General features: G+C 45.1%; 42 protein-coding genes and 2 long non-coding RNA genes across 75 annotated transcripts; 21 read left to right on the top strand and 23 right to left on the bottom strand.

The window, feature by feature from the left end:
- Positions 1-27019: 27019 nt before the first annotated feature.
- LOC111072190 (dendritic arbor reduction protein 1) lies at positions 27020-57957 on the bottom strand. Its single transcript, XM_022363893.2, has 6 exons — positions 57376-57957; positions 35729-36311; positions 34413-35254; positions 33666-34329; positions 31221-31280; positions 27020-28059 (listed from the first exon to the last, which is right to left on the bottom strand). The coding sequence occupies exons 1-6, from the start codon at positions 57436-57438 to the stop codon at positions 27872-27874; spliced, it is 2400 nt and encodes a 799-aa protein (XP_022219585.2). The 5' UTR covers positions 57439-57957; the 3' UTR covers positions 27020-27871.
- Positions 35436-44848, top strand: LOC111072194. The gene is made up of 2 exons (XR_005967738.1): positions 35436-35530; positions 44682-44848. It is a non-coding gene; the product is annotated as an uncharacterized LOC111072194 (long non-coding RNA).
- Positions 57958-63216: 5259 nt separating the features above from the next.
- On the top strand, positions 63217-63901 carry LOC111072191. Its single transcript, XM_022363894.2, has 3 exons — positions 63217-63400; positions 63462-63538; positions 63603-63901. The coding sequence occupies exons 1-3, from the start codon at positions 63310-63312 to the stop codon at positions 63807-63809; spliced, it is 375 nt and encodes a 124-aa protein (XP_022219586.2). The 5' UTR covers positions 63217-63309; the 3' UTR covers positions 63810-63901.
- Positions 63902-70492: 6591 nt separating this feature from the next.
- LOC111072231 (divergent protein kinase domain 1C) lies at positions 70493-73460 on the bottom strand. Its single transcript, XM_022363959.2, has 5 exons — positions 71983-73460; positions 71756-71908; positions 71553-71690; positions 71279-71487; positions 70493-71215 (listed from the first exon to the last, which is right to left on the bottom strand). The coding sequence occupies exons 1-5, from the start codon at positions 72130-72132 to the stop codon at positions 70624-70626; spliced, it is 1242 nt and encodes a 413-aa protein (XP_022219651.2). The 5' UTR covers positions 72133-73460; the 3' UTR covers positions 70493-70623.
- A 2108-nt stretch (positions 73461-75568) lies between these two features.
- Positions 75569-111595, bottom strand: LOC111072230 (glucose transporter type 1). Its single transcript, XM_041594596.1, is given in 18 exon segments — positions 75569-76807; positions 76840-78564; positions 78567-78742; positions 81701-81804; positions 83852-83991; positions 84051-84254; positions 86456-86578; positions 86649-86926; positions 86987-87265; positions 87332-87456; positions 87530-87786; positions 88857-89024; positions 89101-89266; positions 95765-95945; positions 96007-96126; positions 98441-98605; positions 103976-104309; positions 111163-111595. Coding segments are annotated over 17 exon segments (5022 nt in total). The 5' UTR covers positions 103986-104309; positions 111163-111595; the 3' UTR covers positions 75569-76006.
- Positions 111596-160997: 49402 nt separating this feature from the next.
- On the bottom strand, positions 160998-164905 carry LOC111072196 (zinc finger protein with KRAB and SCAN domains 8). Its single transcript, XM_022363896.2, has one exon. The coding sequence runs from the start codon at positions 164897-164899 to the stop codon at positions 163244-163246; it is 1656 nt and encodes a 551-aa protein (XP_022219588.2). The 5' UTR covers positions 164900-164905; the 3' UTR covers positions 160998-163243.
- A 6514-nt stretch (positions 164906-171419) lies between these two features.
- Positions 171420-172597, bottom strand: LOC111072199. Its single transcript, XM_022363904.2, is given in 2 exon segments — positions 171420-172160; positions 172162-172597. Coding segments are annotated over 2 exon segments (1140 nt in total). The 5' UTR covers positions 172561-172597.
- A 4919-nt stretch (positions 172598-177516) lies between these two features.
- LOC111072220 (glycoprotein-N-acetylgalactosamine 3-beta-galactosyltransferase 1-like) lies at positions 177517-178799 on the bottom strand. The gene is made up of 3 exons (XM_022363946.2): positions 178409-178799; positions 177875-178340; positions 177517-177809 (listed from the first exon to the last, which is right to left on the bottom strand). Exons 1-3 carry the CDS (start codon positions 178774-178776, stop codon positions 177594-177596), a joined length of 1050 nt encoding a protein of 349 aa, XP_022219638.2. The 5' UTR covers positions 178777-178799; the 3' UTR covers positions 177517-177593.
- A 695-nt stretch (positions 178800-179494) lies between these two features.
- LOC111072221 (glycoprotein-N-acetylgalactosamine 3-beta-galactosyltransferase 1-like) lies at positions 179495-181251 on the bottom strand. The gene is made up of 4 exons (XM_022363947.2): positions 180407-181251; positions 179979-180345; positions 179672-179916; positions 179495-179615 (listed from the first exon to the last, which is right to left on the bottom strand). The coding sequence occupies exons 1-3, from the start codon at positions 180850-180852 to the stop codon at positions 179701-179703; spliced, it is 1029 nt and encodes a 342-aa protein (XP_022219639.2). The 5' UTR covers positions 180853-181251; the 3' UTR covers positions 179495-179615; positions 179672-179700.
- A 2953-nt stretch (positions 181252-184204) lies between these two features.
- Positions 184205-207154, bottom strand: LOC111072218 (polyhomeotic-proximal chromatin protein). The gene is made up of 11 exons (XM_041593543.1): positions 206789-207154; positions 205259-205856; positions 204270-205190; positions 203931-204198; positions 186829-188360; positions 186179-186633; positions 185614-185869; positions 185465-185548; positions 185242-185409; positions 184938-185166; positions 184205-184881 (listed from the first exon to the last, which is right to left on the bottom strand). Exons 2-11 carry the CDS (start codon positions 205745-205747, stop codon positions 184541-184543), a joined length of 4743 nt encoding a protein of 1580 aa, XP_041449477.1. The 5' UTR covers positions 205748-205856; positions 206789-207154; the 3' UTR covers positions 184205-184540.
- LOC111072219 (monocarboxylate transporter 3) lies at positions 198094-200748 on the top strand. The gene has a single exon (XM_022363944.2). The coding sequence runs from the start codon at positions 198119-198121 to the stop codon at positions 200543-200545; it is 2427 nt and encodes an 808-aa protein (XP_022219636.1). The 5' UTR covers positions 198094-198118; the 3' UTR covers positions 200546-200748.
- Positions 207155-208289: 1135 nt separating the features above from the next.
- Positions 208290-213575, bottom strand: LOC111072198. The gene is given in 7 exon segments (XM_022363901.2): positions 208290-209363; positions 209453-209656; positions 209733-210494; positions 210697-210898; positions 210961-211000; positions 211002-211530; positions 213204-213575. Coding segments are annotated over 6 exon segments (2295 nt in total). The 5' UTR covers positions 211458-211530; positions 213204-213575; the 3' UTR covers positions 208290-208732.
- A 144-nt stretch (positions 213576-213719) lies between these two features.
- LOC111072225 lies at positions 213720-218855 on the top strand. The gene is given in 9 exon segments (XM_022363952.2): positions 213720-213762; positions 215145-215573; positions 216318-216372; positions 216374-216904; positions 216972-217086; positions 217313-217538; positions 217601-217778; positions 217840-217976; positions 218035-218855. Coding segments are annotated over 9 exon segments (1845 nt in total). The 3' UTR covers positions 218166-218855.
- LOC111072228 (enoyl-CoA delta isomerase 2-like) lies at positions 218837-219959 on the bottom strand. The gene is made up of 3 exons (XM_022363953.2): positions 219905-219959; positions 219418-219841; positions 218837-219356 (listed from the first exon to the last, which is right to left on the bottom strand). Exons 2-3 carry the CDS (start codon positions 219811-219813, stop codon positions 218967-218969), a joined length of 786 nt encoding a protein of 261 aa, XP_022219645.2. The 5' UTR covers positions 219814-219841; positions 219905-219959; the 3' UTR covers positions 218837-218966.
- A 1546-nt stretch (positions 219960-221505) lies between these two features.
- Positions 221506-222634, top strand: LOC111072197 (enoyl-CoA delta isomerase 2-like). The gene is made up of 2 exons (XM_022363898.2): positions 221506-222083; positions 222145-222634. The coding sequence occupies exons 1-2, from the start codon at positions 221691-221693 to the stop codon at positions 222532-222534; spliced, it is 783 nt and encodes a 260-aa protein (XP_022219590.2). The 5' UTR covers positions 221506-221690; the 3' UTR covers positions 222535-222634.
- A 2147-nt stretch (positions 222635-224781) lies between these two features.
- Positions 224782-238800, top strand: LOC111072185 (protein ECT2). Of its 3 annotated transcripts, XM_022363882.2 has the most exons (11): positions 224782-225037; positions 228196-228409; positions 232624-232759; positions 232837-232943; positions 233010-233259; positions 233437-234933; positions 236153-236284; positions 236349-236708; positions 236772-237824; positions 237890-238045; positions 238112-238800. In XM_022363882.2, the coding sequence occupies exons 1-11, from the start codon at positions 225007-225009 to the stop codon at positions 238241-238243; spliced, it is 4068 nt and encodes a 1355-aa protein (XP_022219574.2). In that variant the 5' UTR covers positions 224782-225006; the 3' UTR covers positions 238244-238800. The 3 variants fall into 3 exon arrangements, with proteins under 3 accessions (XP_022219574.2, XP_022219576.2, XP_022219575.2); XM_022363884.2 differs by lacking the exon at positions 233437-234933 and having other exon boundaries at positions 238112-238792; XM_022363883.2 differs by lacking the exons at positions 224782-225037; positions 228196-228409 and adding an exon at positions 231422-231506.
- A 17-nt stretch (positions 238801-238817) lies between these two features.
- LOC111072188 (eukaryotic translation initiation factor 4E1) lies at positions 238818-239878 on the bottom strand. Its single transcript, XM_022363887.2, has 3 exons — positions 239418-239878; positions 239159-239346; positions 238818-239085 (listed from the first exon to the last, which is right to left on the bottom strand). Exons 1-3 carry the CDS (start codon positions 239747-239749, stop codon positions 238925-238927), a joined length of 681 nt encoding a protein of 226 aa, XP_022219579.2. The 5' UTR covers positions 239750-239878; the 3' UTR covers positions 238818-238924.
- Positions 239879-239991: 113 nt separating this feature from the next.
- Positions 239992-264358, bottom strand: LOC111072187 (AAC-rich mRNA clone AAC11 protein). The gene is made up of 4 exons (XM_022363885.2): positions 263476-264358; positions 245383-245592; positions 241259-241626; positions 239992-241189 (listed from the first exon to the last, which is right to left on the bottom strand). Exons 1-4 carry the CDS (start codon positions 263968-263970, stop codon positions 240229-240231), a joined length of 2034 nt encoding a protein of 677 aa, XP_022219577.2. The 5' UTR covers positions 263971-264358; the 3' UTR covers positions 239992-240228.
- A 1312-nt stretch (positions 264359-265670) lies between these two features.
- On the top strand, positions 265671-322238 carry LOC111072208 (hepatic leukemia factor). 5 transcript variants are annotated; one of them, XM_022363925.2, is made up of 6 exons: positions 305915-307276; positions 318023-318064; positions 320144-320298; positions 320649-320874; positions 321584-321825; positions 321908-322238. In XM_022363925.2, exons 1-6 carry the CDS (start codon positions 306019-306021, stop codon positions 321992-321994), a joined length of 2010 nt encoding a protein of 669 aa, XP_022219617.2. In that variant the 5' UTR covers positions 305915-306018; the 3' UTR covers positions 321995-322238. The 5 variants fall into 5 exon arrangements, with proteins under 5 accessions (XP_022219623.2, XP_022219624.1, XP_022219622.1 ...); XM_022363931.2 differs by lacking the exons at positions 305915-307276; positions 318023-318064 and adding an exon at positions 265671-265773 and having other exon boundaries at positions 321908-322230; XM_022363932.2 differs by lacking the exons at positions 305915-307276; positions 318023-318064 and adding an exon at positions 279318-279557 and having other exon boundaries at positions 321698-321825; positions 321908-322231.
- LOC121404118 (probable serine/threonine-protein kinase cdc7) lies at positions 309200-311862 on the top strand. Its single transcript, XM_041592942.1, has one exon. It carries the CDS (start codon positions 311119-311121, stop codon positions 311773-311775), a length of 657 nt encoding a protein of 218 aa, XP_041448876.1. The 5' UTR covers positions 309200-311118; the 3' UTR covers positions 311776-311862.
- Positions 322239-329049: 6811 nt separating the features above from the next.
- LOC111072206 lies at positions 329050-358374 on the top strand. Its single transcript, XM_022363916.2, has 7 exons — positions 329050-330058; positions 335243-336822; positions 355189-355307; positions 355375-355512; positions 355584-356202; positions 356269-357224; positions 357287-358374. Exons 2-7 carry the CDS (start codon positions 335493-335495, stop codon positions 357578-357580), a joined length of 3456 nt encoding a protein of 1151 aa, XP_022219608.2. The 5' UTR covers positions 329050-330058; positions 335243-335492; the 3' UTR covers positions 357581-358374.
- A 2603-nt stretch (positions 358375-360977) lies between these two features.
- On the top strand, positions 360978-373767 carry LOC111072207 (circadian locomoter output cycles protein kaput). 7 transcript variants are annotated; one of them, XM_022363922.2, is made up of 8 exons: positions 360978-361127; positions 367230-367601; positions 369304-369464; positions 369533-369714; positions 369775-369991; positions 370072-370425; positions 370912-371561; positions 371625-373767. In XM_022363922.2, the coding sequence occupies exons 2-8, from the start codon at positions 367564-367566 to the stop codon at positions 373125-373127; spliced, it is 3105 nt and encodes a 1034-aa protein (XP_022219614.2). In that variant the 5' UTR covers positions 360978-361127; positions 367230-367563; the 3' UTR covers positions 373128-373767. The 7 variants fall into 7 exon arrangements, with proteins under 7 accessions (XP_022219614.2, XP_022219613.2, XP_022219611.2 ...); XM_022363921.2 differs by having other exon boundaries at positions 360978-361132; XM_022363919.2 differs by having other exon boundaries at positions 360978-361282.
- A 368-nt stretch (positions 373768-374135) lies between these two features.
- On the bottom strand, positions 374136-376707 carry LOC111072210 (protein henna). The gene is made up of 5 exons (XM_022363933.2): positions 376555-376707; positions 375136-375811; positions 374799-375061; positions 374503-374732; positions 374136-374431 (listed from the first exon to the last, which is right to left on the bottom strand). Exons 1-5 carry the CDS (start codon positions 376582-376584, stop codon positions 374269-374271), a joined length of 1362 nt encoding a protein of 453 aa, XP_022219625.1. The 5' UTR covers positions 376585-376707; the 3' UTR covers positions 374136-374268.
- A 1013-nt stretch (positions 376708-377720) lies between these two features.
- Positions 377721-384478, bottom strand: LOC111072223. Its single transcript, XM_022363948.2, has 11 exons — positions 384447-384478; positions 383915-384070; positions 383038-383223; positions 382143-382982; positions 381948-382073; positions 380953-381882; positions 379405-380376; positions 378461-379332; positions 378301-378403; positions 378055-378221; positions 377721-377935 (listed from the first exon to the last, which is right to left on the bottom strand). The coding sequence occupies exons 2-11, from the start codon at positions 383967-383969 to the stop codon at positions 377819-377821; spliced, it is 4368 nt and encodes a 1455-aa protein (XP_022219640.2). The 5' UTR covers positions 383970-384070; positions 384447-384478; the 3' UTR covers positions 377721-377818.
- A 1498-nt stretch (positions 384479-385976) lies between these two features.
- LOC111072200 (heat shock protein 27) lies at positions 385977-386870 on the bottom strand. The gene has a single exon (XM_022363905.2). The coding sequence runs from the start codon at positions 386691-386693 to the stop codon at positions 386229-386231; it is 465 nt and encodes a 154-aa protein (XP_022219597.1). The 5' UTR covers positions 386694-386870; the 3' UTR covers positions 385977-386228.
- Positions 386871-394397: 7527 nt separating this feature from the next.
- LOC111072195 lies at positions 394398-395746 on the bottom strand. Its single transcript, XM_022363895.2, has one exon. The coding sequence runs from the start codon at positions 395342-395344 to the stop codon at positions 394526-394528; it is 819 nt and encodes a 272-aa protein (XP_022219587.2). The 5' UTR covers positions 395345-395746; the 3' UTR covers positions 394398-394525.
- A 5911-nt stretch (positions 395747-401657) lies between these two features.
- On the top strand, positions 401658-410961 carry LOC111072229 (sensory neuron membrane protein 2). 4 transcript variants are annotated; one of them, XM_041593629.1, is made up of 10 exons: positions 401658-402001; positions 405003-405160; positions 405230-405377; positions 405494-405626; positions 406334-406386; positions 407005-407265; positions 407330-407762; positions 410176-410294; positions 410357-410482; positions 410559-410960. In XM_041593629.1, the coding sequence occupies exons 1-10, from the start codon at positions 401867-401869 to the stop codon at positions 410733-410735; spliced, it is 1743 nt and encodes a 580-aa protein (XP_041449563.1). In that variant the 5' UTR covers positions 401658-401866; the 3' UTR covers positions 410736-410960. The 4 variants fall into 4 exon arrangements, with proteins under 4 accessions (XP_041449563.1, XP_022219647.2, XP_022219648.2 ...); XM_022363955.2 differs by lacking the exon at positions 406334-406386 and having other exon boundaries at positions 401659-402001; positions 405494-405631; XM_022363956.2 differs by lacking the exons at positions 405494-405626; positions 406334-406386 and having other exon boundaries at positions 401659-402001.
- Positions 410962-412020: 1059 nt separating this feature from the next.
- On the top strand, positions 412021-415941 carry LOC111072224. Of its 3 annotated transcripts, none has more exons than XM_022363951.2 (2): positions 412021-413637; positions 413709-413836. In XM_022363951.2, exons 1-2 carry the CDS (start codon positions 412272-412274, stop codon positions 413741-413743), a joined length of 1401 nt encoding a protein of 466 aa, XP_022219643.2. In that variant the 5' UTR covers positions 412021-412271; the 3' UTR covers positions 413744-413836. The 3 variants fall into 3 exon arrangements, with proteins under 3 accessions (XP_022219643.2, XP_022219642.2, XP_022219641.2); XM_022363950.2 differs by having other exon boundaries at positions 412021-413643; XM_022363949.2 differs by having other exon boundaries at positions 412028-415941.
- Positions 415942-418346: 2405 nt separating this feature from the next.
- LOC111072189 (transcription initiation factor TFIID subunit 4) lies at positions 418347-426435 on the top strand. 5 transcript variants are annotated; one of them, XM_022363889.2, is made up of 10 exons: positions 418347-418405; positions 419546-420183; positions 420859-421020; positions 421273-421938; positions 422753-423355; positions 423416-423643; positions 423705-424601; positions 424673-424846; positions 424915-425040; positions 425108-426435. In XM_022363889.2, exons 2-10 carry the CDS (start codon positions 419821-419823, stop codon positions 425264-425266), a joined length of 3378 nt encoding a protein of 1125 aa, XP_022219581.2. In that variant the 5' UTR covers positions 418347-418405; positions 419546-419820; the 3' UTR covers positions 425267-426435. The 5 variants fall into 5 exon arrangements, with proteins under 5 accessions (XP_022219581.2, XP_022219582.2, XP_022219580.2 ...); XM_022363890.2 differs by lacking the exon at positions 418347-418405 and adding an exon at positions 418957-419260 and having other exon boundaries at positions 419546-420060; XM_022363888.2 differs by lacking the exon at positions 418347-418405 and adding an exon at positions 418957-419260.
- Positions 426436-428100: 1665 nt separating this feature from the next.
- LOC111072201 (nuclear migration protein nudC) lies at positions 428101-439361 on the top strand. 2 transcript variants are annotated; one of them, XM_022363907.2, is made up of 6 exons: positions 428101-428296; positions 428386-428669; positions 428741-428942; positions 437936-438333; positions 438406-438856; positions 439048-439361. In XM_022363907.2, exons 1-5 carry the CDS (start codon positions 428222-428224, stop codon positions 438455-438457), a joined length of 1011 nt encoding a protein of 336 aa, XP_022219599.2. In that variant the 5' UTR covers positions 428101-428221; the 3' UTR covers positions 438458-438856; positions 439048-439361. The 2 variants fall into 2 exon arrangements, with proteins under 2 accessions (XP_022219599.2, XP_022219600.2); XM_022363908.2 differs by having other exon boundaries at positions 439045-439361.
- LOC111072202 (vitellogenin-2) lies at positions 429115-448627 on the bottom strand. 2 transcript variants are annotated; one of them, XM_022363909.2, is made up of 4 exons: positions 447977-448627; positions 430056-430352; positions 429548-429977; positions 429115-429482 (listed from the first exon to the last, which is right to left on the bottom strand). In XM_022363909.2, exons 1-4 carry the CDS (start codon positions 447992-447994, stop codon positions 429454-429456), a joined length of 774 nt encoding a protein of 257 aa, XP_022219601.2. In that variant the 5' UTR covers positions 447995-448627; the 3' UTR covers positions 429115-429453. The 2 variants fall into 2 exon arrangements, with proteins under 2 accessions (XP_022219601.2, XP_022219602.2); XM_022363910.2 differs by lacking the exon at positions 447977-448627 and adding an exon at positions 431331-432094.
- A 3745-nt stretch (positions 448628-452372) lies between these two features.
- Positions 452373-453571, top strand: LOC111072212. Its single transcript, XM_022363935.2, has 2 exons — positions 452373-452482; positions 452569-453571. The coding sequence occupies exon 2, from the start codon at positions 452569-452571 to the stop codon at positions 453499-453501; it is 933 nt and encodes a 310-aa protein (XP_022219627.2). The 5' UTR covers positions 452373-452482; the 3' UTR covers positions 453502-453571.
- Positions 453572-462624: 9053 nt separating this feature from the next.
- On the top strand, positions 462625-465330 carry LOC111072179 (zinc finger protein CG2199). The gene is made up of 2 exons (XM_022363873.2): positions 462625-462838; positions 462908-465330. Exons 1-2 carry the CDS (start codon positions 462704-462706, stop codon positions 464987-464989), a joined length of 2217 nt encoding a protein of 738 aa, XP_022219565.2. The 5' UTR covers positions 462625-462703; the 3' UTR covers positions 464990-465330.
- Positions 465331-465347: 17 nt separating this feature from the next.
- On the bottom strand, positions 465348-470002 carry LOC111072180. The gene is made up of 4 exons (XM_022363875.2): positions 469544-470002; positions 468691-468763; positions 467163-467432; positions 465348-467093 (listed from the first exon to the last, which is right to left on the bottom strand). The coding sequence occupies exons 1-4, from the start codon at positions 469589-469591 to the stop codon at positions 465568-465570; spliced, it is 1917 nt and encodes a 638-aa protein (XP_022219567.2). The 5' UTR covers positions 469592-470002; the 3' UTR covers positions 465348-465567.
- Positions 470003-470125: 123 nt separating this feature from the next.
- On the top strand, positions 470126-471414 carry LOC111072181. Its single transcript, XM_022363876.2, has 3 exons — positions 470126-470231; positions 470295-471062; positions 471127-471414. Exons 1-3 carry the CDS (start codon positions 470223-470225, stop codon positions 471340-471342), a joined length of 993 nt encoding a protein of 330 aa, XP_022219568.2. The 5' UTR covers positions 470126-470222; the 3' UTR covers positions 471343-471414.
- Positions 471415-471464: 50 nt separating this feature from the next.
- On the top strand, positions 471465-472324 carry LOC111072182 (augmin complex subunit msd5). Its single transcript, XM_022363877.2, has one exon. It carries the CDS (start codon positions 471543-471545, stop codon positions 472263-472265), a length of 723 nt encoding a protein of 240 aa, XP_022219569.2. The 5' UTR covers positions 471465-471542; the 3' UTR covers positions 472266-472324.
- LOC111072184 (augmin complex subunit msd1) lies at positions 472262-472983 on the bottom strand. Its single transcript, XM_022363881.2, has 2 exons — positions 472747-472983; positions 472262-472692 (listed from the first exon to the last, which is right to left on the bottom strand). Exons 1-2 carry the CDS (start codon positions 472781-472783, stop codon positions 472307-472309), a joined length of 423 nt encoding a protein of 140 aa, XP_022219573.2. The 5' UTR covers positions 472784-472983; the 3' UTR covers positions 472262-472306.
- A 150-nt stretch (positions 472984-473133) lies between these two features.
- Positions 473134-474518, bottom strand: LOC111072183 (acyl carrier protein, mitochondrial). Of its 3 annotated transcripts, XM_022363880.2 has the most exons (5): positions 474434-474518; positions 474186-474348; positions 473782-473868; positions 473562-473699; positions 473134-473410 (listed from the first exon to the last, which is right to left on the bottom strand). In XM_022363880.2, exons 1-5 carry the CDS (start codon positions 474490-474492, stop codon positions 473231-473233), a joined length of 627 nt encoding a protein of 208 aa, XP_022219572.1. In that variant the 5' UTR covers positions 474493-474518; the 3' UTR covers positions 473134-473230. The 3 variants fall into 3 exon arrangements, with proteins under 3 accessions (XP_022219572.1, XP_022219571.1, XP_022219570.1); XM_022363879.1 differs by lacking the exon at positions 473562-473699 and having other exon boundaries at positions 473767-473868; positions 474434-474509; XM_022363878.2 differs by lacking the exon at positions 473782-473868 and having other exon boundaries at positions 474434-474507.
- A 173-nt stretch (positions 474519-474691) lies between these two features.
- On the bottom strand, positions 474692-487332 carry LOC111072203 (unconventional myosin IC). Of its 3 annotated transcripts, none has more exons than XM_022363913.2 (7): positions 487109-487332; positions 478376-478520; positions 478038-478153; positions 477504-477966; positions 475150-477413; positions 474978-475074; positions 474692-474915 (listed from the first exon to the last, which is right to left on the bottom strand). In XM_022363913.2, exons 2-7 carry the CDS (start codon positions 478499-478501, stop codon positions 474901-474903), a joined length of 3081 nt encoding a protein of 1026 aa, XP_022219605.2. In that variant the 5' UTR covers positions 478502-478520; positions 487109-487332; the 3' UTR covers positions 474692-474900. The 3 variants fall into 3 exon arrangements, with proteins under 3 accessions (XP_022219605.2, XP_022219604.2, XP_022219603.2); XM_022363912.2 differs by lacking the exon at positions 487109-487332 and adding an exon at positions 483954-484173; XM_022363911.2 differs by lacking the exon at positions 487109-487332 and adding an exon at positions 479602-479749.
- On the top strand, positions 482157-483047 carry LOC111072204 (histone-lysine N-methyltransferase SETD1A). Of its 2 annotated transcripts, XM_022363915.2 has the most exons (3): positions 482157-482223; positions 482302-482469; positions 482560-483047. In XM_022363915.2, exons 1-3 carry the CDS (start codon positions 482187-482189, stop codon positions 483015-483017), a joined length of 663 nt encoding a protein of 220 aa, XP_022219607.2. In that variant the 5' UTR covers positions 482157-482186; the 3' UTR covers positions 483018-483047. The 2 variants fall into 2 exon arrangements, with proteins under 2 accessions (XP_022219607.2, XP_022219606.2); XM_022363914.2 differs by having other exon boundaries at positions 482302-483047.
- Positions 487333-487725: 393 nt separating the features above from the next.
- Positions 487726-492189, bottom strand: LOC111072213 (probable E3 ubiquitin-protein ligase HERC4). Of its 4 annotated transcripts, none has more exons than XM_041593161.1 (9): positions 491806-492189; positions 491533-491710; positions 491165-491447; positions 490033-491099; positions 489646-489969; positions 489291-489578; positions 488366-489193; positions 488183-488296; positions 487726-488118 (listed from the first exon to the last, which is right to left on the bottom strand). In XM_041593161.1, the coding sequence occupies exons 1-9, from the start codon at positions 491811-491813 to the stop codon at positions 487966-487968; spliced, it is 3243 nt and encodes a 1080-aa protein (XP_041449095.1). In that variant the 5' UTR covers positions 491814-492189; the 3' UTR covers positions 487726-487965. The 4 variants fall into 4 exon arrangements, with proteins under 4 accessions (XP_041449095.1, XP_041449087.1, XP_041449092.1 ...); XM_041593153.1 differs by having other exon boundaries at positions 491165-491401; XM_041593158.1 differs by having other exon boundaries at positions 488366-489190; positions 491165-491401.
- A 1278-nt stretch (positions 492190-493467) lies between these two features.
- LOC111072215 (larval cuticle protein LCP-17) lies at positions 493468-494108 on the top strand. Its single transcript, XM_022363942.2, has 2 exons — positions 493468-493585; positions 493666-494108. The coding sequence occupies exons 1-2, from the start codon at positions 493574-493576 to the stop codon at positions 494020-494022; spliced, it is 369 nt and encodes a 122-aa protein (XP_022219634.1). The 5' UTR covers positions 493468-493573; the 3' UTR covers positions 494023-494108.
- Positions 494109-495172: 1064 nt separating this feature from the next.
- On the bottom strand, positions 495173-497070 carry LOC111072214 (diphosphoinositol polyphosphate phosphohydrolase 1). The gene is made up of 4 exons (XM_022363941.2): positions 496940-497070; positions 496212-496310; positions 495986-496141; positions 495173-495918 (listed from the first exon to the last, which is right to left on the bottom strand). The coding sequence occupies exons 2-4, from the start codon at positions 496308-496310 to the stop codon at positions 495637-495639; spliced, it is 537 nt and encodes a 178-aa protein (XP_022219633.1). The 5' UTR covers positions 496940-497070; the 3' UTR covers positions 495173-495636.
- A 26518-nt stretch (positions 497071-523588) lies between these two features.
- LOC121404535 lies at positions 523589-540574 on the top strand. The gene is made up of 3 exons (XR_005968071.1): positions 523589-523777; positions 524387-524483; positions 540531-540574. It is a non-coding gene; the product is annotated as an uncharacterized LOC121404535 (long non-coding RNA).
- Positions 540575-564521: the final 23947 nt, after the last annotated feature.

Raw genomic sequence — 564521 nt, 5'->3', positions numbered from 1 at the left:
TGGCATCTTAAATATTGTGGCGTGAGATATTTGTTGATAGAGAATCAGTAGGTGGTTAGGGGTAGGGGTGGAGAGCGGTGCAAGGGGCATGTATCGTTGGAGATTAATGTGAATATTGGCAATCAACATTTGTATTTGTATTTGGTGGTGGAGGGAGGGAGAATGCATTTGACATTTTGCTGCAACCAGAGGAGTGGAGTGGAGTGGAGTACAGAAAGGAGTGAAATATTTGGGGGAATTCCATGCAAAGTTCATTCATTCATCTGTCGGGGATTTATGAATACAACACTCAACAGAAGAGAGCTCTGGAAAATGTTTTATTTCAGATAAATAAATACCTTATCCATAATTTGTAAATTTAAAGATCAGGGGTTTACATTATAATTATTTCTGTATGGCTGCCGCATTCCCAAATGAATTTTTGATTAATATGCCAAAACATAAGATCTAAGTTTAAGTTATATTTTATTTTATACTAAGTCATAACTTTAACCCACTCCCAGAAGACAACACCACTCTTTTTGCTATAGAACTTATTTTTTTCCCACTAGAACTTATTTAAATTTAAATAATTTTCTGCAATTAATTTGCATTTACGCGAATATTTTGTACACGCTGCAATAAATTTTAATTCCAGAACAAGAAATCGACGCGCAGACAAAGTTGCTGTCGCAGTTCCCCCCACACCATTCGATCCCTGTCTAATTAGAGGTCTCTCTGCAGCTGTTGACTCGGAGAATGATTCGTGAATATTTATGAACTTGGCGGAATAACAAATTGAAATTGTTTAGCAGATTTATTTGAACAATTAGCACAAAACCATGATCATAATTAGCAAACGGAATGCCAATTGTTTGTCTGTCTCTCTCTCTATATCTCTTTTATTTCTATCGATTTGTGGCACATACATAATTTGATGAAGACTCTGCCACAAAACGTTTGACGTGCTGCTGTCTTTGCTGCTGACTCCATTTGGGTGGGGGCGGCAAGTATCATGAAGCCCCAAATATGGCCAACGATTAAATGATTTTCATGTGCCATAAACGACGCGCGCGCAGCCTTTAATAAGCCTCCAATTTTAACGAGGCTGCTGCTGCAAACAGAAACTGAAATTGAAACCCGTTGCATGCCCCCACACCACCACACCACACCAATCCAATCCACAGAATTGTCGCAGACGTTGAGGCTCCATCAAGGCGTCCTCCATTGCGGCGGCGTCGGCGGCGGCGGCGACATGTTTAGATATGCGTTCGACTCGGCTTAATTGCAAGTTTTATAGACAGACAATCTTTGCGGCAGTTACAGGCTGCAGGCTACAGGCTGTGGCATGAATGGAGTAGGAGCATAGATGGATAGTAATTTTAATGGATATTTGATGGATATTGACTGCAGTCATAAATATCGTAGCGTATCGATTCGATTCGGGTCGGGTCGGAACGTGACGGAAGAGGGAGGACTCCTAATGATGGAAAGTCTTCCTGCAAATTGATATCGAAATCTGTCGCATAATGAAGTCTCTTAAAGTCCTAAAGATATATGCAGCAGGCACTGCTTGGGGGGGTTACCAGAGGTCACATCCTGCACATTTTCCCCTGCTGTAATACTTAATCGCCTGTCGATAGACAGGCTGTCATTAAATAATGCCAGGCCATAAAAGCTCCGCCAAAAATTGCATATGAAAATGCAAAATGCTGCAGCAATCGTACACATATTTTTACAATTTATTAAAAATTGATTGTATTGCCATGGCCCATGCCACACAGAGCAACACACAGTGCCAATGTGCAACACTTATTTTTTTGTTGTTTTTTTTTTTTCTGTATCCAACTTGTAGCTCCCACTTGTTGAACGCTTTTTTTGGTGCGAGAGGGGGGTAAGAAAAAAGTACGTGGAAAACTCGTGAAAATTGCATTTTAATAAATTCAGATAGCGGGCTCTTTATCGGCTCTCCGACGGAATATGTTCGCTTGTTCGTTTGGTGTTTGGTGTCTGCCATAAATGATTTTAATGCGTGAGTGTGTCCATAAATTTATGCCACAGATAAAGCCATAGATACGTACTACATTGCCCCCTCACTCCATACACACTCCATAGACGCTGCCCCGCGTACTCTCGCGGATTTTTAATTAAACTTTTCTGCACTTGACCCGCATCGGTATTTATCGCATGGAGATTTATCTTTCGATTTATGTGGAGCTACAGCATAATGTTTGCTTGTCAAAACAACACCTTCGAAACAGCAGAGATTGCACAAATAATTTCTCACGTTGCAAAAGCCCAAACAAAAATTATGACAAAATATTAATACAAAATACGAGTACGAGTACCAGTACGATCGGGAGGGGTGGGTAGGTAGCTCAAAGCAAAGGCCGCTCAAAAACCGGAGCTCTATCGATTTGACCCGCTCTAGAAAATGAGGCTTAGAAAAAACATTCGGACTGACTTGCAGCTCAGTTTTGTTGCATGTACGAATTTAATTAAAAAAATTTTGTTGTGTATTTGCGTGCATATTTCATAAATAATTATTATCACTAGGTCGATTTTGCTGCCTGATTTTGTGTGTTGTTTTCAAATTATTTATGGCCTGAGAGCCGGAATTTGAGTCTAAATCATGTTCTATGGGCTCTGGCAAAAGTGCCCGAAAATTAATGAGAAACCAGTAAAAGATTAAAGTTGTTAACATGCTGTGTGGCAGATACAAATGCGATTTAGAGTTTCTGGCATTTAAAGGTAAAAATTAAATAATAAATAAAACAAACTAAAATGTAAAAAAAAGACATATAAAAATAAATTAAAAGAGATAAAAATAATAATAGCTAATAAAATATAAGGAAATATAAACAAATGAATAAAACCAAATAAATAAATAAATAAAATAAAAACAAAAAAAAACAAAAACAAACTAAGAATATGCATATATAAAGAATCCATTAAAGAGTTAGCAAGTATTAAATCACAGGTTAATTTATTTATTCCGAGAATATGGTCTCGAAAATAATTGTTAAACATAAAAATTAAAGTGGATTTTAGTCTCTATTTAATTGATTTGTTTGATGGCATATTCCATCTTCCATCAGCGGGATTCCTGCGGATCTTCCATCGTTTCTAGCATTCGTTTTGACATTCTTTTGCCAATTTATCTTTCCGTTCTTTTCCCCCATTAGATGATCCATCAATAAGTATCTCAAAAGTCTCTTTAATTAGCCATAAAATATGTCGTTGCTGTTTGGCATTTTTTTCTGGACTCACTGCCCCAGCGTCCGTCTCTGCCGGTAACTCTTGTGGCAAATAAAAATGCCTCACTTGTTTGCCGCAGACGCTCGATTAATTATGAACCGAGCTGAAAGCGCGCCATTAACATGAAAAAGTCAAATCTATCTAAATATTTGTCTGTGGGGCAGGCAGAGAGAGCTCTCGGTCTCCGACTGGGACTGGGACTGGGACTCGTACTCGGATTCCGATTCGGACTGTGCTGGTCTGGACTGTTGCTGGCTGGTCGTCGTTTTGCTCCTCTTGTAGCTGCTTTGGGATGGAGTCTTGGAGGCTTGGAGTCTTGGCCTGAAGTCTTGGCCTGGAGTCTTGGCCAAATGTGCAAGTTGGCAAGTCATTTTTATCGCCCCGCAGTAATCTGAGCTGCACGAATGTGCCGACGACTACGACGACGACGACGACGACTCGGACGATGGAGAGGGAATATATATAACATGGCATCATTTGCTGCCAGGCGCGCGTTTGCTTGTTGTACAATAACCTCCACACCCCCACACTCTCCTCTCAGCTATTGCTGCTCCTCCCTTTTGTTGCCGCTGGATGATGCAACCTTCTTTCCTGGCCAACAAGTGACTCGCTCGCTCGCTCGCTCGCTCTCTCTCTCTCTCTCTCTCTGTCTCTCTTGCGGATAGAACATGTTTTGTGTGGCCGCCGAAACAAGTTGCGGAAGACCTTTATGTGGGTCACTAAGCCATGAAGCTGGGAGCCAAGAAATAGCCATGCAGCTGGGAGCCTTTCCTGAAGGAGGAGCTGGCTAATTAGACAACAAATGTGGCCCCAAAAGGGTGGTGGGGGGTTACACTTGCTGCCACAGCTTTTTGCAGATAAAAATCTACTTTAAAGATCTCACATTTCATGCTAGTCAGAGATACATTTCTCCCTCTCCTCTCCTCTCCCTTGGAGTGTACGGAGTATTCCCTGACACGATTTGTCGTTGTGGCCAGCGGGCATACGGCACATCCTGCCCCACAATACACACACACACACACACACACACTCGAGATACCCCTTCTGTACCCCTTCTCAGTGTCTCTCTCTCTCTCTCGCTGGCGGCCTCTGGCTTGTTGTCTTTATTAGCGTTTTGGTAATAAATCAAAGCGCCATCGACAAACGAGACTCACATGTGGCAGTGGCAGCTCTGGCTCTGGCTCTGGCCCTGGCTATGGCTATGGCTTGGCCCTGGCTATGGCTCTGGCTCTGTCCCCTAGAGATACATGTACATGCATGCATTGCACCCGCACCCCCTGCTACCCGCTCCTTTAGCTATCGTTTACTTTACATGCGCTTAAACGGGTGGGCAGGTGGGCAAGGGCGCGGCGGAGGGGCACTGTGCAATATTTCAAAATTAATCCAAATGCCACAAGACGATGACGAAGTGTGGCAGGCTGCACTTTTCTTTGTGCCAGTGAAAATAAATCAATTGTGGAGTGGAGTTGTTACTCAATCCACAAGGCGAAACTCTTTGCCGATAGAGTATCCGTATTTGTGGCCAGGCGGTGCGGCCGTATAAGGCTAAGGCAGCGGCAGGAGATAGAAATTAATTGCTCGACTAATGAAGCAGAAAGATCCCACCACAGCGATGAGATCTAACATGTAACAGATTGAAGATAAGGCCCCAGAAAAGGCTGTCAAGCTGCGCTGGATAATAGCTGGAGATAGTGCCAGAGAAATGGCAGCAAAAGAGTGGCTTAGGATTAAGCCAGATACTTTGATTGTTAGATCATATATTTAGGGGGTAGATATTCACAGCCCACAAGCCACGATCCATCATTGGCATTGGGCTATCCATCGACTGACTGCCGACTGCCGGCTGCCGGCTGCCTGTGCGCCATCTATCAACATATTTCGAATGCTATCGAAACTAATTGCAAGCTTAGCTGCAACGTCAATGCCTTAGTTAACTCAACGGCAAACAGAGTGGATGGAAACCTTTCCACATGCCCCAGAGACAGACAGAGAGAGAGAGAGAGAGATGAAAGAGGGGAACGTGGCAGGGGCACCCAACCAACTGCGTTTTGGGCCTCATGTCAATGGCTGTCGTCGTGCCTCTGCGCGAGACATGAAAAACGAATTCAAGTCAAACTTTGAGATTTCGAGGCTCGAATCTGTAAAGCAAACGCACGTGCCGCACAAGCGAAACAACTTCATTTGTGGAGCAGCAGCAGCAGCAGCAGGCAGACTCTCTGGAGCATGGTGGGGGCAGGGAACGTGGAGCGTATGGGACTCTTGTATAGCACAATTTTTGACATTTTTGTGGCGCCAGCCAGCAAGCAGGCAGGCAGGGCAGGCAAGCGGGGCAACAGCTGACATGCGTCAAACAACAATCAAAATACATTCGTTGTTCCGTCCGTTCGTGGCAGTGTGTGTGTGTGTGTGTGTGTGTGGGGCAGGGGTGAGGCAAAGGTTGGGGTGTGGAAAACGTGATCTTGCCTCTTGTTTGGCCATTCATTACGGACTCGTTTTGGGACTGGCTCGAAGAGCGAGAAGCGCCCCAACAAACGCGACACACACACATGACAGAAAATCTTTGGGATGTTTGTTGGGCTGCCAATTAACCGAAATACTTACCAACAAAAAAGATACAAGAATGGAATGGCCAGCAGCAGATGGAAGTGGGAAAAACGAAGCCTTTGATACACTAGAAAAATGATTGTTGCGATTGATCTTTGCCTTGGAGTTACAGGACTATCCCCTGATTTATATATATATGTACATATATTTATTTATTTATTTATTTATACATATGTATATATTTTTAAAGCTGTGATTTGTACCTTTTTTGTGTGTGTATGTTGTACGTTTATATTGGTTATAAATCAGTTTTAAAAGTGTCAGAAATTCTTTTGGGCTTTTTTTCAGAGATGGAAACAGGCTTTTCAGAGATGGAACAAGGCTACAAAAGAATGGTGAAATTCGTAAGCAATCTGCAGCAATAAACATCCATATCATGAACTTCCTTTGAAAGTTTAAGATTCGAATAATTGCATAACCCTAGGCATCCTTTGCTGCATTGCAAAACACGTATAAAAATCCGAAATATCCCCTTAAAGCAAGAGTATAACAAATAAGTAAATAATCGTAAAAATGTGAACCAAAACGAAAGCCAAAGCCACGTCGTAGGGGCAGAGCAGAGCAGAGCAGCGCAGAGGCAGTGGCAGTGGCAGGCGTTGCATGTAGCGAGTACGAGTGATGGCGGTGTGGCGGCATTTTATCGCTTGCCGAATGATCTTTTTTTTCACTTGTGAAATCCCCAGAAATCATTAGCGGATCAACCACCCCCGAAACCGCCCGACATTCTCTCGCTTCTTCGTCTCCCTCTACCCCTCTATCACTATCTCAATCGGCGTCTGCGTCTGCGTCTGTCTGCCCTCTCCAACTTCGACTACGTGACAATTTTTGTTCGTCGTCTGATAAAAACGAAAACTTAGCAGAGCGACGGAGGGGGGGAAAAGGCGTTGCTTATGAATTATTAAGTTGTTTTTCCGCTCAAAGACCAACCGAAACTACTCACAGAGAGAGAGAGAGGGGGGGGGGGAAGAGTGGAGCTTAAATTAATTAAAACATTTTTGCATTAAGTACGGACTTGCGCGCGGGCCACCTCCTCCTCTTGCTGGGGTCTCTGCCCATTTAAGGCGTTTTTTCCTCATTGGGGCTGAGGGAAGGGAAGGGTGCGGGGACCATTTGGCAAGACACTTTAGCCACAAACAATTTTCGGTTGGGGAGTAATTTTGTGTGCGCTTTGGGGACCGAAAATCAACTCGAATGCAAAGCAGACTCTCCCCGCACCTCCTCCTCCTTTGATACTCTTTCCTGCAGTGCGAGCAGATCTCCTATGATGAATGGCAACTCCTGATGGATCGTTAGTGTATCTACATGTCTCTGCTTTAATGCTGTCTCTCTCTCAGTCTCTGTCTCTCTGTCTGTCTTTGATTTTTGGGCAATCGTTTTTCGGGGGCTTTTCCCTGTGTGATCTGTGGCTCCGCTTTCGACCCGAGAGTTATTTGACTTTCAAATGAGCCACAAAAATCGGTGGAAAGGCCTGCAGCAGTATCGCTTTTTTATGAGTTTTTCCGCTGCAAACATTTTTCCTACTTGCCGCTGTTGCTGCCGCTGCAGCGATTTCTGTGGCGGGCAATTTGCAATGCAAAAATTTCTGTTTTGCCGATAGAAAAAAAATTACAAAACAAAAACAAAACAAAGAAATGTTTTGGCTTTTTTTTTGGTTTTTGTTTTCCTTTGGACGACAATAAAAACCGACAGTTGACTCGTGTTGCAAGATATATTGTTGTTTTTTTTTTTTGATGTGGTTTTCTGACTATTGTTGTTGCCTCCAGTTGCTGTCGTTTTGCTTGACAATTTGATGGGCTGCAAATGCGACAAACGGCAAATGCAGCAGCACAAAAAGCAGCTCCAAAAAAAAATGCATCTAAAGGCTTTGAAAGCGACAGAGAGACAGCGAGACAGCGAGAGAGAGACAGATCTATGGCGGGTCAGCCGCTTAGTGGGTCAAAACGCATCTGGGGAGTACGAGGGCGAGCCATTGTCCGCCCCCTTTGTGTCCACAGTATCCACAGTCTCTGCCCTCTTAAGTCTTAGTCGCTTGGCCAACAAAAGGCAAACCGCAGAAAATGAATAATTGCGAGCAAGCATCGGGCTATATTGGAATATAATGGCATATATGTTATGGCTCCACAAGCAGCACAGGGAGCATGCCTCCAAACGATGGAGATGTGTCTTCTGGTGGCAGACAACAACTGGTAGCAGCAGCAGCAGCAGCAACTGGTAGCAGCAGCAGCATCTGGCAGCAGCAGCAACTGGTAGCAGAAATATGTCCCAGTAATTTACAAACACAGCCACAAACAAAGGAAAAAAGAGAGCCCACAGATAGAGCCAAAAATCTATGAAATATTTGTAACACATTAAACGCCAAACGATTTTCTAATGGCCCAGACATTTGTTAGCCCCACGAATGGAGCCGAATGGAGTTTGCCGCATTGTGGCCATTTCGTGGAATGGGCGCCGCGCATTGTATGCCCCCCCCCATAATTGATACGTTTTTGGCACCCGCAAATCGATTTGTACGTTTTTCTTGGGAAAATATTCAAAATTAAATGCTGAACCATTTCGGGGCTTCCAGCGATCTTTGTGGCAGAGGCACTTTCCCAAAAGGAGTGGGGGGGGGGGGTTTACCTTTTGGCATTCCACAAACAACTCTCAAGCAGGGCAGGCACTGGCACTGGCACTGGCACTCGGGGAAGCATAATTAAACAAATATTTACACACTTTAGTTACTGGCAGAGCTCTGGCACATGGTGCACATGCCACATACCACAGGCCAGCACATTTACTGTGGCTGCTGTTTGGCTACGTTTTGTGGCTGCTGTTGCTGCTGCTGCTGTTCGATTTGTGTCTCTGATTTGTTGACCATTTGACAGACTTTCAGCTAACGAAGGCCGCCCGCCCATACCCCCCCATCCCAATCATACGCCCTGACATTTTCTACTCCGCAAGAGCAGTGGAAATTTCCCTTTTGAACGAAATATCAATATGCCACCGTGGCAACAACAAACAACAGGGAGACAGACCAGAGACGAGACACTGTTTGGAGACACTTTTCTCCCATTGATTTTGCTCCCAACGATTTTTATGACATTTATGATGGCGATTTTTATTATTTTTTGTATTTGTGTCAATTAAAAATAAAAGTAGAAATCAAATGAAATGTTTTTCTGTTTTGTTTTCTGGCGATGACTGATGACTGATGTCCCCCCCAATGAAACCTTAAAATTCCAGCACGCTTTATGACGTAGCTTTCGGATTACATTTGCTTGGATTTCTGATGCCAAGATTATTCACAGTCTCTCGCTGTAGTACTTTTATTTCTTTCTTTGGAACGACTTTCGGACTTGATTTTCCATTGTGTAGAGAGACAGATTGTGTGGCCACAGAAAATATTAAAATTAATGTCGTTACGTTGATGAAGAAACCCTATACATGGCCAGCGGGCCAGCGGAGGAAGGGCTACCGTTCGGGGAGCACAGTGCTTGACATCATTTCTCCACTGCGCGGCACTGATTCTTCACGGATCTTCGCTTATTTTCTCCATTGAAAGAAATCCCCCCCCCAGCAGCAGCAGCAGCAGTCATTAATTTGTCAATGATAATTCGTGCCCCCTGTCTGTTTCCCTCTCCCTCTCTCTCTCTCTCTGCTTCTTTTTTTTATAATTGTTGAATGATATAACTTTTGCACTAACAATCGATCAATGTGTGGCATACATAAATTTTGCAGCAAGCAGCCAGCGAGCAGTGGCTGCTGTTGCCTGTTGCAAGAGTGAGTGAGTTACAGCCCAGCGACTGACTCGGCGGACACTGGAGGCGCACGATCTGTTGCCTGCTGGCACTTTGAGTGCTGCACAAATTGCCAGCATCGAAGCATCGGAGTAGCATCGGGGAGTAGCATCCAAGCAGCTTTAATTAAAGTGTGCGTTTTAAATGTCGGACATTTGGATATTTATTGGGTTTTTATGCAGCTCTCTTTTTGGGGGCAGGCCGCACTCTCTTTAATTTGCATTGTCTTTGTGGCTTTGCCTCCTGCTGCCTGCTGCCTGCTGCCTGCCTCCTGCTGCACTCGACTGATCCATTTTCGTTGTGTGTGTGATTTCGCAGTCTCTATTTTTATTATGGGATACAACATTTGTGTATCGTTTTATGGTTTCGATTGCTGTTAGCAGCAGCAGCTACAGCAGCAGCTACAGCTACAGCTACAGGTACAGGTAATTCTTCAATTAACCAATTTGCTGGCCAATTAGCCAAGAGGCAGCTGGAGCTAGCAAAACAGCAGGAGTTTGCCTGTACTTCCATTCGATTCCTTGGACTACTCAAGAGTGATTTTTCCTACCGTTTAGATGCCTGCTCTTAGCTCCAAGCAAATATCACTCAATGTCAGACCTCGATTGTTCTTTTGATTTCTATTGATTTAACTGCGAATTTCGATTTGGATTTCACCCATTGATTTATTGTGTGTGTAAAGTGTCATGCTGGTCGGACAACAGCCACCGCTGTGCCACTGCCACTGCCACTGGCCACTGGCCACTGCGGCTGCAACTTTAGACTGAGACTGAGACTGAGACTTTGACATGTCACACAATGTGCCACAGAGACAGACAACCAGACAACCAGACAGCCAGACAGCCAGACAGTCGCAGACTTTGAAATGTCACTTATGATGAATTTACTCATGAATATTAACCCGTAAATGCTAACTAATCAGAATTTAACACTCCACTCAAACACGCGGCGACAGCGACTGATTTCGATTTCCCAAGACTCCCTCCATCTGTCCCTCCGTCTGTCTGTATCTGAATCTCTGTCTGAATCTTTTCTGTCTGGCGATGCCAATCTTTGTATGGCTTTTCCAGTGGGCTTTTCCGATGCGGGTGTGTGTTTTCCACACCAGCAACAAACAAAAAAAAACACACACAAAATAAAAAATGAAAAACAATTCGCTTTGTAGATTTGTGAATGATTTCCCACGATTTGCGAAAAGCTCCGCGCAAAATGTGACTCATTTTTCAGCAAAACAATAACTTGTAAGCCCAGCGCAACTGCACTATGGGCTAAGGGGGTGGCTGCAGCGGGGGGGATATTTCAAGAGCCAAAAAAAAAAAAAGAAACAGATTTTGTTGTTTAACAAAAGTTTAAGTTTTAAACCACAGAAATCAATAAAAGACGCTGCTGCTGCTGCTGCTGCTCTTCGCGGCCAAACAAAGGGAGCAAGAGCCAAACAGCCAAACAGCCAAACAGAGTCAGAGTCAGAGACGAAAATGTTGCAAAGGCGTGGGGGTGCAACCAGGCAGGGGGAGCGAGGGGTCATGATCAGAGAGAGGTGTGTGAGTGCAACATGGTGGTGGTGGTGGCAGCAGCAGCAGGAGAACGGGAGGAGGGAAAAGAGGTGTTGTGACCAGGCTCCATCCACAATTGAGCAATTGAATTCGCACGCTTGCGCGCCTTCTTTTTTTTCACCTACCCTTTGCCGCAAGGGTATACGGGCTTCGGGGGGAGGTTTTGGCATGCCGAAAAGAGAGAACTAAGTGTGGAGTATATATGTAATTGGTTAGGATTAACTGGCGAGTGGATATAGTTATGTTAAAGTGGTTTTGGCTGTACCCTAAAGTTAAATAAAAAAATTTCGTTGACAAAAATAAAAATTTTAAATAAAATAAAAATAAAATAATAAAACAAACCAACCCTAATTATAGCTTAAGGCATCTTCTCCTAGCTAAACCATATCCCAAGTAAATCATATAGCTTTATCCCATATATTCAACAACTTTTTTATACCCAAAATCCACTCAAAAGAGTATCAAACCCTGCGGCAAGCAAAGTCTTCCTTTAATTTCTTGCTTTTTGTTGCAGTTGTTGCAATTATTGCTGTCGTTATTGCTGCTGCTGCTGCTGCAACGGATGTCGCAGATGCATCTCGGAAGTTTGTCCTCTGTTGCTGTTGCTGTTGCTGTTGCTGCTGTTGTCTCTTGACTGTTGACTGTTTGCTGTTGCCTGTTGCCTGTTTGCTGTTGAGTAAAAAGCACAAACAAACAGACACCAAAAAAAGAGAAGTGCCAGGCGAAAGATATTACAAAAATCAATTACCAACACCTCAAAATGTTGTTGCCAAAGGAGACAACAGCAGCAGCAGCAGCAACATTAACAACGAGCGACAAAGCAACAGAGCAGCAGCAGCAGCCAAGCCAAGCCTGTGGATGGAATACCCTCAAAAAATGGAAACACTTTCTGGAGGTTGCCTGGCTGCAACCTTTGATATACTTTGTCTTTGGCTTGATTCAAAGTAACTCGGGGAACGGCTAGACTCCACATAAAGTTGGCCAAAACGTGCGTGGTTGTTGGTAATAGACGACACAATCATAAAAATGAAATATATCTGAGAATCTGCCATGGGGCGAGGGCGAGACGAAGGCGCGACTTGCGCAACGACTGCCTCATCAGCAGCAGAGGCACAAGAAGAGGCAGCAGCAGAAGCAGCAGGAGTGGAGCAGCAGCAGCAGCAGCACTGTCTGTGTGCTGTGTGCTGTGGCTGCCCCCGCCCCGTTGTCGCTTCGATGCATCGATAGCCAAAAATGGTAAATGGGGATAAGCAGCAGCAGCAGCAGCAGAGCCACAGCCACAGCCACGCGTGGGCTGTCAACTTGGTTTCTGGCTAAAACGCTGCCTCTCTGCCCGCTCCATGTGTTGCATAAGCCACGCTTGGGGGGGGGGAGTGTTCACTGTAGCACAGAGATGGCAGGAAAGCAGTCGCAGGCTCTGACTCTGCCTCCCGCCGCCTTGCCAAATATTTAAATTATTTCATCGCATAACCCAAATGGCCAAAAGGCATGAACAGAGGCTATATATCTACGATCCCCTGCCCAACCGATTCGATCCTTTGGCATGGCCTCATATTTCATGCCCTCCCCCCCTCCACACCCCATCCGCTGGGGCTGCTTCCACTTCGTTTAACAATTATTATTGGTGATTAACACGGCATGTACAAAGCCCCCAGAGGGGGTGGCAGCTGGGTGCAGGAGGTGGGCATACAGACAACCTTCGACACCTGCAGCATGCACACACGAGCAAGCGGCAGCGACAGCAGCAGCAGCAGCGCCAGCAGCATGTGGCGGCATGTGGAGCACACAGCAGCAGCACCTCGACTCACGTTTGTCTTTTTAATTAAAATATTAAACGGAAAATGTAACCAAGAAAATGCCAATGAAATAGAGGGGGAGAGTGTGGCTAGAGGGGGGGAGAGTGTGGCTAGAGGGGGAGGGTAAAAGTCATGGAAAATGTTTGGAAATTAGTGGAAAAACAAAGTGAATTTCTTTGGTGGTTTCTTGCGTCCCGCGTGATGTCATTTTGCATGCGGCCAGAGATCAGGTTTCCAAGTCATACATAACTGTTCTATCGACACCTGTAAGCGTAGCTCTCCCCCCCACCCCACCCCGTCTTGCCCATCCTCTTCTTCGAGAGCTGATCATCATCATCGTTGGTTGGTTTTGGCATATCCGATGTGCGATTAACGATTCGCCGACAACTCGACAACAAATTGAAGATGTCGTCGCTGGCAGCGAGTCGCGCTGTCTGCCGTCTGCCATGAATAATGCAGTGATTGGAATGAATACGAATGAATACACTCGTATATTCATTCGTTTGTAGCGGGCCAGATCGTGCCAGATATGCGTGGCACTAACCTCTCAGCCGTCAGAGCATTATCTTAATTTCAATCATAATTTCACCCCGAAAAAACCACACGACCAAACACTTGACAAACGCTTTGACAAGCGCTTGAACATGCATATTTTAGGCAGAGGAGAAGATGCCTCGCAGAGCGATTAAGGCCCACGCAGAAGTGAGACTTTTTTGTTAGCTGAAAGCGAAGAAGATTTCGATGTAGGAATTATGCAAATCAGAAGAGGAATCAAGCTACGACTGTGGCTAAGAGTGGGGCCCAAGAAACTGGGACTGTGGCCAAGACTCGGACTAAAACTGAGGCCCAGACTCGGACTAAAACTGTGGCCAAGACGGACTCAAAACTGAGGCCAAGACGGGCTTAAAACTGAGGCTGTGTCCGAGGTTGAAAGAACTTCTTGCCACAGCAGCCACGATCCGTCGTCGCTTGTACATTTTTGTGTGTGTTTTCATCTGTTGTTCTTCTTTTTTTTAGGGGGGTGTGGGGGGGTTTTCTAATCAATAAAAATTATGTTAATTAAATGCCATTTCATTGATGGAACATAAAAATCCACACGCCACGCCACGCCAAGAGAAACTCAGACTTGAACTTGGATGGAATTGAGGCTGAGGCTGCGACTGAGGCTTCGTCTTCGGCTTCGGGCTTTTGAGTTCATTCACAAAAATACACGCCCTAAAGGTGCAAAGAAAGAGGCTCTACTGTATGTTGTTTGTGGGGCTCTAAAACACGATCGTTAACATTAAAAATTCTTACGCAGCATTCGACGTGCTGGTTCATGTCGGCTGGGACCAGGTCTCGGACCTCTCCCGCTGTGTGCTTGAACTTGGCCAACATTTGGCGGCGGCATGAATCACCTTTGCTGACTTCACCTATCTGTTGAGGCAGGAGGCAGGCCAGCAGCAGGCAGCAGGGGCACCAACAAGCACAAAAAAAAAAGTGTGCCAAGTGGTCAGAGGCAGCAGCATTCAACGGAAGTTTATTTGCCCGCATTTTTGGCATCGTCAAGGTCCCAGGCCTTTTGCACTTTTGTGGCCACAGAGAAACAGAGATAGATAGAGAGAGCGAGAGAGAGCGAGAGAGAGATAGAGAGAGATAGAGAGAGAGACTCAATCAATCAATCAATAATGAGGTTTCTCAATTCAGGCAGCCACAAAGCCAGGGATCAGCCTTTTGCTTTGACTTTTGCTTTTGCTTTCGGTTTGTTCTGCCATCAATTGCAGTGCCACATCTCCGTCTCTATTGGATGGACTGGATGGATGATAGTGAAAAATACACTTGTATTCGCCTTCCCCTCCCCCTCACCATCCCATGATTTATGTTCTGTGATCTCTGCAGGTTGCGGCTCATAAATCATCCATTGAAGAACTGGTAGCCAATTGGGGTGACTAGAACGAGGTGCCACGGACTGCGCTTGTGGCAAGATATTCTCGACTTTGATGCTCGAGAGCTGCTGCCACAGATGGAAAAGAGATTTTGGGTTATTTTATGCAAACTATTTGGAATTTTGTGACCTTTTTTAATCACCAAATCGAATGAAAAAAATGATTTAAAGTGTTGGCAAAGTTTTTACGGAATGAATATTTAATTTAAATATTAAATATTTAAATATTAAAATATTAAAATATTAAATTTATGGATATTTTTGGACCTATTGAACTAAATGTGAAATTATTGCTCTTAATACTTTCCATATTATTTACACGTTTGTCTTTGCAGATGAGTTTAAATGAATGTATTTGACATAAAATTAGGACTTTTGGGCACACTTTTGGGATCAATGATCGTAGGCTATGACTGCGTTGTGGGCCCTCCAGAATGAGGGTAAGTTAAAGAAATTAATTATCTTTTGTTAATTTTAATAAAATGTCTGTTTAAGATTCTCGTAGCCCCCTTTTTTTTAAGAAACTTCCAAGCAAAATGCCTTGTTAAGAATCATTTAAATGGTAATTTTTGATTGCAAAAAATCTTTCGGTGATCATTGCCCCTCTCCTCCATGGCTGCTGCTCTACTTTCCCCAAAACGACACCTGTTGCACGTATCTCTAGATATGCATCAGCAATAGATGTTACCAACGCCTTTCCCCCCCCGTGCACAAAACTCCCAAATGAAACAAAAGCGCGTCAAGGCAACACTCGCCACACATATTCCACTCTCCTGCTGGTGCTGCTGCTGCTGCTGCTCCACCTGGGACTGCAGTCGCCTGCTGTCCTCTGCCTCCCCTGCGTCTCCTGTCCGCTGTCTCCTGTCCCCTGCCACCCCCTGTATCTGCAGTCTCCTGGCTCTCCTGTGCTGTTGTTAGTTTGCCCCCTCGTTAATGTGTCACCTTCGCTGCTGAATTGTGTCGCTGCGGCGGAGAGACTTCGACTGGAGACTGGACACTCGGACGTGCACTAGTTTTCGCCTCGGTTTGCCTTTATTTTCTTTATTTTTTTTTTTGTATTTTTATCTCTTTGTGTCAGCGACAACACACAAAACGGCCGCCGACCGCCGACTGCCATGCGAGGCGGCTCCTGGTAGTCCAGTAGTCCAAGTCCAGCACACACACACTCGCATGGGCCCATGCCCCACCGCTTTGGCCTGGCTGCTGGGGTGCCTGGTTGCCTGGGTGCTTGGTGTTGATCAAACGTAAATGTCAGGCCAACTGACAGTTTGACAAATATTGACGACGCTTCGCGCAAAGCGACGCTCACGACTGCGCTGCTCCACTGGCTGCTCCACTTGTGGCTCCCATGCTGAGACAGGAGAGAGAAGGTGCAACGGGAGGAGGTATCTCTGCAGTGCTCCCCATAGGGTAATTAGTAGCCCACCCCCCACCACCCCACCGAAAATACTCGAATAACCCCACAATTTGGGCCGCACTTTAGCCGCAGTTTGTCGGGAGTTTTTGCCACTACTTTTAGTCGCCACTTGCCACAAGATTTGGTCTTTGATCTGCCACCGATAGCCGACAGGAGGGCACAGTGTTTGCAAATGTATTTTTGTTGCACTTTGTGGAGGTGTCTTTCATAGGATATATCCTCGGTCTGGAGAGAGCTTTTGTTTCCCTACTTCTGTGGCTCGCTGGAGAGTTTTTCCTGCTTTCTGGCGCTCTTTAATGGCTCCACCAGGCAGCGCTCCTTCCCTTTTTAGCAGCATCTACTCTTGACTGGATTTTCCCTTCTCTGGTGATACTTTTCCTTGAGTTTCTTTACCACTGTACCGTACCAGCTAGCTGCTGGCCCCACATTTGCCTTACCTTTTGGATTTATTTGGATCTGTATCTGTGAGATACTTTCGTATACAAAACATGCTTTTAGCAGCATTATAAACATTTTTATTTCCCCGCTCCCCCGCAACATTTTTGCTACTATTTGTCATCCTCATTTGTCTTCCTAACCCAACCGCCTGCCTGGCAGCATTCCACGAATGCAAAAGGCATTTTTTGGCGGATTTTCAGGGGGGCAGGCAATCTTTAATTGCTTTTGATAAATCGCCGCTTAATCCGCTTAAGTATTTTGTTGTGTGGAATGGAGTGGAGTGGAGTGGGAGGGTTTTATTTTTTATATATTTTTGACTAATTTTTCAATGCACTAATTAAACAAAGGACACGACACGACACGGCGCACATTTTAAGCTCCCCCCAAAGACCTCGTATAAATTTGAGACTTTGTCAGCGTTTTGGCGGCAGGAGGGGCAGCTGTGGCTAATTAGCGTGGGCTACAGACCATGCCCCAAAGCGCAGCCATCCATCATGCCACAGTGCCAGACATCATCACCACATCACAACAAATCTTTCAATTTTCAAATTGAAAACCGAAATCAAAATTGAAATCGAAAACGAAATCAAAAACGAAATGGAATCGAATGATGGGTTGGTTCGGTTTTATTGGGCTTATTGGGCAATGTCCATTAAATTATTAACTTGGCCAACAGCCAACAGTGCCTGCCCCCCCATGTGTGTGGCACGTAGTTAACTCATTAAATGAATCAAAGAAAAAAAAACCAAAATCAAAAGTTCGTATCGAAGTTGGTGCCGCGCCGCAGCCTCCTTAGCCTCCAATTATAAAGCAATTGAATTAGTTTATGCCTCTCATTTGGGGTCTAGTGCTGGTGCGCTTTGATCTCTATCTACCTACCTACCTACCTCCCTGCCTCTATCCACCTCTCCACCTCTCCACCTCTCGATGATGGCCAATCAATCCATCATCAATCAGCCGCCCATCTATGGATTATGTAACAGAAACAACAGGCTCCTCTGCTGCCTACCCTCCAGTCTCCTCCACTGCCAATTTCCATTACATTTTTTTTTGCTGCCAGCGCGTGAGTTTCTTGGTCTAATTGAAGTCCGATATCCAAAGTACGCGGCGGCGTGATGTGCAAATTTATGGCGGATTCCAGCGGGGTTTTGTTTTGTGTGTGTTCCCATAAAAAGTGGGTTACTGGTTTAGTGGGGCACACACAGAGGTTAGGCGGGGGGTCTCTGCCTTGCGAAATCTGATTGAATGCCGCAGGGAAGGGCTTCGATCGAAGGAGGTAGCAATTGTAAAAGATACGTGCCACAAGTTGCTCAGCAAATCATATGTGTGATTCTCTCCCTTTCCTGACTTTTCCACGCTTATTTTTTCATGGGTTGTTCTCGCTTCGTATGGCTTGTTCCCGCACTTCAAGGATGGTTCCTCCTGCTTCATGGCTTGTAAAACCAAAAGGAATATGTGTACCCCTAAACGCGGTGAGGAGAGCAGAGTATTGCGTGTCATGATCGTATAAAAAATATCTGTACGTGGCACGCGCCTCATAAAAAAACATAAACTTCAGTGTCGACAAAATGCGGCATAATCAAGGGTCCTGAGTGGAGGGTTCCCCTTCTTTTTGGTTCTGACCAACCAAAAAGTCAGTAAAAAAGTCAGAAAAAGTTGGTGATATAAAAACCAACCCCAGAGAGGTCGCGGCACACACATATTTTGTGGCACAATTTTAACACCTTTTAGGCCCAGAACGGAACGAAACGAAACCAACAAATTTATGGGGAAGGGAACACAAAGCGTACCGCACTCTGAAGAGAGGTCAAGAGGTTCGTTTCGGGGGTAGAAAAATGTATGCATTTTTATGTATTTTGACTCATCAGTAAAAAAAAAAAAAAAGGACTCCGAACGATGGATGGTCGGAAATCGTGGCAGGACACGCGACCTAGAGCGCATAATTTGAGCCGCGAGTCCCGAGGGCTGCCACAGGCACACAGGAACAGGGACATGCGTGTGACATATGGTTAATGAAAACGTTAACTGATGATAAACGTGGCTAAAAGAGGGGGCAGAGTGCAGGGGGTAGGGAGGCAGCTCTGTTCTTCTTCCTGACATTATCATTAATTAGCGATGGAATGGAAATGAAAATGGTATGGGGCAGGGAGAACGTGGAATGGGACAGGGGGATGGACAGGCGATAGGCGGAGTGTGATAAATGTGTTGGCCTGCTCTTGAATTTAGCAACATTTAGCATGCAACAGACAGACAGACAGGCAGACAGACAGACTTTGACTCTGGCTACAGTTGCAAGTTGCCGGTTGGAACTGCAACTGCAACTGCCACGACCAACGCATCTTCCATGAGTGAGTCAGTCCGTGGGTTTTGTTTCGTTTCGTTTGGTTATTTTTTTTTATGGGTTTTCTTTAATGTCTTTTATGCTGCCTGCCCGCCCATGTGCTGTGAGCCACGTTTGAGCGGTATCCAAAGAGGTATCCATGTGGGGTAAAATGTGGAGATATGCGAGACTTTGTTGCAACGTTTGTGACAGGCCACAGGGAGGGTACTCTTTCGATGCTGGTTGGGAATGAAATGTTTGCTTTTGGGGTGCTATTTCCCCCTATATTGAAACTCTCAATGGCTGGGCATTCGTTCTCGTAGTTTTTTGGGCTATTTTCTGCAGAGATTACATCTTTGAATGGTTTTACATTCTTTTTTCTAGTATTTGAGTATCAAAAGTCTTCATTCTGCTTAAATCGATCCATTAGTGCTTTCAAAATAATATCTCTTGGTTGTGGGACATTTTTCCGGCTTAAATGGATGGTTCCCAGAACTATTTTCAGCCAAATTGAACCTCAAACTAACTTACAATTTATGCTCGCATTTTTTTACGTTTTTCTTCTTTCTCCAAGTTTAAATTTTTGCCCCATAATATTTCCCTATAAAATCTAGAATTCTTGGACAGTTTTCTATCCTTTTGCATGCTTCAAATGATCAGTCAGGGCATTACCACCTTCGGTTTGCCTTACCTCTCAGTGTTCTGTGTGTTGTGTGTGTCTCTTCCATGTAATTGGTCTTTGTTTGCCATTTGATGTCATGTTCTTGGGTTCTCGCTGTTGCGTCCCGTGTAGGTTGCAATGATTGTGCAACACGCAATTGCCAGTCGCCTGCTCTGCCTCCTCTGGCTCCTCCGGCTCTGCTGGCTGTAAGCTTCTTTTCATTTTGCGACTGATTTGCCGCTTTGGCAGCCATTTGCATGGAAATTAAATGTGTTTTTTGGCCAAATTACGCGTGCTCTTGGGCCTTGTTTATGGGGCCATTCCGTACCCACGAATGGTGTTTGGGTGTTTGCGTTTAGTTGAGCTATATTTGTGGTAAATTATGGCGGCTCCTTTTGCCACAGTGACGCAGTGTAGCGCAGCGGATGTAAGTAATTGAACAGGGTAGATTGTCACTCGTAGTAGGTGCCACAACTAAACATATAGAAGAAGGTTAAATATATCTGTGGGAGACCCCCACCAGGAATCGAAAGAGTAAAAGGGCCAGAAACTGTTCCATCATACCGGTAGCCATCAACTTTAATTGAGATTGATTGTGGGGCAACTTCCGTTTCACGGATACGCATTGCACATACGTTGCACATTCCCCAGAACTCTGCGATAGTGGGATGCTGATAAGCGGGAGACGGAGTCGGAGACCCCTGCACGAAGAGGATGCCACAGCAACAGTGTGGTGTGTGGGCATCATCAGAATGACATCTCCTTCAATCTCTGAGGTCGAAAAAGATTTATGAGCTCTTGGGCCATGGGCCATGGCTACTGCCCCCTGCTCTCTGGTCTCTGCTGCCACTTGTGTGCTCATCTCTCACACATTTGCAGTTGCATTGATTTTTGTCACTTGGGGGCATGCCGATTGGCATCGCATCGTCGCGTGCCCCAACAATTAATCAAGAGGCAGCAGACTGCTCTGCTGCCTGGTGGCTGCCTGGCTGCTGGCTGCTGGCTGGTGGCATGTTGTATCTGTATCTCATAAATGACAAGCCACATGACATATGAAGAGTGATGTGAATGTCGATGTCGACTGTTGGGCCTGCAGGAAATGATTGCTCATTGTCTCTCGATTTTGTTTAGAAATTAATGCCGATACGAGGAAAATCCTTGGATATGCGTTCCTTATTATTAATTATTTTATTTTTATTTTAATTTAATTTTAGTTTACTTTTTTCTTATTCTTCACTCTTAGTGTTGCGCAGCCTTTCCTGTAGCCCTTTGCAACACCTCTTTGCACTTTCCAGCACTGCTGCTGGTCAAGGTTGCTGCCCCTGCCCCTGCCACTGGAGCATAGTGTAGCCTGGAGAGTGCAGCTCAGCTAATGGGTCGAGCTGTCGCGATTGTTGGTTCATGGGGCTAAATATGGTCATTAGGTTTGTCACGGCACGACTTGGCCCGGACCGGACTCTGCTGCTCGCGCACTGTGGCTAACAGTATTTGCCCGGCAGCCATTTGGGCCAAATTGAGAGCCATGTTTGCGCCTGATTATTATTATGCTTATGCTTATTACGAGTAAATATTACCCAGAGCCGAAGAAACAACCGCAGAAACGAACACAGAGGCACATGGCCACAGATCGGGGGCATAGAATCAGAAAGAAACTGCTGCTGAAACAGCTGCAGATCATTTATTGTGTTGCAGCAATGTTATTGTTGCTGCTGTTGCTGCTGCTGCTGTTGTTGTAGGTGTTGCAATTAAATATGCAAACCGTTTTTCAAATGTGTCTCGACTTCAAACCAAACGCGACTTCGACGCGACTTCGACGCGACTTCGACGCGACTTCGAGTTCAAAGTCAAATTGCCAGCGCATTTGGCAGGCAGCCCATTGGCTGCCTATCTCTCTCTCTGTCTACCACTCTCTCTATCTCATTCTAAGGTATACCTCAATTTCGATTTCGAAAAGTTCATTGCCAAATCCAACAGCAGCAGCAGCCACCGCTTTGCCCATGGATCGATATTGCCAGCAGCCGATCACTCGGTCGATCAACTGCAGCTGTGGCTGTGCCTGTGACTGTGGCCTGTGCAGCCAGCATTGAGTCACACGCCGGACAGCGGCCAGGGTTTCCAACCTCCCAACTTCTCTCCACACTACCCCCAACTGCCCAACTGCCGTCTGTTTTTGTTGTTGTTGCTGCTGCTGCTGTGTGGCTTTTGTTGTGCCTGAAAACAACAGCGAACCGTCAACGATGCTGTTTTTTGTGGGCGGCTCGGATCACTGGCCAAATGGCTCTGGCTACCCTATTTCTGGGGCAGGGTATAGTGAGTGGGTGATGGATTAGGTCTATGGAAACCAGGAGTGCTTACTGCACATTTGTAACAGAGAATTAAACGGCAATTTTTGTTTTGTTTAGTATATGCCCTCGAGCCATGAAGTGAATCGCAAATGCATGGACGAGCAGAAAAGCTCTCACTTCCAATTCCTAGATTCCATTTCACTCTCTCTCTCATTCGGTCAAAAACAAAAACAACAACAATGCGCGACCCACACTCGACAGATTCTGCTACCTGCGTTGCTCCGATTCTTGCACTTGCGTGAACCGCAACTGTATGTTGCTATCTCTCTCTGAATCGTACACGAAACTTCACTGCGAGCTTCGCTACTCTCGCAATTCTTTCTGTGATACTGTCCCATTGCGCTCTCAGCAACAACAATGCGCCCATCCATCCATCCTCGTCTGAGAGCACGCACTATGGAAACATTTTGTGGTTTTCGTCGCGCGCCATTGTGATGGAATTTTAATGGAATCTTTCTTTGTGCCGCTTTGGTATGAAAGGTGCCCATAGTGCGCCTTCTTGATTATCTGGCCTCAAACTTTACTTATGCTCTCGCAACTTTTTATATTTCTTGTTCCCCTTCTTAGAGCATCAAATAGTCGCCTAATGCACCCAGCTGTATTTCCTTTATCGCTTTGCTGTTTTCGTTTTCTGTATTCTCTGGCTCTCATTTTCGTTATAAATTCTAGGCATAGGACCATATCGTTTTCATTTTGATTTTGATTTAATTTACGGTTCTCGAGCCACGGACAAAAGTCCGCCTACCTCCCCGCTTCCCTTCGCACTTCAGATCAGACACTTTGAATAATGTTTGTCTATTTATAAATATGAATTATTTCCCAGCAGATTAGAGCCAGAGAGGGAGGGAGAGAGAGAGAGAGAAAACCCAAGCAGAGCTCTAGGCTGCATTGTGTGCTGCATTTTTAATTGCTAATTAATATCCCCGACACACGAAAAACCATAATCGAGTGAGAGATAAGTGCGATTTGAGTTTTTCAATTAACCAGAGCTACGTACCGACCCGCCCCCTCCCTCTCTGGTGCAGACACCTGGTTTAAGTTTGTTTATTGCACTGATATTTCACATTATAAATTTAATTTAATTATACGTGAAATGGTCCGACTGCGTGGACTGCTTGCTGACTGCTGACTGTGGGGATGCATGCGTGGGTGGGTGCATGGCTGTCTGTATGTCTCTCAGTCTGTTTGTCTGTCTGTTTTGTGCAACTGCAACAACAGCGACACGGTGCTGCTCAGACTCGCATTAAACAGCAATTAAGCTTAATTATAGTTGTCGCCGTTTTTAGCCAGGCTTGTCTTGTCTCTAGTGTGTGTATGTTGTGTGTGTGTTGTGTGTCTTGTCTTGTGTCTCATATTGTTGTATGCAAAGCAGGCGCACGTCTGGCCAAAAAATACAAAACCGACTGCCATAGAGACCATAGACCATAGACCAGGCCCAGACTCTTCGGGCCAGTTAGCATCTGTTAGCAGGGGGCGGTACGGGCTGTAAGGTACGGTACGGCACTGCTGCGGTTCCTGTTTCGCTTGCTTTTCCGTTTTCGATTTCGGTGGTGGAGCTGAGCTGCTGGCCAAAAGCTGTGCTGCACGTTGCTCAGTCTTGCCCCTAATCCAAAAGCCAAATGTCTGTCTGTCTGTCTGTCTGCCAAGTCAGTCACTCGTTCATTCAGTCAAGAGACACGACTGGAACTGCGACTGCGACTGCGACTGGGGGACTGCGCGACACGAGCACGAGTGATGGTCGTCTGCATTTGTTCGTCTCCTCCAGGCAGGCTTCCTTCCACTAATGGTGGCTTTTAGGTTTTGCTTTTTGGTTTTTTTGATTTTTGGCCCGGCTTAAAATGGATGAGCCTGCTAAGGAGTCGCCTGAGTAGTCGCTGGTCGCGGCGTGTGGGTTCGTACGGGTTTCTTGAGTTGTTGTTGTTGTAGGTGTGTTGCAGGCAGGCAGGCTGCCGCCTGGCAGCTGGACTCTTGTCTGAATGAAAGTAAAAGGTGTTGCAAGCGTGCAAGATGTTGCCGTTGGGGGTGGTGGCGGAGGCGGCAGGGTGCAGCCAAATTGATGTTAGTGGTAGAGGAAGAAGGAAATCATATACATAGTGTGCCAAGCAGAAAAAACGGGATATTTGATGGCATTTTAATGGGCTGTGTACAGTCACCACGTGCTGTGGTTTAGGGATGGACCCTGGAGAGGGAGATCTGGCAGCAACTATCGAGACAGTATCGATTGAGGGAGTGATCATTGAGTAGCATAAGGAGCTTAAAGAAGAGAACGAATCATTTGATGGGAACCTACAACAATCCCAAGTGCCAGTCTAGCGTAGGTGTAGCCTTTCCATTAATTATTAATTATTGTATAACCCAAAAACATCTCATTTATTGCATTCATTTCAATTGAATTCATTTGCTATTTAGCTATTCTGCCATATTCCTTCGTAATCAATCAGATTTCAGATTTCGAATGCCAGTCGCTCGCTCGCTCGCTCCCCCGCTCCCTCGTTCCTTCTCCCACTTAATTAGCGTTCAAATTAAAACATATTCTCTGTGGCGTGCATATCATTACGGGGCTACACATTAGCCGTCGCCTGGCATAATGAGTGCAATTCCCCCCTACACCACCCCACCCACCCCTCCTCTCCTCCTGCACTGATCTGTCGCTCCAACAAAAGCGCACAAATTAATTGAAATCATGAGGTTTATCACATATCGGCGATCTGCGACTGAAATCGAATCAATTTTATATGAAGTCTGCCCTGCCCTGCCCTGCCGTTCCTGCGCTCCCCACTGTACCACCTCCTCCCCCTCGATTGTTCATCATTCAAGTGGGTGCTGTAGACAAAAAGCTTTGTGGCATGTACTCGTGCCTCGTACCTCGTATGCATAATATCAATTTGTGGGGTCCTCTCAGACATACCGACACGTACGAGAACGAGTACGAGCGCTGCTCTTTGTGTGTGTGTGTGTGTGTCTGTGTGCGTTTATATTAAGTTTATCTAGCAATCTTAAGCCAATTTAATAAGCGGGTTGCCCCGTTGTGGCCGCAAAGTTGAGCTGTCAGTCGTAATATGATTAATCAGCGCACCGCACAACGCCGCTCACAACGCACCACAATTGAAGATACTCGTACTGGGTATTGGATATACACAGATACATACAGATACATATGTACATACAATGAACGCGGTTCGGTCGCCCAAAGTGAGCGATGGAATGGCACAAAGATTGAATGGATGGATGGATGGATGAATGTATGGGGATATGTGGATGAATGGGGGCATGCCAATGTCTCAACGCCCACATGCGTGGGTATGCCAGAGGACAGACATATCAGAGAGTGTATCAGGGAATGAGGTAGAGTTAAAGCTAAGGCGTTGATGGGCAAGAAAGAAAGCTGGCCAAAAGGCCTTCAACTCGGTAAAAGATTTAAAAATCAAAGGCAGTTTTTACTCTAAGAATTGTGCAACACTGACTTCTTGAAGTGTTAAAAAATGCAGCTAAAAATATGTCATAATTGTAGACATTTTCCACATAGCATTCCTCAATCGTTTCCCAAATTAATTGCTCAAAAATGTTCATAAATTTGTGACAAATTTAACAACTTTCCCCCCCGTTGTTCTTCGTGCAGCAACTCCCCCCTCTATCCCCCTCATAACTTGAATGGTATCCCACATTCTCGTAAAACATAAAATGATTAACCTTTTTCGAGCGCAGACGCATTTTTATCGCCTCCAATCAAAACACAATGACGCGCTCGAAATTTGAAATGCAATGCGAACAATCGAAATTATTATTGTTGTTTTGTTTTTGTTAACAATTTTGAAGCAGCAGCGCTTGGCTGGGGCACGCTGAAGGGGGGCACCGCACCGCATTTGCTTGACATGTTTGATTCGTGTACAAAATATCTTGATAATGATCGCGGGGCAATGACAACGAAACGCAATTCAGTTTCAAGTTCCACAGACACACAAACATTCCGCCTGGTCGCGACACTGCCTGCGGTCACACTTATCGGCTTTGGATTCCTATTGATCTAAATGAAATAATTGTCTACTTGGTGGCTTTTTCGTGTCTTCAGGGGGGGGCAGACTCTTGGCTTTTGTGAAGAGCAAAGAGTGCAGTGATGGCAACTCCTTTGGGGATTAGAGGTGCATTTTCCGGAATGTTAAATAGAGAATTTTAAAAAGCACACATTGTATGCTGCAATGGCTTCGAATTTATAGTCAATTTATTATTTATTTATTATATTATTATTATTTATTTTTATTATTTATTTTTATTATTTATTTTTATTATTTATTTTTTTAAAGCTAAATTCATGAAATGGCGACAATTGTTCAGGAAAGGCTGCTTCGTATAAACTAGGTGCAAATAATCACACATAAAAACAGTCTGGCAACGCCAAAACTACCAAACGAAAGCCTTAAAAAAAACAGAGGCAAGAAAATCGAAGAATTTCTCGTAGAAAAATTTTATTTTGCTAAAGAATTTTTAATTTGAATTTTGGATTCGAGCTTTTGCATTTATATTTAGAAAGATGGACATCAAATCTTTGCTTAGTTAATGATAAGGATACCTGAAAATATTTAGAAGTCAATAAAAGCTTGAAGAAAATGCGTTCCCAGTCAACCGCCGCTGGAGATGGCACAGCCGTAGAAAAAAAGCCCGGCGCAGCCCTAGAGGCAGAAGGAGGAACCCTCGTTGTAGGGCAAGTCGCGGCAAACAGCAGCCAGGCGCCAAATATATTATTTTATTTGCAGCACTTGAGACGCTTTGTCGGCCTCAATGGCAAGGTGTACGAGAGCTGCTACTACGCCACCCACAACAATGAGCCCTGCAGCTTCCTACACATATGTCGTACATAGTACATAATTATATGCAATAATATCTAAATAAAACCCTTTTTGTGAGAGAGTGAGAGAAACGTATCGTAGAAAGTTGTTTTTTTTTTTTGGTTTTCAAAAATGTTTATTGGATTTGTTTTGTGCCAGCACTTTTTGGTGGTTTGAAACAGTATACAGCGACGCACACATACACTTAAACTAGACATATACATCTATACATCTATACATATATAGATATAGTACGTGGAAATACATATATGTAGATCTATGGGTAAAAACTAGTCGTACACGGAATACAGTTACAGTTACAGATAAAAATACAGATAGATATTTATATGGGAGATATGTATATATGTAGTACATGGAATACATACATATGTAGTGTAACATACAGAGCAGACTATGAACTATGTTTTTTTTGTTGTTGTTTGTTGCCTATGATCTAAGCCTACGATGACGGGAAACTATTTTAGAACTTATGCGAGAGAAATCTTTATACAAGTGCGGGTAGGGGTAGGGCAGGGGCTTAGGGGGTGCTCAGCGTTGCTTAGGTGTAGATTTTGTTGTTGTTGTTGTAGCAGATGGATAACATAACATAACAGTAATTTCACTAGTGCTTAAACTAGTTTTAGATTTGAGTTAGTTTGAGTTTTGCTCCACAGCGATTCCTACAGTGTGTGTCTTCTCTTTCTCTTTCTGTGTGTGTGTGTGTGTATGTATGTGTGTGGTGTGTGTGTGTGTATGTATGTGTGTGGTGTTTGTGTGTATTAGTAGTAGTACCATGTAGTAGTTAACCTTTTCAACTAAACGAATTCATTTCTCATATCTAAACTAAAGTCCTTTGGATTGTGGTATAGTTGATTTTGTTGTTGTTGTTGCTGTTGTTGTTGCTGTTGCTGTTGTTGCTCTGCTGCTGGTCGCTCCCCTTCTACGCCTGCACCCGGGGGGGCGACCTTCTTTCGCTCTCATTTGTTCTTGGGCAGATGCCGCTTCATGTGCAACGCCAAATGATCGCTACGCGCAAAACTTCGCTCGCAAACGATGCACTTGAAGGGCTTGGCGCCCGTATGCTTGCGATAGTGTCGCGTCAGCTCATCGGAACGGGCAAAGCGCCACTCGCATTCGGGCCACTGGCAGGTGTACGGTTTCTCACCTGCAAAAAGAAGAGAGACACAAAATAAAGAGATTTTTGTGGATGAGCGCAAAGTTAAAGTATTTGTGAGCTGTGGAAGTACTTAAATTTCAAACGACAAAAGACACTTTTGGAGATGCCCTCTAGGCCTCAATAGACATCAGTATTCTGGACCAAAAATAACTCTGTATAAAATATTTACCACGCTTGTTGTTTTCTGATTTATTTGGACATATTTTTGGTGTCGTTTTTTCCAGAGATTATCGAGTGTAAATAATCGAATTGGATTCAGAGTCAGATTCAATCAAAGAGCCACAAAAAGACTCCTTTGAATGCCCATTGCTCTCAGTTTACTTTCCCCCCTGAATTCAACACCAATTTTGACAGACCATCTCCGATCGCTGAGCATAAGAATTAATACCCTATTATTGGTGGTGCTGGCGGACAAACGCACAAATTTTGTTTGGTTTCGTTGGCTTCGAGTGTTTCATGAGTTTTGGATCTCTTGAGTCGAGTGTCGAGTGGCCACTCGTCTGACACTTATTTTGGGGGGGGGCTTTGCCGGCGTGACTTATTGGTTTATTCAGATCTCTTAATGAACTTAAGTGTTCATCGAATCGCAGACCTAACTCCAGACACGTGTGCTCTCTGCTCTCTGCTTCGTAAGGGGATTCAAAAATTCAGTGACTCATAGAATCGCCATCGAATAGCAAAAAAGACCTCCCCGAAAAACAACAGAAACAACAACAGGCTGTCCGTGGGAATATAATTTGGCAATAATCAGAAAAAAAAAAAACACAAAACAAACAAACAGACAAACAAACAGACAAAAGTTATGTAAATGTTGTTTTGTAATGTGCGATGAACGCAATGCGATAAGCAGATTGGAGCCAGAGCGGAGCACAGCAGAGTGGAGCGAAGAATTACTTCATAATTTTAGTTGTGGTGGCAGCCACAGCCGATAAGGCCAAATAAATTTAAAGCTAAACCAAAAAAAAGGCGCTGAATGGGCTGGCAGAAGGCAGTAGGCAGTAGGCAGAGGGAGGAACTGAAGCAGGGACTGGCACTGGGAGACTGAAGCTGCTCGCGACTATAGCCTCAGGCTAATCGTTGATTCGAGTCCGGTGGGTCCATGGACACCCGTCCAGTGCCCAGACTAGACCTCCTCCAGTCCTCGGTCGCTGGGCATAAAAATCAAACTAATTTATGGCAGCGCGAACATATTAGCAAACAAATCAGTACAAAATAAGCCACAGACGTAGCAGGAATGGGGGGACATGGGGCATGGGGCATGGGGGGACCGGGGACCGGGAGACCGTAGCCTGTAGATATGTGAAATTTATGCGTTCGCTCGTAGCATAAAGATTAGTTACCAAATGATTGTCTAATCGACGCAAGGCAGATAAAACCAAAAAGCTAAAATAAAGCAGATAGAAATTTACGAGCCACGGGCAACCCACCGCATGGAGCCAGACGGATGAGGATGAGGCTCAGATCGAAGCTGTGTGGCGGCACATCGTGGAGTTGATTTTCCCTTTCGCGTGTGTCTGTGTGGCTTTCCATTGGAAACGCATTAGAAGCAACAAACAAACAAGCCACAAACGTGGCTGGCCACAGACCTCAGACCTCATACAGCTCTCGATGAGTCTGGCAAATATTTAAGCAAAATGTCGCATCGGGGCAGCCCATCGACAAATCGCCTGCCTCAGCGTTGCGTTGCTAATCAGCAAAGACAACAGCCAACACTCGACTGGGCTGGCGTCTGTGGCGCCTCAAGATGTGCCGCAAATTGCACGAAGAATGTGCAGGCTGTGGCTGTGTGGCTGTGTGTGTGTGGAGCAAGGGGGGGCGCTTGGGTGGGGTCTCTTGGCGTGGCGTGGAGTGGAGTGGCGCGCACGTTAACTAACTCAAAAGCCAAACAATCGGACAGCCATCAGACGGTAGCCAAAAACACTTGAAAAAGTGCTGCACAAAAAAAAAAAAATCAAAAAAGAGAGAGAGGCAGAGAGGCAGAGCGACCCCAGTGGGCTCCAAGGATCGTGTTAGCCAAAGGCTGGGCATAAAAAGTGTTTGAGAGTTGCCCCAAATTAGAAAGAGAGAGAGAGAGTTGAGATTGGGCATGGAATCAGTGCCCCCCAAGAGGCAGAGAGATAGATATTTCAGCTATGATCTGTAGGAGATTCACATTTGGGAGTCAAGGTTTTTTGGCTTCTCTTTGACCTTTTCTCCAGCAGCAGCAGCAGCAGCAGCAGCACTAAATACTTGACTCCATTCCGGACTCCAATTCCCCCCTTTTTGATGGGGCGTTAACGTTTATCGCTTAAGTGAAAATCAGCGCAGCGCAGCGCAGCGCAGAATATCCCAGGCGGAATACTCGTAATAATAAAAATGTTTTTAAGGGGCAGACGTTTTAAGTTGTGGCATAAATCAGCTGGTCATGTGCGATTAATAAAATTTCCCCCACACCCGGAAAGGAGAGTGTGGGGGAGGGAAGGCACTGGAGGATCCGTTGCCTTGTTCTGTTTTTGTTTTTCTTTCTGCTGTTTTTGTTGTGTGGGGCATAAAACGTGTGGCCCATAAAACGAAGGCGAAGGCAGGTGGTGATCAACATCATCTGGCCATCAGACATCAGGCGGTGGGGGGGAGAGCAGCCACAGATCCACAGATCCACAGAATGGGCGAACGTCAAGTGTAATCTGAGCAAGAAGAAGGAGCCAGTCCGGGCCAGGCCAGGCCAGGCCGAAATGCAGGCCAAACGTGCGCCCAGCTGATGGCGTTGGCGATTGCCGCTGGATTGCTGCTGCTGCTGTTGAATGTTGGATGTTGCAACAGCCACTACTGACCACAAGAAAAAAAAAACAAAGCCAGAAAAAAAACAAACCATAGAAATCACGATTTTTGCTCTGTGGTTGAAAATTGAAAATGTGAACTGGCAGACAAATCAGAAACAGAAAAAAAAACAACCTCCGCTCGAAGGGGCTCTGCTTGGTTGCTGGGCCCAAATTATTTGCCTGGCCTGGCTGGCAGAAACTACGCGACTCGTACAAATATGAGATTGCGAATTAATCAAAAGGCTGCCCACTGCCAGCGCTGCAGCTGCAGCCCACATGCCCCACAGACCTGCAAGACCTGCAGACAGTCACCCGAGTGACCCGAGTGGCTGGAAGGTGGAAGCAACTTACCCGTGTGTATCCTCTGATGGGCCTTCAAATGCGAGCTTTTGGTGTAAACCTTCGAGCAGCCTGCAAGAAACCAAAGAAAATGGATTAGGAAATAGCAAAAAAAAAATAAAACATAGAAATACAGTGGGTGGTGGGGGGAGGGGGACGCCACATCTCGATGAGATAAAGTGGGTCACTGGGCGTTGGCTGCCTTTAATTAGGGGAACTTCATTTAAGAGAGAAAGTCTCTCCCATCGCCACTGGCATCGGCACTCGCTGTGGCTGGCAAGGCAGTGACATTTATGAGGCACTTACAAGGATGCCCATGCCCATGCCCCATGCCCCATGCCAGCCCCCCGTGCCTCCGCACACGTACGCTCTAATTGAAAGCTGCAGCATGTACGTGCCGCGCAAAACAATGCACCCGAATCCGAATCCGAATCAGCAGCCAGTCAAGAATGTTGCACCGAGAGACAGCAACACACGGGGCAACACACGGGGCAACATGCAACCAGCATCGACAATCGTCGACAGTTGAACGCGTGATTGGTCGCATAGATACGAACCGAACCGCACCGAACCGCACCGCACCGATACGGAGGATCGCCTGCACTGCGCCTTCGATCTCCTCCAGACATAACTCACTTGTTGCCACAGTGCACAGTCCGCAGTCGTTGCATGCAGCAGCAAGCGGCAGAGCCAAACCGTTCACCCATCGACTGATGCGTGCGTTTATGGCATAATAACTTCATTTGGACAGCATTTTTGTTTGCCATTCAGTCAGTCAGTCATTCAGCCAGTCAGCCAGTCAGTCAGTCATTCAATCGCGAGTCCCATTCCACGTCTAATATTTGTGGTCTTACGCGCATTCTGTACTGTACCGTACCGTACTCGTCGTACTGGCCTGTAGTTGCTGTAAGTTGTCTAAAAATGGCCATGGCAAACGTGTCAGACAATTGTCAATTATTTATTAGTGGCAACGCACGTAGAGGCAACAGCCAACAGCCCCCAACCCCCACAGCCAAGCGATCCATCGATCCCAGACAGACACAAAAACTCCGTCTGGGACTACGCTTTGGAGTCGCTATTTTGTGGCCAAATCTGTGGCCAGACAATCATTGCCTCTAGCTTTTGGGCTCTGTTAAGTGCTTTTTTTTTTTGGCCATCCATCCATCCATCGATGGCTAATGGACGGGAGATACGCGTCGCGCGTACTTGGTTGGAGCGTACAGCGTACAGCTTACAGCTTACAGCGTGCAGCGTGCTGGAGTTGTATTTAAAAGGCAGTCACAGTCGCTGAATGGCGGGGGAGATGATGTGACTATCTCTCGCATCTTTAGTTGAGCGTTCTTCAAAGAGCTTTTGATGGAATGTCTTTGGGTTTGGAATTAGAAAAAGATAAGCCAAGGCGGAAGGAAATTGACGGGGTTTCTGTGGAAGGTCTTCCTGAAGGTTTTCCTTCGTTTGAACTGCCAGCTTCCAGAGCTCCATTTCATGCTGATTCTTCACAGATCTTTACTGTATAAGTGGGAGGATCTTCAGAAGATTCCATAGGAATTTCGTACCCATTCCCTGAACCGTGTTGAATGAATGATTCTGTTGGAAAAGAAGACTAGAGATCGTTTTGTGGGATGATCATCATAGAGAGATTCTACCAAAGGCTGTTTGTTGGTTGGTTGATCTTCAATTCATTTCCTGCTCGCTTAATTATTTTCACAGATGAAAGGATCAATGGAAGTTCGTTCTACGCAGGATGGGAAATGTTTTCCCCATTGATTTCTAGATTTATATTTAATGATCCCATTCAGCTGTGACTCAATCAATCTTTCGATCTATCTGTGTGCCAGTTATGACATTGAAAACGCTCTTTGCAACGCTCGGTTGCAACTGTAACAAAAGCCACAGGCACAGGCACAGCTCATGCTGGGGGCGGAGGTGTAGGAGGAGGAGGAGGAGGAGGAGTAGGAAACGTCGTCTTACATAAATATGGCAATTGGCTAATTAGAATTACAAAGAAGGCAATAGAAAAAGCGCCACAACAGCCCCCGCAGCAGCAGGGGCAGGGGGCGGCGGAGGAAACTGTCACACAGTGAGCGACAGAAAGATGCGGACGATGGCAGAAAGATAATAAATAAATGTATAGATAAATGGAGAGAAATAAATAAATGCCGATGGAGAATACGCGTCACGCATGCGCAATGGGGAACGCACGTGGAGGGAGCTCCGCTAGAGGTACAGCCAGAGGCTACAGATTCCACTAGACAAGGCAATGGGGCAGTGGCAGTGGCAGTGGCAGCGGCAGGGGGGGGAGGGTGATTCTCTGTTACGAAAAGTGTCGCAAAGCGCGCGAAATGATAAACGAGAGGAGCGACATGCAGCGAATGTCTAAAAAGATCTACAGTCTCGGAGTCTCGGAGTCTCGGAGGAGGAAGTGCCAGTGGCAGTGACTGTGGAACTGGTACTCACCCACGAAATCACAGTGATGGATGCGACGCTTCTCCAGCTCCGGATTGTTGCGTCGATTGTAGCGCACTGTCCGGACGCTCATGAGGCTGGCAATGTGCGCCGCTGTGCCCGGCTGATGGTGCGCATGCCGGCCCCTTCTGCCCGAGGAGCCACCACCCGAACGTGGCGGTGGGGCCGCAGGTGCCACGGGCGTGGGCTGCTGCTGCTGCTGCTGCTGGGGCAGCTGCTGTTGCGCGGATGACGAGGCGGAGGCTGTGAGGGTGGTGAGCGTGGTGGCAGAGCCGCCGCCAACTCCTCCAAGTAGCTGCAGCTGCGGCGGCGGCTGTGGCAGACCCAAGAGCAGTCCGTGTCCTTGCTGGTAGGGCGGTGGCGGGGTGGTGCGTCTCTGTGCCGCTGCGGCGGCCGCTGAGGGGCTACCGGGATCGGAGCTGGGCGGCGTCAGCGGTGGCACGAACATGTGGCGCGTCGACGACGAGGCCGATGACGAGGAGGCCGAGGAGGATGTGGCAGAGGGTGTGCTGGGTGCCGCCGGGGGGCACAGTTGCTGCAATTGAGCAACGCCATGTTGAGCTGTGGGCGTGGCAGTGTGGGCGGATGCAGCACTGGCTGCTGCTGCTGCTGCTGCTGCGGATGGCGGGTGTATTTGGTATTTGGTGTGAAATGTCTGCAACAAAACGGAGGGCAGAGAGATTGATGCTGTGTTACGGGGGCAACGCGCCACGCGAGGGGGCAAGACAAGCCACTTACCTGACTGCTGTGCCAGCTATAGCCGTAGCTGCTGATGCTGCTGCTGCTGCTGCTGATGGCCGTTGCACTCGTGTTGCCACCGCTGCTGCTGCTGCTGCTGTTGCTACCGTTCAGATAGCCGCCGCCTGATGTGGTGGCATTCAATTGAGATGCGTATTGCTGCTGATAGGAGGAGGTGCTGCTGCCGTTGTCGCCGGGGGTCGCCGTCGCCTGCAGCTGCTGCTTGGGGCTGTTGCTGCCACTGTGCAGCTGCTGCTGCTGTTGCTGCTGCTGCTGCTGTACTAGCTGTTGTTGCAGTTGCAACTCCACCACCGTCTCGACAGCGGGTGGCAGCACCGACGACAGACTGGGATGATGCTGGTACAAGTGCTGCTGCTGCTGCTGTTGCTGCTGTTGTTGATAATGTTGCTGATAGTGTTGCTGATGTTGCTGCTGCTGCTGCTGGTATTGCTGCTGCTGCTGCTGTTGTGCCTGTTGCTGCTGCTGCTGTTGCTGTTGTCGCTGCTGCTTCTCTGTCTTAATCTCCAGGGGACTGAGCAGCGGCGTTGAGAAAGTCTCCAGCAAACTCTCATCGAGTGCCTCCATTTTGACCTGTGGCAGCTGCTGCTGTTGCTGTTGCACCGTTGTTGCATTGTCCCCATTGCTGTTGCTGTTGGTTGTGTGGTTATTGCTGCTACTGTTGTTGCCGCTGCCACCATTCGTTGTGGCACTCAGCATGAGCGCATTCTCTGGATCGATATTTTGGATTGAGGTAGTGATATCGTCCCAGAGCGGCACTGGCCGCTGATACGGATTGTCCAATGGATCCGCAAAGAGCGAAGCCGTCTCTTTGTTTTTGGTTTCTGTGTTCGAAGAAACGAGCAAAAGAAGAGGAAGAGGAAGACTTTGAGTGGAGGAAATCGCTTTATAATCGATCCAATGCTAACACATTATGCAAATCAATCGCAGGGGCAACCTATGAGAAATCTCGCGCATATGCATGAAATTTTCTAACCAGCTGCTGATTTGTTTGACTATTTATAGAGCTTGCTGGCCTGGCCCAAAGCAGCGGAGAAGGAGGTGGAGCAGCAGCTCTGAAGCTGAGTCTTAAGAGGCCTATGGATGCGCTATAGAAGAGGGTGAGTATCTGTATCTGGTGTGTATCTTTCAGATATGGCAGCTCATTTGCACTTCGCTGTGGCTGAAAGTTGTTGTCTGATTTTTGTTGTTGTTGGGGGTTTTTGGTTTCCGATTTCACATTTTTCGCTATTGACTTGCGAGATTTCTCCATGCGTGTAATTTTTGGGACTGTCTCTAGGGGTTGGGGGTAGACTTACCATACAAATACTCCTTCTCCCCGCCAGCGCTCCTGCTGCTGCCACCACCTGTGGCTGAGGCTGAGGCTGCGGCCGTACCCCCGCCATAGACCAGAGCCACCTCGTAGGGCGCACCATCGTAGAGGGGCGTGCAGGCATAGGCGGAGTTTGAATTGGAGTTGGGAGAGCCAGCGGCATGCTGCTGCTGGGGATCCGTGCTGCCATAACCCACCGCTGACAGCTGCCACGCGTCTGTGGCAGCAGCGCCGCTCTCGCCGCTCTGCAGACTGTGCGACTGCTGCTGCTGCTGGTGCTGTTGCTGGTGCAAGTGGTGCGCGTGGTGGTGGTGCTGATGGTGATGCTGGTGCTGGTGCGAATGATGATGATGCAGGTGATGATGGTGGAACTGATGTTGTTGTTGCTGCTGCTGCTGTTGCTGTTGCTGCTGCTGCTGCTGGGACGCTGCAAGGCTGGGGGTCTGGCTGCCATTGCTGTTGTGGCTGTGGCTGTGGCTGGTGGCGGCCAGAACCTCCAGCTCCACGTCGGCGGGCTCTATCTTGTGGAGACGGCCCATCAGCTCGTGCCGATAGTCCAGTTCCGGGGACTGAGAGAGACAGAGAGCAGAGTATAAAGTGTTAGTAAATCGTGTGGTATATGGCCCATCTGGTAATCAGAGGAATGGCTCTGCAGCTCTTCCCTAGCCATAAATTTTGATTAAACTTTTATCGCCCTGCCTTGCCTTGCCTTGCCTTGCCACACACTCTGCGGCTGGCTGCCCCACTCGTCCCCCCCTGCGGCTGTTGCTGCTGCTTCTACTTTATCTTTATGTACCGTCTTTGAGCATTTCTTTTCACTTGCTTTTCTTTCTTTATTTTTATTCGTTGAAGTTTTATTTTTATTCTGATTTTGATTTGGATTTGGATTTGAAGTTTTATTTTTATGGGCAGCAGAGCGACACAGCGCAGTCGCAACTGCCGCAACTGCTGCTGCTGCTGCTGCTGCGCGGCGCTTCGTGGCAAGTTCGTTGCCCAAGTCTTTCGTTTTTGTGGCCAACAAATTGGTTTTGTTTTTTTTAGTGGTGCTAACAAAACTCTCGAGTCTGCCAATTCGTGAGATGATTTATCCATGGATTTATTTATAGATCTCAGTCGATTAAACTGCCTTCCCCTTCCCCTTTGTCACAATCTTTCTTTTGTTCAACGTAGCACAGACAACGCTGTTGTCCGTGCCACTAATTTATGGCAGCACTTTGCGTTGTTTAGGCAAACATAATAATCATTTGGCAAATTAGTCAAGTTTCTTGTTTTATGCTCGCCACAGAACCGCAATGAAAGCTTTTCACATGCAAATGATGTGTGTGGCGTGGCAGCAGCCCCCCCTCCAAAAAGGGACAATTTATCATCCCAAAGTGTCGATCGAAACACAGCCAAAAAATAGCCAAGCAAAAAACCCACAAAAAATCTGACTCAATTCGAGAAATGCTCGACACTGACTCATGGATGCCCCCCGTGCCACACATTCATCTACGACCCCCAAACCCCAAACCCCGAACCGAACCGAACCGAACAGAAATGTTGCCTCGTTTTCACTGCTGTTTTTTATGAGCTGAAAATTTACGAGCATGGCAAATTATTTTAGCTGCAATATTTTTTTTTGAGCTGTGCCGTGCGCCGCAGCATTTTTTGCCATTTTATTGACTGTGCGGGAATACCTTTTCGAGTGCCCTGTAGCTCGGAGAGCATATGAATAACATGTTCCATTGGTGTGCAGCAGCATCAACTATATATAAATCGATTCTAATCTAATTGCTTCAATTACGCCCGCTCAAAAATCGAAATTAAAACAAACAAATCGAGAAACAAAGCAAATTTAGAATCCCTTTAAGAACTATTTTATCTACTAAATTGTTAAATATGAATGAAATCGGATAATTATTATAGCCAGAAGAGGCAAAAAAAAAGTAATTTGGCTCTTTGAACACCTGGCTTCAACGAACACTATTCAACCCAGAGAGCATTGCAATTTTGAGTGCAGTAGAAAATTCTGGGGTATCTAAATGTCGATACACACGTGCCATTTCCGACTGGTTATGTTTTTGGGGGACTTTCTGTGGCGGCGGCGGCCCCAACTCTTTTTTGGTGAATAATGTTTGCTCAAAAGCGGGAGGTCAAACATATGGCGTGTGATAATTTTAATAGATTTTCGTGTATATATGTATATATTTGTTTCACTGCCGTTCCATATGAGTAATGTCTCCGTTTTCCCCACTGTCGCTCGCTTTGTGCTGTGTGGAGGAGTGATTGTCTCCGTTGGATTGTGGATTGTGGACTGTGGATTTCCACGAATTGGTTTTCCCTGGGCCCCCAACTATCGCCCCGTTGGCAAATGTTCTTTCCCTCGCTCTGTTGCGGCGAGTCCAGGGCGCATTTAGTGGGCTCCCCACGCAAATGACCTCATTACAATGCGTGGCTTGTCGTCGCGTCACTGCTGGCCTGTTTGGAGCCTTGCGGAATCTTTAAGTGGTGGCTCCCACTTGGGCATTAGCCCCGTAGTTCGATTTGGACTTTGGAGGCAGCCCAAGCAGCCCAAGCAGCAATAAGCTCTCTAGGCAACGGTAACCTGTCTTTTGGGCCTCTCTTTCTCTGGGTCTCGCTGTGTGTCTCTTGTTGACACATTGACAGGGGCACACAGAGACGGGCCACAAACATGAATTTCAATTATGAACCTGTTGTTGTTGTTGCTGTTGCTCTGTTGTTGTGTTCGTTCTTTTGGTTATTTTTCTATAGAGTTCTCTGCTTTGCCCTTTACCTCTCCCACCGCCCTACTCGCTGAGGTGAAATTATGTTCAGGTACTTATAATTTCAATTTCTTTTTTATACTTTTTGTATTTGATTATTTTTTTAATATTTTTTTTTGTTGCTTGTGGCACACCAAAGTATTTTTATTTTATTTATGATTCTTTTTTGAGCATTAAAATGCCGTTGTCAATAAACGCTGCTCGATGGCACAGAACAGAACCTCCGATAAATGGCCATTACGTACCATATACCAGACATACATATAATAATTTGCATAAATTTGTAGGGGAACTTTGGTTGTAGGAGGAGGAGGAGGAGCTGCTGCTGCTGCCTGTCCCCGTTTTTGTTTTGTCTTTGAGTTATTTGTTTTTTTGTTTTATGTTATTGTTTATTGATTTGACCCATTTATTGGTGTTGCTGGTGTTGATGGATGGAGTTTAGATGGGGACCATAAAAACGGCAACTGCAACTGCAACTGCAACTGTTGAGCGTTGCAAGCGATTCCATATGCTGGGCAGGCAAGGCGTTTGAATAAATGGCTTGGAAAGTGATTATGTTCTGTGGGGAAGAAGGGTGTGAGAGGTCTTGAAAGCAATTGAGCATGAAATTTCGTCATTTTACTGATACTCCTCAACTCTCAACTCATTTCATTTAGTCCCTTATTAACTTAATCCATGAAAAATGCTGATTATAAATATATTTCAAGGGAAATAGTAGGCAGAAATCTATGAAACCATTTTGAAAGGGTTCCATCCTTAAATAAACTCATTTTAGTGTTTCGTTCGTCCTATGACATCTCGGCCTGACCCTCCGACTTCCAATCCTTTCCCAATAAATATTTATAAGATTTTCAGGATTTTCCCCAAAGAGAAGCCACAAACCAACGACAATTCCGGGTATTCCCCCCCCCACCAGTTGCAATACCATTCATCATACCCCAATCTCTGACATAAGCTATAATTCATTTCGATCTTCTTTCCATGGAAAGCACTTCCCATTTTCCCTGATTTCCTTGCTGACGGCACAGAGCAAAAAATAAATAGCTACGTTTCAGTGTATAAGTTTTGCTATTTTCCCATAGCTTAGCCCGCCCCCTATCCCCTTTGTGACCCCCTCCAATTGGCCATGGCCTAAACAATTTCGAGTGCATTTTTGCGGCTATTTAGCAATTCGTTTTGGTGATTTTTCATAGGTATTTCTGACTTTTATGTGGACTGACACACAGCTCCTGCTGCTGCTGCTGCTTCTGCAACTGAAACTGCAACTGCAGCTTCATTAGGTGCTGCTGCTGCTGCTTGTGGCATGCCGCTTTGGCATTTCTCAGGTGAATGGCGGCAACAAAACGTGAGCCTCTGCTTGCCTCTGCTTGCCTGTTGTTGCCTTTTAATGGCCAAAAGCGTTAAGTGCATATAAGCACACAAATAAAGTTGTTAACTATTGTTTAACGCCACAGACAGACAGACAGACAGACAGACGGACGGACGGACGGTGAGACAGAGGAGGGCAAAGAGGGACAAAGACATTGTTGTGGCACCTACACGTGTATTAAGGCCCACAAACAACAGCAACAGCAACAACAATAATAATAATAATCCAACAACAGAAACCATATTTATTTATAAGAAAACAACAACAACAAACAGCAGCAAGAAACAGCCAGGGACCAGAGGGAGAGCATAAAAAATAATGACAAACATAAATATCAACGTTTACGAGTGCAACGTGACTTCATTTCAAATCGAACAAAATATATGCAAAATATCAACCACAAAACGCACAACAAAACAAACGCAGAAGATATATACATATATACAGACATACGATTTTATATGGGAAGTAACACTGCGAGACATATGTATGTGTACAGTAAGCAGAGTGCTCTTAAATTTACTTTTAGTAGATTTAATTTTGGTTTTATTTGAGATAAAAGTAGAATAAACCTCAATAGAAATAACATATTTAATTCATGCACAACTTCCATGTAAAGTATACCTTATTTTCTTTGAGTGTACAGAAAAAAAGAGAGAGGCTAAATTCATATGTGGTAAGAGTGAGAGAGGGAGGCAGAGAGCACTGGCTGTCACACGTGCTTCGGATGGTCAAGAACCTCTCAAAGACCAAATTTGGCACTTGCTTTGCGCCGCTCTGAGAAATGGAAACATAATTCGAAATACTCACAGAAAGCACACACACGAATACACACACACATACACGTGGGGAACTAAATTCAGAAAGAAAGAAAAAATAATAGCCATAAAAATTAATAAATTTGATGTTCCATTATATTCCATTTGGCTGTGTTGTTGCTTTTTTTTGTGGTTGTTGGTACTTTTATTGTGTTGCCTCGACAGACGCTTTGCATTTTAAAGAGCTCCAACTCTTTAAGCCCCCACTGTCCCCCGCTTCACTCTTACTTCCCTCGCCACCACTGGGGTTTGACATTTCATTCGTGGTCTCTCTCTTTTTTTTTCTTTTTCCTTTTTTTCCCCGTCTTTCTATCTATTAGCAGCCATCAATATGCCAAAAATCATAGAGCCCATATAAAAAAGATGTCAAATTGCCAACTGTTTATTTGATATTTTTACTATTATTAATTTTGTAGATTTTCTTTAGAGCTGCTGCTGCTGTTGGAGCTGCTCTTTGGTTTGGCGCTGCTATTGGGTTCGGATCTCTAACAATATTGAGCCATAAAATCGGCATCATTTTGCGGCTCTGACAGCTGTTTTGCTGTTACTGCTGCTGCGTCGCATAAACTTGATCATAAATGTCGCTTGATCTGTGATCTCTGTGATCTCTGTGATCTGTGTATGTTTGTGTGTATATCTTGCCACCAATAAAATTGCTAAGAAATGGGTCCAAATATAATATCAATAACAAAAGCATTTGAACTGCGGGAAGATAATAAATTAAATGACTAAATGGTTCAACCGGGGGAATTGGGTTATAAAAAATCAGAGAACTACGAGAACTAGAAACTAAGGCGCCCACACGGAACAACAGATGTAGGAATTCGAATCACCCAGATGGAAATATACATATACCTTTTACGGCGTTTATTTGTGGATATTTCGAGGCATCTGTAAGCGTAGTGTTCCCACCCCCCCTTGGCAATCGACTTGGTAATTGCTTCAGACAAAACGATTCGATTCGATTGAACGGCAACTTCATTAACGGCACGTGCCAAATATCAGTCAATAGATCTTTTGCTTTGGGAATTCCATGGGATGTGGGGGGGCCAGGGAAGTTAACAATGGAGGCCTGATGTATCCAGCGGATAAAAGCGGCTAAAAGTAATTGCTTGGCCAAAGAGAAAGAAAAGAAAAAGAGAGGAGCCACCAGCAACCAGCAACCAGCCACAGACAATCGAATAATCGTTAAATAATCGATGAATTCATTGAGAGAGGGAGAGGGTATTGTTCCGCACGCCTCGAGGGCAAAACTTCAATCGAAAATATTTCCTGAAATTTGTTTCATGAAACGACTTTAAATGTGTTTTTTTTTATATATATTTTTTTTTTGCCTAGAAATAGTGAAAGTTTTCCATTAAGACAGGAAACGATACATTTGACACATTGAGCAGAGTGAGCAGAGTGACAGAGAGAGCGAGACAGAGAGGGTGAGAGAGGGAGAGAGCAGCAGCAACTTAGTGGCAAGAACAAGTTCGTTGCCCGAGTCATTCCATTCGATTCGATTCGATTGAAATCAATGTCAAATGCCACATTTGACCCTCTTCAAGGGGCACTTCTTTTTTTTCTACTATTTTTTTTTTTTGCTAAATTAGAAACCCCTTTTGCCATAAAAACTAAACGCTTGGCCATAAAACAGAAACAAAAACAACCACAGAGTAGCGTCTATGCCCAGAAGATCGTAAAAATCGTTTAGTTTTACTCGTTGTTCAGTTTAGCTGTGCCACATAGGTATGTACATACATATATGACTCATGGGGCAAGCAGGCTGGCAGGCTGGCAGGCAGGCAGGCAGCAGCCCAAAGAAACAATTTGCATAAAAAATCGCTGGCAATTATTTTATTGGACCAAACGAACATAAATCTTGGCCAACGAGTGTTGGTTTGGGGGCACGCAGACGAATCTAAATGGAGATGGAGAGAGAGCGAAAAGTAGGCAAAAACTATGCCAAATATGTTTTCCGCATTTTTCAACTGCCTGTGCAGCCTTTTTCCTTCCACGTTTTGTCGCCAAAATATATCAGCATAGCAAATCAAATTTGGAACAGTAGTTGGGGGGGGGGGGGCCATTTGGAGCCCACTCTGGGCATTGCATTGCAGATGGAGTGGAGTCGCAGTCGCAGTCGAAGTCGGAGACCAACGACAAGTGCAGGCCCATGCTCGACATGCGTTTTGCATCGTTTCGTTTTGGTTTCGTTTTTTCTTCTGTTTGGGAAATGGTCACTCAGCCGCAGCACAGCTTTTCCCTGCTTTGAGCCGCTGCGATTTGTGCAGTCAATTTCTTGGAACTTGGAACTGAATTTTGTGTGTCTTTTGGGAGTCTCTTTTTGGGGTGGAAGAGGAGGAGGAGGAGGCGGAGAGCGATTACATGGCGACTGCATTTTGCATTATTCAGTGTGTCTTTTCGAATCGAATGGGGAATGCTCTGCCCCTCCAAACAGAGGGCAGCTAACCCTCTCCACCACTGCCACATTGCCACATGTAGCAGGCAAGCAAGCAAACAGCCAGGCAGGCAGGCAGGCAGGCGTGTAGGTATTGACAGGCCATGCAGCTACCTGTTGCACACACTCGTGCTGCAACCTTTACATGGGACATGCCACAGCGAGAATCATTTACACGCGAGCAGGAGAGCAGCAGAGAGAGGCAACAAGGAGGAAGTCTGGTGTCTGGTGGTGGTGGTTCATGCCGCGCTTAGAGTCTGATTTGGTTTATTTGCTTGTCGCCAGTCGCCCCAATTTGTTGGCACAGCGGGGATGCTGTATCTGGCTGCACTGCCAGCTAGAAATATCAGTGTGTCTGCTGCCCGCTGCAGCCTCTCTCCACCTCCTTGTAACACCTCTTTGGCCAGAAAGCAGCAGAGCCCATCAATTATAGGTACAAAAGATTCCAAGCTTATAAATATTTAAAGTGTATTAAAGCAGGGAAAATATCCACAGAGAGCGAAGAGATGTATCTGTGGCAGTATCTGAGCTAAACTCCAAGATGAATCTGTGAATTTAAGAGCAGGAGACGGCCCCTCGAGAAGGTGTCAATTTGACATAAATGGATCTAGCTCTCTCTCTCTCTCTCTCTCTCTCTGTCTCTCTGTCTCTCTTGTACTTCTCTCTCTTATCTGCTGTGCTCGTGTCGTTTAAATAATTAAATGAGGTCTCCCTTGCTGCACTCGTAATGATTTCTAATCGTAAAAGAGGCGCTAAGTGGAAGGGCAAACATTAGCCACAGAGAAAAAAAAAAAACATCTCTCGACCAAAAAAAGGTGTTAAAAGAAAAGCATGAAACGTTTATCTACCTTCCTTTTTCTCTTTCTCTTTCTCTCTTTCTCTCACTCGCTCTATCTTTGGGTTCGTTTTCTTAAAAGTCCATTAAAAAAATCAAATGTTGCCTGGTCATCTTTTTAATAGGGGCAGCTGCAAATTCCACTCCCAAGTCTCTCTCTCTCTCCCCCTCCCTCTCTGGCAGCACATTCATCAACTCTGATCAAAATTTAGATCATCATCATAAATTTAGTCGAACGCCCTCGCCCCCATATCATATCATACCCGACCCTCAACCCTCCTCCGCGCTGATAATGATGCCAGTCCGTTCGTGGCAGACCCTCAACCCTCAACCCTCAAATTGGAGTTCATCTGCTGCCTGCCGCCTGCCACCTTGTGCACCTCATCCATATCCCAATCCATCTCCCTTTATTTTTTTTTTGTCAGTGTCTTTTTCATTAGCGTTCGGGTTATTAACCACCTTTCTGGCCCGTGCCCCTGCCCCTACTCCACTCCCGTGGCATGTCTGTCCTTTGGCAGTGTCTGCGCCCTTTAGAGCCCGACATTTTAACACCTTTATGGAAGGTGTGTGTGCCTGCCCTGTCGCTCTCTGGCATTGGCATTGGCGTGTGCTGCTGCTGCTGCTCGGCTTGGCTCGGCTTGGCTCGGGGAGACGCGTGCGAGTCTTTAAAAAAATTAACTTGCGTTGTGTTTCACTGACAAAATGTATTTTTCAGACTCTTTATTTGAAGGGCTTAAAGGCTGCAACAGGAAGAAATAAAACCAGATGGAGCAGGGCGGGAGGAGCGCCCTGATTGAAGTCTGGCTAAAACAGATGGATGGCTATACAAAAAACTAAGGATATTTAGCAGGGGCTCAAAGCCAATCGAAAGCTAATTAAAAGGTAGGAAATTCCTGCCCCATAGCTTAGATATTTAATAGAATTTTCAAACTTTGCTCCATTGAGAATTCGCATATGAAATTCCCTAAACTCTCAAGCCAAAAATGAGTTCACTTTTAATTCTTGCAACCCAGATTGGAGCGCCAATGATTCATTTTCAAATGTGTTGCAATCGTATTCCCCTGCCGCAGCAATTCCCGATTCCGCAGCGGTTTCAATGGACCTTTTCAAATGCCATTCATTATGCCACTAAACTTATTAGCTACAAATGTGTCTCCTCAATGTGTCACGTTACCAGTCCCCCAACGGCGGCATAAATCACTTGCCAAAACAGCGGCAGCAGCCCCACTGGCGGACAAACCGACAGACAGGGGGAACACTGGAGCCACAATTGTTGAAGCGGGACAATGGGGGACAGCAGCAGCAGCAGCAGGCCAAAGAAATGCGTTAATCAATGCAGAGCCCCAAAAAGAGTAGCAGCAGCAGCAGCGGCAGCAGAAAAGCCGAAAAGCCAAAGCCAAAAATGGGCAGAGGGAGAGACCAGCCCACAAAAAAAAATCAGAAAAAACAAACTTCCAGCCATCGACTGTGTTGTCGCACGTGAGTCCCAGATGAGTGGCTGCACAAAGGGAGGAGTGGTGGCAGGCGGGTGCGAGGGGGCAGACAGACACTTGCCGAAACGCTTGAAACTTCCTCATTTGGCATGACCACAAAAATACACGTAAGAGCATGCTCCCCTCCCCTCCCCTTCGCTCCCCTTGCGTACCCATTAGGACTCAAGTGAATCTGAATCGCACTTCATTAAGACTTTTTTTTATATTTTTTTTCACTCTCTGAATATTTGCTGTAAAAATAACAAACAAGAAAAACAAAATGCGAAAAAAAAACTAAAAACTGAAAACCGAAATGTAAGCTTAAAATATTTGCGCTTTTGTTAACGAAAAGGCAGCTCGGCAGCAGCCGAGGCAGCATTTTGCGTTAATGATGCACATTGTTCAATGAAAATGAAAGCACAACAACAGCCACTCCAAGCTGGAAGCTGGAAGCTGTAAGCTGCAGAGGCTGTGACCTGCGTTGCAAAAGGATTCCAGGGCTGTGCCGCACATTGTTGGCTTATATTTCGCCTATATATGAACGCGACTTTCCCTTTGGAATCAGGCTAAGGCAACAGCTTCCATTTGAATGGAGTTTTGAATACACTTTTGACCTGTGCATTCATGTGGATTTGATGCTCAAATCAAGGCGATAAGAGTGTCTATATATACGCAATAGTATGGGATATATTATAGACGATTTTTGTGCCATTTTTTGTAGAGACTTTGCGCCGAGAGCAAAGTTGATTTTTCCATGGGATTGGGTAAACTCTTTGGATAGTCTGAGACCTCCCTCTGGTGACTATCTTTTGCTACGAAAACTTCTTTGTAGAGCGCCGTTTTGGATACCCTTTTGGTGACTGGGTGTTTCCCCTCATTCTCTGTGTCTCTGGTACTTTTGGTACATGGGCATCCCTGTGGGATTTATGGACCCACTCAAGCCGATTAGTCTGCCTTTAGTCGCTCACCAGCCCACTCTGACGTCAAAGGCAGCTTCTCAGCTCCCCTCAGACCGTTCGTTGTGCAGGTGGGCGTCAATTGGAGCAGCAGCAGCAGCAGCAGCTGCATCCAAAATAAAACCCCAAACAAATGGCAAAACAAGCCGAAATGATTGCCCGCTTCCTGCTCACAAAGTGTGCTGTGGAGCTGGGGGGAGGCGGGAGCTACAGTGTCTGGAGAATTATGCACTAAGCGATTGTCATTACAATAAATTTCGCATATTGTGCGCATAAATTTCGCACAAGCTTCAAAGGAGTCGTCGCAGCTGCTGCCTGCTGCTGGGGACATCCATAGCTGGGAGAGCTCTGTGTGCCACATGACTCATGTGCTCGGTGGTTGTGGCTGTTCTTATTGTCGAGTTAAACTGGGTCAAATTGCGGCATATTCGTGTGCTTAGAACGCCGCCTCAGACAGACAGTGCGACAGAGAGACAATGAGTCAACGGTTACGTATACGCAATGTGGGCCAGCGCAGTAACTTCTTCCAAATGACATTTTCCACAGCTGGAACGTTACTCTTTTTTTGTTGTTGTTGTGTTTTTTTTTGGTTTTTGGGCAGCTGTCGAACTGTCAAAACGTTTGCCTTATCGACATTTCAATTAGCTTCAATTTGAGAGCCGCAGAGAGCCAGCCAGCCCAAATATTGCCACAGAAATAAGGCAGGCAGGCAGGCAGGCAGGCAAAAGCGAAACGAAACGTAGCGAAACGAGAGTCTGCCACATTAACGATATAAATTGATAGTTGGCCTGTCAAAATCTTTTGGCATATATCTATTTCGCGTTGACTAGCATTCAAATATCAGGCCCAAATGGACTCTCCTTCATATGCCGCATGGCTGCATGGCTGTACATATGTCTGCTGTATGCAGATTGTGTGGCAAGTTTAAAATGCCACCAGACATCACCACCAGACAGACCAGACAGACCCGACAGACCAGACAGACGTTTCTGCTACTGTTTAACATTTTTCAAGTTTTTTTCTGCCGAGTTTATTTTTATTTATTTTTTCTTTTCTGCTCATTCAAAAGTCCATCGACTGACTGTCCAATTAAGCATTGATTTTCCAGCATTTAATTAGAGGATAGATAAAAGCGCTTAGTGATTGGTAAATGGGTGGAAAAATATGACAGAAATTCCATGGGAATGAGAGACATTGGATCTGCGGAATCCAAAGGTGCAATTTGTAATGGAGGAGAGCTTGTTCTTGGATGCCTTTAGCCTTTAGAATTTACTTTCCTTTTTGGGATATTCGCTTAATTAATTTCACTTAATTATGGAACGGATGGAATATCTTTCTCTCCCTCTCGCCAGAATGTGAATTATTTTAACGATCCACCCAAATGAGTTTAATTAAACAAAAGCTTAGAGAATTGGCTACTCAATTAACTGTTTAACTTAACTGTTTGTTTAATTCTCGTGTTAAGTGCATTTAATTTTAACAGTGACATATAAATTATCTGGCCGGCAACCTTGGGCAAATTCTCAATTCTATATAATTACAAATGAATTGTCAGCAGGGGCACAAACACTATGGGAGATATATATATATATATATTATAGGTAGAATCAAAGATAGTGAGAATAACTCTTATAAAATCAAATAAAAGTAAGACCGAAATGTGTACCTCGAGGGCAGACATATTTTGACCATCGGTTTGTACAATTAATAAAAAACAGAAACAGAAAATACTCACAGCACAAAAACCAGGGGCATAAATTATAAGGCTAACATATGTATGTCTGGCCTCGTTCCCTCTCCCTTGCACTCTCTGGAGGCGACTGCCAATTGCAATCACGACTCAGACGCGGACTCGGCCAGAAACTGTTGTGCCTGGTGTGCCTGGGCTTGGGCCAGAAATCATAGCCACGGCTTGGGACAAATGCGGCATGATGGCCCAAGGGGACGGGCCAGGCAATTACCAACAACTGGGAAATTAAAATGCATGTGCAACAGAGAGCGAGGGGCAGCCGCAAGAGAGGCAAGATGAATGCGTGTGGGGCACACACAGTTTCCGAGCTGTATGCTCGGTGACCCCTTGAACCGCCTGCATGCCGCCGCCGTTGCCGTTGCTGTTGCCGCTGCCGCTGCAGCTTCATAAAATATGTGACAGCTTTGACACCAACAAACAAATAACCCTCCCCCCTCCCCCCCGCATCACCCTTATGCCCCAACCTGCACACCTCTTTAGGGGGCAACATCATGTCCAACAAGATTTTCGTTTAAAATTCGAACAGGTTTCGCTTTTATTTTCCCTCCTCGAGTGCCGCCTGCCGCCTGCTGCTGCTGCTGCTGCTGCTGCCACACACTGCACAACATCGAATCACAGATATTTAAACTCTTACTTTCCATGGAAACATCACACCTGCCGTGGCACCCAGAACCGCTGCTGGACAGTGTAAGCCCAACGCGAGAAAGGCACAGCCACCAGAGATAGAGATTATGCTAATTTTCGGCATTTCATTGAGGAAAAAGAGCCTCCATTTGGTATCTATGGGAGGGGAGGATTGGAGTGGAGTGGAGAGGAGTGGAGAGGAGTGGAGTGTGAGTGCGGAGGCATTTCATTGAGGCCAAGAGATATTTACGCAACCAGTTAACAGAAAACCCGATTCCCCTCTCCAACACAGAGCTATCCCGCATAGGGGGGGTGGGGAAGCAAAAGTGAAACAAAACTCCCAAAAATAGACAAACAAAACAACGAAAAAAAACACGCAAACGAAAGACAAAAATCGAAATAAATCAATGGGAAACGACGACGAGGGAATAAACAATAATTTGGTTAAATTAGAAAATCGGTAACAAAAATCAATGATGCTGAAAATTTTCATAATAATAGCGTTAATAGGTATCATAACAACGGTGGCCCCCATGCCCCATACCCATGCCCCATACCCATTTCTCAGTCCCAGTCCCAGTCCCAGAGAGACCCCAACAATGGCTTTGAGCGAAAGGTGGGAAAAGATACTCCCCGCTGGAGTTTGGTCTTTTGGTCAGTGGAGAGGAGCAGTGCGGGGTGAGTTAATAGTCGACAAATTGTTGAATGAAATTGATATGGCAATGAATAGGGTTGGGGGGGCTGCATATAGGAAAGAGCGGCAATATCGATTTGAGTCATGGTAAAAATCATGTAATTTATTGGGTTAGTTTCTACCGAATTTCATCTATATCCAACATTTTATATGCACCAGGAATATGCCAGGAAGTGCAATAAATTAATTCTCATTTATACTAGAAATTTCCCCGCACAATAAAAATGGCGACATTTTCCATTCGTTCTTGATTCTCGCATAACTGTTTCAACGCAAATTTCTTCCTATATACAGCACACACACACACACTCTATATACACATATGTATGTACTTCCCGTTAAGCTTTGGAACATGCGCAGTCGCCTCTAACCGCTCCACGCTCCGCTCGACGGCTGTTAAGCACCATTAAGCAGCAAAAGCAAACGTCGCCATGTTGAGACAGCCCCCCAGCCCCCCCCACCCAAACCCCTTGCCAACAGCAATTCCCACCCCAGACAGCAGCACAGCGGCACCCGACACCCGCTGGAAGCGTCCAACCAGCAGCCGCCAGCAGCAACAACAAGCAAAGGCATTAGCAAAAGCTTTGCGGCAAGCGCAGCAAATCAAAACACATTTCATAGTTTCAGAGAGAGCGAACGAGAGAGAGAGAGTGAGTGAGTGAGTGAGTGAGAAATACAGCAGCAAAAGCTGTGCGAGTGTGTCAGACAGAGGTGTGGTCAAAGAGGGAACGAAAGAGTAACTTAAAATAGTAATTAATGCGAATTCCAGTGCATGGAAATGCAGCTACGAAGTATTTGAGAATTTATTTTAATCCAAGCCAAACCCCTTCCACTCATAATCTCCCCCCTACGCCACTGCTTGCACACAAACACAAAGGCCAGACTCATATTTATGCGTGGTGGAGTGGGGGGAGATAATAGCAAAAACACAAAAAAAACGCCTGCTTTTGTTTTTGTTTCTCTGTTAAAGCGGCGTAGTGACATCGCTGCTGGGTGCTGCTCTGCCTCTCGCTCTCTCTCACTCTCTACTGCTAGCTATCTCCCACTCTGCACCCCCCTGGTAAGTACGCAACCTCCTCTTCACTCCATCCACAAGCATCGATTGCCGCGACGCCATTTGCTGCTGCTGCTGCTGCGCTGCTGCCGCTGCCGGCCCCCGCTGTCGTTCTGCTTATGTGCGCATGACGAATGACCGCAATTTGCGACAGTTTTTGTTGTTGTTGTTGCTGTTGCTGTTCTCCCCCAACTATAATATCTCTACGTCTATCTTTCTCTCTCTCTCTCTCTCTTTCCGACTATGCTGTTTGACTATCTCTATTGATTGTATGTCTATTTTCTTTATTGGCTGCCTTTAAATGTATATACATATATATTTTTCCTACCTTACCTACCCCCTGCCCATTCCCCATTCCACACTTCGTTTTATTTTTGCCTACGTACCCGTACCCGTAGTCGCACTCGTACACACGTACCCGTACCCGTACCCTTACCCGTAGCCGTATCGTATATATAAGTTTATTTATTCTAATGACAAGTCACTCGAAACTGAATTATATTGATATTGCTATTGCTATTGTTGCCAATTGCTGTTGCTGCTGCTATTGCTATTGGCATTTTTCGTGTTCCCGTCTAGAGCAGCGCCATTTTCTATGGCCAGCGATTTGTTATAGTATTTTATGTGAGGTTTTTGTAAATGGAATTAATTGGATTTTTATGGGAAATTTATTTTGAAATTGGTTTGGTTTGGGGGGGGGGGCGCAAAATGCAATGCAATTGGGTAACAATTTTGCAAGAGAATTACTTACATTTATAGAACTACATTTCAAAACTCTTCCATCGACTTCTCTTAGCTTGAACCACTTTTTATTTTGTTGTTTACATTTCCCATATGACACGAGTATATCCTACATATCCTGCTGTGCTGCACTTTCCACCCTCACTCCTGACATCTTCCCACTCCTGACATCTCATTTGCATAAAAACCTTCGCACAGCTATTGCATATCATCGGGATATTGAATATCCCCTGGCTCTGAGCAAACACAAATGCATAATAAAACATTAATTGATGTCGCTGACGCGTCGCCTCAAACTTATATTCTCACAATTTCACGCTAAGCAATCATCATCGGCACGGCACACACATGGCCCGGAATGGAATGGGATGGAATGGAATGGAATGGGATGGATAGATGGGTGGATAGTAGGGGTGACCAGTGAAGCTATGAAATGGTTATGGTTCAGGGTGACAGGCACTGACTTTGCAGGGCGACTGCCGGAGGGCCGTATGGCACAGGAAATGCCCGAGCCGAGTCGAGGGCGACCTGAGGGCATTTTGCGCTGTGAGTGGAAGAACATTGGGCACATAATTTTCCAATTTCCGATCAGAGGTGCGAATCACTGATGCCTGACGATCGGTGGTAGGAGAAGGAGGAGGAAGAGGGGCATGCGCAACATGTTGGAATCAATAAAAATTTGAAATGAAATGAAAAACTGTTGAATAATACAGGATTTGCGGGCAATTAATTTGTGTTTTTGTGTGCAACAGCAGCAGCAACAGGAAATATGCATAAATGTTTAGCTACGAGGGAAAAGTAAACCTGCCGAAGGGGTTCCCAATAAGCGGTTCAATGGCCAAGCACAAGATCATTCTGTGACTCCCTACGACTCCTATACGATACAATACGCTACGATACTCTTATTGACAGGCTCTATTAGTGGGTCAATTGCCCAGCACAGAGCCTCTGGCCTGGCGCTACGATCTACCTTCCATTTGTTCCACACAGATTCGTGCGCGTACTGCTGCGTACTCTGGCAATTATCGACGATGATCGCCGATCGTGTGGGGTATGGTACGGGGGTAATAATAGAAATCTTCGATCTATAGGTGATAAAAGTTAAGTAAGCAAATAATGTAAATTGGAATAATCTTGCGCGCATGCTGTAGCTGTGTCTCTTCTTTCCAGTTCCATCAAAATTTAAGCTTACGAAATGATTTTACATCGACGCCACGCCAACGAAAATTGGCCCCGCCATTAGCTGGGATTTCGATTTCAATTTGAATTTGCAATTTGAGCGTATCTTTTGGGATGTTATTTATTTGAACTTTTGTGTGTGTTTGGGTTTTACGAGGCCCAGAGCCCAGAGCCCAAGGGATCCATCGCACAGATCTCGGACCAGATCTGGAGATGGCCTGGGCCTTAGCTGGTGATGTGATGTGATGACTCTATCAGCGGTCGCCGATCAAATGTGTTTGCCCCATTGTTGTTTTGCCACATTTCTCACCTTCAGGCTTCAGGCCCCCGTTGATGGCTATTTATTTTTTCGGGGCGATGAGATGTTGCGCCTTGACGCGCTGTCGGCAGAAATAAATTTTAGTTTTTATTGAGAGATTTACAGCGCCAGTGCCAGCACAGTGCCAGCAGATCGTTTGACATCGGCCTGGGTCACCTAAGCCGTTCAACTATTTGAAGATTTTACGCAGATTTTGTTTCATAATCAAATAATTGATCTTAATGCGGCATCAAATGAGCTCTCTCGCGGGCTGGGGGAGCTTTAAATATATTTTATTTCGTTGCCAAGTCTCCCCACCATTCCCCACCATTCTGCCATCCCCATCCGCATTTGTGGCAACTGGAAACGTGTCTCTCTCTCTGTCAGCTGCTGAGCTTTTGATCCAATCAAACTTGAAACGAATTGCGCTTCAATGTTGCCTGCCAGCCGACGACACAGGGGAACACCGGAGGGGCACAGGCACCGGGCACCGGGCACCGGCACACAATGCTCTGTGTTTTAGCACCTCCAATGCGGCGGAGTGCGACGGACCCAGCAGAGACATTCGCGTGGAGTGTGGTTTTTATTTCGGCAAACTAGTTTCCGCAATAATTCGCCGAATTTGAAACGTTTCTGCGGCTCGGACTCTCGCGGCAATCTATCAAAAATTTTGTCTGACTCGAAGAAATGTTGGGATTAAGTGGAGAAAAGGGTGCCCAAAGGCGGCAATAAAAGCTCACGTGCCATAAAAAAAAAATGCTGGTTGAGCGGGGGAATGGTGGAAGAGGGATTGATTTTGATTGCAGGATGATTCAATCGAAAATCACTCAAAGATTGATGGAGGCTTTCAGGCTGTGGCTCGCATTTCGAATCCAGATACGAGTATCTCTAACTTTTAGTTGCTCCTCTAAGCAATCCACCCCCAATCCTTATCTCTGCTCCATCTGCCCGATTGTGAGCTCAATGAATTGTGAGTGATTGATTTTCCTCGCACAAAAGTTGACCTCCAGACTGGAGCGGCGTATCAATCAAAATTTGACCAGAAATAAATGATATTTTGTGCCATTTTTTGGCTCATTCCTTGTCTGTGTGTGTGTGTGCCAGTTTTCGTTTTCATTTGCATGAATTGGCAAAAGCCAAAAGCCAGCCAGCCAGCCAGCCCCAAAAATACAAAAAAAAAAAGACCAAAAAAGAAATATGGCAAAGACTTGCAAATAAAATCTTTGTGGCATTGTGATTGAGGAAACAGAAAATTGAACGAGGGATTTGCATAGGAATCGATCGATAGAAACGATAGATACGATGGATGGTTGGATCGATGGATGGATGAACTGACTGGCTGGATCTCCCACTGTGCACTGTGGCCGGGTCTTAATGAGATTTTTGCAAAAGTGTTTTCATGGCTTACTCCAGTTATTATCTAACTTTTGCCCCCCGCCCCAAACTATTGTCTGTGGGCCCCCGGTGTAATTGGCATTTCGGTGTCTAGTGCCTGCCTGGTGGGGCTGCCACACTCTTGAACTCATTTTTCGAAATGGAAAGTCAACTATTGACATGAACATTTCTCGTAATTATCTTATCGCAGCGCCATTATTTGGCCTTTTCTATCTAATTTGCCACACAGTTTTCAGTTTTTTGTTTTATTGGTCGACAATGAACAGACAATTGTATCTGTTGTGTATCTGCCAGATACTGCCTATCGGGCGGGCTGCAATTCTTGTTAAAAATTTTTCAGCAACGATTGCCACTTTGAAGGCGGCCGCCGTCTTTTGTGAGTGTGTGTGTGTGTGGATTTCGTGAATGCAAATACGACGAGTATTTTCTCTATTGATTTAGATACGGAATAACCCATATATAAAATATATATATTTATACATATTTAGTAGATTTTTTTGTGTATTTTTTTATTTTTTATTGACAAATCACTCTTTTGACTGCCAGGTTTCGTTTAGTAAAGTAATTTGCATAAATCTTTGCCCCGTGCTGACAGTGGAGTCAGCTCCATTGCCCCTCCCTCCCGCCCCACACTCTTGTTCTTGGCAAAACTTATGAGTTATCTGATTTTTATCTATACTTAATTATTTACGATTGAAGCACAATGGTCTCAGGGCCATTAATCAGTGCAGTGCACAGTGCCCCCCAGTTTTCGAGTGCAGTGACTACGTGCTTGATTAGCTACATTATTCACCCGATATGGGGTATATCTATAGGATATACATACATATATGTATGTATGATATGTGTTTTGTACCCACTCATTGCTTTTGCTAATTCCTTGTAAATGGATCGTAAACTAATTCTCGTTCGCTAAATGCCATAAAAGATGAAAGTTTTTTCGTCATAATCGGTGTGAATCGTGGGAATTACCGTGTCATATCTACTACGAGTACTCATCAGTATCAGTGTGTGTGTGTGTGTGTGTGTGTGTGTGTGTGGTAAATCAGTGGACAAAACGGAAGAAGTGCCGCCCGCACTGCTGCACCCCCCTCGAACTCTGCACTCGTCGACTCCAATCTTTCACTCTGCCATGCAGACAGAGAGACAAAGAGACAGACAGTCGGAGAGGCAACAGCGCTTTGTACTTTTGCGACTGTCTGTAAATATTTGACAACACATGCCTAATTAGTGCAGCTATTGAGTGTTGGATGGTGGAGCACAGAACACAGAAAACAACAACAACAACCAACAACCAACAGAGGGACAGACGAACGACACTTGTCGAACAAGAAGGAAGGGATTGAGTGGTGGATGGGGGGGTGGCGGGTGGTCTCCGCTCTTTTACGACACTTTGTGTGTTTCCTGAGAAGTGCCAATGTCGTGGGTTCTTTTTCAGAGAGTGCTCTGCTCTTATCTCTCCAAGGAAGGAAGCACTTAAGTTCGTTGTGGCGTTTTTGTTGAGTAAGGCCATAGTTCGGCCCGAGAACTTATCAATGGAGAGGTGTAAGACTGGAAGTCTACTAGAGCTAACAAATAGATAAAGCACAAGGGGGGAAATGTTTGCCAGCAATTGGCCAGAGAATGAGCAAAAGGAATGCTCTCTAATAAGCATTTAAAGATGAAATCTATAGCTTTGACTTGCATTCACTTGCTCCTATGAATATCCTTATTTCCCTATGGATAGATCGCTTTGTCATTATAAACCCTGCCATTCCAAGGTCTTAGACATTGAACTGCAACGTCTGTTGCGTTGACATTTACCCACTTATTAATAGGCAGGATAAATATTCCATGGAAAGCAGCATTACTCATACGCACAGAAACATATTTATAGACACTGCGCGACACACACTCCACCCCAGCGATGCCACACAGGCTGTAGTTGTGGCTTTCTGGGGGTTTCTGGGGGTTCTAAGGGTATGAAGAAGGCACCTCATCAGACGGCAGACGGCAGAAGGCAGACGGCAGAAGGCCAGCACTTGGCACATTGGCAAAGTGTTGTGGGCAAATATTGACGCGGAGCTTCGCAAGTGAGCGCGAGTCAAACAATGAAACAAACACAACACACACACAACACAACACACACACACACATAAGAGCAGGAACAGGCTGGCAAACATTTGCCCCGAAAGCAAGGAGAGAGAGGGAGAGGTAGGGAGAGCCAGAGATCGCTACAATTTCCTTGCGGAACGCGTGAAAAGTGCGGCCAAACGTTCGACGCCCCTCAGACGGTGTTTGGTGCTCTGGGGCTCTTCTCCGGGGAACCAGTTCAAACGATCGGACCGACGCGCTGTTTAAGAACGGCTTAAAGAACGTCGGACTGCATCGACTGGGCGCTGCAGGTGATAACGAGATTTACAAATCGATTGCCGCGTTGACAAACACACACACACACGAATATATGTGACAGGGAGAAGGAAGAACCGGAGGGACGGGAGGGACGCCTGAGAAGGTGCTAATCCGTGTGAAAATACTCGCGGATACGGGACTCAAGTGCAGTCAGGCAGCGGCCTCCGCCTGCGCCTCCGCCTGCTGTCGATCGCCACAGATACTTGTGGTATCAATCCAACCGAACGATAATCAAGCTAATTTGTTTTTCCAGTTTTATTGTAATTTGCGATTGCCGCGTGCGGGGTTTTTATTTATGCTCGTAATATCTGCCAGCCGGAGACTGCAGCGCCGCCGATTGAAATTAAGGCACAAATCAGGCACAAAAATCTGGCCCAGGGCAAGATTTGCATTTTGATAAGCGGAAGTTACTCGCAGTTACTCGTAAAGGTGTTTGGTTTTTGTTGTTGCTGTTGTTGCTGTTGTTGGGGGCCTTGTATTTTGTCTTATTGCTTGTCAAATTTGGCTAAAATTAATTTGCCATAAAATCTGTTTAATTAACGTACTTTGCTGATAATTATGGGTAGTAATTGCTTACGAGATTCGTTTTGTTTTGTTTTGGGGGGAAGAAAGAAACAAGTGCTAAGAGGATTTGTTGATTGGCAGGGAAGGAATCTTCCACCTGAACCTTTTTTTTCCTGAATGCACGGGGGAAGTTGATTGATCTGCGAGTTCTATAAATATTATTCACTAGCTTGGTTCTCTTTTTAAGCTGCAGTTCCTTTGATCAGAGTGATTCTTCGAGCATTCCCATGGAATTTCTATGCAGATTTGACCCACTTACTACGACTAGTACTGCCAGGGGACGGAACTCACCTGCATCACCCAGTAGTTATTGTTGGCCGCAAATTGGTCACCGATTATGATATCCGTATGCATTTAGGCGGAGTTTATTTGCATCCAGGGGCTCCGTACGAGGAAAGGATGGACAGGACGACACCACACACCTCACACACACACAGAGACGGAGAGCGGTGTCTGCTGCGGCTGCTGCGGCTGCTGCTTTTACTTAAATTTAACTGAATAATTTGTTGAATTTTGGTTGATTTGCGGGTAATTAAGGCAGCGGCGTTTCCCTGACTCACGACGAGTCACGACGACGACGACGACGACGACCAGTTCAAGGCACAATGATTAATCAAATTTTGCAGGCGCTTTCGGGAATTTATTTCCGAATTATTATTGAATATTATTGAATACTTTTGTATGTTGGCATGGCACTTGGGCGGCAGGAGGCATTGCTGCACGTTTTGCGTATTATTTAATAATAATAATAATAATATTTTAATTTAAATAATTTGCAAGGATATGCAAATGAAGGCACACTCGATCACTTTCTTCCTCGTTGGGGTTTTATGGGCTTGGGGGCTTGGGGGGCAGGCACTTTTGTTTGCACAACTCCTTTTTTTTTTAATTTATTTTGTTGAGAGAGAGAACATTAAGTATCATTTAGCTTTTTGTTTTGCGGAATCCTTTACGACGAATCGGATGGCACGAATGACACGCGTAATGCCACGCAAAAAAGGTGATAAAAGCCGCCGGCTTTCCACTTCCGCATACGTTTTCAGAGACGAGGCGATGGCGCGCGTTCTCCACTGCGGCTGGACGGATGATTATTTGCAGCCTGTGGCTTTTGTTATCGTCTGCCGTTGCAATTGATGGGCTATAAACTATTTGCATCGAGTATTCGACTATTTATCGTACTGTTTTTTGGGGCAGCACTTCTTGGTCAAGAGAACGGCGACTCTGACTGTGGCTCTGACTGTGGCTCTGACTCTGAGACTCCGGCTAACGGCAGTCGTGAGTGAGTGATGAGAGGAGGTTTACTCGCGCGCTGTCGGTCGTCTGGGGAAGTCGTCACTTCGCTGGCGGGAACCGAGTTCGTACTGATTGGACGAGCGAGGGTTTTGCGCAGAAGAACCTCGGCCGCCAGTCGCGCGCGCTACAACGCTCTGCTTGGATAGCCCTCCCCTGCCTGGCTCACTCCACTCCCTCTCCCACACACCATCTCTCTCGTTCTCTCTCTCTCTCTCTCTCTGGAGCGAGCGCCGGCGACCAGGTGTGCTCCCCAGACCCAGCCACAGTCCACACAGGCCTGCCATGTGGGTGAGAGCAGCTTACGCTTACGCTCTCCCTCGCTCGCTGTCTCTTTGCTGCCGCTCTCTCAGGTGATCGGCAACTCGTTCTCTCTCTCTCTTATACAGTGCCGCGCTCAGGTGGGCAAGCAGCTGATCTTATTGGAGGTATAAGAGTATAAGAGCAGGCGATGGATTTTAATTGAATGAACTGCTGGGATTCGCCATTTTAGATTCAGTCTCTAGCGGTAGGAGGGGATGTACTATAGGCAGTTAGATGAAGGAAAATACATACATCCATGGATAATATATACCTTAGAGCTTTAGGTAGGTAGAACTCCCCCGGAAACCTAATCAACTTCCAGCAAAAGTTAGGGCCTTCCCCTTGGCTTCGGGGATCATTAATTCTGACACATTTCGAATGAAGTTTCCCTCTTCCATTTTCCATCACGCAAACATCAAACAGACCTCCAGCTGTGGCCACCGCAAAATAAAACATAATTAAACGAAATTAAAGCATACATTTGGACAGTTTATGGGCAGTCTTTGGGCGGGAAATCAATACGAGGACAATTAAAACATATCTGTATGTGCAGGATCTGCAGGGGGACATCTGCATATTCGTAAGCCGCAAAAGTGCGGTTGCCAGGTGGAAAGCAGTTTTCCCTCCCCAAGGGGCATGGGATATACATACATACATACATATGTATGTATGTATGTAGGTTTCCGCTGAATGTTTCTGGCCAATGTTGGCCATAAAATTGCCCCAACGCACGCCACACATAAAAGCCATTTTCATTTTGGCCTCCAGGTGGTGCAGAGCCATCCCCCAAAGCCTCCCCCCACCACCAACCAACCACTGGAGCCATTAAGGTCGAAAGCTTATGTTGGCCCAAAAGCGAGCGGGGGGGGGATGTTATTCCATGGAATAGCATGGGGCAGAGGTAGAGCAGTACGGGGGGAGCTGCACGCAAACGTCGCTTTGTCTGGGGCTGCAAACATGAGTGGTGTGTGGTGTGCGGTGCATGCAGCGGGGCAAGGGGGAGAACAGATAAAATAGAGGTGTGGCCTCGCCGAAAGCAGCGCAGACGCCGAGGCCAGCCAATCCGCAGCCAAGATAGAGCGAGAGAGCGCACACAGACAGAGCAAGAGAGAGAAAGATGGTGAGAGAGAGAGAGAGAGAGAGAGAGAGAGAGAGCTGCAGCACACGCAGGTGAAGTAGCAAAAACAGCAAACAAAAAGAAACATTAACCAGCGGCAGCTAGATACAAATGTATCTACATATGTAAGCATTGTATGGGTGTGTGTGTGTGTTGGTTATGCACACAGATACACAGACACACACACACACACACACATTCCAGTCTATTGATAATTGACTGGCGTCCGTCTGTTCTGCTACGGAGTATTTGCTCCGTGCAAATTTGCCATTAATGCCAAAGCAGACAGATACACAGCCATAGATACAGATAGAGATAGAGATACCCACCCCCACCCCCCCATACACAGAGTACACCCAACAGTTACATTTGAATCTTTGCCTGACATTGTTGGATCCCATGCCCCCTTTGCACCCCACCCCGCCGTCGCTTTAGTGTTTTTTTTTTTTTTGTTGGTTTACAGACGCTTTTGTTTGCTCCCGAGCTGGCTGCTTGTCTTACGTTGAACGCAAAAGATACATACATGCCCCAGTCTCTGTACTTGACTCCCATGGCTCCCATTGACAAATGCTAAACGATTTATGGTGATTTTGGCCTAGAATGAAGAGAGGCCCACAGCTGCTGGCAGCTTCATTCTCATTCATACGCGTATGAAACCCCCCTGAAGATCTTCCCATTACTTGCCCCGCAACTAATCCATCAATTGTGTTGGTATCTTTTAGCCTTAATCTCTTCCTTAATTTACCCCCCAAAAAAAAAAAAAAGAACCAACTCCAAATGTATCAATTTTGGCGCTTTTATGTCGTGATCTTTTGGATACATCATAAATATTCACATTTTGGATATCCTGCGAGGGTCGTAGGACCCCTTCTGGATTATTGATTTGCCCCGCAAGCGATACGCGTACCCGATATCTTGTAGATTTATTGAGGCTACTGCTCATGCGGTGACTCTCCCTCCTCCAGGCACACACCGCACACCGCACACCTCACACCTCACACAGCGAGGGCAGTCCACCTCTCATTGAACTACCTGTTGTACCCTCGAAGGAGGGGATCTGAGCATCTGAGCAGCAACCCCCAAGCAGATCAGAACTTATCGTTCAAGTCAACATGATTAATTACATGCTGAAGACCCTCGGCCCCTGCCCCTGCCCCTGCCCTGTCCTGGACTACAAGGGAAGGCCCCTCGAGATCGTTTCGTTTGAATTTGTGGCCAAAATATTGTCACGCTTCGAGATGGCTCTTGACAACAAACATGACCGAAACTCTCCAAGGAAAATAAATGCACTGCTCTCCGCCTGATTGATTCCACTTGGCGGCACTTGTCGATAAAGATTCTCCCTCCCTCGCTCTCCCTCTCTCTCTCCCACTCTCTTCTGTGTTCTTGTGTCCTCTGACTCTGGGAAATGTTTCCAATTTATTGTCAACTGCGATCCAAATCCAAACCAATCCACAAGATTACGCGGCAATTTGTTTTGTCTGCACAATTCCTAGGAAATATTTTCATAATTTGGTTCCTTTCGGTTTCGGTTTCGGTTCTCTTATCTTTCCAGTTTAAACGAAATTATTTGTTTGCATAATAAGAGTCAAGTGACTCGAGGGAATTGGGGCAGCCAGGCAGGGCCACACCGAGTGTCGTCTAGTAATTGCAGCCAGAGATAGTGCTCTCCAGGGTTCATTCTCTGAGATATACCCGCCTCTCCCTATCTCTCTCTTTGTTTTTTTAAGTAAATTCCATCTTTCTGCAATCCGAATTCTATGCAAATGCCACCACAATGCGAAATTTATGCGAATGCTAATCAAGTTAACACCAGAACTCTGCTGTCGTTGTCGTCTGACAATTTCCTAAAGTGCGTATCTGTGTCGCACAACAACAACAGCAACAACAACAACAATTATTAATGATTTTGCTAAATGTTACAGAAAATAATGACAGCTACAGAGAGCTGCCACAGAGCAGCGGAGCACCGCAGCGGAGCAGCGCAGCAGCGGTTGAACAATTACAAATGCACACAAAATGCCTCCTGCATCGGAGGGGAGGAGCAGAGCTCAACACCTCAACGAAGACCCTGCCGAAAGCCCACATTTTGTGCGTTGAATGAATGATTCGACATGTTCCAAGTGGGCGGCCTAGCTGGGCCGCAGAGGGCGTGCCACAGAGCTCAGACAGACGATGGAGAAGCAAGCAAACAGCAGGCGGCTCCGAGCTGCGAGCTGCCAGCTCCGATCTGCGTCCATGGGTTTCTTTTTTTTGACATTTAGCGCGTGCGCAAATGGTGAAAGAAAGAAAGACAGAAAGAAAGAAAGAGTCATGATCTAGGCAGATCTAACGATCTATTCCCATACCCTGTCCCTGTCCCTGTCCCCCACTTGAGGTGTTGTTAGGGGAAAAGATGAGCCCCCAGTTCCAGTTTCAGTTCCAGTCCCCAGCCCGGCACTCACTCCACTCTCGAACAACGTTTCTATGATCGCGTTAATCACCTTTCAAGCCCACTCATAAAAACGATATGGCACTTCAGATGAGTCTGTAGGATGGGGGCAACCTATAAACGATATCATTGATTACTCAGCAGGTTTGCTCCAGCTGCCCCTTGCCCCAGTCTTTCTACAGGCGTGTGGAGGGAGGGAGGGTTTACTGTGCTGCTGCTAATGATGCGACTGCACAATTGAAATGAAATTAATTTTACTCAATAATTAATTAAAGCGCACATCTGTGGGCGCAAAAGGAGAGAAAGCTCAGGCCCACTCCTACGCACAGAAGATCCGAAGAAGATCCAACAGCCCCAGCTATAACTCCAGCCAATTATTAATTGGTCTAACAACCCAACAGTCACAGTCATAGGCCATAGCCATAGCCATAGCCCCATGTTTGGGGGTTGTGTTGAGGTTGTGAAATCTCTCGTGTTGCCTTGCCCGAGGCCATAAACCATAAACCACACTGATAGATCATAAATGCGACGACGCACAAAACAATTGCACCGAAAAATAATAATAATAATAATAATTCGTGAAATTCGTCAAATTAAATCGTAAATCGTAAAATCAACAACCAAAAACAATTCGCCAACTGCCAAACCCACAATCCAACGTCAGACACAAAGCAGACGACGACTCGGCGGCTCGACGACACTGACACAGAAAGAAGTAAGCAAACACCGACCGTTCTCGCAGCCAAAAAAATTTCCATAGCATTTTCTATTGATTTTTATGGCTAATCGGAAAAGTTTACCCAAAAAAGCGACAAATAGAACCAAAAGCCAAATAGATTTCGTAGAACTTTGGGCAATTGTTTCATTTATGATTAGATGAAGAGGAAGCCCTTAGCTGGAATTCCCTATGAGAGTGTTGAGAGTTCTAGAAGTTATTTAGAAATGAGCTTAATATATTTTATGAATGATATCATCTAGTTTGCTCCGAGTTATTTAGTTGTGCAAATCAAAACTCAAAACTTTCAACTTCTTTCGTACTTACTGTAGAAATTCGTTTCCAAATTTTAAATATTAAAACTCCGATATGAATCCTTTTTTGCAACATTTTCTTAAGCATTTCCTGATCTTAATATCCATATTCTTCATTTCTGTTCTCATTGAAGTTTATATAGCACGTAAGCTGAATTTTATTTCACATAATTTAGTCACACCTTTATTCTCTTCCCCTGCCGGCAGCCCGTCTGCCAAACTTTAATACGAGTAAGTCACTTCATCAGGATGCGAACGAGGCAATGGTCCAGGATGCAGACAGCGTAAGTATATCCATCCATTCAGTAATCATTTGAGAGTACTCTAATTACATATTCTGACATCCAGTGCACCATTGAGCAGCTTGAGGATGAGCGTTACTTGAAAATTAGCTGCCGCATGCGACAGCCGCGCTCTGTGCCCACGGACTACGGACGCGGTCTGCTTTTTATGGTGCCGAATGTTTCGCAACATCTACCGCGCCAATGGAACCTCAGAGTGCCCAGGGATTCGGTGGTGGGACTCAATGAGCTAGCAGCCAAATCACGCAAATAGATTCAACAAATTATCACGGCTATAAATCTACTCGTGCATAAAATAAATAATCGCCAGTGAAACAATCAGTGCAGCAAGGGCTGAGCAATCTAGTAATCCATCGTTTAATTTTTCTGCTTAGCTTTAAATATTTTAGTCTTAATTTATTATCAAAATTACTTCAATAGTTTTAATTTCTTTTCCTTGCCCCAAAATGGCTCAAGGTTCACTGTGATCCTGACTGCTGCATATTGGATAACTGGCTTCTACACAATTATTTGGTCTGATCCATTTAGAATTCCAATGCCCGCCCCATAAGCGGAAGAGTCCTGCAATTTTCATTCGACTTAAAGCCAAGCTTGGGTCCTTTTTCAACAGCTTTTATGACCCGCTGTCTGGTCCAAAAAATGGAGAACAAATATCTGAAGTACCACGAGCAAGCGTGCCGGGCTAGGGCTACAGGTAAGTATTCTTGCATTAAAAGCAGATAGATCGCACTTTTATCCATCCTTCCCTCCGCCCCAGCGCACCATCGAGAACGAGATGGGGACGGGGTATGATTGTTCCGATTTTCCCAGTGTCCCGTATCTGAAGATTAGCTGCCTGGCGGATGCACGCAAATGGACCGTCAGAGTGCCCAGCGATGTTTTCGAGCTGGTTGAGTTTACCTTCGATTGAGAAAATGTCAGGGCAAGTGGAGACGACGGCACTTATCACCAAATTAGGGGACACAATCGTGGGACCAGAGGGCGGGTGGACCAGAGATAGAGTTGAGCAGGGGCGGCCCACCAACAGATTTCAATTAAACGAAAGGTCAGGCGGCTGTCATAGATGGTGCCGCTACCGAATGATCTGCTCCCTGATCTCCTCCTGGAGAGAGGAGAGTGGACAGCGGCGCGTCTCAGCTTAATGAGCTTATCCATCATCGCGGTCACGGCTCCTCCACACAGACACAGAGAGGCAGAGAGACACAGAGGTAGAGAGACAGAGAGACAGAGACTCCTCATCTGTCACAGGGCTAATAGGTTTCATTAGTCATCTCCAATCGCCTCCTCTGCTGCTGCTGCTGCCACTGCTGCTTTAACTTTATCAGCTGCTCTTACTGTTTGGTCAGTCATTTCTCAAAGCCAACAAAAATACTTCAAAAATGCTCGACTTTGGTCGCTGTGGATCAGGCGAAGTATGGTAGATGGTAGATGGAATATGGCTTTTACCTTTTTAGTTTGCGTGTCGACAGCAATTTTCACGTTAATTATTTTTTGGTGGCAAGAGGGTACGCTGCGGTTGGGGTTGGGTGGTTGGGGGGGTTGGGGGGTTCGGGGGTGGTGTCGGTTGATGTGTTCAGCACGCGCTAATGTTTAATATCCGCCATGGCCGGCAGGATAACGACAGCTCTGGCCAAGGGCAGAGGGGAGCAGCGAAGAAGGCACCCAGAAACCAGACAGCTATGCAAATTTCCAACATTATTTGTGTATTCAAAGAAGAACAAGAACTATAGCCAAGCGATGTCTGATGGACTAGGGGAATACCTTGCAAGGCAAAAGGAGCCATGGAGATGGATTTCTGCTAGACTCCCACTGTAAATGGTAGTCACGAAGGCAGAGGAATATCCCCCCAAATGAATCCTTGCCTTCTATTCCATTCTCAGTGCTGCAAAGTAGCCCACAATTCGCGCATTCCCTTTTTGGGGCATCAGTGGGGATGTCTGGTACAAAACGGAAGCAAAGTCCGTGGCAAAGCGTGTGCTCGTAAATTATCGAAGCTACACACACACACACACACACACACAGATACACCTCCTACCTATCTCTGTGTGTGTGTGTTTGTCCATTTGGGCCAACGTCCCTTCGTGTCGTCCTGGCTGTCTAACATTGTGTTCGTCCATTGTCTTGCCATGGCCCGTTTTTTGTTGCCAGAGTTAAGGTGACAGGAACAGGAGTGGGTGGGTGCCTGTCCGTTCTCTCTCTCTCACTCTCTCCCTCTTCCTCTTCCTCTGTGTGTTTGCCATTCAATATTGGCGCCATTTTGGTCAGGTCCTGTCTTTGTGACTCTTTGTAAGCAGCACCCTGCACCCTGGCCCCCTCCCTCCCCCTTCCCCTTATCACCACAGTCTGCCCATAAAATGTTCAATTAGTTAATGAAAAATTTTCCAATTGGAAAACAACATTTGACTTGAACTAACGACCGAAACGCGGGAGGAGCATATAAAGGATGAGAGGCCTGGACTCCGTCTCCGAATCGTACGAGGTGGAGGTGGAGGTGAAGGTGGCAGGAACATTCGTACGTTGCCTTTGTAGAATGCCTGCGAGCTTCGCAAAATTTATGCATGTGATTTATGCGGAACAACGATTGCCAATTACAATATCATTTCTCTTTCTGTCTGCCAGGCTTTGTGTTTGCATTTGTTCATTTTGTATTCATTTCGCCTCCGGCTCTGCCGCTCTGGCTCTGACTCTGACTCTCTTCTCTCCTTACCGATGCTATCTATGTGTGAGTGTAGCTGCACGAGTGTGAGTGTGAGTGTGCGTGTGTGAGGTGCCATTAAGAAATGTGTCAAAACATGTGAGGAATTATATAAGCTAAAATACGACAACAGCAGGGGGTAGGAGCGAGCGCAAGGCACGGAGCAGGGCAATGCCAGAAGTTAAGAATTTCCGAATATAAATCGATTTTTTGGAGCGGCTTGGGGAGGTGTTTCCCAGTTCCCTTTACACACAGAACGGAATGGGAAGATATCATTTGGCAAGGCAAACATTAACTCGAGTCAAAATTGAATTAGAGCGTAACATTGGTCATTGGCACGGCACGTACCCCCCGCAGCACCACCACCCAAGAGAACCCCTCCTGCCCTCCTGCCCTCCTGCCCATCAGGCAGACAGCCATACAGCCAACCATTCAAGCATTGAAGCATTCATTCAACGCCAGAATCAAAAGTCAACAACTCTCGCTTTGTTTTACTTTCCCAGCAAACAGAAATTAAAGCCAAGCGGTAGAAAAAAGCGAAGAGCCAACAGGAAAACCCAAACGCATGACACAAATTCACAAAAGGTGGTAGAACAAAAAGCGGAAAGCGACAGAAAATGCCCATGGAAATGGGCAAAAGTAGGTAGGGGAAATGATGGAAATATTGAGAGCGACACGACGCATATTCAGTATGAGAAGAAAGTCCAAAAAAAAAACCAACCAACAGTCGAGACATCGGCAGGCCAGTCGCGCGGCATTCAGCAAACAACGAAGCAGAAAGGCAAAAAAGCAGAAAAAGTAGAAAAAAACAGAAAACTCGATGGTTGACCGAGCATCAATAGAGCGACTAACTTAGTGGATTTTGACTGTAGGCTGGCTGGGGCTGGGGTTGGGGGTGGCATTAGGTTAGCGGGTGCTGTTTGGTGGGTAGGGGGGCATGAGCTAGTTAAACGCATTTGTGTTTGCAATACGGGCCAGCAAACGGGAGGAAAACAAAGGAAAAGCTAGAAAAGCAAGCGGGAGTTTCCTGTGCTCCGCACTTTGATGGGGGGGGAGCTAATGAAGCCTGAAATCGATTTGTGGAACGAGTACGAGTAGAGTCCAATACAATGGCATAGACGTAGACATAGGTATAGCCCCTCTGGCAAGTGATGCGATGAATGAGAACGAACGCAGCCGGCCGAAGGGAGTCCCGTCCACTGGTCCACTAGCAGTGGTCAAGCCACCCACAGAGCTCAGATCGGAAGGCGCTCGATCGACAGACAGCTGTTGCCATCTCCAAAATCCCCAAATTTACAGCATTCTTCCTCCTTTTAGTGCCAGTCTCTGTCTCTGTCTCTTTCCCTGCCACTTTCCACTTCCAGTGCCAGTGCCACTGTCCGTGTCCCTGTCCCTGTCTCCATCCCCGGCTCGGCTCGGCATTCGTTCTTTTTATTGTAAATTTACGATCGCTCTTTCTGTTGGGACTCTTTTTATTGTGCTCTGCCCTCGGGTGTCTCCGCAGTGGGGCTCGTCTCGGCTCCCACTCCTGGCCGCGCGCATTCCGACGGCCGACCAGACCCACACAAGGCAAGGTGTCAAGTGTTTTGTGTTATCTTCTGCGGTTGGCTTCTTCACTTCTTTGTAGGCCAGCCCCGGAGAGCTGGTGCTGGTGCTGCTGCTGCTGCTGGTGCTGAGCTGAGGCAGAAAGTGTGTCTGGGCCTGGAGCTGGGAGCTGGGAGCCAGAGATCGACCGCCGGTGTGTCTGTTTCTCAAATTGCGTCAAAAATTATCGCCATTAAATGTAGATGAGCGTTTAGTTGTAAAGTTATTGGCTCATAAATAACCTCGGTCCTGGTCGTCCACCGACTGTGGGGCCAGGCAGAGCCAGAGCCAGATGCCGAGTTCTGTTGAGCAGAAATGGTGCAAGGCGACGGACTATTTGTTTTCTCCATTCATAAAAGGCTTTTGATTTATGAATCAATAGTCTTGCGGTTCTCTTGTGCTGCACATCTCCAAGGGTTATGGTTTGTTGGTATTTTGTTTTCTTTTGAAACGATTTCGTAAAATATCTATGATGCCCCCTTGTGAAATATTCACCCAATTATCAGGTGTGTGTGTTTCGATTTGTAGTTGCTTTACGCCATGACCATGCCATGTAGCAGAATTCAATAATACACCATAATTTATTTCTTTATTAACCTGTGTACATCTATTTATCCACGCAGATGAAAAAGGAGCCTCAACCACTGAGATTACAACTAGATGTCGGTGGTGTTTGCCGCAGACAAGATCTGAATACAGGTGCTGAGCAGGATTGTCTGGGACTGTCTGCTGTGGTGGTAGGTATGAATTTGATGAACAATGATGCAAGTGATTCATTTATCTAACTTTTCAGAATGTACATGGCAAGTACAATGCGATTACAAAGCAAGTTCAAAGATGACAGCGCCCGTATTTGTCCAGGACCTCCACCGCAACGACCTCAACTGAGTAAGGTAAGAATGGAATGAAGAAAGCTTGCCATGCAATCATTAGACATAGTTGCTTATGCTTAATATCAATTTCAGAGATCGATCAGCGCTTGTGCTTGGATGCGAACAACCAAATCTAGATCTCGGTCTGGAATGGAAGTCTATCCTGCATTTGGTCCAAGTCCACAGCGTCACAAAGTGCTAATTTGCGGATTCCAACGTGCCTTCTAAACAGTCTCGATCTCGCCCAGGACCAGGACCCGGGAAGGCGCTGTCCTCGCGGCTCAATGCTACCTTTTTCCTGTATATTAATTATCATACTTGGCCTCAATAAAGAAAATATGTTTTGTATATTGTTTGATTTTATTGCATTTGGCTTCGAATTCAGTTGGGGCCAGGATTCTGATGAGGTAATGATATTTCTTCCTTCGGCGGGAGCTTCCGCAAATGTTGCTGGTGCTTGCAATGTTGTTCGGCCCTATGGTGCGCAACATCTTCGCTTTCGCAGCATGTAAAACACCTCTGTTGGCCAATGCCAGAAATCATGGCATACTTCTGGGCTTGTACTTAACATGCAGTTAATATGAACTTTAAAAAACCATTGCATACTTTCAGGCACGCATGATAACAATTCAAGCACCACTTATGAAGCATCTTTTGGGGTTTGATTTATTTATCAATTATTGCATACTTTCAGGCTGAGATTAAAATATTGAAGTAATATCTTTTTCGTGTGCCAAATGATAGGGATGAAGAAGTCCTTATCCAAGGATCAAGGATATTTTTCCGATCCAAGAAAGTCCTGACAGAACCTAAAGAACAGAGATAATATGATATATATGACAGGAGCAAATGTCCTTAGTCCTTGATCCTTCAAAAGGACTCATTTAGATCCAGGATATTTTTCCGATCACAGGAAGCCGTCGCACGCCACGATCGGGCCACAAATAGAGGAGACAGCAACAATACAAAACTGGCCTGTTGTTGTTGTACAACAATAGTTGTTTTTGTTATTGTTGTACAACAAAAGTTGTTGTTGTACAACAAAAGTTGTTGTTGTACAACAAAAGTTGTTGTTGTACAACAATAGTTGTTTTTGTTGTTGTTGTACAACAACCATCCGGGTTGCACAGTGGCGCCCCCATGAACACCGCCGATTTCTTGAACTACATATTCTATAGTCCAAAATCTATCCGTTGAATGTGGGGGCGCCACAGTGAAAGCCAATATTTTTAAGTGGCGCCCCGAATGGCACCGGCGATGTCTTGAACTACATTTGCTCTAGTTCAAAATCTTACCGCTGAGTGTGGGGGCGCCACAGTGAAAGCCGTTATTTTTAAATAAAATAAAATTAAATTTTATTTTTTAGCTAAATCGCTGCAGCTCAGCCATTTCTCATCCGATCATGACGTGATACATGTCCTTTTAATGGGAAAAATATCCTCTATCGTTTGAACAAGCGAAGGACATCAAGGACGATAAGGAACTACCTTTTCACCGCTGTTTTGTCATCAATCATAAGTAAAATCGCTGTAACTCCGCTATTTCTCCTCCTAACTGATCGTGCCATGGCTTGTTGTGATGGCCGGAACATCCTATATGAAGTCCTTATTAAGGATCAAGGATATTATCATAGAGGTTACCGAAATAAATAAAAGACTAAGAGATACTTTAAAATTTTTATTAAAATATACTGTGCTCAGCATAAGTTTGCCATAGTTTTTAAATAAATGTAAATTAAATATTTCGTAGACTTGCCAGCCCAGCCAGTGTAAAAAAACATTCCTGTGTAATCGGATTTCCGGTTTAGTTCGGTTTTTAATAATTAATTAGAACTACTTGTAAAAATGCTATCAGTTTTGAGCAAGCCGTCGTCTAAAGCTGCTCAGCAATTAGTCTACTTTCTACTACTATTCCATTTAGTCGCCGCGTTGATCCTCAATCTGTCGGGGTCCAGGTCCGTCCTCGCCAGCCTCGTTTCCAGCAGCCGCTGCCGCCGCTTGATACAGCTGCTTCAGATCATTGTAGAGCCGCACGGCGAGCTGCATATTTGGTGCTTGTTGGCGGCCTGGCACCTGATGCTCCTTGGGCGGCTGCACGCACATCTTCAACACCTTCTGCATGGGTCGCGTGAGCCGGACACCGCTCAAGAGTCCAGGCTGGAAGGTTCCGCCGCCCAGGAGAATGTGCTCACAAAATATCTGGAAGTTGTTGTTCTGCTGGATGTGGGTGCAAGCATGTCGCTCCTCGTTGCACATTCCGCGGCAGGAGTGGAAGTGGCAGTCCTTGTCGCTTTGGCACTTTACCCCGCGGGACAGGCGCTTGTCCAGCTGACTCTCCACGTACACGTGCTCGGCACTCTGGTACTTGAGGCGACGCTCGGGCGTGGTGCCAAATCGATTCACCTGCATCTTGCACATTTTCAAGGGCTCCGGCTTCATCTCATCCATGCGGAATATGTACTCCATGATGTTGAGGGCGTGCTTCAGACGCTGCTGACGATTTGAGGCCCTGACAGAGATGAACAATGTTACAGTAGAGCGCAAATTGGGATGGGATATCTGATGTACTCACAAATACTGCATAATGCTTGGATTCGATTGCACTATCTCCAGTCCCTCGGTGGCATAGTAGGGCCCACAGGACCCGAGTACTGCTGGGAAAACAGACTCCTCGTCGAACAGCTTCCCCATCATGTAGTTGTTGTCCTTGAACAAACGCCAGAAGCTGACCATCTGCTGGGAGTTGTCATCGGCAATTTCCTGGTTGACCAACGCACGTATCTGAAAGTAAATGGAACAGGAAAAAGTTAGCTATGGACCAACCCCTGTCGCTCGGAGAGTCTCACCATGTTGTCGTCGAGGGTGACATTGTAGGCGAGTATAATGTGTAACTTGACAATCTCATGAAACTCTTCAATCTTTGGGTAAATCGCCTCCCCTTTGGTGTTCTTCCAGCTCAGCTCGTCATCGTTGTGCCTGGCCAGCTGCGAAAGGGAGTGGATGAACAGAAATGGTAGCCATGGCAACGCCCCGAAATTACGCGACCTACCTTCACCGCATACATATCACCGTTCTTTTCGGCCGTAAACAGAATGGTCTTCATGTCGTTCAGCGGACACTGGAAGTTGTCAAAGGTGGACTGTGCCCCGCAGAGCTCTTCGCACAGCGAGCCACTGTATTCCTGCTGCTCAAACTTCTGGCACTGTTTTGCCAGAGACAGGGAAATATATACATGAGATGATATACATATTTAGCAAGATATTTCTGAGGGCTCACCATGAGATTGAGACTCCTGTGCGACATGAGCTTGAAGCAGAACTTGAGGTTGAGGAAGGCATAGCTGAAGAGGCCCACTGCCAGCAGGACCGCAATCAGAACCGTTCGTTGCATTCCAAGCCGAAATTTGCGACGCAGGGCGGTCAACATTTTATTAAATTTCGGATTTCATTATGGATACATTTGCCACTGCAGCAGGTCCTGCTATACGTTGCGAGGTGTATCGGCCAGGTGTGTGTATATACACTTGAAGCTGCAGAAGCTGTCAGTGAATCTGACACGAGGTCCAGGACATGCGCATTGGATGCGCAGTCATCGATGACTATCGATTGCTATCGGACCACACTTTCCGCCCAGCCCGAAAGTCAAGAGATTGTTTGCATTTTGAAATTATTACTTAACGTATAATTCTTTATTTATACTCTCTGCTAAATTGAGCAATTATTACCTTTACCTTTACTTAATTCAATTCATCAATTTTCAATTTTTGTATTATTTTTTGTATTTTTCTATAAGGTTTTCATTTAATTTCATTTCATTCAAGTGTTTAGAGTTTCTTCTGTTTTGTTTTTGGTTTGTTCTGCATTGCTAAAAATTATTTAAATTCAGAATCATATACCTAGGTCCAAGTTTTATTGTTGTATATTTTTTTGTTTTGTTCTGTTTTGTTTTTAATAATAGAATTATTATTTTCGCATTATCTTTCTGCTGCGCTGCACATCTTGCCATTGCATTAGTGTCTCTCCATTGTCTCTCAGTATCTGTATTTGTATCTGTATCTGTGTCATTTGTCTGTATCCGTGTCTCAGTATCTGCATCTGTAACTGTATCTGTATCTTTGTCTAATATTCACCTTTGTGTGTATTTACGTGTATTGTATTTATATACTTAAGATAACCGTTCTTTATGCACAATTTTAACTAGTTATATACACAACTATAGTATGTGGCTATGACAAATGCTACAACAAATTAAATAGGTAAGAAAACAATATCATTCTAGGGGATAAATGTCAGTGCACTCGACTCTGAATCGTCTTGCGCTAATTGTATTTAATTCTGCTATATGTATGTATATCTCAAACGGCACATCATCTCATATATCATCTCTGTCTATAGCGCTTTCTCTCTCTCTCTCCCCCCCTCTAATGCTTTCTGCTGCTTCTGTGTATTATCGATTATCGCATCCTATATCCATTTTTATTTCCATTTCCATTTCTATCATCTGTCCCTCCAAAGTACTCGTATTTAAGGTATTTTCTTGGTAAATTTGTGTCTCGCTACTTGAACATTAAAAATGGTATGCCTCGGCTTAGTTATTTTGCATTACTTTACTTTATTCCGCTCCACCTCTCTCGTTAGTACCTCGTATTAGATAATTTCATTAACTTGCATTAGTCGTTCCGTGTTTTTTTGTTGGGTTGTAGGCTGTTATAATTATGCAGTTGCTATGTTATATACATTCTGAAGATTGGCCCTGGCCCTGGCCCTTAACTTCATTTCGTAGTCGTTTCCGTTACCGGCACCGTGTTCTCGTGTTATCGTAGTTCGTGTCTGCTGTTTGTGTTGTTCTTGTTCTCTTGTTTGTTTTCTCTGTTGTATTGTATATTATTACGTTTTTTTTTTGCGTTTAAACTTTATGCAATGTTAACATTTTGTGTTTCCTTTTTTCTTTTGATTTTGTTACAAAATCGCAGCCGCTTGGCATTTTAATTTGGTTTCGTTTTGTTCGTAGTTTTAACTCATTATTGTTTGGTTTTTGTTTGCTTAGTTCATTTAAAATAATGTAAAAAATCTGCAAATTGCATGCGCTCATTCGTTAATTATGTGCCATTAAAAAATGTCTATGATTTCTCTATATGTATTCATTCTTATATTTACAGCAGTTAATCATTTTTAATTTTTCATTTTATGTTTCTTGTTTTGTTTTATGGTTTTTATTGAACGTTGTTCTCCCCCTCTGTGTTCATTCTATCTATCATATCATCTATCATCCGATTCTGTTTCTGTTTCTGTCGATCTACTTTTTGTTGTTGTTCATTTATGTAAAACCTTTGTTTTTGGCAGTGCATTTATAATTATTATTATTATTATTTTCGGTTCACTATGTCTCGTAATGATTCGCTTTTGCTCGACTACAAATTAAGTTTCGTTTAGTTATAGTTTACTCATAAATTAAAGGTTATTAATTAATCAACAGCAGTTACTATATATTACTATATATATATACAGTTTTTATCTCGTGTTTCGCAAGGTACTTCCGATTCAACGGCTATACATACATAAATACATACATACATACAATATGTATATGGAAATCAATCTATGTATATTCGAGTTTTCATTATCTTTTTGATCATTTTTCTTTTCGAAAGCGAAACTGAGGAGTTTAGAGGACTATCGAATATATCGAGTACATAATTGGAAGACAGTTGTTTTGGGGATAATGTGGGGGTGGGGGGATAATGTGCACACAGAAAACGATAGTGCCGGAATGTTGGGAGGAATCCCATTACCTTTTTGCGTCCCACTATCATTGAGCTCAGAGAGCTCAGCCAGTGTAGCTCGCCTTGGATTCACGGATTCAAAAGTACAAAGCTCCCAAAATCAAAACAAAAACGATATGGGAATGGGATTTGATTTACTCTGGGGGGAAAAACTAACTGAATTCGTATTTGGTATTTGAGCAAAAAACGGCTTATTGCTTTGTTACAAAAATCGCAAGCAGTCCCTGAAGAAATTCATCGTTCAATCAATAAAAATTGCGCATATCAAATAAATGATAACAAAAATCACCCGCCCTCCTTTCACTTATTATGCAATATACTATATATATTGTGTGTGTTGTGTGTGTGTGTGTGTGTGTGATTTGACTTACTCGTATAATTCGTTCTTAAAATCTGTTCTTCCCATCTGCGTGTGCGTCTGCTTCTGGTTCTCCGTTAACTGCGGTAATGTGTGCCAAAAACTACAGTTTGCTTTGTTCTGTTGCTCCTTTGGTTATTCATTTGTAATTGTTAATATTATTATGTAGTTGCACGTTGCACGTTGCGTGTTGCAGTTGCGGTTGCTGAAACTCTAAATCTTGTGGCGCTGCTTCCGATGCATCCGCACCGAACGGATGCATCCCTTACAAACTATGTATGTATCTTTAACTTGTATTTTTTAGATTGGGTTTCCCTACTCCTTGCTCCTTGCTCGTTCCCCCCTTTTCCGTCTCTTCCTAGCTGCGAGTACTCTGTGGTGTGGAGCAGTGGGAGCATTATTATTTCCATTTGCCTCGTACTCTTATGTCGCTATGTTATGTATCTCTATGTATCTCTAGCATTATATCTGTTTCTTTAGTCAATTTAAATACGCAAATTTCAAAACCGTCGCTTAACCATTAAGTTTGAATATACAAATGTTCCAGGGTGTGTGTACGCGTACAGTACTTACTATAAGTATAAGTATCTGCATTATCATCATTATTAAAATAGTCGTTGTTCTGCATGTTGTTCTCTTTCTCCTCCCTCTCCTCTCCTCCTCTAACTGTCTTGTAGCTGTGATTCGTGATGTGTGTCTGTGTGTGTGTGATCTGTGATTCGTTTTTCTTTTTTTTTTTTTGCTTGTGGATTGTGCATTGTGTGGTGTGGTGACACTCGCTGGCAACAGAGTTCTTGTTTGGCTTAGCACAAAATTAACCTTAAATTTCTTTCGTTTTTTTGCTTTTGTTTTTGTTTTCTTGTTTTCTTTTTTGGCAGTGTAAAAATTGTAATTAAATTTAAAAGATATCCTCCATTCTGTGGTGATTATTCAGTTATTGCTTGTCGCGACAATGACGATGATGGCAATGGCGATGCTGATGTACAGCCACTGTCCCACTGTCCCACTATCATCTCAGTCCTCGTCCAGGCTCTGCGTACGCCGCTCCAGCTGCTGCTGTTGGGGCTTCAGTTGCTTGGAGACCACCAGATACTTTCGGCCAAAGTACGGCGAATCTATGGGGATTATGGGATTACGGGATACACGCTGGATCACTCTCTTCACTTCTTGCGCAGGAAATTGCGTGCACGCTTGCGCACTCTCTTCAAGACCCCCGACCCGGCCAGTGGGTCCTCGTAGCGCATGGCATGTGCTGCCTGTGGCTGCTGCTGCTGCTGCTGTTGCAGCAACATGTGGTGGCCATGCCCATGGGCGTGGGTGTGAGCATGGGCGTGACTGTGGTGCGATTGCGATTGCGGGTGCGATTGCGATTGCGAGTGGTGATGGGCATGCGAATGCGAGGTGTTGGCTGTGGAGGCGTGATAGTGATGCATTTGTACGAAATCGTCGTCGCCAGCGGGATTGACGGAACCCGAAAGCGGCGAGCTCGGTGACATGGGCTGCGACAGGAGATTGTGCTCGGAGGCAGCGTCAAACGATTCAAAGGGCTGGAACTGCTGCTGCTGCTGCTGCTGCTGCTGATGGTGTGAGTGGTGGTGGGGGTGGTGGTACAGCGGCTGTGGCGACGGCAGCGACGATGAGTGCTCGCTGGTGGTGGAGGCATCCACTTGGCAGCCACCGTTGAACTCCTTGGGCAGCTCATCGATCCCCAGCGACTTCTCGAAGTGCGAGTTGCCCGACATGTTCGTGTAGTCATAGCTGGGGAAGGTGTACGGCAGATATCCCGCATGATGGCCCTCGCATCCCACCATTCCACTCATCTCATCTGGGTCGGCGGCGCCTCCACTCCGATTGTTGATGAACTTCACCTCGTTGGCATTCCGCTCGAGGCTGCTGTTGAACACGATATTGATGTTGTTCGAGCTGGTCGACAGATTGATGTTTGTCGGCGACATTGGAGGCTCCGTTGAAGTGCCCATCCCCGTCCCGTCACAGTTCCAGTTCCAGTTGTCTGGAGGTTCGTCTCCTTGGAGCTGCTGGCTCTGTAGCTCTGGAAGCACTCGCCCGCATCGCTGGAGGCTGTGTTCGTGGTATTCGTGTTGTTGTTGTTGTTGTTGTTGTTGGCGCCGCCGCCGCCTCCGCCGCCCTGCTGGAAGTTGTTCTTGTACTGAAACTCCAGGGCATTGCTCGGCTGGAAGGGATAGTTCTTCGAATTATTGAGGACATCTGTGGCCGTGGGATCGCCCTTCGACAAATACTGATGGATGTCCTCGCTGGTGATCTGCAGGTCCTGGTCCAGGTAGCTGTTGCACTGAATGTAGTTGTTGCAGCAGTTGTTGAACGACTCGCCGGGATCCTGATGGAAGAGCACCGTCGTCGACTCTTCCTCGAATTCGCAGTGGTAGCTGCTGCCGCGCCGCTTCCGGGCTGCTGCCGCTGCCGAGGTACTGGGACCCTCATCGTACACGGAGCCACTCTTCCAGCAGGCGGTCTCGGCGCTGGTGATCTTCCTGCAGGGCTTCTTCTCGGGCTCCGGCTCTGGCACCTGCCAGGCATCCAGCTTTTCCTCCTCTCCTCCTCCTCCTCCACCCACGGCGCCATCAAACTCCGTTGGCGACTTGCCGTCGGCCAGGAAGCTCCAGCGGATGGGCGACGGCGAGCAGGCGTATTCGGGTAGATCGTTGCTCAGAGCTCCCTTGGAGCTCTGCCTCTCCAGAGTGGAACCCGCCGCATCCTCTCCCGCCTTAAGCTCCCCCGCCAGCTGCTTGGCCCTGTCGAAGATGGAGGTCAGTGAGCCCAGTTGACTATTCGGGTGACTGGCATTCAGTCCCCGCAAGGAGATGGAGGTGTAGCTGGGCTGGCGATGCTGCAGGCGCTGCTGCTTCCGCATGGCTGCGGACGCCGACTTGATGGAGTTGTTGCGGCTGAGCGAGGACCGGGAGCCGTAGAGGCTCGTCGAGTCCGTCTGGTAGCAGTAGTCGGAGCTGGTGCAGCAGCTGCTGGGGCGTCGCGACGAGGAGCCGTACAGATCCTCAGCGAAGAACTGGGCCAGCTCTGTGCGCGAGGAGGAGGTGCAGCAGGACTTGCGCACCATAATCTCCTGGACCTCGCGATCCGCGCAACTGGGATCCTGGCAGGAATTGCTGGAGACATCCGTGACAGAGCGATGGCGACGATTGGCGGCGCAGACACCGACACCGACACCACCGTGGCGCGTGGTGGTGCCTGCCGCCGAGTGGTGTCCCGCATGATGGGTGGAAGTGGTGTGGGCTCCTGGCAGACTGCCGCTGCCCTGGCGACGACGTCTACGATAATGATGATGGTGTGAGTGATGGCTGTGCGGTGAGGTGTGGCGACTATGATGCGGACTGTGGCTGTGTGGCTTGCGTGGCTGGTTCTGCAGTGGTTGCATTGGTTGCTGGTGCTGCTGCTGCTGTTGCATTTGGTGGCAGTGTGATAGGATGGAGACCGTCTCCTGATTCGGCTCGTGATTCGGCTTGTGGCTGTGACTGTGCGCTGGTGGTTGCTGCTGCTGCTGTTGCTGTGACATCTGTGGCATCTGTTGGGGCTGCTGCGAGGGGGCTGCTTGATCACATACAACATCCTTCTCATAGCTACAATGTACGTATTCGTGTGTGGCATATCGGGACTGGTGATGCGACTGCTGCGACTGCTGCTGCTGCTGTTGTTGCTGTTGCTGCTGCTGCTGCACATCGGCATCTCCTCAGCGCGACTCACGGACCGAACACTGGCAGTTTCAGGAGGTGAGGCGTTCCTCAGTCAAGGCCCGCTGTTCGGGCAGACAGGTGCTTGCTGACGAAGGTGATGGGGCGCAGAGGCACCGCTCCGGCCCTGGTGTGTACTTCGGCCGCCGTCTAAAAATCGCTCGGAAGCAGCTGCAGGGAAGCGCAGTTGCAGTTGCAGTTGCAGTTTGCAGTTTCAGTGGCAGTGGCAGGACGACAAAGCGGCGGCGACAACGAAAACGTGAGAAATAAAGAACCAAAAAAATCGAGAATACAAAAAGCGATTAATATAGCCGCCAAATCGGGGGGGTGGGGGTTCAATTCATTTCGTGTCGAGTATTTCGAGTATTTTTATTAATTTTCTCTTTTTTTTTTTTTGGGTTGTTGTCTGGGCGTTGTATTTTCTTTTTTTTTTAGCTGTGGTTCCATTCACTCACTTAAAAACAGTGCATGCAAAAAGTACATGCCAACAATACGCATGCAATCGATGGAAAATAAACGCTTGCCTCAAGTACGAGTGCATCATGCAAATTCTCTACGAACAAAAATAATCAAAAACTTCCGTATGAACTTTCGCTGATGATGTTTATAGGGGTGGGTGGGATCACTGCGGGCTTCGATTGATTGATTGATTGATTGATTGATGGTCTGATTAAACGATTGACTGACTGGGATGATTTTCATTTGCTTACTTTTTTTTTTTGTTATTTTTAGCACACTCTTTTGGGGTCATAAACAGAATTTACAGTCGAGTTCCAAATTTCGAGTTTTCAACAAAATTCAATTAATTAAATAAAAATTATAGCTGATATATTCTATATAATTTAAGGTGACATTTCTTAGATCAATTTTGCTTTCGTAAAAATTTTGCTTTAATGAAATTGGGAATACGCCTGATATTCTATGCTCTTCAGAAAAAATTCCCTTTTCTGCGCCCAAAAAGTGTGCCACTGAATCGTTTGAAGAGTTATGAAGATGAAGATGTCTTAAATTTTAATTTCATTTGGACTTTCTTATACCTAAGTGGTGTGTGTGTGTGTGCGTGCTATTTCAGACGCATTATTGGCACTTTTCTTCTTAATCTTGGATGCTGTGAGGCCATTGTGTACGCGAGAGTTTTGTTTTTTTTTGTGGGTGAGTATTGTTTTGGGTGCGTGTTGATTTATTTTTGGGAGAGAAGTGCGTAAGGTGGGTGGGTGGGGGTGTAAGGGCTTTTGGGGCCCAGTTTTTACTTAGCCAATCGGTTGGTTCGCTTGATCCCAAGTTTTCAAGTAGATATTCTCTTCACTTGCGAACTATAAAAAGAACGAAATGAAAACAAGTTGTTTAAGCAGATTAGAGACCTTCTACGAGTACATATGTATATAAGTAGCTCGTTGCAGCCACAGTAGCTTCAGCATTAGTTCTAGAATCTAGATATATGTACTTTGTATTTGTTGTTTAGTTAGTTATAGAATCTAGAATCGACTTTTTTGGGGTGCATTGAGTGCATTGACTGGCGGCGGCGGCGGCGGGTCTTCCAAGCAGCACGCGCTGGGCATTTTCATGTAAATGCTTTCGTGATTGGGTGTATTACGAGTACGAGTACGAGTACGATTAGTTGGGTAGTTGGGTGCTCTTTTTGGTTAGCTTTTTGTGTGCCTTTTGCAACCTACATGACATTCTTCCGTGCGCCGAGTGCCGGCGGAAACTGTCGTCGCCCACGTAGTCAGACTCGTTGTGGTAGCACTTTCTCGCTGCCACTGGCGTTTGTATATTTGTGCCATAGTTCGTGTAGCACGTGGTGGAGCCTACGCCTACGCCTCCACCAACGAGGCCGCCTCCTACTCCTACTCCTACGCCTCCTCCGCTCGAGGCCGCCCCATAGCTGTGGGTTGTCGTTGTGGGACCCAGGAGATTGGTGCTGTCGCTTAAAGGATAGGGACCCATGCCTTCAACCGTCAATGAGAACGAGGTCGTACCAAAGACTTTGATTATTACATATTACGAGTAGAGTTATAGGAGATTTCGTTTCATTTCGTTTCGGTGTTTTTTTTTTTTGGTTTTGTTTTGGTTTTCATGCAAGTTTCAGATCGGATGTTGTCGCCAGATTTGTTGTTGTTTGTTGCGGTTGGTTACATACAATATTTGGTTGTGTTGCAAGTGTATTTTAGGTCCCAGTTGTCGATTGATGATTGATTTGTTTGATTTGGTTCCCAATGGTTCAAAGTTTGTTTCGATTTTTCAGTGACAGAATTCATAAATAAACAATTTGAGAGTTAATTTATCTACCAGATACGCGACTATCACATCGATTTCTCAATTATGGAATAGAGATTATAATAATTATAAGATAAAGATCACAGTTTTCTACACGAACAAGCAGCTAAATATACAAAAATTAACATATTTATTTATGTTTCATTCCAAATGAAAATTAATTAAGAACAAAAAACAAAAACACTATATAGGCAAACGATAATCATAAACAGAGTTTTACACCACAGATATTTGTATGTCTTATAGGAATGAGTGGAATGATTGAATGTTTGTATTTAGATTGTGTTCAAAACAGGGAAAAAACTAAAGAACAAAAACCGAACTAAAATGTCGTTTAATTGCTCTTTAAAGTGTTGTATTTTGTGTGTGTGAAATGTTTATCCTTTCGTTTGGGTCAAAATTGTCACTAAATATTATTTACATTTACGTTTAGATTTCTGTGTCGTTTTCGTGTGTGTTTTTGTAGGTTTTTTCTTGGGGCTAGAGGCCTGCTTTTGTTTATCTAGAGATAGGTAGGTAGGTAGGTGTGTGTGTGTTTTGTGTGTTTAGTGTATCTGCATCTGTGTAACTTTATGTATTTGTTCAACAACATGGATAGGATATGCAAATATTTGTGGATGTTGTTTTCGAGCAATTTGCACAACAAATAATGAGTAGAGCAAAGAGCACAAATGGGGATATTAAAAACTCAAACTCAAATAGAAACACAAACAGAAATTCAAACTCAAACAAAAGGTGAAAACTTGTGTAGTGGTTTTTTTTTTTGTGGTTTTGGTTGGTCGGGTGGGTGGAACGTAGGAGTGTGTGTGTGTGGGTGGTTTTGTTGTTGGATTTTTGTTTTTGGATTCTTACGTGAGTCATGTTGGGTCTTCTCCTCGGATACCATCAAGGCGGCATGCTCGATGCCAGAATTCATTGATTGTGGCTCCAAGCTATTTGTGCAGTTTAGCATACTCCTGAAATTCGCACACTCTACGATTATGTTTTAAGTGTAAACGTATTGTAAAATTGTAATTTTGCAAAAACTAATGAGAGCAATTTTTCCGGGTTTTGGGGGCGGGCGGGTACTCAAGTCAGACGGAGAGAAAGAGAGAGAGAGTGAGAGTTGAGACACAGACACGGAGAGAAAGGGTCCTTTCTGTTTCTAGGATTTTAAGGGTCCATTGGGTGTGTGTGTGTGTGATTTCTTTCAGCTGGAAGAGCTCTGGGTTGCCTGCTGCTTGGAAGTTATTAGGCGCGGCTTTAAAACTAAATTTAAAAAAAAATTTTTAATTAAATTAAAAAATTAACTCAAAAGATCTAAGAAAATAATGTTTATTTATAATCAAAAACAAAAACGTGAAACAAAATTGTATTAAGGCTAGAATTAATACTAAAATCGGAATAATTGCTAGGCACAAGACTCATTCTCCCACAACACAGGGGGGTGGTCCATGGGGGATGTCTGTTCCATTACACAAAACAGGGTGAGTAGAATGGGGAGCATAACGAAAGTGTTTCACTGCACTTTGTGCCTCTTGGTGGGTGCATCGGCATCCCCCTTGCCGGGCGAAGGCGGCGATGGCTCAACATCCCTCAGCGATATATCAATTTCCGCCGTGGCCGTGGAGCCATTGTTCTCGTTGACACTATCCTCACTAGAAACGCGGTGTACGTGGAGGGGGGACATAGACATAATCAAAGACATAATCAGTGTGCGTGTGTGTGGATTGGTTGGTTGGTTGGTTGGTTGGATTGGTTGTATGGATTGTGTGTGGCATGTGGGCATGTAGGCATGTGGCATGTAGGCATGTGACATTTTGCCGGTTAACTAAACCAATTTTATTCGTTGATGAGTCGGTGATGAGAGGTTCGGGCGCTGATTCATGAGTCATGATTCATGATTCGAAGAAGGAGTCATGGTGAAAGATGCGGCGGCTCTTATAAATACATATATAGTATTGTATTGTTTTATACGAGTAGATTGAGTTTATGCAATAGAGAGAGTTAGAAGTTAGAGAATAGAATAGTTTAAAGTTCATATTAAAGATATTTGTTGGGTATTTATTTTTGGATATATTTTTTTTTGCTATGGTTTCTTTGGTTTCTTATTTAGATTTGCTTTAAAACGGCAGCCACTTGTTTTTTGGTTTTTTTTTTTGTTTGTTTTTTGTTTTTGTTTTTTATGTATTTTTTAAAGGGGGGTGGTACGTAACAAAGTAACGAGAAGTACAGGCAAAGTTTTGTTAAGCGACATGCCGAAAATTGTATAGAAAACGTTTTGAGCGCACTTTTCATATGTCAATTGGGTTTTTATTTTTTCGTTTCTTTTGGTTTTCTTTTTGGTTAACGTAATGTACATAAATGTTGCTAAATAAAGTACAGCAAATACGGTAGCTACGTTTTAAAAGTTTAGAAGAAGAGCGGAAACGCATCAGATTCTGATTCATTGAGATTTAGAGACCTTCTTTGGGGTGGGTGGGGCTTTTGGTGGATTTTTGGAGGGTATAGGGGGATAGTTAGCTTTCGGCGTGACTTCATGCATCGGTGGACTTACCCGTACAGTCTACTATCTCGAAAAGTCCTTTTTGTATTTTTGAATTGGGGCATTACATTGGAATTGGTATTTCAAGTCAGAGAAAGAGAGTTATTTTTTTTTGTCGAACGGAAATTGTGCATAAATCAAAACACAAAAGAGAACAAATTTGTAAAAGAAAAAGTAAATCAAGAGGACCCCGTCGAATCCATGGGATTTAATTGTATTTTCCCATTCGATTCAAGGGGTATCAAAAAACAAGGGGTATGCAAACCGCATAATAAACTTCCAAGTAAATGTTAAGAAAAAGGTCAGAGTTAGTTTCAGTTTTTTGGGGGGTTTTCTTCTTCTTCAGAGTTTCTATTTTTTAGGGTTTGGGGGGGTGGGGAAGATTGCTTTTAGAGAGAGTTTTCAGGAACATCGTCGACAAATTGCCATGATTGGTGTGCAGATTCGTGAGTTATGAGGATGAAATCGGAAGAACATACCTGCCATTGTTGTGCCTGAAGAGGGCCAGTATCTCCTCGAACGTCTTGTTCTTGGTCTCGGGCACCTTTTTGTACGTGAATATCCAGAAGATGGCCAAGAACACGCTAAACGGCAAGAACGTATAGTTCTCCAAAGCAGTCTAAAATCAAAAACAAATAATCATATATTTGAATCATGATTGGGAAGCATCTCACTCACCTTCATGCTGGGGAAACCAATGCCAACCACAAAATTGGCCATCCAATTCACTAGCACCGCAATGGCCATGGCACTGGGTCGTGGTCCCTGGGAGAAGAGCTCGGCGGTGATCATCCATGGTATGGAGCCGGGACCAACGGCAAAGAAGACCACAAATCCGAGGGTGGCCACAACCGATAGGTAGGACATCCAGTCGATCATTTCCTGTACGTAACCAAAAAACTCCTATACAAAATGGCATAGTAATCGCATTCTCGATGATTTGTAGGCTTTCTCTTTTACGTTTTTTTTTTCGCTCTCTCGTTACTCGTTACTTTTTACTCGTTTCACGTTTAACAAAGAGAATAAACGGTTATTCGTTACTTGAAACTCGTTACTTGTATGCGTTTCACGTTTGACGAATGCTCTCGAATGTTCTCTCGTTACCCGTTTAACGTTTAACGAACTGTCTGTTCAAACCAAAATCAAATCAGGGAGATTGATGATATCCTCATCAAACAAAATGAATAAAAATATATATCGTAATCCTAGCATCGTTATCCCTGACATTTCTTTTATGCATGAGAGTTGAGTTGAGATTATAGACTATAACTATAGTTTGGGAATTGTATATTTTCTTAGCTTTTCGGTTCTTGGTTCTCAAAGAGTTTCTACCGTTTACCACAACTGTCGCTCGAGTCTTTTTCTGTGCTGCTGCTTAGGATAATATTAATTAGAGCGTGATTCTATATATCTTACAAAGTAATCAGAACTTAAGTAAAGTAAAACTTAAATAAAATTAAAGTCAAGTAAAACTAAAAGTAAGCTTTAATCGTAGTCTAGGTCGACATTGAGAGTTGTGTTTCGTTTGTGTGTTTTGATTTTTAAAGCGATTGATTTTCAGCGCGAGTGCTCTTCAGCTTCTGGCTCTATCTTTTGTACATTTACCAACACTGCTGCCGCAGTGCTGTGTCTCAGTGTTAGTGTTGGCTATTGGCAGTAGTGGAAACAGGGTGCCGTGTCCGATAAACGTTTTTGCAGAGTTTTTAGTTGTGTTCGATTGCGTTTGTTGCCTTTGAAACTGTGTAGGATTGGATTGCTTCTAATAAAATTGTTTGTTGGCCTGATCAAAGCGAAAAGTATAAGCAATAAATAATATAGAATTAAACTGAAAACAGATTCGTCAACTGATTTCGATTTCGAGTGAGTGTTTGGCTTAGTTGTTGTTCTGTGTTCTGTGTGGGTGGGCGAAAGCCTGCCAAGTCGAGAATAGCTTTTAAATAAGGGGCGGGGGACAGGTTGCACGAGGGAGCTGGATCCATGGGTGAGCATCTTCACCAGCAGTCGCCGTTCCTCTAGTCAGTGTAGACGATGCCAGCGAATGCCGGCGATGGCTCTGCTTTGCGGGGTGTCTGAGGGGACCAGCTCTGTCTCACTCGTGCAACAACTTAAGACTAGGCAAACGCAAAATGTCAAAACACAACTCAAAAAATGCATTCCAAAAGCAAGCAACGTGCAAAGAGTATTATACATAGATATTGTAAAGGCTTAAAATGACGCTAATTTATTGCACTAGTTTATGTGTTTAAATATTTAATAATATGTAGAGAGGCTAAACATGCAGTGGCAAGCGGAAAAAACAGATTGCCAACCGCTTGGAATAACGATAATTAATAACCCACAAAAGCGATACCAAAGTGGAGGCCTATAAATTACGTCTATACATATACTAATGTACATATATACATATGTATGTATGTATAAAGTATGTATGAAATACAGGTACTAAATTTAATGGCCGAGGGAGGGAGGGAGCTCTAGCAGCAGAGGCTATAAATTCATCGTGTTATAAATTCAAAATATATCTCACATCAATAATTTATAGAGAAATGTACGCGCGGGACAACTGTCATGCCGTTTGTACTCTCCTCCACCTCCCCTCCTCCTCCTCTCTTTCACTTTCGCTTTGTGAGTATCTATGTATGTGTTTGAGTGTGTGTTCTGTGTGTGTGTGTGTGTGTGTGTGTGAGTGAGTGTTTTGTTGTTGCTGTGTTTGCTGCTTAGCTCTTTTTAGGGGGGCCATAGGCTACTGGCTTTGGGGTTTGTTTAAACACAACTTCATGCATAAAATATTCATATCAATATTCAAATATTTATAAAACACACGCATTCGCTTGGACGATATGCAGATGTGGCAAGTACGAATATATATATAAGTACTATATATATACATACATATATCTAAGGGCTATATATGTATAAGGGTATAGTAGTTTCTTCTTTAAAATTGAAATGCAAATGCGATACACAAAAAAAAGAGGGGCACATTCCACATTCACATTCCACATTCCGGGGGAATACATATAGATATAGAATGCTAATATATATAATATGCTATAGCATATACTGGCCACTCCTATACTTGCCTTGATCAAAAACGAAATCGTTATGAAAATGGAGAAGATGAACATGCCCCCAAGGCCGTACAAGTGGAGCGTCCTGCGACCCGTGCGATCCATCAGTGGAATGGACACCAGTGTCATTACAACCTATGGGCAAAGATGCACAAATATTACATACACATAATTGGGGGATGCAAAAATGATCGTTTAGCCTTGCCATTATAGCGCCTATGCCTATCGTGGCAAACTTGGCGCTCTCCTCCGTCAAGCCCGAGCTCATGAACAGCGACGTGGAGTAGTAGAAGACGGCGTTGATGCCACTGAATTGCTGACTCAGCTGCATCACAATGCCAATGATCAATGGGGGACGCAGGGTGGGCGAACAGATGAGCTCCATGGTGGATATATGGCTCTCGGCCTGCTGGGCACGCTCCTCGGCGCGCATCTCCTCAATGTCCTCTTCGACAGAGCCAGAGGCGCGCAGCCGTCGAAGGGCTACAAACAGATATCATTAGAGGTAAAGTTGCTCAAAGTATTGCGCAAAAATTGTTGTACCTTTTCGTGCCTCTTCCTCCCATTGTTTGGTTATCAGCAAATATCGTGGCGACTCTGGGCAGACGGGCAGTAAAATTAGTTGCAATATTGCTGGACATATGGCCAGGCCGAGGAGTATGGGCCAGCCCTCGTTGGTGCCGAGTATCTGCTCGATCCCCAGGACTTGGGATAATAGTAAACCTACAGTCACAGCCAATTGATTAACAGTACCTAAGCCACCGCGCAGATTCAGTGGCGCTATCTCCGAGATGTACATCGGCACTAGAGATGTATTGAGGCCTGGCGAATGGACGAAGATACTCCCTCAATCTAGAGTATATGTTCAGTGAGCGATGGAGTACTTACCACAATTAACGCCAATTATAAATCGGCCAAGGAATAACATTTCATAGGAATGACTAACTTTGGTAAAACCCATCAAACAAGCACCCGATATTCCAAGCACATTGTTCAATAGTAGGCCGCCTTTTCTGTGGATCCAGAAGCAGAGATCGAAAAGATATATCATCTGTTTGTTTGGGTCTGTATATCGCCGATACGTACCTGCCAAAACGATTGGCCATCCAGCCGCCACTGAAACCGCCGAGCATGCCGCCAATGGCAAAGATGGACACTGCCACCGAGTACAGCTGCTGGATGAACTCCTCGCTAATGTCCTCGCCATAGCGATCCTTGTACACATCCTTCATGAAATTCTCGATATTCTTCTCTGGGGCATTGATCACTCCGGTATTGTAGCCGAACTGCAGCATGCCCAGCACCGCCGAGAAGATCGAGTATGTGAGGAAGAAGGTGAGACCCTGGAAAATGTGTGTGACGAAAGAAGGAAAATGTATCCATTAGTCTTGTACAACATCTGCCCGATGGGGAGGACAACGGAAGGACATTTGGGGATTCGGTTCTTGGGGGATTCTGTGCGGGTCCATCAAACGCTTTGCAAACAAACGAGTGTGCGGTACAGTAAAACCAATATTCAATATCCATAATCCATAATCCATCGATCGATCGATTGATTGATTGATTGATTGTTTCTCTAAGCATACGATTTCGCCAATTATTATTATCTAATTGAAACTTAGGCATAATTAAAATAATAGTAAAACTCTGATGAATGGAGAGTGTCTGTCTGTCTGGTGGGATGTTTCAAAGTAAAAAATTTATTCAAATATAAAGCAAACAAAAATCATACACAAAATAATAGTTTCGTAGAAGATTCGTTTTATTTTCATAGCTTTTCGCTTATAAACTTAACACAAATATAAAATTATAATTAAAATACCATTGTTCCACTAGCAGGAGATCGTCTGAAAGTGAAAGGAAACTTATCGCCCGAGTGCATAGACTCGCTGATCGAATTTCCCATAAGTGAAGGGCTTAATTCGAAACAAATCTCGTATAAAATTAACGATGAAATCTTAAAAAGAAATCGCTAAAGTAAATCTCCTGCTAATGGAGCTGTGGCACAAAAGATTCATAGATAAAGTACGTTGATGACAAAGCCGTCTGTGTGTGTGTGTGTGTCTGTGGCATGTGCAGAAGCTGGTACCACAAAATCTGTGATATATTTACATATATTTCCATCCTTCAGGTAGCAGCTTCTGCTGTCAGTGGATGTGTGGTGTGTGTGTGTGTGTGTGGAGCGTGTGACATGTGGATGGATGGGTGGCAAGGTGGTTCTGTGGCATAGATGACTGGATGGTAGAGTGGCTTGGTGGGTGGGTGGTTGGGTGGTTGGGTTTTGGCTGAATGGTTTTATTGGACAAGTGACAAGTGTGTGGTGGTTGGTGGTTTTTGGTTCTTTGGCTCTTTGGTGGTGTATTTCGGTTTGTAGTACATGAGATAGAGAAATGAAATTCAAGTATTTAATTACACAACATGGCAAATAATTTAAGCTACAAACTTGTTCTAAAAGTCTTAGCTTCCGTCGGTGCGTGTGCTCCTCCAGTCTGTCGACATATTCGCGCAGCTCCTCGATCTCCTCCTTCACCTGCTGCACGGTGTCCAGTTCATGCTTGATGGCCACCATATCACGTTTGACCTGTTTCACAGAGTATAAAAAATATATATATATATATTCTCGTTGAATAATGTCTGGGGGGGGGGGGGACAATCACCTCTGAGACTTCACTCTGGCAGGACTCCACGGATTTGGTCAGCTCTTGGAGCTGGGTGCGAATTTCGCACAAGGCGACTGTCGTCTCCAGGTGTCGATCGCCTCGCTGCAGCTCATCGAGTTTCGCTGATAGATTCATGCTCATCACGCTAACTTGCTTTTGCAAACTGCACAATGTACAAATGTAATTCAATTGCACAGCAAACACAGTGGCATGCCACAGTTTCAGTTCCAACAGTTCCAGTTCAAGAGGTCACGCACGCAGCGGGGTTGCAAGTGGATTGAGGTTGTCCAGTCCAGTCGCAGGCGGAGTCGCAGTGCCAGTGGCAGTGGCAGTCAGAGTTTAAGAAAATATCAAGTAGAAAATGCACTTTAGTCGTACGATACGCTACATGGCATTCATTTCGGCCGAAATCCTGCTACATTCATACATATGTATATATACGTAAATACATGTATATATATATATGGTATTTGTATCGTATATAGAGCTATTTAGCGTGTACGTATACGTAATTTATTTCGCAAGAAACACACAGAAAAACGAAATTATTTATGACCGCTTGCATTAAAATTTACTGAACTATGCAATTATTGAGGAATGGGGAATGGCATGGGGAGCAACATAAATATCAAGAGGCAGGGAAATCGCTGCAACAGAAAATAGTGGGAAAAATGGAGGAAGGAAGGAAGGAGGCAGTGGAAAACAGCGGAACAGTGTAAGCAGCTGGGGAAAACGCACACCAGATACAACAGCAGTCAGGCAGCAGCTCCTTTCTTGGCGCTCTGCAGCGGAGGCCCTGGCTTTTGGGCTGAAGCGCGAGTGCAGCTGCGGAGCTGTGCTGTGGTTCTGTTTCTGTTTCTGGTGGCAAAAGTCCAAGAGCAAACGAAAGGAAACAACAACAAAAAAAAAGGAGAGCACGAAACATGAGCAGGAAGGGAGGCAGCAGAAGCAGTCGAAGCAGTCGAAGGAGGAGCAGCACGAAAGGATGCAAAAGCAGTGGGTTGTTCCACCAACAAATACGAAAACAAAAGCTAGGACAGGGCCAGGGCCAGGCGGTCGCAGTCGACGTCCACTAAGTACATAAAAAAGTAACTTAAACTAAATTGTTGGCATATTTCGTTATGGTCCAAGGCTCAAGAGTAATGGGAAAGTCGAAATGGCAAAGTAGAATCCAGAAAGAATGAAAAATTGATGGTCTCGTATTCGTTGCAGAGCCATGGGCTATATCCCTTTAAGTTCTTGCCACATCCGAGAGGCAACCATCATTTATTACAGATACAATACCCCCCGCCCGCTCCACCCTTTTGTTTGGTTACGTTTTTGTTCTATTTCTAATCCTGTTTATATTTTAGGATCCCGCCATCCCCTCTCCGCACATCGAATGCATCAGATTTACATTTTCATCAGAGAAAACAAATCGCTGGCGCGCTGTTTGCATTAGTTTTTGGCTCCCAGATACGAGTATGAGTACGAGCACGAGCACGAGTATATATCCATATTCGGGCTGCTTTTTGTGCGTTGGAGAGAATGCTGTTCGTACAACAAGCAAACAAGCAAACAACCAAACATGCAGCAAACAAAACACAAGCGAACGAACCCGCATCTAAATCAAATGGCAACAATGGGCAAAAAGCTGCTCCTAGAAGCTCGAAGCTTTTGATACCCTGCAAGTTTAAATATTACACTACTTGCGTTGGAAAAAAAATTATATTTTTTTTAGAAAGAAATAAGCAGAAATATGCTGCTTCGTTTCCTTTTCTGCTTCACAAACATCTGCTAAAAATCATATAGCCCTGCTGTAAATCGTGAAATTATAGTCACCAGAACTCCATGCCACATTCTATGTGGTGGGTAGCGATGCTGCACACAATGCGCATACGACACGTGGCCCGGGACACCAAAGTTCATGCCATGCCTCTCGAGTTGCTGCTGCTGCTGCTGCTCCTCCGCATTATGTTAATGCGGATGAGGCACGGAGATAGCAGGGGATCTGCTACTGCTGCTGCTTTTGCTGCTGTTGCTGCTGTCGTTAGTATTGTTATTGTTTTGCATTTGCACGGACACTGTTTTGCCGAGCATAAAAGGATTATTTTATGCATACATCAGCGAACGTTGCGTTGCGGAACCGAAAACCGAAACCAGAAACCGAAACCCCAGACCCCAAACCCCCAACCCCCAATCCCCAACCCATAACCGACAGGCAGCACACCCTAGAAACCAGAACCGAGGACATACCGAGAGGCGGCTGGCATCTACTGGCATCCTGTTGTGGCAAGTTATTGTTCTCTCTCAATGAAAACAATTGCTATCCTATCTGCCAGGATATCGCCTACTGTCCGTCCTACTGCCTGCTGCCTACTGCCTGCAACATGTGTATTGGCAACGCACAACACAACTGTACTTGTGGCTGCTGTCCCCTTGTCCCCTTGTCGGTTTTGTCCTTCTGTCAGCTGCAGGAATTTTCGGTTTTGTATAACGGATTTGTATACGTGAGCATTTAATAAATTTTCTGCCAATTTTCTCCGCTTTTCCCCGGCGTTTTCCTTCCGTCCCTGGCATTTGCATTCATTAAAATCTCGAGTACGTGCAACTTGCTTGCTTCCTCGGAAAAGGATGCCCACATGCCCCACATTTTCGTTCGGTTTTCGCTTCATTTTGTCACAAGAGTGAAAATTCTAAAACAAAAGCCAGGGCTTGGCCTCTACGGATTATATCTTTTGGCAGATGATTGCAATCACATTAGCAATGTTCGTCGGCAAGGCAAAACCCCACACACGTCAAGGAGTACGAATACATTCCACATCATCATTCAGACGAGACACTTTCGTTTCCAATCAGTTACAGGTTGGATTTTCTGCTCATTGAAACATCAGTTACAGGTCATATTTGTCTCAGATTTCACGGCACACAGAATACATTTTTAGGGTATATATTAAATAAATTAAAATCATAATTCGATTATAAATAACAGATCAGATTGAAAGATTGAAAGGGGAATACAGATCGAATCAGATCTGTTGGGGGGATATAGGGAATAGTTCGGATGCGGATACGGATACGTAGGATAAACCAATTGGCATATAGGACATTCACCAAACGCTAACATATTTCATTTGCTGCATTGCTGCTGCTCGTGGCATTCTGCTCTGCTGGCATCACAGTTTCTGAATTAAATTTCAATTTTATTTGCGGTTGCGTTGATTTTCATTTCATTTTCCAGGGTCTAGCAATATTTTATGATTTGCATAATTCATTCATTTTGATGTTGATTTTTTGTTGTTGTTGTTGTCTGAAATTTCTCAATTGTTTTTTTACGGTTGGGATATTCCTCAATTTCTATAAATTCTATAAATTATTATAGAGTTATTTTACATATGCAGAAAAGCAAAATGTTGTTCAATGGGAAACAAAACAAATGGCGGTGGCGATGGAGGAGGGCAGAGGGCGTGTCTCCTCTCATCCCCTGCCTCACATGTGAGAGGGTGAAGAGGCAACAACAAAGATGCAACAAAGATAGCAACAAACATTATGTAATTTTTCTTGGGGGTTTTCACTGTCATGTTAGTTTTTTCCCTCTTTAGTTCGTTTTTTTTTTTTTTGTTAATTTTGTTGGTGGAATGACCGTTACGCCAATTAGTTTGGGGTTTTCTTTTTTTTCTATTTTTTTGTTTTTTTTTTTTGTTTTTTTTTTGGGTGTTTTTGAAACCATAAAAACTGTGTGTGCAGTAATTTATTGCAGCAAACGAATTGAAAATGATAACCAGAACAAAATGAACGACATTTAGGAGATTGTTACACGATGCGTTTTCAAACGACTGCAGACACTCATTTATACATGAGAATGGCTCTCATTTAACCATTTAAATGGCCTTTTATAATTAATTTACTTAACCATTCGACAGATTTTACGTTTCTGGGGTTTATTTCTGCTGATTTTTGATTGAAAACACATCGTATACGGCAGACGTGTGGTGGCAGCTTTGACGAGTGGCGATATATATCCCGAAAAATATATTGTGTGACTGACTGGCTGATTGACTGACTTGCTGGCTGACTGATGGATCACGACTACGGGGTAGTGGAAAGTGGAGTGGATGGTAAGAGTGGAGGAGGCAGAGTGGGGAATGGAGCTAATTATGAACTTTGATGACATGCAGAGAGGAGAGAGACGCCAGAGAGAGGGAGAAAACCGCATGCTGATTGACTGCCTGTGCGAGGACGTTTGTCAATGACTGTACATGGATTTTCCTCTGTGGGTGAGCGTATGTACACATGTGTGTGTGTGTGTGTGTGTGACTTAATGGACACTCAAACACTTTTGGGCATGTCATAAAAAACATGACACAGCCCAGGCAGCAGGCAGCTGGCAGTCTGCTGTTTGCGGCTGCCCCTCGAGGGCACTGCATGGGATGCCGCACATCTCTCTTCGAATATACCCTCTCCTGGGGTCACCTTCTCTCTTTCTCACTCTTTTGGGGAATATTTATGTATGTTCATTGGTAAAACTAATTTAATTTATACTTTTGCACATAATTGAATACTAATTGAATGTTGCATGCAGATGGAAAATGGAAAATGGAAAATAGAGAGACAGAGTTGTGGCAAATATTCGAATAATTAACAAATCAATTTGAGTGCCAAAAACAGAGATAGAGCTAGAGATAGAGAGAGAGAGCGAAGAGTGCAGAGTGCAGAGAGTAAGGGTTAAAGGTTAAAGGGGGATTAAACATTACAAAGAGTCAACGACAGGGTGGAGCGAGGGAGGGGAAATTAGCAAAAATATTTCGATATTTAATTGAAGTTTATTTGGTTTTTGGAACTAAATTGCATACTCATTGAGTGGCGTGAATACCAAACCACTTTGCGAGTGGCTGCATCGTTCATGTTGTTGTTGTTGTTGTTGTTGTTGTTGTTGTTCATGTTGTTGTGGCAGTGGCAGTGGCAGAGTGGCACAGACAGAAAGGTGGATGAAGTGGATGACAAAAGAGCACATATACATATACATATACTAGACATTGGGTAGAACATGGTGTGTGTGTGTGGTGGCAGAGTGAGAGAAATGGAAGAACGGCAGCCGCGCTTTGAATTTTAGCGACATCCCCAAAATGTCTGGCCTTAAATTGCAGCAACACCAAAAGTATGCTGCCAAATGTTACCAAATGTTTTAAAGGTAGAACAACTCGCAGGCCTGTCCTCGATTTCATTTTCACAACAAATTTCACATTAAATTAAAACAATTTATGTATAAGAAATAATAGGTTATCATTATTCTACTTCTTCTAAACATATCTTAGGAAATTCTAAAGGAAATCCCATTAATATACCTTTTGAAAAATGTGAATAAAACCGAGAACAGCTCTGATGGGAAATAAAAATATTCTGAGCGTTGGACAATCATTATTTTTACTGACTCAATCACTCAATCAACTCTGGTGACATTTTATGACAGTTTTTTTCGTGTGTGATTGCGGTTTTTGCTGAGCAACAAAAGAAGTGACACGTACCGATAAAAGTGACGGAGTGACCGAAAAATAAACCAACAAATAAATGAATGACAGCAAACAAATTTTAAAATTGCACAAAAAATTAATTAAAGCACTAATTTAATTTTGCAATATTTTACAGATTTAACAAATACACACACACACGAACACAAATCAGATTCCGAAACGGAAACAGAAGCAGATGCGACAGATTTAGCCATGAATGAATGAGTGAGTGAATGAATGGAAAATAACTCGTGAATGCGTGACGCGTATGCATGAGTGATGTTCGAATGCTGCTGCACATTATGATGCGATCGATTATACGTTAGTTAGTGATTAATTAAATGGATGTTAGTTAGTGTTTATGCTAGTTAGTTATGCTAGTAAGCGGAATGTGGATATGGATATGTACCTGGGTGGCATTGTGCCCATCATTTTGCTGCTGGCTTTTTATGCTTATCTCTGCTCCGTTGTTTTATATATTTTAGTTGCTAATTATCTTTATTTTTAGATTTTGTATATATGTATATATATTAGATATAGTGATTGGTTCGTTGCTTTTGCCTTTCTCTCTCGTTTTTGATTTAGTTTTTTTTTTTTTCTTATTGGTGAATGTCGTATGTGCCCGTAGGTTTTTTTGTTCGTAGGGGTACGTTTTCTAGGGTATCAGAAACAACACACAACACACACAATGGGCAATGGATGATGCCCCTCAATCTCAATGCGCTCTCTCAATGAATAATTGACAGAAGAGAGTAGTCTAAAGGACACACAGGAGGAACACACTTAAATGAACACAAATCTGTTAAAGGAATGGAGAAACATAGTGGATCATAGTACATATACATAGAAACAGATACAGCTATATATTTTCGCACATACAAAAAGAAGGCCCGAAATTACATTTGAAATTAAAATTAAATATTTGAACATAGAAAAACATTAATTGTTTTCATAAATTAAACAAAAATTCCACGCAAATAAAATTGCTGTTTATTTGCGGCAGATATTTATGGCTCCCAACCTCCTCCAAACACTGCCAGCCAACAAAATTAATGACCCTTAATGAGGCATTATTTGGGGCATACAACAGTGGTCAGAGGGGGGGTGGGCGGTGCTATAGGTTAAATAAAATATACAAAGAGGTGGAGTTAGAGAGCGAGAGAGATACATACTCGAGCAGCAATTGGCGCAATGTGGCCTCGTCCTCTCCATGACATCTCAATCTCGATTCACGATCACGATCATCCCGACTCGAGGAGGAGGTGTGGCGCTGCCGCTTGGGGGCATAGCTAAACGAATGACGATAGAAACGGCCGTTGTTTTGTATATTCTCTGCACCACCACGATAGGCGTCTACATAGGACATAAATATATATATATATATATTAATATATTAACTAATAAATATTCTTACCTTCTGGTCGCAATCGTACTGGCGGTGATGTCAGCTTGAGTTGTTGTGACGTTGTTGAGGGCGGATTCTTACGTCGACCACCAAACACATAATCGTAGGAATCTTCGCTCAAATTGGACACTGGATTGTGGATCGATCGATGTGTGTATCGGATCGGTAGGGGGGGAGGTATGGATGGAGTTTAGATTTAGGAAACACCAGACATAAAACCGTTTAAGGCTTTAGATTTCAACACATTTTTATACACAAAACACAAGAAAAGAAGCGCAAACTGAACCGAAACTTAAACGAAAATCAATCGGAATAGCAAATATTTACCATAAATAAGTTTTAAAATATTTAGAAATAATATCAAAAACAATAAAGATTGTTATTGTCTTATGTTAACGCGAATAAACACTTTGTAAACACAATATTCCATATAGAAAATATAAAAAACTCTAGACACACAAGGAACCCAATAAAAATAACAAAACAAAGATCCGAAAACACTCGAAATAATAAAAATATATGCCATAAAAATAGAAATCTATTCCTTTGGTAACTCTAATACTCCCTCTGTAGACACAAAATATTGTTAGAACACAACCAAAAAATCACCAAAAATTCAAAACAAATTCTCAGAGTCACAAATTAATAAAAGTAAAGCCACCAAAAATGATCAGAAATCTCTTATTAATGAAACTCACTCTATAAACACAATAAATCACACATTAAACCACCAAAAGCATCATAAAAATGAATAATAAATAGAATAGAATAACAAAAAAAAATATATAAAATCAAAGCGAATATTTAGTTTGTCAAGATTTGGTGGTCATATAAACATTTTGTGGTTGTTTTTGGTTTAGTTAAAGTTGTTGCAGTTCGTTGTGGATAGATTGTTGTTCGTTGGGGGCGATAGATTGTTGTTCGTGTTATATTCGTGAAGATTGAAAGAAGAGAGCACACAAACATCATTGTAGTTGTTATCACATTTTGATTGTTCATTTTCATACAATTTTTGGTGTTTCAACGGCACAAAAAGTCTTAACAGGGGGGAACAATTGGCTAAAAAAAACAGCCTGAAAAAAGCACAACTGCAAAAAACACATTCCGCTGTTTTTTCGCTCTAAAGAAAACACAGCTTCAAAAAACACACGCACTCAAAAAGAGAGAGAGATCAGGGAAAAATACAGGCGAAAGCTTCAGTGAAGTTTTCATGTTTTAATGGGTTGAAAGGGGGTGGGAACAGCAGAGCGGGGGGGGGGGGGCAAGGCAATACAAATAAAAAGTTGTTATCAAAAATTGGCAATACAAACATTAGGCAAATATATAGAACTTTTAGTACATATAGAGAGAGAAAGAGAGAGAGAGAGAGATAGAAAAAGAGTTGATTTGAAATGTGAGGGAACGATAGAGATATTTGGCTGATTGATTGTTTGATTGATAGACTGACTGACTGACTGACTGAATGAGTGGTGCTTCTGCTGTTGTTTGCAAAAAAGTTGAAGGGTGGGGCAGACACCAAAAAGTGTACGATGGGGAATGTACATATATGTATGTGCGTGTTTTGTGGAATAGTGTAGTACGAGACGAGTGTAGCGGTGGGTTCTGTGCTTCAGGTGTGTGCTGGACCCATGAGGGGTCTACCGAGGAGTTTCCACTAGCATCGTTGCTCCCATAAGCGAAAGGCTATATTCGCCAGAAGCCATTTGGGATGTTTAAACGATGAATACCAACAAAAATCACTGATTTAATGCTTGAAAATAAAAAAAATACTTTAATTTTTTTGAAAACTACTCAAATATTTTTCAACTTAAATATTTGAAAGAATATTGAAGGGTATTCAATCCCAAGTACGCTAATATGAATGGAAATGTGCTTCAAATGGATCCAATGTATAGCACGAAATTGTGGGACGAGTGTACGACCGTGTAGGGGGAGCAGTGTAGCAGTGTGTGTTTGTGCGTCAGAGTTTTAAAGTTCAGGTGGGTGTAGCAGTGTGTGTGTGTGTGTGTGTGAGGGGTTTTATAGAGAAAAGAAACTAAAAATAAAACCAGAAATACAACTAAAATCCAATACAAAAGGGCAATCGAATCGAGTAGCCCCAATCTACACACCAATTAAAGTTGCAATCAATTGGAAAAATGGGGCTGAAAATGCAAGGGAAAATGGGGCATGGAGCATGGGGGGAGGTGAAAAAATGATAGAAACAGCAGCAGGGAAAGCAACAAATAAAATCAGAGTCCGTAAGTGCAGCAGCAGCAGCAACAAACTGGTGCATGCAACACAAACTTTATAATGGGGCACAAAAATCTCTACACAAAAAAAAAACAAAAAACAAATAAAATAAAATGGAATAAAATACGGAAATACAATAAAGAAAGAAACGGCAGGCAACAACAACAAATAGACAGAATATGCAACATTCTGTGGCAGGCAGTTGGCACACCTGGAAATACGCTCAATGGCTGCAGCACTTGGGTGGAACGCAGTGGCGGTGGTAGCGGTGGCAGCTGTCCAAACGGATCTTGATCGTTCGAAATGGAAGACGTCGGCGGTGAGATGATCATCGATGATATGTCACCAATGGTCGCCATGTCATTGATCTGGCAGGCTTTTCCACAGAACAGAAGAGAAGAGGAGAGAGAAATTATCGTTAATATAGAGAGAGAGAGAGAGAGAGAATGTTACAGAGAGATACAGAGCAAGAGAGAGAGAGATGTGGTCTTTGGGGATGCTTAAAAACTATGGTTTATTGTGCGTTTGGGGTTGCCGTTGCCCCAAAAGGGACCACCAGGAGCATGGAGCATGGAAAAGCTTTTAATTCCGAAAAATGAGACGTGGAGAAAGGGTAAGAAAAAGGGGAAGGCAAAGGCAAATGGTAAAGGCAAATGGTAAAAAGGTATGTGCGGCAGTGCGGGCGCCATATTTCGCACATAAATTGTGTGCCACACGGGGGCTTGGTAGGGGGGGGCTGGGTCCAGGTCCGAGTCCAAGGATGGGCGTTGCATGCATCGCTGCATACACAAAAGCAACGCCTCGACAAACACACAGCAAGAGTAGAGACGCAGAGAAGTACAGAAAAGCCTGGAGAAAACTCTGGAAAAACGAAGAAAACCTAGGCGAAAAGGAAAACCCATGCATACCCACATACATATGTACATATGTATGTGTATGTGTATGGCTAAGTGTATGTGGTGCGTGCCTCTGAATAAAATAGATTTTTGCATTTTGGTTCGAAAGGAGGCACCGCAGCGGCAGCAGGAGCAGCAGCAGCAGCGGAAGGACCGAAAGACATTCCGCTATGCACCCTGTTGTGGCACGCTGCGTGCTACATGCCGCACAAGGTGCCAAAGGTGAGCTTCCATTAAAGACAGCAGCGGAGGATCAATCAAAGCTCAATAAAAGGTTGCCCAATCGAAGGGAAGCCTCAAATGTGATGCCATTTTCCTTCCATTTGCCTTCCGTTTTCCCCTTCTTTTTGTATCCCACTTAAAAAATGCTTCGCTGGCTGTGCGATAAATGTGTGTTCCATGCCCCAATGGCCACTCCTTCCCGCTGCTCCATGTTCTTGTGGTTCTTCCTTTATTCCTGCTGCTGCCCCTAGCACTAACACACGTGCAACAGCAGCAGCAGCAGCAGCTGCCTTTTTATACCGTTCAACCGTTTCAGAAAGTGGGTTGCGGGGCGCTGGGAATATTTTGAATTTTTATTATTTGCAATTTGCGTTAATGTTGTGGAAAAAACAAGCATGTGGCAAGGTGGCAAGGTGGCAGGAGAAGCAAAAGCAGAAGGCGCCCTGCTATGGCTTTGGCTTTGGCTTTCGGCTATTGGTATGTCCCCCCCCCACCCCCTACTACCACGCTCTTCTACTCTTTCCCTCTCTTGTGGCTTCCCATTGAATGGCCATTTGTGTCACACACACATACAGTGAGTATTTGGCCACTGTGTGTGTGTGTGTGTGTGTGTGCATACACGCATACACTAATGACCTTTTCATGGCCGCCATCTCTCGCCCCCCAAGTGCGCCACTGCCTCAGCAGCCCTGTCGATGAATGCAAGAAATGTGATGGCAAATTATGGGCCTCTTCTCTGCCACGAAACGGAGGAAGAGCTGAATCCCCTCCTGCCACATCCTTTCACTCCGTAGGCACATCCCTTGGCCACATTTACGGCCACATCCCTACGGCCTGCGAGTGTATCCTCGTCAGAAGCGAGCCTCAGCCTCAGCCCCATCATCGTCGTCTGTAGTTGTCTCCCCCTTTTACTCCCACCGAGTACGAGTATATTGACAAAATGATTTGTAAACATTTTTCGCATCATTAGTTCTGCTGCGGCGGCGACGGCGGCGGCTGCTCCTCTGTAATTCCAGCAGATCCCTAGCGCCTGTTCGCCCACCCCTGTACATGGCATGGGGCAGGGGCATGCGGTGGTGGTGGTGCATCATTTCCCTTTTGGCATTTAAGCGATTAAAATCCGTGCATGCATCATGCGCCCCATCTGCCCATGAATGCCACTTTCTTTGCTCTGAGGGATGCCTCCGCTTCTCTCCCTCTCTCTCTCTATGTGGAATGGGTGTTCATGCAGCCACCTCCTTTGCCCATGTGGGATGTCCATGGCCCCTACACTTACACCTGCTTTTGGATGGAGGATTGCTGACGCCGCAGCAGCAGCAAAAGCAGAGCAGGATGAAGATAAAAATAAACTGCTTCCGGCTTCAATTGCATCAATGAGGATGGACGACGACGACATGGAGTTGCCTTCGGAAGTGGTGGGGGAGGAGGAGGAGGAGTAGGAGTAGAAAGACACCACACGACAGACAGCAAGGGACAGAGGGAGATGCAAGAGATGCAGGATGCAGAGGCTTTGGCAGCAAATATTTGCTTAAATTTGTGCTGAGGTTAAGCTTTTTGTTTGCCTTTGCAGCAGCAGCAGCGGCGGAGGGGTGAGGAGAGGAGAGGAGACAAGAGAAATAGAGGGAAGAAAAGTAAAGGGAAGAGAAGAGAAGTAGTGGAAGGCAGGAGGACAAGGGAAGAGGCCAAACTAAAGTTGATGACATCTCCCCAATGGCCTCTGTCCACAGCGCAAGGTAGATTCAATAAAGGGTTGGACACACAGGTCCCTGCTCTTGGGACACCCAAATACGTGCACTTAAAGTGAGAATAAAGATCTCTTGGGATCCTTTAGATACGATATATCCATGGAAAAAGCTTGAGATTTATCTTCAAGGAATTTTCAATCGATTGTCAAACATTTCTAGAAAGTTTTCAACTAATAGAAATATGTTCTTATATCAAGAAATATCTTCATAAATTTGCTAAGAGAATTCCAACATCTCTAGCTTATTTTTAGTCCACTCCAAAAAGTCTAAATAGTCTGCTTCTGCCCTACCCTTCCATTGTCATGTGCCTTGCACTACAATTGCGTCTGGGGGGCAGCCGTTGCGTCCGCTCGGATGCTTCGTTTGGCTTTGGCCCTGTCTCTTGTCGCTTGTCTCGTGGTCTGGCTGGTGGTCGGTCTGCTTCTGCTTCTACTTCTGCTTCTGGCCTCAAATGATGCCCCGTGTCCCTGCCCCACCAATCATTATTTCTGCTCCTGACATAGAAAAATAGTTGCTGGGGCAAGGGGCAAGGCGCAGGGGGCAGCTGCTGGTGCTACTTCTGCGTTTTGACTGCATGCCAAGGCTGAATGAAAGCCTGAGAGATGGAGAGACGGACTCCACACTGACGATGCTGCTGCTGCTGCTGCTGCTGCTGCTGCTGATGACGCAAGCAGTCAGCCATGTGGCAGTGTGTGTGTGTGTGTGGCAAGTGCATAGAGCAGTTTATTCACATGTGGCACTGTCTGTGTGTGTGTGTGTGTGTGTGTGTGTTGCAAGGCTCTTTCTGTTCACTCTGACTTTGAGGCTCCTTCTTGGCCATTGACAAAATACAAAAAAAGTTTTGCCTTGCGTCTTGTGCCTCGTGCCTCGTGCTGCTGCTGCTGCTTCTTGTTGTTGGGGAGCGGCAAGTTATGAAAAGTGGCCTCCAATCTTGTGCATGTTTGCGGTTGCATGCACCACACTCCCACACTGTACCCCTGTCTCCCCCTTGACCACTGGAAACATTATGCAATCCCCAGACTTCATTTTGGCTCCCATTGATGGCCGTTTTCCTTTGGCATTTCCCATTTTCCTTTTGTCTCGACAGCGAAATCAAATCATCGTCCGGGGGAAAATTGAAAACTTATTAATTCATGAGGGGCCGTCCGCCGTCCGCCTAATCAGAAGAGTCCTTGATGTCGTCCCTTCGTGTCCTCGAAGAACGGGAATAAAATTTAAAATTCAATTAACCGCAAAAACAAAGGGCGGGGGGGCGGCTGTGATGGCAGGGGAAAACAATGCGTTTTCCGGAATATTTTCCCACCTCTCACTGCCTCTGGGGCATTGCCCAATCGCATGCATGTGCATTCCACCTCACACGCTTTTCCGCCCATGAAAAGCCGTTTAATGCGGCCATTTAAAGGAGGCTTTTGTTTTGAGCTAAATGCTTTAATCAATGATTAAATGATTGATTAAATGCAAAATAAAAGAGCCTGCCTCAAACACAAACACACACATTGCATTGATGCATTCACACACACACAGATACACACACACACACAGATACACCTTCATTGCAGTATCTCCATCGTAGTTTCTATTGTTGCATGTTCATTAATAGGCTTTTGTCTCTGCTCACCGCAGAATATTATTGCTGCTTAAATGCACTTGAATACTTGAATATGTGCAGCAGCATTCATTGTGTATCTGATCTGCCCCTCCACCTTCCTCCCTCCCACTGTCCCTCCCTTCATTCGATGGATACTTTCATCAGGTTTGCTCAACCAAATATTGAGTGTCGAAGGGATGGGCTCTGCTGTGTGTGGATAAGCCCTGTGTTTGGGACAAGCACTTGACAATCAGCTCTCAACTCAATGGCAACAGCATGCCACAACAGAAGCAACATCAATAGAAGCAACAGCACAGCATTAGAGGAAGCAGCAGAAGCAGCAGCAGCAGCCTCTGCTCTGGATAGAGCCCCAAAAGTGATAAACACCCCAAGAGGATTCCCACAAGGATTGCCACAGGGATTGCCACCCACACACAGTGGGGCACAAACCCATTGCACCTAGCCACTATTGCTGCATAGAAAAGTCCCAGCAAATCGAGGAAAACCAACTGGCAGATGGAGTCCTGCATTTTCACATCTTTTACTCTTTCAAAAGTTTGGAAATTTCCCACCATTTATGGGGAACTTCCCTCAGAACTGGATTTAAGCCATTGAATCTTCCATTGGAGTCGTCCCACTGTGGCTACTCTTATCGTTTGGGGCTTGTGTCTATGTCGCCCCGCTCCCTTCTGCCAGAGAGTATTGACAATGCGGGCAGCTGTTAAGACAACAGTTGCTCCAGCCTCTCCTTCGAGGCATCTCCTCGTCCTTCTGCAGAGGCGTTGTCTCTCTTCCTCCATTCTCGCATCTTCGATGCCCTTCCATTGTTTTCTCTGCCTCCCACGCATCCCCTTGATGCCAGCCCAAAGTTTGCCTCGTAGATTATCGCCTGTGTTTATTTGTCCACACATTTGCGCCACATGCCACACATGCCACACATGCCCCACATGCTGCATGCCTTTCCACCTTTCCCAAGGGCTCCCAGTTCATGGGGCGTATGATTAATATGATTGCCCAGCCGCAAAGTCAAGCTGCAACATGCAGCAGGCAGCAGGCAATCCATCCATCAATGCATCACCGTGAACTTCTTTAACGATCTCACATTAAAATCACTTTTCCCCGCACGAAACAACGCGAAAGCGAGAACTTAATGCATGAAATATTACGCATACGCATCCGGACATGGATATGCGGCATATGCAACATTAAGAGTGATGTGTGGCACTTAAATCTTTATAAGTTTTTGGTGGGGCAACAAAAGAAAGAAAGTGGAAGAGAGCGAAAGAGCGACTTACGTTTATCCATAGGAAATCCATTTCGGGGGCAAAGAGCTGGCGAATTATCCTTGCGTTATCCTCCGCCTCAGATGCTGTTGTTGCTGTTGCTGCTTATGTGGCAGGGAATCCTTCTACGGTTGCAAGGCTCCACCTCTTGCCTCGCTCTCTCTCTCTCTCTCTCTCCTTTCTAGCAGCAGTTCTGGCAAATGTTAAAAACTGCTAGAAAATATTCATTTTTAATGCCATAAATTAATTTTTCCGTTTGCCGTTGCACCGTGGACCGTGCACCGTGGACCGTGCAGCGTGCAGCCACCAGGTGGGCGGGGTGTGTGTGTGTGGGGGGCAGAGGGAGCTGCAAAGAGAGTAGAAAAAAAACTCATTGAGTAAAAGTAGAAAACTGAGGAGGCAAAGCAGAAGGTAAAAGTGGCAGAAGACTCAGCGTGGAAAAGTGGAGTCAAAAGTGAATCCTTTGTGTGTTTTCCCCCCTGTAAGAAGGTTCTCACCGCTCTCTCACGCTCTCTCTCTCACTCACTCTCTGGCTCTTCCGCTTTAAAGTTTTACTGTGTTTTTAAAGTTAATATATCCGATTAGCCAGCCACTAATCGCTTGCTTCCATTAGCTTTTCTCCTGCCCATCTCTCTCTCCCTCTCTCTTCTCGCTCTTCTTCTGCTCTCTTTTGTTGTGGTTTTAATCGCACTTTAAACTCTTCTCCACTGTGCAAAAAAACTTTGTGTAGATGCCAGCATTAAATTGAGTCGCTTTTCAGACTGTGAAAGTTGCGTTAGCAGATCATCGCTACATCGTTTACTGTTACTCCCCTCTTTACTGTCTGCCACTGCTCCGCTGATGTGTGGCTGCCCTGCCACAGCGAGTGTCTCTCTCCTGCGTCCCCACAGACAGGTGTGTATGGCTGCTGGTGCTGCTGCCCCCCCCACCAACACTGCTGCTAAAAGTCAAATTAAATTCTATTTTTAGGGACGCCACCGAAATGTACACCAAAAAGGATAGGTTCAGAGCCAGCAACATTCATCTATCCATCCATCCATTCTTCATCCATCTATCCTTCATCCTTTCCACCATTCCATATCCATCCCTTCTATCCCTTCATTCCTTGGCTTCCATCCCTTTCATAGTTTCGTTAATTACTCCATGAATTTGATAGTTTTCCACATGCCACACATGCCTCACACGCCACTGCCTCCTTCTCCGCCTGTGGCGCTTCCTCTGATGGAAATGAATATGCAAATGTGGCTAAAATCAAGGGAAAATGTTTAGGGGGAAATGTCTAATATGTGCGAGATGAAATATACGTTTGGAAAATGTACAAGTCGAAAGCTAGAATATCAAATTGGGGGGCATGCCACAGTCATGGATGCCAATTAGAATCTGATTATCTTCAGATGGCAGCGAGAGGAGGCGGCAGGCCGGCAGCAGCAGCAGCAATAAGGGGCAGCATCAAGAGGCATCAGATGGCAGCAGCGACGAGGCTCTGAGGATCTGAGCAGTGGAATGCAAGCGGAATGCAAAGAAAATGCTTTGCCTCGTGGAAATGAACTGGAAAATTGCATGTGGAATGGAAGAGAGAATGCAGTGCAGAGGGGAGCAAGGGGAAAACCGGAAATACTATAATTTCTCAGTCTCTATTTCTCGCAGTGTACAACGGCTAGAGAAATGGGGCTAATGATGCGCATAATGTGGTGCTGGTTGCGGTCCTCCTTTCGCTCTCTCTCTCTCTCTCTCTATCATTGGCATTGTCCTCGCGCGCGCGTCTTTATCCGTCTCCATCAGCCTGCGTCAGCAGTGTGCCACAGCCACAGCCAACAGCCAACAGCCTCAACTTCATCTTCATCTAAGGGATCTGCATCGTTGCACCCGCCTCCTGCCACTGCCACTGCCTCTGCTGTTGCTGTTGCAAGTTGAAATTAATATTAATCGCAGCAGCAAATGCATTAAAGCCGCTTTTAGATCCCTTTTGTTGCATATTTATTACGTTTTTGTGGCGCGTTATTAAAAGTGCCACCACTGCCACACAGCCTGCCCCACAATTTGTAATCATTAGGGGCAACTCTCTCTCTCCTTGGCTGGCTGGGGATACTTTTGGGGCATGGCAAAGACAGCAGACAGCAGACAGGCTGACAAAAAGTCTGTGACATTTTAGCCGCAAAAACTTAATAGCCATGCAAATCGTATGCAAATTTCAGAGAAACAGAGAAAGAGAGAGCAAGAGAGAGAGAGAGGGTAAGAAGGGAGTGACAAGACAGGGAAGGAGAGAGAGAGATAGTGTGGCACCAGTGCCATTTTGCACATTTAACGTCACTTCGTCATCCATTCTGCATTCTCCTGCACTCCTCTGCCTCCTGCCACTGCCTCTCTTTCCAGTTTCCAGTTGTCGTGCCACAATTTAAGTGGCAACTTGACTAAATTAATACGACACTGACACTGCCACTCCGACTCCAACTCCCACTCCCACTCCGACTCCCACTGCAGCAGTGCAAAGTGCAAGTGCAGCAAGTGGCCCTGGACGCTTGTCTCCTGTCTTTTTGTTCCCCCTCCCCATTGCCCACTGCCTCTCCCACACAACTTTTTGGCCAACAAAATATGAATAATTATTCATGCATTCATGTTGCATGCCACCCAACCCCCGTCATGCCACTCCACTTGCCTCGGAAAGTCTTTAAGGTTCCTTTCTCTCCATAGAATATTCTCTAAACTTTCTGCTGCAGCGGGATAGGAAGGGGCAGGGGCATGGACATGCCTGCCTCCTCGCCCATTCATCACACACCCGTGTGGGTGTGTGGGTGCGTGTGGTCGGTCTCCTCTTGGTCTGTCAATTGCCTTAAATGCAATTTAATTTTCCACCTCATGATGCAAGTTCTTCAATGGCAAGGCACTCCACCTCCACACTCAGTCCCACTCCCACTCGCACTCCAAGTCCCTCGCCTCCCTTGTGCACCACAACAGCAGCAGCTGAAAATCCTTGCATGAAAACTCTTTTTCTATGCAACCTTCTGCCACTCTTCCACACCCTTCCCCGTCCCCGTCCACCGTTCCATGCCGACCCATCCCATATCCCCCCCAGTGTCGCACTTTGACTCGCAGTTTTGTGGCCAGGGCTATGGCTATAGCCCATAAGGCAATTTCTATCACAGCATCCCCTACATGCCACATGCCACTTGCCACACATCACCCTCCCCTACCCGCCCCACCCCGCTGCCATCCCTCTATGTTGTGGCACTCATAAGCCGCCTTGAATGGGTAAATGTCAAAGTTACTCCTTGGCGTAACATTCGACACATTCAGCAGGCAGGAGGCAGAAGGCAGAAGGCCGAAGGAGTCGTAGCTGTGTGTGTGTGGGGTCCTTCTGCTGCTTCCATCCTGGATCCTGGGGATTACATTACACTAAGTTCTGTGCAAACACCAGAGTTGGTTCCTCCGTTTCGTTCCGTTCCGTTCCTGCAGTTCATTAACATGTTACACGGACACAGACTACGGACACAGACTACGGACACGGACACAGACACGGGCACGGACTACGGAGTTCGAGTCGAGTTGAGTCGAGTCGAGTCGCTGGCGAGACTTGGGCTTTCGTTTGCACTCCACTCCACTCCGCTCCAATCTCTCCACGTTTTTGTTTGTCTGTGGAAATGTATGCCTATGCCTATGCCTCCCCGCTCCACTCCACTCCACTCCACTCCCCCCACCCAGTGTCTATCTCTGTGTGTGCCTCTTCTATGTCTCTGCTTCTGCTTCTGGCTCTCCCTTTGAATCTGTCGGTTGTACGCATACATTCATATGTATGTATGTATGTATGCTTTATGCCTTTTTCCCAATGCGGAAGTATAGTTCCCATCTCCTGCCACCCAGCCCCACTGCTCCACTGCATCCTGGAGCTTCCTTCCACTTCAAACTGAAGCGAAGGTTCAGTTCTCCCTTTCAGACACATTTAGAGGTGGCTTTCCCCCACCCATCTAATCTCCGCATTTAAATATAAAGCATAAATAATTAACAGCGAACGTAGCTCGAATTCTGGCTTTTACGAATGGAAATTAAACTCCAAGAGGCGAGTGTGTGTGTGTGTGTGTGGTGGGGGGGATACCTCTTTCCCCCTAATTAGGGGACAAGCTTTTAGGGGCTGATCATCATCATCATTTGCAGCAGCAGCAGCAGCCCCTCCAGCCCTGGCCCTGGCCCCGGACTATTCTCCAGTTAATTTTGCACTTTTTAATGCATTTTCCACTTGTGGCAAATGTTTGAGGATGAAAAACCCGAAAATACGGCAAAGCCCTGACCGAAAATTTCATTTGTTACCCTCTGGGGATAAGGCGAGAGGGGGTTGCACATGCAACCAACAGCAGCAGCAGCAGCAGCCGGTGCATACTTTGCGGCACAAAACAGAACCTAGAGAACCCCAGAGGCAACAGCAGCAGCAACAGCAGCAGCAACAGCAGCAGCAACAGCAACAGCCACCACAGTAGTAGGAGCAGCAGCAGCAGCCTTTGGTTTGCCTACCCCCCCACCAGTACCCCGTACCCTGTACTCGTATATGTTGCACGTCAATGAGTTCCCGAAACAAAACCCCAAAAACACAACTTGCACCAAACACACAGAACGAGAAGGGGAAAGAAGTGGGGGCAGAGTGAGAGAGAGAGAGGGGGAGATGCATATGCAGGAAGCAGGAACGCCACTGCGTCCTATGGCCGAGAGGCCGTTCCGTAAAACTTGCAATTCGTTTTAATGAATCCATCCTACAGGCCACACATCCACATCCCTACCATGGGGATCCATCCACAGAACCGCATGCCACATGCCACAGCCCATGCAGGCCACACAGGGGGGATGGCATGCGGCACTCTCCCTCTTCCACGCTCTCTGGGTTGGGAGTGAGAGAGGGAGAGAAAACTGATTGTATCAACTTCCTAAGTGGATTTTGCAGTCCAACTGGCATTAAGCTCTTGGCCGCAGGTAATTTCGTATGAATGAAAAGCAAAAGTCCCTCCCCTCCGCCCAGACTCCTCTCTCTCTCTCTCTGGCTTTGTCTCATCCTCTGCCTTGTTTCGTATTGGTATTCTGCAGTTGTTTTCTTGCACTGCAGTTTTGTTATTTTGTTGTCGGGCGACAAGCGAAGAAGGAACGGAAAGAACCCAGGGAGCCGCTGTCCAATCACTCGGATTTGCCTACAGTGGAAATCATCAGGGAATTCCACCAACCACTCTGCCCTCACCTCTCTCTCTCTCTCTGTGGTTCCTGCATAGATTAAGTTCTTTCATTATATAGAGAGACTCCACTGTAGTGACAGGCAGCCAGGCAGCCCTCAGTCCCACTCCCCTCCCAGCCTATGCATATGAGCACAGGGACCAGCACTCACATTTCATGCCATTCCATTCCTGAGGTTCCTCTGGTCGCGAGTTCCGTTGCTTTTCCCTGCTCCCCCTTTTCCTCTTTCCGAGCAGTGCTGCTGCTATGACATTGTCTTTCAATAAACATTCATTTCTATGATGGCCATTCCCATAAAGAGAAAACAGAGAGCAAGAGGAAAAGAGTAACGTAACAGAGAGGGTGGTGGAGGCAGTGGGATGGCAGGTGGAACAGCACGGCACGGCACAGCACAGCACTGGGAATCCTTCCGTTATGATTTTTGTTTGCTTGTCGAAACTTTGGCTCTTCCTTTCAGCTGCTCTTTCGCCCACTCTTCGTTCTGTGGCTTTTCGCACTCATGAATTTTTAAGAGTGCCTCCCCCACTACACTCTCCCCCCACTTTGCAGTTGGCAGCCAACTAACACCAAGTCCCGGACAAGGCTTTCCTCTACCACCCACCCTCCTCCCTGCTCTGTTGAGCAAAAGTTGAAATAGTTTCCAATGCAATTTTGATGATTCGATGTTTCGAGAAATAGCGAAGAGAGAGAGAGAGAGAGAGAGGAAAGTGTATTGCCAGGTGCCATAAGCAGAAATATTGCTCTGATAGACAGAGGGAATATTTGAATGGGGGTCTTTTGGCCAAAATGGGGAAAACGTTGTCAAGCCAACCGGCTGGCTGCTCACTCTGCTGCAGTGTGTGCCGTACCGTGCCCGCCTGCCTGGTGGCAGCAATCTTTGTGGGAGTCACATCAAATTCTAACAGCACAATTTCCGCTCTCAATTCCAATTTCACATCAGCTCAAATTTCTATTTCATTACGCATTAAATATGAAAACAGACAGAGTGCTGCTGCTGCACTTGCCATATGTCAAGTAATTCCATAAAAATAATACAGTTGAGTGAAAAGTGATACCGAGTGCCTGTGCTGTGCTGTTCTGTGCTCTGCTGTGTGCATCGTAATTGGTTTACCTATAAATGTTTATGGAGTTTGCTAAGTCGCGTGGAAGTGCCATAAAAATCATAAACACTCCCACACACACAGCTAAATAAACACTAAAGAGAAACAGCATCACAAATAAAAAGAGCACGAGCAAAAAAGATCGAGAGAGAGAGAGAGCGAGAGTGAGAATAAAAACATCATAGTTGTAATCACTGCCGAATTATGAGCAAAAAGCGATTGAAAAAACGAGTACCGGTATGTGCAAGGTATATTTCAGACAAGGTGAGGCCTGACCAGATAGCTACCTAATAATGGTTGCCTGTTTTCGGATGCAGCACAACAAATCCACTGGCGTACAAATTTTGGTCCCTACAGCAAGAGCTCCATCTCTCCAAGACACACCCTTAACAAATATACGCTGTGCATGTAATGTAGCTGTTGTTGGCTGTTTCATGTGTTTGCACTCTCTTGCAATTCATCTTTTTTTTTGTTGTCTTTCGTTTTGCCGGCTGACGAAGCTGACGAAGGTTTTAATTGAGTTGAGCTCGTCGTGTCGCTCTTCTCTCATTGTGCGATGCTGTCTGCTCTCTTTTTTTCTTTTTCTGATGCTGCTGCTGCTGGTGCTGGGTGCATCGTGATTTTCCTTTTTTTCGTTTTTCTTGTTAATTAATTTAAAATGCAATTGTTTTTAAGCGTTGAACACATCATCGCGCAAACTTGTTGCAATTTTCGTTTATTGCTTTATCTTGTCAAGTGCCGCCACCGCACTCTCGCGTGGCACTTTCTCTCTCCCTCGTCCAATGCGCTCTGTCATGTTGACAAGTGCGTGAGAGCGAGATGGGGGCAGCGCTAAAGATTAATGCGTGCGAGTGAAAGAGGGTACACAAATTCTGTTTGCCTTGCGCTTACCTTTTTGTTTTGTTTACGCGGCTGTTCTCTCTTATATTAATTTATGCTTTAAATATACTGAAGTGGAACGTGCAGATAACCACAGCGTTAATTAATTTATTGATGCAGGCGATTAAGCCACCAAAAATTGGACTGTAATGCTCGTGTATTTGGAACGGAACGTTCTTTACTACTATTGCACTTGAGAAACACGAGCGTAAAGCGATTAGCACCCTCTGACGCGACTGATAACGAAGGAACGAAAGAACGAAGGAACGCAACGCAACGGACAAGAGCAATAACTAACGGAACACGTTAACAATAGCTAATTAAAGAAAGACGTTTTTACACTTGTACGATACGGGCAATTGTACCGGCAAACACGGACGCGACCACAACACGACACGACAACGGGGCTGACGACTGACGGTGTTGAAGCGCGCAATAGAACTGTGGAGAGGCAGAATTAAAGTCGAGAGTGGAGAGTGAGAACCTACGCGTAGAGTTAAGGCAGAGACACAGACAGAACGAGCGAGAAGAGTGAGAGAGAGCAGGAGTAAGAGAGAGAGCCATTAAACTGTAAAACCTGCCCGACCAGAGTTTTGTTATTGATATGCTCACAAGATGATGATGAGTGAGCGAGTGAGTGAGGGAGATGCAGGGCGAACAATGGAATACTCTGTTCAGGGAAGGAAGGGAATATGCAATTGGCATGCTCTTTCCAGCTGTTTTGGCTGGCATAAATAACTGGAAGTAAATGATCCAAATGTTCTGGCAGGCATAACTCTACATAACTCGGGGGGGGGGCTGTAGGCATCGCAGCTTCGAAAGCTATAACTTTTTGGAATCGTTAAAATTATCATAAATTAATGATTAGTTTATTTTAGGGTCAATGTCCACTGAATTCAGTTCTATTGGCCTCTTTTCCCCAGGCAGCTCCATAAATTAACGTAGAGATATATCAAAGCTTTCAGGGCAGAGTACTTTAATGAGTGATGAGAGATAAGATAGGAATGTTCTCTCTGCCCTCTCCCCTGCCCCTTTCCGCACACCACTTTGCATACAACATGTTATTAACTCTCCCATGGCATTCCACGAGTGGGAGAACAAAACGAACTTGGATAAAACTGTGAAACAAGGCGAGCAACGAAAAGTGAACGCAAGGTTTACACTGGGATTTAACAGATCGACGACCCTGAAGGGGGCGCAAGGGAGGGCAAGTGGGCAAGTGGTGCACCCACGACACAGGCAACCAATTTCGATTTAGAGTGCCTCTGCATCCCATCCCCCCCTCTGTTGTACGGGACACACACACATTTATTATGTATCGAGCGACAAGCTACTTAATGTAATCGCATTTGTATCTGCAATTATACACGAGTACTCGAATCCTCGAATCCTCGAATCCTCCTGCTCGTACTCGTACTCGTACTCGCCCAGGGGCATCGGCAAGGGGCTTTGATTTTGATGCCAATGGCAATGCCGATGCCGCTGCCGATGCCTAAACAGATTCCGAATTGTGATTACGATTACGATTGTGGCCTGTTATCAGGCCTCAACAAGGGGCAAGAACAATGCCACACCTGAGTGGTGTGGTGTGGAGTGGTGTAGGGCTAGGGGTAGGGGTAGGTCGTGGAGAGGGCTTAATGCCTGTCGAGGGTGTGACGGCAATTAGTGTCGAGAAGTGTCGAGTGTCGATTATCTCAGGGTGCTGATACAGGGGGGGCTGGGGCTAAGCGTGCCTGCCCGCCTGCCTGGCTGCCTTGCTTCGAGAGTGTTTTGCGGTGATGAGACTTCGACAAGCAGACACGATACTCGTACACTGATAGCGGTTGCCGTTTGCCACTTGACTTGGCTAAGACTTGGCTACCGAAGCAGGAACAAGCATACACATGCACAATCTTTGATTTAAGTCTGAAAAATATCCCCCGAGGGAGAATTTTGTCATAGATTTTTGTATGGAAATTAAAACGGAATTAAATATTACTTAAAATAAATATTGTCACAGAAGTAGCTTTATATCTGTGTTAGCTCTGGCATAAAAGGCTTCATCGGCAATAGTATCTTTCGAAGCAATCAGCCACCAAAGCAGAACCTCCATCTCTTGTCCACATTTACACTCCCCTTGGAGCTGCGCTATGGTCCCATATTATCTAAGATTTAATCATTCTCTGCCGCCTACTTGCCAGACAGGAAAATTAAAACAAAAACCAGAACGAAGCCAAAGCAAAAATCACTTTTGCCTCTGCGCTCATTTATCTCAGTTCGGAGGAGACGACGAGGCTCAAACGTTTTCTAAGAATGAATACGCCTTGGAGTATACTCCGATTTCCATTTCCATTTCTGTTCCAACAGATTGTGTATATCTATGTCTCTCTTGATGTGTGAGTGTGTGTGTATGTTTGTGTGTGCTTTTGCAATTATTTATGCTGTTCATTTGTTCCACGGCCACGACAGCTGCACAAAGCATTGGAGCAATAAAAGGCAACGACAGCGACAGCGAGAGCGAGAGCGACGTCTCCAACGTTTGGACGTGGCCGAAGGGAACATATCATTTACATGCCACACCAGGCACTGCGGCCCCACTCCACACAGGCAGCAGCAGCAGCAGCCACAATGACGACGCCCCCGCACAATGGCCAAGGCGCAGGACCCGAATACTGGCCCTCCATCCCGCCCTTCCACCCCTCCCCCGATGAGATGTAAAGTTTAACACATAAACTCAAGACAATTTGTGCTCGTATGTGTAAGGAATAAGGCAAAAGGCAAATAATTTACAAGTTTCTGCAACCAAAAGAGTGAAGCTTGTGGGGGGGTGGGAGGGGGGGCTATAGGGGATACATGGTGGGCTGCGGAGGGGTGTGGCAGATAGCCAGCGTGTGGAACATGTGCAAATACAAAGAGCAGTCCGTGGACCCAAACAACTTTTTGCTGCTGCTGCTCCCTAAAGCTGCAACAACAGCAACTAAATGATAACCTTCCTTGGATACACTTCCAAAAAATAATAATTGTGTCTCTTAGGATTTTGATGAATGGGGGAAATGGGAGGGGGGAAATTATTGGCCACTGCTTGTTGAAGATTTGTTGGAAATATTTCCATTAAAAAATATATTTTATTTGGATTTTTCGTATGACTGATCTTAGAGGTTCAATTTCCCATACTGTATGCAGCAAAACGAAGGATCGTTTCTATAGGATATGGCTACAATAAAGTCTGCCCTGTCTGATCGTGGGATCACAGAGGATTTCTTTTGATTTCCTCTCCAAATCGTTATACTTCTCTGGAAAGCGCAAATACCAGACTCACATAGGCATACATACATGTATGTACAGTGTACACCCACCCACACACACACATGTGAATCTTAAAATGTGTTACAGGCCGCACAAAAGTGTAAAAATAAATAATTTAAAGTGTGTGTAAAGGACACGGGGCGGCGAAAAAACACATTGGAAGTCGCGCGCGGCCATTGCCATAAAGAGCGCACCAGCAGCGGAATGGAAGGTCCCGCATACACACGCACACGCACATACACATACACTCATACATACATATATGGGACACACACACATAAATACATACATACATATGTATGCATTTATGGGCCTGTAGTTGTTGTGCCTTGTGTCTGCCTGCTGCTCTGCTGTGTGTGCGTGTGCATAATATTTTTCCACCTCCTTCTGCTGCTGCTGCTGCTTCTCCCATTCTCTGCCTTTTGCGTTCCGTAAACTTTTGCGCTCAATACCACAACAAGAACAAGAACAACAACAGCAGAAAGCAGAGGAGGAGATGGTGGGATAGAGGAGCGATGCGGAGCGGAGCGGAGCAGCAGCTGCAGGTTTGGCCTTTGAAAGTGTTGTCCGCATAAACCAAAAGGGACAGAAAGGGAGAGAGAGGGTGCGAGCGAGAAAACTTATTATTATGTTGTCCGTAAAGAAAACCAACAACAATAGTGGCTATAAGAAAAAGCAGGAGAGAGAGGGAGGAACAGGGGGACAAAGAGGAGGCAGCAGGAGGCAGCAGGAGGCAGCAGGAGAACAAACAACAAAGAGGCCAACGCGTGCCAAAAGAAAAACCAGCAAGCAGCAATACCAAAAATTGGAAACAGAAACCCAGAAAGTCCATAGAAAAAGAACACCAGAGGCGTTGGGGGATCTCCAAGAAGGGATCTGAGAGGCGAGTAATAACTTTTAAGAGAACATTGGAAATTAAATGGAATTTCTAAAGGGAGTACCTTATCAGATCTGTGGACCTGAAGCTCTTGTTCTGGATTGTCTCATAAATGGATTGTATGCCATTTTGCATTACTTGAGGCTTTAATGATCAATGTCAATGATCTCGAAGGTCTGTCCAAGGCATAGCGGAAATAAACTGCATAATAGTCAAAGTTGCATTTAATTAATCTCATTTATTCATACAATGGGATGCCCAATAATCGAAGAGTCATCCCACCAGAGTGCACAAAAATCTGCGTGGAATAGCGTACAAATATTTCAGGATAATTGGGTAAAGAAAGAAAACTCTCAAGGCGTGGAAATCCCACTTCAATTTGTTCTCACTTCCATTAGTTCATTATGCAAAAATGTAAAGAAAAATCTGCAAAAGAATCTTCGAGGAATAGCAAAAGCATGCAGTGAAAAAAAAAGAAGAGCCTCTCCAACTCTTCTCCAATCTCTCAGCCCGATTGGCCACTTCACAATCTGCTTTCAGTTATCTTTCATCTGCTCTCAGTCCCTTTGCTTCTTTGCTCTGCTCCTCTCAGTCGCTGCGGCCGTATGCTAATATCAGTTTCAATAAAACTATTTGCTCAACTAGCGCCCAAACACCTTTCGCGCGGTGTCTGTGTCGCCACTCAGCCAATCAACCCTCTTGAAATGCGAAAAAAAATACCCTCTACTATTCCTCTTCCTTGCTGCAATCTGCGCCACTGAGTTTCCTTTCTTTTCATGCCACACCCCACTGCCTGCTCCTGCTCCTGTTCCGCTGCCTCTTTTTGGGGGCAGGCAGGCAGGCAGGGAAGAAGTCATAATTCATACAGAAAATACCAGAGCCAATATTTGTGCGTTGGCTTCTTTCATTTCTTGCGCTTCCTTGGCATTTTTTGCCTTTGCCTTTGCCTGGCTTTCTCTTTCTTTTATGCCACACAAAAAGGTGCGGAAAATGCAGAGCATTTTTCATCATTTACTGGAGCTGTGGCCGGGCCCGGGGCACTTGCAAGAACAGTATCCGACCGCCCCAGTGCTTATCAATATGCCCCCATCAGCAGGCAGCAGAGTGCCCCAGTGGCACTGCCAGTGGCTGCCCCATTAAAGCGCACAAATATGCGCAAATTCTCCAATTCTCCGATTCTCTGATACGCTCTTTGCAATAATATTGACCGCAACTTTTCGCCAGCTCTTCCTCTGCTGCTGCGGCTCCTGTAGTGGTGTTGTGGGGAGTGGGGAAGAGGTAAAATATTGAATTATAGTTTTTGCACGCGCTGCTCTCCACCTGTCTCTTGGGGTTTTTTGTGTGCACGAATATTTGGTGCAAATATTTAATATTTATTTAATAGCAACGACGAGAGGACAAAGGCCGCAAAAAATGCTGCGAATTATCTTTTGGCCCGCATGGGCTGGCACGGGCTGGCATTCCACGAAAGGAATGCAAATAATAATCGCAATAAGTTACTTAATTAAATATTTCACGTGCCGCAGGAGACACAGACTCCACAGTCTCCTCCTCCTCCACATCTACCTCCTTCCCCACACTCCTGCTGCCATGCGCTTTCCTTTCACTGGATTCTCTCTGTTTAATTATTATTGAATTGTCTGTGCGAAAATTTCAATTATGAAAACCAAATAGTTCAATTATGTCTGCCTGTGCCACGACACGAGCTGCTTTTCATATTGTTAAATGACTTTTCTTTTCATTTCCGCTGGCATTACGTTTCCCCGCACTGCCACGCCTCCGTTCGTGGGCGAGCGACTTAATTATAAAGGGATTTGTGGCAGCAGCAAAAATGAAAACTGAATTAAAATGTACAATTAAATTACATTTCGCAATAAGAATCTCGGCTACGGAAATGCAATACCGTCCACAAAAGCATTCAGTAATATAATTTGAATCACAGCTCGCAAGTTTTCAGCAACCAATACATCTGCAATAACTCCAACACTTGCCACAACAATTTCAACAACTCCAGAAGAAAGTTCACCACAAAAAAAAAAACAGTCGCAATATTAACAAAAAAAAAAAAAAATCAAATTTCAATCAGTAATCAGCTTCCACAGTGAAAAATCCACAACAACATTTACAACAACAGCCACAGCTGCGCGCCTCAATATCCGAAAACTAATCAAATCAAATTTCAATTATTGTTCGCCTGCCACGTACATCCCCCCCTCTGGCCAACAGTTGCAGGGGGCGTGCCGGCAAATAGAGGCGTTGTTTGCAAATGGAAATGCAAATGCAAAATGCAGTGGTTCATCACCCTAGTGCCACCCTCCCCTGCCCTGCCCTGCTCAGCTCGCCGTTATTTTCACCTATCCTCGGCTGACGATCTCATTTGTGCACGGGTTGCCATTTCGCTTGATTACATGCATTTTATATGCGCCCGCCCGAAAGTAGGCTACACTTTTCAATCACAATCAAATTTTATGCCACTCAGCACACCACACCACACACGACGATGGAGAAAGAGGGAGACAGAAAGAGAGACAGAGAGAGAGAGAGAGAGAGCAAGCGATACAACAGTAAAGCAGAGTGCATAGGAGGACTCCATGGGGTGCTACAAATATAAGCAGAGCAGCTCTCTCCCTCTCTCTCCTCTCCCTCTCTCTATTTGAGTACATTTCCGCATGCCAAAAAAAAAAAAGTAACAGAGTCCTGGAAATTGGTAATGGGATCTCGTTAAAGGCTTAGAGTCGAATCCAATGATACCTGCTGCTGGCTGGCCCCCACTTTGGAAACTCTCTTTTAAAGAATCAGTTATCTAATTTTTCAATGAATTCAGTTACCGTTACCGTTACCTACCCGACTCCCCACGCCCCCACATTTGTGTTGCTCTTTCCACGCACTCGATTTTCCACTCCTTACACACTCCACACCACACCACACACCACACCACTCGATTTTGCACACTCCACACTCTACGTACGCGTATTTTGCCACACATTCCATCCGTTCCATCCGTAATTCAATATTCTCCGCCAACGTTAACGTTGTTACAAGGTAAAGAGCAATAAAGGCAATGGCAACGACCAAATTGACAGTTTGCTAGCCATGCCCATCCATGGGTGCTCTGCTACTTGCTCCTGCTCCTTGCTCCTGCTGTTCCGCCTTTTGCCTCGACTTTATTGCTAACTATTGTGCACAGCGTATACGTAATATTTGATTGCACCTGCGATGGCGATGGCGATGGCGATGGTTGCTGTGGATTGAACGCGGTGCGGCGGCGGGTGCAGGTGCAGGTGCAAGGCAATCGCGATTCTCATTTACATAACAACGACTAAAGCGAGTGACTGTATATATTCGTATATATTCGTGAGTGTACTGAGAGTGCAGTGCAGGCAGTCGATTTCGGCATTAAAAAGCGTTAAATGAAAGCAGCAAAGGAGCAGAAAGCAGCAGCAGCAGCAGGCAACAGCAGCAGCGGGCAGGCACTCATCGAACAGCCATCGAGAGAGCCACAACAATCGAAAATCAACTTTAAATTTCTCAGCCACACACTAACTCTGTTTCCACTACCCCCTTTGCACTTTATGGCCATCCACACACTCTGTGCAACATGCAATTTTCCTTGTTATTCGAACGAGAGTTTTCATTTGGAACGACGACGACGGCGACGACGCTGGCGTATAATTTACATTTTGTGCCTCGGTTCATGAGGTGCCATAATCATAAATTGACAACTTGAAAATGTTTGCAGCACACATGTGTGTGTGTGTGTGTGTGTGTGAGTACGTGCCACACACATGGCCTTCGTTGCCCCACTGGCATGCCTTCTTTCGTTCCTTCCTTTAGGGCCTGTCGGGCATTTTTCGGTTCATTGTATCTGCATTTTTAATGCACTTCACTCCCTGCCATTAAAGTGGAAAATGTATTTCAGTGTACGCTCAAATTATGCCCCATCCACGTCCACATCCATGCCACAGCGATTCTTATCCTTGTGTGCCCTGCCACTCCGATTTTCTGCCCATATCCTGCCACGCCGAAACGGTTTTCGGTTGGTTCTACTTCGCGAGCAGAAAGGGTCCCACGAATATGACTAGATTTTTGGCAGCAAATAGAAACTATAAATAAAATATACCACATAAACGCCGTCTGTAAAGTGCTTTAGCTTTGGGTCTCTGTGTATTACGCGCGTGATGCAGCAGCGCCCTTCGGTCGGTTGCTTTTCGTCTGCTTAAACTGTAAGAAACTTTGCTCAGCTATCGAAGGGAATCTCGAAGGGTATCTCTACCTTCGACGCCCTCTCAGCTGTCGCTTTTGCTGTCGTTGTTTTTGCTGAATTTGACAAGTTTTCAAGTTGAAAATTTGTATCCTTTGTTGCAGCTGTTGGGCGGGAGGGGGGAGGGTAACAAATTGGCGCGGCTTGTTTACATGCACCAGGAAAATGCATGCAGAATAAGGAGTGAATGAAGCGGGAGCAAGCAACAGGAAGAGCGTGGGGCGAAGAGAGGGAGAGTCGTAGGAAAAGCAGTCGAACAAATATGCAACGTAATGAAAATTCATCGACAACAACAACCAGCAGCAGCAGCAGCAGCAGCAGCAGGGAAGAACCAAGAGAAAATCAACACACAAAAAAAAGTTGCAGGGGAAACTTTTTGCATTTTTTTGCTGCGTGTTTTTTTTTGTTTTGTTTGTTTGTTTTGCTGTTGTAAGTTTTGGGCGCAATTCGTTGAAATTTCATTCGAAAGTTAATTGAAAATGGGGTTGCACTTCATTTAGATGAACTTTTGGGGTGCAACAATTTGCCGGATAAGAGGGTGAGAGCCAGGGCCAAAAGACAGAGGCCCGTGTCAACAGCGGGACTGTGCGACTAATGAAGCAAAAGGAGGCAACAGCAGTCGTCGTATCCGGCATCCTGTGGCCCACAATAAAAATGCAAATATTTAAACAAAAGCCGCAACAGACACGAGAGCCGAAAAACCGCACAAACTACAAACAGAAAACGTGGAAAGCCTCCTGCGATTGCCGACAGCCGACTGTGGACTGCGGACTCCGGACTGCGGACTACGGGCTGTGTGTCTCCGGTTTGTGTGAAAATTAACACGCAATTTTCCAGCCAACACTCCAGACACTATACACAGACCATGCCCCCCCCCCCCATGCACCCACCCCCCGCTGCACAGAGAGGAAACGCTTTCGAAAAGCGTATAAAAATCAAGCAACAGAAAAGCAAAAGGAAAAGGAGTAAAACGCCCTGGCAATGGACTTTTGCTTAAAGCCGAAAATCAAACAGCCAAAAGACAACACGCAAAACGATCGATAAAGGATACGGTACGCTTTTGGGGCATGCCCCCAGACATTTTGCGGCCCGCCAAAACAGATGACAATTCAGAGGCGCACTGTGTGTGTGTGTGTGTGTGTGTGGCACACTTTAAAGCATTAGTTTGGACTTTTTATGGCCATGGGCATTAGGCGCTTAAGACGCTTCAAGCCAAAAGGATAACAGCACGATGGCTGGCAGAGGGGGGGGTGGGGTCACAGTCAGGACAGAAATGGACAGAAATGGACAGGAGAGATAGAGGGGTAGCGACAGACGGCATATAAAAGCAAAAGAGGCTAAGTGACAACTAAACTTAATGGCACTTCAACAACAGCAATGGCAGCAATGGACGGCACAGGACGCAGGACGAGGACTACAGACAGCACACCACAGACAGACAAACAGAAAGACAGACGTACAGACAGCAGAAGGACCTCAACGGACATTAGCCTCATTGAATTGAATGACAAAACAAACGACGAAGGGCGAAGAACGACGAACGATGAACGAAGGAGATGGCAATAGAAGGAGCAGGAAGGCCAAGGCAGGAAAGGAAAGGAAAGCGACAAGGCGAAGGAGAAGGCTCGCTGTGAGAAAGAACGACCAAAAGACGATGTTGTGGATAAGGATAAGCAGTGCACAACAGCAATGGCAACAGCAACAACAAGCTAAGACCCAGAGAGCACAGGACACAGCACCAGGACTAGAAGCATGGCCCAGGAACGACGACGATGAACGACTACGACGACAACGACAACGATGAAAATGTTGTATCAGGAGAGCATTAAGATAAAGCCAGCAACAGCATCAGCATCAGATGGCAGCAGCAGCAGGAGGAGCAGCAAAAGCAGCAGGCGAAAGCACAGGGAGTAGCATCAGAGCCCAGGAGCAGCAGCAGCAGGAGAGAGCATATCGCAGATATAAATTACAGGCAATGTAGGCAAAGACGAACAACCTTTAGATACACTTCTGCTTGCCCCCCACCACACCATTGATGAAGGAAAAGTGTTAAATTCATAGTCGCCCCGCACCATGGCAAAACACAGCCATGAAATCGTATCTAACTATTCGATCTTTAGTTTCAGGAAACTAATTTTTGGTTAACAAAGCGAGGGAGAGCGGAGAGCGGAGAGTGAGCAGGGAGTGGATGGCAGGGCGAGGGTTTGACCCTACTGCAGCTATGGAAATATGTGTGAAAATAGTGGAAAATACAGCACACACATTCCTGTGGCATTTTTGCCTCTCTAGAGCTTCCTACCGCTGCTGCCGCTCTTTGTTCGCTGGACAATTTCCGCTTGCGGCGCGTAAACGCTGCCGAGAGAAAAGCTAGAAAGGAAAGTCGAAGAAATGCTAGAAAGGAAAGCCAAAGGAAAGTCGAAGGAGAGTCGAAGGGAATGTCGCATATTGGTTTATGCATGAGGCAAACGGCTCTGCGGACAGCCGTTTGGAATCAGGAATCAGGCAGCAGGCAGCAGGACTCAGCAGAGCAGTGAACACTTCATTTGTCAGCCGGCTAAGCTGCTCAGCAGAGCCACAGAGAAGGGCAGGGTAGGGTAGGGCAGGGCAGGGTAGGGCAGGGTAGGGCAGGGTAGGGTAGGGACTGCTGCTTGAATTTAAATGAGACGCGAAGCGATTTGACTGTTTTGCTTCGAACTAAACTACGAGTAAAACTGCGAGTAAAACTGCGAGTAAAACTGCGCATAAAACTCGCAGTAAACTCGCAGTAAAGTAAAGTAAAGTCAAGTAAAGTAAAGCAAAGAAAGGAAAGCACCAAAAAACTATTGCTCAAAATGCACTTACCGAAACTGCATTAATTATTCAACAGCCATGTCTAAGGACTCTTGGCCATGTCCACGTCCTGTCGTTTGCTATCCTATCTCTCTCCCGACTGCCGACTGCTGCTGCTGCTGCTGGCTTGGCGTCTGGTCAGCGGTTGAGGCGGCCGAAAGTCGACAAGTTGAGCAGCGGTTGCCAGGCACTCGATGCAGGGCAATGCATGCGCCTGCAACTGCAACTGCAACAGAGAGCACAGAGAGGGGGAGGGCGAAAATGCATAAATATTAAATGTAAAACAGCAAAGGAGCAGCCAAGGGGAGAGCTAGCCAGTGAGAGTGGAGGAGAGTGTGGGGGAGTTCTGTGTGGGAAATCCACCAACTGGCAGCAGCAGCAGCAGCAGCAGCAGGCAGGGATTTCCCCTCTGTAACCCTTAGATTTCTGTTCGGAATTCGCCCCCTCTTTTTTTAGTCTTTTTTCGGTTCAGGAATTATGTTTTGAAAGAGAGGAAAACCTCACCGAATTTAGACAGTATTTATAGCAATTCTTGATCCGGAAAGTAGGGGCTTAAGGGGCAGGTTTGAGTGCAGAGGAAGGGCTATGGGAGAGATCTGCTTGGGAGAAAGCTGTTGAAAAGAAGACTCTGTGACTCAGAAGGTAGAAAATGCTTTGGGGGCGGGAGAAGCGGAGCTCAAGAGGAAAGAGCTACCGTTAAAGAGAGAGGTGGAGCGTGGGTAAGAGTGCTCGCAGGGGAGGGGGTGTGTACTTTGCAGCGTGTGGCAGCAGCAGCAGCAGCAGCGATTGTCCCCATTGTGACCTGGTTTTTTGGTCATAACAATATTGCCAGCAACCGAAGCGTGGAGCAGCAGCAGCAGCGGCAGCGGCGCACACAATTACCGTGGCAACTGCCTGCCCTGCCCCCTGTCCCCTGTCCCGTGCCCCGTGCCCCGTGCCACGTGGGCGTGGCCACTCTGTACACGAGTGCATGACGTCAGTGCTGCACTCGCTCGCACAATTACCATTACAACAGCAGCAGCAGCCGCAGCAGCGGACGACGACGACGACGACGTGACCTGGCGACGCGGTCATTGCATACTTTCAGGCGCTGCCTGGCAGAGGGTATATGTAAGTGTGTGTGTGTGTGTGTGTGTGTGTGTGGGTGTGCTGCCAAGGTTAATCAGCTGCTGCTCTGCTCGTCTGCCCATTTTAATTGGCCTTCCTGCTGCCAGGCAGCGGGCGCCTCCCTTAAGTGAGTTATAAAATGGGAAACTATTCCGGAAACCCACCTCCCAGGCTGCCCCACTCGCCGTGCACGCCCCCACGTTGATGAGCTTTAAATTTGAGGGCCATAGAGCAGGCAGGCAGCAGTCGCTAAGAAAAGAGCTCGTAAAGAGCTGGCAAATGGAATAGGAGATGAGCTGGGATGGCCAAACGGACGGGAGCTAGTGGAGGAGGAGCAGCAGCAGGAGGAGCGGCAGCTAGTGGAGGAGCAGCAGCAGCAAGGGGCGTAGCAGGAGGAAACGGAATGTCCAAGAAGCAGATAAATTGTTGCGGATGGGCCATAGTGAAGTGATAAAGCATGAAACGTTCCCACAGCGATGGATTCACGACTCCCGTCCCATTCCCATACAAATTGATGGAACCAATCTCTGTCTCTCTCTCTCTCTCTCTCTCTCTCTCTCTCTCTCTCTCTCCTGTATCTATCTGCCTGTCCCTAGGGCGAATTCCACTGCCGGGATGAATGCACATTTAATTTACAATTTTCCATCCCTGAATTCCCCCCATGGCTATGGCCCCCCCTCCCCGTATTCGCATCCTTATGGCCATCCTTATTGCTATATATCCGTGCAATCCATTCCCCCCACCCCACCCTGCACATACTACAATCCATTTGCCATGGCCCCTTGCTCCATGATTACAGTCTATCGCCTGCTTAAGCGCCTTTTTATTTAACTAAAGAGAAAAAACTGCAGCAGCAGCAGCAGCAGCAGCAGCAGCAGCAGCATCAGAAATTAGAGAAAGCGAATGCCAGAGGCAAGAATAAACAATGTGGAACGTGTTGAAAGCAGCAAGGGGAGCAGCAAGAGAGCTGCAATCCATAGTGAGAGAGGGAGGGTGAGGGCGGTAGGGAGGTTTGTAGCTGCAGGAGGAGTCAAAGTTCAAAGGGGTGGCGTCACACACAGAGAGTGAGTGGGGCAGGGCTGGGCAGGGGCTGGGCTGGGCAGGGGGAGTCACAGCGTGATAACGCTTTTGTAAATACTTTTGCTGCACTTTTCTGCTGCCACTGCTGCTGCTGCTCCTGCCACTGCCCCTGCCCCTGCAACTGCTGCTCCTCCTGCTGCTACTGTTGTTGTTGTTTTTTTTTCTAGTTTTATTTTTTGTCGCTTCCTTTCGGCTTTTGCCATTGCAAATTTTTATCTCCATTTGCGCTTTTCACCATTTCCATTTCCATTTTCCTCGAGCAAAATCACAGCAAGAGACAGTAGTGCCGCTGCCGCCGCTGCGCTTTTGTTTAGTTTTCCCAGTCACAAGGGGTGCGGGGAGGGGGGAGGCGGCTTAATATTAAGCGTGGGATGTCACGCGGCGTTATCGCCGGGGCCGGACGGACTCCGCCAGCAATAGAAGGACACTCAGGCGGAGGCGGAGACCGAGCTGATCCTGGTGTTTGGAAAGCTCTTTGCCAAATTAAATATTAAAACCCGTGTGCACTTATGCAACTTTAATGCAATTTTGCCCAGGCGAAAAACTAAACGACCAGCCACTGCCTTTCGCCTCGCCTCGCCTCGCCACGCCACGCCACGCTCCTTTCGTTTCAAGAAGCACATCTCTGGCACACACTACGTATACTTAATTTTCGGCCATTGGCGTGCTTCTTCTTTGTACGAGGTGGGGGGAATAAAAAAAGGATTAATACACTTAAAACAGGCTGAGAGCGGCGGCCACGCTAAGCGACCATTTACCTGAAAGCCAAATGAAGCCGCAATAACAGCCGCGACAGCAGCAGCAGCAACAAGGAGCACAAGGAACCACTAAAACTACAAGAAAGGACATGAAAGAAGGTCCACTGATTTGTTGGTTAGCAGATGCGAATACCCTGGCTGGCCTTTGGGCGGGTTAAACGTTGCGCTAAGAGTTGGAACTTCGAGGCGGAGGCCTCCATTTGGTGTGGATAACATTTCCAGGCGCTTCATTTTAACGGAACGAAACAAATGCAAGCCATTATCATACTTATATCGCAGCTAATATATATTTACTGAAACATCGTTCACTTCTATGGCAAATCTAAGGGAAGCCCAAAGGCTTTCTTCTGCTCATAAGACCCGCATTCGAAACAGGGTACAGGCGCGGCCTAACAGCCACAATGAGTGGTGGCTGAGTGGGAGGGGGTTACGGTGGCCAATAAAGCGGAAGCCGCCTTAATTTACCATTGAGGCAGGCAGGCAGGCAGGCAAGCCATGTCCTGCTGCAGAGAGGGCAGAATGGTAAGAAAAGCAGGCAGGGCAGGGCACGCAGCAGGGCAGGCAGCGGCAAGAGTATGTCGCGCGAAAGGGGCATGAAAAATTCAACAGTAGACCTACTGGAAATGCCAAAACGTCACACAACCAGCCAGCCAGCCAACCGGCAATGTTGTAGGTTGTTTGGGGCACGTTGCCGCTGCTGCAGCTGCTGTTGCTGCTGTTGCATGCAACTTAAATCACATCCTTCCCGCTACAGGCAGAAACATGTGATTTTCGGTCAGACATTGCACCAAATCCCCCAAAGGAGACAGGGAGAGACAGAGAGAAGGATGTGCAACCCACAGATATATGTTGCATGCAGCAGGGTATATTAAACAGGCGGGTACTGGGGGCGCTATCCACTGCATTTAGCAGTGTCTCCGCCCCAACCCACCTTCCTGTTGGCAGGCATGTACCTTGCGTTCCGCTTAGCTTTTACTCGTATCTGCATGCCACGTGGCCGTGCGGCAGGCAGACAGGCAGACAGCCAGCCAGCCACTTGCACTTTGCTACTTTCTTCTGGCAGTTTACGTGCCCCACACACACACACACACACACACGCGACGATCCCTGTGTGCCACCAATCCACTTCATCGCCTGAAACAAAGTCACTCTGGCGGTTTCTTCTTCCGTTCTTGCCACATTTTACTGCATGACAATTTATTGAGTTCCTCTTCCCTATATTTTTTTGTGGCCCTTTTCCCTTTTTGGTGGCTCCGCTTCTGCCTCATTTGGTGGCTCCGCTTACTTGCCCCCTCTGCCTGCTTGGGTGTCGTCTCTTTCTGCCCTTGGGTGTCGTCTCTTTCTGCCCCTTTCGACTCATTTTCTTTCGGTTTGGGTAGCTACACATTTGCTGCCTTTGCTCCCTTTTGTCTGTTTGCTGGTTGTAAATTTTTATTGTTCCTCTTCATGTTTTTCCACCAGATAGTATTTTATTTACCAAGGGAGGCAGAGACGGAGCGAGCTTTGTGGCTGCTTTGTTGCACCAAAAGGGAGTCTCTGCCACAAAGTGTGCAACGGTATCTGCTGCCGCGAATGCATCCATCGACTGGCTGGCCTGGATCCCCTGCTAAATTAGATGCTTTTCCATCCTTTTATTCTCGCTGCTCTTCTCTTCGCATGAGATGTGCAGCTCTTCCGTAGGAATCCCCACAGCGTTCTTGGTTAAAGGTATTCCCATGGGTGGGTTTTCGGCTGTTAAGGCATCCCCAAACTAGCGTTGGGTAGATCCGTATTTCATGCAAATTAAACATTCCTCATACAGTGTTATGCACCATTTTCCAGATATCCTCATAAATGCGCTTGGAAAATATTTTTGATGGAAATTCTATCTACCTTTGCACCCCAAAAGCATTGCAATTCGAAAAACTAAACCTTAAATGCAGGAAAAATCTTTGAAATTCAGAAAATTAAACACTGAATGAAAGAAAATTCCCAGCAATTTACTCAGCATTTATTGAGTGAAGGAAAATTCATTTGCCATATGGAAAATGTAAGCCTAAAAGTAGGGAATTTGTTGGTCTTACTGCCAGACATTCTTTGGCAAGTATTGCCATATCTTTGCTTCTGATTTAAGGACAGTTTCCTAGTGAAGAGTCTTCGCCTGAAGGGTACATCCAACAGTCGTATTGCTGCTCTTAGTTTAGTTTTTATTCGGGATTCTCTTTAACTCTTATTTTGTTATCTTTTTTGGTTGCCTTTTGGGTTTACTTTTTGGCTTCTTTTTGTTTCCCTTTTTAGCTTACTTTTTGTTTCCCCTTTTAGCTTACTTTTTGGTTCCCTTTTTCGCTTACTTTTTGGTTCCCTTTCTAGTTGCCATTTTATCATCTTTTTTTTATATTTTTTTTTCTATGCAAAATTTTAGTAAATAACGCGCGTTGGTTTTTGGTCCTTTGCTCCTCCTCCTCCTACTCCTCCTTTGGCTTTAGTTTTATTTGCCTCGCGTTTTATTTGCCTTCGCTTTTACTGCTTGCCTCTTCATGTGTGGCCCCTCCCCTTGATAAGCGCCCATCTTTTGCTATCTTTGCCGCTGTGTGGCATACATTTCCCACATTGTTTTCCCAACGATTTTTATTTACATTTTCCCTGTGTTTGCCTGCCTGTGTGTGTGTGTGTGTTTTCCCATTGCATTTCGCGGCAGTTTCGTGAGCAAATAAAAGCATAGTCTCCGCCTTCTATTTTTTTATATTTTGGGTGTTTGCTGTGGGTGTGGGGCGGCGCCTCTAACCAATCTGTTTAGCATGAAATTCTGAAATTACTTTCGAGGATGAATTTTAAGGAGAGGAGACTGCCCCCAGACTGCCACAGACTGCCACAGAGACCGCACTTGACGTATTTATGAGCTGTCCGCATGGGGCATGAGCCACTCTCTAAACTCCATTTATAACTTTTATGCAGCAGCAGCAGCAGAGGCAGCAAGGCAGCATGCAGCATGCGGCACCACCGAATAAAGCCAATCAAAAGCCACAAAATTCTGCATGCTCCGACACCTGATGGTGGCTCAGCCACACCTGCCCTGCCCCTCCACGCTCTCTCTTTGTGTGTGTGTGTGTGTGAGCGTGGGGGGTGTTGGGGCTTGGGGCTGTGGCAGAGGTAAGCGAACCAACAAAAAAATAAAAAAAATCACACTGTGTGGATATGTGGGTGCATAAAAAATGCAGGCGGCCACACGGCATGCCCCCGCGGGTGGAAGGAGTCCGACTACGAATCCGAGCTGCTGCCACAGGACACACACACACACACATACAGTGGACACTGGACACACACACACACACACACAGAGCGGGAAAAGAAAGTACACTTTAAATACAAGCCAACATATGGCGGGGCTGCCTGTCGTCTGTCCTCTGACTTTATATCCGGTGAATGGGGTGGCATGCGGCATGCTGCATCCAGGTGGCTGAGCTGCGCACCTTCTGTGTGCAATTTGCAAGGCGAAAAAGGTCCCTGGGCCCTGCTGGCTGCCTGCTGGCTGCCCTGCTGCCGTTGCGGTCATTTGGCGGTAAGCCGCCGCCCTTGTCATCCACATCTTCGATTTTCAGCCATTATTCACCTCTCTCTCTCTCTCTCTCTCTGTCTGTCTGTCGCTCTCTTTCTCTCTCTGTGTGTTGCAACTATTAAAAACAATAAAAACTTGCATAAAAAAAAGTTGCAACAACAGGGCTTGCGGCTGTTGGCTGCTGCTTGCTGCCTGCCTCCTGCCTGTGGGGCTCCACATTTATGAACGAAAATTGTGTTGCCTGCATTTTTGCAGGTAATCCTGTGGCAGCTCATCTCATCTCAGTGACACAGGGGGGCAGCAACAGGGAGGCAGCAACGGGAAGGCGGCAACAGGGGGGCAGCAACAGGGCGGCAGCAACACGGGGGGCATATGGGGGCAGGCGAGTGCTGATACCCCATATTAAGTGTTTCTGTTGGCACGTTCAAAACTAATTTGAAATTAATGGAATTCCCTGAATAATTGAATTTCGAATCGCATGGCATCTGTGGCAATTAGGCGCTGCCGCCATCAAAATTGCACCACACACAAGGGGAGAGAGTGGAGAGGGCGAGTGGGGGGCGGGCCAGGCAGGCTGCGTTGTACACCTCATTATGTGTCATGTCATCTCATTATGTCGGCAGCCCAGACAGCGACACTCCAGCAGGTCCTTGCCCGAGTACGATATATGCCACAAATGTGTATATCTATGTATCTGTGCATGTGTATATGCCACATGCCACATTATGTAAAGCCATAATCTCATGTGTGTCTGTGTGTGTGTGTGTGTGTGTGTGTGTGTGGCATGCAGATTTAGTAACCCGTTATTTAGTGCATGACAGTTAAATGAGTTGTGGGGCGGCGGGCCGCTTCAGATCTGCCTCGATTTTAGGGGCAGGCACATTTAATCAAATTTGCGGCACTTGTGTGTGGGGCGCCGAGGCAACATTTAAAGCGACCGCCCAGCAGCATTTTATGCAACTGCAACAGGCTGGCAGAATGTTGATGAATTTTCCATTTAAGCAACGAGCAGCGAGCGAAGTGCGGGAGAGAGAGAGAGGATGATGGGTGAACCTATAGAAAATCTTAGACTGCTACAACTGGCAGGCAAAAACTCGAGCATCAATTAGAGTTTCAGATAAGTAGCGAGGGAGAACCCCATTGGCTTATGGCAGAGCATCTTCTGCAGCATCAGTGCTAAAATTCAGAGAAAGCTGTTAAAGGTGGAAGCAACCCACACAGCAGCAGAAATTAGGGAAAATTGGAGCAATTAAAACGTAAATGTCCGACAAATCTATCGTTAAATTTTACCCATTAGATCGCACTTTCTGCTGCTCTAGAAATTTGATATGAAAATGGCACTACACGAACAGAGATAATCCCACAATAAATCATCATTATATATGGCTCTGGCTGTGGCTGTGGCTGTGGCCCCGACCCAAGGGCGTGCTCCTCATGGGGCAAACAGAATACGATAGGACAGACAGACAGACAGCCCGCAAAGACGACTGCACTGCACCTGCACCTCAGCTAAGTTATTCATTATTCATATTCATATTCATTCTCGTGTCTGTGGGGAGGACGACAACAACAAACACACACAATAAATGCGATTACTTTCGCTATGCACTACGCGACTTGCGTCATTATTCGCACTGGGCGGCAAGGACGCATGTGGATAGAATTGGAGAAAAATGGAGAAAAAAACCCTTGGATGGCACAGGATGTACATATATCCTGTGAATTATGACTACACATACGCGTATATTTATCGCTGTGGCTGGTACTTATGTCTGAAAGATGCCAGAATATTTCACACGAGTCCATTGAGTCACAGATTTAATATTTAACACTTCAAAACTGTTTGCAATATCAGACAGAAACTAAGAAAGAGAAAGAGGAGGCACATTTCAGGGCACTCCACTTGCCAGGGGTCCCTGGCCTGAGGCTTTTTGATAACCCCCTTCACATATTCCAGGCAGCTAAAGGCCGCTCCACCATTGTACGTAATTTCTATTTAAATTTCAAGTTCCATTCCAACTGTCACGAACGTGTGTGGCCATGAGGCGATAATCAGCAGCGAGAGATGAGACATTTGGGGATTGGGAGAGTGGCAGCAGTGGCAGTAGTGGCAGTAGTGGCAGCAGTGGCATCATTGGATGGCATGGCAGCAGGAAGATAACCGGGACACACCTTTAATCGACTTCATTTGCTCATTAGGTAGATGGCAGTGCGTGCCTTGTGTCTGTGTGTGGACACGAACACGAACCCTGCCTGGAACACCAAATGAAAGTCGTCCGGGAGTCGCCACCCAATGCCATTTGCAGCGCGTAATTGTTTCCTTGTTAGCGCTGCACCTGGGCGCAGCCCAGGACCGAGCACCGAGCACCGAGGACCCAGAGCCACAGCCAGAGCTCCTGGGCACTGGTAGAGAGCCCGCAGCCAGCGAGAGAGATCCCACATTACACGTTAAATGCATTTATGAATGGGTTGCAGACTGCCTGCCTACCACTGCCTACCACGTGCCGCCTGCTGCCTGGTGGCATCAACATCTACGCCGTTCGTCGGTGTCGTCAATTGCAATTACTTGCAAGGTCCTGGGGACACGGGCACGACATATGAGGTGCCCCGCATCCATTTGCCTCAACCATTGAGGGACGGCAGGCAACCAGGCCAGGAGGACAGGAGGACATTAACGCTGCAAATTGTGTGGCCCTTTGTTGCGGTTTGGCAACAACAGCAACAGCAGCAGCAGCAGCACAGGCCCAAATCTGGCACAGCTCCCCCCCCCGCCACCTGCCCCTGCCCTTGCCATGCAGCATCCTCGCATTACGCATACGCCGCGTGTTTGCACTGGAGCCCCCATGGACGAGCGGGGAGGGGGCTATTAATTTAGTGGCCCAGTTGCTGGCCCTTCCAGTAATTGCATTTTATTTGGACTGGCAGTCAGTCGCTGGCAGTCGCTGGCAGTCGCTTCAGTGGCTTTGCTTTGGTTTAATTGCTTTTCCTCGCGTGTGTATTTTCGTCGTGTATTTTTCGTCGTGTATTTTCGTTAGGTTTGTGGCGCTGAAAAATCTATTTGGTCCTTAATTAAAATGCAACAGTGCGTATGCGCAATGTTGCAAAAAGTCAAATGGCCAAAACGAAAGGCGGCAACACCTGATCACACATTTTACCCTTTTTCCCACTCGTTCTCTCGTACTCTCTCTCTCCCCCCTCTCTCTCTCTTCCTTGCTTCCCCCTTTCAATTGTGACACGCAAAAAGATAAAATAACTGCAAAACGTTGACAGCACACTGCCCCCTACCCCACTCCCTTCTTGCTGTCGCCCTGCAGTTGGCTGACCATTTTTATTGACAGCAAAAATGACACCAAAATAAAAAGCAAACGAAATAAAAGCATAGATGCCAGTGGTGGCAGCTTTTGATACCTTTTTGGGCTGGGTTGGGTTCGTTTGGTTCTCTGTGGGAGTTCTCTTTTCTGGGGGGCACACTTCTCGGTTGAGTACAATACTTGGAAGGGCCCCCTTTCGTCGTGGTGGAACGCAGTCCGTTGCACTGCGACAAAGGAGAGCTCCTCAAAATATTATAATCGATGATTTTGGGCATTCGTAGAATTTCACACAAAAATTAAGGCACACGCGTGGCACACAAATACTTCAATTCCGACGAAAATTAATGCACTTTCAACTTAAAGAATCGAAGACACATACACTCCTTCGCAGCCAGAAAAGGGTATCAAAAGCCATCAACAGGAAAGGCAGGAAGGGCTGTTGGGGTTTTCCCCTGTCAACACCCAAAGAATGAGAGAGAGAGAGCGAGGGAGCGAGGGAGCGGAATTCGTTTTGCTTTCATAATTTGCATTGTTTTGCGGTGAAGCATTCCGATAAGAGACACAGAGAGAGAGAGAGAGAGAGAGGGAGAGAGAGTGACTGGAGGGGGGAACTGCAAGCCATGTCCAAATGTTGTATACCCTTTTGAAGGACTCCCAGAAGGGGCATTGAATGAATGGCAAGTAAATGGAAATTGGAGTCAACCTCCCTGGCATGCGGGATCACAAGAGCTTCCATCATTTATCACTACGTTTATACTCGTGCGAGTGTATATGTATATGTATGTAGGTGGGGGGGGAGGCGTTACAAAAATGTTGTGGACAGGCCCACTCGATGGAAGGACACGGCGAGGACATGCAGGCTAGGCGGCAGCATGGCAAGTGATTGATGGTTCCAGCAGCAGCCATGTCAATCGTTTGGGCCACTCGACAGGCGGGTGCTGCTGCTGCTGCAGTTTAAACAGATTAGAGGCACTTTTCCAAAGGGATACAAAAAAAGAGTGGCCGCCATTTATTGCCGCCATGTTGCAAACGAGCGTCATGTTGTTCAATTTGGGAGGCGACACCACCTGAAGGACATGCCAGAGAGCAGAGCGTAACTGTTCATCCGGGCAAATGTTTTACACGCTGTTCACTTTTTATTTGCCTTACAAATGAGAGAACCAACACGTGTACTTTAATTAAAAACTATATGCATATCGCTATCTCTCTCTATCTCCCTCACTCTTTGTCGTAGAGTTCGATGCAGTGCATCCTGCATGCTGCATCATCCACATGCAACACAATACCTTTTTAAACTAACGAGCGTGAAAAATCATGCGCCAGCACATTGCAACACATAAAATTGTTGTCGGTGCGAGCAGTGGCTGGCCACGCGGGGGGTGCGGCCAGTGGCATGCAGCGGGGGCAGACAGTTCAATTAAAAGTTTTTGCAAATTACAAAAGTTATTCCACAGATGAATAATAAATCGGAGAGCCAGGCAGAGAGCGAGGGAGAGCCAGGGAGCGAGCGAGAGAGAGCGAGAGAATTGTTAATGCAATTCCAGGAAAAAGAATTAAAAGTAAATAAAATCCGAATAAACAGAACGAAGTAGATTTCAGTTCGATTTGAATAGAATTGGAATTCAGGAGGAATACGCTTAATTTGGCCAGGGAATAAATCATTCAAAGAATCCCACAGCCATTGCCCGTGAATCATCTTTGAATCGAAACGAAACGATGAAACGATGAAAGGAGTTCTTCTATACAGAAATCAGAATAGTCATCCAATTCGATTCAAAGGCGATTTAAGGAATAAATTTCGTAGGGTATTATCATTTTTATTTCATTATTCGTTGAGTTGAATACTTGGAAGGGCTCCCTTTCGTAGAGGTGGAACGCGATCCGTTGCACTTCTACAAAGGAGGGCTCCTCAAAATATCATACCCTATGATGCAGTACGGAAATATTTCCAGCCGATTTTCGCTGTTCGTAGTTTGTTAATTCACTTGCTTTAAATATATATTTATTTCTTGAATTCCGCACAAAAATTAAGGCACACGCGAGACACTAAACACTTTCATTCGGACGTAATTAATGCACCTTTCACTTAAGGATCGTTTCAATCGTTTTCATGGCCAGAAATCGAAGATACTTTCCTTCTCATTCCATTCTGCTTCAATTAGTATTTTTTAATGGAAATGAAATGCGTGGAATCGCATCCACTTGAGCAAGAAATTTTCAGAGAACATTTCAAGGAGAATCAACATAATCGAAGGCAACTCCTTCTTTCGCTTCAGGGACTTAGACAGGAGAACCATCAGCTATAATTTTATCTCCACATCAAACCAAAGAGCAATACAGGAGGCCAGAAGCATCAGATTTCGTCATTGGCTTCAGCGTCTTTTCCCCACCATTAAATGCAGCAGCAAAATGCAATAAAAGTGCCAAACTTTTCGTTGGCTCAGTCGCCGTTTGATTCCCATATCCTTAGCCATATCCTTGGCTCCCAAAAGACTGCAATTGAAGTCACATTATAGACGGCTAATTTTTTTTACATGACTCCTGCTCGTGTTGCTGCTCCTGCTCCCGCTCCTGCCACCCCCTTGCGGCAGGCAGGCGGAGACACCATAATTCATGGCAGCTGGCTGCATATCAAACGAAACTTTTTTCGCCCAATTCATTGGCCATATCAAAATAAACCCAAGCCGCAGACAAACTTTTCACATATGACGACAAGAAGAAGAAGTTTTCCTCCCTTTTTCCTCGCCCTGCACAAAGTTTTTACTCTTCTTCTGTTCGTTGCTGGTTGCTGGTTTGGGTTTGGGTTTGGTTTTCCTTTTGGCTACTTAACAGCAGGCGAACTGCAAACTGCTGCCAGACAGACAGCATCGTGACGAGCAGCAGCAGCAGCAAAGAAACTCTGGGTACGAGCAGAAAAACCCACTGAAAAATTGGAGGGACAGCTGAATGAAAGGATGTGGAAAATGCTGCAGGATGCCAGGCTATAGGAGAAATTTCTAATGAAGTTTGCAACTCGAATGCGAAGAGCAAGAAGAGAGAGCACACACAAAAGTAAATTGATTGCAATTGGAATCAGTAGCAGAAGCTCGTAACGTCAATCAAATTGAATTCACGCAGAGCGCAGCTCTGGCACTGGCACTGCTACTGCTGCAACATCCACAAGACATCAAAGATACAGTGTGTGCTGTGCTGTGGTGTGGCAAGGGGGAACATGCATCATCAGTGTGTGAAACTTTGTTAATGAAATAGGTGTGAGGCAGTGGCACTGGCACTAGCACTGGCAATGCAATAAAAGTTAAGTGAAGTTGAATGCTGATGTCGTGGAGAGAGTGAGGGAGAGCTAAAAGGCAGCAGGAACCTGCTCCTAAGATTGCTGGCAGCAGCAGCAGCAGCAGCAGCAGGAAATGGGATACTTGGGGGGAAGCTGCATTTCTGCTGATTAAAAATATCAATAAAAAAAATCGCCTGCGAATGCGAAATTGCAGCTGAATGAAACGAAACGAAACGAAACGAAATGAAATGAAACGAATGCACATTGAATGCGAAATGAGTGTTTTTGCAACCTAATGAAATGCGATTGGAGCAGGGGCAGGGGCAGGCACAAGACACATTACATTGCACATGTGTGAGTGTGAGAACGGGCGGGGTTCGATGCTCCATCTTGGCAGCTTCATTATCAATCACTTGGCTTAAGTTTTCCATCTGAAATTTCAATCCAAAAATGGCACTGCAAGTGCTTTTTCTTTGCTCTTGCCTTCCAGCTTGCCTGCCCTTGGCTTTCTCACTGGGCTTTGCTTTGCCACTGCAACTGCAACGCTTTGATAATGTCATTCATTGTTCGTAAAGTTTTTAACGCTCTCTCGCTCTGCAGCTCCCCTTTTGCTATCTAACTGCAGGATGACACTTGCATTAAAACAAACGCCAGCTCTCACGCTTCGAGCATTAGAAAGTGTAGCATGCTTTTAAGCGCAACTAAAACTGTCAGACATGCGGCATGGGGTACGAGTTCAGCTTTTGTAGAGGTGTATTCATGAGGCAGAGTCTGGTCTGCCTGCCTCACCTTTCTCTAGCGTGATACCTTGAGAGTTGATGCTCATTTTGTGGGCAAGCAGTGCCCCAGCAGTCGTCTCTGCAACATTTGTCAACATGCCAAGCGTGTCACCTCTCTCTCTCTACTGCTCTCTCTCTCTCTTACTATAGCCTTTGTTTGTGTGTGTGTGTGTGTGTGTGTGTTTGTGTTGCACGGTTGACCTGGCGCTGTTTTAACTGTGGTTAACATATTTTTCAAGCGCTTTTTGTGGCAGCAGGAGCAGCAGCAGCAGCAGCAGCAGCGCTCTCCTAGCTGTGGTGGCAGCGGCAACAACTTCATTCTTGCTTTTGTGTGGTTTTTATGGCTGCGGTTGTCCAGCTGCCACTGCTGCCCCTGCTACATGCCCCCTTGTGGCACCTCCCTTTTGTTGCAAAAAAAAAAAAGCCCCACAAAACTAAAACCAGAAGCTGCGTGTTAGTTTTACATTTTTACGCTTTCATGGCCGTCACTTGCGTGTGGCATTGGAATGCCTTTTCCCTTTTTGCCCCTCTCCGCCACTCACTCACCCTCTCGCTCACTCTCTCTCTTTCTCACTCTCTGTGTGTGTGAATGGGTAGGTGGGTGGTGTGTGTGTGTGTGTGTGGCAGTGGCAAGTGGGCGGACAGTTTAGCTCATTGTTTCGTTTAAATTTTAAGCAGTTGATTCGCTTTTTTATTTTTTTTTTTGCATCCGCTGCCCGTCTAGTGCTATGAGACTGCATGTGTGTGTGTGTGTGTGTGTGTATGTGTTGCATGTGTGTGTTGCGTGTGTTGCGTGTGTTTGTGTGTAGTTGCTGTTAACCTTTATGGCCGCAAACAGTTTAAGCTTGATGGCCGTTTTATGACTGACTTTTGCATGCAGATTACGCATACGGCCAGCCCCAGCCCCAGCCACTGCCACTCAAGCCAAAGTCCCAACCACAGTCGCAGCCCCAACTCTAGCCCCAACCCTGACTCTGCCGAGTACGAGTACGAGAATCTGTGGTGTAGCAGATGTCAATTTTTAAAATCAAACTGCACTAAAGGCATTTCCCACTACCCCCCAACGGCCCCAACGAGTACGCGACCTCAATCGAATAACATTTTTTCAGCAATTCGAGGATTATTAATACTCTATATGGAGGGTATTGTAATTTAGTTTCTCAAGTAATTCCTACTAGTAAATATTGGAAAAAATACCCAAAAATACTCGAAAAATACCCAAAAATACCGAAAAATACTACAAAAATACTAAACTATTCAATAAACAAAACTGAAAACTATTACAACAAAAAACAAAAAAATAATTTAAAAAAAAATACTCAAAACAACACTGGACAAATACCAATAAAATATACCAAAATACCAACCAAAAATAGTAAAATTAAACTACAAAGACATCCCACTTCGTATGGTTCACCGCAAACCTTTCTCTATATTTTTTTTCGCTCTCTTTCTGTCCACAGCATGGAGTCGGTTCGGGGTCGGGTTGCTGGTTGGCTGAGCGGGTCTGGGGCGTGGCTCTTGGCACTTGGCACTCGCTTTTGCTGCTCGACTGACTTTTTGGCCGTTAAAACCGTTCATTCGAGTGCCATAAGCTGCTATTAATTTGAATTATACGTCCATAATTTCACCCGGCATCGAACCGAACTGTCAATGCAATTTATCTGTGTGCAATGCCCCAACACCCCACAGCCCGCTTTTCTGCTAGGACAGAAGGATATATAAGCCTTATCGGGACAGATCTCTGGGGACAATAAAAAAAAAACTTGCCGCAAGCCCATTGACAGCTGCCGATACGCGCCATAAGCGCATTATCTGACGGGGGGGGAGCTCCACACAGATCGATGCCCCCCCCATATATATAAAAATAAAATAAAATAAAATAAAAGAAAGCGCCTTTTCGAAAATCGCTTTGATCGCCTTAGACGGCAAGGGGCATGGGGGCATGACACGGCATGGGGCATGGAATCAAATGATTTCCGTGCTGGCCGACAAGCCGACAAGCCGAACGAGGGCAAGACATGGCAGCGGAAGTGTTTGCAGCGATTTCCTTGCAGGAAAATGCTGTGCAATTTACCTTTCAACTATTAAACGTCGCTGCACACAAAGCACAACATCCAAGTGGCATGAAAGCGCAGGGCCAGCAGACCCCAGGCCATGGGGCCAGCATTAAAGCAATGGCTTAACCCCTTTGCAACATGCGGCTAATGCTATTAGAAGCAAGAAAGAGAGTCAGAGAGAGAGACAGAGAGAGTGGGAGAGTGGGCAGGCGAGTGCCACACACAAAGGAAGGAAATTACAAAAAAATATTATTGAATGCATTGTATGGTGTCCCTGCCCCCCCAGCTGGTGCTTGGCAACGGGGATCAAAGGATGGCACCTGTCCTGGGTGCCAGGGAAATGAGAATGAAAATCCCATTGCAAAGCTTCGACATGCAGATGCTTGTCCTGTGTCCTGTGTCCCGTGTCCCGTGTCCAGCTGCAGATGTGCTTTGAGGCAAAACGAATCCGAGATGTCAAAGGCAGCTCCTGCAGTGCATCCTTCCCCCACCACCTCCTGCCGTTCTATGTCCTTTGCTTATTAGCACAAATTGATTTCTCCTGTCGCGTCAGGCGTCCCTTCGCTTATTTATTTTGCATTAGCACTTTTAATTAAACTCGCCGCCCTCTTTTCCGCTCTTCTAGACTCTCTCGAGGTGCGACCAGAAGCTGCCACTTGGCACCTTGCGCTGCTGCCATGCCCCAGAGCTGCTTCAGACAGTGGTGCCCCAGAGACAGGAGGGAGGGGGGACTGCTGCTGCCGTTGCAGCAATCATTGTAATTAAATCAATGAATGATTCATGTGAGTGCTGCATTAATGCAAAATCCGTGTACTTAGCGGGAAGGAAAGTGGCAAAATAAATCAGCAACGGGGAACAGGCAAAGGGAGGAGGAGCCCTCGGGAGGCTAAGCAGCAAGGATATGCAGTGCGAAGAGGATTTTTACTGCAACTAAATCAGGAAACTCGACAGCGATGGAGCAGGCCAAGCACCATCGTTCCAGTGCTAATTTTAGTGCCAATTAATTTGATAGCAAACACTTGGCAGAATGCAGTGTCCTGCTGCTCCTTGGGCTGCTGCTGCATCCTGTCGCGACTTTAATTTTGTAAAAAGCTTTGGACATTCACCAGAGTGAGAGAGAGAGAGAGAGAGAGAGAGCGCGAGGAGCCAGCAAACTGGAGCCTGTAGCCCCGACCCTGCCTCCTACTGCTTCTGCTGCTGCTGCTGCTGCTGGTGGTGTGGCGCCTTTGGGTCCTCAAATGGAATTAAATTCGCAGCGGAGTGTTTATTGCATTTGCATTGGGTAATTGCCTATACAATTTAACACGAAATTAAAATGCCGCCTGCTCCTCCTGGTCTGGGGTCTGGTGTCCGCCAACATTTCATTTAGCACTTAAATGGCAATTTAAGGACATTTCACTCGGCAGGACAGACAGGACAGCACAGACAGCACAGACAGACGGTTAAAGGATGTGCAAATGTCAGAGTAAAGCCAGATGCCAGGATATGTAACAAAAGTTATGGGCCAGCAGCCAGAAGCCAGCAGCCACTGAGATTCAATTCACATTTTTCTGTGCGTTTTTATTTTTGTCAGAAATTAGCATATAAATAAGAAGTGAATAGGGTGGGGTGGGGTGGAGCGTGGTGGGTGTAGATTTCTTTTCACTCACTTAGCAGTAGAGCAGCTCCACAAATTGTTAGCCCAAAACCAAACCATTCAGTCATCCTTCCAGCTGCAATCTTTCAGCCTCTGTTCGGTGCCATATCTCGGGGCCAGGCCGGGACATTTAGTTGCAAAACTTTCATTTCATTTCTATGCAATCTACTCTCCCTCTCTCTCTGTCTCTCTCCCTCTCTCTCTGTCTCTTTCTCTCTCTCTCTCTGTGTCTGTGTGTGCGCTTTCTGTTGCAACAATCTCTCTAATCCTCACCTTGCATCTCGCAAAACAATTCTCATGCGTATCTCTCTCCCTCTCTCTCTCTCGCTCTCTATATCTTTCTCTATCTCTCTTTTTGGTATCCCACTGGGCTGTCAGTTTTACTCCCTAGATGTCAGTCAAGTGGCATCTTCGTCGTCGTCGTCTGCTCGTTAGCACACACCTCATGGGCCGCCAGCCGCAGCTGCCTGGAATACCGCAAAGGATTGCAGATTCTTATGGTGAGCGGAAGGGTTGGGGGGTGGGTGGGGCATAACTTGTCCCCAATCTTCCCTCTCGCTCTCTATCTGTGTGTTCCCATCAGACATGCAGCTGTCTGTCATTTCTATAACTACTTTTGCTACTCTTCGAAGTTAACCCTAGAAGGAGTTCGTCTTCTCCTTCACACAGGCACACGCACACGCACACACACACTTACACCTATACATATACATATACATATATACATACAAATGTTGCAATCTTATCTCCCCTCTCCCCCACTCTACCCTTACATTTTCTGCTACATTCTCCTCCTACACAATTACATACAATTTTGAGTGCGTTCGTGCCTTTCCTTTCCTTTCTCTTCCCTTTCCCCTCGTGTGCATCCTCTCTGGTTTTTTGCACAGCTGTCTGTCTAACTGTTGTTGTACTCATAACTACTTGTATGCCACGCCTCCTTAAAAGACAGCAATGGCCCAGTGGGTGGTGTGGGAGTGGGTGGGGCAAGGGTGGCAATGCTGTTGCCTTTATTAAAGTTTTATCGCATTATAAATTTTCTTCTCGGGCAAAAACATTTTTCGTGAGCCAAAAACGCAGCGACAATGGGAGGGTTAGAAATACACTGAGCCAAAAAAACAGGCATCTATTTTTGGAAGGAAAAGTTTGCATTTTGGTTTTTGCTTTATGCGCATAAAAATGAAATGAACAAGTTTTATGGTTAGAAAAATAATAAACTGCATTATTTTATCGGCAATATTTTTTTCGTTTTGATGTTCATTTAATTACAAAAAAAAAAATATTCTATTAATATAAATCTTGTATTTTTTCTATGCTGAAGATCTCTTTTTTTTTTGCCAGTGTAGAGTGGCATCTGTGGCACACACACCCACACAGAGAGACAATGATGATGTCGTTCCATCGTACACCTGTTTCGAGTTGTTTTTATGATTGTTCTTTCTGGCTGTTGGCTTGTCCCTCTGCTCATCTGCCCCTCTGCCCCTATGCCACTCTGCCACCCTGTGCCACCCTGCCCCCTTGCCACTTTCTGCTGCTGCTGCTGCTGCCGTTGCTGTTGCATATTTGAATACATTTTTGCGTTTGGTCGCTTAACTTTAAATCCCTTTCGGCGGTAGGGAGGTGGAGAAAGTTTTGCCTCGAGTTGGACGACAAGCTAATGACAGTTTTGTCAATAAGTTTTAGGTCCTTTGTCCTCCCACACACACACACACACACACACACACTGCCACAGAGGCAGAGAGCGAGAGAGAGAGAGAGAGAGAGCGAGAGAGAGACACACATGAGGCTTCACTTAAAATGCAGCCTAATGCAGCAAAAGTTTTTATTGTTTTAAACCAAAAAAAAAAAGCACAGATAAGAGGCAGGGGAGAGAGAGAGAACAGCAGCGAGCACTACAACAATAACAGTTATGTTGGGTGAAATATGGACAGGAGAGGGGTAGAGAGAGAGAGACAGAGGTGCAGACTGCAGAGTGGATAGCCCCAGCAACTCCCTTTTTTCCCTACCTATCTCCCTTTTTCCGTAGCTCCCTCTCTCATATGAATATAATATTTGTATGAAAGGGCTTTTTGGCTTTTTGTGAAGTTTTTGCAATTCATAAAATATGAACGAGCGAGCGGCGGAGAGGAAGGACAAGGACAGAGAGAGAGAGAGACGACGACGACGACGTTTGGCATTCATTAAATTTAGTTTTTGAAAATCTACTTAGCCTCACCCTGCCACGCACGCCTCTCCACCCATCCCTCTCGAACTTTTCCACTTAGTTTCGTATTTAAGTAGCAGAATTTTCGGGCGGCTTTTTTATTTTGCGTACCAAATATTTGTGCAACGCTTCAGCTGCGGCATTCGCTCGCTGCCGAATGATATGCCCCCCAATGAATGATGGATACTCCTCACTGCCAGCTGTCACTGTCAGTCAGTCAGTCAGTCAGTCCAGTCCGTCTGTCAGTATCCCTCATTCAGGTGGCTGCAGGGCTGATAAGTTAGGTGAGCTCTGGCTCTGCCTCTGCCTCTACCCACACCCCACACCCCACAAAAACTAAATTTCAATTTCAAGTGCACTCCAACGAAACAATTTCCACACAAAAATTCCACTGCCCGTCGCTCTCTCACTCTCTCTCTTTGGGGTTTTGTTTCTCTGGGTTCTGGCTTTTGCAATTTTTGCTCGTTTTATGAAATTTTTGAACCCCAAAGTGAATTTATGGCTCTCCCCCCTCTGCCCGCCCTCTTTGGTGCTTTGTTGCTTTGGTTCTTTAGCAAAAAGCGCAACATTTATGCAATTAAAGCCAAATTAGCAATGAATGCAATGTCGAGTGCTTGGGCTCTCTCTCTCTCTCTCTCGCTCTCTCTCGCTCTCTCGCTTTCACTGGGAGAAAAGTTGCCATCAAAGTTTTTGGCCTTTTGTGAAAGTTTTTGCATTTCAGTAACGAGAGCAGAGCCACCCCTCCCCCAGCACCCACCCACTGACTGTTTTGTGTACAGTTTTGCAGGATTTGCAATTAATTTAATGCCTCTGCCGCCAATGCCCCCCCGCCCCTAATGAGCGTTTAAGGCATGCCCCCGCCCCTGCTCCTGTCCAACAGCTGTCTGGCTGGCATTAGTCGGCCCATTCATAGAGACACCAAAGAGACACATTTCACTCATGATAGAGCAGCGCCTCCATCTGTGGCTCAATCCTGGGAGCGTAGAGCATTGTATCCACCTGGCAGGCCAGCAGCCCAGCCCAGGCCCATTCGAGCGTACGAACAATGGGCTAGACACGAGCAGATTCCGAGCAGCTTCCAAGGCAACAAACACCGCAACACAATGCAACCTCTGGCTGGGTCTTAAGGCTGTGGCATCATCATCCTCTAAAGAGGAGAAGGAGCAGCAGTAGGAGCAGCAGAAGGAGCGGGAGCAGCAGCAGGAACAGGAGCAGGAGCAGCAGCGGGAGCGGGAGCAGCAGCAGCTGAAGGCAAGCACTTATCCCTCTGGCAGCAGCAGCAGCAGCAACATAATCAGGCAAAAGCGATTAAAGCACTTGTCCCCCCCCCCATTGTTTGTTATTACAATATTAGCCATAGCTTTTGTTGTTGCTGCTCCACTCTCAGTGATGAGGTGGAGGCGGGGCGGGGGGGTAAAGTGAAGTTTCCACTCTGCAGTTTGCGGCTTTGCTGGCTTCTAAGCGTTTTATCAACTTGACTTTTGGCTTCCAGCTTCCATTGTTTGCTAGGACTTCAAAGGGAGTCTCCCACGTCCCCCCCTGTGCCTGTGCCCTTCGTTTGCCACATCCAACTCTAGCTAACAGATCCCAGATCATTCATCAATAAATTACATGCCGAAAGCAAGGAAGGAAAGCCGCAAAAATGTTTGACAGCAGAGCGGAGCTCCCCCCACTCGCTCCTGCCGGGTTGGGGGCTTGGGGGAAACTAATTTATGCCAGACTAATGACACTTTACAACATGCCAAGCCAGAAAAGGGGTTACCACGGGGGGGCGGTTGCCAGTTGCCAGTTGCCAGCGCAAGGCAAAAGTTTTTCGGTGGCCTGTCAGGCACGGGAACATCGCGGAATGCGACGCGCGGCACAGCGCGAAATGATAAATACGCTTTAGACCTAATTAACTGGCGACTTTAATTAATTTTTAATGAAAAACTTAATGAGCCGCAAACATATTAAAGTAACTGAAGCCCCCAAATGAGCTGCTTGCCATCGGGTAAGCGCACTGCTTCATGGATAAGCCACTAAAGGATACCCTTTTTCTGTTTCCTAAACATTTATTTCCAACCACAGTTGGATCCGTTTCTTCATGGAAAGCGCGAATATGATATATGAAATATTTTTGACAAAAGCAGCAGCCGCCCCTCTCCTCTTTCCCCTCCCCTGCGCTGTTTCACAGCATCAAATCTTTTTCGCCTGGATGAATTCCCGCGCTGAGGCCATCTCCGCTTTATTACACATCGCACTCCTATGACGTGCTCCCAGATATATGTATTTGTATGTATCCCCTATATCGTCGAGCGCATCGCATCTGACATTCAATCAGTGCCCCCCCCCCCCCCCCCCCCTGCCACCCCCTGCCGCGACAGGGGCTTTAATTGGATTTTCGTTGCTGCGGCCGCAGAATCAAAGCGAAAAAAACCAAAAAAAAAAAAGATGGGCAAAGTCGAATGAAAAGAATGAAAGCCACGGAGCCAGCAGCATGCCAAAGAAAGGAGAAATGCAATTTTCGTCAGGCGTTGTGTTCCGTTCCGTTCGCTTTTGTTTTTGTGTTTCGATTCGCATTTTGCAGAGGGGTTGGGTGTGGTGGTGGTGGGGGTAGGGTCCGCTCCAGCTCCTTACTCTGGCTTTTGGCTCCCCCCTTTTTTTTTTTGGCTCTAAGCTTTTGGCGCTGTTATTTTGTCGGTGGCAAAGTTTACATTTCACACATTCATCACTTTTGGCAGCTGCAACTAATAGTGGCAGGCAGCGAGTGGCTGGTGCTTGCCCCACCCCCTAAATGGGGGGCACCATTTAGCGGGCAGAACAGGGAACCTGTTTTTATTGCACTTTTTTTTGGAGCTGAATCTCTTGCCAAAAAAAAAGGGAATTACTTGCAGCAAAAGAAACAGAGAGAGAGAAGAAAAACCCAATGACTTTTTCCGCACAATTTTGTCCCACATTTTAAAGCCTTAAGCCGTTAAGCGCTGGCCCGCATAATTTTAGTTATATTTTGTACAACATTTTGCCACCATCTTCCATCAGAAACCAGTTGCTGCAGGGGCAGGGGCACACCATACACACCATACACCATACAGCATACAGCATGATGATGAAGCTGTCCTTCGATACGTGTGCCTTCAATCTGCAGTCCATTGATCATCCCAGGGAGGTGGAGTGGCGTGGAGTGGCGTGGAGTACATGGAATGGATACACTGATTTATGGAGCGCTTCTCGCATTAAGTTTGAATTTCTCATCGTCGCCTTGGGAGCCATCGTCTCGACTCTCACGACCATAATTCATCTTAATTTTAATTTGCTCGAGTGATGGAGTGGCTGCTGCCAATGCAGCAGCAAGTAGCAAGCAGCAGCAAGCAGCAAGCAGCAGCAGCAAGCAGTCAACTCATCCGCACTGTGTGTGCCCTTTGCCACATGCCCAGCTCTCGCTCCTAATCTGCTCTGCTCTGCTCTGCCTCTGCCTCTGCCTTTTGGTTGGTTTGCTGCTTCTCTAAGCTGCAGCTTCATTATCTTAATCTACTCCTTTTTTGAAGTGCCGCAAAAGTTTGTCCAGCACACACACAGACACACACACAGTTACACACCCATACCCATACAGTGAGAGAAATTTGCACGCAATTGCACTTTGGTTGCAGTTTAATCTACGAAATTGCTGGCAATTTTCATAAATTGCTTACATTACGTAAATGAAGAGGCAGGGCGGCAGGCGACCTGCAGCCAGTCAGCAGCAGCATTTTGCCATTGTCCTTTAGATGTCTGTCGTTGTCCTGCCACTGGCCACTGGACACTGGTCACTGGCCACTGGACCTGCTTCTGTTTCTGCCCCCAAATCTCCTGCCATTGGGCCTGGACCCTGCCCTATGCCACGTTCCTGCCTTCTCTTTTCTCGTACTCAGCCCAGCTACTGCCTGCTGCCTCCTCTGGCACGTTCCGTCGTCGTATCGCGGCTTGTCATCAAGGCGCTAGAATATTACGTATACGCAGCATGCAAAACTTACTGCTGGACACAGAGGCGAGCGCAGAGAGACTCTGCTCTCTTCTTACGGAGATACTACATAAAGGTATGGCTATGTAACGAGTCGTGGAGCACAGCAGCCAGGAGGAGCGATAGAGAGAGGCATAGAGGGTAGAGGGGGCTTGCTTTAGGCTGCAGAGTGTCCAAAAATTGCATCTACAATTAATTTATGACATTTTATTGCATGATAATGCCAACCAGAGTCACGTTCTGCTGCTGCTGCTGCTGCTGCGGCATACAACAATGTGCGAAATTTTAATTAAAATAAAATATTAAATCAATGCCAAATTACTGTTGTAGTTCTCGAGGGTAACTGCAGGTCGTAAGAGCGAGAGGAGACCAAAAGCAGAAGAGTTCCACTATATAGAAATGAGACCAGAGCAGAGGAGAGCAGTGGAGAGCAGAGCAGTGGAGAGCAGAGGAGAGGAGAGACACATAATTCATTTGGCACTGAAACGGGAGGCACAACGACAAAGTCGCTTAATTACCAAACGCTGTCGTTGGTGTGTCCCTTCTGCCTCCTGCCCCTGCCTCCTGCCCCATGCCCCCTGCCACTACCTCTGTTGCTGCCTCTTGCTGGCGCTGCCTTCTACTTCTGTCGACGTCGCATTAACCCATTAATTAAGGTGACGTCAAAGGCAGCGCCAAAAGCGATAAAAGCAGCACAGAAAAGTGTGAGAGAAGAGTGAGAAGAAGAGTGAGAAGAGAGAGAGAGAGAGGGAAAGAACAGAGCGGAGCGGAGCAAAAGCCAAAGGATCTCAAAGCAAGCGAGAACACAGAGGATAAATTTCTAATGGCAGCAGTCGCATATTTATGGGGCATCTTGTCCTTCGTTAGCTGCCGCAGCAGCAGCAGCAGAAAGCTGGAAACATATGGAAACCCACCAAGTCCCAGGCCCCCCCCCCCGGTCCAACGGTTGCCTCTAATTGAGGGTCGAGTCCAATTCTTTGCACTTCTGTTGCACTTCCCGCGACCAGTGCGATGCATTATTAACTGCTTTTGTTTTTGTGTTCGATGTGTGCGCCAATGCCAATACATGGAGAGAAAACAGAGAAGTTCTTTGGGAGTTTTCAGCTCCAGTTTAAAAGGGAAAGATACAGAAACAAATGTGGGCACAGCTTGCACCCAAAGAATTCTCATTTATATCGGTAGCCATCATCTGTGTCTGCACCACCAACCCAGTCGCTTTATTTAGTTTCCTAATAATTTTCCACTTCAAATAAAAATCGCCCCAGAGAATTCTCTTAAATATTTGTCTCTAAATTAAATTCCTGGCATTAAATCGAATTATCTCGAATATTTCTAATTATTTTTGCAGTGTAGTTTTTGGGCTCCCGAATATCGGGCTGTCAAATGGACAAAGTTTTTCCGTGGCACCACTTAATGGCCAGTGTGCCACACTGCCACAAGCTACAGTGCCATACCCGCCTGCCCTCTCTCCGTTGCTCCTTTCACATTCCCATTCCAAATAATTTGAAATTAGTTTTAGCCTTGCTTTAGCTTTCAAAATTAAACCTAAAAACTAAAAAAAAAAAAACCAAAAACAAAAATCAATGCAGCAGCGCGGCAATAGAGGGAGGCAGTGGGACAGGGCTGTGGGGCATGGGGGCAGAGGGGCAGAGGGGCAGTGGCAGTGGCAATCGCATTTTCAGTTGAGTGGAAGTTCGTTTTCGGTTTGTGCTTTTGCCATTTTTGGCCATTTGGTCGCTTTCTCATGGCATTTGGCGTATGTCAGGACATTCTGGCAGTTCAATAATGAATAATAACGTGGAGGCGGGTCGGGGGCATTGGAGAGGAGGCGCCACGAGTTAAAAACTTCTACCGATTCACCCTCCGAGTCTCCTACCCCGCTCCACTCACTGTGTTCCTTCTCTTCTTGTGTGTTTGTGTGTCTCTTTCTCTCTCGCTTTGGTGTGTCCGCTGCAGTTGCACGCTGCGCGGCGATGTCACAACAACCAAAGAGCAGCAGCGGCAACACAAAAAACTTTGGCAATATATTTGCAACGCATTACGTGGCATGTCAAGCATTTTATCGCGCGTATTTTTCAATTTCACAGAGGCACACAGAGCGCCAGCAGCAGCAGCAGCAGCAGCAGCAATAGGGGGTCTTGCTCTCTGGCAATGACAGTCCCGGGTCCGGGTCTCCAGTAGAAGGAGCAGCTACAGCAGCAGGGAGCAGCAGCAAGGAAGCAGTGGAGGATGCGGTGCAGCCACTGACAGAGAAGAGGATGCCTGGCAATATGCTTTCTGCTGCAAATTAAAAGGATGTCCCGTCCCCCACCATCATTTTGGGTGCTAAAAACCAAAGCAAAAACAGAATAAAAACACTCTCATATTTCCACCTACAATTTCCACGCTTTTTCCGCTAGAGCTAGCGCCCCCCTGCTCTTTGGGGCGCCGTTCCATATATTTTTTTTTGTTTCTTTTGGGTTGTCCGCAAAAGATAAGAGGGGTCACAAGTGCTTCTCTCTGTGGTGGCAACCTTTTTACCAAATACAAAAAAAGGAAACAGAATTTATAGTAGAAGTGCAGCAGGAGCGAGGAGCGAGGAGCAGTCGGAGCTGTGCAGCAGCGGGGGATCAGAGGTGAGCACAGAGTGTGGCCAGTGGCACACACATTTCCGATGGATGCCTCATATCCGCTGCTGCTGCTGCTGCTGCACAAAACAGGAAACACATTACAGCAGCTGGTAGACACAGACTTATGTGTGGCACTGTTTTGAAAAATTGTTACAGCCACACGCTGATGCTACCGCTGCTGCCGCTGCTTCCCCTGCTGCTGCTGCCCCTGCTGCTATGTGGATGCTGCTGTCACTGACACAGTTGTTGCTGTTGTTATTGTTGTTGCATGTTGCATGTTGTTTTCCCTTTTGCTTGCAATGTTGTTATTGCATCATTTTTTTTTTTGACATTTTTTTTTACAATTTTTTTTGGGGTAAGCAAAAGCAGCAAAAGCTGTAAGCAAAATGTGAGTTATGCCAAAAGAAACCACAGATACAGATGCAAACAGCCAAAAAAAAGAGAGACACACACACACACACAGCTATAGATACAAGTACAGTGTGTGGTAGAGGGGGTAGAGGGGGCAGAGGTAGATTGGGGAGTACTATGTGTTGCATAATGGCCGCCAGCGCCAGTTCCATCTATCAAAATGGGCGTGTGGCACATAGTGCAAAAAGTGTTGCAGCATGCAGCGACAACGAGCTTCATGCTGACAAAAAATAAAAAAAAAGTATCTCCAAAGGCAAAGAGTTTCGGGCATCGAAGCTTTTGATTACCTTTAAAGTTTATTTTATTTTTTTTTGGGGTTTATTTTTATGTAAATAATTTTAATGAATTTTCCATAAAGACAGCCACAGGGCGCAGAAGGGAGTACGGCAGGGGGCGCAGAATGGTGGAACAGAATGGGATAATAGCACCTAAAAATGCCTCAAAATAATGCATCTATGGATCAAAGCTCTACATCTCCTCCCTGCCGCATCAGCTACCCCTGGATACCCTGGCTCTTTAAGCCACACAAAAACAGTCGCAAGAACCTTTTGACAATTCGCAAAAAAAAAAAAAATGCTGCCTGCCCCATGGACCCCATGGACACACAAAAAGTGTTGACTGCTCTCTCTCCCCGCCACACTGGCGGGCAAAATTGCTGAGGGGGAAAATTGGCCAAGAGCTGAGAGGATAACAAGCCCTTGAGCCGCGGCGAGAGAGTAGAAAAAGTTGCACAACAATCGGACAGGACAGAACAGAACAGGACAGGACACCCAGGATCGGAGGAGGAACATCTCTGCACGAGAGCCAAAAGAAAGAAAATGCTCTCCAGCCCAGTGGAAATTGCTCATTTATTTTGCAGCTGTCAATATCAATAACAAATGGTTGTTATGCCTCAAACAAACACACAGACACACACACTTACCCGATGGAGTGGGAGGGTGGAGAACTCTGTGGGAAACACACACATGAAAGGGGGAAGTGGGAGTGGGAGTGGGGGGGTAGCTCTTTGGCTTTTACTAATTTCGGGCCATGGAAATGTGGAGGCCACTATCAACATTTACTTTTGCTCCAGAACACAAAACCTTTTTGGGTTGTAGTTGTCTTTGTCGGTGTTCGTGTGTGTGTGTGTGCCTCGTGTAACTTTAGAAGGCACTTGAGAGAGGGTGGGGGGGCAACATCCACTGACGGCAGAGTAATAAAATAAATGAGCCACCATTCTTTTAAATTGAGTTTAATAAACGTCACACTTCATTGACAACGACAAAGGCACTTCCATAGGATTATGTGCCCCCAAAAAAGAAAAAGAGAGACAAGCAGCCAAGCAGCCAAGCAGACCGGCAGACCCATGGACACGCTTCATAGATACGATGGGGCATGCCCCAAATGAACTATGAAAATGATGCTGGGGCACACACATTTATTATTCCCCAAGCGTTTGACCAAAAAAAAAAAAACTAAAAAGAGAGCGTGGCAGGGAGAGAGGCAGGAAGAGAGGCTGTGTGTGTGTGTGTGCCCCAAAAGATGGCAGGACAAACGATGGGGCATTCAAATGCCTTTGCTGCATTGTGTGGCGCTGCTCCACTATCCACACATACATATATATATATATTTTTAGTAGCTGTATCTATATCTATCTGTAATATCTGTTGAAAGTAGCTCACGAGTTGTGCAACAGCATCGCATCGCGATTGCAATTACGATAAATGTGTCTGCTGAAAGGCCAAAAAATGGGGATGGAACCCCCCACACCCCACCTACCCACAAAATAAACCGACAAATGAGCCAAATACTCGTAAATGTTTATTTATTTATAAATTCGAGTGCTGCTCGACTTTTGTGCCGATTTATTTTGATATTTATTTATGTTTGATATTAGAAAATTCAATGCAATATCAAAAATCATACGGCGCAGAGGTAACTAAATATCCACACACAGCACACAAAAGCAGCAGCAGGAGGGAGGGAGGCACTGACACCAGACAGATGGAGGAGGAGGCATTCGACTTTTGGGTTTTGGGTTTTTTTTTTTGGCTAACGTCCTTTGTGCCACACGGCGTTATGTAAACATTCGATTGGGGCATTCGGCATTGCTTGCCAGCGCGATGAGCAGCTGTGAGAAGGAGGAAGGAGGAGCAGCGAAAGCAATGAGAAGAAGGAGCAGCAGCCATGAGCAGGAGGAGCAGCAGCCATGAGGAGCAGAAGGAGGAAGAGCAGCAGTAGGAGAAGGATGAGCAGCACTAGGAGCAGCAGCAGCAGCAGTGTGTCTCCAGGTGTAAAAGGAGTGCCATCGGATTGGGAATTTGGTTTCTAGAGAGCGAGAGCCCAGACACAGGCGCCACTGGCACACCCCCGCCCGCCCGCGATTGAGAGTCTCCTGCCACTCTCCCACCCCGTTGTATATTTATTCAACAACAAACTTGTTTATGGCCCAAAACATATGTAGAATAAATAGGGGTATAAATAGTAGTGTTCTTGGGATGGTTGGCAGTTACATGGATACACCTGCTACACACACACACACACACACACACATATATCATATGGAAAGAGAAACAAACAAAGCAGAAGGAAGGATGTCTGATGAGAGTAACTACTTCCTGGAGAAGTGGCAAAGAATGATAGCTGCTGGATGAAACAATTCAAAGGAAACAATTCACAGAAATGTACAAAGTTATGGGACTTGGAACAAGTGTAACAAATGGAATATTGATCTGTCTTTGGGGGCAAGTCACTCTGTTTCATGCTGCTTTATGGCTAAGAAAGACACTAAATAAGGGGCACTGTTGCTAAGAAAATATCTGGCTTTAGGGCACTAAACTATAAAATCTCCAAAAATAAATAAATATAATTATAATAAATAAATATAAATATATTAGAAATAAATATAAATATAATAAATAAATATAAATATAATAATTAAATAAATATATAAATATATTTGATGGGAAGATGAAACAAATCAAGGGAATGAGGAGGGCATGTCGATAAAGTAAACACATCTCTGTAGAGCTGCAAGCAGAGTAGCTCCAAAAGATAAAATATCTGATGGAGTGATGGCCAAAACAAAGGAGTTATTAGAGAAATAAACGACAGTTAAATGTAAGGAATAAATGTAGAATATAAAGGAGACTAGATGGTAAAATAGGATGCAGAAAAAGGTGAACAAAAAAAGGCATTATCAAATGGCAGCAAATAAATTAAAAATCATCTGAAGAAAGGAAAAAACGGAGAACCTGCCACAGGAAATGGAGTTCCCCCACACAGCATTGAAGAGTAGAATAGCAGTAGAATACCTGCCTGGTATCGTGGAATAACTCCATGTTAAATGGCAAATCGCTTCAGGGAGAGGGCAATCGAATACCATTCGAAACACGCTGCACATATTTAGCACCGATCAATGGGGTAAAAAGGAACTTCACAATGAAGCTCTCTGGCGAGAGAACCAGAGAGCCTCCCCCTATCCCCTCGCTGGCCTGTTTGATGGCTAATTAAAAGGGTAAATCAAAGAGCAGTGACGACGGCAACGGCAACGGCAACGGCAGTGGTCGAGGCCGCAGCAAATGTTGACGCTCCACAAATCACACAATGAAATGGAGACCGCGAGGCAGGCCAACGCTGCTGGATGCCGATGTCGCCTGTCGCCTGCTGCCTGCCACTCAATGCCTCCTCCGATGCCTCGCTGCCGATGACGATGCCCCATACAAAGCGCCATTAATAGAGCGTGAATTTTAGCGCAAACACAAACACACACACACATATGCAGAGAGAGGGGGGGGTGTGTGTGTGTGTGCACATTTATAGCCCGCAATGTTTTGCCAATCAAAACCCCAAAGTCATTTCATTATTGGCTTTGCGTAATCGACGTCAAAGCATCGTCGTTGGGTTCCCCAAACCAGAAAAGTCAACAAAGGAGAAGAGTGGAGCGAGGCAGGAGGAGCAGGAGCAGCAGGAAGTGAGAAAGCGAAGAGCAGGGAGAGCATGGAAACCCTGCAGGGAACGTGGCAAATGCATTCAAGCGAATTCGAAGGCAAATATTTTTACTTTTTGACACGGAAAAAAAGGGATCCCGATTCCGTGTGCCTCGCTGCTGCCTGCTGCCTGCCGACTCTGTCGATTGTCAAAAAGTGTAAATGACACAGTTCGTTAAACGCGACATCGAGACATCGAGACGATAGATAGATGGCTGCTATAAAGGACGAAGAGATGGAGGATTTTTGGAGGGTCGAGATCCGTAGATTATGCCACACGCTGTGGGGCGTGGCAAAAAAAAAAAAAAAACACAGCGGCCAGAAAAAAAAAAGGATTGCAGGGCAAACATTAATGGAGGCCACACACACACACACACACACACACACAGATACAGATAGAGGGCCACACACAACAGATACAAGAGGCACAGATACAGATACAAGAGGCACAGATACAGATACAAGAGGCACAGATACAGATAAAAAGGCACAGATACAGATACAAGAGGCAAACAAACAAATCCAATATGCGGGGCAGCTATCCAGCAGATTTTTCGTCAGGAATATATGACAAATATTTTATGCGCACATCATAAAAGGAACCGCAAAAGGAGGAGCAGGAGGAGATGTAGAACAAATGGATAAGCAGATATATACGCTAGGAAAGAGGAAGATAGAGAGCAGGCGGCGAAAGAAAGGAGTGCAGCAAAGCAGAGAGTAGCGGAACAGCAACTCCAATGGAGGAGCAGCAAACTCCATTCCGCATATCTTGCAGATACAAATCGCTGGGCATGCGATAACCGACAAAAAATAAACAAAATATAAAGCAGAAAATAAGGCGAAAAAAATGAGACAAAAAGTACGAACAAATAAAGGCCGAGACGAGGAGAAAATAAGGCAGAGGGAGAGCAGAGCAGAGGGAGAGCAGAGCAATGGATAAACCCAAAGAAAAGAGAACCCCCAAATTAAATACTTTCGGGCGGAACGAAGCTTTTGCTACCCCTCAAAGCCCTAGATGATCATCCATCAGCAAATCGAGTACACTTTAAGTGTACGTCAAATATGAATGACCATTTAGGATTAAGTATCGTTTGTTCTATGATTGTTTCTGTGGCTTTTATGTTCGTTTCCTTTTCTAGCGTGGCATTTTCTAGCAATTTTTATACGCGCACTTTGTAGCTAATCCTTTGCTGGGTACAATACTTGGAAGGGCTCCCTTTCGTCGTGGTGGAACGTGACCCGTTGCACTGCGACAAAGGAGGGCCCCTCAAAATATTCCACTTCATATTTTTTTCCCCTATAAAATTATCACAATCGGAATTATCACAATTTACACATAGAAATAGAGTCACACGCGGAGCGACACTTTTGTTGATAATTAATATTCGGAGGGGCTCAATTTCAGCGGAAAGCAATGAACTGGAGCCCCCCACAGAATATTGCACTGAAAATTGGATCTTGGCTGCCTCAAGGTTTGCGCGATCCACTCAAAATCATCATACCCCCTCACTTCAAGAGCCACGCTAAGAAAGGAGAGGAAACCAGAGCCATAGCCACAGCCATAGCCATTGCCAGAGACAAGAGTGGAGAGTTGGTGAAGCTTTGAAGTTCCCTCGAAAATTGGCCAGGACAACGGCCGAAAGGTATGGAAGAAAGGACAAGAAAATACAAAAGGATAACAACAGAAGTGGGGGGGGAATTCGGGAATGCCGCAGCAGCAGCAGCATCAGCAGTCGAGTCAGAAAGGTGCAAATAATGCTGGATGTAGCAAGAGCCGCCCAAAAAAGTATGCTACACATGTTGACACATCCTCGTGTGTGTCTCTCTCCTTCTCACTCACACTCTCTGTGTGTGTATTTGCAAGTGGTTTATGCATGTGTGTGTGTGTGTGTGCGATTGAAGGATCTGTTGTGTTGACGTGAAAATTTGCACGTCTTTTGTTATGCACGCGTGTGAAATGTTCTGCGCTGGGATTCTGATTCTGATTCCGAAAAACGAATAGAAAAAACACACTCACACACACACAAATACAAAGAGACAGAGAGAGAGAGAGAGACAGAGATACTGAGTGAAGGAGACAGTTATATTTACCCACGAAATGCACTGCGTTTTTATGGCTAAACGAAAAACACCAAAAAAAAAAAAGGGAAGAAAAAAAAAAGGGTTTTGTTTTCTGCTTTCCGCACACAAACTTCTTGCGGCGGCGGCCTCTTTCTTTCCTTTTTTAGTTGTTATAATATAACGGCAAATATATAGTATATATTTGAGCATGTATGTGTGTGTCTGTGTGGTGTGGTGTGCGTGTGTGTGTGCTTATGTATGTGTATATTTGAGGTCGAGTTGATTGCTTAAGTAAACGCACTCCGGCGCCCAAGCAAATGCTTTTGCTTTTCTCTCCTTCTTTTCGTTGAACTTTTGATGGCTGTGCAAAAATTGTGCTGGCCCTGTGGCTGTTCCCTGGGTTTTCTGCGCTCTTCATGACTTTTTCCCTTCCTTCCCTTCCCTTCCCTCACTTACTTACTGTTTTTTTTCCCTTTTGGCTTTCTCCCCGTTTGCGGGTCAATTTCGTTTGCGTTTTGTTCTTTCTGATTTTTGTTTGCTTATTTTTATTAATAGCATTTTTTTTTTTTTGCGTTTTTTGGTTGTTTGTAAAATATTTTGCCGCTCAACGGATGGATGGCCGACGGGAAATGTGCGCTTCAAATTATGCTGCTACACTTTCACTTCAACTTTCGCTCAATGCTCAATCAAGAGTTAATTTGTGTAGAAGGGATTGGGATCTTTCAGGAGCAGTAAGTATGGAGCCTCCCCCCAATCGGCAAGAGAGAAGTTCTCACTATTTTCCCAACATTTCTGCTAATTGCGGGTTATGGACAAATATCTTTCCTTGGCTGTATTTACTCTACCCTAGGTTTCATACATATGTAGTTTAAGTACAGATTTAGATGACTTACCTGGAGGCTATCTCAGACAGGGGGGTTTAGCGTTCTTCCTCTGCGATTCACTCACATCAATCTCTCTGTCTCTCTGTCTCTCTGACGGACTCCAACAAGTTTTTCACACTGTTATTTTTGATTGTTTTATGCTACTTGCAGTTTGTGGTGTTCCGTTTAGACCGCAGAAGGCACTGGACATTGGCATAAAGTTTTAAGCGGTATTTTATTGGGCAGTACACGAGTACACGATTCTCAATTAATGGTTTTCACTTATTGATGCCTGCAAAACAAAATGGAACACAATGGAAATTCAGCAAATTTATCAAAATATTACACACACAGACACACACACACAAAGTAGGGGTACAAGTTCAGAGAGAAGGAATTCGAAGAAGGAAATGCCAGAGAGTGGAAGCAAACCACAAATCAAAAAATATATGAAATACTTTCCCACCCAATGCAGGTCTGCTTATGTGCCACATGTGGCACACAGACACAGCATTTAACAGACACAAGTCGAGCGGTGAGCGGTGAGCCTTAAATGTCAAAGGTTCTGGGTGTTAATATCGCTTTTATTTAAAACGGAAAATCGGACAAAAGAACAAAGCAATGCGAAATGGCAAGTAATAAAAAATAAATTAAATGGAAAATGCACAGGGACACCCCCCACCCACCCAACCCCTGCAATCACACAAAAATCTGTGAAGCAGAAGGCCTGGCATGGAGGCTGCGGGGCAGCAGCCAGCGGAAAGAAGGCGCGAATGTGTCACGGATTTCATTGCTCATTGAATACGCATTCATTTCAGTGGGTTGAGGAGGGAGGGAGGGAGGGAGGGAGAGGAAGAGCAGTTGAGAGCAGAGCAGAGCACGAGACGAGAGACTTTTGTGAGACGCGAGGCGGCGGCGGCGACGGCGACGGCGGCGACACTGCCAGCCATTCAGGCAGCCCATTCGCCTCAATCGAGTCACTCAGTCTGCGTACGTAAGCAGGACGAAGGACATCATACACACACACACAAACACACACACAAAAGAGAGAAAGCACACACAAACATACATACACCGAGTGAGACGTGGATGGGGGGATGGGGGGATAGAAGCCACAGCAGAGCCCGCTGAGTCCCGCAAAAGGAGAAAATGAAAACTACGCGAAAAATGAGAAATTTCTGAAACTGAAATTTCCATGCGTGTATGCGTGTATGCGTGTCTCCCTGCTGCTTTATGTGTGTGTGTGTGTGTGGTTAAGTCTGGCTTTTTGTTGTTGATTGTAGCTCTTATGGCAATTGCATTAACTTTTTGCACTTTTATTGAATTTTACAAAAACATAAAGGCACAAGGCACCAGCAGACACACAGACAGAACACACACACACACACAGGCACTAGCAAAAGGAGCAGACACACACACACACACACACTGACAAAGAAAGCAACTCCTGGGCCCACACACATTCAAACAATAATAACAAAACTCTCTCTCTCTCTCTCTCTGTTCCTGTTCTTCTTTTGTTTGGCTGCTTTCAAGTTTTGTTTTTTGGGCTGCAAATCTTTTTTAAGTTTTCGAGTTTTAATCGCTGCTGCCTGCCAACACAAATGTTGCACATTTAATTTGGATATTTTTTTTCTTTTTTTTTTTGTTGGTTGGCGATGACGCGCGACGTACAAGTGGCAAGTGGCAAGTGGAATTTTCAGACGCGGTTCAACTGTTGTATGGTGGAGTTCCTCTTCTCGAAGTGGGGCTGCGACTGCGACTGCTGCCTGATGCCTGCTGCCTGTGGCGGAACCGCCCTAAAACACAGACGGGAGAATGACTGAAAAAATTCTCGTATGAAAAATTGTAGCCAAAAGCACACGCAATGGCAGCCACACACGTTGCAGCTTTGCCTCACACAAAAATACCATTATTTTTTTGCGCTCTCGCGGAGAGAGAGAGAGAGACAAAGCAAGGACCAAAGCTCGCAATCAATAAAGCTTTCGCTCTCACAGACTCCCCCCCCCCTGGGGGAGGACACCCTTAACAAACCACAGCACCAGCACCCACCACCACCCACCACCAGCACATGCTTTCTTCGCTGCCCCACTACCCTGTTGAAAGGGGAGTCTCATGTCTCATGTCTCATGTTTTTCTGTGGCTCTTCCAGCAAATTAACACCAGGATTTTCCGCTTTTCCAAACAAACACACACACACACACACACAGGCACAAAGGATTGGCCGCGAAAAGGGGTGGTGGGTGGTTCGAGTACCGTTAGTACCGCGTACACCGTTCAACGTTCACGGACGCGACGCCTCGAGGGTTTCTTTTTTGTTTTTTGGTGTCTCTCCTCAAACTCTTTTTCTTCAACAGAAACTTTTGCACTGCGATTCGACTTGGTGGATGGATGCGAGAGGATGCGCTCCACACGTCTGACTTACAGCGTCGCCACAACATGAATGTCAGGTGTGCGAGAGCGATGGGAATTCCGGCTCCAGTGTCGTGCGTGGCGCTCTCTCTCTCGCTCTCCATTCATTCGTGGCTCCCCTCATTCGAGAGAGAGAGAGAGAATATCCTTCGATAAACCGTTATTTTCGTCAGTTTTGACAGTTTGGCGTGGGGGAAATGTCCACTTGCTGGCAGCACGCCACAGAGTTGCAATTTTTGTGACAGCTGCCACAGCAGCAGGCAGCAGGCTGCAGGGTTGCATGCGGGCTCGAAAAGCTTAAGAAAGCTTTCAAGCCGTGCTACCGTTAGATGCAAGGATAATGGTAATCAAGGTGGAGGACTCTTAGCGACACTTCAGCATCAATTTCACTCTTTGAAAACCAATCAGTGGCATCAATCTGCGCGACCCTACAGCCAGCCACTTGGGTCAAAGGACAAACAAAGGACCTGCATAAAGCGTCTTGTGCGTCTGCGCAACGCCCAAATGTTGCCGACTCTAGAGACCAGAGACCCTCGGAGTGGATGGATCCTCTCAAGGTGCAAATTAGCAGCGCAACATGAAACTCAAGATGATTGCTGGACAGCATAATTCCGCATTTCGTGTGTGATATGTTTAGGAGGGGGGAGAGAGATGTAGATCCTAAGGATACAACAGCTGAAAACAGCCGTTTTGGGAACCCGCAGAAAAGCCGATACTTGTTGGGCAGCCGCCGCGTCCACATATCATGCGGGCCCACTAGAGGAATGCCTCGTGCCGCCGGCCAAGGTGCAAACTGCAACCTTGCCACATACGCGCCGTATCAGAGTACGGGTACCTTTCCAGGTACCCTTCCTGCCTTCCTTCCTTCCTTCCACGTTACCACGTTCTTTTTTTTGTGTGGCACAGATGCTGCATTGCAACCCCCCGCCCCCTGCTGTGTGAGGGTAGTTTGTCGGCATGATTTTACATAATTTCACTTGGAAACGCAACACCCTTTGTCGGACGTTGAGTTGTGGATGGAAGGATGGTTGGATGGATCGAAGGACATCTCCGTAAATCGTTATATGGCTCTTTTGACGCTTTAAATTGATTCACACCGCACACGCACAGCGCTCAGCGCTCTCACCCTCTACCCCTCGCGGCACTAGAAATTCCTCTGTTGCTGCTGCTGCACCCTCGCATATATCCTTCCTGTTTGCTCATAATTTTTTTATGCCGTGCCGTGCCTGTCATGCATTCGCGTTTGATTAAACAGTTTTTTAGGCATTTCCGCTGGGAACGGGGGGGCGACATCATTAGTTGCTTAAGTTTAGGGTTTCAATTTTGGTCCATCGCATCCCGCACCCGCACTCACACACCCACACGCATACCCACACCCACACCCCATCCAATCCATTCCCACCCCCCACACCCCCTATGCAGGACGCACCCCTAGACAGAGTCCTGTTCCGCTCTACTATGATGATTATTTGTGTACTTAGGCGCAAGTTGCATCTGTCCAACAATGCCACTTCCACTTTCCACCTCCTCTATCCACACACATCGATATCCACACACACATCCGTTGTTGGAGTGCGTTTTGGTGTGTGTTTTGGTATTTGTTTTTAGCCCGATAACCCCCTGAAAAACGCCACAGATCGATGGGCCATGTCAATGGCCTTTAATGGCATTTCATTTACGAAAAACTGCAGCGTTATTTCGAAACGAAAAATCATCCTCTTGGACCTCATCATCAGCATTATTGGACATGAAACACTAGAAGGTCTTTAAGTGGTCCCCACACCACGCACACACATTGATGATATATAGATGGATGGTTGGTTGAAAGGTTGAATGGATGGTTGGTTATAAAACGATTATTCGACCCTGATCAGGGGTTTGTTGCACCGAAATATACACCAAAAGCATACAAGTTTGTGCTTTCAGTTTTTTGGTTTTCTTTTTTTATATTTCTTTTTATAAAATTTTAATGGAGATTTTCGCCTATCGAGGCTCATCAGGGATATGGAGTGGGCAGAGACTGTTCGAGGCCCTCTTCATCTGCTGCTGAGCAGGCCCAAAAGATTTTGTTCTTCCCAGATAAGAGACTTAGAGATTCATGCGACGTGAGGCCTGGATGGTAGTCTGCTGGCCAGCAACGAGGCCATGCAAACCCAGCAGAAGATCGACGCCGGATAATTGGATCAATAGAGGCAAAGACGAATCCTACTTTTCCACAATAACAAAACGATTAATTATTGCTCTTTCAGTTTTGATAATTTCTATATTTCTTTATAGAATTAAAATGAGAAGAATACGCGTCGTGGCAGCGTCCCCTCTCCATCAGTAGGTCGTGAGGAGACCCTACAAGTTCTGCCTTTGGTTTGGTTCAGCATTTTGTCAGGTACTTGCTGTATATAAAGTTCATCTATATAATTTCTAAAACTCCCTTTTTAGTACGTTTTTCCAAAATAATAAAAGTTTTTTGTTTTCTTTCAGTTTTCTTTATTTTAATTCCAAAAATATTTACGCTTTTCAATTTTGTATAGATTTTTCAATGAAGTTTTTATAAAAATATATGTATAATCTAATGGGGCTTTGTGGAGGTGGGGTGGTGGGGCGGGGGTATGTAAATATTCATATGTATATGGGCGGTAGGTAAATGGGGGCGTGGCGGGTGGGTGTACTATAATATTACGTATATCAAAAATATTTGTTGTATTTGTTCATCTTATTGTTGAATGCACAAACGAGCGAGCAGACAAAATACGTATAAAATCATTTTGCTTTATGTAATTTTTAATTTGTAATTTGTAAACTTTAGGCTTAGCTTCTTAAACGTTTAGTATCACAAGAATCATCGATCATCAACCATTTTAGATATGAGATTATCCATTGATATTATACCTATATATTAGATACCTACATACATATATGTATATATATATATAGATCGTATATGGATTGTATATTTATAACTTATGTTCTATTTTTGAGCGAAAGTTTCCCATTTGTTTCGTTGTACTCTGGTGTGTTACAGGGGTTACAACCGATTTTTTTTTACATTTAAAATTATAATTATACATTTCATTTGAAGGAACAATAATGCTGTGATATTGCTCTCTCTCTCTCCACCCTTTCTGTATCCCTCTCTGTGTTTAGGGTTTTAGTAAGTAATTAAGTACACAACCGCAGGTTCTGTTCTGCCTCTGGCATACAGGATAGATGGATGGATAGCCCACCCTGTAGTACATACGACGAGGAGTGTGTGTCCGTTCTATAGCTAGACGTGTTGTACTATTTTCAATACTTTGACTGGTAGTGAGACGCTGGTCCGTAATGTCCATAAACTAAAACTATAACTAAAACTAAAGTTAAACTAAAACTAGCACTATAACTGGGTGGGTGGAATGGCTATGAAGAATTGAAGGGGGAGCTACCCGCAGATGCATACAGACAGACGGGGGCACTCCCCATCTTACGTTGCTAACTATGAAAAAATGACTAGAGTTCACACTCGAATTTTTTTTGGTTTATAGCAACACTGGTTTCTCCTGCCTTTTTACTAAACTAAAGATTTTTGGTTTTTGGTTTGGTTTTTCGAACTTAAAAACTATTACTGCACAATTTTCGCCTGAATTTTTTTGGTTTTAAATTTAAAAAATAACTAGAGAAATATCTAGAGTACGTATTATATGTAGAACTAAAGCTGTAGCCGAAATTGAAGAAAAGATATATCTTTTAGCATGTACAAAACTTAGAGCGAGATCGAAATGGGTGGGGGGGGGGGCCTGACTATAAAATATCTATGACTAGATGATGACTAGAAGGAGATGCAAGTAGAACTAAGGACTAGAAAAGACATGAAGAAGAAGGTTTGCGGCAGGGTTTAGAAATGGATGATATGTGGGTAAGATATAGAAGGGAATAAAGTGGTAATGAAGCAATGGAATGATGAGGCAGAAGGGGCAGATGATTAATGAAAGATGAGAATAGAAGATGGAAAGATGGAATACAAGGGGTAGAAAGGATGAGTAAAGAATGATGAGTGTGAAATAATGTGAAGAGAAATGGTGAGTGAAGAGAGTGACAAGTGGATAAAGATGATCGGAAATGACTTAGAGATGTGTTGAAAATGAGGCATATTTAGATGAGAATATGAGAAGAGATGCATGAAGGTTTGAAGAGAATAGTTTGAGGCTAAAGCATGAATATAGATCAAGAGAGTTTAAGGTGTTGCATTGCACTCCTTTTTCACTGACTAGAGGACTCTGCTGTGCTTCCGTTCTGCTCCTAAATGACTAGAGATATCTACGAGTATCTATGCCTAATGACTAGAGGGGGAATGGTATTGGAAATGCCTGCTGCCTGGTACGAGATCATATTGAAGCTGACTAGTGCCACATATTCTTTGGTTAAACACTGACTAAAAACTAGAGACTAAAGACAATTGGGGGAATGTTTGACTGAAGTTCGAAGGAGACTCTTTCTCTCACTCTCTCTCGAGGGAGAGGCAGAGGCAGAGGGAAAGAGTTTGACTAGAATTGAACTCATTTTGGGTAATGGAAACGAAATCGTCAACTAAACACAAACATTACAACTAACTAATGTGTAACTAAGTGATAAAATAGAGGCGTCTTCTATGCCACGAGTAAAACTAAATTCTTTGGTTTGTTTCAGCTGCAGTTGCGGCCCCCCCTCACTGGTGGGAAGGGGGGTGGGTGTGTATAACTAATAACTAAAACTTAAACTATAACTAAAACTTAAGTAAAACTCAACCTCAAAACTCACTCATGGACTATCTCTCTCTGTCTCTCTCTGTTTAGTGCGCCATCGTTGTGTGCTGTATGACGGAAGCGCAGTTCCTTAGATTGGTGAGTGCCGCCGCTGCAATGCTCTCCTCCTCGGTGAGGCCATGCTCCACGATCTGCAGGCGGCCATAGCCCGTCGAGGAGGCCGAGGAGCTGCTGTCGGACAGGTAGTCGGCCTCGTAGTCGCCTTCGTAGTGGCTGCTGCTGCTGCTCCTTGTGGCTGAGGTGGCGTTGGTGCTGGTGCTGGTCGTTGCCACAACGTACACGCCCTCGTCCTCGTGCGTGGACTGCGAGTGCATGCTGCTGGCAGAGGAGGATGATGACGAGGACGTGGAGGCGCCTCCACTGTATGGCGTGGCCTTGAACACCGCCCTGATGGTTGTCTGTGGCAACTCCTTGGATTGCTCCTGGGTGGCTGCTCCCTTCTTGGCGTGCGTCAGCTGATGCTTCCTGAGGTACGCCGCCCGCTTGAACTTCTTGCCACAATCGGAGCAATCAAAGCCACCGCCAGTGGCAGCCTCCTCAGCCCCAGCAGCAGCCTTCTTGTTGGCACCACCACCGCCTCCAGCCTTCGCTGCTGCTGCTGCTGCCGGCTGCTGGTTCTCCTTTTTCACGCCCGCCGCCTCCTTCTTGGGCTTGTGCCACCGGCGATGTGAGGCCAGATTCGCGGGGCAATTGAACTGCTTGCCACACTCGGGGCAGCGGTACTCCAGCAGCACAATGCACGCACACCGATGCCGCGCCAGACCGAAGGCATCCTCGAACCTGATGCGACACAACCGGCAGACATAGTCCCCAATGACATTCTTGATGGCCGCCAGCTCCGCCTTCGTCTCCTCGGTGATCTCCACAATGTTGTACTTGGGATCGATGTCCCCGTTGCTGTACTGCATCGTGCCATCGGTGATGTCCTCCAGGGGCCGTATGACTGTGCCCGAGACGGGCGAGCTTGTCTCCTCGTCGAATTTCAGCTTGCGCGTGGCCTTATTCCGCGACGAGGACTTGCCCGAGGTCGCCGCCTTGCTGGTCCTGGGCGGTTCACAGACTTTAATGGGTTTGGCAGGTGTGGCCTCCACAAGGGTCGCAGCGGCTGCCGCCCTGCTGGTTGAGGGCAGCTCCAGCTGCTCTTCCTTCTCCTTTTGGGTTTTGGGCAGCTTGGCAGCATGCTGGACATCATCATCATCATCGTTATCGTCATCGGTGGCGCTCAATTTACGCTTCAGCCTCGGTTCAGGACTCTGCGGTGGGGTGATGGTGTGCTGTTGCTCTTCCTGCTGCTGCTGCTGCTGCTCTTCCTGCTGCTGCACCACAGCTTCGCTGCTGTATACCTCAGCGAATGCGGTGGCCATTGGCACATCCATCGCATCGCTAATTGGATGCTGCAGCTCCTGCAGCTCCTGCAGCTCCTGCTCCTCCTCGTGCAGCTCCATTGTGGGTGTTGGTGGCTTCACCGAGAGATCCAGCGGAATTTCACACTTGCTTTTCAGATTCAGATACCGACTGCGGTACTTGGGCGGCAGCGAGGCCACTGTGGTAAGCAGGCCCAGGCCATGGGGCATGCCCTTGTGCTGCAGCTGGATGCCAATGCTGTGCGGGTGGCACAGTGTCGATGTCTGTGTCTGTGTCTGCTGCAGCGTCTGCAGCTGAGTCTGTGTTTGTGTGGCCATTGCACTGCCGCGAAATGTTGGCAGCAACAAAAAACTTCAACGCGTTGCTTCACCTTTAAAAACGTAAACGTAAACGTAAACGTAACGTAACGTAACGTAACGTGGATTGAACGTAGTGAACGATGAATGATTGAACGGGTATGATTGATGAACGATTGAACAATTGAACGGGTATTGATTGATGAACGATTGAACGGGAAAACTGTTGAGAATGAAGCGAAAAACAAACGGAAAGGAAACTTAACAACAGATGAACAAGAACTGAGGCGCAAAACTGAGGCTGAGGCAAGGCTCCTTTTGGGGCGAAGAACGGTCGATCTCCTGTTCTCCCTTGCTCGTCGTCGTGTTCCGCTCAACGTCTCTGCTGCGAATGAATGAGAGCGGTGCCCCGGCACGGCTATTTATGTCAAAGGAAAGCGAAAACCGAAAGGGAAATCATTCCGGCCGGCCGGCAGGGCGTCGCAACGCAACGCAGCGCAGCGCTCTTTCATCCCCCAACAGTCGCCCCGACGCGACGCGACGCCACGCCACGCCACGTTCGTTGTCCTTTTTAGCCCTCGCAGTGCAGAGCAGAGCAGAGCAGAGGTCCTTGGCTGGCAGCGGCGCTAGCAGAGCGACCGGGACGAGACCTTTGCCGGCAGCCGCAAAAGCCGGAATCTTTTGTTAGCAATCACTCGCACACACACACACACACACAGGCACACACACAGACACAGGCACACACACGCAGGCACACAGACATGGACGCATTAGTCACCCTTTTTTTTCCACAGATCCACTGCTAAGGGGAAAGTCCTGACGGCAGTGAAAGTCCTTTGGCCGGAAGCTACATTGAACAAATGTAAAGGTAAGGCCCCCAGGCTACACTTCAGGGCAAGCTTTGCCCCAAAAGGCAGGCAGGCAGCAGCACAGCCTCACCCTACATATAATGTACCCTGGATTGGGATCCTCCATGCACTGCACTCTGCACTATTATCCTTGCTCCTTTCCTTCCCCTTATAAAAGAACAATGCACTCGCAGAAATCAATGCCATGCAAATGCTGCATATGCTGCATATGCTGCATGTGGCATGTGGCATGTGGCAGCAGCTGTTTTGTTTTCTCTTTGCCACGCACCATGAAAATGGCATTCAAAGGATAATAATGGCACCTTCCTTTGGTGTTTGCCAAGGGAAATTCGATCGCACAAAACAATCCAAATATCTTTGACCTTTTCCTTGTCTTGCAGAAAAACAGCTGACGCCGCCCTGCCCTGCCCAGCCCTGCACCCCCGGACCACTGTTGATTGTGCGTGCAACCGATTGAAATTTCGATCGTTTTGAGCGTGCAACCAAATGAAAACCAAATCCTCTTGTGCGGATCCTTCCTTCCTTTGCTTTGTTTGCCTGCTTGCTGAGTGTAAAAACAGCTGTTGTGGCAAGGAATTACTTAGAAGGTCGAAATCAATGCGATCCAAGTGCCAAAAAGGTATCCTATCTAAAGGTTAAAGGTAACAATTTGCATTAGTCTTTGTTAAAGGTTAAAGGTTACAAGGCATTTATTTGCATTCATCGAATTTCTTCAAGTGTAAAAGGCATGCAATTTCTGCGAGTGTACGAATTTCTAGTGGATTTATCTGGTTTTTTTATGGGTCTTCTTCTTCAGGTTTGCAACTCTCCATTCATAATTTCCGCAGAAGTCATCCGATTTCTCTGCGTGTAGCTGCATCTATCTATCAGGTTTTTTGTGTGTGGCTCTCTCTCTCTCTCTAGCGCGCCTCTCTCTCGCCTCTGGCCACAAATGGTGGCGGCTAAGGCGACGGCTAAGCTCGTTGTCAAGTTTGCTTTTGGTGGGGTAGGTACACCCGTGCGGCGTGTGGCATACAACAACAGACACAACGCAGCGCAACTTTGGTTTGGTTTTCTTTACTGGAAAGTTCACCACCACCCAAAAAAAGCAAAACAACAAAAAACGAAGAAAAAAAACTTCAGCATAAACAATCGGCTACGAGTCTGTGTAGCTGTGTAGCTGTGTGTGTGTGTGTGTATCTGTGTGTGTGTGCGTAGTATCTGTGTGCCTGTGTATCTGTATGCCTGCCCCTGTGCTTTGCCATTAAACATAATCGAAATGCGACGCCGTTGTCGCGTCGTGTGGCAGTGGCAGCAACAGCAACAGCGGCAGCGGCAGTGGTTGCCATGAAAGGGAATGCACTTTCGATTCCCCCTGTTAAGGGCTTTCTACACAAAATATGGCATATTATTTCTCCTCTCCTGCAGAACAGAACGAACGATTCGACGCCATTGTTCTTACGGTAGGCACGTGCAACATGGCAACGCGCCACCACCCCAAAACGGGTCGAAGAGCGAGCGAGAGTGCACAGAGAGAGATGGAGAGGCGTCTCGTGTCCAAAGAGTATTCCCAGAGCGATCCCAATCGCAGCAGGACTCTGCAGGGGTTGGGCCCTGGTTCTGGTTCTGGGGTTCTGTTCCTCTTCTCAATCAATCTGTGTGTTGTGCTGTGTGTTTGCCATGCAGCTTAGAATTACAAATAGAATGCGAACCCCTGCCCGAACTTTTCAGTTGAAAGCTAAAGCCCATACGTAGATGCCAGATCCCACAGCGAACAGCGAACAGGCAATCCGAATCCTTGGCAAGTCGAGACTCGTCTCAGAAGTGCGCCAGCCACGCGAGCATTGTGCTGCCTGCCCCGAAAGATACTTGGATCTGGGAGGCAAGGACACGCCGCTGCAAATTCCAACCCCATGTTCGGATGGCAGGCAACCCTCCTGAAGCCAGAAAGTTCTCCTTTAGAGCCGCTGCTGCTGCTGCTCTTTATTTTGTCATCAATAAAGTGAGAGAAAAGTGAGACTCAAAATGAAGCAATCAAAGGGGGAAACTCTACCATTTGAAATTTGTGATTAATCCTCAGCTTCTGGTGTCGTCTGTCCATCAACAGGGAGAAGATTATCCAGAAATTGAATAAGGTTTAGGGCAAAGTCCTGCACACACATAAATCTCTCTCACTCTCTCTCTCCCTTTCTCTGTGTGTGTGCGAATGATCCCTTTATTGTTGGAGACTTACACAAATTGATGGGCACTATTTTGTATGGAAATGATCCTTAATTTATCGCAAGAAGATCCAAGACTCCTCTAGAAAAGCTTTACCAAATGGAGCTGCTGCTTAAGGTACTGTTTGGGAATGATCTCCCCATTCTTTGGCAGAATTTTAGAAGAGGATTCTATCATTATAGAGGGGGAATCCTTCTATCCACAAATTGACAGAAGAAGAGTCTCATATTAAGACAACTCCGGGTGCTCTTGCCATAGGCGACTTTCCCCTACAAATCGTTAATGAAGGAATACTATTCTAGGCGGTGTGAAGTCATTAAGTGATGCGATGCCGTGCACGTGCCTTTATATATATATTCTTTATTCTATATATCATAGAACTACCACTTTATTCGGCAGATTTGGCCTAATGTGACCTGCTTTTGTTCTTCCAGTCTTCCAGAAGTGCAAAAAGGAAGCACCTTTGAAGATATTTAAATGCATTTGAAAGAAAACTAACAATTTTGAATTTATTTTCACAGTTTACCAGTCTGATGCCCTCCCCAATTCTAAGCCACAAATTAATATACAAAAATATGCGTCCCAATCAAAAATGTTGCTGCCCAATTTCTCTTTGTGTACTCTGATAATCTGCCGGCTGATTGCTCTGATTTCTGCGCTCCAAGGCGTACTTGGCACAAATTTGCACTCAAAAACACCAACGACAACCCCGGACAACCCATGGAGAGGGCGCAGATGATGCCCCCCAAACTCCTGTTGCTGCCCTCCTGCTGCTCTTTAGCTACGCATTTTGTTTGTTGTTTGTTGTTTGTATCGCCCCCAATGCCAAACCCTTAAGTGCATCTTTTTATGGTAATTTTCAAGTGCAATTCCCATTCTCGCACCCAACCCCACTCCTGACACTGTCTGTCTGTTGCATGTTGCAGCCTTCTTCGCTGGAGGAGGCTCCCCCTCAGCCCACCCCTTTCGGGCTCCTCCTCTGGCAATAATTAATGTTCGAAAATGCATCGTTTATGCGGCATAATGCATTCGTTGCATCCATTTCAGTGTGTCGTCTCAAAAGCCTCTTTGGAGTCGCGTGTGCTGCTTGGGCAAGCTCCTCGAGAGGATGCACTCAACTTGTGGCACATGTTGCCTTGTGCCCATGCCCCATTGTCGAAGGGTTGCTGCTCGTCGGTTTGGCTGCCTTTTTGGGGGTTACAGCGCCCCAAGGCATCTCTGCCGCACAGCATCAGCCACTGAGCTGTAATTAAATTTTTCGCTTTCATAATTTCATGCAATTTCTGGCTGTGATTTCTGTATTTCTGGATTTCCAAGGGCGTGAATTATATTTTAATTGGGATTCGGGCGAATTCCTGCCATAAGGAAAGGATTAAGGACTGCCCCCAATCCCACCACAGACTGCCACAAATTATTCAATTCTTCTAGAAATTTGATTGCAGCAGGAAAATCCCCGTAAAGCTTAAGGAAAGCCCCGAAAGTAAACAAAATAATACCCGAAAAATCAGCAAAAGTATGGGGGGGGGGCGAAATTAGATGAATTCTGGGGGGGAGACATAATTATAGATGTATTCCACACGAGTCGAGGCGAAATTATGCAGCATGCAGCGCCGCAGGGGCATAAAAATCACTCACACATCATGCAGCCCAAAAGCGAAAGGAAAAGGCAAAGGAGGCAGGAAGAGCGAGGACAGGAGGCAGGACCGAGTCACGAGAGCAAAGGCAAGAGCAGCAAAGAAATAAAATATATAGTAACGGGCACACAAAATACAAAATACAAAAAAAAAAAAACAATCACAATTCACAATTCTGTCGGGTGTCGAAGTGCTTCGGGCACGCGACCAGCGACCAACGCTCATTTGTTGTTGCGCCTGCTAATGTCCTTGCCGCTCCGTGGCACAGGAACAGGCACAGGCACAGACCCGACCCTGCCTGCCTCATACAGCGGCATGTGCGGCATGGAAATCACAATGCAACGTACCAACCAACCAACCAACCACCAACCGAATCTCTGGGCACAGCAATGGAAATCGTGGCCCGGCCGCAGCGCAATCGAAGCTGAAAATTCAGCCAGGTGCATTTTCAAACACCAAAAACCCAACAGAACACACGAGCCACCACATACGAGTGCTGGCAGCAGCAGAGGCAGCAACACCAATCGAAGGGTGCATAAGGGGCACAGAAACAGTGAGGCCTGACTACAAGCAATGGCAGTTTTGGAAATTACTAGATGCAGAATGTACCTACGGAACTTCGATATGGGAAACGATATTCAGAGAAAGAACAGGCTTACGGCGCTCTCAATCTCTTCGTTAGATTTGATTGATTTCCCAGTTTGAGTGGAAGCCCAAATAAAAATCACCTTCACTTTCTGCTATTGTGATGCATTCCAATGAATAGTGATCGATGAATAGCCCACTTGGGCTCTCATTCTTTTCGTTACAGCGACGTGTCACGGCAGCGGACTACTTCCCTATAAGAAATGAAGAATTTTCCACCTAAAACTCAATCAGAAAATGTTTCTACTTTCCAAATGGTTTTTTCTTTATAAACTTATCTTCTACGGTAGCCAGTTACCACTGTATCTAGTGGCCATAATATCAGAGCTCAAGCGTAGCGCGATTTCTGTCCTGCACTGCGTTCGGTTCTAAGTTCTGAGGTCTCTAAGGCTGTTGCTGATTTCAATAGAGGGGGGGTTTTTATTTTTTTTTTTTTAAATGAAATACTCGCTCGTCACTCTACTCCTTAGGGGTGGCACTGCACCACACGGCCGTATATGCCGCTTGCAGGAGGAGAACTTTGCTCCGCTCCGCTCCACGCCGTTCTAAGCCTCGTACTCGTACTCGCACTCGCATATCCGCCGCATGTCAGTCACAGTGCATTGAATGTCCATAGGGAGGGTTCGGTGCCAGGAGCAGGAGCAGGAGCCAGGGCGTATATAAAATATTACATTTTTACCCCCTTATCGGGCGGACTATGCGCGATATACTCGTATAAAATTCCAATTGGACGCGTTCACCGCAAAAAGCGAGGCCAGAAAGCAAAAAAAAAAAATTAAGGGGCGAAAATATTCTCCCTTCGTTTGCCAAAATCCTGTGCACAGGATTCCCCTTTAATGCCGCTGCTGCCGCTGCTGCTGCTGCTGTGTGAAAATTGCACGACTTGCGCTTCTGCTTTTGACAATGGGCCTCACAGAAGCATTAACTAGTTTCCGCTGCAATTCCGATTTCAGCGTTTCTCTCCACCCGTCGCCGCTTAATGAGGAACTTCATTACAAAAGCAACCCCATTCGACGGAGCACTGCCACTGCTCCCCCTGGCCAATGTCTTCTCTGTATATAGCGCCGTTTCCTGTTTGGTTTGTTTCAATTAAATCGCATGTGCTGCGACCCACGGAACACAGGACAGGACAGAGCAGAGCAGAGCAGGACAGAGCAGGGCAGGGCACACGGCCATGGCTCATCTGTTACTTAATCATGGCATTGCCATGGATACCTTTGGCAGGGCAGCGAGGGTGCGCGCTCCCTGTCCGCGACCTTTGAGCAGGCACTGATATTTATTGCCATTCGATGGCACAGATGGCTCGCAAAAGGCGACTGGCTGGCTGTGCTGCGTGGCACTTGAATTTGCGCTGGTATTTCTCCAGTTCACATACATCAAAGTAAATGTGGAATTGTATTGCCTGGAAGGTTTGATATGATATGCGGCTAAAGATTCGATATTTAATTCGATAGAGCTTTGGATCCAATACATAGTTGGGAATAAAATAATATAATACAGGACTGCAGGAATATATAATACACAGACTTTAAGGCCAGAACAATGGTGGTCTTGGGTGGCTGGAGCGCAGGCAGGATTTTTGCTTAGTAGTACGAAGCTGGCGCCAAGTAATCGCTTATAATCGTAGCTGGGATAGGCTCCTCCACCCAAGGTGACATTGCTCCAGCCAAACTGATAGCGCACAAGGGCATCCACATCCTGCACCGCCACGCCGCGTGTCTGTAGCTTCTGGATAAATAGCTTGGCCTGTGGAGAGCCAATCACACGTTCGTAGGCAGGCAGCACGGCCACCAGACGCCGCCAGAGCTCCGTCAGAGCGGCACTCGACTGCGTGGCACTCGGCTCGAGCAGCGAACGGATGAGCTCCAGCGGATAAATCTGATAGAATTCCAGCTCAAAGCCGCGGATTCCGTTCACCGATTGCGCGGCCTGTGGGATACTTATTGATCACCTTGATCTCCAGTTCGAGGTCATCGAAGATCTTCAGGGAACTGCCCGACAGTATCAGCTGCTGGGAGAGCCACTGCAGCAGTTGCCGCACCTCGGGCTGCACCAGCAACTGTCTGCTCAGGCGATAGGCCTGCAGGGAATTGATGTCCCTGATGACACCCTGGAACTCCTCATCGTTGAGCAGATACGCCTGCACGAGCCTCTCGATCTGCTTCCTGGGTATCTGCCTGAAGATGCTCCTTAGCTCGAGTGCCAAAGTGTTGGGCGGTGCCACAGGCCTAGGCGCAGCAGCAGCAGCAGCTCGAATGGGTGCCAGTTGTACGGCGTAGGTGGTGCCTGCCACCAGGCAGCAGAGTCCTACAAATGTCCAATTAGTAAACTGCATTCTGTTGTAGCTGTGACTGTGACTAAATGGATGCTTTCCGGGCCAGCTGCTTTTATACCCAGAGATCTGCAGCGCTTATCTGGCGCTGCTTCTGTGGAAGCCTCTTATCAGAGACTCTCCAGTACACAAACAGTAAACATCCGACGCTTTACATAGTGAGACGTGGCAATAGAAACAGGTAGTGTGTGTGCCAAGATAAAGGTAGGTCTATTTATGAGCCTTAGTCATGATTGTTTCACGGCTAAATATGGATTTAGTATATGGTCGGGACAGCAGCAGAAAAGCCAACGAAATACCACTCAAAACCACAATCAAAAAGGAGTGCAAAACACAGTCAACAAATCAAAGAAAAACTCACCTGAAAGAGCATTTTGCCGTACCCTGGTATGCTCTGGGAAATTGTACATGGAACACATTCTGGACGGCATTCTCTGGTGTGGTTAATTATGTTTATTATCCATTCGAACAATTGCATTTTCAGGTGAATTCTCATGGAATTCTGATGGAGAACTGATGCATGTAAATGACAGATATTTCCCATTAGAAACAAGTGCATGTTTCCTGCACGATTCCTGAGCGAAGAAAGTGTACAGAGAGAGAGAGAGGCACTCATTAGAAACGACAGATGTCTGTTTTTGTTGTAAATTAGTTACTCTGCAGTACCTTTCACTCGATCGCAATATCCGTTCCACACACACACACACACACACACATTAGTTCCAGTCGAAGAGACTTCTCCTGGTTCGTTTTGGTACATGGCATGCCCATGGAAACACAGGCACATAATTAGGATACACCTCCGCCTCCCTCCCGTTGCTGGCTGCTGCTGCTGGCTGCAAAACAAAGGAAACAAACAAATATATTCCAATTGAGCACGAAACCAAAAAGAGATTTGCTAGATAATTTCCAAAAATTTCTAAACTACAGAAAGAGTCTGGAAAATTGGAACTTTGGACAGGGATGCAGGGAATGCAGAGGGGATGCAGCCACCACCCCATTAAAAAGGGAGTAGAATGAGGAGCGGGAAAAGGGAGGGCACAAATGTTGATTTTTGGGTTTTGGACCAGAGTCCTGAGAGTCCTGAGTCCTGAGGGGTTGTTTGTTAGCTTCGATTGGGTTTAGGGCGAACGTAGCATAAGCATTCTGTGTCTCTGTGTTGGGCCAGAGGGGCGATCGACAGGGGTGGGGGGGAATGGGCAAAAGGGAGGTTGGGTTGGGTTGCAGCTGCCACACTCTCACACACACGCAGACAGGCAGACAGGGTGAAGGACACCATACGATACCATACCCGCTGCTTCGGTGCTTCGATGCTTCAGGGATAAATCATGTGTAAAGGTATTTTTTGATTTTTGTGATTTTTATGCGGCACATTCGCAAAGAGCATTCGCCGCGGCAGTGGCAGTGGCTGGGGCTGGGGGCAGGGGCAGAGGCAGCTGCAGGACTGCATCAGCATTCCAATTGCCATGCTGCTTCTGCTGCTGCTGGCTGGCCGGAAAAACCACTGTGAAAAACCCCCATCCTTGCAACAGAATGTTGCCATGCAACTGCCACACACTCACACAAAAAAAAACAAGCTTGGGGCACGAAAATACGGCGAGTATTTTTTTGTTGTATTTTTAATTGATTTGGCACAGGCTTCAATTTAACGCTTGGCTGCCACTTCCTCTCCTTTTTTTTTTTTGCATACGAATGTCCTGCACGTGTCCTTCGTACTGTTGGGGTTTCTTTTGGTTGTATTTTAAGTTTTCCACTACCAACTATAATTTTCAATAATTTTTGTACGTGCACTTCCTGCCTCATGACACGGCCAATGAGTCAGAGAACAGTGCAAACGGCACCCATCCTCCCAGCTACAGGTATGTCCCGAGCCTTGGCCTTCCCCGTTTTGTGGCACGCGTCAGAGCCGCAACGCGAGGGGGAAACCCTCACAAGACAAAGGACCAAGGCGAGAACCTCAAACCCTGCAAGAAGGAAGGTAAGCAGAAGACAGAACAGAACAGAACCCTCGCTGCCGCCAAGAAGTCAGTGCATTTTTTTAGGGGTTGCTTTTGGTTGATAGTTTCCTTGAGGGTTGTGTGTGGCATTCCTTGAAAGAGGCAGCGCGCGGCAGCATTCCTTTGCCGGAAGGAAGGAAAGCAAAGCAACACGTTCAAGACATTGTTGAGTCATCCATTCCCATCCCTCTCTCCTTTTGTGTGTGTGTCTGCTGGCATTTACATGCCTGGCAGGACCCTCGTAGGAGGCGCCTTGTCCTTTTAGGGAACCCTCCATTCATTCATTCATTCATTCATTCGTTCGTCACTTAATTGAGTTTGCGGCAAGAAGGGGAAAGAAAACCAGAAAATGAGACCATAAAAGAGGCAATTCCTTTGGCTGGCAAAGTGGTGCCAATTGTAGGTTTCACTTTAGGGATACAAATTGAAACGCCTCTCCCCTCCTTCCGCTGGGACTCTGACTTCTTACACTCCTCCTCCGTTACCGTCACCGTCACCGTCTTTGGGGGAAGCCTCTATCGAGGGGAAACCTCTTCGTATTCGTTCGCTCTTTTTTCTCAGGGGGAAGAAGCCATTAAATTGATTACAAGACATCGTCGTTGAAATGTGTGTAAACTGTTCCCTGCCAGACATCATGTCGCCCAGGGAAGTCCTCTCTGTCTCTCCCTCCTTCTGTTTCTCTTTTAGGTTTGTGTTTTTAGTGGAAGGCGTGGCAGGTTTGAGGAGGATTGAGTTGAAGTCGAAGTCGAAGCTGAGGAATGCAACTAATTAGATGGGTGAGGCATTTAGATGCCCAGCACGAAGGCAATGAAGCATTTGAGAAGCCAATGATGCAGCAGTTGAGTAGTTAATGGGGGATGAACTTCGAGAGCTTAATGGACAGGAATGAATCAATGTTGTGCCTTTGGAACGGAAGAAGGTGTGTCAGACGGTGGTTAGAAAGATTTTAGGCAAGATCTACAAAAGGGAGGAGAGTTTTATTGCATGGAGCAATTCTGAGTGTTGAAGCATTTTCGTTCGCTCATTTTTTGCCCACTGGAATGAGAGCAATTCCAATAAGAGCACGCATTTGGAGTGCATTAAATATGAGGTGAGGTACCAGAGGGCTCACTCCCACGCATACTCGCATAGTATGCTCGAATATGTGAACGAGAGAGAGATCATTACGTCCAAGATGTTGAAAATGCCTCACCTTACACACTCAGTGACACTTGAATGGAGAGCGGGGAAGATAAACAGCGCTCGCTCATTCCTTTTCGCTCTTCTACTTTTGCTATTCTTTCACACACGCACACACACTGGTGGAACGGGCAAACGAAAACACGAGACACATAACGGAACCGTTGGCATTTTGGCTGCTTGATTATAGCACAAGAAACAAAAACAAACAAATAAATGCATGAAATCTGTATCAAATATATATTTTCACTTGATGCACTGTCTGTGCACATTTTAACACAAATTACTCTCCACCATCAGCCTCTTTTATGCCATTTATCACATGTTCCGCCCACGCACTTTATTACGCGACTTTGGGATTATTTGTTTATTAGAAATCACTGCACTTCTGCATTTTCCGCGCTCTTCACGGCCCGAAAAAGCAAAACAATGCGGTGCTGACTTGCAAATGAACGCTTGGAATGAAGAGCGGGGGAACTATGGAAGCTGGGAGAGCGATAGAGATGCGTGAGTGGCTTGACTTGCTCTCCTTCTGCTCGTCTTCGTAATTGCTCTCTCTCCCACGCTCTCTTCTGCTACTCTTGCTAAGTGCACGCTACTTCAACTTCTTCGCTCATCTTCTCCACAGTCACAAAGTTTTCTGCTCCTCTACTCCGCCCTCTCCCAGTGCACAAAGGCAAGGCGAATGTTTATGGACCACTATATGGTACAGGTGTGAGTGAGAGCGGTATAAAGTGCGGGGGTTGGTGCGGCGTCATGTATTTAAATTAAATCAAATCGAGTAGAGTGTAGTGTAGAATGTAGAATTAAACCACATAGCAGGGGGAATTTTTGAAATCATAGAATGCATCGATGGATTACACAGAAAATATCCGGTTTCTGTCCCGTTGTGTTAACAAAAGGCACTCCCTATTTCCTACTCCCTACTCCCTACATCCTACTCCCCTAAATTTATGGAAAAGTCAGCAGCTGCTGCTGCGTGGCCGAACCTTTATCGCAACGGCACTGATAGCAGTTCCACCCAGAAATCTGTCAGACAGCGGGGAACAAGAGCCAGGAGCGAGGAGCCTGTTCATGGCCTGTTGGCCAGGCGGCACGGCACACGTGTATGTGGCAACCTCATTTACATGTAACACAGGAATGGGTACACGGAATAGGAATAAGGGATCTGCGTATAGGGAAAAAGCTCCCTTTCGACTAATATTTGTTCAAATGTAAATGTAGAATTATGTGCATATTAACGATGAAAGGAGGGCGAGGCAGGGCGCTGCGCAGGCGCACCCAGGGGGTTCAGCGACCGACGGCACGTTCCACGGTTCTACCCTCTGGATAGCTCTAGATAGCGGTACATAAACAGCTGCGCTGCTTTGCCAAAAAAAGAAAACGAGTTTATCCTTTATCCGAGCAGTTAAGGCACTCGCGTGCCGCATGCCTCGAGTCCTGTTCCTCCTCCTCCCCGCGCAGTTCATTTCTAGCCTCATAAATAACAATGCAATGATCCCCAGGTATTTTTCACGTGTTTGGCACGTTTCACTCGATTTTCCGGTTCTCGATTCCTGCTCGATTTTCCTCCCTGCTTATCCAACAAAAGGTGAGCACGAGGAGGAGGAGATGAACGAGATGGGCAGGGAGTATGTGGCACGCGGCCCTTTTTGATAAATTGTGCTTTAAAGCGAAGGGGCAGCCACCCTGACAAATGGCCAAAGCAATGCCAGCAGACAGGACAGCCCCCACTCCCCCAAGGAGGCTGCAGGAGAGATGTTGGAGCCAAAGACAACAATTGTTTTGGCCTTATTGATGGGCATAAATCTTCATCGTCGCTGCGTCTTGGTTTATTTATCACAAAGTGTAGCAATTACATTAAGCTCCTGGCTTCTCCAGGTTATTGGACACCACCTGGGACCAATAGCGCAGCAGGGAATGCATTTCCCTGAAGCCCAGGCGTGGCGGCAACTTAGGCAGCGGCTTGTGGTCGCCAAAGACCCTCACTTTGTAGAGAAAGAACTCCAGAAGGTCAAAGTCCACACCATTCACTGAATGTAGGCTAATCAATGTATCGGAACAGCAATTTGCGGTCTTATAGAAGAAACGAAGAAAGAATTATTCCTCAGTGATCTTTGGGTGTTTTACTTTCCTATCACCGTTGGTTTGAAGTAGATGGTGTCCGTGTAGGGCTTCAATGTGGCATTTCCAGGCATTAGCCATCGTGGCATGAGGGGCAGGAAGCGCTCTTGGTTCAGGCCATCGCGGGATTCGCCAGGAATCACACCGACATGCTTCAGGCACAGACCCATGGCTCTGTCTTCAGCTGACGAAGAGAGATGCGTGTCCTCCAATGCCATGGAGTTATTCCTACCGTCCAATGCAGCGAAGGATTTCTTGCTGTCCTCCAATGCGCTGAACGAGTGATTTTTGGGATCACAAATATTGCTGCCATTAAAAGCAAACAGATTCAAGCGGCGCATGGCACCGCGACTCAAGACATAGCCCGCTGACCCATGCATATATCCCTCCCGGAAGTCCGATCTCTGACGGTGACCAAAGACAAGCGAAGATTCTGGATCATAGCGATAGAGAAAACGTCTCAAGTTCCCCATAATCACATAGCTGAAAGGCAGGAGGGAGAGTCAAACCCAAAGAAAGGTAATTCGCTTCGCAGTGACTCTGTCACTCACGTATTGGCATCTGCTTTGAGGAACCAGTCGTAGCCCTCGAAGTGATGCCTGTAGATGGATCGCAAAGAAGCTTTAACTCCGGCAAATGTGCTTCCATTGAAATTTTTCCGCATCCGGCTTCTCATGAATATCAACTTGTTGCATCGCTTGCCCCACGTGGACCTCACTTTGGCCTTCATACTCGTAATATACAGGGGATTCGCCAGCACAAGGCACAGCACGCGAGTCTCATTGAAGAGCCAGGCCTTGTTCTGGGACTGGGGGATTACCATATTTGTGTTGGATCTCATGTGGCTTAAGTCCCAGTATTCGGTGAGGCGAATGCCCAAGATCAGACCGAGCACCAGCCCCAAGGCATTGCGAATCATTGTGCGATAGATTGAATACTGACTGGATCCACAATTGGAGATCGTTTTCCAGGGCTTAACATTTAATAGGCGCAGCAAATGCATTCACTCACGGTTGCACAGTGCCACATTGCCACAGTGGTTGGGATCCGCTTAAGTTTCTTAAGTTGGAATACATTTATTTGACAGCTTAATGGAACAGCTTATAGAAAATTATACTGGACTAAAATAAGGTAGGGCAGGATCCTTGGACGTGGTTTGCGGTGGCGTTTCTTCGGTAGTTTTATGGATAGGTGAGCTACTGGTCTCTCTGTGTTCTGAGACTCAGTTGATTTCTATGCTGCTCCTCTATATCCAGACGGAGCGATGCCACAGCAAGGACTCTCTTGAGTACAGAAATGGCAGAGCTTGAGCAGCCATCGCGGTCCTCTGTAAAGCAAGAATATGATATCAAAAGGATAAATGTCAAAACGATCGAGTGATAATTTCACATTAATCTTGTTTGGCACATCCAATGTCTTGTTTCTCGGCTTTTAGGTGGCATTCAGGCTGCCAAATGCAGGCTCCTCTGCGGCTCTTTTCCATGTTATTCACGCTGAAAAGTTTCCAGTACTCACACCACAAATAACTGTGTTTTATGGTGTTCCAACGATTTCTGGTCATCATTCCCCACCTGTAGAGGAGAACCCAGATTTTGTTTGGGGTTTTAGAAGCGCGACCAATTCAATTCGAATCACAGTTTTCTTTGTGCAGCTTCTGCTTCACAGCTCTTGCGCATATAATTTAAACAAAATTCTAACTATGATTTAGGTCTAGTTTTGAGTCCGAGTTCTCCCGCTTCATCCACATCTAAAAGCCATCTGTAATGAAGGAAACTTTAATAGAAAGTCCACAGCAAAGGGGGGCTAATGCTCACATAAACATAACTCCTGATGCAACCTTCGTTTATCCCTTGGGTTTTTTAGGATTTGTGGTTTTTTCTTTGGACCAGAACTCCAGCTGTCTTTGCAGCTGCTGCTGTGGCAGGCGCCGGGGCATGGGGCGCTGGAGCAAAGGCATGCCAAAGACGCGCAGGCGATACAGCAAGTACTCGTAGATCTCAAACTCAAAGTCCTTGACGTAGTGATAGCTGATGGCCGAGTCCGAACAGCAGGTCTCCGTCTGTAAAAGAAGCAAACCTTTAAAAAAGAAAGATCTCTCATCGCAGGAATGGCACAACTTACGGGTTCATAGAACACAATGCTACTCAACCAGCCAGTGGTTGGAAAATGTGGCACCAAATGCTTGGGGGCCAGCGGCAAAAACCGTTCTTGTCCCTCCTCATCCCTGGAGTCTCCTGCCACCACACCCACATTCCTCAGGCACTTGCCAATCTGCCGATCCTCTGCCTGCTTATTCTCTGGACAGAAGCGGGTGTTGTTCAGCGCAAAGAGATTCAGTCGCCGCAGGGCATCGCGACTCAGCACATAGCCGGCTCCACCGGACATGTAGCCCTGGGGGAAATCCGTGCGGAACTTATGCCCAAAATAAAGAGCGGCCTCGGGATCGTAGGGATAGAGAAAGTACCGCAGATTCTCCATGATAACAAAGCTGCAAAGGGAGAGAGAGAGACGTTAAAAAGAGATTCAAAGTTTTTGTTTCTTGCACTCACGTATCGTCGTCTGCCTTGAGAAACCAATCGTAATCCTCTCCATGATGCTTGTACGCGTACTCAAAGCCAGCGCGAACTTTGGCATACAGATTTTTGCGATCTTCGGGCACACCCACATCGATGGCCCCCAGTTCCTTGTCCTCTTCGCTGCTCAGGAATATCAGCTTATTGCAGCGGGCACCCCATGTGTTCTTCACCTTTGCGGCCTTTCTACTGTGCCACTGGGGTATGGTCAGCACGAGGCACAGCACTCGCGTTTCATTGAACAGCCACGCGGCAATGTCCGTCTCCGTTTGAGTCTTTGTTTCGCTGTGAATCTGGGGCGTGGCAGGGGCCTGGGTGAGGGCATAGTCGCGGCCATCCGTGAGTCGCATGTTATCGAAGAGATCCGTCAGTCGTATGCCAATGATCAGGCCCAGCACCAGGCAGAGCACATTGCGATACATTCCGTGTTGGATTCCAGGCAATCACTGCCAGGGAGAGTGTTCGTAAATGTTTTGAACAGCGCAACGAATGCATTTCGTTGCCAGCTGATTGAAGAGGCTCCCACTCTTCTTTTCTCTCGCTCAAAACGGGTTTAACAGTCGCGGCGATTGTGTTTGGCATTCATAATGAGTCACAAGTCACAGTCAAAAGAGATGTCGTCAGAAAAGAAATCACCAAAAACTCACATTCAAATCACCGATTATGTCTCCCTCTCACTTTCTGGAACGCCCGATGATCGGCGCACGCATCTCCATCTGCCAAACAGGTTTTCGAAGCAGCATATTCAGGTGTTGACCCATTTTCAGCATAAATTAGCAAACAGCTCTCTCGCGCCCGCCATTCCATTCCTCCTCACTCGCTCTTCACACTAAATCGATGGATCTCAAGCGATCTGTATAAATGAAATCATTCGGTTTATTTTTATTGCTAGATAATCATTTCATTTCATTTTCATTCGTTTGTTTAGTTTACGTTTTTGTTTTATGTTTTGTTTGTTTTTATAGCAAATCCATGTTACAATTTGTGTGTTCCGTGTATCATTTTTAGTTTCTTGTAGATTTTAGTTTGTATATTTACTTTAGCTTGAACCTTTTCTTTGCATGTTTTTTTTTTGTTTTATTTTTGTTGTTTAGACTAAAATGTGGACTAATTATTTTAGCTTTCGCTTTCATTTTGCTTAGCTTTGCTTTACTTTGATTTCGTGTGTGTTCTTTTACACTTTAATTTGCTTTACTGGCAATTGCTTTAGAGCCTTTTGCTAGCCCTTTGCTTTAAGCCTTAGAAAATGGTTTACAAAACATTTTTTAATCGTAATATTAGTTTGTATCGTACTTAGAGCTTAGGCTTTTACAATCGATTCATTATATATGTACTTCATTTATATTTCATTATACGTTTAGTAAGTGCACTTGCCAATTTCTGTTTATCCCGCCTAGAAATCATATTCAAAATAAACAAAAATTGTACGGCGCTAAACTCAAATACAACAACCAATCAAAAGGGGGTATATGTCCGTAAGCCATAGGTTTGTGTTCTTGTTTTCTGTTATTACATTTTTTAGTTTTTAGTTTTTTAGTTACACAGCCTTAGAAACTACTTAAGGACTAAGTCGTACATAAAATCATGGGGACAAACACTACGATAAAATTACGAACAAAAAAAAACACGAGAAATGGAACAGAAACAACAAAACTTTGGAATTTAGAGTGTGTACGTACAGTGCGTTTCACAAGCACAGGTCGGTAGCTAGTGATTCAGGAAAATATAGATACATATATCATAAGAGGCGATCATTGAATTAAGGCGTTCTTTGAAATAAGGCAAAAAGATATTTAATTTTTTAAACTAAAACTTCTGTTTTATCTAATCGATTTACTGCTATGAAACGCACTATTGCACGGGGCTAGGAGTGACAAAAAAAAGTTCTTTAGGTTTAAAAACAATACAATAAAACATTCTTTTTTGGAGTATTCCATAAGTAATATGTATAACAAAAATAGTTTAAAAAAATTGATATTTATATATATGCGAAAATGTTTACGTATCCTACAGGTCCTTCCTTTCCTTCCTTTTTTGTTTCGTTTATATGTTTGACATTATAATTTCGCTTGCAAAAATATACATACATTATTTATATAGTATAAACATTATTCTGATACATTTTCAGGTCTTTTGCCACCAATTTTCTCGCTTGGTTGGTATTCTTTCTTTTTTCTTGTATAAATTGTATTTATAATTAAATGTATTATAATGTTATTTGTTTTGTTGTTGTTGTTAATTGTTGATGGTTTTTTTTTTAGCTTGGCTTTAGACTACATTTTATCCATTATATTATTAATTGTTATTATTGTTTCGCTTATCGCTTTTCCATTTACGATTCTAACATTTTTCCTTATGTTTTGTGTTATTTTTTTTTTGTGGTTTTTATCTGGTATTTTTCTCGTATAATTTTAGGAACCTATTTTTTAACTAGCAGAACGCTTAGATGACGCGTACAAGTTTCTATCAAAAAAATGCTTTCCTATAATTTTGGGCTTACAAATAATTCATATGTGTGTTTGTGTTTGTGTGTGTCTGTGTGAATAACATCAAAATATATATCGAACTGTATTGGTTATCTGTATGTCATATCTGTGTATGTGTGTGTGTGTGGGTGTGTCAATGCATCTTCTATCTTAAGAATATATTGTATTATATTTCAAAAGTCCTGACATTCAAATGGTTCCATGAATGGATCATATATCCATTTGAATGTCAGCACTTGTCTGGTATCAGCACATATATCGATGATGATGGTCTTTATATCGAGTAATAATCTTTATATTCTCACTTATCGTTTAGCCGAATGACTATACAAAGCTTTGACAAGTTTTACAAAATTTGTTTCTTTTTTTTTAAGATTTTTTTTTTTTTAAACATTGGCACGATATCTATAAATAATATATATGGTGTTATATAGCCTATGAAAAAATATATGTAAATGATTGGTTAGTGTTTTCTTTTTTTAGTTCAGATTATCTCAACTTTCAATCCCCACAAAAAAATTCTCTAAGATGTTATATAAACCTATATTATATGCTATACATATATGCGACCCTAGACCTACGATAAATGTGGTTTTCGAATATCATAAAGGCGCAAACACAACGAATCCAAAAATCTGTATTATGTATTACCCATCTGTCGCGTTGGACGTTTGACTAACTATGAATAACAATTTGTGTAATATATATAATATATGGATATAATATATCATATATGCCTGTCCTTAAGCGGATTCCTAAGTAAAACTAAACAACATAAAATAATAAATTACAAGATGAACGTGTTTGTTTTTTGTTGTAGGTTCTATGATCTGGTTGTTGCTCCCAATCGAAAGAGAGTCTTCTGGTTTCTATATATTCTTTTTAAAGCATATTCAAAGCATTCCATATATTTTTGGGCGTCTAAATGCACATGCTGCATGCCACACACGATACAACTGCAGTACAATATATAGTTATTTTGTATACTATTTACAGCACTAAATGTTTTGTCATATATCGAAGAATTCTAGGGGGAGGTTAGGGGGCTATACACTGACTAACGATAATGGCTATATTAGTATTTTGTGCCATGGAGAAATGGTTAAAGAAAATGGGTAAAGTGGGGTGGAACTAGTTTTTTTTCTTTAGCACTAAGTTATAGATGATATTTTTTCTCTCGCTGTTCAGTTTACTGAGTGTTCGTTTCTCTCTCGCTACTCTTTGTAGAGGAGTTCGTTCTCTGGAACTCCTGCTACGAATTTTCTTGCTTTCTCTTGCTACTGTTTGTACAACGATCTCTCCTGCCACTCTCTAGCTACTCTTTGTACAACGAATTCGTTTCAACGTGTCATCTTAATCGCTAAATCCTAAGCTTAGAGCTATGGTTCCTTGCTTCACTCACACTCTTCTCTTCTCGCACACATGCGCTTTGGACTTTTGGCTTAATATACCACTTGAATATATATCTTAATCGCTAATGTTGTTTGTATATGTATATGCATCTAAAAACCAAATTCTTTCACTCACTCGCTCGCTCGCTCGCTCTCTCTCTCACTCTCGCTCACTCAATATCGCCTAGCACTTATAGTTATCTGTATATCTGATATATGTTACAATTTTTCTTTCACTTATTGGCGTCCGAATTGGATGTTGATCCTCCCACAACGCCTCCCGATGCAGCTCCTCCATTTGCCTGCTGCTGATGCGGCTGTGTGGCATGCTGTATGGTATCGGATCGACGATAGTAGAGTAGATAAGGCACCCGCGGCGTATGCGGCTGCAGCACTTGCTTCTCGCTAATCGGTTTCACCGAGCTGTCGTCATAGCGCAACCAATTGTTGTACCCCGTGTGGAACACATCCGTAATGTAGTGCCCCTTGGAGGCCTCCTTACCGTCGTGATAGACCACAGCGAACAAGCGGTAGGCACGCTGCTTCTGGGAGGTCTTCTTTGAGCCAAGTATCTCTGCAAGAAAGTGGATTAATATACAGATATGGAATAAGAGGCTGACTGGCACTCACTGGCATCGATCTTCAGTTCGGCGGGGAACTCGACTTTCTTTAGGATCTTTGTGCAGCCATCGGATCGGTAATCAAAGTACTTTAAATGCAATATCAGTACAACTGGCAGCTTCTCTAGGGTCATTTGCTGCCAGGCCACCACCTCCTGTTTGGTCTTGCTGCCAGTGACGCCCTCTAATTGATCACGACCCACCAGGATCTCAAGGGCCTCCTTGACAGAAGCGGCTTTCTGTGATTAAGCAAAACAGAGTTTAAGGGTAAGTAATTCGTTAGTTAGAGTTGTACCTCCCACGGTGCTACTCACTTCAATGTTCAATTGGAGAGTAAAGAATGGCTGAATCACATCCGTGGAGTGCTCTCCCTCACGCTGCAAACGGGAGCGCAATTCTCCGCGAAATATGTCGCTGATGGGAGTGCGTCCAAAATCTGTTTGGCGTGTGACACTGCCCTTGTTGCGATTGTTGCAGATCATCTAGAGAGAGATTTCAATTAAATGAAGGAATTCCCTTTATGTGGCATTCACTTACCTGCCAGACCTCACCACCATCTTCAGGCTCCGGCTGCTCTTGGCCATTCTGCTGAGGTACGGGCTTGGCAATCAGTTTTATTACCTAAAAACAGATACGAGCAACCTTATTAATCATTGCATCTAATAGAATATGTATCTAAAGCTTACCTCCAACATCTCATCGTTGAGTTTATTCAAAACATAACCCAAAAACTCCTCAGCATCCTCCTGGCGACCCTCGACATGCTCCTCGCGGCTGTCGTTCCACAGCTTGTAGATATCCGTGGGCTCAAAGGCAATATCGCACTGCAGGTCCGTGCCGGCAAATTCATCTTTGCCCTTGTTCTGGGCCGACTTGTTGAGGGTGTTCAAACGCAGACGCAGGCCACTGGGCAGCGATAAAAAGTTGCTCATAAAAGACATCCTATGAAAGAAGAAAATAATCATTAGAATACTCTTCAAGGCATATGGACTATTTGTCATGTTTGTGCCTGCTTCTGCAGAGAATCTCCATTGAAGGGGAGGACTCTCCTTGAAAGAACAGCGCACGTGCACGCGACTCCAACGCCCAGCGATTGCCGTCAGAACGAAGACAACGCACTGAACGCAAAGCGAAGCCGCGTGGCATTTATTCTGCCACAAACGTAACACAAACGCTAGCAAGGTGCCTGGGTGTCTGTTGACTTGTCTGTGGCAACGTTTCCCCTTTTTTTTTTTTGATTCCCTTACTCACATGGCATTTACTGTAGGCGTCTTCACATCACTCAGGACTGCCGCCTGCTTGGGTATCGATCGCAGCAGATTGTAGAACGGCGAGCAGCCCAGCAGCGCCTGGAGTATAGAGTTAATGTAGCAATAGTTTGAGCGATTGGTCAGTCCCCTCGGACGCAGACTAATGGGCGCCAAATTGGTCTTTTGGCGTGTCAGGAAATCTGCATATTTGCTGGTCCACTCATCGAGTTGGGCCGCCGGACGCGCAGCAGGCTCTGGCTTCAGTGGTTTGATAGATGCCGAGGGACTTGGCGCTGGCATCGCCTGTGCAGAGGCAGCCGAATAGGAGAGCGTTCCGGGTGTAATCAAAGGCGTGATGGGCGCAGGCACGGGCGCTGGGAGTTGCAGTTGCTGATGAGCCGTCGGCGCGGGCAAAAGTGGCTGAAGTTTTGGCTGTGGCTGCAGTTGTGGTTGGGGCTTCAATTGTGGTTTTGGTGGGGGCTGCAGCTGTGGTTGTGGCTGTGGTTGAGGCTGTGGCTGTGGCTGAGACTGAGGTTGTGTCTGAGGCTGAGGCTGTGGCTGCTGCTGCTGCTGCTGCTGCACCTGTGGCTGCAGCTGAGGTTGAGGTTGAGGTTGAGGCTGTGGTGGTGGTGCTGCTGTTGCTGCAACTACTACAGTGGCCTGCGGCTGTGGTTGCACCGGTAGCTGTGGCTGCGGCGGTGCCAACTGCAGCACTGGCTGTATAACTGTTAAAGGTGCCGTTGCCGGCGTTGGTTTGTTGGCCTCGTAGGGTGCCACCTTGGCCACTGGCTTCTTGTTGGCAAACAGACTTGCCCACGAGGGCTGCGAGCTCTCGGCGCTGTTTTGGTTGCTCTGCGAAGCGGGTGGTGCGGGCGGCGCCAGATTTAGAGGCGGTTGGGGATTGGCGGAATTGGAGGAGGATGCGGATGAGGATACCACGGAGCTTAGGGCTGGCTGCTCGTACACAGTATGCTGCCGCTTGGCCGCATAGCTGCTGTAGGTCTTGGTGGCTGCCGCTGGCGGTGCAGCATATTGTTGCTGTGTGGCAGGTTGTGGCTGCTGCTGCTGCTGTTGCTGGTGGTAATGTGATTGCTGCTGCTGAGGTGCTGCTGCCGTCGCATTACCCGTCTCTTGCTGCTGGAAATGGCTCGGCGTTGCTGTTATGCTCGCCGTTGAGGTAGTTGTCGCTGCTGCAGCTACTGTGGCTCCTCCCTGCTGACTGTTCTTCCGCTCTAGCAGTGGGGCATTGCTTGCCACCGGCGACGAGGGCACCTTCATCGTTCCATAGGTACGCACTTGTGGCTGTTGCTGTTGTTGTTGTTGTTGTTGCTGCTGTTGCTGCTGCTGCTGCTGTTGTTGTTGTTGATTGTTGCTGCCACTGCTGCTGTTGTTGCCGCCGCCACCGCTGCTGCTGCTATTGCTGCTGGTGCTGCTGTTGTTCGTATAATTATTCTGATAGTGCTGCTGCTGGTAATGCTGCTGATTGGTGTACGTCCTTGTGGTATGACTGTAGCCGCCGGATTTGCTGAACCCTCCACTGCCGCCTGCTGCTGCTGGTGCAGCTCCTGGACCGTTGTTCACATTGTTGGGCGATGCCGTCACCGACACGGACTGCGTAGACTTCTTGTGCTGCGCTGAGTTTGTCCAGGACATGGTCTTTGTGGTCTGTATGCCCGTCTCGCTGCTGTTGCCGCCTCCTGCGCCCTGGTGATGGTGGTTGTACTCCGACGAGTATTTGCGGCGCACCTGATGCTGCTGCGATTGATTGTATTGCTGTGGCGGCTTTCGCACTTGCTGCTGTGGCGCCTGCTGCTGCTGTTGCTGTGGCTGCTGCTGTGGCTGATGTTGCATCTCCTGGTAGCTGGTCTGTGGCTGCTGCTGAGGCACCACCACTGGGGATGTCTGTTGCTGTTGATGATGCTGTGGTGCTGCCTGCTGCTGCTGCTGTTGCTGCTGAGGTGCCACTGTTGCCACTACCAAATTGGTAGCCACTTTCGTTGCCTGCTTCTCAATTTGTTGGGTCAACTTTTGCTGATGTTGTTTCGGTGGAGGAGGATGTGCTTGCTGCTGCTGCTGCTGTTGTTGCTGCTGATACTCCATTTCGATCTGCTGCTGTTTTTCATTGCTCAGAATCTCCTCCAAAGGAACTTCATTGTTATTGTTTATCAAATTTTTCTCAACAACTGCAAAAGAAATGGAAAAAAGCAAAATAGAGAATCAGTAAAAGGCATTTTTTTTTGCCTGATCAGCCGACAAAAATTCAATTGCCACAAGCCACAAACTAATTTACAATATCCCCCACATAATTGATGCCAATTGATTGCTAAACGATGCTAAAATAATCTTCAACTTCAGCGAGCGAGCAGCGCAGCGCAGCACTTTATTGTGGGATCGAATTCTGTTCCGTCATTAAACAGCCGACAGACAGACACATAATGAATTTCTGGATGGTACCATCGTAAATATTTTGCTCTTCCCAGCAATTAAAATGTTTGTATGCCGCCCTTTACTCAATTGATTTGTTTTTGTCAAGTCCCCAAATAGGGGAACCATCTGCGATACAGAAAATTTCACAAACAAAAGTTGAAATCAATTTATAGAAAAAGATAAGTTTGATCAGTGCAGGTATTATTAACGTGCAGGCTGAACAAACGATCTGCAAAGAGTATCAAACAGCTCCCGCGCCCAAAGACCTGCCCCCCTTTCACTCTTATTTTCCTCTGACTCGAGTGAAACCCAACGAAGAGAGTTATGGACGTACCCATACTCTGTTCTCTTGTGATGCTGTTGCTGTGGTGGTTTACTGCTCTACAAAATACTATTCGCAGTGATAAGCAGACCGACCGCCCAACAGGCCTTCAATTTTGTCCAACAGATTGCCTGTCGGGGGCCGCTATCAGTGCAAATAGAAAACATAACTAATCCATGTCAAAAACCTGAGTAGTGTGGGGCGGGGGGTACACGAAAACAAGACTATTTGTTCGGCAATCGACAAGCCGCCAATACAAAAATGATTATTAAATCACAATAAAACTCCCCCCCATTGTATAGGCGAACTTCGGCACTCGATTGCCTCCGAGATAAGGGTATACGAAAGATAAAATACATTATTCGACATGCGATGCGATAAGAAATGATGGGAAAAGTGAAAAAGTGAAACAGAGAGGGATGAGGAACAAGGTTAATCCAACAGAGGAGTGAACAAGGGACAAAACGGGAGACGAGTAAACATTCACATGATCCACATCCCAACGTCATCCCAATCGATGACAAAACAGAAGCAAAATGTTGTCCCAAGATGATATGAGGCAACGAATTTTTTGAAATGAATCAATAAAATGCAATCGCAGTCATGGGAAATGGGTCATGAAATCTGCCTAAATCTCTTTTAAATTCGATGAAAATTAGGGCAGAAGACTTCCCCATTTAGTTTGTCATCAAATTCCCGAAATTCCTGGCTGGCAGATCACCAAATTTCCAAGCAGAAAATTTATAAATTCTCATTTTTCTGGTAGACACAATTTCTGGTCCACATTCTGAGTTGCGAAATGTACTTGTAATTATTTTTAAACGTATCTCAAAACGTGCTAAAACTACATGCATATGGCACATATATTTGACAATTCCTTTGATCCACAAAAAGGCAGTATTTAGACACACATTAGCAGAGTACTTCTAACGAAGTGCTTTCGTTCGACAATTGAAAGATAGGCGGTGCTAAACGCCTACTTATCAAGTGTCCGCCCTCTCCATACTCCACTCCCCACCACCTCCGAAAGGGAGGCCCCTTTGCTGAACATCATATGACAGTCAGTCTGAGAGCAAACCAAACAAACATTACCCCGAATGTCCCCACTCTCTCTGGAGATAGATATCCATGGAATTCTGAATGTGTTAATTAATTTCAATTAGCAATTAACGAGCGACTCTCTCACAGAATTATTAAATACTTCAATAAATATAGCACAAAATCGAAAATAAAAACCAACTACAAACAGAGATATTTGTATGGAAATTTGTGGAGCTGCCGCAGAAGCAGCCGCAGCTGCTGCCATAGAGATTAATGCATTAAAAATAGTGGAAATATATATTATAGTATATATGGAAAAAAAATCTATGCCAGGGTGTTAGCTTTTGGGTTGCAATAGCAACAGCTTTTGATATACGTTACCATAACGATAGAATATATGGGGGGGTTCTATAGAGAGAGAGAGCGAGTGCGATAGAGTGAGAGACAGGGGGGGGCTTCGATCCGTGTGCTGTCACAAGGTTGGATGGATAATTACAGACATGAGTGCACAGGTAAATTGCAATAAGTTGACTGCACCAACAATAGCAACAGAAATAACAACAATAGCAAACAAGGAAATTGTCAGGCACGAAACACAAAACGAGAGAGAATACGAATACGAATACGAGACTGTACTTAATTTCCATTTGTCATTTCAATGCGTTAGATGGGAATAGTGGAAAACAGAGACGGAAAAAGGGAAGAATGGAGAGTAGAGGAGATGGATAGTAGTGGAACTATAAATATCCATTAGAGTATTGCTGTTCCTGCACTTCATTCCACTTCGAATTTTGATGGGGAAAGGCTTAAAAGAACCCCAAACTAAAACTTCAAAAACACCATCAAAATAATAAATTCTATAAAAAATTTAAAATATAAATACTAAATAAAAAAATACTGAATATTACTAACGAAAAATACTAGCACAACTAATAAACATTGCTTACAAAAATTCGTAATAAAACTGAATATACTACAAATACCCATTCGCTTTCGCTTTCATTCACATCCACAAACTTTTATAACTGCCCTCAAAATTATAACAGTATGCAGTGTGTATAACAGTTGCTTAGAGCTTCATTGAATTTCGTAACAAATGTTGGTATCCGTGATCCCATCCAAAATAATCAACCAAAATGGGTCAAATTTGTGTTTCATTTATGGACATGTAGAATACACCCCCTTATACCCCTTACTTGTTCTCGCATTAAGCGGCGCTGCCCATCAATCTAATTGTTGCTGTTATTGAAAGCGCGATTTTATTCAATTTTTATTAGCTAGCAACAGAAGCGGCAGACAGCAGAGGCAAACAGCATCGGCAGCGTCTGAGGGGCACACACATATAGGCTTATTCTCTATGAGTAATTTGAGCTTATTGAGCTTCGATCCCATAGCCCCCATAGCCACAAAGCGAGAGATCTACGGAGTATGGCATATGCAAACACGATATGGGGGCGCTTTTAATTGAGAGAATCAACAACAAGTGAAAAGTGAACAAACAATCGAGTGAGTTTCATGGTTCATTTGGGAATCAAAACAAAACGCGTTCGTTGACCACAAAACAATTATCACAAGACTTAGAATATATGTTTATATACATGCAAGAATATGTATCGTTCTATATACTTGTAAATGTATCTCTTAGGCCCATATGCACCACCACCCTCTCTCTCTCTGTCACTCTTTATGCGCGTATGTAGATACGAGTACAAATACATGAAATTGTTGATTAGTTGTTAATCAGTCACTGACTGACTCACACCATCACAAAAATAGGGAAATAATAAAAGATGGAACAGAAAGGGGTAACCAGCGGACAGTGGTCGAAGCTTTTGATACCCTTCAGGTCTTCATTCGGTTCTGATACAATTTGATGCATCGAATGGCAGCTCTTTTCTCATTCTCTTTTTTATTTAAGTAGCCAAAGATACACCTCAGCAAATGGCAATTGATAGAACCCTCTACTGAAGGAAGTTCGCATTGAAAATAATTTATCTAAGCTAAGTTTTATAATTTTGGTAACAAATTCTGTTGTTTAGCATTTATAAGTTATTTTTAGGGCAGTTGCTTTAGTTGTAACTTGAGAGTGAATTTTTGTATGAACTGCAGTATTCATATTTCTACAAATGCCCAATAAATCTGGACTTTTTTACAGGTCTGCAAACATCCCCTTGATATCACCATACCCTCTACCCCTTGCAAAGGGGTACGGTACAAGAAAAACAAACCAAAGTCCGTCCAAAGTTGGGTTAAGCGTGGAAACAAAGGAATGCACATAACGCATAAAAATGCTGAGATATATAGTATATGTATATAAAAATGTGAATATGATATGTGTTTGCGCGGCGGTACAAGTGCATGTGGGGCGGCATGTGGAAGTGGAGTGAACACAGGATGAGAAATGGTGGTGGGGGAGGGGAATGGGAAAGTTTCGTAAGCGGCGAAGAAGGCATTTTGTATGCGTAACGATTCGACCACGCTATTGATTTGAATGCTACCCGTACCCCCCGTACCCCCACCCCTTTATCATGGCTTTCTACTATTATGCGGCATTCTCAGTACTTTATCCGCTGACTCTTCTGTGGCTGTGGCTGCGGCTGCCCCTTCATGGAAATATGATAGCTAATCTACAGCGCGGGAAAAGCCTGCGCCCCCCTTGGCAACAGGAAAACAGGCAACCAAAAGCTAACAGCAGAGACACCCTGCTAAGGGTAGCTTCTCTTTGGCAATTGTTTTGTTTCTACTGCAATTCAATTGAATTCATTTGTGTCAATTTACAATAAATAATACCCAAAGACTTTCTCGCTCACTCTCTCTCTCTCTCTCTCAATAAATGAAATGGCGAGTGCGATTCCGATTCCGATTGCGAGAGTGAAAATTGCATAATTCTACAACAGATGAGCGACCTTCGCCTTGGCTTCATGCCGGGAGCAGAAGAAGCAGAAGCACTCCCATCCTCATCATCAGCATCATCATAAGAGGAAAGTAAAAAAGTAACAAAACAATAAAGTTAGCGGGAGCAAATGGTGTAATATCGGTGGAATTATATACAATATATATGCAAGAAAGGGAGAGATGTCATAAGGGGAGGCAAGGGCAAGGCCGGGGGTCGCATTGACTGAGCGAGAGCTAAGGTAAACTGACATTTGAGCGACAGGGGTGGACAGGGCGCAGTGCCAAGGACACGCGCGTCTGTTGTCATGTAGTATATCCTTTCATCACCCACTTCTGTTGAACTCCCACATCATTAGCATATAAATGCGTAGAGCGTAGAGCGAAGTGCGAAGAGAGCGCGGCTCCATTCAGCCATGGGCTAGATACAAATGTATCTGACAGATGTACATACATATACAGGACAGACCCCAAACAGAGGCCAGACTCGAGCGGCTTAAACGCGTTGCATACTAAGCAAAAGCAGCAACAAGTTGAGCGCGGGCAATTGACTACGCAACGCCAGAGAGCAGCAAGGTAGGTAAAACATGTCACAGCCGCCACAAACTGCGTCATACATACCTACTACTAGATAGATAGATACTGTGTGTGTGTGTGTATCTATGAGATGTTGCTGTAGCTGTAGCTGTACCTGTGCACATGTTTATCTATGTATCCGCTAGATATGTATGTATGTAAGAGGCAAAGCGGCAAAAGAAAATGTGAACAGCGTAAAAAACGAAACAAAGCACATTGACTGCACACAACGCGACGTTTGCACAATTTTCATTTTCATTAACAAAGAAAATGCCCCCCTAGCACCTCCCCCGTGCTTAACAGTAGGAGGAAGGAACACACACACACAGAGGAAGGTGGTGGCACAAAGGGGGTGCGGGTGGGGGTGCTCTGGTGGATTGTCATGGCTTTTATTGAACTGCTCAGAGGCATCGTCATGGCCGTCGCTTGGTTCATTCAACCTTTTTATTTTCTGGAATAATGAAAAGAACAGAAGATGTAGCAAGAGAAGGAAGCTGCTTCCCTATCTCTCTCTCTCTCCGCCTCTGTTCTCTATGTGAAAGACCTTCTGCCTCAAGGATTGTCATGGATGGTTCTACTGCCATCATTCATTGCGAACATCTGTGATATATAGAGGCCCATCTCTTAGCCTCCCCTTTGATTGCGCCTCCTCGTTCCTGCCTCTAGAATGTTCTTCTTTTTCTCTGTGTGTGTTTTGGCCCCATTCCCACAGTGTCGGAATTCACCCAGCATTCTTGTCAAATGGTGCAACTAATTTAAAGACACCTGCTGCCGCATGTGCGGCATATCATCTGAATGCCCTCCACTCTCTTTCGCCCCTTGTCAACCGATTGCAGCGGTCAAGCTTTGCCGCGTGCCACGTGTAGGAGGGATTAAGCCATGTCCTGGTCCTGATACTGCGTTTTGCATTTCATGTTTCATGCATTTATAATTTAATCCTATGTGCGATATGCGAGGCGGCACACGCGCTCTTGGCTGTTGTTGTTGCTGTTGCTGTTCCTGTGCCTGTGGCATTACAGTTTTGCTCTGCCGCTGCTGGCGTATTATATTTCCCTTTGAGTGGATTTTATGCACGCGCCTTTCACTAAATAGCCATTTCCTTTGCACAGCAAAAGTATTCAAGGAAAATGCGGAGGCGTTGCCCATTTGAGCTCTTCTAATGCGCTAATCATAGAGGAAGCTTGCAAATCAACTTATGGCACAAACAGGCAGGCAGGCAGGAAAAAACTAAAGGAAGAGGCAGGAAAAAGCCAAGGCAGAGAGCAGAGGGAATCAAAGGCACTGGCAGGAAGAGGCGCCCTCTGGCGTTGACCCACAATATCGAGTGCATGCCTCTGTGTGTGTGTGTGTGTGTGTGTGTGTGTGTGTGCCCCCAAGAGTTTATCTGTGTGTGTGTGTTGGTTTGTGGCATGGAATTTTTATGAATGACATTGACCGACCAACAACCAACCAACCACCCAAAGGAAGACTAATAGACCGAGCGACCATACACTTCTTAAGCCACCCCTTGAGAGAACCCTTCTCTCTCTCTCGCTCTGTCTTGGTAAGCAAGAGAGCGGCATAGCGCCATTCCGCCTCAAGAGTCTCTTAAGAATACAAAAAAAAGCACACACACACACACACACACCAAAGTGGTCTACGTCTACGACCATAGCACATGGCACCACCACCACCAGCAGCAACAAACTGTTATAAACCAGAAACCAAAGCACATTTTTTTTCGTACGATTTTTATGACCTGGCAACAAACGCGAGACGCAAAATAAAAGGGCTGAAATACTCGAGATACTTGAGGAGGGTAAAACCGGCGGCGGCGACGTCGGCGGGAGCTTATCACGCTGTCCATGTCGAATGCATTTTATAGGTGGAAACACGCTAAGATAATGTACGGATTATACAATCTTCGCACTCGAATGGTAGTTTTGTCGGCGCCTAAAAGGCGGCATACGAAAAACCTATTCTCCCACACGCACAACCCCACACCACACACACACATACATGCGTAGGATTGAAAAGTAAAAGTCTTTGGGGGTGGGGTGTGGGCGGGCGGTCGGTCGGTCGGACAGAGAGGTTAACCTTTAACCTAAATCGCAACTAAAGAGCGCAACAGTTTTGTCGTATGCTCTTTGCTTCGAGGCATTAGCTCTGCTCTGTTATACGAAAGAACTGTTATACGGGGGTCGGTCGCTTGGTCGCCATGTGGCGCGCCAGCGGCTACCGGTTTTTCAGGCTTTCCCTCGGCAACAGAAACAACAATTCAAATAAAATACCACCCCATTGGAGTAGGGGCACCGCAGGGGGGTTGTTTGCCCAAATCTCTGTCTCTGAGAATTCCTTCTCGGCTTGCTCGGCTCGACTCTCACTCTCTGCTGTTCAATCAGCTGTTCAGGCGTATGAGAACCAAAACCAGCGTCAACCCCTTGCAAAGTCAAAGGCTCATCATCATATACCTGCAAAGCCCCCAAAGAGAGCCAAAAAAAAAAAAAAAAAAAAATTCACCTGAGAGAGAGAGAGAGAGAGCGAGAGCTTCTTTCACATGGCGGCTCGCGAGAGTGGAGCTTGCGCTCTGTGAGCTTGAACTTCAAATGCATTCTAACGCAGAGCGACAGAACGAGAGAGAGCCATTTAGTTTTCGCATTTGTATTTTTTTGTTTTTGCCGTTTTACAACGTTTTTCAAATTGTCTTTGTTGCTACTGCTGCCGCTATGTGTGCTTTGTATATCGTATAACAGTGGCAGTGGCACTGTCACTACTGCTGCTGCTGCTGCTGCTACCGCCTCTTGGCTTTTGGTTACGACGAATTTTCATTCCGCAGCGAACGGCGCACCAGTCAAGAACAGAACGTGGAACATTGACGGAGAGAACCGAGACGCGGAGCGACGTGTGTTCTGTGTTCCTTATTATTTTCGTTGGCATCTCTCTATATATCTCCACCACCATCAAAGAAACCCTCCTCCTATCCCCACCACCCCGACCCAATACGACGACTCTGCCATCGCTGTACAAGCGGTCAGCACAAAGAAAAAAGTCAAAATTATTTGAATTGAAAATTACAAACAAAAATCAAAACAGCAACAACAACAGCAACAACAGCTGCGCGGGTTGTTGGTTTGGGGCGGAAAATGCAAATGCAGCTGAAAGTGTCCGGACGCGTGAATGTTGTGTGTTGACGATGAGAACCACGTAAGCTCGGCGTGAGTGTCGTCTACTTACTCCCCTCTTCCCAGCCCAACCGTGTGCCGTGTGTGTGGTGTGGTGTAAATTCTACCGTGCTTCACTGCCGCTCCGCCGTTTATCGATCACAACGGTTTTTCAGCGGTCACCGCCGCTTCATCCGTTGGCCGGAGGACGTTCTTTAAACCAATATTCAATGCTCAATAAAACTCAAAGACACCAATTAATTATACAATTGCAGTGGCAGTGGCAGTGACTATTACGACGTACAGAGCGGCTGGCTACGTACCGTACCTATCATCGAGAGTAGCGTACGTACACGTACAGCACCCCCGAAAAAAAAACCAGCAGTGCCGAAAAAGCACATGAACTAGAAGCAGAGCAGAAACAGAATCTGACACACAGAAGCAAAGGCAAAGGCAGCGACGGGCAAAGAAATAACAAAACTAAAAGCAAAGACAGAAGGCAGCAGAAACCAAAGAACAAACACAAAAAAAAAACAACAAAAAAGTGGCAAAGTCAGGGAAATCTCGAGGAGAAGGAAGCAAGCTAAAGCTAACAACCAAAACAAAACATTCTGCTGTGACCTCAGCGATGCAGCTGCAAGTGCAACGGTAAAACAAAATTAAAGCAAACAACAAGAAATAGCAGCAAAAGCACAGCAGCACAAAACGTGACAAAAATTGCAAATGCAAAATATAACAAAAAAACACACAAAAATCCTCATAATTAAATATTCGAAAATAAATATTTGAAAATCTATTAAATATTCCAATTCGCAAAAGCACAAACAAAGCGTGACTTGACACAGTTTTTAAAAAGTTAAAAGTATTAACTAATTTTTTAGTGTAAAGAGCTCAAAGTGCACATAGACAAGAAGTGCGACGCGAGCAGCAGTAGCAGCAGCAGCAGCAGAGACCTTATAGATAGATATTTTGAATATATGCACACGGCCTACGCCTATCTATCGCTAATAAATAAATAAATTTATTTATCAAAAGTAAATGAAAGCAAAAACAAAACTCAATAACAATTGACAAAAACAACAGCCAGCAAGCACACACGCACACACACACACACACACACATAACGGCGCATGCAGTCGCAGTAAGACAGGAAGAGTGAGAGAGGGAGTGAGAGCAAAAGCAAATATTAAAAGAGACTGAGTGCAAAAGCTTGGGAGAGGGAGAGAGAACACAGTGGCAAATGCTGCTTGGCTGTCCGAGGGGGTGAGCCAGAGAGCGACAGAACGATAGCGTGAGAAAGAGAGCAGCAGCAGCAGCAGCAGCAGCAAAGATAAAAAAAAAAGAGTCACAACGTCGGCAACGGAATTCTCGACATCGCCAGTCGAAAACGGGAACGGGAACAGACGAGGCGCGGGCGCGGGCGCACACACTTCTTCCTCCTTCAACCATTCTCTCTCCTTGCACTTGCACTCTTTCCTTTTGCTCCGTCGCGTGTGCGTGTGCATTAACGGAATAGACGCATCATCACAAGTACCGCTGCATCATGGTGGATACCAATGGCGGAAGTAATACCGCTGTGTCGGGCAACTCTGCGGCACGCCTGCGCAAATTCGATCGGACGGACAGCGAGCTGACCTGCGAGGAGGCAGCCCATTTGACCGCCGAACAGAACGACACTCCGGAGGACGAGAACGACGAGGATGAGGACGATGAGAGCGAATATGGGGAATTGCCGCCACCGCCGGACGGTGGCTATGGCTGGGTCATCTGCTTTGCCAGCTTCATGTGCAACATGATCGTCGACGGCATTGCCTACACTTTCGGCATCTTTCTGGAGGAATTTGTGGCCTACTTCCACGAGGGCAAGGGCACCGTGGCCTGGGTGGGGAGTCTCCTCTCCGGAGTGTACCTCATGGCCGGACCCATTGTCTCGGCGCTGGCCAACAAGTACGGCTGTCGAACGGTATGCATCGCTGGGAGCATCATCGCCTGCATCGCCTTTGTTTTGAGCACTTTCAGCAATTCCGTGAGCACGCTGATGCTCACCTATGGATTCCTGGGTGGATTCGGCTTTGGAATGATCTACCTGCCGGCGGTGGTGGCCGTGGGCTACTACTTCGAGACGAAGCGTTCGCTGGCCACGGGCATTGCGGTGTGTGGCTCGGGCTTTGGCACCTTTGCCTTTGCCCCCCTTGCCACGTACCTGCTGGAGGAGTATGGCTGGAAGAATTCCATCCTCATCTTTGCCGGCCTCATCCTCAATTGTGCCATCTTTGGCGCCATGATGCGACCCCTCACATACCCCAAAAAGAAGAAGGTGAAGCCCCTGATGCAGCGCATGTACGAGGAGAAGCAGATGCAGCTGGAGCGTGGCTCCTTTGCAGGTTCGCATTTCATGGTCCAGATGCCGGATGGCACCATGGAGCGGAAACTGAAGATGCCCCTCAACGCGGACCCTGGCGTCCATTCGAGCCTCAATCTGGAGCTGCTGGCCCAACAGGCCGGCGGCCTGCATCCCGTGTCCACGCTCCCAACCATCACCGAGTCAAAGGTGGTGGACGTGCACCAGTCCCCGCCCAATGCCGACAGCAATGGACAGCTCTCGGCTGGCGGACGTCCCCCACGTCGGCCGCATCGCAACTCCGAATCGGATAACAGTCCGTACCACTCGCAGGATGGGGGAGCCATGACCAGGAACGCCTCACAGCCCGCCTTTCTGGCCAGCGACCATCACGGTCTGCCCAAGAACGGTTCCGTGCCTTCGTTCAATCGCGTGCGCAAGACCTCGGCATCGGAACGCTTTCAACCATCGCTGGCGGCCATCAGAGCCACCTCTCGCAATGATCTGGAGGCGGGCGGTGGCGGAGATTTCACCACGTCAAAAATGTCGCTCTCCCAGCGGCAGGGCAGCAGTGGCAGCGGCAAAATGGTGCGACCCATGTCCCGCAAGGACATCTTCTACTCGGGCTCCGTCACAAATCTGCCGCAGTATCAGTCACAGAAGTCCCTGGCTGGCTATCGAAACTCAGTTCTATCCCTCACGAAGTACGAGAAGAGCATGCAGAGTGTGCATAAGTTGGATCGCCTGCAGGACGCCGAGAAGCATCGCGAGGAGTACGACCTTTGCCCGTGCCTGGGCATACCCGATTCGGTTAAGTCTGTGGTGAACACCATGCTGGATGTGAGTCTGCTCAAGGATCCCGTCTTCATGCTGATTGGAGTGTCGAATATCTTTGGCATGGCCGGCCTATACGTGCCCTTTGTGTATCTGGTGGATGCGGCCAAGGAGCACAACATACCCAAGGGAGATGCCGCCATGCTGCTGTCCATCATTGGCATCACCAATACAGTGGGTCGCGTGTTCTGCGGCTGGGTGGCGGATCTGCCGCAGGTCAACTCTTTGCTGCTGAACAACTGCTGCCTGCTGGTGTCGACCATCGCTGTGACCCTCACCCCGCTATGCTACAGCTACTCGGCGTACATCACGATGTCGATATTCTTTGGCTTGGCTATCTCTGGCTACATCTCGCTAACGTCAATTATCCTGGTCGATCTGCTCGGCCTGGACAAGCTCACCAATGCCTTTGGCCTGCTCATCCTGTTCAGAGGATTCGCCGCTCTGATTGGCACCCCCCTGGCCGGCGCCATCTACGATATAACGCACACGTACGATCTGCCCTTCTACATGGCCGGCGCGCTGTTTGGCATCTCGACGATCACCAGCTTTTTGGCACCCTGCCTGAAGCGATGCAGCCCCGCGGATGAGACGCCCGTCCATGTGGAGACTCTCACGCCCATCGATGAGGAGCAGGATGAGGAGGCGGAGGATGACGAGGATCAACCCATCACCATAGTGCCCAAGATCATCAAAACGCTGGCCAGTCCGCAGCACGAGGAGCCGCCACACCCGATGTTTCCGCAGCAACAGAAGAAGGCCGCAGAAGCAATGACATCGGAATCAAAGCTCTAAGTATTCAAAAGGGGCCGGGCCGTAGGCACGTGGGGCACAGAAAAGAGATGAATTTACACATAGGCAAGAGGGGGAACACCAGGGAACGATTGAAGGATCCAGCCAGATATTTTTCTATAACTTATATACAGAAAGCGGGTCGAATGAAAAGCGAGTATTGTAGAGAGAAAGAGATCACACACACACACACACACACACAAAACTAAAAACATATATACAAGGATCGTAAATATAAATGATATATACTATATAAAGCCCCAGCAGCAGCAGCAGCAGAAACTATTACTAACAGCAGCAGCAGCATAGAGGATTGCTTTATGCTGGAATTTCTACAAGAAACTTGGCTTTAGCTTTCAGATAAGATTCCAGGGGCGGAGGGGAAGAGACCTTCAGCTTTTATGGCTACTAATAAAACAAATATTATATGCTCATAAATCACCAAGAACACAACAAAAAAAAAAAACAACAACAAAGAAGCAAGGAAAAGAAAAAGAAAGCAACAATGGGCTAAACTGATATACTAATGATATCGATTATAGTTTTGCAACTGTTATACAGCAACAAAAACTCACACAAAATATTTGTATAAAATAATTTCTATTATTTGTTTTGTTATTAAAGAAAAAACCTTACGATTACTATTAATACTATTAAAGATTTATGATTATTGTGTAATAATTATAGGAATTATAGTTGTTGTTGTTGTTGTTGTTACAAAAAAAACGCCGAGCTGTTATAACAAAACAAAAAAATGTGTCATACAAAAGTAGCGAGAGAATTCTAACGTGTATCTTTAACGAGTAAAAAATGTAGCAAAGAGTAGTGCTAGAAATAGTTTATGTACGTGTCTGTAGAGTCTCTAGAGATCTGGAGCGGGTGGCCCGAATAAAACTTAAAAAGAAAGAGAGTCGACGGCGGCAACAACTATTAAAAACTAATAAATTTTATATTTTTTAAGAAACGAGAAATGCTACAAAAACTAAACTAAACACAAACACACACAAAAAAACCAACAACACAACAACAGCGGAACTTTAAAAATAAAAACTAAAATTGTTTTCAATTTTAAATAATTAATGTAAAAAAAAACCAAAAACAATTACAAATTTTATGTCTCATTTTACAAACAATTTCAAAAAGTCCACATACAGAAAAAGATAAATAAACCTGAATAGAGAAACATCAAAAGAAAGGAAAGAGCAAAGCAAAAAGCAAAGAGGAAACGCCAATAAAAAAAGCAAATGAAATAAAAGAGTCTAAAAATAAAAGAAGAAAAATACATTTTTGAAGGCTTGTTGTGCCTTCTGTTATACTGTTATACACCGTGAGGAACAAAGAGGTCGCAAATCGAGAAGAGAAGAGATGACAAATATATATTGTACGTTGACGTGTTATACATACAATACATATACCTTTTTGAAAACAAAAAAATATTCAACTCAAAAAAAAATATTTAGAAATCCAATAAAGCAATAAGCGAACGAAAAACATTAAAGCTACAGCTACACGACGCAGCTACCAAAAAAATACAAAAAATGCAAGAAATATTCTAAAAAAAACTGTTATACGCATAAGAATGGGCGGGTAAAAAACCAAAAGAACAATAAGTGTTTGTGGAGATTGAGAGCAAAGAGGAGGAGATCGATAAATAGTAATAAAGAAATTGCCATACATTTTAACAACATTTCGCAAAGATATTCAGTGTTATGTATATTTCCTTAGTCAAGCGGAAGCACATGTGGCGCTGTTTATAATCTGTTTTAACAAAACGCTGCTCTAAAATCCATCGATCAAACCAAACAGATAGTGAAACAAAACAAAAAAACCTCTTTCTTTCAGACTTAACGTGTTGCATTTATCGGTAGAGCTCTACCAGCTTCGAGGGCAGGCCTTCTTCTTGGGTGTCGTGCGCCGCCGCTTACTGGGTGGAAAGGAGAACATGACTGTGGCATCGTAAACCTTCTCAGAGCCCCCATTTGATTAGGCTAATCAATAGCCTAGGGGTCTGGCTATAGGTAGAGCTATGTACGAACATTACTAATTGTAGAGGCCACAGAGCCGGCCGTATCGATATCGCCTATCAATCGACTAGTGTATGGACAAACACTTGGGTAGCTGCTATCGGGCGCTATTTATACGAATGCCCCGCCGAGAGACCAGACCAGACCAGACCACACCAAGTGCTAACAAAACAGCAATAAAACTGGCACATTCAACGAAAGGGGAACGAGTGTAACAGCCGGAGGGAGACAGCGACTGGAACCCAATCAGTTTGTCAATTCGAGCACTTCATACGTCTATTAAGATATTTATGATTCGTACAAGTGGTTCTCGATCAACCGAATAGGCGGCAGAAGATCCCATTTATGGCGTGACTTTTGTGCTGCAAAAATGGGAATGCAATTCCTCAAGTGATTAATAATTAGTATTAACGACAAATCCGAGCGGGAATAAGGGGCCAAGAAGTAACCACAGCTTGGACTCTGCATCGGCTCTCATTTTGATAAGCGTGCAAAACAAACGACAAACAACAAGACGGCAGGGCAGCCGCTTGTGCAGCTGATTATAGAAAGGGGGTAGAGCATTTCGAACAACAAATGCAACGCCAGCAGCGGTGCCGTGCCTGTTGGTGGGGCACCACCAACTCCACATAAGGGCAGGGGACCAAAAGCCAAAGCAAAAACCATAGCCATAGCCACTGGCCTAGCAACAACCAAACGTACGATGTACTGCTGATGACAATGTTGTTTTTTTTTCCCTGTGGCTCATGTGACGAGGCAGTGGCTGCTCCTCTCCACTTCACCTGCCCAGAAAACACTCCATCGAACGACCGTAAGCTGAGTAGAGCAGTGGCAGTGGCAGTGGCAGCGGCAGCGGCAGCGGAGCAGCGTGAAAAGCAAGAGTAAGCAAAAATAAAAAAAAACAAACTGCATTTAAACACGACGTTATCGAAGGCATGCCATGACAAATTCCAAAATACAAATGGAAAATGCAATAAAAGAGAAATAGAGAAAAAGAGAAGCCAGGGCAAGTCGACGCTTGGATATGCTGCCTAAAGCCGTGAAATCCCCCCTTCTATCCATACAGTCTCCTTGAGGCATCACAAACTGCTCTGCCAACGCGATATACCCCACAGAAAAGGGCATTCGAATTGAGTGAACGAACCAACAATGCTTATCAAAAAGAGGCATCGAACAAATTGAGTTTAGATTATGAACAAGTGATTCGATTCTCCCACTTGGCAGTAATTGAAAATGGGAACAACTCGAGAGAATACACAAACAAAGAGCGAGTCATTAATGACATACTACTCGTATACCCCACAAATACCATCAACATATGCTTTCCATAATCTATTATTGCAAATATTGTGAGTTACACTCACCCAGCTGATCCTGATGCGGCGGCGGCGGCGGCTGTTGCTGCTGTGGCGTCGGTGTGGGTGCTTGTGGTGGCTGCGCCTGAATCATTTGCGGTTGCTGCTGTTCAATGGCCACTGTTACTGTTGGCGGTTGTTGCCATTCTTGCCCCGCCTGCCACTGTGGAGGTGGCGGCAACATGGCTGCTGGACCGGCAATTGGTATCTGGGCTGACCATTCCACGGGAATGGCACCAGGCGGTGCCACACCGCATTCCGATAGCTCATCCTCGTACTATACGCAAAAAAGGGAAAGAAATCATTTAATAGAAAGAAAGGGCAACAGGAAGGGGATTCAGCACAAACCTGTTGGACTGGACCAGCTACCGGGTGAATGGTCTGCAGGGAGGCCATATGTCCATCGTCGTAGATCTGCATGACGCCCATTTGGTGCTGCATCTCATGGATCGACGCCTCGTAGACGGAACAGCTGGGGCTCAGCATGCTGCCCGTTTCCGAGGAGGGCAGCGAGAAGCTGTTGTGGTTGAGCTCATCCCCGAGACCAGGGACTCCATTCGGGTGCGAGACCTGCTGCTGCAGCTGCTGCTGTTGTTGCTGCTGCTGCTGAAGCACGTCGGCGTACTCCTCCGCATACATGGGGCCGGGATGCCAAATCTGTGGCATGCCACCGTCCGGCTGCTGGCCACGCTCATCTACGCCGCCCGCCTGGCTGCCATCCTCGGGCACGTATGGGTACTCCGGCTGTGGGATTAGATGCTGGTAGACGTAGCCTCCCATGCAGTTGTACATGGGGTTCGGATTGTACATCATCGGCATGTAGAGCGGATGGCCGGTGACCTGCTGGGCAGCCGCCGCTGCGGCAGCATTGGGTGGGGCCTGCAGGGCCGCATGCTGCGGTGCAAAATAGGTAGCAGGATACGGCCCGTAGGCGTAATGGTGGGGCGCGTAGTAGGGAACAGGCTGCATTTGCGCTTCGGGCGGTCCGGCCACCAGCTGATGGTCCGGCTGCAGCTGCATGTTCGGTGCCCCAGCACCGGCGCTGTCCGGCTGCAGTTGTTGCTGTTGGGACAGGGGAATCAGCTGTTGCTGCTGCTGTTGCAGGTGACGTGGTCCCTGGTAATCATTGCGTCGCAGGCCACCTCCTCCACGGCTGCGACCACGTCCACGTCCGCGCCCACCCATGCCAGGATTATGCGGATTGGGACTGACGCCCTGGGGAGCCATATTAATGGGCAACTGCTGCAGCTGTTGCATCAATGGATTGCCCTGAAGATCGAATACGAATTGTTAGTGGGGAGATTCTCTTTTTGGCTGTTTAGCGTCTGGTCACTTACCTGCTGGTCCTGTGGCATGTCTCCGTGGGGCATGTAGTGGGCCTGTCCTCCTCCGGGTATGTAGGGAACCGAGTGCGGCCAGCCATGCAGATTCACATTGGCAGTGACATTGTTCACATAGACGTTGTTCGGAATAGGTGCCTGGACCATGGCCGGAGCATAGTGCCCGCCCGCATGCGGATGTCCTCCATGAGCGGGCATGTACATCTGGTTGTATATCGGCTGTCCGGCGGGTGTGAAGGCCTGTACGGGTGCCGCCATCACGTTATTGTTGTTGTTTCCAGCGGGTGTTACCACACTATTATTGTTGTTGTTGTTGGTATTGTTGGTGCTAGGAGGCTGCGGAGTGGATGGATTCGACACGGGTGTGGTTGCAGCAACTGGCTGTGCTGCTGCTGATGATGATCCGACTGCTGCGGGTGCCGCAGTGCCTGCTCCGACCGATGATGGCGGTGGCGCTGCCTGCTGCGGCTGTGTTGTCTGCGCCATTCTTTGGGGAAACTCAATTACTTGGCTTGCTCCGTTGCTTGTTCTTTTCGGAGGGGTGCAAATGAGTCTCAAGATTCGCTACAGGCGCCAAACATTGAAGTTTCGTTTGCTGTGTAACGTACGAACGAAAGAGAGAAAAACACATCAACGAAATTTGCAGGTTGAGGTTAGGGAGAGTCCCCGCTACCGGAACATTTGCGCCGCCAGCGATCTGGCAACCCTGCACAGCTGTCTTGGAGTAATAAAAAATCCAAATAAACAGCGAAAGATTGGTGGAGAGCATCCCCGGACAATGATCAAATAGGTACCATAATTAAAACCACAATAGAACTACCATGCGGCCTCGGCGGCGTGCAGACTGTGTTTTTTCTACTCAACTTTCATGACACACACACTCCCTACCCAATTAGAGATGAGCCAAAAATTAGTCACGAACATCGGAGGTGTGTGTAACAGGTTCAAAGGGTTATTTTGTTTAAATGTTCTACAAGTGATTTAATAAAGTGTTAAGTTTAAATGGAATGGGAGCACACATGCAACTTTTCACTGGGCGTGCATTTATTTTTAGTAGAACCCTTTGGGAGGCAGAAAATCACATCTGTCACTGTCGCTCCACGGAATCGAGAGTCGCAGCATTACTCATCTCTGCCAAACACAACACACACACGGCCAGAAACATGAACGAACACGCACTGAAACACACACACACACACAAGTGCGCGCGGATGCCCGTGTAATAAAGGAAATTAGAAAATATGTTCAATGGGCAAAAGAAAGGCGACACTTGCCACCAGCTTGAATCCGAGTGTCGAAATTCTAGCTAAAGCGAGCCGTCTGCTTCTGCAGGCGGCATAGCATGCTTTATGTAAATGCAGCCAGGCGGTCGCCGCCGATTCAATGTCCAATGGCGACCAAAGAACATGTTGAAGCGAGAAAAGAGAACGCGATGAGGAATGCGAGCCGAGGCGGCGGCACAGCGAACAAGAAGAGGCGTGGAGCGGGGTGGGTGGAGAAGGGAAATGAGCAGTTTATCGAACGTACCTTTTGTTGAGTCGCCAATTGAAATCAATTTCGTAGCAATTTGATCATATTTTATGCGTGCGGGCGGCCAAATGCGGCAACTGCGGCCTGGTGGCTGGTGTCGCGGCGGCTCTCGTTCGCTCGCTCTCTTCTCTTCTTTTTCTAATGACACGACCACGACGATAATTCCGCAACTTTGTACACGCTTCTATTTCGATGCTCTAATTAACAATGTTGTTCCACCGACGGCCACCGCACACGCACAAGCACTGGTATGTGTAAGCACAGTACTTTATTATCAATTGCGATTAAATTTATGTATTTTTTGTGCAACAAACGGATTTATTGTTCTTTATTTGTCGGTGTCAAACCATCGAGGGCACTATCGATAGCATCGATGTTTTGCTGCTATCCGCTACTATCACCGTCATGATAGTATCGAGCTACAGTTGTTGCGCTTTTGATATTGTTTGGATTGGCTGCTCTAAAATACGAAGACAAATTTGTAACCAAATTGACAGTTGGCATCTAATTTTTACAATGGACACGTTCCTAAAAGCTTTCAATGGTTTTTTAATAATTATTATGATAGTATCGACTGTTTTTTTTTTTCAAAACATTCACAACTATCGATGGCTCAACTATCAATTGTTTGACAGCTCTAGTTTCCGAAGGACAGACAGACCCACAAGATTTATCAATAAAATATACCGCCTGACCCACAGAAATATACCCAAATATACCAAGCCATTATCAAAATATACCGTAAATATACTGACGGACACGACAAGACGTTAATATTCCTCGATTTTGATATTCCGTTTAATATTAGTAGCTTTGGCCCTCTCAGCCCTAAGCAAATAATTTGATCCAATTCCTCAATAAATTTTGTTCAGGATTGCGCTCTCTTCACCTCGGAAAAGAGAGCAAATTTTGAAAAACCACAAACTTAGTATTATTTCGCTTAAAAGATGTGTCTGAATCGAGTTACAGCACTGGTAAGATATCGACATGTCTGGCCACTCCGCGCAAACAAAGACTACACTGCAATATTTTGCCTATCGATGTTTGCAAGAGCTGCCAGCCCGTTTGGAGTTCAAATTTGAATTTAAATTCAAATTTGTTCTCACACTATAGACTTTTCTGAGATTTTGACACACACATTGTTTTTATTGACTTGATATTAATCTTGCAATGAACAGTATTATAAAATGCAACGTTTTTTTTTTTGTGGGTTCCCGGTTGCCGTCACAGCTAATTCCATCATTTTGAATGCTTTTTGTGGGTTTTTTGCAAAAACACTTATCGAACAAGAAACGCGTTGGCTTAAAAATTAACATCCAGATATATAAACATACATATAATTAGGTACAATTGTAATGCAACAAGTCGTTAAAGTTTTGCTGAGATCAAAAAACATCCAACTGCCGATTGAGTGCCTTGAACCTGTTGGCAGATATTTGATTGGTTTTTGTTTTGTTTTTGTGTATGAAATGTGTGGCTTGCCCTTTCGATTCCGTAGGTTTTCTGTTTGTTTGTTTTTCTGCCTAATCAGTCTTTACTATAAGCTGATTGTACGAATTTTACAGGCTATACAACGCACCGTAGTTGATGGAGTGGCAAACTAACATCCAAATAAGTAATAGTAATAGTTATAACGACATAGCTCGATGCTCTAACAATAGGAAGACTACGGAGTAGCATTTATAATAGACATCGTTTTGATTCCTTGCTGAATGCAGGGCGGGGGATTGGGATTCGGGTTGATATACAGAACCAGTCCGTGTGTGGGGGGTGGGGGATATAACACTTATCTAAGTACAAGCTAACGAGACGATACACACACACACATACAATACAATACAATACAATACAATACAAATATACATCAATGCTCTAAAGTAATTGTCGATGGCTGCTGTTTACATTTTACAACTGCAACTCCCGCGGGCTACATCCTCGATCCTAGGGATCAATCTTGCCCAGCTCTATATCCTCTGCAGGTGGGGCAGGGGCAGGGGCAGGGGCAGGTGGCTCCTCCACATCTATGGAGTTCTCCCGCTCTGTTATCTCGGGCATCTTCAACGAGAAACTGCTCAGCTTGCGCTCTGCCGATCCCAGGGAACTCTGCGAGTCCGCCTTCAGCAGCGTGGAGCGCCGCTCGTTGATCACCTTGAGGGAATCGTACATCTGATCATCGGCACTGGCACTGCCCTTGGCCAGTCCCCGTTCCATGGAGCGGGCATGAAACACAGAGTCCTCCCGCCCGCTAACCACCGCCGCCTTCGGCCTGTTGAACTGTCGCGAGCTGTTGCTGCGAAACAGCGGCACAGCAGCTGCCATCGGCTTCTGTTGATTATGATTCTGATTCTGATGCTGATTCCCCTGCTGCTCGCTGCGGGAGAGTGGCAGAAAGTCCGGGCGCACCTTCTTCGGTGGCAGGCTGCCCGTGTGATGCTGCGGCGCCAACACCTCGTCGTAGGACCTGTCCTCGGCCTGCTCGAGACTCTCCTCCGGCAGGGCGGGCTCCATGCTCGACTGCCCCGACAGCTGACGCACAGGCGGCGGTGGCTCCGAGCACACCGACAATTGGCTTCTACAGAAAGGAAAGCAGAGAAGCAGACAAACATGAGCATGAGTTCTTCCAGGATAATCAGAGAGAGGGTTGTGTGTCCCATTGCTGACCGAAAATCCTTGTCCACTGATGGCGTGGCCGAGGGTCCGGAGCTGTAGCGTTTTGGTGAGCGCAAAATCGACTTGGGAATCACCTCCGGACTGTGCAGATCGACTTGAACGCGCCTCGACTCAATGCTGGAGGTGCGACTGGCCACCGACGCACAGCGCGCCGTCCAGCGGCCACTGTACGAGGAATCCGACATGGTCGAATTGCTGCTACGAGTACCCAGATCAGAATCAGTAAGAGGGTTCGCCCAGTCTGTATAAAGTGCTGTTTAAATATATTTACCGCCTGTTTCCGAGGGGACTGCGTCCCTCCTCCTGCTCGATGGGACGCTGGCGGGCCAGGACATGCCGCTTGGCCGTGTCCGAGCGCTTGTTCCGCTCGCTACGCTTCTCGGCGCTGGAGATGGCAGCACCCGCATGGGCATTGGCATTGGCATGGGCATGGCCATGGGCATGGCCACTGCCGCCATCAAAGGAGGAGGCCTGCCAGTACACACGACCCGCTGCCGGCGGCTGCAGCAGGGCGCACTCCCGTGTGGCCCGCTGGATGAGGCTCGAGGAGTTGCTAATGATGCGCGTCGACGAGCAGGAGGCGGAGGCGCTGGCAGCGACATTGGCGGTCGCCAAAGGGCCAGGTCCTGCCCAATTTCCACGCGCACCCTGGCGCACTCTCCTCACGCTGCTGCTGGCCGACGAGCAGCCGGGTTTCGCGTGGTGTCGTTGATTGTGGTCGCGGTCGTGGTCGTGGTGATGGTGATGGTGCGAGTGGCGATGGCGCCGATGTCGTTTCGTGCAGCATGTGCCACCATGGTGCAGCAGCAGCGTGTCCAGCGGCGTCGTCATCAGTTGGTGGTGGTGGTGGTGCATTGAGAGCAAATTGGAGTGATTAGTGGCGGCGTTGGAGTTGGTGTATTCAAGGAGATTCAGGGCATGATCATGAGCATGAGCATGAGCGGTGGCAGCGGCATGGATGGTGGACAGATCGGGCACCGATCCAGTGCATGTGAGGCGGCGCAACTGCGGCGAAAAGCGTGTGGATTGGCGACTGCCCGCCCAGGCGATGCAAGGCGATGCAAGGCGATGGATATGATGCAAAGAGAGAGAGAGAGAGAGGGAATGGGAAGAGGAAGAACAGCAAGATTAGCCAATTGTGTGTGTGTGTTGAAGGATGCTCCAGTAGTCCCGCAATGAAGTTCCCCGAATGGTCAATGGCTCTGCGGCTCTGTCTGTGTCTGTCTTTTGAATACCTGAGGGACTTGGAGAATTTCACCAACTCTGCGGTGAGGGCCTCCCTGTCGAAGGGCTGCTGCTGCTGCTGCTGTTGCTGCTGTAGCAGCAGCTGCTGGTTGGCAGAGAGTATGGCTGCCTGTGGCTGCTGGTGGGGATCGCCCGGCGATGAGCGGAACACCCCGAAATGCTGATCCCAACGCGTCGACTGGTACTGGGCACCTGCCAGAGCAAACAGGCAAAACAGTTGACAAATAGCCCCAAGAGATGTCGCCAATTCTTACCCATTCCTCGGCGTTGCGAGGCCGAGCTGCCCTGATTACTACCGCGTCGGATTCTTGCTGCAGCTGCCTGCTCCGCCCGCACGCAGACGGGCCGGCACCACCTTGGCGGCCGAGTCGCGCGCCTCGAAGGTCATCACACAGGAGGCCACCACAATGAAGCCCCCAAAGCCCATCACAATGGGCCCCACATACGCAAAGTTGTTCAGGTGGAAGCCCTTCAGGTCGTTCTTCACGCGCACCGTCACATTGCCGCGCAGCTCCGACCCCATCGACAGGTGATCCGCGTAGTAGCCCAGGGTGGCCATGCCGGCGCCCAGGAGCATCAGCGTGAGGCCCAGGATCAGGGCCCGACAGGCGTGCCACAAGCACTTGGAGGACATTTTGCCACGGACCACCTGCACATTCCATGTGGCCCCGGAGGCGGGATGTGCGCGTCGCAGGTTGCCCAAGGAGTGCTTCCGCTTGATTGTGCCGCCGCCGGCGCGACGGGATGGCATTGCAATGCCACTGCCGATGCCTCTTAATGCTTCTCAATCGTCACTGCGGCTGCAGTTCATTAAACGTGGATTTCTGAAAGAATTTCAGGGAATATACAAAAACACAGTAGGAGTAAGGCAGAGGCGGCTTCTTCCTAATGGTATGCTGGACGAATCGATTTTAAACATGAACTGAAAGTGTCGGAATACCTTGGGGATTTAATGGATTCTTGTAGGGAATTTAGGCAATATTTAAACACCTGTGGATGAACTTGGGAAAGGCAAGAAAAGGTCTTGGCAAGGAACTTAGCATATTTCCATACTATCCCAACGATTGCCATTCAATATACTAATTAGCTACTAATTGTATGCCAAAAACATTTCCCATATTTCTTCAATTTGGTGATCAAAACTCGGACAGAAATCGGTTAAGATTTGACCAAGATATAGCCAGAAAAAGAAAAAATAAATGGAGGATTTTCTTGGAATAATAATGGATTCAGAATGAAAAGAACAAAACGATTTAATGCTCTGATCCGATGTGGATCCGTAGCGTGGGAGCACGGATGGCTTGTAAGTACTTTGTTGCTGGATACTCGGCCATTCTCTTTCGCTTTGGCAGCCTTAATAACAAAAATTCTCCCAGGCATCTCCACCTGTTGTCCCACTGCCCTGTAAGGTGTCAACTGGGATTTACTCGGCCTGTTTATTCACTTCTAGGTGGAACTACAACTGCCAGGAACGGAACAAGTTCAGGGCGAATGCTGAACAATTAGAAATTCAAGAAAATGCGAGCACAATGAATGCCAGACTCTGAGCTCTGAGCTCCCAGAATAGCTGAAGAAGCAGAAGCAGCAGCAGCAGCAGGCAGCACCAGTTGACAACAACAGATTGTGATGTGATGGGACTTGAAAAACAGCGGACACTCCTTCAAGAGACGCCACCACCCGGAGACGTGTTCGCGGCTGTGCCGCAATTAAAGCCAAACAAAACGCAAGCTCCCAGCGGACGGGGCCAAAGGGAGACCGGTGGAGGAGGGTTGTGACGGTGTCCTGATAACAAGGCCCTACAATGACGGGCCTGGCCTGCCCTGCTCTGTCTCCTGAGTGCTGCTTGACACGTGAGCCCCAAGACGCAGCCTGCTGCTTAAATTTAGACCGTATTCTCATTGTGGGGCCACTTGTGGGCCATCCAGAGTAGCATTCACGCTCTTTTGTATGCGCTTACGGTGCATCATTAGAGGGATTTTTGGAGCCATTGGATGGGGTTTCCCTTTTATGGAATTGTTTGAAGGAAATACTCTATATCTTGCACCTGCACTTTGGGTATGTTCAGGGGATTTAAATGGGATTTAACTGGTAGAATCGCTTGGAGCTAAACTTTCACTTTGTTTTGATATCAACCATCAAACCGATGAAATTTCCGAGCAATTAAATCAGATATGATTGATATCTTACCGGATTACACTTCACACACTTGTCTGTACGTTCCGAAGGATTTTCAGAGCAATGGGATGGACCTACCACAAGCCAAAGGATATTCAGAGTTTTCAGATGCAATTTCGCTACCAATACAGACTCCAGACTCTTCCCTATGCACTTGTAATCCCATCAATTGAGGAATATTGCAAGCTATTTGTATTGAAAGTTGCCTTTTCTTTCAATTTGCAGCCATTAAACAAAGGATTTTCACACCGATTGCATGCGATGTTCCCCCCTAAAGAGTCGCCGGGTTTCGAACGAATGGGATGGCGAATGAATGTCTTACTTGTTGGTTCTTCTTCCCCTTGGATAACTTCGGGCAGCTGTCGATGCTGCTACTGTCGATGCTTTTTGCTGTCGATGCGAGGAGGAGAGCCTTTTGTGTGACCTAAAAGCAGCACTGTGACTTTTTGCCTTGGCGCCTGTATGTATACTGGCGTGTGCATATATTTTCCATTTTTCACCTGTACTCGCCCCTCAATGGTCATCCTCTGGCGTGCTCTGTAGCTTCATTGGTGGCTGCCATTTCCTGCGTATTGCGTGAATTCTTCAATTTCCGATTAAGAAATGATATTTTATTTTCACTCCCGAAGCGTTTCCGCAGTTTTCTCGATTGTGGCAGAAGTCCGCTGACTGGAGCGATGGCGTCTGCATCCGAGCAACCTCCACGCGCGTCTGATAAGACGCTGCCACAACACCATGGACCAACCAACCAACCAATCATCCCTCATGTTATGGCCTCTCGATTACCATAAATCTGAGTCTGCAAACTGGTCGAAATCGACAGTGGCCACACGCTGCAATGCACTTTGTGACACTCTCCCAGGAGATGCTGGTCCTCGGGGGTGGGTTGCTATTGGGGCAGGTTTCTCTGTAGGTGAAGGTTTCTGGCACAACTGGCGCCGCCTGGTGTGGATATACCAACTGCTTCTTATTTACAGCTGACAGAACTGCTTCCTATTTACAGCCGATGGAACTGCTTCTTATTTACAGCCGATGGAACTGCTTCTTTTTGCTTTGCGATCTGCTTGTTTTCCTCTCACAGGTAAACTGCTTGCACTGATACAACTGCTTTGGGCGACTGCTTCGCCTTAATCTATTTCGGACTTCAGACCGCAGGGGTAGAAGCTTCTCCACTCCGAAATTGTAGCAACCAAAATCCACCAAAAAAACAGGAGAAGAACTTAACGAAAGGAGGACATGCGCAAAGTCTGAATATGGTGGTGAAGAGCAGAGCTGTCTTTATTGTGAAGAAGTGAATAACGACACGAAGTGCAGAGGACTCGGACTCTGCGTCTCGGGGACATCAACAACAATTTGACAAGCATTCCTGCCTCAATTCCGACCCGACGACCATTCATAGGCGAAGTGTAACGGCGTGCTGACGTTCCTCCGTGCGTGCCGGATGCTCCGACGAATCGCCCACTGGCAGCTATACGACGATATACGTGATGCAGTTGTTCGAAGCGATTCGTTCCGTTCTCCACCCGTGTAAATCCCCGTGTATACCGTGCGTGTTCTACGACAGGGTTTTCGGTCTCGTCGCCTTGTGTGGCATGCAACATGAGCAAGTGGATGAGGAATGCATGAGGCAAAGCCAAAAGGCCCCGTGCACTGCCAGTGATTGAGTCTCGTCCTCGATGCATTCCCTGACAATTGAGTGGCGCTTCCTTGATCCGCATTATAGTCCCGCGTGTGTGTCCCAAAGCAAAGCTAATAATCCAAATCGAATCCCGGAATCCGTACCGGAAAGTGTTCTCCTTCGAATAAACCGAAATAAAGTAAAGTAAAGTAAAGTAAAATAAAATAAAAGGGAAATGGAAATGGAAAACTACATTTTAGTTAACGATCGTTCCTAGAGCATGTAAAGCATAACATACATATATTAACTTAATCAGCTAATCAATAAGCAGTAGGGAGAAAAGTTGCAGGAGAAAGTTGCTCCTGTCCCTAAGTGAATTTATCAAGTTGATATTTACGTGATTCCGCCCACGGGGCGCCCGGACAAACAAATGGCAGAAGTGCGTGAGAGCCCAAATCGTGTGCCAGATGAGCAGTAGGTGACCCCCAGACGGGGTTAGACGAGCAGACCCCACACAGAGCAGAGCGTTAACTCCCAGTCCACCAATGCAGTTGGCCAAATGTGCGTTAGTTAGTGCCGATTCCAAACGGGGATTACAGATTGCAAAATGCGTTTGAATGAACCAACGAAAATAGCGCCTCCGAGAACTAAATCGAAGCAAGCCACAGGAACAGCCACAGGAACAGCCACAGCCAGCCAGTCACACCACCCCATCGATCTCTGCGTCCACGCGACCAATTGAATGCTCCGTGCGCAATCTGATCCGGCTGTTCATCCTAACCACAACGATCATGGCCAGTGGCAGGGCCATCGGTAGCGGCCTGGTCCAGGCCAATGCTGTCTATGAGGCCGTCAATCGGCCCGTCCAGGGCGCGGATCCCTATGGCTATGTCGCCCCCGAGCAGCTGGACGAGCTGCTGTTGGACGCCACAGTGAAACTGCCCGCGAGAACCACAACCGCAGCAGCACTGGCAGCAGCACTGGCAGCAGCAGCAGGAGGAGAAGGAGGAGGAGCAACCACTGCCACGCCCTCCGCGGACCACTTGCTGTTGACCACGTGGCAGGATAGTTACGGTAGGGAAAATAGCAAAATTGTTACTTGGAAATCAGTCACCCAACGAGGGGCGGGGTCCATTATTATATAATTGCTATTCAATGGAAGGCTGAAAGAATACTTGGAACAAATTGGATATAAGTAAATGTATATTGGAACTGCACTGAGCAAAAAATAGATACATTTTCATAGGCTTTAAATATTTTTAAAAAAATATTAAATGGATACTAAAAATGTATCTAAAATAAATTATTCCATGAAACAATTTGATACACAAAAAAAAAAGTTGGTACTCGTACATAATGTGATTTAGGATTTTTTTATAGGCAAACTAAATAACTAAATCCCAAAATCGCTAACATTCCAAAAATATTATTATTAAACCATTTAACTAATGCTTTCGTTTGTGCCTATTGAGTGCCCAATAAATCATACAATGAATTGTCCAAATTTGTTTCTATTGTTTTCTCACTGCATTGTGGATAATGTTCCTTTATATAGAAGTGATTATCGCCCAATAAGTGAAATTGGTTTGCCTCCAAAAATAGGTTTCCTGATTCCCTGATATTCCAAATTTATTATTACACATAGCCGACCCCTTCCCGGCAGCCCCGCCATATTTTGTGGGGAAACAAGAAATTAGCATAGACCCTTCAGACAGACACTCAACCACACCCTCACGCCCACACTTTCAGCCCCCCGAATGGGTGGCCATGTCATCAATTCTTAACTTTCCCCTTTTCCTTTCTCTTCGTCGGAAGCAGATTCGAATGAAATCGATAACTCCTATGCCGTTGCCGCTGCCGCTGCTGCTGCTGCTGCTGCCTGCAGATGGGACCAGCGTAGCCTTTAAGGCCGATGTGGAGCCCGATTACGTCATAGATATGGGCCAGACATCGACAACGGTGGCCCCCAGCTCCCAGACAGTCACAACGATCTTCGAGCAGCGGCTGCTGGGACGGTCCCAGGATATGGAGTCCCTGTCGCTGCAGGCGGACGGAACAGGCGCCACAGCAACGGCCAAGGGTCCGCTGTCTGAGGCACCCAGTCGAAAGAACTCCCTCAGCAGAGACGACATGACCTTCCAGCAGATTGGTAGCCAAAAGATAAATGCCTTAATGCCGGCCACTGCGGCGACAGACAGCGGCGGAAGTGCCGCCACCAATGCGAGCAATGCGCCGCCCACAGAACCCGCAAGGAACAGAACCAACAACGTTCGCACTTCGGCGGTGAGGGTGGACGGCAACAGCAAGCACTCGCTGCCCAAGGGCCAGAAAACGGATGCGCCCATGCTCAACTACATCTTTGACACGTTCTCGGCGGCCAACAAGCACCACCATCACGATCAGAGGTAAGTTTGTCCTCGCCTCGGAAGATGCCAAGATGTATTCTATAATGGGCATCTGTCCGTCTCACAGATATGGACCGCATTTCGAGGACGCACAGCGTTTGGGCCAGTCCACGAATCTGACCGTGCAAGCGGGCTCCAGCATCCACTTGAACTGCAGAATTTCGCTGCTGCAGGATAAGACTGTAAGTGCAACTGGCAAGGAGCCATTTATTAGGTTTTTACCAGCGTTTGAGGCGGCAGATTCTCACTTTTAAAACTCTGCTTAAAAAAATTCGTGTAAATTCACGACGTTTTTTTATTATCAATTAAAAAGTGCATCGATGGCACTGCATCGATTAGCTATCATTATTTGAAAATATGACAATGCCCCATGGTGAAGTACATAATGAAATATATGTACACATTTAGGTCTCTTGGGTGCGACATAATACGCAGGACGAGGAAAACGCGCTGGATCTGCTGACAGTGGGCATGCACACATACACGGGTGATAAACGCTACAAAATGGAGTTCCAATATCCCAACAACTGGCGACTGAAGATAACCAATGTGAAGAAGGATGACGAGGCCATCTACGAGTGCCAGATCTCGACCCATCCGCCCCGCCTCATACAAATTAACTTGCATGTGAATGGTAAGTACCCCGCAAGGCGATACACAAATTGGAAGTGAAGTCACTCGAGTGGTTTGGCACAGCTCCCAAAGTGATGATTGTGGACGAGGTGGGAGATCCGTTGCAGGAGAAGTACTACGAGATCGACTCCACGCTGCAGCTGTCCTGTGTGGTGCGCAACGTGGCCATGACCAGCTCCGTGGTGTACTGGAAGCACATCGACGATGTGCTCAACTACGACGTGACACGCGGTGGCGTGAGGTGAGTGGGCGGGAATAGAGAGGGAGAAAGAGAGAGACTTAACGATAATCCTGGCTTGCAGCGTCAAAACCGAACTGATGGAGGATGGAGCCAACTCCACCCTCTCCATAGCGAAGATCAGCAAAACCGATTCGGGGAATTACACCTGTTCGATCAGCGAGTTCCAGAACTTTACCATTGTGGTGCACATTCTGAATGGTGAGGCTCCATCCGGAATCCCCGAGTGTGGGTAAAACTATTTCCTTTCCCTTTGCAGGCGAGAGCTTTGCGGAGCTGCACCATGGCGGGGCAGGAGCGGTACAGGCCACGTGGCAGCATCTGGTGGCGCTGCACTTCCTAATGCTCATCCTGCTGGCCGCGTGTAGACTTAGGGCAGAGTTTAGGTAAGGTTCCCAGTTCATTTTTGATAGGCTAAGCGAGTGGCCGGAGTGGGAGGAGCCTTCCTACGTACACATAAACTTTTTGTTGAGTAATTGTAAAGATTTTGAATTTGATTGGAGCCCCGGGGGCACAGGAGAGTTATTAGAAATAACTAAAAAAAAAAATTAAATTATATAAGAAAAGAGAAAACGCAGCCTAAGTTAAACTCCAAGCGATCGCCGTGTGTACCAGCTATTATAGATATGTTTCTACGTCTATCATCAATTTGTACATGAGCAGGAGCACGCCTAGGATTAAGATTAGTGTTTTAGGTAAGGTGGTACAAGGCGCAGAGGCCAACGAATTTCCCTAGCAGAACGACACGTGTACGGTGGTCTGGTCTGGCCTAGATCTAGTTGATACAGGAATGTAAAGCAGCATTATGTGTAAGTCACCAGAGGAGCAGCATCAGCAGTTCAGTTCATTTTGGCTTAGTGCTGGGATATGCAGAAGAACTCCTGCGGAGACTATTCAATGTGGAACTAACTATAAAGTGCAATACAGTCATATACATATTATACACACACACATACACATACACACAAGCAAGCGATCGACTAAATGATATGTTAATAAACGAATACTCGTATGTACGACATAATAAAGTGAACTATATATGAGTGCAAAGTGAATTTAGAGCAGCAGAGCCTGTTTTAAATTTAAATTTGATAACACCACACAATATCGATCTATCGTTCAAAACGCGATATTCAACCCATCGATATAAAAAAATAACAGCTGTTTTTACAAGGTAACTATGTTAACAAATTACAATTTAGATTTGCGTGTGGCAAAGTCCACAATGGCCTGAATGAACTCGTCTCCGTGGAAACGCTTGAGGAGCTCCGTACACTCGGCATCATTGGCCTTCAGGAGGTTCGCCAGGAAGCCCTCCTTGATCAAGCGTTTTCCTTCCTTTAGAGAATTCGGTGGCAAAGTGGAAAACTCGCGCAGCTTGGGCCAGACCACGGAGTCCAGCTCCTCGGTCTTGTAGACGCGCGACACAAAGTTGAAATTGTACGCCTCGCCGGAGGTAAGTTTCTCGTTGAGGAGCAGAATCTCCGAAGCTTTGGAGCGACCAAGAATCATGGGCAGCAGAAAGGAAGAGCCGCCCTCTGGGACGAGGCCCAGTTTGGTGAAGGGAGTGTAAAAGTATGCCTGAAAGGGATAAGAGCTGGCTGTTTAGAGGCGGCTATTGAGGTGCAAGATTCAGACTTACCTCCTCTGCACACCAGGTGACATCGCTGAGGCCCACAATCGTGGCGCCGATGCCAATTGCCGGTCCATTTACCAGGCTAATCACAATCTTGTTGCAGTTTATAAAGCCCAGCACCATGGTTTTGAATATTTCATTTCCCTCTGCGAGATATGTTTGGATGTCGCCCGTTTGGCCACTTGGGGTTAAGTCATTTCCAGCCGTGAAGAAGTCACCCACGCCGGTCACCACCACGATTGTCACGTCTGCATCATCGTTCACTTCACCCAGGACCCGAGCCAGCTCCTGGTATGATTCACGATTTAGGCAGTTCTTTCTTTTGGGATTGTTGAATTTGACAAGCAGAAGCTTGTCCTGCTTCTCCACGAGCAGCTCCTGGTACCCTTGGTATGCTGCCATCTATCTTTGTACTGGTAATTGCAGTTATCTTGAGCAAGTGGATGACAAAGTCCAATTAATGTGCTATTTGTTGTTACCGCCATCGGATTACCTTCGTGTAAGAGTATGAGTGTGTGTTCATATAGAGTATAGAGATGAACGTATCGTACTCTGGTATTTTTAAAGTCGCAGTTCACAAAACATGACTGCCTGTCCCGATTTACATCGATCTGGCAATACTAGAGAGTACCACAAAACATGAAAAATATCGAGGGGTGCACATGAATTTTTCAGTCTGGCTTTAGCTTGAAATTGTTTAGAGAGAGAGAGAGAGAGCGCTCTAGAGCCGCTCAAGTAGGCACACATACGCACTTGCTGGTTCTGTGTGTTCTCACACATGGCGCTTGCATATGGCAATTGAAATTGTATGAGCGTTGCGCATCTTATTATTATATCGGAGGATGCCATGCCAAGCCAGGATGAACACGAACAGGATACCAAGCCATGCCAGTGCAATAATCAAATGGATTCCGAACGGAACAATCAGGATGAACAGGAACGGGATACATTGGTACAGCCCAATGAAGATGTGGCACCTGCAGACATGGTAGACATAGAGTCGGTGACCACCGACCAGGATGACACCGAATCAGCGTCACCGTCCACAATGTCGACACCGTCGAAGTCCTTATCAGCGAGGACCACATCACATGCAAATGCTTCCGGTGAAGTAACCGAATTCGTAAATCTCTACTCCATTCTATGGAACACAAAATAAAAGGACCATGGGAGACAAATGAGCCACACCGATGAGCGAGTAATTGCGTCGATGCCGCCATAGCGCAACTCGTCCTCGCGATATTATCGCACCGGAAAGTCGTTCGGCAAACACCTCATGCATCGCCAATCGCACACGAAAGCGCACCACAATCGGTGCGCCAAAGAAGTAGTCCACGCAAGTGCGAATCCATATGATTTGATGGACATACAGCATTTATTTTTGTTTAGATAATATCTATCATGGCAAGGCCATAATAATTTTTTTTTGTTTTTTTTTTGTTAATACTATGCAGTATTTATCTTCAATTCAAGATCTACTAAAAAAAAAATGAAATGAAGGAATTTTAATTAAGTTTTTAAAACAAAAACTTGAAATTGCGAAAATTCGCAAAATAAAATATTACGAAGAACAAATGAAAAAAAAAATTTGTTTAAATCACACGCAAAGCTCTTATCAAATATAATTATTGCATATTTTTGCAATAACGGGCTCCTTTACAATTCTGTACCCATTCGAAAATCTAAAGTGGGCAAACAGATTGTATTACAAATTTCGACGAGCAGCAGAATACAAGCGGCATATAAATGAAGTATTCTGTAAATTCATTCAATTAGCTTATATTTAAAATTTTTTAAATTAAGTCATATCAAGTCGACTCAAAGGGCAGATTATTTTTAGAAGTAATTCTTCTAGTCTAATCAGATAGCGGCTCAAACAAACAACAATAAAAATGAGATAACACAGCATTAATCGGACTTTGTCAGTCACTTGCTCGAAAGCACTGTCAAACACAGTACAGCAGCGATGCCCAGGCCCATTGCCCACGGAGCCCATTTGTAGGAAACCAATTCTTGTGTGCATACACAGTTTGTGCTGTGTACCAACATACCGAAAGCCCAACACATGCAAACATATTTGTGTGTATGCGATCCCCAGCAAAAACCGGTTTTGTCTCTTCTCTGATTCGCTCGCAAGCAAAAATTACGGTAATTTTTTTTGCCTTTGTTGTCTTTTCATCGAGTTTGCACTGTTCCTTTATTGGTATTTGTGTTTTTGTTTGGGAGTATTGGTGAGTGCCCAGCCGTAAGCTGACTTTTGGCATCGCTGCAGTACAGAGATGAAGTACCAAGGCTACCTGGAGCTGCTCGTGGAAAAGCAGGACAAGCTTCTTGTGGTGAAATTCAACAATCCCAAAAAGAAGAACTGCCTGAGTCCCGTGGCCTACAAGGAGCTGGCCCGCGTGCTGGGCGCAGTGAACAATGATGCTGACGTGACCATAGTTGTGCTGACCGGGGTGGGCGATTTCTTCACGGCTGGAAAAGATTTATCCCAAAGTGGCAAAACGGACAATCTCACTGAGTACCTCGTACAGTCAAATGTCGTATTCAAATTCATGGTCCAGAGCTTTATAAACTGCAAGAAGATCGTCTTTACCCTGGTTAATGGACCTGCGATCGGCATCGGCGCCACGATTGTGGGCCTCAGCGATGTCACCTGGTGTGCAGAGGAGGTAAGTCTGAACCTTTCACCTCAATAGCCGCTGCTAAACAGCCAGCTCTTATCCCTTTCAGGCATACTTTCTCACTCCCTTCGCCAAGCTGGGCCTTGTCCCAGAAGGAGGCTCTTCCTATATGCTGCCCATGATTCTTGGTCGCTCCAAAGCCTCAGAAATGCTCCTCCTCAACGAGAAGTTGTCGTCCGCCGAGGCGTACAATTTCAACTTTGTGTCGCGCGTCTACAAGTCCGAGGAGCTGGAGTCAGTGATTTGGCCCAAGCTGCGCGAGTTTTCCACTTTGCCACCGAATTCTCTAAAGGAAGGAAAACGCTTGATCAAGGAGGGCTTCCTTGCGAACCTCTTGAAAGCTCATGAGGCTGAGTGCAAGGAACTGATCAATCGTTTTCATGAAGAAGAGTTCTTGCAGGTCATAAGGAACTTTGGAAAACGCAAGTCAAAACTATAAAGATTTTTGTTTCTTGTAAGCTAATGGTTTTGGAGTTGTATATGAGTTTAGCGCTTAAGTTGTATCAAATACTATAAAATACAAAGATGTTGCACTGGGAGCAAATGTTTGATGCTTCATGGTACGGCGCGCGGGCTAATTCTTCCATTCTCTTTTAGGCTAGCCTTTGCATCTGTTTTCGGCTTCGTCAATGCCAACAAGGTCTGAGTCAGGGCCGACTAGCGTTGGCCCCGGGAACAGATAAATTTTGTTGAAAAAACTCCAAATAATGAAAAAAAAATATAATAGCCACTGCGAAAAATATAAAATAATGAAACAAACATTAAATTTATAAGTTTTTATTTCAAATGAAAAAAAGGGGAGCTGGCGTGAAAAAAAAGAGGAGGAGATGGATGTTTGCCCCGGGCCCGGTTGAGGGTTGATGCGGCCCTGAATAGGTAGAGTTTGATTTTAAAGTTGTTATTTGTTTGTATTGTGTGTATTTGTATTGTGGGGACTCAGCCGAAAAGAGGTGGAAAAATTAAAAAATATTTTATGAACGCTTTGATCAAAATAAATGTACACATCTAATAGAAAATGTTTCCGAGCTTTTGCGAATCTAATTTTCACTCAAAGTTGAAAATGATTTGATTCTGACTTACATCGATCTGGCAACACTAGCAACGACCGCTAAGCTTGAAATCAGCTGCGAGTTATTCAGTTCCGGTATATTCTTCGGTATATTATGAAAGATATATTTCGGTATATTTCTAAGGGACAGGCGTATATTTAATCCATCAATGCACGGTCACACTGACGCCTAGTTTTCAAAGCATTCGCAAAAATTCGTCGAAACCCACCCGCCACCATAGAGCTGTGAAACGATTGATAGTTAAGTCATCGAACGTTTTGAATGTTTTAAAAAAACAATCGATACCATCGTGATAGTATCGGGCTCAACTAATTATTACTAAAAAATGCTATTAAATGCTATTTTTTAAGCGAAATAATACAAAGATTGTTAAAAATAGTTTTTTTTGTTGATATTTACTGGTTACTAACTAACTAGCTATTTTTTTCTCGGTATATTTACGGCATATTTTGAAAATGACGTTTCCAGTCTCACTCGACAAAACAAATCAAGTGAAATATTTATTTTTCCACATATTAATATTTTTTTGAAAATGACCGCTAACTTCATTTAGCGCACAAAAAATACTGACAAAATTTTCTCTCTTTTCCGAGGTGAAGAGAGCGCTTTCGTGGTGTGAGCAACATGTTTTGCATATGGAATGAAGATTCATTGTTTCGTCATTCCATACGCGATACATTTGATTTGTATGGGAAAAATTTCAGCAACATCTGGAAATGCATAGGCAGCATTGTTCTGCAACTTTGGCACGAAATGAGTTTGAACCTTTTTATATAAACAATGCAATAAAAAGGACTTCTGAAAACTTGCCAATCTTGTAGAAAATTTATGTATCTATCGGATAAAATTATTTGTTTAGGGCTGAGAGGGCCAACTAGCTCGTAATATTAAACGGAATATCAAAATCGAGGAATACCAACGTTGAATGTTTTGAAAAAAACAATCGATACTACGTAATAGTATCGGGCTCAAATAATTATTAAAAAACCATTGAAACCTTTTAGGAACTAGTCCCTTGTAAAAATTAGATAACACCTGTCGATTTGTTTGCAAATTTGTCTTCGTATTTTATAGCAGCCAATCCAAACATATCAAAAGCGCAACGACTGTAGCTCGATACTATCATGATAGTCTCAAAACCATCGATAGTAGAGGCTAGCAGCAAAATATCGATACTATCTAGTGCCCTCTTTGGTTTGACGCCTCTATTTCAAAGCATTCGCAAAAATTCGTCGAAACCCACCCGCCACCATCAAACTAACTAAATTAGTTCTCTAGGCTAACCAGAAAGTGAAAATTCTGAACTAATTTGTTTCGCGGATGCTACGTAAACGAAAGAATATCTGCAGATTATCTCAATAATCGAAAGATACATATACACCGCAAGGCACAGCTGGGCAACAGGAGTGCGAGTGAGACGAAGACGAACCGGACGTGCTTGGCCGTTGAATTTTGATTTTTAATTCCGACGCGCAGCCGTGGCGCGTACTTGCATGGTTAATCTCTTAGTTGTGGCAATATTTTTTGAACAAATTCCGCTGTACTAGCAAGTGTGTGAATAATATATAAAAGGCTGAACTCGCCCTTCGCCTCTCTGTTCGTGTCGCCGGCTGTTCCCCCTGTGTGTTTGTGTGCTTGTGTATTTGTGTATTTGCGCGCCGCTTTTTAATTGAGCAATTGACAAGAAATATATTAAACAAAACGATTCCCTGGCAATGGGCGACTGTGAAAAATGCATGAATGGAGTAGTCACTAATTCACGAAATTGACGCTTAGCATATTCCGATTTTGTGCGTTTGTTTGTGTTTCGTTTTCGTGTGCGTGAGAGTTACTTTATCGAAATGGAAACTATAGAAGAGCAATCAAAATGCGGTGAGTACTTGGAGGGGAAAAGGGAGAGAGGGCCAACCAGCATCTCCTTTCCCTCTTCCCCACCCACCCCACATCAAACAACGAAACGCATCATTTATTTTTCAATGTCGCCAGAGGTATTTTTATTAGGGTGCAGAGTAGGGGAGTCAAAAGGGGAAAGTAAAACCACAGTCGGGGCCAAAAGATCCTCATAAAAAATGTCGCTAACAGCAAATAAACATATATATCCATACTTGTGCACATACATACTTACAAGTACATACTCACTGGCCAAAAAAAAAAAAAAAAAGAACAGCCATGGCAGCGCGTCAGGGAATTTTAAGCTTTTATTTTCTGAATTTATTTCTGTGTAGAATATATTTATCGCATAAAAAGAATTCTTGTGTGTGCAAAATGCGGTAGGCCCCTCACCTCACTTCACCCACCGCCGGCACTGTACCGTGGTACGGCAACACTTTCATGCGCCCAAGGCAGGCGTATGAAAAGGAGAGTGAAACAACAACAAAACAGCAGCAGTTCCTTTTTAACAAGAACAAGAATTTAAAATCTACTGACAATTTATCTGCACGGCTTGTTTCAAGCCAGACACCACTGGCCTTGGCTACCTCCCTCAGGTAAAGGATCTCTCTTCCTGTGTTAGAGTGCGTGTGCGAGGAGTGCAGTTGCGCTCGCTCAGTTACTGTCCCTTGAATTTCCACCCCTCCGCTCGGTCTCTTCTACCTATTACACATGTTGAAAAGGCGCCGATATTCAGTGTAGAGGCGTCCTTCGTGTCGTCTGGCTCAATGTTTTTACATGCCATAAAGTTCTGCTCTGCCTGCTGTCTGTCTCTAGGTTCTCTGCTCTGCTCTGCGCTACGTCAAGGCTTACTCTCCTCATAGAGATGCGTAATTTTATTACAAGATCTTTCATTGCTGAGTCTCTTTCTGTTTCTGTTGTTTGGCAAAAGGCTAAGAACAGAACAGGCCAGGCCAGGCCGCCCACAATCCGCCACCCTCTTCACACAATTCTTCACTTGGCTTTTTATTTTTTAAATGCCACTCATTGAGGCTTCATCAGGTTTCTGGCAGGCAGCCAAAGAGATCAGAAAACAGCAGAAAATAATAACGAAATTCGCTCAGGCAGAACGGAGGCAGAAATTCCCAAAAGGCGAAAAATGGTTCCCATCGCAGAGGGAATCCTGTGGCACCACCTGTAAGGGCCATTTTTGCATGCCACATTTTTCCATTGCCGTGCCCTGCCCTTTCATGGTGGACAAGAACACCTGTGGCCATGCTAAACAGTTTGTACGAGGAGTTCGCACGATTCTCGACTTTAGTTACAGTTCGGTGCTTGATGCCTGAGCATCTGGTTTGGAAGAAGCAACATGTTGCACATCCCCGTTACGCGGCTCTCCTTCGGCTGCCACAGCACATACTGCAACGGCAAGAAATTGGTTACGGTTCAGCGGCAGACAAAGCTCCGGCAGACGGCCCTCTGTCAGGTGTACGAAGATTTTACAGGTACATACGAGGGTGTAACCCTCGCAGGCTCTCAGGGGTTGACTGTGGGATCAGTGAGGGTACAAATTTAAGCTGGGTTCGGGTTGAGAGTTTACCCGAGAATCGCACAAAAAATAAACGTTCTCAAAAATGCAGAGCTATTTCCATGGAAAATCGCATGAGCCACTCGCGGTTGGTATTCATAGAATTCCTGATCGTAATTAATCGTTATCAATGCTAAATGCTAAAAATTGTTCTTAATTGTTGTGACAGTTCCCCAGCCTCCCTCCCTCCCCAATGAATCTCTGGGCGTCTGCGAACAGAATTCTCTGATGAACGAACTTCAAGATTCGACATTCCTTAGTTATTTCTGTCCAGATTTGAGATACTCCAAGCCTTTAAAGAATTTTCCTAGTCCATAAATCCCCGACCTCCATTAGGGGCATTTGTTGCTGTTGTTTTCGGAAATGCATTGCTGGAATTATTATCCATCTGGAGAACGACATCAACAACACAAGAGAGATTCTCCTCTTGCCGCTCCCTCAGGTTTTTGCTTTTGGTTGGGGATCTTCTGCACTGTTCCTGGACTTTGCCTCAATTGCACAAGTGGCGAATGTCTCGCCAGGGCACAAACACAAATGCAGATGCAGATGCAATTGGCATCGGTTACAGCTGCACAATTCTGGATAAAATTAATGCCACAAAAGCTGCCGCATTTCTCTCGTCTCTGCCTGCCTCTTTCTTTTTCCTTTCCTCGCCCATGTCGATTGGGGGTAAATGATTTGCACTTGAAAACGTTTTCCAGAGTCCCCTCCCCGCATCGTACTCTTGTACTTTGGTTCTCTGGTTGGGTGGGTGCCGTCCTGCCCTCATGTGGGTGGCTGAGCTAAAAGCCATGCCCCTTGCCGTTACCTCCTGTCCCTCTCTCTCTGCTGGGCTGCCTCTCTTGGTTCTTCGGCACAATTAAAATTGATGTCAACAGCTCACAATTTGTGGGGTTGCGTTCTCCTAATGATCGACAGCCCATTGCTGAGGATTCTTCTGTCCCCACCGCACAGCACAGCCCACATTGCCATTCTCCTCCTACGTTTTCCCGCTCTCCCCCTCCTCTCCACGGCCTTGTGTGTGTGTGCATTCTAGTTGTGTTGTGCTTTTTGCTGTTCTATTCTGTTCTGTTTCTTCTCTCTATTTTGTTTGTTTTATTTTGCACAAATGCCTGCTCCCTTCCTCTCTCCCTCCATCTCTCATTGTCCGTCTGTCTCTGTACCGCACACTCAATTGCATAAACAAACAAATCCACACAAATTTTGCTCTAAATCACAACAAAAACGTTTCCCAGTATGTACCCTGTAAAATAGAGTTGCACAGGGGTGGACCAGGTCCGAGATGAAGCATGATATAGGTGATATAGAAAAGTGTATAAAATATGTTGACTGTAACAGAGTTTGCATAACAGCATTTGAGTGCTGCAATAGACAAGACAGATCAGCTTCTTTAGGGTGTAAAATAGGCCCTGCCAGCACCTGTTTGCATTCAGCTGCAGGGTATCATCGAGTATATCCCATACCATACCAGAAATTCGTATAGATTGGTTTGATTTATGTGCGACATGCACTTATGTACATATGTATGTATGTAGAATACTCATATCTGATTCGTTTCTCTATCCCTACACAGAGATGTCCATTACAACGCTGCCCACACGAATCTGCCTGGTGGGGAATGCTGGCCAGGATGGGGACACGCTGCTGGCAGCCGAGCGCTTCGGCCTGCCCGTTATAACATCTAACACGGGCCTGGACACCGCCGACGACAAAGAGTGGCGGACATTCTACGTGGTAGAGGACTTTGACGGCGACAGCTTTCAGGCGCTGCACAAGCAGAAGGAATGGTGAGTACTAGTCGTGCCTGGTGAGTCTGCGGCTATTATTAGCCGCCACCCGAGAATAACAAGAGCAAGAGTCAGAGTGTACTGCTTAAATTAGACACAAATCTGTCACATGTGCTCCCAAAAGAGTTCCATAACCATCGTCCGCCGCCTCAACAAATTGAATTTGAAATCGAGACACACGCGTGCTGCGCTGCTCTGCTCCTCTTTCTCCAACGGATCCTAACAGATGACAGCGCGTCATTCGCCATGCGCCGCAGTTCTTAAGTTCCATCAAGTCCAAACTCCGTCTGCCGCGGTTACTCTACAAAAACTCTCTTACATACTCTCCCTTACGCACATGCCGCGAGCGCTGCTTCATTAGTGTAGCAATAATTGAGACTGGAAGGGCATGCGATAGTCGCCTTTGCGTCGTTTCTGTGGCTACAAATTGTCAAATTTGAAACTTGCGCAACCGTTTGGTGGGTCTTTTTCTGTCGCTCTAAGTATTGTATGTGGGCTCCGTTATTTTTTTTTTGCACGCTTGATTAATTTGCCTGCTGCGTAGTAATTCTCACTACGCTACACTACACCCTCTCCTCCAGCAATGCGCTCTCCCTCATAACTTTTGGTGATTCTTTAGCTTTGGTTCAACATTTATTTATGAGCATTTCTGTTTGGAGGTCACCGAATGCGTGGAAATTGTTATGGCCTAGACATAGACATAGAGAGAGAGAGAGGAGAGGGGCTTGGGTGGCACAGGAAGATGAGGTGCTGTTGGGTGGTTTTGTGGCTGTGTGGCTGTGTGGGTGGGCGTCTGTTTTTCCTTTTCATGTTCTCAACACTTTTACACCCTGTAAGGGAAATCTGCAGAAGCGGAAGAAGCGCTCGTTCCCCCCATTAAGAATTATTATTTATTTCGTAGATTTTCATTCATGTTTCGCCGATCCGTTCGTTTTGTTATTGCAAATATTCTACATTTGATTTGCTTTGTTCGGTTTTTCGGTTGTTTTCTTTTAGCTTGTTGCTAATTATGTTTCTGTGTCTCAACTTTTCATGCGAATGTGTTTTTTATGGCACTTGCCAAAGTTGTACAAGTTTTATTTTCGCTTTTTGGTACCAATTAAGAAACAAAAACATGCATATTTCTGGCTGGAATTAAATTCTGTTTATCAATTGGAATGGAAACTACCGCGAAAACAACGTAGAACATTTATTATTTGCAAAGAGATTTGCTTATTCTTTTCATAAATATTTACCAAAGAATAGTTTGATTTTGTCATTAGAATGCTAGACAATTGTACATAGAGCACCGTTCAGAGCAGTGAGGGTACGAAATTATTGCACAATTCTGATCAAAAGATTTGGAAAGGGGAAATCGAACAAATGTAAATGAGGAATTCCCAGGAAAACTGCGAAAAACCCAGAAAAGCACTTAACGGCCACTTAACCTCCTCCGCCCAAAATGATGCCACAAACAAGATAGATACAAAGAGAGAGGGAGAGAGAGAGAGATAGATAGAGATTAATTGTGTTTACCAGTGGATAAATATATATATTTGAATCTGAATCATTGAGGAATTCGGTATGGCAAATCCCCCATTTCGATGATCCATTCATTCGTTTGGGAAATGGGGGAAGTCGTTGCCTATTTTGGCAGCGAATATAAATAAATGACAATTTCAGATAAAACAACTTTGCGTCTTTCTACAGAAATCGAAAATGAATCGTCTTTTGTTTTTTTATTTATTTATTATTTATCTATTTGTTTCTCCTACTGGGAGGGAAGAGTGAATTAATGGCTGGCCGGCGGAGGTGGGTTGGGGGGCATTGCAGCAATCTCTTGGCGCCAAGATTCTATAAAAATGCGAACGAACGATGTCAAATCGTATGGAGAGTGTATAGAAGAGAGTGTTGAAAGCACCAATGAAAATTCCTACCATACAAAAAAAAAAAAACAAAACAAAAAAAACCATATAACAAATAGCAAAAAAAAAAACCAAAAAGAAAATCAAGAAAATGAGGAAAATAAAATGTATATGTAAACAGTTTTATTAATTCATTTTATATGAAATGAGTTGTGGCTACAACAAACCGAGAAATACAAAAAGGAATACGAATATATATATAAAACTTATAAGTTTCGATATATACATATATATATATGTTGATATATATGGCAGATTAATTGAGGCAGAACACAGAATGGGAACGGGTCCGCGAACGACATGTCATTGACTGTTCAATAGTTTTGACCCTCGCAAAGTTCGAGTGCCACTCGGAGGGTGGGAGCAACAGCCAAAGATCAGCGCACTTTACAATGGAGAGTGCCCCTTTGCCACATTCATCATGCCATCTGCCCCCTAGAACTGGCCTGCTCCTCCCTCATTGTGGAGGCCAATCCATTGCGATGCGATGGAGGAGGCCCTCCATTGTTGGCGCGTGCGATGCGCATTTCTATGCCTTGACTAAGCCACAAGAGCAGCCAGCCAGCAGGCTTTTCCTTGAGTCAACTTTGAAAATTATTTAATTATTCTTGGGAATTTTGTGAAATATTTGTTTGTCTCTGTTTCTCTCTCTCTCTCTCGGGGAGATTCCAACTGTTTTGGCTTAAGATTTCTTTGTGGATTTGTCACCGGTCTGGTCTCTCTCTCTCTCTCTCTCTCTCTGAGAGATCTCTCTTAAGAATGTTTCACACATTAAGTGGCAACAAGAGCAAGAGCCACAGGAGGCAGAGGAGGCGCGGGTGGACAAGGCATTTTCTATTTCCATTTTCTATACGCTCACACTCTGCTGTCGCTGCTGCTGCTGCTGCTGCTGTCTCCATCGTCCCCATATCGTTTATTCAATCATTTTTCCCCAGCAACGAGTGCCAGTCGCTGTAGCAGTTGTATTTGTTTAGTTGTTCTGCTCGGATACGGATTGAATTATGTTGGAACTCTTGTGGAACAGCGAGCCGCAGTAGATGCCACGACCTATACACACATTCCGGGGCTGAATCAGTGGTACAAGATCCAAGCACAAGTGACAACAGTTAACAGACAACAGAACCCCGTAGAAAGAACGATTCGTTCGTTTGGCAGTGACAAATATTTGTGCATATGGAAGTCTTCCTTTGTTGGTAAGGAAATGCCACGGAAATGGAAAGTGTGATTGTGACTGTGACTGTAATATGATATGTAAGATGAAGGCAGTGCGGGAAGTCAGTAAGATGAGTGAAAGTCAACAGGAAGTGCAACACGAGAAAAGTCCAAGAAAGTGAAAGATCAAGTGAAATTGAGTTTGCAAGAGAAATGCTTTTCTCTGTTAGACATTTCATTGTGAAAAAGTCTTTGGAGATCAAATTGGAATGGGTTCTATGAAGCACCCCCAAGTGGAAGATTGTCCAGAGTATTCCTCGCAATTTCCACAAATAAATTATGAAGAATTTCCCCTACGGCATTACTCAATTTTCGGGTGTACCGCAAATTATTTTTGCCATTCCGGCTATCATTACACGCCCTGATGGGGGTTGTGAGAGACAGATGTACTCGTAAATTAAATGGTGCTCATGGGGTAGAGGGGGGCATGCTTCAAAAATGTATCATAAATAAACGCCACATCACACATCACACATCGTGCATCATACGCCTTGAACGCCCGCCCACTAATGGGAACGAGATGGGAACAATGGTCGAGTGGCGGCTGCAGGCAGCGACTGTACTTCCGCTCGATGATTCCATACCGATTGATTTGTTTATAAAAACTTCCGGCTTCTGCCAGATGAGAAGGGAGCCGGAGGATTGGCTGCAACTGCCGAGGACAACAGCCGGCTGTCGATGTCCGTTGGGGTATAAACAACAGAAAAAGCCAAAAGGAGGTGGGCACACTGGGGTTGGGTTGGGTGTGGGGAGGAGCCATCATCCGAGTCAAAGTTCAATATATCTCGCACTCGCCGCACACAAATTGAAATCAATTTCTCGCGTCAGTTGTGCCCCAGAGGCAGCCGCCAAAGCGACCGACCGACTGATCGATCTCCGCTATCGGTAATAACCGGTACCCAACCGATTCACAATTGAATCACGACTACTGCGCAAGGTCACACTGGCAGCCATAAAAGCCCCGCCTTGCATAACTCAAAAGTGTGCCACATAAATATTTAATTTTAATTGTCTCGGGATCCGCTCTCTCTTTCGTACCCCCTCCTCCTTTATCTGCATCTGCATCTATATCGGAATCTGCAACTGTTTCTTCTGCAGCATTCTGGGTCCGCCCGCTTTGAAGTACGCGGCAGAGATGAAACAGACGCTGGGCCACAACTCGCGGCCCATTTACAACTATGCGATGCGCGGCGTGGTCACTTGCTTCACGGGCATACGAAAGAAGGACGAGCTGGTGAGTAGATCTCCCTTAGTCTCTACATCGCGCTGGAGTATACACCAATTCAATCCCCGTGCTCTCTCCTCCCGCAGACAAAACTGGTGCACCTCATCCACTCCATGGGCGGCTGCATTAAGAAGGACATGAACCCCAAGACAACGCATCTGATTTGCAGTCACAGTGGCGGCGCCAAGTATCAGTGAGTATCAGCCGTGAATCCCCAACTCCCTGGCGCTCAACCTATATTTATCTTCCCCTCCTGTAGGTACGCCAAAACCTTCCGCTTGAGCGTTGTGCGTCCTGACTGGGTGTATGCTGCCTGGTCGGATCGCGATACCCTGGAGTTCGATGCCACGCAGGAGTGCTTCACCAAGACCCACAAGCTGAAGGCGTTCGAGGGCCAGAAGGTCTGCTTCTTTGGCTTCCCCGCCGAGGAGCACCAGCACATGGTCGATGTGCTGCTGGAGAATGGCGGTGTCTGCGTCGATCTGAAGGATCCCGAGTGCTCGCATGTTGTGAGTGCATCAATCCATCAATCCGCCTTCCCGTAGAATAGGCTTTCCTCCCAATTCCCTTCCAGAATGTTGGCGTACTCTAGTGCATGCCGTAGTGCTATTTGTTTTCCTCTTAGAATGCCTCATTTTTAGCCACGAACATGAACTAGCCTTAAACTCCACGTGTCTGTCTTCCAGGTGATGCCCAATACGGGCGCTGTACTTACAAGCACTAGCACTAGCACTAGCACTGATACTAACCCAACCGCAGGCAAGAGCACAGGCTCAGGCCTACCACTAACTAACCCAGAACCACAAACCACAACCCCCACCACTGTCGGTGGGGGCTCAAGCTCCCCCCACACACCCACATCATCGCGAGGTAGCGCGCGGGCAGGCCGGGCAGCAGAAGGCAACGAAAACATTGATGAGGTGCAGATGGATAGTGGAGGAGGAGGAGGAGGTGGCGGAGGACGAGTAGAAGGAGTGTTGGAGCAGGCCCTGGAAGAGAAGGAGAACGAGAGCGAGAACCAGGACGAAGATGAAGACGAAGACATACATTTCGATGAGCGCCTCTTTGTGGAGACTGCAGCTATCCAAATGGCTGGCGATGATCAGCTGCCCGAATCGGACGATGACGAAGGGGATCAAGGTGGGGCCTCTGGGGATGTCCAGGGCAGCACTCCAAAGACAAGCAAGCCGCGTATCAGCCTCGCAGCGGGCACGCCCATCAGTAGTTCCCCGGAAATTCAAACGGAAGCAGTGACGATGGGACTGGGGCTGGACCTTCGCAGCCACACCCCCAACATATCCCCCATCCTAAGGCCCATTGATGAGTGCGACATGGAAACGGACGATCTGTTCGAGGAGGAGGCGGTGGAGGGCATGGAAACGGGCGCCCCTGCCACTGAGAATGATCTCAAGCGTAAGCGCGACAGCATCGACAATATATCGCTAATGTCCGTGGACTCGTGCGCCCTGCCGGGCAGCACCAAGAAGCCCAAGCTCACCCGCACCGGTTCCATCTCGCGCACCCTTCGTCGCTCCGTAAGCTTCGTGGCGGAGCCGCTGAAAAATGTGCTGCGGCCGCGACGCAGCTCGATTGCGGCAGCGGATGCGTCCACCATTCTGGGCAGCGAGGCGGCCGACGACTCCTATTGCTCGCTGGCCTCCTCCATCAGCCTCACGCTGAACGAATCGATCAGGAAGCCCGTCAAGGAGAAGTTCCGCAATATCTGTAGCCGCATTACCAGAAGCAACAGTCGACGAGGCGACAAGGATCGTGATCATGATCTCGAAGGCACTCCCGAGTGCTCCAAATTACCGCCGCCTATGGACAGCGGCTTCAAGACTCCAAAGGCACCCAAGCAACGATCCTCTGCCACTCCGAAAACCTCCAAGCGCCTCTTCGGCCCCGTCTCCGGTGTCGTGTCCGCCCTGGCCCTCACTAGCGCTCCATCCCCCAGTCCCCAGCCCCCTTCCAAACTGAGCTGTGATACCAACGACACCTCATCCACATCGACATTGACTTTCTGTGCTGCTGCTGCTGCTACTGTCGTCACCGCTTCATCATCATCATCATCATCATCGTCTTCGTCTGCAGTGGCTGCTGCTGCTGTTGAGCACAGCGCGGTTCAAGATATTAAAGAAGAGTCCCCCAAAGGGTCGACACAGAGACGCGAACCCATGCAAATGGTATTATAAATGTGTAACTTGTGGATACTTTCCCGATCTTTCTATCTATGCACTTTTTATGGGACAAATAGGCATTTGAAACGGCAAACGAATGGAAGATATCTTAGGGATACATGTGTTGTTTTTTTTTTAAGTGTGAAAGTTTAATATTTCAAGAAGTTTACGCGTACAAAGGGTACTCCTTTTCCTATGTTTAATCATTTTCAACATTTATTGTACTTTTTTTTTGAGGTTTGCCTTCCCCCGCCCCACCCTATCCACTCATTCCTCTCTCCCAGATTTTTTTGTTAATTGTTATTTAATGTTTAATGAATGTTCATAGCTTAAGTCTCAACATCTAATTTGGTGCGGTGTCTGTAATTTCTGTAAATAATTTATTTATGGTTTCGTTTGGTGTCTGCTACTTTTACTCCTACCCACCTCTCCACTCCACTCCACTCCACTCCATTTCTTCCTCCACTTCCATAGCCAGCGCACAGAATCACACAAAAGAGCGGCACAATAAGTAAAGACCAAAGACAAAGACAAAGACAGTGACAGATCCAACAGACGTACAGACACATTCCTCGTTCAGCTTGAATAAATGTTAAAAAAGGCCACCACCATCCAAAAAAGTAGATAAATAATAGGAATCGCAGAGTCTAATCCAAACACACAAAAAAAAAAAAATATTTAAAATTTCATTTGGGTGAATTATTGTTTTTATTTTTGCTTCATTTACCCGAGTATTTGCACAAATGTTTTCCTTCCCTCTCTCTGTCTCTCTCGATGGATAAACAATTTGCATTTGCCTCCATTCCATGCCATTCCGTTTGCCGTTTCAAAGTGTTGCCTGCCCCCCCACCCCCAACCCCCCAAAGAAAAATGTGCACTAAAAATGTTTTGTTTGGCCTTTTTGCATTTAATGAATGTTTTTAAAGTTCAGGAATTTATTGTGCCTGCTGTACCGCTGTGCTGCTGTGCTGCTCTGCTCTGCTATTCTTTCCTCTCCATCCATCCATCCATCCATCCATCCATCTTATCTATATCCACCGAGTATATAGATTGACTGCTTGATTGAGTTTGCGTATATTTAAAAATTTGCCTCGAGGCAGACCAAAACAAAACATTTTTTCTGTCCGCATTCCTCTTTTCATTTCATTTCAATTTGTTTCCCCCCAAACGAATAATGTGAATAAATCGCCCGAAATTAATTGAATCGATTTAATCGTTCGTTCAGGTGGTTGACGAGCACACGACCGTCGCGAAGCCCGATCCCAAGAACTATCACTCGCACATCCTGAAATCAGATTGGTTCTGGTATACCATACAGAATGGCTATGCCAATGAGATGGACTATCTGTTTGGAGATGTAAGTACCCACATATGTCTACGCCTACGTCCGTATCTTGTAACCATTTGTCTTCCCTGGCCAGTATTTGGATAGCATTACGAATACACCGAATACAGATCGTCGGGACTCGCTGCCCGTTAGCTTTAACAAGAGGAAACGCAAGCGTTTATCGCAGCGCATTCAGCTCGAGGGCACTCCGCTGGGATCGGGCAAACGACGCTCCTCCGTGTCGGATGCCGGCCTCCTCTCCGTCTCCAACAGCCTGTTCGACTGCACCACGAGTCCGGACAAGCTGCTGGACGGCGACGACAAGCTGCTGCTCCACGCCGAACCGGAACCCATTGATGGCACGCCAGTGAAGCGATCCATGCGATTCAACCACTTTATGGACTTTTTCACCACAGAGTCCAACTATGTCGGAATACTGGATACCATTTTAAATGTAGGTGCATCCCGTACTTTCCCCATCCCCATTCTAACCTGTACGTGTTCCCCTTTTGTGTAGCTCTTTAAAAACAAACTGGAGGAACTGGCCGAGACCAATGATCCGCTGCTCAATAAATCGGAAATCAAATCTGTGTTTGGCAACTTTCTGCCCATCCACGAGGTGCACCAGAGCATGCTGGAGCATCTGCGGAATCTGCACGCCAACTGGCGGGAGGACTGCCTAATCGGGGAGATCATCATCCGGCACCAGGAGGAGCTGATCAAGGCATATCCGCCCTATGTGAACTTCTACGAGCAGATGAAGGAGCAGCTGCAGTACTGCGACCGCGAGTACCCACGCTTCCATGCCTTCCTAAAGATCAACCAGACGAAGCCCGAGTGCGGCCGCCAGAGTCTGCAGGACCTGATGATCAGGCCAGTGCAGCGGCTGCCCAGCATTAGCCTGCTTCTGAAGGACATTCTGAAGCACACGGGCAACAGCAATGCGGATCACGAGAGATTGGAGGAGGCCCTGAAGGCCATCAAACAGGTGACCCTGCACATCAACGAGGACAAGCGGCGCACCGAGTCGCGCATGGCCATCTTCGATATATTCAACGATATCGATGGTTGTCCGGCGCATCTCGTCAGCTCTAACCGCAGCTTTATCGCCAAGTGTGAGGTGAACGAACTGTCCGACTCGTTAAGCGGGCGGGGGGACAGCCTCCTGCTGTACCTCTTCTCCGATTCCATCGAGTTGTGCAAGCGACGCTCGCGCGGCTTTAACACCGTCAAGTCACCCAGCACCGGCAAGACGCACAAGCACCTCAAGCTGATATCCCTCAACACGATACGCTTCGTGATCGACATCTCGGACAGTCCGCGTGCCTTTGGCCTGCTGCTGCGTGGCGACAAGGAGAAGCTCTACACGTTCACCATCAGCGACGAGGAGACGGACAAGCACAGCTACCTGAAGAAGCTCTGCAACCAGATTGCCGCCCACACGTGCCGCACGGATGCGGACAAGCTGCTGCTCTGCCGCTTATCCCAGGAGCTGGACGTGGACATCAGCGATGTGAATGTCAGTACGCTGAGCAAGGCCTTCAAACTGGCAGCCAAGACGCGCCTAAAGGTGGGTTTCTCTCTCCTACAGAAGGGAAATACACTTACTGATGCTCTCTCTCTCTCTCTCATTAGGTGGGTCGCGCCTTCTCCTTCAACAAGACCCCAAACAAGCTGAAACGAGCCGTTTCCACAATGATGACCTCGCCCTTTGGCAGCACAAACTCATTGACGCCCTCCTCCCAGCTCGCCCAGATGCGTTTGGCTGCAAACAGCTGCAGAAATATTAATGTAAGTAACTGCTGAGCTGCTCTAAAGTGATCGCTTGCTAAGAGTTTTCTGCTGTTGTTTTCACAGGAAGTGGCCGATGAAGACGATTGCTCCAGCATGAGAAGCAGTTCGCCATCGACGCAGTCGGAAACATTGGTGGTGCCGCCAATGTCTGTGCAGCCCACGCGCAAGAACAAGGCCGTTGTGGGTCGCATTTAGAGTCGTGATCGACTCACAATTTCTGTATTCCATGCCTCAACGCATCTTCGAATTCGTAATCTCAGAGAAACACACACACATCAAATCAGAAACAGAGCAGAAAACTAATTGTTTAGTTGTAATTGTAGTTTGTAAATGTATCGTTAAGTTTGTCGCTTGTCGATGAGCAGCAGCAGGTGGCAAATGTTGAAGCGTTTGCCGTCTTCAACCATCGAATATGATTATGACCGATTGAACGATCCAACCTGTAAATAGTACACCCTCTCGAGATATTATTATGTTATCCGTAAACCCGTAGTCGTAAATCGTGAGTGTACCCCCCAACCCCATCCTCCCCTACACAATCGTAGAATAGTGTCTAGAAATCTAGAAATCGCATTTTCGAGTTCACGAACGAGATCCGAATTCCTATCCGTCGATCGATCGATTGATTCGAAGGGATTTCGGTTGATTTAGATTGCCCCGACACACTGCAACACACACTGCAACAAGCTGTGAATGTTTACTGAGTAAATTTTATAAAAAAAATATTAATTTTAATAATTAAACAATAATTTTACACAAATGGCTGGCATTTCTTCTTTAAATTTTAATTGTAATTTTATATCGCAAACAAATTTGGCATATATATCGAAACAGATCTGAGAGGGGGGCGTGGCAATCCAATACCCTTCCCTCTTTTCAAACGGTGTAGATCGACTTGACGCTCGAATTGACCTTGCATATGGCATCCGAGTGGAGCTGGTATTGCAGATTGTTCGACTGCAGATGGAGGAACTGCTTTAGCTTCTGGCCAATCTCGAGAATGGCCAATTCATTGCTCCCATTGGCAGTCCAAACGGCTGGAAGAGGAGGAGCAGGGGCAGCACTAGCGTGCATGGAAATATATATGTGTATGTGATTTCTGGCACTTACAGATCTTATTGTTCTTGGCCCGAATATTGATGACTGCACCGCAGATCTCCTCAGAGTTATCGAAGATGCGCGCCGTCATCATGAGGAGTATATCCAGCCAGAGGCGATCCAGTTCCGCCTTGGAGCTCTTGCTGACGCTGATCAGCCAACGGCCTCCCTTGCTGTTGGCCTCGTCCTCCCACATGGGTCTTCGGAAAGAGGGTCAAAGGAGTGAGCATTTATTTAGATGGGTGGAAACGGATGATGGATTGTGTCCTACTTGATGCCCAGCTTGAACATGGAGTAGTCGCATCCCACTTTCAGCTCCGATGGTGGCCTGATGGTGTAGTACAGGCTCCAAAAGGTCTCCACACTGTCGATCTTCGCGACTTCGTTGAGCATGTCCTTCCAGTGTTTGGTGCGATCGTTCTCCAAGTACCACAGCGTCCACACGTTCTCCAATGGGTGTCGCACGTGTCGTGGTGATGACCCATCGGTGTCTTTTACCTCCTCCCCCGCAGAGTCGTCATTCTGTTCCGTTGGCTTTTCCTGCTGCTGCGTCGGCGAAGTCTCCTCCACGCCGGCTTGAGCCACTTGAGCACTGGCCATCATCTTCTTTACAGAACAGCACAGAACAGAATTCCAACCAAAACCAAAACTTGTATCGAGTGTCAAGTGAATAATTTCCGGAAATTAAAAAGAAACTGATTCAAAATGGGAAATGTCCGACATTAGACTGGAACGTATGTCAATCAACATCAAGGGGATGGATTGAGGCAAGAATAGCAGACTACTGATCTACTGATACTAGTTGTACGTTGTAGTAGTTCGTTTCGTAGTTATATAAATTATACATTTTATTTATATGTACTCTAAGACTTACTTAAAATGAAATTTACATGAAATGTTAACATAAAAAATGCGATCGTTCCTTCCTTCCTTTCTAATAACATAAAGAATACATCAAATCGAACATCGATTCAAACTCAAATGTTCTCTCTTCTCTCTAGGGCATAAGCATAACATCTGAACAAGAGAGAGGCACACACACTACACACAATAATAATCTTGATATGGGGGACTGGGCCGCTTCAGACCCACAGCACAGCAGCTGCATCCTCATTCGACAGGGTAGAGAAGCGCTGATAGCGACCGGCATTCCTGTACGTCGTCTTCGAGGGCTGCGTTGTTGTATTGGTCTGCTGGGTATTCTGAATCTGATTCTGATTTAGAGTCGTAGTCTGCTGGAGGGGAAGCCCCAGGACATTCAGGGACCCCGACTTGAGCGTCGAATTGCGGCTGTCTGTTGTGGAGACAGAGAGACGCCTCTGATGATCGATTCCTCCGCCTCCAATCAGAGTGGAGCTCAGGGGCAGGCCCACGTCGTGAAATGAGCTGATCGAACTGAAGCCACTCTCATCCTCTGTGCTGCTCGATCCTCCTCCATTGGCGGTGGGCTGTGGTTTCTTGTTGTTGTGGCTGATGGCTGTTTCTGTGGCTGCGGTGCTGCTGGCGGTTGTGGTCAAGTTGTTGTTGTTGTTGCTGTTGTTCGTGTTGCTGTTGTTGTTGTTGGTATCCTCATCCGTTTCGATCTTCGAAGAGGTGGAGGAGGCCGTCGAGGAGATGGTGGAATGCACAGAACTATCGGTGGAGCTGCGCAGCGAGAGGCGCGAGTCTCGCATGGTATTGGCCCGCAGAAAGAGCATCTCCGCATGCGATTTACCAGCTGTTGCGGCCGAGTGGGTGGGCGAGGACACATCCATGGTGGCATTCATGATGCTCGTGGAGTTGTGCCGCGAGGGCGTCTGGAGGAGCGTCATCACGGAGCTGGTCTTCGCTTTGCACAGGCGATGGAGATGCGGCATGTGGCTTCCGTTCCCAGAGGCCAGCGAGTGACGCGGCTGCGTGAGATCCGGCTGCTGCTCGGAAGTGTGCAGCAGATTTCTGATGGTGCGTGCCAGGCGGAAGGCCTCCTGGTTCAGCTTCTCCTCGGCGACCTCTGGGGCGGACAGGCGGGCCTTGCAGACTCCAGTTTTCTTAGGAGAGCGTCGCCTGATCCAGAGAGAGAGAGATTTTAATGGATTGAACCCTCTTTTGCATCTCTAAATCAGTTCCACTTACCATGTGAAATCCTTGAAGGCATTGTAGCTGCCGGCTGGAGCAATCGGCTCGTAGTTGTGCTCCTCGTTCATCGCATGCATCGATTTGTTGAGCATAAGATTGGTGCTGCTTCTGGCACGCAGATACGAGGCGGATACGGCATCCTCATCGTGGAGGAGCAGCGGATCCCGCTGGTCACTCTGAAGCGAGGAGCCAATTGAGCCAATGGAGCCGTGTCCCAATCCGTGCACATGGTGCAGACTCTTGGAGCGAGCGATTTGCTCCCCGTTTCGATGGGCTTGCTGCAGATGCAGCTGCTGCTGGTAGCGCTCGAAGAAACGTGCCACTTCCTCCATGACAGCGCGGTACATCTCACAATTGGTTTCGGTCTGCGAAAAGGAAAGGAAGGAAAGGAAAAGATCTCTTGAGGATCATCCTGGACAGGATCATATGGTTTGGAGGTTATAGAAATGGATCGGGAGGAGATGAAAAATGATAGAGGAAAGCTATGAAAGAAGAAGGAAGGAGAAGGATTGCGCTATATGGTTGCCTGTATGGATGGACTTTTCTGGCTACTCTCATCATCAGATTCTGCTGCGTTCTCTGGATCATATCGTTCTCTGCCTTTGATGCCTATCAAGATCTCTTTCAGCTTCTGAAACTCCATGGACCTCGTCCCACTGTGCACTGTGGGGTCACTGGTCACTGCTTTGACACTCTTCCAAATGCATTTGAAACGAACGATCGACGACGATCATCGACAATGACTTTAATTTGTTATTTATGTTAATTGTTTGCATGATTTTTCTATGGCCCCAGCAGCCGGCAAAGCCGCATCATCAGCCTATAAAAACTTTCACTTGATTTGTTATCGCTCTCCATTCTGCTCCGGCTGCTCTTTCTCCACTCCACCACGCCTTTCTTTCTGCATATGCCCGCCCCACTCTTTGTGTTTGGGTCTGTGGGCCAGCAGCAGCATCGTTTTCCGTTCCGAAGGAATGTCGTCTCATCATTTGATCAACTTCTTTGTGCTTTGAGCCAAATGTGAGTCTAATTTTCAAATGCAATTCGTATCGCCGTTTGCCAAATTGGCAGAGACCTCAAATAGGCGTTAAGATTGCCATCCCATCCATTCATCCACCTGGCACACGGTCACCGCCAAAAACCATTTGAAAATTGGCCAAAACCAAATAAAGAGTGGGGCTTCGTGGTGGCTTTCGGTGGAGCTTCATGACTTCACACGATGCCAAAAATGTTGCTGGTCTCTGGCCACTGATTATGTAAGTGGCTGCGCCGCTGCCACAGCCACAGACAGTCGCTGCTGCCACAGCCACAGCCAATGCCTCCGCTGCATTTGTTGCACTGCAGTTTAGAAATTGTTGCTAATTTTTCCATTGGACGTTTTCCGTTTGCAGAGTTTTCCTCGATGCGTGTCAGCCAGAGCTTTTGCAGTTGTTTTTCTTTATTTGCCTTTAGTTTTTCTTTGCGGATTACGAATTTTTTCGTGGGGGTTTCGTTTCGTGTATGTCTGAGATTTATATGAAAATTATGTGTGGAAATTCGTTGGCTCTTTACGAGTGATTTCGATTTTGTTATGGTTTTTTTTTTTATGGCTTAATTTCATTCGAAAAATGCACACTCCAAATACGAATTTGGCACCTCCGAGTGCTGCTTCTTTTCGCTCATCGAACAATTGGAGCTGCGATAAAAGATACAACATCTACTAGAAGAAGCTCTCCGATTGGGGGATTGGGTTTACGCTCTGTCTGGCAGTAGCAGCCCCTCCCATTCGAACGCACTTCCTGGCTGTGTGGCTGTGTGGCACCACTTGCCGCATTAGGCCATTCATTTAGGAGGCATTTAGGTGGCCAAAACCAGCTCTGGCTATGGCTCTGGTTCCTTGGCTTCCTTTCGCTCGGCATAAATTACATTCGAATTTGTTTTCCTATCCACCCATCGACTGTGCATCAATCAATCAATCAATCAATCAATCAATCTGGAGTCCACCCACGGCAGGCAGCCTCAAGTAGTTTTCCTTCTCTCTAACCCACTTTTCGATCATCAAGAAACTGACCAAAGTATAGAAAATATACATCATATTTTCATATCCATATTTTCCTTCTGTGTTCTTGTTTTTGTTTCGTTTTGCTTTCTGCAATTTTCCATCGGCTTTCCATCTACCAAGAGGCGTCCACCTTCAATCATTGAAGGCTGTGGCATGGGGCACGGGCCTCTTGTGGCTGTGGGGCTCATTTAAAGCGCATTAAATCGAAACGAAAGCGTAAATATTTTCGCTCTTGTATCTTTGTATCTCTTATGTCTTTTGTATCTTTGTATCTGGACATCCGTTGGCGTTCATATGCGTTTGCATAGAACCGCTTCGAATGCGGGGAATTGAAAGTGTTGCACGCTGAACGTGTTTCACGTTGAAGGTCATCCATCCATCGGTGGGGTCTCTCCAGTTCAGAGAGCGGTAAAATGAGACCGGAGAGCGAGCGGCTTTAAGCCTCGAAAAAGTGGGTTAGAAAAGCACAGCAATGGGGGAAAAACTTTGAAAAGTCGATGCCCGTGGAAATGATGAACGCAGTGAAAAGTGATCTTTCTTCTTGAAAGGTGACTATTCTGTTTTCTGTTACCCCAATTAGGGGCCACCGATGGGGCTTTGTTGGCTCAAATCAGAGATTGGGGTCATGGCTTCCTCCAATCAGTTTCACTTCACTTATAATATATTAGAAGTCCAATTAATGATCTGCACAGCAAAACAGTTTGTTGGGAGAGTACATGTATTCCTCCAAATACTTTATAAAACTTTAATTTTCGTACAATTCGTAGATGCATTTCCAGCCTTGAATACTATTTAGCTTTCATCTTAGAATTTTTCCTATACTCGACAGTACTCGTATATCTGCATTAAATTTCAATGGGATCTATGAATAGAATATTCGCCTTTTTAATTTCTTAATGCCCGAGTTTATATCTAATCGACTTTCATTCAAAAACTCAATAGAACTGTACAAATGTTCGACATTTTATGTCTGAGAATAGTTCCATTGAATTCTACTATAATTCAAACCCATACATACACATGTATGTATATACAGAAGTATGTATTTAATGATCTTTGAATTCCTTATACTTATAATTCCATAATTATGTACCATAGATCCCATTTCCCATCATTTGTGCGCTCTTCACAGCTGATGAAATAAATTGGATTTCAATCATAGAGCAATTCCCTTCGAATCGCCATTCCATGGATTGTTCTTTGGATTCTTTCACAAACGTATTATTATTGAGTAGTCACAAAATAATGATATTAATCGAAGGAGCTTCCTCCTACCATAGTGCACATTTCTTGAATTTTCTGAAACCCCAGCAGCAGGGGAGGATCCATTAACAAACCTTTGTTTTGGTTTTATCTCTTTTACTTTTTTAAGGAAGTATACAATTAATGCAGCAGCAGCTGCTGCTGTTGTTTCTGTAGAGGAAATGGCCAGAAAAGACAATGAAATGATGACCATGGATGACCAGAACAAAGCATAAAGCAATCTAGAAGATGTGGCAGAGGATGGTGTGATGGGATGGCTGGAGGCCACACCGCGAGAGAGTCGTCTATAATTAGGCAGCGGCCAAAGTCGGAATGTTACCGGGGATGTAGATGCCCTAACAGACGGAAGAATATAATAGAAGTAGAAACAGGAGCAGGGGAACAGCAGAGGGGCACAGCAGATAGAATGGAAAGGAAATGCCATAACAAGCCACGATAGACTGCTTAACCGGAATAGGAATCATTCCACACACACACATCTCATGCCACATATTTCCATTTTCATTCCATTCCACTTGTAAATTAAGCGTGAGAACTATTTAAATAAAAAAGATATAGCAATGACAGCGAGAGGGTAGGGGGGGTAAAACAGGTTGATCCATGGAGAACAGTAGTCCGCCGCATGTAGGCGCATGGAGGAGGTTGCTGGTAGATATAGGGTGTGTGTGGGGTGTGGGGCATGCCAAATGCAAGAGATACGAGAGAGGTAACTACAAGTCACGTTCGTGTCTCAAGTCTTTTGTTATTGTTATTTCTTTGGGCCCAGAAATCGAATGGCCCCTCGAATGGCACTCATTCTGTTCATTCAGGCACTCACCTGTTTCAATTGCCAATGCAACGTATCCACCTGATTCTGCAATATGACAGCCTCGACATTTAGTGGATGCTGTTGTTGCTGTTGTTGCATTGGCTGCTGCTGCTGCTGTGTTTGCAAGTCATAGTGGTTGTGGTAGCTCTGGCTTTGGTGGCTGTGGCAGCTGGGTGCGGCAGCTCTCACCGTCATGATGTTACTGGTGCTGCTGGAATCCTGCAAATGTTGTCACAAATAAATACATATAATATTTATATGGCCATCGGCGTTCAATAATGCATAAGAAATGCGCGTTAAATTAGTTTTTAAAAAATTATAAAAGAAAAAAAAGAAACAAATACAAGTAATGTGAAAAATGTTGTCCAAGTGTTGGACAACAACTTGGTGGAGGTCCAGTGGTGGCACCACATTTTTCAACGCTTTTCCATGCAGCAGGAATGTTTCACCAAAAGCGGAAAGCAACTTCAGCCACACAACACATCATATTACCCCCCCACAAACCCCACAAAAGTTGTACAATTAATTAGAGAAAATTATTTTTACAATTCCCCTGTGTGAGACCCCACCAACTCCTCGCTATCCCTAGCCCACTCTTTTCTCCCCCTCTCTTGTTGCTTTATTAAATTTGTATTTCTTTATTTTTTCATAGTTATCCGCTTTAGTTTTCGCTTTACTTTTTGTACATAAAATAAATAAATTTCTGGTATACTTCACATTTTCCACATATGCTGCAGAGAGGGTGATGGTGTGAGAGGTGAGGAACAGGGAGGAGAAGAACTCGTTTACGTCCATGTCTCATGTCCATATTTTCATATAACTTGGCTTTTATTTTCGTATAGTCGTAGCTTTTAGTGTCCGACCGACCCGTTGCGGTTTACTTTTTCTTTTATAACATCATTTTTTCAAAAGACTTTGACCCACAGCTCGAAAAATCTCACCAAAAAAGGGGAAAACAGAGGAGGAAAAAGTGCCCCAGGTGTAAATATCTTCAGGATAAAGACATGTAAGATACCCTAGGCTGCAAGCCTAGGCTAGACACCCTAAGATTAGTACTCTACGATACCTTAGAGTGAAATACTAAAAATTAAAATAAAAATTCGAATTTTAACTTATTTACAGCGGAAAAATCTGCTTACAAATCAAGTTCAGAGTACCCACCCCTAATCTAATCATCTCTCTTTCTAATGAGAAAAAGCATTAACTTGAGCTTCACTTAGTAGTAATCAATATACCCGAACACTCCTCTGCTTACAGGGTACAAATTAGTGTGGAAAATATTACCGAAGCATTTGGTTAAAAGAAGCAAAAACAAAAAAATGTAAACCGAAGCAAAAAACAATTACAACCCGAAAAACAATTCATATTTCGACCTCCATTACTCTTTTTTTTTTTCGGCCCACACTTTGCGCCATGATGTAACATCTCTCCTCTTACAATCTCTGTCTCTATCTCACTCTCTTAGCCTATTTTCCACGCCCACATCGCCCCTCCAGTGCTCCACAGTAGCCAAAAACAAAACAACAAAAAAGACAAATGACCGAATACAAAATTCTGAATTTTCATCAAATTTGATTTGAAATGTTGGTTTGGTTGTTTAATTTTGTTGTTGTTGTTGCAATTGTTTAATGTTTGCCGCACTGTAAAATTATCATTTGCGGTCTTAACAGCTGGCCATGCCCACTCCAAACTACTGCAGCGGTACCCCCGAGCCATGGTTTGTCTCTCCCTTTTATGGTGCAACCAAATTTGCGGTCATATTCCAATTTTACGCTTGTTAATTAATTTTATTTTCTTTAGGATTGGGTTGGTTTTTTTTTATTATTGGATTTGTTGGATTATACGAGTATAGAGAGACAACTATGTTAGCAACATTTAGCGTGGTATTATAGAGGGAGGCTGGAGGGAGCGATGCAGCTGGATAGGCCACTGCAGAAAGCGGTGGATGAAAGTATTTTCCCTCATCCAAATCCAAAATGCAATGGTGAAAATGGGATGGTTATTCATTATTTATTCGAAGATTTAATTAATTTAAAGATTAAGGGACATTTTCGGATAATAACAATAATAATAATGTCCACGAAAAAACTTGAATTCAAAATTGTTCACATTCTTCGCCCAAAGACTTTCTTTGCCTCTAACAAAGTAGATAGAAATTTCATGGTTTTCATTCACACTTCTTTCGTTCTTTCTTTAATATTCTCCTTAATCCATTCTCAAGTCAGAAAAAGGGCTGTCAGGTCGATTTCCCTTCATTCTCCGTCATAATTTTGCATATGAGAATATTCAAAGAGAGTCTGCTCCCTCTCCTTCTGCTCTATTCCCATAAAAAAAAAGAATGAACCAATTTACCAATTATCGTACAATTTTAATGCAATTTCTGTAAGTTTTAATTGGGGTGAAAACGGAAAACTGCAACGAAAATTAGTTCATCTTCCCAGACAAAAGATAACAAGGAGCATGGGCATGACTACTCCCTCTGGTCTCTGGCCTCTGCCATGCAATCAGAAATCCAATTCCCAAACAATCTTTTAAGGCATAGTTAGATGGAGATACATTCGTAGCACACACTCGTGCGGGTCTGAGTGTAATCTCCCACACATTCCCACATTCCCCCCCAACAAATTCTTGGCTCAAAACTAATTTGCATTCCCCCCATTCCACTGCTCTCCGTCTTTCAGTAGAGTAGGTGTAGTTCTGGTTCTCAGTCCTAAAACAAATCTAATTTAAATTCGCAGACAAACAAACGCTGAAGAGAGATGGTGAGAAAGATATAGAGAGGGGGGGAGAGAGAGGATAGATGCAGTACGACCTCATTTTAGCCAAGAATTTTGCTTTTGGCTTGGAAAAAACACGTCGTCTGCCTTTGAAGCAGCGTCTTCCAAGTCTTTCGACTGCCAACAAAATGAAATGTCAATTGAATTTGCATTTGCAGAAATACATATGTACATATGTATGTATGTACGAGTATGTGGGATCTAGAATCCAAAGAAAAGCTGCTGTCACACGCATATATAGAAAGGAATATCTACATTTATTTACTCGTACATTTCAACACATCTTCTGATTGATCGAAGAACATAGAATTTGCACAATATCTGAAAGGAAGGAAGTATCATAGATTAAGAGAATATCTTTGTATCTATGATAGCCCTTGATCTACCAAAATATTATTATTATTATTTATAATATATTATTTATTATATATTATTTATTATATATTATATATTATTTATTATATATTATTTATTATTATTATTTTAATTCCCTTCCAATATCTTTTGCGGCTTACTTCTCTCTCTCTCTTTTTAGATACAAAAAAACTCTAGCTACACTTTTGAAACTCACTGTAGGTCACCCAGAGTACACCCTTCCTTCCTACGCCTTCCTGCCGCCTTTCCTTCCTCATCAAATGAGGGCTATTTATATTTAAATGAAATAAAGCCACAAGATGCAGGAATCTGCATTTCAAATCAGCAGAAAACAGAGAAACAGAAACAGCAACAAACAGTTGCATGCTCCAGTAATTTCCAGCCAAAGACAGGCGTACGGGGGGGGCACCGGTTGCAGCGTATGCAACAAGTGTGCTTCAAAGGGTTTCCACATGTGGCAGAGAGCGGAGTGGGTGCCAGAGGGGTAGATGGCGGATTCCCAGGCCTCGGGCAACAGCAAAAACTTGGCTCTCGTCTCCCATTACCAATTCCACCCATACCCCACCCCACCCATCCAACCCATCCAGCAGCAACAGCCCGTATAGCCGTATCGAGGTATGTCGTTCTGTCCCTTGTTTGATATTTAAATTGTTTTGTGCGCTAGAACCAAACCGCCAGCGAGAGAGGCACTGCATCATCGTCGGGGGGGGGGTCAAATAGCATTTCATGCATCGCTGGGAAAATCCCCCGCATTCTCATTACAGATTTTCCACATATTTGTCCAACGATCAACATTTTACCCTCGTTCGATGTCCACAAAAATGAAGTTATTTCTGTTTGTCGATTGTTGCACCAGCAGGAAGTGAAAAAGACAATGAAGCAAGTACAACTATGGGAGGTGGAGGCAGCCAATTGAAGCCTGAATACTCGTACAATATCTGGCGAATATTTAAAGATTCAGTAGGTAAGGGATTTAAAAGAATTTTGTTTGATTTTTTTTTTTTTTGATATTAAGTTACTTTCAACCGTGATTAGTTGAAAGATTTATTTGGCCTCCATGTCTGAATTGTTTGATTTTCGATTAGGAAAATCTATTGGAATCTTAATCTTTCACTGCCCCAAGGAGTAAAACTAATTTCATGCCGAAATTCCAAAAATTATTCACACTTCCAAGAGCACCCAAAGTCTGCGACTAATTCGATTAAGGTCTTTTAGAGCAGTACTATATCCATTATATCCACTCTTTGGCCATCTTTTGTCCCCTCTTTTTGGCCACAAACTCCAAAGTTCAACTTGGTATTGTCTGCGCGGAATGGAGGCTTGGATTTTCAAGGCAAAGACAGAAAGAAAAGAAAATGAAGTGGGGAAAAAATGAGCTTGAAAATGTGTCTTATGCCATTTATAATGAGAGATGGAAACTGTAATGAAAAGAGTGCAGGGGAGAGAGGGCAGCGTTTCATTCATTCATTCATTCAGTGTACAAATTGCATAGATTTGTTCAACAATTTGTGGCGCTTTGCTGTTGCTGCTGTGGCTGCTGCATTTGTTATGCTCCACGTCTGGAAAGTACGAGTACTTCGTAGTGGCATTGGATTTCGCTCCATCATCACATCATCATCATCATCATCATCATCTGGGGCTGCGGGGCACCCTCCAGTGGGGGTGGCGCGGAGCGATGATAATTGTCATTTGGATAATGGTTAAATATCTGCAGATCTGCATTTGGCACGACTTTCTCACATGACAAAATCACCGTCCCCAAAAAGCAAAACAATGACAACATTTTCCGAATTTCTGGTTTGTTTTTCACGCTGCCCAGAAGATCGGATGCCTGATTGCTGTTTATTATTATGGCTTATGGCTTATGGCTGATGGCGATGGCTTATAGCTTTGTGGCCGATGGCCTTTGGCCAAGGAATCACCTCCGTTTCGTACTGTTCCGTCTTTCTGCATCTTTTTTTATCCCCCCTCAGTAGCACGGAAATTGGGTTAATTTCCACACACAACAAAACTTTATTTCGGATTTCCTCTCTCACTCTCTCTCTCTCATCTCGGGTAAAACATTTGAATGTTGCGTGTCGTTTGTGACGCTTCTTACGTTTTTGTCGCTGTTTGCTTCGTGTTCCGTCAACTGGAACTGTTTTCGATATAAAAAAGCAAAAGCCACGCCATTAAATTGTTGCCAATGATTGAAGTTGAAGACGGGGGATGGATGGAAGATGGCGGAGACGTGGACGGATATCTGTCAACATATTTGACCTTCAAGGGGCAGCGGTTGGGCGACTGATTACCCGGCAACATGTCACAGAGGCGGAATACCACGATTCCAGCCCTATACAATCCCCTCCCAATCTCCACCACATGCACCTCCTACCTCACCCATGAACACCCCCCGTCCCCATCACATTGCGACGGCAATTGCAACCGACAGTGGAACCACAACCGACGCGACGGCAATCGACTACAGAAGAGGCGACCTGTGGCTGTTGTTTAGTTTATTGTGTAAACTAATTTTCGGTTTAAGCCATTCCAGGGGTGGAACTGAAGAGACAGGGAGACGGAGAAGGGGGGACAAGAGGAGATAGAGTAGTGTATGAAGTGGTCTAATGGGGAGGGGAGGGCCTTCGGGTTAAATAAATTCCAAATGGGCCTCTAATGGGGCCAGAACGTGGCCCTTTAGGCCCTCATTGTTACACTTCCTCATTGTCTGTTGTGTCTGTTGTCTTTGGCACTACCCACCACTACGCCCCTTTTACCTGTGTGTATGTGTGCTGCCACGCCCTCCATTGTTTGAGGTGCGCCTTTACGCACAATATATTTCAATTGTTTGATCGTTGGAGCCATTTGACCCCCTTGGGGTGGGCATGAACAACAAATTGAAATTTCAGTTAAAGGGAAAAACCATTTGATTCCGGGTTTGTTTAAGGATTTGGATATCTACTCAGATGAAGGAAAAGCACATTGTAATCTTTCTAAGATCTAAAATCTTTCATCAATATTTTTTGTATTTTTTACTTTTTTCTAAATTATTATACATCTTGATTTAAATTAAAAATATTTAAATTTTAATAATCCACCAAAAAATAATCCAAAATAATTTTTCATTTTGAATATTTTGTTGGATGGAGATCTGTTCTGATATCTTTAATCTACAGATACATTTTGTGTCGCTCTACATATTCAATGGGGGGATAGTGCCCCTCCCCTTTGGGGCACACAAAAGTATCTTACAGGAAACTTACAGCAGAATCTGCTACGCTCCCTGGGGCGGACACTTGAGAGTTTGTTTCTGTATCTTTCTACCAATTTCGCGAGACAAACAGACAGCGAGAGAATTTTTGCAATTCACGCAAATGGATTGGACCTACGCCTTCGATTCGATTAGATTAGAGCCGCTGAACGCTACAAAGTCCATTCCAATGATCGGAGCCCCAAGCCCAAAAACAGCAAATAGCAGTGGAAATTTCGCGCCGGCTTCGTGGATTAAATCCACAAATACTTTTTTGACCAAGATGTGGCTTTCAAGTGGCTATGGCCACAGAACTGCGCCATTCGAGATGCTGTTTTAATCTTGTTTTTTTTTGGCCACGAGAAATGGGAATGGGAACACGGCTGGGAATTCAATTTACATCACTTGATTGAGGCGTGAAAACGTTACAACGCTCAACGCTCAACGACCTGCAATTTGATCAACAGAGTTTCGGTTTTTGGCTACGTTCTCATCTAACCTGTGACCTCCTGTAGCTCCCCCCCTGCACAGCCTGGTAAAACCTGTAGTTTAAAGACCTTTTCTGTTTCCTCTTTAATATTATTCCCATAAGCCATTGGCCTTCGATGACCAGAGATACAACGAGTGAGAGGGGTGGGGAGGGGAGATGAGTGCAGTTGGGGATCCCCTCCTATCACAGAGAACGGAAATGCAAAGCGACAGAAAAACGAAAGGCGGAAAAGTGCGCAAAGAGCGGAACTGGAAAATTGTGAACGAACGAACGAACGGATGGATGGATGGATGGAACGATAGGGGGATAGGGCGGAACTCAAAACATACGTTCTGTCGCTCTACCTGTCGGGAAGAAGAAGAAGGAAGGGCAAACAGCGACAGTGGCAGCGACAGTGGCAGGGTAACTGCATTCTCTTCCTTATTGGAGTTCTCGTCTTTCCACTCTGTGCATTATTACGTAAGCGTCAAATATTGTATTATGGCCATAACACTTCGGGTTCCTGCATTTGCATGCGATATGCATATTTTATGGTCAAAGGAGCTTTTTTTTACACTTTAAATGCAATATTTAGACAGGGATTTAAATCTGTTTTTCGTGGTAGATTAAGATTTCCAGGAGCATTTTTAATGGGTGAAAATGATAGTGAAGGAACCGTGTTTTTGTTTTTATAATTGATCATCCTATTGAAAGCTATGTAATTATATTTTAAACTTTAAAATTCGCTCGTAATCTCAGCTTCCTTCCTCTGAAAACCCTTTTGACACTACTACGACAATTAACATAATCATTAATGTTAACGTCAACTCTGGTATCCTCTGCCTATTCCCTGTACTATACCCCTACAAATTCTGCTTTATTTTGTGAGTAGAATGGAGTACACGGCGGCGTCTGTTGTTCTGCTCACCAATTGAATAATTCACTCAGCGGCAAGCGGTAGAGAACTATTCACAGTTACATGCATAGGCATTTGCACGACCGTTCCCCATGTCCGCCTCCACACCCCACCACTCTATAGCAGCCTTCTCCCAAGTAAAGCCACTGCCGCCTGGTGGCACGTTCTTTTTAATTTTCTGATAACTACAAATAGGTTCGATGTTCGTCCATTCGACGTTCTCGACACTCGTGCTGCAGCAGTTATTTTACCGCTGCTCTGCTCTGCCAGGGCATAGCGTTTCACGGGGGTATGCTAGGGGGCACGGAGGCGTGGAGGACGCCCTCTGCATACCAGATGAGGCTGCTCAAACTCCACCATTGACGTTGCGGGCTTCAAGCCAAGATTTCAGACACGATTTTTTGTTGTCTTCGAATCAGTTCTTTTGTTTTTTTGGATACCCTTACGGAGGGGCAAGCGCCAGGATGTGGATCAAGTGTTGGCCAATGCAGAGAAGAGAGTATTTACGACAATATATGGAATTCATTATGATATCCTAGATGTTTCCGGCATGTAAAAACAAATGTCTGTACATATCCACAATGTTTTCCATCTTCTGTTTTTTATTGAATTAAATCAAAGACGAGTGGGCACAATCGAATCTGTGTAAAAGGTAGGGTATCATTTGCTTCAAGCTTTATTTTTTGTGCTTTTTTTTTGGCTTCGTTTCGGTTTGGGAATCATTTTATTTATGCTCTGCTTGTGGCTGCCTCATAATTCAGTTCGAGAGGGCGATGCGATGGGGCAACATCAATTTCGTGGCTGCCACAGGAGTTTCCCCCACCCCTCCAACGCACCTGAAAACTCAATTTAATTGGAGAGAAAACTTCTCTCTCGTTTTGCCCCTCTCTCTCTCCCACTTCCTCTTGCAGTGCAGCTTCCGAATGTCAAGGATTTCTATATGGCATTCCATTTCATTCCTTGCAATTGGTACGCCATTTGCTTCAAGGCCACACATAAAGAGGAGAGTCGGATGAAGGGGACTGGCAGACACACTTACACGCGCTCCACCAAATGTTTGCGATTTAGTTTTATTTCATATTTATTTGCATAATTTTCAAACATTTACGACTGAAAATTTCAGTTCACGTAGATCGGAGATGGAGACGCAGACGAAGAGTGAGAGAGGGAGACTTTTTTTTACCCATGATATATACAAACACGCGATCCGCTGGGGCCGATCTCAAGCAATTCCATGGCGTATTGTATATGGCTTTTCTGTGGTCTCTATTTCGGCCAGAATTGACTCATTTTGGGCAGAGTTTCAGTGGGGTTCAATGCACTGAATCGCAAATCAAATCAAAGTTCATTCGGAGACGGAAAAAGGTGAGAAAAGCGATTTAAACCAGACGAAAATCCCAACGAAGTGGAACAAATGGATCCTATGATATATTCGAGTATTGTAGTAGGAAGATGAATGCGTTTCGAATGGGGGTTTAATACATGGGAAGCCATTAAAATATTATTTCCTTTAGACGGGAGATAAAAATAATACGAGTGTGTGTGTAGGTCCCCATTTAAAAAATACTAAATTCCAAATTTATTAAAGTATGGTTAACGAATACAAGGAAAAAAAAACATCTCTCAAAGATCTCTCCGCTTAACCTCAAACCTTACCAAAATAAATCCAATTAAGTTTTTTGCTGACAAAAAAGCAAGCAGCAACAAGATCCAAATCTTAAGATCCGAAATTGCTTCTCTAATAGGATCTCTATCTAATTATCGCCAATCTCTACCGCTTTTCACCTCCGAAACACACACCTTTTATGTAAGACTCTTAAGACCCGACCCGAACCGAAGCACTCCCTTAATCGCCCCCCAAAAGACGCCTGATGACTGTCCAAAGAAAAATAAAAAAATAAAGCCAAGAAATATTATGCATACAAAAAAGCAGAAAAACAACAACAATAAATTACACAATAATTCTTTTTATGTGCCGTTTCGCTTGGATTTTCGCTTTTTTTGTTTTTTTGGTTTTTTTGCAGATTGCAAAATATTGTAAATATCTTTAAAGTGTTTTTCGTTAAGCGATTCCATTGGACAACTCCGTCCTCCTTCTCCCTCTTTACAACTATATCTATCTATCTATCCCTCTCTATCCGTGTCCAACTTTATAGCGCTGTCTGTTTCTCCGACTCTTTTTTTTATGCTTGAAAAATTGGGACAGCAATTTGCACGCCGCTCACTGCAGCAAGAGCCAGGGACGAGGGACGGGGCACGGAGCAAAACTGAAATATGTTTTTGATTCTAACGGAAGTTGTTGCTGCTGCCGCTGCCGCCGCTGCTGCTGCTGTTTGCTGGTGGCCCACTCGTTCGCTCGCTCTTGGCCAGCTTTTGGGGCTCACTGGGGCTGTCGCCTGATGACCCATTGGCTAATTGGCTAATTGCCTCTCCGTTTAATTGCCTCTTCACGCAGACATTCAAATGGGAATCCATAGCCCCCAGGGGCAGTAGGGGATAAGTCGGGAATTTGTTTGTTAATTATAATATTTTTCAATTTACTTTTAACGTGTGGAACGAATGCGGCTGCTGTGGCTGCCTCTGTGGCATGCGATGGCTCATTAGCACTTTAATTTTGGCCAATAGCAGAGCCACACGAGAATATTAATGAATGTTTCATTTTGGGGGTATTACAGGGACACCAGGAAGTACAGATGATTGCAGATAGTGGGGGAGGGAGCATTGTGCCAATTAGGGGATTTTGATGGAGAAAACAAGGAAAGGATTCCACAATTCCATTGCATATAGTGCCCTCTTCGTTGAGAGGATTCCTTCCTCAGCATTCACAAATATGGGTACATCTTAAATTCCGACTAAATACCACAATGTGCGTGCATCTGTATCACTAATTCTCTATATTTCATTCCCACATTCTAGAAACTTCTCTCGCTCTCGCGAGTGTCGTAGAACTATGAAATTTCCACGCAAGAATCCCAGTGAAAGTCTGCACTAGAAGAGCACTAGATACACGGATACACACTTGTTGTTTTGCAACTCAATTCATGAGATACTTTTCAGCAGCATCAGCAGCAGATACAGATACATTTAGAGTAGAAGCAGAAGCAGCAGAAGCTGCAATTAAAATATTGTGCACGGGGCAATGTGGCAGCTGATTTATGTGTGCCACAGAAAGGGACAGAGTTGCAAAAAACTAAATTTAAAGAGCTCTCTCTCTCTCCTTCCCTTTCTTTCGCACAGCTGCAAATGCAAATTGTGTGTAATTTATGTCGCAGCCGAAAACGGTACTCGTCGCAGAAGCATACCATAAATTCCATGCAGCAAAGTGGGGAAATACGAGCTATAAATGTACGAAATAACTACTCCGTTACGTGCCCCACACTCTGCCCAATCCCCATCCCCCTTGCTTCCCACCTTCTGCTGCTGCTGGAGCTGGCGAAATGTGATACGGAATGATTAATTTGATACGAGAATAGGGCCTAGAGCGGGGGGGGCTCGTACTCGTACTTCCAGCAGCAGCAGCATCCGCCGCCAAGTTTCGCTTATTAGTTTGTGCATCTCATAGATACAGCGCCCTGCTATGTGTAACTGTCTGTCTATGTATTTGGTGTTTGTGTCTCTCTCTCTCTGTTGCAGGCTCTAGTGACGACTAGTGCAACACGTTGCATGTCAATGGCCATAATTAAGCATGCGAAAACGAAGCAAATGAAAACAATGCGGGCAGGTCTCTCCATCTCTCCTTCTTCTCTTTATCTCTCCCACTCTCTGTCTGTTTTTCCTGTGCATTTTCCTTGGCTGCTCTGTTGGCCATTTTCATTAATGGTCTAGGTGGGGGGAGGGGGAAGGGGCTGGGGGCATGCCGCATGCATTGTGGGGCACACAACCTCCCCCCGTCGTCTATTCTGTTGCTGTTGCTGCTGCCTTATTGTTTTGCCTTTCGCATTGTTTTGGCCGTATTTTGATTTGAGCCACAGCATCCATCCCATCCAGCAGCCCCCCCTCTAGATATCCCGGGGCTATCATTATTTCAATGTTTCTTTCTGTCTTTCTCTTTCTATTGTTCTTCTAACCTTCTCTCTCCCTCTCCCTCTCTCTCTTTATCTTTAGTTTGTGTCATTTTGTGGCTGCAAAAACACGCCTATCTCTCTCTCGAGAGAGAGGGAGATTCTCCCTTCTCCTCTGTCATTTTTCATTCTCCCACTCAATGCCACTCCCTCATTCGTCCCTTCTGGCATCCACCCCATTGTCCCTTGACCTTTATAAGCTCTTCTGTTGACCCTAATTGTTGCCTGTTTTTCCGTTTTTCTGTTGCTCTTCTTCTTGCAAACTGAACGATTTTTAAGCCTTCAAAATTGGTTTTCGAGTATGCCATGCAAATAATGCGATCCCCTTGAAGCCAAAGCCCAGGATGAAAAACTTAAAGTGGGAATGAAAATTAAGCATTTCCGCTTTAATTTGTGTTTGTGTTCCTTTGCTGCCATTAAAGAAGTTCTTTAGAATAATTTTCACACGCTTCCACTCTGTTTCTTGGGGAGTCATCATCCAACACACAACTTGAGCTTTTCCCACCATCCATCTCTCTCTCTGTCTGTCTCCCTGGAAATCCCCCCTGCCTGTGGTATTTCCCTCTTTCAAATGCTTTTTGGCCTAAACGTTGTTAATTTCTGTAGTTGTTACGCTTCAGATCATCGTACGAATAAGCCCTGAGTAAAACCAGAGAGTGAAAAAAATCAACAGCAACACAAAATCAAATCCACATAAAATATAAATCATTTTTATAACGAAAAAGAAGTTATGTGAGCAAAACAAAATGAGTAAATTTCACCAAAAAGAAATGGGGAAAATTCACAATGAGAGAAAGAAAGAAGGAGAGGGAGAGCGCGAAGAGAAGAGAAGGGAAAGGCAGCATCGGGAAGGTAAACCTCTTACAGGGAATTCCTTCTTTTATTGCGTCTTCCAGCTTTTTGACATGTGTAATATGGGAGTGGGAGAATGAAACACAAAAGAAGACAACTGAAACGAAGATGAGGAGGAAGAGGTGTGATACCTTTTTAAAGGGTATCTTGTTTTTTTCACGAATTTTCCAACAAAGAGAACGAAGCCTATTTGACCCTATAGAGTCCATATTTTGTATTCATCAGATGAGTAGATCAGCTTCTCACATCCGCGCAACCTTCCAATGGAAAGCTTTAGTTGCGGAAAGGGTATCTCCTACTTCGACCCCTCTTCTTCCTTACATTGTTTTTTTGTTGTTGTTGTTGCTGCTGTCGAGTTTAGAATTTATTATTTCCGCCAGCTTGAAGCTTCGTAAACTCCCTTTTTATTTCGCTGTACAAAAAAAGTTGACAAGCGGCGGAAAGGTACAACAGAGAGAGAAAGAAAGAGACATAGAGACAGAGGCATGGGCAACAGGTACGCATGCGCAACGCTCAGCATTCGCTGTCGCCGTCGCTGCTTCTGCCGCTGGGGGTGGCCGCTGAAGGGGAACGCCGCGGACCAAACGCAGCGAAACGCGTTCACTGCGGCTTTTTGGGGGGCTCTTTTTTCTCTTTTTTTTTTTCTCTTCTCCTCCTCTTCCACTATTTTTTCCGACGATGTTTTACCTTAATTTCGGTTTACCTTATTGTTGTTGCTTTTTGGCTATTGTTTTAATGTTTTGTTGTTGTTTTTTGTTTTTGTTGTTGCTGCTATTCTGTTATCGGCTCAATTCCGCCTTTTTCGAAATTTGCTGCTCTGCTGAGCGTTTTGTTGTTGTTTTCTGCTTCTCCTTTTCGTTGTTATTGTTTTACACTTGATGAACGCACCCCCCACTACCCACCCCACCCAACCCGTACCAAGCATCATCCGAAAATGCACACAACGCACACAGAATGAGTGCAGAGGGAGCGGAGCAGTAGAGAACTTGTCTTCCGCTCCCTCTCTCTCTCTCTCTCTCCCCCACGGGCTTTTTTTATATAGAAAATGATTTTCATGGTCTGGCAGATTCACGCTTAAGCCCAGTTGTCCTTTTATTTCAGACAGCAGTGTAAAGTGTAAAGAATTCCGTAATTATTTCTACAGGTGTGCACAATATTCTGGTAGGCAGTGTTTTAGCTCTATCAATATGTGCACATTTTTTTGTTGACCACCAGTGTAGCAGGTATTCCTTTGCTGCCCCCTCGCACGTCTCGCCCACTTGTGTAATCATGTACACTCTATTTTGGACCCACAGTGTCACAGTGGCATGGACCATACACCGTCATTTGGGCAGAAGTCTATTCCACACCGAACCGCTACAGTAGCTGCCTGCCATTCGAAATTATTTTCCCTTCCATTTGCCATTTTTTTCTTTCAAATAAACAACAACAAATAGATTTGTTTTTTTTTTCCAGAAAATTTAAACAATTTAATTTTATAGCTTTTCCGTTAGTGAGAAGTGCGAAAAAAATTATAGAAAATCGTTGAAAAATTCGTATGAATACGGAATTTGTTGGTTTTCGATAAATTGTGTTTCAAATGAAAAGGAATTAAGTAAAAAATCTATGAAAATGCTGCTCCCCTACCTTCTCACCTCCGCCAGAGTTTCCACAATTTTCCAAAAACAGTTTGTAGCTCCTCTTAGCCACTGAGGCACTGGCCATCTGCATCAATCCATCAAAGGGGAACCAAACCACTTTGCTCAGCCTCCTACTCTCCCTGTCTTGGCCAAGAGGCATTTAAATGATGGCCTAAACGCAAATAAAAGTTGACCAAAACAGTGGAAACCCAAACTTGGGGGCTGGAGACCCCCACAGTCCTAACTCCAGTGGACCCAAAGTATATCAATGTGTCAATCAGAAAGAGAGAGAGAGAGAGAGAGAGAAACAGGGGGAAAGAGGGGGAGAAGAGAGCGAGAGACTGAGAGAGATGGTTAAGATGACCAAATATTATGGCCAAATAGTTTCCGGCTTGGGAAAATGCTGCCTAATGAGAGGCCCAGACGCCAGATGCCAGACGTTCGCTGAAAGACGATTTCACGATCAGGCCAAAATGCAAAATGCTCTGCAACGAGCAAGTCAGTCAATCAGTCAGCCACTCTGTCAGTCAGTCAATCAGTCGTTTCAGTCCATCATTCAAGTTGTTAGTCGCCGCTGATTTGAGTCTTGGCCAAGTAGAGAGCCAGAGCCAGAGCCAGCGCCACGAGACACACTGGAATGTGGCCAAAAACAAAAAATGATGCCACAGACCACAGACGCAGACACGACACGAAGCTCCTCTTAAAATATTTGAGAAATTACGGTTTTACGGTTATTCAATCGTTAAAAAATGTTTGACGAAGAAGAAAAAACGAACGAAATTATTTTATTATTATGATTACTTCTATTTATTTGGGATTTGATTCAATGCGAATGCACTTTTCACTCATTGCATCTTTTAGATAAGGACTTTAAGGGGTTTATATACATACATACATGTATGTACATATGTACATATGAATAATGTATGAATAAAACATTTACAAGCCACAAAAAAGTTAACCCATTTCTTGGCGCATTTATTTTTCTTTTAGCTTTAGCACCAGTTGGCTATAAATAAATATCACACTTTTCTCCCTCCCTCTCTCTCTTGCTCTTTTTGGGATTTATGTGTGGGAGCTGCTTTGCGAGGGGCAGGGGCCAGTGCAGAGGCAATCAACTCCATCCTCATGCGTTCTGGTGTGTGCCACAAGTGCGCAAAAATCAACAGAAAAATTCATTTTCCACACTCTCTTGCCTTTGGCATGCATTTCCTTGGGATCAGCACAACTAAGGGGTTCTCTTTCTGCTGTTGATATCCCTATGAATAAAGGGAAAAAAGTGTATACTCTTTCCTTATATGCTCAATCTTTATACTGTCTATCTATCTATCCTAAGCTAGTCCAAGCAATTCCATCTTCTGGCAGAGTATTTCGTGCCGCCGCTTTTCATCTTCAAAAATTTCCCTGATTTATGCAATATTTCGTTCGTTTTATTTTTTGATTTTTCGTAAAATTTTTGCGTAATGCAACCTGGGGGCAAAGTGGCGTCTGCACTTCTATGCCCCACTCTCAGTGTAACCCCCCTCCCCCCTCTGGACTCATCATCGCATTGACGATTGACGAGCAGATGGAATGAATGGACGGGAGAGTGCCTCTCCCTGCAGAGTCCATCCATATATTGTAGAAATTATGGCTGCGATGATGCCACAGCCAGGGGATTTCTAACAAAGTGTTTTTCATCTGAGAAAAATTCCTTCCCTGAATATATACAGATTTCTGTGGGTGAATAAAAATTTGCATCAAGTGTGATATGTGAAGTAAAAAGGCATTGCAAGAAAAGTTTTCCTTTATTTAGAAAAGAAAATAGATCTAGAATCTCATTTTATCATTCACTTTGGTAGCGTTCCACCTTATTATTCTGTAAAATTACCCTTCAATTAGCCCTAAGAGACGTCCATTAGGCGGAAAGACAGATAAATGGCTAATACAAGTACTCCCCAAAGTGGCTCGGTCATGGTCTTATAATTCCCTTAAATGAAGACATTTCTGTGTACCATTTTGGTTGATATGACAATCTTCAGGGTAAATGGAGTCACCAAATGACAGCAAAACATGATTATATAATAGTGGGGAGGGAGGGAGGGAGGTAGGTAGAGGCAAGGAAAGGCCCAAGACCCAAGGCTAAGATACCTACAAAACACAAAAGGAAGCCAGAGATGAGGAGCACCTGTTTGAAGTTCAATCGATTCCCATCGAATCGGTTAAGCCAACGATTACTGCATGGCATCCAGAGAGATATTGGGCAATCGCTTGCCCCCCTACCAACGCGAGCGTAAGGTCATCGTAATTTGACTTCTATTCACGCCTGCATCATGCCACAACTAGAGGCAGCGGTTGCAACAGCTGTCAACACGCTACGCGAACTTCGAATGCGGTTTGCTGTTGTTTTCCTTTGGTTTTCCATACCACAATTGAAAGTGAAAAGCCAATGCAATGAACTCTCTTCCCTGGGAGGATGGTGCATGCAACACGACTCCTACACCCCCAGAGGTAGCCTGCCACACAACAAGCTGCAACAGCCGCCACGAGGGGAAAGCTTCCACAAGCAGCAGCTGCGTTAGAAAAATTCAAATTATGCGACAACAGAGCCAGTGCGGGAGCCAGAGCGGGAGGCAGCAGCAGAGGCAGAGACCATTCAAGTGTGGCCAAGAGGCCACCACGAGCAACAGGCAACCGGCAACAAAACATCGAACAAGCGACAATATCAAGTGACAATCATAAAGAAAAATAAAGAAAATAAAAATAATAATAAACTGCTGCTGCTGCTGCTGGCTGCTACTTTTTCTCATTACGTTTTATCTGCGTCTATTAAAGCCGCAAAATCTTGGCGACATTTCGTAATGAGGCTTTGCAACTGGGTGGAACGGGAGAGGCAAGGAGGGGCAAGCCATTCGGCTGGGTATCCAATTGCCATCCAGAGCTTTTGCATTTGGCCGCAAGACAAAAGGCTATAAACTTGTTGATTGTTTGATTGTCTTTTTTTTTTGTTGCCATGAAGAAAAGCCAATGAAATATGTAATTGGGAGGGTGCCCCCACTCCCTCCCTGCCTCTTTCCATAGTACGTCCCACCCCTTCCTGTTCCCCTCTTTTTCCTAGCAATTATTAAAACTATGGCCTGACCTTTGCACTCGCATTCGCTTTTTTGGTCCGCCTTAATGAATGTTATTGGGCCCAAAACGCACGAACACACACACACACACATATGTATGTTTATTCGTATATGGAGAAACAATTCTTTAGCTAATTACAGTTTAGGCCACATAATAGTTTCTGAGTAGACCTTGCAAGTTTTCTATAAACAACAAAAAGTTTTGATTGTTTATATTCGAGTTCGAAACAAATTGAATGTTTGTTTTCCTTTGACCTAGAGAAGACCAACCAGATAGAACAGATAGATTGAAGAGTTCCATTTAAGAGAGCTTTTTTCTTGTTCTCTCTTCGTTATTAATTATTCCACTCATTTGGCTATATGTTGTCATCACTGACGGCAACTTTCAATTTAAATCAACTTTTCAGGTCCACTTAATAACTGTTACATATTCCATATCTCCACCTCAAACATACATGTGTACATATCGCCCTCCCCTCTCCTTCTCGCCTAGCCAATGCCACTACTCACAACCCACACGCACACACACGCAACCAACACACTTTTTCGCACATAAATCAAGTGACCTTAAAAAAATGTGAAATGAAAAAATTTGTTGTCATGGAATGGTCACACCAAAAGGAGATATGTACTGGACAGGGGAGAGGAGGGGAGGGGTGATTGAGGAATGAAAGCACATAAAACTGATACCAACCTGCGACGACTCCGACGCCTGCGGCTGCTGCATTGGCCAGACATGATTGAGATTCCTCTGGGTCTGCATTGGAGCTGGCAGTGGAGAGAGCAGCAGCTGATTAGCGGCAGCGCTGCTGAAATGCATCAAGTTGTTGTTGTTGTTGTTGTGGCCAGACGTGTGACGTCGCGCTGGCAGAGCCGGAGGCGGCGTAGAACAACAGGATGATTCCAGTTCTCCCTCCCGCTCCACCGCTGCATCTATCGGCTGTTCCTTATTCTGCCTTTGCTTTTGCCTCTGCTGTTGTTGCTGCTGCTGCTGCTGCGTGACCTCGTTTGTCTGCGGTTTCTTGTTCTTGGACAATGCCAAGGCTGCGCTGCCACCGCCTGCACCACTGCCGGCGCCATTCAGCGAAAGCGAACGCGCAAAAGAACTTTTGAAATAGCGGCACGGCATCTGGAAATCAAAATCTGGCGGAGATGGTGACGCCACCTGCGATTGTGCTGCCTGCTGCATGGCTCAAACTGTAGTTTTCTTTTGGTTATTTACTTATTTCTCGAAGGAATTTCTAATCCTTCCTTTGCTTTTGCCGCACTTATTTCTCTATTTTCCTTCTCTTCCTGCCTTTGGTTGCTGTTCAAACTGGCATTGTTGATGTTTTTCTCATTCCCCTTTGCTGCTTTTTTTCACGCACTTCCAGCACACACACACACACACTTGCACAACACTGTATCAGTTTTTGACACTCTGTACTAATTCTTCCAATTAAAATTTAATGTAAATCAATTTCAATCACAATCAAACAATTATAATATTTTAAATTCTCCAAACCCGGCGCGCAACTTATTCTCGACGTTTTTACGCACGTCCGATCATGTTCCCGGAAAAGTTACAACAAAAAACAAAAGCTTGCAAACTTTGCAAATTGTGCTTCTCTGTTTTAGCCTGCTATCCATACCTTACCAAAGAGCGTTTTTACGCTCACCGACTCATTTTTTCGTTTAAAGTATGAGCTTCTAACAGCCCTGTTAACTGCTAACAGCTGCGCAGTAAGCTTTGCTGTTGTCTGTACAGTATGACCATTTTTTCGAAATGTTGCGGAATTTTACAAAATGTTGCGAAGCGCCACTGTGCCATTAACTACACAACACGTGACGCTCTACATTACACATGTGTGTATTTGACTTGATCACGCTTCTGTGTAGAATATCATGTAGGGAAATTTTGGGCGCACAATTAAAAAAAAAATATTTTATTTATTAACAAAAATTGAAGAATGAATGTGTAAATATTGGCTGTACACTACTGCTTTCGTTTTCCATTTATTTTCCAAAAGAAAGAGTATTCACACTTTGCTCAAGTGGCGAAAGAGAGACCAGGCCCGAGTCCCTTACAACAACAAAAATGTCATTTCTATTAGAACTAATATATCACTTGACTTATCTAAATTTGTTATTTGCCTCCACAGCGGAGGTGGTATTAGCGTTCATTCCCATTCCAGACCTCCCCACACTTGGGGCTCCACTCCGCAGTCAAGTAATCCCCAAAACTAATTCCCCCACTTTGTGCGGTATCTAAATGGGCGGACGACAGCTTGCCAATCAAGTTGATTTTGGGACCTGCGACTTTATCTGAGTAAGGTAATTCCTTTTTGACACCCACTGTACTTGGGATTTTCCGACTTTCCATTTCGCCTTGCCATAACACTGAAAATCCTTTTGCAACTTGACCCGACCGATACTCAAAATAGAACCATCCGAAGATTAGTCATCAGAAGCAGACGTCAGCACATGTCTACATAGTGGAGGGGGGGAATGGGGTTTCGGTCTAATATAGATTTCTATTTTTGTGGCCCACTGTTCCTCTGTGCGCATGCCTGGTCGACTCGCCGTTACATAAGCTTATATAACGGCGCAATAGGTGAGAGCGGGATGGCTAGCAGGCACTTGGAAAGCATTCAAATGCGCTCTGGTTCTCTCTCAGTCGATCGCCCAACCGCCCCACCCGCCCCTTACGTTCCAGCCAACGACGTCAGCCGACCACGTGATGCGTTTTCGCCGGCTGCAGCAGCGTCACCAGGCAGAGAGAGTATGGCTGGAGAGAGCAGCGCTGTCGATCTTGCCCGCTCTCTTGTTTTGATTTCCAATTTACAACTGTGTCTTCGATTCTTTGGCTATGCTCCGGCTCTCTCGCCCCCGCAACGACAGTTAGGATTATTCAGTGAGAGCGCCATGTTGGGGTTAGAGCGTAAATTAACACGAGCCAGCGGCAGTGTCGTCGGCGAGGGAAGGGAGAACATTATGGATTTATCAATTCGAGGTGAGTGCCGTTGCTCTCTCCCACTCCCACTCCCCCACACTCCCCTCTCAGAACCTCTGACCACATGCTCATCTCATTCAGACTGTGCCCACAAAAAGGACAGCAAAAAGAACAAGTGAAACAGAAAGAAAGAAACACGTGCAATTCCCCCCTATAGTGTGTTCGTGTGTGTGTGGGAGTCTGATTTTGTTTACTCTACCTCTCTCACTCACACTCGTATTCCGTTTGCCTCTCTCGATTACATTTTGCGAGAGAAGAGATTGTGCGGTGAGCGCGGTTTTGTGTGTGCTTGTGTGTGTGTAATTTTGCGCGGGTTAAACAATCGGCACCGTCCCTCCAAACCCCCCCCCACTAGATTTCGAGGCAACATGTGACAAATTATTTGATTTTGCTTTTCTGATTGTTGAAAATTGGTTTTTTTTTATTGTATTCCCCCGTTTGTTTGTTATTCGTTGGTGGCGGAGGGTGGCTCTGGCAAATAGCGGTTAATATAGTACATACATATGCAAAATTGGTGAAAGAGAGGCAGTTTTTTTTTGATTCGATATAGTTACAGTGGAATGGCACTTGGTACAGTGGAATGATGTCTTGTACTTTTACTATCTTACTCCTTTTATTTATGGATGTTTCTGCTTAATTTTTCAAAAAAGTGTTCCTAACAGAGTGCCCACTGTACAATGCAATAAATAATTCATAATTTGCACAACTGTCGCTGTCACTAATTAGCTCCCTCCAGATGCCGCCTAATTGATATGTGTATGTATGTATTGTGTAGCCGCAGCCCTCCCAAAAAACCCTATCCACCCTCTGCAAAACATTTCCCGTAAGATAAGCCCGAATTTACCCAATCCGATCACCTGCGATCGATATGCATGGAGCAGTAGTGGGGCCAGAGAGTACACCCAAAGCTGACCCCATTGGATCGACGGTCGGCTTTTATGGCCTTTGATATCAGACTAATCAAATGGCGGGGAGGAAATTCGATAAAACCTGTGAGGCTCCTTGGGTTGCCATGACGGACTGCTGTCCACATTTGTGAAATAGAAAACCAGAATATAAACGACGACGCCGCCGCCTTCTATAATCAATTGCACTGTCATCATAGTCGCTGTCGCTGTCGCCGTTGGAGGCGTTATCAGGAGTAGAGCAGGCAGCAGCGACAGCTACAGCGAGGTTACCAGGCGACTATAAATATTTACCCTCATGATGATGATATAGTTGCGCATAAAAAACTGAGCTGTGGCTGAGAATGTTGGATGAAGGGAAGACGACGAATTTAATTATAAACTTTTACGACAAACACACACAGAAATTACCCGTACCATTCATCATTCACGTTTAGAAAATACATATGTCGGATCTTTTAAGCCCCACCACTATAATGAAAAGCCCCCCATTTAAATCCACACTGTAACAGCATTTTCTAGCAACTTTTTAAAGCTTCACAAAAGCTCAGAGAGCGCTTCTCGCTTGCTCGCGATCTGATCACATGGTCTGCTCGGGGGCTGGATCCGATCGTTCCATTCACTTTTGAACTGATAAGATCGCGACGCACGCTTCGCGGCATGGAAAATTTGTGGAGAATGCAACAAAAAATGATCTGTGGTAGCATTATCATCTTTGAGTAGCATTAATCTATTCCGTAATTCGGGTCATTCGAACACGCGACTCCCCTTCAAGCCTTGGCACGCGCCTTGTCCGGGGCCGTTTTGGAACACTTCTGAGCGGTTCTCTGAGTCAGGCGTGTTTTTTTTTTTTTTCGGGTCTTCGGGCGGTCAGTTATGTATGGACTTGGACTCTCAGTGGCGTGATGATTTCGAATGTTTTAAGATTGGCGAGGCGTGGGTACAGTAGTCCCCCCTTAATGCTAATGGGAGTTCCAGCTGGATTAGATAAATGATTGCTCATGAAAACATGCTTATGGGGGGGATTTATTCCATATGGAGAGGGGGTTTCCATTGCTCGTCAGTGAAGGGGTTTCAATAACCCCAGCTTGACCGCAGAGTTATTGAAAATTTGCAGTGAAATCACAACTGAATCACGGGATATATGCATACGATAAGCTAAAAATAATCATAAAATTCAGCAAAAATTCACAGAAATGGAGAGACCTACGCCTCTCCAGTCCAGTCCCCCCCTTATGCTAATGGTGCTCAAGTGCGTTTTGGAACATTTCTGAGCGGTTCTGCGAGTCAGGCGCTTTTTTTTTTCTGTTGAAGGGGTTTCAATAATCTCCGCAGAATTATGGAAAATTTGCAGTGAAATCACAACCGAATCACGGGCTGTACATTCAACTACGATAAGCTAAAAATAATCATTAAACTCAGAACAAATCCACAGAAGTCCTCTTCAGGATACAGTTGTGTTTCATTCCCCCCCCTCTCCATTCACCATGCCTTTCCATCATCTTCTGGTATTACGTCAATCTGCAATAACAGTATAAACATAAATCTAAACCAAACTGCAGCGCCATCAAGTGCCATCTCTCTTGCACTTGCAGCAGCCAACCATTCAAATTGCGATGCGAAATGGGTTTTTATGGGGCTGTGCGGAAAAGGGGGCTTGAAATGAAATGGGAGTGAAAGCTGGGGGGAGGGGACGGCAAAGCGACGCGACGTGTATTATGTCATACACATGTATTGTGGTCTGCGGCGCAATCTGAGATTGTGAGTGTGTGTGTTTGTGTCTGACGGTGTTTAATTAGTGCTACGTTACAACAGAGAGTGGGGTAGATCGAGAGAGCCGAGCCGAGCCGAGCTTTATCGTGGCCGATATCAATCTACACGTGTTGAACGAAGAGAGAACGACCCCAACCCAACGATCTATTCGATTCGATCGTTCATTGCCACCGCAAAACGAGGCTTCACACGAAGAGGGAGCAGCAGAGAGCTCGGGTTTTGGAGAGAGTCCATAGGTGTATAGGTAACAGAAGGTACTCTGCAGTTGCTCTCTTTGGGCTGCCAAGTTTGCTTGCTCTACCTTCTGTTTATTCTACCTTGAGAGAGGGAGAGAGAGAGAGAGAGACTTATGCGACAGACAGATACAACAGGCGGCGCTTCAATTAAAAGGCGCCATATAAAGCACAGACTACAAAAACGGTACATTTTGCCTACGAATGGATGCCTCTCGAATACAAATTGCAAGCAATCAATTTACAACAATAACGATAAAAGCAGCCACCAGACAGACCGCAAAACTATATGTACATTTATTGGCCAATCATCACAGGGAGAGGAGGGGAGTGGCAGTAGCAACAAAAACTTAATGAAAACGTCCAATAAGCCAGAAAGCTTTTTATTTATGACAGAAATCGTGACGAATGTGCGTGAGAGCCTGTGCGTGTGTGTGTATGAGTGTGTGTGTGTGTGAAGAGTGCACGAAAATAAACAGAATAAACAAAAATTATATTGGCCATAAAATTTCGCACTAAAAATAAAATGCAGAAACCAAAAAAAAATTTTTGCTCAGCAAAATTATTAACAATTGTCAGAGAGGATAGAGGTGTGGGTCAGAGAAGGGTGGTAAAGTGTATGGGGAGAGACTTGCAAAACATAATTTACACATTTCCATATCACGACACGTCGCAGACAAGGCCAAGCTCAGCAAGAGAGGGCAGCAGAATGAGAGCAAGAGCGGCATTAATAACAGGTTCAGCTGCACAGCAGTTAGAGCACAGTGGGACAGAGCAGATCGATTAGCAAGCATAATCAATGTAATTGCCATGCGGGCTAAATACTGAGGGACTGTATAGGGTGCCCTTGCTCGAAATATTATCATCAATTGAAATTGATCTATCAAAACATACAAATTAAATTGGGACCACTGTTCCCTGAAATGATTGAAGCAAGCGCGTTTTGTAATTAATTTTCCAGCACAGACCCACATGTGTTCCACAGCATCCCAGTCCACGGTACAGCAGAGTGAGAGAAAGAGAACACGCCCGGCGCAAGTTTTAATTGAAAACCACGTGGAGGAGCGTTTGGAGGTGAGGTGGAGTTGCGAGCGCCTCTCTCTTTAGGCTGCTTGAGCAGCTCTCTCTCTCCACATCTCTTATCACGGACTCTCTCTCTCTGGTTTTGTTTTGTATGTGTACTTGTTGTTTTTGCGCCAGCATCGTTGAGTATTAACAGATGATGGAAAAAATGTGCCACTTGAGAGCCATTGCCGGGGCAAGGTCTCTTAATTTGGGGGTGAGTAACTCTTGCACTTGAGGGACATATTTCTATCCAGTCTCTCTCGCTCCTTGAAAATATCGCGAGAGCAGTTTCTGGCAATGATTGCCCTGCATTAATATGCCTTGGCCTGCTGCTGCTGCTTCAGCTCCTGCCTGCTCTTGCTCTCCTCTTCTGTCTATTTTTCTATTCTACTTGATGTATTGGCAGGAGCAATGACAATGAAAGGGAAAGGTTGTGTGCGTGTCTCTGCCATGGTCTGCCTGTGTGTGTGTGGGTGAAAGGTGAGCGTCGTGGGAAGATGTGACGTTGACAGTGGAAGGGATTTGTGTATTTTTTTTTGGGGGTAAAAACTCAATGTAAGTGACACTTGTCACAGGAGCAAAGGTCTGGGGTTGGTGGGGCTCTGACATTTTCGGTTTCTCATTTACGCCCCCCAACCAAGAACTGGTCGCACAGATCAATCACCAGACCTAAGCCCATGTCTTACCCCACTCACCGCCCGGCCAAGAATCCCTCTCTAACCCATACCTATCTAATGCTGCGTTAATTGACAGTTGCCTCAGCGCGCGGTGGCGTTGCTGCTGCTGCTGCTGATGCTGCCTGACAGTAAATTGAAAAATTGTTGAGATTTCTCAAAAATAAATGTAAAATATTTTCGACAATTACAAACAACAAAAAGCAATCAACAGAAAGAGATATACATATACATATATGTATGTACATACATGTATGTACATACATGTATGTACATATGTATGTATATCCCCCATCCACATTTCTTTCCATTGCATAGATCTTTATTTATTTGTTCTTTTGGTTTCGGCAAAAATAAATGAAACTTTTACGAAAAATGTTTGTGGTTCAAGGTGAAATGTATTGGGGAGAGTGTATAAATAATTTATGTAGCCATAGTTCTATGGTACCTATACCACACCCCTCTGTCCCCATGAAACACGCGCCAATGTCTGCCAACGTCACACGCAAAATTTAAATTGAATTTACATACATTTCCCCTCCCCCCTGCTGACCACGCGAAGAAGGAGAAGCGTAAGAGGAATGAATAGAAACTACAAAAAATATACCCAATCCTAAGCCGATGCCATATCTCTTACCCACTTGATAAGAAAAGTATAACGAAGGAAGGTGGAAACAAAAACTAATTCAATTAACAGTTTGCCCAATAGAAATGGTAAACGATTGCCCAATCGACTGACCAAGGAAGTGGGGTAAAGTACGATGATAGTGGGGTGTTGTGGGAAATCGTTCAATGAAATTACGTTGGGGATTCGTGGCATCTCTTATGCTTTTTTTTATATAGAAACCGATATGAGCACCTGTATCTTTGTATTTGTGGATGCCCAAGCTCGCGCTTAGGCTGTTAGGCAAATTTTCTTCTCCTATCTCTCGCTTTTGTTTGAGTTGCAAGGTTTAACTGGCTTCTGCGGGGGTGGGGTGGGGGCTGGGCTGAGTGCGTGAGCTTCCACTTAAGGCATTTCCGGCCCTGCACCAGCCCACGCCACCCCATGCCAACCTCACCCCACCCCACACACTGTAATCCCCCTGACACTGACAGTTTATAAATGATCATGCGTGGGCGGTGGCACACTCAGCAGCGGGAGTGGCAGTGGGAGTGGGAGAGGGGGATGGTGTTAGTTGGGGGTGAGTGTAGGGTGGTGTGGTGCATGTTTACTTTTCTTTTGCTGCTGCTGCTGCTGCTGATGCCGTCACGTGCTCGCTCTCTCTCTCCCTCTCTGTCTTTTCGTTTTGGCATTGACGCTTTTCCGAGCTTTTCTTTCGTTTCGCTGCTGCCGCTGCCGCTGCCGCTCCTCCTACTGTTCTACTGCTGCTGTTTGCATTTGTCGTTTTTTTTTTTCGTTGGCTGCAGTTAAAATTATCAATATTGTTGTTGGAGTTAGTTGGAAAAATGTTTGAGTGGAGCAAAATGAAAATTTACTTTCCTTCCGTCTCGTGTGTCTGTCTGTTTGTCTGTCTATTTGTTTGTTGTTTGTGGAGCATTTAAGTCAGTGGGAGGAAAAAGAGGTGGGGGCGGCCGCTGTAAAAAGGAAATAACCCAAAAAACATTTCTGGGATTTCTGTGACACTTTATAAATCGTACGACCAGAAATGGGAGATGAACCAAGGGGAGCATTTCTTTGATGTAGGTTCTTGTGTGGTATGCTGGAAATTCTGCGGCAAAAGGAAATCGAGATTTAGAAGTTTAAGAACTAAAAGTTCTCAAAGTAATATAGTAATCGTTCTTTATTTAATCAATATGCATGTATATAATGCTCTCTAATGTTATCTTAATCGACAACTCTTTACCCTTGATGCTATCATAGAAACACACACACATATACCATTTATTTCCGTATTTATCTAAATTTGCTGCCACCTGCTGATGTTTCTCCTACCTGCAACCCTCCAACCCTCATGCTAACTTGACTAGCAAATGGCGGGGTAAAAACCCAATTCTCATCATAATTAAATTTAATTATCAGACTCTCTGTGTGTGTTTATCCGTGCATCTCTAGAAATCTATTCAAGCGGACAAATTCAAATGTACATATGTACATATGTATCTACGAATCAACAATCATTCCATATTCTATTCCCTATCCCTATCCCTGCCCCTGCCCTGCCCCTCCCCATCCACCCACTCTGTGCATCCCATCTACTCGAAAAATATGCTCACAAAAGGAAAAACTTGAAAGATATATGTACATATATTCTCGTAGTTTGGTGTTATTAATTCATTTGCGTGTTGCTAATGAATTGCCACAACAGTAGTAAAGTGGATATATTGTATTTGGTGTATCTGGGTGTATCCAACTGAGGCATGTTAACTGAAAGATAGTAGTGCTCCACATTGAGATTCGAGATTAAAGATTAAAGATCACATTGCTTTACTTAATAGAGGAAAATGTGTAGAGGCCTCATCTCCTACCCAACCCCAGCTATGATGACCCTCTAGAGTCTAGACTCTAGATAGAGATATAAGTCTAAGTTACTCTCCCTCTAACGCTCCAATTCAACTCCTCCCCAGCCCATCCCCCTCCCCCCACCACCCTCTTTGTTGATGAACAAAGAGCACACGTACTAATTCCGTCATTCATTTGTACGTTAATTTGTACAACTTGTCGTCCGTTGTCGGTTGTCGTCGTCCGTTTTTCGTTTCGTTCGTTTCGTTTCGTATAAATGTGCGAGATTTCAAATAGAGCAAAATGTAGTTCAGTTCAGATCTTTCAAAGATCTCTATGTACGAGTACACACACATACATACATATGTACATATGTATGCACATATTTATATGCAGGCTGATAATGGGTAATCTCCATCTGTGTCTGTGTGTGTGTGAGACAAATTAGAGAAACAAACAGAGGGCGGAGGGGAAGAGCGCTACAAAAACCGCTCTATTAGATGATCCCACAGATCGCCTAAGCACGAACATCGAACATCCCTCACAAGACGGTGTTAATTTCCACTAATTAAACGCATTTCGAATTTCGGCTTACTTCAATCTAAGAATCCTGCTCTTAAAAACTGAAAGCTGCTCGGAGTTGATGGGTTCCCAAGGCTGGATTGGATTGCTGCTGATGGATTTTGATAAGGAATATGATAATGATAATGTTGTTTGGCCGCGCTTCTTTCGGTTTTTCGGGTCTGATGTTTGCCCACTGATATGCGTGCAATGCGTGCTCTGATGGGTAGTCCCTCGCGATAAGGTGTGCGACAATATTTGCCAGCAGCAACAAGTAACAGCAGCAGCAGTACCACAGAGACCTCCGGCTCAAAAAACTGAAAAAAAAAACTGAAAAAAATCCATTCGAAATGCTGCCTGCGACATTTCAGAAAAAGAAATGCCAAAGCAAATAAGTTTTTCGTTTTTGGTGCTGCAGATACACATGGATATATGTATGTACATGTGTACGATATCTATATAGAGATATGTATATACCTATGTATGTATAATATACATATATATGTATATCTGCATATCTGTAGAAAGAGAGGTGTTTGTAGCCAGTTCCTTGACAGTCGTGACATGTCGTTGTGATGGGCGGGCGGGCGGTCAGTCGGCAGGCACAACATTGTTGGAACTACTCGTATTTTTGGTATCTGTCTGCCTTGAAAATTCAGAATACAATTTCAGAATTCCTCTTCAAAATGCGTTCCAACCAAAACACTACACTACACTCCTCCCGCCCTGCCACACTCCCACACAACAACACCCCACATTCTAGCTACATTCTAGCTGTGTCTTGGCCTTAGACTCTGTTGTGCATCTACCGGAAGGGGGTTTAGCGGGGGTCAAACCCATCTGCCAAAGTTGCGTCGCCTCTCGCTCGGCTCATTTATAATTTATTGCGCTTGAACACGTTTCGTTTTGCTCAGAGGGACGACTGAGGATTCTTCTTTGAATGAGAATGAGAATGACGTTTCCGCCATCATATGGCCAGTCGAAAAGTACATCCATCCATCTATCTACCTAATACATCTTTATCTTCAGATACATATACATATACATATGTACATAAATGTAGATATTTCTGTATAGTTTTCAGATATTCTCGCATTGGAAGGCATTGGTATTGCTGCTGCTCTCCTGTCGTCGTTTCCTAGTTCTTCATGTCACATGATGACAGGCGACACTTTTTCGGGGGTGTTCGTTCTGTTTGCTTTCCCAGAAATTGAGTTTTTGGGTACCTTCTACCATATACATATACCGTACACCGTATTCCGTATCTGTATCTGTATGTTCTCTGACATATCTCAGCCCTGAGTCACCATCATCGCCCCATCTCACACCAATGGCCAAAATAGTACGTATCGCAGATTGGTTCGCTCTCTCTGTACGTTCAAATTTGGTTAAAATATTTTCATTTGATTTGCTTTGTAGTTTTAGTTGATCTGAAGGTTGTCTAGTGGTAGCACTTACATACACTTGGTTCACTGGCACTAGGAAAAGGTCAGTGGGAGGGGGGGGATGGGGGGAGATCAGACAATGTCTTGATCAGGGTTAAACCAAAGGCTATTTAAACTCTTTCATCATCGATTTAAGGAGTGATTTTACTTATCAATTGATACCCCCGATTGCTCGATACATTAATCGATTTTATGTTCTACATTTCTACACTAACAACTATTCCATCTATCTTCGAATAAGCGACCTATTCATCGATAATACAAATAATAATACAAATATTCGTATAATGTTACCAAGCTGTGAACTATGCGGTGACTGTACTTAATACCACAGCTCTTCTCTACTAAGTGCCTCTATCTGTATGAATTTTTGAATAAATTTCAATAAAAACTATTAAAAACATATTCGCTAAAGTACATAAATACATACATACATATACATATATGTACATATGTATTTATTATAATTTAATCATTTTTTTTACGCCGGGCATCGATGCTATGGGGCTTTGGAATTGGGGGATTGCTCTTATCAATTGTGTGATTCTTTTCGTGTATTGCCCCTCATTTATAGACGAATTTCAAGGCGTTCTAATTACTGCCACACCTCATGCCACACTCCCCTCCACCCCTTCACCCCGCGCGACCCACGTGAATTGCAACAAAGTTCTCGTTTCTATCGTGATGATGATTCTCTATGCGAGTATCTTCGAATGTTTATTTATACAAATTACAGTGAAGAAAAACGAGCAAAAAAAAAAAAATCCACAAATAAACAAAAATTTCCACACATTAAAAAGGTTTTCATAGAGCTTTGAAAATCACTCACGTGAGCGCTGCTGCGGTCAGCGTTAGCGTCAGCGTCGACGTCGTCACAAATACATATTAGAAATAATATTAGAAAAAAAAAAAAATATCAACCGAAATAGTGAAAAATAAAGAAACGTAGATAAATCCGAGAGGGAAGAAAAGAGAGGCACTGAGTGAGAGCGAGAGAGAGAGAGAGAGATGGAACGTAAAAACATTGAAATGAACGCTAGTTGCCGCAGTGCCAAACACAGGCAAAAGATACAAATACAGATACGGGGGGGATACACTCGCGCAGATACAGATACAACTACAAACGTCAGCGTTTCTGTTCCATTGACGTAATAGCCAAGCCAACAGCAAAAACAAAAAAAAAGAGCAACAACAACAACTTTTGCATGAGTAAAATAAATACAAAAAAAAAAACAAAAAAAAAAGCTAGACCGGCGATCCTCTCCGAGAGAGACTGAGCAGGAGCGTTAGGCGTTTGGTGAGAGAGCAGGGCAATATCAGATTGAACTTTGAGACGCAGTGGAAAATGCCAAAAGATCTATGTGTGTGTGCGTATGCATTAGAAGGCAATTAGAATGCTTAAAGCGGAAAGAGAAAAAGAGTGACTGAGAGAGAGAGAGGCAGAGAGAGAGCTTCACTTAAGCTTAACTCAAAGCTCCCTGGGCCAGATTATCTGCTGTTGTTGCCTTTAGTTAGATGCGCGCGCCATACGACAAAAAGGTTGCCAAAAAATATTGCCCCTCCATAAAGAGAGTGAGAGAGCGAGAGACAGAGAGAGAGCAGCCACATGGTTCTAAGCTGTGTCGCCGTGTATCTCAAACATGAGGAATTGCCGCCGCGGCGTATCCGTGTATCTGTGCATCTGTGAGTCTGCCCTTAGCTCTGTGTTTGCGTTCGCTCTCGCTCTGGCGTTCTGGCGCTCTCTCTCTCTCTCTCTCGCTCTCTGTCTTTGCGGCATCGCCATCGGGCAGCAGTGGCAGCGGCAGCGGCAGCGGCATCGGCGTGTTTCTACACTTTGCAACGAGCGCGTGTGCCAGTCAGAGTTAGTTCAACATTCAGCGCCGTCTAAAGGCAAATTAATTTAAATTACAATACAATCAAAAACATCATAAAAACTTGTTAAAATTCAAAATTAAAGCCCCCGAGAGTGCCGAAAAATTAAATACAATGAAAATTTAATACTCTTCGCTAAAAGGAAAAGCTTGCCCGCTCCAAGAAAGCACGTGTGAGCAGCAGTAAAAGTAAGGAAAATCAAAGTAAAACACAAAGTACAAAAATAAAAAAAAATAAAAGAAAAAGGCAAAAAAAAAAAAAAATTAGCCTGACAACCAAAAAAGCTACAAAACGAACGACACGACACGGCACGGCGCGCGTGTTTCTGCCAGAGTGTGTATCTGTGTGTGTGTGTGTGTGTGTGCGGTTTATCTGTGTGCGTTTCAAAGTGCAAAAAGCAAAGTAAAAAACAAACAGAAACAACAATCAGCTGACTTGTGCGCACTCTCTCTCTCGCTGTCTGTCTGTCTATCTGTCAAAAGTGCATTTCGGTGAAACTGCAACGGAAGCTCCTCTCTCGCTCTCTTTCTCTCCCTCTCTCTCTCACTCTTACTCTCTGTGGCATTTGTGTAGACTTTCGGCGGTGCTCTCTCCGCTTCCGCATCCTCTTCGACCTTTCGAACTTCGAATACGGGGTAGCAGAGGCAGCAGCGGTGGCCTGGCGCTTGTCACATGCGCGCTCAGTCGATAGGAGCAGAGGCAGCAGCGACAACGACAGCAGCACCAGCACCAGCAGCAGCAGCAGCAGCTACACGAACGACACCCACAACGAGCAAGCGACACGAAGCGGTCGAACACTAGTCGAGCGTTCGTTGAGATACAAACATACTTGCACGGGAGAGGCCCACGGATACGCCGCGCGTTCATCAAAAACCGTAACACAACCAACAGAACCGTAAACTGCACAATCCGTTAAGCGTAATTCCCCAAAGGCAATTACACAGTTATTCCAATAATTTTTTGCTAAATATTTAAGCAAAAAATACGAGACTACTACTGCCCGCCCTCTCTCCACCAGCGCGCGTGTGTGTTTGTGTGCGTGCGTCTTGTAACGGTTGTTGTTGTGGTTGTGCGTGCGTATACGTATGCGTGCGTCCGAGTGTTTAAGTGTGTGTGCGAGGAGCTGTCAACATTTTCCATCGATTTTCCCTGTCGTACGGTCGTCGTTCGTAGTTCGTTTCCAACGCTCGGCGCTCTCTCTCACACTCTCTCCCTGTGTCTCTATCTCGCTCTCTCGCACTCGAAGGCTGCCATCCTGCCCGATCAACACCCACGAGACCATACACATACCCCCCACCACCCACCAGCCAAAGCTCTGATTCTAACGGTGACTCTGACTCTGTCTCTGCCTCCATCTTTATCGCACGCCGGGCGACCCAGTGACGAGCGGGTTAGCGCGACTTTAAAGTCTATACAAATGCCATATTAGTGCTTTATAACTGTACAATAAGATATATATCGAATACACATAGACACACACACACACACAGATACATACATACAGCAACACAAGAAATCAAAGAAAGCAGCAGAAGCAGAAGAAGCAGCAGCAGCAGAACTCTACAAAAGAAAAGCAATTGATTTTATTTTTAGTGCCGCCACTAAAAAAATAACAGCAACAACAACACATCATTTAAGCAGCAGCAGCAACAGCAGCAGCGTTAAACGTTTTTCGAAACTGAAAATTGTCAACAAAAAAAAAAAAACAAAACAAAAAATAACCAAGGAAAAAAGAAAGAAAATCGCCCCAAAGGAAAAAGCGAAACGCATTCGGCATTTGAAATAGCAGCAGCAGCAACAGTAGCCGTAGCAGCAGCAGGAACGCACGAGGGAAGGCTATAAAAAAAGTTTAATTAGCCAATGAAACAACAAATTCAATTAAACAAAAGAATAAAACAAACAGCAATAACACAAACAATATACAAACTAAGCTAAAAAGTAACCAAAAAAGTCAGCAAAGCAGCAGCAAGCAGAAAGAAAGAACTATCCTACTCCTCTATCGAAACGGAATATAGAATATATTATAAAATATATTAAAAACAAAAACACACACACAGCCCAGCTATAGAAATAAACGAAATTTCTTGTTGTACTCGCAAATGTTGTTATTAAAAGAAAGTTAAAATAGTTTTACATAGTTTAAAAATAAAGCAAAAAGTTTAAGATCGTATAAATTGTTGAATGAATATTCGCGGTGCCTTTATTTATATAGCCAGCATATAGAAACAAAGTCTTAACAACAAATCCAGTAACATACATACATATATCTATATAGAGAGAGTTGATATATATATATATATATATTAAATATATAGACAAAGCAATAAATCGTAACGGAAACGTGCAATATTTTCAAAGGTTTAATTAAATTAATTTTCAATTGTGATTCAAAATAAAATTAAAAATCAACCAACAAATTAACAAGTAACTAAACTAAGCAAACAAATCAAAATATCAATAACAAAGCAAACAGCAACAAAAGTGAGAAACAAATTCTGTTTTAAAAAAAATTAACATAATTGTTATTGTTGTGTGATTATAAATTAATTGATATTCGAAATACTGTTACACAAAATAAAAAAAAACACCCAAAAAAAAACAACAAAAAACAACATCCAAGAAAAACAACCAACAAAACCAAAAACCCCGCAACGAGACACTATTTTTGGTTCGTGTATAATCACAAAATTTCGGAAATTTGTATGAAAAAATGAGCGACAGGGAGCGATCGTCCCCAACACTGATCGAAACTGGTTTAAAAAACTTAATTGGCGGCCGTGATGGTAATTATCCATTGATCAGCGGCATAAATGGTAAGTCTCAGTGAAAATACTACAGAAGATTCAGCAACAGTTTAGGATAGTATCTCAGAAAATATCTAAATATAGTCAGATATGTTGAAACAATAAAAATACCACAAAAAAATAACCCCAAATGTCTCATCCAAGGGTTCCAGTAATACTCAAAAAACATTACCTCCAAGTGCTGGCAATCTGCTTCCACTTGAAAACTTTCCGAAAAATGCGAAACACATGAAAATAAAAATTCTAAATAGAGCCAAGAAAAACCATAAAAATGAATTATTTTTTGATTTGGGGGGGTCAGTGCATGACCGGAAATATGCAAAATATTGTATGGGGGGAAAGACGATTGAGAGGGCAAGAAGTCGCAGATGTAGACACGTTTCAAATTAATGGCAAAATAATGTTTAGTATAAAATCCAAGCATTTTTCATGCCTCTCCCGTTTGCAACGGGAAAAACATAAATCAATGGAATGGAGCGGGGTGCCATCAAGGGAATTCAGGGACATTTGGGCATTCAAGGGGGGGCTGGGTGTGTGGTGTGCGCGAGTACCAGCAATGACCCATTTAAGGGAATGATTTCAGGGCTTAGCGGAATCTAACTAACAGCTCTAATAGATGCGACTGATGCGATGTCAGAATCAGAATTGATAAGGTTAATACCCCCTGCCACCGTCGAGGAAGAAGAAGCCAAGGGCGAGGCGGGGACACACGGCTAGAACTGAGGGTTGTCACAAGGTTACAGCGTGGCATATGGTCATCTGCGAGTACGAGAGAACGAGTATCTGTCTTTGGTGGTGGGGTTGGGGGATGTGTAGGTTGGAGGTCATTGAAGTACATTGAACGAGGGTTGACCCAGCAAGATCCCCCTCACTACCCAGCAACCGGTTCCCCCCACTGCCACTCCAGATGCGAAGCGTGTTATCAGTGCCTGAACCTATTGCCTCTTGAGGGGGCCTAATGGGGCAACGATTGCGGCACAAAACGATGTAATCGAAATGCCATATGCGAGTAGTACGAGTGATTTTTAATGGCTAATCAAACTAGTAATTGGGGAGGGCTGATTCGTTGCTTATTGTAGAGGAATTTTTCCAGAAATCAAGAATCTTTTTTAGGAAAGTTTTGAATAAAACTAATCTTATTTTTCAATGAGTTTTTAGTAGAAATCATTTTTATTTAAATTAAAAATCTGTGCAGTTTATATGCTTTATATTTATAAGATTTTTCTTAAGCATACATTTCCCTTTAGGAAAATCTTTTAAGAATCCAAATCGCTGGATTCGATTCCATGTCCTAACAATCGGCTGGAAGGACTCAAGGCTGTCGTTTATCTTACTTTTGCATCAATTTTCCATCCATTTTTCATTGCACTTTCAATTCGAATTTCTCTCTCTCTTTTTTCCAAACAATTACACAGCAATTTTCCTGACTGTCTTGGTTTGTGGATAGCCCTAGCCCGTCCTTCCCCTCCTTGCACACTCCGTCTGCTTGAAACGACATTTGCATAAGAAAAGAAATTGGACTTGACCAGCATATGGCTTCAAATAGAAACAACCGAGAACCCAGACAATGTTGTACATCTCTGTGGGGGAAAAGGGGGCAGAACAAAAAAATGTTCAATTGGGAAAGCATTTTAATTTTCTGTTGCACTGAGTACCCCTCCCCCTACCCACTACCCACTACCCACTTCCCTATCATCTGGGTAGCCCCCTGTGCTGTCTGCCGCAACGTAACCAGAAATCAATAGCATAAAAGCAGAACGAGAAAATTGCATTAAAAAGTGTCATAATCGGTCAGCATAATGACAAGTATTCGCCTACAGTGCCTGCCATTTGTCCAGCGCCAACCCTAGAGCCCCCTCTCCCCCACCATGTGTCGCCTCTCGAGTCGTTTTCCATAAATCAATATGCGGAAACCCTTATGGGGAAAGGCAATGCAGCGACGTTTTTGGATAGTTTTATATTTTGAATTTATTGTAGCATAACTTCTTGAGGTTTTCTTCTGTGTTAATTCTTTCGTAGTGTAGTTCTTATCGTGCAATACGTCTCCGTTGTGTCGTTGTTAACAAGCACTTGATTACCAGATTAGAAAAGAAGAGAAGAAATACGCGACAGAACGCAGAGAGAGAGAGAGAGAGGAGAGAACAGGCAGATAAGCCCCAGCCCGATAAGAAGGAAGGGTGTCTAATGCCGGAGGGGAGGGTCAAATCAAGCGATAAGCCCCACCAGTCAGCCGCCCCACAACTGAAGCTAGGAAAATTTTACATGAACATCAAAAGTCTCGTTGATAAGATTGTTGGCATGGGACTTTGCTAGGTGGCTCGTTCTCTGGAAAGGAGTCTCCGTCTCCGTCTGTGGCACCAATCACTTGACTGCCTGCCCTGCCACACATAAATTCCCCGAGTGTAACCCCATTAACCATAAAGATAGAAGCGGGACAGCGGGCCATGAAACGCGGGACGCGAGTGTCGTGTTCTGTCGCGTACAAAGCTCAAAAATTGATTCAGTTTATTTGATAAGCCAAAGCATTTGATTTGTATCTAGCAGTGCACTAAGAGGAAATCCAGAAGGGCATAAGTACTAAAAGAGAGAGGTATGTAGAGAGAGAGAGAGAGAGAGAGAGAGAGAGCGCGCGAGAGTGGGGTAGTAGAACCTGCTTAAAAGAAACAGATTGTGAGAGGGAGGAAGTACAAAGTCTGCCAATGAGTCGCTTGTTTAAAAATGTCTATGAGGAATGTCATTTAGTGGACGGAACCAAAAGTCCAAATCAAATTAAAAACGCGGGTTCACTTCAAGTCCAAAGCAATACAATGATTGGTATTTAGAGGGTGATCTCCTTGGAAGTTTATGATTAGATATAAACTGTCTTAAGCTTATTCCTTAAGCATTGAGTGAAATTATTCACTCTCTTTTACTTTCAAAGAGTTTCCACAGAAATAAATTAACGAAAGAGAAAGAAACGGAAGTCCAATTAAAATGCATTGATTTTATGAGAGAACTTACTTTACTCTTCTATTTATTCCCCATAATTTCATCAACGATGAATAGCTGCGCTTCAATCAATGCGCAGGCTATTCAAGGCTGAAGAATAATCCATTGGATTTGTGGATATTCGAGAAACGAATTAGTGCAAGAAATCTGCACTTAGATTTTGTGAGTTTAGTAGAAGATTTCATGTGGACATTCGTTTATTCCAGCTGCTGATAATCTCCTGTTATGATAATTATTCAATGTTAAATCCACTTGAAAATGGAATTTAATTGAATGCCAGGCCAGGCCATTCAGCATTTGCCATTCGTTTTTGGCCAATTGAAATATGAAATGCAATGAAACGAATGAATTATGTTAAGTGGAAAACTGAAATGTCATCCTCCCTCCCTCCTATCCACTGTCTCCGTCACGGGCGGGTAGGACTGATGTGCAATTATATTTTATTTGATTTGCATGTCAATGTTGCATAAAACGAAGCGCCAGTGCCGGCAATTGGCATAAATAAATGACAGACAGCTCCAGAACTCGATCGAATTGCTGTGTTGTTTGCCAGAGTAAACAAGACAGAGAGAGAGAGAGGAATCAAGTGGAACTATCTTCTATATGTATATATATATATATACGTAAACGTACATGACTACACGTTTAATATGTACGTATTATTGATTTGCAAATTGGCCTGCTAATCATTAATCTAGAATATTTTGCAATGACATAATACTCAACTGGCAGCAACTGTGGAAAGCGTGTGGCGTCAATTGATATGAATAAAATAATAAGAATAATATATGTACAAAGTATAAATATTATTCTAAAAGTATGCATTGATAAGCCTTTGGTTTGATTGCTTCGCACTCAAAACTTTACCTGCCATGAAGCTTCTCTCAGTCTCTCTTGAGCGAAAAGTTTTCATTGATTCATTGACTTTCTTCGGGGCAATTAAAACTTTTAATTGAAAAAATTTCCCTCACCCACCACCCCACCAAGTCGTGACTCTGCCTAGGAGAAAACATTTGCCTTGCGTATGAGCAATATTTCTGTGTGCATTTGCATAATTAAGCGGGTGAGTGAAAAGTGTGAAAAGCTCACACAAAAGTGGTCTACACTGGTGTGACAAAATATTTTCATAAATATACAATATGGCAGGGTGATGGGGGGGTTGTATGGTAGAAATGCATTTGAGGAAAAACAAAACTCAGCAAAAGAAAATGTTGGCGAGTGAGAAATTTGTCATGCCAGGCAGCAGCTGGTGGTCATTTTTTTGTTTGTGATGGGAATCGAGCATCTCCCCGAGAACTCAAATTGCGGTCACAACGATTTGTTTGGGACGATTCTATTTTAAACAAAAGATATAACTACATATATGTAAAGATACACATACTCGTAGTAGCTGTTTCATGTGTGTGTTGCGTATCTGCAACTGGCTTTTGGTTTCGGTTTGCTTAAGGTTTCATGCTGCTCCAGCAAATGTCAGACACTTTGTTTAATCAATTTTTGCTGAGTTTGGGCTTTAAAAAATTATGGGCAATATTTGCTGGCATTTAGCCATGCGAACACATGCACACATACAGCGATACTCCTATATTATTTATGTGTGTGTGTGCTGTGTGTCCCAGCAAGGACGTTGTTACCTGGAAATTCAAGCAAGGAATATGGCAGCAGGCGGCATCAGCAGGAAAAAAAGTGGAAAAAAGAAGAAAAACGAATCAAATTAAGGTTAAATACCACAAAGCGAGCAAACACACACACACATTGAAACTTAAATCCAAAACTAAACACACACCGATACAGACACAGACACAGACACAAACAGACGCGGAATACACGTTCATACATACATATACATATTTACGTGGGTCCCTCTTTGGCGGCGCTTGAAAGCAGGCAACACTTTTTGGCCTTTGCCGCCCGCTGACTTCGTTTTCGACCTCCGCCCCCCAGTCCCTGCGTCCCTTCTGGCGCTTCTCCTTGCGGCTTAAAGGTTCCTTTTTTCACGTAGGCGTTGCCACCGGAATTTCTGTTGGCAAAATGATGGACAACAACAACTGGCACACAGCACACAGCAGAAAACAAACTGCCAGGAAGTGCCAGGAGTGGAAAACAGTCACGAAACCCACTCCAGGAAGAGGGAGCCGAAGAGCCGAAGGAGCAGAAATTGAGCACTAAAAATACCAAAAACAACAACAACTAGCAGCACAGTTCACAGTTCGTGCAACATTAATAACAAAATCCATAAATGAAATAATGTTGCTCCTTTATTTGTTGCCTGATGACGTCAAAAAAAAAAAAGAAGAAAAGCGATGGAAAGGAAGAGGGAAAATGGAATGGGGAAACCGGAAAAAGGGAAATAGAAATGGCAACAATACAGAAAAAAAAAATAAAGAATACAGAAATAAAAATGAAGGAAATACAAAGTTCGCCAAATGTCTAAAAAAATCGACTACAAAAATACAAAACGGGATGTTCTGACCCACCACCACCCCCCCCTTTTGTAATGGCCAAAAACCTCGCGGCACACAAAAGACACACAGACACACATACGACAGAGGCCCCCTACTAACCCTCCAACCCACACACACACACACAAACACTTTGCACAGATTTTTACTGTGGAATGCACGGCTCTCAAGCCCCACACTCACTCCTGCCACAGCGAACCTGCCTCAGAGCCGTGGCTCAGACTGAACATGTGTTGGTTGTAAACAGGAAGCGGCAGAGGCAGAGGCAGTGGCAGTGGCAGCAGCAGCAGCAGAGGCAACAGCAGCAGTGGCAGTGGCACAAGCCGAAGCAGCTGGGGCTCCGCAGAAAATACGAGCAACGAAGAATGTTGTGCCACATTCCCTACACCCCACCCCACCTCCGCCCCTGGTGCTCCTCTGCTCGTTTCGTCGTAGCATGTTGCAAATGTCAAAGTAGCAAAACCCGGAAATTCGAAGGACATGCTCGAAACACGACGCCCACACAAGAGCAGCGCCCACACAGGCAGAATAAAAGAGAGAGAGAAAATCAGCAGTGAGTAGCAAGAGAGCGGCAGAGAGAAAAAGTCTCCAAAAAAGAGAGAGATAGAGAGAGGGCAACACGTGCGCAGATGGGATTCCTCTCTCTCTCTCTCGCTCGCTTCAAGTTTTGGTTTTTGTTTTCATTTGTGTGCAAGGCTTTGCTTTTGGCCTGTAAATGTTATTGTCTTTTATGAGCCGGTAATACTATGCTCTCTCTCTCTCTCTCTCCCTCTTTCTCGTTGTCTCCTTCTATTTGTACGTCTCGCTGTGTCTTGCCTCTTGGGCAAAATGTAAGTCAAACTTAAGCATCTTAAGCCAAGTTAGTGCCCCGTCTCTCAGGTCTCCCGTTTCTCGCTTGTTTTTCCAACTAACATTAGGAAAACAGAGGGCTTTACTCTGCATTTTCTAACCCTCTTTCCACGCCTCTGTGACAAAAAGCGTGCTTGAATTATTAACCCAAAGTGTGCGGTTTCTTCGATTAGTTTTTGGCTCAATCACGAGTGTCAATTTCAACTTCAGTCATAATGCTGCTGGCTTTTTAGCGGTTTATAAAGTGAGGGCGACACGGGGCACAAGAGATGATGATGATGACATTAAAGACACACATGGCGTATACGCAATGTAGTCTTAGACAGGGAAAAGCTTTTAATCTGCAAGGAAAATTGATGTAAACAAGAGCCAAAGCATTTCAAGGTTACTTCTGCTAATCCCTATACCAATCGGCGTATGGGCAATCTCTTCTCAATCATACGCACTGTTGTCCCGCCTCTGGGCTTAGCTTTTGACAAATAACATGTGACAAGAGCGAGATTATATTCCATACTATCATTCTGATTCGGTATTGCAATTATTTTCGGAACTGATAGTCAATATTTACCTCAACTTTTCCGCTAATACTCGCGCATGATTATAATCAGCTTTTCCCATCTGCTGACGTAGTTTTTCAGGCACTCGCTTGGATCATGTGCTAAGAAATAAAAGTAGAGCAACAACAATTCAAGAATGAATAAAAAGAAATCTTTAAAAATGTTTTCCGAGGTGGGGTGGGGGATAGTGCAAAGAAGAGTACAAAATTTATTTAAATAAAACAAAAAAAAAAAAACTAAAATTAGCCAAAGATAATTTAAAATGGAAATTGTAGCCCCACCCACAAAGATACATTTGCTTAATTTACCTTTTAAAATTGTTTTCATTCTCGAAATGAAAATATTTTTGGAAAATCTCTGTGTGTGTGTGTTTTTGTGTGTTTGTGCCCCTTCTTTGCGTTTCAATTAGCATTCGATCGCTGACGCAATATCAATTGTTTTTCTTTTTCCCCTAGATAAAAATCTCATTTTTAATTAGGTTTTTCCGCGAGCATAAATCGTCACCTTCAATTGTTTTGATCTATTTATACATTTTGGAAATTCCTTTTGGCCGCCTTTTTGTTTGTGGTTGGCAACCTGTGATAGATAAGCCAATTTAGGCTATAGCCTTGCCAGCATAGGAAACTGCTACAAAAATGAGTGTCAAAAATTCAGTTTTAAAGACTGAAAATTGATTGCAATCGAAGGGGGTTCACTGATAGCACTACAGGAAGGTGCAGAATGACAGTGGTGGGTGTGCTCAAAGACGGGTTCGATTCAATAATTCTTATCATTCTTTCTTTTGAAATTATGGCACAAATTGCATTGTTAATGAAACATTTATGGCATCTGCTGTTTCTGGAATTACCTAAGAGCTCTTTCTATATATATTTTATATAGCAAATACCTTGAGCATTCTCAGTTCTTAGATTAACTTTAGCTAATCAGTGGTTTCCGCATGCCCAAAACTATTGCATGATATTTAGCCGTACGATATCGATTTCATTTATAACTTTTGTTTATCTTTCACTCAAAAGTTCCCGCTATCTGTTCCCCTATGCACTGTATATATTATATACTTTGCACATCGATCTTCATAATCAGACTTCCTTGAGCTGAAATTTTATTTGTTTTCTTTGGCTCATTTGTCAAAAAGGCGAAGCCGCCTTTTGTTGTACAAACAATTTGTGTGTGTCCGTCTACCCTTTAGATATAAACAGTGTCCATCATATCTGTATCTGTATCTACAGACAGGCTTTATCAATAAACATATTCGACGATAAATCAAAGTGCAGAAATTGCAATATTTATCAGAGAATCAGGCAAAGAAAGAGACCAAAAAAAAAAGAAGGGAAATGAAACCATTTTTGTGGAGAGTTTATTTTTCCATTGAGAGCGATTTGCGTATAATACGATACTATAAACAAAAGATTATGGGTTTTATGGGCACAAATTAGTACAAAAAAGGCGAAAAAGCGCAAATAAATAAACATTTTTGTTCAATGAAATGTGATTATGGACAGACGGGCGTCGCCGTCTCCACAGAGGCAGAAGGCAGGGTACTCGCAGAAATGATACCATAGCAAAAACAGGAAATACCTAATGAATATGAATAGGAATATGAATATAGTATGCGTGTGTGTGGGGGGGTTCGATACATGTGCATATGTGTGTCCAATTAGTATATACATAGGTGTGCAGATAGGAGCTGATGTGTGGTTAGAAATGTATCTACAAAATACATTTTGGTCAAATTTTAAAATATAAATTGTTTGTTATCTTTTTTTGCAGGTATTTTCAGGGAAATTGTGTGTGATAAAAATGCAAATATTTTTGGAAATAGTTCATAAAATACTAGCTTCAATGGGGGATGTTTCAATATTTAAAAAAAAAATTATTTTCCTATGGAAAATTTAAAGTTAAAATATTTGAGGCATATCAAAAGATGATAATACTCGTAGAATATTCAGGAACATTATTTCAGAGGTAATACCTGCCCTGTCCCGACGAAGTGCCCTGTCAAGTATGCTTTCTCATATAGGCCCTTTCTCTCTCTCACTCTCTCCCTCTTTCTCGCTGAACCTCTTGCTTTCCTACTCGTATAAAATGCAACCTTTCTCAACTTAAATTAAATTGCTTGTCAATTCATAGTTCCCAGAAAACTTCGAGTCCCAATTCCCAAGAGCCAAGTCCTATCCCTAGCACTGACCATATCTATATGTCATTCTTGGACTGTGTCCTCATTTTGTTGCTTCAATCAAGTTTTCAATAAAAAACTGGAGCGCATGAGACTGATAGTGACAGGGAGAGAGGGGGACGCATCAAAAATTGATTAGTTTATAACGAAGGCAAATTGAGGTTTAATTTGCTTTGAGTGGGGGCTGAATCGCACAGACATCGTGTACCGCTCTGTGCGTGACTGCTGTATCAATATGTCTGCCACTGTACATTGTCTAAAAGGTCATAAAGGGGAAACGGGGTAGGGGGTAGTGGGTAGGGGGTAAGAATGGTCATGACTGCACTGAGAGTCAGGTCATAGCCACAATTTGCTGGCCATTAAGCCACAAAGATGGCTCATGGCTCATAGCTCATGGCTCATAGAATATGAGCGGGGGGCCAGAGTCGACAAGATATTTTCCATTTAGGGGGTGGGTGTCTATAAAATATTTACCCCCCTAGAATGAATGATTTCCCCCCTCTAAATTGAGTAAAGGGTCTCTCGTCTCTGGTTGTGGTTGCCCCTTTTCTCTGTTTCTCTGTTTTCTTTCGCCCCTCTCTGTTTTGGGTCATTATATTAGTTGGCTATCGTTTTGTGGGTCTCTTTGTTGTTGCCTCTGCAATTAGTTTGGCTTGCATTCGTTTGACATTTTGCCGTGCCCCAAGCGCCCCCCTTTTGCAAACCCCCTCCACACCACGTAGCACCGATAGTTCTCTTCCTCTTGCGACAATATCTCGTGCATTCGCTTTTGTCAATTGACATTTCTATTTCTTCGAGTCACTCAGACATGCACAATCTGCATGTGTGTGCATATGTTTGCGAGTGTATTAGTGTGTTGCCAGGACAGACCCCACTGCCCCTCGGCCCGTCTACCCCGCGTACCAACTAACCACTCTTGCATAGTCTGCCACTAATGTGGCGTACGTTTTTTGGCCAACACTTTATCAAGATGGCAGACGCCTTGGCTCCCAGCCAGCCAGCCAACCAGCAGCAGCGGTGCACACAAAGCTACACAATTTTGTACCTACCTCGAAATAAGCAGAAGAGGGGGCTGCACGAGAGGGTGGGCAAGGTACTGCACCTTGAGTTTTGGCCACCCTTTGCGCTGGGTGGGAGGAGGATTGGAGTACAGTGGAGGAGTTTGCTTAAAAGTAAAAATTTGTGGACAACTTTTTTTAAATTAAAATATGAGAGCTTTTTACCGTTAATATGCCACCCATTTTTCCCCCTCACCTCACCACTTTCCACCCAGGATGAGTCAATTCTTTCGCTTTTATATTTTCTATTTTCTATTTGATTTTCTTTTTGTATTTTGCTTTCGTTAACAAATTTGTTTTCCTTTTTGGAATTATTTATCTTGGCGCAATTTTTCATTTCGCAGCGTTCAAGGGGAGGGAAAACTCTTAAGCAGCTTCTCAGGGTATCAAGGGGTTCGCTGCGACAACATGTGCCATTTGTCTTCCAACCTTCAAGAACATTTAGACGTCATTCATCTCTCATAATTTCTCTCGGGGCGATTTTCTTTGCTTTATTTTTATTTGTGTGTGTGTTTCTTTGCGTTGCTACTTATGCTTTCCATTTTCTTTGTGTGTGCATTTCATTTGGGAAAGCGAAGGAATTTTCCACCATTTAATCGAGCTAAAATATTTGGTTGGTTCCTGGCTTATTGTTGATTGCCGGAAAGTTCTGCCATCGTTCCCCTGTTGATGATGGTTCTTGGGTGGCCTTCTACTTCTGGTTCGAGGGGCCATAAAACTTTTCGACTGCTGCCCCCGTCAAGGACGTTTGATAAGATTGCCCCAACAGCAGCAGCAGCAGCAGCAGCAGAGTTGAAACATTATTTGCCGCTGGAGTTCAAGTTTTATGCAGAATAAACTTTTATGGGAACGGAAAATACAAACTTTTTAGGACAGGACACGGACACACAACAAATAACGGGAATTCCTGTTTGGTGTCTTCCCAACAATAATTATGGGAGGGGGGGGAACCCATCGAAATTATTCGGAATTCTCAAAAGAATATTTAAAAATTTAAATTCTGAATTCATATAAAAACATAAATCACTGCGTGACGCAGTTTATGCCCTGACTAATGTCTATATAGTAGCAGAAGCTGTCTATATCTTGAGCTAATCCGCCATCAAAAAATATATGTCAGCAGCAAAATTCCATTGCCCGAAAAAAAAGCCACAAAAAACGTACTAAAAGAAAATCCACAAAAAAACCAAAACAAAAACGTATGAAAAATGTTCAAAATTAAATTAAAATAAACACCTCGGATATTCTAAAAATTCCAAAATAAAAATTTGTCAAACAAAAAAAATTTCACTCTCGACTGCAGTACAGTATAAGTGAGAAAAGATTCCGTTGTGGGTCGCGGGTGTTTATTTTGATTGTCTTGATTACAGTCATCATTCAGATCGTTGATTACACCATAGAGATACACACTCCATAGATACAGCTACACATTACACACAGATGTATAGCTATGCCTATAGATACGAGCGATATGGACATTATACAATACCAGAGATTGCTGCTCTGCTGGCATGGGGCCAATAAATAAGGCTGTGGAAATAATAATAATAAAAACATATACACCCACCCATAGAGTCGTAGAACAAAGGTTGATGCTGGTGGCATGGAGGTGTGGCCTGTAGATCCCGTATATTTCTATATAGAAAGGGCAAGTGCCAAACAGAATTATTAGAGGCGAGATTTAAATCCCAAAATCCCATTTAAACGGAAACATTAATATGAGTATCGCACATCAATTGGCCAATCAATGTGCTACGAGTGCGCTCGTGTTGTAGGTTATATTTCTTTTGTAATCTATTGGGTGTGGTTCGGACAAGTAGTATTACAACCTTATCCATGGCATCCAATGGGATATATATATATATATATGTATGTATATGTATTTGTATGTACCTGTGTGCGCGTGGGGGGGATCGTAAATAAATCGAGCGACCGTCGAGTGCCCACCGTCTGGTGTTTTTATTATCAATTTCCAGTTTACTTTTTTAGTCTGGCTATTCAACGGAATGGCATGGCACCATTGCCATAAAGCAACTCTTTTTTATGTGGGCTATATATAATAATATTTTTTATATTTAAGTGATTGATTTGGATTTGGACATAATCAGTGACTTATTTACTTATTTATGGAACGCGTGGCGAAAACTAAAGGGGGTTATCGAATGGCGCTAGCACCAGGATCCATTGGTAGAACATTTCCAGTCGAATGCTAGTATTTTCTGTGGGATTTCCCTGCTCTTTGTATTTTCTTACCTCATCGATAACGATGATGCATGTTCCGGTGCATTTTCTAATATTAGTTGCAGCTGTCGAATTGTGACACCTTCCTCATCTTTAATATCTGTAATATTTGTCCAGTCAGCTGCCCAGTCGCTTAGATCATTGTGTGTGTCCAGTGGTGCCCCAAGGCGGTGTAGCCACTATGTCTATTTGCCTTACGATTCATCAGATTAAAGTGTCACGAAGCTACTCTGTGGAGCTCCATGCTCTCTTCCATCTTCCATCTTCTATCCCCCCATTCTCATCTTCATTCTCCCTTATGCCTCTTCCTCTCATCTTATATTCTTGCTGTCTTCTTTCTCTGGCTTCTCATCTTTCATAGTTCTCTTGTTGTCAATTTGCGTTTATTAGATGCACACGAGGCGCTGGCGAGGCTTGAGCTATAGATACCTGAGCGGTGTGGAAGGGCGGGAACTGTATTTTAGAGGGGCATTGTGTAGTGCTGAGGGGAAGGAAAGTGTGGACATGTGAATGACTTAGGTCACAGCTGGCGGGACGAGAGCAGCAGCAGCAACACTTGAGAGCAGCAAAGCGTGCTCAACTATTTCGCTGCTGCTGTGTGACTTACACACCTGCCACACCTGTGCCTCTCCGCTCCGTGTACACAGCCCCCCCCACCACCACCCATAAGCCTCGTCTTAGGCTGCCTGCCACACATGCTTTTTATTCAATTAACACAACGAGAAGAGCAGAAAAGAACCAGCCCAGCCCGAAGGAGAGACATGCATTAATTTGAGCCAAGAGCTAAGGCAGCTGCCAAAAAATTGACTTAATTTGTTGAGCAAACAAAGAGCAGAGGCAAAGAGTGAGAAAGGAGATATATGTATAAAAAAACACCACGAGTATCCCACCAAAAGGGGTCTGTAGGGGACTTTGCAATCGAAATAATCCGTTAATTAGCCAAGCAAATAGGAAGGAAACTTTTACTTTTTGGGGGAACGAGCGCTCAAAAAATATGCAAATTTCAATGATTTAAATCTAAAGCTAAAGAGCAGAAACGTGAAGAAAAAATGCGGAAACAGACGAAGCAGAAGGGTGAACAGGACTTGGGTTTTGATTAAAACTCATGGATATATTTTACAGGAAATGTGTGCCACCTTATGTGACAGGATTTCAATAGTTTGTACTTCTGCCTTTCTGTAACGCATCCTGCTGTTAATTGAGAGCGGGCAAAAGGGGATTAACCCAATTTAAAACCAGTCCAAAGGACAGCCGGACATGACTTAAGTGCCTTCTTCTGTACCAAGGGAAAACTTCTGGTCAGGTCAGAGTTACCTGGTACCCTGGTACTCTGGTACTCTGTGCCTCTAGTGCCTAGCCCCTCTTGGTGGCAGCAACAGCCTCAGCCTCAGCCGCAGCCTATCAAAAAGCGAGATGCAAACACATTCGGCAAGTGCCACTAAAACAAAAAAAAGGAAACTGTTGAGCTAGCGAGCTTTTTCACTAGCTGTTGAATTTAGATTAAATTAAGAAGTCGAGCGATTCAATATACTTTATGTGTGTACAGTTTATTTGTTAAGTAGGCGAAATATGGGGTGCGTAGGTGTAGCGAAATAAAGCGAGGGGTACCGGATGATCAAATCAAAGCGAGAATTGAAGACGCAGGGTCTGTTCAATATGCGAGAGAAGTGAGTGATTGATCAAGACAGTAGAACGTGAGTGCGATAATGATGACGATCAATTAAAGACTAGAAGAGGGCAGGCGGACCGAATTGCCCGTTCCCTAATGCAAGCGAGAGAGAGAACGAAAGAAGCGATAGAAGCTCGGCTGCTGCTGAGCCGAGCACGAGCGATAGATAGAGAGAGAATGCGATAGAACAGTATAGATGCTGCAGCTGCAGTAGCAAATGAAGAAGGAGATATAAAGAGGCGAAAGAACGGCCGCTGCCGTGAGTAATTATAATCGGTTACAATATATATGCAGTGGGCAATGCAAATGAAAACAAAGGTGAGATTACGTTAATTTGCTCCACTGGCTATTTTGAGGAATTTATTGGGGAATATGAGGCCGGGAAACCAGACATACTCCCCCGTTGAAAGCCTGACTTTCAACAGATGCTGAAGGGTTTCACAGCCGTCGCTTGTGGCTGATTTGATGTAGCAATCCTGATTCCGTATTTAGCAAAGCATCTTGAGACACGTCAATGAATCCGGGTATGAATTTGACCAATGTCCCAGGGTTCTGTATACGCTTTGAACGCAGCTGCAGCGACGAGATGTAATCTTCTTTCCATCGCGTACAGGAGATATGGAGTAAGTAGGTAACGCATTGCCTGTCATCCAATTGACGCAAGATCAGGCATGTTACGCTAGGTTCAGGAAACGAAAAGAGAGGGCCACGAACTGGCACATCCAGATCGGCAGAGCTCCTGTAATTGAAGCTAATGTTGTAGGATTAAAAATGCCCAAAATGTGGCCTGAATTGTCAGTGATTCGAAAGCAATTGTAGTTGCCCATCTTCACGGCAGCTCCACTCCCCCTAATAGGCCAATATTGGGATGGACTTATTGCAAGCAGAGCACGAAGTCCAGCGCGAAGTTTCTGCTTATTAGCGTTGATGAACGCTAAGGTTTTGGTGCGCTGAACTAGAGTCTTGTTTGGTACGCCGATTGGATGACGGCCAGCCAGGTTTAACGAAGATTGAGAATGAGTTCCATAAATCAAAAGAGGGGGCTCGTTCAAATGAATCCGACGAGACCAACGAGAAGAAATACCAACCGGATTGTGACCGTTTGACTTCACGTAGCTACTGGCACGATAAGTCTCAATGCTGACGTTGCAGAATCCGTCAGCTTCACACTCAGAGCTTAGAGCTGGTCTTGATAAAGGAAGTTTAGGACCAGGTAGTCCGGAGGGGTCGTTGGGCTGTTCTTCTGTAGACAAGGCATGAACTGAGCGCCTGCAGGGGCGCGTCGACGACTGAATGTTCAAGCACGAGAGTAATGGTCTCTTAGTAGCCGGTTCCGAAGCTAGTTCCAACGGTGCTGGGACATCGCTGCCAATGTCGAACTTCAAATGTGGTTCCTTGTAACCTGTCGTCAATTGAGCAGCTGATAAAGCTGGTTTCTCCAAAATCGTATTGTACTCCTCCTGAGAACGGGAGCTGGATTCAGAGACATCCATGCATACGTCGCGAAAATGATTTTTTGCATCAACAGACTGCTTTACCCGCTCATCTGTTGTCAACTGCAGCATTCGCCCCACACATAAGCATGTGGCTGGCTTCGTTGTATCCGTAGATGGCGATTGCACAAGGCATAGAACGGGTGCCGGATTCCTCCGTGGTGGCAGCTGCCTGCCAACAATATTAGCAATAATAGTTTTTGCTGAAACTGTAGAGGGAGGAGGCAGGTGAGGGTTGAGACGAGAGATTTCCAGCCGAATCGAAGCATTCAGCGGCATGAAACCACAATTAAACTTTTCGCACAATCCAATGTGATTATTGTCGTAATCCAACTCTTGGAGCTCGTTGTGCAGGGTTTTAAAAGTGCCCTGCAGCTCCTCGATCTCCTTCAGCCATACAATTAGCGTAAAATAATCACGCAGCGATATCTCACTCTCCAAAATAGCCTTCATCCTTTCCAATTGTTTTATTAATGAAGGTACTTTCAGTCTCAGGAAAGTCACCCTGTTTTTAGCTGCGGCTACTGCAATGTCGTTTCCAGCATCGGTTCCCATAGCAAGGGCAGAGTTAGAAACGTTTCTAGCGGGAAGATGACCGAAAAGAGCAACACGCAAAATATACGGGAAAGACTGCCGACAGCTATGCCTATATGCATGGGCTGTCTCTATAGCTTGTGTGCACCTATGTGGTCGATGACACGGGTTGAGACAGCAGGCAAGTGAAACCAAACGAACGAACGGACTTGAGGGTAATTTCGATAATAAATTGTAGTTTGTAATTTGCACTACCGAATTGTTTATTGCACAAATCACGTCGGGGTCACCAAATGTTGAGCTAGCGAGCTTTTTCACTAGCTGTTGAATTTAGATTAAATTAAGAAGTCGAGCGATTCAATATACTTTATGTGTGTACAGTTTATTTGTTAAGTAGGCGAAATATGGGGTGCGTAGGTGTAGCGAAATAAAGCGAGGGGTACCGGATGATCAAATCAAGCGAGAATTGAAGACGCAGGGTCTGTTCAATATGCGAGAGAAGTGAGTGATTGATCAAGACAGTAGAACGTGAGTGCGATAATGATGACGATCAATTAAAGACTAGAAGAGGGCAGGCGGACCGAATTGCCCGTCCCTAATGCAGCGAGAGAGAGAACGAAAGAAGCGATAGAAGCTCGGCTGCTGCTGAGCCGAGCACGAGCGATATGAGAGAGAGAATGCGATAGAACAGTATAGATGCTGCAGCTGCAGTAGCAAATGAAGAAGGAGATATAAAGAGGCGAAAGAACGGCCGCTGCCGTGAGTAATTATAATCGGTTACAATATATATGCAGTGGGCAATGCAAATAGAAAACAAAGGTGAGATTACGTTAATTTGCTCCACTGGCTATTTTGAGGAATTTATTGGGGAATATGAGGCCGGGAAACCAGACAGAAACGAAACGGCAAAACCGCAAATTGAAAGAGCTGCAAAGAAACATTTGCATAAGAGACTGCGAAACGGTTTGCATTTGATGAACGTCGATTCGAGAGGCGTCTCTCTGGGCTTTCGGGGGCGTATAGCGTATAGCGGGTGGCCACTGTATGCCACACTCAATTCATTCAAAAAAAAAAAAAAACAAAACCCACAAGAGACAAAAAAACACTTAAAGCAGCAACGAGAACTGCGACAATGTTGGACACAGAATAAAAAGTGGGCAAGAAGATAAAACAAAAGAGAAAACGTTGAAATGAAAATGCAACCGCCACCGCCCCCGCCCACTCAGCCAGCCTTTAGAATTTTCTACCCACCCTCCGCAATCGACTGGCTGGGTCGCTTCTGGTGTCGCTTCATGCGGCTGCTGCTTCATTAAAATTTGGTTTTCATTTCAATTAAGTTGCGGTTTCCAGCGGTTGGCCAACAAGTGCCGGTGGAAAATCAAAGCGATTGTTTGGTTAGCAAATAAAAAGGAGCCGGAAAAATGAAGGTGGAAGCGTGGTTGAAAGTGGAAAAATATAGGGAGGAAAAGCTCAGTGCAGGGAAAGTAGATCAAGTGGAAGAGGAGCCCTATCTGAGAAGAGTACACTTTTGAGAGCAATTCTTTAAGTTTTTGGACTTTAAATTGAAGTCAACAAATACTGCCTTTAATGAGGGGAATCCTTGGCCATTAAAATGTTCCGTTTCAGCTAATTTGATGCACAATTAATTTCCAGTTAGGTAAATCATCAAACGTTTTCCCCCCCATTCGATTTATACGAAAACAAATACAAAACACATTTCGTTGTAGCCAAATGGGGGCCCAAATGCCCACCCACTCGAAGAGATCTGTTTGCTCATCCACCTGCCTCGAACTCGGCCAAAAACTAACGAAAACTGAACAATAAATATGTACATATATGTATATGTGTGTACATTGCTCTGAGAATGGAGGCGGTGATGTCTGTCTGCCATTCGAGATGGATGTGTGGCTGGGCAAAAACATATTCAAGACTTTTCTCCAAATTCCTGCCAAAATAAGAGATGGAAAATGGGAAAATTTAAAATTCAATTTTGCCTTTGATCAAAGATGAAATTGCAATCCAGCAGTAGACTGCTGTTTGAGGGGACGAACAGAGAGGGTGGAGGATTTATTACTATGAAATGTTGTAAACGGCCAAACGGGAATACGTAGCGTATGCGTAATGTGCGCGGCTCTCTCTCCCTCTCTCGAGACCAATGGCAGATGCAAATATAACAAATAAGTACGAATGAATATTCGTATTCGTATTCGTAGATATTTGCACACTTAATGAGCCAATAAAAGTGTTGCGTGTCGCATCGCATACATTTTCCCACAGCTAAATCAATAAAAAAAAATTATTTCTTTTATTCTATCTGCAGTATTTGTAAATTATATTTTAAATTTTACTTTATTTTCAAATGGTTTCTTAATTGCAATTCGGGGCATTGAGATTGTTAATTACTTGGATAAGTGTCAAGAAAAAAAGAAAAAGCACTGAACTGAAGGCATTTAAAAATATGTTTTGGCAACTGCCTTAAGTGCTATATTGATTTGCCCTTTTGTTCGTTTTTCCCACTTTACCGAACATAAAAATTCTCATGTTTTTCGTTAGATGAAATCTTGTCGGTTTTCCCACTTTCCTTTCCTATTGAGCAATAAAAACGGGCAGATAAATTTTCTGGTTCCCCAGTGCAAAATGCAATCATTCTCTTTTGGGGTGTGTGGTCCCTGTGCCCGTATTTTAATTACCCTAAAAACGTACGCATACCCGAAAAAGATGTTTGCCAAAAATCACATTTGTCTGAAATTTTCTGTATTTATTTTGAATTAAACATAAAATGGTAATTGAAAATGTGTTTTAATTAAAATTTTTATCTTTCTATTTGCAGGTGAGTTTTGTATACAAATATGATTTGATTTCGCTTTGCGAGTGCAGGGGACTTTCTGTCCCAGAGGTAAGTAAAATTGAGATGACAGATATCAAGAATTGTATGGATTTTTCGGACATTTTGTGAGTGAATTGTGCGGCTTCCAGTGGGGGCTCACACAGCGATCAATTGGGGTTCATGATGTTGTGTTATTCCACATAATTATAGATTATACAGACAGCGAATACAATTAGAAATTGTGATTAAAAAATGCGCGATGAGATAGCATAATTATTAATGAATATAACTATATTCTATACATAGAAATAAAAGAAGAAATATAAGCCACTTCATTTATGAATTGAACAGGATGTCAGTGATTGATTAATATATGAATTAATTCTTAACTTTTAAGAAGGGGAGTTCGAGGAAGATTCTAGAAAATCTAGACAGATAAGATGATTTAAATCTTAAATGCATAGATACCCCAAAAAATTTTCATATATTCCAAATTCTAGTACGATTTCTTATGCCCTTGAATGCCTACGTTATTTCACCACAAACAAAAAAAAAGCGATACCCCTTTGGCAGATTTTCGTTTCCACTTTCGACGGATTCCACTTTTTTTTTTTTCATGCCAGCCGAGAGCTTAGTTAATTAACACTCGCCGGCAATTACAAAAAAATAAAACAGCAACAGCAATACAGCCACAATAAACAGCTCAATTAACGCCACTCACGAGAGGGTTTGGGTTGTATCTGGGTGGGAGGGAGATGTGCATGCATCAGCAGCAGCAGCAGCAGAAATTTTACTGGTTCGAAGTAGTTTTGTCATGTGAACGACAATTAGAAAACGCGGTTACATCATGGATACCGAAACACACAAAACAAAAACTCACACACACACACACACACACATGCACAGAAAATAGTAAACGGCAACAAAGGGTTAATTCCCCATTACGTGCTTATTGAGAGCGAAACGGCGGCAGGGAAGGAAAATGTCATTGAGGCAACTTTTTCAGAACCGAACAAATTATGAAAAACTATCCAAAAAGAGAACAGAAAATAAAGTACAGGGGATATACTATATATGCATATTGTTAGAAATATTTAAATTTTAGAAATTATATTTTTAGTAAGTGAAATATGTGAGGGAGGAACACCAACACGCGTGGAAAATGCCTTTGATTTTTGCCTTGCGCTATGCCGTGCGTTTTAAACGACATTTTACACATTTAGAACTGTCAGAAGACAAAGTGTCGGGTATTTTCTTTCAGAGAACAACCAAAAACAACTACATGAAATGGTAGTTGCTCTTTTATATAAATATCACTAGATCCGAGTATGTATCGGCATGAACGCTATTAAAACTCTTTTGTTGGGCAGCAGCTGCCTTAGAAACATTTTCCAATTTTCCACCAAAAAAATTTGATTGGATTTTAAACTCTTGTGGCGCCATCCGACGACTGCCAGTAGCAACACGTCAACCATTGACATTTTCTGAATGAATTTCAGTTATAAATAAACAGAAAATCAGAGGGCCGGCCGCCTATTAAATATAGACACACCACACACACAAAAAAAAACACATTTAATTCATGCCTAATGCATAATGAAAAAAATGTTTTCACTCCAATTCGTTTGACATTGTTTGAATGGGGAGGCATATGGTTGGGGGATTTTTTGGGGATCTGTACATATAATCATGCTAATTCCACTGAACAAATTGATCTAATTGCAGGTGATGAATGCAATTTGTATAAAATTATAATTAATTGAGGCAGAGAAATAAATTAGATTTAGTCGGTAATTATGCCGATGATTTGTAACAGTGTTTGGTAGGAGATTTCTATGAAATGGAAATGAAATGAAAGCTCTTTATGGCCAAAAACATATCATCATGGACCACTGTAAACATACTAGGGGAAAAGCTTTACATTGCAAGCGCCCTCTGGCGGCTGTGGTGGGGCAGCTTACACTAAAAGCTCGGCAGCAAAAAGCTTTGAATGCTTTCCAGCTCTCTCTCTAGCTGTGAATCGCTGGCGCTGGCTGTAGGCAATTTGTCTGTCGCGTTGCAACATCCCCTCCGACTTCTGAACCTTCGCCCTCCCATGGCTCCATCTCTAACCATCATTAGCCCAAAGAGTGAAAGAGAGAGAGAGTTTGCTGACACGTGCATTCTCCCTCGATTCATTGCTTAGTAAATGCCACCTTTATATCACTCATACGCCGCGTTAGCAATTAATTAGAATCTTTGTTTTCCCTCGTCGTTGCCGTTGCCTACGACAACAACTTGAATTAAAATCTCTGACTTTGGCTGCCGCTCGTTATTCGTTTGTTGTTTTCTCTTGCTGCCTCTGTCTCCCCCTTTCGTGGGTAGGTCACATGTTTGGGCAGTGTGTCCGACGCCGACGTCAGCAGAGTGTCGAACGCTTCTTGGACTTTTCGTTCCATGGATGGGCGCGTCTGGTCGCTACTCAAATTGCAGTCCCTCCAAGACTGTCAGCGTTTTTTACACCCTGCTGTGCCTGTGCCCTACCACCGATGTAATATTATCACATAAATCCATTTTCATTTCCGATGGCTGAACTTAAACATTTCTATAGAAATATTTCACCTGATTTCCACCGTGGAAAGTGGAATTATCGCTGAAATTGTCGGGGGGAACTACTGATATCGCAGCACTTTTATTGTTTTATGCTCTCTTTTGTGCGGTCAGCACTAGGCCGATGGATCGAACCGGTTGTCCAGCTGTCGGTCCAATACCTGGGGCCAATACCTGCCCCACGGCTGATAAGCCACCCCGCTATATAATTTTTATTTATAAAACATAATATCGATAACTAGTTCCATGGCAGGCCATAAAATGTTCGGGCCAATAGACAACACAGCGCGTGGTTTGTCTTTTGATGGCTCATTCGCTCAAGTTGAAACGAATGTTTCCCAGTGCTGAAGTGCCTTTAGAGGGGGGAGAAAGAGATATAGGGATCTAAAGCTCTTACGAAATGGGGAAACCACACTCAATCCAATTTATTAAAATTCTATCTTTGTATCTAATCATTCAGTCGTTATTCCATTAACGTAGCGATCTGTAGCAAGAACGATATATTGTATTAATCTTTTATTCAGTCTATCAACCTTATAATCTAAGGAATATTGAATATCTAATATAGTTTAGGTCATCGATCACCTATTTTAGATGTCTCTATAGCTGTTCATAGTGCACACAGTAAGTCAGTACCAGTCCCAGTTCCAGTCCCAGTTCACACCAAACACATCTTGAAGTGCATAAATTACAAAGTTATTAGAACAAAGTCACCCTTTGCTCAACCCCATCGCCCCATACCCCCACCTGTACCCAGAATTGCCCCAACAAACGGCAATTCTCTCTCGTTAGCACATCTCGTGGTGTCGCTTACAGAACCCCTATCTGGGTCAACTGGTTTTTCGGATTTAATAAGCCCCAACGGGGTGGTTGTCGTAAAAAGGCGTTTAAACATTTCAGCATTTCTAAATAATTATTTAGCAAAACGTTAATTTACGACCTGCTGCACTCGACACGTGCAAAACGGACGCTAACGTCGCCATAGCCAAAGCTGTGTCGCCAGAGAACTCGAGAATCGGAGACCCAGAGAGAACCAGAGAGCAACACTCCAGACCCCAGACGGCACCCATATAGGCATACAATCAGAACCGAATGAAAAGCTGTTTTCAGGTTTTTATTTGCTGCGACTTTGCAATGAAATTACTGACAAGCATTCAAGCATTCAGCTTTCGTTAAAGCGAATACCCCTGCCAATTTAGAGGTACCCTCTACGCTGCTCAATTTTTTAAATTAATTTTATTTTTTTTTGTTATATTGAGTTGTTGCTTTTTGATATCCACAATTCCTTACTAGAATTCCCAGATGCAAAATGTATCTGAAATATACAATATATTTATTGAGAGTGTGTGCGTGTGAGTCATTGAGTGTGAGTGTGCTTTAAATTGCTATTTATAAACGGGGAAGTGAGAAAAGAGCTGAGGGAAACCCATAGAAGAGGCAGCAACCAGCACCCAGCACACAACGGCAGCGACAGCAGCAGTAGAGCTTCGCTTCGCTTCGTCTCGAGTTTGTTTTTGTGTTCTCCCGCTCTCTCTCAGTAGCAGGGCTCATTCATGCACTGGCAAGCGCCACTCATTGCTTGTCTCTGTGTGTGCGTGTGTGTGTGTGTGGTACTCAGAAGCGCACACACAGATACACAGCCACACATCCACAAACACAGGGAGAGCGAGAAGCAGTGGCCGGCGCACGTGGTAGCGAAACGTGATAACACAAAATACAACAACTGACAACAAAACAAACAGAAAACCTGACAACGTTGTCGCTGCCTCAGTCGCTGCCCCAGTCTCTGCCTCCGCCTCGGCTGGCGTCGCTGCCACTGGCTATGCCTGTGTCTGTGTCGCTTTTCCGCATCGTCTGCCTGTTGCCGTTGCCGTTGCCTGCCATTGGTTCCGGCCATTTGGCACATAAGCCCGGCCAATGGGCATCGACCGTGGGGCATCCTGGTGCCATTGGCAGGAGCCGTGGAGCCGCGGAGCCGAAGCAGAAACTTGTTGACTTGTTGCTGTCTCTCGTCGCTTAAAATAGTCACACTGCAGTTGAGCTCTGCGGGGCGAATACACTACGCCCAATACCCGATGTTGGATTTATTCAACCGTTTGAAATCACCTGTTCGACTCCATCAATAAGTGTGTGGGGGGGAGGGCGTACACAGGTGCACAACTGATTGGGAAAGGTTATGGAGGGCGGGTTTTCTTTTGACCAAACAGTAGAAAGCAATGCAAAAAGCGATTTTATGCTACAGAAAGGAAATATAAATGGAAGGGTTTTCCACAGATATTTATAGATTCGGGAATATGTGATGGGTTTCTGCTAGGAGGGGGGACTATAGGGTATGAAAATAGTAACAGTATAGGGAATACACTTTAAAGCATTATTTTTAATTGATAAAAAGATCAAGTATACGCTTTGTATGACGCATATTGCGCAGTGGCTCCCACTTATGGCCATTCCCCGTTGAGATGTGACCACACACACACACACAAGGGAGAGAGAGAGTGTAGGGGGACTCCCACGCCCCCGCTGCCACCTCATGACTTGGCATTTAATCAGCTTGCGGCAAAGAGTCGCATTACATTACGCATACGTCACGTGTTGCACACGCATCAATGCCACCCACAGATTGGCACCAACAAAAGGCCACGCACTTGTGATCCATGGGGCTACAGTGGCGCCTGCATAAAGTGTCCGACGAAAGCAGGCACTACTGTGCCTGGATACTGTGGCTGGGTGGGTGGTGCGGTCAAGCCGCACTGTAACTGCAGCGTGAGAGCGAGAGAGAGGGAAACGGGGTGGAATGAGAGCGAGATAGCTTTGGAAATTTTTCTAGATTTTTGTCAAAGTGATTTGTATCTGTATCTGTATCTGTATCTGTATCTGTATCTGTATCTGTGTTTCTGTGAGTGTATGCCAAATGCAAGCGTCGCTTGTCGTTCAACGTGCCCTCTACTGTCGCTCGCTCTCTCTCCCTCGCTGTTTGTTCTCCCTCTCTTTAAATTAATTTTAAGGGTGTATGGGTGGCCGGTGTGTTCGCAACACGTGCTTAGAACTTTGCTAGACAGTGGGCTTTGGGTCATATTGAAATCCGCGTGACTTTGCTGCTGTCCTCAGCTCTCGAGCTCTCGGCTGCTCGGCACTGGGTCTCTCGCAGTCGCAGTCGAAGTCGCAGCTGCTGCTGCTTCTGTCGCTGTCGCTGTCACTGCTGTTGGCTGCTCTGCCAGCGCTGATTAATATATGAATATTTGTTGTTTGTATTCTTAATATATATACATACATATGTACTTCTATATACAAATATTTTTGTTTGATGAAACTGAGAAAACAATTATCGGAGAGCGGGTAGGAATGTATGTAGTGGGCTTCGGTTTTGGTGGACCTCCTCCGCCCTTTACGTAAGCCTCTGACTTAGTTGCAGAAAATTGCACTGAGAGCAGCCCTCTGCTGGCTGTGGCAGTGGCTGAAGCAGCGACTGCAGCTGAGGCAGAGGCAGAGACCCGTAGAATCGGAGACCGGAGACCCTGTCTATTGGATCGGCGGCCGGCATTCGGTCGTATCGCGTTCTCATGTGAAAATCATTGTCGCCGGTTGCTCCGTGCTCCTCCTCTTTGAGCGTGAATCAAACAAAATCGAAACAAATCGATCAATTGTTTATAACATTTAAGGGAAAACGCAACCAAAACTAAATGAATCTAAATTGATTTCGCCATAGGGAAAGAAATGTTCTAGAAAGAAGTTCCACCAAATGGAAAATAAATCTATTTCCTATATGTGCAAATAATAATAATAATCATTTTCAAGTGCAACAATTGTGAAATCCAACCAAAGTGTGTGCGTGTGTGTGCAATAACAAAACTATAAAAAGAGAGAGAAAGAGAGAGAGAGCGAGCGAACGAGAGAGTGCTCTTATCAATGAGCGCAACGAATGATCTCTTTTTGCATCCAGCGGCATCAAAGTTACGGATCCAATTTCCAAAATGTTTTAATTTTATTTTTTTTGTCTAATTTCTAATACAACAAACAAAACAAAAACAACAACAACAAAACAAAACCCCAGAAAACAATCGACAAACAACAGAAAACAAGAAAATATATCTTATTTGTTATGCAGCAGCAGAAATAAGAGAATAAGAAAAGGTATTACCCACGAAAAAGGCTGAACGGAATAGCAGTAAAAGAGAGTGTTATGTTTCAATTGATTTGGCACATAATAATTTATTTTTTGTATTGATTTTTTAAGTTGATTAAATCCAGACTCCGAAAAGAAAAGATTACAGAACAAGAAAATGTCAAATGGAAAAGCTTTTGCCGTAATTGAAGGCCATTCCAAGTTGTTGTATAAAATGCAGTATTATTATTGATTGAATTGATTGAAAGCGGGAAAGCAAAAGCAAATGCAATAGCAAAATATCGCACAGAAATGCCTTTTCTTATTCCTTATGGTCATACGATCATCAATCTCTATATAGAACAAAAATCAAAGTGCATTCCATTATCACACAACAGCAAGCCACAAACAACAGTCGCAATCATTCACAATCAGACCTTATCGAAGCACCGATCGACAATCGATCGACAATCGCCACTGAAGCATCACCCCCAACATTTGGTATACCTCATGATCATCATCGCCGACAATTGGCTAAGCAGAGAAAACACAGATCTTATTCTGTTGGGGAAATGAATCTAATTTGAGTTTTCAAAATGAAAGCACACTATTTTCAGAGTGTTTCCTACGACAAATAAACGAACACTAAAACTAAAACTAAAAACCTAGCGAAAGTCCAGTGAACAAAGACCAGTGTTGGCTAACAATGCGCACAAGGTTCATATTGCTGAGCAGCAGATACAATCACGTCCAATACAAGGAGGTGATCACCTAAGCTCACAGCCAGAGGCTCTAACAAACCAAAACCAGTGAAAAGTCCCAGCTAAAGAATCTGATAAACCACACAACCCAGTGATCAGTAATCAGTGATCAGTAATCAGTAATCAGTGATCAGTAATCAGTGATCAGTAATCAGTGATCAGTAATCATGTCGTCGGATACGAATTCGTGCGCAAGCTTCTTTGCCCAGGAGCATGCGAATGCCACACTGTCGCAGTACTTCCAGCAGCTCAACTCTCAGGTGGCTGCCGCTGCAGCAGTGGCAAGTGGCGGGGGCTCCAACAATAACAGCAGCAGTAGCAGCAGCGGCAACAGCAGCGGCAACAACAGCAGCGGCAACAGCGACAGTGGCAATGATGGCAGCCTCACGGGTTCCACGGGCACCCTGGATAATCATCGCAGCAGCGTCAGCAGCAATGATTCGGGCAAGAGCAGTGCAGGAGGCGGCGGCGGCGGCGGCGGCGCCAGTGGCAACAGCAGTGGCGTAAACGCCTGGGCCATGCAGCAGCAGCAACAGACGGCAGCCTTGCACCATCACCAACAGCAACAACAACAGCAACAGCAGCAGCAGCAACATTTGCAACAGCAGCAGCAGCAGGCGCATGCACACCAGCAACATGCTGCAGCTGTGGCTGCCGCGCAGATCCAGCAGCAACAACACACACATCACGCTCAACAGCATGCCGTCGCACAGCAGCAGCAGCAGCACCATCCCCATGGACCGCCCCATGGCCACCCAGCACACCCCCACGCCCACTCGCACCCGCACCACAGCCACCCGCAACAGCAGCAGCAGCAACACCACCATCACCAGCAGCAGCAGCAACATGCCATACAGCAGCAACAACATGCCGCCCAACTGGCCCACAACCTCACCTCCGCAGCGGCAGCCCCCTCCCCCAACAACAACAACAACAACAGCGGAAGTGGCAGTGGAAGCACCCACTCAATTTTTGGCACCGGAAATTTTCACTACAAGAGCAACAACTCCTGGACACTGCCGACGCTCACGTACCAGAGGATCTACCAGGATAATCCGCACTACCAGCGGAACGCCTTCATGGATCCCCAGGGAAATGCAGCTGCAGCAGCGGCAGTAGTGGCTGCCGGCTGCAATGTGGCAGCTGTGGCAGCGGCCGCGGCTGCAAATGTTGCCAGTGGCGGCCAGGGTGGCGGCAATGCCAGCTCAAACAGCTCCAGCAACAATCCAGCAGCGGGTGCCAATCCCAACAGCAATGGCGGTGGGAATCCCAGTCAAAATAGTGCCAGCAGCAACAATAATAACAGCAACAACAACAGCACCTCTGTGGAGCATGTGGCAAATGCAGTGGCAGCGGCAGTGATCGTCAACGAGCATCAGAATCATTTGAACAGCCTCAAGGCGAGATTTCAGCCATCTAGCTCAGGTGAGAGGGGGGATTGATGATTGGGAAGCTATCATAAAAATGGCAAATGGAAAGAAAGTCGGTGAGAAATGCGTCCTCGTTCAATGGGACAATGTGGATGTGTTTTAGGTCAAAGAGAGACCTGCAAAACTGATGAAATTTGTATACAAGTTCAAGTTGTAGCCTGATTCCCTTAATTTAAATTCTCCAACTGCTCAAAATATACGAAATATTTCAGTTTCTTTTGCAAAACTTTCCATTGCGTGAGATCCCTAGAATTCCACTCGCTCTACAATGTAGATGTTGCTCTCCACACTCTGTCTCTGTGTGTGTCTCTATATGTAACCCATTGCCGCCATCCCTTTCATTCCAATAGCTGATATCATCGGACGTCAGCGGCGTAGAACTTTGCGCATTTCCAGCTCAAAGTCAAGAAAGCTTGCGGCGCACACGTGAGTGGACTGACGTCGTCTAAATCGAATGCGAAACGGAATACAAATACAGAATACAGAATACAGATACCTGCATACATGTAACTGCGACTGTCACTGCAGATATATGTGTATCTGTATCTTTGGAATTCTATTCAAGCATTTGTCAGTTCTAATGTCTGCCTTTTTGTCTTATTGCCTTTTTGTCTTTTTGCCCTACCGCAATGAGAATTTCATTACCTTCAACTCAAAGACTTTTTCGTATTTTCGTGTGTGATAAGACTTTTAGGCGACCTATGCCAAACTGCGTTGCAATTCAATTTATTATCAGTCTCTTTCTATTCCGCCCATTTCTCTCTCTATCTCTCTCTCTCTGTCTCTCTCTCTCTCTGTCTCTCTCTCTCTCTGTCTCTCTCTATCTGTCTGTTTTTTTTTTGCATCGTAAGTCATTACATTTTATGGCTGGCAATTAGTGCTAGAAAATTATTTGATATTCCATTAAATTAACCATTTAATGAGAATTATATGGCATGTATGTACACCTGACATTTGAAACGGTCTCTGCCCCAAAAGAGCTCTCTTATTTATTTGGTTCCTTTTCCTGGCCCTTTCAGCGCTTTTGATCTACTTTGTCAATGCATTTGGCACAAATTTTGGTGCTCTTTTTTTTTTTTTTTCTTACTTTCCCCTTTGAAAAGCGCGACTAGGCTACCACCATGCACATCCGTTTCCCTTTTTGTTTCCTTTCACGCTGAGGTCAGTTGGATGATGATGCATTTGGTTTGATTAGATTTCGGAATTAGGCTGATGAGATTTTTTGATGGCAAGTGATGGAACTGTGATGGAAATATGCATAAACCAAATGAATGGCAAATGGGTGGGTGGACTGCACCTACTGTACCCCAGACTTCTGTGTGCCCACCTCCCATTCTATTCATCATTTGAGCTGTGAAATTTCGCTATATTGAATCCACTGGAAATGACCTTTTAAAGGCAGAATGAATAATAATTTGTATGGGCATATTCGTGTGGGCTACGATTGTGGGGGGAAAGCTGTGAGTAAAATGGATAAATGACAGTTTTTGCGGCCTGTGGGTGGGTGGGCCCCCCCATGCACGGAAATAATGTATATATCTGCCAGCCTTGGCTGGCACAATCATTATCATTATTCTATTAATTTACTAATGATTCCTCAAATAAAATTTCTAACATTTTCTATGCTTTCATTTATTTCCAGGTAAGCTTCAATCGACTCTACAAATCTGGAATGGCTCTTGCCTTTTTGTGAATTTTTAAACGTTTTGTTTCTATTTGCCTGGGTAAGCTTTTCATATTCGTATTCGCATCATCCATCGAGGGGGAGAAAATGTGGGTGGGCTCTCGAGCTTGGAAAAAGCACTCACTCACACTCACTCGCACCGAACGCAGCGAAAGCTTTTCGGGCGGCTCAATTCACTCAAAACAAAGCTGCTGCTGGCGTTGACGCTGACGCTTACGCTGGCTTTGGCTTTGCTGCCTGGCCTGCGAGTGTGGAAAATCTACGCTTCCGCATTTGGTGCAGCGGCAGCGCAGCTCACACGAAGCGTGGCGAGCGCACGAAGGCAGATGGAAAGAGATGGAAGGCAGGTCCGAACTTTGGCAGGCTGCGCGAAAGAAAGTAAACAGGCGGAGAATGCGCAAAAAGGCGACAGAGGGAGAGAGCGTGAGAGAGCGGCAGCAGAGCTGCGACTGCGGCTTTAATGCTTTTGGTTTCAAGTTTGGCTTTGACGCTGGCTGCGCAGTCGCGACATTTCGGCTGCTGCCGCTGCTCTTTTCTTCTGTAAGGGGCAGCACCCGCTGCGGCGGTGAGTGGAGGGCATGGGGGGGGTCCCCATACCCACCATCGAAGCTGCGTTGCATGAGGCTGGCCTGGCGACGCCGCGCGCGTTCACTCAGCGTTCGCAGTCCGGCGGCACCGGTTCGTTTCTCGGTCTCTACGGCGCTACGACACTCAAAACCGAACACCAAAAAACCCAAAAAACGGAAGACCACCAACCCGCAATCGTACCGTACCCTGTACCCCGTAACCCCCCCGCACAGCACACTCACTCTCTGCACACAGATGCAAACGAGCCGAAAAGCCCATGAAATACAACAGAAATATACGACGCGTGTCTTCGTCTTTAGCACGGCCTTAGCTTTCGAATTCGAACCCGAAATCGTGCGAACCTGTGAACTTTCGTTTGCCCCCCCCCAAAACACCCACCCATTCGCAGTCCATTCCACCCGAAAGGAGATCCTCCTCCGCCTGGATTACAATGTATTTGTAGTGCAGTGTAAAAGTGAAGTATATGTATGTTCTTCCAAAGAAAAAAAAGAGCAGTTGAAGATCCTTCAAGTGAAATTTATAGAAGGGCAAAAGTTGGAAAATATATCTGAAAAAAGCAAAGATAGAAATTGTATCTTCAATCAAAAGTGAGAGAGCATACATCCAAGTGCCTTATGAGATGCGAAATATATGTACATATACTGTCATAAAAGAAATAAAAAAAAAAAAAATAAAAAAATTAAGGAATATATCACATTCAATATGTATTTTCATAGACTCGCAAACAAGCAGAGGGATTCATAAAAAAAAATCGAGCAACTATCCCCAACAAAAACCACAGCTACAACAACCACAGAAACCAGAACAAGTGCGACGACAATCCAAAAAATAAAAAAAACAAAAAAAAAAACACAAACAAACTAAAAACGCATAGTACAGAAAGAGTATATAGTATTGCTTAGGTTTTCGCTATTACTGTTGCTTTTGTTGCTGCCAAATTCAAGGTCAAACTTTTCTCATCGGCAGCGAGAACCGAACCGAACCCCAGTCCCCAGACCCCAGACAGAAGCAACAACAACAACAAAAGCAATAGCAGCAGCAACGATAACTATGAGTACGCGGAATAGTTGACAACGAAATACAGCAAAAGAGGAGGGCAGGAGAGTAATAATAGAAAAAAAAAGCAAACAAAACAAACAATAGAAGAATTGCGAATGCAAAAAAATAAAACAACAGCAGAGAGCGAAGAAAAACATTTAGTTTGCAAAAAAGCGCTGAGAACTTTATGCCTGTGTGTGACTGGTGTGTGTGTGTGGTGAGAGAGCTTTGAGGGCGCTCAAAAGCTGCTGTGATCGGTTGGGTTTGTGCATTGTTGTAGCTGTGGTTTAAGTGCGGTGATCGTCGCAGAAGAACTGGAAGCGGGGGCGAGCAAGAAGATATACAGCGAGCGCGTGCGTTAAAAAGCTCTGTTAAAATTATAACTTTATTTAATTAATAGCAGGCGCAGCGGCAGCAAAACAACAATGCTTAGGCCTCTGAGAAATTAAAAATAAAAAAAAATATAGTATATTTCGATTAAATTAAATTAAAAAAAAAAACAAATCAAGCTAATTGTGATCTCAGCTATGAGAATGGACTATCAAATGCCCCCGCCAGCATTGGCCCTGCAACAGCAACAACAGCAACATGGCCTGCAACATCAACAGAATCAGCTGCAGTTGTTGCAACAACAACAGCAGCAACAGCAACAACAACAGCAGCAACACCAGCAACAACAGTTGCTGGGCAACATGTCGCAGACGGCGGCCTTGCCACCGCTGAGTAGCCTGCCCCTGCAAGTGGTGCACAATCTGCCGCATTTGCTGGCTGGCAGCACAAGCAACAACCCCAACAGCAACAACAACAACAGTAATGTGAGCAATAATACGGCAAATAACAATCAGAATCTCAACAATGTATGCAACAACAATCTGCTACGCACCAGCATGCAACACCAACAGCAGCAGCAACAGCAGCAGCAGCAACAACAACAGCAGCAACTGCTCAACAATCTCACCAACGGGAGCAATGTTGCCAATGGAGTAACACTGCCACCGCCCACACAATTGTTGCAGCATCATCTGCAGCATTTGGCGCATGTGAATGTGAATACGGCAGCGGCTGTTGTGGCAGTGGCGGCCAACAATCTGCAGCATGCCACCAACAGCAACAATAATAACAACAGTAGTGCAAACAACAACAACAACACACCATTCTCAACCATAACAATCTCAATATTATAATCAACAATCATGCCTCCCTCAACAACAACAACAACAACAATAATAACAATAGCAACAACAACAACAACAATCCAGCAACGCCAAATGCAAATCTCACCACAGCCACGCCCATTGCGAACACCGCCTCAACGGTGGCACAGCAACAGCAGGCGCATGAGAATAGTTTGGTCAACAGTTTAGTGGGTGTGATTAACAACAACAACAACAACAATAGTAACACTACCAACAACAACAACAACAACACCAACAGTAACAGCAACAGCAATGCGGGTGGAGGAGGTGGTGCCAACGCCGACGACAACAATCGCTGGACACAATTCCAGGTGCAACAATTGTGGAAGCAACACGCCAACTATTTAAATGGTATGGACAAACAATTTATTGCAAAAGCCACACAACATGGGGCACGTGCCAGAGCCACACATGGGGCATGTGCAACCTATAAAGATTCCAAATTATAAAGAAATTTCCACTTTAGAAGGCACAAAAAACCCTCAGAAATGTTCTTCTTTCGAAATACAACATATTTTAAGGCGTTTTCTTGTACCCTAATTAAGAATTTGCATTAGGAAGAGAAAACTTGGTTAACTGTGCACCTCCCGCGCCTGTGCTTGACTGTGGCAGTTCTCGACCTTCAGTTAATTTCCTTTTCAGCACCCCCAAAAGGCAATAGCAGCCCAAAAGCCCACCCAACGATCCAACGACCCTGATGTAGTGTGCGCGTCGGCTTACATCGATTCGCGTCAACGCCACGAAGGGGCACATGCTTGCAGCTGCAGTTGCAGCACCGATACGCTACCCCTTCTTTATATTTTGGGGCTCTGACTAATTGAGGAGACAGGAGGCTTATGACAGGCAGGAGGGGTGGCGGTGGCGGTGCCTGCTACTCTATGGGTTCAGTGTCGAGTGTGCGCTGACATTTCCGCGTGGGGTAGGTTCATCCCCCCCACCCACCACCACGACTCGAGCAGTGTCTAAACTTTCAAACCTTTCGGACTCTGGCATTTCACAATCACTTTTGCTTTCAACTTCAACTCCACACTGGAGGGAGGCAAGGGCAGCCGGCCATGCGGCCACCTCCGGCAACAAGTTGTTCAGAGCGCGACATTTCCAGACAACTTTCGTTTCTGACTTTTCGGGTGCTTTCCATATAGATACTGTCCATGTATAAATATTCCAAGTGACTTTTGTTTTTATTATAATGTATTTAAGAGCCGACCGCCCGGCCTTTCTGTATTTGGCCTTTTGTTGTTGCTGTTACTGTTGCCAACAGCCAAAGTTGATCTGCCAAAAAAAAAAAAAAGAGAGACACCCAACAAAAGGGCAATTTTTTGTGTCTCTTCTGCGCTGTTATTTAAGTTTCTGCTGTTTCTGTGTGACATTGCGGTGGCATAATTTCTAAGTGTTCAGACGGACAATATCAAAACTCATAAAGAGCTGCTGTTGCTGCTGCTGCTGCCTCTTTAGCTGCCGAAAAATGCGTCAAGTTTTTACTTTCATTGGAGGCACAACCGATGCCTGACTCCACCAGCAACAGCTCTGCTGCCGCTCTGCCGGCTTAGCAACAACACCAAACAAATTAACTTTCACTTTTTCGGCAGTTTTTAAATTCATTTCTTTCTTTCCCTTTTTTTTTTTTTTTTTTTGGTAGTTTTTTGTTGACTTTGTTGGCTCTTCTTTTTGAAATAAAACAGAGACAAAAAGTCAGACGGAAAGACGGCTGGAGAGAGAAGAAATGCTGAAGGGTTCCAAAAGAGTGGGAAATAAATATATAATTTTATCTTAATCAAAAATGTACAATTTGGAAAGTTGCCAAAAATCCAAGTAGGAAAAGACATACAAAAATGTGCAGATTAATGGGAGTTGCTAAAAGGTATTATGGATTTTTTTATATCTTACCCGCCAAACATTATTTGCATTTCCCTGACCTTCCAGAGCAGAGTCGTCTTTTTTTTTTCCTATCAATCAGAGTATTCCCCCCGCATTCTGTCATTTTGCCATTCGACTCGTATGCCCGGCCCGTGCTCGATGTTCGGGTTACTGCCATCATAATCTGGCCATTCATGACTTCCTTTTGTTTGAGCTATCGGCGAAGGGGAGAAGGCCTCTGTGTTGCATTGGAGGCACAACGCGGAGACATGTCAAAAGGCGGATGGGGGCAAGAGGCGTTACCGTCACACACTCACCCAGATAGGGGGCCTGCCAAAATGCAACGTATTACAGTTATTTCAATCAAAGCCAAGCACTCGCTTTGTCTTTGGCGCTGGCTACTCGTCTTGGCCAAACGAGCACAAGCGCAAGATTACTGCTGCTGCCAATTTTCGTCGCTATGACACTACTCTCATGCACACGAAGGCGAGTCTCTGGTCGCTGGTAGCGCGTTGCGCGTTGCGGGTTGCGCAATCGCGGCTAGCAGTCAGGCAACGGAGGCATTGGTAAAACGTGCGAATTGCTTTGCTGCCTGCCCCAAGTGAGAAACTTGAATCAGTGAAAGTGTGGCGCGAAGAGAGCTTTTGGCTTTGCTGGCCGCCGCTGCGAACCACGAGGCGTATGCGCGATCTGTTTCACACGTCGTCGCAAAGAGTAAGAAAAGACCAGAAGCACTTTGATTGAATAAACCGTGTTTTGATTACGTTTTTACGGGTAACCACGCCCCTACACCTCGGTGTAGAGCCTCTCCTGGCAGCTCTGGCAGCGGCAGCGTGCTCTGAATATTTGAAACGATTTTTTATTTAGGTTGCGATGTCTCTGGTCTCTAGTCTGTGGTACGTTCGTTCGTTCGTGTTACAGCTTTTTGGCCCGAGTCTATAATTTTATAGAGCCAACACGATACCGTATGATTATCGGTTTTGCTTCCTTATTTTTTTTTTCTTTTTGCTAATTAACTGCTCTGCTCCAGCAGCGGCTTTCTTTCAAACAGCCACAGAAATTGGGCTAATGGGTTGAATGAAAAAGGCACTACATACATATGTGTGAATTTTCATTTTCACTTTCGCTGCGGACAGTTTTTCCATGGCTCGAGAGTGAGCGAGTGAGTGTGTTGGCCAATTAAACTATTGCAAAATATTTCGCTGGCTTGGCATAATTTTCTATCAATTTCATAATCACACAGAAAGCGGTGTCTGCCTGCCGTTAGGGAAATTGTTATTATGGCAAGAGGGAAGAAGAGAAAGAGAATGAAATTATAGAGATTGACAAAACGAAATTGAGGAAAAGCTTCCATATTTTCAGGATTACTTGGGAGTTTGCTAAGACGCCTTTGGTGGCTTGTATGGAAATACGTAAAATGCGATAGTGAAATTATAGCTGGAATATCCTGGCATCTGATCAGATTATCATTAAAACTTGTTCCCCATGGACTTTGAATAATGGTAGCAGAAAATGATGACCCGTTGGGCAATAGCTATGGAAAATAGGAAGAAATTCTCTAGCTGGAAATGTACGAAGATTATCTAGAATTCTCAATTAATTTCAATTATTTATTTTCACTTTCCATTTTTTGTTGAGCAATTCCTCTCTTGAATCTACTCCATAATTCAGACAGCGCTGCCTACTCTACTAAAGTCACAAATTTTCTATGCTAACAACCCGGAAATACAAGTGGCCCTCACATTTTCCCACACATAATTAATTTTCACGTAAAATAAAAAATGCGGTTGAAGGCATAAAACAAGCAGGCAACAAACAGCAACCAAAAAAAGGCAAAGAGGCAGAATAAATGAACAACAACAAAAAATCGCAATGCAAATGAGCGCGAATGCGGAATGAATGCAATGCAAACACAAGAGACAGCGCAACAATCGAAAGTGTTACACTTTCTGCACTTCGCCAACAACAACAACAACAGCAACGACAACAACATAACAGCAATCACTACAACAATGGCAACAACAACAAACCATAAAATACAACAAAAAAGCAAAAAAAAAACGAGTGCGAGGCGATGTACAATCGCACACACAACGATGTAATACAACGAAGCACTGAAGCGACAAAATAAAAGCAACAACAAAACAACTCTCGTCACAGTTGCGCCATCGACAGCGGCGCTGGCAGCGACAGCAACGCATGCGCAGAGATTCAGAGTCAAAGCAGAGCCGCAAAACAAAGAGAGAAAGAGTGCGCACGACAGACAGGTGAAAGGGGCGGACAACACGAGACAGCACGGTTCGGAAGCGGTTCGACCGCATGGGCTTGTTATACTCTTACCATTTGGCAAGGGTGTACGGATTATACGCAAAGGTTTGGCAAGAAGACTTTCCACAAAGATCTGTTGCAGCTAGCTTGACTTGTAAGGGTATCAAAAGCTTCGATCTTGGAAATTCCACATAGACTTTCTTTACATTCCTTCTTTACTTGCTCTTTTTCTGCTGTCTGTTGTTGTTGTTGTACGTGCAAAAAGCATGTTGCATAATTTGTGGCTATTTGTTTCTTCTAATTCTCCTTTTCCACTCAATGGCAGAGTACAAAGCACTCTGCTTCTTCTGGAAGTTGTATTGGAGCTTTCGCGTGGAATAAATTGTCATAAATCGAGTTCTATATTTGGTTCAATGTCGCTTCTCTTCTCTCATGTTTTTTGTTCTATATTTCTCACTCGAAGAACTCGATTAGGTTATGGCTATCATGGGTTTTGCGTATTTCAAACTGGTTTCTGAACGAATGTTATTTTGGGGTACATTTTTTGGGGGGCTCAAGACTTAAGACTCGTTTTTGTTTGGGGTTTTTCGCTGTGAGCACTCTCACTTTCATTTCGTTGTGGGAAGGGTAGGGGTGGCGAAGGAGATCAAGAGCCGGAGGGGCAGGTGGATGTCAGACAGGCAGAGACGGATGTGATATGGCATTCAAAATTTAATTGGTTTTCTGAACACTCGAGCTAAGAGAAATGGAGTAAGGAAACGCTTTAGGAGGAATATAAATACTATCCAAAATAAAAATTCCCAATATACAATGCAGAAATGAATCATTTAGCCAACAATCCAAATTCAACTAACTCACTAAAAACAACACGAACCAAATTTACGCAGCTTCATACTAAAAACCCCAAAAAATGTCCGAAACAAAAAAAAAGTGAAAGTTTAATTCCACCAAAAAGACAACCTGCGGACCGCTGCGGTCCACTAAAAATTGTGGCCAGCCATTAACAAAACAAAGGCCAGAAATCCAACATCCAACAATTTACAGAAATATAATAAATGCCACTATAATAATCATAGTATTATGATTATAATGACCAAAAAGAGGAACTTCAGAGAGCGCGCGCGAGAGAGAGAGAGAAAGAGCGATCGTTTGTGTGCGTGCGAGCGTTTCACTAGAGAAACAAGAAATATGTTGTCGTAGGCCCATGGCTCTGTCTCTATCTATCTTCTATTTCTGATAGTTGTCCCTCTCCCTTTCTAATGAAAGTGAAATAGCGACCAAAGAGTCACGAAAATAATGCAAATTATTTTAATTACCAAAAATGAGAAATTTCGTTAGGTCCAACAAAGAAGCAATACAAGAGAAAAAAAACCCATCAACCAGAAAAGGCAAAATAAAATTAAAACTAAAACTGGAAAAAAAAGAGGAAGGTGCGAGGGCTCCCAGAGCAGAGATGACACAGAAACAAAAAATCGCTTGACCCACTTAAAATGGCAAGAGAAACCGAAACCGAAACCGAGACTGAAACAGAAACAGAAACGTCGAAAAAAGAAGAGGAGGATTCCTGTTTTGGGTTTTGCTTCTAAAAATAAACCATCGATGGGATTCCTGCTCGAGACACAAATCAACGAATGTTGATGACAGTGAAAGTGAACCAACAAAAGAGACATAAATTGAGATGGAATAAGAAAAAAAAAAAAGTAAAAGTATCTGTGGCATGCACACACAGGAAAGGTATGGGCTATAAGATGGGGTAAACTCATTTGCATGTCCTTCTTGAATGTGTTGCTGCGATCAGCTCTTCTTCTTAGCCCAATTTTGTGGGGGTAAAGAGAAGAAGTATCTCACCTAGAGAGGGTTCTTGAAATTTTATTTTTAATTGGTGGGATCTTCCTTTCAAAATTCATCTGCTGCTCTTTTACCAATATCACCTTCTGCATCTTTGGTTTGAATGCGAATCTTTATGTCTGTTTTTTTTTTTCTATCTACAATCGTCTGCTAAAGTATATGTTTGTGCTTTTGTTTTATGTTTTCTATTTCTTGAAAGTATCAATATTGTATCTCTTTTCTACTATCTTTCTTTTCTTTCTCCTTTTCTACTGTTTTACAGGCAGGAAATCTCCATTTTTGGGTTTTATTTGCAAAGCAAACGGTAATTTGGTTTTGTTTTTTGTGTTCTTTTTTTTATCGTATTTTATGATATTTTATTTCGTTGTCTTTGACTTAAATTTTATTATATAGCTTTTTGCTTTATTGAAAGTTTTTCTAGTTTTTGTTTTTGTTTGGATTGACTTTTCTGTGCTTTTGTTTTATATTCTTTTTTTTTAAATTTTTTGTGCATGATTTGAGGCAAAGTTGTTTTATCATTTACTTCTCTTTGATCATCGAAATTTTAAGTCAGAAATGTATTTTGTTAGATGCAAAGTTATTAGATTAAGTGCTGCTATAATGGTTAGATATTTTCTAGTCAACAAGCCTCTTGTTTTCATTAGATTTCATTACAAATGTCACCAAATTTTTAAGCATTCCCAACTCCTTGCTTCCCATCAAACCACTTCAAACTTTCATTCAATCCAAGTATTTCTCTAATAAACCCCCATTCCCACTCCTTAAACAGCCTCGTCTAACCTTTAGCTCCTTTTGCTCACACACAACTTTCATTGAAAAACTTTGTCCTCCGCCGAAAATCCCATCCAAGTCCATATCGAACATCATGTACAGACCGGGACAACAACAGAAAAAAAGTGTCTAATTAAAAGGGCAAAGACTGGCACCAGCAAAAAAAAAAAAACGGTACCCATACGCTTCGTGGGCTGCCTGCCTGCCTGCTTGGTCATTGCATTTGCAGATTTGCAAGTCCTAATTTTCTCCAAAACGGCAGATATTACTTCACACACACAGACAACCGCAAGCACCCACAGAGATACACAGATACACTTGAGCTTTTCACTTACGCTTTGGTGAGCACATCGAACAGAAAAAAAAAAGATATTACTTCATTGCACAGACCAGAAATGTGTTTGAAGAAGCAATGGATGGATGGATGGTAGCGGCAGCAGAGAGAAGAAACAAGGCAAGCCACAAAATGGCATAAAATTTCGCAATAGTCGGTAATGCAAAAAGCGGCAAAAGCAAAAGCAACAACTGTAAAAAAGCATTCGCAAATGAAAGTGAGAGTGAATAAGAAAGCGGAAACTATTGCGAGCCGATACCAAAGACGGCAACTGGTTTCTGTTACTGTCTGTGGCCAGAAAACTCGTTTCTTACCACTCTGCTCCTCTGCCAACTCTGAAAGAAATCAAAGAAAAGGGGCTAAGGGGCTGCAGAGCGGCAGAGAGAGAGAGAGAGAGAGAGATCATGCTCTGCTGCGCATGCTCAGCGTCTAGGCAGACGCTAGAGCTTCAGGCAGCATCAGCAGCAGCAGCGCGTTCAGAGAGTGCTTTCTATGAGCGGGCAAGTGACTGATTGACGTGACAGAGCGGGCAGAGGAGCAGAGAAGCAGAGCTTAAGCATAAGTCTTATCTGCTGCTGCTGCTGCCTCTGCCTCTGTTTCTGCGCAGCCTTGGCAGCAACAGCAGCAGAGCGCTTACAACATTAAACGCCTGCCTGTGTCTGCCGCTGCGTCCGCTTCTGCGCGACGCTGAGAGCTTTTTGGATTTTGTAGCTCTTTCTTTTCTTTCCGTTGAGTGAGTTTTTTTTTGGTTTTTTTGTTATTGGTGGTGGCTCGTAGCAGTGCGATAAAAATCAGTTTGAAAGCAGCTGAAAAAGTTTCACTTTCGCTTTTTGTTGTATATTAGTCTGCTGCTTCCTCTTCAGCGGCCTCCTGTCTCTTCTGTCTCTGTCTCTTTCTCTTTGTTTTGTGTGTGTGTGTTTGTGTGTGTTTGATTTGTTAGCTTGTTGGTTTTATTGTGTTTTGTTTTGTGTGCGCCTGTGTGTTTGTTTGCCTGTAACCCGTTTTTATGGACGCTGCATGCGGAAATTTGCGGAAATAATTTTAGGAAAATGTTGTTCCCAGGCTTTTGCTGTTGAAGAGCTGATGAAAATGTGTCCAAAAGAACGTAAATGGTTTATATAATGGAGAGGATGGCGACAGCTTGACCCACTTTATAAATTAAACACTTATCGGGGGACACTTATACGAGTCCAATCGAAATCTTATCAGTCGTACTTGTATGGCTTTAACTAATCAATGTACTTTATGTTTTACTCTGTTTTTTTTTTTTTTTTACAGGCAAATCCACATCGAATAGCAAAGAAATCATCTGTCCAGATGACAAGTACAAGGAGGAGGGCGACATCTGGAATGTCGAGGCACAGACGGCGTTTCTTGGCCCAAACCTTTGGGACAAGACACTGCCCTACGATGCCGACCTCAAGGTAACACAAGTTAGTATCATTCTTCATCGCTGCGTAGTGGCTGCGTCTCTCTTTCAATACTTTTTCGTACAATGTCTCGACAATCAAACAATCAATACATATGTACATCGTATCATCAAGCACACACACACACACACACACATCCACTCACAAGTACAGTCATGACAAAACACACAGCGAAACAGTTAACTTGAATGTTATCGATTGCTTACTTAGTGCGAGACTTATGTTCTCATCATCAGAGCTCAATGATTGTGTGACTAATCCTCCAATCGATCCACCCGATCCACCTTGGATCTTGGTTTTTATATGTTGTTTTTCATTGCTTTCCCCGTTTTTCCCATCCAAACGTTTTGTAGTACGCCGACTTAGATGAATTCCTGTCGGAGAACAACATACCTGATGGCTTGCCCGGCACCCATTTGGGACACTCAAGTGGTCTGGGCCACCGTTCCGATTCGTTGGGTCATGCAGCGGGCCTGTCGCTCGGCCTGGGCCACATAACCACAAAGCGGGAACGGTCGCCATCGCCATCCGATTGCATTAGTCCCGACACGCTAAATCCGCCATCGCCGGCCGAGTCAAGTAAGTAAAAGTGGAAGTGATGGAAACCAGAGCTATCGAGCTATCAAACTATCGATATGTTAATTGAGAAATCATAAAATCGAAAAAAATAATCAAAAATAATATAAAAAAAAACACAATAAAAGAGCGTTATCGCGTGTTATCGGTATCGATTTGGCAATCGGTAATGCAATCGAAGTCGTACATTATCGGTATCGGTATTTAAATCGCAATTTAACAAATTTCTGGATATCCAAATCGAATGTTATCAAAAGCTTCCTAATCAATATTGTGATTGAATTTTGAGACTGAGACTGTAATCGAGAATTGCTTTCGTTATTTGTAAATCTGCTTGATATTGTTGTTAATTTTAAACATGTTTAAACACAAATGGAATGGACATTGCCTCTTAACTTAAATTATAATTGAAAACCGTATAAGTAAATTTTAATTTAAGTTACCCAAAAAAAAAAAAAAAATGTCTTATCAAATGCTAAATGTTAAATATAGAGATACAGAAACCGAGAGAGATCGATCTGTCGTCTCTCAATGATTCACTCAATGATTCCCATTCCAATTTGTGCAAAAATGTTAAACAAAAAAAAAGAAAAGAAGTAAATTTTTTCGATTAAATTTTTCTGTTGGTTAATTTTGAGGTTGATTTTTATGATTTTCATTTAGCACGAACAGTCTGTGAAACATTGTTAACATTTAGTATTTGATATTCCAGCATTTTCGTTTGCATCATCGGGCCGTGACTTCGATCCGCGCACCCGAGCCTTCTCCGACGAGGAGCTCAAGCCCCAGCCGATGATCAAAAAGTCACGCAAACAATTCGTTCCAGATGAGCTCAAGGACGATAAGTACTGGGCCCGTCGGCGAAAGAACAACATTGCGGCGAAGCGATCCCGCGATGCCCGGCGCCAGAAGGAGAATCAAATTGCGATGCGAGCACGCTATTTGGAGAAGGAAGTAAGTATTCCCCAACCGCACCAACCATCCCCCAAAACCATTTAACGGATCCATCATCTAAATATGTGTTATCCCTCAACAGAATGCAACATTACATCAGGAGGTGGAACAGTTGAAACAGGAGAACATGGACTTGCGTGCACGTCTATCGAAATTCCAAGATGTGTAATGATAAATACAATTTTGTGACTTGGCCTGAGGACACCACAACAATTAAATAATGATAATTGATAATTGATAAATGATTAATGATAATTGATAAAATAACAATAATCATACGCGTAATTATGATAAAACCACTACTAATAATGTTTAGTAAAAGCAGACATGAAACCTACATTAAATATAATATACATACGTATATGCATAAATAATTATATGTATACAAAAATATATATAGTTTAGTAAGCAAACACACATACACAACCCTCAGACACACACACACACACAATTACCTAGAGAGCAGCGGAAAGCTCCGCTTAAAAATATTTATTTTATGCTAAACAGAAACAATTTAAAGCTAAAACTTAAAGCAACGCAAACGAAAAGATGAAATTTAAGCTAAACAGTTTTAGAAGTAGCCAAAAGAAAGTCAGTCGTCTCTCAAGCAGAGCGTAAAAGCTCTCCGCAGCTTTTTGCCTTTAACGTAGCCTACTTCCGAGCATCCTACGAACAGACACACACACACCCACAGCCACACATAGAACCCGATCCTAAAATTGTTACATTTTAAATTGTTTGATAGTTTTTTAGCCTAGTTTTATGCAAATATTTTCTTCTGCTTTCATCTTCTACTTTCTCTAAATAATTTTTCCCACACCCGGCCCCTTCTTCTACTTTGTGACTATTCATATGTTTTTTTAGAATTAGTTTTTTCGGCTATGTTTCGCTTTAGCAGAGAAAAAGGAGATGAAAAGGAGAACAGAACCCTCACAGACACGACACGCACCAACAAAAATCATATTGTAAATAATTTCGTTGCCTTTTTTCAAATTTAAACTCAAAACAAAAGCAAACAAAACAAAAAACTACAAAAAGCATAAGAAAAACATGTATAAAGAATTGCAAAATGAAAACCCACAAAAAAAAAGAGAACACAAAAAAAAAGCTAAGAGAAAACCATTTAGAAATGAGCAAAGAACTTCCCTCCTCAGTTGCCGGGCACATGGCAGCTGTTTAGTTGTTAAGTGAGCTATGATTTTTATATAAACCTAAACAAAGAAAAAAACATTAAAAAACCAATCTAAAAAATTGACAAAAAAAAAGAACATGCAACGCAGAGAGAGACACACAGAGACAGACAGACACGACGGGAACGGACAGAACTAGTGCAAAAAGTGCAAAAATAAAAAGAAAAACTAGAAATGGAAATAGTTTTCGTTGTTAATTTGTTGATACTACAGTAACCTCTAACCCCCTCCCTCCACCCGCAGAGCTAACCCAGACATAGTCAGCTGGTTATACATAGAGTGGGAGTACTGTACTCTCGTACTACTTACTAACACATACACATCATCATCGCCCCTACACCACCCCCACCACCCATCCCCTACTTCACTTAATTTTTACCCACTTTTCCTTTTAGTTTGTAAACAATTTTATTCATTTATACAAGAAAAATAAATAAATTTCTTTTGGTGTGATTTGCAAGATCTTAAACAAAAAATATATAAAAAGCAAAACAAATTTTATATAAACAACTAACTAATTATGTTACGAAAAACAAGCAAAAACAAAACAATTTCTTAGTTAAGTTTATTAAATATTATTATTATTATTTGTTATATTTTTGAGTTACATTTACCTGCATACAAAATATCTAGACACTTAAGCAAATATATGAAAAATCCACAAAAAAAAACAACAACAACAATTAAAAAAATCAAACGAAATTTAAGTTTTATATTCAGCAAAGAAAGAAACATCGGAAGCGAAAATGGGAAGAAGCAACAGAAGTTTAATTAAGTTCCATTAAGCACTTTTTCTTTACAAATTTCAATAAGTTTTATTTATTCAATGGAGAAATGTGCAAAACCATTCAAAAGATACTACAAAAACAAACAAAAGCAAAGATTGATCGTAACAAAAGCAAAAAGAAAACAACATTTGAGTAATAATAAAAATCTAAGCGTTGCTTTTAAATATTGAAAACTCGTTTAATTTTTCGTTTTTCCTTATCCTCCACCCCTATCATATCCCGCTATATATCCATTTATCTCTCTATCACAACTCGGACACAGAGGAGACACAGATCGACAGCCATCCCTTCATTGTTAGTTTGTATCTAAGTAAATACAAGGATCTCAAGAAAGAGTTAAAGAAATAAATCCCATGCCGTAACCAAAACTAACCCTAACGATAGAACGCAAGAACTACACAGATTATACATGTAGATGATCTATATAGCATTATATAGCAATATGAACCTAGAGATTTAGCCAGAATGAACTCGTAAGTCGTTCCCCCCCTCACCATTCGTTCCTCCAATAGAGAGACCCAAACAAAATCAAACCCTAAAAGCCTTTTGCACTGCTATGAGACCACCTAGAGACAAACAACCACACAAATGAATATTATAATAATATTACTAATAATAAAGCAAAAGATCCCACAAAGACAAAAAAAATTAACAAAATTGCTGGGTGACATTTTGCAATATTTTGAGCTTCGGTTGTTGAAAGAATTAACACATACACACACACACACATACACACACACAAGTCTATACGATATTGATAAATAATAAACGAATAAAGTTAATTGATTAAAAGAAAAAATAAAGAAAAATAGTGGACTTGAGACCCTATTAACTATACTAAGCAGATTCAAGCAATTGCTACATATTTGTACAACAAAAAAATCATGTTATATTTATATACAAATATTTATGTCTAAGAAGATTTATTGATAATTGCGCGTAGAGGTGAAAACAGTTGAAACGTTTTGATATTTTGCTTTTTTTCGAGGCCTGGGCACTAGCACACCCCCCACCCTATATACAGACACATACTCCCCTTCCCGGCCATCCCTTAACATAAACTCAGTTTAAGCGTAGTTCTTTGTATATTTTTAACAATTTGTTTTCCGTAGTTTGTAGTGTGATTTTTTTTTAGCGAATCATTTTGTTTATGTAGAAAATTGTTCAATAAAAACCCAAGAAAAATTTATATTTCTTATGTTAATTGTTAATTATTTATTTTTAGGTAAAAACATATATTCCACACACACACACACACAAGAAGTACACATTTTGTGTAGCCTACTTTCAGGCTGCCGCTTCAAATGCGTTTTGCCCAGGCCAAAAGCAAGCAAAACAAAAGGCTAACAAACAAATAGCAAAGAAAGATAGAAAATTCCACAGAATTTGGGCAAATATTTTATGCAACGAGCATTAGTTTGTTGTCGTTGTATTCATTATATAGTTTGTATCTTTTCCAGCTTTCAAGCAAAAAAGGAAAACCTAGTTATTTCGCATAAGAATGTTCCGTAACAAATTGTAGACTTTGTAGCAACAACAGAAGACGATAAAAACTGAAAAGTAAGAAATGAAAATAAAAACCGAAATGCAGAAAACTAACGAAATTATGTTTAATATACAATATACATACATTTAAATATATATATATTTATTATATACAAATGGAAATTAGTTTAAAAAAAAACAAAATGAGTAACTTTTGTAGATAAATTCGTAGTTGATGATTTTTATATATATACATACCTTATACAGATACTAGTTATATTAGTATATATGTATACATATATATAGAGTACACTTAACTACATAGAAGACATAGAACAGTGAAGGATGCGAATGGGGAATCGATCGTTAGGCAGGATTAAAAATAGTAACTAAAGACACAAATTGTTGCAGTGCAAAGCAAAACAAATACAAACAAAAAGCGAAATTAGCAAAGCGATTATATGTATAAGGGTCACACGTATAGTTACAGTTAGTTAAGGGCGGGGCGGGGGGGGCAGGTGTGAGGGCAGTGAGTGTTTTTAGAGTGGAAGCAGAAGCGCAAGCGAAACCGGAAGTGCAGGCGCGAACAGATGGCAATGCGAAACATATTATATGCTATTATACATATACATATATATATGATTATATACATAATATTATATACATAACTTATACATATATACATATATATTCTTACATATTATTAAAGACAAAAACGTTGTTGAATTTTAAAATCAATAAAAGAAAATGCCCCCAGAAAAGCCCCAAAAAATAAAAATATATAAATGTAGTCAAAACAAAAAAAAAATGAACCGAAAAAAAACCCAAAAAATTGTTAGTTGTTGCAAGAAAAACAAAAAAAAAACATAAAGAAATCAAGCTAAATGATATTAAATTTAAAGTAATTAAAAAACCAACTAAACGAGAACATAACAAAGCGTTTTAGAGCCTTTACTTATATTTTGAGAATTTTGCAAAACGAAACGAAATGCAAGTAATTTTATATGTGAAAGAAAAATAGAAAAATGGATACGAAAAGCGCAGGAGAATGCATACAAAAATAAAGTTACAGCTAAGTCGAGGCTTAAATGCAAAACGAAAACCCAATTTGGTACTACATACATACAAAACATAGTGAAAAAAATCAGCTTAAGGCATTAGAGAAGTGCTAAAAGAAATCACAAGAACAAGAAAAAACCTATGCCTATTTGTTGTTGGCAGCATGCAAAACAAAACAAAAAAAAACTCAAAAACTAAATTACGGGAGAAAACCAAATCTAAAGTATAACTAAAAACTAAACAAAAAAAAACTAATGATGAAAGCCTAAGCAAGGACACTAACATGTACCTAGACACATATACAACAACAACAAACTAAAAAAAAAAAACCAAAAACGTAAGAAAACTAACAAAAAAAAAACAATTAAATTTCAAAACACAAGCCCTCGAGATGCTGCAGATACTAGTTATAATTTATGAAATGCTCGTAAACTCAAATCATTTGTTAATTGTTTTACACTCGACTTAATTAATTAATTAATTAAGCTTAAGTTCAAGCAAACAAAAATAATTCCATTAAGTTCTTTCTAAGTTTTTAACTAAGAGAATGTTTTGTGTTTCGTTTTCATTGGGCTTTGATTCGAACAAAACACAACAAAAATTAATTTAATTCCTAGAAAAAAGATTAGAAAGGATGATTAATGAGGAAGAGGAGAAGGCGATGTTTTATGAGAAACAGAAGAACAAACAATAAAGGTTTAGATACAAATTTTGAAACGATAAATGCAAAAAAAAAAGTACGAGTAAAAAATGTGTCTTTCTTTCAAGGAACATTGTCTACTTTTGTGCTGATATTTGGGTACAGTATCTGGCCTACTTGTGGCCTAAGCTTGATATGCAAAGCTTGTTGACCTTGCCGCCAGCAGCTGCATCTGCAGCTGGAAGATGTGCTATTTAAGGAACTAGAGGTCAAGCGGATTGCATAATGGGTAAGTGGAAGGAACCTGAAATGCGTTCAAAATGTTGCTGTAGCGGGGAGGAGATATGTTGCTAAGATAAATAAGGATATATTTCAGCACTTCAGCTGTATCTTGAACCCATTTTTCGCGTGCTTGGGCTGCCAAAGAAGTTCCTAAATGACCAGCTAACACATAAACACCTTGTTTCAGCAGTAAGTGCAGCCTGCAACAACCACTAAAGCCACCTGAACAACTCATTCGAAAGCCATTAAACCAAACTGCAACCGCGAATGGCAGTCGCCAAGCCCAAAGTGATTTGTTTGACCACTCAACACACCTTCGGACTAAGCCAAAGCAAAATTGAGCATAACCGAACCGAACATCACCCGAAACGGACATGGCTTATGCAAAAAAACTTTGAAAAACTAATTTCCTCATATATTGCTTGCAAAATAAAACCTCTCCAACATGAAACTCGCAGCTAATTTCCGTTGATTACAAGCGGCAGTTCCAGGCCAGGAACTGGGCGCCTGAGGCCTCGCCTCGGTATATGGCCAAAACCAAAAACCAGACCCGACCACACCGATCCATTTCGATTACTACTTCCCCCATGGGCATGGGAAGGGGGTGGGGAATTTTTGAATGTTGAAATAAATGCGAGCAATGTTCAAATATGTATATGCGGGGGGCCTCTGTCCCCGCCTCTCCGTGTCTCCTATGACTATTATGAAAGCGAAAAAAAAGGTAACAACAACCAGGCACAGGCACTTAAAATGTTAATAGCAACACACGAAAACTGGTAATCTGCAGGCAAGAGCTAGACAGGCAATCGTTGAACTTGAGCTTGAAATGGGCGCCAAGCGAAAGAGAAAGGTGAACGGTGTACGGGCCAGCAAGAGAGGCACAAAGAGAGCGAATCTCGTAAGCGAAGTGCATTTTGTTTGGAGGAGGGGGATCATCAGCCAAAAATCCAAATGAGGTCAAAGCGTCCGTCGTATGTAGTCTCCGTGCGCCGTATGCCGTGTGCGTATACGTAATGGCCGTTGAAATGACATAAACACATAACACACTAAATGTAAACTTAACAGAGAGAGACACAGCACTTATGAAACACACCAAATTCAATTAGTTGTTGTTGCTCTGCTGGCTGTCTGTCTGTCAGTCTGTCTGTCTGTACGTCTCTCTGTGCCTGTCGTCTGTCGCTGAGTGGCGCCGGAAATGCGCATCATACGATAAATGACGCCGCCCACTACAACAAACAGTACACCGCACTCTAGGCACCCACCCCCACCCCCACAAACGCCACTATAAGAGTATAAGTACCCCTGCCATATTCCACTGGTCTACCCTTTAACAGGGGGGTTGTTGGACTTCGTGCAGAGGTTTGACCTGCTCCGACCCGTTTCAGATATTATTTTAGTGTCTCTCTCCACAGTCTCTGCTGCCAGATTAAATATCAAATGACTATATAGTCGGATAAATGGTTATCTAAGTGTATCTAGTTCTTCGGCAATGAAGCTTCCCTTGAGTTGTGTCTGTTTTAGTTTTGGCGTCGCCTGTTTTGACAGTTGACGATTTGCCGGCAAATCTTTCAAAGGCGCCAACGAAAGAGCGAACCATTTGATGACGCAACAGATTTAAGAGCACCGCATAAATGACATAATACTCAGCCACTCTGTTACGCTCTCTCTCTCTCTCTCTGTTTCGCTCTTTCTCTCTCGTTTCTCTTACGTTATGTGGCGCGTTCGATGCTTGGAGCGCTCACTTTGGTTGAGTCGCCGCCCGCTCTGGAGCTCCGTTCATTCGCTGTCGAACAGCGAACACGTTCAGACACGCAGAGAGGGGATTACCACTAGACGCAAAAATATAAGACAACAAAAAAAAAAAAAATAGCACCAACAAAGTGGAGCGCGCAACGAATAAGCGAAAAAAAAAAATCATAGAGCCCACTCGAACACGTTGCTCTGCCGCAGTCGCTGTCGCCGTCACCGTCTCCGTCTCTGCCGCCACCGCCTGCTGAATCGTCGCGTAACGTAAGCGTATTACAAAACAAACTCTGAGCGACGACGCTGCTCCCCATTGTCGCGTAATCAGGCAGGCAGGCGCTCCAAAGCGCTGCGCTAGTGTTTGTGAGTGAATTTAACAAATTTTGGCTTCTGAGAAAATTGGCTAAAATATTGGAGGAGCCGCACGAGAATTCGCCGCGTGGCCCAGAGCCCCCCACCCAGGTGCCGCACACCTCCCAACAGCTCAAGCCCCCCCCACCCAACCCCTCCATCCTATCTAACGAAAGGAAAACCCGTGTGTGCGGCGGGGTTACGTAAAGCCAACCGTCGCGTCGGACAAGCGCTGTTCCGAGTTCTTACAAAACAAAACAACAACAACAACAACAAAAGTTACGCGCACGCCCCAACAACAACAACAACAACAGCAATCACAAAATAGGGAGGGGAAAACGGCAAGGAATTTCCCAAAAAATTTCGTTTTCTTTCGCACGCGTGTGGCCATAAATTCTTTTTGGCAAACAAATTCGAAAATCCACCAAATAAATTCAAGCAGAAAACCCGACAACAACAACAAAAAAAAGAGCGAAGCATATTTCCGTGAGTGTTCGATATGTGAATTAAGGAGAAACGAACGAAAGATTCTTCCACGGTGGTTAAAGGAAAAGCAACAGCAGACATCTAGACATCCAGACAGAGAGCCCCCCCCCCACCCCTCAACCCATCAACAACAATCCTACAACAGCAGCGGTAGCAGCGCGTCCCTCGGGGCAACAACAAGGAGGCGCGGTTCCGTGCACCAGAGACAGGTAAAGAGTCCAAAGAGAGCCGCTGCTCTTTCGTTTTCGCTCTTTGTGTGCGTTACGACATCAGGCCACCCACATGCTGCCTGTACTCGCATCTGTGTGGCTGTGTGTGTGTGTGTGTGTGAGTGTGCCCCGGAGTGCAGGTGTGTGTGTAATTTTAATGTGAATGAACGAACGGTCGCTTGCGCTCCAAAAAAAAAAAACTTGCATTGGCAAATCCAAGTCTCTCCCTCTCTGCCATGCTCTCACACTCGTATTTGCCTCTGGGGGTTGGCGGTTGGTGGGGGAAAAACCGTTTTTCCATCTGCTGATTGTGAAAACACAACTGCAGCTAGTCAAAGGGGTGGAGGAGGGCGGGCGCCAAAGAGAGAGAGAGGAACGGAGGTCGGGTGCAGTCGCCTCGCGCGACTCTTACGTGTTGCCATATTTTTAAAGGCATTACTAAGCGATTTTTTGCACCATTTGTTGACGTTCTTTGTGCTTTCCTGTTGTGTTCTTTCGTCCGTGTGGAGTGGTGTGGGAGGGGCGGCCCATCGTCTGCGCTTTGATAATCAGTTATATTTAATCGATGATAGATATATTTTCCCAAGAAAAACAAAATATGCCATGTTAAATTAATTGTTGTTGTTGAATGTCAACGAATCGGCGGCGCCAAGGGGTAGGGAATGCCGCAGTAGCAAAGGCAAATTAGGAAAGAATAATGTAAAAAAGTAATTATTATTATTATTTATTTTATCAGACAATTCAAGACATTGTGGTTCAAACAATTACTCAATACGTAAGCCGTAGCTTTTTTCGGGGTCACCAATCGCACCATATCTCCACTCACCATCAAAATGGCAATCACCCTCTTGCCCTGCCTGCAGCAAAAGCCCACGCTGCAGTTTACTGCTGCCTCCAATCCCAGTCTCTGTCTCTGTCTCTCTCTGTCTCTATTTCTCGTTACGACACTACGTTGCACGCATTATGCGACGTGGCTGCTGCCAATGACGAACTGACAACCGCACTCATTCATTCGCCTCTGCCGCTGCCTCTGCTCAGGTCGCCCACTTGGCCTCAAATGAAATGAAAAAACTGTTAACAAAAATAACAACGAGGAAAAACCTATTTGCATACGTCATCGTCACACCGTTACCCGTTGGGTAAAAAAGGTTTGTCATGAGTCAGACTCGATTATCGAGAAAACCAATGAGCCAAGCATGCATACCATGCATGTAAAGAGGAGAAGAAGAGAGGGTGTACGACCCCTTTGCTTTTCAATTATATAAACAAACAAAAGATACAACAATTATAACATTATGTAAGAGGAAGCTAACAACAATAACAACAATAACCAATTAGTCACCATATAGCTTAGCATGACGAGGGTTCTTGTATAATCAAAGCTAAATCAAAATTGAAAGAAATCACAAAACTAGAATTTCTGTTGCTAATTGGCTTTTGACTCAATAAAACGCCATTCCATTCGGTTGGTGTTTGTTGTGTTTTCTGTGCGCTGTTGTTCTTTTGCCCCGAGGCTATTTTTATGAGCATTTATCGTTATAAATACAATGTCATAAAATATGTGTGTGCGAGAGGCATGAAAACCGGGCACAAAACACAAACACAAACAACAAAAAAAAACGCCTGCAAGCAAATGAGAAACCAATAAAACACATATCAAAGGGGAGGAAATCGGAGGAAAAGAAAAACAATAACAACAAAAAAAACCGCCAGCCAAGGCAATGAAAATTTTTGTTGATTTCGTAACATTGATTTCGTAATTAAGTGGAAATTATGGCATCGAAGCACAATCAATTTGATTCGTTTAATTGTTATAAAACCTAACGAGCGAAAGAACTTCACAGACCAAGATATAATGCAACTCGAAAAGAATTTAAATGTGTAAAAGTATATATGTAGTGGTAGATAGTTGATGGTGTGAGGATGCGGGCCGTCACTTATCGATTCAGGTACGGTTCTGGTGCTAATTCTATTGTTTCAGCACATAGAAATTATTATTGGCATAATAATCGTAATGATTATGCAATGTAATTGATTCCCAGTGTTATCGAATGCAATCACCTATCGAATGGAGCGACAGATCAACAACTGCTGGCAGTGCAGGCAGCCAGCCCCTGCACTAGAATGCCATCGAAAAAAAGTGTTCGTTGTGTCGTGGCTGCCCCATGCCATATTGTCTGTGTGCGATAGCGAAAGCAGTCATCAAATATGATTGGCGGGCAGGCGTTGCATAATGGGGCAGACGACGGCGAATGCGGTTGAAAAAAAATACTCGTAAAGCAATATAGCAGGGGTAGCCAGATGTAGATCCCTCGGCGGGAGAACAGTAGCACTCGCAGGTCGTATTTGCTGTTCATTTAGGAACGTTTATCAGCGTGGAATTACGCAAGCTACACAGACATTTACATTTACACTACACAAGGCGGCATTTTACGATGGGCAGTTAGATGCACAGACACAGAGACACATGCTCTTTGGTTGTTGTTATATGGGGCGTATACATAATTTTAACTTACGCAAAGCAAAAACCAACAACAACCACAACAAGCAACACAGCAAGGGGACAGCCTGAGCCGAAACAATTAAAATCGAGTGCCAGCCCCAGTGCCTGAAAGCCAAGTTGTTTACCAACATTTTCCCCCCTCACAGAACCCAAACAACACATTGCTAGTGCGTCACAATGCCAACTGATATTGCCTGCTTGCCGCCTTCTACTTCTACTTCTCTCACTCTATTCTATATACATATATACATATATATATCGTTGGACAATATTGTACTTCAAATGGTTCGTAGTTTGTGCCACAGCACAGTTTTATTCCCAAATAATCTACAAGTGGGTGAGGGATTTCTCAAGTATTTAAAGGTCGATTCTTGTGAAAGCTGAAAGGGAAATTTCTAGTGAAAAGACTCAACAATGCAAGGGAATGTTATATGAAGTGAAATTGGCAATGAAACGAATAAGGGAATCAGGGGAAAACTATGCATTCATCAAATAAAATTCCTGGAAACACCCGCAATGGCTAAAAATATAAATTGGGATGTAATGGATTATAAATGCTTGCTTTTGACTAATAAAAGATTTAAATCTAGTGGACAATTGAGGTTTAATCTGTGAAATTTTAGCCTACATAGCCTTCTACATATTCAGGCGCCTTTTCTCCTTCAAAGATACATATAGAGAGAGAGCTAAGAGACTAGCGTGAGTTTCACTGTTTCCCAGGGATTTATGTAACAGCCGAATGTCGGCATGGCGGAATGACAGACACATGGCACATGTCACACATGTATTCCTATTATAAATTTGATATAAAAAGCTGCTTCTTCATGTCATGCCCAGTGTCGTGTCTCGATCTCAAATAGATCGTATTGTATGTCGCCGCGTCTGCCTTCAGAACTAGGCAAAAACACCCTTGATAAATTCATTTTCTTGGCTTACTACCAACTTATTCAGATATTTCAGCATTACTTAACAACGAGATTTATGCAAAAGTCTGATACGAATTTATCATACATATCTCTCTCTCTCTCTCTCTCTCTCTCTCTCTCAATACAATTCTTGCTCTACGGATCTAGACGGCAAGAAAGAAGGAGCAAATTTTTATTTTTTCTGCACGCAATTTTGTTTCTGCTTTTTTTTATTGGGTCTGTGTTTTTTTTTTTTTTGGCACACTTTGATTGTCGTTTGCATAGTTTTTTTTTTCGTTTGCTTTTGCGCTCAAGAAAATGTAAACAAATTATAAAAAAAAAAGCGAAAAATAACTATAAAGATTTCGTTGGCGGGGCAAGCAAGCGACAAAGACAAAAACGAGAACGAAAAAATTGTTTACATAACAAAACCAGAATGAATGTGAAGGAAACAAAAAAAAAAAGGAAGAGACAGACATAAAAATGCTCTTCGCATGGCAGTACAGTACACATGTGTGTGTGTGTGTATCTGTGTTCGTGTTATGCCGGCATTGTTTATCTTCAAGATACAGCAACAACAATAACAACATCAAGAGTGAGAACACTGCAAACGAATGAACGAACGAACGAACGACGTCAAAAGCAAAACGTGCGCACAATCATCAAAGCGAAACACAAGCCAAACAACAAAGCAAAGCAAAGCAAAGCAAAAGAAAATAAAAGAAGAGAGCGTAAAACACACACACTCACACACACATAGACATAACGGAATGAACGGAAGAACGAGAATGTGTTCTCAAAGAGAAAGAGAGAGAGAGCGAGAGTTAATCGTTAAAGAGAGCGAGGCAAAAGAGAACGAGCGCGAGAGAACCTAAAACGGTGATTTAGGTGATTGTATTTGCATCTGCAGCTGTGTGCGTGTGTGTGTGTGTGTGTGTGTGTCGATGATTTTGATTTCGTTACTTGGAGCAGCGTCCGCGTCAGTCTGCCAACCGCACTAGCCGCTCTTGCCATATGTGAGTAGCCAGCCATAGCATGGGAATGAGTGTGTGGATTCAGTGTTAATTTTCATAATATTATGTAATAGCATGTGCGACAACTGTCGGAGTTCTACGAGTGTCTCTGGGCAGCGGCTAGTAATTAATTTTAATTGAACAGGGACAGGGGTCCCTCCCTCCCTCCAGCTTGCGGTCTTAGACTCGAAATCAAAGTTCAATGAACTCTAGACTCTGACTTCGAGTATTTTCCCACAAGAATTTATATAATTTCGTGGGTTTCAGGGGGGTTTGCAAATAATCAACATTTAAGACGCTGCATACCAGAGAGGGGTGTGGGGTACGGGGTACATTCTCCAGTCTCCAGTCATCGCTTGTCCGGGTGTTGATTAAGTAATGGATACAAAGCTTCTTCTTCATCGACAGTAATGGGGAATAAAAAAAAAGAGAGACAGACACAGAGAGGATCCAAGAGAATGTCTCTCTTTGTTGTGTGTGTGTGTGCGTGTGCCTGTATTTGTGTGAATTATAAAACAGAATCAAAAGCTGCCTCCGAGAATCAGGCATTTTATTTCATTTCATTTTTAGTTTCTGTTTTTGTTGTTGTTGTTGTTGTTTCGAGCGTTACGTAAATCCGCCGCCGTTGCCTATTCTATCTGCTTCTTGTTCTTCTCTCTTTGAGTGACTCTCTTTCTCCTGTGCTCTCTTTGTTCTCACACTCAATGCCGCTCTTCTTCTCACACTCTCTCTCACTGAATGTGTTTTTTTTTTTTGTTTTCAGATGTTGCCGTCGCTGTCAAAACTTCTTCTTCAGTTCGTGTTTCGTGTTTCAGTTCCACAAAAACAGCCCAGAGCACCGCACGCGCATCAGAATTATTATTCCAACGAAATAATCGAATAATAATAAAATATATGAAATAAATTAAATTAAATTAAATTAAAATATATCTGATACATAACGTAATCAAAGTGGAGTGATGTGAAGTGAGAGATATCGGAAAGATAGCTAGAGATAGTAGGATATAGAGATTATGTCCACTGTTTTTCCGTACAAAGGCAAGAAAACGCGAAAAGTGAGCAGGAATTTCGTGAGCAACGAGAACTACTGTTGCAGCAATACCCCCCCAACCGGCCATCCGGCGGGGCCGTTGGGCATACGTGACTGCAGGCAGGTGCAACAGCAAAGAGCCGCAGCGGCTTTTGTAGCAGCAGCAAACTTTACGGGAAAGATGCCTCTGTCGCAGGGCTACTGCCTGAAGCCCTCGCTGGCATCCAAGAAGCGGGTGCTCAAGGTCCTGCGGAAGGAGAACCAACAGCATATGCAGCAGCAGCAGCAGCAGCAGGACACCCTCCCGTGCCACGGCGACAGCCATCTACAGTGCTACCTACCGCACGGCGACAGCAAGAACTCCCTCAATCTGTCGTATCTGCTGGGCGAGTCCTTCGCCAAGGTGGGCAGCCTGGCCAAGGCCTTCGATGTGTACGAGCTGATTGCCAGCCGGCAGCTCGACGGCCACGTGCCGCTCGACAAACTGGGCATCCTGGCCAGCGCCCTGACCAACCACATCCGCCAGATGGGGGGCATAGCCTCGCCGCCGAGCAGCCCCAGCGCCAGGACACAGGATATGATGCCCCCCTGGCTGCACTACCAGCAGAGCACCAGCGCTGGAACGCCAGCAGGAGGAGCAGCAGCTGAGGGACTGGCATGCGCCATGGTGCCCAGCCCAGCGCTGTCCGCGGACTTTGATCCGCTGCTCTGTCCGCTGTGCGGCGACATCCTGCGCTGTCCGGTGACCACCAACTGCGGGCACACCTTCTGCCGGCAGTGCTGCGAGACCATCACCCAGTGCAACATCTGCCAGGTGAAGTTCCCCCGCGTACAGGACGCCTCAACGCGCGGCGGAGGCATGCCAACCGCCTGCGCCCTGACCACCACAACGTCGAGCAGCGCCGGCTCCAGCTTCTACGCGGGATTCGGTGCCGCGTCCACGAACCAGAGTCAGAGCCTCAGCCTCGTCAGCGTTCCCATGGGCTATGGCCTGCGGATGGCCAGCCAGATGGCCGCCGCTCCCATGACAGTGACCACCACCACAGTGGCCTCCACGACAGCGACGGCCACGACCACCATGGCCTCCACATCGGCGGCGGCGTCCGGCGCAGGCATCATCAGTGGCTATGCGTTGGGCGGCGGTAGCTCCGCCGCGATGAAATTCATGCCGGATGTCCTGGTGCGCCGCCTGGTGGAGAAGTGGTGGGGTCCCGATCTGCAGGCCAAGGAGATCAGCGAGAAGGCCAGCAGTTGCATGCACCTCAACCTGCTGGACGAAGCGCTCAAGTTCTGCAATGCAAGTCTCGATAAAGGTGAGTGCCTATAACTTAATTTCCCCCGCTTTCCACAGTGTTCGATTAGGGGCACTTTCCTCTAGATTTTTCCTAGAGCTGTCATTAGCTTTTCTCCCGGTGCAGCAATCCTTTAACCTTCAGTGCCTGTGTGTGCAAAATCAATAAAGGGCAGGGCCAAATGGCAGAGCAGTTCGATTGACGTACGAATGCGGGCAAGGAGGGGGGGGGGTTCGATGCCACAAGCAGAAGAGCAACAAGTTCTCGCATCCATCCAACCACATCATATGTTCATTCCGCCCACGCGTTGTATCCTTCGTAACCTGGCTCCTGTTGCGGCGTAGGCGTCATTGGCGTATGGGGCGTATGCGTAATTTCTGCAATAATTTCCCTTTGAGCCTCGATGTCAACTTGTTGTTCCACTAATTGTTGTGTTGTTGCAAGAACCCAATCAAATATTTATGAAGCCAAATGCAAGAGCAAACAACACAGCCCTTGACCCACAGCGAGCCGCAAGAGAGCGTTAAATTTCATCTGATGGCTACGTGAAATGTGGCACGCGCAACCGAATGACCGACCATCTGCTATTCTGAGAGTGTCTCTCATCTTCAATGAATTATTGAAGCGCTGAGTCAGAGAGACTTTTCAGCTCAAGGGGATTTTCCCCCTTCAAGAAAATTAAACAAAAAAAACCAAACAAAAACAAAAAAAACACAGCTAATTAATCATTTTGCCACAGAGAACGAAAATAGTTTTGCTTTTTGCTTTTGCTGTTTCTGTTTCGCTTTTTTAAGAAACGAAATCACAAACGATTTACGCACTTAGAAATCCATCAAACAAACTGCTTGAAGTACTGCTGCTGCCATAAGGAAAAACAATCCAACAAAAGACAGAAGGCACAAGACGCCAAACGCCGAACGCAAGACGGAAAGCAAAACACTTGACGTGACACGCTGGAGGAGGAGGGTGGAGGAGGGAGGCGTGGAAACACACACAATGGAAATGACGGACAGAATTAGGTGGAGTGGAGTGGAAAGAGTGTCAGAGAAAAGCTAAAATTAACCAGATCAAAGATCACGAACAAAATATAGAACCAATGAAGAATATTTAGCGAATGTTTAAATTACGAATAATGTTTGTGGGAAATGAATGGCATTAATCTTAATTATAGCTAGGTTTCTACTTACATTTACTTACTGCAGAAATCTTTTATTATTTTACTTCTTTGTGAGGGAGAAACTCTTCATTGGAATGCGTTGCGTTGCGTTGGCTCCTTAAATGAAAGATGCATAAATATTCATGAAATTCGTATGCCTCAAATGAATTCTATATTAAGAAATATTTCAAATTTCTGATGAAATCAATGTGCTTCTGATTCTGATTCAGATTCTGCTTCTGATTACCCGGTGACTCATTTTGTTTGCTCAACTCTATAAATATTTCCCCCCCCCTCCCCACCACAATTCTGTTGGCAGTTTTGAGTCTGGTCTTAATCCCCAATACGCGTTTTATTTGCTGTTTGCCAATCAATATTTGTTTCTTTCTGATGATTTTTCCACGATTGGTTTTCCGTGTTTGCCCACAGCACACACAATTAGATGGCAGTTAGATGGGGAAGTTCCATTCAATTTATTCTCTATATTTCTGTGCAGAACATATCGCTCTCTCTCTCTCATTCTCTTGTGAATCACAGAGAGTCACTTTCACCTCGCCGGGGCACCTAATGCATCAAAAGTGACAACATTTCTCGATTGTCGCTCGTCGTCTGAGCAAGTGTGTGGCGTGGCGTGGCGTGTGTGGGGGCGTCGGTGGTATGAAATTTTTCACCTCTGTTGCGTGACACACTCCACACACACACACACACTGGGCAGGGCAGGGCAGGGCGCTGCGGTGTTACTTTCATAATTATCATTATCAAGGTGTACTTTGCCACATGGCTCGCTCGCGAGTGCGCCTGGGTGCCTCTGTATCCGTGTCTGTGTGTGATTAGTCCAGCTTTTCGGTGGGGGGCTGACGCATCATCGCACACATCCATCCATCCATCTATCTATCGTACGACTTTGTTTACCTTAAACATTATAATTACTGTGAGAGCCGAGCGCTTAAATGGGGATTATATGTATGTAAATATATTTCGGTGATGGAAATAGAACGAAACGAATGCTCCAAACGCTCCAGAGATTGCGTTCTATTTATAAGAATTTCCATTTCTCTCTCTCTTTTTTTCTCAGTGCCACAATCAGGTATTGACTCTTTTGGCTTTTGGCTTTGACTTTGGCCAATACAAAAAAAAAAAGAGCACAAAAAAGAAGAAAAAATAAAAAATACTCATAGCTAACATTATTGATAAACGTATTGCAAAGTCATGGCCATACAAATTATTGAACAACAACAAACAACAACCCACATAATAAATTCAAATATTGTGATGCAGAGAATCAAGAGACAGGGAGAGAGAGAGAGAGAGAGAGAATCTCAGGCAATTAAAACATTTTAGCAGTGTTTTTGCTTAGGCAACACCCACCGCAGTTTAGCACATCACAGACACACACTCAGAGTGTGGCAGCCGGAGCCAAGTGGCCACTTGACAACGGAGCTGTCAGCAAAGGGCACAGCGCAGGGCAGGGCAGAGCACAGGACGAGGTACGAGAGCAGATGAGATGAGCGATGACTTCTGACAACAGTCATATCCACCCATGCATGTTTTTAGCAGATTTTCCGCCAAGGTTTTTCAGGCAATAAGAGCTCCAAAAATGACACTGAAGTCATGGTGTAGCGTCTAGACAGCAGCGCGTATTTATACTCTACCTTTGCAGCGGGGTGTTATGGTTCTGAGCAGATTTATGCAGTGTATACACACTGATCCTGAGCTACATCATTGAAGAAATCTGCTGGAATCCTTTTCATTTTTGCACAGATTGTACCCCATAGCGTTCAGAGTATCTCCATGCTTGGCTTCCACAAGTACGCGAATACCCCCGTCGCCCTTGTTACTTGTTTAATTATTAACATGCACATGTTCCTTTTTTAATGGCTTAAACCTCTGAATGTAGTCGTTGACCTCGTGAGGCACGAGAAAAAAAAAACATAATTAACCAACAAAAATAAATAAAAAAAGAAGCGCAGGGAAGGTGGGACAAAGCAAAGAGAACGCGAATGCTCTCCCTGTAATAAGTGGAAAAGGCTGTTAAATGAGCCCACAACAAGGACTTGGCCTGAATACATATTTGGTTAGCAGTGAGGCAGACAGAGAGGCGGAGGAGGCAGTGCTGGGTGTATGGGGTTTTTCTGGTGGCAGCAACAATTTTCATTAGGAATATTGCATTGGAAATGCCCGCATGTCATGCAATGCCAGTTTTTTTTTTCAGTGCTGTGTGGCTGGCTCCACTGGGCTCCTTTGATGGCTCCCTAATTTATACGATAATATCCACACACATAAAATATATAGCTATGTATGTATGTATGTAGGTATATATTATATGTCCGATCGTATAATTATATAGCGTGTGTTTCGTGTGCTGTTTCGGCTGACCAGTTGACTGCATTTAATGTTCCACATTTTTGCGTTTTTCTTTTTTTTTTGGCTTGAAATTCTCTCCCTCTCGCGTTGCTTGGAAATGGAAAGAATGAAAGAATTTAGCACGCGGCATGCAATTAATTTGGCTCTATTTATGCCTCCATTGCTGCCACCAGGCACGTGGCATTATCCGCACCAGCACCCGCAACCCACCCCTATTGGTTTTTCTTTTCTCTGGAAATCTCTTTTTACCACACGAGCATTTTCGTGGAACTAGATTTTTTATGTCCAGGCTAATGAGCGGCAGCTCTCGATTGTGGGGGGGAAATCCATTTCAATTTATGCGCCTATCCAAATTGTTATTTTTTTTTTTTTGGTAATTATCATGCCTCAAAAGGTGTCATTCAAGGTGGGGTGCCTACCTTTCTTTTCTGGGAATTTACTTGGGAATTTACTTATAGGATTATTTGCCTGCTCTGCTATCTATTGTTGCTCCTGCGTATTAAAATTAATTGCACTTTCCTTGGGGCAGTGGGAATCGCTGAATCAACAATTCCAGTAGTCAAGGGCGTACCCCGAGAACTCCCAGACAGACTTTGTTGTTGTTTGCTTTCTTTGTTTTGGAAGAGACTTGAGTACATCAGTAACCCGTAACCCACATACACAGCCGATATGATATGTGGGGACGAGAGAGTGTTCGAGTGCTCAAGTGAGAGGGGGGTTGAGTCAAGTCCCTGACGTGCAATAATATCCATTCATGTGATTAAGACGTGACGCGCTTATCGCATCGCGGGCACAGTCAATACCACCTGATAAACGTTCTTCTATATATGGGTATGCACCCACATATATACATATGTAGGTCTAAATATATATAGGGGTTATATATAGTATAGGTTCCATATGGGGAAGATCGCCTTGATCTTATTTGCTTTCGCTGCGTTTCCTTTGTCTTGAGTATCTTTAAACATTTGCTTGCTTTCCATTGTCGTCACTAGACTTATTTTCAAATGAAAGCTCAACCTACCTCAGGTCTACCTCAGTTCACCCCGCTCTAGCTGTTCCTCACACGCCCTTTAATCCGCCGCTTTCTGCCACCTATATTCTCGCTCCGTTGAGACCAGTTTCTTACACACTTCTGATGCCCATTCATTCAGGATTTATTTATTCCCTTAACTATTACCTTTGAGTGCATTAGTTTTAAATGCAGATCACTTTATCTTAAAGCTACCATGGGTATAATGGGTATCGAATCCTTGTTCTCTCTCTCTCTCTCGCTTTTTGTGTTTTTTGCAGCAATCATTCAGAGTGAGTGCACTCATTAACATTTGCTTCCAGTCATTTTGCTGCTCTCTTTTTGTTGCTGCTAACATTTTTTAATTAGCCAAAACCAAAACCAGAACCCTCACCCTACCCTCCCTGCAGCCTGCACACTCATTTAACATTTCATTTAAGCTCTTTTTGTTGGCTTTTAGTCTTGTTTTTTTTTAGCCAAAGTGCAGACAAAAAGCACAAATTTATTGCGCATTTTGAGGTCGTTGTTCTGCTCTTTCCGTTCCGTTCCGTGAAAGTGAACAAAGAAATCCTAAAAGTAGTGAGAGGGTGGTGGGTGCAGAGGGTGGTGCTTGGGTGGTGCTTGGGTGGAGAGTTTAACGACCACAAATTCCGTTTGGCCTTCAAAAAGTCAGTTGGCAATGTCTGTCAATGTGCACACCGATACAGATACACCGAGAAGCGTCAAGCCCACAGATACAGATACATTTCTGTGTCATAGAATTGAACGTAGATTATAGAAATATTTTGTGTTAATTTTTTGACCGCTTCGTTGGCTTTCTTTTTTTTTTACAATTTATTTTTGATTTTTGATTTGTTGTTTGATTTATTGTGCTTTCTCCTGAGATGCCATTGCTCCCTCCCTGCCACCCTTCTGCACGCCACTTCCTTTGTGGGTTAGACGCCATGCGTTGCATTGCTGGCATTCCCCGTGTTCGCGGGTATCTGTTAGATACTTTTTGGCATGCTCTCCGCTATGTACCCCCGACGCCCCCTCCCGACCGTGCGGGGCTACCGATGAAATAGCCCGCGTCTGGCGCACATTTCTAGAATGCCATCGCACATTTCTTTCCCTTGGTAAACGAACAAAAACAGCAACAAATTTAAATAAATGAAATGAAAATGAAATCAAATCAAATAAAAGAAAAGTTGAAACATTTTACAAGACTTTCAAATGGGAAAAATTCTAACCCGAAAGGAATTGTTTGAGTTCTTTCGTGTTTCTTTTCTGCTGTTTTCTGTCTTCTGTCGGCCCCAAATATTCACTTGCTTCGGGGGCGTTTTCATTTTCTTCGAACATTCCTTTCCCCTTTGGAAAATAAAGTAAAGTAAATGCAAACTTTTCCCATTTTGCCCCAAGGGAGTTGTCGGTTTTCGGGTATTTGCTGCCGGAATTTTGGGTTGGGCAGGAGCAGTAGTGCTGCCAGAACTATTAGGGGTTTTGGTTTGTCCTGCTGGTTAAATGGTGGCAGTGGCGTCTTTGAAGTTGCGATACAGCTCTGCGGTATTTGTCTATATGCGTGGGCGGCGGTCTGATCTAAAGAAGTGCAAGTACAAGTCTGCCCTCTGCTCTGGCCAGAGGATGTGTGTGTGTGTGTGTGTGTTTGGAAGGCATTTAGCGGTTCTCCTCTTGAACTATCTTTTTACCTGATAATTAAGAAATATATTCCTGTTTGATTGCTAGCTTATGCTATCCCAAAGCTTCCTTAATTGCCCATGACTCTCATCGAAATTTAAACCTATTTCCGATGGAATTTATTATTATTTATTCTGAAATTACTCTTCCGCTCCAGCCTTTTCCGATAATGGTTTTTCGTTCTACGCAAGACTTACAAGACTTATAACTCTCTCGTAACTCTTACCCAATAGCTTTATCTATTGGAGTACTACAGCAGGGGATGTAAGTTAACTCTTTAGATTCCACAGGAAATCGTCTCTATTTGTATTCGGTAATTGGGAAACACATGGCAAATACTTGTAGGAATCATTAGCAAGTAGATTCAATTGCTTCCAAGTTGTATACTTGAACGAATCTTCAATTCAAGGGCAGGCCCTTTAGATTTCCACTCGATGAATATCTTTGTGCCTTAACTATTGCACCATCCAACTAAAAATATCAATAGTAACTATTATTCCGCTATAATCCACTAATTTTAATTAGAAAACAAATTAAAAATTAATAAAAAAATTAAAAATTAATAAAATTAATTAAATTAAAATAAAGTCCATCTATTTGACAGGCTGATACATATTTGCACTTTTAACTAAATTATGCTGCTGTATCGCACTGTTTATGTTTTTCCCGCATTTTTTGCTTAAATGGAATAAATCCTTCGAATATTCCTGGAACTATTAATTATATTTCATAAACATTCCACATAAAAGTTAAACAAGGCGAAAATCTATCTCTTTCCATGAATCTGCCTCTCTCTCTCTCTCCCTCTCTCTATCTCTCTGGTTGTATCTGCCCCTTCATTTTGCACCCATGAAATTCTGTCAAGCCGCAAGCACGAAATGATGTAATAATCAGCTCACTTATACATACTTATACTTATATATGCAGCACACACACACACACACACACTCATGGAAGCTGGAATTGCCAAGAAAAGCAAACATTGATATTTTTCCTAATTGAGATATTGTGCGCCCCCTCCTCCCACCCTGCCATCAGCCGCCAAAAGCCCTCGCCATATGCAAAAGTTTATACAAAATTTATACAATATCCATCTTTTGGCGAAAAGTTCGTTATTTTTGCGCGCCATTTGTTGGATGTTGTTGTTGTAATTGCATAATGAGGCCAAAACGGCAGTTGCAACATGCAGCAGCAAGCAGCAGCGTCAAGCAGCAGCAAACATTTGCAATCGTGAGTCATAAAAAAAGAGACCGAAAAAAGAGTCGACAGCAAACGCCGCTCCATTCTGTTGCTCCATTCGTATGTCTGGTCTGTCTGTCTGTCCGTGTGTCTGTCTGTCTGTCTGTAAGTTTGTTTGCCTGTCCGATTGTCTATTAAGTAATATTCTATTGTAAAACTGTGAATTACGTTTCACACAAAAATTCACTTTCAACAGCAACATTTTGTGGAACAACAACAACAACAATAAATCGCGGAGATTACTCAATTGAATGCAACAGCCAAGCAGCAGCAGCAGCAACAGCAGCAAAAACACGAGACGGGCAACAATCTCAAAAAAACTAAGTCGCCCGCTCACTTATACAATCTCTCACTCACTCACTCACTCTGTCTCTCTCTCTCTCTCTCTCCATCTCTTTCTATTGCTCTCTGGCTATTGCTCTCTGACTCGTTTGAATTACAGTTATGTCATAGAACGTAGGCAAAATTGTTGCTGTTGCTGTTGCTTTTGCTGTTTCTGCCGCCTGCCTGCTGCTGCTGTTGTTGCTGCTGCTGTTGTCGCTCGTGTTTCGCTTTATCGCCAGCTACAGAGAGCGGTTCTCCTCTCCTCTCCCCACCACTCCTAATGCAACTACAACAATCAGAAATCAGTAAAACTGCAAAACGGCTACAACAACAACAATAACAACAATCATTTGTTAGACGATTGAGTAATAGAGACGCGAGTCAGGGCCCAGCACACAGACCCCCATCTATCGCTGCACCCCTCCCCCCCAGCCGATTTGCAATAATTTCAGTTACAGGAAAACCACCAAAAGATCAATCACCAGCCCTTACTCAATCACTTCCCACAATCACGAAATCTTCAAGCACATAGAAAAAAAAAAATTAAAACTCTAAATATCATTATTTATTTGAAGATCTCATTCCCTCTCAAAAGAAGTGTTCACACTAAATATCATCCATTCAGGCATTCTATTTTATTCTATTCCATTCATCGATTGCCAAACACTGGCCACAAAAGCCCTTCGCCATCACAGAGTAATGAGATGTCTGTGCCCCCTGCCCTGAGCTTGTGTCTCTGCGATTCTTACTTAATCGTCGCCCAATAGAATACTCGATTTCTCTCAGTGCACTTTTGGCTCATCAAGCTATCGAGGGGGGAGGCATACTTACATCAGCTGACATTTTCCGAACTCCAGACCCAAAGATCGAAAATTAAAGCTCTCTCAAAATGGGTAAACCTTTCAATGGGCGTGCCTCAAGCACAAAGTACACAGCCACAGAGACTCAGCCACAGCTACAGCAATAGAGTCCCTATCAAACGAGTTAAGATCTCTTCAAGAGCCATAAAACTTATGCAACAATTACCCTCCAACCACAAACCCAATCGACAACATCATTTTACTTGCGGGGGAGTGTCTGTCGTGTGGCTAATTGATGGAATGGTTTGGAATATTGCGATGGAAATACAATTGAATTACGAGTAAAACTAAAGTTCAAACGAGTAAAAGTTCAGCCATCAACAGCCATGATGGCAGCAGCAGAGCAGGGTGACATAATTGCTGGGTGTTTGCCGCAAGAAGGGATTTTCATTAACAGACAAAAGCAGCAAGAGCACTAAATGATAAAATAGGGAAAAAGTTTGGTGCTCAAGCAAAAAGTTTCCCCAACATGAAAATGCGGCAAAACTTGTGACATTATCATGTGCTTTGTGCCTTGTGCCTTGTGCCGTGTGCCTTGTGCCGTGTGCTTTGAATTCGTTCTGGCCAGGTGGGCGGAGGTGTGTGGTTGGTTCTGTTAACAACAAAACGGAGGAAACTCAAAATGAAGTGTTTTGTGTTGTGTTGTTATGCAATCGCAGATCGAATCTGTTTAACGGCTAATTAACTGCTGCAGCAGGCAGAGAGAATTTCTTGGAATTGCACAACACATAAATATATTTTTCCACCGGCAGCTGACATTGAAACGATACTTGTGTGCTCGTAACTTGACAAATTGCCTGCAAGATATGGAGGAGGTGGAGGCTATGGCAAGCCTTGAAGAAATCTTGTTCTGACATTTCTGTGAAATTCCGAGCATTTTGTGGACGTAACTGCAGTTGCAAATATCTTTCAGATATTCAAACTCCAACATTCGTTTTCCCCTTGCCCATTTCGATTGTCGTTGAATGTTGCTGTGTTGCCACACAATGTTGAACGTTGATTATTTAATAGCCGAAAGTAGGAGAGCAGTCAAAAATTAGTAAACAACAAAAAAAAATTGCTAAATCCCCCAAAACAAACACAGGGGAAAAAAAATTAAAAGCGAGACGAAAATTTGAGAGCATTTACAAATCACGATTTAATTTTCACAACAAAAGCCACAAACGGCGCGAAAAGCGTTGATATTGGCAACAAACAAATGAGCAACAATAGGAGCGACAGCAGCAGCAGCAGCAGCAGCAGCAGCAGCAGCAGCAGCTCAGAGGGCAGGGGCAATCAAGGGGGGCAGTACCCGCTGCCACAACCAAAGCGTGAAAAATACAAAAGACCAAGACGCCGCCACGACAAACATCAGCAGCAGCAGCAGCAGAAGCTGCGGCTCAAGAGAGGGCCGCCAAAGGAGTGGGAGCGGAGAGCGGTAAGCGGGTAGCGGCAGCTTTGGGGCACAACGTAACGAAACAACAGTTGGCCGCACAGTGGAGGGGCCTTACATAACCCGAAAAAAAAAAACGGAGGTGGTTAGCGAGAAGGGGTAGAGCGGGAGGTACTCCACTTACCAAACAAACATAGTACAGCCAAAAAAAGAAACAAAAACAACAACAACAACAACAACGACAACAATGTTTAGTAACGCTGCAGCAGCGACGCTGGCAGCATGATTTGACTTTGACATACTTTTCGGTTTCGGCATCGGCTTCGGCTTCGGCTTTGGCTTCGAGGTTCGCCTTCGCAGATGGTTAAAAAAAAAACACCCGCAAAAAGAGCCAAAAGAGAGTCCTACAAAGAGAGAGAGTACGAGAGAGAGAGAGAGAGAGCCCTGGCCTGGCTGTCAACGTTTTTTGACAGAAGCCAAGCTTGCGCTTTGACTTTTTGCCGCTCAATCGCTCCCACACACACTGGACCATCCTCTCTTTTGTGTGTGTGATTATGCTCTTTGGCCAGACCACACTGTTGCTTGTTACCACTCTCTTGCTCTCCTCGCTCTCTGTGTCTGTCTCTTTTGAGGGATATTGCACAAGCATCGAGTGTGTCGTCGTCGGCTCATGCAATGGCTTAAACCCCTTTAGAGCCGAGCTCCCTCCCCACCACTCTTGTAGAGTCATAACTTGGACTCATAATTTGTTTTATTTTTGTTTTTTTGTTTTGGCAGCTTTGCATGTAAAAAACAGAAGCCGGTTTCGATTGTCAATTTAGGGGCTGATTGGCGTCCAACTGATTGCATAAGCGCAATGCCCCCCCATCGCCGTTACAGGGAGGGGGGAGAGAATATATCAAAAAATAGATCAACAGACAGCACCCACTAGGCCGCCCCCCTCCCAACCAGCCCCATAATGTGTCCACACACAGTCCCCTCCATCATGTAATGATTTTTAAGTGGATTATTGGCGCATTGTGTCACCCAACACTCGATGTCGCCGTGGATGGGAAGTCGATGGGATGTCAGATGTCGATGATGTCTTGCGATGGTGTTTTCTTTTTTTTGTTTTTCAGTTCAGTTCGGTTAGGTTTCAGTTTTGGTTTAGCTTTGCTTTTTCAGGTGGTTTCCCCTCCCCGGGGAAATCAATTAACTGCGCGTTAGCCATATGGGGGGAGCGTGTGGAGTGTGTGCCACTGCCACCCAAGCAACGGAAATGGCAGCGGATGTGCGTGTGGGATGTGGCAGCAAGTGTGCGGCAAATAGAGAACATTTATCAAATGTCAACCTGGGAACAACATATGTGGCCGAAGCAATGGCCAGGCGACATTTCAGAGAGTCAACATATGGTGCGTGAAGGGAGGGGCATAGTGGGGAAGAGTAGCAGTAGAAGTAGAAGGAAGGGGGGTCGGATGGGGTGAGCAGTGCCTTATCTCATGGGTGGGGGGCCTTAGTCGGGCCTTCCGGATGTGTGTGTGTCCACATCAAAGACACATCTACCGACTGGAAGAAAAATGAGGGGAAAGGAAGCTTCGTCAGATACTCTATCTTACTATAGAAAATATTTTATTCTACAAAAGATTCCAATTTATCTATTTTATCTTATCTATTTTATTATTTATGTTTATAAAAAAAAACCACGAACTGCAGACGAATTACACACTGAACGAGCACTGAAAAATTTTCTAGCTCTGTTCTGGTGTTTCCATTTTAAATTTATCAAAGATAAAAGGAAAGCATCTCCAACCCTTCACATTGGAATGTGTCTGTCGAGGAATGTCTATGATCTTCCACCCCAAGCAAACATTCTCCCACTCCATTCCGTTGCATTTTTCATTGAACAATCACTTTAGAGTGGGCCATGAGCTAAATATGCTTTGAAGTTGTTCGGGCATTTCCCCTCTTCTTACATGTTCATTGCATAAGCTGCTTCTCGACTGCCAACAACACCAATATAATCAACACAACAACTACGAGGAGTACACCAAGGGAAAAGAGGCAAGAAACAAGTATTATGGACCATATTAAAAGGGGCAGACTACAAAAAAGGAAAACTTCTTTTCGTCTTATGTAGGCGCGCCGCACACATAACACACAACACATAACACATTATGTGGATAAAAACTTCCGGACTTGTAGCCACAACTATCTCTGTTGCTCTTGCTCTCAGTCTCAGTCGACTTTTCCCCCACTCTCTGTCTGTCTGTCTGTCTGTGTGGTGTCTCCTTCCATTCTTGGTCATTCCAGTGGCGATGGTCGACCTTGGGGCACATTCAACGTTCAACATTCAACGAGGCGTCTGCGTCTGCGACTGCTGCTGCTGCTGTTTTTGTTGTTGTTGCTCATTGAAGCGCTTGAAATTGTTGTTGATTTTGTTGTTAACCGAACAACAATATTTTCCCATATGCAATTAGTTTGATGTGCTTCATAAAGTTTATATGTATAAATCCGATATATTTTTTTGGGAAGAAAATACTGTTTAAATACCGAAGAAATATTCAAATTGTGGTGGCGATTTGTGCGATTATTTGTTTTCATTTGCGTGTTTCGGATAAAAGCGGTTTGTGTGGTTGCGCTCTACTTTGACTCCGATTGAAGGTTGCGCCTGGTTGCGTCTCTGGCGGTTATATAATGATGCCTCTCTACTGCTGCTGCTGCTGCTGCTGTTGGCCTTGCCTTGAAGTGAAGTTTAAGTTCGGCCTCAGAGCGGAGGCAGCAGCAGCAGCAAAAGCAATAGCAATAGCAACACTGTGTTATCACGCCAGCACATTCGATCCCCTGTTGTTGTGTTTCCACTCCAGCAATTGCCAGCAGAATATGACGCATACGTCATGTTGTTCAACACAAATTTGCGTCGCAATTTGTGTCCCCAAGCGAGAGAGAGAGATAACCAGAGACTACTTCTGGGGTTCAATCACCCGCCACTCTCCACACTCACACGAGTGGTGCTTATTCCAGAAATACATCTAGCAGATTTGCATCACTCAACGCATCAACTGGGATCTGGGATCTCGGATCTGTGGGTATCTGCGGTTACGTTACGTTACGTTATGTTTGCCCCCCAAAATAATTGTCAGCATCTACAGTGCGACCTTGGCTGCCGCCCTGAACTCTGACATTATTTTTTGTGTTTGTGCGTTTTTTTTGGGGGCCAAAATTTATGCGACAACGCATAAAGATATTTCCCCAGATGTAACCCGCGCTGTGGCACAGCAGCAGCAGCAGCAGCCAGAAAAATCTTCACAGTCGGTTGACTTTGACCAAATATTAGAAGAGAAAAAAAAAAAAGGGAAAAACCCACGATGAAGAGACAGCAACAGAAACAAGATGCCAACAAAAATTCGAACAATTTTTTGGTTGTTTTGTCGGTATGCTGCTGTTTTATGGGCGGCTTGACATTTAGCAGATAGAAGCGGGGAGGGGGGGGTATGGATGTGGAGAACGCCCACATGACGCAACGGGAGAAAGACAAAACCCCCACACAAAAAAAATTAGAGCTGAAGATTCTTTCAAATTTGATTCAATTTGCAGAAGTTTTTGAGGCAAAGCAAAACCAAAGAAATTTTTGGCGACAAAAAAATTCGCCCAATTTAAATACAACCAAAAAAACAATCAGAAATCCACGAAAGATAACGTATACGTCGTGTGGGCCACGCCCTCATTGAGATGCAAAAATTAAAATTTGTGGCATTTGGCTTCCAAGAACCGAGCAAACGAATTATAACAAAAAATATTGTACATTAAAAAGAATATTTGAATAATTTACAGAACAATTGTCTGTCATTTGGCCTCATAAAGTTTCGTCATAAAGTATGAAAATGCATTCTATTCTGTTCTGTTCTTTTTTTCCCGAGAAATTCTCTCGCGGAAATTTAGCGTCAAATCGCAAAAGCAGTAAAAACAAAGCGACTGCAAATGAGATGTGGATGGGAATGGGGATGGGGGAGGAGTGCCGCCATCACTTCCTGAAAGTAAATAATGAATTTTATATGATTTTCATGCATTTCACATTTCCGTCAACAAGATTTTTCAGACAGGCATAATGGCCAGGCGAGCAGCAGAGCGGCTGAGCGGCTAGAGCGGCCAGACACTTAGCAAGAAATTTGGCAAATGAAAATCTTTTGCTATCAAGGAAATCTAAGGCCGAATAAAAGCTCTGAAATATATTCGAAATTAAGGGGCGAAATTAAGAGACTGTTTCTAAAGCAATTAATTCATCTGTTTGTCGGACTAAATTTAAAGAAATTATTCTTGAAATTATTTTAATTGAAGTGGAAAACTAAGGCACTAATTTTCTGCCATAAGAAATAAATATATATGTATATCCGGTAAAAAATACAAAAAGTTTTGCATTTATTGTAGATTCAATCATTTCCCTAAATGTTCCACATTTATTTGAGACATTAAGAACTGTGCGAAAGAAACGAACTTTACGAGAATGAGAGTCGTAAAGCCATGACTCTGCACAATTAGCTTCATCTGCATAATGGTCATATTTTATGAGACAGCGGACCCAGGCCCAGAGCGGACTCTCCCTTGCATTTCATTTATCCATGGCGTGTGGATGTGATATTCTACATGATAGACATCAAAAATGGTAAATTTTCCAAATGGTTTGGGGCACAGTCAGCAGTGTGGGGGGGTCGCTCTGTTGCTCTGTTGGGGTGTCGCATAAAGTTTTGCCATGTTTTTTTGTGTGCTGCTTGCTGTTCCGTTTTATAGCAGCTCGTTTCGCGTTTCACTTGACGCAGTTTTATGGGCATTCATTTGGTATTTAGGTCAGTTTTTGCAGCCCCTCTCCCTTTCTATCTGTGTGTTCTCTCTTTCTCTTTCTTTCTTCTAGCTTTTACATAATTCTGTGTGCATGTGTTTGCGTGCGTGTGCGTGTGTGTGTGTGTGTGTGTCTCTCAATCAAAGCCTGGACCATGCGGCGCATACGCAATGTATCTATTTTTAGCAAATTGTTTAACGACTTTAAAGCACAACTGAATTGAGTCTGAAAGAACCCACTCACTCACATTCTATGTTCATTAAATTGTTGCGCTCACATTTGAAAATAAATAGAAAATGATTCACGTATCAAAAACACCTTGAGATTGAAATGCTTTTGTAATACCTTTCGCCATTGCCTTTGCCATTGCGGAAATCAAACTACAAAATGAAATTCTAAGATTTCTTCTAATTTCTGTGTTCATTATGCAATTGCCGTTTCCTCATTGCCCCCACCCCACGAACCCACAATGTCGCCAGCTGCGATTACGCGCCAAGAAAATTCAGATTTGCTCTCTCTTTAATATTAATTTCTTTGGGGTTTTTTTTTTTTAATGTACGTGACGAAATCTGATTTTGAATGCACACACGCCAGAGCCAGTGCCAGTGCCAGTACCAGTGGCAAAGATACACATATAAATATACAGATAAAGATACATATATAGCGGTATCTGAAGCCAAATGCAATTTATCAACAGTTGGGTTTAAATTGTCTGCAGCGTTACGGAAACTTGCGGGCCCCGCGTGGAAGATGCCTGCCTTTTCGGATTAGGAGAGAAGGGAGGGGGGCAATATGCGGGGGCACAGTGGGCAGTGGCAGGGGTTACGTAGAGCGTAAAATTCTCTAATAAGTGCAAATTGGTAGCAACAACAAAAACCACACACACACACACACACAAACAACGACTAAACGACAGCCAGCCATCAGCGTACGGCTTTGCATTTTAATTGAATTTTTGTACGTTTTTTTTTGTTTTTGTTTTTTTTTGTTTTTACACGACTGCAAGTAGAAGTATCTGATGGATACACAGGCATACAAACAAACACACACACACACACACACCTGGCATATCGAACGGGAAGTGGAGAACGTGGCCGGCTCGTCGCCTTCGGCCATGATATAATAAGCACATAAATATAATTAGTATGCATATTATATACATATGCATATATGTACATATGTATGTAGTTACAGGGGATAGATAGCCTGATACACTGATACGACTCTCGATTGGAATTGAGACTGCAATGCAATAACACTTACCAGTATTATTGTGTAATAACATCTAATGTTGGGAATATAACGGAATTACTAGAAGTTCAATTACAATTCAGCATTATCCGATTTCTCTGAGTTGTGAACTAATTTCCCAGATATTTTCTACACTTAAAACTTCAGCATTTTCCACCTTTCTACACTTAATTTCCATTAATAAAAACAGTCTTCGGAAAACAGTTAGATAATGATGCTAAAAGAAAATGGATCTTATCTTACAATTTCAAAGAATAAACCAGGCAAAACAACATTACCACCCCATCCATCCGGTTATCTTCGCCGCTATGTTTGGCACCTTATCCCATTCACATAACTGTTAAATCCACCACCAGCAGAGGGACAGAGGGCAGCGGCAGGGGGGGGCCCGCAGGCAGGCTTATCTCTCAAACAAACCCATGGGGTTATGGAGCCGTTATCTCTGTGGCATATTTTAGGAACCCAAAACAAAAACAACAACAAAAAACAAAACTGAAACACATAAACACAAGAAGCTAATAATTTGAGAGACATTTTACATAATCAACAACACGATTTTTGGTGGTAATCAAATGTTGCGACAAATATGGGGGAAAATGCAAATTATTATTATACATCTCCACAGGGGGAAGGTGAGAGGGAAGGCTGTCTGCGATGAGCATTTTCCCTGCGGGGGGGATGTCAGCAGCCGTCGAGTATTTGTCGATGTAATCGTTTTTGCAACAATTTGTATAACAATTGCAACACCCAACAACAACAACAGCAGCAACAGCCATTACACGATATCTGTTATAGGGCCCCCCCCTCGATATTATATCGACAACGACTGCGCTGCCTGGGTCGTCGCTGTCACTGTCGCCACCAGCTACCGCTGCTGCTGCCGCCTGCTGCTGGTTGCGCCTTTTTATGTTGCGTAATGTTAGGCTACATAATCGCGTTTTTTCTCGCCTTGTTAACAGCAGCTGCGCGCTCAAAGAATCTCTTAACGGTTAACAGTGGAAGAGCACAGCAGCAGCTAAAGAGCATAAATCGAAGAGAGAGAGAGAGAGAGCGACGCCGAAGAGAGTCCACTGTTAGCAGAGAGAAAGAGCACACACTGTACACATGCCATACCCTTAAGAGCGCCTCTCACTTTTAAACGCTCTTCGGTGCTGCCCCTCTGTTACAGCTTTATGGCGCCGCTGTCCACAAGTGGCCTACGTGACGTAGTGGGGACGCCGCCTCAGAGCGGGGAGCCCACAGCGAATGCATGGCGGCAGGCAGGTGCTGACCTAGGAATAGGCCCCCCCCCCACACTCCTCCCCTTCCAGCTAAACAAGCAGCAATGACTTTCCGTTCCATTTAGTTATTTGGTTTTGGTTGTTGTTGTTGTTGTTGGTGTGCCTTCTTGATTTCCATTTCGTATAGCATTCATCGATGGTCAATGTTCGGCGAGCATTATGTGGCACTATCTCACGTGTGTCTGTTCTTCAATGAGTCATCAAGAGCGGATGAGAGGATGAGAGAAAGTAGATGAAGAGAGGAGTATTCTTTGCACTTTTTGCACCTTATCGCTCGGGCGATCAGACGACTGTGCTGAGTCAACCAGGCAAGTGGGCAGAAGCTGGGACGGTGATCTTAACTGGAAGGGATCTCTCTCTCTCTCTTTCCTCTGCTGGAACTGTGCAATGGCAGAATGGAGCTGGAGGGGGACTTCCGACCCATTTCTGGCAGCCAATGCAACTAAGCACCTTCCCCCTTCCGCTCCACCCACTTTACTCGCTGTTCAGTATCATCTCAGAACTCTTTTCCCTCATTACAGTCCCTTGGCTTATCACAAAACTTAATATTATATGCACAAGCGGGGGCGGTCAATGACAGACTAAATTCGTCATCGTTGATGAGCTCAGAGATAAGACAATTTGGCGCTTTTGTCCCCACCCATACGCTGCCATCCTGCCATTAAATGGCAATGCATAGGAGAGGAGAGCAATCTGCAAAGTGGCGCCTCTGTTTATGGCCGCTGCTGCTGTCAGCGCCGACACTTGTGACGGGACACATGTAAAGCGGCAGAATGTGCGACAGACGACGACGGCTAATTGTTGTGTTGGCGCGCGTGTTGAACATTTTCCCCCGATCTCTCGATCTCCCAAAACTATTGGCAGCCAAAAATCACTTTGGCAAGAGATCTGCTCCATGGCGAGTGATCTCAAGATGCCACAATTTGACAGAAAGCGACACTAATTGAATGATTTACACAATTTTACATGTCTACATATGTCTAGCTATACATTCAATTATCATCTGTTTTAACGAGATCTTCTCTTCTGTTATGTTTTGCAGCACCCACGAACTTCAAGAGCCTCTGTCTGCGAGCGGAAGTGCTCCTCAAGCTGAATCACTATCAGAGTTCGCTGGCGGACATTGAGAATGCGCTGAGGACGCGCTGCACATCGCCCAAGGTGAGAGGAAACACCACAAAAGATATATAATATATATAATATGATTGATATACTTTATGATCCACAGGCACACTATTTGCGGGCGTTGGCTCTGAGTGGTCTGGGTCGACTGGAGGATGCCCTGTACAATGGCTTTTTGGCCATTTGCCTCGACAAGAATACAAATCTCAGCAATTCGGAAATATTTCAACATGATCTCGCCAAGGTATGCAGATACAGATATACAGAGCTTAGCCATCGATTCAAACAATAAACTAATGGATTAATATCGTTTAGATACTGCAACGTCTCCTGGCCCAAATGCCCAAGAATCGAGTGACGATCGGTCAGGCGGCGCCACCGCCGGTGGTCCGCAGCTATGCCACCAGCCGACCGCCCTATCCGTTGCTGTGGGAGCAGGTGCGACGCCGCAGGAAACAGCTGCTCCACCATCATCACCTGCACCACCACCACCATCATGTGCATCTGGACGATGTGGAGGACGAGTTCGGCCACTACGACAACTATATCATGGCTGGGGACGAGATGGACGACGACGAGGAGGAGGAGGTCGAGAATCCCTCGCTGATGGAGGGCAGGGATCCGAGTGCCATGCACATGGACGGGGACTTTCTGTTCCCCAGTGCCCTGGACTTTATGGACCACCATCGCCATCAGCGGCACGTGTACGAGCAGAAGCAGTTCGATCTGCAGCCGCGTCGCCACGGCAACAGGAAGCACTGCAAGCGGAAATGGTCAGCGGCCATGGAGCCGCTCGGAGGCGGAGCCGATCACGAAGATCATCGTGTGGAACATGTGGATCATGCGGCAACGCAGGCGGAAGAGAGTCGCAGGTGTAGTCGACTGTTTGCCAGCGTGCTGGAGCGCACCCAGCAGGAGCTGCAGCGACTGAAAAGTGAGTAAAATGGGGGAAATACTAATACACGGAGAGCTCTGTCTGATACGCCATTTTTCCATGCAGAACTGGAAGGATCGCTGCAGGCGCAGGCGGTGACGGCAGTGACCGATCGACTGCTGATCGATGCCAGCGACTTTGACTGCGTCCTGTGCGGCCACACGCTGTGGAGGCCGGTGGTGACGCCCTGCGGCCACACCTACTGTCTGGTATGCTTGGATCGTTGCATGGATTACAAAACCTCCTGTCCATTGTGCTTGTCGCCACTTGTGGAATTCAATGTCAATGCCAGTGCCAGTGCCAGTTCCAATGCCAGTGCCAGTGCCAGTCAAAGTCAAACACACAGCAATCTGTATCAGGGCTCATCCTCGCCAGTACCCTTTGCGCTGGCCAAGCGGCCAGTCACCAAATTCCTAGAAGCCGCAATGAAACGATTCATTCCAGACCACTACGAGGCGCGCTTCCGCCAGGAGATCGACGAGGAGCCCTCGGTGCCCGTTTTTATTTGCACCGCTGCCTTCCCGGCAGTGCCCTGTCCCCTGTTCGTCTGCGAGCCACGCTACCGCCTGATGGTGCGGCGTGCCGTCGAGTCCGGTGACAAGACCTTCGGCATTGTACAGCCGAATAGCAGCAAGTCGCGCTACTATGACGTCGGCACCATCCTGGACATCCGCGACTGCGTCCAGCTGAGCGACGGCCGCTCGATCCTCAGCACCATCGGGTGCAAGCGCTTCAAGATCCTAGCGCGCAACGAGAAGGACGGCTATGAGACGGCCAAGGTGGAGTACATATGCGATGAGCCCATTGCCGAGGAGCAGGTCAAGACGCTGGCCAGCATGCAGGGCCTCGTGCTGGCCAAGGCAATCGGCTGGTTCGAGAGCCTCAGCACCGATCAGAAGCACGAGATCCTCCAGAGCTATGGCCAGATGCCTGCGCTCGAGATGAATTGGGAGCTGATCAGCGATGGCCCCGCCTGGGCCTGGTGGATCATTGCCCTACTGCCGCTCTCCCAGCAGCTCAAGGTGGGTACCCAGACCATTCTTGTTCGTTAACCAACTAAATCCACTTCTCTTTGCTCTTATAGGTGGACATTCTGGCAACCACTTCGCTGGAGAAGCGGCTGAGAGCTATCGAAAAGACGCTCGACTTGCTGCACGATCTCAGCCATCCACAGCAGGAGCAGCAGCACCACCACCACCACCATCATCATCATCACCACCAGCAGGTGCCACAGTCGCCACAGCAGCCGCACGACTTGAGTGGCCTGGATCTGGACTGCGAGGAGCAGGACACGGCCTCGGCAGCAGCAGATGAATGCTGCCTCTATGCGGAGGCCGCCAGCACTGAACCCCACACAGACGAAGAGCTGCTCCTCTAGGGCAGTTCGAAATCAAGAGATACATATATAAGCTAAAGCATAAGATATATATGTGTAGTTATAGGAAAGATTAAGAGTTAGAACATTGTAAATTGTGTGTCTAAAGCCATTTCGTCGTTACATGTTAATCCTAGGGGCCAAAACCGAAAGCGAGACAACTTTAGAAGAACCAAAATTATCACTAGATCAGCAACATAATCGATAGATGTATAGATCCTGTACACAAGTCTGTATAGAAAGCCTGAACCTCCCTGAAACCCCAGTGAAACAATCAAAAGGATTGCTTTTGGCTTAAACCCATACACCCTAAACCCTTAATCGGTCCTCCACTTTAATCGTACTCTTCGACAAAAAACAACAACAACAACAACAACAAACCACATTCCACAAGTCTTTCAGATACGTTTGCCATAGCAGGAGATACAAGTCGAAAATCAATTGTGTATTGTGTGTTGTATAATCTTTAACAAACAAACAAACAAAAACTCATGGTTTCTACAAAAACAAAATACACAAATTTTAACTAAATACTAAATGAAAATACCTAAAAATACCAACAATTCAATGGCCAACAAACATACATACACTGAAAAGAAAAACACACAACAAGAAGAAACTACCATCCAATAACGAAACATTGGAGGAACTTTAAAACGTTAAAGTATCGTAAACTTCTTTCATCATTTAGTTTTTTTTTGTATAAAGCGGCTGGAACTCTAAGACAATCTGCAATATTTTTTTGATATACCTAAAAAAAAAAAAAAACGAAACTAAAATCTAAAATCTAAAAAAAAAAAAAACTATATACAACAAATAAAATACGAACTAGAAACTAGTTGAAAAACCCAAAAAGAAAACGAAACAAATGATTGTAAAGTTAAAACTATGTATTTTCGTTGCCACAAGAAAAATTAATTCAATTTCTTTGTAAAACTCCCCACACACACACACACACACTCTCTATCTCTCTCTCTGTATAACTCTTTCACTCTCTCTCTCTCTCTCTCTCTCTCTCTTGATTATGCTCTTAGGACAACAGTAATGATACCTATATACACACACACGCTTATATATATGTATATTCTATATTCGACTATATGCTAACTGCTTCATTCTGTATTTGTATCTACAGCCCGCATTCCTATCGAAGAAACGACTTTAAAACCTATACGCTACAGACTATCTTTTCTTTCTAATTTGTTTCAACCCTAACCCGAACCCTTACCCATTTTCGGTTATTCTGTTGTAACAAAACTCTCTCTATAAAGCAAATCAATTTTAAAAACAACAATTTGCTTTATCCCCTGTATATATTCTATTATTCGTAATACTTACCACGTAAAAGTATCTCTAAATTATATATATACATATATGTATATATATGTATGTATTTTATGGTATATTTCCTCTACTTTAGCGATAGAACACGAATTTAATTTTCCGCTCAACACAAAAACAAAAATGAAAAACGAAAAATACCAACTTTTGTCAACTAAAAATATTTATGTAATTTTGTACAACAAATATACGAGTATACACATCTAAATTAAAGATCATTTTGTATTTAAGTTTAGCAACTAAACATATAAATGGATACCATACCCCTCAAACGTAAGAAAACAAAACCCCCCCCCCCCAACATTTATGACAACATTTTTTTGTGTCTAAAATATTCGAAATTTTGTAAAAATTGCTTAAGATTAAATCTGCAACACTTTTTTCTCTGTTTTTTGTGCTAAATACATTTTTTTTACTGGTACTTCCTAATTTAATAATGATGTAAAATAAAAGTGGACAACAAATTCATAAAAGGAAAAACAAATTTCAAAAAAAGTTTTTATTTTGGGAAACTTTGAGGGATTATTAAAGAAGGCAAAAGGGATTTAACATAAAATGTCAGAACTGATTTCCTTGAGAGGCATACCCTTGTAAAGGGTCTTCTGAAATAGTCTTTATGATCAAAACTTCTGTTCTTAAGAGCAAAACTTTGCTCAAAGTCTGTGGAAAATCTGGGTCAAACAGAAAAAACTGAACTTCAGATATAACGTTAGCACCTAGCGGTTGTGCTGCACCTCTCGATATTTGCATAGGCCTACATATATATCCTGTCCATTGCATAAGAACTCGATAAAACTTTCAAATCGAAACACACAGAATAATTTGTAAATTCGCTGCAGTGTTACGTAAGCATCTGATAAATATCCAATTTCCAGTGTTCTAGTACCCATGTACTCTAGGAGTACGGTTACAAGTATTAGGCAACTGAAACGCATAGGAATCGGAATTGATACGTTGATATGCTGCTGCTGGGCCTGTCAGGTTAGCGGGAGATTTCGGTTTCCTTGGGGAAACTGCTGGGTCGTATGACTAGAGTTGTCAGGAACTCAAATCTTTTTTTTTTACTTATGAAATATTCATAGGTGAAATTTGCGTACGCATGAAATGTGCAAAATATAAATGCCGAACCACGCTAGTCCATGGATACCCTTTACCATACATATGTCATCTAAAATTGTAATGGTAGCTATGGAATGATTTTCTCTGGTACGTAAAAACTCATCGAAAGTTCTGCTAGAAGAACGATAAAATCTGACTGCTAGAATTCTAGAATTTAGGGCATTCGCAGAAGCTTCCTTTAGTCTAAAAAGGTGGACTAGTTGCTAAGCAACTAAACCATAATTCAAGAGGAGATCTTTTCCTTAGGGTTTTAATTTCATCTACAAATAGAGGGCTACCCCGAACCTATGCCAAGAACCTCTGGGACAGACCTTGAACTTAAATCAATAGCAAACAAAACAGCTTTTTCATGCTTGAAGAACGTCCCCCCCCATATAATCTCCAAATGCATACCAGAAGCGCACACCAGGAATCTATGGGGAATATCAGACAACAAACAAACAAAAAGGTTGAAAGAAAACTAAATATCACACTAGAGAGAACGTTAAACAACCCCTCTGCATGCGCTTACAGTTATCCCCGAGAGAGAGAGATGGGGAGAGAGAGAGAGCCACGATACGTGTAAAAACTCAACTCAATCCGGACTCACGATCGGCAAATGTGAAGTGCATTGTCGTTGAGTGGGTTCTGGGGGAGAGACAGCAACCGACTCCGAGTGGAATGCGGTATTAAATAATAGCACGGCAGGGGCGCTCGCCAATCAGTCAGTCGGTCATTCAGGTAGCGCTCGGAATATATCGCGTATACGCCCCGACCGGCAAAGTCGCTCAAGTTTCTCAGGTCTCTCCCGCTCTCACAGTCACACTCATTCGCCTTGTGTGTGTATGTGTGTGTGCGAGAACGTTTCTTTTGGCTTGGGAGCCTCTCGAATTTCGTTGCATTTCGCAGTTTTCGTTTATCCACTGGTAGTTTTTCTGCCTGTCCCGTTTTTGTGTGTATTTTTCCTGGTTCTGAGTTCTGGCTCTGTGGAGCTTAGAAACTGCAGTTCCCGTACCGCCGTTCCGACGTGCAGTTCGATTCTAACACGCGCAGCGACAACCCGCCTGAATACACGGTCTCTCGGAGCCGGCGAAGGTTTCCGATTCGCCCGGTTCGGTTCGGTTTATATTTATTTTTGAAGCGTGCTTTGCCCACAATATTTTTTTTATATTACATGTATTTATGCGATTAAGCAGCGTCTGACGTATGTCGTCGTCGTCGTGTATTGTCTCTGGATCTCTTGCTCTGGATTAAGCATTGGCTTTGGTTCTCTCTTTGCTCTCTTTTCGTATGTCTGTAACTTGATCGCAAATTACACGCTTTTGACGTGGTCGCCTCTCGTGCTGCAGCTCGGTTTTTGGTTTTGGTTTTGTTTTTTTTTTTTTTTGGGTTCTGTTCCCCCCATTTTCGGTTACCGTTTCTGTAGTTTGTCCCCTCCCCCCGCGCCTAGCGCTTCTCAGGAATTTCACATTTTTATGCTGATAATGCCCGAAAAAGAATTCAACAATGAATTAAAACGTATGCAGAAATGTAAAAAAACATTTGAAAAGCGGGCAAAAGTACAAATATTATGTAATTTATTAAATCATTTATAAAGTGCTGTAATAATGACCGTAAATAAATATGAAATAATTCGCTAAAGGTGAGAAGTGATCGACAGCGAAGAAGAGTCTTAAGAAAAGTGGAAATTTAAGGGAAATAAAATTTGGAATAATACTCCGAATATTTTCATTGAAACTTTTTTGTTTCCTCTTAAGAACAATTGTGGAAAAGTAAAAATGTTACCGAAATTTAGTGTAAAAATATAATTGTCTAAAAAAATATACAAGTGATTGGCAACACAATTCAAAGTTGAGATATAAAATTAAAATAAAATAAATAAAACAGATATAAAAAAAAATTAAATTATACCTAAATTTTACGTAAAAATATTATTTAGTCTTCAAAAAAAAACCATGTGATTGGCAAAAAAAATTCAGATGGAAAAAAAACCCCCTTCAATCGTCAACTGAAAAACTATTAAAGTCGATAGCAAAAATGACGCCATAAAAAAGGGTAAACCAGGGGAGCCCAAAGTGCAGTTCGCCTAAAATATAAACCCATTAATTAATTTCGCTACTAATTACCAAAAGTTGTACACCAGATCCGCCAGTTAGCTAAACCAACAAATCAGCTGCCAGAAAATGCCACAAAATGGTGTGGAGTGTGTGCGCCATAAAAGTGAAGTGAAATAAAAACCGAAAAGAAAATGCAATGCAAATGTAAAACAAACGCAAACCCAGAAGGCAGCAAGCAGAAATCTATTAGAGAAGTGCGCTGGCCAAAAGATGAGATAAGGCTGCATTGGAGGAGTACGGAGAACACAGAGAGAACTATTGTAAACGAAAGTGCATTCAACCAAAAGTTATCATCGAAATTATCTAGCAACAGAGAGGAAGGGCACTAGAGACCTGGGTCCGCTGAATCTACCAGGCTTTGTCTATTATTATAGATACATTCATACACATGTATCAACATATATATATTCAAACATTGATACGATCCATACGAGTGTATGCACATTTGTAGTGGCGTTTTTTCATTGTCAAAGTCGCGTTTATATTCCCGCCATTCGTCGTGTTGCAGGGTATGCATGGTCTTTGGGAGAAATGCAGAGGAAGCTACATCGATTGTTGATCAAACATCTGGAACTTCAGCTAGAACACGGAATAAATTATAGTTCTAGAGCAACATTCCTTGGGGGAAGTGTAGGACTTTAATTTTCTCTTTTTACTACGTCAAAGTTTCACTAAATTTAAATTGTAGGTATCCCCGTAGTCGCGACACCTGATGCGTTTTTAATTTGTTATTTTTTACTTGTTGGCTGACAAGTCTCGGGTCTGGGCTCGCGTCGCGCGGCTGGCGTCTTTTAAACGTCATCGTCAGCGTTTGACTACGGCCTGAGGAGAGTATCTGTGAGTGGCACGGGAGTGTGAGTGCGCGTGTGCATTTCGTGTGCAGCTGTGTGCGATCATGCGGCAGTCACACACCAGTCTCGCACTCTCTCTCTCTCTCTCCCTTAGCGAAAAGCACTTCAATTGACAACTAAAAAAACTATAAACAAAAGGGAAACGTTTCAGTTGATTCAACTTCGACATCAGACATCAGGGTTCCATCGTCCCACATTGCATATGACACAATACTCCCGAGTAACGACATATTCTTAAATAATATTCCAGCTTTGGATGGTACGCGTATTATTTGCGGTTTGGCGGGGCGTATACTTGATTTCCGTTTGAGCAAGTAGACATTTCTGGTTGATATGATGAGATAAGCAATTGATTGACAACTCAAAAAAAATCATCACAAATGATTTGTTGTAATTTTTATAAAGCGAAAGAAAATGCTCTCACACACACACACAATCTCAGATGGCAACAACTTGAATTTCATATGAAGCATACTCCACAGACAAAGTCCTTAAGATAATGATCAATGATGAGGTGGAGATGATGATCAGTTGATGAGAATAAGATGATGGTTGAATGATGATGAACTGCTCATTGCATCTGCTGATTTATTAATGGATGGAAAACACTCAGACGTCAACAGTTTGGGGAATGGCAAACACCGAAATCGGTTTCAGTAAGCCCTATCGAGAATCAATTACAGTTCCCAGAAACACATCAACTGCTCGAGAACCGGTTAAATGGAGAGGCCTTTAACCCTATAAACTGAAAAATTATTACACAAATAAACTATATACTTAAGACTTATACTTATAGATAGAGTAAGAGATAGAGAGAGAGAGAGAGAGAAACTGGGGCCTGTCTAGCAAAAATAAATCAATGAACAATGAACAATGAGCAATTGGCAAAAGATAAAAATAACAAAAACAGTGAAAAATTTAATTAAGTCAAGTTTAAAGCAACAGACAGCTTAAACAGAATGAGACAGACTGACAGATAGACCCAGAAAGAGCAAAGGAGAGAGAAAATATTACAAGTCAGAGCTTTGCAAAAAGGCGGAACAAAATGGAAAGAAAGCGAAATAGAAATAGATGACAGGAAAAACAAGAACGGGAGCGGGGAAAAAATGGCACACAAAAAAGAAAAACAACAAAAACTGTGCGACGGGTCGTATGAGTATTGGGTAATATCACACACACACACACGCACACACACAGATAGAGAGAGCAGAAGAGACACAGATACATGAACACTATGCTGTAATCGTCGCAATGCAATTAGCATTGGAACCAAAAGCTCAAGTTCACTGACAAAGAAATCAAACACTCACACGGAATGAGAGAGAGAGAGAGAGACAGAGACAGAGACAGAGAGGGAGGAACATATAGTAAGAGTAAGAGAAGGATAGTGATAGACAGAGGCACACATACACACACACACATGCACATTACGGGTATGCGATAATTTTTGCAACCGAGAGAAGCTTTACAAATGCAATCAAATGACGTTAGTTCCCCCCCTTCAGACACACAGAGACACAGAGAGAGAGAGAGAGAGTGACCGAGAGAAGAGTCGGCGGGAGAGCTGGCACGCTCCACAGATAGAGCTTGCAAGTGAGCGAGATAGAAGACAGGCAGATAGACAGCGCGACAGAGAGAGAGAGAGAGAGAGAGAGGGGGAGCTTACTCGTGAGTAGGTCAGTCAACGATCTTCGGACCGGGTTGAGTAAACTTGCCTCTTGCCATTGCTCTGCACTCTGCAGTCGCACTAGCCGCACTCGCACTCCCAAGCAACCGGCTTTCTGTGCTTTTTATTTGTTTGCATTTTTCTACCCCACTCATTGGCTTCCGCATTGCAAATAAATATACTCGCGCACATACAATAAAATAACAGCCACAATGTTGTCAATGCCAAATGTTTAATCTGTCTAAAATGAGCGCGCTTTCAGCAGTCGACGATAGTTGATTTAATTGTTTTATAATTAGGGTTCGTAGGATATCTGGTTTGCATATAACCAAATAGAGAAATCTTATAGTAATAAATTGATTTTTGTTCGATTTATTATCATCGAAAAGTAATTCCTTTACAAAGATTTTAGAAGTGCAATATACAGAAGAAAAAGGCAGCAGCACTTGAGAGCTTTCATTGCACATATTTCAATATCTTACAGATCTTAAATTTTTGAGAATTTTTAGAAGAGACAGAAACGATTTGCCTTTAAGTTTCGTCAGAGCTACGGCTGCTTGCTATGAATCTCTCAAAGCTGGATGCTGTGACACCAGCTTAACCTTTTCCCATACATTAAATAAATAAATAAAATTAAATTAAATAATAATAAATAATAAATAAATTAAATAAATAAATAAGTTAAATCTCAGTTAACTGAGAAATCTGAGGAAGATAGTTAACTGACAATAACCTTGCATAAATGAGCATTATAATTGCAATTTGTATATGCAAACGCAGTGGGTCCAGGCATATTACTTTGGGTGCTTTAAGGAACTCTGTTAATAAGCCTTTGAGACAATGAGAAAATCTTTGACCCAACTTTGACTTTGATTCTTCAATCGAACGCGACAGAGTTGGCAATAGTCCACATTCCTCAACTTAAAGTTAACCCCTTCAATCATCATATTACCCGACACTCTATCGGTGTCTCTATCTACCTTTTTCTCTAAAGCCAAACCAAACGAACCGCACTAATTGCAATACGAGCCATTAAACGAGTCATTGGCAATTATCTGCTGGCTGGCGGCGGCTCTGGCAACAGTTTTGAGCCACCAGCCAGGTCCGAGGCCAAAGCCAGAGCCAACAGCTACTTACGGTTAACCAGCAAAACACTTGGCCCACAGAGAGAGAGAGAGATGGAGAGTGAGAGAGTCCGCTAAGCGAGAGAGAGAGGGGGGAGCTTGGCTTTGATGTGTACGGAGTATTTAAAATGTTTGTGTGTGATTTGGTTGTCCCTTTGGTATGCTGTGGACATATGGGAAATTATGAGCTGCGTTTGGGGTCTAACCGGATTAATTACAGCTTCTGCATGCCCCCAAAGAAGCGAACATCTCTCGCCCTCTATTTCCGATTCTCTGTTTGTGTGTGTGTGTGTGTGTGTGTGTGTGTGTGTGTGTGTGTTTTCTGTGTGATTTTAAGCTGCTTTGCCATTTTAATTAAAGGCTGATTTTATTCAATGATTTATCAACTTTAAATTGCTTCAACTCCGACGTCATTTGTTCGACGAAGTGGGCTTCCCTTGTTTTCCCGTGCCATCGAAAAACAAAGTGCATTTCAGTGGCTTGCAAATAGAACCTTTGACATTTTGATGGAAACGAACGAAAGTTTTCAAGTTTGTGTTGAGCAAGAAATTGCTTTCCTTTCGACGGAAGCCCCGGAGCTGCAAGCCTGGTAATTAAAACGGAATAATTGTGGAATAACTGTGTGCAAGGAAATCATTTTATGCAAGGGCAAAGAAAAATCTACCTGCGGCAAATGTCGGCGACTATGGAAAAAATTAAAATGAAAAAAAATTATGCAATATGTAAGCTAGTGTGTGTGGCTGCGTGGCTGATATATAAATAGGGTTCGGTGGGGGAGAGGGCGGTGGGGCACAGCGGCACAGCAGCATCAAGAGGCAATGTCTATATACAGTGAGGCAATTGGCCAGCTGCTGCTTCCACACATCTACAAACAGCCATGCAACCACTCCGTCACTCTGGCACACACAACCCCATACCCAGCCTCTGGCTGGGGCATCCACCAGCTAGCTGGTGTCCTGTCCGCCCCCACCCCAGGGAGCGACTGGTTGTTATGGCATTCGCTGAACGCATTTTGTAACATGACAAAATAGCGTAGCATACATTTCAGGGGTTGCAACTGTGCAACACGCTGCTCGGCCATGCCATGCCATGCCATGCCCGTGCAACGATTGGGGCACGCCTGGCTGGCAGATTGGCCGCCAGCCTCGGCTCGTGTCGGGTACGGGGCGCCTGCGCAGGCGCAGCTCATTGTGTCTGTGCGGCTCTTACGTAACTCTGCCTGCCACAGCCACAGGCCACGGCAGAATAATGATGCTGCCATCGAGTGAAACGAAACCCAAAGTGAAAACCAAAGCCGAAACAGAGTCTCAACTGCACTTGTTGCTGTCGGTGCGCGTCGTGCAGCAACATTAGCTCGATAAATTCAAAATGCGACGGCAAAAATTCCCACAAAAAAGTTACAAAATGAAGGAAATATATAATTGAGAATGGATATATTCCTTGCAATACTTTCAGTTGATCAAAATGTGGCATATTGAGCATGTGGAAGTCAATTGTTGTGCGAACATAACCTGAACCTGAACCTGAAACCTGAAACCTGAACTTGAACGTGTAGACTCAACAAATAAACAGAATCTGAATAGCAAAAACTATGTGAACCAGTAACTAATTGTCGCATTTGTGTGCAAGTCTTCAATAGAAGAAGTTGGAAGGAAGGAAGAGCAGCATTTTACTTCAGTTTTTCCCTACCCGCCGCCACCACGAGCCTCCCCCCACTTTCAGTTCTTTTGCCCTTTCTGGTCGTATTTAAAGATTCATTCGGTTCAAGGATTATCCAATAAATACAAAAATGGACGACGAGAGCGATGACAAGGATGATACGAAAAGGTAAAAGCCCCTACACATTACTCACACGCACCTTGCCCTACGCTTAGACACACCCACCCATTCACATTTCTACGGATACGAAGTACCGGGATACGGAATACAGTGTACGGGGCTATTCATAAATAGATACTCGCACAATCTGCAACTGACAGATGACGAAGAAGAGAACACGACACACAGCACTGTGCGCCAGGGCCAGGGCCAGGGAAGGAGTGAAATGTATTTCTTTTTGAAATTTTCCACCAAATAAAAGAATAATTGTCTCCGAAGACCAGTGCTGTTGTCCGCATTCATTGCCTGGACTCTGGGACTCTATGCCATTCGCTAATTCACACAGCCTCCCCGTCGAAAGTATCAATGAAAGTATCAGATGAGGGGCCCAGTGGAAGAAGTGTAAGAATAATTTGTAACTCAAGTGGACAAAGCGTTTTCCTTTGTGGGCCAATTTCCAGTGACATTGGTAACCCGAGTGCGGATTCAATTTGTGCAGACCATAATTAGTTTTTCTTTTGGCTGGAATTTGGATTGAGCAATAAGCGAAATTGTGTGCCAAATCTGGGACACATATCTTATAGCAGCTCTTGTAAATATAACCAATTAGTAATGGAATATGCACCGGAGGATAGGGATAGATAAAAGAGCGATCTAAAATTAGTTAAAGGCATTTCTTGGATTCATGGGGTAAACCCTACACCCTATAATAACCTGCGGTTGTAAAATTCTAAAAAAGTTTTTGCGAATAGAAAAGTGTAAAAAGAAGTAATCTGATTTTTTAAATTCGGAGCAAAAAAGTAGTTAAGAAAAGGGGAGACATTAAAAACTAACGTTTTAATATTAAAATAATGCCTTAGAAGAATTCGGGAAATAGCAGCGACAAAATGTTTGCTAAGGAGACATCCCTTTGTGGGAGATGCATGTGCTAAGGCAAGCTTTACATAAAAAAAAAACTATAAAACTTTATAACTAAACCTGAAAAAAGTGTAAAAAAAACATTGCAACAACGTAGCGTATCCCAAACATTTTCTGAAAATATCGAAAGGCCTGCAACATTTTTAACCTGCCATCCCCTTCCACCATATAAATGTCCTAGCTTTCTTCAACTCCTCAGAGCAAATATACCTCCAGCTGTGTTTCCTTCAATTGACTCCAAAAGTAAACTCACTCTGTCAGCCTGAATACATTAATGGGGGGGAATTAACTTCAGTAACATATCTACTATGCAAACAAAGTGTCCGAATAACTGACAATTACAGAACATTTAACCAGAACCCACATGCTGACAGGCTGAGGTTGAAATCCACACATTAGCAACAGCATTAGCCATCCGACATGGAAATGTCAATGCCAGAGAGAAAAACGTAAACTGTAGCGCAGCAAATGCAAAGTGACAAAGGGTACAAGGGGTACCAAATGCCGACCTTCTTTTCAGGAGAATACACGTAAAAGGGGGTGATAGCATGTGGGCATATATGTCTAATCAACGCCAGACAATGCCTCAATGGGCCAGGCACACGTGGGGCACACGGCGGCCGCCTCACCTGAGGGTTGTAAATCCGACCCCTTGCGGGTATTATTATTATGAAAACCAAGATTATATATGTACATATGTATGTGGCAGTGACGAGATGAAGATGAAGATGACGGAGAATGATAAAATGTGTATCCGCAAATGCTTATCATGGTTTTTTTGTGTAACCCGCAGTTTTCTTTGCAGAAAGTCTCGGAATCTGAGCGAGAAAAAGCGACGGGATCAGTTCAACTCGCTGGTCTGTGATCTGAGCACCCTGATATCCACCTCCGGTCGGAAGATGGACAAGTCCACGGTCCTCAAGTCAACCATTTCATTCCTGAGGAATCACAATGGTAGCTGAACTGATTTCCCCCACCGTATTCCATATTGTTTGATGTCAAATGTAACTCCTTTCAAACAGAGGCCGCGGATCGCTCCAAGGTTTTTGAAATACAGCAAGACTGGAAGCCCACGTTCCTCAGCAACGATGAGTTCACGCACCTGATGCTGGAGTCCCTCGACGGCTTCATGATAGTCTTTGGCAGCATGGGCACCATATTCTATGCCTCGGAAAGTATTACCTCTCAGCTGGGCTATTTGCCGGTACGTTCTTTACACTTCACTCATAACTTGTGCTTGACTTACCGAAATGAATCCTTCCAGCAAGATCTGTACAGCATGAACATCTACGATCTGGCCTACGAAATAGACCACGAGGCGCTCATGAACGTCTTCGTGAATCCGCCGCCTGTGATCGAGCCGCGGCAGACGGACATCGGTGCCAGCAATGAGATCACCTTTTACACGCATCTAAAGCGCGGCGGGGTCGAGAAGGTGGACTCCAACTCCTACGAACTGGTTAAATTTGTTGGTTACTTTCGTAGGTAGACGTGCAGCCGCAAGTGTCTGCATCTACTAATAATTATCATTCACTTACCCACCCCCGGCATCCATGCACAGGCAACGATCCAAACACCTCGGCGGGCTCCCGTTCCGCGAGTCCGAGCGGCAGCCAGTCGGCACCCGTGCTGCCGCACATCTTCCAGAAGAACCCCAGCGTGGAGGTGGACAGGAAGCTGGTGTTTGTGGGCACGGGCCGCATCCAGAACCCGCAGCTAATACGCGAGATGAGCATAATCGACCCGACGAGCAACGAGTTCACTTCGAAGCACAGTATGGAGTGGAAGTTCCTGTTTCTCGATCACCGCGCGCCACCAATCATTGGCTACATGCCATTCGAGGTGCTGGGCACCTCCGGATACGATTACTATCACGTTGACGACCTGGACAGCATTGTGGCGTGCCACGAAGAGTGTGAGTTGTAATAGTTTTTCAATTTTCCATTTTATTTGCGCGCGCAGATTCGCCTCACTTCGAAAATGCTAACAAATTGTGGAACAGCTGTTTTTTGTCTTGACTACGATCGAACCGATCTGGCAACACCCAAATGCCAGCCAAGGGATAAGAACTGCTAATTGGACTTATTTGGCTTGAAGCTGACAAATAAGTAATTATACTAAATGGTTTACCCGCCCCTCTAGAGGGGGTATCTGCGCGTGCAGAGCTACATACAGCTTCGCTTCGAAAATGCTAACAAATTGTAGAATGTGCACGCTCTAATTACCGCGAACAGCTGTCTTTTGTTTTGACTACGATCGAAACGATCTGGCAGCACCCAAATGCCACGCAAAAGCGATTCAAAACAATTTAAAGGGATAAAAACTGCTAATTGGACTTATTTTTCTCGGCTTGAAGCTAACGAATAAGTACTTATACTAAATGGTTTACCCTCCCCTCTAGTGCGACAAACGGGCGAGGGAAAGTCCTGTTATTACCGCTTCCTAACCAAGGGCCAGCAATGGATTTGGCTGCAAACGGACTACTTTGTGAGCTACCATCAATTCAACACGAAGCCGGACTATGTTGTGTGCACACACAATGTTGTGAGCTATGCGGAGGTCATCAAGCACACTCAGAAGGAGAAACAGAAGGCCAGCAGCAAGGACAGCACGGCCTTGGCCTCGACGGCCAGCAGCAGCAAATCGGCGACGGCTACGACAACGCTGAGGGACTTTGAGCTGGGAAACGAGAATCTAGAGAGCACACTGCTGGACAATAGCTTGGCGAATCTGACCAGTGAAACGGCTGCCAACTCACCCACAGTGGACGCATCGCCCATGTGGTCGGCCTCGGTGGCGGCAGCAGCAGCAGCAGCATCGGGCTCCTGCCAAGTAAATCCCCTGAAAATAGCCAGACCCGCCTCGAGCTATGGCAACATTAGCTCCACGGGCATCTCACCAAAGGCCAAGCGGAAATGTTACTTCTACAACAACAGAGGCAATGACTCGGATTCCACTTCAATGTCCACGGAATCGGTCACCAGCAGACAGTCGGTGGCCAGCAGGCAGTCCGGGGCCAGCAGGCACTCCATGATGACCCATGCAAGCTCGGTGAGTAGAGCGTGGAGATTCAGCTGTGATTTTTCCTTTTACACTGGCAATTCGTCCCCTTAGCAAAGTCAACGACAACGGTCCCAGCATCGTGATCACAGTCAAAGCCATAATAATAATAACCATCACCAACAGCAGCAGGCGCAACAGCAGCAGCAGCAACAGCATCTGCAACACCTCCAGCAACAGCAACAGCAAATCCAACAGCAGCTGCAACTGAACGTGGGGCCGCCTAAGCTGGTGCCCATGCTGCCCATCGCACCCGCACAGATTGTGGCGGGCAACGCATTTCCACAGCCCGCCTATCCACTGGCCAGCCCTCAGCTGGTGGCGCCTACCTTCCTGGAGCCGCACCAGTACCTGACCGCCATACCCATGCAGCCAGTGATAGGTCCGTTTCCGGTGCCACCCGTCCCTGTCCTCTCGCCGCTGGCGGTGTCGGGCCAAGGCCAAGGGCAGCAGGAACTCCTACCCGGTAGTGTGGTGATGACGCCCACGCAGAGTCAGCTGCAGGATCAGCTGCAGCGCAAACACGACGAGCTGCAGAAGCTGATCGTGCAGCAGCAGGACGAGCTGAGGATTGTGTCGGAGCAGCTGCTGCTAGCCCGCTATACGTATTTCCAGCCGGTGGTGCAGATGGGACTCGCACAGGGAAGCATGGCACCGGGCACAGCGATGTCCAGTGCGGCGGGCGGCAGCGTTCAGCGCGGCTTCAACTTTGCGGGCACGAACGCCGTGCAGCCGCAGTTCAATCAGTATGGATTCGCGCTGAACTCGGAGCAGATGCTGAACCAGCAGGACCAGCAGATGATGATGCAGCAGCAGCAGAACCTGCACAATCAGCAGCAGCACAATCTGCAGCAGCAGCATCAGAGTCAAAATCAACTGCAGCAGCAGCAACATATGCTGCAGCAGCAGCAATTGCAGCTGCAACACCAGCAGCAACAGCAGCAGCAGAACGATATGTTGTCGCGCGAGGACATCGAGGACATTGATGCCTTTCTCAATCTCTCGCCGCTGCAATCGCTCGAGCCTCCATCATCCACCCTCAACACGAGCCACAACAACAGCCATCCGAGCTTTAACAATGGCAACGGCAGCACTCAAAACAACACCAACACCGGCCACAACACCGGCCACAACACCAGCCACAACACCGGCCACAACAACAATAACAACAGCAGCTCGACTGCACCACAAAATCACAACGAAGACTCCTTGCTGTCATATATGCAGATGGCGACGAGTCCATCGGTCAACTTCCACATGGGCATCAGCGATGACGGCTCCGAGACGCACAGCGAAGACAAGATGATGATGGGTCGCAGCAGTAACCACTTGCAGCTGCAGCAGCAACATCTCCTGCAGCAGCAGCAGCAACAACACCAACAGCAGATGCAACAATCGAGCAACTTTTACCACACGAATCCATTCCTCACCCACCTGCAGAACCAGACTCAGAATCAATTGCCGAACGACCTGGAAATATTGCCCTTTCAAATGTCGCAAGAGCAATCACAGAATCTATTCGATGCGCCAAACACAGCCCATGGCGGCAGTCAATAACACATGTAGAACCCTAGCACGTAAGCCCTATAGAGTCTCTAATAAGTTTCCTTCGCCTATATTTTGTGCATCCGTGTATTAACTGGCTGTCTCTCTAGCGAACTTTCTCTTGGAACCTCCTTTCGGGACTAGTTGTAGATCTCAACAGACTGAGTATTGTTCTTCTAAGAGATGGATTTTGATTACTTTGTGTGTCTCTCTCTGTGTGTGTGTGTTTGTTTGTTTGTATATATGTATGTATGTACGCGTAGTAGTAACATTCTCAAAATATGTAACGATAAGTAGATTTTTTGTATTTGTTAGCAATTAGCAAGAAGAGCCCATCGTTTGCATAAGCCACCAAATTATCCAGTAAGTGCCATTGAGGGCGCACACAGGGATGATCTCTGATATGTAATCGAACCTTAAGCCCGAAAACGTACGCCTAAATAATAATTGTAGATAACTAACTATGTAAGCAATGCTAATCCAATTGTATATCCATTATACCAAGACTGGTCTTCTCTACTGGAGTCAATTTATTATTTAAGCAACGATGATGATAGACATAACAACTCAGGTTGAGACTGCAACTGCAACTGACATTTATTTTCTGCTGTGAGCATATTCCGATAAGTTTTCCCCATGCCTCCTCAGCTGTAGGAAATTAAATCGACTTGTTGGGCGATGCTTATTCGAATATGTTTCGATCGTCAGCTTTGAACGTGCAGCGAAACCTTGTAATTAACTTAAACTCAACTACAACTACCTTAATAACTCTAGTAACTCAGTGTTTAAGCCCTGTACATACCTATAGGACAAGTCGCGAGAACTTGCTTAAGCCTGTACAGTGTACATACAAAAACGATGAAAGATTTTATGGTGATCTAGAACTAATTTGTATATAACTAGTAGATAATAATTACCCTACCGAGAGCAATGTGAAAAAGCTAATCAAATCAAACGACATGTTGACGGCATAAAAGATCCAAAATTCAAAGAGAAATATATAAATATGATACGAGTAAACCAACAAGAAAATGCATTACATTTTCGTAATTATTTATTTTAGCATATAAAAAAATACACAAAACATTTCTAAAGACCTATATAGAGATAGAGAGAGAGCATATAAAATAGTAGTAGATGTGGAAATGAGCCATCAGACACGTAGCTTGGCAATGGCATTCTGTAGAATCTGGAACTCGGAGTTGATGTTGTTCATGAGATTGGATATCTGGTGCTTGGAGTCCAGCACTTCGACACTCTGCGTATAGGCATTGTAGCGGACACCAAACGGCCGTGGAATCGAGTTGGCAAATTTACTAAGCACAAAAAAACCACAAAAACCAATTAAAGATGGTACATTTTTTTATGGGGTCGGGGTTCGACTTACATTGTCTTCTCTTTGGCACTCACAAAGCTGTCGGCCACATAGTACAGCGGCTGGAACTGTGTGATCGGATACTTGGTGATGCCAGTTACCTCTGGCTCAAAGTCCTTCAGCATGGGCTTCTCCGTCAAGCAGTACTCCAGTTCGCCGTAGGAGGACAGCAGACCGGCGCCAAAGGCTTTCAGCTCACCCTCCTGACGGCACAGACCATACTCCACAGTGAACCAGAAGATCTGACAGGTGAAAGTGAGGATTAAATGGGGTTTGGGGGCGACATGTGGGAGAGTATATCCTCCTACCGTTGAGAGCTTCTCAATGTAGTCATCGGGTGCGCCCAGGGAAGCCAGGCCAATCTCCTGACTGAACTGAGCAAATGCAGGATCGGCAAAGAGGGGCACATGGCCCAACAGCTCGTGGCAGACATCGGGCTCGGGGGTGTACATGGGCTTGCTGGGATGCCGAATATACTGAGTGGAGTGGAACACGCGGAAGGCCAAGCCGGCGAGGAAATCGCGCGAGCTGAGCAGACCAGCCACCGGACGTAGGGTGAAGCCAGTGCAATCTGCAGAAATGGGCCAAAGCATTGTAGACACTTGTGTTCTAGGACTCTGGGTGTGTGTGTCTATGGAAACTTACCCCTCAAAAAGTTGGAGACATCCTCCAGCTGCGGGATGTTGTCCTCCCTGAAGCCACAATTATCGACCAGCAGGGGGAAGACATGATTGTACTCCCGGCAGGCGTGCGTCTTGTAGAGCTTCGTCAGATTGCGAAAGATAATGCCCCAGGTCTCGATCTCCTCCTTGGAGTACTCCACATGCGGCAGCGTCTCGCCGTGCTTGTAGTTGTAGGCAATGTCCGCAAAGTACTGGCGACGCTTGCGGTAATCCGGGTCGGTGAATCCCGGATGATCGGAGTCCAGTTCGGCGCCATAGCTGAGAATCTGATTGGCAAACCGATCCAGATCGCGTATACGCCGTGGGAACCAAGGCACAGCCGTCGCATTGTCCTTGTAGTCGCGCGAAATGATATTGAAATAGCTGCACTGCTGCTTGACGTCCTCAATGGCCCTGCCCAGGGCCCCGGACTTGCCGTCACACTCCACGAAGAACTCATAGCCGGGCACACGCAGCGAGGAGCGCGACTCAATGTGCACCAGATTGATGTCGTGCTTCTTGAAGATGGCCAAGATATTGGCCAGGGCACCGCTGGACAGCGACGAGTCCTTTGGCGAGAACAGAAGACACGTATTCCGCGCCTCCTGTATATCCACACCCTCGGCAATATAAGCCGAATCCTCAATTGGCCTCGTTGGCTGATGGATGGGGGGGGAAATTTTTGATTAGCTTTCGTCATATGGTTATCGATTGGGAAAAACAATCCCCACCCATTGATTGACACAGAATGTGACCCACCCCCAGACTGATGCAATCCCTTAGCCCACCTCACTCATGATCAATACCCAACTATTGAGTGCCGATACAGTCAGTTTGCTCAGAGCGACGATCGAATTTCAAAGGTTAGCCAGGGCCGAAATCAAGGCAAGTTATTCAACCGAAGCCATATATCTATATGTATCTCGAAGGTTTTGGGTCTCTGACCGCAATGGCAAATAGAGCAAATAGCCATGGGCTTCACCTAGAACTTGATGAGGCACTGGTAAGGTTGTTCTAATACCACAAGATACAAGATACTTAGAGCTAGTTGCTCATAGGATATATTATTTGTAGGCTACTTGTTTTTGATTTGTACGCCAGAGAACAAAAAACACACACACTCAATATTCAGTTCTATGTATAAATATTCCTTTGTCTGGCTATCAGTAGATTTAACCCAATTTGATGGCAGCTCAAACTGATAATCAGCAGTCGGGCTGCATATATAAACTTTGTTTTTACTGGGAATTTCTTATATTTTGTGGGTTCCTTTCAAGGTTAGCAAAAGTTCAAATCCAGTACACACAAATATATATATATATAGTAAACTTGTTATTGGTATTTTCTGCGAAACACTTTCTATAGTCTCTCATATACGTATGTTGTATGTACAGGAACGAACCTTATCAAAGGAGACCTGACGCTGGTACATTTTCAAAGCGATTCTTCTCTTGTGTATTTACTGCGAGATGGGGGGGAAACAAAACAACCGCACGAACAGCAAACAGAACGCACTGCTCAGCACACGATTAAAGACTGATTTAATTTCTCAGTTAATCAGGCGCTTAAATAGACTTTTTTTTTGCTAGGCCCCCAGGCCCCCAAGCCACGGGGCTTCGATAGCTAATCTCGTGGAGAAGTGAAACGAAAACAACAACCTCAACGAAAGCCGAGTGGAAACCAGTCAATAATAATGCGATCAATCGTACGAGTGAACGATCTTGGAATAGCATCCACATGCGGCCCAATCTTAGCACTAACTGTGGACTATGGGCTATGGGCTACTGGATCTGGCTATGGCTATGGCTATGGCTATGGCTATGGCTACTGGCTCTGGCTATGGCTCTGGCTATGGGGTTATCAGTTCCTGCGGTCGTGGAGGGGTCATGCTGTCTATTTCTGTGTGTTCTTCGGTTCGAATATTACCATATAAATATTCCCCAATTCGATTTGTTTGCTCTGCTGGGGCGGGAGGTCTAGTTTCTAGTTTTTGTTTTCGCCAAACGATTGAAAATAATCTGAATGAATAATCTGAAATGGTTTTAAAAATGTGACATGACAGGTTCTAACCAAACGAGTTTAACGGCATTTCAGGGCAATTATTTTGTAGTGAATAATAAATTGGAAGTAGCTGTGGATATCAAGCTGGAGGTGGGGGGCCCGGCACGCGCTATATATATATATATATATATATATACATACTATCATCGGAACTATCGTAGAAAATAATAACTGGTAAATCACTCAAAGGGCGCGCCTGGCTCTCTCTCTTCTGGCTTTGTGGAACCCATTTGTAATAGCTTGTGGATCAGCTAAGCCCATTGTTTGTGGATCGCATTGATTATATTTTGCTTACATTAAAAGTTGAGAGTTCATTTCAGTTGGGGAATGCCAGACACACACACACACACACCCCACAGATTAGATTAAACCCCAATCCGAAGATGATGCAACATTTCAAAGAGTTTACAAGACCCAACAAAAAATACCCATTAAAGTTTCCACTTATCTGCAAGCGCCCCCCAAAGTTATTACATTTAAAATATTTATTTATTTATTTATTTAAATTAAGCATTAAAAAAAGATATACAAAAGTATTTGCATAAGCGGCGCCTCCCCTCAATTGCTATGGGAAGATACATAGTTTATACCCTAAGTATTGGGCTCTAGAAATTTGCATTGTATCTGTGCCACAGCGAGGTGAGGGTGCCGCGTTTCACCTGCGCCTGGGGCATCGATTGTGGGCGCACGTTCTTCAGTGTGCAGCCCACGGGCAGGTTGACCTACAAAACAGATACATTCGAATGAGATACCGAAACAGATACAGATACAGATCGAAAACCTTCGCTGCTACGCTCCTATTACGGGGCTCTGGCGTTGGCTTTGGCTCTGGCATACTCACGGATTGGTGGGCCGTCACTCGAACGGGCTCTTTGTCGGGACAGACCACATAGGACTCGTGACTGCTGCTGGCGGCGGGCATCTCCCTAAGTGGTGCTGGCGCCGACTCGGACTCCGATTCGGAAAAGGAAATCTCTGGCCGTGCAGGTTGTGGTGTCTGCTTGGCAGCTGCAAGAGAAGAGAAACACACAATGAGGGTGTTACGATGAAGACACGAGGTGGTTCGCTCGTTCGCTCCTTCACTTACGCTTGACATGAATGTGGAAAATGCAGGTGAGGGTCTGACCATCAGTGGTGGTTGCCTCGTACTTGATGGCATGATCGCCCAGTCTAAACAAGGCGCCAGGGAACTGCAAATAAATCGTAGAGTTTGTAGCGAAGTTTTCAGTTTTAGTTTGAATACTAACATGGGACTTGAAGATCTTCAACAGCTTGCCCTCGAAGCGGGGCGGCTCCCAGACAACCGAACGCAGATTCTGATTCTCCTTCAGATGCACCTCGATCGAGGGCGGGCAATAGTTAGCTGTGTCTGAGCCCAGCTCCACCCGGTAGCTCTCGCTGCGCTCAGGAGCGGTGTCCAGCCCGGGGAAGGCCACTGGGCCAGAGGCAACCGATGGCGCGGATGGTTCAGGTAGTGCAGATATTCTGGCAAATTGTTGGGACCCGGACAGTGTCGGATATGCAGCGGGTGTGGAGAACTTGAAATGACGGCCGAGTGGAGCGGAGGAAAATGTGAACGGATTGAACTCGGTCGTTGGCGGCGCCTTGATGGTGATGATCGTCTGACAGGCGGCACTCTGGCCCGTCTGTGGGTCCTCAGCACGGAACTCAATCCTGTGGACACCAGCCGAGAGGTGAGCCTCCAGCTGCTTGCCCAAGACGGGAGACACGGCCACATTGCGGTAGTCCAGATTGGTCTGGGGCCGCTGCAGCGTCACCTTAGCCTTGAGCTGTCCGCGCTGCAGTCGGATGACCACATTCTCGGGACACCTGATGTAGGGCCGAACGCTTGTGGCTGTCTGCAGAAACTGCGCTCGGATCCGTTGGCCCAGTTCGGGCAGTTGATTGCTGAAGAAGATCCTGCCGAACGGCTTACAGCTGAGTTCGGATCCAAAGTCCCAGCCCTGCAGCGACATGCAGGAGGTCATCGAGGGTCCAGTGGGCTGAAAGCCAGCATTGCACTGCAAGATGCAGGTGGTCCAAAGTGCGGAAGGACCTTGCGTACAGCTGGCTGGGCTGATGACACCATTGCGGGCTGGTTTCAGGGCCGGACATATCGCTGAAGAGGAAGTTAGGTTAGGTTAAAAGATCGATGATTGGATCCCATCCCCATCCCATTTGATATACTTACGCACACACTTGCTCTCCGGGCCCTGCCAAACACCGGCGGATCCGCAACTCCTGATCTCCGATCCGTGGAGGGTGTAGCCGGCATTGCAGCTGACCCTGCAGCGGGTGTTGTAGAATTGCAATCGCTTGTGGCGATACCTGTCGCAGTGGACCTTGCCGTTCCGCGGCGCCTGGAAGCGGGGACAGACATCCCGTGGCTGTGGCTGTGACTGACTCACCCAGGGAATCTGCGGCAGTCTGCTGTTCACTGATCCAATGGATGGAAACCTTGGTGTTTCTGGAGCAGCGGAAGGATACTTTGGCGCCTTGTCCAGCCCGTGAAATGAGGGAAATGGCTTTGATTTTGGCAGCTCGGGTAGTGAGGGAAATGGCTTTGATTTTGGCAGCTCGGGAAGAGGCGAAGCCCTTGGTGGCTGGGGCGCATCCAGGCAAGTCCTGCCATCAATGGAGAGTCTCTTGTCGAAGCCACACTCACAACGGAAGCCGCCAGGCTCGTTGACACAGGCGCCAGCCGGACAGCTCGCCTTGTCCAGCGCACACTCGTCCACATCCTGACACGTCCTGAGATCGCTGTCCAGCTGATAGCCGGCTGGGCAGGCGCACCGGAAGGAGCCTTGGGCATTCTCACAACGATGCGAGCAGCCGCCATTGTTCAGTTGGCACTCGTCGACGTCCACACAGCTGCCATCGGCGCCGAGCAGCAGGCCCAGGCCACAGTCTATGGGCTCGCAACCATCGGAGGTGGCTGTCCGCTGACTGCCGGGCGGACAGCCAACCAGGGCGGGGCGACAGCTGTGCTGGTCCTCCTGCAGTATGTAGCCCAGGGGGCAGCCGCACTCGAAGCTGCCTTGCTTGTTGATGCACTCGTGGGTGCAGCCGCCCGACAGCAGTCCCGCACACTCGTCTATGTCCTGGCAGCTCCTGCCGTCGGCGGACAGCTCGTAGCCCCGCTCGCAGGCGCAGGCATGGCTACCTAGAAGATTAATGCAGATGTCGCTACAGTTTCCGTACCCCTGCGAGCACTCGTCGATGTCCGAGCACCCAAAGCCATCCGCAGTCAGCTCAAACCCGGACTCGCAGGCGCATGCATAGCCCCCTGGCTGGTTGAGGCAAAGCTGCGCGCACTGGCCATTGCTCTGCAGACACTCGTCGATGTCCTGGCAGTTGCGCCCGTCCCCAGCGAGTGCATAACCCAAAGGACAGGCGCACTGGACACTGCCCGCCAGATTCAAGCAGAAGTGCGAACAGTTGCCGTTGCCCAGCGAGCATTCGTCAATGTCCAGGCATGGTGAGGGTGCAGTTGATGATGATGTGGATGATGTGGATGTGGATGATGATTCGGATGTATATGTCGTGGGGTTATTGTCCAGCCCTAGGGCATAGCCCGCTGGACAGAGGCAGGTGTATGAGCCATTGAGATTCTCGCAAAGCATTTCGTCGTGGCATTTGTGTGTCTGCCTCGCGCACTCATCAATGTCGAAGCAGTAGCCCCGCAGACCCTCAAGCCGAAGCAGCTCGTAGCCGGGCGAGCACTCGCACCCATACGAACCTGGCAGATTGCGGCACACCTGCTGGCAGCCAGCGTTCTCCGCCGCACACTCGTCCACGTCCTGACAGCCCTTGCCGTCCGCGCCGAGGCGGTAGCCGTCGCGACAGGCGCAGGCCCCGCCACGTGCCGCCAGGCAGATCTGCTCGCATCCATTGTTGTTGACCTCGCACAGATCCTCGGCCACGCACGTGTACTCCTCGACGAGGGTCAGCCCCCCAGGACACAGACACTGATAGCCACCCTCCGTGTTGAGGCAACTGTGGCTGCACAGATGGCTCTCCTGCGCACACTCGTCGATGTCCCTGCAGCTGGAGACCTCGCTGTCATAGCCAGGGGGACAGTGGCAGCTGAAGCTGCTTCTGTCCTCGCTGGGCACACAGCTGCCCGGACGACAGCTCTCGTTGCCGTGCTCCGTGATGCAGGGCGACTCCACCACCAAGCAGCTGTGCAGATCTTCGGCCAGCTCATAGCCCGGGGGGCACTTGCACTTGTACTGGCCATTGGGCAGGTTCTCGCACTCGTGGGCACAGCGCGTGCGATTTAGCTTCGGATTGTCCAGGTCCTCGCATCCGTCCACGGCGCAGCTCTGCTGATCCTCCAGCAGATGGTAGCCCGCATGGCAGTGGCAGCGATACGAGCCAATGGTGTTCTGGCACTTTTGCTGGCACAAGCGATGCTTGTCCTCGCCATCCTTCGTGTCGCACTCGTCAATGTCCAGGCACTGGCTGCCATCGGCCGAGAGCTGGAACCCACTGTTGCACTTCACTTTGGGGCTGCTGGCCTCCGTTTCCACTGGTATCTCGTTGTCCTCCTCAGTGGGCTCGGACACTTCAGTGGCGGCCTCGTCCACACAGCGATAGGATCCGGGCAGGTTCTCACAGCCATTCGGGCAAGCGGAAGACAACGCCACATTGGAGCACTCGTCAATGTCTGGAATGGGGTGCCGGATTCAATGCAAGGCCATGGAAATACCTAGCTGATTTAGCTGAACTTACCCACGCAGCTTTTTCCCGTGGAGGCGTCTATTTGGTAGCCCTCTTGGCAGGCGCACTGAGAGCCGCCTGGCTGATTGATGCAAATCTCTGAGCAGCCTCCATTCGACTCCTGGCACTCATCGATATCTGTCGTCGGGGGGGGGGGGGTGTCAAATGACTGCGATATACATGAATATGAATATGAATATAACCCACCAAGACAGCTGACATAATCACTGGGATCCAGGGTGTAGCCCTCGCGGCAGCTGCACTTCAGAACGGGTTCATTCTCGTCCGGATACAGGAGACGCTGGCATATGTGCGCGCATCCGCCGCGATCTTCGCCGCAGTTCTCGTCCAGCAAAAGAGGTGTGTACGGATCTTTGGCAGCGGCTACGTCACCTTCGTCCTTGACTGCCGGTTCAGGGGCACTTTCAGCTGGTTCCTCTTCACCGATTTGCACCAAAATTTCGGGCTCTGGTTGTGGCTCCTCGATCACTTCTGGCTGTGGCTCCACAACTGGTTCTTTGGGCGCTTCTGTGGGGGCTGTTGCCTCCTCCGCGGACTCCGCAACTTCCTCTTCGACTGGCGGCGGTGGCGGTGGCGGCGGTTCGCTCTCAGTCACCTTTGTCTCCCCTGCACCAAAAATTTCGCTATTGTTGTCGTTGTCGTTGTCGCTGTCGTTGTCGCTGTCAGTGCTGATGGTCTCGTACTCATCGTAGTCGTCGCCATAAGGATCCGTGTCATTCAGGTCGTACTCGACCAGGGGAATGCAGGTGGGCAGCTCGCCCACCCACTGCTTCTCGCGGCAGTACATGAATATGTTATCCAGAGACTCGAACTCGTAGTTCTCGTTGCAGGCAAAGTAGGCCACGAGGAAGATCTTCTCGCCACTGCGGCGACGCGCGTATTTGATCACCGCTCCGTGGCTGATCTCGGGCGCCATGACCTTTGCCTCGATGCAGCTTACGTCCAGAGTGGCAGCCACTGGCGGCGGCACCCTCGGCTCCTCCGGTATGTCCAGATAGCTCCTCTTGCGCTCTGTGTCTGCTGCAGCTGCAAGTCAAGCGTTTGCCTCAGAATTCACACATCAAATGAGACATCCACATACCCTTCACACAGCTGGGCGGCTCTCCCTGCCATTTGTCTGTCTCCTCGTTACAGCTCAGCTCGGCCGATCCCCTCAGCTCGAAGCCCGCCTTGCACTTGTAGACGGCTGTGATTGTGTCATCAGTCAGGGCTATCGTTGCCGTGGCATGCCTCACCAATGGCGCCACCTCACAGTCCTGCAGTGCCGCTGTAAAGCCGACAAAAAAATAAATATATCAAACAGCTGCTCACACACACACACACCCTCACTCCTCTCACTCCCCTCACTCAATCGGAGACACACGGAGGGGGGCCATAAACAATCATCTGAATCTTTGCCAAAAGTATTTTCATTGTCGTCTCTAGGTTTTTCCATTTCTTCGACATTTTCTTTTTGGGCTAAGGTAATTTACGATCAGTTTTAATGTCTCCCATTTCTGAATGCCGGCCGGTAATTAAATGATCTATTTTGTTAGTCGAATGGGGCTCCCACGTGCTGGCCGCCAGCACTGACTCATTTTTTTTTTTGGGATCACTTTTTTAAGATTCTTCTAAAGAAAAGATGTCATAAAATCGTCCATTAGCTGTTACCACGAAGTGCTCTTAATGACAATGTTGTGTTCAGTTTTATCGTCACTTATTAAAAAATATTAAAAAAAAAAATTAAAAATTTAAGTGAACATTTTATGGTAATTTCATTTACAAAAATTTATATTTTTAAAGATTCGAATTCTAAAATTCCGAATAACGAACGGGAGAAGGCAACAAACAAAAACTTCGAATTTCTACGCTAATGAAAATTATTGGATATTTTCTAATGGGCAAATTCCTCCCTAAATATTGTGCCATAAAGTTAGCTCTGTGCGTGAGTTTCCTCACTGCTTTGCGCCCACACTTACCTGCAGCAAATGCAACGCATGTCAGGGCACATAAAACATATTTGAACGCCCACATATTGCCGCACGAACGCCAAGGATCGTGTAGCCTTTTTCACACTTTTCCACTCACTCGTCGGGCGGGCAGGGGCGCTGCGGTATTTGTGCTTCTTTGGTTATCTTTTATAAATAAGAAGTCATTAATAAAATTTCACGTTTCTCTTTCTTTTAGAACATATTTATGGGACAAGAGATGAAAGTATATATGCTTAAGATATATAGGGGAAACGAAACTTTATAAATAGCGCATGTTCAACATATTCTACATATATACACACACACACACACACACGTATGAATAGGAACAATATTTGCTGGAACGCAAGTAGTTGACAATTCCACACTTCGTTGAACAATTAAAGTTCATTAGGATTATTCCATATTTATCCTAGATATAAAGTTCTACAAATACACATATATATACTATATATATATACGTATTTCCACTGATTGAAAGAGACAAGAACGGAGATTTCCTAGGGAGAAGCGAACGCACCGTTTCCGACCAGAGCCAAGGCAAGACTGAGTAGCCAAAGAGATTCCGAACTTTTCTCGAAGGGAAGCACACGGAACACACCGAATTTCCCTGTCTCCAAAGATAGATATATGCATACATATAGCATGCATATAGTCGCTGATAATTCATGACTATCATAAAGCAAATTAGTGCGAGAGCGCACAAGTGTCGCCCCTTCATTGGCAGAAGGAAACTATTTTTACCCATGGAAGAATCATTATCATTAGCATAGTCACAGTCATAGGCCCACGAGAATTGATGGCTATGTTCCAGATTCTGCTTCTGCTATTTGCTAGTCGCATTGAACTTGATCGCCCTGATCCTTTGGCAGAGCAGCAGCTGTCAGAAAATTATTAATATTAGTTAACATTCCATTACATAAATAAGAAACACTCAATCATCTGGAATCAAATGCGCCGCCTCGCCTCGTGTGGCTCTGTGCCAATTGTAAATTGTTTTTAATTAAACAAAATTAAATACAATACGAAAGTCGCACCGCGTAGGTGTGTTACACTCGCAGCAGCAGCAGCCGCACTCTTCGACTTATTTGGCCAGCCAAACAAACATGTTATTCTTTGGAATAAACAACCCGCATAGAACCGTATAGAACTCGCAGTTAAGTAGCTCACAGCCCGAACGAATTCTCGTTCCCATGTCATATGGGTGGAGAGCAGTCGCTGCCGTCCCTCCGCATCCCCTTCGATCTTCTAGCCATAGTAGTTTCAATTGTGCGGCCAGAGCTCGGACCTCGGTGTTTTATAGCTTACAATTTGATTGACAAATTGTTTTGGCGATCAAACAACTGAAAATGGTTTAAGGCTGCACATAATTGACCGATCCGATTCGATTCGATCCGATCCGATCCATGGGATTGACAGACAATTGGACGCGTTTCAAGTCGTTTAAAGTTGCATCCCAAATTCCATTTCCCTTGGAGCGTTTTCAGCCGCTCGCTGCTTAATATTTTCACGCGTTTTTAAACGCTTGCCGAACGCATGCGCGTTTAAAAACGCTCGACAATCGCGCAGTGTAAACCATTTGTGGGCCGTGCGAATTTGTTCTAAGCGGCCACACTTTGTATGGTCAAATATTATATGCATATACTCGGATCTAGATTAGTTTTTCCAGCCGTTTATTCATGCGATTTCTGTGCGTTTTCTCTGTGTGGGTTTATGCGCCTCGAGGCGGTTCTCGTCGCTGCTGTCGTTGTTTATGGATCCATTTACATTTTAACTTAACCTTAGATGGCATTTGCGGAAATTGCTCAAGGGCGTGGTATGCACATATACGTACCTCTCCCTCTCCCTCTCTTTAGATATATAGAATATATATAGTATATACTTTTGTCTGGACAGTTGTTTTGTCTGCGCTTTGAGTCGGATTTATGTTGACATTTTCCTCGGCAGCGTTCCCATTGTCTCAGGCTGTGTACGGCTACGGGGAACATCCGCTGGCCCTGGCGGACCACAGAGCCCGTTCCGTTCCCCAATAAGACTGTTGCCGCTTTAATTAATTATTAATAAATTAACGTTTATTTTATTTAACTAAACAAATGAAATGTTTCCATGTTAATTACAAAAAGAGTCCAATTAATGTTGTTTTGGATTTGGTTTACTTAGAATTAAGCGACTCGGAAATCCTTCAGATAATTCCGGTCGTGTCGAGTGCATTATAATTTGTCTTTCTTTTACATTATTTTTTTTTTTTCTTTGCTCCAACAGAAACTAAAAACAAAACACACATAAATCCCGCTACCCGGGGTTAGTTCTTGATGCTTAGATATGATGGACCCACTTGACGGACGTAGACGCTCCGCTCGTTGCTCAGATACGGCGGACAGCGGACGGTGAGGATGCCATCGGTGGACAGCTCGGAGCGGACATCGTTGGGGTAGTAGCCACGGGGCAGCACGAATCGCTTGACAATGTGGCGGCCCACAAAGGTGTCGCCGTCGCGACGCTTCTCGTGCTTGGCCTCCACCACCACCGTGTCGCCGGTGGTCTTCACCGTAATCTCGTACGGCTTGAACTGGTGCACATCCACGTTGGCCTCGAACCCATCCTTGCCCACGATCACCCGGCTGAGATCGGGCGCGGAGCCCACCCGCGACAGCGAGCGCTTCCAGTAGGGCAGATCCCAGTCGTTGATGTCCCAGTCGCGCCACAAGCGGCGACGGTAGTCCCAATAATCCCAGTCCGTGTTGTTCGTAGCCGGCACCAGAGCCATCTCTGTTTGGGTGTGTGTGTTTTCTTAAGGGTTTTTCCTTCCTCGTGAGCTCTCGGGACGCAGCAGCGCAGCAGCGATCGACTTCGATTTCGACTTTTCACTTTGTTCGTTCGACTTCGACGCGTTCTCTTCTGAAACGTCCACTCGCGATTTTTGCTCTGAGCAAATTAAACTTACAACCGACAGAAGCTGCCGCTTTTATAGCGCTACGACCCAACGCTTGAAAGTGGGCTCAGCCCTGGCTGAGGCTCAGACTCGACAGCCAATGACAGTTGTGACGTAGCCAAGCCAGGCAGCAGCAGCAGTATGGGGTCTCGGGCGATGTTTTCGATTGTTTATCTTGAGAAATGAATTTCTGTTCTGTACCGAAAGGGGGCTGGCTGTGGCTCTGTGGGCCGAAAACGTCTATGGCCATGCAACGAGTTCTGACTGGCATTTCCTTGAGGCGATTGGGTGGCTCGTGTTGGCTGGGTTTTATTTGCCAATGTTGTGCCACTTCCGCAGTGGAGGGAAAGCTGCACAAGAGAAGGTTTCCCAAAGGGTGCAGAGTGGATAATGACCAGATTGATAGCACAAAATGTTGGAAATCAATGTGAAATTTCTTATTCGCGCTTATTGCTAGATAAATAATATTTTATTACCTTGTCACTGGGGGAATATTCTGCAAAGGTTTCCCATCTATGCACAACTTTCCCTCTCATAATACCTCTACTTCCGCCCCATAAGAACTGACCTTCCCAGCTCTCCCATGCTCCCCATCCCCAACATTTTCTACTCTTCTAGCTAACTCTTTCCCTATATACGAAATAAAAACCCATTCTCCCATATCGGCAACGCCTTTAAAGCAAACCATACCAAAAAGCAAACACAAATTCCAAAATCCAATAGTCGAAAAAGATCGCTCAGCGTTTTCAACTTAATTACGCAGCATTTCCGCTTGCTAAAGCTAAATTGAAAAATCAAAATAAAATTAAAACAAAACGAAAAGAGAAGAGAAGAGACGCAGATGGGAGGGGTGGGGACATTTCTTTAGCGGAAATCCGAACAGCGCATAATTCTTTTCACTTTTTGACCAAATTTGGCTATGACTTTGTTGTTGTAATTCGAATTTAAGCCGCTACAAGATATAAATCAAGCAGATACAGATAAACAGACAGACAGACAGACAAAGCTAACAGATACATGGGATTGCAGATACACAATCCATAGATACAGATACACAGCTACAAAAGCGGGGGGGGGGGGACAGTGTGGGAGTGGGTGAGTGCTGCTGCTGCTGCTGCGGTAGTCATGACAAAAAGGCAATTTGTACAATTTTCGATGGCAACAATGTTGCCAGTGGAAAGCGCGGGGGGGCGGCAGATTAGCCAAAGCGACAACAACAACATGAGAGGCAAGCAACAACAAATGTCACCGCGGCAGCATCTACATGCATAACATTTATGGGCCTGACCTGCCTCTGGGCCCGACGCCCTCCCCCCACCCTCTATGCATAGAACCCGTGCCCATAACAAAGCAAAATCATCGATGGGATTGGGACTGGAACTGGGGATTGGGGTTGGCGTTGGCCCACCCTGATTGCAATTGTAATTATACACTGGCAGGTAGGGGTATTTGCCCTCCGTTTGCCATGCGGAGATGATATTTTAGCAACGATCCAGTGTGCGTCTGTTTCAATCAAAAAAGTGTTCAGGTCGCTTAGTTCCCCGAGGTTGGAGCATCAATAGATCTCCTAGAGTATCTAGTGCTTCGGCTATCCGCAATCTCCCATTCCTTGCTGTTGTCGGATTAGATTTTGCGTGCATGTATTTGATAATAATTATAACAAGCTTCGCAGCAATTTAGATGCCATTCCCTGCTTGTATGGGTAAGGAGACAGTAGTCATTGCTATCGACCAAAGCTCAATGGGTACGAATATCTGACGATGCTTAGTCAGAGCTGCGAACAGTGCTGGACAGATGAATAGCAACACACTGGAAGGAGCTGCTGCCCAATCCATGTTGACAGAGTAATACCATAAATTATGGGCACATCGCTCAGCACTTTGGGCATTAGAATGTTCCCCTGGCAAAATGGCAAGATGTTGTTCCGCCTCTTGCTATAAAAAACAAAAGAAATGCATATAAATTATAGCAGAGATGTTTATATGCCCTGACAAAACTATTTGGGGACCAGCTGGAGCTTCTTAGGAAAAATAATCAAAAATATAATTTATATGCCTATGTATATGCAGGTAAATACATATGTATGTATTTATAGATATAAAAAATAGAAGAATAGATATAAAAAATAGAACTAATGACAGACTGCTACATATAAATAGCAGATAATAAATATAGATGTAGCACAGTGTGATGATGGGTGCAAGAGGGCGAGAGATGGGAGTGGAGGGCTCGTTTGGGAATCAATCGCAGTGCCGCAGCTGCACAACAACAATTCAATTGTAATTAAAGGCAAAACAAAGCGAGCGACTAATTTGTTTGATTTTATGGCAAAATCATTTGAAAATCAACTGCACACTCGCATGGAGTGTATTCCCAAGGGTGTAGCCCATATCGAAATGCCTGCCATCGCCAAAGGAGGCGGCGTGTGGGCTGTGATCAACTTTCTTTAGACCTGAGCGGGGCATTATCTAACAGATGACTTTCTATAATCGTAGATCTCATTAGCATGTCAGATCTACTCACCCACTCACCCACCCAACCACCCAACCAGCCACCTACCCCCACCCAGCCATATGCTTCGTGGCCCATGCCCCGTGCCCCCAAGGGAATTCAATCGAAAGCGGACATTGTTCTGTTCTCTCTGCTGCCCCTTCGGCCCTGTCTTCTCCCCAACGCTGCTGTACGAGTAGTTTATGGCTTGCCACAAAATTTGTCATCCTATGGGCGGGATGGCAGTCTGCCAGCAGGAACTTACCTCAGAAACAGCTTGGACCATTTGTCTGATTAGCGCAACAGTTTTTTTCCCCTATCCATTCACCTCCGCCATTAAAAATCTACCTAAATCATAATTTATACTTTTGTTGAAAAAGAAAACTGATGAAACTGCGACAAGCAGACCAAAGCCCCCCCCCGCCACCCACTTCTTGGCTCTAATGGGTCAAATGTTCTACAATAAAAATTCAAATTCGTTCCGCAAAAACCATAAAAATTAACTAAATATGCGTGGGAGGAGGAGGAGGAGGTTGGGAAGTGTACGTCCATTTTTGCTTGCAGCCTGAAAGTATGCCCTGGGAAAATGGTGCCAGAAGCAGGCAACGCGACGTATGCGTAATACGTATCACGTATACGTGCTACGCGGATGGCGAACAAAATAGCAAAACTAATTAGGCGAGGGAAATCAATAAGCTGGAACAGAAGAGAGGGCCACGAGCGCCACGAGTTGCCACTGATGTCGCCCGGGGGGGTGGGGAGGGGGCAGGCGCGGGTGCGGAGTTCACTAGGGTGTAGGAATAAATGGCAGCCGAGACACTAAAACGAGCCACAAATGGACAACAATCCTGGTTCTTGGGGGGCAGGTGCAAGCGTCCTCACGAAGCTGCCACTGCAATGCGACGCCAGCGACAGCGCCAGCTCCACAGCCATACAAAGAATACCCAACAGCAAAATGAAAGCAAAATGAAAGCAAAAGTTCAAGTCGAAGACGGGACAAGAGGGTACGGGAACGAGACAGGTCAGGGCGAAGAGTTCAGGAGGAGAGCAGGCAACTTAAAACTGTAATTGGCCATGCGAAGTGAACACTGCAACGAGCAACGAAGAGGAGCACCCAAAAGACAGCCACAATAATAGTTGTAAGGCCGGCAGCAGCAGAGTCTCAAAGTTGCCCCAATGAAAGCGCATGAAGGAGCCCACAGAATGGGTCAGAAACTGAGACGATGTAACATTTGAGATACTCTTTCTGAGACAGAGAGAGAGGGAGAGAGAAAGTAAGCAGTTGAAGCAACAGCTTGGGAGACATTGCGACACAGTCGCACATTCCCACAGAACCAGCAACCCTTTCAAATATATTTACCCACTTCCTTCACCTATTTATTCGTGAAAGATGCATCCGCATTGCATGCCTCTAGACGCACTCATTCCCCACAAGATACCCAACATACCCGCAGGGCAACCTTCAGCAGAGAAACAAACAAGAAAACCTAAAGCCAGTCCACAACTCTGGCCCCATGGACACGCCCCCGAAGGCTTTCTGACGCTCTGACGCTGCACTTGTTTGCATACGAATGAGAGCTATATTTGTACGAGTGGCATGGCGCATGGGGCATGGGGCATGAGTTGCCCGGCCTATTAGTCTATTTTTGTTTTGTTTTGTTTTGTTTTGTGCTATTGAACCCAATTGTAGACACAAAGTGCTGGCCAACACACAGAAATGGAAAGTGCACAGGGCTGACGCAGGCCTCCTGCCGTTTCCTGTCTTTCTCCAGCAGTTCATTTGGAATTGCGAGAGTGTAAAAACTCGAGCGACACATCCTTGGACAAGATGCACACCGCTTGAGGACATTCCTGGCTGGCACATTCCGCACTCCGCTTCGTGTGTCGCTTATGAGTCACACACCAGCAGAGACAACAGAGCCAAAGGTCAGCAGTTCAGCATTTAACGACAAGCACATTTTTTTCCTTGCACTTGAAAATATTGAAATGTGCCTTTGGACAGCACCGAGTCTGAGCTGTTTTGTGTGCCCGCCAAGACACTAAAATTAATGCCAGCGACAATGTAATGTGTGAAGGACGCGTAATATGCTTGTGTGTGTCTCTCAGTGCTCAGTGCTCAGTCTGTCTTTGTGTCTGTCGGCCAAGGCTGAAGTGCAGAAGGAAGGAAGGAAAGGAGTTTCCATATGGCAGATACTCGTAGCTCTGAAGGTTTGGCAAGGCTCTTGCACAAGGCTGAAATTGGGACATTTATTCCAGTGTCAGATGGTGCAGCCATCACCCACCCAATGCTAGACACTTCCATTTTCCATTTTGTATATACTTTATTTATTGAATCTCAAGTTGAATACGATTTAGCTGAAATCTATTCTATGGGAATGATATGCGTTGCGTGAGTGATTTCTTTGTCGAGTAGAGAGGTACATATATATAAGTACCTCAGGGAAAGAAGTATTGTGCACTTTTTAATTTGCTTATATTTAACTATATTTAAATTAACCCTACAATTCTTAAAAACTTGGCAACCTCAATGCCCACCCGGATAAATCAAATTTTCACTAAAAAGGGAAAGCATATAAACTATTAATAAGCAAAAATAAAAATTAAACTAAAAAATAATTTCATTAGTATTTTTAATTTTCATTTAGAATGCACATATACTCGTACTTATTTCATATGAATGGAAAGTTATTCATTTAATATTCAGTTATTCTTAAAGTTTATGAAAATAATATTGTTATTTTTTTGTTAATATATTCCTTTACTATATATATAAAAAAAGGTTTAAATCATTCTCTTTGTTTTTAATAGTTTTTTGTAAGTAATATCAATGCACATATACTTCTATCCCTGAGGTATGTATGTTATGCCATGGAACGGAACATCTAAAAGTATTTTGGGTTTAGTATTTCCGGTTAGAGGTATGCCTAGTATGATTGATGCCAGGAATTGGCCTAACACACACGTTCTAACAATGTTCAAATGTATTTGCAACTACATAAAAATGTGTGTGTGTGTGTGTGTGTGTGTGTGTGTGTGGTGTATTTCAAGAGCCACTGGCAAAACGCTACAGCTAATTAATTTCCATTAACATTTGTTTGTCGAATACTTTTCGGCTTTCGTCTATCGGTTTTGTGTTTTCTGTTTTGTTGGTTAGCTCTTAAGTACTACGTTTATCTGACAGATATGAAGTTGTTCTGTGGTGTTCTGTGTTAAAGCTATGAGAGTGGTGTAAACTTTAAGTTTATGTCTGGCGATATACATAGACACTCGTACATATATAGTACATATATAATGTGTGTGTGTGTGTGTGTGTGTTTGGTTCTAAACTCTGAAAAAGTGCAAACAGTGTGGCGTTAATATACATACATCTATAAAATGTTCCGATTTCTGTTCTTGCTGATTAGTTGTACTCGTCCTAGCACATTGGCAAGTATTATTATTCTTGCAACATTTCAAATACATTTAGAACACGCAAATATATTTGTTTTTTCTTGTTTCTTGTTTGAGAAGAATATCTTGACTACAAAACTATAAATATATATATATATATATATATATGTGTGTGTGTGTATGTATGTATATATCTTATATGTATATCTGATATCTGTATGCCCCCGCAAGCCCTAACACTTCCCTTAAAAAACTTTCAACTTGCCCTTTTTGGTTTATTTTTCATTTCACTAATTTGAAATTGGGACCAAGGTCCTTTCTGTCCTTAGTCGTAGTTTGCCATTGACTTGCTTACAGACCCCACACTCCCCCCCCCCACAAAAAAGGAGGAAATTGAAATCATGTTTCACTTTTTCATAGTACCTCCCCCGATCCCCATCTCTATCCCTATCCCTCTAGCTTTAGCCCCCAAACACTCGCCGACATTGTGGAAAAGTTTCCCAAGCTTTGCTGCAACATTTTTTTTGTTTTGTGTGTGTTTCATTTTCATTTCACTGGAAAATATTGAGAGAAAAACTAACTTTCCTCCAGTGTGTGTTTGTGTGTGTGTGTGTGAAAATGAAACACTGCCCTTGCATTAATATTGTTATTGGTATTGTGTCTGTGTCCGTGGCCGTGTCCGTGTGCGAGTGCAGACCGGCTTTTATTTTTTGCTATCAAAGGCCAGCAAACAGCTCGTATAAAATTGTACAAAAACTTGAAGCTGAACTAAAACCTACATAGACAAATGCACACAAACGTTTCAGGGAATCAAAAGGAAGAACGAGAATCCCTTTCGTTTTCGTTAAACTCCAATCAAAATGGGCGTTTTCAAATCAATTCTCCATCAGCTCAAATATCTCTCTGCTAGCTCTGTACTTGCCCGCTGAACACCCCGCCCCGCCCATTGTTCAGTGTTTTGTGTTTTTGGTTTTTGGTTTTTGTATTTGTAATATCCGTATATAAGTTATATCTCTTTTGCTTGGTATAAAAAAATCCGTATAAAAATGTTTGCTTAACAAATTGTTTGTTTCGTTTCGTTTTCGTTTTCGTATCGTTTCTCCCTGCTACTCGTATAAATCTGGCATTCAAAATTGTGTGTGGTGTGTCTTTGGGTTTGCTAAAATTGATCGGTGTTGCATTTTTATATTATTATATTTTAGTTTTTTGCCTTGCTTACAGCTACATTTAATATTTAATATTGTTTTGTATTAATGTGTGTACACTCGTATAAGTTTTGAATTTATATTTATTTCCATTTGCTGCAAGCATCGATTTGCTTTTGTTTTTGGCCTGTATTTGCTTGCGAGTTTGTTGGGGCAAGAGCTTCGGCTAACCCTTTGCCCCCACGCCCCACATAAAAACCAATTAAAACTGCGTGTTGCGCTTCCCTTGGATTCCCTGCAGCTTCTAGCCTCGAGTCGGTTCGCCCCCTAGTAGCCGATCCTGCCCAGACGCCTGACTGGCAGCGTTGTGGGCTCCGTGCTGGGCAGCTCCCCGCAGCGCTGCAGCCAGCTCCAGGCCTGGCCACACACGACACCGACTCCGGCCCACATTCAAAAGCACTGGCTACGCCGCTTTGTCGTCGTCGTGGCTGTGCCTGTACCCGTGCCCGTACCCGTGCCCGTGCCCGTGCCGCTGCCGCTGCCAGTGACTGTACCCGTGCCCATGGTCATACTGGTCGATGATGTCAGCGACGAGGTTCTGGCCGAGAGCGGGGCAGCAGCAGGCAGCAGCCGGGCCGTGTTCTATGATTTCCTCAGCTGCTGGCCGGTGCACGCCGAATGGCCGGAGTGGCCGCACTTGGGGGTCCGGGACTTCTTCACCAGGAAGCACGTGAGAAACTCAATGGGCGAGGGCATCTTGCGGAGGCTCTCCTCCGAGCTGGAGCTCGACTGGTGGCTCTCCGAGCGCAAGTTGCTGCACTTGATCCGCTGGCCGCTGGCACCCGGCCCGGTCTCCAGCGCGTGGCGATAGTAGTTCTTGCAGCATTTCTTGGACAGATTGTACATGCGAACGGTGCGATCGATGTTCTCGTCGTCCTCCTCCTCGCCGGCCCTCAGGTTGAGCCCCAGGCCGCCCACACCCACGTCGTGGGACTTGGAGATGACCATGCCCAGGCCCCTTCTGGCAGTGGCCAACTGACACTGACTGACTGGCGGCTGTGGCTGTGGCTGTCCTTTGGCCTTGCCGGCCAAAGCGGCAACGGAGGTCTCTGGATGCAGCTGTACGCTCTCTGGCAATTCCTGGTGCTCGTGATGCGCATGGTACGCCGCAGCCTCCTCCTCCTCCTCGGGCTGCTCCTCCTCGGCGAAGTTGTTCTGCGACTCGTCGTAGAACTTGTAGCTCCTGTAGCGACTGTGCCGGCCCTGGTCCCAGGCGCCGCCGCCGCCGCCGCCGCCGCGTCCAGTCCATTCCGCACTGGCTGGCAGTGAGAGCTGGATGGTCGGGGAGCGATAGTACTGGCGATGCGGATGGAATCCCAGGCCAAAGTCGTCCAAGTACGACTGCGTGTGGATGTTGTCCAGCTCGTCGGCGACGCTCAGCAGAAAGGGAAGCGTCGACATGGTTCCGTTCTCCGTATACTCGGTGCTGGGCTACGTTTCTTTATTCAATGCTTTTTTCACGTTTTCACTTTTCCAGCTCTCTCGCTCGCTCTCGCTCTCCCACTCTGCGCTCCCACCCACCGAAATGTAGGTATCTATGCTGCAGCGATGGCGACGGCGATGTCGATGGGGGCACTGGCACTGGCACTGGCCCTGTCAGTGGGGATTAATCTCCCTACCCCCCTGGAAATGCACACACACACACACACACACGGATACGGATACACAAATGCAGACGGAGATGCGCTTGGAGTATTATTTGTTGCTATTTATTGTTCGCTAATGCGGATTGTATTTGGTTTTATCTAAGGCAAAAGTGCACTGTGCGGCTCTGCGGCTCGACAGGGCTCCGACTGCACGGACACGAAACAGAAACAGAACTGAACGCAGCAGGAAAATGCACTTGCCATCAAACCAGACGAGGCCAGGCCAGGCCCGACGTCGCATTTATGTTGATGATGATGATGTGGAAACTCCTTCGTACACACACAGCCAGTGAGAGAGAGAGAGAGAGAGAGCGAGAGTCGCGTCGTGTCTCTCTGCCACTCTGCCCGAGCGGTTGCTCTGTCTCTCGGCTGTGTTTTGGTCACGCGCTCAGGAAAACCCGATGCAGTCGACGAACCTTCTCCTTCTTTCTGCCAATTGCCGCTGCAACGACTGGATTTGGATTTGGGTTTATGTTTTGATTTCGCTGTGTTCAACGCGACGTATGCGTGATATTGCGAGGAGGTGCCACCTCAGTACCAGGGACGGGGGATAGGGTTGTAGGGGGTTTCGTGCTCATTGTGGGGTTTTTTCCCTTTTCGCGCGTTATTGTCATTAGTTGGCGTTTGCCTCCGTTTTGGCCTCCAGCGTGTCTGCAGCGTGTCCCTGGATTGCAACGGCAACGACAGCGGCAACGGCGAAGGACACAACATTGTTGCTGTCAGAGCCTGCCTGCAGCACTGTGGGCGGCCCAATGCATCTGTATGCGAGTGAGAGAGTCTGTGTGTGGCTGCGAGTGGTTTGGGGCGCAAAATCTTAATGCGCAATAATTCATTGACTGTGGATGGGGTGGCTGTGCGAAGGCTGCGTGCTTGCAAACTGTTAGCCAAATCAATTGAGTTTTGGCTCGTTTAGCGTCTTCATGGGTATATAATGATGAGCAATTGATTGCTGTTATATATGTACTATATATATAAAGTAAGGATGGGTGGGAAGTTGAAGCTGATTGCAGACCATTCAGGTGTGAAAGTTGGGCAAGGAAAGTAATCTACATGCAATATTGGCACTTGGAAGTGGGATAGATAGATGTAGGATAGATAATTAACAAACTAGCAATCTCTCGGCTGCTCTTCGCTTACATCCCTTAATGAAGTTGCATAATCCATGGCAGAGTGTCTGTGTCTGTGCCAGCAACACAATTCACTTTGCTGGCCCATTTGGCCAGCACTCTTGTGTACCTCTACGCACTGGCTAATCCCAGAGCCCAGATACGAGTTCAGATCAAGTTAAAATGGAAATGGAAATGGTAGAACCGAATTCAAGCTCAAATTACCCATGGGTGCCAGAAGGCATCAAGCAGCAAGCAGCCAGCAGCAGTAAAGCAGGAAACCAAAGCCGTAAAAACTGCAGCAGAGGAGAGACGAGCAAGGGTATGCATAAAGACAGCTGTGCAGTGGTATGTGTGTGCTAGTGCTGTCTGTCCTCTCTAGCTGTTGGAGACACTTAAGCCTGCGGTGAGCTCCTGTCGTTTGTGCCACTTATTGAGAGCAATAGACAGGGAGGCATGCAGACAGGGCAGGGCATAAATCTTTTAGCACTTATTTGACACAGTTTCAGCCAGGAGCACACACACACACACACACACAACATACAGAGGACAGAGGGCAGGGGCAGGGGCATGGACGTCAAATGCTCATCAATCGGTCGCTCACATTTGCTGCAACAATGCAAACTGATGTCCATGCCCCCTTGAAGCGGGGCAGCACTCATAGAGGGTAGCCCAGAATGACGGACGACAGAGAATGGTGTGCCAGGGTGCCAGAAGAGCTGCCAGACGATGACAGTTGACGATAAGCGGTCGAGTGGCTGAATCCTACACGGCGGAGCCGCTCTCTTCCAGCCATGTTGGGACTGCCTACGGCTCATTGTTGGCCCAACAAAACGCCACAAAATGGTAGAGGGAAAACGGAAGAGAGACAGAGAGAGAGAGAGAGGAGAGAGGGGAGAGAGGGAGAGAGAGCGTGAACCAAAGCAAAGGCCAGAGGCGGCAAAACCTTCTTCTGTTGGCCTCATTTGACTTATGCCTGGCTCCTCCTCGCTTAATCCATTTAATTGCCACAACTGTGGGGAAAGCCAAGCGCCCCTCCCTCCACTGCCACATGTGGAACGTGCGAAGATATAATTTCCACTCACTTCACTCTCATTTCAGTTCTTCAAATATTCAGTTCCAATTTGTTGGCTAATGAGAATTCGTTAGAAATGCATTCGAATCAGCGATTATTCGGCCCACGCCATCCAAGTCCATGTCCTTGTGCCACATTGGGGCACTAGCTGGCTGTCTGTCTGTCTGTCTGACTGACTGACTGACGTCTCGTATCAAATTATCTATAAATTGCCATTGCCCAAGCACGCCATCAATGCAAAAGGCGAAGGAGGAGCAGGAGCAGCTAGCTGTCAGACCATCAGTTCGTGTTACTGCGGATTGTTCCTTTTGCACCCGACTTATGTCGTGTGAAGTTTCTTTTTTTATATTCGATTGCATTGCAACAGACACACAAACAAAACACACACACACACACAATTTACCAAAGAAAAATAAGAACAGAGCCCGGAGCCCAGATCCTTCTGCCTTCTGCCAAGTTGTGCCTTTTGCCCGAGATTTGAATTTAATTTTGAGGTCAGACAAAGGCAAGCACTCTGCTCCAGCGGCATGTGTTTGTGCCCACAAGTGTTGCATACATGAAAAAATGCAATAAATATTTAAATTACTATATCCACATGCAGCACGCAAATGGGAAACGAATCCTCCAGAGGCGGACCAAGAAGAGCAGAGCGGAGTGGAGTGGAGTGGAGAGAGCTCTCTTGAGAAACTAGGCTAAATGTGAATCGTACTACAAAATAATTAAGAGAAATGTTGCAAAGAAATTGAAATGGGTGTCGAGTGAGTTAGAGTGGCCGAGGGGGGGCAGGAGGCATGCTTAAAAATTGGCAAGGGAATTTCTTTTAGATTCATTAAGAATTAAGTACGAAAGATGCATGCACCTTCGTGCATGTCTATATAATAATTGGAATATATTTACAATTTGTAGGACTGCTACAGAATTTATAATCCTGATGCTCTGCAGGAATACTCGTACCTTTCCTGGCGACTAGTTTGTGGCTGAATTAAGGCCATACGTTTAAGTGCTTGGCGTTCGAATGGAACACACTGGGCCCTTCTCTTTATGGGCACTTTAAAAGTTACTTGGCCTGAAGTGCTTCAGACAGCAGCTTAGTTGATCCTTAGCAGATACTTTCCCTGTGCTTTATGGACCCTTAAAAGATACTTTGTAGTGCATCAAACTACTGATGCGCCAGCTCAGCCCATCATCACAATTGTTGCCACGTTCTCTATGTTTTTTCTTTCACTCTCTTCAGTCCTCAGTCTTCGTCTCTTGTGATTTTTGTCTCCCCCCCCCCTTTTCTTACCCACCGTTTAAATTGTTTTTTATTTATTTGCATTTATTTAATATTTAAAGCTTTACATTTTTGCACAACCATCGAGATTCCAGCAACAAACTAAACAACATCCCGCCTTAGCCGAAGCGAAAAGCAATTTATATTAGCAGCAGAGCAGCAACAAAGTGAACCACAACCACAAAAACAACCACAAAAACAACCACAAAACAACAACAACAATTCAATGGGCAACGGGGCAGACAACAATCGTGTCAAGTTCAACAAAAGCTTCACCCGCAGCTCCATTCAATCGCTTCGCTTCGGCTTACAAGTTTTTACATATAAATTTCATGGCACGCACAGAAAACCGAAAACCGAATAACGAAAAACCTGTTAATGCGTTTGGCCAAAAAAAATAACAGCAGCAACAGCAACAGCAACAACTGTGCCACAGTGCACCCACGCGAGCTTCAAAAGAGAAATAAAAGAGAGTTTTTTTTGGGAAGAGACATAGACCTGGGGTGGAAAGAGCAAGCTTGAGTTTGGAAGAGCTTTCAGTGGAAAGGGCTGAGCTTCCGCTGGGGAAGAATGATTCAATGCAAACACTGAGATGGTAATTAAGTAAGGAGAATGAATCCAGATCCAGAATGGATCCAGACACCCACAGGAGAATGGCGTAGGGCAAACAATATACCGATGTGTGTTCCTAGATGGATTGTGGCAGTATCAGAACACTTTGTCCCCTGCCATTGACACAAAAGGGATTCATTTTGGTTAGAATAAAAAACCTTAATGCCCAATGACCTTCAGGATGACTTTGTACACATATCTGGCGCGTATATCAAATGGAAACTGCCAACTGAACTGAAAAATTGCCACCATTAATAACCGAATCCATATCCTTGGCCAAATCTATTCAATTGGATTAAGTGCATCATTAGACCCTGTCGATATCTGATAGGACACCCACCGCAATCTGTTACCAATGGGTACACGTACACCCTTCACTGAAAAACTGAGCTATGGGCTACCTACGCTCTGCGGCATTCCAGTTCTCTCCAGTTACTAATATTATCTACTACTATTACTAATATTATATTATATTATATTATATTATATTATATTATATTATATTATATTATATTATATTATATTATATTATATTATATTATATTATCTATTAACCTAATATTATTTGCCCTTTTTCCATAGCATCTCTCTTCACATCCAAGTCATCATACCCATACGCATACCCTCGCCTCTGCAAAAGGTCAGAAAATGTAGAAAAATATGTTAAAAAAAAAAAAACTTGCACTAATTTGCTAATGAGCCGCCCATCCATAATTTAACTGGAATAAAAATATGTGTTATAAATTACAAAAGCAAAAAGGAAAATAAAAGTCGAGCAACTAACTTTTAAAAGCCCTAGGCCCCAAGCTCTCTGCAACGTTGCGCGTGCGCACACCTGCACGCTCCCTCTCTCTCTCACTCACTCTCTCTCTCTCTCGCTGTCTGTCTGTGTCGTCTCTCTTGGCGAGATCGCAGGGCTTTTGGCCAAAAATAAAACCTACAACCTGCTGAAAGCCATAAGTCAAAGCATTGTCATCGCCGTGCTGTGGCTGCTGCCCCGTAGCTTGGCCTGAACTTTGCCAGTCGTTTGCGGCGGTTCCGAGCGGTGCGTTGGGCCAAAGAAAAGATCTCTCGTCTCCACACACACTCGCGTCTCTTAAGAAATTTGCCTCCCACTCCCACGCGGCGCCAACAACTCAATTAGAATGTACAGTGAAAATTTGTGTGCTTTTTGTTGATTCATTTCGCTTTCATTGCGGAAGTTTTCCTCCCCCCCTCCACCCCATTCACGATTCACCCACCAGTCGCGTGTGCTGGCATTATTTCAAATGTGCAGCTGATGGTATCGCGAGCCAAATACCCAACCGCTCCTCCACCCAGTTACAGGGGCCGGACCACCCCCATCTAAACATCTAGATCCAAGCCAAAACGGTACCATAAAGTACAGTACGTGTGTGTGTGTGTGTGTGCTGGTCCGGTGTGGGCCGAGAATCCAATAAAAATGTACCACAATTAACGAACAGTTGTCACTTGCTCGCCGATGCCACAGTGCGGAGGACCGACCATATACCATATATCATATACCATACCATACAATACATATTCGTACCATCCAAAAGTATTTCTTGTGCGTTTTTTGTGTGTGAATTTTGTGATGCGACCCAATTAGCCAGGCGAAAAAAAAATTAACAGAAAATATTTTAATTATATCAGCTGATGGCAGAAAAAAGCTTTCACTGCACAACAAGCAAACCCGTTTTCATAATTTAAATATAGCTCGTACAAGCGAGAGACATAATAAGATATATATATATATAAAAAGACGGCAGCAAACCAACGACAGCGACAGCGTCGCTTCGCATTCGGCAACTTGTTTATTTCAAAATTATATATAACAAAACAACAACAAAACCAGAAACGAGTATCTTATAAATAGTGCGCTTTGTTTCGGCACACACAACAAAAACAAAAACAAAAACAACAGCAACATCGACAGCAACACCTCAAACTCAAACTCAACACCAAAAAAAATTCCAACAACTCCAACAAGAAGCGGCTCTGCTCTGCTCGGCTCAGCTCTCCCTTGACGTAGGTCAGGCCAAAGCTCGCCTCTATCAAAAATAAAAGTTCCATTTTTATACAGCCGGCTTTTGAGGGAGCAGACACTCGAGAAGAAACGAAGACTCAACAAGAGACAGAGAGAGAGAGAGAGATTTATTTTTATTAAAGAGAATCGAAGCGACCCATGGGTCTCTGATCTGATCACTGCAGATGCTTCAATCAACGACACCGAAAATGCTCCACTGGTCGCTGATCGTCAGCGCCCTGGGCGTCTGCGTGGCGGTCCTGGGTGGCTACTGCGGATGGTCTCTGTTTCCCAATATGGTCCACAAAAAGGTAGAACAGGTGAGTCCAACGACAGGGATCCTAACTTATGACGAGGCAACCCACCTCTAGGCTGTAGATTTGCTTTTGCTTACCTCACCTCACCATTGGAAGCCAGACAAAAAGTTTCTTTACCTTAAATATTAGCAAAGATTCTCTCGCTGGACAGCAAACAAGTGGAACTTTTGTTGACTCTAAAGAGTAAATATTGAAGCCACGAAGTGTACATAGAACAAGTGGATAGTTAGTCAGACTCTTGATGACTCAAAGAAAGTTCAGGGAACAGAATAATGTAGTTCTGACTTACAGCTTACGTTATAATTAAATGTCTATACTAGGGGGGAAATGGGTTTCCATATATTGCCATAGCAAGTGCCAGAGAATTGGAATTGGCCTACCAATCCATAGCTCTGATTCCTGTGGTCAATTGTTGATCCACTACACCCATTCTAATTATAACTGATTACAGAATCGGATAGTTACAACAGAACCGGACGACAGTCACGGCAACCAAACATTAATCTGCTTATCCGTAATGACATCGGTCAATGAATGACACAGCAGCAGCTGTCACTACCCAGCAGTCCCTGCCCCTGGCTCTAGCCAATCTGATGCCCAAAACAAGTGCACTTCAATCCCATTTACCCCCCCCATGTATGTACATGAAATAATTACATGGAAATATTCGCTTTGGCCAGCCCGCAGCGAGCCCAGAATAGATTCGTGGATGCCCAAGGGTCACGCTTTAGCAGAATGCCAAATGCCAAATGCAAATCCAAAATGCAATTGAAATGCAAGGCAAGGCAGGGCAATTGAGCAAGGCAATATGAATTAAATCGTTAGTTTAATGCATTTTATAACCATTATTGCACTAGCCGTGCCATTTGAGCCAAAACACTTTTGTTCTTGTCCCTCAACGCATTTTATTTATGACCATTTGGAGCATTTTGAAATGCGTGTCATTGGGGGATTTTCGAGTGCTGAGTGCGTGACACGAAGCCAATTCTCATTCTCATTCAGTGGAAGTATCTTGGATATAAGATCTATCCCTTTTTCTATATGTTTGCCCTTCATTTGTGAGTCACGAACAAGGCGAATACGTGACAAGATTTGCCGAAGAGCCCTTCCCTCTGTGACTCTTGCGAAGGGGATCGTAACGTGCGAGAAGATTCTCTCAACTATGACTCCACTCACGCTCCCTGCGCTGGGCACGCGCTCGTCGGCGGCGGCGGCTGGCTGGCTGGCTGGCTGGCTGGCTGATTCAAGCGTGAAATCTTCGCCGAACATTGTCAAGGGAAGGCAATGCAAAACCCCCAACCCCAACCAACTAGGCAGTACGTACAAGTACTTAAGTTGACTTTGAGCTTAACTTTTGTCTTTTATTTTTATTGCAATTAGAATGCAAACAGAAACTTTAATCTTTTTCGCTGTTTGCTCTTTATTTTAATTGTTGGAGCCGCGCAAAGTTAATTGCCCTTTTTGTGGTTTCTGCTTCGGCTTTGGCCATGTCACCCAAGGCACAGGCACAGGGACAGGCACAGGGACAGGGTTAGGCCCGAAAATTGTTTTATGGCCCATTGTTAGCAATGAACTTCCGCGTGATGCGATCTAGAATGGCCAGCACAACACAGCCGAAAATGGGGGCCTTCAACTTTAAATTTTGGACCGCAGTCCTTGCAATGGAATGGCTTATGGCAACCACCCGTAAGCCAGTAGACCATAAGCCATCAAACCGTCAACCATTTCTATTTGTAATTCAAATGCAATCGCCAAAGTAAAAAAAAAAACAAAAGAAAAACAAAACAAACAAACAAACGAGTCATGAATCGAAAACCGAAAACCGAAATTGAAATTGAAATTCAAAGCAATTGAAGTGGCGATTCGATGGTCAACAAATGTGTGTTGTGCAATTTGGCCCGCAAGCAATGCCAAACAATCGCAGCAGCTCTCCGCAAAGGCGTCTTCTGCGGCTCTACGCATATTATGCATACGCCTCTTTGACCCAGCACATTCTTAGACTCAACGAAATTTAAATGTAAGCCACGTCTTGCTGTGATTTGTCGCCATGCCAAAACTGCTCCATTTCGCAACAATTATTTGTATGATTTGCTGAATGAATTTCAGGCCATTGTCAGTGGTGGTCAGTCGGGGTCTGGGTCTGGGGTTGGCAGGCAGCTGCTCTTGAGGGCTACTCAAACGTTTTCTCTGATCTTTGCTGCGTATGTATATTTATGTGTTTGTGAATTGACCTTGAAATCTGCTTTAGTCATAACCACCATATGGATAGATGTACATACATGTATCTTCGAAAATTCTTCAATTGTGTCCAGTATCGAGGGGCAGGCGGGCAGGCGCGCATAAAATTATATTGCTGGTCATGTTTTGAGCTTGTTTTGCTGTTGCCTTCATTTTATGTTTTGCCAATTGTAAAAAGTTGTAAAAATTAAAAACAAAAAAAATGGAAGGTCAACAAAAACTTTTTGTTTTTTTTTTTTGAGCATGAGAAATATATATTTAAAATATATTCCAAGAACACTTGGCCGAATTAAAAGCGATTTGTTTTCATTAAGTGAAATGCGAAATTAAAGCAAATAATTGCCTTGGTCATTGCTCTCTCTCAGCTCTCATCGATAATTATAATTAAGAAAGAAAAAATAACAATAACAATAACAATAGATAATAACAATTGCATTGCCCCAAGAGAGATACAGATTACGATGTGCTGAAAACAGGTTCGGACTCCGCTTCGGTGTGAGATGGAAGTTGATGATTTTGATTTGATTTTTATGGCCACTACTGCGTCATTAGATGTCATAAATAAGAGGCTGCGACGCGTGATAAACAACATTAAAATGTTGTTTAATAAATTCAAGTATAATTAAGCTTGGGCATAGTGGAAAGAAAAAGTGAATTAAATGTCATATAAATTAACTGAAAATTAATTAGGAATAGTCTGAGCAGCGAATTTAAAGTAAATCTTAACATTCTCCACTCCGTTTTGTTCTATCCCATGCCGCGATAGAGTGTCATTTTAGCCGATGGCTCGGAACAGTACAAACGCTTTGTGAATCTGCCGCAGCCACTGAACTTCAAGGTCTACATATTCAATGTGACAAATCCCGATATGATACAGCACGGTGCCATACCCATAGTCGAGGAAATCGGACCCTATGTCTACAAGTAAGAATAAATCCACAGACATGAAACGGATATCTAATACTAATACTAATCGATCTTGCAACACCACAGGCAGTTCCGCCACAAGAAGGTGAAGCACTTCTCACGCGACGGCTCCAAGATAACCTACGTGCAGAATGTCCATTTCGACTTCGATGCGGATGCCTCGGCGCCATACACCCAAGACGATCGCATTGTGGCCCTCAATATGCACATGAATGTAAGTAACACAGAACACAGCGAAATGGAGACTAGAACGTAGTCCAACCAAATCAAACATGCAACATAAATGACATGAAACGATGTACAAACAAAATTTTGATAATCAATTTGCAGGCATTTTTACAAGTGTTTGAGAGAGAAATCACAGATATCTTTCAGGGGTTCGCCAATAGGCTGAACTCCCGCCTGAATCGCACGCCCGGCGTGCGTATCCTGAAACGTCTAATGGAACGTATTCGAGGGAAACGTAAAGTAATTTTATTCACTACTAATTTTTAACGAGAGAATAGCAGAAACCCCTGCCCACTGGTGATGGTCTACACATAGCGGTCTATCGGTCTATATCGGGAGTTTAGTGTTTAAATCATTACTGAACCCAGAAGTTTGTGGTCTGCGCAAAGATTTACTCACATTTACTGACATGCCCTGGGTCTCTGGTTTAACTTAATGGGTAATGGCTTTTCTACTGGCACTTTGATGGCGCAAATAAGCGAGATACCATCTCTTAACTGTGTTTGTCTTTGTTCTGCTTTCGTAATATCTTTTATTGTTTGTTTTGGCTTTATTAATTATGATTTTACCCCAGACGTGCGTCACGGATATCGGATATCGGGGGAATTGCCTGGCGAGCGACAGCTTCTAGAAGTAATTAAGTTGATGGTTTTTTTTTTGGTTTGGTTCGTTGATTTATTTTTCGCTGATTGTGGCAGCCCAACAGTTCTGGGTGTGGGTTAGGTCAGGAGCGAATGAAGTTTTTTTTGGGGGGCCTTTAAATGAGACTTAAATATGCGACATTAGTTAGGGGAAATTAGGGCAAATGGAGAGTGAAAACTATGATACAGAGCGAAACAAACACGTCCCTTAGACCCCGCCCCCCCAGCCCATTTCAACAGTTTTTAGGTGAGGAATGTAAATAAGAATGCATGAATTATCTAATGAACTGCAATTTTATAGCGCCCTTTAGCTGGGTTCACGGCATCTTGATCAGCATTATTGACGATGTGAAAGTAAGTTAAACAACATCCTGCCAACCTCCTCCAGCCACCTCCACCGAAAGCTTTGCAAGCGTAACATTGAATCAAACTTCAGACTTCCAAACTCAAGATCATCCACATCAGACAGGCAGAGAGACAAATAGACAGACAGACAGACAGACAAACAGACGGCAAACAGATAGATGGACAGATAGACAGATAGAACAGCAAAATTTTGATTGGCATTCACCTTGTGGTGGATCGATCTGTGGCGTGTTGATATATGAACTCCCTCGTCTATGTAAATAGTTTGATAAATTGCCGCGATAATTTGAAATGCGTTGAGAATCAAGGGAACAAAAAAAAACGGCAGCTGAAAACCGATTGATTGGGGGGGAAACATTAATTTTTTCACACATATGAACATAACATAATTAATAATAACAAATTGTAGCTTGTGCTTTACTGCTATAAATAAACAATATACGATATACAATATTTATAGCTAAGAGCCCCGCCTACCCGCTAATGCTTGATGCCTGCCTGCCTAACTTTACCTTACTTTATCTTACTTTACCCTACCTTAACCTGCCTTGCCTTGCCTCATTACTTGCCCAATTAATTCCTACGGAATTCACAACACTCTTTCAGTCCGTTTTGCAAATCTCTGAGAACGATCCGGGACTGGCGCTGCTCCTGGTACACTTAAATGCCAATCTGAAGGCCGTTTTCAATGATCCTCGGTCCATGTTCGTGCACACCTCCGCGAGGGAGTATCTCTTCGATGGAGTGCGCTTCTGCATCAATCCGCAGGGCATTGCCAAGGCCATCTGCAACCAGATCAAGGAGAGCGGCTCCAAGACCATACGAGAGCAGAGCGACGGCAGCCTCGCCTTCTCCTTCTTCGGTCATGTGAGCATCAGCGTGTCGAAGGAAACCAAACAATCTTTTTTAAACTTTCTATATTACCCCGTAGAAGAACGGCTCTGGTCACGATGTCTATGAGGTGCACACGGGCAAGGGAGATGCCATGAAGGTGCTGGAGATCCAGAAGCTCGATGATTCGCACAATCTGCAGGTCTGGCTGAATGCCAGCACCGAGGGCGAGACGTCCGTTTGCAATCAGATAAATGGCACCGATGCCTCCTCCTATCCGCCGTTCCGGCAGCGCGGCGACTCCATGTACATCTTCAGTGCGGACATCTGTCGGTCCGTGCAGCTCTTCTACCAGGCGGACATCCAGTACGAGGGCATTCCCGGATACCGCTACTCCATTGGCGAGAACTTCATCAACGACATCGGGCCCGAGCACGACAACGAGTGCTTCTGCGTGGACAAGCTGGCGAATGTGATCAAGCGAAAGAACGGTTGCCTCTACGCGGGCGCCTTGGATCTGACAACCTGTTTGGGTGAGTGACAGTCACAGTGGGAGATCGAAGGCTGAGTTTACATTGTGGTATGGCAGTGGATCGATCAGATATCCTGCTCTATAGTTTCCTCAATCGTAAACCTAAATTCAGCATTCAAAGATTACATCCAATGGAAAACTCCGATGTTATTCCTATTTAATTCAAAGAATTTCCAAAATATTTGTGTTTACGATTCAGCTATATGTTATCTCTCGCCTATCTGTTGTTCCTCATGTTATTTCACAGTCTAAGCTGAATTTTAATGCCAAATGCGATTAGATGCCCATAAATTAAACTAGATCAGAGACTTCTGTGGTGCTCCTCTGGGTTTTGTGTGTGAGTCCATCAGCTTGCAGATGATATTCAGTGTGTGTCTCTCTACTGTAGGTCACCCTTTCCTCTGATCCCTCTGATCCCGCCCCATTGGATCGGCTAGAGTATTACCAACTTCGCTTATTTTTTTTTTTTAGCCCCTCCGTCATGGCTTCTTGTGTAGCTTCTACTTACCGATAATTTAAGTCTGATTTAATTTAATTAGCATTTTATTTATGCCGATAGCTTAGGCATTTGACAGTTTGTTTTGTTTTTTATTATGAACATTTAACTCAAATGTTAACGATGGAATTTTTCATTCATTCGAACGCAACATATATAATTCGTACCCTTATTAATTGGAGCAGTGCCGACAGACAGCCAAATGGTAGATAATTCCTAAAAATATATCGGCAACTATGCTCGGATCTTTATTAACATTTTCGTTTGACTTGATGGGATACCGGAAATATTTGGAATGATATTTGACAATTTATCTGCTATTCATTGCTTTGTAGTTTTTGTTGTTATGCAAATGAGTCTGGCCGTTGTATTGTGTGTTGTCTTATGGCGATTAACCGGCCATTCAGACAGAGGAAAGAACTCCCCCAAGGCGCTCCAACAGCCCATCTGTCATCGAGTGGCTGTGGCTGTGGCTGATGATGATGGCGGTGGGGGGTACGAGCAGATTACCCGAGTAAATACCCAAAAAAAAAAAGGGCAAAGACTGTCCAACGAATGTACAATACTCGAGCGATTAAGCTTTGAGTGGGGGCGATCCAATTCTAGTTTGTGTTTAATGCGACCTCTATGCTAATTCTGTGAGGAGAAGTGCAAACCAAAGGCATCAACATCAACACTCGCAGCTAATCAAATTTAAATTATGCGCCAATAAAACTGTACAACAAAAGTAAGCAGAAATAAAAAAAAATCTGCGAAACACTGAATAGCATGGAAGATTTCCATACACACGCGCTCAGCCCCCCAAACTGACAAATTGCAAGCGATTTTGGTTAGGACTTTGATTTAGATTCAATACATATAGAGATGAAGATGGAGATGAAGATGAGGATTCTGTGTGGGCTGGCTTCGTTCTGCGTTTGATCTTCTTCGATTGTTTAATTTCTTAATTAACACTCGAGTTTGAGAGGAGTATAAAAAAGGCAAACGTGAACGTTTATCTTCACATTTGGCATCCAGTTCTCCCACGGGAGGGGAGGGCACTGCGCATTTGAAATCAAAAGTGTTGTCTTAGAGTCGTAGATGAATTAAATCTACGAGGGGGCACACAGCTCGTAATGAGCCCCACTTCATCATGATGTTCTCGAGTGCCCGAGTGAACGAACGCTCCACAAATTGAAGCATTCAATTCTTATTTATACTATACCCTAGGCAGTGAGGGTATTACGATTCAAATGCGAGGTTGCTGCCATGCCAAATAGTCTCAGTTTTCGCAGGAGCATTATGTATAAGGGTAGCTAGATCTTCGACTTCCGATCATGGCCTTCCCTTCTTGTTCGTATTTTTTTTTGTGATGTTTTTTGTTTGGGTGTTTGCCGCTCGCGCACGTTTCCAGCTTGAGATTCTTTTGGTGATTCCTCCTTTGCTTGGGTTCATCTTTTTTTCTTTTTGTTTAATTGTTGAAACGTGAGTTAACATTTTCAGTAATGAGCATTTGGTATACATAGTTCCATATCTGATGAGGAAATTCTTGCAAATTGGTTCAGGCTTTGCCGCCAGAGCCATCCCAAGTGCTTAAGTAAATAAATAAATATATATAAAGTTGTTGTTTCTGGCAAAACGTGAGACGAGAGACGAAAGCCTCAGCCGCAAGCTTCCGCAACTCTCTAGATATATTCTGTGAAATATTTTCAATTAATTTAATTGAATTAAATGTAAGTAGCTCGCCACCGTAAAGGTCAGGCAGTACCGTGGTTTTTTTTTTCGTTTTGTTTTGTTTTTTCCAACAATGTAAACAGAATAATTAATATTGGATTGGAATGGAATGGAATGCATTGACACCCCCAAGGAGCTGGTTATGCAAATGAAGATGTTCCTCTTTTATCGTATATACGCGTATTTAATAATTATTTTCGTATAGATGCCCCTGTTATACTGACGCTGCCGCATATGCTGGGTGCCTCGAACGAGTACAGAAAAATGATTCGTGGCCTGAAGCCAGATGCCAAAAAGCACCAGACCTTTGTCGATGTGCAGTCGGTAAGTCGGAATGGCATGCCATATACTCGTAAAGGATGCTCAATTTATTGGTATTCCATTAGCTGACGGGCACGCCCTTGCGCGGCGGCAAGCGGGTTCAGTTCAACATGTTCCTCAAGAGCATCAACCGCATAGGCATTACCGAGAACCTCACCACAGTCCTCATGCCGGCCGTTTGGGTGGAAGAGGTAAGTGCCCCGTGCAAACAGAGCCCCAACAAAACCTTCGATAGATTAACTCTCGTGTATTCCTGTACTCCTGCAGGGCATCCAACTCAATGGGGAAATGGTGGCCTTCTTCAAGAAGAAACTAATCAACACACTCAAAACGCTCAACATCGTCCACTGGGCGGCTCTCTGCGGGGGCGTAGGCGTGGCCCTCATCAGCCTGCTCTACTATCTCTACCAGAAAGGACGTGGCGAGGAGCCTCCTCTCAAATAGAGATAATGGCTGCTGAAGGGAGATGGTAGAGCTGGCTAGAGCTGCTGGAGCTACTAGAGCTCCTAGAGCTGCTGGACCTGCTACTTGTTATTAAATGCTTGTAAAGATATGTATCTATGTTGTGCTACCCTTTGTTTACGAATTTGTATATAATTTATTTGTTAAATGTGATTCTATTGTATTGTGATTTAGCCTACTAAAAACCTACCATAAACTAAAAATGTTGTTGAATTAAATTGTGAATACGATATTGATCTTTTCCTTTCAATTCTTAGCAGTGTATTCCCTGGAATAGCTTGCATATTTCTTGAGAGTAATTCTTCCAAGGACCGCACATTAGTTGTTGACCACAAAAAGCACTTTGCTGTAAAGCCTTGATCTGACCGCCTCTCCCCGCTCGGCCGTGACTCAAGTTCAAGATCCACTAATGAGGGGAATTCGCGTATTAAAAGTATTAATCAATCAGCAGCAGTTTTTCGGCACCACAATTTGCAAAAGACGCATATTAAAACACAGTTTATATTGCACAAATTGGCTATAAAAAAAAAAAAGGCAGCTGAACAAAAATAGTTTTCGACTTGGGCAAGAGCAGACGAAAAGGCTAAAACTAAAGCCCAGGCCAGACCAGGTCCAAGCCCGAACCGATTGACCAATTCCGAGATGCAAACAGAAATATTTCCACCCCCCGAACTGTAGTATAAACAAATGCTGTCCAAGGTATTTTATTTGCCTTACAATGCGATTGCGACTGGGATTGAGACACCCGAGACCGAGTGCGAGACAGAGATCCGAGCTGGGACTGGGACTGGGACTGGGTGGGGTTTTGGCAATGTTGATTGATTGACAGCTGCGAATCGCGACTGTCAATGGATTGATTGAGACTTACGAGGCGATTAAAAACGCGTGAAAAATACTGGCGGACTGCTCAGGTGGATCGGCTGGCTCTGCTCTCTCAGCCGATAAATATTTGAAATTAATTTCATTAGCCAAATGACCAGCTAATGGCTGGCTGACTGCCTGACCGACTGCGGAACTTTCTAACTTTATTTTTGATGGTTTTAATATTCGTATTTTATTTATGCTGTTGCCTGCTGCTGTTGCTGTTGCCATTCTTTTGGGTGTTCTTTCTGTCGGAGAACCTTTTAAACTCTGGTCATAGTAATTATGCAATAGCCAGGCAGGCAGCCAGGCAGCCACACACAACCAGTTTGTCGCTGTCGTCGTCAGAGACGTCGCCGGCGTCATATTCAAATTGACTTTAGGCTGAAGATGCGACCGCTCGCTGGTTCAGTCGTCAACGAAACGCGCAAACGCACGCAGCAGCCTCAAAGCTGAAAAAAACGCCTCACCCATACAAAGACAAAGCCGAAGCGGGAGCGTTTAACGCGTTTAAAAACGCTTCGCGTGTGAAAGGAAATTTAAAATTTAAATGAAGTAAGGATCATCTGCGCTCCACTGTTACGCTCTAGATTCTGCCGCGTGGTGTTCTATATAAGAGTGAGACTCGATCCGGAGCGTTTGTCAGATCATCGCGAGATGTCGAAGCAGTCGCTTGTGCCCCTCCTAGTCCCCCTCCTCCTGCTCGCTGTGTGCCCCTTGGGGCGGGTGTCGGGCAAAATCTTCGAACGCTGCGAGCTGGCCAGGCTGCTGCAGCATCGGTACGGCCTACCGGCGGCGCAGGTGGCGAGCCTGGTGTGCATTGCCCAGCACTCGAGTGACCTGAACACGGCGGCCTTCGGCGGCGGCACTGGACCCGGAGGCGGCTCCCATGGCCTCTTCCAGATCAGCGACGTCTACTGGTGCTCGCCGCCCGGACAGGGTGCGGGCTGTGGCTTGAGCTGCGCTCGCCTGCGGGACGATGACATCGCGGACGATGTGCTGTGCGTGCGCAAGATCTATGCGGAACACCAGAGGATCTCGGGCGATGGATTCTCCGCGTGGCAGGCCCACAGCGCGTACTGTCGCCAGGATGCGGCCTCCTATGTGGCCGGATGTGGCGTCGGAACAGCTCTTTCGGTGGCTGCCTCCTACCAGCACACGCAGCAGGTGAAGCCGAACCACTACCAGGCACAGGCACAGCGCGTCCAGGGAAAGATCTACAATCGGTGCGAGCTGGCCCAGGAGCTGTACTACCAGCACAAGCTGCCCATGCCCCAGATACCCACGTGGGTGTGCATTGCCCAGCACGAGTCCTCGTTCAATACGGCGGCAGTGGGTCGCCTGAATGCGGATGGCAGTGCCGATCACGGACTGTTCCAGATCAGCGATCTCTTCTGGTGCACCAACGAACGGCGGGCGGGCAAGGGCTGCCATGCCACGTGCCAGCAGTTCCTCGACTCCAGCATATCGGACGATGTGCAGTGCATACGCAGGATCCATCAGGAGCACACCCAAATCTCAGGCGACGGCTTCAATGCGTGGACTGTCTACAAGCGGAACTGCCTGGATCAGCGCTACGAGCAGGTGGCCGCCTGCTTTGCCAAGCCACAGGTGATCGCCAGCCATCCGAATGCCATTGGGGGATACGGATCGCCCGTCAAGTCCAAGGTCAGCTATGCATATCAATACGGCAGCAGCCAGCAGCAGATCAGCAGCCCTGTGGCCAATCAATACTATAAGCCAGCTCCTCCCGTGCTCAGCTACCAGCGTGAGGGCGTGAGCTATCAGGGCAATCCCTTCCTGAGGCCACCCCACGCTGCGCCGCAGCCCCACCCCAATGCCATTGGCTTCGGCGGCAAGGGCAGCCCGAGCCCAGCCAATCCCTTCTTTAGTCACAAGCAAACACAGCACACGGCACACAATCGGCAGCAGTATCAGTATCTGCAGAGCACAACACCAGTACACTCCACACAGTCGACACAAAGCACAGCAGTAGCCACATTCAAATCCCGAACGGGTACGGGTACGGGTAAAGTTTTCAAACGCTGCGAATTAGCCCAAGAGTTGTATTTCTCACACAAATTTCCAATGCAGGATATAGCCACCTGGGTGTGCATCGCCGAGCATGAGTCCTCCTTCAACACGGCGGCCGTGGGGCGCCTCAATGCGGATGGGAGTGCCGATCATGGTCTGTTCCAGATCAGCGATCTCTACTGGTGCACTCACGGAGTGGTAGGTGGAGGCAAGGCCTGTCACATTGAATGCGACCGCCTGCTGGACTCGGACATCTCCGATGATGTGCAGTGCATCAGGACGATTCACGAGGAGCACACGCGACTGTCGGGAGATGGCTTCAATGCCTGGACCGTCTACAGCGGTCACTGCCGACACCAGAGCTTGGCCATGTTGAGCGACTGTTTCGATGGCAACGAAATAGAGGAGGCGCAGAAGCCGAGTCCGTATGCCGAACGGCCGCAGGTGAAGCCAAAGCAGGGGATTGTGGATAAGACTCAGCAGAAGATCGCTGCCAGTCATGGATATGCGGGTAATCCGTTTCTACAGAACCTACTGGCAGTGAAGACCCCGCAGGGATCTGCTCCAAAAGAGAAGCCCACTCCATCCGCAAGCCTAGACAGTTTTCCATCGACAAGGCCAAACTACGACCACAATCCCTTCCTCAAGGCTCCTGGCTCAGCCCGTCCGTCTGCCACTTCGTTGCAGAGTTCTGTGCAGTTAAAACCCAATGAGAATCTCTCCTATGCCCAAAACCCATTCCTCCACCCCCAGGCACTGGCAAGGCCAGTCGTGCCTGCTCGAGTACCCGTACCCACAGTCAAGCCCTCAGCCTCAACGAAGTCTCCACAACGTGTAACCAGACCATACATCAGCAGCGACAGCTTCCGCAATGAAGTGATCAAGTTTACGGCCACATCTTCAGCTACAACAACAACAACAACAAAGCGTCCCATAACAACAACAACAAAGCGCCCCATAACAACAACAACAAAGCGCCCCATAACAACAACAACTACTACTAAGAGCACTGCCAAAACAACTGTGCGAGCGACATGGGCATGGCAAACTACCGCTAAAACAACGACACGCCCCCCGTCGCCAACGAGAGCTACAACAAGACGTAGTAGCTCAACGGCCACAAGCAGCACGCCCAATCCGAAAACAGCAACAAGACCTGTTACTCGTTACCAAGCAATAACGAAACCAACCACTCGTTCCACATCAACAACACGTCCAGCCACCACTCTGCGAACTGTGCCTACCACCCGCCCATCAACAACAGCGAGACCTATAACGCGTTATACAACTGTAACTAAGCCATTGACTCGTTCCACAACGACAACAGCCCGTCCAGCTACAACAACTCGTCCAGCTACAACAACTCGTCCAACGACAACCACTCGCCCCGTTCCCAGAACTCGCCCATCTGCCTCAACCAGATATACGACACGGTACACAACCAGAGCTACAAATCGCACAGAACCCACCACTCGTCCAACGACAACAACTCGCCCTGTTACCAGCACTCAGCCATCTGCCTCAACCAGAACTACAAATCGCACAGGACCCACCACTCGTCCAGCTACAACAACTCGCCCTGTTACCAGCACTCGTCCAGCATTAACAACGAGATCTACAACTCGCTATGCTGCCGTAACGAAAACCAGCCAACGCACTACAGCGAGACCAACAACTCGTTACACAGCCAACACTCTCTCGAGCACCACCCCAAGGCCGTACCTGTTCACATCGACAACAACAACAACAGCACCGAAGCGTTCCACCACGGCAGATCCATTTAGTCATCCTTTCTTCCAAAAATTCAAGGCTAAGTTTGAAAATACATCCGCTCCTGTTGTACCGAACAAAAAAGCCACAACAGCGGCACCAACGCGTCAAAGCCAGAGCAGCAGCACCAGCAGTCCGTACTACGCCAAATATCAGGAGAACAAAGCCAAAGTGGCAGCCAAGACAGTTTTCTCCTACGGATTCGGCCAGAATCGAACGACAACGAGGCGACCTGAGAGTCCAACAACCCAAATAGCATCAAGAGCGGCAAAGTCCCCCTTCGACGTGTATCTAAATTGGAACAAAAACTAATGGGCTGCAAAGAGCTGACTTTAGCAATGGACGGGAATGGGGCTATGACACTTTTAAGACTTGTAAATACGCGTTATTGATTGATGTAATACGGCTAGTTCGGCATAATGGCAGAATACTCATGCATTATTAATCGTAAGCATTATAAATAGGATTTAGATAATAAAACAAAAATTAAAATACACACATGCGAATGCGAAATGTACGAAAATTAATTCAACTTCAGACAACCAGCCAGCACACCAACTGGTTGAACCGACAGCCTGACAACGCGCCAAACGTCGTCGCCAAGTGCGATCGTGGCATTAGCTGGAACATTTTGATTAATTTTCATTCACCTAACTCGTTTTTGGCCGAGTCTCTGCCTTGTTAACATAACTGATAACCGTCGCAACAAATACAATGCGGGGCCAGAACCGAAAAAAAGTATAATTCAAAAGCAAACAACGAGTTTCCGAGAAGAGTTCTGTTTCACCAGGTTTTCGATTTGCATAATTAATGTAATCTCCCCCAAAGCAGCAGTGACGTCAACAAAGAAATCCAAAATATTTGGATAATAATATATGTAAGACATAAAATATCAAACTGTTTATTAATATTTCGAAATTCCCGCGAAAGATCAAGCCAATGGGCTACCTGACAGCTGAAGTCAATCTTTTTCTCCTGATGTGGCCACATCGCTGCCAGATCGGCTCGAAGCGATTCGGTAATGAAACGGGTCGCAAAATATCATGGTGTGGCAGCCCGCAGCAACTACGAATTGCACGAGTCTGGCAGCGCCAGCAACAACGACGACGTCACATTCGTTTTATGTTTTGGCCGTTTTTGTTTGAACCTTTTTATGAATGGAATAAAATTATTTTTTTACGGTTGAGAGTTAATTGAGAGTTGAGAGTTAATTATTAATTATTTTTTTTTTGTTATTTACTGGTTACTGGATCTCGGTTTCTGAGGTCACTCGACAAAAAAATTAAAGTATTTTTCCAACTATTAAGACACATTTCAAATTGACCGCCAAACTCAATTTAGCGCACCAAAAATACTGACATTTTTCGCTCTCAATTCGTGGAGAGTTTGCAAAACTCGCTCTCAATTCGTGGAGAGTTTTCAAAATTTGCTCTAACGAAATGTCCAAATAACAGCCGAGAAAGCATTCCCATATTTTATTTAATAAAATATTTATTTATTTATATATATATTTGCATGGTATTTTTGTTGTTGTATGTTTACACTAACCAACACTAGCATAAAATACTAAAACTAAAATACTAAAATTTTTATAAATACTAAAAAGAGAGAAAATATACGTTGTGAGAGAGAAAAAGAGAGGATTTTTTACTTTCTAATGTTGTTGGTAAAAAGCCTGCAAAAATGCACGAAAAAGAATCAAAGCAGAATAAGAAGAGAATAATTATTTCCTCAAATATTTACTCTCTCTGTTTTCTCTCTCAGCTCAGCTGATTTGATTTGTATGGGAAAAATTTCAGCAACATGGGGAAATGAATTAGCAGCATTGTTGTGCAACTTTGGAACGAAATCTGAATACCTTGGGAAAATGGATATTATGGACTTGAGATATTATTTGTAATTTCAGGCTCCAAGTAATGCAGAAACTACTCAGTCTCTTATTAAAAGACATCAACGAAATTTTGTAGCTCATGGGTACCAATAATAAGTATCAGAACCGGGATAAATGTATGTATAAAACACAAAACATATGCCTAGATAGGTAAAAAATAACTCAATCTTACGAAAATGCAATATTAAAGTTTCAAAGCAGCCTGAAACAACAAATTTAACATCAATTAAAGGAAATAAGGTATACCAAAGCCCATACGCATAGAAGAAACTTGGTTGACCAGCAACAATGACGTTACATTTAGTCAACATTTAAGTTTTATGCTTTGGCCGTTTTTGTTTGAACCTTAATATGTAAACAATCCAATGAAAAAGAGTTCTAAAAACTAACCAATCCTGAACAAAATTGATGTATCTATCGGATAAAATTATTTTTGTACGGCTGGGAGGGCCAACTATCTAGTAATATTAAACTGAATATCAAAATTGACGAATTTCATATCACAAAATATCACGGTATGTCAGCCCGCAGCAACTACGAATTGCACGAGTCTGGCAGCGCCACAAAACTACGACAAATTCGTTTTATGCTGTTTTTTTTTTAACCTTAATATGTAAATAATCCAATAAAAAGGACTTTTGAAAACTTGCCAATCTCTTAACAAATTTATGTATCTATCGGATAAAATTATTTGTTTAGGGCTGAGAGTCCCAGCTAGCTGGTAATATTATACGGAATATCAATATCGAGGAATATCAAAGTCGAATGTTTTGAAAAAACAGTCGATACTATCGTGATAGTATCGGGCTGAAATAATTATTAAAAAACGATTGAAACATTTTAGGAACTTGTCCATTGTAAAAATTAGATGCCACCTGTCGATTTTTTTACAAATTTGTCTTCGTATTTTATAGCAGCCAATCCAAACATATCAAAAGCGCAACGACTGTAGCTAAATACTGTCATGATAGTCGCAAAACCGTCGATAGTAGAGACTAGCAGTAAAATATCGATACTATCTAGTGCCCTCTTTGGTTTGACACCTCTAGTTTAAAATGCGCTGTGTAAACAGAGACAAAATGAAATATTAATTGAAGTGAGTGCCTATCATAAACAGGCGACAAATTGCGTTGAACGGCTGCAGGCTGTACAAAACGGTACACACACACAAACATAAGCACCATAAGCACCTAACTAATTCAGATCACTAAAACTTATGGTAGTGATTAAAACGATGGTAGCGATGGTCAAATAGCGGTCCCTCATCTAGTGAAGATAATAAAAACCCATCCCATTCACGCATGAAAACTAATGTTCGTCGTGCAAGTAATTCGTTTCGATTAAACAACGGTGGCGGTGTTTACATTATAGCCCCATATGTTTGTTTCTATTTCTGGCTTTGCTGGGCCAGCAGTAATGTCCCTGATTCAGTGCATCAATGTATACCACGTCATACCATTTGTATATGACGTTAACTATACGATTGAACTTGAAGAATGAATAATAAAACAATTAAAATTTCCAAATTAAATTTCCATCTTGATAATTGAGCGCTGCCAGACCAGATCAATTCATCGCGACAACGTGTTCTTGTTCAACACTGGGCGGGCAGCAGCCCAGCTTCTGGCAACGCCGCGCCACACGATTATTTTGCACGCGCATTCGTGAAAATGGCGGCGTTGTCGCACTACTGTCGCTGCCAAATTTTTTGTACATCAAAATAATCAAAATAAAGCGACATTGTACCGTGCCCGACGCCAAAGGCAGACGTAGCGCGTGTGGTGTGTGAAAAATTGTTGATAAATCTTCCAGGCAACCACCCACCGGGGCTAAGGAGTCAGATAACACGCGCGACCGCGAGAGAAGGAGAGCTCGCCAGCGCAGCAGCAGCCGCGTGAATAAGCGCTTGTCAGCGGAGCACCCGCGGCCGCTTCTAAGGCTTTTGGCCAAGGTGAATGCATTTACTATATGTGTGCGCGCGTGTCTTGCGTCTGTGTGTGTGTGTGTGCATCTCCAGTGTCCGGCGTGATCTCTCGAGTCTGGCCACCAGGTGCTGGGCCTGGGCCTGGTGCTAGTACTGGTACTGGTCGGATCTTAACATCTGCTTGTTTTATGACCGCCAGGTAACGGTGGCACAGGTAGCAAGCTGCAACGGCAGACGCGTAAATTATCCCAAAATCCTGCGATCGCTGAGCCCTTCTATAAATACTAAAGTGCTTTCCATATTGCCTTGCAGTTCGCTTTTGGGCCACGCAGCATGCAACAGTCTGTGTCCGCGACTTCGTTCCGAGTGATAGACCTTTGCTGCAGCCACAACCACACGATGTCCGAAAGTAGTTGATCGAGAAATCCGGCGGCAACAGAACGTCCTCTGAAGCAGCATCTTTGCTAGAGGGGACACTCGACAAAGGGTCTTCAAACGCCTCCGCCACCTTATACGCCTTCAGCAGAAACACACACACTCCACTCCACTCCTTCAGATTCACCTACACCTCCACCTCAACCTCCACGATGAACAGCCAAACAGCAGCCGGCAATCGCATCACATTCACCAACCAATTGCCCAATGGAACCATCAATATAACTGGCAATCCGGGCGGCGGTGGTGGTCCGACGATCATCTCGACTGCCCAGCTACCAAACACAACAACCATCAAGACCATCACGGCAGGGATTGGCGGCCACCATCCGGGCCTGACGCAGGTGCACCACCAACAGTCGCCCCACCAGCAGCAGCAGCAGACGCAATCCGTAGGTGCCACCCAAACACAAACCCTAGTTATTAAATCCAATCACCATGCTGTCACCCTGCCGGCGGGTCTAGTATCAAGTGCACCAGCAGGAATCGTAACAATGACCAAGACCATCAATCAGGTATCCACATCAAAGCTAAACAAACCAAACAGAAACAGAAAACAGGCGTTAGGCGAATGAGTCGTCCGATCCGGTTTATCTATATCCCCCCCCCTATATTCCCATTTTCACATCCATCCAAGTCTTTTTCCCCCTAATTCCTGCCTCCAAAATCGAAACCAATCGGAATGTAGTACACACACACACACTCGCACACACACACACACACATTTAGGCGTACATATTTGGATACATTCATTTTGATTTTACAGACCGCTTTTATCCTCCAATCCCATCAGAGACTGTGAAATCTGCTTCCCTTTCCTCCCATATCCGATCCCTGCCAGCCAAGTCAATGCTTATTTTGTTATAGTAAGAACTCATTATATTTGTAGTACTTTTGCTTTGAACGCCCGCTTAATGTAGAACAACTTGTAGACAAAGCACACGCCACGAAAATCCCTAACAAATTGGTCTGCACATCAAAATTACATTTAGCCCTTTGGGATCTGCGATCTGTGATCTGTGGATCCGTGAAAGAGCGAACCCAATCATATCAGCCGTGAACTGGTTGCATGCCGTAGGAAATCTTTAAATCCTCCTCCTCCTCTAAACGCTTCAGCCCCACTGTCGTAGAACTTGAGCTCGAACCTCGTGGAAATTCTCTAAGAAATACTAATGCAATTGTGTTCACAGGGCCAGCCGCTGCTCAACTCCATGCTGCCGGCCGGAGTTGTGGTGGGCATGCGGCACCAGTCGCCGGCACAGCAGCAGCAGCAGAAGAACGTGTCCGCCAACCCGCTGAGTCGTGTGGTAATCAACTCCCACATGGCTGGTGTGAGGCCGCAGAGTCCATCGGTGAGTTAACCCATTTCATGGCATGCCAACTGAGTGGTTTAATGTTGTTGTGGTGGGTTCTTTTCTACTAATCCACACGTCCACACATCCCTAAAAACCCGACTCAAACATGTGCACCAATCCATATACTGGGATCCCCCCCCACATCCATACACCACACACCACGCACCACACACTACACGCCATTTGTCCAACCGATGAAAACCGAATTCGAATCGAACCTCTCTTTCTGTTCTCTATTCTATCTTTTAGATAACTTTAAGCACACTTAATACAGGACAGACCCCGGCGCTGTTGGTGAAAACGGATAATGGATTCCAACTGTTGCGCGTGGGCACGGCCACGACGACGGGCCCGCCGACGGTGACACAGACCATGACCAATGCCAGCAATAACACCAACAGCCACCATACAACAAGCACCACAAACCATCCCACAACCACACAGATACGACTACAAACTGTGCCGGCTGCAGCTGTAAGTAGATATCATGGGCAACAATCATCCCAACAGCAGCAGCAGCAACAACAGCAGCTGCAACAACAGCAGCAGCAGCAACAGCAACAGCAACTTCAGTCGCAACAACAGCAAGCATCCAGCACTACTGCCAGCGTTAGCATAGCACTGCGCAAAACGATTGTCCGTACATCATCCACAATCCCATCCAGCAATAGCAACAATAACCATATAATTAATGCCTCCACCACCACCACCAACACCACCACCACTACTACCAACAACAACAACAACAACAGCAAACCCGCTACTAACCAGCAGCAGCAGCAACAGCAGAAGCTCCAGCAGCAACTGAAGGCTCAGCAGCAACATAAACAGCAGCAGCAACATGCCGCCGCCACGGCTGCCGCAGCGGCAGCGGCTGCAGCCAATGTGCCCGTCACTATAAAGATCAAGCAAAACGTAAAAAGAAGAAACATCTCACTCCTCAGGAGATATATTGCCATATATATATATATATAAAATATATTTTGCTCTTCTACTCTCTGTTCTCCTTTTGTCTGTTATGCATTTGAATCTTATGATCTTATTTACGCTTCAGTTCAGTTTTAGTTCGACTTATTCGACAAATCAATTCATGATTACTCAATTCGTGACTCGTGTGATATATACATATATATTATCGATGTATTTTACTTAGCCTACGTTTTGCATGCATGCTGCATATATCGTTGTATATCCGTATATATATATATATCTGTATCTGTTGTCTGTGTATTTGAAATACTCTCTTTATTTGGATTTAGTTATGCGCTGCCTTTTAGAGCCGAGGCCTGTTGCTGTTTCAGGACTCTGTCATCAGAAAAGACAGAAACTATATTCTATAAATCATTCATATGCTCAGAGAAGTAGTAGATGGCTCATCAATGAGTGATGTGATGTGCTGGGCTGCTGTGGAAGGAAGATAAAACTGCTAACGTTCATCTCATGCCGCACACCCCACTAAGCCCTAAGCCATAACCACCCCATGCCCCCACCCCCCTGCACACGCATTTGGAGTCGAGGAACATGCCGCCCCACCATAATACCATAATCATCATTATTTTTCAACTTTACATATAAAATCATTATTTTTTTGTGGTTAATCTTACGCTTTTTCTCTCCTAATTTTGCACTAATTTTTGAGCTGTGTATTATATATCGAGTGTACCGATCAATGATATTTATTCCATTGCTAATCTATTGATTCCTCTCTTGATCCCTTTTCCCCCTGCAGTCGATGACCAACACCACCGCCTCCAATAACATCATTGTCAATTCGGTGGCCAGCAGTAATGCCCATGGCTACACGACATCATCGCAGCCGCCGCACCTGACGCAGCTGAACTCGCAGGCGCCTCACCTGCCGCAGATCACGCAAATCCAAACTATACCAGCACAGCACCAGCAACAGCACCAGCAACAGCAGCAGCAACATCATCAGCAGCAGCAGGTGAACAATGTGAGCTCCTCGGGGGGATCGCCGGCGACGACGAGCACAACGACAACGACGACGGCTCAGCAGGGAAATACCAAAGAAAAGTGTCGCAAGTTTCTAGCCAATTTAATTGAATTATCGACACGGGAACCGAAGCCGGTGGAAAAGAATGTGCGCACGCTCATCCAGGAGCTGGTCAATGCGAATGTGGAGCCCGAGGAGTTTTGTGATCGCCTGGAGCGTTTGCTCAACGCCAGTCCACAGCCCTGTCTCATTGGGTTTCTCAAGAAGAGTCTACCGCTGCTGCGTCAGGCCCTCTACACCAAGGAGCTGGTCATCGAGGGAATCAAACCGCCGCCCCAACATGTCATCGGTCTGGCCGGACTCTCGCAACAGCTGCCCGTAAGTCCTTTACACTGATCCTCCGTTACATTTTTATATTGAATTATATTTTTTTTGTAGAAAATCCAAGCGCAAATCCGTCCAATTGGCCCCAGCCAGACAACGACCATTGGACAGACGCAGGTGCGCATGATAACACCAAATGCGATGGGCACGCCACGGCCAACCATCGGCCACACGACGATATCGAAGCAGCCACCCAACATACGACTGCCAACTGCGCCGCGACTCGTCAGCACGGGTGCCATTCGCACCCAGATACCCTCGCTGCAAGTGCCTGGACAGGCGGTAAGCTAAACCAAGCCCAGCCATTCGATGCATCACTATATATATTCGTGGATTTTTACAGAACATTGTGCAAATCCGTGGACCGCAGCAGGCTCAATTGCAGCGAACGGGTACTGTGCAGATCCGAGCCACGGCCCGGCCGCAGAACAGCACGCCCACGAACAAACTCACTGCCGTCAAGGTGGGCCAGACGCAGATCAAGGCGATTACGCCCAGCCTGCACCCGCCGATGCTGGCAGCCATATCGAACAGTGGGCCTCCGCCCACACCCACGCTGTCCGTGCTGTCGACGCTGAATTCGGCATCGGTCACATCGCTGCCGGTGCCGTCGCTGCCCACGGTCCATCTGCCGCCAGAGGCGCTGAGAGCCCGTGAACAAATGCAGAATTCGCTGCACCACAACAACAATAACCACTTTGAGCCGAAGCTGGTGGAGATTAAGGCAGGGTCGCATCTGGAGCGAATGAACGCCTCTCTGACGCCTATCTCCGGCAAGACGCTGGTAAAGGCATCGCCGGCGATCAGCAAGGCGGCGGCGAGCAAAAAGAGGAGGGACGCTCTTGATGGCAAGGACGATGCGAGGGCGAACAGTACGAGCGGAGCGGCAGCAGCGGCGGCCAATTCGTTTTTCCAACAGAGCTCGATGTCCTCTTCAATGTATGGGGACGATGATATCAACGATGTGGCCGCCATGGGCGGCGTCAACCTGGCGGAGGAGTCGCAGCGGATACTCGGCTGCACGGAGAACATCGGCACCCAGATACGCTCCTGCAAGGACGAGGTGTTTCTTAACATGCCGGCTCTGCAGGCGAGGATACGGGCCATCACGACGGAGGCGGGTCTGGACGAACCATCGCAGGATGTGGCCGTCCTCATATCGCATGCCTGCCAGGAGCGACTGAAGAACATTGTGGAGAAGTTGGCTGTGATAGCGGAGCACCGCATTGATGTCATCAAGGTGGGTCGAAATGATTCATCTGCTGATCCTGTATATGTTATAATGATGATCCTTGCTCTGCTCCCTTGCAGTTGGATCCCCGCTACGAGCCCGCCAAGGATGTGCGTGGCCAGATCAAGTTTCTGGAGGAGCTCGATAAGGCCGAACAGAAGCGGCACGAGGAGCTCGAACGCGAAATGCTGCTCCGGGCCGCCAAGTCCAGGTCTCGTGTGGAGGATCCCGAGCAGGCCAAGATGAAGGCGCGGGTACGATCCGTCTCCCCCTGATTCTCTCCTACAGCATCGCTAAAGTTCCATTTAATTCCATTTCTTAGGCCAAGGAGATGCAACGTGCCGAGATGGAGGAGCTGCGGCAGCGGGACGCTAATCTGACGGCCCTTCAGGCCATTGGACCCCGCAAGAAACTCAAACTGGATAGCGATGCGGCCAGTGCGGGAGTGGTATGACTTCAAACGACTTAGACTTGCAAGTGAGGCAAATGCTTAACGAAATGCTTTCCCCTTTTAGGGTTCCAGCGGCGGCGGACTGTTGAGCAGCTCGGGCTCGGCGCCAACCACGTTACGGCCGCGCATCAAGCGCGTCAATCTGCGCGACATGCTCTTCTATATGGAGCAGGAGCGCGAGTTTTGTCGCAGTTCCACGCTGTTCAAAACATACCTCAAGTGATCGCTGCTGTTCGTCATTCACATTGTCTTCTACTCCTGTTCCAGTTGCAGTTCCATTGCACCGTCACCAAAACCCCAACACACCACACCACACCACACCACGCCTGTCCTGCCCCCATTGGACTCTGGTAATGTTTCCTGCTTTAGATTTCCTCCCATCCTCCAATTGCAATATAATGTAGTCTCAGATTTAACCGATTTGATTCGTTGTCTCCGTTTCTTGTTTTTAGTTAGGAGCCTATTTAAATTTTACTTTTAATACCGTAAACCCCTTAATCTAATTTCTATTCGCTCCTGAATTTAAGTCTAGTTTAAAGCTCGTTTATTCCCCCCAATAAATTGTCTGTAAAACTTAAACCAAACCAATCCAATCCAAAAAACGCAGAAACAAAAGCTAAACAAACGAAGAAAGAAAGAAAGATAGGAAGGAAGGAAGAGCAAAGAGTATAGTAGAAAGAACGCGCAGTAGGCGGAGCGTTTGAATTGTAATTGTAACATGTTTGCATTAATTGCATTGACGGCCTTATCTAAACGATATAAACATAAATATAAATATTTAATTACTAGATTAGTTTGTTAAACGAAAAGCATAATAAGCATAATTATTAGGCAGTAAGTGAAATGATGTGCAGCTGAAAAAAAAAAGAGTACGGAAGTGGAAGTGGAAGAAGGAACGCGAATCCGAGATGAGATTTGCAGATTGCGGATGGTTTCTAAAACCATCAGGAAAGAAGTTCAGATTCAGCAAGGAACACACACATCAGAGGAAACCATTCAAAGCATATATTGAATTAGTTCTAGTTGTTTAAACCACATGCTGTAATTTTAAATAACATTATGTATAAAACCAACCCCAACAAATTGTACATAAAGCGTAGGCTAAGGATCTTCTAATAGTTAACTAGGTAAACGCGAGAGTAATAACAAATTCAAGCAACGGACAGAGCGCGAAGGCGACTTTCTGGGCATTACGAGAATTAAACATGTTTTTATTAGATGCGCTCGTTCATCCATTAATAAACACAATTCGATAGTATCTATATACAGGATGTGTGTGCAAGATGTGGGGCCAATGTGTCGCCACTGCCATCTGCTATCGGACCAAACGGCAGGCGGATCGATCCGCATTGGCCCTACCTCCTTTTACCCTTTCCTCCCTTAACACACACACACACACCAAACACACAAAATAGATAAATTTGTATACAGTTAGCCAGCAAATCTTGTAAAATAAAATCCCCAAGCAAATGCAAATGTAAGCGGAAACGAGTTACGAAAATCAAAAATAAATTGACATTACATTTCATGCAATTCAGCAACATTAAGCAACAAAAGCAATTCTCAAATTCAAACTTCTTTGTGTGTAAGTTCAAATAATGTTGTCATTATTAAAAAAAAAAAAGCAGGCAAAAAGCAAAATCAACCGTAAAAAACACAGCGCATAGTTTTGGTAGGCATATATCGGAATATATTATATATAGTATATACATATATACTTATTATGTTTTACAATTACATACGCATAAAACAAAAACAAACGCAACGGAAAACAGAACTACTGTATGTAAAATTAATATTAAGTAACAACAAAAAAAAGAACAAAAACAAAAACTAAATCCAACAAAAAACAAACAAAAAAATAAAATGACAAAAATTCAGAAAACTTGTGTGCACGGGAATACATATACATACATACATATATATGTACTCGAATATATATGCGGGGGAACTGAACTCCAGAAGTTGAAGGCAGTGCAGTACGCTACGTTTTCAACAATAAATACACAATTTAATTTTTTCAATGATGGTATCTCAGTTAATTAGCTAGTTAATTGATTAAAATGTATGTAGTTGAATTAAATAATTTTATTGATGTTTTTACAATAATTTTTATTATGTTAAATATTCTTAATGCATTTTTGTGTCGTTCCCCAAAATAGAGAGTGAAATCTAACACAAAAATAAAAAACGCCCCAAATTTACATTGGGATACAACAAAAAACCACAACCAATTGGCACATTATCCACTTTTTTTTTTTATATATATTCGTCTGTATTATATTTTATTTCTGCTTAAAATTGTATGTTTTCAAAGAAGAGAAGCATGTTAGCGTTTTTTTTATTTAAACGCCAGTACTTAGATCAGATAAGAGCCATCGAGAGCAATTTTAGAAGTGGTATTTGTATAACTATAAATTATGATTAGTGCCGCGGCTAAAAACACTTTCCCGCTTGTATTATCGCATACAAACGAATGTTTGTGTTTGTCGAGATATTACAAATTTCCCGAAGCCATGGATTCTCACTAATGAAAGTCCCAGTTCAGCATTTGGAACAACCAGTCGGAGCTACAACGAGCATCGACATTAACCATGCGACCGTTAGCCGCTTGTACTACTCTACTGTTTGGTTAGTGGTACTAGGCTTTTAAATAGATGGGGGTGAAGTGGTTATCATGGTATATACTGGTATTTTTGAACAACTTCCTGGTATATAATATATTTTTCGACCTGGTCACTTTATTCGCTCGTGAGAAACTCGTGGTGGTTTTTCAAAATTTGCTCTCCTTTTCGTGGTGAAGAGAGCGCTTTTCGTGGAAAAAATTTCAGCAACATGGGGAAATGAATTAGCAGCATTGTTGTGGAACAACAAGGAACTGGATAAAATTATTTGTTTAGGGCTGAGAGGGCCAAATATCTAGTAATATTAAACTAAATATCAAAATTATGGAATAGACGAAACACTTGAATGTTTTATATTTATAGTATTTAAATAGTATTTTTCGAAACTGAAATGGTATTTATTTTTATCGATTTGTATCGCTATCGTCACGGTCACGCTGGTCACACTGGTCACATGTGCCGGCAGCTGTAAAATTTTGTATCGAAACATCCAGAAATTTGACGAATTTAACGTGTTACAACAGTTTATAATAGTAAAGAATATAGCTAGCACAATGTCTGCCGAAGAGGGAAAGTTTGACTCCATTTTACTGGCCGTGGCAGAGAAGCATCGCGGCGGCGTGCCCGAAGTAAGAAACAGTCTCCCCATCGGCACATCGTGTTCCATGGACATATCTCTTTGGGACTTGCTTTAACCAATATTTGCTATCTTTTACAGTTCCTGCACACATTGGCCAGCTTCTTGCGTCGCAAGACCGATTTCTACACAGGCGCCAAGCAGTCGGAATGGGAGAAACTGCTTCTGGACATTTTCCGCAAGGAGTCTACGCTGGCCATGGAGGAGCACGCCGAAAAACTCAAGGCCCGCGAGGCGACCCAACGCATAAAGGACGAAAAGGAGCGCGTGGAACGCGAGGCACGCCAAAAGGAAATCGACGATAACAAAATTTGTGATATTTCCGATGAGGAAGCAGCGGCCATTATCAAAGAGGAAGAGGACAAGTAGGGAGTTGGCTGCCGGGCCTTCTGATTCAGATACCCATTAACATGGTGCATTGTATTTCGTGCTCTAGAAAACGTCAGCAGCTGCTGGACAAAGCCGGTGGCGACTCTGCCGGCGGTGCTGTCACTTCGAATCTCGACGACATATCCAAGCCCATAGAAAAAGTCGACGATGACTCGGAGAAGGCGGAGGTGGGCAAGCTGCAGCCCAATGCCGGCAACGGCTGCACCCTGGACAAGTACATGTGGACACAGACCCTGCAGGAGGTTGAGGTGAGTCCGAGAAAAGTTATACCCCACCCCCTGCATTGTTTCGGTGTTGTTGTTGACCCAGTGAGAGGTGTTGTCATGGTTTAGGGCGTTGCTATGGGCTGACTTTCGGTTCTCCAGTCATTGACCTCTGGCGGCAGGTGTGTGAAAGGGGCCAACGACATTTACAATTAGAAAATTCACTTTATTAAACATATCACAGGGATAAATAACTTAATTGGTAACCAGAAAATACATTCATGCTTCCATTTGTGTGCATATTTCTCTGTCTTAATACTAGCATCGTGTGTGTGTGCGGGTGAAACATTTTCTGATACGATTTTCCGAGCTTCAACTGACACTCCAAACAATTGTTTAATAAATAGCTTACACAACTAGCTCAAAGACGACACAATAACAATAATAATTGGGGCTTGGCTCAAAACGTAGCAGAATACAATACAATAAATAATAAACTAATTTACTAGCCAGTGGAGAAGATGGGGATACTCGATTAGATAGATAGATCCCGCCATTAGCTCTTGGGCATATCTCGGGCACGCACTGCAAAAGGGAAATGGATTGATATTAACATCAAGTTTAGCTCAAAATCCTAAGGCAGAACTCACTCTCTAGCGCATAGACCATGCCCATGATGAGCAGCATAAAGATGGTGCTCATGCTGACAATCAGCACTGTGACCTGTCGTCCGCGATCGCAGAGTCCACGCTTGGGCTTCTTTGGGGGTCCGTTGTCGCCGTTGACCATCGTAAAGTGCATGGAGCTGGCAATGGACACGGTGTCGAGGTCTTTGGTTTTGATATAGTGCAAATTTGGATCTGCCTCTGCTCCATCATGGCCATCGATGGCAATCACCGCATCCTTGCCAGGATTGGTGCCGTTGCTGGCCAAAGCCAGATTCGCATTGTAGTTGGCCGATGAGGAGGAGGGCGATGTGCTATTCATCAGCATCTTGTTGTGGCGCTCCTGCTTCTTGTGGATCTCCGCGAAGCGCTCCAGATTCGCTGCCGTCAGCAGCAGTGAGCCGGAAGCAGCGCTCTATATGTAGAAGAGAATGTTTCAACGTGAGTCACACGGCTCGTGTATCCGCCTGCGTGGGGGCAACCGCTTACTCACCCGCGTGCTGTTGTTGCTGTCACTGGAGCCCTGAGAGCTGCGCGATCCCCGTTTGGCTGCTGCCAGCACTGCTGCCGCCGCCGCGGCGGTCACGGCAGCACTTGTCGCACTTGTAGTGTTCCCGCTGCTGTTGTTGCTGCTGCTGTTCTGCTGCTGCTGCTGTTGGTGGCTGCGCTGCGCCAGTGTGGGGGGATTGGAATTCGATTTGTTTGACGACTTTGAGGAGCTGGCCGAACTGATGGCCGAGCTGCTGGAGGAGGCCAGCGAGGCGCGTGGAATGTGCCAATAATCCTGCATCTGTAAGAGAGAGGGAGAGGAACATAGAATGTGATTAGTATTTGGGTGCGGGCAGAAAGGAGAGACAGCTTAGTGGATGAGCGATCAAAAAATGGCAAGGGCTTGAGTTGGAGTAAATGAAAGAAGTAGAGTCACTGTCACTGAGAGGAAAGCTCATCTTGCATTTGTTCCTTCGCTCTCGCGTTTTACTCTCTCCTCAAGAATTTTCGGCATTGCTTTGGCTTTCGCCTATATATTCCCTGCATTTACCGCTAGAACCTTTTTTGTTTTGTTTTCTACACATTTAAGTCTTCCCCAAACGCATGCACGCTCTCTTCCTCCACTCCTCTGTTAGTTCTTCACCGCCTGGTCTCATAGCTTTACATAAAAGAAGACGAATACAAAAAAAAAACAAAAAAAAAAAACTGAACTTTCGAGTTGGCTTCGTCTCTTCGTTTGCATTGGCCACCAACTTGTTTGAAATTTATGGACCTCTGGTTTGTTTAAAAGCCTGATTTTATATTTATTTATTATTAATTCTGCTAGTTATTGTTGCTGTTTTTTTCTTTTTTTTTTTGGGATGACAGGGACAGTTTCGTGTCTGTTTTGCCTTTGTTCCAGCCTTTCACTTTAAATGGTTTCTGCTTTAATTGTTGCAATTAATTCTAACTCTGTGGATCGTAAAAGTGTATCCAAAATCAATTTGCCTACACACACACAAAAGTTGCAATTCAAGTTTGGTGTCTTGTCTTGCGTCCGTCTTTTGTTTGCCTTTGCTTACAAAGAACAGAAGTTCCATACATTTTTGTGTGTCCCGTGCTGCTTCTTGCGTTTTATTTATTGTAAATATTATTTAGGCATGCGGAAGTCTTATCACCCCACAAATTATTTATTCAACTTGATTTGCCAGTTTGTTTTTGTGATTGTTGTGATTGGGGGATTTGTGTTCACACAAAATGTGCTGTGTGTTGCGTTTTCTGAATGATTTACTTTACTTACTCTTGGTATTAATTTGTGTTGTTTTTTTGTATTGTATTTATGCTCTCTTGTCTGGTTATAATTTTCTTTATTATTACAACAATTTATCACACAACCGTGCACACACACAATATTTAATTAGTAATTAGTATCACAATCTCAGGTATTTTTAAGCAGAGTCTTGCTCTGATTGTCAGTCTGTCTCTCGCAGTGCGGTGCGTTGCGGTGTGTGTGGGGGTCTGATCTTTAATTAAATATATCTTTTATGATATTTTTGAATGCATAATTTACGATGAAGTGAGGCTCGCGAAACACTCAGCTGACATTCGGCAGCAGCTGCTGTTTGGGGAAACCGTTTGGCTGTTTGCTTCTCCTTATCTCTCAGTCACGATCTCGTTTTTGGAATCTTCTGCCTCCTATTCGTCTTCCTCGCGTACCGCAAAACAGAACCGATCTTAACGGCTTTTAGAATTGAAATGAAGTTCGACTTGGCAGGCCTGGCCGTCTCGCAGCAGCAGCGAAGCGAAGCAAAGCTTTTGGCGTCTCTGTCGCTGTCGCTGTCCGCTGCCTCTGTTGGCGTTGAGCAAAGCTTTGGCTGTGGCTCTGTATCTTGCGACTTTCTTGCCGGATTTTGCATGTCATAACATGTCGTCGTCGTTCTGTGGTGGGCCACGGCTATATTTATCAATCTCTCATACCGTACATTTCTTGTCGATTGGCAGCTCTTTCCTCTCGATTCATTTCGGGTTTTTGGTCTTTGATGTTTGAACATTTTATCTGCTCATCAGATTGTTCTTTGCCTACTTTCATTTCTCTGTATCTGCCCCTGTGCCTGCCCTTTTTTTGTTTTTTGTTATTGCTGATGCTCATTAACCTGCAATCCATGTTGTGTGTAAGTATTCTCCTTTTGCTTTGTTCTTCTTTGAAGGGCTCTTCTTGGGTTTTTTTTTTTCGTTTGGGTTGTGTGTAGGCGTTTTTTAGATCCGTGCCGAAATCCAATTTTGATTGTGGGCAAAACCCATCCAAACATAATTCTAATTTAATGTTAACTTAATTAAGGGCAAACCTTGACCGATACGATCCACCCATTTGCTGTAGTACCGTATCATATGTATTTATCATATTATAGTAGCATATGATGGGATACTCGTTAACCATATTGGATGGCATTTCTGATATTAAATTAACGGCTTATGGTCTTATAAATACATATCATTTCTATTATTTGTATGGTTATTTCATATTTAAGCCAAATTTTCATTTTGGTCTATTTTCGGCTGATTTTATATACACAGAAAGAGCCGTATTTACGTCAACGGACAGAACAAAAGCATTCAAATCTTTATCGATGAATTATGGGTAATTTAATCACTCTCCAAGATGGGCACCCGGTTGAGGTGCCACGCCTCTATTCAGTCTTTTGCATGTTTTAATTTGAAAGTCAAGTGCTGGCTTACCCCGTAAAACTCTTCAAACATTTTGTATTTTTCTAGATCTATATCTAATTACTTGTCATAATATCATTAAACTAATAATCCCTTGGGAAAAATTGCTTAAGCAAACAAATAAATTCCCAAAAATCCCCAATATACATAACACCACTTTTGTTGACTTAAGTTTTTGTCCAGTTACCGAGATTCGAGATTCGAGATCCGAGACCCCCCATTTGTCATCTGTTGTTGGGGGGAGCTTCTCGAAAGGCAACACAGAGATTCTGCTGAATCTTTTCGAAGTTTTGTGTGTGTTTTGTGTTGTGTTTGGTGCTTGGTTTTTGCTCTGTCGAGCATCTTGTTATCACCTTTTAAGTGAGACAAGTGAGTGGCCTGCCGCCTGCCTGCCTGCCTGTTGCCTTCCCAAACGCTTGATTTTTGGTTGGGCTTTCGGTTTTTGCGGTGCGGAGAGTATAAGTGAAGTGCTGCCGTCTGTCTGTCGCTTTAATCAGACGCGTTGACAAAGATTACCTGACACGGCCAGTTACCAGGTTACCAACAGATGTACAGATGAACAGCCCAACGGAGCGGCCAATGTACTCTCCACTTAACGAGATTGTATAAAGGTGAAGCGTTTACGGGAGAACCTCATGCCGATGGAGATCACTTGAACCGAAGATTGAGGGACGGGCGGCACTCAAAAGCTGGTGAGACCCCGAAAAAAAAAAAAACACTTGCTATAGATCGCAAAACCATTTGGAACCATTCCCCCTGAATAGAATCAACAACATTCACATCTCGCAGCAGGAAAAAAAAACCCAACCAACCAACCAACCAAACAGCCAAAAAAGATCCAAACACAAATAAACAAAGATCTTTTTATGCATATAATTAAGCATGCAAAATAGCAATCGACCAGAGTGACGCTCGAACGGATCTTACGACGCGACGCGACGCGATTTAATTCGATTCGATATTCGACTCGATTTCTGTTCCATTTTAGTTGACAACAATTGGGATTAGAGAAATAGCTAAAAATATAGATGGAAGATATGTTGGGGGGAATCGCTCAAAACGGGGAAATCCCTTGGGGCCATGGATGGCTGCCGTTGACGTATGACACGCTTATGACTTTTTGCTGGACCCTCGGGGGCTCGGGTCTCTATTGATTGCCTCTATTAAATGTTTAGTATAATTCTTCGTATAGAAATCTATAGCTTTTAACTATGCAAACAATTTGGCGGATTTGGTGATTCTTCTGCCCTTAGGGGCTGCGGTGAGTCAGGAATCCTGACTTAAAGACTGGCGGAAATTCTAAATGTCTTATTTGATACATACCTCATCACGTCAGCCAGAGAGCGTGCTACGTAGCATCGGTTATATCTGTATGTCTATATATACATCTTTACTATGTTAATGGCCAGAGCCTCTAATTGCAGGTTATATAAACGAAAAGTGATCTTTTATTTGTCCGTTTCACACCTTTTTAGCTTATAAAACGCTTTAGTGGGTTTCTCCTATAAATCACACACACACAAACCAATACAAAAAAGAGTCAACTTTGGTGGGGTTCAAACAGAAAGGCAAGCCCCAAACAAAGCCCCCCAGAACTATACGTAGAACCTGACAAAGAAGCCTGGGTAAATGAAACGCTTTAGAGATCCGTTTTCGCTTTTTGTTTTGTTTTGTTTTGTTTTGGTTTCCTGATTAGAGATCTTGACATCAGTTTTGTATGAGTTGGGGAAGTTCCAGAAAGATCTATCAATAAGGGAGATGGGATCTACGGAGCACACCCAGAAATTGCATAATATATGGGATGCCGGGATTATCTAGAAGTTTTCCATCTTTGTTGATTAATGCACAAATCTGGGCAGATCTATATATTCTGTCTTTCGATGCAAAGATGTTTTATATGTTTGGAGATTTCTTTGCTATAATTTATGTAGCACATGAAGCTGTAGACTTTCAGTTATAGCCAAGATCTTAGATATTATTTCGCACCGAATTTTAATTCAAAGATGATCTTTGGCCAGGTTAACCGGATGAATTGAATATTGTTTTGTATGCTAGATGCCTGAACCGGGCAAATGTCAATACGGATTATAATGTACACACTCTTGAGAGAGATCTCTCTCATCTCTATGGGTACGGGAGGTACGGGAGTGGATCAAAGTTTGTAGCATTCCCAATAGGAACTAGTTTTTGTGTGTATGTGTGTGTGTGTAGGAGAACATTCTAATCAGACATTAGAGCAAACAAATAATAATTTGCTACGCTGTGTGTGTTTGTCTCTCTGTCTGCCTTTGTTTGGGGTTCTCCATCTACTCCACTTCTGGCCCACAAATAAGCTCAAGCCTAAGCCGCTTTAATGAGGTATGCCCTGGCCTTCTACCGCTGCTTGACTTCTCAGTCTGACTATGAGCCTCAGCTGTTTTGTCTGATAACATTATCGAATACAAAGCACTCCAATCGAACACACACACACACACACTCCCTCCTGGGGCATGGGCACTCCGCATACTTGACTCTATTGAAGCTAGTTTTGTTTGGCATACCCTTGCACGGAGGTATTTGGGTTTTGTTCATTAGAATGCTGCCAAAGCAGAAAACGAGACAGAGCCAGGCCCTCCGTTTTCCTACAGGCAGAAATATGTTTCCACGGATCATAGTGGTTTATGCAGCGCATATCGATTGATTTTTGTGGACAATGTTTCGGCAGATATTTCAAGGAATTGAACACGAATCGTTTGGCTATATCATGGCAATGCTAGTTATGCAAAAGAGTATTTCAACTGTCAGCAGCCCCCAATGCCAATTCGTTTCTTGTTTTTTTCTTAAATGGCTTTCTGTTTTTTGTTGTTGTTTTTGATGTTGTTGCTGTTACTGCTATTGGTTTTTGGATGGTGTGTTTCCAACGCTACTTCTGTTGGAGATCGTTTTTTTCGGTGGTGCCTGGCACCGAATCGCATCTTTTAGCATAAATTATACACTCGGCTCCGCTCGACTCGACTAGATAGATATAAACTATTTAAAGAAAATGAAATGTGTTTGCAAATTTTATAGAATTAATCAATGGCAGCATGGCAGCAGAAGAATAAGCTAAAACAGTTAAAACGGCAGCAGGCCAAGCCGACAGATCTCTTTCACTTTAGGAGACACACTGGAGAGAGGAGGAGGAGGGACAGCAGCCGGAGAGACCGAATTAGTGCAGACTCTTCAGACCGCTCAATGATTGATTAGCAAGAGAGAGAGAGAGCGAGCGAGTGTGAGAAGGTGGGACGGGGGAGAGAATTTGCATAAAATGGCCAATTTTGTGTGCTTCATGGCTTTCGTGTCGTCTCTCTCTCTCTCCCTTTTGCTCTCACCTAGCGAGAAGTGTGCCATGTGTCGTAGTCACAGCGCAGACAGTGTCCATCACGGCAGCATTGACAGTCATCAATATTTGGTTATTATTCATTAATTCATGCACGACACCTTTTCTGAACTCAAAAACGAACTCTGACTTGACGGGCAATCCGGGGGCTGTGCCTGCCATTGGCTCTTCAACTCTATTCTTGCCTCTGGTGTGCCCCTCTCTAGCGACTATTGTGGTTGGTTTTTAAGTTTTCAGTTTATTTTAGCCGCATCATGAGCCGCTTCACAGACCCACAGCATCTGTGTGAGTGTTTTTTTTTTTTTTTTTGTGCATTTAATGGTCGCCATTATGTAGGTGTGTGTGTGTCTCAGGCCAGTGTCTCCCTCTTGTCTGGTGATTTGTGTAAATTTCCTAGTTTTGAGCATAGAATTGTATGGAATTGCCATTTGCATAACCTTCAGCTGTGCAGAATAGAAAGCCACGCCACGCCACGAGCTGTGAATAAATTTAATTACTCTTTCAAATAAATGAAGAATTAAACAGAATAGAAACGTTCTTGGATTTATTTTCCATCGATTGCTAGTATTTTTTCGTGAGTATTTTCAGTTCTGTGCAACACCACAATTATCCATCGTTTCATTTATATTTATTGCTGCCCCAATTTGCTGGCAAATCAATCAAAATTATTTCTGCTACTGTTGCCAGCTGCTCTCTGTGCATGTGTCATGCCCACACGACACGGCCACGGCCTGCCCAGATGGTGGGTTCTTGGCGTCGGTTCGTTCTGCCTCATATCCGTGTACAATTTCAAAAGTTTTCCAATTGACATCCGCTTCAGTTTCAGCTTTTGACACATTTTTTTTTGTTTTGTATATTTATGATTTGTGATGAAGATGCAACCCACATTCGGTGGAGTCGTTGGAGCTTCTGTCTTGACACGGGCCGCGTGCTGTGGCCGGGGTGCCGTGCTGCTGCCTTGGCTCCACTGCCCACACAGACAGTTGGCGACGGAGATGGAGCGTAAGCGCGTCCTTGGTTGAATGCCGCATCGTGAGATTTAAAATAAAGGTTTACCTTAGCCCCCGCCCCCCTCCAGCACACACACCACACACACACACACACACACACATTGTACACATTGTTTCTGCCACATGAGAATCGCTAATTGATTGCACAGTGGTTGTCGAATAATAACTCTGGGCTGCGAGCGTGGGGCTAATGGGAAAGGTGTTAATATATGTATGCCCCAAAGGGGTGAGGGGGTAGTTATAATTAGTGGCCAACCGTGGCACATAATTCTAGACGCCAGTGTAATTGCTTTGAACTTGGCCAGCAGCGGCATAAATCCATCTGCGCAGGCATAGGCCATGCATGCAACCTGTCGAACGGCATTCCTTCTGCAACCGGATCCTGTTCGTAAGAACCGCTGTACGACCTTCGATCTGGCCGTTAAACTAGATTCCCGTTCCAGTTACAGTCCTTGAAACAAAGGGACCAGTGAGCAGGCCGGCCTCTGGCCCCAGACCTCAGATCTGGTGAAGGGCACTAAACAGATCTTGCAGCTGCGATACAGCAGAGACGTGCCTCTGCCGCTTGCAGTCGAGTCGAGTCGAGTCGATTCGAGTTATTTTTAGAGCATTATTAGCCCATCCAACGTTGAGTACTGACCAAAGCAAAGAATCCAATCTCTGATCATTAATCTCCGTCTCCACATCTCCACATCCATCCACAAGACAAGACAACACTCGAAGCAGGGTTACACAAAGATCTGAATGTATACTACTCCACTTTGTGCCGCATCATTAAACCCCCCCACCTTCCCAATCTCTTTCGAATTACAGCTCAAGATCCCCTTCAATGTGACATTCGCTCTGCGTGCCCGCGATCTGGTGGTCAGCATTGGCAAGAAAACGCTCAAAGTGGGCCTCAAGGGCCAGGAGCCCATCATCGATGGCGAGCTCAGTGGCGAGGTGAAGCAGGAGGAGTCCGTGTGGGTGCTGCAGGACAGCAAGACGGTGCTCATTACCCTGGACAAAATCAACAAGATGAACTGGTGGAACCGTCTGGTCACCAGCGATCCCGAAATATCCACGCGCAAGATCAATCCAGAGCCATCGAAGCTTTCCGATTTGGATGGGGAGACGCGCAGCATGGTCGAGAAGATGATGTTCGATCAGCGTCAAAAGGAGATGGGTCTGCCCACCAGCGAGGATCGCAAAAAGCAGGATATCATGGAAAAGTGTGTACACAAAATTATTTAATTTTTCTCTTTTTTAGATTTTTTATTTTGTTCGTCTTTTTTTTTTTGCAGATTCAAACAACAGCATCCGGAGATGGACTTTTCCAAATGCAAATTCAATTAGTCTGTAATATTCTCATGCCTCACATTTGAAATGTGTAAATCTTTCGCTTTCTACTACATTTCCTGCTGCTGCAAACATCTTTCTCTTCTACTACAAAACATCTTATATTGCTGCTCCTGCTTCTGCTCCTGTAACATTCTTCATCTTCAAACAACAACACACACAAAACAACCAACCAACAAAAGCAGAGAATTAATAAATATATATAATGTGTATAACATACAACATTTATACCAAACTAAACAAAACAAAACCACAAAAACAGAAACCCTTCACAATTTTAAATATTTCCAATATGTTAATAACAATTTGTTAGTGAAAGCGACAAACGGAATTGATCAATCGCGAAGCCGAAAAAAATGGGCAGCAGAAGGAGCCATCTGCAGTCGCAAGATTACGGTAATTATTCAACATTTATTCATACGATTTTCAAGCTAATTGATTATCTATTTTCCCTCCCTCCAAAAACATAAACTGGACTTTGACATGGATAATCGTTGGATATTTTTGGAATCTTCCCTAACCATCGCCTCGATTTTTTTCCATACCTCCAACGGGTGTGCTCTGGTTTTTCTCTGGATGCTCAGTAGTTCTTCTCTGGGTCATTGATCTGTTTCAATTTGCTGAACTCGTTTCGATCGGTGGCTCATAAATTGTTGGATTGATATCTTATTGGAACTTTGCATAGAATCTGTGAAGTGCTAAGCAATTTCTTAATGGTTTCCCACTAATTTGTGGCACTAATTTGTTGCCTGGCCTTTGAGGTTTTTCGAATGTTTTATTTTCGCCACGCGCCAGGTTTTTATTGTTTTTTCTCTGTTTTTGATAGAGATGAAAGCGTGACACGTAAATAATTTGGGGAAAACTTTTGTACGGTTTTTTTGAAGCTCTTCAGTTTTGTGTTCTCCATAAATTCCTCAAGTATTACCTTTAAGCAATATCCGTTGGCATTTATTTTGAATGTTTTCTTTTTCAAACGTAAATAAATCAAAATAAGTTAAGATCTTGAATGCAATAACTTTCCATAAATATAAATAAATGTATATTTTGTAGAGTTTTTCTTAATATTTAAAAGACCATCTCTAGTTAAAATTAGACATCTGAAACCACACCCCCCGTTTAGTTGTTAATTCTCGTAGCTCATTAACAAGATAAAACGTATCTCAAAACTCAGTGTTTAACAAACCGTAGAGACCAAACAAAAAAAAAGAAGAAGTTTGCGCGAGTGAAACAATGTTTGAAAACCCTAATTAATGAATGGTTTCCTCACCGAAAAGTGGGGGTGGTTAGTGGAGGCCAAAGAAAGATGACTTTGGGGGATAAGAAATATCATCACATCATCATAATTTGTATATGTACAATGTGGTTGGGTAGTATGTCATGCGATCTTATGCTTTACTTAATTAATTATCAATTAATATCATTAATTACTGTCATTGCGGCACAATTAAAATTGTGCAAAAAATAATACGCATTGTGGGGGAGTTCGTTCCCTGTCCGTTGTCCATTGTCCGCTAATAGTCGGGGGGGGAAATAAATTGTAACAAATTACTGCTGGAGCCAGAACTTGAACTAGAACCGGATTTTTTGTTTGAATGGTGGAATTTTGTTTGTTATAAATTGGAAAGTACAAAATGCTTTCGGCTTATACAGATATCCGCTTTGGTTTGGCGAACCAATTAGAAGACCCCATGCAGACCGGTTAAATAAAGAGAAGGAGAAAGAGAAAGCCAACGCCAGAGACAGTCGGCTATTAAGTAATCCCATAAATTTCCTGCATTAAAGAATATGACTCATGATGTCTTAGAGCATAGCAGCAAGATCTATAAGGGATTCGGCATTTGAGGGGGCGCAATTTTCGCAGCTGGAATCTATAGATAGTATTTAGTTATACAAAGTCAGAAGTCTATAAATAACACACGTACGAGAAGAGGAGGGATATATATTCAAATCAATTGAACTGTTAAATGACGCACGTGATGAATGCCCGTCTGCGGCTGTCTCCAGCAGCGAAATCAATAAATATTAAATATACCCACACACACATACATACATATCGGTTGAGAAACAAACAAACAAAAAAATAAAACCAGCAATAAGAGCCATAAATAATGAATCCGGGTGCCGGGCTCTTGGGGTGTTATCTTCTCTTCTGTTCTGTTGAGTTTATTTTATTATTTTTTTTTTTGTATTATTATTTCGACAGTCGCCTCAAATTTTTGGTAATTTCGAGTGTTTCCCACATCTCACAAAACACAAATTACTCCCCGCCTCTGGGGCGTTCGTTCTGCTGCTGCTGCTGCTGCTGCGCTGCTGTTACTGCTTGATTGTTTGCTGGTCGCGTGGGTTATTTCTTTTTTTAACATCATTGCTATTTTTTGCCGGTAATTGCGGCCCATTTTGTTATTTTTAGCAAATTTTCTGTCTGGTTCTTGCGGCCCATTAAGTATAACAGTCGAAATCTCAGAAGGGGAGTTGAGTGCGGTGGGGGCACGGCAACGGGAACGGGCACCGATCAGGGCTGATGACTCTATATTGTAAAGGCCAGCGTCATGCTGGGTCACGCCTCCCTCCCCATCTCTCATCTCACAGTTCCCATTCCCATCGCATTGTCGCGCCTCATAAATTCGTCTAGACGTCGACTTTGATTCAAACAAAAGATTTAGGCAACGAACTTGCTTCGAAATTTCATTCAATGGAAAGTTTTTTCAGCTCATAGCTGGCAGCTTTCGGTCTGGCATGGCATACCATTTCGAAGGTCAAGCTGCAGCAGCAGAGCTATCGTTAACAGTAAATGCTTGCTGGCCAAAAGGTAAATAGGTGAAGGGGCACTCTTTGATTTCTGGTTACCCTTGCGTTTGGTATTCCTTATTTCAGCAATTGTTTGCACCCTTTCTTCCGATCTGAAAGGGTTTCTCCTCAGCTAGCCTTCCATTCTTATTTCTGCCGCTGCCTCTGGCATTGGGGGTGTGTGTGCCGAAGGTGTGTGGATGGATGGAGGCCCGAAACCAGACTTGTGCTCCGCCTCTGTCTGTGTGTCAATGTCTTGGTCTGCTCGGCCCCCCTTCGGCTGGCGCTGCCTCTGCTGCTGCTGCTGCTGCTGCTGCTTGGTGGGCTTGTCACACGACGCCAATGAACTGTGGAGTGCAGATGGAGTGGTGGAGTGTGACGGGGATATGCCATGCAAATGTATTGGCCTGCCTCAAAAGATGTGCCTGTCTGCAGCAGAGATTAATGTCATAGTCTCTCTGTTTCTCTCTGTCTCTGGGGCTTATGGCCATTCCGTTTGGCATTTCATCAGCCATTCAGGCAGTCAGGCAACCACTGATTCCAGGGTTCTAAGTGTGGCCTGTCAATATATGGTATAATATAAATATGTGTATCCGGCTGCGTTCCCGGACCTAAGACCTGGGGGCCTACTTGTTGTCGCCCACGTCGTTGCTGCTGCTTGTTGCAGTTCTTTCTGTTTGTGGCAGTTGTGTTGCCTTCACTTTTTTGGGCTCCCATTGCCTGCAGGAATTTCCAATTAGCTTTTGGCTTTCGTACAATTTGTTTGCCTGCCTGATGCCTGAATTTTTGCATTTGCATATCTGGATTGAGCGATTTATCGATGCTATTAGCGCGAGTTTTTCGCTGGGTATACCAATTTATGGGTATAACTGTTTGACAAAACGAATATAACAGAACACAAGTTGTTATATGCTTAGGGGAAAGCTCTTATTAGATTTTATATAATATGAGGTTTTTTTTTAACTGTTTTACCTGCAAGAAAGATAACTAAAGTATCTGCAATGCGCCTACTGTATTTATTATTTAATTGGGCTGATATATAAACTTTTTTTATCCAATATAAAATCTTTGAAACTTGTTTAGTTTGGTTCTTAAGTCTCTAAGCCACCAGTTCTCACATTCTACTTCCATTTCGAGTCTAATATTCCCTTTCTTTTAAAGCATATTTCTTGTTGCCAACTGCGAAGCCTTCGCTTGCCATTCCATCCAGCATCCAGCGTTATACAGCAGCTGTTTGCCACCGCTCTCCGATAGTGATCTATTAATTGGCCATTTTGTTGTTTCGGCTTTTGGGCTTTGTCTGAATTATGACTAATTTTGCTGGTATTTAGAGTGCGGGCGATAACAAAATTTATTAGCCCAAAGTGGAAGACTGGCAGTGTCTGCCTGTCTGCCAGTCTGTCTGCTTAAGGAACGTTCTGGATGGAATAGTAGCTATAAAAAAGGCAAACTTGGTTGAAATTAGTTTGATTGTGGAAAGTCTTTTGGTGTATGTTTTATTGTTACTATAATCAAATTTACTTTAACTTAAACCAGAAAGGTATCAGAGAGTGGGGTTACATTTCTATTGCATGCCTCACCTCCTTACCTTACCCTTTCCATACCTTTTAAGCGCAATATTAATGGTTGTTATATGAATCAGTTTCAGCGCCAACTTCCTTTTTGGCTTATTTGCTTAAATTAATGATAAAACAAGACGAAAACAAACAATTTGTTTGTCCAGCTGGATCGTATCGATCGTGGGAGGTCGAGAATTACATATACACAGGCCTTTCGAAAAAAAAAAATGGTAGTGGCGGGTATGGGGAGAAGGAGGGGGGCCCGGTGGTTGGATAATCAGAGATTATTAATAATACAAGAGTATCATTTGTTAAACATTTCATCATTTGCTGTTCCTTATGCGCGGTGTTCTGTTCATCATCCGGGAATGTTGTGTGTGGAATAATGGCATGAATGATCGGTCCGAAGATGATGAGGATGATGCATCATCGTTGCATAGATATGCAGTAAATCTCGGATAATTAGAGAATGATTTCACTTGAACAAGCCTCGCATAGAGGCATTTCTTGTTGTTGCGGAGCATGCTTGAGACTGGAGAGTTGCATAATTTCTTATGAAGAGCGCTCTCCAGGAAGTGCACCATCACTGCGGGAATGTTATTTGAAGTGGGACAACTTGAACGACACGGAAGTCTTAGAGAGATTAGAGAGGGAAACCAGTAGATTCTTATTCTTATATGTAAGTAGAGTTTAAAGAGTTCAATCGAATGTTTTCTTTGTTGTAGAGATTTCCAAATAGCGCTTAATGCATTTATCAGAGCTCAATCATTGCTTTTTAATTGGGTTTCCTTTTCTCCATCTCAGTAAGTAATTTCCAATTGTTTTTTTGTTTGTTTGTTTGGCTTGTTTTTTTTTTTTATTTAAATTTAGTTTCGGGTTTTTTTTTAAGCATCTCTTTACAACTCTCTTTATCTTGGCTCTTACATCGATTCGTTAGCTGTTTTAATTATCATTTACTTTTTATTAGCTAATTAATGGTTAGGCTTTCCGGCCCCCTCCTTCAAGTACCCCCCGCCCCTGTCGCACCACAGTGCACTTGCATAATTATTCACACATTCGTCTGGTTAAATATAAAACAAAAAGTCAACAAAAAAAAAAAAACGACGTGTCATTAAGCTTGACATGGGAAATGCCCGACTCGATCGGAGTCCGACTTTTAGTGGGGGCAAATATTACATGTACATATATCACCCCCCTGCACCCACCGTAGCACATACCACCCCTCTTTAGATATATCTTGAGATATTTGCTTAGTTTTCACCCACTTGTCCATTAATTTCCATTTACTTTGACAGTTTCTCTGATTGGAATATCATACATACATATGTACATGTGTACATATATGTATATATGTGGGGGGAAAAAAACTAGCACTAAAGTGAGGTTAACTTATTTGCAAATCTCTCTCTCGCTCTCACAGAACAGCTGAGAGGTGCCCCACTGTCTGCCCCCCGCCGCCGCCGCCGCCCCCTTGCTGCCCCTCAGTTTGCTGCTTAGCGTGTTCATGCAAATTTGACCTTGACACAATTTCCGTTTCATAACAGAGAAGCAAACAAATGAGCGAGGGAGGAGGCAGAGCAGCGGCGGCGGCGGCGGGCAGAGTGTGACGGCGGCGACACACATAAAAGAGACAACAACAGAGGGGCGACCAGGCAGCTGGAGGGGTGTGGAGCCGCAGGTGAGATGGAGACAGAAACCCGTGTAATAACTCAACCTCAAGTGCGGGCCAACTAAACAACAAAACAAAACAAAAATCTCTGCTTTTTTGCGGCTTTTGCAGTGAGAGAAAATACGATTTAAAGACGCCAAGGATAGAGTCTCCTTTTCTCTGTGGCCTCTGGATCGATTTCTTATGGCTATATAAAAATTTAAATTTAAACTTTTTGATGCTTAATCAGGTTCAGCTTCTTGAGATTTTCCCTCAGTGTAGGCGCTGCCGCCGTCACACGTCGCTACATCGCCCGCCCGTTGTTCGCCACCGGCATTCAGCATTCAGCATTCACATGGCCAAAAGTGGCTTACGAAAACGAATTTTACCTAACAGCCAAGAAGTCAAGTCTGAGAATTGCATGCTCTGAACTTTGTTTGAAAGCGGGTTGGAAAGGGTGTATGGGTGCGGGTGTGGGTGAGGGTGTGGGTGCGCAGATTGCACAAGCAGAGAGAATGATGAGCATGCGAGGAGGGAGGGGTGGGCAAAGACGACTCATTGGAAATTCTAATAAATCAGTGCAAGATGGGTTCCAAATCCAATCGAAAGCGATCCCAGGCCTGGGTCAGGTCACCACATCGCACGATCGGCGGCAGCGCGAAACCTTTTTGCTGGCTTGGGAGATTATGATCAAAGGGGAATTCGCCGACCAATTTTGAGTCATGCCTTGGTGCCAATTTGGCTGCTCCGATGGTCCATAAAAATGTTTAAGCTATAACCACGGATCCGATTCCCCTCCTCCTCTGAACACAATGAACTTCTAATTAATATCAATTTTGTTGGGCAACAAAATTCTTAATTTCTATTATTAATTAGTTAACACATTTCGCGCATTAATGAAGGAGAGGCAGAACGACTACTCATCAATGGCACGTGGAACCATTTTTTTTTGCTATTTTTTTATTATCGCTACCCCATAAATATGCACATACATACATATCAACTATGGCCCCTCTCCCATATGCTGATTGAATATGGGAACACATTCTTGGCGGACACCTTGCGACATGGATTTGCATGGGAAATTAACGGGTATCGTATCGTGTGTGGCATGTGCCATATGCAGATGTCTCATGAATGGGATCCAATTAGGGATGGGATGGGATGGGATCTTTAAAGTGCTTTAAAGATTTAAATAAAAGTATCAGCTGGCTCTTGGCAATAGGCAAAACAGAATGATCTATCATTTAGAAACCATTTAGATTGGATGTTCTCGTACCCCCGTATGTTTCATCATTTCTACATCATCTTTCTGCCTCAAATCATATTTTAATTGATCTTTTTTCGAAAGTGAAAAGCCAGAAGAAGCCACCGCAACGTACATATGTATGCGCATTTGAATGTGCGAATGACAATTCCAATTCCAAATCCGTTTTGGTTTGCAGTCATTATCCGATTTAAAGATCAGGCCGCACAAAAAAGGAGCCAGCCCCCTTCAAAATGTTTATTTGTGTATCGTCTTACACAATAATAAATTTTGTATGCATATATATATTTATTTTGTTGTATTCTCGCTACCAAATTGGATGCTTCATTTCGGTTGCTTCCCCATTCTTATTGCTCAGCTTCTGAGGCTTGTGGAATCTCGTGGGTGTTTTTGTCGCTGTTTCAGCTGTCGGCTGTCGTGTATGATATTGTCAAATCTCAAGTGCCAGATCGACAAAGTGAAGGGACAAAGAGAACTGTCTGGTCTGGTCTGGTCTGGTCTGATCTGGCAACTGCGAATGCGATCAACTTGATTGAGTTTCGACTTTTGCCATCAACTGCTGGTTGACACGTGTCGCAGTAAAAGACTATTTATGCTCAACTTTTATAGAGTTTCCCCCCCAAACATTTTCCCATGAATGAAACTTCATCCAATTTGCCATTAAACTCTGCACTGAAACTAAACAAAATTACATGCCATACCTGAACAGAAATTTGCCAACATTTAGCATTTACTTTAGCCTTTTTTTCGCGCACAAGGTTATCAAAAAGCAAAAAAAAAAAAAAAAAATTGAATGCAATTAAAGTTTGCACTGAAAGCGGCCGCCGAAAAACAAAAAAAAAAAATTGAACACACAATTTTTAAACAATTTTAATAACCGAATGCAGTTTGTAGCTGTGTGTTTAAAGTGTATCTGTGTATGTGTGCTTGAGTGTTGTATTTTAATTCTTGAGCACGTTTCAGGCTGAAAAAAGTGCAATAACATTTAGCAGGGCAGCTCTTTGACTCTGAAGTTATTACAAAATAAATCTTTAAAAAAGAACAAATTGCTGTGTTTGTTGGGCGGAAATTAAACTTGGGTGGGGGCTAGAATTTTGGAGAATCTGTTAAGGCGCGACTGCCTAAGTCTTTGCAATAAATGTAGCAATAGTTTTCTGTCTACAAATTTTTAATTTTCCCACAAAAGTATTTCCCACTAAATTTCGTAAAGCAACTAATTATCCGCCTAAAACATTAAAAAAAATATATTTTCCATTGCAGTTTTTTAAATAAAATCCTAATTACTTCCCCAACAAATCTGTCAAACTATTTTCCTGTTTTAAGTTCGACCAAAAACTGTGCACATTGCTGCAATCAAAATAAGACCAAATCTGTGGTTTTTTTTTTTTTTTTTGGTTGGCATATCAAAGGAAAATCCCGACTTTAATTCGCGATTTCAGCAATAAATTCCAATTCATTTGTGTTGATCAATCGGCTGTCCCCTCTCGATATTTAAAAGCAGTGCTAGATGTCACAGGGGGTAGGCGATGATTATGATGAATGATGGGGGCTGTTGGGCAAATTTGCAATTGGCCAAGTCGTACGACACCCAACATCAACAACAAAACAAACTGCAATAAAAAGGAGACACACACAAAAACAACAAAAACTAAAGATTGTAAACACGTTTCGGGTTTTTGTGTTGCTGCGGTGTGTGGCATGGGCATTAATGGGCCAAGGGGCGTGGCAATATACTCTTGTGGCAGGGTCTACTATGACTTGGAGCAGAAGGATGTGCAAGGCTACAGCTGTAGGATATATTTGTTTCACCTGAATTAGCTGTAGAGTCATCAAAGTCATTTCTTTCACTTTTTTTTTTGCAGATATCTCGTCGTAATTTTGAAAAAAAAGAACAACCATATTCTCTTAAAGGAAATAACTTCCTTCATAGGAAGAAATATTATCTTAGGCAGAATACCAAACGAGTCTTCTTTACTTGCTTTTGGATTTCTAAAGGAAAAACCTTATAATACAAGTAATCATTATAAAAGTGTATCTACCGCTGCGGCTCTCGAACCTCTCCTTACTTTCTTGTTTTTGTGGGTTAAAATAGAGACCGACTTGTCACGCACATTTGCTGCTGTTTGTTGCTGTTGTTTTTTGGTTGTCTCTTTTAGCCAAGTAGTTGCAGCAACTACAACAACTTTTAAGCAGTGAATGCCTGTTGTTGTGCGTTTTTTTTTTGGGGGCAGGAGGGATATAAATTTGTCATTTACCTGCTTGGGCGCATCCATGGTTGACCGTAATGAGCGTAAGGGAGATGGCTATCTATAAGGAGGCACACACGTGGGTGGGTGGTTGGGCTGGCAATAGTTTCACTCAATCGAATTTCAATTAGCGTAAATATCTTCTTTCCATCCACTCTTTCGTCTTGTCTGTGCTTCACGTTTTTGAGTCGATTTTGAGTTAATTTCTTTAAAGTTATTTTTAGTTTGTTTATTGGGCTTATTTTTTTTGAAGGTTATCAGTGGATTACGTTCGTTATTTTACAATCAATTGTAACTTTTTAAGTGTGTCACTTTTTTTTTGGGGCTTTTCTATTTCCTTTACGCGGCAATGCAAACAATTTTGAATTTCGACAGATTTTCAACTAGTTTTTTGTTTTGTTTTGTGATTTTGTTGGCCACAACTTAAATCTTGAATTTTCGGAAAAGATTAATTTTCGCATTCACTGAAAAACTTGTTCGGGAAAACTCGGATTCGATTCGAAGCTTTTGGCGTATACTGCAAATGGTAGCTGCTGTGGAACGGCTGAGCCAAATTGAACGCAACTGTTGAGTGCCTTTTTCTGCTCTGCTCTGATCTTTGCTCTGCTCTGCTCTGTTGACGCGTGCACACTCCGTTGCGGCTGTGCGGTGAATGACGACGACTGCGGCCGCCCCATGCCTCAAGTATTAAACAAAAAATTTTACATTAAACATTGTTTGCACACACACAAACACACACAGAGGCAGGGGCAGAGACAGAGACAGGGGCAGAGACAGAGGCAGAGAGTAGTGCTGCAGAGAGCATACATAGATAGGAATAGATGTACTCTACTCGTAGAGGTGTGCGGCGGGTATAAAGGTTTATAATTTCCATATCGCTTTTTTGGGCTTGATGCTGAACTTTAATGCCAAAAGTTTCCGTGGCTTAAGAGTGTAGAGAGAGAGAGATGTGATCAGGAGTGGGAACAGGACTATAGAGAGGTTCTAGTACTGGCTTAAGACGAACCGTTCCCAGGAATGGATAGAATTCAGTGAGAATAAAAGTGAAGAACAGTTCTAGCAGCGGGATGGAGAGTGTAGAGTGGTTCCTGGAATGGATTGTGTAGAGTAGCAGCAGGCTCCTGCAGACTGGGTACAGCATCAGAGCCAACAAAATCAAGGTCACAGCAATTTCCATTTCTTTCGGTTGCTTTTTTCTCTCTTTGTTGGAATTTCTGCTACAAATCCACTTGCGTAATGCACATTTAATTGATCCTCTCTTTCATGGGGTCTTCCATGGGGGGCGGCATAAAAGTCTCCAACAGTCTGATCAACTTTTTGCTTGAAATTGTGAAATAGTTTTTTTTTTGGGTGTTTCTTATTTTTCAGTTTTTTTTTTCGGTAAATCTGCTGTCTTTTAGCACGTACACAAAAGCGAAGAGATGGATAAAGATAGATAGATGAAAGAGAGAGAGAGAGAGCGTGAGTGCCGCAGCGACCTTGACACATATTTCGGCGGCTGAAGTCAACGACACCTGTTCCATTCGGTGGGGGGGACATAAAACATGTTTGTTGTTGCTATGTTGGATCTTGGATTTTTATGAATGACTCATCCGTTAGAAAGCGTGAGCGGGAGAGATGGAGGAGGAGGAGTGCATAAGAGGTGTGAGTGAGTTGTGGATTATTGGGGGGGGCAATGAACTCAATTTAAAAGGGGGATTTGAATGTATAACATTACTTGAAGGGTGGAAAGATGAAGCTGAGAGCTGCACCATTGAACTGCAACAATTATAGATACAGTCAGTACCAAAGGTAAAGAAAATATAACCAAAAAACCAAAAAGTCTACAATCTGTGATGGGATTTCTTCTTCGTTTTTTATACCGAAATCTTTATAGCATTTAATGCTCCACCCGCCCCCAAAAATATAACCCATAAATCAATGGCACCCAAGGCATCAATTCACATTTCATCAACGGGGAATTAACGTTCGGAATACCATCTGATAAATACGAAACATTGGGAACTCCCCCGCGAACCGAATGAACGCCTGTATCTGTATCTTCCCCTAGTCCCCCTGCGCCACAACAACAACAACAGCAACAAAAACCTTTATTTTTTATTGATTATCGCATCGCTGAGATTCGAATTGTGTTGCCGATGGTCAGTTCTGTTTTTGTTTGCCTCATGACGAGGCAGATTTTCCAGGCCAACGGCTGTGCTCCCCCCCCCCTGCTCACTGCCCGTGCCCCGCCATCGTTTTGCAGCTTAAGACTCGGCTTAAACAGCTCTGTTTAGCATTCAGCTGCGAATTGCTGTTAATTTCTAGCCAAAATATTTTTGTATTTAGCACCCCCCACCACCCGCAGTCTTTGCTTACTGCCCTCCAACCACACAATGGACAGAAAGACAGGAAAGTGGATCAGAGCTCAGAAAAGAACCTTGGCTGAAATGCAAATTAAAAATAATATTTTTCCCTCCACTTTGTGTAGGGAGGGGGGTCAGAATTAATGCCAGATCCGACGAGGTCTTCGGTCTCAGGAGTGGGGGGTTGGAGGCTTGGGGCTTTTGATCGCTTGACAAATGCCAAAACCACGGGCCGCCACCTCGCCATCCGCCAGCCTTGGCAGCGACTTACCCGCGCGCCTGCTAGTCGTGGAGGTGGGGGGTTTTCTGTCCAGCTCTTAAGCTCAGGCTCTATCTCAAGCTTTAATTACAGTTACTTCTCGCTCAAACGGTGTCTAAGCTGACATTTTGCATGTATCGAATGGATTGCATGGATCGCAGGGGGACCGGGGGGAGAAAATATAAACCAAGCCCAAGTGCAAAAGTCATGATTAGACAAGCGGAAAATATTTATGTCTGGGAATGTGGCAGGGATTTGTGGGAATATCCAAAGAAAGTGTAGACTGGAAGGAATCCAGGAATGCAGGCAAAGGCAAAATCAAAGTTCAAAATTCATTGCTTTAGTAGTAAGAGAGAAAGAGAGTAGAAAGTATACACAGTTCGCTCTCCTTTTACGAGCGGTGCAGTAGAAGAGAACAGAACGCAAAAAGATCAAAGAGAGCAATCGTAAAAAGGACAGCTTTAGGTCGAGCTTCCGCTCTTGCGCATTCTCTCCCCGCCGCCGCAATCGATGCGTTCATTCGGAAGTCAGCTCCGCGTTCTTAATTCGTTTTGGAATGCGAAAATGCAGGAAAAGTAAAAAATGTCGGTCAAATCTGTGTTTAAGTGTGTGACAGTGCAGTGCAACAAATGAAGTGTAGTTTAACATCCCATTAATGCAAGAGCTATCTAATTTTTTTTTTGTCGCGTGGTTCTCGGTTCGCGGTGCGTTGCTGCGTCGCTGCGTATGTGTGTGTGTGCTAAGAGAACAAAATGTAAACAAAGTGCTGCTGCAGTGAGAGCAGGAGAGAAGCTGGCGCTCAAAAAGTGAATCATGGCAAAAGCAACGGTACAAGTTCAGCAAGAGAGCGCAATTGACTTGAGAGCGCAACGCATGTTCTTCTTACATGTTGACATGTTTTAACAAATTAACAAGTTCAAGTGCAATAAAGGTGAGTCACAATCATGATGGGCCTCCCTTCATAAGAATATTCCTCTCTGCCAACTGCTATAATCATTTCAACCAATTGATTTCTTGCCAATTTTCCATCATTAACATTCCAAAAATGCTTTAAAACTTTGCTAGATTTTATGACAACTCTAATTACCAATAATCGCAGGTGTTAAATGATCTAAAGCGGGGGGATATCAATGTCGCATTGCTTAACGGTCGTTGAACGGATAGACCCGAGGCGTTTATTAGCATTCTTTTTCGCTAAACGAAACAAAACATTTTGGCAAATCCATTGGCTACGCTCAACATGAATAACTTAATAAATAATATAAATTTAAAAAAAAATAATATGTATGTATATTGTGTATAGTGTCTGCCGAGTGACGGGCCGCTGTCAAAAGTGTTCGAAAAGACAGCGGACTGAAGAGTGGCCGAGTGGAGAGACCCCGGGGACCGGACCCGGACCGGACTCGTGCCTTGTTTAATTTTTCGGTAGCTCAATCAAATTATAATCCACGTCGAAAGATATCAAGAAATAACAAGCTTGCAAATTATTTACAATTTATATGCATGCAAAACTACTACATACAAAAACAAAAACCAAAAAAAAATATGGAAACCTTCAACTGACTGACTGCGGTTTCGAGCATTAAGTTTTGAGGCTGATTACGGGCCAGATTTCGGATTTCACTGTGGCTATGCGATGGATACGAGTAGCCACTGCCCTTGCCACTGTTTCTGTTTTGCTAAACGTTCCCTCTAAGGTCTGTCGGTCTCTGCGAAAGCGGAGTTAAATGCCTCTGTCAAGGCTCCACAGATATGAGAATATTGTGTAAATATTGCAGTTCCAGTTCCAGGAAGATATGGGAAACCCCAGTAGGCATCGTATCTCTAATATGTATCCTAGCGTACATTCGATAATTCCAAGTCAGACAGACACATCTTCCCTTTCGACACTTCCCTTCGCTTCACACCATTGTAAGTACTCCAAAATTGCATTAAAAATCTGCACTACTTGAAAGTACATCCCATACTGCGTCTCATCCGTCTCCCTTCCATTGAAGATGTCTGCACCTCCATTGAAGATGTCGCGTGGCGCGACAGCTCGAAGACTCTGTAGCACAGACAGTCGTTGCATGTCGAGGAATTTTAGTCTCGATTCAGGATTTGGCACTGAAGTAGAGGACTCGCGGCAGGAGCTCTCTGGCTCTGTAGTTGAATGGCCTCCCAGTTCCATGGCGCAGGGGCGACACCAAATGACAAAACTATGGCCCCGCCAGGTGATCCAAGGGGAGCTGCTGGCCGAAAGCAAGCGTCACCCCAGGAAGCCCCAAATGCCCGTCACGAGCTATCAGTCGTGGCATGATGTCCCCTTGCAGTGGGTAGAGATTAGTGGCTTTCCGTGCGGTGCCACCGAGCAGATCCTCAACAGCTTTCACTGTGTGGGCACCATCCTGAAGAAGCGTCACACTCCGCACAGCCTGCAGCTACAGTACGCCTTTACAGTGGAGGCCTACCGCGCCCTGGAGTTCGATTCTGTGTGCATCTGTGGCTACAAAGTGCGGGTCCAAGGTCTGCTGGAGGATCCTGAGGAGCAGCAGAGGGCACAGCTGACAAGCCGTGTGCCGCAGTACCCGTGCTACTATCGAAATCCGCAGCATCCGAAGTTCGGCGTCAGGCAGTGGCAATGTTGCCACCGGCAGCGGCAGCGCCAACGGCAGCAGCAGTGGAACTGCAGTCTAACCAACGACACCTATCAAGAATGCTGGTTCTGGGGCTTCGTCGTTTACTGCTGCATGGTTTGGATGGATCTTCTCTTCTACTGCATGGGATGCTTGTGGCGCTCCTTTGATAAATTGATGAAGTCGCGGAATGCTAATGGGAACGACACCCACCCCGGCGCCGGCTACCACTGTGAACTCGTGAATGACAGCGTCAATAGGCACTTGAAAGCGGCCACTAAAGCGACCCACTACCGGCAGTGCCGATCCAATTGATCTACGGATATTCCTTAATATTTACTCGTGTTTATTTTTGAAAATTCATAACAAAATTCTCTTCTTTGGATTAGTTTTGTTCTTTAACTTGGGAATATAATATACAGCCACAACATTTCTACCCTATTTACTTGTTTAATAACTTTCATTCAATTTCCAAATCTCTGGACTTATTTTATTATTATTATTATAATATATAGGAAGTTTACAAAACTTAGCTTACTACTCGTAGGAGGTATAGCGCTAGCGCCTTATTTTTATTACTATTATTATTATAAGTAAGTATAAAAGTTTTTATAGCATTTTGTATAACAGTTGGTATAACAGCCTCTATTTAGCATGATTTAAAATTAATTAATTAAAAAAACTTTCCGTATAACGCCAATTAATGCCAATTAAATCTCTGCAAATATTCAATTCGTTACATTTTAAAGCGTTTAATGGGCGGGGGGAACATGCTCATATTTTGATAATTTATTTTGATATTTATAATAATTTTGCGCATTTTATTGAATTTTGCCAAGTTGCCAAGTTATTTCCTTTCCTGCTCTTTTGTTTGTCTACCCCTCCTAGTCGTCTACTCCACGTCATGCCTATTGTGTCTGCCTGTCTATCTAATGGCCAATTTTGATTCTTTATAGACCATTAGAAGAGCAGCCAAGCAGCCGGCTCTCTCTTTTGTATAACAACTCCATTTAATGGTTAATGGCTAATAGCCAACTGCGTACACTTGATATTTGTTCAACGCTCGCGAAGAGACCTTCACAGAAGGAGAGGCGGCAAGTGGCGAGGGGGTACGTGGTGTGGGCGGTTGGTGGCCGCCTGGACACGCATCACGGAACTGGAACTCTTCCGGAAGAATTGCTCGGAAATCCGTCTTTGTCTTTGATTTATTACACACACCCGTCGCGTACCGTCCCGTCCCGTCCGCAGAGATCTGCGTTCGTTTTGGCTAATTGCTGGCTGGCTTTACCTGCCCTCGAATGTAATCCACTTCCACACTCAAGTTCTGATTTTTCTGATTTAACTGATGGAAGCGGAACTTGTGTGCTTCCTCGTTTCAATTAGACTCGAATTGTGGTGCAACCAAAGCAGCGATCGGCCATGCCACAGGGTCATCGCCGCGCAGCAGAAGAGTTTTTGTTTCCCACGCCAACGCTTCGGTTCAATTAGAAATGAGTATCACAAAATGGATTTGCATTCATTAATGGAACAATCTCCGGTTCTCCAACGTTACCTAATGAATGCATGCCCACCCGCTCCACCCTCTGGCTGAATCGATTTGCCAGATCATTTGGCATTATATAAATAAACATTAGATGCTCGTACGTTCAAGCGTTCAACGCGCTTGATAATTGCTCGTGAGCCACACATCTGGATCTGAGAGTCAATCAATGGCCTAGCAACCAGACGACATTCAATACGATCCATTCAACCATTCCAACTCTGATGATTGAGTGGGTGGGGTGGCTCCTAGCCAACACGCCAAAAGGGTTAACTACACATAGCTGAAATATCGCAATATCATTGGGCAATTATGAACGTGGCCTGCTGCTGCTGCCGCTGCTGCTGGAACTTTTTTCTTTGTACCTTAATGTGCGACTACGTGCATTAATTGTTCGGCCACATAAAAGCAGGGCCAAAAGGCGCTCAAAGGGGGTGGGGGGCGGGAGGAGTAGGGTAAGTACAACAGGTGGCAGGGTGCCTGCAATTGGAACTGCAGTTGCAGCTGTTGCTGTTGCCAGATGCCAGATGGGTTCAGACTTACACTAGACTACATGCAAGAAAACTGTCATAACCTCTAACTATTCCCTAAGATTTCCCTAAGACTTGCACAAATATTTATGGAATATTTGATGGAGATTTAATGCCTGGATTTCCCTCAAGCTATGCAGCACTCTTCCTTTTTGGGAACTCCTCTCATTAGTGACAGCGTCCCCCAATCCCTCCTCAATGCTGTTGTCGAGTGTTCGCTAATGCATCACTTTGCAAATTCGAATTTCAAATTCAAATAAATATGTCATTTGCGGGGCAACAAATTTGTATACATCTACATTTCTGTTGCTGTATTTCCACAGCAATCTGCTTGGCTGTTGAGTTATGAATGCAAAATGCTTAAAGCAATTGGCAATCGTAAAGATATACATATGTACATATATATGTATCTATCTATCTATCTATCTATCTATCCATCGATGTAGTGCATCAGCAGCAGCAGCAGCAGCAGATGTGAGTATAAAAAAATCACAAATTAGACACGATTTTCATTTGGATACACGATTGCCCCCACCATATCCCATATCCATATGCAATGACAACATTTATATGGAATACATGCACAGATGCAGATGCAAATATACTCGTATATAGATACAGATATATGTATATCGTAGCAAATGATGATGAGATGTTCAAGTTTTCATGGGGACAGAGCAACAGATTGAGTCGGCGACCCCAGTGGTGATAATCACAGCAGTAGCTTACCCTTTTTTTTCTCTCTGCTAATTGGATCTTAAATTGCAGCAAAGAGGAGGAGACTGCACCGAGGGGTAAATACATATTGTGCACATATTTGTAGGGCACACAGCTGTTCAAACACATTCAGAATGATTGAGATTTATCGTTTAATATGGCAGACAGCTGAGACAGAGAACAACCAACAGCTGCTCGCATTTATCTAACACGTGGAAAATACACCTCCACCTCCACACACACATATCAATGCCACCTGCCCCCTCCCTCTGCTCCTGCTTGCCATTAGCACCTCTTTGCACCTATGCCTGCTCTTGCTCAGGGGATATTTGGTGCAGCAAATCAAACGTCACTCCGCAGTATTCAATGAATGTGCCACAGAGTGCTGCTAAGGGGCATGCAACCATGCAGCGAAAATTACCCATCAATCATTTGCCAACACATTTTCTGACCCTGAAGTCAGAACAGAAACCGAATCGACAGAATCGATTGAACAATTTGCCAATTTGCACTCTGAATCGTTTTTTCCAATTTGATTCCACTTTGATTTTTTTTCATTCGGTTCTACTCCGTATCTTTTGTGGCCCAATGATTCAGCGCAGGCCAGCTGATTCGCTGGCGCCACAGCCACTAAATTTATGCATCAAATCACATACAAAATATCTCAAATATTTTCTGTATTTCAGCGTTTTTTGATGTCGAATTCTTGTGCGAATTCTTAGGAAATCTGCGTAAAAGCGTAAACCGCAAAAATCAAATAAACAAAATGAAAACAATAAATTAAACATATACACTGCAGAAAATCGTATATTGTAAGGGTAAGTAAGTAAGTACATGTAAGTACATGAACTTTTATGTGCATACAAATTAACTGGCGGAGTTACAATGAATGCTTAAACTATTGATAGGTTATTGGGAGACCCAACTCGCAACTGTTCCCTAAATCCCAGTTGCCAGAATCTTTCCTGCCATATATTTTATTATATTTTGTAGTTTATTTTATAGAGTATACGTCTACTTACCTTTAATTTTCCTCTCTTTCTTTGTGCGGCTTATGCTGCTTTATTTTATTTAAATTTTCTTGTTATTTGCCAATGGACTTTAGACGCCAGAAAATACACACAAAAAATGGTGACGCATTTGTTGCTTATTTGCTGTTGAATTTTGTGGTTCCTTGTTTTTGTTTTTTTGTTGCTTCGCCTATTGTCTTTTTTGCGATGTGTCAATGAACGCGTTTGCTAACATTTGTTTTTATATATTTTTTTTTTATTTTTCCTAGATTTTGCTTGATTTTCTTTTGTGCTTTTTCCTGTCGTTTTTCACCTTGGTCTTTTGGCGTTTTCCCGGGTTTCTTTTATTTGCCTTTCACTTGCTGTTTTGGGTATTTTTAAGAAAACAAAAACTCATAAAATTCCTTAAGTAAATTTCGTAATTTTTGATGGTGCCTTGTGAAGAGAACTACCGCTGCCGGGCAATGTCATTTGACAACTGTCAAACCTAAATCGAAATATTGAAGAGGCTCTGGCTCTGCCTTTGCTCTGCTGCTCCGTCACACGTTTCATCAATTTTTCATTTAAGTTTAAATATAAATTAAAATTCCACTACACGTAACACCCGCTGCCGCCAACGCCACCCGCCCCGCGCCGCCACAGCCGTTGTCTTTGCCTTCGCAGGGGCGCAACGAATTCTCTTTGCCTTGCATTCCACACTCCACGATGACGTGTCTGTCCCCCGAATCTCCATCAATACCCCCAATATATATTTAGGCGGCCTTCTCCTCCTCCTCCTTCTGTTCATCTTCTCATTATGTCTGGGCCCAATGCCACATCACGTACACACGAAAAAAATAAGTTCTGGCCACTTGTACGTGCCACAAGCGATCGACCGACCGACCGACCGACCGACCGATTGATTCTCTAGTTCTCTCTCTCGAGCTACTGCAAAGGCGTTAGCACTCTTTGAAGGGGCATGGGCGTGGCATATCATAGTTAAAGTTCAATTAAATTTGTCATTTGTATGCGGCGTTGCGGGGCAGAGTGTCTCTGGGGCATGAGAAAGGTCATGCGGTGCGACGCGACAAAAAGTTCGTTGTCCAAGTCTTTTGATTTTTGATTTAATGTTTTTCGCATTACCGGAAGCACTGCGACCAGTTCCGATGATTGAATGCGATGCAGGCACGTGGAAGTGCTACTGTGAATCGTGATTGAAGTGGGAGAACAAAAAATAATAATAAGAATATTGATTATGGCAGTAAATGTTGGTGAATATTGGTCACAGTTTGTATAGAATTCGATGTGGAATAAATTTAATGAAAGTAAATTCGATTTTGTCTGGATATTGGACAGAATTTTGTTGGATTTTGGTTGCAGGAACATCTGCGAGCTACTGGGATCCGTAATTGATGGTGGGAGCTGAGTTGATTGTGGCTATAAAATGTTTATAGCTATTAAATAAATAGGAATAGGAATCGAATAGGAAATTGTCTTAAAGGAAGGAAGATCTAAATGTATCTTGTGGTTTAATTTTAACTGTTTAAATGATGTCTCAATGCGGATGACTCAATGCCGATTGTGGTAGAATGGGGAATACCTCGAAAGATAATCTCAGCATTGAACTAAGGAATGCCACCCCGTGACACTTGGACAATCATTGCGATTTCCGACTAATCACCACTCTAAAGCGAATGATTCATACATAATTGATTCAATCATCCATCAACTTCTGTTTCAATTTTCCAAATGAATGGACTTGAATATGATTTAATTTCGATTTTTCATGATATATATTGCCCCCATAAATGTGCAGAAAAGTGGAAAAATCCATTCATTTAATTTGGATTACTAATTCCATTACATGTCAAACATTCAAAGCAAATAAATGAACCGAATCGATAGATTGAATAGATTCATAAATTGCGTATTTTAATGAATGTTTTGTGTGCAGAAATCGAAACGAAATCGAAGCACAAATTTTTGCACATTTTGCTTCTATAATTAATTGAACTTTTATGCGAAATCGAATAGAAAACGAAATCAAAATAGAAACAAAAATCGCAAACAAAAAGCAGAAGCAGAAGCAAAAACAGAAACAGTAGCCATAAAACAAGACAAATGGTTAGATAATTTTATTGAGTTCTCGGTTCGGTTTTCGGTCACATTTCGTGGCTGACTTCAGCTTCAGCGTCGCATAGCATTGATAAGCAGCGTGAGGGCATTGATAAGGCGGCCAGGGGCTGACACTCGAGGCCCCCGCGCGCACTGAAAAATGCTTCCTGTAATGCTGCCGCCTGACATTGAACCAAAGGCAGCGTACACAGAAATGGGGCTCTAAAAATCTAGGTAATTGTGTCTGTTGCTCATTAGACTTTAAAACTTATTGTCTGTTTCGTTGGAAATGTGTTTTTGGGATTCTAGAAAATTAGAAAACACTAAAACAGCAAACGTTGAAGGTTTTCCCAAGACTCTCATGATTTAGAGATAGTTTTTCATACTTCTTAAAAGTATAGCTAATTTTTGTACTCTCCTTATCGTAGGTAGATGAAATCATCTGTTTTATTTTGTTTATTTAAGGCAGAAATAATGCACAGAAAATTTTTATTGATGATTTTGTTCAATCTATTTTAATAAATGTTGTCTTGATATCTTCCTTTCCCCGACCTATTCCCTTTTTAGGAGAGTTCTTCAAACAACCAAAACCCATCTAAACTTCTTATAAACTCCATCGTTTATTCATCTCCGAAACCAACATAAGCTCTGATCTGCTCTGCTCTGCCCTTTAGCCCCTTAGCTATTTTTTCTTTGGGGCGTAACTTTACCCCTCCACCTTTTAGGGGTAACTTCCGGGTCATGCCCTGCAGCCCGCATCTGATCTGTGCCGCATTTTCCATATTATTATTATATACATGAACTCTGGGGGCGCTCCTACGGAAGACATTAATTAGTTAATTGTTTTGTTATTGTGACAAAATACCCGCCAATGTTCGGCCGTTCGATGATTGATGGCTGTTTGATTTTTGTGGATTTTGTGGAACTTTGGAAATTGGCCATCATTTGTTGGCCTGTCAGCAGTTGGGGCTGGAATTTTGATTCTGAGGGAGCAATCTCTCTAGAGTAAAACTGAGGCTGTGGTTCCGCATTTGGGTGGAACCAATCATCAATCATCCATCAAGAAGGCATACAGGACCAGGCAGCCAAACGCTGCCACAGATTCTTGCGAATCAACCAACAAATTTATTCCATTTCCCATTTCTTTCCAGCTCAATCTATTGATTGAGTATTACTTCAATCTTTTGTTTTTTTTATTTTTATTTCTATTTCTGTGCTTTATTTATTTATACAATTTTTTTCTATCTGCTTTGATTTGTTCTGTGAGTAATTTCTGTTCATTAATAGCTGAAAAGTGATACTGGCAGAAATTCGATGTGTTCGTTTGTTGCTAATGATCGTAGGATGTATCGAGGGAACATATGTATATGTATATAGTATAGCATGTCATGGCATCGTGCATTTATATATATAGTTTTTTTTTGTTTTTTATTGATTCTTGTTCTATTGTTTTTTATGGGATAATCATTCAATTAAATACCATTACTGAGTGGTTTTCTCTACATCTTTGAAGTTTCTTTTCCGCCTTAAAAGTATCGAGGGATACCAAGAGGTCACTGGGGCGTCTCATTGATCGATGGGTCTTTTCCTGTGAATTATCTGGGCGATTTATAAAGAAAAAAACCTCACTGAAAGCTTAATTTACTTGCGGTCATTATGTTTGTATTTTTAGAAGTACAATTTAATTCTCTGAAAATAAATCCCAATTCTCAACAGCAACGATATTTCCTATTTATAAAAATGTAAAGACATAATGGCCGGCAATTAGCTGAGGCTTTTGTGTGACTTCCACACTTCCGCTTTTTCGGGCTTATGGGGCTTTAAACCATATTTAAAATGAAAAAGAAACAAAGCAAAGCAAAGCAAAACAAAACAAAGATCCATCATGTTAGAACTTGTGAACTTTTGAGGTGACTGTAAAATGCAATGAAATGCCAAGTATTTGAGATTGTTTTCAATTAAATTGATGAGATTTTAAGGCAATGAAGTGATTAATCACGTGAATTGGGAGTGCAGTTGACAATTATAATGACTCGCCAAACAGCCCAGAAATTATGTGGTAGGGTGCCGAGTGCCCCCCCACTGGAATATACAAATATCATTTCAATCCGCATACCCTGTAATCTGTGAGGCATAGCTGTGGGCATTACTTTTTTCGGTCATTGGGTTATTAAATGATAATGAACCGCACAGAAGCTTCAACGTTTTTCTTGTAATTTGTTTGGCCTTGAAGCCTCGCCAGCTTGTAGAAGATTTCACAGCCCGAAAAGAGAGAACAAATACACACAATGCCAGCAGCAACCGCAGAATATAAGCCAAAGCTAACGCTAAAGCAAATGCTCATGGACCTCCCTCCTCCCCTGTGTAGAAGAAGCCGTAAAGCCATTGCTTCAGCTTCAGCTGGAGGTCAACACGCTGTGGAGAAAAAAAAAATCAAGTTTACAAAACTCCAAAGCAAGTAATTACAGCGTAAGAGTCGAAGTCGAATGCCCCAGTAGCCAACATGGTTGATAAGAATCGAAGCTTTTTGGGGCTAATTAAAAACGACCACAAGCAGCAGGCCCAAATGATTTATGTGTGTGTTTGAACCTCAGTAGAGCACTGCCAGTGAGTTCAAGTACACCTGAAAGCACCTGAAAGCAATTGTGGAGACAATCGAAGGTAATAGAAGTCAATCGGCGATTCCCTTAAGCAATTGCCATTCAATTCAACGAATCAACAGATTTTTAAGCATGCAAAATAGAATTATAACCAATGTACCCCTAGCTGTGGCGGTAGGGCAACATTTGGCTACTGTAAAGTGGTGAGACAACCAACCTGTTTATTGATTTCACTTTGTTGGCCAGAAAATCAATCAGCAAAGCAGCGTAACAATAAGCATTAGATTTTGTGGCAGCGACCTTCATGTGTGCTGTGAACTTGAGACATTGGACGCACTCGCCACTCGCACTCGCACTCGTACTCGTACTGGTAATCGTAATCGCACTGTCAATGCGGAATCCGCGCAAACGGAATTAAAACAATTTGCGACAAAAATTGCCTCGAAAAAGTTTAACGACTCGATCCAATTGTTTGCCTAACACGAACAGAAAATCTGTTGCTATGAGGGGAGATAAGCCTAAGTGGCAACTGGAACGTTTTCTGGTTTAATTGAATCGGAATTAGGCGCCTAAGGCTAATGATCTGCACCAAATTTCATTAATTAAAGTAAAATCACCCAAAAAAGAAATAACAAATTTAAAGTACGCGCCACATATTATCGACTACGATATTGATCGAATCGTAGTACAGATCTGACAAGCAGTGCTGCCAGAATTTCAGAGTCCAACATATGCTAGAATCGAAAATAAAATATGTGCTAAAATCTAAAATTAATTTGCCAAAACTAAATACATCTCAAAAACTAAAAAATTGTGTAGTTTTGGGGATATCATCCCTGATTCTGTCGACGATAAATTTAGCGCTTCTGAGCACTAGGCTTATCGCACGAAACTATCGATATTCCCATATCGATGCCAATATTGATATCAATTTAGTTGCATCTCTACAAAAAAAAAAACGTGCTGTCAAAGTCGCGCTGATTTTTGATTTTACTTAGTTTTCTGTAATATATTTCCATAATCGATATGGTTAACGTTAAAAAGGAAGTAACTTGCGACTATTGTGGCACTAGCAATGAGCCCGGACAAATGTTGTCCGCCAAAAAGGCATACTTTGGCAGCAAAGTTAGCGACGTTCTGCACACCATCACAAAACGCAATGTAAGTACAGGCTACGCTACGGAAAACAGCAACAATGATAATTGGGAAGAACGTTTTTTTTTTTTCCAGATTCCCTCTACTTTGTCCATCAAGGTGTGCTTCATTTGCTTCTCGAAGTTTGTGCAGTGCGAGCGCACAATACAAAAAATTCAGGAATTTGTCGACCAGAGCCTCGCGCCTTCGGGCGGCAAAAAAAAGAGCGCGAAAGATGATGAAGAAGATGAAGTAGTGAACTCTGAGGAGGTAAAAAAAAAGAAACCGATGAAGAAGCGCAGCTTCTCTGTGCCTGGACTTGGTACATTGCAGCCGCCGACGATAATCGAGGCACCACAGCAGCCCAAATGCTCCACAGGGAAGCCAGACTCTGACATTCTGGACAACTCTGTGGTATTGAAGCCTGCCAAAACATCCGACAACAAGAAAAACAATTCGATTCTGAGTATATTTGGTCGAAGAGCCACTACTGCTGCCGATGACTCAGAGGAGGAGGATGAAGAGGAGCAAAGCGAAACGGAGGAGAAGGAACTGCCGCAGAGCAGCGCCCTTTTTCCTGCCATATTTGAATGCAGGCGTTGCGATTTTAAAGTCAGGTACCAAAAGCCAATGAAACAGCATTACAAGCAAGTCCATGGACAGCAGCGTCCCAGGATCTACTTTTGCCCAATGTGCGCAAAATCGTTCGGTGTTGCCAAAACGCTCAAGGAACACGCCAAGGCGGCCCATGGCATAGAAGACAAGCCAAAGGAAAAAAGCGGCGCTGGCAGGGCCAAGACGGTCGAGAAGGAGCTGCCGGCTGCAAGGAAAAGGAAAAAGTCTGAAATGGATGTGGAGGTGGCGATCAAGGGAATAGCCGAGGTTGATGAAGAGCTTGCTATCGAAGTCATAGAGGCAAAATCTCCTCTTAAAGCGCAGACGTCTCTTCTTAAGCAGCAGCCACGGACTCCGTCCTCGCCACAGACTCCTGTTAAGCCCCCGAAGACTCCACTGAAGCTACAAACTGAGGTACAAAATGTGGACAGCGAGAACAATAATCAGTCGTTAGCCGTCATCCGAGCGTTGAACGAGCACAAAAAGAAGAAGAATGTGACCAACACGGATTACACCTTTGCCATCAACGACTCGAGTGCCTCGACGCCAAAGCAAAACGGCGAGCCAATGCCATCGACTGACCCGCTGATCTGCAGCATTTGTGATGCGGAGCAGACGTCAGTCAAGACGATGCAACGTCACATGTCCACGTCCCATGGCATTGACAAGCCAAAGATATTCAAGTGCACGAAATGCGAAAAGTCGCTGGCCAGCAAACAGTCGCTCAATCATCATTTGACCTGGCATTTGGCCAATCCCCAGGCAGAGGTAACATCCAAACGGCAGATACTACAAGGAGAGGGACCTCCCAACAAGCGGAACAAGACCAAAGAAGCGGAAGACGAGTCCAATGATGTGGCTGATGGGGCTGGGTCTTCGCTCAAGCAGAGCAAGAAGCTGTCCGAGACCACCAACGATGTGACTGGCGGTAATGCTTCGCCCAAGAAAAGCAAGAAGCTTTCTGAGACCGCCAATGATGTGGTTATGCCTTCGCCAAAGAAAAGCAAGAAGCTTTCAGAGACCACCAATGACGTCGCTGAGTCTTCGCTCAAGAACACCCCCCCTAAAGAGCTGACGGTCTCGCTGTTATCAGACGAGGAAAAGTGGATTTTCCCGCGGCCCAAGAAGACAAAGAAGGACCGCAAGGAGTCGGAGTCTGTCAACATCTCGAATGGCAACGACCTTAATGTGTCGCAGAGCTATCCGCTCGACGAACTGGCCGAAGTAAACCCCACAGTGCAGCCCCACAAGCGTGAAATGTTAGCATCCCTTTGCGAGTCCACCACCGCCGATGAATCCGAGTTCAATTGCAGCCAGTGCCCAAAGAGCGTTAAGTCGCAGCGACGTCTCGAATCGCACATTACCAAAATGCATGGAAGGTCGCTCAAGTGCAGCAACTGTTACAACAAATTTCACACTCGCCAGACCTACGTGGTGCACTTCGGAGAATGCGAAGGGGAGGGCTCGGAGTCAGGCCTGCCGTGTGGCGTGCGCAAGTGCACAAAGGTCTTTAAGACTGTGCCATATCTGGAGGATCATTTGAAGAAGCGCCATCAGTGGTAGGCGGCAAAGCAGCAGAAGGGAAGCCAGAAGACACCTAGAGTAAGAGAAGCTGCCATGGAAGGTGACGCCTTTTTTTGTTGTTAAATGTAAAATGTACATCGAATGAATGTGTACATAAATCAGGTGACAGTAGACACAATTATGTACACATTCATTCGATGCACATTTAAAATTTAACAACAACAAAAGGCGTCACCTTCCATGGTGCCTAAGCACCTAAGTTAAGAGAAGATGACGCCTTTTGTTTTGTTAAATGTAAAGTGTACATCGAATGCACGTGTACATGGCATAAGTTTAGTTTATAATCGTTTTTCTTAGAAATAAATGTAGACGCTAAAGAAGAGAAACTTTGTTGCCGCACTTTTTTGTATTTCATTTCTTATATTTCCCAGCCAAAAAAAAAACAAAACAAAAACAGTTGTAAAAAGTTGATTTGGTGGAGACTGGCTCAACCGCTACCTCTATAGCAATGGAAATGGAAATGGAAACAACACACAATATTCTCTAGATACACTTTTTCTACTTAATGTAAATGATGATAACGGTAATGAAAATGGACTCCTCCTGCTCTCCTGTCTTCAGGATGTCGTCATGGTGGTCCCCACCTTGCCATGGATCTCTGCCTGGGCAATCTTCATTACATCCAGTGCGCCCTTTTTGATCAGCTCTTCGGCTAGAGACTTGCCCAGCAGATGCGCCCGCTCGTACACCTGTCGGCTGTAGCATGGATGCTGGTACAGGCCGCAGAAGAGGTTGTCCACATCCTCAATGAGCACCGACTGGGGCTTGGGCTGCTCCTCATCTGCGTAGTCGAACATTTGCACTGTCTTCTGGAGGAACGGACACTTTGCGGGCGCTCCGCTCTCTTTGGACGGCGCCTCGAGACCACTGCCCTGATGCATGGCCGCAAAGGGGCACTTGGAAGACACTGTTGCCACATTGTCCACCTCGTCACCGATGCTGCTGCCAACGCTGGCCCGACTGCTCGGCGGAGTGGGTAGAATCGGTTGAGCAGGCACTACCCCTGACGCTGCTGCTGCTGCGGCTGCGGCTGCTGTTGCATGGGTCACTGGACATTTGCCGGCCTTGGCATATGAGATTTTCGTCTCATTATTCACGTACGGGCACTCGCCCATAAAGTCCACGCCCACTGGCATCAGCAGGGGACAATGGGGCGTCGGATTTACATTGGAAGATGTATCTGAATCGCCTGATGCATCGCCACCCGAATGGGGGACCACATCACGCTGCATCGGACACCGATTGGCATTGGTGGTGTCGGCATCGCCTCCTCCTGCATCTCCGCTGGCTCCCAGAGTGTTGTTGTTGCTCAGAACAGGGCAGTGGCTGGCCAAATCCGTCAACTCCTCCACGCTGTACCCCGCCAGGGCCTCACAGGCGGCCACATCCTCACAGATCACCGGGGGACTGCCCTGTGGTCGGGGCGGACTACTCGAATTCGAGTTGGACTCGGAGGAGCCCGAGCCCGAGCTGCAGTTCCCATTCCTTGGTCGCTTGCAGGCCGGCGGTGAGTCGCAGCTGCTGCTGTTCTCCTGCTCCTCCTGCGGCTGCTGCTGTGCCCCACGCTTCCCCGTTTGTTTCTCGCTCAAGGCACACGACAGATGGTTTCGGATCTCAATGGCGCCATCCAGACTCCAGACAGCGCCCGTGAGGGACAGGTCCACATCCTGGCTGTTGGCATTCAACGGTTCGCCCTGAAGATTGCTCCAAACAGCCACCGGGGCAGAGCAACCGCCACCCAATGTCTTGAGGAAGCTCCGCTCCGCCAGAATGCGGCATGTGGTGTTCAGGCACATCAGTTTCTGCAGCATTCCCAGCACTTGGACATCGTTCGCACGACACTCGACAGCCAGGGCGCCCTGTCCGACGGCATAGAGCAGATCGGTGGGCTCCAGCACCTGGCTGACGCGGCTCATCCATCCCATACGCACAAGGCCCGCCTGGGCGAGGATAATGCCCGCGAACTTTGAGTCTGCGGCATCGAGTTTTGCCAGTCGCGTATTTAGATTCCCACGGATATCGCAAACGATCAAATGCGGATACAGTCGTCGGATCTGTGCAGTGCGACGCAGCGAAGAGGTGCCTGAAAAGAAGAAGAGTTCCTTAGATTAGATTCGTTCGAAGTTCGAGCTTGCTTTCTTTGATCTCTTACCAATCACACTACCCTGCGGCAGAGAGGCTATTGTATGGCCCTGGAAATTCTCGCGCAGCACTAGAGCATCCCGTGCATCCTCACGCTCTAGGACTGCCCCAATGGCCATGCCTGTGGGCAGAGCCGTTGGCAGATCCTTCAGCGAGTGGACAACAAAATCGACACCGCCATTCCGCAGAGCATCTTCCAGGTCGCGGGTAAACAGACTTTTTTCACCAATTTTGGGCAGTGAAACATTGAGAACACGATCCCCGAACGTGGACATGGTGTCTATAGAGAGGAAAAAAATACAATTAATCAAAATTCGGCCTTTTGCATAGATCTAAGATTGTTGCCAGTCCATTCGGTAGTTCAGATAATTATTGTTGTATATTCTGCCTCCCATTACCTATCTGAAGACTGTAAATTGTATCATCTATCACCTTTGGATGGTTGTGTACCCCTTAATTGCATTCTCGCCTGCTAGATAAGGGGGAAACAGTAGCTAACCCCGTTCCCCTTGCGAGTCTGACAACAATCAAGCGAGAGACATGCCATGCCACCATCGAAGTACATATCTACATATCTATCTTCGACACTTCCCTTCCCTCACTCTTCCGCTTTCGTCGGCACGCAATGATAATGTGTGGTATGTATTTTGCGAACGTTTTGCTTATCGTTGGGGGTACGGCGAGCGGACTCTGAATATAATTTGAATATTGTATGTAGAGCAGTGGCAGTGCCGCGGCAGAGAGAGGAAGAGGATGTTGCGTGTTTGAGGCATTTTAATCACATATCGATCAAGGAAATGACGTCACATTATGGAATATTCTCCCAATATGCAAAATGCCTAAGCCCAAGATGAATCATCGTACATACATATGTATTATACCATAAATTCCAAATCTTATCAAAGTCCAAAAGGTACTCCAAAAAGAATGTCTGATTAAAATGTATATTTCAAAAGATTTCGTTGCTATTTCAACAGATAATGTTATTGAATATCTAATCGGCGCATACAATTTCTCAGATATCGACAGAACGAACGGTAGTTAATGCTGCCATCAGATCGGATATATATGTACACACAAACACACACGTTTTGGTGTACGAGATAGAGAGAGAGTGGTTCGATGTGTGTGTGTGTGTGTGTGTGCGTGTATGGCATAACATTTCGGCATTCGTTCGGGCAAACCAAAAAGCAAATCAAAAACAAAACCGCAGCAGCATTGACATTGAGCAAAACTTTGCCAAATTGGCACGTGAGCGAGTGAGAAAGAGAGACGCTCGTAACGGAAGACCAAATAAAAGAAGAAGCTGAAGAGAGCCGGCTGGCACCGTTAAAGCAAATCATGTGCGATTCATTCGAATCGAACGAAACATTTGTTTTAGTTACTATCAAAACAACGATAAGACCAGCCTACAGGCTACAGGCGGCTACAGCAAGTCATGCTTCGAAAACATTATTTGTTATTTCGAATACCCCCCATACGCAACGCAGCGTGAGTTCTGCTTTTTGTTTGAACCCAACACACACACTTTCACTTACGGATCTCGAATCGCTGCTTGGGATATAGTTTCTGGAGTCGGCCGATGACATGTTTGGTTTGAATGAGAGCCAGCTGTAAGCAAAAGTAAAGAGAAAATAATTAATCAATTGCTGCTTGGCGCGCTACGCTACTTAAATGCTAAATGCAAATGAACCTGCAATGAGGCGAGGAGTGGGGGGCAAGTGAGAGAGGTGGAATCGGGGCTAAGTAAAGCGTCAACGGCTGGCCATTAAATTTCAAAAACAGCAAAGTAATTTCAAATATAAATTCCATCAGCAAAGCTGGCCTTCGTTTTTGTTGTTGTCGTGTAGAGTTGTGCGCACAGCGCCAAAGGTGGCTCCGCTTGCAATTAACAAAAAAAAAAGGAAACAAAATTAAATCCAAAAAATACAACTCTCTCAATAACACACACACAGACACTTCAAGCCAAGGCAGCGACTTGAAAAGAGATCGTGAGAGAAAAGAAACACAAATCGAGTACATATGTATGTATGTACATATATGCCACCTCTCCTTTACCCCTCCTCCACACATTAAAGTGCGTGCCTTTTGCTGTTGCTGAGCGAATTGTGTAACAGTAACGAAAAAGCATAGACACAGCCATGCGAGAGGAGCGGGAGAGCGGGAAAGCAAGCAACAAGTCTCTCACAAAAACAGAAACTCTTGCATAAATGCGGGCACCATGTGTGAGTGATAGGGAGAGGGAGGAAGGAAGGAAGGGGCTTGCCACGGGTTAGACAAAATGTGATTGAAATTCAAATGTACAAAATGTGTGTATTTTTAATTCAAAGCAAAGCTGATGCATGTATGCACATATTTACAACACTTTGCACTGTCGGATAGTCCACTTACCTCGCTCTTTCGCGACCCCACTCGAATAACCTTTTCCTGCGCAGACATGCTTTTAAGTTATATTTTAGCTAAATAGTATTGCACAATAATTTGTTTATGCTAGATGCTAGGTTATTTGTTCGTTGTGTTGTTTTTGTTGTTGAGCTGGCTGGCTGGACGTCGTGGAGTAGTAGTGGAAGAAGTGAAAGTGTGTGCGCGAGGACAGCTTTCGGGGTCACGTTGCCAGTATGTAGAGAGAGGGAGAGAGAGAGCCTTCCGAGATGAACGATGAATGAAAACGTAAATGCACGCACTATTCACACATGGTGGGATTATTGTCACGTTGGCTTTGTACTAATCAGCTGTTGGTTAACTCGGTTCAAGAATCAATTGGATTTTTCGCTGGCCGATACTACGTCCGAGCAAAAAGAGTTGCAGCAAGACATTGGAGCTATTGGGGCCGCAGCACAGCAGAATCTTGGAGCTAACGATAACGATACCGATACTTTTCAGGGATTAAATATATCTTTTGATATGGTTTTCAAAAAATATATCTCCAATATGACACATCACTACTTGGAGATGGGAGAATGTCGATAGATGTCTTATCGCGTTATCGAGGGCAGTCCATCGCAATGATCAGCTGTTTGCAGTCAAAACAAAAACAAAGACGATGCGAAATTAAAGGAAATCAATAAAGATGTTTCTGGTGAGCGAAAACCAATGAAAAAGTGCTATTTGAAATTCTTAATGTGGCTATCCTTGCGCTCAGTTTATCAGCCGTCCCATGGGGACGCTGGGCAATCGCATGCAGACGATTCGCGAGCGTCTCGGCGAGGATGTGACTGCCAGACTGGATGCCCTCCATCTGAATGCCCTGAGGACAGGGCTGGTGTCCGAGGAAGATTTGCAGGAGGCTTATCGCAAGACCCGCGACATAAATCTCAATCCCAATCGCCTGAATCACCTGTGGCTCATGGGCATCATATTCTTCATAATGGTGGCCACGCCGGTCTTCTACGAGACCATATCCTTTCTGCTCGGCGTGCGCTGTTTCCTGCCGAACAATTACCTGGTGTGGGAGGCCACGCGACCCATCAGCGACTGTGCGTTCTGCAAGGGCGTGCGAGGTCCTCTGATACTGGCGAATCTGACGCGCGAGGAGTTTGCCCCCCATGCATACTCCTCCCTGCCGATTATTGTAAAGAGGGCTGTGTCCCATTGGCCGGCCCAGAAGAGTCTGAGCTTTGGCTACATCAGGGATCTGTATGACAGTGTGCCCGGCTCCATAGAATCCGTGTGCCAATTCCAGCACTTCAACTCGGACTTGAAATCCCTCAAGGAAATCTTTGAGATGCCATTGGGTCGGTCCAATCTCAGCCATGGAGCCCCTTGGTTTGTGGGCTGGAGTGTCTGCCATCCTACAGTGCTCGCGGAGCTAAGGAAACTCTATCCGCGTCCACACTTCCTGCCCGAAGATGCCGAAATGCCGCACACGGACTTCATTTTGATGGGCTACGAACAGGGCGCTGTGATGCATGTAAGCAAAGTCATTTGACTATGCACCGATAGATTCCGCATTAATTTCCTATGTTTGCTGTTAGCTGGAGTACATACCACGGCTGATGTGGCAAGCGCAGCTGAGGGGCAACAAGAGCTGGTACTTGGCTCCAGCTCCCGAATGCGACCATCAGTGTCAGCCCTTTTCCTTCTATGTGGAGCCGGGAGATGCTGTTCTGGTGGATACACGCATCTGGTATCATGCCAATACCATACCAAAGGGTCAGTTCTCGCTCACAGTTCAGTCCGAGTACGGGTGACACTCCCAGTCCCCGGTCCCCTCCCCCATCGAAAGTCTGAAATTTTTCATTTAATAAAAAATTATAAATTTAAATTCAAACGTCTTCCCCATGTTCAATAACGATTAACGATAGGTGGCTATCGGCAGAGTTGCAACCAGTGCGGCGCAAGACATTTCAAAAGAAAACACGCAAAACATACGAAAATTTAATGGAAAAAAATGGAAGCCAATCAGATCGACTTTGACCAGTTTTGCGCCAAGTTAAAGAACGAGAAATATGTGAAACATGTGAAGAGCTTGAAGGATCTGTGCGTTACCAAGACGGTGATGAAGCCCACGGCGTTCTTCGAGAGTCTACCGAAAATGCTGCAGGAAGAGGCTTCGAAAACAACACCAAACAAGGAGCTGGGCTCGGTGGCCGACTATGCGGAGCTCTTCAGGTCGCTTGAAGAGTATCCCTGTAACCTGCAGAAGAACCCCAAAAAGCGAGAGCTGCAGCGCGCTGCTACCTTGGATCAGACGGAACAGTCCGAGTACATGAAGCGCTTGGAGGATCAGCGCAGTGCCGTCGAGGTGTACAACGAGTTCAAGGGCTTCCAAAGGAAGCTGGCCAAGGCATTCGAGGAGGCAGTCGACCTTGAGCAGGCCGAGACCGTGTATATAAAAAAGCTTGGGCAGCTGCAAACCTTCGCCCAGCAGATAGAAAAGCTAATGCCAACGGAGGCCGAGCCACCGCCGGATGCATTCACAGCAGACGAAGAGCAAACGCTGCTGGCGATCGCCGCAAGCATGAGGGATTTGAACTACTTGCGCTCCAACAGTCTACAGCTGCCGAGTCCCAGCGATATTGTGGCTGGCGGCAGCCTGGTGGCGCGTCTGGAGATGTTCGTAAAAGTCCTCACCGGCACTCTGATGCAAATAAGCGTCTACAATGCGGCTTGAAATACATTATTTATTATTATTTAACTATTTTACAATAAATACTACGGCGAGTCCTGATCCTCTGCCTCGAGTTCCTCCTGGTGGGCCTTCATTTGGTGGACAGTGTCGCACAGGGCCACCAGCTTGCGCACAGTACTGCCCAAGTGCTCGACGCGCTGACTGAAAGCCAGACAGCCATCCAAGTAGCTGCCCTTGTCCTCCCGCTCGACGCTGTTCTGCTGCTTCAGCTGATTAAAGCCCTCCAATATCTTAAACAGCGCCAGCTTACAGTCCGGCTTCACGTTGTACACCTTTTGATCCGCCGGCGCAGCTGTGGTGGGTGCCAGGGCTTTGTTTTGCGACTCGATATGGATCAGGGTGTTGTTCGACTTCTCCATGATATCGTCAATGGTGGCCGCCTGTCTTTGCATGGTCTGGCGATTGGCCACTGCAATGGAATACAATTTACAATGATCCAAAGTACGTTCTGTTTATTATTTACCCAGTCCCGCCAACAATTCGTCCACAGCGTCAGACATATTTCTTTTTTTTTTTTTTTTTTGATTAAATCATCGCATGGATGACAAGGGTTTGATCGCAGCTGTGTTGCCACATTGATCAGGTACTGGTGTGTGATTTATTGTCCGATTATTCAGTTTCGGACGCTTGATGGGCCCAAGGTGTGTCTCCAGAATATGTGTTTAGTGTTTAGTCAGACATATTTCGAATTGCTTTTGTTTCGTCCGCTGAGTTGCATTTGCTGCGGTGATCGGTGTGCTTCGACATGCACTACCTATCGAAAGTAGTTATCGCATTTGAATTGACTCTAATTGACTCTTGACCCTTCCCCACCCATTTTGATGTTTCACATGGAAAATATTAATTTACATTTGGTTTTATTCAGTTGTTCAAATTGTATTTGACCTCTCCTCGATTTAAAATTAAAGTGTAATCTGTCTCATGGTTTGCATTACAATTATTACATTTTATTCATAGACATCCTCCTTGTCGGCGACGTACTTAATAATGTCGCCAGGTTTAAGCAGCTTCTCGGCATCGGAATCTGGGATCTCGAATCCAAACTCATCTTCCATGGCCATAATGACCTCCACATGGTCCAAAGAGTCCAGGCCCAGGTCATTGATGAAATGGGACTCGACGTTCAACTGCCAAAAACGAAAAGGAGAAGAAACAACGCATTAGTAAAGGATTTTGCATCAAAGTTGTTTGTGGTTTAATTTCAGTTCTTTTTTGTATTTTTTGGCCATAAATCAACTGGCAAAGGCAATGTGTGGCATTTGTCTTGATCTTCGTTACCTTGCTGGGATCGATCTTGTCGTACAGCTTCAGCACAAGCAAGACGCGCTCATTGATGAGCTTCAGCGACAATGGCGGTTTCGCCGAGTATCTGCGCACCGATTGCGTTTGCCAGCGACATCTGCTCGAGACCAACTCCTGGGTAGGGAGATAAGAACGAAACACACAACCGAGTTAGTGGATCCTTGAACGGACTGTAGATTACCTTATCGGCCGTCACTTTGTCGTAGGCGGACACGACTTTCAGCACACGAAATTTGATGTCCTCAATGGTGCGCTTGGCGGAATAGCTACGCAATGCGAATTTCTGTAAAAATTTATAATTAAATTTATTATGTTTCGAGCCCCCCCCACCCACCAATGCACACGCACACAGATGCAGACCGGTGATTGTGCGTGTGCGTGTGCATGTGTGCAATAATCATGTTTTAATGCAAAACAATGTCATGCAATCATTTGGCTTGGGTCCCCGGAATCACATGTTCACATCCTACAACCCAAGACACCTTTTCCGAGCTTGCATGCCCGCAATCAGCGCCGACGAGGTGCATTTACAATGAGGTTAGGTACAAATCGATATAACTTGATGGTGCACTGGGGACTTCCACCGTTGGTTATTCTTACCTGGCTAACCTGATTGGCCACGGCCGGCACGGCAATCCTGTGCATCATCCTGGCCGCCTGGGACTGGATCACGGCGCTGCTGGCGCCCATCCGCTTGGTGCCCAGTGTCGCTGCCAGTCGACCGCAATTACGCGCGATTTGTGTGAACGACATTGTGGTTCTCCTGCAACAGAAATGGATGGATTAAATGCGGTTCTTGCACGGCACTGCGCCAGTGAACTAAAACAATTAGTGGACAATATTTACACGGATTTTTCAAGATTATGTAAAAGTTGTTCTGGAGCAAAGTGAAATAGGGATGTGACATATGTGCTATGTCAAGATATCGATATATATCTTCTGTTGATTATACAGCTGTGAGCGATATTTTTTTAGATGGGCATCGGTAGTTTTGTGCGATAGGCGCAATTCATCATCGCTGCATATTTTGAAACTGATTCGATAACGATAGTTTGTTGGGGGGACTTTTGAAAAGCACTCGGAAAAACAAGCAACTAAGCCACGTATGCAATTACGCATTCATATGTATATTTATAGTATCTTTTTATGTAAGCAATATACATTTAGTCGGAACATATAAGAATATAAAATTCAAATTAACAAAAATACACAAGTACACAGTATAAATTACACGAAGAATATAACAAAACAATCAAATCGTCTTCCCATTGATTTAAAGCCACGTTTCTGTAGAATGTCATACATAGTAAATTCCTTATGCTGTATTGATCTGCAATGGAAATTGAGTTTAGGAATTGTTGAAATGGGAGGGGGGGCTGTAAGTGCACTTACAACAACAAGCTTTTTATTATCAAGCAAAACACCAGCCTCGGCGCCCGTTTGGAACTCAATGACACCGCTCTTCCCCTTGACTTTATTGTGCTCCAATCTGAAAAGGAGAGAATGTACAACAATTAATTCCCGCATTTGAATTTCCTCTTTTTTTGCTTGTTTGACAACTTACGAGTCCCTGTCCACAATGGAAACAATTTGGGCCGTGCCCACAGTATCAATGATGTACGTGCAGAACTCGATGATGCGGGGAATGATCAGGATCAGATCGCCCTTGTCCTTCTTGAGGTCAAGGGGAATGCGTATGACCATCAGGTCGTCGTTGTGGTTCGTCAGCGTAAAGTCAATCTTGTCGAGCGGCAGGCGATGCTTCTGCTTGTACGTCTTCCCATCGAGCACATACACCGCCTTGTTGCTCAGCAGAATGAAGCGTTCGCGCGACTTGTAGCCGTGTCGATCGAATTTCGTGCAGAAGGACTGATACTTGAGCTGTTCGCTGCCAAAAGTGCTGGCCACAAAGTCATTCACACGCTGAATGTGCTCCTTGGGTATGCGATCCTCCTGGAACCAGGTGGCGACGCTCGTCGCATAATTATTTTTCTTTCCCTTGAACACCTTTTCGGCGAGAACCTTCAGCTCGAACTGACGCTTGCGCTGCGGCGTCAGCGCCAGGCGGTAGATGCGCGCCAAGTGGAGGCGGTGCAGACGGTGCAGATACTCGGAGGCCTCCTGGCAGTGGGCCGGTGCCGAGGGCCAGCTCTTGTCCAGCACCTTTTTGGGCAGCTCCTTGGACAGCCGCAGCAGCCACATGCGCTTCGCATTGGCAATGAAGTCCTCGTTGACGCCATTCGGCGGATCATTGCGAGTGATGAAGCCCTTGATGAAGGCCCTTATCTTGTCCGCTGCCTCGCGACGCTGCTTGGCCGCCTGCTGGGCCAGACGCCGGCGGCAATAGCTCTGCAGTACAATGACCTGTTCGCGCAACTTCAGGTACTTGCGCCGCTGCACCAGACCCTTCCAGTGGGCCTGAATGATGGCCGCAATGTCGTGCTTCTTCGCCTGATACGCATCCTCCGTGTCGAAGAGAGTGCGTGGCCAGCGAATGAAGAGCTTCGTCTCCCCCATCCTGTACTGTTCGTTGTCATAGCCCAGATCCTTGACCAGCTGCTGGACACCGGCCTTGGGGCCACCGGATCCCTTATAATTCGGCCACGTGGATTTGCTGAGGCACTTGTAGCGCTCCAGGAACAGATCGTAGGCACGGCGATAGGCAAAGCCAGCGCGACGCACGCGCAGGTTCTCCATGAGGCCCAGATACTTGACCTGATGCAGGACCAGCTCATCGTTGAACACGCCGGGGGACTGAAGGTCGTTCGGCTTGATGCAGCGAATGTAGGAGGGCTCCTTGCACATCAGGATGTCCATCAGGTTGTTCAGCGATGTACGGAACTGCGTGATGGCCGTCTCGGGGCGCTTCTTGCTGCGCAGCTCCTGCTCGGGGAAGCACGAGCGCACAATCTGGTTGCCCGCCTTGCTCAGTGTCTCCTTGAGATCGCGGAACAGCAGATCGTTGTTCTTGTCCAGGAACCCAATGACACTGTACGTCACCTCGCCGGCATAGTGCACCAGACGGAATTCGTCGCGCAGCATGATCTTCTGGATGTGTGTGGGCGCCTTCTCGTGGCACACATAATGGTGGTGCTCCGACAGTTTGGTCGTCAGCTTCTGCAGGAACGTGATATCTGTGGGTTCGCCGGGCCGCAGGCACTCCTCGTCCAGTATGGAAATGATGCCCTTGTGCTTCTCCTCGATCAGATTGCAGATCACCTTGTTGTCGAAATACTCGACGGGTATCCACTCGATGCCCTCGCGCCGGTACTCATCCTGTTCGGACTTCAGCGTGAGTTCAATGAACAACTGCTGCAGCTTCTCGTTGCAAAAGTTAATGCAGAACTGCTCAAAGTTGTTCTTGTTGAAGATCTCAAAGCCATAAATGTCCAGGATGCCCATGACATTGTTCCTGGCGCCGCGCGTTTCCTTTGCCTGCAGCGAGATGTTCAGCCGCTGCACCAGCCACGAGAACAAGCGATCGTATACAGCCTTGGCCAGGGCATCCTTGGCATAGACGGCCAGTTCATGGTTCAATGGCGACGTCACCACATCCCCACGGGCATCGATGGTGCGATGCGTCAGAGCGGCACTCAATTCGCTGGCATTAACGCCCAGCAGGCGTGCCACAGTGACCACCAGATCGCGACTAACGACCTGGGCATTGCCCTCGATCTCCTCAAAGTTGACATTACCCAAATGCAAAATGCTGGCCACAATGCCAAAGATCTCGCGCTGCTCGTCGCCGCTGAAATCGATCACACTCAATGCCTGTTGCACCTGCTTGAAGTTCTGGGAATCATTGATGCTCGACAGGTTTCCCTTCAGCTGACAAAACAGAAAGAAAGAAAGGGGGAGAGAGAGAGAAATGGGATTGTTAAGGACTATGCACCGCTTGGCTGGATATTGTTTACTTACCCCATCGCTGAGGTAGTTGTAGCTATCGAGAGCCCTCTCCAGGCGCAGTTCTTGGAGCAACGCATCATCACCGCCGGCCAGCAGCTGGTAGAAAATGTGGAAATTGCGCTCGCCTCCCATCTGGGCCACCACGCGGGACTTCTCTAGCAGATAGTTCAAGATGTTGCCACCAATGGGGGCGCCCTTGAAGTCGAATTGGATGTCCATGTACTTGCCAAAGCGCGAGGAGTTGTCGTTGCGATTGGTTTTGGCATTGCCGAAGGCCTCCAGCACGGGATTGCTCTTCAGCAGTTTGTCCTTCACACCCTCGACGGTTGTCTGGTGGCCGGAGCAGGCAGCAATGTACTGCAGCACCTTCTTGGAGGCCTCCGTCTTGCCCGAACCACTCTCACCCGAGATGAGCACGCACTGGCCGCTATTCTCCTCGATCAGAGAACGGAACGCATTGTCTGTCACAGCGAAACTGTGGAGGGAGGGGATATCCAGAGAATGAGTGGGGGGTATGCGATTAGATGACTGGCTGGAGGGGCTTACACATGTGGCGGCATCTCATAGAAGTGCTTGTTCTTGTACTCCTTGATGTGGGCATCGGAGTAGATGGGCAGCTGCTTGTAGGGATTCACAGAGATCAGCACCTGGCCAATGTACGTCTGCAAGAGGAAAGCACATGCACAGCGATTAGAATACGTGGGAAAATGATTGGCTAGACAGAGGCTTACACAGCTCCAGCATCCTGACTAATTAATTTATAGAGTAAAGTTTGGATCGAATGCATTTTAGAGACAGAAAGACAGAGACACAAAAACAAACACACAGAGAGAGAGCAGAAACAGAGTGGCAAAGGTACTACAAGTGGTTTATATGGTACTCACATAGATGAGGTTCTCCTGGAAACGCTTCTTCAGATTGTCAATGAAGGCCTCTTCGCTCTGGTAGTTTTCGAGCAGCACAAAGTCCTGGACGCCAGCACGATCGCGCTCATGCAAACCCGTCTCCATATTGGGCAGAGTTGTGGGACTGAAATATATAGACAGAGATATCAAAATGTGTGCAAAGGGGACCAGAAGAAAAAGATTATAATAATAGGAGGCAGCAGGAGCAGCAGCAGCCCGTCATGCATGAAAATTAAATAAAGAAAAGTATGTGGATTTCCACTTTCTTCTTGTAGATTTCCATGCACATCTCTATGGGTAAAAGATCTTGAGACTATTTCGTTTTCGTTTGCTTGGTGAAGTTCTTGCGACTCTTTAGAGGTCAACGTCTACCATAATCTATTCCCCATAATATGCCCACAAATAATATGCCTTGGAGAGATCACATGCACCAGGATTCCTGAGAAAAATTACGTGATTACCGATTACCTGCAGACTGTTGCCACAGAAAGCACTCGCTTCGCTTCGCTTCTTTCGCTATCTTTTCGAACCCTAATCTGCCAAAAGGGTTGTCGGGCGTTGATTATGGCCGAAGAAAAGCCCCAACAAACGATCGATAAGATTCACTTGAAAGTGGATCGACAAGAGCTCTACGGAAATGCCAGCTTTAGCGGAAAATCAGCCAATGAATGGAGTTACGGTTGAGGCTGAAATTCAATTTGGTATTGCAATAAACAATAAACTATTGCCAGAATGTGGCACAGTTCAATAATGTTTTATCTTTCGATTAGAACGCAGACAAAATCCAATGCAATCTTTGGGTATTTATAGAGAGGTATTTGCTGGCTAATGATGGGGAATGTGTGGCGGGAGCGGGAGCGGGAGGGGCAGGTGCAATTGCGGGACCTTATCAATGCCATAATTCATAAAGCAGAGAGAGCGAGAGAGAGAATTAGCTTTATTGGAACGACGATACAGCGGCGCGAAGGCGGGGGTAAATCCATAAAAAAGACGATTACGCAATGGCCCAAAGAACTTTGGGGATTGGGATTGCAGGAGGCCACCTGCAGCAGGTGCCATAAGACCAGCAGAAGTGCCGAAGCACTCGATGGGGCAAAGCACTCCAAAGTTTTCAATCAATTTGTCAAGTGACTGGACTCAGGGCAGACAGGAAATCACACACACACACACACACACACTGGAATAGGTGTCCTCTTTTCGTCTACCTGGCCATGATTGAATTGATGATAATCCTTGTTAGTTCTTGTGGATCTTTGGCGTTTCACTTTCGACACTTTCAAGAGATCAGATCGTCCAGAGGCAGATTTCGCGCATATTCCGCCTATTGACGACGGCGGCAAACTAAACCGATCCGCTGCCAGTTGAAGCGTTTTAACCATCAATACATTCTGCTCTACATATCAATTGGCCTCGTCGTTGAGTCGTTCTGTCGTTCTGTCGTTCTGTCACTGTCGGCACATTTATCAACGATAATATAACTCTGGAGAACCTCTCTAGAGGAGGAGGAGGCGACAGAGAGAGAGAGAGCACTGGCATTGCCATTGCCTCCAATCAGTTGCCGATTAGATAGTGCCTTTTGCTTTCGCAAAACAGCAAACCAAAACTACGGGCATGACTTAGGCGTAGAGTCATCCATCCAATACAATCCACCAAGCAGCACTCCGTGCAAAATGTGTGTGCGTCTGCTTTGGCTGTCTAAATATATACAGAAGATATATGTATATCCAAGAGCATGATGTCATTTATCGTACTTCAATCCTGAGTCAAAGATTGAATGACTTTCAATGAATAAATAATGTGAATCATATCAAATAAGAGACAAATAAATGTATTTTATTTTTAACACCTAATGAAATTAATCATGTTTTGGTGATTATATGAAGTAAAATGCCCAAGCTAAGCCACAATGGAATAGAGAGAGCGAGAGAGGGAGCTAATAGGAGATTGCGAGAGAGCTACGCCGGAAAGCTTTTGTTCTGCATTCCGGACTCTAATCATAATCCGATCGATACGATTATTTAGTATCAAGTAGATAAGATCATTATATACTCGTATGATTCGATTTCTCCTCTAGCACCAACTAACTCTGAAATCCAGGCGTCGTGGCTAAATATTATTTATGGATGCGTAAAGGCTCTAATCTTCAGACTTTAGAAAAAAAAATGAAACACATTTACACCTTTCCTACTTCCCAAAAGAGTATTGGAGCATCATTATGCATTGCTTTTGTTTCGAAAATCAACATTTGAGAAGACGCTGATAGCAGCATGAGAGACAGAGACAGAGAGAGAGAGAGATTCTGAGTCAGAGAGATTTCGGTTGCAGCGGAGAATCGACAGCATTTAGCGCGCCTTCGTTATCAGTTATCAGGGCGCTAAATAAGTCATTGCTAAACACGAGTACAATGCTCAAACAGTTGTACGAGCGAGTAGGCAGGCATTCAGTTTAACCATTGGACTGCCCATTCTTGGGTTCGAAACAAAGCGAATGCCTCGATAATTACGCGCAGTGTTTGTTTGTCGATGCATCGCAGAAGAATTCCTGGGAATTTCTCCTCAAGACAGGCGGCAAACATGAGTTGAGTTGAGTTGCGTCATGTGCCTGTCCGTGTCCCTGGATTCAATTTGAGCCATTAGCCACAGGGGAAGCCTTGCTTTAGCTGATGTTTGTCACATAATTAGTTAATTGCACGTAGAATCGAAGGAATGCCACATGATACATAAACACTCTAGACTAGACACTCTACATAACGTATATATGATTTGTGTTGTGTGTGTTTCTGTTTGTAATTTGCTCACCTCAAAACTAATTGAAAGTCGCCTGAGATTATGCTACAGCTGGGGTTATTCTAGGAATTGCTTTCTGCTATCAACAAGTGGAAAATGTTTCACCAGGCGACCATTTAGACGCCATAGTTACTCATTATATGCAGTAGTTTGGCGAGCTTTGCACTTGCAATCTGATATGCAGGCCTTAAAGATTGCATTTAATATTAAAAGTATTTCTTTAAAGTGTTTATCGATCATTAGAGTCCAAACATTGGGAACTTTATCACTAGAAGGTACCAAAAAAGAGCACAATGTTTTGTTTCTGCTTTCACACAGGTGCCTGCGAGTACTGAGAGATTGTTTGAGTTATTGTCTGCCCACAAATATACCCTGAAACAGAGTGTACACACTCTAGAGTATCGAAAAGTCATTGACTTTCTCTGTGGACTCTAAAGTAAAGGCATTCATTTCATTCGTTTGATCTTCAAAAGGTGGAGTGGAGAGTGGAGAAACCAGTTTCCGCTGCGCCACTCCCACTCCCACTGCGTGTATGATGTAATAGAGAACCGAGAAAGAGTTCTCTCCTACTCGAAATGCCATAAAAATGTCCGAAACGGAACCCCAAAAGTGGGTTCCACAAAACCCACAAAAATGCTTGTAAAATAGTTTGTAGGTTTATGCATATAAATGACGTCATATATCAAGAGAAAAAGAGATTATGTACATTCCGAGATGGGATATTGGGGGATATTGAACCCTTTTTTGTATGGGCATCGAAGACACACAACTCGAAAGAGATTTGTATGCAAATGAATGGCGTGGAGTTCTCTTGCTCGTTGAAAGCGATTCGAAATTTGGGGCACAGTCTATATCAATGGATGTTGCATTAGATGCGAGAATTATTCTAATGAGAAAACCGGAGAACAAGATCCCAGATAATCGCCCGTTAGAAGATGCTTCTTTGGTGCATTCGAAAGGGCTATAAATACGGAGTGCAGGTGCATTTGGAGAACATTCCCTCGATGATCATGGATCCACGAGTATCGGCATTGTGGTTGGGTAAGTCTTTCAGTCGCTGGACGGGTCCTTCGGAGAAGTTCACTAACTCTGCCCGGATCTGCCCGGATATTTTTGCAGTTCTCCTCTCGCTGTTGGGTGGCGCCCTGTCCTTCCAGGACAAGGCCCCAGTGCAGACGAGCCTCGTGACAGGCCAGGCACGCAATGACAAGCAGCAGCAGATCCTCGACGACACCCTGGGCACGTCCTCGGGCCGCGGCATCGACGATCACCTGCTGAAGACTATCGGTAAGGGTGGGATCAAATTGGTCATGGCTGGAGGCTCGTCTACGACCACACCCAAACCGTCAGTACAACATCATTACTATTATCCACCAGAGGAGCAGCAGCAGCCGCGTCAGTACGGCTACGGTCCGCCACCCGCGTACTCCCCCTGGCTGCATGCCCCACATCCGCCACGGCCGCAGCTTCCACCGTGGGGGCCACCACCAGGACCACCGCCGCCACAGCCCCCATACTACGGTGGATATCCATCCTATCCAGGCTGGGGTGGCGGCTATCAGGGCGGCTATCCCGGCTGGGGCGGTGGTGGCTACCCAGGCTATCCAGGCTATGGCTATCCCAGCTATCCCGGCTATCCCTACTATCCGTTCTATCGCTCGGCAGGCGCCACGGAGGTGGACAACCAAGTGCCCGGTGGCCCCGAACTGCCGCCCTCCCCCCATCCAGGCGTCTTTCAGGGCCGACAAGTGCTCACCCAAAATTATCTCGAGGGCAGGGCCAACGCTGCCAACATTGTGCCGCTCTATCATCTGCTGCAAATGTCCAGAGCTTAAGGTTTTTCAATAAAAATATGTGCGAGAACTTCACGAGAAAACAAAAGAGTGTTTCCCTGCGGAAAGAATCAACGTGCAACTGCAGAAAAGATCTTTGATCACCGAGGGGCACTGCTGCATGATGCGTGCATGCGAGAATTGAGATTTCATTGAAGATCTCTTTCGGGAAAGAACTCAAGAATCTACTCCTCTAAAGTATTCCGTGGAAGGATTCTATTAGGACTGAAAGTTGGTTTAACATATAGAAATGAGATTGAATTATATTTTACCGGAACATAATGCTGAGAATAGCATTGGTAATTCCATTCAAAAAGGGTCTTCTATCAGATTTCAGTTCAAAAATTATAAATAATTTCACTAAAAATGTTTTTTCTTTCAGATTTCAATGCAGATCTATTTCAGGTAAGTTCTACAAATTCTGAAGAGATACATAAGTGGTTTGTATGGCTCTATGGATCATGAATAGAACACTAAAAAAAATCTGCAAAGAATTCTTTGCTCCAGAACCCCAAAACCTGAAAGGCCGCTGACCTACACCATCGATAATCGAGTTTGTTCCATAATTAAGATTCAAAAAATAATTCGCGAATTTCTCGAGGCAAAACTCTGCCGCTGACTCATTCGCGCTCCATCGCGGTGGCACGGGGCACGGGGCACGGGGCACGGGGCACGTATCGCGGAGGGAGCCACAGATGTGACGCATGGCAAGTGGTCTCTCGGATAACCATTAAGCATTAAACAAGCACCAAAGCACACATTTATTTGCTAATTTTTTTTTTTCGTTGTTTTCCCAGCGCAATGCCCGGCCATAAAAAGCGTCAACACCAAAAGCAGCAGGCGAGTGAAGTGATCTTGAACGCGGCTTTAATGCCAATTGCAATAAGTATCTACAGCTGAAAGCGATGCCAAAAAAGTAAAAAGAGTCGCATTTTTTACCTCTTTATTTTTTTTATTACACGAACCAGACTCTTTTTGTTTCCACGAAAAGCCCTTAGGTTGACACTTTACCGCGCGATGAACTTCAATTTGGAGTGAAAATTCGAGTCTTGGTCGAGTAGCCGGTCTGCCGGTTTTCGGTTTTAAGTTTTCGATGTTGTAATTGTGGATCCCCAAGCACACGATCCGATACGATTCCCAACGCGACGACGCTCACTCCACTGTGGCTATCTTGCAAATGTCCAAAGAAATGAAATTAAATGGAAAATGGAATTGTGGAGCCCGCCCCATTCTGCTGGGGCTCGCATCAATCGAATCGAAGTTATATGACAAATGTGGGGGATTTTTTGTTTGTTTGTTTGTTTGTTATTTATTTGCGGTTGATAGTGTGTGGGGCATATGGCATGGTGCCATGCATGGCGGGGCAAGAGTGGGGATACATTGTGGTTTATAGATTGACGATAGGCGATAGGGGGGATCAGTATTATCATAAGGAAATGTGGGAACTTACATATGTATATAGTGGATTAATTAGAAATTATTCCATTTGTGAGATTTATACATTTTCAGGGCTTTTAAAGAAGATACGCCACGGGGAGATTGGAAAGATTTGTGCAATAAAATATCAATGGGTAATGATAGTTGAATGATTTTTTTGTCATGTGTAGATCGCTATATAAAGCCATCTGTTTCATCTCTAGATCCATAATATACTCAATTATTTGCTACACATCATTGGAGGATCCAGCACGATAGATTCCGTGCCACAGGGTATATCATTTGTCTGGCATCTGTTGTCCATCAATCACGATTTCTGCAAGTCTTTCATTGTGTAAAAAAAAAACCTTTATGCTTCACCTGTTTTATGGACAGTCGTTTACTTGAAGAGGTCTTGGCATTTCCCCTTAATTTTCATTATCTTATCGAACTCTAGACTAAGAGGGAAATAAAAATGCAACTGTTGCTAAACGGGAAACCAAAACCCCACTATGAAGCACCCTATAAAAGGAGGAGGTAACATCATCGATTGTCATATCACTAAAAAGTGTGTGTTGAACCCCGTCGAAAGTGATAACACCACTCCGATATCAATAAACATACCACCGATCACAGATAAGACAAAAGTTCAAGCTTGTTTAAGTAATATTTTTGGGGTGCGGTATGTAGATGGTTTCTTTGAGATTTCCGTGCTTTTTTGAGGGGGGAGAGAGGAGGAACAAACTCGATGATGAATCGCAATTACCAGAGTCAAAATGCGTGCAATGTTTTCTGCTTCTGCTTCTGTTTCTGTTGCTGTTCCGTTGCCCTTCTCTTGCGCTGTTTGTTCTTTTGGGGTCTTTTGTTTTTACTTTGTCTTCTGTTTTGTTTGGTTTGTTAGGAAATTACATCATTAACAAAACAGAAATCATTTGCGGAGTCTCTTAACTCGTTAACTTTTAATTCCATATGCCATGATAATGCTGGTTTGGTGGGGGGGTAACGCTTTGCTTGCACAGCTGTGCAGCAGATTTTGGCGAATCATTTTGTTGGGTGGTAGTGGGCGGTGGGTGTTGGGTGTTGGGTGCTAGTGCGTGCCTTGACTTGACTTGGCGATCAATTGCACTGGCAGTTCGGAGTCTTTTAAGCTGCTTATTGCCACACACAAATGGAAAAAAAAAAAATGGGTCACACATCGCAAACAACATCTGAGCGCTCAACAGTTTGAAATTGAAATCGAAATTTGATACGATTTCAATTGGTTCCCCCTGCCGTCTTACTGTCTGTCCGATGGTGTGGCTGGGAAGGTCGGTCAATATTTCCATCCACATCCACTGGAATAATGATTACTCATAGCACAAACACAGGAGGAGGACTTATACCCGCCCATACCCTACTTATGGAGAGATAGACACTGTTGACCCTCTTTGTGTGCGGCTTTTTGTTTGTTCCTGCTATAAAACCTAGACAAACAAACTTGCCACAAAGGAAAGAAAGTGGGAGAGTAGAGTGATTGGTGCCACACAAGGAAACGAAATCATCCCAAGAGGTAGGTCAAGGTGTATTTAAAAAGAAGGTGAGGCAAAAACGATCCACTTTTTCCACACATAAAAGTGTGTGCGGGGAGGCTGACAGCGCTCCTCCAGTGCCTTCCATTCAAGAGATAACATATGAGGAGAGGAATGCTGTCACATTTGACAGGAGAGGAGAGCGAGCGAGAGAGCTTGGGAAGAGGGAAGGCTCTCATTGCCTATACCCCAAGTCAGGTGAGTGCGAAATCAAGCAGAAGAAAGGAGCAAGAGAGATGCCCAGCATAGGTGCCATACCCTACCATTCAATATACACTGAGTGTGTGCAGGTGAGTGCGAAAAGGAAGCTTCCAGCCAGGAAGCGAATGTGCGTGTGAGACTCATAGTAAACCAGAGAGAGATAGAGATAGAGAGAGAAATTGGACTGCACCATGGGGTTCGTGGGGTATGGGGGCATGGGGTGTCTGGTGTGTGGGTCTTCTTCATCAGCGTAAAACGTTCGCTTTATTATCAAAGCATAAACCAGATTTGTACTCCTCTTTGTTTGTTGGTGTCGCAAGTTCAAATCGTGCAAAGGAAGAAGAAAGAAAGCAGGCAACGGGCAACGGAAGACGCTGCAGATCACGACCAGCGACAGCCAACGACGAGATCAACCAGGGGGCAAACCGGCAGAACCGCTTTTTTTGTATATTTATTTTTACTTTTATCTTATTTTATTTCACGTTCCCCCTGGTGCCATCGAGGCTCGGCTCGGCTCCTACCATAAATATACTCGTACCGTACTCTCGTATCTTGTTAGGTGGTGCCGCACTACCACATATTTGCTAGTCGTCAGGATATGCAAAAATTGTCGAGTGTAATTGATTTTATGGCCCCAATTTTGAGTCATCATCAAGTGGGCAGCTTGTCAGCCAGCGGCCAGCGGCATGTGGCATGCGGAGGGGACATGCATTGCATGGCCATGGCAGTAGCGGCGGGCATGGATTAAGAAGTTGGCCAAACAGACGACACATTTGATAAATGAAAGCAAATGAGCGCTGCAGTGGCAGACGCAGAGGCAGTGGTGTGGCTGGTACGCTAAGTACCCCATAATTTCACCGTCTGTCCCCCAAGTCGTTACCTTTTTCTGTTTTTTTTTTGTTTTTGTACCTGTTTGAATTTCTTTTTCGATGCGGGTACCGTTAGCTTGACCCGGCAATGGCAGCAGCGGCGTCGCGTCGGCGTCAACAACGGCGACACAGCCACAAAAACGATCGCACAACAACAACACTTGCACTGCTTTTGCTGCTGCTAACAACTCGCATAGATATTATTCGAATGTTCGTATTCGCTTATAATGTTAGGCAGCGCACGCTCTCAGCATACAAATGAGTGTCCCCAAAAATGTTCTTAATAATTAAGTCTCGGCGGGGAGGGTGCGCGCTGTCTGCTGAGGCACACGGCAAAGGCGAACGCGACGGCGATAAAGTTAAAGCTTAACTGACGCGAACTCGAAAAACGATTTGCCGCCACATTCACATTTTTCGCACAAACAGCTGTGCGCGGGCTGGCGGCCAGTGTGACCGCGGATTTATCGGTCAAACATACCGCCCGACCCTCAGAATTATACCGAAAAAGATACGAGAAAACTGACAATGTAGAATTATAAAACGGAATAACGGAATATATATTCAGATCGAATCATTATAATAGCCCAGAATGAACAACAAAAATAGCAGTGGTTTGGCTACCCCTTCCCACTTTGTTTTGTCTATCGTTGTCACATGTTTTAAGACATCAATATTCACCGTTTTATTTGTTAACTTTTCTTATTATTTCTATAACAGTTGTGGTATGGATTGATAGCTAGCCTACGAATTAAAGCTATAGACACAACATCACTTAAGTTGATTTGATCTCTGATAAATGTGTGTGGTGTGTGTTTTCCTGTACCTGTACCTTAAATTTCAAAAGTCCAAATCTGGCCATCACCGTTTGATCGGAGGATCAGATCAGATCAAATCAAATCAGACCAGGCTAAATCCCTGGGTTTGCTGAATGGCTTGCAGTAGTTTGAATTTGAGGCGCTCCTTGGTCTTGTATCGTGGCAGATCCAGCAGATTGAAGCATGTATGGGCCACTGGCAGGAAACGTTCATCGGTGGTGGGTTGTATAACGAACTGAAATGATGATAATGCCAATTAAACTTTAAACATTACTGCGATCTCTATGCAATGCACTTACCCTCAGGGCCTTCATACCCTGAATGGGTATGCGATCGCTTCCAGTTAGATAGAGAAGAAAACTTCTCTTTTCCGCTTCGGATAGGTCATGTATTACCTCCCAGAACCATTTGATCTGCAAGCAAATATCAAAATATATATACTCTATTCTTAGTCTTGGGATTTGCTTGGGGATTCCACTCACTGTCTCATCGCCTGAAGAGTAGCCGTCTTTGTACGTGCAATTATCCTCCAGAGCCTGCCAGTCATACTCCTCATTGCCCACCACCACAGCCATCAGTTCCTCCGGCTGGAATACGTTTATGACACGGCCCGAACAGACCTTCATGAAGCCCTTGTGGAAGGCATTGTAATGCACCTCCGACGACTTGTTGATCACAAAGTTCACATAGAGATCCACAAACTCCTGCCTGTTCTCCAGGGTGACGGCAATCTCTTGTCCATTCGGCTTAAGGCTCAAGGTCTCCGTCTCTCCGAAGACATCGCGTGTTATCTCGAAATGCAGATCAAAGGCCTCCGTAAAGTCGTCGCCATCATAGTCGAGCAGCGCCTGCATGGAGTTGGCCTCCGTCGGCGACAGCTGTCGCAGGTCACTCAGATCGACGGGCTTGTTCAACAGCTTCTTGTAGAGGGCCAGGGGAAAGGGCAGATTGATGATTGTAAAATTGTAGATGGCCAAGCCACAGAGGACGCCGATGAGGTAGTACATATTCTCCGTTTCAAAGGTCATGTCCGCGAACCACAGCACACGCGACTCCTCGAACTCCTTGAACATGCCATACTTCGGATCGAGCAGATCCTTGAGCAGCAGCATGAAGAACTCCTTGCGCACGCCGCCAGCGTCCTCGGCCTCCTCGTCCTGAAACTTGATCTTCAGCGGCTTCTTGAGATCACTCTGCGAGTAGTGCTGCAGCTCACGAATGGAGTCCTGCACAAGGTTCTCCCTCGTCACATTCAGCACAATGTAGTGCGAGATGGGCATGCCATAGTTGAGAAGATTGAAAAATGCCTGCTGCGAGGGACGAAAAGAAGGAGAGGAATTAGCAGGAGGAATAGGACAGGGCAGGGCAGAGCAGGGCAGGGCTAAAGCCTCTGTACTCTGTACTCACATTGGTGGCCGCATTGGCCATGGCTGAATGCATTTGGACCACTTGATCGGCTTGGAGCATCGATGTCTTGGCCGACGTATCGAATAGGAATGGAAAATTACAAATGCTAAAGTCGTTCGGGCTGCCCATTATCCATTTGACAAACTCCTGCTTGACATTCGCATACCAGTCGAGTTCGGGCCAATAGAATATCTGATAGCTGACGCGATCCTTACGCGAGTTGTTGATGACGAACAGCTCCTTCATCACCTTCAGAATGACATCCAAATCGGCATTGTATGGCATTAACTAAACGGGGTTGGGGTATAATACAGAATAGAAAACAGCACAGGCAATCGATGGAATAAAATCTCACCCGTTGGGGACCCTCCACGTTTGGACTGATGGGCAGCAGATTCATTTTGAAGCTAACGATGTGCACCACCACATGCAGAAATATGTTAACCACACGCTCGAAATAGTCGACGGGGGTTTGGGCCAACCACTTGTGCAGCACCTTGCTGGCATTCTCCGTCAGCTTCAGCATGGCACTGGCCAGTGGCACCTGCAGCGTCTGGTAGTGCTTGGAGTTCACGAATTCATGGTACAGCGGCAGCAGCAGATACACGCGCAGGCTCTCCACATCCGCTGGTGAGGCCACCAGAGAACCAATCAGCTCTTTTGTTACATTATCCCAGATCTACGGAGGGGGATGCATGAGATAATTCATGGATTCATGGATCTGTTATGGAGATGTACGCACCACCTGCTTGATGCTCTCGTTCTGCACATTCCGTAGATGATCGAATGCCAGCTCGGCCGCCGTCAGATCCAGTCCATAATTACGTGCAGAGCAGCCAAAATGCTGCTCGTTGGAGAGCAGAAACGAGCCATTCAGGCACGCCTGACTCTTGAAGATCAGCTCCATGGACTGCAGCAGATCCAGGTCGCTTTGGTCACTCTGCTTGAAGTGCGCACACTGCTGTGTGGCCTCTGCCGTCAGCGAAAGGATCTGGGATTTGGGTCTGCAAGAAAGCGGAGGAAGAGGAATTCCATTAGTTTTTATGAGCTTCAGAGAAAACTCGGAAGCTCTGTCCCACTTGAACCTGCGCAGATCCTCGGGCGGCACCTTGTTCACATAGAGAGTGGTCGTCACAATCGACTGATCTCCGCCGGAGAAGATATGCTGAATGACCACCGACTCCTTGGCTCCTTCGCTCGATTGCAGCAAAGCGGAGCCACTGGGCGAGACCCAGGGACCGATAACCACCTGTGGCAGCGTCAGACTTTTGGTGGCTCGCGTTCCCAGCTGCCCGGAGCTGCCCAAGCCAAAGCCATACACTCGACCACGAGAGGGCACCAGGGCGAGGGTGTGGCGATTGCCGCAGGCCACCTGAGTGATGGTGCTGCCCATCAGCTCCATTACCATGCGGGGTATCATCTCGTTGGACTTGAAGCCATGGCCCAGCTGGCCGTAGTTGCCAGCTCCGCAGGTGAAGACGCCGCCCTCGTTGGTGAGGAACACGGAATACTCGTCCCCACAGGCCACGAATCTCACGCCCAGGGTGCGCATTGTCTTCAGCTGCGTGGGATACGCACGATTCTCCTCGTCGTTTAGCCCCAGCTGGCCGCAAGTGTTCTTGCCCCAGCCGAACACGGCACTGGACTTGGAGATGAGGAACGAATGGTTGCCCCCACAGGCAATGGTGGCCAATGGGATGCCCAAGACGGTCGCCAGCTTCATGGGGTAATTGCAGTGCGGCAGCTCTTTGGGGGACTGAACGCCCAGTTGGCCATAGATGTTGGAGCCCCAGGAGTAGAGCTCGCCACCTGAAAGAGAGCGACACTTGAGGGGGAATCCTTCAGAGGGGGAGCGGGCGTCTCTGGCTACTTACAGCTCGTGAGTGCCAGACTGTGGTTGTTGCCGCATGCAATCTGCACCACCGTTTTGGACACGAGAAAGCGCAAGACCTTTGGCAGCTCAATGATCTCCTTGTCGGTGGAATGGCCCAGCTGTCCGCAATCGTTGTCGCCCCAGCTGAGGATCTGGCCCCAGTCGGTGAGGGCCATGGAATGGCGACTGCCACAGGCAATCTGGATGACAACATAGTCCTGCAGCTCGGGTATCAGCACTGCAAGAGACCGGAAAAGAACAGTGGAATGGTAGTCATTTGCTGCCTTCACTTCCGAATGATTCACAGTGGGTGTGATAGTGTGATGAAGAGTTTACAAAAAGACAAGACGATATATGAAAATTACATACGAAATGGCGACATACGTGGCCTTTTGGTGGGCAGCTCGTGCCCCAGCTGGTAGTGATCGTTGCTCCCGCAGGCGTACACCTTTCCGTTGGCAGTGAGGAAGAGCGTATGGCGATGGCCGCAGGCAATCTGTTGCACCGCCGAATCGGGCTTCCATAGTATCTTGCTTGGTACAAGGATCTACAGGCAGAAAAACACACACACAGTTAACGGGGGGGTATCAAATGTCGTGGCACATTATATGCATGTCCTTCTGGGCTTGCCACACAACACACCTGCTCATCCTCGATGCCACCGAGTCCCAGTTGGCCGTGCGAGGCGTCGCCCCAGCAATACAGGGACATGGCGCTGCGCTCTTTCCGCCTGTCGCCGTGTCGCAGTGTTTAGGAGAATATTCGAGAATGCGCCCCTAAACGTTGCAATGGACATTTCTTTGTGGAATTCTCACTTTTGTTTCGTTTCGTTGTGTTCTCGTCTTTCGCTGCTACTGCTTCTGCTGCTGCTCTACTCTACACGCCCACGCAGGAGGAGCCCTCTGTTTTTGATGGTTCTCCCCTTTTTTCTGTTCTCTGATTTTGCTTGTGTTTCTGATTGCCTTTTGTTAACCGAAATTCATATTTTGTTGTTGTTCTGTTGTTGTTGTTGTTTTGGCATTTCTAGAAAGAACTAAAACAGAAAGGTATATTTATGAGGGTCGGACCGAATATACCGTACAAAACCATCGATCAGTGTGACCCTAAGAAATATACCGAAAGTATACCGAGGGGCGCCTATTTTAAACATTCGTTTCGTTTATGGAACTTAGCTTAACTAGGATCAGCCATATAAAGCTTTGAAAAAATACAAAAATGGTAGAAAAGTTGAGCTGGCTGTATGTCAGGATAGATATGTCAGGATAGAAGGTTAAAATCAACTGTAGGCACAATAAAATTTGAGCTAAGGCTAGACTAAAATGCCTAGCCCGAAGAGCTTCAAGTGACGGGTAAAAGATTTAAGAGAAATTAATATCGCCTGGATTCATGTTTAATTGTATTAAAAATCTTTCTCTCAAAAGCACTAGCTTAGCCAAGTTGGGATTTGGTTTGTATACTCTTGTGTATCCACCACAGATCTCTTGTAGTAATTCTAGTTATCAAATGAAATGGAATATAATTGGTACAAATTAATGCGATGATCTGAATTTCGGCAGCAGTTTGTATGAATTTACGATGACACTCGAATGTGTTTCATGTCCAAGTCGCAGCACTGGGGCGGGCTCCACTGGCACGCCAAAACAAACGTTCGGATTCGCAATTTGCATTTGCTGTATATCATTAACAACCAAAGCCGCTAATCGAATGACAGCCCAAACGAACTTCTCTTGGCGCCTAGCAAATAATAATATTAACGCTATGCATACCCTAACAATAGAGTGGGGACTATTAAATACGAAAAGAAGCCGGTGGAATCGGTGGGCAGAGAGATGTGCAAGGGTATCTGAACTTCGTTTCAGGGATTTTGCTCTTTGATCTTTGGATAACAATTCATAAATTTATTATGAATTTAAGTCAAGATTAGATAAGAATTGAAGCATTCATTGTGTGCGGAATCTCCATCGGTAAATCTCCATCTGTGATTTGCTAAGAAGAATGCGCGATCACCTGCTGCTGCTGTCTGGCGCTAGCGCTGGCCCGGCCCGCTGATCTCTGTTCGAAAAACAAACAAAAAACAAGCAACACGGTCATTAGGCGAAACAGCAGGGGAATGGAACGTAACGCTCGTAAAACTCGGTCAAATTCATATTCGAAATGCGCGAATTTATTAATAATACGGATCACTAAAGTCTCCAAGATCAAATGTGAACTGTGGCACATCTCCGGTTTATTGTTGTTTTTGTTGTTGTTGTAGTGGTAGGTGTAGGTGTAGGTCAGTGATCGTCCCCAGCTCTGGTATAAAACGGTCTCTCGGCTGTGCTCTCGACATCAGTATCAACTAAAGCCGCGTTCCGCTTGGATTCCCCCACACACTTTTTATTTAGGTTTCACATCAAATACTTCCTCAGCCATGTTCAAGATCGTAAGTATCGTTTAGTGATAAATGATTCGAATGCGATAATAGAGCTAACCAGCGCATATTTCGAACGAACGGATTTATAGGCGCTAATCATTGCCCTCTTCCTGGTGGCCGTCACTGGGGCCGCAGATGAGTCACATGCCACCATCACCAAGTACGAGAATGAGATCAAGAACGATGGCAGCTACAATTGGGAGTACGGCACCTCGAACGGCATTCAGGCCAAGGAGAGCGGTGTGGGCAGTGCCTATGCGGCAGGATCGGTGGCATACACGGCGCCCGATGGACAGAACATTCAGTTGGAGTACACGGCCGACGAGAATGGATATCAGCCGAGGGGCGCACATTTGCCAACGCCGCCACCGACACCCGAGCACATTCTGAAGGCTCTGGCGTACATTGAGGCACATCCGTTCACCAGGATTCAGCTCAGGACTTAGTTGCCTCATTTAATGCTTAGCTCTAATTTAGCACAATTTCCACTGCATACACAAATAAACATTAGATTAACATTAGTGCAGCGCTTGGCTCGTGTGTGTTTTGTTTTCTCTTTATTTTGTTGTAAATCATTGAATAATTGCAACAATTCTGTGATATAATTTAGCGTTCCGATTAAAAGAATTCCTGCTCAGATTAGTTTGCAACTAATTTATGAATAATATTCATGGATTGGATTGGATCATAGAAATAATAGACATAGACACAATTGCCATAGTTCGTTCGATTGGTAGCAGCTCCTTTTTAAGTGCAAAAAAAAAAATAAACCATTATCGAAAAAATGATACATCAAATTGTTCATTTAACGCGTTTTGTTGTGTGTTGTGTGTATGTGTGTATCTTGTATCTCTTAAATCACATCATCATGCCGCATATCCACTACACTCGCTGTGTGTGTTGGTGTTGGTGTTAATATTACCATAATTCATAATTATTATTATTGTTAGCCATATTGTGTATGGTTTTTTGTTGTTGTTTGTTTATATGCTTTTGAAAAGTACAACGTGCACAGTATCTTAGTAGTTTGAATTAGTTCTTAATATGTTTGTTGTTGCTTTGCTTTGCTTTGCTGCTACTGGCTCTCCTCTTACTAATTTCACGCTTTGTGTGTGTGTTTTTTTTTGTTTTTACAATAAGTTAACGTTTATCTTCATATATATGTATATATATATATTTATATATATAGATAGATATATTCTTGCATAGGCAACTGGTTGTTAATTATAATAAGGTTCTCTAATGATTCATTCTGTTAACAGAATAAACATCTCTTGTGGTGTGTGGCAGATTCAGAACGAAATACATTTCGTTAGTCGCCGCTTAAACATGTTTTATTGTTGGATTTGTTTTTTTTTTCTTTTTTAGTTGTGTTTAGGCCGCTTAGCATAATTGTTTAATCGTCAGTTAATCAAGTTGTAGCATTTCCAATTGGTATTTGAATCAATTAAGAATGCCATCATTTTTGAGTAAATTATAAAAAAGAGATAGAAAAATCTAATAGTTACCTTGTTTTGCTTGTTTTAGTTTTCTCTAGTTTTAGTTTTTGCAAAAAGTGCTATTCGCTCAAAAATTATTATATTTTCATGTTTTTTTTGTTTTGTTTTGTTTTGTTTTGTTAGTTATAGATCTTGAATTACATTTAATTATTTAGATGCTTTACTCATCCGCGAACTCACTCACTCACTCTGTCTCTCTCTCCCCCTTTTGGAGAGTACAATCAAGTAAATTTAGTTCCATTACAAATTACTAAAGACATAAATGAACGCTTGCTTAAACATAGGTTCAAGGATACGCGGCGGATAGGAGGCTGTATGGGAGTAGGGTGTAAGGTGTAAGGGTGCGTGTGGGTGGATAACATACATATTGCTTAATAAACATAAACTATAAACTGCCTGTCTATTTGTAAACTTCCAAAAATGTCAAAATGTGCGCGGGTTTGAATAGTTAGTTAGAATACATTTCTCGCGATTGGATGCGTTGTTTTGTGTGTGTGTGTGTTGTGTGTTTTTGAGGATACGTGTGTGTGTGTGTGTGTAGTACAGTTGTGTATGGGGTGTTCATGCCGTTGTTGGCGATGCAGCTGGAGATGAGGCCACATTGGTCAATTTGGGCGGATGCGTGGCATTCACCACACGATTCGTATTGTCCCGCGTCTTCGAGTGCTGCAGCTGCATCAGGTAGTGCTGCTGGGTTGGCTTGTGCAACGCCAGCCGGGACAAGGCATCGTCGATGGTGAACCACTGCCGCTTGCGTCCAATGCTGCGCGAGTCCTCCCACTCCTCCAGCTCCTTGGTGACATTCATGACAAACACTTCAGTCCGATGCATATGATCGTTATTCTGTGTGGTGGCAGACAATAAATCAATTCTATACGAACATCAGTTGCATTTGTATCGAAATTCAAACCTCGAATACGCCTAGACAACGTCCCAGACTGCCAATAACGCCGGCCTCCTCGAGCACCTCGCGTACAGCAGTCACAGAGGGCTCTTCCTCGGGCTCCACGCCCCCGCCAGGGACGATCCAAAGTTCCGGACGCCTCGACGAGGTGACCAAAAGGACCTAAAAAAACGACAGTCAACGACATTTCGAATCGTGATTATAATAGATAGATTGAAAGCTTTACACTCACCTCTGCCTCATTTTCGGCCCGCACACAAATGCAGGCAGCCCGTCGCCTGAAGCCATCCTTGTCGTAGATTCTCGTTGAGTTGGGTTTCTCCTTGACCATCTGAAAGTAGCAGAAGCAGCAGCAAAGAGTTCATGAGTCCCGGTGCACATGGATTGGGATTGGGAATTGATTTAGGGGTCCACCCTGAATCCCCCCTATATATTTCTTCCCATTCCCCAATGTCCGTATGTGCGCTTAAAAATAATTATGGCTGATAAACGCTCGCACCACAAGCTCTCAATATATCATTTTATGGCTGTTGCCTTTAATTTGAATGTGCGCGCACATGAAAATCGTGATTCCGTTCTTATCAGATTTGCGAGATTGTCCCCGGCTAGGCCAATCGGCAAATTGCAGCGCCAGACCACAGAGCTTATCAGTCCCGTCCCGGTCCTAGAACCGGTGCGGGTCTTGGTCACTCTCAGCCAATTCTGCCTGTCATGGAAAGGTACACACACATTTCCAATGGATAACAACACACATTTGCAACTATTTAACAATATCGTGAAATAGTCAGGAAAACGTGTCGGCCATTATCGATGCCTCTTTTAGCGGGAGCCAGTATCAGAATAACGGATCACCAAAAGCGGAATTTAGTAGGGTATTTGCTAGTCGCGCACTCTAGCGCTATCACTTTTCTGGTGGTGCGCCAACATCAGGGAGGGATTGGATTCTCGGGGGCTGCTTACTTTTCCAAGTTGTGTAAGTACGCTGGGGGCAAACGAACGAACGAACGAACGGCAGATGATGACTTCTTAGGCACTTTTAATTCTCCTCCTCCGTTATCTCACTCTCTCTCTCTCTCTCTCTCCGTCTGTATGCTGCTGCAACAAGTGTGTGTGTGTGTGTATATGTGTTTGTTGGAGGCGCGCAGGTGTTGTGTTGTACTGGGGAGCCGGTAGCTGCTGCTGCTGCTGCTGATCTCGTGCCGCCTTCTGCAGGCAGGTGCTTCGCTGTCGCTTCTCGCGCACACAACTCGCGGTAGGGAAAACGGGCAAAAATGCACAAACAAAATATAAACGACGACAATTCTGCGCTCGGACGTCACACAAAACCTGTCGCTGTAGTGGTGGGTGTCGTCTGTATGTGTGTGTGGCGTGGTGTCTGTTTGTGTGTGAAGTAATAACGCAAAAAAAAGAACGGTGGAAAGCGAAGAGAAGGGGAAAAGTGGGAGAACAGAAACTTGTTGAAATTAAACGAGACAAGAGAAGAAAGAACCAAAATGAAGAAGAAGGAAATAAAGCGCAGACAGGGCAGAATTATTTAACTACTGTGCAAAGATTGCATGTTGTTTTTGTTGGTTTTTGTGTGTGTGTGTTCTGTGTCTGTGTGTGTATGTTCGTCGTCTCTTTGTCCTGGTTATCCGCTTCTTCGATGCAACTTTTGCTTCTTCGTTGCCGACGCACAAGTGTTGCCTTATCGGCAACTTTCCATTGCTCCACCACCTTTCTGCGGCCGCTGCTGCGGATGGATGGGGATATTCGATACGAAGCGGTTTACGGTTCACAGTTAAAATTATTTTCACTTATTTGGCCGCCAGTTGCACGCCGCGCGAGGGCATCGAGGGCACTATCGATAGTATCGATATTTTCATATGTTTGGATTGTTGGCTGCTATAAATTACGAAGACAAATTTGTAAACAAATCGACAGGTGGCATCTAAATTTTACAATGAGATAGATCCTAAAAGGTTTCAATGGTTTTTTAATAATTATTTAAGCCCGATACTATTACGATAGTATCGATTGTTTTTTTTTCAAAACATTCAAAGTTGATATTCCTCGATTTTGATATTCGGTTTAATATTACCAGCTAGCTGGGACTCTCAGACTTAAAAAAATAATTTTATCCGATAGATACATAAATTTTCTACAAGATTGGCAAGTTTTCAGAAGTCCTTTTTCATTGGATTGTTTACATATTAAGGTTCAAACAAAACCGCCAAAGCATAAAACGTAAATGTTGACTAAATGTGACGTCATTGTTGCTGGCCAAGCAAGTTTCTTCAATGCGTATGGGCTTTTGTATACCTTATTTCCTATAATTGATGTTAAATGTTTTGTTCCAATCTACATTGAAACATTATTTATAATTTTATCCTAGATTGACTTGTTTTTTACCTATTAATGCACATGTTTGTGTTTTATATATACATTTATCCCGGTTCTGATACCTCTTATTGGAACCCGTGGGCTGCAAACTTTCGTTAATATCGTTAAAACAGAGACTTAGTAGTTCCTGCATTAATTGGATCACCATGAAAGCGCTGTCTTTATTTTTTGTGCGTTAAATGAGGTTGGCGGTCATAAGTATATTAATATATGGAAAAATAAATATTTTACTTGATTTGTTTTATCGAGTGTGACTTGGAACCTCAGAAACCTCAGAAACCTATTTAATCAGGTTAGTAACCAGTAAATATCAACAAAAGTATAATTAATAATTATTTAAGCCCGATACTATTACGATAGTATCGATTGTTTTTTTTTCAAAACATTCAACACTATCGATGGCTCAACTATCAATCGTTTGACACGGCAGTGCTGCCGATTCCGCTTTTTTCCCCCGTAAAATCTGTCTTTTTTCTACATTTCTGTCGATATACTTTAGAATTTTTGTATGCTGACATATTATATGAAAATTAAACCCTATAATTCCCAATTCGATATTTGCAGTTGAGGGTAAATGGTATTGTAATTATAAAAGTCCAATTGGAGCTCCTTTTGAACGCAAAAATGAGCCAATCAATCTCGATATTTTATGTAATTAAGCTGCTGGTACACTAATTCAAAAACTGCCGTTTACCCTTGTTGACGCTGCCAACTCGTCTAAGTGTTGTTACTGGCGCAAAATATTTGTTGTGGCGCCCTCTATTGGAATGAATAGGAAATACTTACTTTGGATTGAAGTTCAAGTAAATAACACACCATGGCGCCACTTGTCGAGGTAGATAACATGTAGATTAAATAGCAATTCTACTTTAAAAAGCGTTAATTTTTAAAACGTAGCCTCATATGATTAAAAACTTGTTAATCATTTAACACAATTAAACACATATATACGTGTGTATAGCATGGAGCTAACTTTAAAGTCGCTTTAGCTGTTCAGCGTACGAATGAACATGAGTTACAGCCCCCCTAAGCCCCCAGGCGGTGCACCCTCTGTACACGCGGAGTTGCACATTTTTGAGTCCTTGCCAAGGCAAAGGCAACGCACGAAGCCCAACCAGGAACAAAAGGGGGGAAGGGTGGTGCCGACTTTATGGCCAAGGAAAGGAGCTGCTGCGCGTTACCCGAAATTTGTTTCTTGTTCTGTGTTGTCTGTTGCTGTCGCAGGTTTTGTTGTAAGCTTTTAATGCAACTACTTAGCGGGGTGAGCAGAGGGGTGCTGGGGTGCTCGGGGGTGAGTTTCTGCCACACGGCGGCGTGTCCTTGGCATCGCCTTAACCATTTGTGCTGGCGGCTCCTCCCCCAATCCACGAGGCGACACATTGGCCCTGGCCCCTGCCTACTGCCTACTGCCTGCTCTGCTCCTTGATCTCTCGTGCCACGTTTTGTGCTGTTGCAAGCAAAAGAAAATTGCTTATTTCTTAATGCATTTGCCATTTCCTTTTTTTGGCTTTTCTTAGACAATGCTCCCACCAAACCCCCCTCCAGCCATGGCTATGAGTTATGGCCACAGTTTCCATATCCATATCCATTTCCATTTTCTTTTGGGTGACCATGCAGAAGTGTTAAGCAGTTTAACGCAACGCTTTTTTCTATCTCTCTCTCTGTGTCTCTGTCTCTGTCTGTCACAATTTGTGGCACATCTTTGGATGTTAATTTTTGGCCGAATCGATCGGCTGTTTTGGCCTCCTCCTCCGCCTCTGCTCTGCCTCTGCTCTGCCCCTGGCTGATGGTGTGCTGGGGCGGCACGCTTTGCTGCACATAAATTCAATGTCATAAATTTTGCAAAGAGGCGTCGCTTTGGCTAGCAAAAAACTTTGCCTATTTGATGCGTTCGGGTGACCTCAACCAGCGGGGCGAGAGAACGCGTGGCGTGGAGATGCGACAAGGCTGGCAAGTTGTACTATGTAGCAGGGAAAGTCACGACAATCCATAAATAGCTAAACAGATCTCAAAGCGTAAAGTAGATCTCCCCCGAATCGCTGGCATCGAATGTTTCCTTTCACTTATGGGAGCCCCGCCAGCAGTTCCATCTCTAATCCTTTTCCCTGCCCCCACTTGTTTCGTTCCCTCTGCCCTGCTTCACGAATCCATGGACCAAATCAAATTCCACTTATTCTTAGCCCAATCCTTTTTGTTTTTTTTGTTTTCTGCTTCCTTTTTGGTTTGCAATTTCTGGCGCGTTTTTTTCATGCTTTCGTTCCATAAAATTGTTTCCCTTTTGTTCGTTACGCTTTGCTCTCTCTCTCTCTCTCTTTGCCCATTCTGTTGCTTGCTTTCCGGGCGTTATCCTTGCGGCTGTTGTGGTCAACGTTCGTCCGGGCGTTATCCTTGCGGCTGTTGTGGTCAACGTTCGTCCTGCCTGTCTGTCGGTCTGCCTGCCTTTCGGTCGGTGTGTCATTGTCGTTTCTGCTTTGCTTGCCACATTCTTGGGGCAACTTCATGAATTTAAATGAACTCTGGGATGCCCCCAAGTTACTGTTAATTGAGCCGGCAAATCGGGGGGTGGTGGGGGGATTCAATTCTCCACAGCGAAAACCAATTCGAAAAGTTGCTGACTCTCCTGCTGTCTCCTGCTGTCGCAGGTGTTGAAATCTATCGTTAATTCACTAATCCCAGCCACAGCAGCAGCAGCAGCCACTTGCCACTTGCCACTTGCCACAGGCCACACCACGCCCCTGTCATCAGCTGCTGCAGGGGGGGGGGGTGAGGGGGAGGGGGCGCGCGTGTCCAAACTTCTAAATGGAGGCAACGAAGCTTCTGCATTCTGGCAACATATTGTTTCATTTTGAACCCCAGCCCCCAAAGGCAGAGCGCTCAGGAGTCACCTACAAACGCAATTTGGCAACAAAATTCAACGAAACAGACACAAAACAAAACAAAACAACGCAAAGCAACAACTGCAACAGCAGCAACAACAAACGGATTGCTGCTGCTGCTGCAACAATGGAGTGCCCAGAATTATACAATTTATGCGATTTACGAGGCGGCTGCTCCTCCTGTGTCGCCTAGTCCGACCAGTCCTTCTTCTGGCTGCCTCTGGTTGCTGTTGCTGGTGTGTCTCCTGGTTTTTTGCCTGGCCCGAAAACTATTTCTATTGCTGCGGCGCCGACATTCGCCTGGGCAAAGGATATGCCGTATTTCCGTTTACATAATAAATTTGCTAACCACGTTGTGTCGTCCTCCGGTTCTGGCACTCTCATTGCAGAAGGAATGGCACCTCCTTCGCTTGCAAACGGCGGCGGCGGACTCTTATTGTGGGTTGCAGCCAAGTCCAATGCGGCATCCACATGCCACCAGCGCCGCCGCCGCCGCCGCCATCGCTTGGCATCAAGTGCTTTGTGGTTTGCGCCCTGCCTCTGGCTGCTCTGCTTTGCTCTGCTCTCCCCTGAGGTTGAGAGGTCGTGGCATGCACACACAAGCTAAAAAAAAAAGGCACAAGAAATGTTGGACAGCAGCCGCAGCAGCAGCAGTCGGAGACGGAGATGGAGATACAGAGACGAGACCTTTCTGCGCTTTATATAAACTTTAAACTCGACACAACTTGTGTGACACTCTGGCAGTGCCGCACACAGCAAGTGGGGAAGGTGCCACAGTTTGAAGATTTAGGCTTAGGCTTCTGCCTGCTGCTGCAAGATTGAAGCTTTGTCTCTGTCTCTCTGGCTTGGCTGCCTCCAAAACGGATTGACGGAAGTCAAGTGGCGCGGCTGCTGAATCACTTTTGCTTGATAACTGGGCGGCCGGCGTGGCCAGTGGCATGGCCTCTAATTAATCAATTAAATGGCAGCCACAAACGAGAGTGCGCCTCCATCATTGAGGAAGTTGTCGCCGTTGCCGCCGTTGCCGCCTCTGGGGAGTCGTTCGCTTCCGTTTTCCGCTGGAAGTGAAATCTTTTGCAAGGCGGCGGCGGATGCCATAAAAATGCCAGCCATCAGCCACAGCTCAGTGGGCAGTGGCCAGTTTAGGGCGTGGCACCCTCTACCCACATAGATCCATGCCACATGCAACCTGCAACCAGCTTTGGCTTTGGCTGCTGTCTCGTGGGTTCATTCACCCATGGATCCCCGATCCTGCTGTCTGTCTGTCCGTCTGCCTGCCTGTCTGTTTTCTGCTGCTGCTGCTGCTGCTGCTGCCTGATGCCTGCTTCTTCCCGTTGCCGTTCTACTAATGGCTTGCCACACTTTACATTAGCGTCACAATTTATTGGCCAACTGCTGCGCCGGCGCGCAGACGCTCCACAGACGCTGCTCCTGGCCGGCCCGGCCCACTTGGCCATTTGCTTTACGCATTGCTTGGTAGCTAAAATGGTCATAATAATAATAAAAATTTTCTGCCAGTCGCCAACGCGTCGCATCGATGCCGTAGCTCCAGTTGCAGCAGCCGCCAGTGCATGCCACCAGTCCATGCCGCCAGTCCATGCCACAGCCTTGGCATTAGAGCCTCGCAGTCGCTATCGAGGCGTTTGAGCGCATGTTTGACGCATCAAATGATGACGACCACGACGACAACGGCGACAACGATGAGGATGTGGATGTGGATGAGGATGAGAATGATGATGGGGGCAACAGGTCTCTCTCCCTGTTCTGCTCTCTGCTCTGCCCAGCAAACGAATTCCCCGGACCAACTCCCAATGCGCCGACGCTGCCGCCTGCCCCCCAGGGGTGGCAGCTTCCTTCTCCCCCGTTCCCAGTGCGTAAGCTCAGGAGGCGACCGGTTTATGTCAAATGTATTGACAGGTGCATGCAGCATGCAGCATGCAGCATGGAGCGACGTCTGCTCCAGATCACTGAAAACGGTCTCGGACGATGGCTCTCAGCTCTCTGATGTGTCTGCTCTTGGCTCTTGGCTCTGGGCTGCTGCGGGGCCCAGCAGATACGAGCAGTCAGCGGTGGCTCCCATCATCTGCCACTCGTGTGTGCGTCGAAGCTTTGCACTGTTTCGCGTTTGTTTTGTGGATTATTTGGTGCTGCTATTGTTGTGCTTTCAGATCTTTCATAGATATCTGAGCTCATAAGCATTGTTGCCTGCCTTTATCTGACATTTATTAACACCTTAAAACCATTTTTAGTTCATAGTTTAAGTGCATTTTTCACTCTTTTAACCATTAGGACGCTTTTGCCGCTTCAATTTCTGCACTTTTTCGAAAATAAATCACAGTTCTCGTTCTTTATGCCCCAATAATATGAACTGGAACTCTTTGAGGCCACAGCTTAATGGACTTTGAATTTTTAAATTCATTTACTTGGATCTTTCGTTGGTAAATCACAGTTCCACTTGTTCTGCCATTTTTTATGATCTTTGTGTAGTTTTTATACCCGTACTCAAAAAAGAGTTAAGGAAAGAGAAGGAAACGTTTCCGACCCCATAAAGTATATATAATCTTGATCAGCATCAATAGCCGAGTCAATAGAGACATGTCTGTCTGTCCGTCTGTCCGTCTGACCGTCTGTCCGTCTGTCCGTCTTGTTTGACGCCTGGATCTCAGAGTCTATAAAAGCTAGAGGAACCAAATTTTGTTTCCAGACTCATGTGATATCACACTGCTACAAGTGTATTTAAAAATTTCGCCCCGCCCCCTTCACCTCCCATAAAGGACGAAAATCTGTGGCAGGCACATTGTTAAAGATACGATAAAACTAAAAACGCAGTATCGTAGAGAATGACCATATCTACCAGACTGCCGAATCTGAATCAGATCGGATCATAATTATAGCCATAATGAAGAAATGAATTTTCAGTTGCTTCCCCTTCCCCCTCCTGCCGACGACCATGCAATTAATTTTCCTTCTCACTCGCACACTCTGCCGCGTTCAGTGCGCGAGCAACCCCTATCGGAGGAGATGTAGAATCTAAATGGTACATGTATAATCTACATGTTAGATGTAGTATATACATAATATATGTAGATGTAGATAACAGATGTAGCAAAAAAATGTAAAATGAAAACATTTTTTTTTTTAATTCTAAAATTCTAAAAAATCAGGCTCAAAAATTTATATAGTGACTGAGTACGGGTATAAGTAGAGTCGCGTCTTTAGAAGCGACTCGCACGTTCCTTCTCGTTTTGCATAGCTTTTATTCAGCTCAAAGTCTGTACTTGGCTCAAAGGAATTACTAGTCCCGCCCGTCTTATGATCGAAATATTGTGATCCCTGAAAGGAAAAGGAATCACTGAAAGGAGGGGAGGAGCACTACTTACATTTGAATTGATTTGCGATAGAGATAGACCCATGTCAATATAGTCATGAATTTATGTTTAATAAATGCTCCAATGCTGCACATTGACTCTCCCCTCTGTGTTTGTGTGTATCTGTGCCTGTATCTGTATCTGTGCCTGTATCTGTGTGTGTGTATTCCGCATTCCATTCGTCCGGTAGCTATTTTCTCCACTTCCACTTCTGATCCTGCTTCTCCACCATTTTCAGGGGTAGAGTGGTGGAGTGGGGTGGATACCAACACCCACTAAAGCCGAACGAATGCTCATTGTTGCTGCCACAAATAGCCCCACGTTCTGAGCACTATTTGCCTGGGCTTTCCGCCTCGAAGTTGGGTTTTGGGTTGGGTTTCGCCTGGCTTTCGCTTGGGTCCAACGGCCAGCGAGCATCGTTTGGCGGCTTCTTTTGTTGGCTTTTGGTCAGTGCAGTGCGGCGGTGCACAGTTTTTAGATTATTTGTTGCTGACAGCTTCATGAAATATTTATTATTATGGCCGTCTCTCTGCCGCTCTGCCGCTCTCTGCCGCAGCGGCAGGTGTTGTTGCATGGTGTGTGTTTGTCTGTCTGTGTGTGTGTGTGGGGGTGAAGGCGGTGGCATGTGGCATGTGAGGGTGCTGGATGCCCGCCGATTCCCCATGGACTCGGACATAGGCAAAGCAGTAAAGCAGTTTGGCTACCAAAATTGAGGTGTTTGCCTCCTTTTTGTACTTGAAAGCCGCCGAATGCCGCATCCTCCGAACGGTTGCCGAACGGATCAAAGACGCGCGCTGCCGTGCAAACAATGCTGCGTTAAAGGTAATTGTTTGTCAATTACTTGACTCGCGAGCAGTCGCAGGAGTGGCCACAACCAGAGCCAAACCAAAAACCGCCGCGCCACACGAATCGGAAATCCAAAGCGCGTGGCTCTGTGCCACTGCCACTGGCACTGCCACTGGCACCGCCTCTGCTGTGGTACTCTGCTGTTCTCCTTGTTGGCTCGCTGGTTGTGTCTGCTGGTTTTTGGGCCAATTATAGGCAGCAGCCGCGCGGCTCGTTAGCATATACCAAATCGCATCCGTATTGCAATCGGCATCGGCATCGCGCATCGCGCAATCGCACGCCGATAATCGCCATCAAGCAAGCGAGTGAGTGAGTAAGTGAGAGAGAGACAGAGAGAGCGAGAGAGGAGTGTAAAATTATTTAATTCCCGCTTATCGCAGCTGCCGATGTGATGCTGCTGACTGCCTGACTGCCTGCCTGCCTGCCTGCCTGCTCGCTGTTGCACCTCCTTCTGGGATCTTCTCCTGGGATGAGAGAGAGAGTGTGTGAAAATGTGTAGCAAGTGGTAAGACAATGATATCTGCAGTGGCATAGCTTTGATATTTGCTTGCCGCTTGAGTTAGGGTATTAAGGGAGGGCAATGGCAACTTTTCAACTTTGAATGTAACTAGTCCTTTTGGGCATAGAATGGAGTAAAGAATGGAGTAAAGAATGGGGGATAGAATGGAGGATTAACTGAAAGATAGAGCGAAGGTGTTGCAGGCAGATTGAACTAATGAGAGAATAAAATAGAAGATATACAGTAGAATGGGGGAGAATAAAACTGATAACGCAATAAAGGCTGCAACGCATAGTAAAGCGCAGAATAAACCAGAATATAGAAGGGAGAATAAACCCCGATTACTTAAGATAACCCTGAACACATTCCCTAAGTACATAATCCCACTGAAATATTAAATAATAATAAATAATAAATAAATAATTAAATAATAATAATAAATATTAAATATTAAATAATATTAAATAATAAATAAATAATTAAATAATAATAATAAATAATCAATATTAAATAATATTAAATATCAAATCTATTCGACGCTCATTGCTTCATTTGTTAGATGCCCCCAGAGCATCCCGCATTCACCTGTGCACCCCAATAAAAATCTCCCACAATTCGCGCATCCAGTAGCGGCTGTGGCAGTGGCAGTGGCATTGTTGCACCGTTTCGGACTCTGATTCGGACTCTGATTCGGCGGTGCTGGTGGCTGTACGAGTGTATGCGTGCGTTTGGTTTACACAGAAAAGTAATTTCGAGCATGTCGCTGCAATCAGAGAGAACGCCGCCGCCGCCGAGTGAGAGATGCTTTGATAGAGCGAAGAGTTTCCACGTTGCACAACAGATCACAGATCACACAACAGAGAACAGAGAAGAGCTTCGTTCTCCTTCAGCTGAAGGTGTTGCACAGACAGCTGTTACTGTTGCAAAGCGACTCCTGCTGCTGCTGCTGCTGTTGCTGCTGTTTGCAGAGCAGAGCTCCTTAATTGCCTGCAATTTTCAAATGCTCGAAACGCATTCAATTTATCAACAAGCAGAGTCCGTCGTCGTCGTCGTCGGGCCGAGCCGTGAGCGAATGAAGGAAGGCCCAAGCGAGTCTCGGGCTGGCGCAAAGCAGGCGCAGCAAAGGAGAAGCTCCCAGGAAGAATGAAGAATGAAGCAGCAAGTGACACTTTATTGCCCGATAACTATAAATTTATTGAGATTTATGCAGTGCCGCTGGCAGCTCAAACAAATTAAATGGGAAAATCTCAACAATTATTGATCACTTTCCGTTGCTTAATGCCTTAATGAGCCTGTGTGTTCCCGCCTAATGAGCGATCACATCCGATTCAACATCAATTTGTTGTCAATTGTTGGTGCAACAAAGAGGGAGAGAGGTAGAAAGGGTTGCCTCCCCAACCCCCACATATGTCTATCCCTTGAATAATGTGGCATGCGGGTGCGGGTTGCATTTGGGTTAATCATAAACGAAAACCCAAACCAAAAACAAAAACAAAAAACTCAATTGGCTAAAAAAAAGGGCGTACTGTTTGGAGGCGTCGTCAGCGGAGACGTGTGGGTGTGCCGCAGCCTCTCCAGACAGCAAAATTATGCAAATTTTTCCAATGCTCCTTCTTGCTGCTGCTGCGGCTGCTGCTGCTGCCCCTTGGAATGGTCTCTCTCTCACTCTCTCTGTTCTGTCTCCACACAGATTGGAGTCTGGTCTGTCGTCTGCTCTTGTGGGTGGACAATGTGACACGCGTCGTCGTGAAAAACAACAGTTTACTCGGCTGCCAGACTCCCATTCCCATTCCCAACACCAAAACTCCAGCTACAGCTCCGCAGCTCTGACTTCAGCTGCAGCTCTATCTGTGGGTCTCCGTCGCTGAGGCATATGGCGGGGTCCCTGGGTCCAAGGCACCAGACAGTTTTTACTGTCTTGACTGCAAAATTTATATTATTTCATGCAATTTGTCATCGTTTTGCGCGCGCGGAGCAGTGCGGAGTGAGGCGCGGAAAGATGACTTCGTTTGGGTCAAATCATTCACTCGTTTTCGATCCACGGAAGGATGTTTTTCGCTGGCAGCACCAAAGGATCTTCCTGCCATGATTGTGGAGGGGTCTTTGTTGCCTTTTCATTTCTTCCTTTGAGTTTTGGGTTCATCCTATTGGGTGAATGATTTGAATGGTTGCTGTCTAGCCCAAGCTCCAATTTTGAACTATTTGCTTTACCAATTTTCCACTTAATATCTTGATACTCTCTGGCAAATGGGTCCAAGGGAGTTCTTTAGGCAGTTTGAAAGTTATTTTGGGCTTTATCTATTTTAAGGGATTTCGTTTCGCTTTGGCCTGAAGAGCAGAAAGAAAAGGGAAATAAAAATAAGTATCCATCTAAAAAGTATTATATTCCAGATTATTCTATTTAAAGGATCTCAAGGATCTGCTCATAAAGTAGGAGAAATAATATTAGGAATCTGTTTATTCCTTTTCTTCTTCGATAGAATAATTCTCCCACTTTTTGTATTCATTACAACTAAAACCCAATAAATATATGTACACGTGTCATGCAGCAGTGCACCTCTGCAGCAGTCTTTCACTGGAACAAGCGCGTGGCTTCGCTGTAGCCTGAGGCAGGGCAGGCACTTCCGTTAGTGTATTCCCCAGCTTCGTTGTCTTTTTGTTGAATGTTTTGTTCCTCCCCCATATGCTCGTATGAGTATTATTTGTGTCTGTGTCTGTGGAGTGGAGTGTCTGTGCCTGTGTCTGTGTCTGTGGTGCGACTCTCTTTATGCGACATTCAAAATATGTGGCACATTATTGTTGCTACGGGGATTGCTGTTGCTGTTGTTGTTGCTGTTGCATTTACATGCATTTATGAGTTATTAAATCTTGTGGATTTATGAACTGTTTGTGGGCGACGGCTTTTTGAGCGACGACACGCGAACTATGATGGCATGGGGCTGGGGCTGGGGCTGGGGCAGGGCATGTGGGTGTGGCAGCCAGAGTGACAGGCGTTTAAATCAAATTTAATGAGCATTTTGGGGCAGGCTTAGAGATCGTGGAATTACCCATTCTTAATAGAAGGGAGAAGCGCTTTTCTGCACTTTTCTGGGAGTTCTATCATGGGTTGTTGGGGGGCTGTGGGGGGCAGCGGCAAACATTGAAATTACACTAATTAAAATGCAATAAAATGTCTCTAGAATTGCGGTCAATAAATCATTATGGCCGGGCAGAGAGCGCAAGGCAGCTCCATGGCGCGGACAATGGCCAAAAGATTCAGCAGAATCAGGAGAATCAGGCGAACAGAAACGAAACCCGCAGGAGAAGTCACAGAGAAGGTGCCACAGTGGCATTGCCGACAAAGGAAATGTGGCTGCAATTTGCTTGAAAAAGCGATGCGCTCATCATCATTAGAGGTGTTCTCTCTCTCTCGCTCTGTCTCTCTCTCTCTCGCTCTCTGTGGCATGCCACATCTACTATATGGTCGTACTATTTGCTTTATGATTTTGTTAATTCAAAGCCATAGATTGGGGAGGCTGTGGGAAAGAGCAGCCTCGCGCAAAAAGGCTGATTAAAATTTCCAAGCGCAACAACTTTTGGCCAACAAATTCTATTCTAGAAATTATGCTGCAATTTGGGCAAAAACAATGGCGGTGTATCCGTTCGATCGTTTGGCTGTTAATCGGCAATCAATAGCAGCAGTCCAGTCTCTCCAGTCTTCGATTCGGGGGTTGGGGGGTTGGGGGGGCTGCCAGCAGCAGCTGCCAGAAGGCGCGCCCATTAAACATAAACAAAATTAAGTGACCATTAAAATGCCATAAAACTGGCGGCGTTCATGACCATGTTGCCTCTGCCTGTGGATTAACCAAAAAGCAATGAATGCAGCAGCAGCAGCGGTGCAGCGGTGCATGCACCATGGTGCACCTATAGTATTTTTCGTATCCTACCCCACCGATCGGTCGGTCTGCTCCAATCATTCGGCCCACATAAATCGTGTACTCTGCCGCTTGTAGCTTTCAATTTGTGACAAGGCTAAGGCAAAGCCATTGCAGTGTGGAATGAGGCCTGGGCCTGGGACAGGAGTCTCCTGCAACAAAATGGTGCGTGGGTGAGGTGCCATGTCACAGGAGGAGCAGCAGCAGCAGGAGGAGCAGCAGGAGGAGTAGGAGTTGGAGTTGGAGGAGGCCTGTCTGACCGCTTACGCAAAAATGTTTCAATTAAGTTTTGAAAGAGATCTTAAGAACGAGCAGCAAATGGAAGTAGCAGGAGCAGAAGGGGAAACTGTAGAAGAAGAGGGAGTAGGAGAAGAACAGGGAGTAGGAGAAGAACAGGGAGTAGGAGAAGAACAGGGAGTAGGAGTAGGAGTTGGCAATGGATAAAGCAAAGATTGGGATCTCTGGCGCAGTTGGAGTTGCATCCAAAAAATTTCCAGTTCCAGTTTCAGTTTCAGTTTTTTGCCACCATAAGCACCGGATGTTGGCTCTGAGAAATGGCCATGCAGCACGCAAATCATCAGTGGAGTGGAGTGGAGTGGAGCTGCTGCCAGCCCCCCGCAGCCCCCAGGTGCCAAAGCGGCGGGGTGGCTAACTGCGATCTGGCATCTCCTCTCCCTGGGATCTGCTCTCGATTATTGCTCAGTGTTTGAGCGTTTGATTGATTTATCGGTTTGGGAAACTGCCCGCTAATTGAGTTATATTTTATTTTATTTGAAGGCCCTCTCAACAAAAGCCAATGGAAAAGTTCTCACACTGTCGTCAGCCACATCAATGGGCTGCCCATTTGACGTTTTGACATAGAAATGAGTCGCGAATTGTGATTCAATTGGGGCACTAACTAAGGCTGAAATGGGGCGCTTAAAAGGTGGCTGGTACGCAGGCTTAAACGGCTCAAAATGTGGCTTGAACTATGGTTCGATTGGGGCTCAAACGCGGGCTGGTAACCTCGCTTTATATGGCTAAGACGCGCCATTAATTGCAGCAGTCGTAGAGCCACAGACACAGTCACAGCCCTAAATATTTATTGTCAATTATTGTTAGTTTAATTGTCAATTATTAAAAATTGTTTTCACAATTTTGCTGGTGGGAAAAGGCAGCACGCAGCACGTTGCACGTTGCACGCTGCGTATGCGCAATCAATGCGTAACCTCAGGTGGAAGCGAGCGAGCGAGCGAGGGCCTGGCTTGGCCTGTCAGTGGCCCTGATCTTCACATTGCAATTTAATGGACGAATCCAAGATCCGAGGCAGCGGTAATCAATTACCAACAGCAGCAGCTGTGGCACGAATACCCTTACTCACAGACGGGGCATGCCACACTCGGGGAATGCCTGGAATACCAGGCAGCAGCAGCAAAGTGTACCGCCACTTCGTTGTGGCTTTACTTTTGTTCGCCTTTCACTCATTTTTACAACTTAATAAAGGCTTCGCGCCGCTGTTGGAGTTCCCAGATGGAGCAGAAGCTTGTGGCAGATGCAGGTGGCGGCTGCTGGTTTGGTTTTTTTGTTTTTCGTTTTTTGTTGTTGTGTGTGTGGCACAGTTTGATATTGATATATGCCACAATATAACTCTGCTGCTGCTGCTGCGATGATGATCAGGCGGCTGCAATCAACGACTTCCACCCGATTGCAATCTCTCCATCAGAGAGAGAGAGAGAGAGAGAGAGCAGCTCATTATTTATGGGTAGAGGGGAGGGCGTTGCCAATTGCTGATTTACACAGCAGACAGTAGATGCAGCCAGACCATCGATCTACAGCAGATCTACGGCAGCTCCAAGACCGAAGACCGAAGACAGCAGCAGACCATCTAATCCTAGATTAATCGCACAATTAACGTGGCTCAAAATATTTCGAATATTTGCCAAAACAATTTGTCTTTCTGTGGGTGCTGCTGCTGCTGCCGCTTTTGGGCCAGAAAAAGCAATAAGCCAACGCGTAAATCAACAGAAAACAGGCGTCAGCAGGAGGCAGCAGGCAGCAGGCAGACAGGAGGCACAGGAGTAACAAAGGACATGCCACAGCAAGACATGACTAAGCAGGCTGCTTCATGGCTTCATGGCTGCATGGCTTCATGGCTTCAGTTGCTGGCTACTGGCTCCTGGTCTCTGCCTCTTGCTGGCTTGTGGCACCTGGTCGTGGCTTCTAATCAAGTCAGAGGGCACACAGAGAGGGACAGCGTTGGCTCCTCGGCTCATAAAAACCAAATGAATGCCGCAGCAGCAGCAGCAGCAGCAGCAGCAGCAGCAGCAGCAGGCGAAAAAACAACAGAAACACTTTACGACAAGCCACACAAATTGGAAACGCTTTTTTTTGGGAGTCAGGACTCTTCAGGATGGCCACTGCTTAAAGGCACAAAGGGTATGATGGTTTCTTATGGCTAAGCGCTTGAAAAATAGGAAAGGAAAAGCAAATCCAGCAAAGATTCCGAATTTCCAGACTTTTGGATCGACAATTATAGGGAACACCATCGAAAAAATAACTCAAAAGACATTTAAATATGCCATTTGCTGCACCGAACTCTATATCGATGCCTGCCCCAAGATTCCAGGGCATGTGCTGTCTCGATCTGCGCAACCCTTTGGTACAGCCATTTCCTTTTTGGCGTTTTATGAGCCGCACGACAGGAACAGCACAGCACAGAACGGAACTCGCATCATGTTGATGCTGATGGGGCACCATGAGACGGGAGAAGGGAGAAAGAGAAATGCCTCGGCGCAGCGCCGCCACTGCCTCTAATTTCTGCTGCTGCCTGTTCTGGTAGGTAGGTAGGCTTCCCCACCCCACCCCTGCTTCATCTACTGCATTCATCAATTTTTGCTGTCGTTTTTGGCATTCATTTCGGATGCTGCAAAAGTGCAAATGAAATGCAATTTTTTTCTTATCGCCATCAACGCAGAAATTAAACTAAAAATTCATGAGAATTCGCTTGAAAACTTTAAGAGGAAACACTTGCAAAGCAAAGTGTAGTAGTAGGAGGAGGCGGCAGTGGCAGCCACTACCAAATCCGATTCCAATCGGTCGTCTGCGGCGGGTGTTGCGCTCCGTTTGGCAGCGCCAAGAGAGAGCCAAGAAATGTGGAGATTGGAATCGCTGCTCATTGCACCCGCAGTCGCCGCCACAGAGGGAGGACACATGAGATTCCCACACTCACGCACCACTCATGCCACCAGCCACCAGCCGCCGCCACTCGGTGCCACTTCGGATCTTGCATCAGGGATCGAGCAACGGGCATCGGGGATCGAGTGGGGGGACAGGCAGCGTTTCTAAATCGATGCCAAATGCATGCCAAAATGTGACTCAAAGACAAACCGCAAAAGACTATAAAAGATTTCTTTTCTTGTTCGATCTGCCACACGGAGATAAGACTCGTACCACAGCTGGGGGCAGGGCAGTGCACGGGTGGGCGGGGGCGGGGGGTGGAGTGAAGGCAAAGCGCAGCTGCTGCTGCATTAATTACACCACAGCCGCAGCCACAGCCGCAGCCGCAGAGGAGGAGACAGGAGGTGGCTAGAGGTGGCAAGAGCCAGCAGAGGTACAGGCGGCTGAAGGCTGCTTTAGAGGCAGGTGAAACCTGCTTTCAGAGAGACACACAGACAGACAGACGGACAGCAAGACAGACAGACGGGACGGTGGTTTCAGCGCGGGTTAGTGGTTGGGGTCTGGTGTATGGGGCACCCGCATAACCTGCCACAGAATCTACTACTACACTCGACTGGGTTGCACACTTCACACTCCACACACTCCCTTCCCCTTTCAATCGACTGCTAGCATCCTCTTCATTCATGCTGCGAGGGGGGGGGGGGGCGCTCTGGTGCTGCCCATAAAATTCATAGCTTTCTGAATGTCATTTGTCGTTAACAGCCGCAAGATTGTCTCTGAAATGGCAGATTGGCGGCAAACAGGGAATAGTAGAGCGGGTGGGCGGGGAGGACTAGTGAGGTGTATAGGTGCGCGGGGTGGTGTATGAAGGAAGGTAAAAACCAAAGAACAAATCAAAATGAATTGCAGCCACAAAATTGCTAAACGATTTGTGGATTTTAGTGCCATTTGAGATTCGCGTTGCGCCATAAGACATCCAGGAATGCCCCCCCTCCTGACCCCTACCGCTGGCTGGTGTCTCTCTCTCCCACCCCTCCACGCGCTCCATTTTCCACCATAAACATTTCATAAAAGATACTTTTATAAACGTTTAAAATTAAAGAATTAAAATTAAAAATTAAATTAAATTATAAATTTGAGTTTTAAGAGCAAGTGGTTCCCCTCCAACCCCCTTCAGCGTTGAAATATATAAATCTAAAATTAAATTTCTTTATGGTTGCACAGGATGTTGTATAACAGTCCGTGTATAACAGCTTCATTATGTACGGAATACATCTTTCAGTTATCATTAAAGTTTTGTGTAAATGTTTTGAATACAAGTTCTGTATAACAGTTTAAATTTAGTATAACAGTTTTGTATAACAGTTTTGTATCTCCCTAAAAACACATCTTGTTCCGTTTATTACCATGAATCCCAATCATTCCCCTCTCCAGTTCTGTATAACAGTCATTTATAACAATTGAATATAACAGTTTAAATGTAGTATAACAGTTTAGTATAACAGTAAGAGATCTCCCTAAAAACACCTCTTGTTCGGTTCATTGCTAACTATTAATCCCAATCATTCCCCTCTTCCCACTCCACCCCCCGACTCACAACATATGTATCTGTTGCTGGGGTTGTGCCTGTGACTGCGCCATTCCGCGGGCTGCGTCTCTGACAAACGATTGGCCCCTGGCCACAGTGGCCCCTGCTCGATCAAGCACAGCCAGCCACAACAGACACCCACAATCCCCCGGCGGCAGACATTCAGACAGATAGGCAAACATTCTCGAGACTTAACCCCGCAGATGTGTTGCACTGTTGCACTGCTGCTGGAGTCGTCTCGTCGCAGATGACGATGATGATGCGCCGGCTGACCTTAATCACAAATTTGCATGCGTTGCAGAGAGGCACTACGTTGCAGCTGCAACGTCAGTGGCAGCGGCAGCGGCAGCAGGTGCAGCTTGAAGTTGCAGTCGTTCGGGGGGGGCCGGTCCCCCATCTCTTGTTTGGGGGAGAACGTGTGTCTGCCAGGTACACCCACACACGATTATCGAGTCGGCTGCACAGCAGCGAACTGAGTGGCAGTGGCAGGGGCAGGGACAGTGGCGGGGGGCTCTCTTGCGGCGACTCATTGACTTCCATTGATGGCTGGGCAATAAATTGTCTGTCTGCGAGTGTGTTGCATATTTGCTAAGGTCGCCTGAGCGGAAAACCCGTTGTGGCAGGCTGGGAAATAAAAATCGAACAACGAACAGCGAACAACACCCGCAATTCTGATTCAATTCGTTCTGTTGCGGATTGTTACTTTGTGCTTGCAGCTGCAACGTAACTCCTGTACCTCCCCCCTAGGCACAGCCCCAGCAGCCATCAGGCCTGTTTCTGCTCCCCCTCTGCTGCCTCTTTCCGCTGTGAGCTGCCACTTGATTTATGCGACAAGAACGGCCGCGAAGGCCGTTGCACATATGGCAAAAATTGTCAACACAACGGCCCATAAAAGCCGCTGGCCGAGAGATACGAACACGATACCGAGAGCAGCAGACAGATACGATGCCCCCCCACACCCCTACCCCATAGCCAGTACCCTGTACCCCTGTGCCAGCAGCGAATGTTGTATGCCACCAATCAACACATACTGATCATATGCAAGTGGCAAGTGGTCCGTCCGTTCGTCCGTCCGCCGCTGCTGCTGCTGCACACTCGGACTGTCTATTAATTAAGCGGCAGACAACAGCAGCAGCAGCCACAGCAGCAGCAGCGAGCGACTATAAAAAAAAGCGCCTGAAAATCTTTGCTGCCGTTTTGGTCGCTGCCACGTTCACCCGACTACAAATTGCTCTTGCCACTTTGGTGCGCCTCAATCGGTGGTGGTGCAGTTTGGATCGCGTTTGCTCTACGACCAATATGCTTATCGCTGTGGCATAATCGCCCACTGCTATTACAGCAGCAGGAGTAGGAGGTGGGCAGCAGCAGCAGCAGCAGCAGCATCAGGACTGGAAGGAAGAATGACGAAACATGGCCATGTGATGATGGCATTCCACTGATGAGTGCTGCTGCTGCTGCCTTGCCTCCTCCTCTCATAATTGTAAGCCACTTTTCCAAGGAAAATCAGAGCAAAAAAATCTATAAAAACTGTGCCTCCTTTTATGAGGCTTTATAACAGTTTGAAGATCGTTTAAAGGAAGCTTTAAAGGAATCTATGCTGCATTTGGGTTTCGTAGACAATTAACCGATGGCGAGATATTTCTAAAAGAAAATGATTAGCGGGACAAGGCATTTATTGGTCTCCTGAACTACAAATCAAAAAAAAAGTTATACAAAATTTGAATTGGATTCGATGCCATTTAATAGGCTGGAGAGCATAAATGTTGAGCTTTTATTTTGGGGAAATATTGGACAAAAGATTTCAATGAAGAGTCGATGTATTGTGCCTATCCCAGCACGCTATATTCCCTGTGCCTTATACACTTCATTTTACCACAGAACAACACTAGGGTTTACGTGTTTCCGGTGCTCATCTGTCCATCAACAGTTTATCTACCCAACAGACATCCATTATCCCGGCCTGTGTTTTCCAGGAAAAGCTACCAATGCAAGTAGGAGATGCAGATATATTTCATTCGCAATTCGCGCATTGCCATGGCCTGGGATCTGGGGAATACCGTTTCAGTTACCTCTTGTGTATCTCTCTCTCTATCTCTCGCGTGGTATTTTTACAACCATTGCCAAACGCAATTGAGTGGAGTCTTTGTGTTTGTGTGTGTGTGCTTGGCTTGGCTTGGCTTGGCCCCTCTACATGAGAGGCTTTTGGCTTTTGTGGACCCTTCCCCTACGCTGTCTAACATTTAAACATTTAAACATTCAATTAACCAGCGCTCATGACCAATCGATGCGTCTCAAAGCATTAAAAATGCACAAGCGAGCGAGCAAGCGAAAACATTAAACGAAAATGCAAATTTTCCATTAACACCTGACGAACGAACGACGACTGTGGAGTCTCTCGATTTCAACTTCAGCTGCAACTGCAACTGCAACTGGGGGCTTTGGGCTTTGGCTTTGGGATTTTTTTGTGGCAAGCAAAAAAAAGGACGCTTAATTACCAGCAGGCTCTGGCTATGGCTCTGGCTATGGCTGTTGCCTCTTGGCTGTTGGCTGTTTGCTGTTGGTGGAGCTGTTAATGACTGTTGCCGCTGGGGGCTGGGATGTGAGACTGACAGAGCAGCTTCCGTTCCCAGGCTCTGGTCACCCGGTTGGGGGGCACAGTCACCACACACCACACACGCCACTCTCCTTTCTCCGCGGCTGTTTGCTGCTTGCTGCTTGCCACTGACCCGCTTCGAACGCCACGGGGCAGACTTCCGGCATTAAAATGTGTGTCATAAAAGAGCTGCCTCGATAAGTAATCCAAGAAGGTATCTGTGCTGTGGTGGGAGAAAGAAGGTGTATTTCAGGGCAGGAGTAAGGAAGGTAAGGAGAGAACGAAGGACCATGCCAGGAAGCGATGGAAGGGTGATAGTAGGGGTACTCTTTGGAGGGAAAAAGGAGTGATAGAAGGGCTATTCCATAGGCATAGGCCTAGCCACTTTCATGTGTGTGTTTCTTCTTCCAAAATCCACATAAAATAAAACTTTCTGTTCCGCCTAGACCTAACAATAGGTGGCGCTTTTCAAGCATTTAATGGACCAGCCATCAATAATATACCCTTGGGGCGGCAGACAACTTTCTTTAACACATTTCCCGTTGAATGCCCCACACACACACACACACACTTACTCATACACTATCGATAATCGACACTCGACTCTTGCCGTCTCGACTCCAAGTGCAATTCTATAATCGCCCAAATGGTGGGGTTCAGGTGTGTGTGTGCAGGTGCCGGTGCCCCCAAGAGGCAGAGGGTACCCTCTACCGCAGCACTCTCCTCCCACTACAGCAGTCTACCCTTGCGTCACTCGCCGCACTCCTCTCTCTGGAGCACTGGCACGCACGCAATCAAGCGGCAAATCAACAATTTTCCATAGTAAAACAGGCAACGGTTGCTGCAGTTTTCAAAATACTCTAACGTCAGAGAGGGTATCATGCATTTCCTATTCAAAAATAACGAAGAGTATTTTTTGCTATAAGCTATGAGAGCAGGAGCGCTTTATCATTGGGGTTTCATGGGAATAAACTATTGTGCTCCTCGCTCTACCTCGCTTCCACTTTTTGGCGCGTCGTACAGCGGCGCCTTTCGGTTAATTCTCTCTCTATAAAATTCTCTCAATAGTCTGTAGTCTTCTTATAGCTAAGGCAAATCGTGTTAAGTTCGGGTGACTTTATTCTATAGTTTTCATAGGAATAATTGAACGAAATCTTTCCATAATCGAATTTTAAAAGTAAAAATTCAAATTATTTCTTTACTAAAACTAAAACCCACTAAAACTGTATAATCTATTGTTACTTAATCATCGTATATCATGTGTTATCTATCGTCTAAGTTAATCCCATATCCTGCCCGAAATACATCAATATTTACAGGGTATTAGAGGGTATTCGACTGCCCCAGCTGCGGTTTGCTGTTGCCCGTTGTGGATTTCTTTTATATTCAGTTTTGTGCGGGTGATTGACGCTTGTTGCATGCAACGGGCAACAGCAGGCAGTCGATATTTAAGTGGTTGCAACCGCAACGCAGTGCGCGGCTCGGTGCTGGGGTGCTGCAGGTAGGGGAAGAGCGGCAGCTTTTTGTGGCAGCAACTGAACAACTGGCAAGGAGGCAAGCGCGGACAAGGGGCAAGCGGCCATGCGGCCATGTGGCATGTGGTAAATGGTAAATGGCCCCTCGGGCGCAACTTTCGACTCGGGGGCTAAACAGGTGAAATGTTTGGCCAGATATCAGCGGCCTTTCTAACGCTTGCCCCCCGTCTCCCCCCGACTCCTCTGGCACTCCTTTCTCTGTGCCCTGGCTGCCTCCTCCTCTGCCTCTGCCTCTTCCTCTGTTTACTCTCTGTCTTCACTCTGCCACATGCGTGTGTCAACATGCGTGCAACAAGTCGGACTCGGACTCGGAATCGGCGTCGAGTCTCTCCTCTGTGTCTCTTCTGCTTTTGTTTTTGTTTTTGTGTTTTTGTGTGTTTGGGGCGCGGGTGCGTTACACTTGAAAATTTATTACAACTCGATTGCTTGTATTTACCACATTTTTCTGCACACCGATATCGATCAGGAGGCATACACTGAGCGAAAAAGAAGGAACGCTGTTTTTATGGAATATTTCTTGCAGAGAACCAAATATGCAGAGACTCTCTAACTAACTCTTCAATGGAAATATCATGAGAATTATGTGCCCCCAAAGTTGTATTTGCCTCAGAGAGAGAGAGAGATATTTTCATAGTTGGATTGCCTTGAGGAATGAGGGATTGATTGATTGACTGCAGCTATATATTGGCAGCTTACATTCAGTGAAATATTTAGGGCAGAGCTCTTCCTTCAATTCGAAGCAGAGTTCCTTAATTTGGTTGTATCCTTTTGTTTTCTTTTCTTCCAGTGGCACCCCCCCCCATTGGGGGCAGCAGCATTGCGTGGCCACCATCGTGTCATCGCCCACAACAAGGCAGAGGCCGCGACTCCATCGCCATCTCGCATCTGCAATTCCTTTATGCCGCATGGCACCAGAGGGGGGAGGGACTGAGTGCGGGGATGATCGTTGTGTAAATTAGCATATCGTGCGCGTAATCTGGCCAACAGGAGGCACCAGCACCCAGCACTGTGACTGCACCTTTTGGAGTCGACTCCGCATATCCACATATCCCATGTCCTGCTGTTGCGGCATGCGAAGGCGTCGTCACGCAATCTACTTGAGACTTGACCACTGTGTGGGCAGAGCAGAGCAGTCCCCCCCCCTGCCACCTACCCACTGCCATCGTACTGCTGCCCCTTCGGTCTGCTCTGCCCCATTTCTGCGTGTGTCTTTGTGTATGTTGCACTTTAGCTTAATGACATTTTATCAGCTGGAAACAACAGGGGAATCAGCAGCCAAAAAACCAACAACACAAAAATGTTACGCATACGCAGCGTTGCCGGCTGCGCTGGTTATGCCACATAAAACCTGCCACAGAGATCTCTTTTTTATGCAATTGGCAGCCGAAACTATGGCCATTGCTTTTTATAACATTTTAATATGCAAAAGTTTTTGGGGCCGGCGAGTTACTAAACAAAGTGGCAGTGCCACATCGCCAGCTGCCCCCTGCTGCTGCACCTACTGCTACTGCTACTGCTACAGTAGGAGTAGGTCCTGCCAGGCAGCAGCAAACTCCTTTGCAAAATTCCCACTCTTCCATGCATAATGTCTGCCAAAAAGTTACAAAAACTTTTGTGTCGAATGGTCAGGCAGGAGACCCGATCTACCAGCCCCAGATGACACCATGTAAGTGGATTTAATTCCGTTTTTATTGAGTTGATAAAATCCAATTAGCCGAAGGAAAACTTAAAGGATTCCTGGGGCATCCTTTGGGGGCAGCAGCAGCAGCTTCAGCAGCAGGAGCGCCAGAGAAAGAACAAAAAAAGTTTCGTGGCGACACGTTGAAGCCGTCGCATTGTTAACTGTTGACTTTTCTTGCCTTAAACTTTATCCACAAGGAGCTGCTGCATGCCCCACACCCCACACCCCAAAAAAATAAAGGAAACGTTGCAGGACTGGCTGTCTGCTGCTGCTTCTTGTGGCGGGTGTTTCGCATAAAAAATGTATACGAAATCCCTGCACTGCAGCTGCAGCATTACGTGGTTAGCGCTATTTATTATGCAGCAACTGTTTGCCACACTCCTGCCACCCTGCCACCCTGCCACCCCTGCCACAGGGCACTGTCTCCGTGGCACAGTCTCCTCCGCATTGCCAGTGCCAGTGTCTCCGCCGCTATGTGGCCACTATCTTTGCCCCCCCCCTGAGAGGGCCACCAACTGCCAGTGTTGCAACGTGAAGTGTGGCCACCACAGCAAAGAGAGACCCAAGCCAGAGGGTGCTGCCACACAGGACTAATTGCCTTTTAGCCAACGAATCGTCCGCGAAAACATATTGAACAGCAGGCCATACGTTAGAGCAACAGAAGGACCTTTTCTACGGCGGAAAGAGATGGGCAGAAGGGCTCAGCATTCATTTGCCGAGAAAGCATACAGTGAGTGTGGCATGCCACACACCGTGAGATACATTTAAAATAACAGATACTTAGCGGCACAAATGCCCCCAGGGATAAAGCTCGTACTTGCTTAAAAATTCTATTTCTTAAACGTGCCTTTTCTTTGCTCTTCTTTTTTTGGGCTGCCTGCACGAAAAAAAATCCTTGCGGCAGGCCAAGGCCCCCTCAGACAGACAGCAGCCGCCCCATGCATCTCAAAAATATATACACATGTATATATATATGTGCTACGTATAGGAACAGTACGAGTAGAACTATTCTGGGGATGGGGGGGTCCCTCTGTGGCTCTGTGAGAATTTAAGTGTTTTGTACGTGCGCCAACAGCAATTGGCGAAATTCAAAGGCGTGTTAGCATGCCATCAGCAGCAGCAGCAGCAGCAGCAGTAGACTTCACTTGGCAGCAGGACAGCAGCAGAACGGGGCAGAGCAGGGCTGGGCAGGGGAATGTGGGGAGACTGGGGACTGTTGTCTCCTTTTGACCCAGGAATTGAGGAGAATATGTGGAGTCGAATTGAGCGTCTCCCAGGAGGGTGTTTGCGGGCGAATTATCCTTTCAATTTGACTTGGCATATGTGTGCTGAATGCGGCTCCTTCGCTCTCTTTGGGGTTTCTCAGGCTTTTCCCACTCCCTCTCCCTACCCCTCCTTTCTCTGACGCTTTTCTTCTCATCCCTCTGATAACTTTCTCTTGCGGGGGGAAAAATCGCATTTTAAATTTGAAATGTCTTGCGAGAGATTTCTTTTCTCTGCCGCTGCTGCTGCTGTTCTGCTTTCTGGGTGTTTTTCTTTTTTTGCTTGGCTCTTGGCCTTTTCCTGCTCTGCTTTTCTTGCCCCTGCCACCCTCCCAACCATACATTGACGTATGTTGCAAGTTCCGTTTGCATTTTCCGAATTGATTTATATTGAAAAGGGTTTCAAGACTTTGTCGACTTGGAGGAGTCTTCTCCCTTCCCACCGCGTTCCGCCTCAGTTGCGACCACTTCCTGGGGTCGTGCCACAGTCTCCTTGCCTACTGTCGACAGAGAACGGAAGTCAAATCAATTGCCTCATGTGGGTCCAATGGAGCCAGCAGTCACGTCTCATCCACTGACAAAAAGGGGCATCCACAATCCACAATGCACATCGACATCGACATCCATCCGATAGCGATGGCGATGGCTAATGCTGCCACAAATTGCGGCAAACGAGTTTGCAACATTTAATGATGATTTCATGTAGGTGCCGCCAATAAACTCAATGCTAAATATTCCATTATGAATGTCGTCGTCGTGGCTCTCGCAGTCTCGAGGCCTTTTACTCATTTGATTCCATAATTAGTTGCTAGAAAGAGACAGAGACAGAGAGTGAGAGAGTGAGAGAGAGAGCGCGATAGGTGGATATATGCAACAGGTTGTCAGGTTGTCGCACAGGCTCTGACGCATCCAAACTCTAGACTCTAGACTCTAGAGTTTTATTCTCTCTTTCTCTCTCTGTGTGTCGTCGATTGGCCTAAACGCTTTATGGCTTAAAAGTACCGTTGACAATGCGAGAAGATGAGCGCGCGCCCTGCAGGCCCGAAACGTTGCCAACTTTTATGCAAAATGCAAATGCATTTTGGCTCCAACTTCGACTCTGCGTTTGCATCCCCACATCCCCACATCCCCCCACCCCTCACACACTCACACTCTCTGCTGGCACTTTTTCGCATCTGATGGATGGCAAATGGCCCCAGCGCGCAGACGATGCGGCATGGCGGGGGGAGAGATGGGTGCTAGATGGCGGTGGGAAGTTAGGCGGATGGTTCGCTGCTTGGGTGCGGGATTGCATCTGAAAGAGTCACTGAACTGTGATTAGTCATGGCGATTCGTCTGTTGGCTTCCAACGAGATGTAACTCTTTCATTCCATAGAATTTCTTCATTCCAAATGGAGTTTTAGATCTGTTGCGTAGAGGCATAACTAAAGGAATGTATAAAATATTATTTATAATGCTCTCTGCCCTGGTATCCATTGAAAACTACGATTTTTTATTGATTTTTGTTAATTTTCTATGAAAATATTCCATTTTCTACACGGATTCTACATTGAATTACATTCTCCATCCACAACCGCACTTTATCCCCCTCTCACTCGCACCTGCACCAACAAGTGGCCCATAAAACCGCAAGCCTTCGCTTCTCCTTTTTGTGCAGTGGGAGATGGAGACGAAAATAAGAGCAGAAAATGTTCGTTCTGCATTAGCTGAAGCAAGAAGAGAGAGGATCGTGGCGAAGACGAGGAACTGTCGATTTCCAATGAGGCGTGGGAGAGCAATTAGGAAGAGAAACAGAAGGAGAGCCTGAAATGAGCTCAGCCGATAGCTCTCACAGCTTCCATAGTTCCTCCCGCACTTCATTCCAAATTCCAAGCGTTCATTTCCAAATCAGCTTCGCATTGTTTTGCTGCTTCGATCCGTGAAAAGCGCGAAACCGTAAAAATTCTGTAAATCCATCGGTAAAAACTGTCGCGTAGTGCGTAGATGCAGTGCAGTGTAGTTCGGCAGTGTTTAAAATTACAAAAATCCCCAAGCTTAAGTGTTTTGTGCGAAAAAAAGTAGTGCGTGGGTGGAAGCGGAACAAAGGCCAGAAAGAAATGTGTGTAAATATGTGCAAACGCAGTGAAGTGAATTACAGATGAAGTACATACATATCTGTACAGGGCACATATGTCAACATATTATTGAATGCATTTATTAATATTTTTACTGTGAAAATAAGCAGAGTTAACCAACGGAGCATCATCGGGTTCCGTTATGTCCAGAAGTGTCTCGTGTGTTTTTTTTCCATTCTGTCGCGCGTTGCTTGCGGTTTGTTTGCATGTGTGCGTGTAATAAGAATATGCAGAAAAGATACAAAGAGAGAGAGCGCGGGCACTCCAACTCGACCATGTAGTAGGCGAAGCAAAGAAGAGCAAAGTGTTACACTCTAATAAGGTGAGGCACTCCAAAAATTTTGAAGATGTCACCTCTCTCTCTCGCTCACGCACTCCAGCAGAATATGGGAGTATGCGTGGGAGTGTGCCCTCTAGTGTCTCAACCCTATAATTAATGCACCCAAAATGTGTGCTCTTATTGGAGTGTCTCTCGACAAATCGTTTTTCGTGTGCGTGGGCGGGCGATTGCGATGTTTAAATATCTAGAAAATAAGTGAAATTCGCGCGGGAAAAAGGCGATCGCAAGATTAAAAATTAAATTAAATATGCAGCGCTTAAGGTCATCATTTCATTGAGCAGCCACAGCAAGAAAAGAAGAGAACGAATGCAGCAATACCAATAAAACGGGACAACAATTAAGGTCAAATGGTAAGAGAAGGGAGGATATGAGGATATATATTTTTTTGTTATTCTTTAATATTCTCTTAAATATAAAAACAGATGCTCTGCGATTTGCATTGTTTTGCAGAACTGCAGTGAAATATCCCATCTTCCATACGCTTTCCACTTCTGACTGCATTCTGCTCACACAAAATCTAATTCAATTTAAATTCTCTCTGGATATCCTTCTATTACTGCCCCCCTACCCGTACTTGGCATGGATTCCTGATTGCCTGATCACTGTGTTTTCCCTAATTGAATGCTCTTTCAGCCCTGTTCTCGGTGCCTTGCAAATTGTTACCTTTCCGCCTAATGGAGGCTCTTGGACTCCTCCTGGACGCTCCTTGGACTCTTGGCCAAGAAATGTTGGTTCATAATTCATGGGTGGTTGTTGGGTGGCTGGTTGGGTGGTGGCCTGGGATGTGTGGACTGCGGTTGACGCTCCATGCAATTATGCGGCACAAAAAAACACCTTCGATTCCGCGAGCGAGCGCTAGGCGGACTCCCATAAAAGGCTCGCCTTCGATTCGAGTGGGCATATTATTTTATTTTAATTGAAACATTTATAGAACGGCCAGCAGCAGCAGCAGCAGAAACAGGAGAAGTAGTGGCGGGGGGGTTGCCACAGACGAGGCCGTTGCGGCAAGGTGTGAGAGAAAGAGACAATCGATTGAAGTGCCGATGTGTCGTAGTCGATGTCATTGATTTGCATTGGTGGAGTGCAGTGTTGTGGCGTGGATTGTATTGGATTGGGGGGTATGGGGCATGGTGCATCGGGTACGATGGAGACGACTCTCCATGTTGCACTGCTTGTCGCTTGTCACATTGACAGACGACGCTCCCCTCCTTGATGTTGCATGCCCAGGCCTCCTCCGGCCGCCTGCCGCTGACTGACAAACTACAAACGCAGACGCGTCTGCATGTTTGTTTAATTTTTTACTTAATTAAATTTGAATTTGTAATTTGCGCTCAACGCAAAACTATTTGGCGGCAGCAACAAAAACTACGGCACTACGGGACTACGACAAGGAAATCTGTAAGACATCTGCAAAAGCAACGTTCCTCGACGGCAATGCGGATACCCTTCCTTTGGGGCGAGAGAGTGTATATAGATTGAGAGGAGAGATATGCACTGCAGAAAAAGCAATTTTTTTCTGAACTTTCCAAGGAAAATCTTTCCCGTTTTGTGGAACCTTTTAATGCAAAATTAAAGAAAAAAAACGTTGGAAACCAAATTGTTGGACTCCCTGCGTCAAGATCACTCGACAATCGTTTCGAGGGTAGCAACAGATTCGACACACCAAACACCCACCATCTTTTTCGTGTTGAATGTTTTTTTTGTTGTTTTTTGTTGTTGTTTGTAGATGTTGCCTCTTAGCATTGAAAATGATGTACAAGTTGTTGCTGCGGCACAGACTAGAAGCAGGTGGAGTAGGAGAAGGAGGCCAATGCCTGTGCGCTGGTGCTGTGCCCCAAAGGAAGAGAACTGCAGTTGTGTCTGCCACGTTGGCCAGACGTTGCACTTGCAACACAGCACAACACTCCCACCCAGCACCCAGAGACTGCAGCCAGATCGCAGAGAGGCAGAAGATTTATCACATTGTTCCACAGATTGTCTGCAGATCTTTCACTATATAAAAATATATATAAATTGGGATCTTTGTGTGTGTGTGTGTGTGTGTGTGTGTGAGAGGCATGCACCCACAATCGAGAGGCGACTTGCGAGATGCGCGAGGACATGTGTGAAAAGTAGATGGAACTCTGCGGGCGCCCCTCGTCCGCCCGCCGAGCATTGAACTTCAATGCTGTTGCTGCTGTTGCTGCTGCTGCTGCTGCGAGGAAAACTATTTTGCCTCGTCTGTAATTTGCAATGATATGAGTGCCATGATATGCATTCCACCCAAAAAAAAAAAGAAAAAGAAAAAGAAATGAGGAAGATTCGCACTAAACAGATGTCGCGGGTAGGTGCAGGAGGTGGCTGCATGCACTCCCTGCGCAGTGGCAGTCGGAGAAAAGTGTCATCCACCATCCTCCATGCAGCGATGCGATGCCTTGGTCCAAGTGCTTGCCCCCATGTGTGGGGGAGTCGTCTGCTGCATCTGCTGCTGTTTCTGCTGTTGCATTGGAGGAGTCTGTCTGACTGACTGACTGTTGTTGCTCCATCCCATCCCATGTCCCATGTTGCATGTCAAATTGCATTAGATCATGACATTTCTGGGAAAACATAGACTTCATTTCTCTATAAATAGTCGTCGTAGAAGCCCAGCCACCCTAGCCGTCCCAGCCGATCATTCAAACTGTTGTCTGTGTGACGAATTTTATGTTTCAATCAGAGAATCGGACAAAACGGAGATTCACATAGATCTCTGAGGGAGAATCAAAAGTCTCTTTTGCTCCGGCGGTGGTCCAATCAAATATTTTAATAGGCCGCGCTCAAAGCGAATCGATTGGGTGGGGTGGTGAGGATTTGTTGTTATTGTTTTGTGTCTGTGGATCATCAAATCTCTTTCCCACACGAGAGAATCGGTAAATTAATAATCGGAAATCATTGGGCATTTCAATATTTCGAAAGTTTTTTAAGCACCGCGATTATTGGTCACCCACTGTGTCTGTGTGTGCCACAACCTTACGGCTCATGGCTCATGGCTGCCTCTAGCTTTTTGTCCAAATTCAAGTTAATTACTTTTCACTGCACTTGACTTTGGTCACACGCTCAATCTCTGGCACTGCCCCTCGCTGCTTGCAGCTCGCAACGTCCTCAGTCGTTGGCTGCTGCTGGCTGCTGCCTCTGCCACAGCAGCCACTGCCCGTTGGCTTTTCTCACCAGGGAAATCTTTCGCTCCCGCCAGCAAAAGCAGGAAACACACGCGCAGAGGAGACACATAAAGATATACGGAATCAAAAGGGAAAGAAGAGTAAGAAGAAAGGGTAAAGAGAGGGTAAAGAGTGGGGTGGAGAGAGAGAGAGAGGAGTGCATGTTAATTTTCCGCATGCTAAACTTTTAGCACAGTAGCAGCCGCCGCTGATGCCCCATTCCAAGCGCTAGAGAAGCGAAAGAGAGCCCGGCCCTGGACCTGGCCAGGCCTGGCCTCCTCCTGTAGGCATCGCGGGTGCCTGGGATTTCAGTGTGGATCTGGAATCAGCAGGAATCAGGGTGTGGGCATTGGTAACTGCCTTCCAACTGGCTGTCCCTGCCCCCCACCATCCTGCTTTTGGACATGCCTAAATCGCCGCTAAATTGTTATCTACGAGTGCGACGCGGCGCGGCATTTGCAGCTTTTCGGTCGTTTCGGGTGTTCTACCATTTTTGCCATTATACTCGTACCATTTAACCATCTTTTTGCCGCTCTTCTGGCATCTCTTTCGCTCTCTCTCCCTCTCTCTTTTCGGTTTGGTAATTAAAAACACATTCAATGTGCGGAAAATCACAGGCAGACATAAGCACAGCAGCAGCAGCAGCAGCAACATGCAGCATCAGCAGCCAGCCTCTACGTTGAGGCCTTAGAGTAGCGGGAGGGGATGTCCATTAACTCTTGTTTGTTGCAGCACCAATTTGACACATAATTCCATAACTCCATGCAACTCCACAGAGTGGCCAGAGTGCCTCCTACTCCTGCCTACTCCTGCCTCGCCTCCTCCCATGCTGCATTCTGATGCATTTATTTGCCTTTTTGGCAGTGCAAACAATTTTCGATTTATCGCCAGAACTCACGCGGTGACCACAGCACAGCAGAGCAGAGCAGAGCCCCCCATGCGTAGAGAAACGGAGCCTCCCAGCTGAATGAGAGGATTGGTTTTCGATAGAAAGAGAGGAGGAGGAGGAGGAGGAGGAGTAGGGGATATCGGGCAGTGCCTGGCCTGCCTGCCTGCCTGCCTGTGTGGCATGGCCTGTGTGTGTGGGTCGTGCGATTCTTGATCGTAATTGCATTTCATTACACGACTGGCCGTTGCTGTTGCTTATTGCCGTTGCCGTTGCCGTTGCCGTTGCCATTGCCATTGCAGTCGTTGCCTCAAGGTCGTGTCATTCAATTGGCAAAGTGCACATATTTACCATATTTACCATATTCTCCCCATCTAACTATCTACGAGTATATCTCGTGGTGTACATGTGGCATATCCAGAGAGCCCATAATCAATTGCAGATTTGTTTTATTGACTTTATTGTTGCGCGCGCGCGCTCGGGCCCCCAAGGGGCGGCAACTCTGCATTGGACATTTCGGACAGCAATGCAATTCCATTGGAAAAAAATAAGAACTCCATTCCGGTTGACAATCGAGCAGAATCGAAACGCATAGATATTCTTTTCTTTGTGGAGGTGATTGAAATTCTCTTTTTTCGTTCCTGTCTCTGGCAAAGGCCCCCTTGCATGTTTTCGCTTTTCTGCTAGGAAGGGCATAATTAATATTATTATTATTATATTTTTCTATTATTTTAATTTGCCCTTTTTTTTGGGCTGTCAAACTTTAACTGACAGTTAAGCTCCTCCATGTTGCATGGCCAATCTGCCAGTCCACTGCCGCTGCTGCTGCTGGAGTGTCTGGGCTCTTGGAAAATGAAGTGTTTTATGACATATTTAACATTTAAGCTACCATTTTAGCATTTTATGCATTATGCACATTATCCACTTAGCGCAAATTGCCCCCGCCGCCGCCCCCTGATACACACACACACATATACTCTTACACAAGTACACTCGTATATTAGGTGCGATGCCGCCACGCCAAAAAAAAAAGCCCCGAAAAGGAGTCAAGTGGATGGGGCAGGGTATATTCAGTAATAAGGTAATGCAGAACCAAGCTTGGGATTTGCAGTCCTGTGCATGAATTTACTGAATACATTTTTTAGGCAACTCTTAAAGATACGAGAGATAAATAACTTTAGTCATAATTTATAGTATAACCTACAGGACTAACCAAAATTGTTACAATCGGATTATTATTATTTTATTATTATTATTTTATTCTTATTATTTTATTATTATTAATTATTATATGCTTTTATTTTTGCTTTCTCTTTTCTGAAATTTATTAAATATTAAATTACTGTGGCTAGAGTTAATATAAACATTCTTAGATCCCTGTAGGGAATATTCCTATTGTATATTCATGCAGGACTCTGCACCTTACCCCTGTCATTGACATACCTTTTGGAAGAGAAGCACACAAAATATAAAAACCGTAGCAGAATTTGTGACAGCTCGTAAATAAAAAAATTAATTTCTCTGCTTTTTTTCGCAATTTTTTTTGTTTTTTTGCATTGCCGTTGGAACACGCGATGATGACGCGACAGAGAGTCCTTGCTGCTGCCCGCTGCTGCTTTCAAGCAGTTCCTCATTTGTAACTGTAATTATTGTATGGGAATGGGTTGTGGAGGTGGGGCCAGACAGAGGCGGAGAAAAATTGACCAAAAATATTTGCAGGGAATGTTTTTTTTTTTCGGCCGAAAGATAATGGGAAAAGGGGGAGTGGAGAGGGATATAGCTAGTTCATTGTTTGCATCGGATTTTGATGGTGGTGGGAAGCGGGGAGGGGTGTGGATTTAGTGCCGTCGCGGATTAAGGCAAACATTTGTGATGGCAAAGGCCCAAGCAATTTGCTCGCCGAGTACCCCCCACACCACGCCACGCCACAGCACACCACACTGCGTATGTGTAATCTCTAGAGAAAGAGAAAAAGAGAAGGGGAAGAGCGTGGAGAGGGAGTGGTAAGGTGGAGTGGGACGGGCAGGGGAGGGAGGACACCTATGGCTAACTTCATTAGGCGCCAAATTAAGCGATAAAACTGTAAGAAATTCATTAAGCAAATTCTCATGACCAAACAAGGCGCAAACACAGCCGACGCCGCCGCCGCCGCTGCGCCGCAGCAATAGATCGGCGACAGAAAGAGCTATGTATAAGAGGGGCAGCAGCAGAAAAGAAAGAGAGCGGAGGAGGAGGCAAAGAGTAACAAAAGATTAGCAGTTTAAGTGGGCAGAGAGAGAGAGGAGTTAAGGGGCGAACAGCAGCCAAAAGAAGTGGCAGTGGCCCTCTCGCATGAGAGAAAGGTTAGCAAACCGAATGATGAAATACCCCAACTAAATATGGGATTAAAATAGGGGGGGGGAGCAGACGAAACTTTAACTCTCTGGAATCTCGGGAATAAAGGAGCATCCACTTTTCGTTACTCCAAAGTATTGAAAAGATTTTTGCACTGGAAATTGAATTTATTTCATTTCTATTTCTACGTTTACTGGTATACCTGGAACTCCTTTTGACTACAATCTTTTCATAATTCTGGCTGTAAATCTATTCTATAGTAAGCTTCAGCTGCTGCCACATTTCGTACCCTGCTTCATGGCCCCATCGATAGGGTATTTTTCTTCGTGAAAAAATGGAAAGGCAACCAGTTGAAAATTTGTTTTGTGCCGAAACAAAAACAAAAAAAAATAAACAAAAAGAGTTGCGCAGGCGCACAGATTCGATTGGGCGAATGTTCGTTCAACTTCGGTTGTCTCTCCGTCTGTCTGTCTCTCTGTCTGTCTCTCTGTCCGTATTTCTGGCGGCGTGTGAACGCGCCCGTCTCTCTGTTGCTTTTGTATGTAAACTACACGCATGTACAGACGTACTTTCGATAGCGATCTTTGCAGGCAGCAGCAGCAGCAGCAGGGTGAGCGGGAGGAAACGCAGGCAGGAGCTGGCAGCTTGGAGCTTGCATCTTGGAGCCTTGGGGGCTGCTGTTGCGGCACTTTCATGGCAGTTGCCATTAATTAATTGAGGCGCAAGCGCGCGCCTGCGTTGCTCATCGGATGAGGATCAGAGGAGGCTTCTGCTGTCAGGCCTTCCTTTTGTTTGCTTTAACCAATGCCCAATCTCCGAAAGAATCTTTCTGCCACACTCTTTGTGGCATGTTGCTGCATGTGCCCCCAGGCCGTCTCTCCCTGTCTCTCTGCACTCTCTAATGGCCACCGATATCGTAGCTAATCCATTTAATTATTATTTATATCAAGATTACACCAGCGATGAGCGCCGCCGCCTTGTCTGTTGCTCTCGACAACACTTTGGGGGCACACAGAACCACTCAGACACACAGACACACAGAGACACAGAGACAGGGTGCCACATTCAGGGGGGGCGGGTGGTGGGGGGTGCCCAAAGCCAAAGCCGGGGGGAGAGAGAAGAAAAAAAAACTGCATTGAGAAATGCAATTAAAGTCATTTGCTGCCGCAATGGCGACATAAAATGCGCCTTCGTTGCGGCGGCGTCGGCGTCGTCGGCACTTTTTGCATGCCGCCGCGGCCTTTTTTTATGCCCCGCCACAACAGAACGAACAGGATGCCACAACAGGCAGCAAAAACGGGATAAATGGGCTGGAAACGAAACGACTTAAGGGGTACCCTGGCTGGCGATGGCAAAGGATTTGGAGGCAGCAGAAAGGGAGAGAAGACCAGAAGTGATGCAGTGCTTCAATGGAATGTATTAAATACAAATACAAATTACGGTGTTTCACGTTTCCAATAATGAAGAGAGCACTTGAAAAGGTTGCTGTTGAGAATTGCAGCGCTACGAATTTTTACCAACCATTTTTCTGATGTTTAAGGGATTTTGAACACCGCACTACCATTACTATATTATATATATTATATAATATTAATATACACATATATATATTATTATTATATTATATTATTATTATATATTTAATATAATATATTATATATTATTCATTCTCCGTATCGAAATATTCTTCATATTTAGTATGATTTCTGAATATTAAAATATTTTGAATGGATTTTCGCTGAGATATTTACTGCAATGGGCACCAATCGATATCGACCGTTTTCCCATTCTTTGCAGTATGTCAAAGACTTTTTCTATGTTAAGATTTCCATAATTTCAATCTCATATTTCTTTTCTTTTCTTTTACTTTTCTTTTGGCCTCTCTATTAATTTTGTTCTTTTATGTGACATTCTCTTCGTTTAGTCTAACGAACCCTTCGCACTCAATCGATAGGGTATGGGCGTTGGCAGTGGATAAAAAAAAATGCGACGGCAATCGCCCGGCAGTCCGCCCGTCCCCCCGTTCGTCCCGTACCACGAGTGGCGGTGGCTGTTAAAAACCTCCTACTTTTCCTTCGCATTTCCGCTCATAATGATCATGGGACCCGACCGACCCGTTCACGATGATTGCATTGCGTGGCAGCATTGCCTCCTGATGATGGGATTTGAATGTTGCCACACACTCCCCCTACCCCCTACCCCCTGCTCCCAGCCACTCTCTTTGGGAGTTCCTCTCTCGCTCCATTCTCTGGCTATCTCTTTTTATTTTATGTGCTTTTGTGCATCGTGGGAGCATAGTTTTTGTTGTTGTTGTTGTTTTTGTTTCCTTATGAACTCTTTCTCCATGACTGCTGCACCTGTTGGCCAAGAGCAGCAGAAGGCCAACGAGGCCAATGGGCCATAAGTTACGTCCTGCAGTTGATGCCACAGAGATGATGATAAGCCCCAAAAGGCTGAGGTGCACGCAACAAACAGCTCGTAAACAGAGCAAACTTTTTCGTCTCTAATAAATTCAACTCTTGCACTTAGTAAATCTCAACGCTGGAGCAGGAGCAGCTCCTCGCTCGCTCGCTCGCTTTTCCTTGGTGCACTTCATCATCGAAGTGCAGGCAGCAGCTAGAGCAGCAGGCAGGAGAGAGCGGCTGCCTCTTGGCTCTTGGCTTTGGCTGCTTTTTTATGCACAATTTACTTTGGCCAAAAGTCGCATAAATCTCCAGGGCCCCAGAGAGAGAGAGAGAGCGAGAGAGAGAGGGAGAGGGAATCGTAGAAGACAGACCCCAAGCTAAAGTTGGAGTCAGAAGAGCTGCAAAAGCCTGAAGCAAAGGTAAAATGCTACCCACAATCCCCGCACACAAAACACTTAAGTGCCATAAAAGAGATTTTTATTATGTCTTCTGTGCCCCATGCAGCCTGCACCATGCCCCAGAAGAGCTAGGAGCAGAGAGAGAGAGAGGAGTGGCAGCAGCCTCCCTAAATGGGAGAGCGAGATTCCAACTCCTTCGCTTATTGTGGCCCCTTTATGTGGGAAGGATACCCTTGACAGAAGCTTGCGGCCAGTCCAAAGGCAGGTTGTGGCATGCTGCAACCCTTGAAGGAATTTTGTGGCATCCAGGAAGTTTCGGGCATGAAGCAAGTGCAAGTTTGTGGCATGTTTAAGCCACCGATTAGCTGCAGTGCAGGGATTAGGGTCACTTTCTCTCTGTTCATTTTTACTGCCCAAAGTTAGGGTATTTCTTCTTCCACTTGATGGCTATCTCTCTCTCTCTCTCTCTCTCTCTCTCTCTCTGTGTGTGCTTGCCACATTTTGTCTGTGGAGTTCTGGTGGAGCATCTTCATGCTGCCTCGATGATTGGCTTGGGCCCCCTGCCCCGTTTGCCTGTCTGTCTCTCTGTCTGTCTGTCGTTTACTTGTTGCTCATCCACCTACAGCCACACAGCCACAGCCGCAGTCGCAGTCGTAGACGGAGTTCCACTCCCATCTCTCAGCCTCCTTCTCTGCTGCCTCCTTCTCCTGTTGCTGTCGCTGTCGCTGTCTCTGCTGTCTGTGGCAGAAGCTTATGCAAATTGCGGGAATTGTGGGTGTCAGGGGGGGAGCGGGGGTTCTGCCACGTGAGTGAGTGATTCGGAGGCGAGTGATAGACTTGTTGGCATCGTTGACATTTCGTCAGCACTTCTTCCTGCCTGCCTGCCTGCCTGCCTGCCTGCCCGTTGCTGTTTGGGGCAAGTGACTTGTGGCACTGGCAGTGGCAATGTCTTCCGCTGTAAGTGCAGATGAGGATCAATGTCTTTCGCTCTCTCATTTAAGCAGAGGGAAATCGGAGAAGGAAAGAGAAGGTGATTCGATTGCTGTATCATGATGCAGCGCCCACTAAAACCAGAGGAGAGAGAGGACAGAGAGACACTTCTGTGGCTTCTGCCACATCTGCGTGGGCACCAAACAAGCAGCCCTCCCCTAACCACAAGTACAGGTTATTCTCCGAGGAAATCCAAACCCCAGTAAGTGCCCACAGGGATCCGATCCTCTTGGCAGCCTGCATGAGGATTTCGCCCTTCCTCCGGGGAAAGATGCCTGGAATTTCAATCATTGATAATTCTCCTGCCTGCATCGCCATTCTTTGTTTTTGCCCACTACTCGAGTGTGGAGCCTTCAATCTATTATCTTTTCTAGCGGAAAACACCTCTCTGGAAAATGGAAAACTCATTGCGTTGCGGCCTTTTCATTAGAGTTCATTAGTTGCAATCAACCCGGCCAAATGGACAAGAAACAATTATCACGGCTACGCCTTGAAAATGCAGAGGGGGAAAATGCAGCAACAGCCACAGCGACAGGCAGCATCGGGGCATGGGCATGGGCATGGGGCAGTGGAACAACACCCAGGCATCGCACTGCACTCTTCGAGTCTCGGACGCGGTCTCGGACTCCGACATCGACAATCTGTTGACCTTCGCCGTCGTCTGACGCCCGCCCATAGGCTGTGCCGCCTCACAGTTGCCACAGTTTTTGCCCCACAGCTGCTGCCTGCGCGACTTGTGTCTTGTGGCCAACAAAGTAACAAGCATTGGCTTTGCTTTGGGGCTCTGTGGCCCCCAAGTCGCTGTCTGTCGTTTCTATGAAACATGTGGCTAGCCATAGGCACAGCCGCAGCCGCAGCCAGAGTCTCCTCCTGCCTGGCTGTGCTCCCCCTTGTGCTACCTGCTGCAGTGCACCTTCCACTGCTCCGCTCTTGATCATCGTCTTCTCTACTTCTCTCAGACCAAAAGATCTCTATGGAGTCGAGTGGTAGAGTCTCTCTCTCTCTCTCTCTCTCTCGCTCGCTCGCTGTCCGTCGCTCGCTTTCAATGGCGTTATTTATGTTTATTACCTCTAAGGTCGTTCGTTACTCGACCAGGCGACCAAGCCAAGGCGTCTTGGCCCGGCCAATACTCGTACGTGTGTACGTGTGTCTCTGGTCTGTGGCTTGTCTGTATGTTGTTGTTCTTGTTGTTGCTGTCGCCGCTGTGTTGATACTATTTTGTACGCAGATATCAGTAAATTTAGATTTAAAGTGAATGCGCGCGTTGAGTGTCAAATGCGCCAAAGTGTCAAAAGACACACACACACACACACACACACACGCGCAGGAAAGTTGTGTTTTATACACAGATACCCTTTGCCAAAAAGGATGGTTTTGTTATGCAGCGAAGGATGGTAGATGGGACATCCATTCCGAATCATTTTTACCTTCCAATTGTAGCCAGAAAATGCACCTCTCGAGTTTCCACAGTACGAACTCCTTTCGCTTAGGGGAACTTTTCTGTACAGATAAGCAACATTGTTGCCCTAGGGAATGCTGGAATGGAATGGAACAGAGGTATTAGTGATGGTAAAAAAAAATAAAATAAATAAAAAAATAAATAAAATAAAAGAGAGCAAAGCAAGCAGTTCTCCTTTGGCTATCTTTGCAGGGTATCCAATGGCTCGACTATACTTTCTAGTCTTCCTTGTCTGCCTCCCCTGCTGCACTGTTGTCTGTTTGCTGTTGTTGCTCTTGTTATAAGCGTGTTGCTGCAGGACGTATTACAAGATCTCATTCGGATCGGATCGGAATTGGAGTCAGCAAGCAGCCAGCCGCCCAGCCGCCCAGCCGCCCAGCCGCCCAGCCTCCCGCCTGACTCTGACTGACTGCCTCTCCATCTCGGCACCACTGCACCTCGTGCGCCTCTCTGCCATTCGCCTGCTTCGCCTGCGCCACAAACTCTTTGCACCTGTTGCACTGTTTGTTGTTTCTGTCGCCTTGTGGCTTACAGTTATGTAGAGCTGCTGCTGCTGCTGCTGCTGCTTGCTACTCCGCTCGATGGAGCTCAGCTCCCCATATATGGAACGAGCATAAATTTCCAATTGTTTTGGTTTTGTGCCGCCCGCCCGCTTTATGAAGACATTCAATTGGCAAACAGAAACAGAAACACAAAAACGCATATTTTATTTACGACTCTTGCAACAAAACAAAACGAGACAGAAAGAGAGAGAGAGACAGAGACAGAGCAAGTAAGAGAGAGAGAGAGAGAGATACACTGCTGTGAAAGAGATAAATATATGTATGTATGTATTTATGGTGAAAGAAAGAGATAGCAATAGCAATACGCACTGTGATTTCTTGTTGTTGTTGCTGTTGTTGTTGTTGTTGTTTTTGTGCTAATTTTATCACTTTGTGCCGTCGCTCTGCCGTCACGACTTCTGACAGCACATAAATATGCTCATAATTTATTAATACGGTAAATGTTGCATGCAATCATTCCTTCCACACGGCGACAAAACCCCAAATGCAACAACAGTCTCTGAGTGTGTGGAGAGAGAGAGATGGTGAGAGAGAGAGAGGAGTGGTGGAGCGGCACAGCATCCGAGGAGCAACAAGTGGCCTCCGAAAAACGAAGTAAACTTCAGCTGTGAGTCTCTCCTGGGTGGGAGGGGGCAGGAGGTGGCAGTGCTACTATGCGGAGAACGGCGACTACTGGAGAAGTGGAGAGCGGTTGAATACCCTAGAAAGGTTAGAGATAAGTCATGGATATCTTAGGGTATAGTCAGAAATATATAGACATAATTGGTTGAAAATTCCCCTCGCTGAAAGTATTCCGTTAATACTGCGAAGCGTTCCATTACATTGTACATTTTTTTACGTATTTTATTCCTTAAATCTTTCCCTAATAGAGACTTACGACAAGTATGCAAATCTTGACCTAATATATTTATTTAATTAATTAGATTTAATTACCTAGAGTACGTCCCTAGCTAAGTATTATGCTGGGTGGGGAGGTCTCTTCGCCGGAGTCGTGTACATTGGACTATGACCCACAGAAAATAATCATCAAGGAATAGATATACACCTCAGAAGGCACTCCTTCGCACTCCTTGTGCAAAAACAGATCACGAAAGAGAGTGGATGCCACACCGACAGGGTATCTGCCGTGTAAACTTTATTCAATATTAACTGGAGCACTCGACACGCACCGTCGTACATATAGTGTATAGCGATGGAGTGCGCGAAGAGCGGGGAATGGGGAGTGTAGAGATATGTATCTGCAGACTGCATAAATAATAATTTCATCATTGTGCGTCCGCAGCGGTCGGAGAGATGATTTATTTTTGTTGAGGCCATAAAAGGATTTGCTTTTGGCGAGGGTAACCCTCGGGTAGTAGTTGCTGTACCCGTACCCGGTACCCCTTGTTCTCCCTCATCCCTCAGCTCTCTCATGGCACAGACACAGCGTCCAGGAGTCACCTCTTGCTCTTGCTACCATCTCTCATCCGCCTTCTTGCCCTCTCCCATCCACCCATCTCACTCACTCATAAAAAGCCTTCTGCAGTCACCGCCGCATCAGCTTTTTATTTAAAATGATTATTTTATTTTTTTGTATTTTTATTTTTTTTATTTTTCTATTTTTATTGTCTCAATAATTGCAGTTATCAATAATTTATCAGTACTCCCATCTATGCCCCTCTTCCGCCAATTCCCTTTTCGATTGCTAATTTAATTTTCGGCCTCACTCCGAGCGACCCCTGCCCCTCCCTCACACTCGCTACATCAAGCGACAACGACACTCTGTCTGACAGTCGTGTCATTCTGCTTCCTTTGCTGAGTGCTTGCTTGGTTGGGGAGGGGTGGGGAGGGGGCAAGGAAGGCGCGTAGAATGGAAGCTTTGGCGAAATATTTATAGCAATAATTTATTGTAGTTTGGAATTTATTGTCTACGACACACGTTTCAATTGTTTCGCCCTGCACTGCACGCTCCATCTTTGCGCTCTCCTTTCGATTCATTCCTTTGGATGTTAGAGAAATTGAGAAATAGCAACAAGAGAGTGGGATAGAGAGAGGGGGAGCGGGAGGAATGAATTGAGAATCGTTTGGCAAGGCAGCAGCAGCAGCAGCCAGAAGCAGCCAGCAGGCACTTAGCGAGGAGGAGGCGCGACTGCAGCCATCATTTGACACTTGCGAGATTTATCGCCAGTGCTGAGGCATTTCTAAGATTCCAAAGGAGACAGCAGCCAGCAGGAGGAGTGCAGACCCCAAGGAGCAGTCCGCAAAACTAATGGAATCTTAATTTAGCAGCAGATCCAAAATAAAGCCAAAGCCACAGACAAACGGAGAATCGAGAGGGAAATTCCATTTCCAATGGAAAGAAAATGCCTCAAAGAAGGAGCCAGCAGCAGCAGCAGCAGCGGGAGAATCGACTTGTAAATTGAATTAAAATGATTGCAAACTGACGAAAGGGTTGCCTTGCCGAAGTGCATTGGCACTGGCATTGGCATTGCAGGTGCCGCCAGCCGCCACAAAATTAACGCCGCCGAATGCAACCAATAATTACAATACAAGTGCAACGAGCGCAGCGCTGCGCAGCGCTTCGTTAACCCTCGCCTTAAAAGGAGTGTCCGTCTCGGCTGTGGCATCTCCATTGAGGACGAGGAGGCAATGGCAATGTCAATGTCCAAGCGGCGGATAATTGGCCTGGCCTCCACTCTCCATTCTCCTTCTCCTTTCTTTCGGCTGCCTGCAGTTACTGCCTTCAATTTGTGGCAGAGAGAACTACAAGAGCCACCCTCGTCGTGTGGAGTTGTCTCCGGTTGCAACTCCCCCTCCCCCTCCCCCGCCTTCGGCAGCGATGGATGGATGTGGCTGCCACCGGTTGTTGCATTATGCATGCTGATTGAGCAACATTTTTGTGTGTGCAACCCACTGACAAAACAACGCGCCTATCGACAGACAATCAACAAGCAGCAGCCAGCAGCCAGCAGCAGCCAGCAGCAGCAGGAACGAGTGGCAGCAACAACCAACATCCTTTCCACCTCCGCGTCCGTTATGCGGCAGCAGCAGCAGCGGCAGCAGCAGAGGCACTTCCTGTCCGCCACAATCTTTCATTCATGAAATTTGTTGCCTCTTGTCATTGTTTGTGTTGCAAATCAAATGCCAGCCAGCCAGTCAGGCAGTCAGGCAGTCAGCCAGCCGCTGGCTGCCCCACAACTGTTGCTGCCGCATAAATTGCTGCCCCTTTCGGTGCGGACTGTGTGCTCCACTTTGTGGCAGGCCAGCAGCAAATCTCTGAGGCAGCTCTGCAGCGTTCATTTTTTTGTTTTCTTTTTTTTTTTCGAGTTATTTTAACGAATTTATTTGCCGCTGCGTTTTCATGGTCACAGCACAGCAACAACCAACAGCCAACAGCCAGCCAACAATTTAATGTAATTTAAATGACGTGCCCCACGGACAAAGTCGAAGGATGGAGGACACTTGAGGACACAGTGCCAGAGAGCGAGAGCGAGAGAGAGAGAGGTGGACAGGGGGACAGGGGGATGTGCTTGGAGGACAGGTGCAGCGCTCTGTGGGAGTATCGCAGTTTCGTTCGCATTTTTCCCTCAAGCGGCGGCCTCTTTGTTGCAGGCAGCGATGCGACATTGACGACAACGACAACAGCGACAACGACGACAACAACGACAGGCGAATGTCGCTATCAAGTTGTGTGTGTCTCGCTGCGCCTCCCCTGCACCTTGAATCCTGCTCCTGCACCGCTCCTGTTGCATGCCTCGCATCCCTCCACACTCTGTTTTTTTTTTTTTTTTTTTTTGGTTTTGGAACGACACATTTTAATGATGAGTCGACTTCGGATCCAGCAGTCGTTGGGGCTACTCTTGGAATTGGGCTGCAACAGGGGGCACCCCCTCCCGTACCCCCTACCCCTTCTACCGTGTGATGTCTCTGCTGTGGCGGCTGCTGCTGCTGCAACAAGGGAAATGCTAATTTGTGTGTGTCGCTTTGGCTCTTGTCTCTCGTCTCTGGGCTGGGCTTTAAATACCTTTATTGAGAGACCTCTCCCTGTCTCTCTCTCACGCTCTCTCTCTCTCTCTCTGATACCCTCGCATTAATGCAGGACAGAGATTCAAGAGATTTTCTATGCGCCTGAAAATGGCAGAATTTGTACCTCTCTCTTTTTCTGTTAATTATTTTAAACTAATGAAAAATCTCTTGTCTTTTTTAGCCTGCGCCTGGACCATTGTGGAGAATTTCCCTGTTACTTGAGGGGTAAGTAATTAACTATTAAAAAAAAAAGGATTTATTGGATATTTTACTGCTCCGATAAGAGAAGGTGGGCAAAATACAGGAAATAATAGAGGAAAAATAATTGTTATTACATTAGGGATTTCATTTAATTCTGAATTCATAAAAGTCATAAAACATTTCTCATCTTTCGGTGTTCTCCAGAGCAATCGAATACGCAGGCAACTTCTGTGTGCCAGGGTAACTCTGCTTCTATACAGCATCTCGCATCTTGCTCTCCTCTTTGTTTTTGTCTTCTCCTCTCTCATTGGGGGCTTTAATCAGTCATTCAGTCGTTTGCTTAAATTGAGTTGCCGTTGTCGTTGCCGTCGTCGTCGCCATCGTCAGATATGTTGGCCCTTTTGCATCTCTCTGTATCCCCCCCTCCACGCTCCCGTCTGCTCCATACATCTGCTGCACCAAATTAAAGAGGTATCTCCTCTGTAGACAGACATTTGCGTGGGTTGCGGCTGCTCTGCTGTCTTGGGAACTGGCTGGGAATGGGAATTCGAATGGGGAATCGGAATCGGGGAGTTGTCGTTTGACAAACAAAGTGGGGATCGAATCGTTTGTTACACGCGCATTAGGTGGCATGGTGGCAGGTGTGGCAGGTGTGGCAGATGGCTAAGCAGCCGCAAAATACTCTTAATTGGATATTGATTCCAGATTCCAGAGTGCCAATCAATGCGATGCTTTCCATAACGAATGGGAAATGGAAAAGGGTTGCCCCAAGATGGGAAAACTTTAGTTCCCAGCGAACAAGAAAAGAAAAACACACAGAGAACCCACAGAGGGAAAAGTGTGGAAATATGTGGGGCACACAATCGAATATCGCGAGTCAAATTGTCACCGCATTATGCCCCAATCAATGGCTGCTGCATCCATCCCATCCCATCCCCTCCCATCCATTCATCAATTGAAGTCCCACGGGGTGGGCTGTGGAGGGAGGGGGCAAGGGCTAGGCTGACAATTGATTTCAATTTGCAAAACGAAATCGAAATGAAATCAGTGACAAAACAAACGATACACCCGCATCTATCAAAGGGGTGGGATGGTGGGGTGGTGCTGCGTTGCTTAATTGATGCTGCCACACGGAACGAAGCGAAAGAGTGTTGTGTGTGTATGTGTGTGTGTGCTAGAATTGTGGCTGCCATTCGTTTCACTTTCGCCCCCCCAGAGGGGCACCAGGCACTGATTGCTGGCCCTGGGCTGGCCTGGCCTGGCCTTCTGTTGTGATTTTTATGGGGGAGGGTGTGGGGGTGCTGGTGCTGCTGGTGTGACATTGCCTCTGGGGGGAGGCAATAAAATAAAGTGGCAACAAAGTTGGCAACATTTGCGCCACACAAACAGCAATAGACACCGAGAAGCAACAGTTCAGAAACAGTTCAGAAACCGAAACCGATACAGATACAGATACAAACGTCATCATCATCGTTAAAGCAATTGTTGCTGCTGCTATTCCAGCAACAGAGTGGGGGAGGGACTACCATTTGATGCCCAGTAGCTGTTGGAGTACAATTGGCTGGGCATATTGGTGCTGTGTTAGCACAAGATAAACTATGCAGTGGATGTTATTCACATAGCCGAAGGCCTCGCAGCTAGCGCTATACCTCCCAGTTAGCTAAGTTTTGTAAACTTCCCTATATATTATAATAAATAAATAAATAAATAAAGAAATAAATAAATAAATAAATAAAATATGTTATTCGTTGAACGGAGAGATGTACGCTTTATGCATGATCTCTTCTTGATAGTTTTACCTGCTCTCATAATGCTTCCCATACCAAAACATTTCTCGGCTTGGGGGGTACGTAAGGTGCCTATTAAGTTCTGCCAGGGCTTCTCTCTCCCTTGTGCTCTGCTCTTGTTACTGAACAAATTTGTTCAATTAATAGAGACTTAATTCCTCCTCTTCACTCCACCACCCCCTCCCACTCACTCGCCCCTTTTCTTCTTTGTTTCGGTTTCGCTTCGCAATGAACTCATGAGGCGGCGTCGATCAGCGACCAGCGACCAGCGGCCTATCGGCAATTGTGTCAATTTGTCAATTGTTGTTGCTGTTGTTGTTGCTGTTGTTGTTGCTGTTGCTGCTGTTGTTGTTGCTGCTGTTGAAGGAGGCATTGATTTCAATATTGATAGCGAAGACGAAAGAGTGGGAAGCAATCATTAGAGAGGTTTTATGATGCGGGTGAACCACACACTCCCCTCCCCACCCCGCCCCTCTCTACAATTTACTCCCCCATTGATTTCACACCAATTTCATGTTACCCGCCCCGCTCCTCCCCGCTCTCTTTCCACACTGCTGACCGAAGAGTGTGTGGGAGAGGGGAAATTCGATGCTCAATTTCCATTTTACGCGCTTCGCCGTGCAATTAAGTGATTTATCATTGAAGTCTCCCTCTGCTGCTGCTGCTGACTGCTGCCTGCTGCATGGTGCATGCTGCATGGGGGCATGGTGTGCTGCGCGCTTCGGCCAACTTAATTTTAGCGGCAATCAAGCAATAACAAGCTGCAACATGCCGTGTTGCACGATTGCCTTTGACTCTGACTCCCAGCAACAACTGATATCGATAGCTTTTGCCTCGACTTTTGCCTGATTGCATCTGTGCACAGATGTGTTGCAAGCAACAAAAATTACAACAGCCGAACAACAGCAACAAAAACAACAGCAACAAGAGGGAAATGGATGGGGCTATCGAGAGTGGAATACGTGGATACCCTGGAAGAAATAAAGGAAGAAATAAAGGAACCAACTAGAGTTTCATTGGATTATCTTGAACTCTGATATTGCTGCAGATCAAGAATATATATATATCTTATTTTAAGAATAGAAATAGAAGTTTCTTTACAGAGTTGCCTTGCGATATCTTTGAGTTCAAATGTTGATTTAACATAGAAAATATTCTGATATTAATTGTGATCCAAAATATATAGATAGATATATCTATGCTGCACCCTTCGCAGACGATTCTCTCTGCGACACGCATATACCCTCGCCAGAAGCCTTGTGGCCTGTTGCCTGTTGCCTGCTGCCTGCATAAAAAAGTTAAATTGAATTTGAGTCTGTCTGCCCGCAATCGCTTGCCTCACCTGCCTGCCTCTATCTGGCTGCCCCCTGCCCCTTGCCGCTGCCGCTGCCGCTGCTGCTCCTCGCTGCAGCTACAGTTTCAAGTGCGGACGCGTCTACGTGCCGCAATCAGCAACACCTACAAAAGGCACAGACACAGAGTGGGAAAATGCTGCCAATGATATCGCTGCCTGCCCATCAATGGCTCCAACTTGAGCTTCAGCTCCATAGCTAGAGTCAGAGGCAGAGCCACAGCCACCCACTCCCCTTCGCTGCCACTCTATAGTGGTGGTGGTGTTGGTGGTGGGGCAGGCAACACCCCCTCTCTTAAGCACATGCATTAAATAATTTTACACTTTGTTTTGCACCGGCGTGAAGGAAATCGAGAACTCGGAGAAGCGCAAGAGAAATGCAAAATTTGCGCGATAATCGGGGAAGCGTTTGGCAGCTAACGAGGGAAGACGAGAGCAGAGGGGGGACAATAGCTGCCACAAGGTGTAAAGAAGTAGAAGAAGTGGCAGGCTGGACTGGAGCATGTGCTGCGCGGCTGCAAAGAGATTTTACCCTAGGAGTAGAGAAGGCTCTTTGGGGCCTCGAAACTTTAGCTTTTTGCTCTCTCGTTTTCCCTTTAAATTATGTGGATGGAAAACTGTAGACAGTTTCCCTAGATCTGTACAGATTTATCTATATTTTCTATATTTTATTCTTGACTTCCTTTTGCGGCAACGCCGGCACGAGGCAGCAGCAACAAATTGCCCATTTTGCAGCCGCTGGTACGTGCCGCAATTTTCAAATGACATTTTCATTAGCAATTCGTTTCGAAAATTGCTGCTGCAACAACGAGGGAGAGTGAGAGAGACAGAGAGAGAGAGAGAAAGAGAGAGGCGGAGAGTGGTGTGGTGGCATGAGAATTGTGTCAAATTGGGGGATTGTGCAACGTGCAACGGCGGCTTGAAAGATGGAGAGAGACAATGGCAAAGACGAGTATCCTTGGAGATTTATGAACTGCTGCAATGATGAATGAAGGAATCGCAGAGGCAGACTGTGGAATCGGAGGAGGGAGTGGGGAGGGTTTTTTGGGAGTATTTTTTCGGAGTTTCGGAGAACTTTTGATGAGACCTTTAGAAGTTGAAGAGGTTCTATCGGCTATAGTATTTATTTCCTCGTTCTACATTTTCCCTTCTATCCTGCTTATGTTTTCCCTCTCTCATTTTTCTGCTTACAATTACCCACTTTTTCTGTTATTTTCTTGTATGGCTTTGCTGCATTTGTTTTCTGCTTTCTTTTTCTTGTCTCTGTTCTTGTCTCCATTCAACTTTTTTTTTTGGCAGCGCAGAAATTTTAATTAAAAATATTTATTCAAAAACATTTCTAGGGTGGAGCCCCACACATGTGTGTTTTTCCTCTCGTTTTTGTTGTTGTGTCCTGCTGTCTCTTCCGCGTCCCCCCGCTCACCCTGCATCTGTCTCGTCCCTCTCTGTGCTTTCTCCTGTTTGTTCTCCTTGCTGTCTGTCGCTCTGTCTCTTGTTTACTTTCGCTTTAGACACTGCAAAATGTTCAAATTAGCAACAAAAACCAACAGCAATAATAGCAACAACTGATAATAACAAAAACAGAGGGTTTTCTGCAAGCCAACGCATTGCATACACTGCACAAAAAAAAACATTGCTTACTAATTAAAAACTAAGAAAATTTCTAGAAATAAATGTAAAAATTGAAATGTCAGAATATGTCTATAAATTTTAATGGAATTATGTAAGAAATAAAAATTACAGGACTACAATCACTAAAACTATTAATTCTAATGGAAATATTTTCAGATATAAAATATATATAAAATAAAATAAAATATACATAAAATAAAATAAAATAAACATATATAAAATAAAATAAAATAAAATATACATACATTAATGAAATAAAATATATATAAAATAAAACATATATAAAATAAAAGAAAATATATGATTGCACCACTAGAAACTACAGAAATGATAGGCTAGATAGTGCTCTGATCTTTGTAGTGCCGTTTCATGTATTGCAGGAAGAGTTCTGTGCTTGATGGAAGTTTCTCTTGCGGGGTGGGGTTTCCTTTTTCTGCATTGCAAGCAGCTGATCCTAATCATAGATGCTACCCTGTCCCTTTAAAGGGTATCCAAAAGTCAAAGAACCAAAATACCCAAGAAGAGGAAGAGGAGAGAGCGCAGCGTCCTAAATGAGAGCACACTTTTTTGTGCTGGTTTTTTGTTTTTTTTGTTTTTGGTTTCATTTGTTTTCGGGACAAATGCTGCCGCTGCCGCTGCAGCTGTTGCAAAATCTTGTGCCGCTTGTGGCAGTGCCACTTAGGTGAGAGCAGGAGGAGGAGGAGGCAACAACAGCAACAAAAGACACAACACAGCGAAATTAATTCTATGCACAACACCGCGAGGAGGCATGCCACATAGCACAGAGAAATTGTCAACCGAAAAAGTTTTGCGCCTGCAAAACGTGACATGGAAAATGTTTTTTTTTTTGGCGTACAAATATTCCTCAAATGATTCCTTATAGCCGACGCCTGCCACATGCCACATGCCCCCCCACCCCTAAGTCACTGCTGCTGCTGTTGTGGCAGGCTCGTTGTCCACCCGTTTGTCGTTTTTGGGGTGGCAATTGCCGTCGGACTTGAGTTTTCCACAAATTAGCCTACGTTTTAGTTTCTTTTTCTTGACGCTAATTAGCACGCGCCGCCGCCGCCAAAAACTCATGTGGCAGGCAGGCAGCAGGCAGCAGCAGCAGCAGCAGCAGCAGCAAGATGCCGCCACCGCAGTGGCAGTGGCTGTTGCTGTGACTGTGGCAGGGGCACTTATTATATCATTTTGGCAGAGAATGCAGACAACATTTTGCGATTTTGTCACAGTAATTGGACATATTAATCTCTGTTCGCGTTCAGCTTTCGTTCGGCAAGTGGCATGGTATGGGGGAGCGGGACGGATGTGGCAGGAACAGTGTCTAGCAAGGGGTGGTGGGGGGTTTGCTGCCCTCTTGTTCACTCGTTTGTTGCCAAAAACGCCCCAGACATCAGAGAAATGAAATCAAAATATTTTCGTGGGTTCACGGGTTTCGAATATGAAAAGAACTTTTCTCGTGGCAGAAGATCATCTATCGTCTCTTGGCTTCTCTAAAGGTTTTCCCACGCCTCAGACTGTCTCTCTCTCTTTCTCCCACTCTCTCGCTCTGTCTCTGTCTCTGTCTCTTTGCGATTCCGTCGAGTAATTAGCGGCGGCAGACAGCGCCATGGCCTAACGATGTCACTTTATCAACGGATTTTTGTATGTTTTTTTCAAGCCTTTCTTTCCTTCTTCTCTGTGTCTCTTGGCCAACTTCTGCAAGTTGTACCGCTAATATGGCCCATACGCCTACTCCCCACAGAACCGCAGAGATGCAAAGAACCAACGATCCAAAGATCCACAGAGCCACAGAGCCAGAGCCAGCAGAACCCAGACTCCCAGATCACAGTTCCCAGTTCTCAAGTCTCGCAAGTCTCAGGTTCTCCAAGAAGATAAAAGCCAAATGCAGTGCGTCTTCCACTGCCACACATTTCCTGCCCCTGCCCCTGTCCCTGCCCCTGCTCCTGCCTCTACCCCTGCTACTGCCCCTACTCCTACCCCTGCTCCTGCCACAGCTCCCTCTGGAACGATGCAGCGTCTCTCGCCTCCCCTCTTGCCACACAAAGCGGAGCACTTTGCATTAGCGACATAATTTATCTCGCCAACGAGGAGAAGTCTCTACCAGGAGACTGCTGGCGGAGGGGGACACGGGGCATGTGGCAGAAAGATGACCACGCAGACGCAGCGGCTTCGACTGGGACTGGGACTCGGACTGGGACTCTGTTGCCTGGTTGCACCTGCAGCCTTGCCTCGTCATCTTTTCTGCCGCTTGCTGTTGCCGCCTGCCGTCTGCCGCTGCGGTTGTCGTTCTGTCGAATGTCGTCTTCATCGTCGCCTTGGAGCACCCCTCCCTCCCCACCGCCGTGACCATCGCAATCCGCGCGACATTCGACTGTTGCTCTCTCTCGACTCTTTCGCTCCTACTCCCACCGCTCCCACTGCTCCCTCTCTTTCCATCTGTTTCCCACTCGTTTTTCTTGCTGTCTCTTTCGATCCTTTTTCTGTTTTTTTTTTTTTTTACTTTTTTGGGCGACGGCGGAGCAACAAGTGCAATTATTAAAAATTCCGGAATGCCGCAGCAGCCCCTAGGGAGGAGTACACTTGGAGAAAAGGCAACGGAAAGGAATTAATACACTGAGAGAAAAGTATGGCAAGGAAAAACTAAGGAGAGTACACTGAGCGAAAATAGTAAAAGAAAACAATGTTAAGAAGTTCAAAATATGGCGAATACACTGTGAAAAAAAGAGTACAAAGAGTGGTTATAATTCTGGAATCTCAGAGAAAGGAAAGAGAAGAGAAAGAGAAAGGAAAGAGAAGAGAAAGAGAAAGGAAAGAGAAGAGAAAGAGAAGGGAATAAAATAAGTTAAAAATATTTTTCGCAATCAAATGGAATATAAAACCCATTAATTTCTCTTTGTGTAGCTGCAGGGTTGACTTTGAAGGTGGTTTCTGGATTGCGTGGGGAGCTCATTCCAGTTGTTGCATGTTGCATGGGGCAACCTGGAAATCCTCTGTTGGTGGGGGCAGGGGATGGTGCCGGGCCGGGCCGGGACGCCTTCCTTACGCATCAAGTGCGTTGGTTTTCGCATTAATTATGCGGCAGAATGGGGCACAGAAGCAGCAGCAGCAGCAGCCAGCCAGCCAACCAGCCATTGAAACCAGAAATTGATGTGGCAGCTACTACGTTCTGCCTGCCGCTGCCTCTGCTGCTGCTGCTGCTTCTTACGAGCATTTAATAACATTGCCACAAATCAATATATCATTTGTGCGGCAGCAGCCACTGCTGCTGCTACTTGGACTGCTACTTTCTTCAAAGCTCCTTGGACTCTGGAATGGAGTCGTCTCCGTCTTGGAGTTGGAGTCTCCTGCTGCCGCTGTCTGTCGCTGTCTTCCCACACTTTGGGGGCAAAAGATGAAAATCAATTAAAATATCTTCTCTTTATGCCATAAAAATTCCACTAAATCATTGCCGTTGCAGCGTGCAACTTTGTCCGATTCTGGGATTCCTGTTCTGTGTGCTGTTCCTTCAGGAATTACCATAAAACATGGCCAAAAAGGCAGAGATTGATGGCTAAAAACCACAACCGTTATCCGATGGGAAATCTCAATGGAATCAAGAGATATACATATGTATATGCCACCGATATGTGCCCCAAAAAGCGTGCCACATTCGGTGGGCTAATTGATTTAACAAATGTGATAAATGGCGCGGGGACTCCATGAATTAATTGCTGGCTAAAAATGATGTTGCAACCGCGCCCCCCCCCCCAGACACGGGCAGACAGACAAGCGTAACAACAAGTGCCCCAAAGCACCAGAGAGGCAAGTGGCAAGAGTGTGGACAGAGGGAGAGAGCGCCTCAAATGAAGTTCAAGTTTTAGCCTTGCAGCAGAAATTCATAATCAGAAAGCAGAAGGCAGCAGCCAGTCACTAGAAGCTTGCAACATGTCTGACTGCCTCCATGCCTCCATTCTCTGACATCCCGTTGACACATCCACCGAGGACGAGGAGGAGGAGGAGGCGCCTCTCAGCTCAGCCTAGTAGAAGCCAAGCCAGCAGCAGCTGTCGGAACGGACATCCCACATAGAACTTGGCCCCAGACGCGTTGGCCATATATTTGTCTGGCTTAGCAGCACTCCACCGCTCCACCACTCCTCTTGCTCTATGCCTGCCCCACTCTGTGTCTGTGTCGTGCCTGTGCCTCCTTTTGTGGCAGCCACACAGCCACAATCAAAAGGCCATCACCCACAACATTAAAGGCGAATGAATTGGAATTGAAAACGAAATGAAATGAAATGGAATCCTTGTGCCGCCGCCGCCGCCGCCGCTGCTGCCTCGCGCATTAACAGCTCATTGCCACTGCCACTAGGGGGCTCTCTCTCTCTCTCTCTCTGCCCCTCTTAAGTGGCGCCCCCACACACACTTTGCCACTGCTCTCTCTCTCTCTCTCTGTCTCTCTCTCTTTCGAAATAAGTTATAAATTTTGCAACCGTTGATGGGGCATATTATGATATCATTTTACAACTTGTGCACCCATGGGGCAAGGCATCGGGCTGGGAGATGTGTGCGTGCCACAACAGCGGTCGTGAGTGTGGGTTTTCCTTAGCAAATGCTTGCCACACGCTGCCATCTCTCGTCCAGAAGCGGAGCAGAAGCGGAGAGACCCTTATGCAAATGTCTCTGCTGCCTGACTGCCTGGCCTGGCCTGGGCTGGCCTGCCTGCCTGCAAATTAATGTTGCTGCCGCGTTTTAAGCGTCTCTCTGCTTCTCTTTCTGCTGCTGCTGCTGCTGCTGTTGCATGTTGCATGTTGTTGTCGTTGTGTCATTCTGTGTATGTGTATGTGTGTGTGTGTGTGTGTGTGTCTGTGTGCTGTGCTTGACCTTCCCCCACTTTAAGAATTATTGTTATTATATGCAGCGCAGGCAGCGATAAAAATCTGCAGCATGCCACTTCATCCAAAGTCCCCTCCGCCCTACCTCTGCAACTGGAGACAGGCCGCCCCAAATGAAATACGGCCGTGTGGCACCCAAAGAAGAAGAAGAAGCGCTGCTGCTGCTGCTGCTGTGGCATATGCATCTCTCTGGCTGCTGTCTCCGTATTAAAAATAATTATAATTGCTCCCACGATTTTCTCGCTCAGTCTGCAAGGAATGTTGTTGCTGCTGCTGCTGCTGCTGCTGCTGCTGCTGTCTGCCACCACAGGAGCAATGTTGCAATTGTTGTGGCATGTTGTTGCTCCCACTCTGACTCCTTCTGTTGCATGTATGTATGTACATACATATATATGTATGTATTTATGCCGCCTCTTGCTGCTGCCTCCGCTTTCTGTTGTTCCATTTTCAACGCATATTAATTTCAGGATTTTTATGCTCTTGTATTTTTATTGTGACATTTGATTAATTGGCGACATTTAATTACAGCAGGCACTGTGTACAGTACTTGCCCCCCCTTTACTCCCTCACTCACCCTCACTCCCCTCCATCGCACTGTCCTCCTTCCTGCCTTGCCTCTCTCTCTCTCTCTCTCGCTCTCTCTTATCGCTACTCATTTATCGCTGGGAAAAATTATGACGCTGCTGATTGCCAAAAGGCCTTTTATCGGATCCAAAAGTCGACCTCTCTCTTTTGATTTTTCGTGTCGCTATAGGGGATACTGAATACCCTGTAATAGTGCCAACAAAACAGTGAAAAGTATACCCTGCCTTTTTATGTTGTAAAGAGAACAGAGATTATGCTTAAGTTTGCCATTTGCTACAGCTGTGAATATTCTTACTGATTTTTCGGTTGATTTTTCTGTGACTCTTCTTGCTCAGATTACCCTCTGGTATTTTTTTAGTCTATAAAATGTGAGATTACCCTGTAATGTTCGCTGATCCGCAAAGCACAGAACAGACCCTCCATTCCTTCATTCTATCCTCTCTACAAAGCACAGCCTTCCCTTCCTTCCTTCCTTGCCTTCCTTTCTTCTATATGCCAAATACTACCCTGTGCTGTGCTCTACTCTATGGCACACCAGAGTACCCTGTGCTTTGCCTCTTCTCTAGCGGCCTTCTCCTACCCCAGGCCTTCTTTGCCTTCACTTGCCGCTGAATTGATGACTCATTTGTAGCTTTAGCTGTTGCTTGTTGCATGTGGCAGCACACAGCACAACAAATCGATGATTAAATGATTACAAGACAATAAATGATTCATCTTTTGGCGGGGGATCTGAGAGCCTGTTGCAACGCGGGTGGCCAGCGCATTTTATTGGCTGCGAAAAAAAGGCGGAGAATGCAGGAGAAACGACGTGTCCCAAGATGAGAACAAGAAGCCCCAGCAAGCGTGGAAACTGTCCGCAGAGGTGGAAGGAGGCGGCATTAGGCGGAAGATGCAGCAGCAGAAGTCGCAGTGGCAGCTGCTGCGCCATTCAGGGAGCACACGGGGCACGGGGAGCGTATACGCAATGTGTGTGGCAAAGATAAATGGTTGCCACACGAGTGAATGAATGTGTGTTTTTCGGTGGCAGCCAGAAGAAATTGCACACAGGAAAACGACTCCTTGGCTCCACTTTTAATGGCCCTGTGTGGCACAGTGCACAGTCCACAGTCCACAAGCCTCCCATGTCCATTCATTTCGGTGTCACATTAAGATAATGTGGCAGCATGCGGCATGTTAAGCTGCAACTCTGTGTGGCAGAGGAACATCATCAAATGTAGTGCCAGTGCCCCACCGATGATCAGCGATGATGGCCATTGATAAACGATGGGGCAACAACCATCAGTGGCAACATGCTGCAAAAGGGGCAACTAAAAAATGGATCTCTGTCGGGCAGTGCGTTACGTCCACGCGTTGCTGCTGCTGCTGCAGCATATCACATGACTCCTCTAATCTGCATGCATCACTCGCGCACGTCGGCCACATGTTGCAGTGTGTTGCACTGTTGCACTGACTGCACCGGAAGCATTTTATTGCCCCCACGGAATGGCCAGTCGCTTCTGTTTTCCCACCTGCGATGCCCCTGCACCGATTATGCCCTCCTGCCCCCCCCTGACTGCTACCTCCTCCGCTGGCAGCAGGGGCACGCGTCCCCAGGCTAATGGTAGTTGCAACAGCCACTCTGCCCAAAAAGGAGGTGCCAAATGGTGGCACAAACGCCCGCTGGCATTGAATTACCAGACAAACTGTTGCCTGCCACCGAACGAACGAACGAACGAACATTAGATGATGTTTTGGGTCAGTGTTGCAGCCACGAGTGCAACGCTGCAACGTTGCAACGCTGCAACGTGTTGCTGATACAATTCCGTTGATAGGCCGCACATTTTAGCGCTTCAACGCGCGGTGGCTGCTGCCTGCCTGCCTGCTGCTGCTGCCTGCCTCATATCTGGAGGGGAAATCTAATACATTTTGTTGTTGTGGCCAAAGCTACAGATGCAATCCACAGAGAACTCCTCCTTCGTGTTTGCCGCTGTTTTAGCCTCCGTTTTGTAGCCAATTGTGGGATTTGTTGCAAGCAGAAGAGAACAGAGAACAGAGCCAGGAAAGGAAGGAGGCTTCTCTGCAAAGGGGGGAAATGTGCTGTGAGAAGCAGCGCATTTTGGAGTAGAATGGAAAGGAGGAGTCGCCCCACCCACCGAAAGGAAGCCAAGGAGCACAGAAGGTGCAGGAAAGTGCCAGCAACCCGAAGGAGTCAAGGGAGAACTGCCGAGGGTTTTCTTTTCGTAAGCCTTGTGCCACTGCCCTGAAGGAATCTTCCGCATAAAACTCTCATCAGCAGACATCCAAAAACGTGTTGAAAGATTCCTTCAGAGTTGCCTGCCACCTTGCGTGGAGGTGCAACATATTCCAGCCCCAAAGTCAAGGCTCTTCTTTGCTCTCCTTTGCTCCAGAATCTCCGCTGTAACTCTAACATTTCCTTTGGGGGGGGGCAAAAATAGATTTTCCCAGGCCTCAAGACACTTCCTGCTTCTAAAGAGGGGAGGCGGTGGCATGGGGCATGGGACATGGGGCCTGTGGCATAAGCAAACTGCCTTTGACAGTTTTATGGGTTTTCAAACTGTTTTATGACACGCCAGCGCCCGAGCCAGCAAGAACGAGCGATACGACTCGATACCCCCTCGTACTTGCACCATAATGAGGCGCTGCGCGCTGCAACACGATTGCTCATACGCCGTGTGGAACGGCGGAGTACGGAGAACGCGCGCCTATCAGACACTTGTCCGCCCACGCGATCGCTGCAGCTCTCCGGCTCTCATTTTGGGAATTCGAAATGGAAATGATAAATGTGCTACAGATACAAACTGCAAAGAGACAGAGAGCGAGCGAGAGAGAGAGAGAGAGAGAGGGAGAGACTCCAGCAGCGGATTGTGTGGCACGCAACGCAGAGCTCTGCAGCCACATTGCGCAGGCGTTTTTGACAGTTTTTTAATAATATCAGCAGCAGCAGCAGCAGCACCAGCAGCGTCGGCGGCAGAGGCAGGGTGCAGGGGGTAGATCGGGGGTCTACCTGCCGCCTGCCTCTTTCTGTGGCTCCGATATCTGCCACACAGATTCGGCCTCTGCCTTCTTTTTGTGTTTAATTTTTATTTGTATCTCATTTTGTGGCATAAATGGCTGCAGACACGGGCGGAGCCTCAACCGGCCGCCTCCTGCCTTAACTCCTGCCAATGCCGGACTGCACTGCCTCTTCTCCCCGCCGGTTTATTGCATGCCGCACGACATTTTTGCGCTTGGCGGCAGTGGCGATAATGAAATTTTCTGACACTTTAACCAACACTTTTTTCGGTGTGGCAGGCAGGCAGGCAGCAAGCAGCAGGCGTACGCTGTGCTCTACGTACCTCCTGACAGGTGGGCAGTGGCAGCGACTCTCGACTCTGATGCAGACGCTGACTTCCAGGCAATTTGATAAGTCAGCAAAAAAAACGCTGTTTCCTCATTATGTTGATACAAAAAAAAAAATACAACCAAAAAAAAAAAAATACAACCAAAAAAAATACAATAAAAAAAATACATCCAAAAAAAATACAGAAAAAAAGTGGAATGTCAGAACTGAAATGAGGCAACGGCAACACACTTGCCGCCACACTCCTTGCCAAGCCACGCCACATACACACACACACCTTGCCACACTCTGCACACTCCTTGCCCCACCTTGCACACTCCTTGCCACTCGATTTTCAACCATAAATGAGGCAAATTGCCGCTTACTTGCCTGCCTTCTGCTGCAAATTGATTCATAGTTTCAGATGCATGCCACTAAATGTGACACACGACCCCTGGGCTGAACGCTCGAAGCTTCGCAGCGCAGGATTAGCGCGGTACTCACGGCGAGTCACGAGAGTCGTGCAGAAAGACGAATTAAGATGCAGTGCAGTGCAGTGCAGTGTTTATTGATTTATATTTATATCTCTATATTTATATATTAATATTAGAAATTGTCACGCGCTCATCGCTAGACACGAAACTTCACCCATAGCCATGCCCAGCAGTCCGGCAAACCATTTCCGTAGTCCAATCCGAATCCCAATGCGGTTTACGTGCTTTATTACTTATGAGGTCTCTGCCTGCACTCTGCACTCTGCCTTCTCCCCGTTCTCCGTTCTACCCGTTCTCCCTTCTCCGTTCCGCGGTGTAATGACATGTAATTAAGCGTTTATTTACAGACAGTTTTCGGTGTGGCCCCGGTGTGCCGAGGGGGCGTGGCGTGCAGTCGCATGTGTGGCAGGCAGGCGGGCAGGCGGGCAGCGTGGCGGGGGCAACAGCAGACGCAGAGTGGCCGAAAATTGACAGCTTAAAAGGCAAACCAGCAACGGCAATTGATGCCTCAAAATGTGAGTTTCGGTGAGCAGTGGGAGAGCAGGAGAGAATTTCGCTGTCCAGACGGTAGAAATGGGAATGAGATTAATTGAGAGTTGTCCTCGAGGCGTTCCAAAATTATATGTCGTCAAGGAACCTAGAAAAACGCACTCCGAACCATTTATGATGGATGCAAAATCAACAATGGAAGGCCAAAACGAAAATTGGGAGAGCAGAGTACCCGCGTGGCAGGAATGGCACTCAGTCCAAATGTGTGCCCCCAATTTATAGGATTTTATTTAATTTTTGTCGCTTTTTGTATCCTGCCAGCTTTACTTTACACAGAAATATAGGGGAGGGGAAACACCTCTTACTGCTTTGCATACGTGCTGCATAATATTCAATGTGTAAGTGTGTGCGTTGGAGGCGCCTCGAACTAATGAAGTCTCGTGGCAATACGATTACAAAATGCTAACAAGTTGTTTTATTAAAAAATCGACATGGAAATTAGTTTACACTTTGCAGCCAATTGCCGTTTGTCGTTTTGCCGTTTTGCCGTTTGATTTATTGCCGACTGTCACATGACTGCCAGCTGTCTGCCGCCGCTGCAGCATGCTACCAAAAAGAACACTCAGACTCCCTCCATGCGCCGGGGAGCCAGTGCCAGTGGCCAGAGCCAGAGGCAAGCAGGCAGAGATGCAGGCAGACACCCGACACCGCGACACCGCGACATCGAACACCAACCAACACTGACTGCAACACCCAAAGAGACGCTTGTGGAGCAGCAGCAGCAGCAGCACTCGGGCGGCGCGTGGATCCTAGGCACCAGAGCTTCAGCTTCAGCTTCGATTGCGGCTGCCTGCCTGCCTGTCCGCCCAATGCCTGCTGTCCATATAATGTATATATCGTATATCGTACTATAATTCATGGCAAATGCAAATAAATTAAAGTGTAATAACAAATAAGTCTGAATGTCGCCGCGCGTTGACGTTGGGAGGCGGCAGCGGCTGTGGCAGTGGCTGTGACGCTGTGATTGTGACGGACGGACGGACGGCTGCTATTGCTGTTGCTGTTGTTCCAGTGCCCACGCCGCATGTCCGTACCGGCCATATCGATGGCCACTACAATCGATAATATCGAAAGATATTTGTGCTGTGCCAAATAGGTGTATAAATCCGTGTATATATATATTCCTATTCCCATAATAATTCATATTTGTTCACTTAGATCTTAGATCTGTGTTCTGTTCATTATTCTTTTGAGATTTTGGACCTCCACTTGGTGTGGTACAGACGTATACGTAGTTCCCATATTTTTATACTTTTTGTCACGTCTGGATCTGTGACCTTTTTGCCGGCTCGTTATTCGCATAATTTATCACGCTGGTAAATTGGTAATTTCTGATAATAGTTGCTCCAAATTGAAATATGAAATTATAATTGCGAGACCGATTAAAAATGTAGAAAATATTTACTTCTAATTATGTTTAATGTGTAAGTTGTGTATTGTGTTCTATGTGTTATTTGCTGTGTGTCGCATATGTCAGACTGTAGATCGGCTCGGGCAAAGGACTTGGAGCACTGAGAGAACTTATGAAGCGTTCTCCTTGAGATTTGCGTGAATTTTTTTTTGGTAAAAGATTTCGAGACTAATTTGCATTAATTTGCTATTCATTCTGGCGCTTTATTAGTTCTGTATGATTCCACAAAATATATTATTTCTATAATTATAATTATAATATAAATATAATCTAAATATAATATAATTAAAATATATTCAGTTCTTGGGAAAATTAATTTTATTTTATTTTTAAATTGATGTTCCACAATTACTAGTACTACTGCTCTTTAATTCGTACGTTGTACATGGATTTTTAATGTTTTTAATTTTTTAATTAATTTTTAATTTTTTGATACTTAAAGTAAAGTAAAATTTTTAAATTATAAAAGGAATTCAATGGGGATAAATCGTTTTTCAGGGGTTCGGTTCATTCACAGCTGCCAGCTGTTTTTCGTTTATTTTTTGATAACTATTTTGTTTGTGGACTTATGCAAATTTCAAATTCCTGTAGCTGATGGCAGAAGAAGGCTGAAGATGGCGATGGAGGCATGGAGGCTGTGGCTTGCCCCGCGCGATTTGTGGAGAGATAAATACCCTTCAATCTAAATGTAAATGGCTCCGCATGTAATTGCCACAAATTGCCACTGCAGTGAGCGACCAGTTTTGCGTTCGTCGCTTCGCTACGCTTTGCTTCTTTGTGGCATGCCTTTTTCTATGGCAGTGATGGCCATGGCCATAGTCATGGGAGTCTGCTGCGTGGCTGTGTTCTTGCGCCTTTTTTAATTACCCGCAGGATGCGCGACAACAGCAAACAAATTGCCTCAATTTCCCAATGTTGCGTCTGCGTCGTGATTCATGTGGACTCGTGGAGAGGCAGCATCAGCAGCAGCAACAGCAGCAGCAGCATCGCAGGCAGACATCTAACGGCGCTTGGAGGCTGCTCCTGCTGCTGCTTCTACTCCCCCCGCCCCACGCTCTCGCGTTGCCAACTGTAAATAACGCGTGAAGAGTGGCCCCAAAACATGCGTGGCGTGGCGTTGCGTTGCGTTGCGGCGGCGGTGGTGGTGGCTCTAACGGTATTCGCTACTCTACTCCTCTCTGTGCTGTGGCATCAGTGGGCGGCTGTGCAGCGCCTGGCAACAAGCGATAAAGCAACGCGTAATGCTAAGTGTTGCAGCCAGACACTAGAGGCAGAGGCGGCAGAGGCAGCATCAGGCAGGCCGGCAGGCCGTCAGGCAGGCAGATGCAGGAGGTACAACATGTTGCTGGCCGTGTTGCAGTTCGCCGCTAATGATGATGATGATGATGATGCTGCTGCCCCCAAAAGATAGAGCCCCATGATCGAACAATTATCTCAAAGATAAACGCAAAGATTTCAGCCAGATTGAAGATACTTTTTTGTTGCCACTCGGCTGAAGTGACGAAAAGCAGCAGCGTTCTCGTTCGCGTCCGCTTTGCAACATTACCTCGCTGACATTTCACATTGTTTGCGGCACACCTTTGAGTGTGTGGCAACGGGCACAGGAACAGGCAGGAGAAGTCCAGGCAATCGGAGCGGAAACTGCTTGGCTTGGCTTTATTTGATTTATCTTCGGAATAGATGAAGTTAGCGGCGTATCCGATGGATGCTGAATGGCTGCGTTAATTAATTTGTATCTTTTTGGCGAACGAAGGCGAATGGAGGCTGCCACACCACACCACAACACACCACAACACACCGCACGCTGCAAGCATCGATTGCAGTCGTTTAACATGTCACAGGGACATTGGGGGACCGTCCGCCGGATGGCTTTTTGTGTCCTTTGCAGGCAATAAATTTAACGCCTGTGCTGCCGCTGCTGCTGCCACTGCCGTTGCTGCTGTCAGTCGTTCTCTTATTTATTTATTTATTGTATGTATCTTTGTGCCCCACAGTCACAGTCACAGTGCTCGTAGCTGTGGGACAGGCAAGCGGGGCAGGAAATCCTTGGGTTTTAGGCCACATTCATTGGCTGGGGGCAGGGCATATGGTTCATCAATGGGATTTCGATCGAAAAGCTTTTGTTAGAACAACACGCAACATGCAACACACAGTCCACAACAAAGCGGGGCAGACAAAAGCCATGCCATTGGCCATCAATCAAACAGCTGCAGCAGCAGCAACAGCATCAGCAGCAACGGCAACAGCAGCAACAGTTGCTCTTTGCGGTGGCAAGCTGTGTGGCGTCTACTGCTGCTGCTGCTGCTGTGGCTGCTGCTGTGGCTGCTGCTGTGGCTGTGGCATCCAACTCTCCACCTTCACCTCTGTCGATGCAAGGTGTTTCAATCAATCAAGCCGCCGCGGCGGCAATTAATCAAATATCTTTCCCCACCCCTCCAAAAAAAAAAAAACATAATTAGATGGAGGCGACTCCCCTCCTTAACCCGCTCGCCATCGTTCGGCTGCCTCTTGCGGGGGCAGCAGCGTGTTAAATTATGAAAAATGAATGCCTAGAACGCGCTTTTAATTGTGCTAATGTTTCGTTTCGTTCGATCGTTACTTTTGTGCGTTGTGGGGCGCCCCCTTGATGGGAGAGGCAGTTGGCAGGGGAAGGGGGCAGAGGCAGAGATGGCTCACCAGATCCCATGGCGATCAATGCTTCCTGCGGCGTTTGGTGTCTGGGAATCTGGCACTGGATGAGCCACTATCTGTGGCACTGTCTGGCCGTTCCACTGCTGCCTTTTGCCTCTCTCTCTCTGCCTCTCTTTCGCTCTCTGTGATGTCCCGCTAATCTCAATTTGTAAGTTAATCGGAGGCGCTGCTTGACTCGAAACATAACGAAACAAAAACAAAAAAAAAACCATCGAGTGAGGCGAGACCAAGAAACAGAGTTTTTTTTTTTTTTTTTTACGAAATATGAAATACCCAGTAAGTGGGAGAGCAGCTGAGGCATGCTGGAGTATTAGTACAAGTTGTAACGAAAAGTGTGGAGCGCAGATTTTATTTGTTTTCTTTGATTTATTCACCAAAAACAAAATACACGAGGATTCTCTTTAGAAAGAATTCCAATAATTACGTAGTATATCCAAGGAGATATTCAACTGACACAGCTACAGGGTATTAAGGGTTTATGTCAGCCAAAACAAAAAAACTTATTTTTATGTGCAGTAATTCCTTCTACCTCTCTCAACAACAACAGCAACAAATGACCAGACACGGCTAACTCCGCATGGTATTTGTCATTATTTTCATATTTGTATACCCTCTATTTCTGTAGTGTTCAACAGGGCATCTGCTAGTCGATTCCCTTAGCCTGCATACCAATTCCCTTCCATTGCGTTTATTTGTCGCTGGGTCAAAAAAAAAAATCAGGCGTATGAAATGTTCGATTGTGCGTAAGTTGATTGGCCCTGACTGCCCTGCCGACTGCTGTGGAGGGGGGCGCGATCTCTGAGGTGATTTCCACTGGAAATCTGTAAAGCGGACTGGAAGTGGGAATGAATGGTCTTGGAATTGAGAGTGCACTTCCCATGCGAGTGTTTTTTTGTAGTGGGCGTATTTTGTAATTAACTTTTGTGGCACATAAACCAGACAGCAGCAGCCTTTTTAGCAGCCTCTTAAATTGCTTCAGCTAAAGCATAAAAATTCGTGAAATTCGTCTGGAATATCTCAATGCTGAGCTATCCAATTTTAACAATTTCTTGAGAAATGATTTTCGTATAAAAGATTTTGAGATTTTATTTTTATTTCACTTTATTTTCTTCATTTTCTATAATTCTTTCTATATGATTTCTATAATATTCAGTTCTTTGAAAAATAAATTTTCTTTTCTAGTGGTTCGTAATATTAGGCTGAAATAAAATAAATAAAATAAAAAAAATATTTAGAAATAAAAATGAATTGACTGACAATTTCTAAGCAGATCTCGCAAAAGCGATGATTTTCTGGGGTCTGGGAAAGTCCATGGGCGTGGTCGCCCATTCGATCCTCGAGCAATGGGCAAAACAAGGCTCTCGCAAGCGGCAAATTTATTGATACGTAAGCCAAGAGTAGGCATATTATTTTAATTAGGCGACGCTAAAGCGTTGATTCGATATCGAGGCCGTCAGATCGGTAGATTGCGATTGAGAGATCGTCTGGGAAGAGTGTCAGAGCAGCAGCAGCAGAGCACTTGACTCCTCTCCTCCAAACAGACCAGAAAGATAGAGAGAGAGAGAGCGAGAGAGAGAGAGCCTCACAAACGATTCGGTTACCGAGGCGTTTGCATGCCACAAAGTCCAGATCGAGACTCCAGCAACTGGAGGTTGCCACTTGGAGACGACAGGCGGTTGTGTGTGCCTTGTGGCATCGTGTGACACCTGACAAGGAATCCGATTCCGATTTCGAGTTCCGAATGGCTTTGAAAATTGCGTGGCAAGTGCGATCGATGCCTTGTCTTTGTCTCAGGATCGGATCGAATCGGATTGGATCTTTGTCTTTTTTTCCTCTTGGTTTGTCACTCGCTTCGGCTTGAAATTGATGGACTGACAGAGGATTTCCGCCGGCGCTTTCAGGTCCAACTCCATGCAATCCCCAATAACTGTGCGTGGGCCCCCATTCCAACGCTGCCAATGTGTCTGGTGAGACGAGACCAGACCAAGACCAAGACACGACACGACGCTTATATAAATTTCAAGCATTTTATTGTAACGCCGCAGTTTTATTAAAAGCTCATAAACATTTATTTTATTTCATAAATTTAAATTTTAAAAGGCCCCGTGTCACAGACATGGAATCTCTGGGGTCTGGCATCCCAGCGTCGCAGCGTCTAGCGGGGAATTTGCATAAGAGCCATGTAAATGGCATTTGATTGTTAAGCCAAGCGACGCGACTCGCTTCGTCTCTTGTCTACACTGAACGAAAATATCCCCTTGCTTTACACCTTTTGCCGGGATTCTTTTGGCTTCGAAGCAACTATTGAAATTTATATATTTCTGATTACAATTTTTGTGGCAACTTGATGCTGGTTTCTGCCAGTGTATCCGTCGAGTCTTCTGCCAAAGCTGTCGACTCTTTTGTGATGTGTCGAAAAATTCATTTCGGGGTGCCCTAACGGTAGTCGATGAACGAATCGGAAACCCACCATCGAAAGAGTCGAAAGAGTCTCAAATGAACCCAACTTCGAACCCCACCCAACCCAACGCAAACCAAAGCATCTCCGAATCTGTGAAACGCGCCGTAAACAACACTAACAACATATTTAATTTAATAATATTAACAAAAGCCTTCGGATGGGTAGCGCATCGACACCATCGATCGATCGATCGATCGATGAGAACAGACGATCGACAGATCTATAAACATCAAAGCGAATGAACGTCGCGACATTGGCTTCATTATGCGGGAGGAGTGTCTCTCCTCAACGTTGGGTCTCTGGCGGCATTAATTAGCTTCGATTTAGTCGCCCCACTACATAGTATAGATAGTTTTCTACGACTATCCATTGGGTATGTGTGTGTGTGTGTGTGTGTGTATCCGATTTGGCTAACGGACTGAAAAACTCAATGAAATTTGATATGCAAAACGAGATATGAGATGGTTACCCCCAATCCCCAATTTCCAATTCCCAATCGAGAGGTGCAGCACAGTGGCCTGACAGGGGAGGGGAGGACTGCAAAGGCCAACTAAAAAATGTACAAAAATTAAGAAGTGTTTGTTGCAATTTGAAACGATATAAACGATTGTACAACCCCTCCTCAATCTGCCGCCCTGCCGCACCACCGCCTCTGTTTTAGCGCTTAATTTATTTATTAAGCAGCTTTTCGATCAGACTTTTTGGCATTTCTGTGGCTCTGTCTCTACCCTCAGTCTGGGTCTCAGTCTCTGGCTCTGGTTGTCGTTCTCCCTTTAGTTCGGCATTAAAATGAACATTTTAGACTCGAATTCAGAGTCGGATTTGGATTCGGATGTCGAAATCGTGTTGTCACTTGCTTATCAGCGCGTCGCGTCGTGTCGCGTCGCGGGCTTCTTTCTTATTGATTTTCAAATGGTTTTGGGCGCTATAAATCTGTGGGCTGCCCATCGGTGCCACAAAACAAAGCCAAGCGAAAGAAACAACAATGGGAGGCACAACAAAAAACGACAAACGATGAAAGAAACTTGCGAGTTGGTTTAGCATAAAGAGATGCAAAGTGCACAGATACAGATACAAATACAATCCAACAACAAATCGGCCAACCTTTGCTACGACTTTTGAGTCTTTCCACCATTTGGTGTGTTGTGGGTGAACCTCCACTCTGCATGCCACTCTTGCCACAGGGCAGAGAGAGGGAGAGATAATTATAGAGGCATGTGTGTGTGTGTGTGTGTGTGTGCATAAAATTTGTAGCATCATTAGGCTGCACCCCCGGCATCCAAAGATCCATCCACATACCACAAAAGTCAGACCCAAAATAACATTTTGGCTTAAAGGCTTTTCAAATGAAAAGACTCTGACTCTGACTGCTCTCTGGATTCCTGTGCCAGCTAATGACCAGGGCCTAATCATTATGCCTAAAACCTAGATAACGATGCGGCAGAGTCGAGCGGAGCGGAGTGGCGTGGAGTGGCGTGGAGGCTCTCCGAGTCTCGGAAATATTTTGACAGTTTCACGCTCATGCCGCGAGTGCTATACGGCTATATGATACTTTAATTATAGGCCAAAGTCTCTTCTTGCCTTTTATTTTCCGTTTCTTTTGCCTTTTTAACAGAACAACAAAAGGAAACAGGCAACGAGCAGCGGGCAACGGGGCAACAACGGGCCACAAAATATACTTATAAAAATGTATAATAAATAAGAGCTACAACGAAAAACATCAACGCAAAAACATTTTGTTTTTCGAAAATTCTTTTAACCAAAAAAATGTATTTGAAAGAAATCTGTTTTTTTTTTTCGTTTTCGTTTTTGTCTCGCAGAAATCTTTCAATTAAAATTTGCATAATTGCGGCAGCGAGTGTTTGAATTATGGGACGATTATTTTCGGCCGAACCCCCTCTGTCGCCCCCTCAAAAAGTGTAGCTCATAAAATAAATTAACAAAATTCAACAAAAAATATTGACAAAATTATTAGTTGCCGAGATTTAACAACAAAAATGTTACAGTAAAAATAAATGAAGACAAAAATGTTCGCTTAAACAAATTGCAATGTCTTTATTATTTTATGCGTCTCCTCCTCCCTGAAATTGAAGAGTATATAGAGAAGAATGGGGCGATACTCTTATCTCTCAAATTAGCAGCCGAATGGCTCTGCTTATCTCTTCGATCTTCACGATCTCTCACCGGAGAAGCATCGAGAGCCATTAGTAAATATCATATTTTTATGTTCGCATCCCGTACGACGCTTTCTAAAGCTAATTTAGAAATAACTGTCACACTATTTCGGTGCTTCGTTGGGGGTTTATTTTACAACAGCCCTATAGTGGGACTCTCTCTGTCTCTCCCTCCCTCTCTGTCTCTGTCTCTTTTGGGGGGAAATTTATGATCCGTCTATAACTCGTAAGAGTCTCCCCGTCTCGGGTTACACATAAAAATGGTGAAGAGGAGAAAATGTTTGTATGAAATTATGATTTCTCGTTACTAATTTCCCTTGTTAATAAAAATATTTTTAATGTCGTATATAAAAATTGGATTTTGACTTAGCCCATGGCTGCCACAGATACTGTCATTAAACCGATGACAGGTCAAAACAGAAAAAAAGAAAATAAACATAAATTTCGCTAGAAAATTATAAAAATTTGTAGAACTCTTCCCAAGGGAAGACTGCTTAGCTGGAACCTGAAGAATGGCTTTAGTTTCAGAGGCTAAAAGGTTGTTGGATTTATTTTGATTTTTTTAATGAAAATATTTTTAAAGACTAAAAAAAAAAATACAAAAAATTAACAAAATTCAGTGCATTCCCCTTGCAGTTACATG

This window comes from Drosophila obscura, unplaced genomic scaffold, assembly GCF_018151105.1.
Source record: "Drosophila obscura isolate BZ-5 IFL unplaced genomic scaffold, ASM1815110v1 contig_1, whole genome shotgun sequence".
NCBI lineage: Eukaryota > Metazoa > Arthropoda > Insecta > Diptera > Drosophilidae > Drosophila > Drosophila obscura.
The sequence above is the reverse complement of the archived record's forward strand: the minus strand, read 5'-3'. Positions and strand labels throughout refer to the sequence as shown.

Excerpts from the sequence above, each read along its gene's own strand:
- LOC111072190 (XM_022363893.2), bottom strand. The coding sequence starts at position 57,438 with ATGCATACGGATATCATAATCGGTGACCAATTTGCGGCCAACAATAAC. Across the intron at positions 34,330-34,412 it reads ATAGCTGGCACAGCAGTCAG|ACATTTCACACCAAATACCA; the intron begins GTAAGTGGCTTG and ends GTTTTGTTGCAG. Across the intron at positions 31,281-33,665 it reads CCATCACTGTGATTTCGTGG|GCTGCTCGAAGGTTTACACC; the intron begins GTGAGTACCAGT and ends GGTTTCTTGCAG.
- LOC111072197 (XM_022363898.2), top strand. The coding sequence starts at position 221,691 with ATGAAGTACCAAGGCTACCTGGAGCTGCTCGTGGAAAAGCAGGACAAG. Across the intron at positions 222,084-222,144 it reads TCACCTGGTGTGCAGAGGAG|GCATACTTTCTCACTCCCTT; the intron begins GTAAGTCTGAAC and ends TATCCCTTTCAG.
- LOC111072224 (XM_022363949.2), top strand. The coding sequence starts at position 412,272 with ATGTCGAAGCAGTCGCTTGTGCCCCTCCTAGTCCCCCTCCTCCTGCTC.
- LOC111072212 (XM_022363935.2), top strand. The coding sequence starts at position 452,569 with ATGTCTGCACCTCCATTGAAGATGTCGCGTGGCGCGACAGCTCGAAGA.
- LOC111072208 (XM_022363925.2), top strand. The coding sequence starts at position 306,019 with ATGTCGTCGGATACGAATTCGTGCGCAAGCTTCTTTGCCCAGGAGCAT. Across the intron at positions 307,277-318,022 it reads ATTTCAGCCATCTAGCTCAG|GCAGGAAATCTCCATTTTTG; the intron begins GTGAGAGGGGGG and ends ACTGTTTTACAG. Across the intron at positions 318,065-320,143 it reads TTTTATTTGCAAAGCAAACG|GCAAATCCACATCGAATAGC; the intron begins GTAATTTGGTTT and ends TTTTTTTTACAG.
- LOC111072220 (XM_022363946.2), bottom strand. The coding sequence starts at position 178,776 with ATGATTCGCAATGCCTTGGGGCTGGTGCTCGGTCTGATCTTGGGCATT. Across the intron at positions 178,341-178,408 it reads CTCAAAGCAGATGCCAATAC|CTATGTGATTATGGGGAACT; the intron begins GTGAGTGACAGA and ends CCTGCCTTTCAG. Across the intron at positions 177,810-177,874 it reads CCATCTACTTCAAACCAACG|ACCGCAAATTGCTGTTCCGA; the intron begins GTGATAGGAAAG and ends TTCTTCTATAAG.
- LOC111072180 (XM_022363875.2), bottom strand. The coding sequence starts at position 469,591 with ATGTCTGCGCAGGAAAAGGTTATTCGAGTGGGGTCGCGAAAGAGCGAG. Across the intron at positions 467,433-468,690 it reads CAAGCAGCGATTCGAGATCC|ACACCATGTCCACGTTCGGG; the intron begins GTAAGTGAAAGT and ends TCCTCTCTATAG. Across the intron at positions 467,094-467,162 it reads GCCGCAGGGTAGTGTGATTG|GCACCTCTTCGCTGCGTCGC; the intron begins GTAAGAGATCAA and ends TCTTCTTTTCAG.
- LOC111072223 (XM_022363948.2), bottom strand. The coding sequence starts at position 383,969 with ATGTGGGCGTTCAAATATGTTTTATGTGCCCTGACATGCGTTGCATTT. Across the intron at positions 382,983-383,037 it reads GCCGCCCAGCTGTGTGAAGG|CTGCAGCAGACACAGAGCGC; the intron begins GTATGTGGATGT and ends CTTGACTTGCAG. Across the intron at positions 381,883-381,947 it reads CACGGGAAAAAGCTGCGTGG|ACATTGACGAGTGCTCCAAT; the intron begins GTAAGTTCAGCT and ends ACCCCATTCCAG.
- LOC111072219 (XM_022363944.2), top strand. The coding sequence starts at position 198,119 with ATGGTGGATACCAATGGCGGAAGTAATACCGCTGTGTCGGGCAACTCT.
- LOC111072182 (XM_022363877.2), top strand. The coding sequence starts at position 471,543 with ATGGAAGCCAATCAGATCGACTTTGACCAGTTTTGCGCCAAGTTAAAG.
- LOC111072229 (XM_041593629.1), top strand. The coding sequence starts at position 401,867 with ATGCTTCAATCAACGACACCGAAAATGCTCCACTGGTCGCTGATCGTC. Across the intron at positions 405,627-406,333 it reads GGAACGTATTCGAGGGAAAC|CGCCCTTTAGCTGGGTTCAC; the intron begins GTAAAGTAATTT and ends GCAATTTTATAG. Across the intron at positions 407,763-410,175 it reads GGATCTGACAACCTGTTTGG|ATGCCCCTGTTATACTGACG; the intron begins GTGAGTGACAGT and ends ATTTTCGTATAG.
- LOC111072218 (XM_041593543.1), bottom strand. The coding sequence starts at position 205,747 with ATGGCGCAGACAACACAGCCGCAGCAGGCAGCGCCACCGCCATCATCG. Across the intron at positions 188,361-203,930 it reads GCCGCATCAGGATCAGCTGG|TTGTTGAGAAAAATTTGATA; the intron begins GTGAGTGTAACT and ends TTTCTTTTGCAG. Across the intron at positions 184,882-184,937 it reads CGAACTGAAGATCGATGCCA|AGATACTTGGCTCAAAGAAG; the intron begins GTGAGTGCCAGT and ends ACTTTCTTGCAG.
- LOC111072191 (XM_022363894.2), top strand. The coding sequence starts at position 63,310 with ATGAATCCTTTTTTGCAACATTTTCTTAAGCATTTCCTGATCTTAATA. Across the intron at positions 63,401-63,461 it reads CATTGAAGTTTATATAGCAC|CCCGTCTGCCAAACTTTAAT; the intron begins GTAAGCTGAATT and ends CCCTGCCGGCAG. Across the intron at positions 63,539-63,602 it reads TGGTCCAGGATGCAGACAGC|TGCACCATTGAGCAGCTTGA; the intron begins GTAAGTATATCC and ends TCTGACATCCAG.
- LOC111072200 (XM_022363905.2), bottom strand. The coding sequence starts at position 386,693 with ATGGCTCTGGTGCCGGCTACGAACAACACGGACTGGGATTATTGGGAC.
- LOC111072201 (XM_022363907.2), top strand. The coding sequence starts at position 428,222 with ATGTCTGCCGAAGAGGGAAAGTTTGACTCCATTTTACTGGCCGTGGCA. Across the intron at positions 428,297-428,385 it reads ATCGCGGCGGCGTGCCCGAA|TTCCTGCACACATTGGCCAG; the intron begins GTAAGAAACAGT and ends TATCTTTTACAG. Across the intron at positions 428,943-437,935 it reads AGACCCTGCAGGAGGTTGAG|CTCAAGATCCCCTTCAATGT; the intron begins GTGAGTCCGAGA and ends TTCGAATTACAG.
- LOC111072187 (XM_022363885.2), bottom strand. The coding sequence starts at position 263,970 with ATGCAGCAGGCAGCACAATCGCAGGTGGCGTCACCATCTCCGCCAGAT. Across the intron at positions 245,593-263,475 it reads AGGCGTCGGAGTCGTCGCAG|GATTCCAGCAGCACCAGTAA; the intron begins GTTGGTATCAGT and ends CAACATTTGCAG. Across the intron at positions 241,190-241,258 it reads GCCTTCAAGGATTTCACATG|GCGACGCTCTCCTAAGAAAA; the intron begins GTAAGTGGAACT and ends TCTCTGGATCAG.
- LOC111072213 (XM_041593153.1), bottom strand. The coding sequence starts at position 491,874 with ATGTCCCTGTATTGCTGGGGCGACGCCTCGCACGGCCAACTGGGACTC. Across the intron at positions 491,711-491,805 it reads GTGGCATCGAGGATGAGCAG|ATCCTTGTACCAAGCAAGAT; the intron begins GTGTGTTGTGTG and ends TTCTGCCTGTAG. Across the intron at positions 489,194-489,290 it reads TGGCCAATGCGGCCACCAAT|CAGGCATTTTTCAATCTTCT; the intron begins GTGAGTACAGAG and ends CGTCCCTCGCAG.
- LOC111072231 (XM_022363959.2), bottom strand. The coding sequence starts at position 72,132 with ATGTTGACCGCCCTGCGTCGCAAATTTCGGCTTGGAATGCAACGAACG. Across the intron at positions 71,909-71,982 it reads ACAGGAGTCTCAATCTCATG|TGCCAGAAGTTTGAGCAGCA; the intron begins GTGAGCCCTCAG and ends CTGGCAAAACAG. Across the intron at positions 71,691-71,755 it reads GTGATATGTATGCGGTGAAG|CTGGCCAGGCACAACGATGA; the intron begins GTAGGTCGCGTA and ends TCCCTTTCGCAG.
- LOC111072202 (XM_022363909.2), bottom strand. Across the intron at positions 429,978-430,055 it reads ACAGCAACAACAGCACGCGG|AGCGCTGCTTCCGGCTCACT; the intron begins GTGAGTAAGCGG and ends TTCTACATATAG. Across the intron at positions 429,483-429,547 it reads CATGGTCTATGCGCTAGAGA|TGCGTGCCCGAGATATGCCC; the intron begins GTGAGTTCTGCC and ends TCCCTTTTGCAG.
- LOC121404118 (XM_041592942.1), top strand. The coding sequence starts at position 311,119 with ATGAGAATGGACTATCAAATGCCCCCGCCAGCATTGGCCCTGCAACAG.
- LOC111072184 (XM_022363881.2), bottom strand. The coding sequence starts at position 472,783 with ATGTCTGACGCTGTGGACGAATTGTTGGCGGGACTGG. Across the intron at positions 472,693-472,746 it reads CGAATTGTTGGCGGGACTGG|TGGCCAATCGCCAGACCATG; the intron begins GTAAATAATAAA and ends ATTCCATTGCAG.
- LOC111072214 (XM_022363941.2), bottom strand. The coding sequence starts at position 496,310 with ATGGTCAAGGAGAAACCCAACTCAACGAGAATCTACGACAAGGATGGC. Across the intron at positions 496,142-496,211 it reads GGGCCGAAAATGAGGCAGAG|GTCCTTTTGGTCACCTCGTC; the intron begins GTGAGTGTAAAG and ends TCGTTTTTTTAG. Across the intron at positions 495,919-495,985 it reads GTTGTCTAGGCGTATTCGAG|AATAACGATCATATGCATCG; the intron begins GTTTGAATTTCG and ends GCCACCACACAG.
- LOC111072195 (XM_022363895.2), bottom strand. The coding sequence starts at position 395,344 with ATGTCGACGCTTCCCTTTCTGCTGAGCGTCGCCGACGAGCTGGACAAC.
- LOC111072203 (XM_022363911.2), bottom strand. Across the intron at positions 478,154-478,375 it reads TCCAGGAGAACCTCATCTAT|ACGTACATTGGCCAGGTGCT; the intron begins GTGAGTACCATA and ends TTCCTCTTGCAG. Across the intron at positions 475,075-475,149 it reads TCCATTGTGGACAGGGACTC|ATTGGAGCACAATAAAGTCA; the intron begins GTAAGTTGTCAA and ends TCTCCTTTTCAG.
- LOC111072228 (XM_022363953.2), bottom strand. The coding sequence starts at position 219,813 with ATGGCAGCATACCAAGGGTACCAGGAGCTGCTCGTGGAGAAGCAGGAC. Across the intron at positions 219,357-219,417 it reads TCACCTGGTGTGCAGAGGAG|GCATACTTTTACACTCCCTT; the intron begins GTAAGTCTGAAT and ends TATCCCTTTCAG.
- LOC111072183 (XM_022363880.2), bottom strand. The coding sequence starts at position 474,492 with ATGTCACATCCCTATTTCACTTTGCTCCAGAACAACTTTTACATAATC. Across the intron at positions 473,869-474,185 it reads TGGCCAATCAGGTTAGCCAG|AAATTCGCATTGCGTAGCTA; the intron begins GTAAGAATAACC and ends AAATTTTTACAG. Across the intron at positions 473,411-473,561 it reads ACAAGATCGATCCCAGCAAG|TTGAACGTCGAGTCCCATTT; the intron begins GTAACGAAGATC and ends CGTTTTTGGCAG.
- LOC111072181 (XM_022363876.2), top strand. Across the intron at positions 471,063-471,126 it reads AACAGGGCGCTGTGATGCAT|CTGGAGTACATACCACGGCT; the intron begins GTAAGCAAAGTC and ends GTTTGCTGTTAG.
- LOC111072221 (XM_022363947.2), bottom strand. The coding sequence starts at position 180,852 with ATGTATCGCAATGTGCTCTGCCTGGTGCTGGGCCTGATCATTGGCATA. Across the intron at positions 180,346-180,406 it reads CTCAAGGCAGACGACGATAC|CTTTGTTATCATGGAGAATC; the intron begins GTGAGTGCAAGA and ends CTCCCTTTGCAG. Across the intron at positions 179,917-179,978 it reads GCATTGTGTTCTATGAACCC|ACGGAGACCTGCTGTTCGGA; the intron begins GTAAGTTGTGCC and ends CTTCTTTTACAG.
- LOC111072210 (XM_022363933.2), bottom strand. The coding sequence starts at position 376,584 with ATGTACCAGCGTCAGGTCTCCTTTGATAAG. Across the intron at positions 375,812-376,554 it reads GTCAGGTCTCCTTTGATAAG|CCAACGAGGCCAATTGAGGA; the intron begins GTTCGTTCCTGT and ends CCCATCCATCAG. Across the intron at positions 374,432-374,502 it reads AGTGCCAAAGAGAAGACAAT|TAAATTTGCCAACTCGATTC; the intron begins GTAAGTCGAACC and ends TTTTGTGCTTAG.
- LOC111072207 (XM_022363922.2), top strand. The coding sequence starts at position 367,564 with ATGGACGACGAGAGCGATGACAAGGATGATACGAAAAG. Across the intron at positions 370,426-370,911 it reads TGTGGCGTGCCACGAAGAGT|TGCGACAAACGGGCGAGGGA; the intron begins GTGAGTTGTAAT and ends CCTCCCCTCTAG. Across the intron at positions 371,562-371,624 it reads TGATGACCCATGCAAGCTCG|CAAAGTCAACGACAACGGTC; the intron begins GTGAGTAGAGCG and ends TCGTCCCCTTAG.
- LOC111072179 (XM_022363873.2), top strand. The coding sequence starts at position 462,704 with ATGGTTAACGTTAAAAAGGAAGTAACTTGCGACTATTGTGGCACTAGC. Across the intron at positions 462,839-462,907 it reads ACACCATCACAAAACGCAAT|ATTCCCTCTACTTTGTCCAT; the intron begins GTAAGTACAGGC and ends TTTTTTTTCCAG.
- LOC111072196 (XM_022363896.2), bottom strand. The coding sequence starts at position 164,899 with ATGGCCACACAAACACAGACTCAGCTGCAGACGCTGCAGCAGACACAG.
- LOC111072188 (XM_022363887.2), bottom strand. The coding sequence starts at position 239,749 with ATGATGGCCAGTGCTCAAGTGGCTCAAGCCGGCGTGGAGGAGACTTCG. Across the intron at positions 239,347-239,417 it reads ATGTTCAAGCTGGGCATCAA|ACCCATGTGGGAGGACGAGG; the intron begins GTAGGACACAAT and ends CTCTTTCCGAAG. Across the intron at positions 239,086-239,158 it reads GGCCAAGAACAATAAGATCT|CCGTTTGGACTGCCAATGGG; the intron begins GTAAGTGCCAGA and ends CTCCTCTTCCAG.
- LOC111072189 (XM_022363889.2), top strand. The coding sequence starts at position 419,821 with ATGAACAGCCAAACAGCAGCCGGCAATCGCATCACATTCACCAACCAA. Across the intron at positions 423,644-423,704 it reads TGCAAGTGCCTGGACAGGCG|AACATTGTGCAAATCCGTGG; the intron begins GTAAGCTAAACC and ends GGATTTTTACAG. Across the intron at positions 424,847-424,914 it reads AGGCCAAGATGAAGGCGCGG|GCCAAGGAGATGCAACGTGC; the intron begins GTACGATCCGTC and ends TCCATTTCTTAG.
- LOC111072204 (XM_022363914.2), top strand. The coding sequence starts at position 482,187 with ATGATCATGGATCCACGAGTATCGGCATTGTGGTTGG. Across the intron at positions 482,224-482,301 it reads AGTATCGGCATTGTGGTTGG|TTCTCCTCTCGCTGTTGGGT; the intron begins GTAAGTCTTTCA and ends ATATTTTTGCAG.
- LOC111072185 (XM_022363882.2), top strand. The coding sequence starts at position 225,007 with ATGGAAACTATAGAAGAGCAATCAAAATGCG. Across the intron at positions 228,410-232,623 it reads CTGCACAAGCAGAAGGAATG|CATTCTGGGTCCGCCCGCTT; the intron begins GTGAGTACTAGT and ends TTTCTTCTGCAG. Across the intron at positions 238,046-238,111 it reads ACAGCTGCAGAAATATTAAT|GAAGTGGCCGATGAAGACGA; the intron begins GTAAGTAACTGC and ends TTGTTTTCACAG.
- LOC111072206 (XM_022363916.2), top strand. The coding sequence starts at position 335,493 with ATGTCCACTGTTTTTCCGTACAAAGGCAAGAAAACGCGAAAAGTGAGC. Across the intron at positions 336,823-355,188 it reads CAATGCAAGTCTCGATAAAG|CACCCACGAACTTCAAGAGC; the intron begins GTGAGTGCCTAT and ends TATGTTTTGCAG. Across the intron at positions 355,513-355,583 it reads TTCAACATGATCTCGCCAAG|ATACTGCAACGTCTCCTGGC; the intron begins GTATGCAGATAC and ends AATATCGTTTAG.